At 41.5% G+C, this 576,716-nt stretch overlaps 5 protein-coding genes and 1 long non-coding RNA gene across 9 annotated transcripts; 4 read left to right on the forward strand and 2 right to left on the reverse strand.

Annotated features, from left to right (window-relative positions):
- Positions 1–31,320: 31,320 nt before the first annotated feature.
- On the forward strand, positions 31,321–47,818 carry NTPCR (nucleoside-triphosphatase, cancer-related). Its single transcript, XM_074947034.1, has 5 exons — positions 31,321–31,462; positions 34,772–34,934; positions 35,899–35,995; positions 40,707–40,916; positions 46,513–47,818. Exons 1-5 carry the CDS (start codon positions 31,429–31,431, stop codon positions 46,579–46,581), a joined length of 573 nt encoding a protein of 190 aa, XP_074803135.1. The 5' UTR covers positions 31,321–31,428; the 3' UTR covers positions 46,582–47,818.
- Positions 47,819–53,156: 5,338 nt separating this feature from the next.
- On the reverse strand, positions 53,157–291,226 carry PCNX2 (pecanex 2). Its single transcript, XM_074948848.1, has 34 exons — positions 291,014–291,226; positions 278,714–278,919; positions 274,660–274,777; positions 271,874–271,910; positions 269,024–270,334; positions 261,764–261,911; positions 261,446–261,591; positions 260,004–260,097; positions 246,027–246,162; positions 243,181–243,323; positions 240,870–241,023; positions 240,748–240,780; positions 227,754–227,925; positions 220,177–220,287; positions 219,053–219,144; positions 189,385–189,494; positions 187,127–187,223; positions 181,864–181,956; positions 181,156–181,306; positions 173,498–173,639; positions 165,618–165,795; positions 139,253–139,362; positions 134,013–134,141; positions 103,321–103,379; positions 100,481–100,696; positions 87,174–87,427; positions 83,958–84,191; positions 81,477–81,580; positions 68,606–68,750; positions 66,600–66,830; positions 65,896–66,170; positions 64,365–64,549; positions 56,292–56,740; positions 53,157–55,019 (listed from the first exon to the last, which is right to left on the reverse strand). The coding sequence occupies exons 1-34, from the start codon at positions 291,164–291,166 to the stop codon at positions 54,849–54,851; spliced, it is 6,387 nt and encodes a 2,128-aa protein (XP_074804949.1). The 5' UTR covers positions 291,167–291,226; the 3' UTR covers positions 53,157–54,848.
- Positions 291,227–291,998: 772 nt separating this feature from the next.
- On the forward strand, positions 291,999–297,631 carry LOC141984099 (uncharacterized). 2 transcript variants are annotated; one of them, XR_012638643.1, is made up of 3 exons: positions 291,999–292,093; positions 292,763–292,893; positions 296,770–297,631. It is a non-coding gene; the product is annotated as an uncharacterized LOC141984099 (long non-coding RNA). The 2 variants fall into 2 exon arrangements; XR_012638644.1 differs by having other exon boundaries at positions 292,763–292,873; positions 296,770–297,628.
- A 1,046-nt stretch (positions 297,632–298,677) lies between these two features.
- MAP3K21 (mitogen-activated protein kinase kinase kinase 21) lies at positions 298,678–363,495 on the forward strand. Of its 3 annotated transcripts, XM_074948850.1 has the most exons (12): positions 299,041–299,482; positions 322,057–322,237; positions 336,603–336,751; positions 337,579–337,754; positions 345,190–345,430; positions 347,558–347,680; positions 353,605–353,721; positions 354,278–354,428; positions 355,430–355,524; positions 358,134–358,922; positions 360,083–360,266; positions 362,028–363,495. In XM_074948850.1, the coding sequence occupies exons 1-12, from the start codon at positions 299,173–299,175 to the stop codon at positions 362,047–362,049; spliced, it is 2,538 nt and encodes an 845-aa protein (XP_074804951.1). In that variant the 5' UTR covers positions 299,041–299,172; the 3' UTR covers positions 362,050–363,495. The 3 variants fall into 3 exon arrangements, with proteins under 3 accessions (XP_074804950.1, XP_074804952.1, XP_074804951.1); XM_074948849.1 differs by having other exon boundaries at positions 298,678–299,482; positions 360,083–363,495; XM_074948851.1 differs by lacking the exon at positions 353,605–353,721 and having other exon boundaries at positions 298,815–299,482; positions 360,083–363,495.
- A 26,548-nt stretch (positions 363,496–390,043) lies between these two features.
- Positions 390,044–391,760, reverse strand: LOC141983867 (uncharacterized). The gene is made up of 2 exons (XM_074946855.1): positions 391,153–391,760; positions 390,044–390,564 (listed from the first exon to the last, which is right to left on the reverse strand). Exons 1-2 carry the CDS (start codon positions 391,733–391,735, stop codon positions 390,044–390,046), a joined length of 1,104 nt encoding a protein of 367 aa, XP_074802956.1. The 5' UTR covers positions 391,736–391,760.
- Positions 391,761–464,446: 72,686 nt separating this feature from the next.
- Positions 464,447–511,010, forward strand: KCNK1 (potassium two pore domain channel subfamily K member 1). Its single transcript, XM_074948857.1, has 3 exons — positions 464,447–464,833; positions 504,342–504,737; positions 509,371–511,010. Exons 1-3 carry the CDS (start codon positions 464,479–464,481, stop codon positions 509,628–509,630), a joined length of 1,011 nt encoding a protein of 336 aa, XP_074804958.1. The 5' UTR covers positions 464,447–464,478; the 3' UTR covers positions 509,631–511,010.
- The last annotated feature ends 65,706 nt before the right edge of the window (positions 511,011–576,716 follow it).

Below are 576,716 nucleotides of genomic sequence, written 5' to 3' on the forward strand. Positions count from 1 at the left end.
CACGGAGTCGGTGCCTAAGGTGCCACTTTTGATGTGATCAGTGGGGGGAGCAACTGCTCCCCCGATCCTCCCCTAGCTACGCTACCCTGCCTCTAGGAGCCAGAGGGACCTGCCGAATGCTTCCTGGGAGTTGCCCCAGGTAAGCACTGCTGGGACTCCCCACCTCACCCCCTGGCAGGTCCCTCTAGCTCTTAGGGGTGGGGTGGGCACCCACTACGGTGGCCCACGAGACCCTCCTGCCCGGGTCTGGGGGCAGTCAGGGGACGGGGAGGGGGGTGGATGGGGCAGGAGTCCCGGGGAGTGGGGGTGGGCCACAACCCCCTTGTGGGGTGAGGAGGGAACCGGTTGTTAAGATTTTGGCAGCTCATCACTGCCCCCATCCATTCCACTGGCAATTTTTTCCAAAACTATTAAAATGGACATTCAGGAAATTAAGTGCTCCCTCACTTCTGGGGGAGTTGCTCTGTAAGGAGACAATCAGAGTCTCTTAGGCCCATGACTTGAACTGTGCTAGTGAAAAGTGTATTTAAACAATGTTGTTCCTATCATCTTCCTAACCATCATCAAGAGGGGAATTCCCCCTGCCCAGAACCATACTAATTTAACCGTGTTAAAGACAACCCACTCAGTTGTCTGTTTCTATAGCATGGCCGTAATCTGTTATAATCTGGTCTAAGAATTCCTGCAAGGTGGTCATAACTCCTTGATGGTCAGGATCTCCCCTCAAACTCCAGTTGCAGGTTCAGCACAAAGGCATTTAAAGTAATTATGGCTTCATGGTAGCCAGTTAGAGGACAAGGCTACCGTTCAAGATGTGGCTCTTATTCCACGAGGATTTATGCTGGTTTCTATCACCATCAACCCAGGAGGACGGCTTTGATGGCAAAAAGTCCCCAAGAAGAGAGGGCTGGTGCACACAGAACCTACAACCTTCCTTGAATTGGGGCTGCTATAACGGGACCAGCACAACCCAAGAAGTGGGCAGTGGTGGCCAGGAAGAAGGCACTTCTGGAATGGCTGGGCAGTGTGCCAATTCAATGTCTCCCACCAGGCTTTAACAGACTTTCTCTATAGCAAAAGCCTTAAAAAATGGCAATGATGGAAATCCAAGGTACACCACCTGGTGCGATTCAATAGGACCCACAGGTGCTGGCTGGTGTAATTTATGCTTTGCTGTGGCAGTGTTTCCAAGCATGGCCGAGACAGCCTTATCTAGAGAAGCTATTTATTTCCAACTGTTCAGAATGAAATTCCTTACAAAGTCATTTTCTTTGTTTTATTTTTGCTTTAGTGCTTGTGCCTTGGGTTTGGACACATGAATTATATCTACCCAGAGGAAGCATTTAGGTCTCAGTCTGTTTCTCTCTGATACGGCAAAGCATATTGCCATGCGCTTTATCTTGAAAAATTAACTGCTGTGTCTCTGATGCATATTGGAAGGCAAAGCCGAACACCATTTGCCTTGACAAAGGGTGACAAATTCCAAGGCGCCTTGACTTGCCATAAGGCACAATTACATTCCTCTCTAAAGAGCCTACAATACTTTTTCTTCATGTAACTTTCAAGAGTAGCTAATACAAGACTGCTCTGTTGAGCCACCATACCTGCTCTCCAAATACTCTGGTATTACTTATGGTTGCTGCTTCTCATTCACTATGGGACATTAGCTATTATGCTGGTTTTGACCACCTTAATCAGCAGTGTGTGTACACTTTCAGAGTATTGGGGACAGGAAGGGTCTATGGATATGACTTCTTCATGATGTTCTTACTTTGCCATTGTTTTGTCTGGTCTTAAGTCCCCCTGCACATTATTTTAGAGACCTATTCAAGCTTCATGATATCAGTGAGCCAAATACTTCCCCTGCCCCTGCTCATAGCAACAGAGGAAAGCCTAGATCAGCAGATCTTGATCCAAAGGGTCAGAAGTACCTCCAGCTCTGGAGGGCATACCCTGTTCTTCCTCCCAACCCCGCAGAAGTCACTCTACTGAGGTTTGTTAACATTTATGATTTATAATACAGGGGCACCTAAAAGCCTCAGCCAGATCAGGGCTCCAGTGTGCCAGGCACTGTACAAACATATCAGATGACAGTCTCTGCCTCAAACAGCATGCAATCTAAGAGACAAGATACCCACAGGTGCATTAAATAAACAATCAGGTGGGAGCATGGGATAGTATAACAAAAACAGGATGTTGTAGCAAGGATTGATGTGCACAGTTCAAAGTCACCCAGCACACATCACAATCCAGCCCCTGGCTAGTTCTACAGGGCTCTAGATCTGCACATTTGTAGGGGGTAGGCCAGCCACTATGCTACATTTTCCTCCCTGACACCAATACAAGTTAATGCTGATCTAGTCAGCACCAGAGCGGTTTCCCATGCCATACACTAGGGGAGGTTCAGGGGAAGTGGTAGCTCTTCTGAAGACATGCTGCCAAGAGCTAGAGAAAGGGGGCCCTTGGAGCCAGTGCAAATACAGAGCCATTATGCAGTTTGCCCTAGTCACCAGTGTACCCTGTATTCAGCAGGGATATCAGGCAATCTGTAGGTCTCCAGGTCCAAATAACTCCAGCATGGTACTGGTAAGCCCACTGTCCCTACCCTGTATTCAGCAGGGATATCAGGCAATCTGTAGTCTCCAGGTCCAAATACCTCCAGCATGGTAGTGGTAAGCCCACTGTCCCACCAACAATGGAATTGGGAATGCAAACTCCCAGAATTTCCAGCCTCTTGGGTGGGAAATTTCAGTTTTAGGAGGAGACCTGGCATTTTTTGGAGGGGCGGAGGGAGGGAATTGCATGTGCCAGTATGGAAAGAGATTCTAGCTGTTTTGATTGCAAGAAGGGCTGCCCACTAGCACATGACAAATCAAGCATAAAACCTGCCAATAAAATTAGAGAGAGCAAATAGGAGTCCAGAGAGAAAGTAAAGGCCAGTGAAAAAATAAAATAAAGTACATATTATAGAGAGATCGTACTGCCATGGTACAGATGGCTTAGATGTAAGCCAAAGTTCATCCTTAACAACTGAAGTTCTCAGTGAATATTTAGTATCTTTGTTCATTAGGCATGATACTTAAATATCACTCTGTCCCTTAAGGAACTGTATGCCTGTCTTGAAAAGTTTATAGATTGCTATAGTCTTTATTGTAGCTAACGACTCCTTGTGGGAAGGCTTTGGCACCTGTTAGCGTTGAATAATAGTTAACAGAGACAGGTTTGCCAGACTGCTCACTTGACAAACTTTATGACTAAGGTTGAGAGAGAATGACCCGGAAGAATCAGCGCTACCAGCAAGCATAGAGTTTGTCAGAAGTGTAGTTTAAGACTCTCCAAACAGTATAATAGGTGTTTATAGTTATCTTGATAATGATCTTACATTTATAGAGCACCTATCATCCAGAATGATTCCTTTACAAACTGTATATACTGTGTGAATAACGTTCCTTCTCCCTCATCACTCCAACGGTGAAATGCTCAGACAGCCATCTCTGGAGTGAAGCGTAGCAACTCTAGTACGGACCAACAAAACCAAGACGGATTAGGACAGGCAATGGAAAATACTACGTTATCCAACTGTAACTGTGGAGGGGACTTTGGAGGAGGCAGACTAAATATTCCAAATACAATTTGATCAGGATACTGGGGTTAACAGCCTTATTTTGTCAAAAGATGTCATGCTGTCTTTCAGGACGATCTTTCTTTGCCATCTCCGCATGTCATCAAGTAGATTTTCTCTCTCTGTCAGACACCACCCACCCTCTTACTGTGGCCACTTTTTTTTTTTTTTTTTTTTTAAAGAGAGAGAGAGAGAGAGAGAGAGAACGAACACACAAACACCATTTGCCAATGCCTACCAAATAGTGGTAGCTGACATAACTCCTCAGGGTCTCAGCTACCACGGTTTGGTAAATGCCAATTTCTTAATGGTCACCACTGTGGAATAATAATGATTGCCAAAGCAACAAGCACATTTTAAAAAGAGTTATGTTAATTCCAAAACCCTTGTTTAATGCAATTACAAATGTCAGGCTTGTTCCTGCAACCCTTCCTCAAGCAAGTAGTCCTCCCAGACACTGAGTTGTCTCTTGTAGCAAGCAGAACTATTTGTATGCATAAGAGTTACAGGTGAAGGCCTTTGCAGATAAGGGAAATGTAGTGGAAAAAATGTTTCCTTGAGGTGCTGATCACAACTCCATAGTTAAGGTTAAAGTGTTAGGGATGGGGGTCACATTCCTTTTAAATCAGGTTCCAAGAAGGAGAAAATAATTCCACCTTCATTTAGCCCAGGGGAAAATAAAGTCATAAGGCAGCTATCTTTGCAAACAGGCCCAGATAACACCAAATAATGCAGGCCAGCATCTTTCCTCCTAGTCTGAGCACCCACAAGCCACATAGTGACTACTTCCTTCAGCCCAGGATCCAGTTAGGAAAAACACAAAAATACTTCTTACCATAGTTAGTCTCTGGGCATCAGTGTAGTCTTAGGTGCAAGCCAGACAAACAAATTCTCCTTTCCTTGGGGGGAGGGGGGGAAAGGGTCTGGCTCAAGAGTCTTCACCTCCCCCCCCACAACGATTTGTTTCCTTTTCATGGCTTCCCTCACTTAGGAGGCACAGGTGTACAGGTGTCAGTTTCACTTCCCAACAGTTTAACAAGGCACAGCTGTCAGTTCTTTTCTCCATGTCTGGCAGCTCACCTAGTCTTTAAGGGCTAGTTTCTGATATGTACTGTCAGCCTTAACTCCAGCTTAATATAGCTTGTGTCTGTGATTTGGATTTAAACTTCTGAAGGAACTGGATAAACACCAAATGGGTAAAAATATTATAACATGGAAATACATGGAAATATTTAAACAATGAGAAGAAAGGTACCTTCTACCATTGCGTACAGATTGGCCACAATCCTGCAAACACTTACACATGTGCTTAACTTTACTACCATGAACTGTCCTATTGAAGTCAGTGATACTATTCACAGTAGTAAAATTAGACACCTTCATAAGTGTTTGCAGGACTGGAGTTGGACCCCAAGAGTACTGGAGTTTTGGACACAACTGTACTAGACCATAGGATTTTTACTTTAAAAAACGACACTAGAAATGGATCCAACTCTCAGTCGTGCAGATGTGAATTTAGAAAGCATATAGTATGCACTACAACATTAAAAGTAAAATGAGGTTTACTCATGGGAAAACAAATCCCCTGGCTAGAAGACAAGCCACTGTACCTAGCAACTGAGATGACAGACTAATCTTAAAATGATGAAGCAGGGTTTATGATGACAGCAACAGAGCTGTAGAGCAGCCTTTTAGAACAGTTTATGGGAGAAATTGGGCATAATGACCACATCATTACAAAGAACATGAAAAACGTAACTAAGGTGTAAAACACATGTTAACAAATAGTAACTAAACCAAATGGTAACCATGAAGATGGTTTTTATCTTTTGAATAAAATTCTTATACATCTGGTTGTTTATACCAATTTTTTCCAAGTGACCATGAGCTGGAAGGACCACAGAGCAACCATAATCTCATGATACAAAAAAGCCAAAAGTGGATCTGATTTTTCAGATCAGTCAACAGATGACCAACTGTCATTACAGATTTCAGAGTAGCAGCCGTGTTAGTCTGTATCTGCAAAAAGAACAGGAGTACTTGTGGCACCTTAGAGACTAACAAATTTATTTGAGCGTAAGCTTTCGTGAGCTACAGCTATTTGTTAGTATCTAAGGTGCCACAATTACTCCTTTTCTTTTTGTCATTACAGAGTTCATGCAGATTTATTACAGGGGAAGCCGTTGATTAATTTTGTGTAACTTTCCTATGCCTCTGTTTCTTTGACAAAAACACAGGTGGCACCAAGTGGTATTTGCTTAGCAGTGGAATTTTCTTCTCTCGTTCCATTTTCTTATTTTGGTGAAAACAGAGAATTTGTTTTTCTTACAGTTAGTATGACCTGAGAAGAATGTTCAAATCAACGATGTGCAGAGCGGTACAACAAAGACATTCAAGTATTCTCTCAATTTAGACACTGAAATGGAGACCTGTAGGTCAGGTATTTGATACTAAAGGGCTCTTTAATCAAGCAGAGGATGATGTACAAAGATCCTGTGGTTGAATGATGATGCTAGAAAACTTCAAACTGGAAATAAGATGCAAATTTTAAATGATAAGGATAATTAACCATTGGAACATCTTCCCAAAAGATGTCATAGATTCTCCATCACTTAAAGTCTTTTCATCAAAATGGATGTCTCTCTGAAAGATATGTTCTGGTTCAACCAAGATTTATTAGACTCAATATATGGGTGACTGGATGAAATTCTATGGTCTGACTTCTAGAAGAGGTCTGTTGATCAGAATAGTCTTTTCTGGCCTTAAAAACTATGAATCTAACTTAATATGCAAAATAACAAAGAAATGATTTAAGGCCCAATTCTGCTACTTATACTCATGTTGAGTAGTATCTTACTACATAACAACCCAATCAAAATCAATTCAGGGCATTCTGCTTGTGAACAAGACTAGCAAAATCTGACCCTTATTGATGATAATCCTTCATATGTGATAGGGCCTTCCTTCCACAAACATTTGTGCACATGCTTAACTTTAAGACTGCTTGTGAGTATTTGGAGGATCGGGGCTTTAGTGGTAAAATTTTGTTATATCAACTGGTAGTAAAAATATCAAGCAAAGATAAAGGGCTTGTCCACACCGCAATTTAGTGCATATCAAACTGGGATGTGAAGCTGTAAATCTACAGCTGCCACATATCAGTGACCCATGTGGACCTTTCTACTGTGGATAAAAACTCCATAGTGTGCTTTGACCTGCTCATCAGTAGATTGAAGCACATTATGGCACTTTGTGCGTGATAGCAGGATCCACACAGCAACTTAGTGTCTGGTGCATCGGTGTACTGTCTAGTTATATCCCAGCTTCTCACACACGAAATCACTGTGTGGACAAGACCAAAAAATGCAATATTCAGAATAACCCTTCTTCTCAAAAACATGGTGGGGAGAGGACTCTCATACATAGTCGTTGGATAGCTCAGTCAGAATATTGTGTGATAAAAACTGAAGCGTGCACCTCTCAAGTGATAAGCCAGGTAAAAGTAATAAAAAAAAAAAAAGAGAGAAGAGACATATGAGCAACAATGTATTAGAAAAATAGGGTTTACTCCACTCAGGATTAAAGGGTTTACTCCACTCAGGATTCAAGCAATCCTTTTTTCCTGAATTCCACATGCATATTTAGAACACATGGCTGCTGCCACACGGCCAGCACTGAATACTAAACTCCCGCATGTCAGAGATTTCAACTTGTGGCCTACTGAAGGCCTGTAGGTGACATGGCACTACTGGCTCCTTCACCTTGCCCTCAGCTCTAAGCCTGTGAGCAGGTGGAAGCCAACATCCCCTGTAGCCAAGGCAGAGGAAAGGAACTGGGCAGGTGAATAGGCAACTTGGGGCCAGGAGCTGGGGTGGGTGATCTGGGGATGGGGAAAAGAAAGGAGAACAGTGCAATATATACAAGGGAGGAGAGGAAATTTGGGGAGCATGGGTTAGGGAACCACAAGGGAACTGACCAGCATATGCTGTGTGGGAATGGGGGATAGAGGACCAGGAGACGTTGATTTTCTTTCTTTTCTGAAAAAGGTTTGGTTACAAAAAGGAAGGAACCGCATAGATATAGTAATTAACTGTATAAACTAATAAGATTAGAGAGATGCCCTGGGAAGGAAGCCAACTGGGCTATCATGTTTTACTGCACACTTGAAAATAATCGCAAGTGTTTAGAAACAATATTTTTTTCAGAAGTTCTGGATCCACTGACTTGTTTCACATGAGTGTAACAGTGTGACATAACAAGGTGAGGGGGGGAAAAGCAACTACAAGTTTAATTGCTTCTTTTCTAGGAATCCATCTGGTGCTGTTCATTCATGCACTAATGTCTCATTATGGACTGTAGCTTAACGACCATCAGTCACAGCCAGAGTGCCAAGAAAAGTGAACTGAAAAAGCCACTGACTAGTGGCAATAGTTGTGGTGAGAAAGTGGGCCTGATTCTGGCCTCACATCTATGGAACTTCACTTACTTCAGCTTCCTCTATTAATGTGAGCAACTAGCACCATAAACAGCTCTGCTGTAACTACAGGGGAACTAGCCAGCATTTACTGATCAGGATGATTTCACAATATCTCCCACCAGAGAGTGGATTTTCAGCTGAGTGTTACTGAGATCGAAGTATGGATCCAAATTAGGGATACATTTGAGGCAGAGAATAGGCAGAGAGAAGTAGCAAGAAGGAGATGGTCAGAAGAACTTACAATATGGCCTTGAGAGATAGCTGAGAGAGGGGGCTTTTTTGGAAAGAAGCTTAGAACGGTAAGCAAAGACATTGACTCCCCTGTGTTCAGGGAGACAGGACTTTGTGTATGTTCTTTGTAAATAGGATTGCAGAGAAATACCTGACTCCATCTTCAGGTTCTCCCTCTAAGGGAAATAACCCATGAGATCCCAACTATTGGCTAACCACTTGAGACAAAAAGGGGCAATACCCCTAACTCTAGTCTCATTCACACATAAAAGCCCTTAATTTGAGTGTGGTGGTATTTTTAACTCAACCTGGCTAACCCATTGGGAGAATAGGCTAAAGCCTGAGTTCACACAACTCAGGAGCTGCTAACGCAATCACACTGTAGCATGGATGCTCTACCACTAGTCCTCCACTGACATCCCACAATTCCCCCCACATGCCCAGAAAAGACAGACAAGTTCTCCCATAATTCACTGGAGAAAAGTTCATATGGTGGCTCAGCTTACTACACTGTAAAGAACCACAGGACATTGCCTCCAGAAGTCTTAGTGCCACACATGAACAAATGCAAGTGCTGGTGTAGACGCACGAGCTCAAGTGTTATTTTGCAATATGGCTGCTCTCATTTGAGCTGGGCTAACTCAAAAGTAGTAACTCACATGTAGAAAACAAGCTAGGTCTCCGGTGAAGACTTGGAAAGGGCTACTGAATAGAAATCAAATGCTAACAGCAGTCAAAAAATGACCAACCTATTCTATATTGCACCCAACCCAAACCCTTAAAACTGAGTCCCAATAAGGGGCAATGCTTAGCTGCACTGCCTGTGGAGCAGGGCAAGAACTGAACAGTGGGTGATAATCTGGTCCCTGCTTCCCCCTTGTTCTAGGGGAGGGCATAGTCTCAGTCAGCAGAAGGGGTAGCACAGATTGCACACCCCTCTGGAGTGCATCACAGGGCAGAAGCCAAAGCTCTGTCCCCTCCCACCTCTGATTGATCAAGTGATCACTCCATATAGCATCTGCTTTCTCCCCTGCACAGGCTCTAGTGATGCAAGTAGTCCGTGCAGAGGCATATGGGGACTCGCTACTCCTGTGCCGATATGCTGCAGAGTCACAATTGCATCCTTTATGAATATCCAAGTAGGAACTGTAACGCTGTGCCCAACGAAGGTTAAACAATCAGCAAGCTGGGTGACCTGTAAGCAACTCTTAAGGACATATCAAAAGGGTATTGCAATGGTAAACAGGGCCATTCCTTGTAGACAGAGTTATCAAACCCATGTTAAGTAGACTAGAATCTTTAACCTGTTTACCTGTATTGTTACAGTATCAAAGAGTAAGTGCTAAATGTGTCTATGTGTAAGCGGGGGAATAGTTCCGCTATTGTGGGGAACTTTCCTGGCTTCTGCACTACCCTGGTGAAGAGGGCTAGCGAAAGGATCTGAGTCCTCGCTGCCACTTCCTTTACCCAGTGGCCTCCCTGCCCTTGAGGACTCCCCTTCCACTCTCCTGTCTGGCTAAGTCCTTGTAAGCCCAACAAGGCTGGGCCCAGGCTTCCTGGGGGGCTCGACCCCCAACCCTGCTGTGGTCACCTAGGACAGGGGCTAAGGTGTCCCCATTCAGGGGTACTCTCTCTGCACTGGGCACTTCTCTGACCCACTGACCATTAAATACAAGTTAAAGCAAATTCAAGTTATTTAATCAACAATTAATTTTAAAAAGAATAAAGAAAAATGGGAAAGGTTAAAGGAAACACATCAACCCGCTCTGTGGCAGGGAACATCACAAACAGTGTCTCTGGAATGTCAGGGCAGTTCACTGTCTGTTCCTTGTAAGTCCCAGGCCTTCTTCTCAGGCCCTGGCTGTGCTGTAGGGATGCTGTGGGTTGGACACTTGCTCTGGTGGTGGCCACACGCTCTCAGGCTCTAAGTGGTAGGACCCTTCTTCCCAGTGTCGCCCACGCCCTGTCGGGGTTACGATCCAAGCCTGGCCTGCAGAGCCTCTTGGCTGAGGCGTCTCCCTGTGCTGGGCCTGCTGCCCAGGGTCCCCCTCGCTCTCCCCAGCTGCTCATCGCACCCAGCTCCAGACTGCTCCAGCCCCAGCTCCACCACTCTGTCTCAGCACTGCTGCTGCTGCTGCTCTGCCTCCAGCTCCCTGGGCTGCTTCTTTGGCCCCTCTGGCTCTGGTTGCTGCAGCTCTGCTCCCAGCTCTGCCGGCTGCTTCTGTGACTCTGCTCCCAGCACTGACCTGCTTCCTGGGCTGCTTTTCTGGTGCCTCTGACTCTGGTTGCTGCAGCTCTGCTCCCAGGGCAAGTCTGCTCTCTCTGGGCTGTGCCTCTGGCTTTGGGGCTGCAGCTCTGCTCGTAGGACAGCATCTGCTCTCTCTGCATCTGGCACATCTCTGCTCCCCAGTTCAGCTGGCACCCCTGCTTTCTCTTTAGCTGGGCCCCACTCTGTCTGACCCAGGCAATTCCAGCTCACATGGAGGACGGGACCTCCCTGGCCTCCTGACTCCCTGATTAGCCTGCCCGCCCTGTCATTCAGGCTGACCTGGACCATTGGCCTCTCTGCATTGTTCCTGAGGACTATCAGTTTCAGGGTCCTGATTTCCCATAAACCCTTTTAATACTGGGAGTTAGCCAACCAAAACACCCCCACTGAATGTTAGTAAGGGGGAAACGGTCCCCTTACATATGTTTACCTGCACCCTATTAGAAATCTAACAGTGTGATAGCTTGTAGATGTTAAATCCAGTTCCTGTCTTATAATGCTTCACTACTGTATTCTATCGACTCAGTGATCAAAAGGGGATATAATCATTTAGATGGGACTTGTGGTATAATATTATTATTGTCCTCAGCTCTCTTTGAAACCTGTAATTCCACACAGTAAACTGTCTGTGAACTGTCTTAATCATTTAAATGGCTGCTGCTAAAGGTATTGTGTGAAAAAGGACCCATTGAATAGAGATCACAAACTCTCAGCTTGTTTTCATCAAAGCCCATGTGATGGAGTTGCCTGTCAGCGCCCAGCCTGCTTCAGCTATATAGGAAAACTTCAGACCTGTTCCTTTCATTTCTAGGCTGATTAAACTTTGAACAGGGAAAGTATAAGTTGTAAAACAGAGATCTTGCAAATAGTTATTTGGAATACCCTGGAAAATGCACGGAAGGGCTTGAACAGACTTTACACCTGAATTGCCTATTGGACTATAACCCTTTAAATTGATTCCAGGAAAACTTTTAAAAATCAGCAGCCTCACTATCTCTGCTATGAAACTGACTTAAGGACATTACACATATTTGTACGTATATTGATCTTTTAACAATTTGCAACTCTTTTCTTTCTTTTATTATTTAACCTTTAGTTTTAGTTACTAGTGGATTGGCATCAACATGATTATTGGGTAAGATCTGAGACTCATATTGACCTGGGGATAAATGACTGGTCCTTTGGGATTGATGAGCCTCACATCAGGTGAATCAGGTTTTCAGTAACCCCTCACTACATTAGACTTGATTGTCTATGTGGGAGCCAAGGGCTGGAAGGCCTAAAGAGGACTGTGTTTGCCTTCTTGTTAACCAGTGTGGTACTGTAGAAGCTGTTTTGTTACTGGCTTGCTGAATCTAATTACAGAATAAACCACCAGTTTGGGGGATTGCCTGCCCTATTTCTTGCAGTCTGCCCTGAGTGTGGCATTCTCAGTGTAGCCCAACAAAGCACCCTGATCACAGGAGCACTCACCATTAAAAAACATTTGTTGAACTTCCTTCTAAAAGAAAATACACCTTATCAAACTAGCGTTACTCTGCTGTGCGCTCCCCCAAGCTAACACTTAGCAATTCATGCTTATTAATTTTGTTTTCTAGGAAATTAGGCCCTAGTGAGACACACTTTGCTTCCTTTTCCCTGGATTTTTATTATTCACTTCATCCTATGGGTTTTTTTGGTCTAACTGGAATGCTGCTTTATGCCCTTTCTCCATGAGAGCAGCTGCAACTGTGAGTGCTGCCTGATGTCAGGAGTTTGGGGAAAGTGGACTGGGAAAAAGGAAGTTATCTTGGTCTCCCAAGCAATAGCTGAGACTGGTTTCAAACCCAGATTGATTATGGTCTGTACAGTTCTTATGACATCAATTGAAACTAAAAATGAGTTTCTGCAGCCATGTTGTCCAAAGGAGATGACTTCTTTCCTCTGGCATGGTCACCGCAACTGCCCAGATTGCATTCTCTGCAATGTTGGGGGATGAACCTGACCCATCCCAACTGGGACCATTAAATAACCACCCACTCTCAAGTTTAAAGCGGTTTGACATCTATACTTTTGAGTTTCACCAGCCTATATACCAAGAGCTGTGTCTTCATTGTACAAATATACAAGGCTTTGCCTTCCCCAGAGGAATTATGCTTTGCATTGTGCTAATGAGCTAGTTACTCATGTGAGCTGTTCATTTGCATGTTAATAGAGCCTGCTCCAAGAGATTTTACTGAGAGCTTTTCAGCATGGGGGTTTTAAACTGGATGAACTCAATCCAGTTTGAAAATGCTTGTGTATGCACAATACAACCCACCACACTGCACACTAATTCCGCATTCATCAGGAATTCTGGAGTCCGCTTGCAGTGTGGACTGGGTTTGCTTCGAACTGAATTAGTTCAGTTAGGACTTTTGTTCATATGTATGCAATTGCAGTGCACCACTTTTTTCATACTTTTAACAGCTGTACACAATTCTTTGAAGGTCAATTGTTACTGACCGTCCTTGCAGGCTGATTATTTTTCTCTACACCTTCTCCATGCCTGCAGAGGTGATAGTCATCAGTTCTGCTGTGAGAAATTGCTTGATTTTTTGTTTTGCACATTGTAGGAAATAACTGCACCCCCATGCGACCCCCAGTGTAGCTTGCAAGGCCCTTCCACACCTGCAGCTCTTCTGAGCAGGACCACCCTGTGAGGCTATTCACCAGGATCTCTCTCATTGGTCTGCCCTTTGCCGTTTTGAATAAGGCCACTCTCTGCCTGCTAGTTATGCTGAGGTGGGCGACACTGAGAGCGAGGACAGCCTAAAGAGGATGTATAGGGGATTGCTATGCAGCTCACCCCTAAAATGCCCCCATTACACCTCCAATGATGTAGTAGTGCTTCCAATGCTCAAACAACACTGCAAGAAGAAACCTGGAATGTAGCTCCAACCACCCCACCCCTAACAGCATGGAAGCAGGTATGGTTGACTGAAATCCAAGTGTACCCTGCACCCTCAGTATATGCAGATCACTCACCATCGTTAAGGTTCCCTCAAGAATGGGGAGAGCCTCAAGGAGACAAGGACACCAATACATGTTAAAGACAAACAGCTGTTGTAACTTCTCCGGGCTATGAACAATAAGCAACTTTTTTCAGGGCCTCCACATATTGCTGACAGGCTGGCCAACTTAAGGGAGCGCAAAAGGAAGCCTCAGGACAAGATGGTCACACAACCTATGACAGAGTCTCATTTAGAATCCTAGAATCTCAGAGTTGGAAGGGACCTCAGGAGGTCATCTAGTCCAACCCCCTGCTCAAAGCAGGACCCATCCCCAATTTTTGCCCCAGATCCCTAATGGCCCCCTCAAGGATTGAACTCACAACCCTGGGTTTAGCAGGCCAATGCGCAATCCAGAGTCAGAGGAAAACCAGGCTGGCTGAAAGGGCGAGGCTATACACAAGGACCCAGAAGGAGAAAGGCAGCTCTCCCAGGAGATTCTGGCAGCGGCCAAGGACAGCATCATAGTGGCTGTGGCCAAAGACAGCATGTCACCGTGGTGAAAGAGAGCACGGAAGGAGACAGGTGCAGAAGAAACTCATGGATGCTATCCTGAGCCAGAACATCCTCCTCCAAAACATGCTCCTGCTAGGCCAGCAGGCCCTGCAGTTCCATAATTTGGGACCCAGCCAAGTCCTTCTGCCCCTGGACAATGCTGGCTACTAGAACCAGCAGCAACACCTAACCACTGCATCCCCACAAGAGTGCGTGTAGCCGCTCCCATTCATCTTTCCGATCCAACTTCTGGGAACTGAGAATACTTGCACGTGGGTGTCCAGTCTGCAATGCCCCTGAAAAATTTGAGCCAAGGCATACAACCCCAGAACCATGCAGACAAGAAGAGCCAAAGGCAAGGAGTCTACTCACCTTTCACTCCCCCCTCATCCCCCCAAATCTGTTGTATTTGAACTGTTCTTACTATTGGACTTTGAGTTTTGTTTGCACAGTTGGAGTAATTAAAGGTTTGTGTTTAATTGGTTAACAAAGAAAATTGGTTTGTTAAATGTGTTTCCAAATACAAAGATATTGTTTTTCCATTGGCTTCATTAAAGCTTTATTGATTTTCAAATGCAGCTTCATAAAAAAAGCTTTACAGTAGATCCATTGAGTCATACTTTCAAGAGCATGCTGTGCTTGCAGTGTGCCAACACTCTTCCCCACTCCCAGGCTAACATGTTCAGAGACATAACTCAAAATCTGAACAGTAGGCATCCCTGGTAGCATTCCCATCCCATGGGTGTTTGTTCTCTATGGGATGCCAGGCTGGCTGCTTGAACCACTGAGCAAATCTCTGTACCTCAGCCTCCCATCCATCACTAAGGCTTTCCCCCTTGCTCTCACAAATACTGTGTGAAACAACACATGGTTAGAGTGGTTCGAACATTTTTTTCTGCTGCTTCCAACCCATTCCATAAGCAGAATCTGCCTTTACAGACGCACTCTGGACTACCCAGTGGACAAGTTGGCTAATCTGTCTGAAGAGACAAGATGATATAGGATGTGCAGTGGAGACTCAGTGTCCTCTATCAGATATTAATGAATAACACTATTCTCTGTGCAGATTCTTGTCGCATTAGCTAAATGATAATAAAGCTGATTTTATAAGATACATGGCGAGGCACAGCCATGTACAGCATTTGAGAGCAACAGTGAGAACAAAAACAAAGATACTGAAAGATCTCCAATATTAAGATACCAAAGTATACCTTTCTGGCCTGACTCAACCACTGTGCTGCACAAGAATGCTTTTCATTTCAGTCTGGCATGTACTGAAAAATTCAGATCAGGTTAATGGATAGGAAAGGACTTCAACAACCTCTCCCAAAAGAACTAAAAAGTGACTCTAGCTATAGTGAAAACTGGTACCCCAATAGTAAAACTAGGACTGTAGCACTGTGGTAAGCATTCCTTCTAGCAGGCTTTCACCAGTGTAAGGTACTGACCCAAATAGAGGGGGCAGGTCAAAGATAGAAGATTGCTCTCGGTCTCCTTTCAGCTCCTACCCCAGGGAACATCACTTGCATAAATGACCTCGTTTCTTAGCCGCTGGTCTGGAAACTTGCTATTAATTAGTTTCTCCCATTCAACCTAAAGCTTTAGAAATTCATTCAAGCTTTTCAATGTACTATCAATATTCTGTATTAAATGTAGATTTCCCCTTGCCTGAAAACCTCCCAGGATAAATTCTAACTTCAGCTTCAGTTTAAAATGACTGTAGCTGTTTCAGTGATTTGGAAGCTAGTGAAAAAGAGCTTTAGGAGTCATTTGGAAAGTCTCATGAACTCATAGCGGTCTGCACTGCATGCTCAGGAAGAAACATATACTATGACTGTAGCATGGGGCAATTGACTCCATTAACTTCACTGGAATTACTTCAGATTTACAGGTTTCAGAGTAGCAGCCGTGTTAGTCTGTATTCGCAAAAAGAAAAAGGAGTACTTGTGTCTCTAAGGTGCCACAAGTACTCCTTTTCTTTTTTCAGATTTACACTAGTGAAACTGATCATGTATCCCCTCTACTCACAGAAGGTAGAAGTGGAAGAGACCTGTTAGAGCATCTAAATCCATCTCTCTACCAATATGGTGTTATCCCGGTATACATTTACTAGAGTGTTGTCCAGTCTAGTTTTAACTATCCCAAACAGAGCTTTTGCCACTTCCCTTGAAAGATGCTTCTTATAGCCAGGAAGCATTTACAAAATATGCCACTTAAATGCTTAAACTCAGTTTTCTTGACTTTGTACCATTACTCTGAGTTCAATTATTTAGGCAAATAGTAGATATAATAGATACCCCTCCTTGGTATTTATACCTTTCAGATATCCACAGACAATTGTGCCTCCCTTTCATTTTTCTTAACACACAATGAGACATACGCTCTTAAGTCTTAGGCATTTAAAAAAAATCTTATCCTTAACTTTTAAATAAGTTACAATTACTCCCAAGTGAGTCACAAGGGAGTCAAAGACAACTATTTTTACAGCTAGCGAAAAGAAATCCTGCTCCTTCATTGCTGAGAAACTGTATAATTTTATTGCTGTAACACCCCCACCCTATTGTTCTGCTGCTCCATTCTTTCCTTCATTGTCTGAAATTAGGCCCCAGTCCTGCAAATTTTACTCACAGTAGTAGATTATGCTATTCATGAGAAAAGATAAGCATGTGCTTATAAGATTGGGGCCTTAAATGCAAGATCTTCAGGTCATAGATTATATTCCCATTCTACTATGGGACATCAAGCACCCTATTGGGTGTTATAAAATGCATAAAATGCTATGGTAGTATTTAATTGAAAACCACCCTGCCTCTGAACACTTGTATCGCTTTTCTCTGAGCTCCCTCCAATGTGATATTACAATAAGGTGCTCACAACTGAATGTGCATTCCAGGGTCTGCTGCACTACAGCAGAAGAAAGAGGTATTATTACTTCCTTATTTTGTGATGTGATACCTCTGTGCATGCAGCCCAAAATGGCACTGGTGATTTGTTAGTATAACTTCTTGCAAGTTCATGTCTAATCCAATTTGCTATCTCTGACTCTACATTTTTTTCAGCGTTAATGCTTTATTCATAGATTCCAAGTCCTGAAGGCACCATTCTGATTATCGAGTCTGACCTCCTGTATAGCACAGGCCATGGAATTTTACAAGTTTCTCTCCCCTACTGAAGTATTTATGTTTTGGATTAATTTCCCCCTGGATCTATTTACTTGCATTTTTCCAAGCTGAATTTCATTTCATGTTCTACCCATGTGTGATGGGATGTCTGCCCCCCACACTAGATTACAAAGGGTTAACCTCAGCAGAAGCAGTGGAGTGAGTCCTCCGAGTGGCCCAGAGAGGCTGAGTGAGGCACAGCCAACCAGGGAGGAGTTGCAGGGAGCAACCAATCTGGGCCCAGCGGGCTCACATAAAAGGAGCTGCAGGGTCAGAATGAGTGAGTTGCTGCTGTGAGCTTAAGGAGTGAAGACTGCATTTCTAGCAGGCAAAGAGACCTGCAGCACTGTGGACAGAGCAACTGCTGGCAGGGACCGGGGAGGCAAGAGGGAGCTCCTAGGTGGCTGCTGAGACTAAGTAGTTGCATGTCCTGAGACAAAGGTGAAGAAGGGGCCGGGGCCATGGGGAAGGAGACCAGGGAGACATAGCAGCATAGTGAGAAGTTAGGAGTCGCAGCAAGAGGCTGCTATCTATAGGGTGCCTGGGTTGAGACCCAGAGTAGTGGGTGGACCTGGGCCTACCCCTTTTCCCCCTCCCCCACCTTGCCACTGGGAAAATGACAGGATTTTGACTGCAATACTAACTCCCACCTCCTGCCTGCTGGAAGGGGGAAACACAGATGGTGATGTGGTCTGAGGGCTGAGTCATGAAGAGGATGCTGAGGCTACAAGAGGGGCTGTAGGCAGACAACAGAGAGGAGTGATGGTGGGCAAACCACAGATAGGGAGTCTCAGCCTTGAGCTAATCCCCAGAGTGACCAGGAGGAGGTGCCAGACTAGTGGTGAGTGATGTACCTTGTGACACCATGTTACTAGTGTCTTTAAGTCTGTGCATAAGGCAAGGTTGAAGAAGGCACCTGAAGCCCCGTACTCCCTAAATCTGCCCAGATGGAAACATCACAGTTTCAAATTGGGCTGGTGAACTGGAAGAAATGTATAGGGGCCAAATACATTGCTAGAAAAAGGAAAATTCCTAAATCCACAGATTAAGGCCAGATAGGACCAGTAGGTCTAGTCTGACCGCCCTCCAACACAGGCCATAGAATTTCAACCAGTTACTCCTGTGTTGAGCTCAGCAACTTGAGTGTATTAGAGACTGGGCCCATTTTCTATAAAATAAGAGGGAGGAGATTTTTGGGCGGGAAAGTAAGCACATAAGTTATCTGAAAAAAAGTGTTTCCCAGGTTGAATTTTGAATATTTAGCCTTCTAACTGAGAGGTCAAAACTTAAGCATAATATGAAAAATTAGTAAATTTCTATGGTTTTAATTCCAATACAGTTACTCTATATCCTGCACATTGTTTAGACAAGCATAATTTAACAGTTCCTACATGTCCCTACACACTCCTTGCATGTACAGGTCCCAGTGCCTGCCAGTGTGGCATTTCTGCAGCTACAGCATTGTGATACACACCCCTTGACACATCCACAAGTAACAATTTCTGTACAGCTGTTGGGGATTGGCTCTAGTGACATTACTTGGGTATTGATTTTCCATTGTATTTGTTCCAACTCACATTCTCTGGCGAGGGTATGGTGGGGTTGTTGCAGTTTGCCTGCCTCCACACCGTGGCTTGAAAGTGAGTTCTCTGGATGTGGTAGCACAATGCATCACTTGTGGGGGGCAGTGCCTCTGGTGATTGGCATTTGGAGAACAGCACCACCTGTGCCTTGTCGCAGCTCTCCTCATCAGGTAAATTGTAAATCAAGAAGATGAACTTTTCTACTGAAATGATTTTTTCATTCAGAAGTCCATGTTTCTCCATAAATATTGTCCAAGCAGTTTTCGTGCTGGGCACAGCACTATCGGAAACAGTATCACAGCCTGTCAATGCACAGAAGGAAAGTATTGGATCTATGTCTGCTTGAAGAATTACAGGCATTTACAAGCTTCTCTTGACTAGCATACACAGGAATGCATTTGGGTTTTTTGATCTAGCCTTCATCCACAACTTACTGCAAGGCATTTTATAGCATGCCACTAACAGAAGAATAACATCAGTGTCTTGTGCTGACTCAACAACACAGTCAGTATCTGTGTGCATGCAGGGCAGTACAGTCCGGGCGTCGAGCTCTCCTTGAAAAGAAAAGGAGTACTTGTGGCACCTTTTCTTTTTGCGAATACAGACTAACACAGCTGTTACTCTGAGCTCTTCATGGTCGGCTTTCAACTGACTTGTACCCAGAGTTGGGTTTGATGATTTAACCGTGCTTCTTCTATGAATCCTCTGGATATGTGTTGTGAAGCACTGGCTAGGAGTTCAAGAAGAAGCAAGCCAGATCAGCCTTATTTTTGAAATGGACCAAGAGGTCTGGTCAGCTGTTGGGAAGAGAAATATCTCTCATCAATGATTTTTCCAAATTAGCTTGGAAGCTTTGGAGAGTGTCTGTCACATCATTCCTTTAATAGAATCCCATCTGTATCTGTCAAAGGTTACATCAAACCTGCTAAAGAGCTGTCCAGAATGAAGAACTGACTCACCAAAAATGTTTGCAAAGTCTCCAAAGGTTATACATGGAAGAGGTTTCCCAAGTGCCGTTACCCATACTTTGCCAGCGATCCCCAGAAAGGAGGTACTATCAAGTGTAATCTCAGGAGGATAAGGGATGTCTCTGGTTAAAATGTCTGTCATAGCAGACTTATTTACAACTCTAAGATTCCCATTTATCTCAGCAAGAGCAAGTGGAACTGGCATTAGCTCATGACCAAGGCTAAGATTTAGTCACAGGTGTTAGTAGTAATAAACAAATTCACAGCCAGTGACCTGTCCATGACTTTTACTATAAACACCCCTGACTAAATTTTAATTGCCCCAGAGAGCCACTACACTGGGGAGGCCCTAAGGCACCACTGCCTGTCGCCACCAAGCAGTGGCTGGTGTGGCCGCCCCCACGGCCACTGCTCAGGCAGTCCCCAGGGCCAGCTGCCAGAGGCCACCAAGCAGCAGCTGGTGCAGCTGTCCCCGGGGCTGCTCCAGCAGCTGGTTGAGGGGGCAGCTCCTGGAGCTGCCCATGCAGCTAGCCCCAGGGCTGCCTGAGCAGCTGGCCCCACAGCCAGTTGCTCCAGAAGCCATGGGGTCAGCCACACTGGTAACTGCAGAATGTCAGAGGTTACAGAAAGTCATGGAATCTGTGACTACCACAAACTCCAGGACAAATTTGCAGGCTTACTCATGATGTGCAACTCCACTGTCCTTCCTGCATTATAGGCAGTAGTGATGCGCAGTAGTATGACATGATCAGCCTTTATCATGACTACCTTGTCTTTGCTTTTCCTTTTCTTTCCCAAATTTATAGAGTGGGAAATGTCAGAGCCCTTGTCTTTTTCAGTGGGTCATGGAGTTCAGTATGGACACTTCCCTCCTTTGGCATCATGAGTCTTTCCTGAACAAAGATATTCTATCGCTCCTGCCCAAAGATTTCTGCATTTACTTCTGTAGCCAAATGTTTTGGAGCGTGTTGGAAGCTGGCTAACTACTTAATAATTTGAATTTTTGAAGTGTCATTAACACTTAATTTTCATCAACAGGATCATGTTGCTTTCATGTTGGTGTAGATTCATTGCAAGTCATTTGGTCATCAAGTCCACGACTGAATAATTTTGAACAATTTTGGGCTGCAATTTGGGCAGTGCTCTGTCAACTCTAAGTACCTCCTTGTAGCGAATACAGTGCCCAGCATTGTGAAACATGTGGACAATTGTTTGATTTGTGCCCTGGAGAAGGGTGCGCTTCCAAGCCCAACATGTTTGGGTGTCCAATTCTTACCTCCACTTACACTGTATATTAAATCTTATGCAATACTCGCATGATTCCTGTTTCTCACCTTCATATGCTTCTGCAACATTATCTTCTGTCGTCCTCCTCCTCCACACCACCTTCTTTAACTTCTCCTCTTAACTTCCCCTATGTCACGAATAGACTAGCCCCTCAAGGAGTTGCAGAAAACTTGCATGCCTGTGTGACAAACAGTGTTAGTGCCTCTTCCTCACTGACATTAAGCCCAGGGTATCCAGGAGGAACAAGTATATCTAAGTGTAATTTCAGTGCAGTACATACCATTGAGAGAAATTCATCTTCCAGCTCAGTCATCTTGTAAACTGGAATGGATGATAAATTTTCTTCTCCTGCATTGTCTAACAATTTACAGAAAGGGATGTAATGGAATTTGACAGGCACTAATAATGTTTGCTCTCTGAAGCAGGTTGATCATGTAAGACAGTGGTCTAGTAAGTACCATCAAGATGTCGTCAAGGTTCCTTCCCCACTCTGAACTCTAGGGTACAGATGTGGGGACCTGCATGAAAAACCCCCTAAGCTTATTTTTACCAGCTTAGGTTAAAACTTCCCCAAGGTACAAACTATTTTACCTTTAGCCCCTGGACTTTATTGCTGCCACTACCAAGCGTCTAACAAATATATAACAGGGAAAGAGCCCACTTGGAAACATCTTCCCACCCAAAATCCTCCCAAACCCTACACCCCCTTTCCTGGGGAAGATATGATTAAAAATCCTCACCAATTTGCATAGGTGAACACAGACCCAAACCCTTGGATCTTAGGAACAATGAAAAAGCAAGCAGGTTCTTAAAAGAAGAATTTTAATTGAAGAAAAAGTAAAAGAATCACTTCTGTAAAATCAGGATGGTAAATACCTTACAGGGTAATCAGATTCAAAACATAGAGAATCCCTCTAGGCAAAAGCTTAAGTTACAAAAAGACACAAAAACAGGAATATACATTCCATTCAGCACAACTTATTTTATCAGCCATTTAAACCAAACAGAATCTAACGCATACCTAACTAGATTGCTTACTAACTCTTTACAGGAGTTCTGACCTGCATTCCTTCTCTGGTCCCGGCAAAAGCAACACACAGACCGAGAGAACCTTTGTTTCTCCCCCCCTCCAGCTTTGAAAGTATCTTGTCTCCTCATTGGTCATTTTGGTCAGGTGCCAGCGAGGTTATCTTAGCTTCTTAACCCTTTACAAGTGAAAGGGTTTTTCCTCTGGCCAGGAGGGATTTAAAGGTGTTTACCCTTCCCTTTATATTTATGACAGATGTAGATTAAGTTTTTCTTTGAAGGTTGCCATACAGCTTATAAATGAATATAGGACCTCTCCACCAGCTTCATTTGAGAGAAAACAGTACTGAGTCCACACTCGTGAAAGTTCCAAAATATGGCCTTTCTGCACAATGTTTTAACTCCTTACTAAGCCAGGCCATTGCTAAGGTAGTAGCACAGTGAGTGGTTTCACACTTAGCTTTTGTTACTTTTCCTCAAGAAATGCTTATAGTAATTATGGTGTTTCTTTTTGATGCTATAAGGTCACTACCCCAGCTACATATACACTGAGCTTGTGTTTATTCTCTGCTGCCTCAAGTATTTTTGTTCATTTTGAATGTTGTTACAGAACAAAGGTTTTGTCTGGAACTTCAGAAAATGCAAAGACTCCATTTCACTGGGGGGCCCTTTTTAGGAACCATTAGGAAAGTGATAAGACCGTAAATAGCATAATGCCACTATATAAATCTATGGTAAACCCACACCTGGAATACTGTGTGCAGTTCTGGTCACCAGATATCAAAAAGATATTAGAAATGGAAAAGGTACAGAGAAGAGAAACAAAAATAATGAGGGGTATGGAACAGCTCCCGTACAACGATATTAAAGACTGGGACTAGTCAGCTTAGAAAAGAGACTAAGGGGAGATATGATAGAAGTCTATAAAATCACAAGTGGACATTAATAGGCAGCAGGTTTAAAAACAAACCTATTACTTCACAAAGACAACCTGTAGAACTTGTTGCCGGGGGGATGTTGTGAAGGCCAAGAGTATAACTGGTTTTAAAAAAAAAACTAGAAAAGTTCATGGAGGATATGTCCATCAGTGACTATTAGCCAAGATGGCTAAACCACAGACTGCCAGATGCTGGGACTGGATGACTAGATGAATCAGCTGATAATGGCCCTATTTTTTTCATTCCCTCTGAAGCATCTAGCATTGGCTGCTGCCAGAAGACAAGATAGTAGGCTAATTGGACCATTGGTCTGATCCAATATGGCTGTTCTTATGCTCTGAAGAACTGTTGAGGTTTTAGTGATTGTAACATAAGATTGGGTTTGCAGTTCACCCTTACTGGTTGGTGAAGTAGCTTCAGTGGATTTACAAAGCCTGCTAACTTTTCCTTTACCTGTGTACATTGCACAACAGTCTTTGTGCCAAAGTAATGATTGCCTGCATTCAGATTGAAGACGTGTTAGAGTTCTATCAATTGCATCCCTATTTGAAAATCCTTGGGTTTGTCTTGCATTGGCTGATCTGTTCACCAGAAGTAAAAACTCTGTTTTTTCACTTGTTGGCAAATACATTGTTCATAAGATACTGTTGAGGGATGCTTCTGGTTCAAGACTGCCTCATTGTTTTGTCTATTAATATTTATCAGGTATTCAATAAATAACACAAATATTTACAAGTATGTAGTTTATGCCATGCCATGCCATGAGTATTGATTTGGATACCTAATTCACACCGTAAGCAAAAGTCAGCGTTAGGTTAGTGGTTAGAGCTAATTTCTCTTTTTGAAAGCGGAGAATTTACAGAAATAAACTCGATCATACAGTGTTGTGCATGATACTTTGTGTGATGCATAGCAATGCAATTAGCTCCTTCACACATCAAAATACCTGAAAAGTAGCTTACTTAATCATAAATATTGACCTTACTGTAAAACCAACAAAATTCAAGTGCATCTCATTATGTGACCAGAGGAAGCAGAGAGTATGATCTTCAACACAGAGTGCTCCCTGCATTTTCTGATAGCACAGTATTCCAAATTAGGAACGTAGTCCATATTTAGTGCCTCTCCCTTACTTTCTATTTTACTTTTAAGTTACAAATGGTAGGGATTTTTAAAATTTATTATTATCTTAAAATTCAGCTTAGTAAATGTTTTCAGATTCAGCACATTCAAATTATGAAAGAAAACATGTTTGCTAACAGGAAGTCTGTTTCGTTAGTGTCAACTTATCTGGGAATTTGGTGAAGAGAAGATTGAGGGGGGGACATATGTCTTCAAGTATGTAAAAGATTGTTATGAGGAGGAGGAAGATGATAAATTGTTCTTCTTAGCCACTGAGGACAGGAGAAGTAGTAATGGGCTTAAATTGAAGCAAGAGAGATTTAGGAAAAACTTCCTAACTTTAAGGGTAGCTACGCACTGGAACAAATTACCTGAGCCTAATTCACCTTTTTTGGATCTAGACCAAAACTGCTCTCAAAGCATGGTGAAGGAAAATCAAGGATTCTGTCCCACAGTAGCAATAGGCCTAAAAGTCTCCCTAGGCAATGCTGAAATGCTAAATTAGGCTGATTTATAAAACCTAGTGAAAACAGTATGTTGGGGGGGGGGGGGAGCATTATGTGGAGCTCTTTATGTGACTTGACTGGGCGGCCAGCCAGTGGGCTGAAAGAATTTAATATTACACATACTACATATAGCGAGCAAAAAGTTATCACAAGCACTTCACTGCTCCTGATGAAAACAAGAAATTTTGAGGGATATAAACTATCAAGATTCACTTCTCATTTCTAGAAAGCACTAGAGCTGTCTTCACTGGTTACTTCCCTCAGTGGCACTTCTGTTTTCATTTTACTATGTATTTGAGCAATACTATTCAAAGCCTGTTGGGACACTAACAGGGTGATATGAGGAAGGGAATTTGTAGGTAATTTTAATAAGGTAATTAAACTGAGGATACATCTGTACTGCAAAAACCAACAACAAATAAAAACCCATTGCAGCAAGTCTCAAAGCCTACATTTTTTTTGCTGGTTGACATGTACAAACCCACTTCAGTCCTGATATCTGGTGCCTAACTCACATCTAAACCCTGGCAAGATTTACAAACTAGACATTCCCCTGCCTATCAAATCTGCACATCCAGGGGATAGGGCCCCCTCACAAAACATAGCCAGAGGAAATGGTAGCGTCACCCTCACTCCTTATACCCCAATAGCCAAGTGGTTGGAGCACTCACCCTGGGTATGAGAGACCTGGGTTCTGCCTGACCTGGAGCATAGACTTGAACACCCAGGTCTTTTACATTCTTGGTGAGAGCTCTAACCACTGAGCTATGGGGCATTCTAGACTAGGGCTCTTAAGCTCTTACTGAAGCTGTTCCACTTCATATAAAATACTTATATATTAATTGGGTGAGAAAGCATGAGACTAACTCTATAGCCCAGTGGTTAGGTGTAAAGGGCACACCTACCCTGTTGCACCCCCTCCTGGCCATGCATAGGTCAGCAACACACTGCCTCAGTTTCTCTTCTTAGCCTCCTTAAAAATTCAACAAAGTCTTCTCTTCCAATAATATCCTGCTTTATTATCATGAACTGTTCCAATTAAAATGGAGTCCTCAGACTCAAAATTTCCCAGCTAGAATCTTCTTTTCCCTGGGAGTCTGCTCTCTGCTCCAGCAGCAGCCTGCTATGGCAGGCCTCTTTCACCCCTGCCTGGCTGGAGTCACCTTCTACTTCCATGGAGTCTGGTCTCTGCTCCAGCTCTCTGACTACCTCTCCTACAGCTTAGAATCACAGAAATGTAGGACTGGAAGGGACCTCAACAGGTCCTCTAGTCTAGTCCTGCACTGAGGCAGGACTAAGCATTATCTAGCTTATCCCTGAGAGGTGTTTGTCTAACCTGCTCTTAAACCTCCAGTGACAATCTTCCCTCATAGGTCAAGTTTTCTTCAAGTTTTCTTTAATCATTTTTGTTGCTCTCCTCTGGACTTTAAGTAGCAGCTGAGTGGGGATTTTGAAGGTAAAGTTAAACACGTGCATACATGTTTGTAGACATGGGGTGGCCAGCCTGTGGCTCCAGAGTCACATGCGGCTCTTCAGAAGTTAATATGCGGCTCCTTGTTTAGGCACCGACTCCGGGGCTGGAGCTACAGGCTCCAACTTTCCAATGTGCCGGGGGGTGCTCACTGCTCTGACACAGGCCCTGCCCCCACTCCACTTCTTCCCACCCCCTCGCCTGAGCCTGCCATGCCCTTGTTCCTCCCCCTACCCCCCCCCCCGCAAGCCTCCTGCATGCCACAAAACAGCTGATTGGGAGGGAGGGGGAGGCGCTGATGGGCGGGCCTGCCGGTGGGTGGGAGGTGCTGGGAGTGGGGGGGCTGATGGGGGTGCTGCTGATGTATTACTGTGGCTCTTTGGCAATGTACATTGGTAAATTCTGGCTCCTTCTCAGGCTCAGGTTGGCTACCTGTTGTAGACCTAGGGTTTAAGTTAGAATTTGTTCAGATTTGAATTGCAATTGAGACCATAAAGCCTTCCCTGACATAGTCTATCCAAGAAATGTGAGAATCGAAAGGAAGCTGTTCTGCCAGGTGAAGCGTTCACTGTTGCAAAGTTTCTCTACAACAGAAGAGCAGTATTTTCATGGAGCAATCCAGTTTGAAGTTTCAGAATATATATATTAAGAGTTTAGCATTTAGAAGCTATGGTAACTATTGGCTATATTAAACCTTCTTTCCAAAGACACCAGTGGAATCTGGCCAATAATTGTTCTCCTCTCTGCTGCTGACTTCTTTTTGAGACCTCAGGTCAGTCACTTAATCTCTCTCTCTCTCTCCTTCAGTTTCTCCATCTGTAAAGTGGGAATAATAATTTACCTACCTCACATAAGTGTTGACCCTTAATTTATTAGTGTCTGGAAAGAACTTTGAGTTCCTCGGAACAAAGGAGCCATAAAAGTGCAAAGTACTATTATCATACACTGAAATAACTTGTTGTTTTTATCATATTTTTAGATGACCCCCATTCCTAACTGACCTCTAAAGAAATAGCATACGCTTAAAGAGGTAGAGTAATTAGAAAAGAGGCTGTTCTTCATCCTAGCAATAGTGCAAAACTATCCAAGGGTGGCCACATGTAATGTACACATCTAAAATATTTTTTAAAATAACGGAAATACCCATCTACCACTATGTACTTTTCTCTTTCTGATCTATGCTTCTTGAAGCTAAAAATGAATATTCTCAATACTTTTGTGAAAATGATGAATAACCCTTAAATTGTGGAGAACAATGACCTTTAAAACAAAGATGTGATAAAGGCAGTGAACTGAAAGAGAGCATTTCTACTGAAAGGAAGGACTAAAGAGGATGTCAGCCTTTTTCTAGGTAAGTATTTTAGGTATTCTTTTTGGTGCTTCTGAAAGGGAAGAACTAATAACATTATAGCCAAGCATAGTTCCAGCAAATACTATGCGGACTTCTGCAGAGTTTTGCCAGTACACTTCACTCCTGACTGGCGTCCACATCCTTTTGTTCTATTACAAATCTTCATCTCTTCAGCACAAACAAATAATGAGGCCAAGCACATGTGGTGTTTTGGGAGGTGGGTATACTTCCATAAGAGTCTTTGTTAAACTTGCCAAATTCATTTTCTTTTGTGACCCAATTAGCTCAGCTTTCCAAGAGCCTTTTGTATTAACCTTGTTACAGATAACAAAGTTAGGGTATCTTTGTAACTCAGCAAGTGGACTTTCTCAAAGAGAACATAAGAATGCTCATACTGGGTCAGACCAAAGGTCCACCTAGCCCCGTATCCTGTCTTCCAACAGTGGCCAATGCCAGGTGCCCCGGAGGGAATGAACAGAACAGGTAATCATCAAGTGATCCATCCGCAGTCGCCCATTCCCAGCTTCTGGCAAACAGAGACTAGGCACACTATCCCTGCCCATCCTGGCTAACAGCCATTGATGGACCTATCCTCCATGAACTTATCTAGTTCTTTTTTGAACCCTGTTATAGTCTTGGCCTTCATAATATCCTCTGGAAAACAGTTCCACAGGTTGACTATGCATTGTATGAAGAAATACCTCCTTTTGTTTGTTTTAAATCTGCTGCCTATTAATTTCATTTGGTGATCCCTAGTTCTTGTGTTAGGAGAAAGTAAATAACACTTCCTTATTTGCTTGCTCCATGCCAGTCATGATTTTTATAGTCCTCTATCATATCTCCCCTTAGTTGTCTCTTTTCCAAGCTGAAAAGTCCCAGTCTTATTAATCTCTCTTCATATGGAAGCCGTTCCATACCCCTACTCATTTTTGTTGCCCTTTATTGAACCTTTTCCAATTCAATATACTTTTTTTGAGATGGGGCGACCACATCTTCATGCAGTATTCAATATGTGGGCCTATCATAGATTTGTATAGAGGCAATATGATATTTTCTGTCTAATCTATCCCTTTCTTAATGATTTCCCAACATTGTTTGCTTTTTTGACTGCCGCTGCACATTGAGTGGATGTTTTCAGAGAAGTATCCACAATGACTCCAAGATCTCTTTCTTGAGTGGTAACAGCCAATTTAGACCCCATCATTTATATTTTTATATATATATATATATATATATATATATATAGTTGGAATTGTGTTTTCCAATGTGCGTTGCTTAGTATTTATCAATGTTGAATTTCATCTGCCATTTTGTTGCCCAGTCACCCAGTTCTGTAAGATCCTTGCAGTCTGCTTGGGACTTAACTATCTTGAGTAGTTTTGTATCATCTGCAAATTTTGCTACCTCACTGTTTACCCCTTTTTCCAGATCATTTATGAATATGTTGAATAGGACTGGTCCCAGTACAGACCCCTGGGGGCACCACTATTTACCTCTCTCTAGTCTGAAAAATGACCATTTATTCCTACCCTTTGCTTCCTATTTTTTAACCAGTTACCAATCCATGAGAGGACCTTCCCTCTTATCCCAGGACAGCTTACTTTGCTTAAGAGCCTTTGGTGAGGTACATTGCCAAAGGCTTTCTGAAAATCTAAGTATGCTATATCCGCTAGATCCTCCTTGTCCACATGCTTCTTAATCTCCTCAAAGAATTCTAGTAGATTGGTGAGGCGTGATTTCCCTTTTATAAAAACCATGTTAACTTTTCCCCAACAAATTATGCTCATCTACGTGTCTGACAATTTTTTTCTTTACTATAGATTCAATCAGTTTGCCTGGTACTGAAGTCAGGTTTACCAGCCTGTTATTGCCGGGATCACCTCTGATGCCAATTTTTTTAAAAGGGCTCCACATTAGCTAGCTTCCAGTCATTGATACAGAAGCTGATTGAAATAATAGGTTACAAACTAAAGTTAGTAGTTCTGCAATTTCATATTTGAGTTCCTTCACCCAAGAGTTCTGAACACCATCTGGTCCTGGTGACTTATTACTGTTTAGTTTATCAATTTGTTCCAAAACCTCCTCTAATGACAACTCAATCTTGGACAGTTCCTCAGATTCATCACCTAAAAAGAATGACTCAGGTTTGGGAATTTCCCTCACATCCTCAGCCGTGAAGACTGATGCAAATAATTAATTTAGGTTTCAGAGTAACAGCCGTGTTAGTCTGTATTCGCAAAAAGAAAAGGAGTACTTGTGGCACCTTAGAGACTAACCAATTTATTTGAGCATGAGCTTTCGTGAGCTACAGCTCACTTCATCGGATGTTGTAGCTCACGAAAGCTCATGCTCAAATAAATTGGTTAGTCTCTAAGGTGCCACAAGTACTCCTTTTCTTTTTATAATTAATTTAGTTTCTCAGCAATGGCCTTATCATCCTTCAGTTCTCCTTTAGCAGCTTGATCGTCCAGTGGCCCGACTGGCTGTTTAGCAGGCTTCTGATGTAATTAAAAATTGTTTTGCCGTTACTTTCTGAGTCTTTGGCTAGTTGTTCTTCAAATTATTTTTACACTTCATTTGCCAGAGTTTATGCTCCTTTCTATTTTCCTCACTAGGATTTAACTTCAACTTTTTAAACTATGCCTTTTTGTGTCTCACTGCTTCTTTTACTTTGTTTAGCCATGGTGGCACTTCTTTGATTCTCTTACTATGTTTTTTTAATTTGGGAATATACACTTAAGTTGAACCTCTACTATGGTGTCTTTAAAAAGTTTCCATGCAGCTTGCAGGGATTTCACTTAAGGCACTGTACCTTTTAATTTCTGTTTAACTAACTTCCTCATTTTTGTGTATTCCCCCTTTCTGAAATAAAATGCTACAGTGTAGGGCTGCTGTGGTGTTTTCCCCACCACTGGGATGTTAAATTTAATTGTTTTATGGCCACTGTTACCAAGCAGTTTAGCTATATTCACCTCTTGGACCAGATCCTGTGCTTCACTTAGGACTAAATCAAGAATTGCCTTTCCTCTTGTGGGTTCCAGAACTAGCTGCTCCAAGAAGTGGTCACTAGTCTCTTCTCATTTAAAAGTGGAGAGACACCTCCGATTACAGGAATTTGGACAAGCAAAGGTATTTTTTGAGTCTACAGATGGCAATAGACAGCTAAGCAAAAATCACAGTACGGGCCTAACTCCCAGTGAAATGAAGGACTTCATGTTTACACAGTTTTCTCAACAGCCAAAAGAGCTCTAAAAACTCACTTGGTCTTGTTTAATAAAGGCTGAGAGTCTCATGTAACTCTAGGATTCTTGCAGCTGGGCCTCTAAGAATAAACAGGACCGAGCAGGAGAGTTGGCAACAGCCTATTGATCATGAGGTGTTGGTAAACAAACACCAGGCAGTCCCCAGTCCCTTACAGAGTCTAGCAAGCAAAGGCTCGTTTAAAAGACTCTCAGCCTAGCTCTAAGGCATGGCCCAACATTGCCTACAGCGCCCCAAGGGAAACTCCTCATGGGGGTGCCCCTCAGGGCCAGGCTCCCGCTCCGCACCCGCTTTTCCCTCAGCCCCACCCAGGAGAGAAAGGGCAGGTGAGCGCTGAACTTCGCCTTTGAGTCTGGAAAGACCCCTGCCCGGCGGGCGCCACGTCAATAACCAGCCTCAACAAATCCCTACAAGAGACCCGCTCCTCGGCAGCCAGAGCGCGGCTGAGCGACAGACCGGTTCTGGAAAGGGGGCGGCTGCTGCCGCGTTGCAGGCAGCTGGGGGGCGAGCGGGGCCTGCCGGAGGAGGAGGAGCCGCAGCAGCAGCAGCCCGGGCCCTTGCGACAGGCTCCGGCCGCCCTTGGCGCGCGCGGGGGGCGGGATCGCTGCCGCGCGGCCCCCGGCCCCTCACCATGGCCAAGCATGTTTTCCTCACCGGACCCCCAGGTAACCCGCGGCCCCGCCCCGGGGATTCTCCTGCAGGGCGGCGTTGGGGCTCGCAGCGCTGGGGGCCCCGAGCCAGTCCGTGTTGGCAGCCATCGCCCCGCCCCGCCGCGGGCCTGGGGGAACGAGCTGCAGCCTGCCCCGGCCCGCCCCCAGTGTCCCCTCCGAACCGGCCTCCCTTGAGCCCCTGGGAAAACTTGCCCCCGTGTTACGCAGCCCGCCTGGTTACTCCGTTGCGTGCCCTGTGTGTAGATGCACTTTCCAGCCAGTTCAGTCTGGTACATTTCCAGATGAAGTTACACCGATCTGAATGACAGGTTTCAGAGTAGCAGCCCTGTTAGTCTGTATCTGCAAAAAGAAAAGGAGGACTTGTGGCACCTTAGAGACTAACCAATTTATTTGAGCATAAGCTTTTCATGTTCTCTGTATGTATATATATGTTCCATTCTGTGCACCTGATGAAGTGAGCTGTAGCCCACGAAAGCTTATGCTCTAATGAATTTGTTAGTCTCTAAGGTGCCACAAGTCCTCCTTTTCTTTTACCAATCTTAATGCAATTTAAACTGGTTTGACTGCCTCTGCACCACTGTAACGAATTCGGTCATTTACACTATTGCAAAAACCCTGCCCGTGAAGAGCAGCCATTTCTCTACTGGATTCTCAACCTGGAGCAGTGTAAATGAGAGAGGGATATTTTTATTTTTCTTTAAGTTTTGGTAATTACCTTGATTTCTCAAATTCTCCACTGAAACGCCAGACAAAACCCTTAAGCACCAAAAAAGTACAAAAGCTGTGTTTGAATTAATCCAAGTATCAGAGGGGTTGCCATGTTAGTCTGTATCCACAAAGACAACCAGGAGTCCGGTGGCACTTTAAAGACTAGCAGATTTATTTGGGCATAAGCTTTCGTGGGTAAAAAACCCACTGAAGAATTAAATGACCTGGTTACAGATTTAAAATCTATTTAGTTAAACCAGTGCAACTTGTCTCATGTAGATAAGGCCTCCGAGTGATGAGGAAGCTGATACTGCCATACTAGTAATTTTATTTTGATTTGAATGCTCACTGTCATTTTGGCTTCATCTGTGCTACAGTTTCCGCTGCATTGTGACCTGCTGCTGATCCCAGTGAAGCCAGCTGGAGATTTGCCACAAGTATTGGCCCCTTAGAAAACAATTTTTTAAAACTGTTTGTTTATTTAGGAAGTCTTAACAGATTCACAAATCCTTGCCATGTAAACATTAGAGACAAAACAATAATCATTACAACAGTGAGCTTTTGTTTAGAGAAACATTAGATAGTAATAGAATCATTAGATTTCTCTATTTAAGAGGGTGGTGCCATGTTACAGGGTGAGAACCATCATACTGCCATCAGAAAACAATTTTTAAGCACAGTCTTAAAAGCCATTGGTTTCTGCGAAAGCTAATGTTGGTTGGTGAGGATGAGGCATAACTTTGTGAGGGACATTCTTCTTCATTATCTATTTTATTTTCTGTGCAACCCACCAGAATACGTGCATCTCATTTAGCCACTAATCTCAAATGAATGGTCTTTGTTCAAAATGTCTGGTCTCAGGTTTTCCAAAAAATTTAAAGGGATTATGCTTTTTTTATAGATTAATATAATAGTTATACAAAGATAATACATGTGATTAGTGAGAATAATGAAGTACAGGTATTAATCTCATTAATTTCTCATTCTTTCAATGTCCATTGCAGCTGTTGCAAAGCTGTAAACTGCAGAAGTAATTACTAAAACCAATAACAGATTAGAAAACTATGTTTAGCATGGAGCATTTTTAACATCGAGTATAAATCTCTCTAAAGGGACAGTCTAAAGATGTTTAGAGTTTTACAAATTGGTTTGAACTAAGTTCTGTCAAAGATAGGCATTTATGTTACTCACCACCATGATATGTGGCTGGTACAACTGTGTTTTAAAAAAACTCTTACCTTACCTAGCCTAACCCCGTGCAAACTGTGATATAGATTAGACCGGTATCTGAAGATAAAATGACTGCTACCTTTATTTATTTAGATAGGGAGTTCTATGGGGCAGTCTTTTTGTTCTGTGTTGTACAGCACCTAGCACAAGGGTGTCCTGGTCCATGGCTAGGGCTCCTATGCATTACAGTAATACAAATAATAATTATGCTAGTATGCTTGTGCTGTACAAGACATGATAGACTATGGGCCAAATTTTTTAAGGCATTTAGGCGCCTAAAGATGCAGATAGGCACCTATTTGGATTTTCAAAAGTACCTATAGCCCAGATTCTCAGAGGCTCCTAGCTTCCATTAAATCATTTAAATCAAAAGTTAGGAGCCCCAGTAGCTTTGAGGATCTGGGCCTAGGTGTCTAACCCCTATCAAATTAGGCACCTGGGCAACTTTTGCAAATCCCACTAGATGCCTGTCTGTGTTGTTACACACCTAAATACCTTTAAAAATGTGGCCCATAGTCTCTGCCTCCAGGAGTTTAAAGGCCTACTCTGCCAGATACTTGACACTTTTGATCCATAAATAAATCTGCTTCGACAAGACAGCTGACTGGTATGATAAAAGGGATGAAATAATGACACCGGATTTTGTATGAGATGGAGGTAAATTTGAGTTTAAAATAAGAGACAGCCAAGAGGTGTATTTTTGATGTGGCCTGGAGGGACACTTCCATTGTAGGATTGGAGAGAACCTCTGGAAGACTGCCAGCATTCACTTAAAGGAAGAGGCAAATTAAATACAATCTGTCCTCCCCTGGTGGGGTATGCGGTGAGAAGGATTTCTAGATCCACTGTGGGATGGATTATCTTCCCTTCTGTTTGTTTAGAAGTTTATTCCTTTCATTAGAAGTCCTTTTGTCTTCTAGGGCCTGATTTTTAGAGGCAATGATCTGCGCACTTACCTCTCCTCTGAGGCCAATGGGAGCTGCAGATGCTTAGCATCTGTGAAAATCAGGCCCATAGGGAATACAGTTATTTTTAACCATTTACTCTATAGATGTGATGAACTCTGACCTTTTTGCCAACAAGAGAACAAATGGCACTGGAATAAAGGGAGGCTGTGTATGACAGAGGCCTACAAACCTTCAAAATGTAATGTGAAACCTGACTTCTGTTCATTCTTTTTTCCCCTCTCCAGGATAAAAAGTTTTAATATTTGGAGAAATCAGAATCAGGAAAAACATCAGTCTGTATAAAATGTGTGTAGCCAGCTATCTGTCTGCCAAATGTGATTGCTGCCTCAGAATGGGCAAGTTTAAAACCAGGCTTTATGCTTTGCTTGCACTAATAATGGGCACTTCCTTATTTTAGGGATTGGAAAGACGACATTGATCCAGAAAGCCACTGAAGTCCTAAAATCCTCTGGGGTCCCTATTGATGGATTTTACACAGAGGAAGTCAGAGAAGGCGGCAGGAGAATAGGATTTGATGTCGTCACTTTGTCTGGGAGACGAGGAACTTTATCTAGACTTGGGTACTGCTGTTTTATAGATTAAGGTGGTTCTTGCTTTAGGGGCAGTCCTGCAAGCCCCTCCATGCATTAAATGCCCCTGGAAGTCAGTGGGATTTCCACACACAGAGGGCTTTAGGATCACGTTCTTTGTCTGTTCGATTCTCTGGGTCTGATTCACTGTTATCCTTCGCTTTATGGAGACATTTGCATCTCTGCCAAGTTAACCTAAAAACCCTACCAACTCAGAATGGTCCTTCAGCTTTCCACTGGTGCAGAACAGCAATTGAACCGGGTCCTCTGACTTTAGAATGGGCTCTGAGTCCCTGTAGAACAATAGAACATGCAAACTGGTTTCATGATCCCAGACGCTATTTTTTTTTTTTCAGGTTGGAAGGAAAATAACTTGCTTCCTCCAATTACTTTCTAAGGGACAGACCTGATAATCACGAATCAAAGAAGATAAGTTCAGATAAGCTGTCTACAACAAGCTACCAACTGTCCCATAAATCCTACAGCTGGGTTTTTAACTAGGCAGGTATTTCAGATCCCCATGTGGAAGGTCTAAAATACATACGAGCTCAAAGTCTCTCCTGCTTCACTGGACATATTCTCAGCATTTAACACTCCATGCAAAACTTTGGCCTCTTCACCCTGTTATCTGTCTTTCTGAACAATGTTTAATACCACATTTAGCTGACACTGTGAATAACCTATGATAGTGTCTATATACTAGGAGGAAAAGCTGTATATTTTCTGTTTTGCCATCTGCCGCATATCCAGTATATGGTGGGATTTTTGTTTTGTTTTTGTTTTTTTTGGGGGGGGGGGGGAGAGTTGAATTTTAAAGGAAATCTGGCTTATTAGATAACCACTTCTATCGTCTCATAGCTAAAAGTATTACAGCAAATTGTCAATATGTTTGTGGTTCATATTATTTACAGGGTGTTTTTTATTTTTTTTGTTTTTATTTTTTTTGTAAATTCAGTTCTGATTCTTCTACTGCAAGACGTGAATATCGTGTTGGACAATACATAGTAGACCTGGTTTCATTTGAGCACTTGGTGCTTCCTGTGCTGAGAAATGTGAGTATCTTATGAAAGCTTCTGGAAAGCAAGTACAACAAACAGAATATTATAAGAAGGCTTGATAGGTTAAAGTTGTTGGGTAGCGATAATGACGCTTGTTTTTAGATTTGGCTGTCCTGCACTCACTGCAGGACCTGAAGGGGGTGAGGGGAGCGGTTCTCCTGTGATCTGTGAGACTTTCAGGAGATCCCTTTGCCTCCTCAAAACCACTCTTCCTGGTCCCCCATCCCTCTGTCAGGACATATCTCGTAGAAGCACAGCGTTGCTGTTTTTGTTGGTTTTTTTATCACTGTTTTCCTTTTTAATTAGCCTTGTTTCAAGAGACTTACAAACTTGTTACATCTTCAGTTGCTGACAGTAATGCTGATAGTAACTTGAGGATCTGTCTATTGCTGCTTTTGGAGCACTCTGGCTGCATCAGTGTGGGACCTCCGTTGTTGTATTTTAATTTCCATTCTAGGTATCATCTGCTCAAGGCACATTCCATTGGAACAAGTGTTGTCAACATAGGTTTAAAGAATTTTCACCATCAATCCAGTAGTGTAGGTCTGGATTTACAATTTCTGTTTCCAGGCTCCACTCACACAGTAATGGGAACAATGTTTCTTCACTTGAATTTTATTGCTGACAAAATTTGCACAACCAGGTGTCTGAAGTGTAACGCAATGAAATGGCTTAATGCCTCCAATGCGTGTGTTCCTTTGTGTTCCATCCTCTTTCCTTCCCTTCGCATGCTATCTGAAGTTTGTTTGAATCATATGTGAGGTAGGTAGGTGATAATACATCCGATACTGTGCTTGTAGTGAATAATAGATAATGTCCTTACTGGAATTGCTGCTCTCCCACCCCTCACCCCGAAATTAAACTAGAACAGATTTTTTTGTCAGCATCTTCAAGTAAACAGTGCAACAGCTGCTGAGACCATTACCAGAGAAATCCTTTTGATGGTGATTTAACTACATTGCTAAAAGCAGGTTAGGCTAGGGGAGAAGAGAATTTTGCAAGGCACCTGGAGAGGACAGGGAAACAGAGTGGGTAGGAAACTAAGATGAGGTTGAGGTTTTTTGCTTATCTAACACTAAGAGAGAAGGGGAGAAGGGGGAAGTGGGAGAAGGAACAAAAACATAACCGTATGGCAACAAAGAGGATAGAAGGAATGTAAAGAGGGTAGGAGGACAAAGGGGAGAGACAACATTAATAATATCTACAGATTTAGATTTTTTTCTCTTTTTTTAATTTAAAAATGAAACCTCACTTATAGTAAACTTAATCTCTGGGGAAAAGACCTCACTAAACAAGGGCTGCACTTTGTATACTTATAAAGGATAATGTAACTGTGATTATTTAATAATCAAAATTCAACACAGATCTTACTAAAAGGAATCAAGTAGCATTCACTTTGCTCACAAGCATAATGGAGCTGTGTGTATGTGTGAAAAAGAATCAAGAATACAAAGGAGTTGGAGAATTGGGATAGGGCCTCATTCTGCTCCCATTGAAAATAGTAGCAAAAGTCCTATTGATTCAGTGGGAGCAGGATCTTGCCTATAGGTGGTACAGAATGGGAAAGGAATAGTGAGACAGGGAAGGAAAGCATCAGATTGGAATAGGAAGAGACCAGTGGAAAGTAAGGGTAGGTGAAACAAAGTAGAAATATAAGAACTAAAGGGGAGGACAGGTATTGTAGAAAGGTGGTAAGCTAGTAGAAATATAATAATACAAATAATCTCAGACGGTTACCAGTAAATCTACAAAAAGAACTATACTATAAGGTGTACTGCACTATAAGGTGGGTAGAAAGTTGGCTAGATTGTCGGGCTCAACGGGTAGTGATCAATGTTCTCCATGTCTAGATGGCAGCCGGTATCAAGTGGAGTGCCCCAAGGGTCGGTCCTGGGGCCGGTTTTGTTCAATATCTTCATAAATGATCTGGAGGATGGTGTGGACTGCACTCTCAGCAAATTTGCGGATGATACTAAACTAGGAGGAGTGGTAGATACGGTGGCAGGTAGGGATAGGATACAGAGGGACCTAGACAAATTGGAGGATTGGGCTAAAAGAAATCTGTTGAGGTTCAACAAGGATAAGTGCAGGGTCCTGCACTTAGGAAGGAAGAATCCAATGCACCGCTACAGACTAGGGACCGAATGGCTAGGCAGCAGTTCTGCGGAAAAGGACCTAGGGGTGACAGTGGACGAGAAGCTGGATATGAGTCAACAGTGTGCCCTTGTTGCCAAGAAGGCCAATGGCATTTTGGGATGTATAAGTAGGGGCATAGCCAGCGGATCGAGGGACGTGATCGTTCCCCTCTATTCGATATTGGTGAGGCCTCATCTGGAGTACTGTGTCCAGTTTTGGGCCCCACACTACAAGAAGGATGTGGAAAAATTGGAGAGAGTCCAGCGAAGGTCAACAAAAATGATTAGGGGTCTGGAACACATGACTTATGAGGAGAGGCTGAGGGAATTGGGATTGTTTAGTCTGCAGAAGAGAAGAATGAGGGGGGATTTGATAGCTGCTTTTAACTACCTGAGAGGTGGTTCCAAAGAAGATGGTTCTAGACTATTCTCGGTGGTAGAAGGTGACAGGACAAGGAGTAATGGTCTCAAGTTGCAGTGGGGGAGGTTTAGGTTGGATATTAGGAAAAACTGTTTCACTAGGAGGGTGGTGAAACACTGGAATGCATTACCTAGGGAGGTGGTAGAATCTCCTTCCTTAGAAGTTTTTAAGGTCAGGCTTGACAAAGCCTTGGCTGGGATGATTTAATTGGGGATTGGTCCTGCGGTCCCTTCCAACCCTGATATTCTATGATTCTATGATAAAAGGAGTACTTGTGGCACCTTAGAGACTAACAAATTTATTTTATTTGAGCATAAGCTTTCATGAGCTACAGCTCACTTCATCGGTTGCAACCGATGAAGTGAGCTGTAGCTCACGAAAGCTTATGCTCAAATAAAATAAATTTGTTAGTCTCTAAGGTGCCATAAGTACTCCTTTTCTTTTTGCGAATACAGACTAACACGGCTGCTACTCTGAAGTAAATCTACAGGGATCTCATTAATATTTTTGTAGGGACTATGGGACAGCAGCATATGCCAGATAGTCAAAGTCCTTTTTTGTGGACGGTTTGCAGAAATGGCAAAATATATCAGATGTTAGTTTCTCAGAGTCCCAAGGCTCCACTACAGTTTGTTGGATTAGCCTGCTTTGATCACATAGCGTCTTGAAACTGGTATATGCTACTTAACATATTTGTGGGACTGTTTAGACTCTATGAGCCAGCTCCCACTGACTTCACTGGGAAAGAGAGTGGATGCTAAAGTGGGCTCTGTTTGGGGCTCTGGAAACATCACCTGAAGGGACTGGGGATTCTGTACAAAGTAGAAGCTCCACTTCTTAGCACTTTTCCTAGTGGCAGGTACTGACTTTTCAGTTCACTGATCTGTGAAAGGGTTTTAGATAAAAATACCCCACCCTGCAGGGACTCGGATGTCAGTAGGGACTCGGCTCTGAAAGGTTTTAGGAAGTATGTTATGTAGTACATCCATTTTCATAGGAGCTAACATTTTCTATCTTCACAAGGGACAATATGTTGGCTGGTTTCTCCTTAAGTTACCTACATATGTGGTGTCTGCACTTATTTGTGGATTAACAGTGAAGTTTTGACTTGCGTTGATTTGCTGCTTACAGACATAAATAATAGAACTTGATTTTTCAGTTAATAGCCTCAGAAGAGGGTGGTGAGCTCACTTTCATCTAGTCTGTAGCCTGTCAGATTTCTGTACTCGATTGGTTTATGTGCCATCTTAAAAAATAGTTGTGAAGTGAATGGATGAAGAATCAAGCTCCTATACTACCAATGGCATGCATACCACAGTTTGGAAACCCCTGCCCTAATTATAAGTGTATTTATCTGTTGACCCATGAAAATGCAGGGTTTTGTGGGTGCAGTGATGTGAATGCAGCTTTGAAAATCTAGTGCCCCTTAGACTTAACTACTGTAGCTGGCATGCAAAAATACTATCACATCTTTGCCAAGTGGTAGCAGATGTTGAGGCCTTGCAAGTCAGTTTCCTTGGGAGAAGCTATCAGTAACTTGGAGTCTGAATCTGTTCTTATTGTAACTTGTTCTTTATACTATATACACCAGTCCTTGAACAGAGGTGGTCACAAACCACAAGCAGACATTCTCCTCTTTCTAAAATCTTAGCCCAAACACGAATAACTTGTTCATAGGAAGCAACTCTTCACCAAGAATTGACTCTAGTTAGGGAGATTAAGTTGGAGAGCAAACTCTCCTGCTGTTTCCAACAGCTTCCCCCCAAAGGACCTACATCACAAAACTAAAAACAATGTACTACATCTTCAAAGATTCTACGCTACTCACATGCTAAGAAAAATAACATGTAAAATTGTATGACTGTGCAATCAGGTGATTGCTGCCCTAAAACTGAAAATCTCAGTCAAGGAACTGAGTTGGCTCTTCCTTTCTTCCCATCTGGGATCCTGTTGCTTTGCCAGGTAACAGGCTGGTTGGCTGCTGGCATTCTTAGGAACTTGGGTGACTGGCTTTTCTGCCCTTATGCTCCAGCACTGTTTCAAGGAAATGTTACTCCTGAACTGACATTTCTCCCACAGAGAAGAGTGGCTCTTACGTCAGTCTTGATTTCTTTTTGCTGTTTAATCCATTTGTGTATCATTCCTATAGGTCGACCTTGGCAGTGACACAGGGAAAAAAGTGTACGTAATAGATGAGATTGGTAAAATGGAACTCTTCAGCCGGTCTTTTATTCAAGCAGTTCGTCAAACTCTGACTGGTTCAGGGACCACAATTCTTGGAACTATACCAATACCTAAAGGCAAGCCATTGGGTCTTGTGGAGGAAATAAGAAGTCGGAAGGATGTTATGGTGTTCAATGTAAGTAATATCTGATATCTGTAAGGAGCCTTTCACCTCTAGGTCACCAGTGTGAATCTGTCTGGCTCAATTTGAATGCTATCAATGGATGCCCATTGGATAGCCCCAGTGAAATGAAGGCAGTGCTCTCAGTTGAGTTCTTAATGGGCAGATGTTCACATCCCACACAAAAAAAGCACACTGGGCACTTTTGTTGGCAGACTCTTACCAGAGAAACTAGAGATTGAATGAATGGGTCTGTTGAAGGAATATTAGTATTGTTGTTTCTAGTGTTCCCATCACCATGGTGTGAAAGTGCCAGACCAGCATTTATTCATTCTTTCAAGTATAGTTCATCTTTGAAAATTGGTCTGCAGAACCTTTGCCACCAATGATGATATGTGAGAAGAAAAGAACCTACCTTGAAACTGAGCTCATTTTGAGTTTGCAGGATTGGTAATTAGAGGAGAAAGAAGGCTTTTTTTTTTTTTCTTTCTCCTTGTAAATTCAGCATGCTTTATCCGGCGTCACGGAGACATAATAACATGGAACCCATTGTTACAACACTTAGTTTTCAGATAGGAACTGCACTTTAATACCCTGCAAATCAAGTGTTGACAAATTCTCAAATCCTTATCCTAACAGTTATGTAGTCTCCTTATAGAAATACCAGTTTAAGAGGTTTATTTATTAAGCATCCAGAAAGATGCTAAATATTTACTAAAACAAGCAAAAAAAATAAAATTAAAAAATTGGTCTCTTCCCTTCAGTTTAATTTTGGTTGATATTTACTGAAACTAGCACACAGAATTAGACCATATTTCCAGAACAGAACAACAGATTCTTATGAAATATAAAAATTCAATAATTGTGACTTGTCAGAAAATTAATATGCATGGAGAGAATGTTTTAATGCAATACACCATACAAGTAGATACTAGTGTATTGTAGATTACTATATTTTGTGAACATCGTAATTAAGACTGAATGAAAGATGACAGAAAAGAAGTCATTATTTTGATGCTGCTTTATAGGCTGAATGATCTTATTTAGTGGTGCTGTTTTAAAACACATAATGAAAATGTCTGCCTTACTGAGCCATGGAGCGCCCCTAAATATTTACTTCTGTTGTCAAATGTTATGTGATTGTGTGAAATTATACTGATGGGATGGGATGGTCCTCCCCCCGCCCCACATTGGAAATATCACCGTGTCCTTACTAGGAATGCCATTGACCATTTCTGCATCACCTAAGAATCAGTGCCCTGTATCTGCAGCATCAATTATGAGTTATCCATCACCATCTTCACCTGCTAGTCATCAACCACTATATGCTTTAATGTCTGCTCACTTTAAAACCCAGGAAAGCCACATTTCTTGTTGGTAGCAGGCCACATCTTCCTCACTGAACATCACAGCGTCACTCATGACATCTCCACCTATGTCTCAGCAGACTTCTGGACACTAGGCCATCTCCATTCGCTATTGAAGTCAATTGGAATTTTGCTGTTGCCTTTACTGGGACTAGGACTGTAGACAACTGTATCACGTTCTCTGAGAAAGTTGTCAGTCTGTTTACATTGCTAGGATCATGATCTACAGTTATTCTCGTTCTGATTATGGAAAACTGCTTACTTAATACATTAGCTAAAGCGCTGGGGATGAGGAATGTAACAGACTGTGATGTTCCCAGGTCACAGGAGCCTAATGTACTGAAGCATCATCTAGCAGGATATCTGCCTTGCATGTTAACATGAATATATTTACCTGTTCATTCCCTGCTGGTTCAAATTTGTGCATGAAGCAGGAGCCGAAGCTGTCTGTGATGATGCAGGTGTTTCTGCTGGCTACTGTAAGCAATAGATCACCGTCTCCATTCTTGACTTGCCGTAACATGGGGGAGGACTTGGAGTGCCCCTGCAGCCCTTGCACAGCCGAGCAGTGTCAGCCATTTCTTGCTGATTCGTTTTTGCCTCCCAGTGTACAGGTAGACAGGTAACTCCAAACCAGTTTGGTCCACCTTGGTGACTTCTTGTGGAATTAGGCCGTGTGTGAGGAATTTAGCATAGTTCTCCCATGTCCTCTACTTCATCTTTTAATAGGAGTTCCAGTGTCCAAAGCTGAGCATGCAAAGGGTGCTGTTCTTTTGCTTGCACCACCATTGTCCTCTTGTGACCCAGTCCTCAGCTGGTGTAAATGGGTGCAGCGCTGCTCACAGCGGTTGAGCATCTAGCCCTTAATATTGAACGTATTACCTCCTACCGCACTTTGGGATTATTGAGTATGAAACTCCTGTGTAATAAGAGCGGTTTTATATTGGTGGTGGTATTATTAATTACTTCTTGTAGCGTAGTGTCTAGGAGCGTTAGTCCTAGATCGGGACCCAGTTGTGCTAGATGCTGTACAAGCACCGAACACAAAGATTGTCCCTGCCCCTAAAGAACTTGCCTTCTGTTGTTGCACGGCTCCATCTTTCTGAGGAAACTAAATCTTCCCAGTGATAATGCAGGATGGTTCACCCTCACTACCCATTTCCCTAGAACTTTTCCTTTATAGGCTCAGTATTGTACATAGTATAGAGGCCCAGGTTATACTCCGAAGCTGGCTTGCCTCCATTTTCTCCTTAAACGCTTCCTTTTGCTTTTGGAAGAACACAGTAGTGAAGTTTGGGTTTCCAGCTGTCTTTTTAAAAAGAACAAAAACAAGAATCCGTAGTAGGTTTCAGTGTAGAAAATATAGCATCATCATACATCAGGGCAATTGAACCGTGGTGCAAGACCCACTGCATCACAGGAGGTTAGGAACCAGAGGCTACAGAAAGTTAACATCTTTTAATTATAAATGATGCATGTTCTTTTCCCTGATATTCAGTCAGCTTCTGTATGACATGGAGTAAAAGTGTTTATGGACTGTTAATACATCATCTTTATGAACTGTCCATATGTCATAATTCTACATAAATTCAGTTTACTAGAAGTATATTTTTTTTACTAGTAGAATGAAAAGCACCCATTATCAGAGGTGTATTTCTAACCTATAAAATCATCCCTCTGAAACCTGACCTTTTTCTAAGCCCCACACTTATGCTGTTTTCTGAAAGCAACATTTCTCCCTTTTCAATTTTCACCTTGTCCCTTCTGTCGCAACATTTTCGTGGAGAATTTATTTTTTTTAAAATAACAAAACACTTCCTTTTCTCTGTCTTCAGCTCTTGATATAGTTATCTTGCATTTGGTTTTTGTGGCATCTGGTAACTACATGTCAAATCCTATTTGTATTGTGCCTAGTAAAATCAGAGGTACCAGACACAAAATCATTAAAGTCAAATGCCCGAGATGTTCCTGATCCATCTGTGTCAGTTTATTTTGATAAAAGTATTGAGGAATATGGATTTTTTTTTGTCCACTTGTTTCCCCTGTTTCTTCCTGTGCTCAGAAGAGAAAAGGGCTCCAAATAGAGATTTTTTGCAAGCTGATCTTTCCCTGAGCGTACTTGTCTTTTTATTGGGATAATGGACTTCATAGTGTTCTTGCATGTTTGGAATCTTGGTGCGGGTTCCTTCTATCTTACGCAGATGCTTTGTAACAGTGATGTTCACAAACACTTTCAGCTCTCTGGATATGAATATAAATACTGGCATTCCTAATATATAACATAAGCATTGGGGTTTTTTGTTCTGCCATGTTGTTGTCTGGAAGTCAGCCCACAACTTGGGTCTAGAGCATCTCTAGAGGTTAATAAGAGCAGAACATGAGAACAAAAAGTCTTGCAAAATAGCCATGAAGATTTCCCAATCTGTACAATATGCTTGCCAGTATTCTCAGTTTAGAAAATTTCTTGCTGCATATATGTACATAAAAGCTTTGGCTACACAGGTATTTTACATGCCTTGAACATATGGATATTGCTATTTTAAATGTTTGGCGGATCACCTGAAAGTCAAGATAATGGGTGAAGTCAAGAGGTTCACTGTGGGACCATGGCATCTGATTTACCTGTGTTGTTCACTGTACCTTGTGTCCCATGATAAATACCCTGTAGAGTGATTGCTCTTTTGAGTGCCTCGCTCTCTGTGTGTTTGTTACTCAGAATGTTGGTCAATAAAAGTAACATTTTCAAAGACTTCTTCCCTCCCTCCTGTTTTCCATGTCTCTTTTTCAGTTGCCCATTGTTGTATCTGCTCCCTGGAATTAAAACGGCCTGGATGAAAGTACTATGTCAAATTGCTGACTCTCTCTCTTCAGGTTCACAATGTCTGTTGCCAACAGTTACATATGGCTTCATTTATTGTATAGAGTAGTAGATTGGGACATTACCAATACATTTATATGTATAAAAAGAATATCCAGAGTTACTCTCCGTTTCAGCATTAACTGTTGTATCAGCAGGAATATAGAACCTCATGGTTCAGAGCTTAAGCCGATTCGATCTTCATTTACAGTGAGAATTTACTGGAGGCAGATGATCCCACATCTGCCTACTTTGGGGTTTCTTGCACCTGCCTCTAAAGCATTTGGTGCTGGCCCCTATCGGAGACAGGATACTGGACTAGGTAGACCATGGTCTGATCCAGTTACTGCACTTACGTACAAGAGGTGAAATCCTGACCCCACTGAAGTCAGTGGGAGTCTTGCCATTGACTCTTGTGGTACCATATGTTACCCTAGGTCTCCACTTGTGCAGGCACAAGTAGTTTTGTACATGGACATCTGAAGTGCAAACACTTGCCTGTGCACAAGTGCTAGAGCTTGCCCTCACAAAACCCAACAGTTATAGAGGCATAAGAATTAATCGGCTATGTGCGGTGGTGTTTGCACTTTCAAAAGGCTCCTAAACTTTGTGAGACAAGGTGCATGAGGTGAAATTTTATTTCACCAGCTTCTGTGGGTGAAAGACACAAGCTTTTGAGTTTACACAGAGCTCTTCTTCAGGTCTGAACCTGCTTGTCTTTTACCAACAGAAGCTGGTCCAATAAAAGATATATTACTTCACCCACCGTGTCTTTCTCTAATAACCTGGGACCAACACAGCTACAGTAACACCTAAACTTTAACTGGTTTCTGAATTCTTTTGAAAAAAATTCTCCAAAGATTCTGAGAAACCCAGGTATCTTCGCATCAGAGCAGTGTTGCACAATATTTGAGAGCTTGTTTTAATTCTTCGCTGCAGGGGTGGTTGACACGAGTAAGTCATCCTTATTGAAATATTATCCTATCAAATACTGAAGGCAGAAAAACCACTACTATACAGTATGTGAATGATTCAAGGTATCTTGAAAAGCATTTCTAGGAATGGAGAAAGTGTGTGGTGGCTGTTTTTGAATGATTTTTGTCAGTCATTCACAAGTGCATAATCACTTGTATTTGCAGTACTTTTAAAGATTTATTCTAACAGTTTTACATAGGTTTCTGGGTGTAGCAGATGGGGGTCGTCTGTTTGCTGTAGGTAGCAAGAGGAAGCAGATGTTTCACAGAATTATTCCTCTCCCAATATGGAAATATATGCTGGACTTGATTTAAAAAAAATTCAAATGACAATGAGATAGTTAGTTATTTAAAGGGTAAACCAAATCCTAATATGTTAAAATTTTGACTTTTTTTCCCCCCCTCCCATCTAGGTTACGAAGGAAAATAGAGACAACATTTTGCAAGATATTGTGACAACTGTGCAGAATTGCACGAAATGAAGACCATTTCCTTGTTTGTAACCATAAGCTCTTATATAAGTATATTGGAGGGCCCAATCCTACTCAGGCCTGGGGCAACTTTACCAGTGTCTTTGATATGAGGAGGATTGAGTCTGTAGCACTGTAAAATGTGAAAATGGGACGGTGGGCTTCCATGTTTTTTTGTCAGTCGTTTGTGTAGAATTTACTCAGTTCACAAGGTTTAAAAAAACCCTCATCCTGGGATCTGAAAGTCAAGCAATTGTTTCTGATTCCAATTATAGTAGCGCAAATTCAATTAACTATTAAATTCAGTGGAACTATTGATTCAGTCTCTAATCCTGCAACATATGGTGAGGGTAGTCTGCTGTGCCTTCAGAGAAGCGTTAAAGTCAACAGAGCTCTGCGCAGGTCCCACAGTCCTCCAGCACACGACACATTGCGGAACTGGGGGCTGACATGTGTGTAACAGAACGTAGTCCGAGCATAATCTTGCACAATCTGCTTTGTGCATTATCACCACCACTAACACTGACCCTGGGCTCCTACCGCAGTGTGCCTCAGCTAACTCTCCAGTATGCCTCAGCTGGGTCAGCATTATAAATGATGATGAACAAAACACAATCGCTTGATTCTCACATCCCCGGATAAGTAAACTGAGCAAATGTGATCTGAAATCCTAAGACAAATACATGATATAACTGGACAATTGTCATTTACAGTGTTGAATTTTAGAGAAAATATTAACTTTAAGTTGCTCAGACAGTGCTTGATAGGAATGCTGCCTGCTCTCTATTTTCACATTTTTTTTTTTTGCCAAAAAAAAAGGCTTCAGGACCCTGGCTTTCTTAATAAAATCTTGACAGATGTTTTTCATAAAATGTTTAAAATATCAAACATTAGACTTAATGCTGCATTTGACTATCCAAGTTTAACAATCCATTATGGCTTATTGATGCTTAATGATTTCTGTTTATTTCCTTTTGCAATCCTGGGCATGTTTTTTGGTTAATGATGAAGCAAGAAATGAGAGTATTAGACAACATATATCCCCAGGAGGTTTGTAAATGTGTTTAGGAAAAAAGCATTTACCACTTAATCAGTCTTGCATGTCATAAACTAAATTTCCAGCCAGGTGTACTTTTGTTCTCATGCAGCTTAAAGAGTTTTCTACTTCAAAGATTTAGGAATGGAAAGGACTGAATTCCTTCCTTTCTTGTGGAGTGTAACAAATGTTAAAATAAACACGTTGGTTAAAGGCATATGGAAACTTGCATTGTAGTTAGTCATTTATTTGTACACCAGTTCATAGTTATGCTCCAATAGCAGTGTGTGTTTATAAAGCCGGGTTCTGACAGCCCTTTTGCTAGTGTACGGGAGGCTGGGGGAAGCATGCAAGGAGGATCCTTCCTCTTCCTCATACCCTGTGCAAGGGTCTGTTAGAAGTGAGTCCTGCCGTGGGCTACTGGAGGTGCACATCACCACCAAAGGGTTGGGGCTAAGGCCCTGTTCTTAGTATGTACGAGGGAGGGAGAATTTCCCCCAGAGCTCCCTGTGGGCTTGTGCAGCTCTCTGCTACCCCAACACAGGGCTGTGCCTTAAAGACATATTTCAGAGTAGCAGCCGTGTTAGTCTGTATCCGCAAAAAGAACAGGAGGACTTGTGGCACCTTAGAGACTAACAAATTTATTAGAGCATAAGCTTTCGTGGGCTACAGCTCACTTCATCGGATGCATAGCATGGAAGATATAGTAAGAAGAGAGATATATACACACATACAGAGAAGGTGGAAGTTGCCATACAAACTGTAAGAGGCTAATTAATTAAGATGAGCTATTACCAGCAGGAGGAAAAAAAACTTTTGTAGTAATAATCAAGATGGCCCATTTAGACAGTTGACAAGAAGGTGTGAGGATACTTAACATGGGGAAATAAATTCATTGATTCCATAATTAAAAATCAGCTGTCTACATTAGCTAGGAACTGTGGACAACTCCAAGCTATCGCTTAAAATACTGCTGTTTGGGTGATCCAGTCTTCTCCAAGAGTAAAGCGTGTAGATGTGCACCTTACCCTGAAGTTCAGCAAATACTGGCTTTGTCAGAGCGAGTTTCTCCACTATGAATAGCCAAGCCCTTGTCCTCGAGCGCTTGAATCTAGGGAATTGGTAGGTATGTCTACACTGCAATTCAAAACCTGTAGCTGGCTTGGGCTGTAGGACAGCTTAATTGCAGTGTAGATGTTTGGCCATGGGCTGGCACCTGGGCTCTGGGACCCTCCCACCACGCAGGGTCCTAGAGGTTGGGCCCCAGCCCAATCTAGAACCCTGAGCCTGGACATTTCTTTGAGAAAGGGTGTGACTCTCCCTCTCTTCTATAAAGAGAATGGACAGAACCTTTGCCAAATTTACCAGCTGCTTCCCCCATCACCTCTCTCAGCTGGAGACTCTAAGAAGTTGGAAATCCTCTGATTAAATAGTGGTTTTGTATGTAAAGTGAAATGAGGAGCCAAATCTGACTTGCTGAAGCTCTTTACCCATTACTCATGCTACCTTTCAAGAGCCTGTTTGCTTTCATAATGCTATAATATCCCAGCTGTGCAATTGGTGTTAATATAATTGTCCTCTAGCATTACTGATCCTTCTTGCTATTTTTTTTACTTCATTTTGTAGAGTTGTGACACTGTCTTATGTGTCTTATGTAGAGTACCTAGTATAATGGATCCCCCCCCTCCTAAGGGGGACCTTTTGTGCACTTTACACTACTATTAATTTTTCCATGATAAATGCTAGCTAAGCCATCTGTCAAACCCTGTTAGCATTCAGACACCTCTTGCAAAAGAAGAGCCCTTTATTTTACTGCATTCTCAGATTTACCCGCCTCTCTACATATAATCCCTCCTTTCCTGGTCATTGATATATAGGGTCAAATTTTTAGCTACACTTGTGTGTGTTCCAAACCGGATGCTCGCAAACTTGTGCAATTAGAAGTTTTAGCTGGCAAGTGTTTGCATGTGCAGTCTTGTGTGTGCGCACACAGTGGTCCAACCAAAAATATACTTCCTAATGTGGGTGTAACTGCACTTCTGCACCAATGCCCCATCACTTCTAGCACTTACACATAACTAACTTTATTCTGAAGATAATCATGGGAATTTCCTTCTCAGAGTGAATTGGGAAAGAACACTGGTCTGCTTTGGTAGCAGTTTTCTCAAACTGCCCAGGGAAAAATCCAGAAGGGTTGGTGCCTCGAGTTCGTTTTCCAAGTCCCTGTTCAACCAACAAGGTTTCTTGAGTTACAGCTGTATTAGTGGTTCGTACTAGCCATGCTAATTAACAGGTTATCATGCAAAATTTATAATATTACACTTACCATATCCCCAAATCTGAGTGGTATAATACTGTGCTGAGAGAGGACATTCCCTATTACTTAATCCACACATTCCACAGTCTCCAACTAGTGTGAGTGTTTCCTCCATTAATTCAGGTTAGAAATAAGGCACAATTCTTTCACTTAAATGGGAATAGATTACCAAAGGGTCTAGTGGATTCACCATAATTTGTCCTGGGCTTAAAACCCATCCTACTGAAGTCAATAGGAGTTTTTCAGTTGAGTTTATGGGAGCCAGATTGGGTCTCTTTCTAAAACAAAACAAAACAAAAAACGCAATAGCACAGCCATAAACTATGAGCTTGATGTAGGGGTTACTGAGTGAAAAATCTCTCACTCGTGTTATGCAGGTGGTCAGACGACGTGCTTTTAATGGTTGCTTCTGGCCTTTAAATCTAAGTCAGTCCCAAGGTAATGCAACGTGCCTGTTTCAAATGTTCAGTAAGGGGGTGAGAAACGAATGGTTCCAAATTAAGTTCCGCTCTTATGGTACCCTACGTTCATTGTAAAGGCAAAAATGTATTGCCTGGTCTCACACGTGCAGCCTATTTGGAAAGCCTTAAGAGCACAGTGACAACTAGAGCATTGACAATTCCCCTGATCAGCTCATTTACCAACAGCAAACACTGTGTGACGATAACCCTCTGATACCGCAGCAAGACGCCTGATGACAATGTTACTGCACCTGCACGAGTGCCTATTTTGTTTAAGCTCGAGCATCAAGGACATTGTTGGCAAGGAAGTTTATAACAATTCCAGCATAAAACAGTGCAGATAGCCTGACATAAATAGAGGCTGCATTACTGAGTATGTGTCAGCCAGTTTTTTACTCGTGACATTTGGAAAGTCAGAGAGGGGTAAGTCTTTACCATTGGACCTGCTGCAGAGTTAATAATAGGGCTAAGAAATATCAGTCTTACAGAATTAAGTACAAGTAACAGTAAAGTGCTCTAATTAATTATCAGTCTCCCTTCCCTGGAGCAGGATGAAAATGGCACTAATTTGGTAGTTAAAAGGAAAAGGAGAGGGTTATTACATGCTGACAAATTTCAGTATTTATTCAGATGTCCTAAGGTGAGTTTCTTGGTACATCTAATCCTGACCCTGACTTACACAGCCTGTTTACCCAAAGAAAAGCAGGCTGGAGGTAGACTGAAGTCAGACCAAAGAAGCCATTTCCCCCTTCCCCTATCCTCAGAACCTAAGCAGATGAGCTATGAATTAAACCTCGAAGACGCCCAAGAACTTGATGACTACAAGGAACTCTGAACAGTTCCGAGATGGAGAATGGAAATCACACTGACCTTAAGTAGGCTTGACAAAGTTTGTCCCACTCTTGGATGTAAGTGTATATTAAGTCCTTCTGTTTCCTATCGACTGTACAATCAGATAACTTCTATAAACAAGGCTTGGGGTCTGCCAACTGGTGACCAGATGCTAGGGTGAACATAACTGATTTAGCAGCCCCTGGCTGGTTTCACTAATGTTGCTGAAGTAATTGATTAGATACTCTGGGCAGATTCTGACCTTATTTCCATGAGATGAGAGTCTGACCTTTACTGCATGACTTGAGCAAGAACAAATTAGTGAAAGAATAAAATAGGTTTAAGGAAACAAACCAAGAGAGGGAAAAACAGTTAATCTGAGGGCTAAAATGGGACTAGTTCTGCAATGTTCACACTTATTTTACCATATACCCGCACTGCTCTGCTTCCTCGCTCAGTCCTGAGACGTTATAAGGATCCCCCCCACTGCTTTCCTCCCACTTTGATCATCAGTAAAATGTCACCTAGCCAGGCTCCATACAACACTCTGACTATTTTTATCTTTGCCTGTAGCTACAGTATTTGGGGCTAAGGCTCTCCAGGCGGATCAGTGAATGGGGTGGTGCCGTCATTCCCTCATCACTGATTGTGCTTGGAGAGTGGGAGCTTGTCTTCCTCAAAGGTTGGTGCAGTTGCCTATTAAGCTGGGGGTGTCCTACTTGAAAGCAGCAATAAAGGATTCACCTGGCAGCAGATTGGCCACCCACTGCTGCATCGCATGGGTCATAGCAGTGCTGCTCTCCAGTATATCCACCACATTTTGGAATTAGGGGAATGACCAGTGAGCAGGCTCCTTGCTACACAGCATGTTGAGTAAGTGACTTCTTGCCCCTGCTGTATTGGAAAATTTCAGCATGTCACCCAATATTGATGCGTTGGGATCACGCAATATATATTTAAAGGTGTTGGTCACAGCCATCCTCCAAACACCACTGTCGCTGCACACTCTGAACATGTAACACAGACAGACTGCTCAACCATAACAGCTTAGTCCTATACAATGCTGGATGGATATTGTCTATAGGAGAACCTCAGAGCTGTGAACACATACTGGAGGTTGTTCGTAACTCTGAACGAAATGTTATGGTGGTTCTTTTCAAAAGTTTACAACTGAACATTGACTTAATACAGCTTTGAAACTTAACTAGGAAGAAGAAAAATGCTGCTTTTAACCATCTTAATTTAAATGAAACAAGCACAGAAAGTTTCTTTAACCTGCCAACTCTTTTTTTAACTTTCCCTTTATTTTTTAGTAGTTTACATTTAACACTGTACTGGCTTTTTTTTTTTTTTTAGTCTCTGCTGCTGCCTGATTGTGTACTTCCAGTTCCAAAGGAGGTGTGTGGTTGACCGGTCCGTTCGTAACTCTGGGGTTTGTAACTCTGAGGTTCTGCTGTATAATCTATTTGTAGCTCATCTAGCTCCAGTGTTCAGAAAAACAAGACAATTACCAAAAGTCATTCTTATTCAATAAAAACATCCACCTAGACCCCAATTTCATGATTCCCAACAGAGCATCTTTGATTATGCTGTGGGCACTATTGCTCACCTTAAATACACTGAAGATATAAGTATTCTTATTGACAACATAGCCAACATGGTCAATACAAAGCTACGGGCTGTTGTCTCAGAGAATACCAGTAATGCTTCTTTTTTGTAATTGTTACTGTTGGGAAAGTTTAACATTCCTGCTGTTCACCCAGCCAAGATATTTCAATAACAATTTTAAAACAAAAGAAAAATATCTGCAACATATATATAGGCATGAAAAGTAACTGGATACTTTGACAAAATCCTCCCCTCCCCCCAACAGGCAGTTGGGATTTTTTTTTTTTAATAACTAAAATGTGTCGGGATAAAGCCTGTTGTGAGAGGCCTGGGGACCCTGTGCTTGGGGGGGGGGGGGTAGGAAGCTGCCTTTATCTGCACACCTGTGCAGCAGCAGGTTGGGATTCATTGTGAGCACTCTCCTGGTGCACAGCTGCATTAAGAGGACCTGGTCTGTTGGCTTGAAATAGGACTAGAAGCCTGGGCTGTCCTCTGGTGCAGCAGCACTAAAGCACATGCTCCTGTCACCTTGCCCCATCCAGGCCCTGTGGACGCAGGATCTCTCAGTGGTGCCTTCAAGGCCAGCACATTCCACTTTCTCCCGTGTGTGGCCATTATGAGGGAGGGCAGGATTTTGCCCATAATGTTCAGAGCTTTAGCACCAGGCTAATTTATATTAAGTAGTGGGAGACAAAATGTGGATTTCCAAAGTCTGCAAATCAGCAAGTAAGCAAACAAATATGACTGAAAAGAATGACAATTGCTGCATCAGAGAGTGTACTTGGCTCACTTATTTTGACCAGTGTTGTTTAGGTTGTTTTTTTTGTTTGTTTGTTTTTTTTAACAGTATTGCATATAGATGCCATGGTAATGGACAGGGTCTGTGAATGTGAAGGCAACAAGTATATTGTGTAAAAGTAATGAGAGCTCGCTACAGCATCGCCAATTCAATCTTGCTCATTAAGTGGGACGAGACAACCTGGTTTTGTGTAGAAAACCACCATGGCTGTGGATTAGCATGATAAGCATTAGACAGGAGCTGCTGTAGTTACAGTAAAGAGGAACATTGAGACACCAATAGTTGTAAATTGTTTAATTACAAAAAAATGTATGAGCATGTGTGTGTATATACTATAGTACATTAAGGATTTGTTTTAGCCTCTTGGCTTCAGATATAGGCATGCATTCCTGTCAACTCAACAGGAGTGCGAGATTACATGTTAGAGCAGTCTTGTATATAAAACTGCTTTATTTGCAAATAAGGAGCACCATATGCTTTGTGAAGGCTTTCCATGCACTGGCTATACTTGTTCTCAAAACTTGTCTTGTGGCAATGTGTAATCTATCTCTTTCATACAATATTTCAACATGGCTGCATGCAGTATATCTTCGCCTATATTAATATGTTGCTATACGTAATTACCATCTGCGTAACACTAAAGAAAAGGAAGAATGAGGCTTGCCTTTAAAAATTCTCAGATTTAGCTCTAATGTTACAGTGTGTATTGTACTGTCCTATTACATGTTCTATTCAGAATTTTTCTTTGTGATGCATTATGTATAAAATGCCAATTATTTAACATGCAGTCCTCTTTTTTGTTATGGCAGGAAACAGATGTCTGTGTGCTTTTCGCCGAGTTGCATTAAGATCTTCCATTGCTTTCACTTGCACTTCCATGCATGCTTCTTTTTGAGCACGTCCAGATTTCCACCACAAGTGGGTCAGCACCGCTGCGGGGGAAGGATATCAGGCAGAGTTTATTCATTGTTTTAGAAATGTCAAGAACCTGAGATGAAGTTGCACTGCATTTAGGACATCTTTAAAATCTGTAAAGGTCCTTCCATCCCCACATGCTGAGCCTTTCTGCTGAAGAACATCTGCACAATGGGATTCTCTCTCCGAAGTTAGAAAAATAAAGGGGTTTGAGGTTTGCTGTTACACTTGAAATAACTGCAGCTGACTGACCTAGATGTGTTTTTCTTTACTTTGAAGGAGTACATATGGCCCTTGAACTAGGAATATTCCTCACTGCTCTTCTGAGAGGCTCTGTTGAGAAGCTGTATCCTCCAGTGCCATATCCTCCTGGCTGGCTCTTCTACACTCCAGATTATGACTCTCAAAAATGTCATGGGCAGGACCTAGGTCTTTTCGCTGTCTAGATTTTGTAGCATCAGTCACTTCATAAGTCTCGGAGAACTGCTTAAAACAAAATGTAGAATAGTTTAGGAAATGTCTAGATGGCACTTCATTTGGTTCTTTTCAAAAGGACATTTTGAAACAAAAACAGACAGATTTCTGGACTTCATACAGTTTTGTGTAATTTTGTATGATTCACATTTATTTATAGCGTGAACTTCAGGAGCTAAAAAGGAACTAGAGAAGACCCCGGCACTTGTCACTCTTCATGTGATAACAGCATAGTACTGCCTGCAAGAACAGACTACCAGATAGAGATTGTGCAGTTATACCTACATTGTACTGTGCCTGATCATGTTAAGGCTGAAAAGGATGCCCCAAATTATCCCTAAATGTAATGAGTCTAATTCTGCTCCAACTTCACTAGAAGACATCCTGTGCTAAAGCAGCGGGTTTAAATAAAAGCCTTATTTCACATCACACGCTGGCATGTAGCCACATTGACTGCAAGAGCTCACTTAGTGGCTGGCCACGCAAAGTGCTCGGCTTAGCTCTCATGACTTCAAAGGGAGTTGAGAATGGTTGGCAGGATCCAGACCTTAGACGGTAAACTCTTTGGGCAGGGGTTGTGTCTTACCTGTTTGTGCAGTGCCTTGAATGTCTATTGGTGTTGTAGAAAGACAAAAAATAATACTTGCATAAGTAAGGCAAGCAGTAGGCCCTTGGTGAATAATGCTCAGTCCAGCAGCAGCTGGAGATCATGGCAAAACTCATTGCCTGATGATTCCATGATGCGGTTAGGATGAAACTAACTTCAGGCATGGACAACCTGGGTGTCTTCTGGATTAATAAATTTTTATGCTGTGTACATGAGAAACCAGACTTGGGCTATCCATGTCCAGTGATTTTGTCCTAATGACAGCAAATCAACTTACTCGGTTCCATTTGGTAATGCCAAATGATTTAATGTTAATTATGCCCTCAATCTCTCATTGGATTTGCCAAACCACTTCACGTCTAAGGACTGTGATTTTATTTTACCAGTCTGGAGGGTCTGTATTGAGGATGATGGACTTCAGGAAGGAGATTGGCTGGAATCAAAAGTTAAATCATACACTCAAGTAGCCAACCAAACAAAATACTAAAGTGCACACACACATTTTCCCTGGGGAGAGACTGAGAGAAAGAAAGAATAAACTCATGTGACAGATGTTGGTCACATTGCTTAATGCACTCCTGGCAGACGCTTGAATACGACAGGGTGAGGGCAGCATAAGAACATGAGTAGAACAGAACAGAATTATAGCTCCTGCTAACATGACTCTGCCTTACCCGTGTTGCTTGGCTCGCAGCTCTAGCAGATGGACCCATGGTAATGTTGACACTGCTGGATGACTGGGTATCAGTTGTGTTTCCTCCATCAGCAGCTGAGAGCCCAGAAATCACCAAAGCACTTGAAAAACTTCTCTTGCCAAACAGAAGGCTGAGAGTAGAGCTGGTGGAAGAGGCCAGACTGGACCTGAGCATTGCTCCAGCTCTATCCTGGACAGTCAACTGGCCGCCAGCAGGAATGGCAGGGGTTTGAGAAAACACAGATGTTACAGAGTTGTGGAAGGACAACTGGCTTCTGGAAAGCCTTTGGACAATTTCATGGGCAGATGTGGAAGCTTGGATAATAGGCTGGTAACTTTCGACAATTGGTTCAGAATGACTTGAAACAGGTGGCCTCTGGTTGAAGGCAGCATGTGTCTGAACAGACTGACTCCTGAATTTTCTTCTGCCTTTAAAAGAGAGTAATAGTTTTATTTTAAATTATGTTTTCAGTTACATACCATCAAAGCACACGTATTACTGGTTCTATTCTTTTACTAGGGTATATTTTACATAGTGTTTTTTATCACACATACACTTTTATACTGTGGATCTAAACACTTTACAAACAAACATTCAGCGAATCATAGAAATTAGAGATTGATAAAACCTATGAAGTCATTTGGTTCATCCGACTGGCCGTGCAGAATGTTTCAAATCTTCTAGTGTCTTTGATGGGAGCAGAATTTGACCCTTTGTGAGGAACATAAATAATATAACTATTAAATCCATTTCACAGATGAATAAATGGAGAAACAGAGAGTGAGATTCCCAAAGAAACTTGGGTGTGGTGATGCTGGGTGTCACCATGCCTAACTTTCAGGTGTCTAGAAAATCACTGTAATCCACAAAGCCAGAGTTTGATGCTCAGGCTCCCTATACAATGAATAGGGTACTTCAGCATGGTATTCACAAAAGCCAGCATGCTAGGTGGCTCCTCGCCTAAGCTAGCCAATGGGAAATGCCAAAGCAAAGGCTGTATCCTAAGCCCACCCCTCTGAGGGAATTTGGTGCCTAAGGGCTGCAGGGAGGTATCTTCCTCTGCTTGGGATTCTCAGCTACAAACCTTCTCTTGGTGTTAGGTGCCTCCACCATTTCTACCAGAAGTGGAGGAGGAGGCTGTCCCTCAACTTTTAGCCCAGCTGTTAGGGTACTTACTTAGGCTGTTGGAGACCCTTAGGATATGAGGGGATTTGATCAGGGATCTACCACCGCTCCAATGCATGCCCTAACCACTGAGGTATGGGATATTCTGATGTGGGGCTCCCTCAGTTTCTCTTGTTGAAGCTGTTCTACTGTGGAACTCTTAAGTACCTAAATCCTTTTTTGAAAATGAGATTTAGGCTCCTAAATCAGTCGGGCATTGCAACGCTGAGCACAGCAACGTCCCAATACCGCTAAAAAACTCAGACCGAGGGCCTTAGAAAATTCTACTCCTAAAGCTTTATATAGTTTAATTGCAAAAAATTGCAAATGAAAATAAAGTAAGGTTACACAGAATTACCCTTGCGCTTGGGGACTAGGAATGTGAAGACGCTTCCACCTCAGTGTCAGAGGGCAGAGTATTTATGACAAAGGAAGTTGTCTGAGGCCAAGAATTTAAGAGGAAGAGACCTTTGTAGGGGGCAGATTATTCCACATCTACCTACTGCAGGGTTTTTGCACCATCCTTTGAAGCCCGTGGTTCTGGCTACTGTCAGAGAAAGGATACTTGTCTAGATGGACACCAGGTCTCAGCCAGTCTGGCGATTCCTACGTTTGTACATAATTCCAGATATGTCCTAATGTTTACAACCCAATACCTCACACTCACAGCCATCACCCACATGGCCAAAAGACTACACAGGACTCCCGCTGGAGTCCACCTCTGCTCCTCCCTGATTGGACAGAAGGATTGTGACTGAGCAATGAGAGCCACTTAAATGCAGAGTTGATTTATATATTTTTTATTCTTGTATGTTTGCATGTTCACAGAATAAAATAATAATAAACCCCACCCACAAACCACTGAACACACCAGATACCTGCTTGTGGACACAATCAACTCCCCACATCACAGACAGCAGGTTGGGACACACAGCAGGCATCTAATATGCTTGATGCTTCTCTGTATTGATGCTATGTCAAACTCACACAGAGCACCTGTTCACCTGAGTGCAAGCCTGGCATTCCATAGCCAGGAAACCCAAAATATTAACATATGCTGGTACTTCAATGTCATAGCCATAACTGTGGGTTTTAAAAGAGTATTAATATTTTTGAAAGCAGCAAACCTGTAAGACCTAATGATGCAGGCATGAATTTTGCCTTTCAGGGATTCCTAGGTTGTTAATTTTTCCCCCCAGTTCATGAATCAGGAAGGGGGGAAGCAAAGGGGCTGAAGTTCCATTATAAGCAGCAAATTCCCTCCCTATCCGCTGGCTGGCTCCTCCTCTCTTTTCCATATATAAAGTGGCAATAACATGATGGAAGCAGCTTAGCTGGAATAAAGTCTAGTTGGCCCAGCAAGTAGTGAGCAATTTTCCATACCATTTACACCACATTATTTTTACTTTTATACTCAGAACTATAAAAAGTACACTTGCAAAAATGGCATACTGGGCAGTGGCCCCTGTAATAAAAGCCTCATTACTCCCACTAAAGCTAATGCAGCTAAGCCTCATGCACTGATTAAAAAATGTGCCCATGGATTCTCCGCACTTCAGATGGGTTGACTGGGGAGAGTGTTAATGGTAATTAAAGACAGGCCTGAGCTGCAAAGTTTGGAGCTAGATGTGGTTCTGATTTTCCTAAAGATCCAAAGTGTTTGAACTCTGGGGTTTTGGTTAAGCCCTATTTCTAGGTCAGTTGCCTATTTTAATGTTATCTTCTTAAAATATAAAGGACAGATATGCATTAAGAAGAGAGAGGCTGTGATGTGTTAAGTTCAGTCAAATACGGACAAACATCTGTTCATGATTTAAACTGCCAAGCTGACCGCTGTCCAAAAATATTCTATATTCATCCCAAATTCAGCAGTTACAGTGCTGTGTAGTAGACCACCCATATCGACACATAAATAGCATAGCCCCTGAAAACACTTTGGAAACAAAGGCTGTTCTATATGCTGTATTGTAAAGACAAGACACTTTTTTTGGTGCACCCAACATATTTTCAGTGCTCCTGATTTTCCTCATTTTTATGTAGGGCTGTAATTGCATTTTGCAGACTGAATGGCACCAGCCAGTAAAGTGAAATATTAAATTAAGAAGCACTAAATACAGTTGGTTCATAAATTGTAAGGTCAGAAGGGACCATTGTGATCATCTGGTCTGACCTCCCATATAACACAGGCCATAGAACTTCCCTGAATTAATTCCCGTTTGGATGTTTTCCTAAAAGATGTGCTCTAGTTCAATCTTGATAGAAAAACTTCCAGTGATGGCGAATCCTGCATAACCCTCAGTAAGTTATTCCAATGGTTAAATACAATCACTTTTAAAATGTGTCCCTTATTTCTAATCTGAATTTGTCTAGCTTCAACTACTAGCCCTTGACTCTTGTTATACGTTTGCAAGAGCCTCTGTTTTTAAATTTCTGTTCCCCATGCAGCTTTTTGAAAACTAATCAAGACTGTTAAACTAAAAAGTTTGAGCTCTTTGAGTCTATCACTATAAGGCATGTTTTCCAATCATTTAATATTCTCTTGGTTCTTCTCTGAGCCCTCCAATTTATCAATATCCTCCTTGAATTGTAGACCTCAGAACAGGACATAGTATTCCAGTAGCAGTCACATCAGTGCCAAATACAGAGGTAATATAACCTCTCTAATCTATTCTCATTTATACATCCAAAAATCACATCTGTCTATTTGGCCACAGCATTACATTGGGAGCACATGTTCAACTGATTATCTACCATGACCTCAAAATCCATTTCAGAGTCACCACTTCCCAGGATAGCATCCCCCACATTCTTTGGTCATAGATGTGTGACTTTACATTTGGCTGTAGGAAAATACACATTGTTTGCTCGCACCCATTTATCAAGCAATCTAGATATCTCTATATCAGTGACCTGTTCTCTACATTATTTACTACTCCCCCAATCTGTGTGTCATCTGCAAATTTTATCAAGTAATGATTTTGTTTTCTTCCAAGTAATTGATAAATATATTAAATAGTATAAGACCAAGAACCAATCTCTGTGGGATTCCACTAGAAACACACTTGCTCAATGACGATTCCCTGTTTACAATGACATTTTGAGACCTATCAGTTTGCCAGTTTTTAATCCATTTAACGTGTGCTGTGTTAAATTTGTATCTTTCTAGCTTCTCAATCAAAATGTCATGCCGTATCTGTCACAGTTCAGGGCAACTGCACCTGTATTTCACCTCTATGCTCCAACAAGGGCACCCACTCTCAGGCTTCCAGCTCTCCAGCCATTGCCTTTCTTGGGTGAAGACCCAAGTCTCACTCCCTTCTGACTGGGATATTTCCAGGCTGCACAGTTCCCTGCCTTCACTATGTTATTCGCAGCAGAGAGGGGCTGCCCAAGCACACCTGCTTGCTTTCTCTTCAGTGATTGATAACAAAGTGATTTTCAACAGTTATTTGTAACACACAACTCTTCCTATGCAAGGCTATTTTATTCTTAAGGCAAACAACATTAAAGAAAAAACATATTAAAACAATACTAAAACCTATACGCATGCTAATAAGTTTACCAGATACCATCACAACTCTAACATGGACTCAAGCAGGAGTATGGGGTGTGGTCACGAGTCAGCTCAGAACAAGCACCCAGTCTTATGGGGCCTCAGTAGGCCCAGCCCTCCCAACTCAATCCTAAGGCTAGGCGATCCCATAAACCAGAAGTCTGTTTGCGGGGTCAGGAAGAAGGCCATTGAACAGTTTAAAAGCTGGCTATTTGTTCATAAGTCCTTTCTTTGTCTATTGGTCCCTGGAGAATCCAGTTTGAAGTAGTATATGTGTACGTCTCCAGAGGGCCAGGGGGTGTCTTCAAAGGGCTGATAACCAGAGGAATTACATTCGCATCACCTGCCTACCAGAGAAGGTACATAGAATGCCACAATAACACATACACAATTGCATTTTTAATACAATGGACTCCAAAGGTATCAAACCTAAATCAATAAGGTTTAATTTAATTCAATACAATTCATTCGGGATATTGTAGATAATTGTCAGTCTGTCACAATATCAAGTCAAATGCCTGACAAAAGTTTAAGTATACTATATCAACACTATTACCTTTATCAACCAGACTTGTAATCTCTTCAATAAAAATATCAAATTAGTTTGACAAAATCGATTTTCCTTATGCCCATGTTGACTGGCATTCATTATATTACCCTCCTTCAATTCTTTATTAATCAAGACCAAAATCAGATGTTCAATTATTATGCTGAGATTGACGTCCAGCTGCCAAATTTATAATTACCTGGGCCGTCTTGTTTACCCTTTTAAAATATTGGCACAATATTAGCTTTGAGTCCCCTGGAACTTCCCCAGTGTTCTAAGACTTATTGAAAATCAACATTAGGATCCAGAAAGCTTCTCAACCAGCTCTTTTAAAACTCTTGGTTGCAAGTTATCTGGACCTGTTGAATTAAAAAATGTCGAGCTGTAGCTGCTTTCTAACATTCTCCTTAGTTACTTTTCGAATGGAAACTATTTCATTATCTACACCATACGATATAAATACATTATCTGGCTTTTTCCCCAAATACAGTGCAGAAATATATTTAACGCTTCTGCCTTTTTTGCATTATTATTGATGATTCTACCATTTCCATTTGGTCATGGACTAATGCCATTGATAGGATTCCTTTCATTCCTAATATAATTTAAAAAACTCCTTCTTGTCCTTAACTCTAGCTTCTGATTTATATTACTTTCATCTTCCCCTTTCTTGCATTTATTATATATAATTTTCTTAAATGATTTTTATAGCTGTTTTCACTTCTCCTCTAAGACAGGTTGGTTTTTTAACCAATGTAGCCTTTTATCACTATTGTGGCTTTTTGGGCATCTAGTAAAATGTTCTTAAACAGTTCTCAGTTATCACTCATTATCATTTGAACCCCTCAGGATCATTAGTTTACAATTAAGCTTTCCTTTCTGATTATGGCATTGTCAAATTATAAAAGCGCACAGGGGGATTTTGCTCCAACACAGGAATCAAAAGCAGCAGTTGTAATCTTACAATATAATTTATATTCATGGTAAGATTCGCTCCAGCCTTGTCCATTATTTTTAATGTAAGAGCCAACAGATATAACAAGAAATGAACAAGTATCCTGTTCCTAGTTCTCTGCCTTAATTTATAACCTACAGCACAACTGTGATGTACAGTCAATTAACTCAACCTTTCAGCAAGTCCTGAGCCCTCAGAGATATGATGAGTATGACTTATTTTACACCAGTTTTATAATTTTACACCAGTATTTCCAGCGAGCAGGTAGCTAGCCCTGCCTTACAGATCATCACAAATCTAAAATAGTTTTTGGCTCAGAATATAAGTTCAAAGCATGGTTTTGTTCATAAGTGATGAGGACATGAATTATTCCATATCAGACTGACTGAAGAGGTCTAAATGTTGGCTTTTTTCTGATGAATACTGTATTTATATAATGGAAGCTACACTAGAAAAACAATCCCACGTGCATTAGTGATCAGGAAACCCTCTTGCTCATATAATTCAGGACATTTTGTTTGCTTTCCCCAATATCTCCCATTTAGCAATTTAGTTAAGAATTTGGCAAAATTTTAGGGTTAGAGTTCCTAATAAACAGTCAAGGCACAGGGCTCACTGAATTCACTTTTTAACTACTTCCCATCTGTGTTCGAATTTCCACCATTACAAAAGGCATCTCCTGGTCCAGGGATCTAGCATTCAGTAGTTTGTCAGTGGGGACTCAGGTAACTTCTTTGATAGCCATTCTGCTTGTCCTATGCCCTCCCAATAACCCTCCTCTGGAAGAATAAGTCAGAAGGTCACCCCCTAAACATGCCCGCTTAATAATTTGCTTGGAAATTAGGGAAGTTGAGATCTCTATTTCTTATATTAGGATTTCCAGTGGACATTTCTTTTGTTCTCATTCTGGTCCCTTTTGCCCTGCTCAGGTGTTGCAAAGGTGTCAGAATCTGATCATAGCTAGCCAGAAGACAGTTCTCCTAGTGAAGGGGAACCCTCTGTATAAACAGGGGAACTGACTCCTGTGCTTATTTGCACTACTAGTATATGAGACAAGTTGGAGGTAGGAAGGGGCTGTGGCTAATGTCATATGGTCCCTTAAGATGTGGACTGGTTCCCAAGATCAAGAAGCTGTAATCCTAACCAGCTCCTTGACACACCTCTCCTCTAATCCTCTACATTGAGTGGATCTCAGACACAGAGGCGAACCTGGCCCATGATGTCACTTATAATTTGTTAAACTTTTCAAAACACTGTATTTGGTATGAAGTGTAATAATTTGGCAAGATTCTGGGCAGCATCACCATCTTTACCAGGCTCACGCATCCCATCCAGCTCATCAGTAAGTTAGCCCATCACTCTGGAATTAGTTTCAGAGCAAAGAAACTCTGTTTTTATTTTGGTTAATTTCTGTGAACATTCAAACTCAATTCAGCTCCAGCAACTACATTCCTCCCTGTCTCCTGCTGTCTTCCTCTCTTTGATAATGTAATATAAATCATGAGAAAGTGAAGAGTGGACTGTGTGTGCTGTCCTCAGCTTTACCAGAGCACGTAAATATAGGAGTGGCCTAATAAATGTAAAATTTGGTGAGTTGAGAGCTGTGAAGCTTTTCTGAGGTCAGACTCACCAGCAGGTGTAGTAATCTGAATCACAGTTTATATAGTCTGACTCCACAGAACCTAGAATTTTAGATCATTGTTCCTCTAAGTACTTGACTGCATCATGTCCTAAAGCTATCAAATAAAACATCAAACACCCCAGTCACATCCTCCCTGAGGAACGACAAGCCTAAACGGACAGGTAAAAGAGCTCATATTTTGGTATACATACCTGCGTATTGACGGGAATCTTGTGAAGGCGGCTGCATCTGGGGGGATCCATTTCTTGTGTGTTGTGAGCTACTACTCTGGCTTGAATTACCTGCGGAATTGTTGCTGGATGAAGACCCACCTCCACTATCCACCTCTTCAATGTTGTTTCCACTGTTGTGACTTGCATGACAGTCCTTCCGCATTCTGTTTGTGAGATGAGACACACTATCAAGTTATGTGGTTTATTAGAATTTGTGCGGCCAACATTAGAGAAACTCACAGTACAAGTGAATAGCTGTGCTCCGACCAGCTCTCTAGATGTATTCAACAGGCAAATAACAGGGCTCTGACAGTTTTGAGGATAGTCATTATATTACATTATAGTTATGTTAGAGGTGGGTAATTTGGTTTAGTCAAAATAAAAAGCAATATAAAACTCCTTTCATCGCTCAAACCAAATCCGTCTTGGTAGGTGGCCTTGGAGCCCCGAAACCCAACAGCATACTTAATCCAATGTCAAATTGCTCCCAAAAGGCGAATCTTTATATGAAGTAGCCAAGTGGCATGCTCTTCTTTCCCAAATCTCATATGCTCTGGAAATAAAGTGCACTCTGGGAGATTAATATACAAAGCAAACCCCAGAGTGCAGGTTAGAGCAAACAGGGATGCAGCGATGGGGTCAAGCAAACCAGGGTCCTGTCCCTTTTCTACAGCCATGAAAGGAATGGAGTGGATGGCAGGTCAAATGCACTATTCCTGCATGAAGAGTGCTTATAAGAGTGACAGAAGAAATATGTGAGACACAAAGTTAATGGGGAGAGAGCGAGAGCTATTGGGGTTATATATCCTGAAAGTTGGGGCCTGATCGTGGAGATTCAATAAAAGGTTAGACTGTGTAATACTGTCTGATTTTGCATTGTCTGGTCTTGCAGCTTTGACAAGTGACAAAGTTTCATAGTGGCATAATTTGATTGGATATCCTGCAAAATTTGCAGTATTTGGTAACATATGCAAGCTATAAATCATTAATCTTTTTGTATTTTTTGTTATTTCTTTATGAAAATTACACACACACAAAAGGTTTGGTGTATTTTGGATAAGTATCAGAACTTGGGAATGCTGGTCTGACCCAAACTGCCAGAGCTTTGGAGCATAACACCTATATTCATGTTTCAACATGTTCAGAGTCACTGCAATGTGGAAAATCTATACTGCTATTTACAAAAAATAAAAGGCAAAATGCCTTGGAATCATTTTTATTGAGAGAAATCACTCTTTTCTGAATAAGAGCATTGCCAATAAGGCTAAGGAGTATGATGATGATGCTGTCTGGATGACAGAGGACTGTACTTGAACGTCATTAATGGAGCTCAGAGTTTTATTTCCACAGTAGTTGGGAAGCTATTCTATATATTTAGCTACGGTTGCACCCATCAGGAAATAACAATTTTTCCCACAGAGTGAGAAACTCTCTTAATAGAAAATAACGTGATTGCAGACTTCCTCCCCTGCAGATCATAATACAGGCTGAATATTGTCTAACCACCTACCTTAACCACTTGGATCTGAACCATGTTTTAATGTTGTCCAAACTGATAGGTCCACCCCAGATGTTCATCAGCTGGCTGTGTGTCCCTATGTACGATGTGGTTAATGGGGAAACATACATTGGATATCCCAGTGGCTGATCACATGAAGAGTTAATCAAGTTCCTCAAGACTTGTTTATTGTTCTGGATACTACCTCGCTCTGGATTACGATTGCGCAAAAAAATTAGCTCCTGTTGCTGCCCAGCCCAAAGCCCTCTGACACATTCCTTGTTTACCTACAGTTAAATAGAAAAATATGGACCACTTGAAAATGTTTTCAATTTTAAAAAAATACTATGATGGGTGTATAACCCAAACAGAACAGTACTTTGCATTTATATAGTATCAACGAATCTCAGGAAATTTTACAAATATTACTCAGATAAGCTTGAATTTTTATTTCAGATGAGTAAACAGAAGGACAGGAAATTTAAGGGAATTGACTCTGGCCAACACAGTAAGTCAGGAATAGAACCCATAAGTCCTGGCTCCCAGTCCCCTGCCCCAACAGCCTGATCAACCTCCCTCTCTTAGCAAAACCTACTTATTCAACAATGGTATCCAGGTCCCAAGAATTCACCAAGTGAAGACTACCTGTTTGTGTAGTGCCCTAAACACAGATGAAATAATACAAATCTGAAATACTAGAAAGGTATCTTTGGTACCTTGATAACTTTGAAGCTCAGGTAGCTTTTGTGGAGCATAATAACTTTATATTCATCTGTCCCTTCATCCACTATATGTCTCAAGGTGAGCAGCTCTTCTTTGTTAGAGAGTACAGCTCTGCGCCAGGCAGGGTCACCCTCATGACAAATTACAATCTTTTCCTCAAAAGACTGGATTGCCTCATACAGAACTGCAGGGTCCTCATACTCATCTGGACAGGTGAACTGGTCCTGGTATTAAATGAAATGAATATTACTATGGTCAGACAGTTCCATGAAAAGAGAACCGTTATTGATGATAAACTAGTTCCTGCTTTCATTGAAGTCAGGGACAAAGCACCTGTTGACTTCAGCTGGAACAGGTTTGTGCCTATAAAGACTACATTAGAGCTAACACAGGGAGAGGGTGGGGATTGGAACTGTTAACACCCTAGTACTATAGAGGGCTACATGAAGAAAATGTTTGTATGATTACAACTAACTTACAGAGTATCCAGCCTCTTTACTGGATAGACAGGAAGAATGGCAGTTTAACCACTTTTTTCTTAAATATGGAATTGAAATAGATAGACCTGCAAATTCTTTCATGTAGGATGTGACTGAAATAGAACAACCTGTGAAATGTTGTACTTTAGGTGGAGCTCCATTATTTATTAAAAAACAAAACAACCCCCCCCCACAAAGCTGAACAACATTTAGAGAGATATCACATTATTGTGCTGGATCTTTATCTGATACAAAGTAATACTACCACTGTTAATGTAAGGAGACAATGTCAGTGAAGCGTGGGAGTTCATATGCTTTATACAGCAATTTTAAAAACTTGTTTATAGCTGTTTTAAAAGAAAAAAAAGATTTGTTCCTGTCTATCTAAGACATTATTAATTAATATTCCCTTATAAGTTATCAGTGTGTAACTTACCAGCATCACAACTCCCCCTCATCTCTCTCCATAGTGTCCTTTGAAACTTTTAGATCTCCCCCTTTGATCTCTAGGCTCACAGCCTTGGCAAAATGTATGTGTAAGTATGAGATGGAGCCTGCAACTCGGCCACTCTTTGCATTGCCCCTGCGCAAGTGTTTGTTGCAGGGTTGCTTATCTGTAGCCATTGGGGGTGCATTCCTGGTTGTTTTTCCAACAGCCCCCCAGCAAGCTAAATCAATACATCCATACAGGAAAGTCTAATCACCCAATATATCTATGCACTAACTCACTGACCCAGTTACATGCAGTGTTCATAAAATTGTTATTGATCAGTATTCTTAGATTATTACATAGCAGCTCCACCATCCACTACATTCACAACACATATAGACAATGCTATCTATTAAATAACATGTTATATAGAACAAAAACTACTGTATGGTTAGTTTACATGAACAATAATCTGCTCTGAGTTATACAGATGTAAATCTGGAAAACTGCAATGAGCTCAATGGAGACACTCCAGGTTTACATCTGTGTAACTGAGATCAAAACATGGCCCCACTGTCTACATGTTCAGAAACCTCATGGTATAATCAATGAAACAGCTGTGCCATTTGACTGATAAGAAGGGTCTTAAGCCTTCCAAACAATTTTCCCCTCAACTACATTTTTAAAAGACAACAATATCAAATCATTTCTTTCTTAGCACATAAATGGTTAATAAAATAGCAATCAAATTCATCTGATTAAAAAAAATATCTAGGAATCAGTCTTGTAGTTCCTGTGCAGGTAAAACTTTGACTGAAGTCAATGGGAGTTTTGTCTCCATGAAGATCAAGGAGTCTGGAATATAAATGATTTAAAATTGAGTGTGTGTGTGGAGGGAAGACAAAGAAAAAAAGATCAAACGGTGCAATGTATGCCAGACACACACAACCGTGGTCTAAGCTTTTCTATTTTTGTCAAGCAAGTTATCCAGAATAAAGCCACAACTACAACAATTCCTCTCTCATTTTATTTTGGGCCAGTTTCAGAGCTTTCCTGCATTTCCTTAGGAAAACATGTACAATGCACCTGCCTGATGTAGCTTCAGGGACATTCTGACTGCTGGAGCGACAACCTTATGCAACAGATCCATGTCTGCAAACACCCATTCATCTTTTGCTGTAACTCGAAAGTCTCCTTTGAACAGAGCATGGAGTCCATAAAGAAAGGAATCTAAACTGTAAAACAACAACATTAGTTATTCCCGGAACAACAGTTTCGTATTGAACCAATCATTGCAAATAGTTTTCCATTTTCACAAGTTCCAGGAGTTGATAGCATCCCTGAAAAAGTGAGAAACGCTACACGTAGTTCTGTTTAGAAGCTGTGGTTCAACTTTAACTACTTTCTCCTGCAGCTTGCACAGTAAATGAGTGACTTCAAAATGAGAGTAAATTGGATTGCAACTATTAAACAAGTGCGGGTACTTACTAGTAAGGTTTTTAGGTGTATCTTGGGCTGATCATCTGACCTACACCTAGGAGAATACTCCCATTGATACCAGTGGTCTATTTACATGAATATACATCGCAAGATTGGGCTCCTTATTTATTGACCTTTAAAATGTATCTAGTGCCATTAACTTTAGTGGTTTGCACTGGCAAGGCACAGAACTTTAGATACAGATATGCAGATGCCAACACAGCTGCACAAAATACTTTCAATGAAGCCTGAAACCTGTCTGGTTTAGGGTTTCATTACAAACCTGAAAGTTAAACCAGGCATGCTGTAAAGTGCATTAAGATTCATGAACATTTCAAGGAAACCTGGGAACAGTTTTGAGGAAACTTTGGGGTGTTTTGCATTGAAATAATAAAAAGTACACTGTTCTGCGAGGTTTTGATAAGAAACCAGATGGAACTTGGTGCTTCTGACTGAGCTTGGTTTGGAAGTTTTGAGTTTGCTTGGGCTTGACATACTCAAAGCAAGATGCATGGGGTGCAAATTCAGGAGATCAAAACCAAAGAAAATGTTTGCACAGACACCTGGGAGGCAAAACTACTAAGTTCAGCTCTAATGCTTATCTAACACCAAAAGCTTCCCAGGACTGTAACAGATGTTTACAAAAAGTTTGTATTTTTAATGAAAATGACTTAAATTGCAGTCCTAAAACTATTCAGAAAAAGCAGGCCATGGTGTTCAAGAAAATAGAATTAGACCTTGGGACATCTGTTACAAACCCACAGGACATTGTTTAATCTACCTGACATGATTTTATTCACTTTTACAAGAGTGAAGTTTTTTTACATTTTAAAGACTCTTAGGAGAAAAGCAATAAGATCTTAGAGATTTCCATTACCATCCAGGCTTTCTCCAGAGAATGTGTGAGCTCTCCACTTAATTGAGCTTTTGTAATTATTTTAGGAGAAGGAAAAGGGGAAGGGGCAGGGTGGAAAGTAATTCTCCTTCCAAGGGAGAGAACAGGGAGATTAGGAAACTGCCTGGTCTATCTTCAGCTGCAATACATTTCTAATTTTGGCCTTAGTGGGTAGCATGTTTTAAAAACTGTAATAGAAAGATATAGGCTATTACCAGCTGGATACCAATTTTGTCTTTAAAGGTGCTGTGTAACACAAACCAACTAATCAGCATGAACTGAAGCATACTGCACATAGACTGAAAGGCAGAGACCGGGGTCACTGCTGGGAATGTTATAAATACAGGCAAGCCCCTCTGAGTTCTTCATTTACATATGGTTATGAGTATTTAATAATACAGGGTGGGATTTTTTCAAAAGGGCCTAATCGAATTAGACACCTAACTCCTTTTGACTTTCAATCAATCTCACCCAGAGTTTGGAAAATGCTAACATCCTGGTTTGTACCTGGGAAATCAGTATAAGGAACCAGTTTAGAAAACAGATTAATGTATGTATCCAGTCTAGACAAATACATGTTTCAGAATGAGTCATATTTACTTAAAACTGGTTAGAAGTCCTTCTGGCCCCCCCTCCCCGCCAAGTCACCCATTTGAACAATCATCCAGCATACAACTGAATCCTCACATGGAGAAATTGCTATTGTATTTTATCCTTTTACAGGATAAAAATTAAGAAAAAGCTACTAATAATGAGATTCTATAGTGTAGTTTTTCTCATGCAAGAACATCAAATCTGCAGCAGGAGGTTGTCTGGGATGGGAGGAGAGTAGACAGCACAGTGAACTGGTTTTTCATGTCCAGAGATTCAAGTCCAATTCTTAAAATCGCAGCTGATGAAGAGTTTGCATTCTCATCAAAGACCCTTAAAGACATTTGTGCATGTTACACAATCTGGTGTGAGTGGTAACACCTGCTAAAGAAAGGTCCAGGATTAGACTGGCTATGGATGTTGCAAGTAAGAATTCAACTGCATCAGCAGAGTGGTGAGTGGAAAGCTTGCATAGCACCTGCTGTCACTGTGCCTGGATTTAGAAAGAACTGTCAACCCCCATTGTGATGTATACTAAATTCATCCACCAAAACTTCCTAAGAACCACGATTGCTACTGCAAAGGAGATCCATATCAGGAACAAAACAGTAGTGGTGGAGAATCTAAAGGACAATTACATTAAATATTATATATCATCGAAACATAAGGCTGGAAGGGACCTCAGGAGGTCACCTAGTCCAGTCTCCCATGCTGAAATAGGATTAAATACACTTAGACTACCCTGATGGATGTTTGTGTCTATTTATCATCCCTGACAGATTATATATGTCTCCTGAGACAACGGGATGAATTTATTCTATAAAAAACAAAAAAATAAAAACAAATTTAAACAAGTTTTTTCTTATGCTGATCATAATTAGACGTGGGTACAGCCTTCCTCTAGTTGGACACAGTCTCAATTCATCACTTCCATGTACCGTATATTTATTAGTCAACACAACATGCAGCCATTGTTATTTCTCGCGTTAACATGCTCTGTATTGAAGACTCACATGGGATTATCATGAAGCGATAGCCAAGTTCTTTGATTTCTGGCCTCTCTCAGGGCTGGGTTTAGTTTCTTGGCCCAGTTTTAACATACACATTTTAGTATCTCTGTCGTAGTTATTAGCTCACACCAAACCCATCTGGCTACAATAAACTTCCATGCCAAAGAAATTACATTTACTAAATGGAGATGTAAATGCTACATATGGCACTGTTTCTAACCCTATTAGGTAAAGCATTAAAAACTGATGTCAATTAAATTAAAGACTATTCTAGAGTCTAGTATGTTTTTTATACTTAGGACTGAACTGTCCCTTAAAGTGTGCCAGTGAGGAGGGGATTAAGAGACTGGATAATCTGCCATGATGGCCCCATAGTTATCAGAGGCAGGGCAACCAAGCCAAAGCAGAACTGTCCTCCTTCTCTCTGAGTCCAGGGCAGACATTCTACGCAAACAATGGTTGTGCGTGTCCACACTACTTTTTGTTCTGAAAAAATACCTTGGTGTTGCTAACACTGGATCTTCCGCACTAGTGGTAGCAACTGTAGGAAAGGTAGTGTAGACAGGGCTCTGGACAGCCACCAGCATTTTCACCACCGTGTCACGTCACTCTGCTCGGCAGAAGTCTGTATGGCATGGTGGTAAAAAAGATGCTGGTGCCTTGTCTAGATTAGGGGAACCACTATTGAGATGGTAGAAATGCTTGGACATTCCTCAGTCTAAAATGCTATTACAGATGGGACTCTGGGTTTATTGGGTGGGGATGTATGGAGCCAAAGGAGGACAAAACTTTGTTCCCCTGGCAAACCCATTTCTGGCAGACATTTTAGAGGGAGTCACTGCTCCTCATTAGATACCATAGTGTTAGGTAGTAGATTAAAACCTAAGCTAGTTCCAACTCACACCCTGAGCATTCTACCCCCTGAATGGAGAGGGGAACACAGGCACAGGCAATCAGCGGTCCATACTGGCTCCTCAGCCAGCCGGGATGGTGAGGGCAGGTGAGAAGCAACAAGGAGGGACAAGCCCTCTGCCTGCGTTGGTAACAGAATTTTCCATTGAGCCTCAGTGTGGGCTAGTGTCTACTTGTGGACTCTTCAGACTTCTAACAAGAAGGAGGCTAGACAGAGACAGGGAGACAGAGAGTTTAGGATTTATCTGAGTAAGATATTGACTCTGGCTTCACCCATTATGCTGTTGGAGTAATTGTTTACTGAAACCTGAGACTCCTTGCTTCCTCGAGAATTCTACAGATTGGTGATGAGAGACCAGACGGTAAATATATTTGAGAAAGAGAGCAAGCCCCAATAAAAACATCACACTGAAACCTTAAGAACTCAGTTCCTCAAGAACTCAGAATCCTAGAATATCAGGGTTGGAAGGGACCTCAGGAGGTCATCTAGTCCAACCCCCTGCTCAAAGCAGGACCAAAGCAGAATCCATGCAGTTCACAGACCATTCCGAATGTGCTCTTTGCAAAGCCACAACACCACCCCATTGAGGAGACAACAGCTAGGAAACGCCAGAGAGGAAGCCACATGAACTTTCCCTAGTAAGTTACTTTTCCTGCAGTCTTGTTGCAGGAGGGGATGCTTTAGCCCTAGATTTATATGAGGATTTCTGTCCCCCTGTGTGATACAGAAAGCTTCCCTTAAATTTTACAATGATCTGTATGTCTTAGCTGACACTGGGGATATCTTTTCTGCTGTGCTAGACACATTTACTTCTATCAGCTGCATGGGATATTTTGGATCCTAAAATATTATTAGCTAAGGGCTTACTTTGCTTTAATGAGTATATGTAACTCCCATTTGCATTCATGGGAATTGTTTCCAAACATCTATGACAGAATACACACATCCTATAGATTTTAGACAAAGCCTTTGTGGATTAATTTACTTTACAGTTTTAACAACAGTAAAAGTTATAATGGTGAATATTCAACAATTCTGTCCCGTTACTTTCTGGAACCTCAAAGTTTCATACTAGGCACATTTAAAAAAAAAGAAATCTACATGTATTACCATTAGACAATATATTTTATCAACAGGGACTTAACAATTATTTGGTAGTATCATAGACAGAGTTATAAAAACATCATGGGCCAGATTCGTCCATCATTTATACAAGTGCAACTCCTATTTATCCCAATGGGAATATACATAAATGAAACAGATAGCAAAATGTGTCTCCCTTATTCTGTTCTGTTTAGTTTAAAAACATTATCCTCTACTTCTTATCCTATCCTTTCTTCACTTGTCCTCTATACTAGACCTGCACTGTCCTTTAGGGTAATCTCATTTAAAGCCATTCAAGAGAAAGTAGATTTCATTCAAGAGAAAGTAGGTTAAACTGAGAGAAATCACAATGATACACGCACTAAAAGAAATTTAGGACTGAACTCTCCCCTTGCACTAGTCCAGAGCTGGAGCATAGCAAAGAGGGGTGTGCTGACAGTGAGCTGATCATGGCTCCCTGATTCTGCTCTGTTCAGCCTTGGCAGACAAAGCCACAGAGGGGCTGCTTTAATCTACATGTAACATCTTTAAAGGCATAGTGGAGTCTTGCTTCATTGTGCCTCCCCTCCCCTCCCCCTATCCCCCTTATGATAGGCAGTGCAGCCCAGATGGGGAAGGAGGCGGTGGTGGTCACAGATCATGGAGCAGAGCCAGCTGCCTCCATCAGCTTTACTGGAGCCAGAGATTCCCCTGCACAGAGGAATTCTCCGGGGCAATCTCCAGCTGGGTGGAGTAATGCAGCACAAAGTGAACTCTGCAGACCCGAGAATCCCTCAAAGTTTGAGGAACCCAGTTAATTTCAGGGCTCTCTCATTTCTTATTTTCTGGATTACAAAATACTGTTTTGTTTTTCTTAATCTTCAGCAGATATCTGGTCCTCACAACTTCTCCAAAACAATGACACTTGGGGACTCTTTACTGGAAGACATTGACATATCTGGAATTTTTCCAGAGTCCAAATTTATATTAAAGATTCTAAAATGTAGACTTTTTTTCTTTTTGAAGGATTAATGAACATATTTCTTTCTTTTTTTAACTCTCATACACAAAACCCCCTACACTAAATGAAAAATGACATTTACACCTGAATAAACTAATGGTAATATGATGTCATTCTTCAAATTACCCTGCTGAGATGTGCAAGATGCTGCCTAAATACAATTTAAGAGCATATGTGATTTGCATAGCAACGTTCTGCTTCCTTAATGAGTAAATTTATTGTCAGGTTTCAGAGTAACAGCCGTGTTAGTCTGTATTCGCAAAAAGAAAAGGAGTACTTGTGGCACCTTAGAGACTAACCAATTTATTTGAGCATGAGCTTTCGTGAGCTACAGCTCACTTCATCGGATGCATACTGTGGAAACTGCAGAAGACATTATATACACAGAGACCATGAAACAATACCTCTTCCCACCCCACTCTCCTGCTGGTAATAGCTTATCTAAAGTGATCATCAAGTTGGGCCATTTCCAGCACAAATCCAGGTTTTCTCACCCTCCGCCCCCCCCCCCCCAAACTCACTCTCCTGCTGGTAATAGCCCATCCAAAGTGACCACTCTCTTCACAATGTGTATGATAATCAAGGTGGGCCATTTCCTGCACAAATCCAGGTTCTCTCACCCCCTCACCCCCCTCCAAAAACCACACACACAAACTCACTCTCCTGCTGGTAATAGCCTATCCAAAGTGACCACTCTCCTTACAACGTGCATGAAAATCAAGGTGGGCCATTTCCAGCACAAATACAGGTTTTCTCACTCCCCCCCCCCTTTTTTCCAAAAAACACACACACACAAACTCACTCTCCTGCTGGTAATAGCTTATCCAAAGTGACCACTCTCCCTACAATGTGCATGATAATCAAGCTGGGCCATTTCCAGCACAAATCCAGGTTTTCTCACCTTCCGCCCCCCCCAACACACACACAAACTCACTCTCCTGCTGGCAATAGCTCATCCAAACTGACCACTCTCCCCACAATGTGCATGACAGTCAAGGAGGGCCACTTCCAGCATAAATCCAAGTTTAACCAGAACGTCTGGGGGGGTGGGGGTGGGGTAGGAAAAAACAAGGGGAAATAGCCACTCCCAGTCTCTATTCAAGCCCAAATTAATAGTATCCAATTTGCAAATGAATTCCAATTCAGCAGTTTCTCGCTGGACTCTGGATTTGAAGTTTTTTTGTTGTAAGATAGCGACCTTCATGTCTGTGATTGCATGACCAGAGAGACTGAAGTGTTCTCCGACTGGTTTATGAATGTTATAATTCTTGACATCTGATTTGTGTCCATTTATTCTTTTACGTAGAGACTGTCCAGTGTGACCAATGTACATGGCAGAGGGGCATTGCTGGCACATGATGGCATATATCACATTGGTGGATGTGCAGGTGAACAAGCCTCTGATAGTGTGGCTGATGTTATTAGGCCCTGTGATGGTGTCCCCTGAATAGATATGTGGGCACAGTTGGCAACGGGCTTTGTTGCAAGGATAGGTTCCTGGGCTAGTGGTTCTGTTGTGTGGTATGTGGTTGTTGGGGAGTATTCGCTTCAGGTTGGGGGGCTGTCTGTAGGCAAGGACTGGCCTGTCTCCCAAGATTTGTGAGAGTGTTGGGTCATCCTTCAGGATAGGTTGTAGATCCTTAATAATGCGTTGGAGGGGTTTTAGTTGGGGGCTGAAGGTGACAGCTAGTGGCGTTCTTTTATTTTCTTTGTTAGGCCTGTCCTGTAGTAGGTGACTTCTGGGATTTATTTTATTTATTTTATTATTTTATTTATTTATTTATTAAATTTATTGTGTAATCTAGTATTAATGCTGGGGTTGTAATGACATTTACATGAACAGGCACACTGAAAAATTATTTACATACATTATATAAGAAGATTTAAAATCTTGGTTTACACAATAACATTTACTGATTATAGATTGGACAAAAATCTTGTGTAAATGAGTGTAAACTGATAGTTTACATCCACTGTGCAAACTTCCATTTTGATGTAAGCGTGTGCAGCTCAACACAGCTTTTTGAACACTACTTTTGCATTATTATTTTTTGTTAAGTACCAGCATGCTCAGCACTCCCTAAGTCACATAAAGGGCCATTTACATTAGTGTAAATCCAAAGTAATTTTGGTGCAATCAATGGAATTACTTCAGATTTACACCAGTGTAACAGAGATTAGAATATAGCCCAAAGAGTATATACATTAGCTTCACAGATTCTCTACTGATTCATTCACATCTGTCAGAATTCTGTGCCTCCTCCCATGAGATCTACTGAATAGAAAAAGCTAGCACTCTACAATCCTGACTACCTGTTACATCTCAGGTTTTCCTAATGGGAATTCATAGAGAACCTCTAGAAAGTATGTAGACAGGGATCACAGAAGGGGAAGTTTCCACTGTGTTATTGTATAGCACAAAGGAAAGTACAAGTGGAGGTCCCAAGTTATTTCTGAACACCCTACCTATGATTGTATCTAAGTCAAAGAAAGCCCATACATAATCTTTTAGCATTTGGACATGGCAGAGAATGTTTCAGTGGTCCTGACCTCTTACAAATTGGGGCTAAGTCCCTTTAGTCATTTTATACACCACTAACACATATCTTGGTCTAGGTTTACCAACTATTACCCATTTGAATGTAATCTGTGCACCAAACCCAAACTAATTTAAAAAATAAAAAACATTAATCCAATAAGATCGGCAATATGCCCTGACGTCCTTCCATGGAAAAGGGCTGAATTTTTGCCTTTCCCATGGCAAAGAGTTTATCTGTGTCTTCCAGTATCAAATGCATACTTGTCCTACCTTCTCTTCCCTCAGTTTGTTTTAATACAGCACTGCAATACAATCCAAGTCCTCAACATTGTTCCTTTGAGTAGACAAAAAGTCTCAACACTAATACAATGCCAGTATAATCTGGGTATATTACTATACGAGTTCCATTGAATTCTGGCTTCTTTGTGTTCCTAACAACTTGTGACAGTGTTTCAAGTGGTAAACATGATAAATATGATAAGAACTATGCTTGGTGCAGAAGAGAGTGGATCTGTAGTTTTCTTTGTTGGTAACAGCCTTGATGTCAACAGGGAAATATTCCCACCTTGGTACCAACTTTAGCGTTGTTTTTCTCAGAGTCCCTATAACAGCCATATATACTTTATTCTGACCTTTTTCTTCAGTTCATCTCTATGTGCTTCTTTTTAAAAAGGACCCTCAAAGACAGAGATATATTATTTCAACATGGCCCTAAGACATTTGTTCCAGATGAGTCACTCCATAGCCTGGATTTTGGTAGTAGGCTTCATTGTTTAAAAAATCTATTCTGAGAGATTCTGAGTTTATTATAAGATTTATGAATTAAAAAGATAGGCTAAGTGAAAGGTTTCTAGGGATGTGTCTTGTGAGGTGGTAGCAAAGAAGATATTGGCAAAACTATCTTATGTCTCACTTTAAGCCCTTTTTTTTTTGTTAACACATACCCTTGCAAGGTACTATTGTCCACAACACTGGTCAGCTCATTAGTACAATCTTACTAAAATGAAAAACTTAATTGGAGGTACCAAAATATCTATAAGAGGACAACAAAATCATCATAATACTGATATAGTTGTACAACCACGTGGCTACTTCATATCTCATGTATATGCTTCTCCCACCTCCCAAGAAAGGTATTGTTAAGTATGAAGTAGGCTCAGGAAAAGAGACATCCAATTAGCTGGTAATGCTTCTGTGTGTGTGAGTACCTAGTACCTACCTCCAGTGGTCACAATTAAAATGTGTACAAAAGCCTTTGCAGGTAATGAACCTTACCTGCAGTATTCTCTCTATATTAAACTTAGGGAAGACTGAGATAAAATTATCTATTTGCAGTAGCAAAGATATTATTGGCAGCCACTCCATCTATCTACTAACCATCCAGGCTGATTAAATGTAGCTGCCTTTGCTAGAGTGCTGATGCACAGTAATGGAGAGTTCGGTCCCTGAGGGTAACAGCTCTGGAGCAATGCTTTTAGGCAGCTTTACTGGTATCTATATATGCATTTCTAATGCCCTCATCACTGTGGTATATCTATTGGTAGGCACAGACCAAGACCGCTTTAATCTTTTCCCTGAAAATCTCATCTGTGCACATCAGTTTTTCCACAAAGTCCACATATTCTAAAATTAGATTCGCAGAGAAAATAGTGTAACTTTGGGAGAGACTGGAATATTGCTCGCTTACTAAAAATCACATTAATTTGAGTGGTTAAAAGCAAAAAGAAAAAAAGTCAACCTGATCCAAAATAAAGAAGCAAGGGAGCATGCAGCTGTTAATAGAAACGAGAAAAAAACCTCTCAAGAAAGCAGGGAAAAGCAACACACTGAGAAATAAGCAATGTGGGCCATGAATGTTTTGAGTCATTGGCTCAAAGAGGAAGACATAAAAGCAGACTTTATAGACATCTCAAATAAAGATGAGAAAGCTAAAACAAATATTTAAAGTATTGCTTTGTCTTGAGAAGGGACAGGCTTATAACATAAAATGCTTTCAAAGTAATACAAGTTGCTGGTGTGTGGCTAGACTGCACGACTTCTAGCAGCATGGCTGTAGCGACACAGCCATGTAACTAAAAGCTGTGTAGTGTAGACATAGCCGTGGTTTAATGGACTTTAATTTATGCACACTGAACTTCACATCTTTAGTTGATTCACCTTAAATTTCCTCAGTATCTCCCTATAGACATAGCCTTAGGGTGAGTCTACAGAAGAGTTTTTGGTCATGCTGTAACTTGAGCTAATTGATTGCCAATTAGCACAAATTAACTGTAAATGTTAGTATAGATATTCAGAAAAAACTTGTGAATTCGAGTAGGCTTTCCACAAATGCTTGTTCCTCTTTGTGGTTCATCAAGACTCATGGCAGGGTGAACCACAAGCAGAAACACACATTGTAGAGGTTCTACAGTAGACTTTACAATCCTGTTAGCTACCTTGAGTTAATTAGCAATTGCCATAGACTTCCTGTGTGACCCTGGTCAAGTAATTTAACCTCTCTGTGCCTCAGTTCCCCATCTGTAAAATGGGGATAATAGCATTGCCCACCTTACAGCGCAGTTGTGAGGGAAAAATACATTAAAGCCTGTGAGACATTTAGATACTATGGTGATGGGGGCAAAAAAAAATACTGCAAAACGGATGGAATTAGATCAAGTTACAGGACAAACACACTAGTGTAGATATAGTCTTATATTAGTACCACCAGCTCCAATGATTGTCAATATTTAACGTGTCAATTTGTTTCAGCACCAACCTTTTGCCTTTGTCTTGCTATCTGTAGGTCTTATATTCCCAGACCTTCACAAGTGGTAATGTATTGTGTGCATTCCAGTAGAGCCTAAGGGCCCCAGCCAAGGGTCAGGGCCTTGTTGTGCTAGGCAGTATACAGAAAGAAGTATACAGACAGTCCTTGTCTCAGACAGCTTACTATCTAAGTTTATGCAGTGTTGTTGTAGCCATGTCAGTCCCAGGATATTAGAGAGGCAAGGTGGGTGAGGTAATATCTTTTATTTGGACCAACTTCTGTTCATGAGAGTATGTTTCCTAGACCCGAAGAAGAGCTCTGTGTGAGCTCAAAAACTTGTGCCTCTTCCCAACACAAGTTGGTCCAATAAAAGCTATTACCTCACCCACCTTGTCTCTTTACATTTCTGATAGGATTCAACAAGTGGACAAAAACAGACCAATGGGAAGGATGAGATAAGAGCAGAATGAACGTGGTGTACATCATCAGTAGTCTCAGCTTAAATTTTTTTTTCCCCCGAGAGCACACTGCTTGCCTACAATCTGCTACCTAGGGGATACTTATAAGTCATTGCCCTAATGCTGAATTTACTCTAAATGAGATTTTTTTGGAGCTCTAAGACTAGGTTTCCTTTGTCTGAGGGGATGCCTTTCTGATATTTAAGTGGTCCCTTGCTCACTCCATTCAAATATCTTCTAAGTCTAAGAAGTGTAAAGGGTGTGGACCTTTTGTCATTGGCTTTGTGTCCATTTAGTCCCCATAAATCCAAGACATTCCTTTAGAAATCAATGATCCTACTACTTTTCCAGGCAACTGTATCCATTTAGCAAGCAACACCACTCTCCTAATCATGCAACACTGGTATCTAGAGCAGAGGCTGTGACTTGTTTCCCTGGGTGATTCAAATATCCTTGATACGGATAGAATCAGCTCAAACCCCACACCCCGTTGAAGTAGCAATAATTTTATTTATAAAGCACCCTTTATATTTCCGAGCTGCTCAGGCTAAACAACAATAATTAAGACATCATAAAACACAAACTATCAAGAGCCAAATAAACCAGATTCACTAGTGAAGGTGGGAGATGAAGAGAGTCCTATACCTGGGCCAAGCATAATGAAAACTGAACACATCTCTCAAAGAGAAGTGTTTTGAAACAACATATAGAAGTGGAGAAGAATGACCTGAGGTGCATGCTCTGAAGCTGGAGACTGAGGAAAGCTCCACAAAGCTCCATCAAGTCATCCTATTGCACAACAAAAGGGAACACAGCTCTGTTGAACCTAGGAAGCCTACAGATTTATTATTTAGCCTATGAATCCATGTCTCGCTGCAACCCTCTACTGACAGGTCAACTGCCAGACAATTTAGCAGCTTCTTGCCCTTTTGAGAAGGTCATCATTGCAGTATCTCACGTCAAGATTCAACCGAAAATGAATAATTACTCTGCCATGTATGATTTTATTTTGTTAAATAAAAAACCCGTAATATTCATTATGTACATGTTACAGAGACAAAAGGTGGTCAAGGACAGAGTTTAAAATTAATTTATGGATAAAATAGCCCTTGTCTCTAATGATCTTTTAGCTTTCATAATATGTGAAAGAGCCAAACATCTTCTCATTTTAAGACAAGGAAACTCCTGAGTCCCTGGAAAACTTTTACTACATTTCTAGAAATTACCTGATGGCCATATTGTGGGCTGCTGTTCCCAAAGCTCTTCTACCCAGAATACACAGGGCAAAGGAAAGAGTTACTAAAGGAGAATCCTCATCACTATCCAGATGCTGCAAAGGTTTAAGGACAGTGTGTTAGTTCTACATGCAACCTTATAAAAAAGTGTTACGACAATCCTATAATTAAAACAGATCAACGCATGACTAAATTCATAAGACTTATGCTGTCATGTAACTATACCCAAACAAAGCACTCTGCTGTGCAATTAAACAGAATAGGAAGGATGATCATCATGACTGAGGGTCTGCTGCTAAACAAATGAAAGCTCATTTAGAGTAATGGCTGGAAACAAGAAGTTTTAATATGAGTTGGCTGGATCCCAGGGTTTGTGCTTTAGTGATCAGAGTCTTGGAAAGAGGCTGATGAGCATCACTGAGGAATGAATACATCTGTTTCCACATGGGAAGCAGGATGTGTCTGAAATCCATACTCTGTGTTCAGATCTTAAAAGCACAATCTGGCTCTGAGACAATCTGTAAGATTGGGCCTTTACTGACTGACATCATCAGTTATATCAATGATGACAATGACATCATATTTCGACAAGTGATCAACCATTTGCTTTACATTCACCACCTCAGCAGACCCTTTTCTACAACTCTTCCAAAAAGCTTGACATCAAACAGGAGGGAAATTACATACCAGGAGTTTAAATTTTGCTCTGCTTCAGCCCATACATTGATGAATTCTTCTTGTTGTCCTTACCTTGTTCCTGAAACTGAGGCAAACATTTTGCAACTCCCTCTATAAAGTACACTGATCTTCAGAGCTGTGCGGTGCAGTGCAGCTCTATTTTATACAGCATCTTCCACACAAACTGTTTCACAACATGTTTCACAGTATTAAAAAATACAAGAGAGACGCAAATTGCAGAGAACAGTTGTGTAGAGACATTTGGTACGGTTTCCAAGGCCACCAAGAGGATTTGGATGCCCAGGTCCCATGAACTTCAATGAAAACTGCATTATAAATCAATAAACTTTGAAAATCTCAACAACTGTATGGAGAAAATAATTAAAGCACTTAACAATAAGGGAGGGAGAAACAAGTTAAGATGGAGAGCAGAAATATTCCAAGATATAAATATTTAAAGAGAGGTGGAGTATTGATGAAGCAGAGAAATTCAGGAAAGTTGTTCCAGACGTCAAGAAATAGAGGAGAATGTCCTTGCATTACAAAAGGGAGAGGAGGCAGGGTCAAAGGGCCCAACCCTGCGAAGGACTGAGCATCTCTCTTGGGAGGTGATGAATGTCCCTTCAACTCAAGAGCTTAGCACCTCCCAACAGATGCTCAGCACTTGGCAGTGTAGGCGCTAAACGAGTGCAGAAAGCAGACAGAAGAATAGAGAAAGAAATAAGTTCTGTGAGAGAGAGTACAGAAAGTCCAGGTAGAGATTTAAAAATAATAGTCAAGGTGAAAGCAGAAGCAGATGAAGACACAGCGGAGAAATTCAATGGAACTGGAATCAAAGTCGTATCTAGATGGGAAATAGTGTGGAAGCCGTGATAGGTAGGTTTACAGACATGACAGACGGGAGAAGGAGTATTAAGAGTCAAGGAAGAGCCAGACTTGTGGACAGTGGCAGCAATGGAACGTGCAAATCAACAATACCAAGTGCACAAATAATATGATGTGATGGGTGAAAAAACTGTGTTGGGGATTTATTTGCACTGCCATCAGTAATCTGAGAATACTCAATAAAATGTGCATGTCTCTGACTCTATTTTACTCTGTGTGCTGTCAACAGAATCCCACTGAAATTTAAGGATGCATTTTAGTTGGGAATGGCTGAACATCCACTATCTGAGGGCTCAGAATGTAAGAACAGGTAACTGTAAGCTCCCACTTGGCTCTCTAGAGTTGAATGGTAATTTTCCACAGTTTTGCAATAACGTGTCAGATTTGTATCAGGACTTCTCAGATTTGACCTGTGCTCTTGGATAAATGGTATACTTCTTTAGCAGTTGAAGGTTTTACCCATTTGTCACTGGAATGGTATTTTTTTCTAAATTTGCAATCATATATTGCATTGGACCTAAAGCATTGAAATGATGATAATTTGGGCATTCTGACCCTATCTCTGGTATTCCTTGAGTGGGACTCTCCCTAACGAAGAGAAATAATACTTTCTGAAAAGGTGTAAATGCAGGGTTACTGCAGAGAACAAAACTAACGATGGTGGGGGAAGTGTATTCAAAGAAAACTGTTCAAAATTCAAAGATTCACTCCCTTTGGAATGTCTTTCACTCATATTTTCATTATAATATTCCCTACAAACATTTTTCTATGGTACAAAAACATACATTTTCCCACAGTGTTATGCTGTACAGTTTAGACAGAAATGAATATACTTGTATTATTCTTGAGTCAACAGAAGAGTAACTATTCAGTAATTCAATGTTCTAGGTGTTAAAGACATACACTTACCTCCCTTCTTTTTCCAGCACAGTACTGAATCCAGTCAAGATAAACACTGCAGAAGCTAGCTCTGGTTATTCCTTGAAGACATGGAACATAGTCCTCATCAATGTTAATGTTGAACATTGCAAGGTCACGTTCAATGTAATGCCATTTGGCATAAGGCTGTAGTGTCTTCTGGATTGATTCATCTTTTATCCAGTGTGAGATTTTGGGTGAACTTGCTGTAAAGTATATTATACTCTGTTGACAAAATGTAAAGTGGTTAGTCATTGTACCTGTGTTTAAACCAGAAACAGCTCATTTACAACACAGAAGAGAACAAATCAGAATAAGAAGATGACACTGACTATCCATAATCTTATGTAATATTCTTGCTACTTGCCATCATTGACTCATAAGAGTATTTTATTTTGTGTGATTGTTATAATTTATGTCTAAATGAGAAAGAAGTCAGCTAAATACTAACAGAATTTAAATGAATGAAACTTAAAAAGAATATTAATCACAAGCATCATACTCTGAATAGTGTAGATAGTGTCAAGGGGAAGTTATTGGAAAATGTGGCTGTGTCTACAGTGTATACCATAAAGGATGATGATGATGATAAAAGCTTATACATATTTTTCAAAAACAGTATGCAGTTTTATATGGTCATAAATGTTTGCTTTTTCCCAAGCGAACTTTCAGATTTCTGAGGGTGCAGTTTCCCCATTTCTTCAACAAGAACACATCCATCAATTTAACTATTAAATAAGAACTTGCAAGAGTGTAGAATATAGCTCTGAAAAACCCTCTTTTAATTGCTGTCTTCCCTCTGCAATAATAATTTTGTTTTTGCTGCCTATTGATTGTATAATAAGAAGAAAAATGGGATCTCTTTAATACTTATGCTTAACACAAGAGCTGACTGGTGGGCTATTCCATTTCATGGCAAATTCAGAGGTTTCAAATTTTGTTTTTGTTTCACAGTGGAACAAAGGATGTTTTCTAAGAAATCTGGTGCAATGTAAATGGCACTTCAATTTTGACAAACCAAGAGTTAAATCAAAGCAAAATATTGAACAGATTCTAACACCTGCCAAATGATATGCTGTGAACACCACAGAACCTGAAGCCTACTGGAAACACAACCACTCACATACCTCACTACTGCATATCTTTTAGTCCTGCTACATGCTAGCTCCCCTGTGAACACCCATAGGTTGGATGCTCTAAACTACCAAATTACCTTTCTGTTAAACTCTGCCTCCTCTGACTTCTTCTGATGACCTCATATTATCAACTCCTTAAATTCTTCCAAAAAACAACAACGAGGAATCCTTGTGACACCTTAGAGACTAACAAATTTATTTGGGAATAAGCTTTCGTGGGCTACAGCCCACTTCATCAGATGCATGGAGTGGAAAATATAGTAGCAGGTATATATACACAGTACATGAAAAGATGGGAGTTGCCTTACCAAGTCGGGGGGTCAGTGCTAATGAGACAATTCAATTAACAGCAGAATACCAAGGGAGGAAAAATCGCTTTTGTAGTGGTAATGAGGGTGGCCCATTTCAAACAGTTGACAAGAAGGTGTAAGTAACAGTAGAGGGAAATTAGTTTTTGTAATGACCCATCCACTCCCAGTCTTTATTCAGGCCTAATTTGATGGTGTCCAGTTTGCAAATTAATTGCAGTTCTGCAGTTTCTCGTTGGAGTCTGTTTTTGAAGTTTTTTTGTTGAAGAATTGCCACTTTTAAGTCTGTTATTGAGTGACCAGGGAGATTGAAATGTTCTCCTACTGGTTTTTGAATGTTATAATTCCTGATGTCAGATTTGTGTCCATTTATTCTTTTGCGTAGAGACTGTCCAGTTTGGCCAATGTACATGGCAGAGGGGCATTGCTGGCACATGATGGCATATATCACCTTGGTAGATGTGCAGGTGAACGAGCCCCTGATGGTGCGGCTGATGTGGTTAGGTCCTATGATGGTGTCCCTCGAATAGATATGTGGACAGAGTTGGCACCGAGGTTTGTTGCAGGGTTTGGTTCCTGGGTTAGTGTTTTTGTTGTGTGGTGAGTATTTGCTTCAGGTTTGGGGGCTGTCTGTAAGCGAGGACTGGCCTGTCTCCCTAGGTCTGTGAGAGTGAGGAATTGTCCTTCAGGATAGGTTGTAGATCCTTGATGATGCGCTGGAGAGGTTTTAGTTGGGGGCTGTAGGTGATGGCTAGTGGCATTCTGTTACTTTCTTTATTGGGCCTGTTTTGTAGTAGGTGACTTCTGGGTACCAGACAGAGTTGGCATCGGGGTTTGTTGCCCATGTACACTGGCCAAACTGGACAGTCTCTACACAAAAGAATACTGCGAATACGCAGTATTCTTTTGTGTAGAGATTGTCCAGTTTGGCCAATATATATACATACACACCTGCTACTGTATTTTCCACTCTATGCATCTGATGAAGTGGGTTCTAGCCCAGGAAAGCTTATGCCCAAATAAATTTGTTAGTCTCTAAGGTGCCACAAGGACTCCTCGTTGTTTTTGCTGATACAGACTAACATGGCTACCACTCTTAAATTCTTCTATAGTTTAGAGAGCTAAAGAAAAAAATGTAACTTGCCAAATACAGCTGTTCAGTACTTTAAAACTAATGAACCAATTTGAGTCTAACTAGGCTTGTTTTACAGATTTCACTGAGCCTTAAAAGTTAAGCCAAGCATGAAGATTCTAATGTACTGAGAGTTGCACACAAGTTTAAGTTTAGGTATGGTTTTAAAAAAATAGTTGAACTGGTGCAAATGGCTATGCAGACATTCTTATTTCAATTTAAAAACAGCATATTTCAGTTTAGCTTAAGTCAATTAGGAACAGGTTTAAACTAACCACTTTTAACTTGAAATATGAGTGTCTGCTTAGTTAAATCAGTGCAAGATTATATGTGGACTGTATATAAAATTGTTTAAGAAATTCCCATTTGTGTTTTATATAAAAGTCAAAATAAATGAACAAAGTGATTCAGTAGTCTTGATTCTCACTGTACTGTTCATTTACCTAACAATCACACTCTTCACTAATTTACAATGGGTCTCCCAATCAGTGCAAATTAGCAAAGTTCTACTGTAAACCCTGCTATTTAAAATGTAATACTTCTTATAGATAAACTTCATTCTCTGTCTTTTGAAGACTGTAAATTTCCTACCTAGGAATAGTAGGTAGAACTCACTTCACTTATACTGTACCTTTATGTAATATCTGATGAGTATTCTTCGCAGATCAAACACTTGTAGCATTGTGGCAGCATTGTTATCAATGATGCTATATCCTTCCAGTATATATTGGGTTCGTGTTATTTCCCATGTCAGCCATCGGAGGTTAAAGGCTGCGTTGCATGATAGCAAGTGAGGCAAGTGACCTGGCTGACAGCAGCAGCAGCCTTCATTGTCTTCATCTCCTTCTGTTATAGCTTCCACTTCTCTCTGCTGGCAATATGTTCCTTGAGAGTTAGAAAGGATAACACAATGGCAATTATGGGAGGAAGAAACGAAGACCCTGTTCAAAGCTAAAAGTGTAACCAAATACTTCAAGCACTTAATTAAAGGCAAATAAAAAAGAGCTACAATAATTAATTAAATGTGAAAATTGATCTGTATAAAGCAGAGAATAATGAGGGATACATCATTTATTTACTACTTCAATCCAAAAGGCTCAATCTCGTGGTCTGGGTGTCCTGGCATGATTACACAATATCACATAATGGACTACACAATCTCCCCTAATAAAAACTCACCAGAAACCAGCCATAAAGACTTAGAATGAATTGCCAACTTGAATACATCTAACTTATCTAAGTATTCACATCCTGCAACTTGGCAGGGGGTTAGACTTACACCAGGCATGTTAACAAACCCCTTTCAGTCCTCAACCCACTTCCCCCAAAATGCACAAAAGACAAACACAGATTTTGCAGTATGTCACAAGTAGAGGTTGGTGAATAATTCATTTTGTTGGGTCAACCAGCAAAGTGAATCCACATCTCCCACCTCCCAGGTGAGTGTCTTAACCACCAAGTGAGAGTCATTCCCACTCTCTCCCCCTTTGGCCCAATAAATATTTAGGAATTAATAAAAAGTGGAAATTGAGAACCATCCATCCCACAATAACCTGTAGCCTGGTGATTTGGATGCTCACTTGGGAGGGAGATCTGAGTTCAAGTTTCTGCTCCCGAATGCAGGTTCAAACCTGAGTCTCCCACATCCTATGCAAGTGTTCTAAGCACTGGACTAAAGGTTACAAAGGAACAGACAGACCCATGTGCTGGTCTGGAAAACTTTTCAATGGCCAAAGCTAGCAGGTCAAATTCTCCAATAGTTTCAGTCAGCTGAAGCTGCATTTTTTGGTAAATAAACTAGAGGAGACTAACCAACCTGGGTTCTGGCAGGTCAGCTGGGTGGTAGATTCCAGACAGACTGTCCAGCCAGCAGCTCCCTCTCAATTAATTCAAAGCAGCTTCAGCTTAACTGCCTCCATTGATAGCTACTGTGAGAGTTGACCATGAGGAGAGAAGTACGCTATTACCTATGGTCTTGAAGCAGGCGATTACCTATGGTCTTTAAATAAAGATTGGATATAATTTTTAGAAAAATATGCTCTAGCTCATCCAGAAGTAATGGGCTTGATGCAGGAAACATTTGATGACATTCTAAGTCTCATTTTATGAAGGAGGTCAGAGTAGATTATCATAACAGTTCCCTCCAGTCTTAAAATCCATTCATCTCGTCCCAAACAAGTTACAGCACTAAAAATCAAAGCCAAAACATTGAACGGCACCAGGAAACCCATATGTAACCAGTGCAGCTCACAGAACATCTGTGTTATGTACTATTGATGCATGGCTTGGTTTAGTGAGCACATTTACCCATGTTATGGACCATTTCAAAACCTATGTGACCACATAAATCCAACATAAACCCTATTCTGAGGCCGTAAGTCAGCTTTAAGTGGTGCATAAATCTTGAATGGACCCTTTGCAAATGGTGAATTTCACTCAATAAGAGAGTGGTTGAATTCAGCTTTCAACTGATCGTAATAGTCGAGAAAGTTGCTGGAGATGTCATTCATCAGAGAGAAGACCTACTCAGTTAAATTTTACCTGGCCAAACAGGACACTGGCAGCACAACACTTTGGATATGAAGCAAAGGTGACCGTGGTTACAGGCAGTTTCTTGTTTGCTGTTTACGATTTCTATTACAAGATCATCATCATTTTCTTTAGCTTAATCACTAGCTGATTTACTTTTGCAGCTCCATCATCATTTAGCTTTAATTTTGATGGGCAGAGCAACATAGACTGTTGCTCTTCACATGCCAGCAAGTATACCCCAGATGATGCACAATGTTTCTATAGTTAAAAAATAGAACAAAAACTCACTAGTTTAAAAAAGACTGTGGGCTTTTTCTTTTGGTTAGCATTGGTTAATAGTGATTTCTATAGCTCCTAATGAGAATGTGATTGCTTTAGATCACATAAACAAAAAGTAGAACTACCACACAACACCCAATTTGGTGAAATCCCCCTTGAGGATTTATTATGGGCCAACTTCCCTTCTCATCTATGCATATGAACACACTGAAGTCAATTTTGTTGCACCCATGTAACAGAGAAGAATTTGGCTATATCAGTGTTTAATAATTAGCATTGTTGTTTAGATTGAGGTAACACTCAGAGTGTGCTCAGTGCTTTCTAAACACAGATGATGATATAGGGTGAAATCCTGGCCCCAATGAAGCTAATAGCAAAACATTTCAAAATATATTGCTATATAAATGTATTTAAGTTCTCCTCCATATACATCCTAAGATCTAATAATCCAATTAGCAAAAGTATCTAGAAAATAAGGTGGTGGTGGGGAGACTGAATGGTTTTTTAAGAGAAATAATAAGATTAGCAAATATTTATCTTTTTTTGCAGCACCTGAAAATTTAAAAAAAAATGGATTTTTTTTTAAGTTCTACAATTAGTTTTCGTTAAATGAAAGCTACTAATGTATGCAACCTGAGGGTATTCTAGAGTAGTTCACACACAAATAAGCGGTTGTACATTGGTCAAACTGGACAGTGTCTACGTAAAAGAATAAATGGACACAAATCAGACGTCAAGAATTAGAACATTCAAAAACCAGTCGGAGAACACTTCAATCTCTTTGGTCACTCGATTACAGACCTAAAAGTTGCAATTCTTCAACAAAAAAACTTCAGAAACAGACTCCAACGAGAGACTGCTGAATTGGAATTAATTTGCAAACTGGATACAATTAACTTAGACTTGAATAAAGACTGGGAGTGGATGGGTCATTACCCAAAGTAAAACTATTTCCCCATGTTTATTCCCCCTCCCCCCCCACCCCACCCCCCACTGTTCCTCAGACGTTCTTGTCAACTGCTGCAAATGGCCCACCTTGATTATCACTACAAAAGGTTTTCCTGTCCCCCCCAACCCCCGCCCCCGGCTCGCCTGCTGGTAATAGCTCACCTTAAGTGATCACTCTGGTTACAGTGTGTATGGTAACACCCATTGTTTCATGTTCTTTATGTATATAAATCTCACCACTGTATTTTCCACTGAATGCATCCGATGAAGTGAGCTGTAGCTCACGAAAGCTTATGCTCAAATAAATTTGTTAGTCTCTAAGGTGCCACAAGTACCCCTTTTCTCTTTACACAAATAAGCATTACTGTTTGGACAATTTAAGCACTACAGGTAAATACAATAAAACAGATTAATATACCCCCTCAGATAGCCCTAAAATAAACATCTCTCTTTTCCAGTCTACTACAAAGTATAAACCATGACCTATCAGTATGACATCTACAGGACAGATACAAAGAGAGCTGCTTCTACTTTACATTTCACAGATTTCTATATGAATTAAGGTTTAACACTCAACTATAAAAAAAGGCAGCAACTGCTCTTGGTCAATGGATCTTTTTCTTAAATAAAGTCAAAAGACATTATACTCAAAGTAAACTGGGCAAAGAAATATTCCTATGCACATGGCTTATATATTCTGGATGCTAAATAAAAATACAATATCTTGCGTAGGATATTAAACTGGAATTAACAAAACATAAATCTCCATCCTCGACTCTAATGTAAACAATACTACATAAAACTGATATTATGCTATTGTTGATGTAAAATGAAAGCAAAATAAAGAGCCCTAAATTTGGCTGAGTTGATTTGTATCAAGAAGAGACTTGGTGTTGTTTTCGTACTTTGATGCAAGCAGCACAGACATGGCAATCCTCACCATTAATTAAACCAATATACAATATAATGACTGTGCTGTCATGGAGCAGGAGATGCTCCAAAAGGCAGGAATTATAACCAAAAAGGTAGTACCCATATTTTGTGAATTAAGGGCCAATCTGACAACTTGCCAGGAGTCCAAAGACTGCTGCTAATGTGCATAAAATAAGGCAGATTGTGGACACCACCATCTTTAAACTATCTGTGAAGTTCAACCTATGAAAACTACAGATCGCAGCATGCAGCATCCCTTCACAGATGGAGGCAAACACAGGCCATGTTGCAGAAAACTGTGTGCTGAACTCTGGCCACCCCGACTGATAGCGATATTCACTTTCGTTAGCATTTGGACTTTGAAAGGAAAAGACATTCCAAATGTGAAAACATTTTCTTACAAAGAGTCAGGGAGAAAACCAAGCAGTCCAGTTGGTTACTTTGCAGATTTAGCCTGAGAAATAAATAGGAAGTCTTTTTGAACAGGAAGTCCTATCTGAGATTAGTGCCAATTTCTAAATGACAAATCACAGTATTTACACTTGCTTTCAGCAGGTTTCAGATTTATCATCTTGAAGGGGGCACTGACTTTCAGATGACAGGCCAGAGTGTTTTATGTATGGTAACAAGATTTATTTACTAAGGAGCAAATCCTGTCCTTCCTCCAAAGAGGGGTCCTGACCTAGCAGAATCAGTCAGTATTGTCAACCCCAAGCACTCAAAAATCTGAGCCAAGAATTATTCATAAAACTAAAGAGCAGTGGAGCAGAAAGTGCATTAATTTATGTAATAATTAAGTGTACCACTATTAAATATTAAAATACAGGAGAATATTTTTACTGGTAATTAGTGATTTTAAAATCCAAGGGAAAAAGTCTTTAACATTTTATAAAGAAAATAACTTCTATTACTTCTCACACTACATTAATCATTTGCTGCGACACTTGCTAGTATAGATGAGACAGGTTCATTTACAAGATATCCACGCTGGAAGATTGCCAAAAATCTCCTGTTAATATAAAAATGTGAGCCAGCTCAGTGAAGCAAGGTCAATCTATTTGAGCCCAGGAGAAAACCAGTGTAAGAACTGGACCTCTCTCTTTTCCTGACACATCAGGATTTAAAAACTCACTTGCACTCTGCCAGAATTACCTGACCCAAATGAAAGTCAGGAAATTGAAACTCATGACTCTTAACTGACTCAATAGGATATACAAACTGACCCCATTTGATGACCATCTATCCAGCAAAAAGCATTTCACTGTTGCAAAAATAATGGATGAAATAAAAATATACTTTTGATTTTCAACTTGCAAACATGCTGAGTAGAGGGGAAAACCTTTCTAATTTTTGCAGGGAAATACATCAAATACATTAACACTATAATATATAGTACTTCTACAGGACTTTTCATTTCCAGACTACATACTTAAACCTCACAACATCCAAGTGTCACAGATCAGGGCAACTGCACCTGTACTCTCCTTCCTTGGTCCCTCAAGGTACCCACTCTAGGCTCCTGGCTCCTCAGCCATCACCTCTCTTGGGCAGAGATCCATGTTTCTCTCTCCCTTCTGAAAGGGGTTTATCTAGTCCATAGTGTCCTGCCTACATGGTGATATCCCCAGCAAGCCACAGCACCCAAAAGACTAGCATCTTTGCTTTGCTTTCTCTCCAGAAGTTATGAACAGCATAATTGTCCAGTTATAAGCAAGCACATTTATGCTTAAGGTGACAGCATTAGAGAGAAAACATTAAAAACAATAGCAGAACCTACATGCATGCTAAAAAGCTTACCAGAGATCACCAAGCTCCAGCCTTGGGCTCTGGTAGGTGTCAGTCCTTCAAAACCCATATCTGGGTTTTCCCCGTAGTTAAAAGTTCATAACTGTCTCAGATTCAGAACCAGAACAACCATGAATAGTTCGGTCTTTCCTTTATACAGCTTGGGCCTTTGATCTTGGCCTTATGTAACAGCTGATCAGCAGGCAATGGCCCCCTTCTCAGGCTTTGAAAGGCGGGGGGGGGGTTGCATAACTAGAGGTGGGGAATTTGCATTCATCTAGATATTCCCCAGGAAAATCACTTAACACTTTTTGTTCCAAAAGTCCATTCATGTCTGGCACGTTGTTCAATGTAATCCTTTGAACCCCCAAATCTCACATCTGTCACATCTGCTCCCTTGAGAGGTTACATACAATCTCGGCCCACAATAATACATATACCATTAATTTAATACAATGAACCCCAAGATACTTAAACTTAATTCAATAAGGTCTTCCAATGTTATGGCAGGAAATTGCCACACCTGTCTCACCAAATGAGGGAGATTAATATTATTAAACCTACTGATATGAGTGGGAAACTCTGCATAGTAAGATGCCATACAGTAACCAGACTCAGATAGCCATTAAGGATATTGTATGGACTGGAGCACTCCCCGGCGTGTGGCAAATGAAGCTTTGAGGCTTCTTTGTGTTGCAGAGCAGCTGCAAGGAACACATCCAGGCTCACCTTTCTAGGCCATGTGGTCTTGGTAAGCAGTCTTGGACTAGGGGTTTCTTAGGTTGGGAAGGAGTGGAGATGGTTTATGAAGCAGTGAGACTGGAGTGAGGTCCTGGTGAGAAAGGGAGGCCTAACACATCTGCTTATAGGGACAGGACAGAGGTGCTTTACATGAAGTTTCTGCGGGAAGGGAGTTGTCTATGTGCCATTTGATACCACCCCAGCCCAGTGTATATTGTGTAAATAAAGAAATTACGCTAAGAAAATACCTAACTCCACATCACTGCTTTCCGCTGCTCCACATGAGAAACTTGCCTGCAAGGCCCGAAAACTCTGCTACTGCTTAGCAAACGGACAATACTACTTTACAGGTGAGGAAACAGAGGTACAAAGGGAAGCCAAAGAAAAGCAGGTTGCTTACTGTTGTCAGAGTTACTGAGCAAACTGCACCTCTGATCCCTCCTAGTCTTGTCAAGTGCATGCCCCTCTCAGGTCTCAAGCCCAAATTCATTACCTCTCACAGGGTGGAATCACTCGATTCTCCCACTCTCAGTCTGGGCCCTGGGCTGCAGTCCCCTGGTAAAAAGAAAAGAAGTACTTGTGGCACCTTAGAGACTAACAAATTTATTTGAGCATAAGCTTTCGTGAGCTACAGCTCACTTCATCGGATGCATTCAGTGGAAAATACAGTGGGGAGATTTATATACATAGAGAACATGAAACAATGGGTGTTACCATACACACTGTAACCAGAGTGATCACTTAAGGGGAGCTATTATCAGCAGGAGAGCGGGGTGGGGGGGACCTTTTGTAGTGATAATCAAGGTGGGCCATTTGCAGCAGTTGACAAGAACGTCTGAGGAACAGTGGGGTGTGGCGGGGGGATAAACTTGGGGAAATAGTTTTACTTTGTGTAATGAAAACTTCAAAAAAACTTCAAAAACAGACTCCAATTGCTGAATTGGAATTAATTTGCAAACTGGATACAATTAACTTAGGCTTGAATAAAGACTGGGAGTGGATGGGTCATTACATAAAGTAAAACTATTTCCCATGTTTATCCCCCCCCACCCCCCACTGTTCTTGTCAAGACGTTCTTGTCAACTGCTGGAAATGGCCCACCTTGATTATCACTTCAAAAGGTCCCCCCCCACCCCGCTCTCCTGCTGGTAATAGCTCACCTTAAGTGATCACTCTGGTTACAGTGTGTATGGTAACACCCATTGTTTCATGTTCTCTATGTATATAAATCTCCCCACTGTATTTTCCACTGAATGCATCCGATGAAGTGAGCTGTAGCTCACGAAAGCTTATGCTCAAATAAATTTGTTAGTCTCTAAGGTGCCACAAGTACTCCTTTTCTTTTTGCGAATACAGACTAACACGGCTGCACTAACCCTTCCTACCTCAGCATATCTGACAGGCTCAGACCCTGCCGTCCTGTTCCCTCCAGGAGCAATGACAGTGGTATCCAGTGAACTGACAGCCTCCTTAAAGCAAAGTGTTATTTATAGGCCTGTCAAATGATTTTTTAAAAAATCACAATTAATTGCAAAATTAAAAGAAATAGTTGTAATTTATCAGTTTAAATCACACTGCTAAACAATAACAGAATACCAATTTAAATTTATTATAAATACTTTTGGATGTTTTTCTACGTTTTCAAATATATTGATCTCAGTTGCAACACAGAATACAAAGTGTACAGTGCTCAGCTTATATTATTATTTTTATTACAAATATTTGTACTGTAAAAACTAAACAAAAAATAGTATTTTTCAAATCACCTCATACAAGTACGGTAGTGCAATCTCTTTATCGTGAATGTGCAACTTACAAACGTAGAATTATTATTTTTTTTTATATAACTGCACTCAAAATCAAAACAATGTAAAACTTTAGAGCTTACAAGTCAAAACATGAAGGAGGCATACGAATGTTTAGCATATCTGGCATGTAAATACCTTGCAACGCCAGCTACAACAATGCCAGGCGAACGCCTGTTCTTACTGTTAGGTGACACTGTCAATGAGAAGTGGGCAGCATTGTCTCTTGCAAATGTGAAGAAACTTGTTTGTCTTAGTGATTGGCTGAACAAGGAGTAGGACTAAGCGGACTTGTATCAGGTGAACTGAAAAATACTATTTCTTTTGTTTATCTTTTTTACAGTGCAAATATTCGTAATAAAAATAATAATATAAAGTGAGCACTGTACACTTTGTATTCTGTGTTGCAACTGAAATCAATATATCTGAAAATGTAGAAAACCCCCCAAAATATTTATAATATTTTTAAACTGATATTCTATTATTGTTTAGCAGCGACATTAAAACTGCGATTAATCATGACTATTTTTTAATCTTGTTCATTTGTTTTGTGTTAATCACATGCATTAACTGTGAGTAAATGACAGCCCTAATTATTTACTGGGGTTCCTAGGTGCTACAAGAATATAAATAGTAACAACAACATTTAGAACCAAAGCATTAAGAGGAAACAGATCTCAAAACACTAAACGAGTTGTCAAGGTTCCTTCCCCACTCTGAACTCTAGGGTACACATGTAGGGACCTACATGAAAGACCCCCTAAGCTTATTCTTACCAGCTTAGGTTAAACGCTGCCACCACCAAAGTGTTACACAAAGAACAGGGGAAGTGCCCACTTGGAAACGTCTCCCCCCCGCAAATATCCCCCCAAGCACTACACCCCCTTTCCTGGGGAAGGCTTGATAAAAATCCTCACCAATTTGCATAGATGAACACAGACCCAAACCCTTGGATCTTAAGAACAGTGAAAAGCAATCAGGTTCTTAAAAGAAGAATTTTAATGAAAGAAAAAGTAAAAGAATCACCTCTATAAAATCAGGATGGTAAATACCTTACAGGGTAATCAGATTCAAAACACAGAGAATCCCTCTAGGCAAAACCTTAAGTTACAAAAAGACACAAAAACAGGAATATACATTCCATTCAGCACAGCTTATTTTATCAGCCATTTAAACAAAACAGAATCTAACGCATATCTAACTAGATTGCTTATTAGCCCTTTACAGGAGTTCTGACCTGCATTCCTGCTCTGGTCCCAGCAAAAGCATCACACAGACAGAGAGAGCCTTTGTTTCCCCCCCTCCAGCTTTGAAAGTATCTTGTCTCCTTATTGGTCATTTTGGTCAGGTGCCAGCGAGGTTATCTTAGCTTCTTAACCCTTTACAGGTGAAAGGGTTTTTCCTCTGGCCAGGAGGGATTTAAAGGTGTTTACCCTTCCCTTTATATTTATGACACGAGTCTATAAATTGCCTGCCTTTCCCTGGGAGTCAGGGAAAGCCCAGTTGCTTTCCAACACTCCCAGAGGACCTGCCTCTTTCTTCCATATCAGTCTGTTCTCCTCAGGCATAGCTGACTCAGCTCCCCCTTCTCTTGCTGCAGAGAGTCCTTTCAACCATGTAGTGTTCCTTTGATCTCTAGGCTCCCAGCCTCAGCAAAACAGCTGAGTAACTTGGGCTGGAGCCTAGAAATCATCTTTACAGCTAATAGTTCAACCCATTCAGTAATGGTTCTAGTTCTATTCCATTCATTACCTACCATGATATCTGAGCACCTCTGAGGGCTGAGACCTAATTTACAAACCCTTCTGTGCACTAGGACCTGACTGCCTTAGGGCCCCCCTCTCTTTGCACAGAATACATAAAATTCTTTGATCAGAAACACTGTTGCGGATGGAGCCAAGATGAAACTCTTTGGTGCAGAGGAAATATCTATTAATTTTAGAAAGGTGTGAAACCCCCAGAGGAATTATTTAGGATTGTATATGAAGGCCTAAATGTTAAGTCTCCCAGCTTTTGCTCTCTCTTAGGTAAATGATATGTATCTAATTCTTTTAGTCTTTCCTCAAAGGTGATTTGCTCTTAGGGTGACCAGACAGTAAGTGTGAAAAATTGAGACAGGAGGGTGGGGGCGTGGGGGAAGGGTAATAGGCGCCTATATAAGACAAAGCCCCAAATACCGGGACTATTCCTATAAAATCGGGACATCTAGTCACCCTAATTGCTCCAGATACCTGAGTGTTATTTATTTATTTATTCTGAACTCCCTTCAGTTTGTCAATCAATATCTTTCTGGCAATTTGATGCAGAGAATGAAACATAGTATCACAAGTGCAATTGCCCAAAATCCATAAAGATAGGGACTCTTACTTCCCTACAGCATGAAACTATTGTTTATTAAAAATGAAAAGAGAGTTAAAGCCATTCTTTAAATAAAGAATGATGCTTGATAATACTACAGAGCCTTCAGACAGAAAATTCACATAAATATTCCCTACAATCGTAATGTGCTTGCTACTGCAATACAACTACATAAAGTACAAATGTACTGTAGAACAGAAAAATATCTGGCCTTATTACTTTAACGACATTACTGTGCCTGGAATATATCATTTAAACTGGCCACGTTCATGAACCATTTTTTTTCGGTGGAGGGATAAGCTAGAAATTACATAGAAAACCCCATGGGTGATTCCATTGCCACCGTAACAGCTGCCTTCCACAGATGTGCAGCTACATCTGTGCCTGCTCTGTGCCCACTTTTCCAATTCATCTTACAAAGTTCCAAGTGAATCATGAATATTACATTTGCATCATCAGTAACAAAAATCATAAGAGAAATTTAGTAGCTAATTATATTACTGAAAGACAAAGGGAGTTAGTTAGAAAATAATACCAACACCACTATCCAGAAGTGATTTCCCCACATGCTTTCCTTTCCTAGACATTCTCCAAAAGTCATTTGCTTGATGTACGGACTCAACAGAAAGATCCCCCCAATCCAGTTTGGCTGGAAATAATGACAGTGCGTTTGCTCCTTCCTCTATCACAGATTTCTTCTCTGTTCTTGGCTTCAAATCAAACGAGAAACAGCACTCCATGACTGGCATTTTATTTTTATCTGGCACATTGCTCTTAGTATGAAGTAGAAGTCCAAGATATCTGGTATAGTTACTAATTGACCCACTTCTTTCAATTTGTTTGGCCTATATCCATACCGTGACCTGAGAGATTTTTTCAGTTAAATGCTGGACCAAATTCTCCTATCAGATACAACGATGCAATCCCTTTAACTTCAATGGGTTTGTGTTATCATAAACTAGAAGTGAGTTTGAACCAGAGGCTGAAATGGCTGGAATGCAATTCATGTTTCAGCCTCCAATATACTTAACGGCATCCTTTCAGCAAACCTTTTTAAGAAAGCCTACTGTGGTTCACAAACCTACAACTTTTCCCTCCAGAGCACTCACTTTTTCATCTATACTATCAACATAGTTTTCCAGGTACAGCAGTAAGAAATGTTCACAACAAAATCTGGAACCACTCAATACACATCTTGTTTTAGATGTTGTCAGGAAATGTGAGATTTATGGTTGCCCATGCAACCTTACTTTTGCTTCCTTGTGCACTGAATGATCAGGTAATTAAAGATAATTCTACATGCACACAAAGTAGCACAATTAAGGTTGTACATGCAACCGTAAGTCTGGCATTTCTTAATTTCTGACTGTTTGACTTTGCAAACTAAATAATGTTATTTTAAATGTTTTTTTGTGCCTTCCTAGATTTATTTTAAGGAAAAATGTGAAAAAAATCTGTTATGTACAACTGTAACACCACAACCCACCATGCATCATCAGCAGGGTGGGAACCCTGAACAAAACTAACTACATCAGCTAGCAGCAGGAGATGGCCTAAATGAGATATTTTCACCTCAAGGGAAGATCAAGTTAGCAGTTTTTAAGTAAATATAATGGAGATGCTTCTGTCCATGTTCAAATATGCCCCCACCCCAAAAGAAACAAAAATAATCCAAGCTTTTTCTCATAAATGTAATTGTTTTAACATAGGATAATTGTTACTGGATGTTACTTTTATTTTCAGATTAGCAAAAAAAAAAAAAAGGAGCAAGATACTGTGTATCTTATTTTAGACTACACCTAGCAGATATTCTGAATGAGAGGGTGTCTAGAAAGCTAATTGGCTTCATAAAAGTTAATGATTTGACACTCAGATTTTTCAGTGTTGGAAATCAGCGCTATGTAACACTCCTTGCTAAAAGCAGAACTGACATGGGCCAGGCTGCCCACATACACAAGTGGTTTCATTGTTACACCAATAAGTTAATGCATTTCCTGTTGTGGCTTATTGTTTATGAATAAAGAATGAGAAAAGGGGGTAGGGTCTGCTGAGCTGGGCATGGAAGTAAGGGTCAGCAAACCCTGAACAAATCACAAGCATGCCATTAATTTGATGGAGATGACATCTGTGTTGCCAACTCTCAGGATTTAATTGCAAGTCTTGTGATATTTGGTGTTTTTCTTCAAGCCTCAGCATGTAGAGTCAGGTGATGTCATGAGAATCTCAGCTTTCAGTTTAAATAAACTTTCTAATCCTCCTGATTGTGGGAAAAAATCCTGAAAACGTGATCCAAGTGCACCCAACAGGCTCAGAAATTAGAAGGCAATTAAAAAATCCTCAGTACTTATTGTGTTTTTAAAATCTCAAGATTTTGAGGGGCCTGACTCCTGATTTTTGAATGCTTGGGGTTGGCAGTACTCCCTATAAATACCTAGAGAAATAAGTTCAACAGTATGCTATGCTGCAAACTAGCTGGGGAGTTTCAGTATGTGAAGGAAGCCTGACAATTAATTTGTTTGTATTTGTCTTTTCCTCCTTCAGGTATGCAGATCCTTACCTCGAAATTCTAGCCCTCTGAGCTGGAAAGTGACGAGGCCATTTCCAATTTCGATCAAGTGAACAAAGGCATTTAAATAATCCGATGCCAGAATAAAACAGTCTCCTGAGCTGTAGTTTCCCCAGCGGCCAAGAATCAAATCTCCACAAAGAGACTCCTGCAAAGATCTTGTCAGATGCTCATAAAAAATGGAGTTGAGATTATTGTCATCATTTCCTAAAATCAGAGCAACAAAGATTTTAAAAAGGTAAAATGTATTAGAAACTGTGCCTTTGTGAGAGGAGTCCTATGTTCTTATTGCTTCCTGTACTAGAACCTTTTCCTGTGAGGCGATGAGAATGTCTCCTTGGAGACAAACTGCACCTTCTGCTCCTATTTGGTTCTCATCACCTCACAGAATCAGACCCCTAGTCGTTAGCTGATAAGAACAATACTGTAAAACAGAACAATGTACCAGTGACAACAAGCAGTTCATCTCTGAACCACCTCAAGATATTTCATGCTTTATGACAGCAGGCATTTTCTGGAAGCTCCTGACTAGCTGGGCTGAGGGCCCTCTGCTATATTAAGATAGCTTCACTTCTCTGTGTTGTCATTAACTGTAGGGAAATACTTGGTGAGTTTATCACAGCCATCCAGGAGATTTAGTCACCCAACTTTCATTAATTTCAATTGGAGTTGTGTGGCTAAAGGCCCTAATTAGTTTTGAAAGTCTCCATCACTACAATGTATGATGGGTAATTAAGAATTTGTTTCTATTATCAAACTTATGTGAAAACCACTTTTATATAACAAATTTAACACATAGAAAAAAAGATCCAGGTTGAACCAAATCAGCTGTCCTGATGTGTAGTTCTCAGATCAACTCGTCTTCAGAAGGTTGGGTGAAGTAGCACCAAATCACAGTCTAAAAAACTCATGGGGAATGTGTGCTCGGGCATTTAAAATGTGATTATAATCAGCACTTAATTATACTTAGTGAAATTAAATAAAATCTTCACACATGCCAAAACAGTGTCATAGAGTCTAATAAAGTGTCAGTGTGCTTGAATTCTCTTACATAATAAGTATGCTTGGTTTGGCCAGCGTATTCATTTTCAACTTTACATCAGTGGTACAATTAAAGGCTATCCAAGGTCTCTCTCTCTCACACACACAGAGTATATATGTATATGGAAAACATTCAGCTATAGTCCCCTTGAAATATTTTGATGAGGATCTAACGAGTCAGAAAATGAAGCTTTAAACCATATTAGAGCAAATGCATGTTTTGCCTGAGCTATGTGTTTAAAACCACAATTAAATAATTTGTTATTGTATATCATAATGCTGAAGACTTGCTATCAAATGGTAGGATAGACTTGGGAAATACCTTTATTCCATGCCTTGTCATGATAAATAGTTGAAATTGGATCATTAAGATGTCCCACAGTTTCAAAGAGCTAACATTCCCCCACTATCTAAAGACACATTTGTTCACTCTAATTTCTACTTCAAAAAATATTGAAAATGCTGTGGTAATAGAACTGACTGTACCAGAGGAAAAAATTAAAATGTATCTTCAAAGCTGTTCTTAACATCCTTTGGAAGTTACAAAACTGAGTAATATTTGACACATGGGTAAAACTGCTTTTTTGCTGACAGGACAAAAACATATTTACAGTATAGTATATTATAAGGGGAAGTCCACAGGTGAAATCCTGGTCCCACTGAGTGGAAATTTTGCCACTGATGTCAAAGGGACCAGGATTTCACCTGATATGTTTACTTCAGATTCTTCTCTGAGGTCTTGATGCTGCAGGACGCTGAGCAAGTTCTCCGAGTTGCTGCATGCCCTCCATTCCCATTGACTTCAATGAGAGATGAAGGCACTTCTTACTTTCCAGGAACTGCTCAGCATCAAGCAAGATTATGTTCTGTATTTGGGCTTGGAAGGATTAGATTTTCATCAGTAAACGTCGATTTCACAGTACACACACAAGCCACTACAAAAATATTTCCATCTATCATCATCAAAATGTACAGATTGGGAAAGTAAGAAAGATGCTGCTTGAGAATTTATTAGAGTTTGATTAAAGGATATTTACTTTGTATATTTTGACATAGATGATGTGGACAATTTGTGTTTTAATGGTTATAAAGCTTTAACTTTTTGAATCTCAACATCTACTGTCATTAAATGGTTACTGTCTGACTACCCCACCCCAATTAATTTCATACAACTGTGAAAAATTAAATAGATACAAATAGAAAAAATTATTAAAATAAATATCTACATTATCCATGAAAATTATAAAAAATGTATAAATAAAATTTGAATTCTGACAAGCCTATCTATATTAACATTTATCAGGACTGGCCTTACAGGCTGCTAAGCAAGGTCCCTGTCACTGCATCACTTCATTTTCCTGCTCCTATCTTCCCCTCTCCTCCTGCAAAATTTCTACTTGATCTGATAAATCAGTTTTCAAATAGAATTAGAGAAGATCATAGGTCTACATTGCTTAGTTGTAGGGGACCATCTTACACTGTCTATTCCAGAACCCTGTTTGAACAAAGACTGACCTTGGATTTGATTTACTATGTCTGCTATTTATTATACATAAACTGAAACTGATTTATAACTCAGCAGCTACCTAATCAACTCTAAATAACATACCAAATCACATGACTTAATCAGGAGCTTTGCATAGTTTTTAATTGCTATTATATTTTAAATTATCTGCTTCATTCACCCAGTGCTTAAACACTTTGCATCTATTTTACATTTACAGGCAAGCTACAATACGATAAATCAATCACATTTTCTAAATTATGTAAGAAGAAATCCCATGCCATACCTGGGTCCTTTTCAATCTGAATTGCCAGTCTTGTATTGGAATGGTCCACTCTTTTTGTGCTGAAAATAGAGAGACACATTCCATAGCTAATTCTCTTTTGAAACAGGACTTCCTTTTCCCCTCTCCCCCTTGAACATTTCTTCCCATACTTCCTATCTGTACAATCACATAGTTCGTATTCCTAATCTGTTAATTGGTTTACTCTCAATATTAACATGCTATCACTATGAAGTATTTCTTTTTCTAACATAAATCATGCAAGCAATTTATGAGCATCTACAATCAAAAGGTATGTTTCTGCCATCCTTCGTCACTTTACTCTAATGGGACCATTCGTGTAGTAAGGTACTAGTAAGGGTAGCAGAATCAGGGTGAAAGTTAGCATTTGTAATAACAAACAATATATATCTAAATACTTACATGGCCTCCATTGCCATAATAGCCAAGTGCCTCCCAAGTATTTTACACATATAAAAATTTCTCTCTCTCTTCCTCCCCAGCCCTTAGGAAAAACAGCCAGATTAAATTCTAGGGGTTTTTGAAGTTTTCGCATTTCTACTGAGGGAAAGGCAAGTCAAATAAATGAGTTCTGTAGTTCGTTCTAAAAGTGCGAGGCCCATGGTCATTCTTACCTCTCAAGGAAATGAGTTCCATAGTCTAGATTCCACTTGTGAGACTTCTGCCTCCCACATTAATAGGCCTCTCATTGTTGGCCAGCATTGTAATAATTTCAGTGGAGCACTGCTATCATGGAAGGCAGTGCTCACGGAGAGAGAGGGGATGGCTTAGGGATCTCAGGCCTTTGTTCGCAGATATAATGGGGTGCACTAATAAAGCCTGGAGGTCATTAATGCAATGATCACTGTGTCCAGATTGGAGTCTGACAGGATCGGATGTAATTGGCCAGACTGGAAGTGGGTGTTTTTTGACACCATGGCTATTTGGGCATTCAGTACCACAAGGAGTCAGAGCGACCTTCAAGGCTGCAGACTGCAAGCAGAAGCTCTTGCTAGTCTGGGTGTTACAGAAGATGTATCTTCTGAAACATATTTTCCTGCCACATACATAGCACTTTTATTCTTCAAGGTACTTTACAAACGTTACATGTAACATTTTCTAAAGCACCTAAGTCACTTGGACACCTAAGTCACTTGGACACCTAGGCCCCTTTTATTTGAAAACTTTATCCTATATGAGAATTCCTCACAACAACCCTGTGAGGCAGGTATGTAAGTATTATTACCCCCATCTGTAAAATGGGGATAAAATAAAAAGGTGAAGTGACTTGCCCAAGGCTACAGATGGAGACAGCATATGGTTACATGTCAGGGGGGAGATTATCATCCCCTCTCCAGCTCCTTTATCCTTTCCACTGGGTAAAAGGGCCAGAGCAGCAGAAATGGGTTCCGAAAGCACTACAGTCAGCCATGGGAGAATTCCTCGGACCCAGGAACTAAGGAAGACAACCACAGACTCTCCTCCAAGGACCCTCTAGCAAGCCCTAGGGGATGGGAGAGGAGAGTGTTAGGGTGGGGCTGCAGAACACAGCGATTTAGAGATTTTGAGAACACAGCGATATAGAGATTTTGAGCAACTCTGCAGCCCACAGGGTAGGTTGGAGAGACTGACATAATTTAGACAACCCCCCACACCCCAAGAGCTGTCTAAATTATGTTGGAGGTGTCTCCAGTCCCCAAAACAGCCCAAGAGTAGGCAGGCACAAAGGTGTCTTAAAGCCACATTAGCCCACTCCCTCTGGGCAGCAAGTTCTGGGCTAAGCCACAAAGCATAGCACCTCTGCCTTGGAGTTTCTCTCTCCCAGTTCTCTTCCCAGCCCATGCCCTGCTCTTCCTCTCTTGCACCACCATGAAGACATACTGGTAGTTCTACAGGTGTAGCACCATGACTCCCAATTATTAAAAGGCCAAAATAAAGTGTTTCCATTTTGCAACAGAAAAGCTTCAAAAACAGACTCCAACGAGAAACTGCTGAGCTTGAATTAATATGCAAACTAGATACCATAAACTTGGGTTTGAATAGAGACTGGGAGTGGCTGGGTCATTACACATATTGAATCTATTTCCCTAAGTTAAGTATCCTCACACCTTCTTGTCAACTGTTTAAATGGGCCATCCTGATTATCACTACAAAAGTTTTTTTTCTCCTGCTGATAATAGCTCATCTTATTTAATTAGCTTCTCACAGTTTGTACGGCAACTTCCAACTTATCTGTATGTATATATATATCTTCTCACTATGTGTTCCATTCTATGCATCCGATGAAGTGGGCTGTAGCCCACGAAAGCTTATGCTCTAATAAATTTGTTAGTCTCTAAGGTGCCACAAGTCCTCCTGTTCTATTTCCATTTGGGCTTCTTCTCACCTATATAAATAGAAAATATCTTCATAAACTTTTCAAAGTATAGTTTTTAGATTTATAATGGCAGCACATATGAAATGTAATTTAATTTGGTGACTGAAACCATTTGAAGAGTATTCTGACTCCAAGATATAATACTGTATCTATTTCTCCCCCCCCACACACACACACTCCTTTTTTTATTTTTGGTGCTCAGTATTTTTTTTTTTAATCACACTCCATTATCTCCAACCTGGTTTAAAAGCCTTGATTTAACCTGACTCCAACACAACTTATATCTTCATGTGACTATTGTGAATTTCATTTCCAAAACAACAATGGGCAGAAGGCAACATTTTTGAAAGGGGTAAAACTTTAGGTTTCTCTGGGATTATCTATCCAGAGATATTGCTTAATTCATAAATGTGTCAGACATTGGCTTGGATTTTGGATCCCAGATCATGTTCTCCTGTAGCGGAGGGGAGGGGGCTAATGCCTGCTTTATCATATGCTCATGATGTGGGGTTTGTCAATTGGCAGAGCAAGCAGAAGGCATGTTCCTGGTAACCCGCAGATGTCCCAAGGTCCATGAGGAACTGCTGTCAGTCTCAGAGCCCATGCCCTCCTGTTTGCTCCTTAAGTCCTTCCTTTGTCCATATCCCCTTGGCAGTGTGTCTCTTCTCTCTGCTTACACCACTCACATCCCAGTCAGGAGATCTGAAGTGTCAGAACCAGAGTTGGTATAAGTCAATGCTGATATTTTCTGTATCAACTTGCGGCATAAAATCCCAATAACTTTCCTAATGAGAAGAAGAAAATTGCTGGCCGTTTCCTCCATCCTCCAGCCCTGTTTCCACCACAAAACTCAACAGAAAATCAGCCATCAAAAATCTGAACAGGAGCTTTGGCAGGATGAGTGCAAGAGGGTTCCTATTGCTCTGCCTCAACTCCCCACCTGCTCCTGCCTTTTTCTCAAAAGATGTAGGTTTTCTACGCTGCTCTACAGGAAATATTGTAGGATAATATATGGGCCGTAATTCGTATTAGAATATTATCTGCATACATTAACCATTCATCTGATGTATTATTTATCTCTGTGCCTTCTATTTCCAGCTGGCTTGTTGCATTGTAACTACAGTCTTCAACCCTAGTGCAACAGAAAACAGTTACAAGCAGAGGTGGCTTCCTAAGGCAATGCCAAATATGAAGAGTTATTTTAAATGCAATACGGTTGCTAGAGTTCTTCTGTTCTAGGATATAGGCCCTCTACCTGTGATGCCTGCCCTAGTGAATTAAAGGGAGAGCAAGAGGATCCGGTTATGGAATTTGAACAATTTGCCGTTCTAGCTGGACAACAGAGTCATTTTCAGAGTGGGAATCTTTTAAATTTTAAACAGAAGATTATCACATTCCTTGATGACTTTTAACCTTTTGAAGTCAACAGGGCAGCATCAGATGCAAGTCATTGCTATATCTGCCCCAAGTATTTACAAATCTGGGGACATCTTTGCATGTAAGGATTTTTAGGCAAAGTAAAGCAGAACATCTGCCATAATGAGACACTTATCTGATAAGAACTAGCCATAAAAAATCCAACTTTACTCAGAAAATTACAATTTATATGAGTAGGAATCACTCGGCTCAGGATGCTGCTCTGGCCAACCAGTAGTTTCCATTTCCGAGGACTGAGAGATTATGACACTTCTCAGGATTACCCAGGGCTGCCCTTACCATGAGGAAGCCTGGTCTGTACCTGCCAGGGGTCAAATCCCCAACTTCACCAGCCATGGGTAACACAAGCACTCCCCTCCATGCCTACACAGGCCTGACTGCCTCTCTACTGGTTAGTGATTGGCACACTCGAGTCCCCAAGCCTTCCAGCCATCCTGCCTGGAGTCACCAGCTCTAGACATGTGCAGTATTCACAGATTCACTGCTTCTACAGGAGCAGTAGACCCCAGTATACCAGTTATACCTCAGATCACTGCTGCATTTAACACACAGCACTTAGATATGTTTATAGACTAGGGTTGCCAACTTTATACTCACACAAAACAGAATACCCTTGCCTTGCCCCTCCCCCGAGGCCCCACCCATATCCTGTCCCTTCTATGAGGCCCCACCCCCGCTCACTCCATCCCCCCCTCCCTCTGTCACTTCCTTTCCCCACCCTCACTCACTCACTTTCACCAGGCTGGCTCAGGGGGTTGGGGTGTAGGATGGGGTGAGGGCTCTGGCTGGGGGTATGGGCTCTGGGGTGGGGCCAGAAATGAGGACTAACCATACAGTAGTTTTTGTTCTATAAAACATGCTATTTAATTAGGGTGGCCAGATAGCAACTGTGAAAAAACAGGACGGGGGTGGGAGGTAATCGGTGCCTATATAAGAAAAAGTCCCACAAAATCAGACTGTCCCTATAAAAACGGGACATCTGGTCACCCTATATTTAATTGATAGCATTGTCTATATATGTTGTGAATGTAGTGGATAATGGAGCTGCTATGTAATGATCTAAGAATACTGATCAATAACAATTTTATGAACGCTGCACGTAACTGGGTCAGTGAGTTACTGCATAGATATATTGGGTGATTAGACTTTCCTGTATGTATTGATTTAGCTTGCTAGGGGGCTGTTGGAAAAACAACCAGGAATGCACTCCCAATGGCTACAGATAAGCAACCCTGCAACAAACACTTGCGCAGGGGCAATGCAAAGAGTGGCCGAGTTGCAGGCTCCATCTCATAGTCACACATACATTTTGCCAAGGCTGTGAGCCTAGAAATCAAAGGGACACTGAAAGTTTCAAAGGACACTCTGGTGAGAGATGAGGGGGAGTTGTGAGTAAGCTCTTCCTGGTAAGGGAGACTGACATGGCAGATAGAGACAAATCCTGGGGAAGTGTCTGAAGCTAGGGTTGCCAACTTTCTACTTGCACAAAACTGAACAGGCTTGCCCTGCCCCTCTCCCGAGGCCCCACCCATGCCCCACCCTTCTCTGAGGCCACGCCCCCGCTCACTCCACAGCCCCCCCCACGCTCTGTTGCTTGCTCTCCCCACCCTCACTCACTCACTCATTTTCACCAAGCTGGCTCAGGGGGCTGGGCTGGGCTGTGGGAGGGGGTGAGAGCTCCAGGGTGAGGCTAGAAATTAGAAGTTCGGAGTGCGGGAGGGGACTCCAGGCTGAGGCAGTGGATTGGGATATGAGAGGGGGTAAGGGCTCTGGGGTGGGGCCAGGGATTAGGGGTTTGGGGTGCAGGAGAGGGCTCCAGGCTGGGGGTTGGAGCCAAGGGATTTGGAGTATGGGAGGGGGCTCCAGGCTGGGATGTGGAAGGATGTACAGGCTCTGGGCTGGGGGTGTGGGTTCCTGGGTGGGTCCAGAAATGAGGGGTTCAGGATGCGGGAGGTAGCTCCGGGCTGGGGTAGGGGGTTGGGGGACGTGAGGGCTCTGGGTGGGAGCGCAGACTCTGGGGTGAGGCTGGGGAGGAGAGGTTTGGGGTATAGGAGGGTGCTGCAGCCTGGGACCGAGGGGTTTGGAGGGTGGGAGGGGGATCAGGGCTGGGGTCAGGGGTGCAGGCTCTGGGTGGTACTTACTTCAAGCAGTTCCTGGAAGCAACGGCATGTCCCCTCTCCAGCTCCTACACGGAGGCATGGCCAAGAGACTCTGCGCGCTGCCCCGTCCGACGGTTCCTGGCCAGTGGGAGCTGCAGGGCGGTGCTTGGGGCATAGGCAGCGTGCAGAGCCCCCTGGCGGCCCCTACATGTAGGAGCCAGAGAGGGGACATGCCAGTTGCTTCCCAGAAGCTGCGCAGCAAGGAGGCTAGCAGGGAGCCTGCCAGCCCCGCTGCACAGTGCCACCAACAAGAGAGTCAACACCCCAGTCAGCGGTGCTGACCAGAGCCGCCAGGATCACTTTTCAACCAGGTGTTCCGGTCAAAGACCAGACACCTGGTCACCCTAGTATAGACACAACAAGCGAAGGTTTACTTAACAAATTATAGGGATTCGTGTGATAGCAACTAGAGGTATTGGAAACAAATGCTTACATATAAAATAAAATTATAACACATATTCTAGAGCCCAGACTTAATTAACAGGATACTCTCACATCTAATAAATTATTGTTCACCAGTGCTTCTTCCAGGGAGGCAGGTTGTAAACCCTTTTTCATGAGACAAGACATGTTGCTGTCAGTTTGTCTCCTAGGTGAAGGATAAAATCTTGTCCCGTCTTCATTTTTTATGCAATTACAGATTATTGTCTCTTAACCCATAACATCCCCTCTTCAGAGACTTATCTTGGGGTTCAGTTGTCTTTGCAAATTCTCAGGCCTACACCTGGCCCAGACAGGAAACATAATCTGTCTCCCTGGATGTTCGTTGTTCTGCATGCTTATTCAGTTAGCCCTGAGTCTCTCTGCTACTCCAGTGACAAGCTTTACTTCAGCAATTTTGGAAACTCATTATTTTACATTTCTCTTAAACTACTTCCAGTACTAACATCTTGCAACAATTATGACAACCAGTGGGCAACTGGCTCTTGGTAGAGATTAGGGCCATCAATTAATCGCAGTTAACTCAAAAAAAAATGAATTGTGATTAAAAAAAATTAATCGCAATTAATCACTGTGTTAATCGCACTGTTAAACAACAGAATACCAATTGAAATGTATTAAATATTTGTGGATGTTTTTCTATATTTTCAAATATATTGATTTTTATTACAACACAGAATACAAAGTGTACAGTGCTCACTTCATATTTTTTATTACAAATATTTGCACTGTAAAAATGATAAACAAAGAAATACTATTTTTGAATTCACCTCATACAAGTACTGTAGTGCAATCTCTTTATCGTGAAAGTGCAATTTACAAATATAGATTTTTTTGTTACATAACTGCACTCAAAAACAAAACAAAGTAAAACTTTAGAGCCTACAAATCCACTCAGTCCTACTTCTTATTCAGCCAATTGCTAAGATAAACAAGTTTGTTTTCATTTGCAGGAGATAATGCGGCCCACTTCTCATTTACAATGTCACCTGAAAGTGAGAACAGGTGTTTGCGTGGCAATTTTGTAGTGGCATTGCAAGGTATTTACGTGCCAGATATGCTAAACATTCATATGACCCTTCATGCTTCGGCCACCATTCCAGAGGACATGCTTCCATGCTGATGATGCTCATTAAAAAAATAATGTGTTAATTAAATTTGTGACTGAACTCCTTGGGGGAGAATTGTATGTCTCCTGCTCTATTTTACCCACATTCTGCCATATATTTCATGTTATAGCAGTCTTGGAGGATGACCCAGCACATGTTGTTCATTTTAAGAACACCTTCACTGCAGATTTGACAAAACACAAAGAAGGTACCAATGTGAGATTTCTAAAGATAGCTACAGCACTCGACCCAAGGTTTAAGAATCTGAAGTGCCTTCTAAAATCTGAGAGGGACAAGGTGTGGAACATGCTTTCAGAAGTCTTAAAAGAGCAGCACTCTGATGTGTAAACTACAGAACCCGAACCACCAAAAAAGAAAATCAACCTTCTGCTGGTAGCATCTGACTCAGATGACGAAAATGAACATGCATTGGTCCACTCTGCTTTGGATTGTTATCAAGCAAAACTCGTCATCAGCATGGATGCATGTCCTCTGGAATGGTGGTTGAAGCATGAAGGGACGTATGAATCTTGAGCACATCTGGCACATAAATATCTTGTGACGCCAGCTACAACAGTGTCATGCAAACGCCTGTTCTCACTTTCAAATGACATTGTAAACAAGAAGCGGGCAGCATTATCTCCTGCAAATGTAAACAAACTGAGCAATTGGCTGAACAAGAAGTAGGACTGAATGGACTCATAGGCTCTAAAGTTTTCCATTGTTTTATTTTTGAATGCAGTTATTTTTTGTACACAAGTTCAATTGCACTGCAGTACTTTTATTAGGTGAATTAAAAATACTATTTCTTTTGTTTTTTACGGTGCAAATATTTGTAATAAAAATAAATATAAAGTGAGCACTGTACACTTTGTATTCTGTGTTGTAACTGAAATCAATATATTTGAAAATGTAGAAAACATCCAAAAATATTTAAATAAATGGTATCCTATTATTGTTTAACAGCACGATTAATTGCGATTAATTTTTTTAATCACTTGACATCCCTAGTAGAGATCTTACATGCAATCCTTTGGTGAACTTAATATGCCTATATCTGACACAGGGGTTCCTGTAAAACTCTATATATCTCCTGTGGCTTTGCCAGTTGGCATCAAAATGTCCCTGGGTCACTGAGATGCATGAAACAATTATAAAAAATAGAAGTGCTCTGGCATATTCAGAAATGGGAAGAAGATTGGATGGTGGGAAGGAAATGAATTGCTATACCCAAATGAAGAAGTTCTCACAATAAAAAGATCTGTGTTGTAGCTTGAAACTCGCAGTCCAAGTGTACTTTAGATCACTTAATCTATGAAAATAGGGAGGCTCAAGATGAAAGGGGATAAGGAGTATTAATTCTAATAACACAGGAAAAACCCAGGTCTTCATCCAGATAATTTTAATATCTTGTAAAAATCCAGGGGAAAATATAGTAGATAGTGGTTGAAAAACAAAATATGTTTCAACGACTTCAGTATTGAAATTCAGGGAAGCTGAAGTAGCTCATCCACAAAGTCCACTTTGGATCTTAAAATATTCCACAATTATGGTAACTGAAGCTCTGTTTGTAGCTTCTTAAAAGGAATCTTCATAGTATTGAATTATAATATACTGCATCTAATAACCAAACTCAGCTGCACATTTACCGCTGGGCTTTTTGCTGTCAGCTAGGATCTCTTAAAAATGAACTTCTGGGCAATTTGGTCTTTCCTTCAATGGTTTCTTACTTTAAAGTTAGTTCCTACCACTCAGCTAAGGTGATAATTAGCTCAGTAATTGGATTTCTTCCTGAATTGTATTAATCTACACAAACTGAGTAAAGGTCCTTGGGCACTTCCCCTGAAATATGTCTGAATCTCTTCAGCAATGGTCTCACTAATTTTAAAGTCAGCACCCATTTAGTTCCTAAAATATCTCACTATCTCCTGTTTTATCCAGTGCCTGAGCTAAACTGAGCCGAGCCAAGCAAGGAGCCTAGCATTGTGGTACGACTTAGACCATCATACATAGGCTTTCTTTTCTTATTATAATGGGGTTACAGCCAATATTATCCTCCCACAAAAATACTGCCTTGTCTTCCAACCTAGAAATAGTTTCTCTCCACAGCCACTCTCTCTTCACCTTCCTCTAAAAATAACAATCATGAAAGCAAAATAAAGCAATGATTGAGAGTGAGATTTGGATAGTGTGATGCTCTGTACCTCGGGGGAACACCCTGCACCCCCACGTTCATCCTTATAATGTGATTGTGTGGTATCCAATGCAATTGTCATGTCGGGTGTCTTTGGAAGGCTCATAATGCACTGAGCATTGTTGTTATAGTAATGTTATAGGTTGTAATTTCATGTTTATAGTTATGAGGCTGAAAATGTGTCCTCATTGCTTAAAAAAAGCCCAGGCAAAACTGCAGGAGCAGAGGGGCAGTTCACACCTCATCAGGGCATGTATGGGACAAACCCAGCCCAGCTTCACAGGAACAAAGGACACTGGCCTAGGTAGCAACAAATGATCTGTTGGACATTTGAGTGAGTCACCTCCCTTCCTTTGGTCAGTTTGGGACTACGATGAGGTAATGCTCACCTGAGTCTGAAGGCGGGTGGCGGGGGCAAAGCCAAGAGGAAAGAAAGAACATTATAAAAGGGAAAGTCATTTGCCATGCTCTCTCTCTTCCACCTCCATCTACAGACAGCACCACCAAGCGAGTGAAGCACTGATCAAAGGGGAGAGCCTGGCTGAAGGGCAACCAGCCAGCCTGTGATGAGAAGCATCTAAGTTTGTAAGGGCACTGAAAGTGTTAAGATCAACTTAGAATACATTTTCCTTCTATTTCATTTGACCAAATCTGACTACTTGTGCTTTGACTTATAATCACTTAAAATCTATCTTTTGTAGTTTAATAAATGTGTTTATTCTACCTGAAGCAGTGTGTTTTGTTTGAAGCCTGTCAGAGACTCCCCTTGGGATAACAAGCATGGTACATATCAATTTCTTTGTTAAATTGACAAACCCATATAAGCTTAGAGCATCCAGCGGGCATAACTGGACACTGCAAGATGGAGGTTCCTAGGGCTGTGTCTGGGACCGGAGATATTGGCTAGTGTCAGTCGGCTGCACAATCCAAGCAGCGCTGGCCAAAAGTGCTCACTCATGTAGCTGGGAGCAGCTTACATGCTAGAGGCTATGCGTGAACAACCCGGGACTGGGGGTTCTCACAGTAGAGCAGGGTAAGGCTGGCTCCCAGAGTTGAGCACTGGAGTGACCTAGCAGATCATCAGTTCAGATAACACCAGGGGAATGTCACAGATAGTATGTGTGAGATATACTTCATAGTAAGGAATCAGTCAGCGTTAGGGAAAGCTGCTTCCTGTGCTCCTTTCCAGAAGTTGGGGAGAGTGAAGCCATATCTGCTCTTTCAGCCTTGCTGCTACTGGATTTCACCCCAAGAAGCAAATTAAGGAAGAACCTTTGAATCCTTGGGATCTGATGCTCAAAGTAAAAGGGGTCCTTCACTTTGGAAGAAGAAGTACAAAGACAAGAGCCCATTGGGTATGTGAGTGGGAAAGTCTGTCTCGGAGAAGCACAAATTTTTGGTGGATCTAGGCCCCATTTTGCTTTAATAGACACTTCCAAGAAGCCTAATAAGCAGCCATGAGAGAAACAGCACTATAATGCAGCCTCATGGAGTATTTGAAACCCTACATTTCCCACATGGAAGCATTATGCTGCTGGCATTATGAAGGGGAAATTTACAGTTAAAAAAAAAAAAAAGTAGACCAGGCTGGAGAGATGCAGAGGAAAATGAGAATTCTCCAATGGCAGAATAAGCAGGCACCTGTGAAGATGTAAAAGATGCCAGGCGGCAGAGGTGATGGGATTCATTGGAAGCGTGAGTATGCCCTTGTTGTTTTAAAGCAATTTAATGTAAGATGCAGAATGATTACATAGCAATTACAGCAACAAATTCTGAAAGCCCCTTTATGTATAAGCATCCCCAGGTTTTCTGACCATCTGTATGCACTGTGATGGGGCAAGGCTAGATGGCTATAGAAAGATAGTCGGAGATAGATATATTAGCCCCGGGCTAAACAAATCCCTGGTACCAGGATAAGTAAATGGCAGCTGCTCCAGGTCAATTAAGACACCTGGGGCCAATTAAAATCTTTCCAGAAGGCAGGGAAGATAGCTAGGTTGATTGGGACACCTGAAGCCAATTAGGGGCTGGCTGAAATTAGTTAAAAGCCTCCCAGTTAGTCAGTTGGGTGTGTGTGTCAGGAGCTGTAGGAGGAAGCTGTGCTGTTGGAGGAATTGAGCAGTACAAACCATTTCAGGTGCAAGGAAGGAGGCCCTGAGGTAACAGTGAAGTAGCTATTGAGGAAGTGGGGGCTGCTGTGGGGAAGTGGACCAGGGAATTGTACGTGTCCTATTTACAAAAAGTCAGCTAACATAGCTGCTACTATTAGGGTCCCTGGGCTGGAGCCTGGAGTAGAGGGTGGGCCTGGGCTCCCCCCCTCCCCTCCCCAATTAATCACTGAGACTGGGAGACAACAGAGACTGTGCGAGGGAGGGTTGCTTCTCCTCACCTCCCTTGCTGGCTTATGATGAAAATGGCTCAGTAAGCTGTGACCCTTGCCTCTAGAGAAAGAAGGGCTACATGCAGGGTCACAGCGAGCCTCTCAGGCTAGCAAAATCCACCAGGAAGTACAGGACCCACGGAGACAAGGACAGAACTTTGTCACTGCACACAATGCTTTAGACTGAAACACCCACTATAACAAAGAAAGATATGTTCTCCCTCTTCTCTACTCGATTTGAGTCTTATTTTTCCCTACCATTACACCCACACTGCCTCAGTGCTCCATATAATAGTGTGCAAGCAAACATTCTGCTTTCTCAAGCTATCACATCAGTAGTAGTAGCACCATCTGTACAGTGGAGAACTGGAGGAAAGCTACTCCAGGAGGCTTTCTAAAGTTATAGAAAAAGGCAACACTGCTGAAGATTTCCACTAAAATAAAATTTGAACTGTAAAATGATTTGACTACAGTAAACCAGACTGGAGAGATGGGGAGAAAAATGAGAGCTCCTGCTTCTTATTTACACTGTTAATCATTCATTATGAATCATTTTTTTTTCAGGTATAAGAATCACAGCTGTTTTTTAAGCAGTGTGAAATACTGTTTAATTTGAACTATATAAAACCTTCACCTTTTCTCAGGCCTCATGTTCCTGTAGATGAGCTATTAGTGAGCTATTGTACAAACAATATCCTACCATGCAAAAGTTTGTAAATTTGAGGTGTTGTGGGGGTATTGATAACAGAGACCATGAGTTTCACACCTGGGTGCCCAGGTGCCTAAGTATGGATTCAGGAGCCTAAATACAAGGGATCTGATTTTCAAAGGTGCTGAGCACTTACAGCTGCCACATAAGAAAATACACAGTCAAGACACCCAGATAACTGTAACTTTGTCCTTATAGCCATGGTAGCCTCCAATTTTCCCTTCTTTGTCCCTTTATGCTTTCTATAACCACTATTCTCAAGTAAAAACTGATATTTGTAAAATTATTAAATCTTGTATTTACTCTCCATGAATATGCTTTCCAAAAGGATGAAGAAAAATACTAGATAGGCTTTAGTGCTCCAGTTCTGTATATTCCATTATAATTTCATGTTTTATATGATGTATAATTCTGAACTCGTGTCAAATACTATGGTTATACTCCCAACTGCATCATATTTAAGGTGGTATCTTCTCAGAACATCTCTCAAAAACATCTCTCACTAGCACAAGAATGTTTCTCTCCAAATATTTGTACATACCCACTGTTTCAACATATAGTAGCAAATTTCCACTGAAGATCATGCTGATGGGATCTTAAGTATTTTCTAGTTACAAGTAAAGGGGAAAAAAAGTAATCAAGAGATAGCCTTTCCATTTCAAAAGGAGCTCTTCTGACCCCGTTAGCTGGGCGACAGGAGAATATTTTAAAAGAGAGACTTTTGTACATAGCAAAATCCCTGTCTCATTCCAAGACAAGATTCAGAAACTGTTACCACTGAGGTTAAATCTTGGTTGTCCATTAGAGCTGCTATCGGCTATCTCTTAAGGATGAGTGCTAAGAGGATCAAGACTGGGAAAATTATTTGGAAGACTGTCTATATAATCATTAATTTCTTATAGTCATGAAAAAAAGAAGAGAAGTGAGACTTTTCTATTCTTCACATATTTGGTGTTGTGTTCTTGATTATGAACCTATGTCTTCTTTCCCCAGAGAGACAAAATGGGTGAATTAATATATTTTATTGGACCAATTTCTGTTGGTGAGAGAGACAGGCTTTTGAGCTTACCCAAATTCTTCTTCAGGTCTTCTTTCCCCACTCAGATTACTTTTCACTGCATGGCTTTTCCTTTTTGATTGCCCTCTTTTCTTATTTGTTTTTCTTGTTTGAATTTTTGGTCTTTACGTTTGTGTTCTTGCCTGGCCCCTGCATATGTTTTTTCTCTGATGCCTCCCTTCTGTCTTTACCCTACTCTACCTTCTTAGAATGATTCAGTGAACTGGAGCTGTGAATGCATCTAACTCGACAGGGAAGCATTGAGCACTGAATCTTGGATGCATTTCCAATTAATTTCCACACATATGGCACCTATTCAGTTAGCCTTAATTTATTTTATTGGCTGCCACAGGCAAAATTTGAGAAAAAAATATGTTACCGGTTAAAGGCATACTGTCAAATATTTAAAATATAACTTCGATTTTTTTTTTCTACTCTCCACTGGTTGTAAAAACTCTCTTAGAAGCTTCAAAACAACTTATTTTTATACCAGTTTTATCCACTTGGAAAACATTCCTATTCTCCTCCAACCAGACCTTTCCATACCTTATGAAGCACAAACTAATATATTTCTTATTCTTTTGTTAACTTTTTTTGCCATATCTACACTGATACTTTCATACTGGTACACGTGCATCTTAAGGACCAAATTTCTTACCAATTTTTTTTACAGACCCACCGTTCTAGATTTTTATCAAAGATCATAATTGATGGGAGCATCAATGTTTTCTAGTTACAAGTAAAGGAATAAAAGGAGTCAAGGAGGAAAACCATTTTCTGGTTTTCTTTTCTTTTTTTTTTTTAAATACACTAATGTCCCTGTCTCTGCATCACTGTCAGTCAAGGAGTCACTACCAAATTATGACCACGGTGCTCCATCCTGCCCAGCGCTTGAATTAAGGGGGAAATCATGAGGCAGCAGGGGAACCCTGGTACTTTGCAGCTATTTCCTTTTGGGGCTAGATTAATGTTCACAGTCCGCAACAGCATTAGCAGTTTGTAAAGTCTGTAAGTAGTCTCTGACCGCATGGGAAATTAAATGGCAAAACACTTCATTAATGCAAAGTTAAGGTTTTCCAGGGATAGCGCACGCCTTTCCAGAATGTTGAGTTCAGAAAAATTCAAACATATGAAAACCAGGAAATACAGAGTTAAGGTAAATGCCCACATAACCTTAACTCTGCCCCTCTGAAGCTGACAATAGTCACTGGCAATTATCTGCGTACACTCCAGAGGCGTTCATTGTGTTAGATGCAGCTGTACTGAAAGTTGGAGGAATAAATTGGAGCAGCTTGGAAGAGCTGTGCTAATGAGATATGGGGATTAGTTTGATGGGCATGCTAGAGCTGTGCTTGTGTTATGAACAGATCTGTGTCTGAGTCCCACTATGTGTGGTATCAAAGGAAAGCAGTATGTACATACCTGCAGGTTTACAGATTCATAGATTCCAAAACCAGAAGGGAACCGTGATCATCTAGTCTGACCTTATGTATAGCACAGGCCAGAGAACTTCCCCAAAAAATATCTTTTAGAAAAACATCCAATATTGATTTAAACATGGTCAGTGATGGAGAATCCACCACAATCCTTGGTATATTGTTTCATTGGTTAATTACTCTCACTGTTTAAAATGTATGCTTTATGTGTCTCCTGAATTTGTCTAGCTTCAACTTCCAGCCATCGGATCATGTTATAGCTTTCTCTGCTAGTCTGAAGAGCCCATTATTAAATATTTGGATGTAGATACTGTGATAAACCCAGGCCAGCTGGGTACAGCAGAGTAGCCCTTATTGGGATCCAGGAAGTGCTAAAGGATCCCCTCTCCCTCCCCCCCGCAGCCTAAGAGGGGGGTCCACAGGACCTGGAAACCAAATAATTACGGGGGACAACAAATGAAATAATAGGGACAGGAGTGTGGTCAAAGGGTCAAATGAAGGGAACCAGATGGGGACACCGAGCAGAGAACCCCAGACAGCGCCCACTGCTCCTCGAAGGCGTCAAGGGAGTCAGTGGATGCTGCCCAGAGGAACTCTGCCCAGAGACGTGATCTGACGGAGGATCGGAAATAGGCCCCACAGTCACAGGAGACTCCATCAGCCAACCTCCTCACCCTGGTTTTACAGATGGCCACTTTAGCCAGGGCCAGGAGGAGGCTGACCAGGAGGTCCCGTGACTTAGTGGGGCCACGGATAGGGAGTGCATAGATAAGGAAGTGAGGGGAAAAGTGCAACCAAAATCTTAACAAAATGTTTGTGAGGAGCCGGAATAGGGGCTGCAACCTGGAGCACTCCAGGTATATGTGTGCCAGGGTTTCACTCATGCTGCAAAAGGGGCAGGTGTCTGGGATAGAGGTGAACCACGCCAAGTACACGCCCGTGCTCACGGCCCCATGAAGGAGTTACCAACTGATATCCCCAGTGGGCCTCAGGACCAGGATGGAATATAAGCTGGCCCACCGGCACTCCTCACCCTCTAGAGGTGGCAGGAGGTCCCGCCACTTTGTGTCGGGGCAGGACGCAAGGGTGAGGACATGAAGAGTGTGGAGCACGAGCGTGTATAGACGTTTCCTTGGCGTGGTCTGGAGACGGACCAGCTGCAAATCATGCAGCCGGCTCATGGTGAAGGGACGGGGGGGTCGGTCGGGTCCATGGGGCAGGGGCCCGATGAAAAGGTCCAGAGGGCCTGGGGTGGAGGGTGGGTGGGGCACGCTCTCGTGCAGGACCCTGTCGAGGTAAACCCAAGCAGCAGGCAGCAAAGCGGCCCTCACCTCCTGAAGTACGTGCCAGGGAGTACGAGGCCTGGAGAGCCCCATGCACTGAGCGAGAGTTAGGGGATCCAGCCATTCTCCCCGGTCATAGTCCAGGAGGTCTCCGACTCTGGTGACTTCTGCCAGGACCAACCTCTGGCGCACTGAGGTGGACTCCGCCACCTGCACACGGAGCTCGGGGTTGTGTATCAAGGGCTCCGTGAGGAGATCTGCCCCCATGGTGGCCGCCACGGACCTGGTCGCTGAGAACAGTTTCCAGGTCCGGAGGAGGTCCTGGTAGAATACTGGCAGCCCGGAGAGGTCTCGCGGAAGACCTCTCGGATGGAGATAAAGGAGCTGCCGGTCATATCGGAGCCCTTGGAAGCAGCGCAGGAAGGCATGCGCCAGTACACTCCACGCCGGACTACCTGCACCATAAAGGAGCCTCTGCAGGGCCTAGAGGCGGAAGAAATGGACTTGAGTGTGGAGACACTTCAGGCCCTGCCCTCCCTCCTCCAGGGGTAGATGGAGAACCCCTGCAGAGACCCAGTGCAGTCCTGACCAGAATCGACGTCCGGAGGTTGGCCAGGAAACCCGGGGCCGGGACCAGGCTGTTGAGCCGGTACCAGAGCATGGACAGGACTAGTTGATTAAGCACCAGTGCTCTCCTTCAAAGGGAGAGGCACCGGAGTAGTCCTGTCCATTTCCGGAGCCGCTCGATCACCTTGCCCTCTAAATCGTGCCAGTTTTCCGGCGGAGAGGGATGCGTGGCAGAAAAGTAAATGCTGAGATAGAACAGCAGACCCACGCTCCACCGGATGGCCTGAAGCATGGGTGGGAGGGAGTTTGCCTGCCACCCACCGGTCCCCTACCACCAGGCCAGAGCTCTTGACCCAGCTGACCCGGGTGGAGGAGGCTGCCGAATAGATGGCCTGGCAAGCCTCCACCTGCACCAAGTCGCCCGGGTCCTGGACCACGACGAGCACATTGTTGGCGTACGCCGACAGGACCAGCTGCAGTTCCGGCTCCTGCAGCGCCAACCCCATCAACCTCCTATGGAGGAGACAGAAGAAGGGCTCGATCGCCAGAGCGTACAGCTGGCCTGAGAGGGGGCACCCCTGCCGTACTCCTCGCCCGAAGCTGACCAGTTCGGTCAGGGTCCAGTTGAGCCTGACCAGACACTCTGCAGAGGCGTACAGCACCTGGAGAAAACCCACAAACTGGGATCCGAAGCCAAATGCTCACAGAGTGCTCAGGAGATACCTGTGGTCCACCCTGTCAAATGCCTTCTCCTGATCCAGGGACAGGAGGATGAATGACAGACCGTCCCTACACCCGAGTTCCAAGAGGTCCCGGACCAGATACAGGTGGTTGAAGATGGTGCAGCCCAGGACGGTGTAGGACTGGTCTGGGTGGACCACGTCCGCCAGCACGGACCCTAGCCGCAGTGAGATGGCTTTCACCACGACTTTGTAGTCCATGCTGAGGAGCAAGACGGGACGCCAATTTTGTAAGTCGCAGAGGTCCCCCTTCTTTGGCAATAAGGCGAGCACAGCTCGCCTGTACGAAAGAGGGAGGACCCTGCTCTGCAAAGACTCGGCCCAGACGGTGACTAGATCTGGGCCGAGGACGTCCCAGAACACGCGGTAGAACTCCACGATCAGCCCGTCCATGCCCGGAGATTTATTGGTGGGCATGCGGCGGAGGGCTTCCAAGAACTTGGCCAGAGTGAGAGGCAGCTCTAGCCGGTCTCGGTCGCCCACGCTGACCATCAGGAGTTCGTCCCAGAGCACTCTGCAAGAGTAAGGATCGGTCAGATCTGGAGAGAAAAGGCCTGCGTAGAAGGCCCTGGCCCTCCCACACATCTCTGCCGGATCCGTGACCACCTGACTCTAATTAAGGCCCCTCTGATAATATAAAAGGGCTCACTCCAGTCAGGCAGAGAGGAGCCAGGGGAGAGGAAGTGTGGCTGAAGGGCTGGTTAATGAAGACACCCTCAAGTCCTTGGTAAGGGAGCCCTAAGGTAAGGGTGAAGAAGGGAGAAGCAGGAGAGCTGGGGGGAAGTGGCCCATGGAAATGTAGCAACTCTGGCAGTAAAAGGTTAGCTGCCAACAGCGGCTACCATTAGGGTCCCTGGGCCAGAACCCAGAGTAGAGGGCAGGCCCGGGTTCCCCCACAACCCGCCACTACAGAAACACCTCCTGGGAGGGGAAAACAGGCCCCTGTCAGGACAGGCTAAACTGTTTTGGCATGAGGCTGTAGGAGCAACAGAGACTGTGGGAATTCTCTCAGCAACCTCCACTGCTGACTTATGATGAAAAGGGCTCAGCAGACTGTATCCCTGGCCCTAGAGAGAGAAGGGCTACGTGGAGGGTTGCAGTGAGCCTCTGAAGTAAACTGCCTGGACGTGCAGGACCCACAGGGACAAGGTTGGAGCTCTGCCACAATACTTATGGACTGTAATCAAGTCACCCCTTAACCTTCTCTTTATTAAGCTAAACACATTGAGCTCATTAAGTATATCATTATAGGACGTTTTCTAATCCTTTAATCATTTTGGGGGCTCTTCTCTGAACCCTCTCTAATTTATCAACATCATTCCTGAATTGTGGACACCAGAACAGGACACAATATTCCAGCAGCGGTTGCACCAGTACCAAATACAGAGTAAAATAACCTCTCTACTCCTTCTCAAGATTCCCCCGTTTATGCATCTAAAGATGTCCTCAGTCCTTTCGGCCAATTCATCACACTGGGAGCACATGTTCAGCTGATTATCCACACTCAAGTCATTTTCAGTCACTGCTTCCCAGGATAGAGTGCCCTTTCCCATTGTGTACATATGGCCTACATTATTTGTTCTTAGACATATGTGTTTAGATTTAGCCATATTAAAAACACATTGTTTGCTTGCGCTCTTTACCAAGCAATCCAGATTGCTCTGAATCAGTGACCCGTCTTCTTCATTATTTATCACTCCCCCGATATTTTTGTCAACAGCAAACTTTATTAGTGATGATTTTATGATTTCTTCCAGCTCATTAATAAAAGTTAAATAGTGTAAGGCCAAGAACTGAAGCCTGCAGGACCCTATTAGAAACAGACCTGCTTGTTGATGAGTCCCTGTTTACATTTATATTTTGAGAGCTATCAGTCAGTCAGCTTTTGATCCACTTAATGTGTGCCATGTTAATTTTGCACCATTCTTGTTTTTTAATCAAAATGTCATACAGTACTAAGTCAAAGGTCTTACAGAAATCTAAGTATTACATCAACCCTATTACCAGTCTGTATCATTTCAGTACAGAACTGTGTAGGTCAGTGGTGGGCAAGCTGAGGCCCGTCAGGGTAATCTGCTGGCGGGCCACAAGACAGTTTGTTTACATTTGCACGTCCGCCCACGGATCCTGGCCAATGGGAGCTGCGGGAAGCAGCGTGGGCCACAGGGACGTGCTGGCCGCCGCTTCCCGCAGCTCCCATTGGCTGGGAACGGCGAACCACAGCCACTGGGAGCTGCGGGCAGCTGTGCAAATGTAAACAAACTGTCTCGCAGCCCGCCAGCGGATTACCCTGACGGGCTGCATGCAGCCTGTGGGCCGTAGGTTGCCCACCACCAGTGTAGGTTGAGTCTGCAGCAGGGCACTAGAGTCTTCTTGCCATGGGTATTGTCAGTAGTGAGGAGGGGTATGAGAGCAAACTATGGATTTAATGATGGGTAACAAAACGTATAGGTTAAGGTGCTATATTCTGTGTGCAAGTGTGAAGGAGTTGTAAAAGGGTATGAACTGGTGGTTAAATTTTACAAATGAGGTATTCTGTTGGAGTAGTAGGCTCAGTGTTTGAGTATAGGGCAAGTGCAGGTAGCACCTGTCCATTACAGCAAAAAGGCAGAGTGGGAGAATCTGTGTTATTGGCCTGTGGAGCATTCCTCTAAGAGGGCAGAGTTAAGTTTTCAGGGATGTTAAGCTTAACTCTATTTCCTGGTTTTCACAGGGCATTAGCTATTATTGGGCAACCGTAACTCTGTGTTAATGAAGATTTTTGCCATTTAAATTTCCTAGGTTTTTTTAAACAGAAAGAAAAATGTTTGTTGGAAGGGGAGGGATAGCTCAGTAGTTTGAGCATTGGCCTGCTAAACACAGGGTTGTGAGTTCAATCCTTGAGGGGGCCATTTAGGGATCTGGGGCAAAAATTGGGGAATGGTCCTGCTTTGAGCAGTGGGTTGGACTAGATGACCTCCTGAGGTCCCTTCCAACCCTGATATTCTATGATTCTAAGGTGTGAGTGGTCATTTAGGCCAGGGGGTCACGAGGCTATTACATGGGCGGGTTGTGAGCTGTCAACCTCCATCCCAAACCCCACTTTGCCTCCAGCATTTATAATGGTATTAAATATATAAAAAAGTGTTTTTAATTTATAAGGGGGGGTCGCACTCGGAGACTTGCTATGTGAAAGGGGTCACCAGTAAAAAAAGTTTGACAGCCACTGATTTAGGCAGTTGTAGTTCTCACCTAGGTTTGCAGTTGATATGCTACTGTGGCGATTTTTATAGATCTCTATCATATCCCCCTTAGTTGTCTCTTTTCTCAGGTGAACAACCCTAATCTTTTTAGTCTCCCCTTGTATGGAAGCTGTTCTTTACCCTTGATCATCTTTGTTGCCCTTCTCTGAACCTTTTCCAGTTCCCCTATTTCCTTCTTGAGATGGGGCAACCAGAACTGAATACAGTATTCAAGGCGTGGGTGCACCTTTTGAATATTCTGCTGTAATCATATTAAATTTCTTCCAAATAAAAAAACAGCTACATAAAAAAAAACCACTTGACAGGCAGATTTTTCCCAAATGTTTACAATTCATTCTCAGATTTCTGCTCAGAGTGGGTCTCAGACTAAAAGTTGTAAGCTCAGACAGGTGTTAAATGGCCCATTCATTTCAATTAGATGTTGTCAGAGGAAAGAGAATACCCCATGGAGGTGAATACAGCTGGAAACAATAGCTCTGAGATGCATGAACTGCCCATTCATGTCAGTGGATGTTCCCTTCCCCACACCTTGGTGCTGGAGAGTTTCTGATGTGTGTCAAACATACCGGTTTTCAGCTCCTCACCCCAGTCTTAGCTGTATGTTCTTCTTGATGCATGCTCTGATCATGCCTGTTGTACGCTCCCCAAGCAGAGGACAGGGATTTCCCATTGGTGGCAGGGAGTGGGTCTCAGATCCTCCCAAAATCTGGGTTACATGAGGGGAGAAGGGAGGGTGAGTCCATGGGGCTCCCAGATCCTGGTACATGTATGGAGGACAATGAGAGGGGCTCAGACACCCCCATATCCCAGCTTATATGAGGGGGGCAGACAGAGAGTCTGAGTACCCACTAGAAGGGCAAGAACCCTCCCAGATCTGGGCACACACACAAGAGGGGAGAATGTGTGGCTGACCAGTGCCACTGTCCCATGCTCCCCCAGTCCCCCACCATTCCCGCGCCACATTACTTTCCCAAAGTCCCACCCCTCCACTCCTCCTAGCCCCCACACCTACCTCACCTAAGCCCCCAGCCTCTCTCCCTTCCCCTACCATCCATCCCCATTTTTCTAGGCTTGCTGTAGCCCCAAATCCCTCTTTCCCTATGCTCCCACATTCTTCCACCTCCCCAGTTAACCTTCACCTCCAAGGAAGCATCGACTTGTCTAACTGTTCCCCCAAAGACTTTGGGGGATGCACTAGAGTTGGGGTACACTGACAGAGGTGGGGTGCACTGGCAGGGCTGGGGGTGCAAAGGGTTGGGGCACACTGGCAGGTGTCAACACTCCACTCACCTGTGCCTCAAACTCTCTCCCTAGCTCTACCACCCATCCCCTCTTATCTGCTTCTGCATTACCCCCCTCCTCTTGCTGCAGACTCAAACTCCTCGCCCTCGTCCTCCACAACCTAATTCTCCTCCCCTCCCAGGAAGCATTCACATGTCTAATTTTTTCTCAAAAAAATATTTTGATTACTTTCCTCCAAGCTATGCCATCCACGACTCACAAATTGCAGTCACCTCCCGCCACTCAATCTAAAACTCCTTTTGTCCTAGGTGCGGCCTTGCCATTACTTTATTCTTAGTTATGATAATTAAAGGGTGAGTTCACAGCCATCAATCTCAATGAGGTCTGTGACTCATCCAGTCATGAATCTCTCTCAATTTAACAGTACAAGGCAGCAGAAGGAAATTATTTTGGGGCGCCCGGGGTGGCGGGGGGGGGGGGAATCTGTAACTCAAGAACCCCTCAATCAAATGACTTCAAATTTGGATCACTAATGCTATCCCATGTCCCCAAGAGGCACATCAAATTTCAAAGGAATCCAAGTAACCACTCGGATTTTAGAGCCCTTACAAGAGTCAAGCTTTAAAAGCATTAACATGGTGGAAATGGAAACCCTCTAGTTTTCTATACTGGCAAATGCACCATGTAAAAATCTACATGTTTAAAAATACAGTTCTCAGTTTAGGTCCACCAAAGACTTAGTGGCTTCCATGTGTAAAACTTAAACATTTTTGACTAGCATCACATCAATAGTTTGATCTTTAGTTCTGCGCATAAAACACACACGTAGAAACTTTTTTGAAAAATGACTATTTTTTGGGGTGCCTTATATCTCTGGAACCCCTCGCTCAAATTACTCCAAATTTGGGTCATTAACGCTACCCTATACCCTCCTGAGGCACACCAAATTTCAAAGGAATCTAACTAACCATGTCAATTGTAATGGACTTAGAAAGGTCGATCTTCAAACAGATGTGATGCAACCTTAGCTATTGCGGCGCTGCTGCACTAATATAATTTGTGGATGCTCCATCCTGGTGCCGAATAGATATGCACACACTCTGACTAGACTGGGAATGTGATGGCTGTCCCTGCCTTAGTAGAGATGAGGGGCACATTTCTAGACAGGCACAAAAATTTACAGATGCTCCCAACAGGCACTGGGTTATTGTGCGAGGAACCAGCAGAATTTGAATGTGCTAATGCTCCCTTGCTCAGGCTGGCTTGCTGTGCATGATCCCAGCTGGGTGTGCAGTTTGCAGGAGTTCCACACACAGAGGGCTACTAAGATCAGATCTAGAGTTTCCAGAGTACAATAGTTACATCCCCAGTGTTCTGATCCAATGTCCTTTGAAGCCAATGGAGACTGCCATTGATTTCAGCAGGCTTTAGAACAGGTGACCACTTTGTATTACATGCAGTACCCTGAAAATTCAAATTGCCCATAATTTGTTCATTTACCTCTACTTGGTTTATTTTATAAATCCTCCCTCTTAAAGTCTTTTTTCTTTTACAGGCTTTTGAAAAATTCATCCATGTTGCTCAGTTGTAAATTAATTGTAGCCATTTAAGAAAAAGATTTGAAGGTCACTGCAGCCAACTCAACATAAACTTCTAATAAGTGCACCGTGGTAGTCAAAGCAAACAGAAATGTTAGTTGTATAGAGAGTGAGAAAAGAAATAATACTGAGACTATTATAATGGTATTATATTATTCCATGGTACTCCCTGCCTGACCTGGAATAATGTGCCAGCTTCTGGCCACCCACTCTCATAAAGATACTGCAGAAACAGAGCAGGTCCAGAGAGGCTTCAGAATGAAGAGAGACTGAAAAACTTGGGACTGTGTAGAGTGGAGCTTAACAGGAGGTACATGAAAAATAAATACAAACTACAGTAGAACCTCAGAATTATGAACTAACTGGTCAACCACACATCTCATTTGGAACCGGAAGTACACAATCAGGCAGCAGCAGAGACAAAATAATAACAACAACAACTAAATAAAAGTAAATACAGTACAGTACTGGGTTAAACGTAAACTACTAAAGAAATAAAGGGAAAGTATTTAAAAAAGAGTTGACAAGGTAAGGAAACTGTTTCTCTGATTGTTTCATTGAAATTAAGAGGGTTAAAAGCAGCATTTTTCTTCTTCATGGTAACATTTCAAAACTGTATTAAGTCAACATTCAGTTGTAAACTCTTGAAAGAACAACAACATTTTGTTCGCAGTTACGAACAACCTCCATTCCCAAGGTGTTCATAACTCTGAGGTTCTAATGTAATGAATAGTATTAAGAAGCTAGATCAAGGGCTCCGATTTACCTTCTCTCACAATACAAGCACAAGGACATTCAGTGAAACTGCAAGGCAGCAAACGTAAATCCAATAAAAGGATTTTTTTTTAACTAAGTGCAATTAACTGTGGAACTCACTGCCTCAATTGATCTTTGAGGCTAAGAGCTCAGTAGGATTAAAAAAAATGTCTGAGTTATATTAGACAGAACATAACACAACTTTAGAAGGGATATGCTTGAGGTCATAAAGCAACCTCTAATTCATGAGGGTTATGGGAAGATTATTCCATAAATGTCCACTACAGAGTTTCCTGCCTTTTCTCTAAAGTATCTAGTACTGACCAATTTCAGTCAGAGACTACTGAACTAGACAGTATCTGCTAGGATATTTCCTATGTAAACCACACTATTGTCAAGGTCTAAGAACAAGAGGAGGAATGTCAGATACAGAAGACTAAGGAACAAAGCAGTAGAAGACTTTTTGAGATCGTCTTGCATTTTAAACATATCTGAAAGGAAAAATATAAATAGTTTGTCATGTGTGAGTTGCAAGCAAGAATGATGGATGGAGGCGGTGGGGGGAGGGGAGTTTGTCCCAGTCCAGAGGCCATGACAGTGGAAGAGAAGAGGTAGGCGGTCTCACTGACAAGCAGGAGGAACCATGAGGTACCATGGTATGTGCTTTTGGAGGGGGAGGGATGATTATTTTAGATGTGAGGAAGGAGCTGAATGGGCACATCTTACTTTTTAGCTCCCCCTGCCCCAGGCATGCATGATACACGTAAATTCTAATTGTGGCCACACTGGCAAATTCTTCTCCTCTGAAGTTTCTCTGTACTCCACTAGAAAAAGGAAAGGTTGACTTCAGTGCATATGTAGTGCAGTTCTTACCCCTCCTTTCCCAGGAACATTAACATTTCAAGGTGGCTATTTTCCAGACCACGGTGACTGGAACAATAAACACTGTGATATACTTGAAAAGCTGGAGAAAAATAAGACTTGTTACAAGATTCTCAGTACAGCAAGGAGGCTGGAAATACGGTTCTAAGATAAAGGGCAATTTAATCATAACCTCTTTAGAGACACTTAACTGATTTAGTTACACCACACACCAATTCACTGGAGACCCCCAAAGCAAATGCAAGCTGTGCCATACCCAAAATAGAAACTGAGACAGATGACTGAGAAAGAATAGAAACAGGAAGGAAGGAGAGAGAGAGAGACAAGAGAGAGGCTTGTAAGTGAAATCCCAAAATTCCTGGTGGCAGTTTGCTTGCTGGAATGCATCAGACTTGTAACAGCAAACATTGTTACCAGGCTGCTCTAAGTGGTCAAGCAATTAGACCCACTGGCGAAGAAAAGTAAATTTACTGCACTATTCTGTCCATTCCTATATCCAAGATATAAAATAAGAGACCTGGAAGAGAGAAGGGGGACTTTAGAGCTGCAGCATGACAAAGTATGTTTTAAAACAAGAAAAAATGGAATAAAAGGGTAGTTTTTGAAGAGACAGTTGAAGCTTTAAAGTGCCTACATATTAAATGAGATTTACTGCTATTTCCTTTTCACTCCCTCTGACATTTATGGTCTAATCATCTGAACAGCTGTGAAAATAAAGAGTAAAACAGGACTCTCTAAACCAGGAGTGGAACACATGCTAGGGACAGGACAGAGCTGGGTTTTGTATCAAGCCTTTTTTTAATAAAGAGAAAGCAGAAAACTTCTCAGAGTTTGACTCTCATGGGACAACTAATGATAAAGTAGTGAGACAACTTTGTGCTTTTGTGTATCCCCCGCCAAATGCAGTGTGGTCTACAAATCTGCAAAGTTGTAAACAAAATAGTAGTGTGGTAATTTGCCCTTTCCCATCATTCTCCTATTTTTTTCTTGCTTACTTCTTTGAAGTTTTTTTTTTTAAACTAATTGATCTCTATGATGGACTGGAGTGATTATTAGATATTGTATATAGTGAGCACACATTTTTATTATAAGCAACTATCATATTCTGTTCCTGTACTACACACAATGTGCTAAGTGCTGTGCAGACCCACAAGGGCACGCAAAAGCAAAGCTGAGTCTGTGCCCCGAAGAATGTGCTAATGCTTTTAGGTTTTGCTTCCTGGCACAGCTGATGAGAAAAAATGGGACACCGCTCCCATAACATTTCTTTACCCAGTTGCGTTCCTCCATTCCCATTTAAAAAACAAATTATTGTCCTAATTGTGTGTCTCGCACTGCCAGCTCCAGACCCTGCTGCCCAAAGAGGTAGGAGAGCCTGTTGCCAAAGAATAGACTTGAGGGATTAAATTTTTCTTGTCTAAGCAGAAATGGAAGGATTAAAAGAACTGCAGGACATGCTATAAAGAAGCTACTGCATGTATCCAAAGAAGCAGGGTAAAGAGATGACCAAACTGCACTCCACTGAAGACTTGGAGAAGTTGCTTGCTACCTAGACTGGTGGCCTCAAGACTCTCTCCCTTCTGGTCATCAGTTCTTTGTCATCATCCCCCTTCCACCCATCCTAATGCATCATCAACATAATAACAGTACTCAAAGTTTTATATATATGCACCTATGGCTCTCCCTTACAAAAACTACTGGACAAAATGATTCTTCCTCAGCTAACTCCACATCTAGCTATGAAATGCCAATTCCTTCAACATCTGCTTCTGTATCTACCCATTTAGCTGTTAACAAATATTAGCTATCAATGTATGTAAACTTGGCCTATAGTTTGCATTTTTCTGCACACCCTAAGAAGGGATTTGGGAGGGGCTAGAACAATGTTCCAGTCCAATTCAACTTCCTGCGTCTTTTGTTCTAATAACTTCATAAGATTTTCTATCCCTTAATGCATCAAAAGGCAATCCTTTTGATTTTTTAACTTTTTCTGCATTACGCAGACCCTTTCATGGAGCAATCCCTAGTATCTACTACAATAGATATTTACATACCAAGGAGCTTAAGAATTTAGATTAGTCTCATTGACTTCAATAGGACAGTTTATGAGGAAGGGACTGCTCATGTAAGTAATGTTTTGCAGGATCAGACCTGAAGCAGTATTGGTTTGACACTTTCTGATTACCCCCGTCCCAGTATTGTATACTATTCTACCTTTAATATAATATTGTGCCCAATTTTTATCGGACAGTGTTTCTTTAAGGCACTCAGGAACGTCCAAATTCAAACTCTCACTCTGCTTAGAAAGCTCAACTATTCATGAAAACAATAAAAGATGGACGTGAAAGTGAAGAAAAGGGGAATCAGAGCCAGAGTGCTAATGACAAAATAAATATAGATGCATGTAAGGTGATTACATAGAAGTTTTGCAGGCTTCCACATGTTCAGGCAAATGTTTATTTCACTTGGATGGCTATCAGAATCTTCTGCAAGACTGCTTTTTCACGTTCATATTAAAAATAGGTGAAAGGGAAGCAAGGAACCATACCACATTTTCTAGTGCGTAACAAAGAACAAATTTCGAAAAAGAATGTGGTCTTCAAACCATGAACAACTTTAAGAAGAAAGACAAAATCTTTAAAAAATTCTGAATGACAAACTTTGAGAAAGGTAGGGACAGATCCCAGCAGGCATAAACTGTCACAGCTCCATTGACTTCAGTGGAACTATGAGAATATACACCACCTAAGGATCTGAGCCTTTGAATACATAGCATTAGTATATGCTACATGTGGGGTGAATTAGTAAGCAAAGGAAGAACTACAGAAGGGCACTAAAAAATGCAGGATGCGTAAAAGAAAATATGTACTGCCATATGTGTGCTATTTGTGTAATGAGTAAAAATGACTTGTGGATGAATGAAGACCACTAAGGGTCTAACTCTGCCTTGCTTGTTCACAAAGAGTATTGCTTTAGTCCATGAGTACTCCCAGTGATTTCAGTTGGAATACTTATGGAGTAAGGTACTACTCAATGCAAGCATGAGTGGCAGCATAGGTCTGACAATTACTTAGGAAGACCGAGCCATTTGCTTGGAAATATAAAATGCTACTGAACAAGGATATGCAAAACACAAACACAAGGAGTAAGGGGGAAAATGAACTAAGGAGGCAAAAGTAATAACGAAGATGAAAATAGAAATTAATGACAAACAGAAACAAGTGTTTTAAATACATGAGAAAGAAAGCACTAGGCAAGAACTCAGTCAAATTATCAAGGGGTTAGACTGAAAACTTAATGACAGATGTTAAAGCTGCTCAAAGCCAATCTTCCCCCCTTCCCTCCCCAGTTTTCATAAAGAATCTAAAGTTTGTGTAGATCTTCAAAACTGAATATATTTATTGATTATTTATTTTGAATGCGAGAGAAAGGGCACTGGAATTAAATATTAAAAGGTCTACACCAAGATTTTCAAATTGGAGAGCCAAATGTTAGGTGCCTAAATAAGTGGCTTGATTTTCCGAGATGACGAGCAGTTGCAGCTCCCATTGACTTTAATGACAGGTGGGAGGTTCTCACTCTCCTTCAAAATCAGTCTAATTATTCAGGCACCTAAACATGGATTTAGGTGCCTAACATCAGGCATCCAAGTTTAATCATTTTGGTGAAAAAAATCAAACCAAAACTACCCATTTCCACCTAGGAATAACCTGAAGATATTCAGATCTCTGACTGTTAGGATTGGCACTATGTACCCCATGCATTCATGACTGCCAAGTTTGATTCTGTAACTCATATCTCGGAAAGAAGCCACATGCCCTCAAAAAACTCCAGCTGACCTAAAATACAGCAGTCCTTCTGTTTAGCAACACAGGATACCATCTGCCTCAGTTCTCCACTCCATGCACTTGCACTCTAGCTACCTGAGAGATTCTCTCTCCTTCCACTTCTATGATGTCACACAAAAGCTACATTCCACTAGATTCTACAACAATTAAACTAAGGGATGCTTGTGAAAGCAGGAGACAGAACTTTCACAAGATCTGGACCCAGATTATGAAATCCCCCCTCCCCTCCATAAAAGATGACCAAAAAAAATCCTAATAATTTTTAGAAATAAATACAAACCCTGTTTATTTGACTTCAGAATATTCTTCATTTATTTATTTCTTCACGCACATTCATTCACACCCATCAACTCACTCACACAAACCAAAACCAACCTAACAGAAAAATCTACAAACTAATCACACTACTTCTCCTACAGGCTGGAAAAGATGAAAAAAAGACAGTTATTTCTATATTTAAATATGTGGGAGGTGCTCAGATATCATGCTGATGTGAGGCCATATATGTGCAGCAGTGTGTTGCACTCCTCTTTGGTCTGGCCAATTCCTATTTTGGCTTACATTCTTCACGGCCTGTCCTAAACTACTCTGAGTTTCTGTGTGCTGTTCAACAGCTGCAACACTTTACTCCAAAGCTGGCTGCATGTAAATGGTGGATGAAGGAACTATATATAGTCTGTAAACTGCTTTGAGATCCTACTGGATAAAAGGCACTAAAATAAAATGTACAGAGTCATTATTAAATAATTTCTATGTTCTTAAGTTCATTTTCTTGTCCAACTAGAAGACAGAAAACTACAATAAAAAACAACCAAACATGATATCAAACTCTATGAAAGATTACCTATTAAAAATCATTGCATCAGACTCATCAGTTTGCCCATTCACATTTAGCGCTGAGAGTTCCTCCCCATCTGCAAACTGTTAAAAATTTGCTAACACTAGCTACTAAAACAATAAAGGACACTTATGATTTCCATAGCTTTGTTGCTGTCTGACTGCAGCAAATGTGATATGACATATCATATGTAAGATCCTGATAATTATTTAAGTAAATTTTAATAAATAACTAAACAAGTACAAAATATTAATACAGTAGGACCAGACCTTAACAAAAAGGTTACTCTCATACCGTGGAGCAACATGTAAAATTATCTTTTAAAAAACAAAAAAAGCAGAAATGAAACTAGTAAGAGCAAAACATTCCAAACAGGTCTATAAAACTTTAATTGTCTTACTTGTAGTTTTTCTCCCAGAACTTGACTGGTCTGGCATAAGATGTGATAAAAATGACACTACCAAGAAATGGACTCAGTGGAGTAGAAAAGATTGAAGTGGCCAGAGTTTGTAAGAAAAGCATAGCAGAGTCTGAAAAGTTCAAGTTAAGGTAACATGAATGATTTCATCACACTTTTAAATTGTTCTTCAGACAGCCCTCACCTATTTTATTTTTATCACTTTTTCCAAGGTAGGGGAGGAAGCTCTGAAGTCATACACAACACAACTAATTATCAAAATGAGGACTGTAGCTGTTCAAACTTAAATAGTTCTAATAATGAGGGCCACATGTTTAGGTGAACAAGTTGCAGGGCAGAATAGCTGGCAGCAGAGCCACCACTTTCAGATTTCTGCCAGAGTTTCCCTGTTCCGGGGGTGGGGGTGGAGAGGTTCTCTACCAGCCTTCTCCAGCTGCTTTAATGCCATTTACCCAACAGCCTCAGTGGACCAGAGAATCTGGCACAAAGATCTCTTATCCTTAATCACTCTGGGTGAACGCCTGAGCCCACTGAAGTCAATGGGAGTTTTGCCACTGGTATCAATGAGTCAACATTTCACCCTGTGTTTTTTCCCTCAAGAGCATGGATATATCATCAAACCTACTGGTTTGAAATGAGGCTTTCCAGCAAGTGGAACTTACCCTAGCTTTCATCAGATATTTATTACCACATACTGATTGCCTAGTAAAAATCTTCTACATATCATATTTGTTGAACTGTCCACAAAGTGGGAAGAAGAGTGCAGGGGAAGTAACATAGGTAAACATGCTGGTGCATGCATGCATTCATGGTTTACTACTTTAAAAATGATTATTATATTATACATTCTAGATGTGTTGAAAACAAGTCTAGGAAACACAATGAAGAGGTGGATAAATATATAAAGAAAGATGTAACAGGAGCATGATTTAAAAGACTTGGGAACAAATTCTCATTTTAGTTACACCAGGCCCTTGAATTTCTGGAGAGAACGCTACATGCAGCCTGTTGGCATGACAGACTCAATTATCCCGTTTTACACCTTACTTGGGAAAAAGGTATTTTATAAAGAACTGTACAGCTGCTGGGCAAGTATCAAAGTACTGGGATTACAACACCAATGGTGCCTCTTTGAAACCAGAATTAAGGTCCAATCACTCAAGAGCAATAGTCTTTTGATTCAGCCTATTCTAATAATGGTCAGTATATAGATTCTGCAATCTTTGAGAAACTAAAGCTCAATTTGTAATGCATATTTTATTTTAAAATTGAAAAATATTCACATTGCAGTTTTCCAACTAAAAGTCTATTAGCCAAGCTTTGGAAGCAATATGAAGCATTTATGAACAAATATTTAGCAAGAGCTATCATTGAAAATCCTTAAACTTATTAAAAGAGAGTGATCTGGAATGGTGTCTGAGTGCATTAGTGAGTTTGCAAACTGAGCTGCCCTAAGAGGCTAAAAGTTCAAAAACCATCAGAGAGATCATACAGAAGGGCAAAAGTTTGTCAGCAAACTTCAATTGTCATATTACACTGGAATCATAACCTATACTGGTTCTGAAAGATAAAGAATTATTTGCAAGTGTCAGATAAAAGGAGTGATCAGAGGAGCTGAAAAGATGGGAGGAAAACAAGGAGCACAGATAATGACAGTCTTCTAAAGACTGCTTCAAAGTAATTAACATAAAAACAGTCAATATGACGAGCTAGGACTTTTGGGACTTCACTGTGAAATGTTTACATTAAAGGTACAGCTCAAACAATAGCAACCTTTGGGTTCTCTTCCAGCCAAATGACATAATCATTATTATATGTAACTTGGAAGACAATTCTCATTTGACTTTTTGGAAAGCGGTTTTAATTAAGAGGGTCACATATATAAACAGATCAAAGGAGCAGGTAACAGGACCATGCCTTCTTTCTTTAAATTGTGGGATCTTCTGATAATATTTGTATCCTACATGCTCTATGTTTTCCAGATTTCAGGACAGGGAACTTGTTTTGTTGCACATACTTTATAATAGCTAAAGTGTTATGAATATTTATGGAAAATGATAAATAATTTTCTAATTAAGTTCATTTCTAAATATTCCTTACCTCACTTTGATGTGTAGTGTGGGAAATTATTTTTGTCTGTGATCAGATACTTTTAAATCATAGCAACTGATGTATTTTTATTAGGTTCTCTTGTGTTTGGTAGCAATGCACTGATTATGTTCAAGTATTATTATGCTACTATGGTATTATAGTACTTTTATTACAATGAATTTAAAATTCCCATATTATGTTTCAGTTCATTTTCCCTGTGCACCATCTTCTTTATGACTGCTGTATTCATCCCTTTGCAGAAGGCACACATAAGACCCTCCATGCTACAGAACATCCATAATACGCCCACTTGGGGCAAAGATGGACAAAGCGGATATTAGAGGCTTCCACAAATTCCCACAAAACCTGCATGGTCTTATTTTAGGGCAGCAAAGAAGAGAAGACTAAAACTGGCTAAGGGAGAGGGCAACTGGATCTGAGTTTTGCCAGAACCAGTAGTTGTGAAATCTTACAGAGTGGTCATGGAGGGGTTATTATAAATAGGTTTCCATCTACGTGCATATATTGAAGGCTGGAATAGTGATTGCTGAGGTGTTGCACTACAGCCCATGATATGTTGGGCTTTGGGCGGATTCCATCCCTTCCAACCCATACACACAACCTGAGTCTTAAAGGCTTCTTTCTGAGTTCAGCACTAGAGTCACAGGTCTCTGGGTGGCAGCAACTGGAAAAAGGAGATGGGGCAGATGGCTGCTTTTGGCTTCCTTCTCTGATATCAGTGCAGGAACCACAAGACAGCAGTGGTGGCACATCCGAAACTGTGTAATCTGAAATACTAATAATTCTGCTCTTGATCCCACAGCCGTTTTATTCATGTAAAGCTCCCATGGACTTCTAATTATATTACCATCAGCAATGAGGTTGGAATTTATGGAGTTGTCTAGTTTTATGTACAACGGAAACTAAAACCATTTTAGAGTAGCAGCCGTGTTAGTCTGTATCCGCAAAAAGAAAAGGAGGACTTGTGGCACCTTAGAGACTAACAAATTTATTTGAGCATAAGCTTTCGTGAGCTACAGCTCACTTCATCGGATGCATGCAGCGGATCCGATGAAGTGAGCTGTAGCTCACGAAAGCTTATGCTCAAATAAATTGGTTAGTCTCTAAGGTGCCACAAGTACTCCTTTTCTTTTTGTAAAACCATTTTAGGCTCTTAAGTCACTTAAATGCTTTAGAAAATTTTATCCTACATTCATTAGTAACTGTTTGCGGTGCTGGCCCTGCTCTATAGTTCTCATATTCCCAACAAATTCACTAAGACTTCCAAAGCCCATTTGTTCACTTAGAGTTGTTATGTAAATTATATACATAATAGAAGCAGCAAGATGATCTCATTATCTTCACAGGTAACGTTACAATGGTTCATAGCATGGGAGGGAAAGTATTTACTATATTAAGTTATGTGGAAAAGGTTCCACAAAGCAAATAAAAATGTTAGGAAAGCACTTTTCATATGATGATGGAAATAAGTGCCATTACTAGTCTTCTGGTTTTAAGGGTCAGGAAATAGAAAATTGGCAAGTTTCAAAATGATTACTGTACGCACCAAACCTATATACCTCTGAAAACTAAAAACTGCTTACATCAAGCACACAACAAATCCCAGTGGTCCTTAGTGTGTTCATTTGAATGCCTCTTTACATATACATGCAAGAACATTAAAATAAATGCATGTTATGTTTGGTTTACTGTGTGATCTCTCACTGGTTTTTTTCTGGTTTTTTAAATGAAAGATATTATGTTAATGTAACATTCCGATTGGGAATTTACCTGAACGTAATGTAGTCAATTCCAAGTTATGGTTCCCAGATCAACCAGACTGTAATTTGGCTCTCTTGTGCATATGTAGCATTTTTGCATTATTCTTAATGGGGATGATGCATAAAAGTTAATAGAAAATTCCATGCATATATACAAAAGGACAGAGTTATTGTTGTTGTGGGAACAGTAACTTATTCATGTGAATTCTTAACCATAACATTACATTAAGATACTGTTTTGCATTTAACAAGGATATCGTTAACTTAAATAATAGATAGCCAGTCTAAATGTACTTCAACAATAACTACATAAATCAACTAAATCCTATTCAGTAACTGCCTTACTTTAGAAAAAATCCTACTTAGGGATTTTATTAACATTAAAGTTACTGTCACTACAAAATAATTGCATTTGAAGAGAAATCTTGTTAAAGTATAATCTTCGGTTTTGAAATGTTCTGCTAAATAACTTAAAATAAACTTTTTAATTGCAATTTTTAGATAAAAATAGGGACTCAAATTAATACAGAATGTGGATTTTGATGATGGCTCTTGCTACGCCACCTGCTTCAAAATTGGTTGGAGCCAGCTTTACTTTTACTATTAACTTTTGTTAATAATGTCTTTTTGGAATCTTTCCTTTTGGGGGCTATTGTAAGTACGTTTCCAGCTATCCTATGATATTTCATGTCTTAGAACCAAAAGTGGAAAATTTTAAAAGAAGAAAACTTCCCAACCCACTCAATGGAAAATTTGTATAAAAGAAAATCAAAGTCAGACTACGATTAAGATGGGAAAAATTTAGAAGGATGCAACAGGGAAAAACCAGATGAAGGAAATCCCTGCATTCAGACATTAGCCAGGGCTAACTGTTAAAAGGATTAACATTTTAGAGCCCAATCCTCAGGATGCTCACCACCCCACAAGAACAGCATTATAAAGAAGACAGTCCACCAAAGATGGAGGTATTGTACTGAGAATACTTTTTCTACACAAGGCACACTAAGTGTTGTGCTGGGATGAGAAAGAACATTATAAGAAAAGATAATTGGCTGAATATGAATGGGGAAGAAGAAAATAGCATTAAACATCCTGGTCCAAATTCTGCCCAATTCCCCAGTTGCAATTCCTAATGCAGTCAATAGCTGCATCCAAATAACAGAGAAAAACTGGGTCCCCTCTGTCTAAGGAGACCTTATTAGAAGTAACATGGTGTCCCAGAATCAGTGTAAAATATTTTCAGTTTTTTATTAAATGTAATTGTTAAATGTTACTCTCTTTGTTCAAACCCTGTAGAATCATGAACAGTGAAACTGGGAGTAAGTACAAACAAAAAATCTGTAAAGGATATGAGGTATTGAGAAGAGCTGAGCGAACACGTGAAATGAAGAGCCCCAAGCAATCTGCCAGGGAGCAATGTACGTCATAACAAACTGTAATTTTTGCAGTAGATCCCACAGCTGAAAACAAGAGAAAGAAAAAAAAAATATGACATTTACAGGTATGAAGGTAATTTCAACAGTAAAATTTTAAAATTCTAAATCCTTTACAATTGTGCGTTGTATGGTAACTATACTGGAATGAACAAAATTCAGTTTCTATTGTGCTACTTTGTTCATTGATATTAAGGTCCTGAAATAGGAAGATGCTTAATAGGAAGATGTATTTAACTTTAAGCACAAGTAGTCTCATTAACTTCTCAAGTGTTTAAATTTAGATACATGCTTAAGTACCTAGCTGAACTGGGGCCTAAGTGATTTTCTTTTAAAAGCATTTGTGCTCAAAGAGGGAGTAAAACTATACCATTATGTGCTAACTTGGTTATCTTGCTAACTTATATGATTATGCATTAACTTCTATGATATTCATTTAGCACCACCAGGGAAAATTGAAGAATAGGCATATAGACAGCTGAAGAATAGGCATGTTTCTGCTAGCAGAGATTCCCTTATTACATTGGGATCTCTTGGATCTAAATCTATACACAGCCTAATCATCGTAAGTCTTCTGAGATTTGTGTCTATAAATTTCCTTTCACGTCTTCAGATGTTCTTGTCAGAGAAACAAAAAACACATTCTGTTAAATTATACTTCTTAAGAAGTTCTAACATATTCATTTACAAAGCCAGAGCAAAATATGCTGTTCTTTTTACTGTGCATGATAATATGGTAGAAAAGGTTAGAGACAACTATGTTGGGAATAACAGTCAATCTGTAACAGGCGTTCAGTAGCGCAAACTGGAACACTTCATACAATGTATCACACAGCCGGGACAGGACGGCAAAGAACATTGGTTTTGACTTTTGTAAAACATACATGGTGACGCTATTGCTAGCTCCCTACTCAAGAACAACACATATCTATTTCATGAAGTAGTAGATTTTTACCCTCAGCTCCTTCCGCAAAGGCCCAGAGCAGAAATTTTGTGCTGACTAGACTGGGTCATCAACAGACTCACATTGCAGTGTTGTCACCTGACAAATTATGACAAGCTTTGGCCTTCAACCAGAGTTGGTATGAAGCACACATGCACTGTATGTGAGAACAAAACAGGAGTGTACGCAACACTTCATAACATTGTAGCAAAACATCCTAAACAAGCATTTTGTACCTACTACTTATTTTGACCGATGAAATGAAAAAACAGGACATTTTAGACCTCCCAATAAAAGCCTGACAGACACAGAGGCTATGATTTCACTGCAGAGCTCATTCAAGTTATCTACACCTGAGTTACTTCACCTGAGTTAGTCTAGCTCAAGTGAGAGCATTCACACTGCAAAATAATACTTGATCTGCTGTGTCCATTCTGGCGCTGCACTCATTTATGTGTGGCACAAAGACTTGTGGACGCATATCCCATAGTTCTTGCTGCTGCAGCAAGCTGAGCTGCTCTAATGAATTCTTTCTCAATGAAGAAGTGGGAGAACTTGTCTTTCCTTTGCAGGCACACCAGCGGAACTGTCGGAATGCATTGGAGGACTAGTGGCACTTAAGGGTGGTTGTGTTGGCAGCTGATGAGCTGTCCAAACTGAGCTATAGCCTATTCCCCCTGACAGGCCAGTCAACTCAGGGTAAAAGCAACACCCCATACTTGAGTTTTTGCATGTGTGTGGGGAATGGGACTCAAGGTAGCAGCAACACTGTAACTATTTTTGCTATAAAGACAAGTCCAGACATCATTTGAAAAACCACGATAGTCCTGGTAAAACCAGGTTGTATGGTCTCTCTAAAACAAATCTTCATTACCCTCCCCCAAATTTCTGTTGTGGGGCTTTGGTTTGTTTGTTTTGGTACATTAGAAATTTAGGTCTTGTCTACCTTGTTTCCTCTGTAAGACAAATCAAAGGAAGGACAAATCAAATGCACAACTACAAAATGGGGAATAATGGGTTAAGCGGTAGTAGTAACAAAAAGGAGCTGGGTGTTGTGGTGAATCAGAAACTGAATATGACTCAAAAATGTGTTACTAAAAAGTTACTAAAAAGACTAATATCATTCTAGGAGTTAACAAGAAGTGAGTCATATATAAGGTAACATATATATATATATATAGGAGATAACTGTCCCACTCTCTTTGCCATAGGTGAGTCCTCAGGTGGAGTGTGTCCAATTCTGGGTGCCACACTTTAGGAAAGATGTGGAGAAATCGGAGAGAGTCCAAGGGAGATCCACAAAAGTGACAAAGGATTTAAAAAACTTGACCTATAAGGAAAGGTTAAAAAAAATGGGCCTGCCTAGTCTTGAGAACAGAAGACTGAGAGGGACGTGATAACAGTCTTCAGATATATTAAGGGTGTTATATAAAAAACACAATGACCAATTATTCTTTACGTTCACTGAAGGTCGGACAAGAAGTAATGGGCTTAATCTGCAACAATCTCTAGAACAGGCTTCTAAGGCAGGTTGTGGACTCCCCATTGTGACAAATACGGCAATTTCCTGCAATAACTTTGGAAAATCTTGTTGAATTAAGTTTAAATAGCTTTGGAGTCTATTGTATTATAAAGGCAAAGTTTATGTATTATTGTGATTATCTAAATGTAGCTTCTCCAGGGTGTGGTGATGTGGCCAGTGGAAACCCTGGGAAGTACTATGCGTTTCAAAGAACTACTTTAAACAATGTGTCAGACAAGAAGGAACTTTCAGGACAAACAAAATTAAGTGGGTTTCTTGGTGGTGGGGTGGGGAATACAAATTCCCACCTCCAGACCCAATCTTTTGATGCTACACCCTGAAAAGAGAACCATTGGCTGGATGATTACTTATTCACGGTATCTGCAAATCAAAGACCCAGACTATACAAAAGAAAGGGTAACCCATGTTCTGAGCAAAAGCTGTTACAAACCTGTGACCACAGAAAAACCCCTTGGTGGGGTTTGAAGGAATGAATCCTGCCAGAGCCGTTGTTGGAGTTGGGGATGATCTCTGGTAAGCCTATTAACATGTGTGTAAGTTCTTTTATAGTATTTAATATGTTTTCTCTATAACACTTTCACCTTAAGAATAAATGTGCTTGCTTAGAAAGGGCTGTGCAGTTGCTTATAGCTGTGGGCGATTATGTTGTTCATGGCCTTCAAAGAGTAGAGACAGCACAGACACTGGCCTGGTTAGGCCACCTAGCTTGTTGGGGAGCTCACAGTGTAGGCAGGGAACTGTGCAGCCCCTGACCTGTAACACCCATTTCTGGAGGACAGATTGGACAAACACACCTGTCAGGGATCATTTAGGTTTACTTGGTCCTACCTCACTGCAGGGGGCTAGAGGTCTCTTCCAGTCCTACATTTCTAAGATTTTATGACTTTGACTGGAGGACTATGACATTAAATATGGCATGCAAGTGAAACCAGATTGAGAGTAGAGTAGAGTTTTATTCAGGCTGTTTAATCCTCTGGGTTTTTTTTTTTTGGTTGGTTGTTTAACATCTAGACATCTGAAATGCTTGACTGAACAGCTGGGGGGGGGGTCTATCTTTTCTTAAAAGCTAACAACTCAAATTTGAGACCTTCAAAAATACAAAGTGAAACTATGGTAAAAACTACAAAGGTCTACTTGTTTCATACTGAAAATCACAAGCCCACAAATCAGCCCAAATGCACTCAAAATGCAGTCAGTGTTCACCGAATGGTTCTCAAACATCAGCAAACATAGTTCAAGTTTGGGGTTGTAATAAAACCTAAACTAGGGGGAGCCTCTTCCGGTTTTGTGTTTCATTCATTTTATGATTCTCTAATATCTACACCATCTTCCAAAACAGAAGGTTCTCAGTAGGTCTTGGCTCTCAGCTGCCTGTCACCCACAACCTCCACTGCTACTTCTGCTAGGAGGAGGAAGGATGCTCTCTCCATCCAGCCACTTCATAAGCTCAATGCCCTCTTCCTCCAGAAGCAAAGAGGAGGACAAATCAAAAAGAACTGCTCTCCCCACTGGCCATTTCCTGAACTTTCTGCTATTTGCCATCACACAACTAATGGTTCTTAGAGATGGGTGGTGGAGTGTGTTACCAATTTCAAAAAAATTACATATAAAAAGGGAAATTCTAGTGAGTTTTCCTTATTCTGCAGAATCCCGTAATAATGATGTAGCCTCTAGCACTTTTCATAATCTGACAATATTTACCAGAGGAGTTGTCACCTTCATTCATTAAGCAACCACAATATAAAGAATCAGGAGCTGAAGAGTTTCCTTTGCCAGATCAACCTGAACAGGTTTTATTCATCACTTGTTTCACCTAGATCAGAAATTACACCAAATACATTCTTCTATGCCTAGCTTGAGAACTCAAAGGATTTACACAATGATGATATTTTTGCTTCAGAAAGATACTGAAGCAGCTAAAATTTGCCTCTCCAAACACAATCCTCAACCACACAAGCAATATCATTGACTTCTACTGGTAGCAATCATATATCATTCTTCAATTAAAGATAAGGTGCTGCCAATTTAAAAGAAAAGGTTAAATTTTTTGTAAATGACCAGAAATATATAAACTTACACTTACTAAAGCTTTCCTTTTATTTTGGCTGGGAAAGTTGGTAATTAAACTTGCTCTTGATAGGTTTACTGTAATATTAGATCACAAGAATGAAGTCTCTTATCTGTTGTGAAAGCTTTTTTTTTTTTTTTTTTTTTTTTAAATACTATGCTGAATTTTTGCCGATAAGCAGAAGAAACTCCATGACCTCTCCCTCGGAACTGCATAAAGGATGGAGTTTCTAATTCAGACCACCTCTATCCCAATATGGGGTGGGTTAGCAAAGCATATTCTTTAGATCTTGAGTGTTTTGTACAGTTCACTAAACAGAGGAATTAAATATTATTTAGGGGATGTAAAGTTTTAGTGTTCCCAGATGTTACTCATCTGATAGTTTTGCACAGCAACCAGTTTCTTGCTTTTCAATTAGTAAAAATTACTAATATATTCAGTGACTTTAAACTATTGCATTCCTTTCACTGTAAAGTAAGAAAGCAGAACAAATAGATTTTATTTATATCTATTTTATACAGACATGCACTTTATTATACTGATCATCTTTAAAGTCTTCTGTATGGTAAAGCTGCTAACAACTACAAAATTCTTCCTCATAAGAAATATCTTCTGAGTTAAATGTACATCAGAGAGAAAGAAGAGCTAAAGGCCCTGATCTGTAAAGATTTTTTTTGTGTATGACTATTTTTGCCTTGTTGTACATACCAGATAAAATTCTGTGGGTTAATTCAATAGCAAGATTGCATAATTACAGTTACTTACATTAAAGTTCTCTTGCAGCATTTGAAATACATTTTTGTTTGTTTAATTATCTCCTTGTCTCAGGTCTGGTGGGCTTCTAGCATCAGTGTAGCAAGTATTAGTTCATTTAATAAACTGCGATTGAAGTTGATAAGGATACTTTGCAAGGCGTCTACCTTGCAAAAGTTTTTGCCCGCATGTACCTTTCCACCTGTGTGACATCCAGTGAGAATTTGTGTGGGCTAGATATCTTTGTAGGACTGGGGCTAAATAAAGCATAAAAATTGAATTTATCTCCCATATTTAATTGTTGTAAAATTTGTTGGTTAAAACAAACAATTTAAAAACAATTTAAAATACATTTAAAACATTAAAACATAAATGAATTGAAAACAATTTAAAATATATTTGTATGCTTCGTGGGCAACACAAATCGCCTCTAAAACCAGAGTCTTTAAATACAGAAACAATTTTTACTCCACTGGAACTGGATGCCTTAGGGTTCCACTTCTTAAAATTTCAGTTTAGGCCTGGAGGATTCTGGGCTCAGACTTTCTAATGTTTCTTTGGCATTTAATTTTCCACATGTTCTAGCAGTTCTACTTGACTGACTGTTACCATCTTATGTGTTTGGACTAAAATCTGTATTTGTAGGCCTAATTATTTGTACTGTATCTTCCTGTTTATATATGAACATATTTCCATATAAATTAACAAAAATATATCTTTTTTTTTAAAATCGTCAACTTTTTTTATGTGGTAAATACTAAATTAAAACCGGCTGAAACTATTGTTTGTTTGTTTTTGTTATACTGACATTTGCAACAGAGCTGATTATGTCCCCAGTTCATAGCCTAATGTCATTTGAAACACATGCCTCCTCTGAAATCTTGGAAAACAGGATTTACTGGAAATAGTAATACTTTACAGTGCTACTGCCACAAGCCATTATAACATTCTGTTGGCATAATTTGAATAGAAAAATCAATTTGAATCAGCAACAAATCCCTATTTGCATCTGCAAAGCTTGAAGCCTTTATTCTGTATGATTACATGATGCTCACCTAAATGAGACATGTACCATTAATGCATTAATAGAGTGCTCACTATTTTAATAAAAAATGGAAGAAGGAAACTGAGTTAACATTTATCCTCTTCAGAGGTTACCTTGTTAATTCTTGCTGTTGTGGAAGTATAACATTGTATAAGTATAACGTTGTATAAGGGGACATGCTGGATACATTGTATATGAGAGGGCATGCCAAAACATGTTACAAAGTATCTGAGGGAGCACACGTAGGGACAGTTAGCTTTTGAATGGAGAAGCAATTAAGATAGAGCCAGCACGTCTAAGAAGCAGGCATCAGAATGGAAGGTGTGAAGGGCAATTAGTTAAGTTAACTGGAAGCTGTTAAAGGAGATTGTTAAGGGTGGCAGGTAACTGAAGATACGTGACTGGTCTCAGGGATCTCGAAGGGTGGTGACTAAAATCTTTTTCTTCTTTTGTCTGTAACTTCTCTGTAACTTGTTCTCCAAAAAACTGTATAAATTAAGAGACACAAGCCCCACTCGGGGGGCTCACTTCTAAATGTATTAGCAGAGCAGCTTTGCTAATAAAACAGAGTGGTCTGATAAATTGTGAGTCTGAGTCAAACTTTGACAATTTGGAGGTCCCACCGAGATGGCAAGCGGCTTCACTGAGGCTGTGTGATCCCTGACTGCCTTGCAGGACGATCGTGGCAGCCGGCGCCTGGACGCTTAGTCCAAGCGATCCTCCACAAGACAGAAAGGTACACAGCAGCAGTGCAGTCTATGCCATTGAACTTGTTGGTTCCCACTCTGTTCGGGTAGGGGTCTTTGGATCCAGCTTCTGGAATCAGACGTCTCAGGTAATTATTATTTTGTGCTTTAACCAGTTTGAGGACTGTCTTGTCTTTGTGTCTATCCGTCTTCCCCGTGGTGTGTGTGTGAATCTGGGAGCCATCTCTGTCCCGAGACTGGCTGACCAAGGGGTCCCCGTCCCCACGGTCTGAATAAGTGGAATCTGCACAGCTGCAGCCGCACCACGCCTTGGGTATAACCCCTGGTGTGAAAGCAAGGGCAGTTGAGGCAGTAGCCTGTGGGCTCCTTTCTGTGTGTTGCACCGGGTACCGCTCTGCTGAGCCCGAATTTCCTTCTTGTGTGAGTGCTGTGTGAAGTCCTCCTGGATGGGTAATCAGAAGTCTAAGGTAGAACAGTTCCCTAAGGGAACTCCAGCTTATTTTATGTATTTTAGGAGGGGTCCGGACTCTTGTAGGTTTCTTGAAAAATGGTCCAAATTAGCTCTAGAGAACCCCAAATTACAGTGGCCACTGTTAGGTTCTTGGGACAAGGATCGAGTGGACGCTTTAAAAAGCAAACTCGTCCTCCCAAAAACCAAATTGGAGAGAGGAGAAGTAGACTGCTTCATGCAGTGGTGGGAAGAGGCAAATCGTAGATGGACTGAGTCAAAACTCACCTCTCTTAAAAATTCTATCAAAAAACTAACAGTTCAATTGGATGCAGTCTCTCCCACCACTAGTCCGAGCGCTCCCCTTTGCCCAGTCCTGTGCAATGATCCGGATCAAACCCGACCCCCACCATACTCCTGCGCAAATAAGAAATCAGAAAAGGAAAAATCTTCAGTGACTACAGATAATGAAAGTGAAGAAGATACCCTCATTGGCCTCGCAGCTCTGCAAAATATTATGAAGAAGAAATCCAAAGCAGACTGCAAAGATTCTCTTGACATCTCTTCTTGGAAAAGAGAACCTGATGGGAGGTTAATGAGAGACTCTGATCAAACTGTTGTGGCACCCTTACGAGTCCTTAAGATGGGAGAAAGTGAGTCCATATGGGATTATAAGCCCTGGACTCGTACGGAACTTTTATCTATAGTTAAAAGTTTTCCCAAACCACAGGAAAACTCTGTCAAATTTGCTGAGGAGTTTCTGTTAATCTGTGAAACCTATGAACCCTCTGAGACAGATCTCCTCCAACTGTGTAAATTGTTAGCTCCTGCCAGTTATTATGAAAAATGGTTGGCTGCCGCAGACTGGCCAGCTGAGGCACGCCACTCAACCATAAAAAGTACTGGCCCAGATTCGGCATACAGAGACCGGTGTATGGCTCTTTGGAAGCGCCTGCATCAAGCCATTCCCAAAGCGTGGTCTCCTAAAACAAACTGGACAGCAATACGTTGCTATAAGCAAGGGCAAGCAGAAAGCCCAGGCGACTATAGGTCCCGGCTAACTGATATTTTCCTACAACATTCAGGAATACAAGAGCCCGATGTAAATGGGCAGGGGGCCTTGGCACATGCATTTGTTGATGGTCTTCTCCCTGCCACAGGCAGCATGTTAAAATGAATAAGTGTGGGATGGGAGACTGAAACCATGGACAAATTGCTGGCAGTAGCAGAGCATTGCCACAGCACTTTAAAAGGAAAGGAGGAACAGTCCTCCCAAAAGTTAATGGCTCTGCAGATACAGCATTATTCAGGACTAAGCAGACCACACCGGGGACAGGGAAGGGGTTGCGGAAGGGGGCGGGGGGCTGGATTAACTGGGGTTTGTAACTACTGTAAACAGCCTGGACACTGGAAAAAAGAGGGTCCAAGACGACCTAATAATTGTATGGGAAATCAAGTGAACCCCCCGCTGGTTCCTCCAGCTGATCCCCAACCCTATTTTTCATCCCAACAATGACGGGATGCTGGGGAACCTCACAAAGTTTTAGCTCCCTTATTACCTCTGTCCCCTACTGGAGAATGTGTCCTGACTGTAAATGATCTCTCTCTCCCTTTCCTTGTTGATACTGGAGCTTCTCTTTCTACAATCCGCACCACTGACTTGCCTGAGGTTCCCCGATCTGGAAAATCTGTGTCTGCTGTTGGCATTACAGGGATCCCTACCTCTTTTCCCCTCTCAAAACCTTTGTCTGTTCAGGTCGGTCCCCTCTCTGAGGAGCATGCATTCCTCCTCTCTGATTCCACCCCTGCAAACCTTCTGGGACGGGACTTGCTATGCAAACTTGGCTGTTCTATTTACTGCTCCCCAGATGGTGTCTATCTGCAAATCCCTCAGTCTTCCTTATGTGATTCTGTAGCCTCCCTGCTGTCTGAAACTTCCCTCTCCACTCCGGTCCCTTGCTGTCCCTTAACTCCGTCCCTAGAGCACCTAATCTCTCAGGTTCCTTCCTCCCTATGGCCATCTCACCCATCTGAAGTGGGCCGATTAAATACTGACCCAGTTCGGATTACTGTAGACAATTCCAAACCTCTGCCTCGCCTGTCTCAGTATCCTTTGAATCCTGAGGCAGAGGCTGGGATTGCTCCAGTTATATCTGCATTAAAAGAACTAGGAATTATTGTCCCTTGTTCCAGCCCCTGTAACACCCCTATCCTCCCAGTTCAAAAGGCTGAGGGCAAATCGTGGCGATTTGTTCAAGACCTTCGAGCTATTAACCGTATTGTCATACCTTCTTTTCCAGTGGTTCCTAACCCTGCTATAATACTAGCATCTATTCCTCCAAATGCAACCCACTTTACTGTTGTAGATTTGTGCTCCGCTTTCTTCTCTGTCCCAGTTCACTCTGAATCCCAGTATCTCTTTGCCTTCTCCTACAAGGGTCAGCAATATACATGGACTATCCTTCCCCAGGCATATACAGAGAGTCCATCCTATTTTTCTCAAGCCCTAGCCAGGGATCTCGCTGATCTGGTTTTCCCATCAGGATCCACACTGATCCAATATGTGGACGACTTACTCCTGTGCTCCCCCTCTCTGTCTGCCTCAGAAACTGATTCACTAACACTTCTCACAGCTTTAGCGAACAAGGGTCATAAGGCTTCTCGCACAAAATTGCAGCTCTGCCAAACCTCTGTCACATACCTAGGCTTCCTTCTCTCCCAGGGCTCCCGTACACTCTCTCCAGCCCGGGTACAAGCCATCCTTAGCTTTCCCCAGCCTTGCTCTCCACACCAGGTCAGAAAATTCTTAGGCATGACAGGGTTCTGTAGGCAATGGATTCCCCAATATGCTTCTCTGGCTAAACCACTCCAAGAACTCACTCGATCCTCTGTACCTAACCCCATGCCATGGCCACTTGAAGCAAATGCTGCTTTCATCTCCCTTAAGCAGAATCTAGCCTCTGCCCCTGCCTTAGGGTTACCTAACTATGACAAGCCTTTTACCCTTTTCTGTCACGAACAATCTGCTTGTGCCCTCGGGGTTCTTACTCAGGAGCACAGTGACAGAAATCGCACAGTGACAGAAATCACCCGGTGGCTTATTTTTCTGCAACCTTGGACCCTGTAGCCCAGGGTTTACCCCCTTGCCTACGCACTGTAGCGCGCCTGGTCGAGATGTCTGAGTCCCTTGTCCTCCGCTCTCCTCTCACTCTCATGGTTCCCCATTCTGTGGAAACTCTCCTTCTGCAACGCAACACTGCTCACCTCTCCTCTGCTCGCCTCACTAGGTATGAACTTTTGCTGCTTTCAGCCTCACATATCACTATTAAGCGCTGCTCCCGGTTAAACCCTGCTACCCTCCCCTCCTTCCTTTACCTAGTGATGGTGAACCCCATGACTGCCTTGCAACTGTCTCTGCTATCACTGTCCCGCGCCCCGACCTTTCAGATGTACCTCTCCCTAACTCTGACCTGGTATTATTCACTGATGGGTCCTGTTATAGAAATGACCAAGGCCACCTTCTTGCAGGGTACGCTGTGGTCTCTCTCTCTGAGACCAGAGAAGCTGCGCCCTTACCCTCTGTGACCTCTGCCCAGGTGGCTGAACTGATTGCTCTAACCCGTGCCTGCTTTCTAGCCGAGGGGCTCTCTGCCACTATTTTTACTGATTCTCGGTATGCCTTTGGGGTTGTGCATGACTTTGGCACCCTCTGGCAGGCTCGAGGTTTTCTTACCTCTACTGGTACCCCTATCAAGAATGGCCCCTACATTGCCGCCCTCCTGTATGCAGTTTTACTACCGTCTGCCTTGGCAATTGTTAAGTGTACTGGCCACTCAGCGGCAGACACCGAGGTGGCAAAAGGTAATGCACTTGCTGATGCTGCTGCAAAACATGCCGCCACTATAAAACCTTCACCAGAAGCGTTTCTTGGTCCCCTCTCTGTCTCTGTAACGCCACCATCCCTGTCTCATCTCGCTCAGCTCCAGGATTCTGCCCCAGAAACAGAGAAAGACTCCTGGAGTGCTTTGGGTTGCTCTTTGCATTCTGATTCCCTTTGGCGATCGCCCACCGGTACCTTTGTAGCCCCCCTCTCACTCTACCCGTCTCTAGCCGCCCTGCTACATGGTGTTTCGCATGTCGGCAAGGAGGGGATGGTCTCTGCTATGAGTAAGGCGGGGTGGTGGGCTCCCCATTTCAGCTCCTTTGCAACCCACCACTGTGCCGCTTGTGTTACTTGTCAAAGCCACAATGTAGGCAAATCTGTAAAAGTAACACAAGGGTTCCGGGGTTTGCCTCGAGCACCTTTCCTACACTGGCAACTTGATTTTGTACAAATGCCAAAGTGTCAGAAATATGAATTCATTTTAGTTATAATATGTCTGTTTTCGGGTTGGATTGAAGCCTTTCCCTGTCGCAAAGCTGATTCATTGTCCGTTGCAAAATGTCTGTTAAACCACATTATCCCTACCAAGGGAATTCCTGCCACTTTGTCTAGTGACCGGGGAACACATTTTACTGGAAAAATTGTTCAACATCTAAACCAGGTATTACATGTCACCCACCTGTTGCACTGCCCTTACCATCCACAGAGTGCAGGGGCAGTTGAAAGGTGAAATGGTGTGCTTAAAAATAAGCTGGCAAAAATCTGTAGTTCCAGATGGTTAAACTGGCCAGCTGCTTTACCACTGGCCCTTATGGAAATTCGGTCATCCCCATCCCAGAGACACAAATTGAGTCCATTTGAAATCATCATGGGACGCCCTATGCGAACAATGGCTACTATTACCCCAGCCCCAGACCTAAACCTAACTCACAGCACGCTCCTCCAGTACTGCAAAGGGTTAATGCAAGCTGTGAGCTCCTTCCATTCGCAGGTGCGAGCAGCTTGGCCGACGGAACCCACCTCTGCTGCCTGTCACACTCTTGAGCCTGGTGATTGGATCTACCTGCGGCACCACCTTCGGAAGCACCCCTTGGAACCCCGGTGGAAGGGTCCATACCAGGTACTGCTCACCACCCAGACAGCAGTGAAATTATCCGGCATCGCTGCATGGATCCACGCCTCACAGTGTAAGCCAGCGCCACCTCAAGGGGACCAAGCACCTCTGCAAGACCACGCAGAACCAGCTTCAACCCCAGAAGACAAAGAGGAACAGCCTGCAATACCTTACAATCTGCGCTCTCGTAAGGGTTGCCAGAAGCAGAGGGTAGGCAGACAGCAGGACCCAACAAACAAGAAGCAGTAGTAAGCCTAGCGCCTACTGCCTGGTGGACGTAAAACCGTGACTGCGGTTCCCTCGAAAGGGGTTGTCGGAACCAGAAAGGGTCCTGCTTCCAACATGTGTCCTTTGAGAAGCTTAATCCTCAGCTACTGTGTCCTGAGGGTCTGGGGAATCCAGAGTGACAGTGACAATTCTTTCATCCAACAACAGGTGCAGATAGCCCAGATCCTGAATATTTCTAATTGCTGGGTCTGCAGCCACATCCCAGCTCACTCACAAGCTAGTATCCCCACCATGGCAATCCCTTTGAACTCCTCAGAGCTTGCTGGAGAACCCTATCCACTTAAAAGGACATGGAAGAACTTGGGGGCTGGGAAAAACATATGTTCCTAAACTTATAAGTGTGGTGAAAGGAAAGGGCCACTGGTGCTGGGTGTGTAATGGGACAGGGCTGAATCTAGGGAGGAGCAGCTGTCTCCAATACATCGTGTCCCATGGTGTATGGGACTATTCAAACAAGGTTGGAGAATGGCGAACCGGGTATGGAAAGATAAACTTCCTCTCAACCTGGGATCAAACCAAAGATTCAATCTCTTGCTCCCCCTACAGCCTCCCTGAGAAAAACAGCACCATCTACAAATGTCATGTGAATGCTACCTCTTCTCCCAGTGAAAATCATCCTGTGCCCTTTGGGGGATACTATTCCTCCTTTGTAAATTCTTACATGTCAAAGGGTTGCAGTCAACCCTTCCCAGCTTTAATGGGACATCATTGGGTTTGTGGGGAAAATGCTTACACTGTGTTACCAGCAAATTGGTCAGGTATCTGTTATCCTGCTCAGCTTTTCCCACAATTCCGGGTGCTTCAATCCCTCCCACGAAATCGCCTCCGTAATTTCAGGCGAAAAAGGAGGGACTTGCGAGATGCTAAATGGTATGTGGATAACATAAGCCCCCTAATTTGGGAAGAAGCTGTTGGCATTTCTTTAGTCCCAGTAGGGGGGGGTAATCCACCATGCAAAAAGGCTTTTAAGGTTACAAGCGGTGGTTGAGATCATGGCCAATGAAACAGGAGAGATCTTAAAAGCTCTAGCCAAAGAAGCAGGAGCGGTCCGACAAGTGGCCCTCCAAAACCGTCGGGCATTAGATATAATACTGGCAGCCAAAGGAGGGACCTGTGCTCTAACTGGAACAGAATGCTGTGTATACATACCTGATAATACTAATGAGGTAATAAATCGTGCTAGCCATCTGGAGCAAATTGCATACCTTCCCCACGAAGAACCAAGTTCCTTGTGGAAATGGATAAGTAACTTATTCAATTTCTCTAGTCTGGGAAACTGGTTGTTTCAAGGAATCCTGACTATCCTATTTGGAATTCTAATAATCTTTGTGTGTTTTCAATTGATTTCTTGTTGTATCCAAAACTGCACAAGACACACCATCCATCAGGTTACCCCTAACCAGAGTGCTAATCTAAAGTTGTTAAATGTCACCAGTGAAAGTAATGAAAAAGAACGATTGATGTATGGAATCTAGTAAGTCATTGGTCATGGGCGTAGCCTTGACCAAAAGGGGGGATTGTGGAAGTATAACATTGTATAAGTATAACGTTGTATAAGGGGACATGCTGGATACATTGTATATGAGAGGGCATGCCAAAACATGTTACAAAGTATCTGAGGGAGCACACGTAGGGACAGTTAGCTTTTGAATGGAGAAGCAATTAAGATAGAGCCAGCACGTCTAAGAAGCAGGCATCAGAATGGAAGGTGTGAAGGGCAATTAGTTAAGTTAACTGGAAGCTGTTAAAGGAGATTGTTAAGGGTGGCAGGTAACTGAAGATACGTGACTGGTCTCAGGGATCTCGAAGGGTGGTGACTAAAATCTTTTTCTTCTTTTGTCTGTAACTTCTCTGTAACTTGTTCTCCAAAAAACGGTATAAATTAAGAGACACAAGCCCCACTCGGGGGGCTCACTTCTAAATGTATTAGCAGAGCAGCTTTGCTAATAAAACAGAGTGGTCTGATCAATTGAGAGTCTGAGTCAAACTTTGACACTATATAATGTGGTTCAGCAGCAAATTAAAAAAACGGATACATAAAAATACTTGTTATTAATCTCATAAATCTTTTTTAAAAATGCAACTTATCAGACAGGGAGGGAGGGTGATCAGTCTGGGGTATTGGGAGTTGTGCCGTCTAAGCTCTATTTGTGACTCTGTCACTGCCTTGCTGCGTGATTTTAGGCAAGTCACTTAACTTTGCTGCATCTGAGTTTATCATCTGTAAAGGTTTCAGAGTAGCAGCCGTATTAGTCTGTATTCGCAAAAAGAAAAGGAGTACTTGTGGCACCTTAGAAACTAACAAATTTATTTGAGCATAAGCTTTCATGAGCTACAGCTCACTTCATCTGTAAAGTGGCTATTACATTTACCTAACACACAAGCATGCTGTGAGGGTTTATCATGGCAAAGTTATCTGCATAACGCTAATAATCTGCTCTCTACACGTGCTGATCTCCCACTGATATCAACAGGAGTTCAACACACAGTGAACTCCACCCCTTTGCAGGGGGCCCTGCAAAAGTCCTCCACAACCTAGAAGCCCCACAGCACCTAGATATGGATGGCAGAGTGACTACATGCAGGTCTTCTGCATTCCTTGTGTACCAGAGAAGTGCGAAATTTGCAGGATGGGTGCATTTCACCAATAGGGACGGAAGAGGATCTATGTAAAGATTCACCCTTAAAGATCGGAGACAAGTCTTCTGCCTTTAATGTTTGTAGGGTCCTTTGAAATTTACAGATGAAAGGCACAGTATAAAAACATACAGCAGTAACATCAGTCTTCCAAGCTCTGTAATCTTAGTGCCACAGAGCGTAATAAATTTATCTGGCAGAGAATGACACAAGCAGCAGTAGACAAACCATGCATGTCTTATCTTGGGGAAATGGCAATTTTCATTCCTGTAGAAAGAAATCCATTGCTTGTGGGTGAAACTAAAAAGCTTTCCCAGTGATTTGGAACTAGCCAGTGCAGCCTACAAAATGGGCAGGGTTAGCCAGAATGGGCCAGGTGGGAGATGCATTGATTTAGCATTTCTCCTGGGGTGCATCTATGAGCATGGCTACTGCGGAGCACCTCTTGGAACTAAAAAGTGTATTCCCCAGCTGGAGCTTGGGAAAAGCTTGGTGATCACCTTTGTTGAGACCTGATGTAAAGAGCTGCACAGAAGAAGCCATTTGTAGTGCACATCATATTTCTGAGTGCCATCTACTGGCACCTAATTTTTAGCTATTGACAAATACAATACAGAACACTCATAACAACAACCTTCTCTCCCCTGGAGAGTTGCTACCCTCATCAGTAGTGTGTGTGTGTGTAAAGTGTACCACGCTATACTGCTAATGGTGTGTTTGTCCCATTTTTATACATTGCCTTAGTTCCTTTTTTAAAAAAAAAAAACCTTAAAATTCGGGGACTGTGTCAGGAAAAAAGTCTAATGTGGAGGTCAGTGATGGAAGGATGAATGAAAATAAGTTAAACTACATCTCCAATATAAAAAAGGAAACATGAACTGCTAAACTCAGGGATTATCCTGTCAAATATCAGATGTAGCCTTCGGTATTTTTGCTCAACAGAAAGTGTCTTATCAGGGACTTATATGCCAGATATCAAAAAGTTGAGGAAACAGCTGTGAGCTAAGAGGGTGCAGCTGATTAAAACACTGGATTTTAGTATGCACGAAAGGCCAGAAATGGATTAGAATCTGAATTAATGATTTAGTGCCAGAAGCTTTTAATTGAAAGATCAGAATTACGGAAGGGGACTGAAAACTGGAAGGGAAGAAGCAAAGAATCAGGATTCTGTCTTACAGTAGTAACTAAAATCACAGAAGCTTGCAGGTTAACCACAGGTTCTGTAGTCTGTATCCACAAAGACAATCCAAAAGGTCCAAAATGTTAATTAGTGGGCTATAGCAAAGCAAGAAAACGGTCAAGGATAACACTGTCATAAAATGGTGAAAAATAAGACGATATGCATAAATTTCACTCTCCTTGAGGGAATCATGGTAAGGATGTTAAATTCTTACAGAATTAAGCCTAATCTGAACAAGTTTGGCAGGTTGTTACTGCCTGGCTCTCTTAGTTGGAGTTGCTGTGACATGAGGATCATCTTTCAGTAATACATGACATATGGTACTAAAGCAAAGAGAGGTTATATTAAAAAAGCAAACCATTAAAAATAAAAAGTGACAAAATGTGGACTTGTTACTACTCTGAAAATTCACGGGAGATGTGGGGGTGAAACAGAAGAAATATCAAACAGGAAAAATGTATCCATAAGTGAACTCAGCAGGAGTAAGACTACTTAGGCAAATGAATGCAGTGTTAATGAAGGCAAATTTAACAAGCTCTGGTTCTTTGATTACTCTGTCTTATGCATAAAGACAAATTCTGAACCCTCAGAGAATTTGACTATCAGAAAATATAAGATTAGTTCATATTTTAGTCTTGCTAATTAGTTCATCCACACACACAAATTAAGAGGCCATTAGACTGCCTGTCAATAGCATACTAAAGATAGGAAAAGCTAAGATATGACCCTATTGATTAGAGATTTAATGTCATTGGGTCAGAAGATTCCCACCAGGATCTATATGCAAGATGGTGTGTGTGAGGATGTGCGTACTGTTTCTTTAAGACGACCAGGAAGCTAGACAGCTTTACAAAAATACTATTTTTTACTAGGCCCAAAAGTAAACAGGCCAAGAGAAGTTAAAAGGCATCTTTTCTCATTTTGGCATTCCAAATGAAATAGTAACTGACAATGAGCCAGTTTGCCAGATCTGAATTTTAAGCTTCTGGCATACAGTATGATTTCAAGCTGCTTTCATTGTTGCCAGCTCCCACACTCACAAGGGAATGGACAGCAGTACAGGTTGTGAAGAGAATCCTCCAGCCAAAGCATCCATTGTTGCTTTGCTGAGCTTACAGGGCAACTTTCTACATTAGTCACTGGATTGAGCCCAGCTCAGCTGCTTATGAGTTAAGAGATCAGAACAGATTTGGAGACAAATCTTCATCCTATAGCAAGTGGCCTTGCTTAGAAGTATCGGAAGCTTAGATACCCTAATTCTAAGAGGTCACAGGCTTTTTAGTTATCAGAATTCAGCCTGAAGCCTAACCAACCATGATCCAGGAGATACACTAAGATCCTATATGGTAGATACTGATCAAGATACTCAGTATAGAAGAAATAAGCAGCACCTTAGCTTCCAAAGCCAGTTGAATTCTGTGATTCTAGTAGCAATAGTACTATTACAGCTTTAAAGGAGATAAACCTGTTGAGAAGAGCCATAAACCTCTTAAACAGGAGTCTGTCTCTTTTGGGATTTGATAATCCAGGTGAATTAACTGTACCAAATGTTCCTCAAGGCCAGAAAGTGGCCAAATTGGTACAAGAGGTGAAGCTGGTTAGAGCACCTGAATCTTTAATTTGTTTTAAAATACTAACTCTTTTTAAAAGATTGCTTATATAGAAAAAAGGGAGAAGGCAGCACAGATGTGCATATAGTTGTCTTAAATCTGCAGCTGGAAGCCAGGCAGGAGAGAGAGAGGCTGGGAAGGTTCTAAGAAGCAGCTCTTCAGTGAAAGTGAAAGAGAGAGAGAGAGAGAGAGAGAGAGAGGCTTGATAATACTGTTTTCTTTATCCTAGTTAAGTTTCTGCTTCAGCATTAGAAGAAAGCAATTTTTTAAAATTCTCTACGCACTGTCACATGGGGAGGGATGCCCCCTTTACCTCTCCTCTTCCTAGGGCCCTACAGAGGGATCTCTACTGGGTCCAAGATCTGCAAATAAGGAAGGGAAGGAGAAGACAGGTCAATGGTAAGTGCAGTGTCCTCCAGCAGCCCCACAGTGAGTGCTCAGAAGAGTTAATGTACCATACTAGGAGCTCTACTAATCACATCCCATAGATCAGGCTACTAATTTGCCCGGATATGATTTATATATATAACCAAACCATCGCATACAGTATGTACACTAAGGGCCAAATTATGGCTTCCTGGTACAGGTGGTAAATAATGAAAAGGATAGGTCATTGATTCAGAGAGATCTGGATCAATTGGTAAAATGGAAGCAAGCAAACAATACGTCTTTTAATATGGCTAAATGTCAACGTATACGTATGTATAATATGGCTAAATGTCAACGTATATATAGGAACAAAGAAAGCAGATGGTCCTTATACAACGGGGGACTCTATCCTGGGAAGCAGTGACTCTGAAAAGGATTTGGGGGTCGTGGTGGATAATCAGTTGAACGTGAGCTCCCAATGTGACACCGTGGCCAAAAGAGCTAATGCAATCCTGGAATGCTGTGACTGAATGCACTCCTGTAGTCCCAGCCTATGCACCACTGTACTAATCTTTGTACAAAATATGCCCTGTGATATTATTTGAAAACTAATAACTTGCTGGTCAATAATATCACGGTAAAATGTGTGTAGCAACATTATATGTTAAGTTATTAATTCCCCCTGATTGATATTGGTGACACACGTTCAAACCCACATAGCCCAGATTAGGTAGGACCGGTCAGGTCAAGCAGGTCCTAAACAAAGAAATGTGTGTTTACCTAATTTACATATAAGTTGTAAACAGGGTCCTCAGACAGCGAGAGGGGGAAAACAGGAGACAAGGAAATCTGCATTTCAGCAAACGGAAGTGAGAAGAAACAGCATGCATTCTCTGTCACCACCAGACACCATGTCACCTTATTGATTGCTTGAATAACTTTAACAAGCTGTTACTCTCAGGAAAATACATTTCAAAAGGTAACTGAACTACAAAAGTGAGGGGCAAAAACACCCCAAGTTCTCTCTCTCCCTATCCATCTCTCTCTCTTTCACCTAAGAAGATAAACCAAACAGTCTTTGGGAGCAGATCCTGACCTGAAATTTGGTCAGCCCTGTTGCTGGAAGCATGTGGTAAGAACTTCACCTTGAACCAAGTCAAGTTTGTTAAGTTTAGAAAGGTTTTATCTTTATTGCTCTTGTAACCATCTCTGACTCGATGCCTTATACTTAGGGCCCTACCAAACTCACGGTCCATTTTGGTCAATTTCACAGTCATAGGATTTTAAAAATGATAAGTTTCATATATTTAAATCTGAAATTTCACAGTGTTGTAGCTATAGGGGTCCTGATCCAAAAGAGAGTTGTGGGAGGTGTGTGTGTGTGTGTGGGGGGGGGTTTGCAAGGTTATTGAAGGGGGCAGGGGTCTTGGTATTGCCACCCTTACTTCTGCGCCGCTGATGCTGGTAGCGCTGCCTTCAGAGCTGGGTGGCCGGAGAGTGGCAGCTGCTGGCCGGGATCTCAGCTCTGAACACCACTGCCAACAGCAGCACAAAACTAAGGGTGGCATGATATGATATTGCTACCCTTACTTCTGTGCTGCTGCTGGTGGGGTGCTGTCTTCAGAGCTGGGCGCCTGGCCAACAGCCACTGCTCTCCGGCCACCTAGGTCTGAGGGCAGTGCAGAAGTAAAGGTAGCAATACCATGACTCCCTTACAATAACCTTGCAACCCCCCACAATCCTCTTTTGGGTCAGGACCTTCTGTTTGAGAAACGCTGGTTTCCCCCGTGAAATCAGTATAGTATACGGTAAAAGTACACAAAAGATCAGATTTCACGGGGGAGACCAGATTTCACGGTCTGTGATGCGTTTTTCAGTCGTGAATTTGGTAGGGTCCTATTTATACTTGAACTCACTTAAAACTCTCTTTATCGTTAAATAAAACTCTCTTTATCGTTATTTGTTTTATTCTTTAATTAAAACTAATCCAGTGTTGTGAACTGTTTGGGTAACTTCATTTAAGACAGCAGACTGTTGTATGTTGATCCCCTGAAAGGGGCAATGGATCTAATACAGAGGTTCTCAAACTGGGGGTCGGGACCCCTCAGGGGGTCGCGAGCTGCCAGCCTCCACCCTAAACCCTGCTTTGCATCCAGCATTTATAATGGTGTTAAATATATAAAAAAGTGTTTTTAATTTATAAGGGGGGGTCCCACTCAGAGGTTTGCTATGTGAAAGGGTAACCGGTACAAAAATTTGAGAACTACTGATCTAACAGATCTGAACTCCAGGAGAGGGCTAGACAGTGCAGAACACAGGGGGTGTTTTGAAGACGGGGAGGGAATCCAAGACTGGGAGTGTGTTGGGGTCATCCTGCAAATAGTTGCCAAGGCTGCTGGAAGGCAGAATGTGGTGGTGTTTGCACATAGGCTGTTAAGGTCAGAATTTCTGGACAAGGGCTGTGGCTATACACAGACACTGATGGAGTGACCTGCATGCTGTTTGGCTGTTTGTGAGTGGCACATGTGGGAACTACAGCAGCAAAGCATTGAGAGGCACCCCAAGTTGCAGAGTAAGGGTGACATAGCCCCTCACTGGACTGGATTGCACCCTGGAATGTCACAGATGCATAAACAGGGCAATCTTGAGAAGGAGTAGAGAGGTTATTTTACCTCTATATTTGGCACCGGTGTGACCGTTGCTGCTGGCACTGTGACCTTGTGTTCAGTTCTGGTGCCCACAATTCAGGAAGGATGTTGATAAATTGGAGAGGGTTCAGAGAAGAGCCACAAGAATGATTACAAGATTAGAAACCATGCCTTACAGTGATAGATTTAAAGAGCTCAATCTATTTAGCTTAATAAAGAAAAGGTTAAGAGGGGTGACTTCATCATAGTTTATAAGTACCTACATGGCAAACAAATATTTAATAATGGGCTCTTCAATCTAGCAGAGAAAGATATAACATGATCCAATGGCTGGAAATTAAAGCTACACAAATTCAGACTGGAAATAAGGCGTAAAATTTTAATGGTGAAAGTAATTAACCATTGGAATAATTTACCCAGAAGCATAGCAGATTTCCCCCTCACTGACAATTTTTAAACCAAGATTGGATGTTTTTCTAGAAGATATGCTCTAGGAATCATTTTGGAGAACTTCTACGTCCTGTATTATACAGGAAGTGATCCTAGATCAGTGGTGGGCAAACTGCGATCCGCAGGTTGCCCACCACTGTCCTAGATTATCACAGTGGTCCTTTCTGGCCTTGGAATCTACTAATCTAGGTGCACAGAATGAAGAGTGGAGGGGACCCCAGTATTCTTGTACCAATGCAGCCATACTAAAAGTGTTCACCCTCTGAGCTCCAGGGTGGGTGCTAGGGCTGACTTCAGCATTCGGGGCTCCAGAAGAGGTTTGCACAGACACTTGTACAGATTGTGGTCCCACTTGCCACACACAGCAGTTTACTGGTGCACAACTGCACTGGGGGGAGCACAAGCTACACCTTTAACAAACAGTAAGGGTGCTGGGTAAGCATTTCCATTCCCATCATCCCTCGTGGCATTATACCTGTACTTGGCTTATGGCCTTGGTTGCTTGTGAGAGCACCCTCATGGGTTCATCACACTACCAAATTTATCCCTTTCTTCCTCGGCTTTTTCAGCCAAAATTTGCAGCTTCCTCTTGTACCAACTCCCATAGCTGAATGGCTGTCAAAGGGAGCTGTACTGAGTGAATTCCATTTGTGATGAGTTTGTGGGAAGAGGTGGGGGTAAACTATGTGTATTATCCACATTGTGATTTTCTCTGGCTTAACTTAGTTAAGCGATTGATTGATGGATGTCACAGAGATGGAAGAACCGACCTTCCTCTCTAATATCCACAAATAGTTCATCTCTCACCTTCCTCCCAGAAACTGAATAATCTTCCAATTTTCATCTGATTATGGAAAGATCCTCAATGCTGATCCCTCTAACATGCTGAGAAGTCGAAGGTGAAACACATTCAATTTTTGTTCCCATTTCATCTTTGCCTTATCACTGAAGAGTATTTTCTCAGCTCTTTGTAACTATTTCTTTTCAGATAACATGAGCACCCCATAAGCTGTCAGATGGATACTCAGGATGCCTTCTAAGAAGCCCTGGGAGAAGTGGTGGCTCATTTGAAGTGATTTCATAAATTTGTAGATTTTAAGGCTAGAAGGGACCATCATGATCATCTAGTCTGACCTTTTGCATAGGACAGACCAAAGAACCTCATCCAGTAACTTTTACATCAAGCCCATAACTTTTCTTTGATAGCAGATCTTTTAAAAAGACAACCTATCTTGATTTAAAGACTTGCAATGGGTGCATTTGGATATGTCTGAGGAGGCCAGTTTGTGAGCAGCTAATGTAGGTTCACAGTATAAAAAAGGCTGAGAACCCCCTATCCTAGTTCAATGAAAGCTTCAGTCATTTATTAAAAATAAATAAGCTGCTCTAAACATTACCTTGTTCCTTTTCCATGGCAATTTGAAACCCAACATGGTGTACTCATTTCGTGTATTTCTAACCCGTTTTAATATTAAACTTTTAAATTCTACAACTTTATACACAATTTAGATGAGAGTAAATGCCTTCAAAAGAGTAGTAAATTAGTCATGTGACATCAATAAGTCAAATAGAATTACAAAGAACTGAAAAATTCATGTTGATTAAAAAGAACACCCCCAAAAAACCCCAAACCAAGAGTCAAGTTCACTAAATTCTCATGTTATCTGCATCACCTCAAGTGGCATGGTTATTTGCAAATGTGGATAAAATCTGTGAGCAGTCATTTTTGTTGCAATGCCCTGATTTGCTTAGTGAGCAGTCATATTGATTTGAATTCTCTGATTTGAACGGATTACATTACTAGCATCATGATGGGGGGAAGAGGGAAGAAACACAATCACTAGGAGATTCAGAGATAATCTATCTGACATTACTAGTGGAGCTTGTTCAACAGAAGCCTGCCTAAGGAACAACTAACAAAATTGCGAATGTCTGTCAAGTTTAAATGTAGTTTCCTGCAGTGTCTGGCAGAAGAGAAATTGATCAGTGCTCCCTGCAGCATCACTTAGAGGGCATGCATGCTCTCTTGTACAGTAACTCTGCTCAAACAATCATTTTGATGATAATTTAAGACATAATGCTTAGAGTTTCATTATCAGACAGTGGAAACCTCACACCTACAATGAGTAAGTGGATCTGAACTGCCATTTTATGAGTTAGTTCTGCACAGGCAAAGGTGGTGGTAATAAGAACTTGTTTTCTATTTTTTTTTTAAATAGTTGTGAACATTGAGATTACTGAACTGTGCATTGATTGAAGCTGTCAGCTTCTCTTGTTGCTGAAGCTGTACAGACCACAAAACTTTCAAGAACAGAGCTGGGATACAGTCTGTTTAAAGCTGACTGTGTGGAGAAATTCCTACACCATCTTTATATGTTATCTTTAGCCCAAAGTAATGAGATTCTATAAGAAAGGTCCATACAATTTTTAGAACGAATAAAAGTTCATAGTTTAATTAGCATTAAAAATATGTGCTTAATTAATACCATCCTTAATCCTATTTTTCAGAGTTGTTTTAATGACCATTGTGTAACTATGCATGTGGTTTTCTAATATAAATAATTCAGCCATTTTATTTTAATTTTTTAAAATATCACAAAGCCAGGTTCACCTGCTGAACTAATGACCTGGGAAATTTCAGGTTTACTGAGATTTGGAAAAGCCAGAAGACCTATGATATAGTTCAGTGGTGTAACTAGGCATTTTAGCGCTCAGGGCGAGCAAGCATATTTGCGCCCCCTACCATTTCCCATCATTTTTACACACCCCCTTGGCTTTGCACCCTGGGTGGCTGCCCTGCTTGCCCTGCCCTGGTTATGACCCTGCTTAGCTAGACTCTTAATCATGTCTAGAATACATAACTTCAGCCCAATACCGTAGACTTTACCATATCAAGCCTCCCATAAAAAAACACAGTGTGATAGGCTACATTTAATTTACCGTGCACCTTTGATTATCTCGCTCTTACTCTCTTCACTAATCCATCTCCTCCAAGGCTAACATTCCAAATCTCACAACAGCTTCAAACAGTCAACATTTAAAAACCAACAGCAAAAAACCTCCACATCACCCACAGCCACAAACATGCAGCTTTCAACAGAAAATTGTGACATGGAGATTTTCAGAAGTAACTACTGATTCTGAGTGCCCAACCTGAGATATCTTAAAGGGGCCTGCTTTTCAGAGGGCAGCACTTACTGCAGCAGCCAAGCCATCATCTGCAACTCTGGATCCGCCTTGCTCTTTTTAGCTAGTGAAAAAGTTAAGAGCACCTAGGATTTCTATTAACCAAGATCAACAACAATCTCCTTTGAGAAGAGAAACCTACCACCTCCCCTAGAGCACACCATAATCCAGCTAGTACTTAAAAATGTCACTCAACACAACCAACCTCTTCAATTACCACACAGAAACCCAGCTCTCACTTCTGAGTAAGCTAATTGAGAAGCTCGACAAAGGCCCTCCAACTCCATCTATTCTAGATAGTGTCAATATCCTGGACTTTTCCCAGTAAACCTTCAGATTAGGACATGGAATAGAGACAGCACTGGCTGCAGCGATGGCTGGCATCCATACTTATATTGTTGGATCTCTGTGCCACACTTGTTAAAGTTAACCATGGTATCATGCCTTTCCCCTCTCAGAGATGTGGCAGTTTAGCTGGATCACACTGAGGATACGTCTACACTAGGGTAAAGCAAAAAAAATATTCTCACCAGTGCTACTACTAGGCCCAGTTGTATCAGGACTCATATACCATAGTGATAGGTGACTGCATTTAAAAAAAAAAAAAAAAGGTAGATAATCATTATTAGCACTGGTGGGAGCCCTAGTATAGACAAAATTCAAGCAATTTCTGGTATTTTAGCACCATGTCAATTTAACCTACTTTTGATTTGAGAGGAGCTGCACAGGTCATGAATTAGGGTACAATCTGGAATTATGAAAAGAGTTTTAAGACTGTATGTATAACTCAGAGAAAAAAAGAGAGAGGAAATATGATAAGAGTCCATGACACTTCAGAATTAATACTGTAAAAGTAAAGAAGAAGCTTGAGTTTAAGGTTAAGCACTGTATAACAAGGATAATGGCCTGAAACTAAGGTAGGAAAAATTTAAGTCAGACATTAGGAAAACATTTCTTATAATAAGGATGATTAGATATTGGACTAATTTCCCAAAGGAAATTGTTGAGTCAAACACCAGAGGCTTTCAGAGGAAGACTATATAAAAACACTCATGCAATTAATACAAAGGCAACCCTGCACTAATGGCTCAAAAGGCCTCTTTCAAGTCATTTATGACTCTATTCTTAAAAAATCTAAATTGTGAACTTCTGTAGCATCATGCGAACAAAGAAGTAAATATGAAGTTTCATACAGAAACAGAAAATACATCTAACTTAAAACCTATTGATTTTATCCACCACTGAGATTTTTTTCTGTGATACCAATGGCCTGCTTCTGTTAAAATGACATTATAACAATTATATTTAAAAAAGATATTCCAGCCATTTATAAATGCAGTGACATTGGAAAGATAATTCAAACTATGAAAATATTTTATATCAAGAAAACAATGGTGTTTGTAAACTTGCCTTGTGAAACACAATGGACATCATGAAAAAATCCAGCAAGAAATTCTCTGAGATATCTCTGTAGTCAAATTGGAAAAAGATTACAGTAAAGCTCAAAGTAACAAATTGATGAACCGGATTACAGAATGAGGATCGGAGCAGCTTCATCCCAGCAATTGTTATCAGGAAAATATCACAGCTGTGGGAGTGAGGGAAAAGAAAACCTAATCAAGTTAACATAACAAAAACAATTAGACTATAACTAATGAACATGAATAACCATATCAGACCTACTCTTGATTGATACGTCTAGCTACACACATACAGTTAATTTATTTTTATATTAATACTAGTTTTTGTTTTAATAATCGTGTTTATTTAATCCATCTGCAACAGCACAGTTTTACATTGCTAGCATTACATATCTCTAGAGTACTTACAGAGCTGCAACACAGGAACAATTATGTATTATAAGAGTAGCATCCATTATTGTAGTAAGTACCTTATAACATAATAAAAATATAATTAAATAAAATCCCTAAAATAAATTTTCAGCTTGTGACTTAAGTCTGGTACTATTAATTTATAACACTACAATTTATACAGCTTTATATTAGAAAGCAGCTTGTTACCAACCACAGGCAATGAGTCTGAATCACCACCATGTTACCCAACTTTAGGCTGGTGCAGTGATGAATCAAACCTAGTATTTGTAAAATGCTGAAAATAATCCTCCATGTCAAGTACAAAACAACAGAATATTTGCGAAAGCATGTGGCAATTGACAGCTCAGAAAGTTCTAAATGGAGTGGTGCGTTTTTGTCATTTTAAGGCTCACAGTTTGTGCAATTCCAAGTTTATTTTATTTTTTGTGGCATTTATTCACTGCATTCTTAATGCAGATCCAACTTGATTTGAGTTCAAGCCTCTCAAAAAGATCACCTCGTCATCACTGCCTGAATGAAATGCCAAAAGACCTCATTTCTTACCCTGTCAGAAATTCTTTCAATTTTATTTGGATTTCTGAATGCAAAACTAGGGATTACAATAAAGTTTTTTTGACCGTCTTAGAACATCCCCTAGTGGGTTGAGAACATTTTTCGGATTTGATGTTCATCAAGAACAACAAAATTCTTGGCGGCACTGAGGAAGATTTTAACGGGGGAGAGCCATAAAATCACAGAGCAACATAAGCAACTGAAAGACCCTTTTCCTGATCAGGTCGATATTTATGCCCATCTAATATCCACAAAATTTCAGTCAGAAAGGAGTTTTATGATCATATAATCTCTTGCTAGAGGATAAGGGAACATTGCTTTCTGGTAATTCTGTCTCTTTAAAGACATTGCCATACAGGATTCTTTTTTGGGGGGCGGTGGGGATTTTCTTACGCTCCCAGTGGAAGCATGGAACAACTGCCCTAGCTCAGAGTGACCTCTTTTTGTTGTTGTTAACCTTTTGAGGCAGTGACAGTAGCAGGCAACATAGTAAGCTGCCCCAGACTGTCCAATATGCACCACCAACCACCACTCCCTTTGGTTCTGAAACATTCAGTCAGTTTCTGACAGTGCCGGAAGCAAGGGCTCCAACCCCCACCCATCATCTCTCCCCCACCCCCTACACACACACCAATTCCATTTTTTAAATACACACACACACACACACACACAGCAATTCCATTTTTTAAATTAAAAAAACAGATGCAATTAGAAAAGTCAAATACATCCAGCCAGATAGGAACAACAAGATGAAATTGCAAAAACACATTGCCTCAAAAAACACCCCTCCAAATTCTGAGGGGAGGTGGACAAGTGAATGAGAATCTTGCAAGATGATGTCTTAAAAGTAGAATTACAGGCATGGAAAGTAACTTCCCCTTCTTTAAGCTACCATATACACGACATTCTTCTTCCTGGAGAGTATGTAGCCAAGAACGGAGAGATAATACAGCCCTTTGTAATAAGAGGTCTAAAGAAACAAAGACTCCAGGGCTACCCTGCCTTAGCAGGAGATGACAGCCCTGCTGGCTGCTTTGCTGAGACTCTTTCAAGCCCTTTTGCCGAGACTCTTTCAAGCCCTTTTGCCTAGCAACCAGGTTTTGGTGCAGTTAAGGAGGTGTTGTTAACACCGAGCATGTCCAAACCCAGACAGATATTTGGTGCTGGGGTTGGCTCCTGCCCCCCAGAGGGCTTGTCTACACTGGCAAGTTTTGTCACCAAAAACTGCCTTTTGGCGACAAAACAGCGATAGCGTACACACTGCAATGTGACTTTTTTAGAAAAAAAAACCGCCCAGTTTTGGTGACAAAAAAACTTCCACACTTGCGAGAGACTTTTGTCTTTTCCCTTCCCTTTATTGTCGACAGACAGCCCGTGCAGACACCACAGCTTTTTTTTCTGATTTTATCGGCCTCCAGAAAGTGCCCCACAAGCCCCATGCTGCCACTCTGGTCAGCAACTGGAACTGTGCTGCTCTGCAGCCAACCCGCCCCCTCCCCCTTGCAAGTCCCGGGAATTCTAAATCTCATTTCCTGCTTGCTGGCTTCCCAGATGCGCTTCCCAGGTGGCTTCCCAGGTGAGCAAGGCTGGCCATCGCACCACACGCGCTCCTGCTTGGACCACCGCTGAGTTACTGGATCTGATCAGTTTATGGGGAGAGGCATCTGTTCAGTCGCAGCTGCGAGTGACCCCTAGGAATTGGGACACATATGGGCAAATTTCTCGAGGCTTGTGTGAAAAGGGCTGTGATCGGGATGCGCAGCAGTGCAGAGTGAAGACAAAAGGAGCTGAGGCAGGCGTACCATAAGGCGCGGGTGGCAAACCATCGCTTTGGTGCTGCATCTAAGACCTGCCGCTTCTATAAGGAGTGGAATGCTATCCTCGGTGGTGACCCCACCTCCATCGCTGATAGCCCTGTGGATACTTTGGAGGCAGCAGAAAGAGGGGGTAACCCGGAGGCTGAAATTCTGGATGAAGAAGTCGAGCTAGAGGAGGATGTGGAGGTCCCAGCGGGGTCACCCGGTGGGGCAGGTAGCCAGGAACTTTTCTCCACTCCAGAAGTGCTCATCAAGGAGCAGGAAGCAGATAAGATACCACGTACGTTGCTGTGGCTTGTGTAGGGAATCGAAAAGTGGGAGGGAAGTAGTGTTTTCTGTGAGCTGGACATTGCCCTGTGTAGCTAATCTGCATGGCCAAGCAGGGTGTCAATGGACATCGAGACCTGAAGGGAATCCTCCAGAAAGAGGCTCTGGAAAGTTTCCAAGAGGTACTTGTTAATCCTCTGCCGCAGATTCCAAGGGATTGCAGCCTTGTTAGTTCCCCCCTTGTAGGAAACTGTAACATGCCATCTAGCAATCCCTGGAGCTGGGACCAAAGCGGCACATAGCTGAGCTGCATATAGACCGGGGTGAAAGCCGCAAGCATGCAGTAGTTGTGCCCTGGTTTCCCTGGTTACCTGCAGCAGCGAGATGTCAGGCAGACAACCTGCTGGCTGACATCTCGCTGCTGCAGGTAACCAGGGAAACCAGGGCACAACTACCGCACGCTTGCGTGAAAACGTGTGTGATAATTTTAGAATGAGTTCCCTGAAAAGCTCCCCTGCAAGCTGAGACCTTTTTGTCCGTAAGCACAACCGCCTTCCCCCCACTCCCGACACTCACCATGATTGGGGTGCTGGCAGAGCTGTGTGCCTACTGAGAGTCTCAGAGAGAAAGTGATTTCTACTAGCAAAAGGCCCTTATTACTGAAATGTTTCAATCATTTGCTGGAATGTAACAATCCCTCTTCTGTTCAGCACAGACCTTGAGGAACACAACACGCACCCATGCCAACTGGCTTCGGCAGAAGGAAGAACCCTCGGCGCAGCAAAGAAGACATGTTTCGGGAGGGGCTGCAGCATGATGGGAGACAGACCAGGAAACACAAAGAGTGCTGGGAAGCCGAAAGGCAGGGTAGAAAAGAGAATGCTGCATTTGCTAGGCAAGCGACAAAGCGGATGATAAAAGTTATGGAGATCAGACAGAGATGCTCAAGTCTCTGATACAGCTGCACATGCACAATTCTTTGCCAACCCCACCCCTCTCTATGCCCAGACATTCCTTTTCACTCCACAGCACTCCTGAGTTTCCCCATCACTCCACCCCCGCTCACAGCTTGCACAATGATAGCTGGAGCTACACACAGTTGTGAGGTTTTACCCTTTTAAACAATAAATAAAGGCTAAGGTATTCAATGGTATAGCATTTTAATTCTGTGTTCCACAAAAGCGTATAGCAATCAATTCACTCTCGGGAACAGGCTTCTAAAGCATTGTGTTGCATGGATCTTGGGCCCCAGAATTGTACATGGATGCCTCAGGGAAGCAACTCTAAAGCAGATGTGTTCCTGTCCCTCATTGTCAAAGTGGTTCCTCAAAGCCTCTCTGATGTTAATAGCAGCCCTCTGGGCTCCTCTGACAGCCCTAGCATCCGCCTGTTCAAACTGCGTAGCCAAGCGCTCTGCCTCAGTGCTCCACACCTGAACATCCTTAGATTCACACAAATTATGCAAACTGCAGCACACGGCTATGACTACGGGAATATTATCCTCGGTAAGGTCTAGCCTGCCACTGAGACACCTCCAGCGACCTTTCAGATGGCCAAGGGCACATTCAACTACCATGTGGCACCTGCTCAGCCTGTTGTTAAAACGCTCCTTGCTGCTGTCCAGGTGCCCTGTGTAAAGTTTCATGAGCCAGGGCTGTAAGAAGCTAAGTCTCATTGAATGTAAATGGGATTTAAGGTTCTAAGAAACAATACTTTATCCTTGTTTGGTGCTAGAGGCTCTGGGGAGCCCTAAATCCTCCCAAAAAAACTTCTTTAAAAATAATTATTTAAAAATATGTACGTGGTACCCACATTTGGCAGTTTCTGCACTTCGTCCTCACATATGTTTTGCAAAAGTCAGATAAAAACTGAAGATAACTAATTCTTCATTTCAATTTCTTGAGTAATACAAGCTGATTTCAATTTTCAGATTACAAGGTCCAACTATCTGAACAACTCTAATGATTTTATTGCAAGTCGTGCAATGTCTGGAATTTTTTTTCTTTTTCTTATGATGTGATTTCTGTATTCAGACTTGTGCAGTTTTGCCATTATCCCTCAACGGTGAAGGTACTTAGCCACTGGAACAACTAACCTAGAGATGTAGTGAATCACACTATCACTTCAAGGTAAAACTGGATGTCCTTCTAAAAGATATGCTATAGCTCAAACTGAAGTTACGGGTTTGGTGCAGGAAATACTGGGCACGGTTCTATGTAGTATTTTACGCAAGAGGTCAGACTAGATGATTATAACAGTCCCTTCTGGCCTTAAAATCCACAAAACTTAAATGGTCATCATCTCCCACTGCTTTCAATGGGGGCTGAGCCACGCTGCCTTCAGGGACTAAGGGAGACCCCTTAGTCATTAGGTGAGGGCAAGGAAGGATATAAGAATGGGGAGGTGCCAGGAATGAGAGCGTAGGGCAGGAGACTGTGGTAGGATCATGAGGAGTCAGAGGAGCATGGGGAGAATTAGGTAAACTGAGAGAGTTGCAGGGGATTATGATGTGCAAGAGGCTGACTGAAGGGGAGTACAGAGAAATAAGCCAGGCTGAGGGGATGCCTGGGAACATGGAGTGCAGGAGGAAAATGGGGTACCAGGGAATGTGAAGGGTGAGAAACAGTGAGGGGAAAGGGAAGGAAATTCAGGGAGGCAAGCGAACAGAGGGGCCACATGGAAAAGCGTGGAAAGAGAACATGTGTGGGGTAGCTGCCATTCTATCCCCACTATCCTCCTCTCTAAGTATTCTGTCAAGTTAGGGAAGAGACAGCTCTCCACACCAAATGGGATAAGAAAAAATGAGTCCTCTCTGAGCAATAGACAGGACCTGCATTGTTAAGTGTGTCTTCAACGTGTGAATTTAAAATCTGAGATGATCACACCTACATTGGGGACTGGCGGCATTCTCCTAAAGGTTAAAGTATCAGAAGGCAGACCCAAATATGATTACTTTTTAAAATCTCATGATTTTGGGGGGTCTGAATCATGATTTTTGAACAGCTGGGGTTGCAATTCTGCTCTGAAAAGTTACTATGTAAAATAATATCTTCTAACTCAACACATCTGATCCTCCAGTGGATTCAGAAATACATCTGATGACAAGTGTCAAACTAACATTTGGCTACTTTTTAGTTCTGCTAGACCTGCAGAACCACCACATCTATGAGAGTGAGCTGTACTATATTTCAGGTAAAATTTTCAAAACATGCCTAAGAAACTTAGAAGCTTAAATCCCATTTACATTCAATGAGACTTAGCTTCTTAAGTGCCTATGTCACTCCTGAAAATAGGTATTTTTGAAAATATTGCCGTATGCTCCTGTACAAAAGTTGATATAGTTTATTTATAATGTAAGCTCTAATTTAGAATGTAAGCTCTTTAGGACCAGAACCCTCTTTCGGTATATGTCTGTACAGTCCCATGAATCATGGGTCTGGAGCCTCTACATGCTAGTGTCATAGAAATTATTATTATTAATAATAAATATTTTTTCACTACATCCAAGTTAAAAATAATCTGATTTTAAAAACGAACATCCAGACAATCTGAATACGGGAAATAAAATGCTCCATTTGTAATGGATCTTTGTTCCTGAACACAGGCCAGTTTTTTAAACAATTTAAATCACTATAGTACTGAAAAAGGCTCTGTACTAATTCTGCTCAGTGAGGACATTGCAATCACTACAATACCACTGAATCTCACAGCAGTTTGTAGGTCATCAAGCAAAAACTGCCACCACAAAAGGCTGTCTTCAAAGAACATACTATAATACTGTGGATCAGCAACATTTAGTTTTAATTAGAATCACAGAGGTTAGACATGGAAAAAGCTTATACTGTTTTCCTGATCATATCCCTGCTAATTCAGGATAGTTCTGCACTCTACATTCTTGAAGGCTTTGTCCAACCTAGCCTTCAATGACTCTAGTAATGAAGCCTGTGACACCTCCTCTGAGAGACTTTTCCACAGTCTAATAAACTTTACAGTTCCCTGATATCCAACCTAGATTTCTCATTTCATCTCATTAATCCTGGTTACTCCCAAGGTGTTTACACCCTTTGAACACCTGCAGCCTGGTATAATATTTCCTGGTTTTAGCTGTCATTTGGGCATGCTATACATATTTAGTTTTTTAATCTCTCTATATAAATTTAAATCTCTCTAGCCTCAATAATGTTTGCTGCAGTACCACTAGCATCTCCTTTATCATAGTTTAAGGCAGTTTGAATTGTCCTGTAACTGAGCCAATAATGATAGCATTTTGTATTTATTGTTATTCATTAATAGCACAAAACCAAATTGACACAAATAACCAGACTCATTTACGCAACATTAAACTTCCTAAGAACATAAGAATGGCCATACTGGGTCAGACCAGTGGCCCACCTAGCCCAATATCCTGTCTTCCGACAGTGGCCAGTGCCACACGCTTCAGAGGGAATAAACAGGAAAGAGCAATTATCGAATTGCTGTCATTCAGTCCCCAGCTTCTGGAAGTCAGAGGTTTAGGGACACCTAGATCATGGGGTTGTGTCCCTGACCATCTTGGCTAATAGCCATTGATGGACCTATATGCCATGAGCTTAGAATCATAGAATATCAGGGTTGGAAGGGACCTCAGGAGGTCATCTAGTCCAACCCCCTGCTCAAAGCAGGACCAGTCCCCAATGTTTGCCCCAGATCCCTAAATGGCCCCCTCAAGGATTGAACTCACAACCCTGGGTTTAGCAGGCCAATCATCTTTTGAACATTAGTCTGAATGTGAGTAGTCTTAAATCTATGAATCATGTACTATGAACTATAATCAACTTACTGTGTACCAAGTCTCTTGTATTTACTAATAGAAAAAGCATCAATGGTGAGGGCATTCAATATTATTGCTGGATACAAGATGTATTTCTCAAAACATTGAAGCCACACATAGAGTCTTTCAAACCACATTAAACGAGCAGCATCTGAAATAAAAACCCAGATAACAGATCATTTTGTCAAATTATTATTTTTTCAGCATATAAATACTGTATAGACAACAAATGCATTAAAGTCAAAAGGACAAATCATGAGTTTTGTATATCATACTAGTTAATATACCCACTAATTTATGACACTTCATGTAATCCTTAATTCTTTTGCCATATAGCAATCATGTTGTTCTCTGGGTCCGGCCAATATTTATACCTTACATACTTTGCTTCTTTTTGCTGCATCCACCAGACCGGCACATATAGTAGCTGAAATGGTACATAATAAAGGATAGATCCTTCTAAGTTTTTAGAAGTAAAATGTGACATGATATTAATAAACATATTTATTTTTCATCTCTTTAATCACTTTTCTTACTTAGAATATTTTATTTATTTATTTATTTTATTTATTAACTAACACTTTTCATGTGACCTAGTGGGGAAGCTGTGTGACCTAGTGGAGAGAGCACTGAATGAAGACTCTAGAACCCTGGATTTCTATTCCCAGCTCTGTCACTGGCTTGCTCAATGACCTTGGCTAAGTCATGTCCCCTCTCTGTGTCTCAGTTTCCCCATCTGTAAAATGGGGATAATGATTTGTCAAACTTTGTAAAGTGTTTTGAGGATAAAGGATAAAAAGCATGATAAAAGAGCTAGGGATTATTATTATTATTCCAAAGGACCCAAAGGACCCAAAATACTTTACAAAGAAGCTATTATACACATAAATACTGGGATCACTTCACTCAGCAACAAAGTGCACCCACCTCTGGGATGGAATTCAGTCATTTAACAGTGCACAACAATATTATTCAGCAGTCAGACAGGACGTGACTACTGTATCCAGTTGAAATTGCAGGGAGAAATTAGGTAGGCAGAGTGAAGTTTCCTGAGTAATACCTGTATTCTTGCAAACATGACAGGAATTCTTTAATGAGCACAATTAGCTCAGGTCATCTGAAAAACAGAATTTGCAACAGCAGAGTGCACCATACTGGAGTATTGGTTCAATACTGACTCAAAGGTAAAAACCACCTGCTGAACTACCAACATCCCTTCCTACAGCAAGAAGGATAAAATAAGCTATTTCAGCAATATGACGGTGAGAAAACAAGAGGACACATTGACTCAAGGTTCCAGAGTACCGTATGTTCAATAGATACACGGAGAAAAGTCAGGAACCAATCCTTCCAAATTATTTTAATTCATGGACTTATGATATCTTTAGTTGAGTAACAGTCTTTCAAAAAGCCGTACATGAATTTCTGAGACTCCATATCCTTCACTCTTTATAGCTTAAAGTATTTCCTCTTATTACTGCCTATGGCTCTGATGCCAGGCTTTTTCATAGCTTTAATTAAAAATATGATTCACATTTCAAAATCAAGCTTTTTTGCCTCCAAAGCAGCAGGTAGAAATGACCGTGGCAATGCTGTGAGGGACCTGTTTTCACAGCCATTTTTCATACATTCTACATTCAGTCAGACAGGGCCCAAGAACTGTAAAATAGTATATCATTTGTGTCAGAGCTGAAGAAGGAAAGAAGAGCTCTCAACCTTGGAGATCAGAAAAATAAATTGAGAATCTATTACTATAGGCAACCCCCAACATATCATCTAGCAAGCCATTAGCAAGAATAGTTATCCTGCTCACCATTAGTGAGTGCAGGCTTTTAAGGATGGGAGAAGGAGAAATGGCTTGTTCTCTCCCTCTCTTAATCTTTTCCTGCAAGCCACAGGAGAGGCTCCTTCTCCATCTTGTCTTCTTCAAGTCTGCGGTAGAAGCTCTCACTCCCTCTTTCTGAGGAAGGTCCTGAGCTCTTTAAGAGAGAGGCTCCCTCTCTGCATTCCTCCTCCTGTCATAGTACCTGAACTCATCAAGAGAGGCACCTCCCTTTTCTCCTGGGATAGCTCCTGAGCTCTATAAGAAAGACTAATCCCACTGGCCTAGGATGAGCTCCTCTTATGTTTTGAATGGATTGAAGAGAAGATGGGGACAATGTGTATCAGGCAGGCTAGAGAGAAGGCTACCAGAGTTAAGACAGGAGGTGGTGAGGGTGTGAATGAGAGTTTTAGCAGAGTGGACACAGGAAACAACCTGCATATGTGGGGAAAGGGTGAGGAAAAAGTCAAAGTTAGCCATCCCAGTTATGGGCCCAAGTGAAATGGAGGATGGTGGTATGGTCAACATAAAATGGAGGGAAAAGGGGAGAAGTGGGGGAGGAAGATAACATGGTCAAATGGGAACTCTTATGTTTAAGTTGAGGGTAAGGCAGCTGGGAGATGCCAGAAAAACAGGCTGAAATGAGTGAATGGATGGATGGAGACAAGTCAGGAGTACGGTAAATATGAGAGGAATCAGTGTAAAGACGGCAGCTAAGGATATATGGGAGCCAACGACAGGGTTCTGGATAAACCCATGGAGAGCAGAAGAGCAGAGAAGTATGACCCACTGAAGAAGATGCTAAAGGAATGTCCAGAAAGGAAGGAGGAGGAGGACCGAGAGAGACAGCATCACTACACCGGAAGGAGTGCTCTAACCACTGAGCTCTGGGATATTCTGATGTGGGACTCCCTCGAACTCTCCTGTTGATGCTGTTCCACTGTTGATAAATAATTAGAGAGTCATTGGAAGTATGCGAGAGAGAGCGAGAGAGCATGACTCTGTAGCCTGGAGGTTAGGGTACCCATCTGGGAGGCAGGAGACTCAAGGTCTGGTCCCCCTGCTCCAATGACTCAGGCTTCACTGTCACCCCCTGCTCCCTCTGTTTTGTGGGGAGGGTGCCAAACTCATTTTCCCATGAAATAACTAAGCCACCTGACTCCAGGAGACGGGTTCCCAGTTATGGATTGCTAGGAGAGATTGGTGCCTCCATGCAGTCTGGACTTAAGTGCCTATCTTTCCCTATTAATTAAATAGGGAGCCTAGGCGCCTATCTCAGGCTTTGTAGAATGCAGCATTGTTCCTGTGACTGAAAAGAGATCTATACTTTACTCCAGTTCTTTAACAGATACTTCTGGGTACACTTCTGCAATAATTAAACCAATACAGACTAGCTGGACCCCATAGAAAATAGAGAATATAGAAGAATCTGAAAATGCCTTGACTCCTGATTGTACCACGGAGTTGTTAGCTTGAGTGATACAAGTGATTCCAAAGTATGAGCTGACCCATCAATGCAGATCAGTCAAAGAGTGAAGTGCATTTGCCTGGTATATCTCTACTCTCAACCTTTTGAAAAGCTGAGCCATTACCTTTATGAAAATTATGTTTTTCCAATGAATGAAGACATAAGGGAAAAAATCTTATAACAGTCTTCTATGATTAAACTCATGCAAAAGACAACAAAGCCAGGATATTCACAAGAGTTGCTCATTATCAAGCAAATGAAGCCTTTTAAAACAATGACTTTCAGCTGGAATACAAATCATTAATAAGATTCACATTTCCAGTACACTTTCCTTGGCATTTTGTGGCAACAGTTAAAAGGCAACCTTCAATCAAGTCTCTTGGATACTTTTTGGTACCCAGGTTTTGTTTTGAAGACATGATTTTTCAGAGAGATATAAATCCTTAACGTATGGCAAACGCACGATTTTGCAGGGAATGAACAGAACGCTTTTGTTGTCTAGTTTGAAGAACAGGATACTGAAGTCCTGCAGCAGACTGTGTTCTGACATTATTGTTTTCAAGCACCTCATGAACATAGGTTGAGAATGATCCATCAAGATATGACAAGCAAGTTTCCAGCTGGGACCAAAGAGAAGATGATAGCTGAAAAAAGAAGCCAAGTTTCTCTAAGTGAAGTTTGCTGAAACTGCAGGAGAACTAGAAATTAGTCTCTGAGATTCTAAAATATTTTCAGATATTCCTACATACCAAGGCAGAACCTGCTGAAGCCAGTAGATATTAGCAAGGCCAAATTATCAATGAAGTTACATTGTTTTATTCAGTTTTAGTGATTCTCTTGAGATATTATGCAGGAAATGAAAGTTACAGACTTCAGTAACCATGCTGCTCAAATTTTAAACATTCAAAAGTCAAAGTAAATATAATTCTGCCTCTATTCTTAAACAGGAAAATCTATTTAGGAAATACAATTCACTTTTAAACACAGAGTACAGCATATCAAACTGCTCACAATATGTCACTGAGGTTGTAATGTAATTGTACTGTAACAGAGGGTTAAACGCTATAGGACAGTGTTCTCAAAATACAGCTACTACAGGTGTACAGATCAATTGGTGATTATAAATAGAAAGCACAGCTAGTAAGTGAGGTAAATGTTATTGGTAAAGGGACTTCTCTGTGCTATATTCTCTCCTACAGAGGGTCTATATGGATAACCACTAAGGCTTATATTGACAGAGTGAACACAATGGCTAAACATCACTGATACAACATTCTGTGTTCTCGCTTTTAACTTGATTTTGTTACACTTTTTAAAAATGAGAAATGCCATTTTAAAAAGAACTCTTCCCCTGCATTGTTTCATTGCTATATTTTCAGTAAATCCCCATTGCAACAGATGCCAGGGAAAGATATTATTTTAGCCTTATTACTTCTGCTAGCAGAATATTATGCCCTGCAGAAATACAGTGGAAACTATGTCTGTCATTAAGAAATTTATATATAAAGTTTTTATCATTAATAATTTAAACATTCCCTAAAGGGCCTGGGTATTAAAAAAAAAAGGGTTATTTGTATTTTCTCTATACCATGTAAAATGGCTATAAATTTCAGTACAAATATTAGGCTGTCCCTCAGTTTACATAACCCTGGATTAGGCCATAGGTCACTTGACTCATATACAGTAGCTCAATGTGGTGCTAGATGAAGCTTTCATCTTCCCTGCTATCAACTGTGTAAAACAGGGATGATACTGGCCTCCTTTGAAAAGTGCTTTGAGATCTACTGATGAAAAGCACCATAGAAGAGCTACGTATTATTATTATATTTGATATGTCCTCCATTTCCAGATATAACAATTCCCCTTCTCCACAATCTAAAAGTTACACCAGGGGTAAAACAACTTGCATTTTACACCAAGTATAAAAAAGAGGTTAGGACGTTTAATAAACAGGGATAAATATCCCCTTGGGATTGCACGGAAATCCATTTTGCCAAGTAAATAAATTCAGATTTGAATTCAGGCCTACAGAGGTGAAATGTTTGAACATGCACGTGCAATTCTATCTGCATTTTCACAAGGGAAGGAGTAACTCAGATTTAAGCCAGAGTCATGAATAAAGATTAGATGGACTAGTAGCCCAGTTACCAATAATCTAAAGAAAAAGTCTGAGATTCTTCTCACCATTATATTCCAGCACTTTGAAGTTCAGATCAGTGGTACGTGAAAGCTGATGTTTAAGGGAAAGGGGCCCATAATGAGAAATAATCTTATTTTGTAGGGGGAAAATCTGTTCGGGGCTCCAGTGGATTTCCTGGACACTTTGGTGGTTGAGGGCAGGGACAGAGGATGTGAAGTGTAAGCACGCACCAGCACTTCAAATGATTAAATAAAGGAGGAGGGAAGGAGGAACAAATATTCAAAGGGAAGAAGTTGTTTCATGCAGAACTAAATTCCAAGTCTAAGTGTGGTAATGGGGTAGACGGCTGAAATGTTTAGACACATTTTAAATGTGAATCAAAATGTTCCACTCTTCAGTTTAACTCCTATGTGCCCTATCCTGCTGCACCTGAAGTCAAGTGGAGTTTATCTACTCAATTCCGTGGATTCAGAGCTTGCTTTTCTACATTAGAAATAACACTTCCCTCCTTCTGCGGGAAGACTGTCTGGGGACTGGAGAACTATGGAATAATGAAATCCCAATAGGTAGGGGTTGCAGCGGCAGTTTTGCTAGCCCTCACTTAAGACAGGAAGGGATGGTATTGCCAATTTAGAGAAGGATAGGGATATCCTACAGGAGGATCTGGATGACCTTGTAAACTGGAGAATAGTAATAGGATGAAATTTAATAGTGAGAAGTGTAAGGTCATGCATTTAGGGATTAATAACAAGAATTTTAGTTATAAGCTGGGGACACCTCAATTAGAAGTAACGGAGGAGGAGAAGGATCTTGGAATATTGGTTGATCATAGGATGACTGTGAGCCGCCAATGTGATATGGCTGTGAAAAAAGCTAATGCGGTCTTGGGATGCATCAGGAGAGGTATTTCCAGTAGGGATAAGGAGGTTTTAGTACCGTTATACAAGGCACTGGTGAGACCTCACCTGGAATACTGAGTGCAGTTCTGGTCTCCCATGTTTAAGAAGGATGAATTCAAACTGGAACAGGTACAGAGAAGGGCTACTAGGATGATCTGAGGAATGGAAAACTTGTCTTATGAAAGGAGACTCAAGGAGCTTGGCTTCTTTAGCCTAACTAAAAGAAGGTTGAGGGGAGATATGATTGCTCTCTATAAATATATCAGAGGGATAAATACCGGAGAGGGAGAGGAATTATTCAAGCTCAGTACCAATGTGGACACAAGAATAAATGGATATAAACTGGCCATCAGGAAATTTAGACTTGAAATTAGATGAAAGTTTCTAACCATCAGAGGAGTGAAATTTTGGAACAGCCTTTCAAGGGAAGCAGTTGGGGCAAAAGATCTATCTGGCTTTAAGATTAAACTCGATAAGTTTATGGAGGAGATGGTATGATGGGATAACATGGTTTTGGTAATTAAATATTCATGGTAAATAGGCCCAATGGCCTGTGATGGGATATTAGATGGGGTGGGATCCGAGTTACCCAGGAAAGAATTTTCTGTAGTATCTGGCTGGTGAATCTTGCCCATATGCTCAGGGTTTAGCTGATCGCCATATTTGGGGTCGGGAAGGAATTTTCCTCCAGGGCAGATTGGAAGAGGCCCTGGAGGTTTTTCGCCTTCCTCTGTAGCATGGGGCATGGGTCACTTGCTGGAGGATTCTCTGCTTCTTGAAGTCTTTAAACCACGATTTGAGGACTTCAATAGCACAGACATAGGTGAGAGGTTTTTTGCAGGAGTGGTGGGTGAAATTCTGTGGCCTGCATTGTGCAGGAGGTCAGACTAGATGATCATAATGGTCCCTTCTGACCTAAACAAAAAATATCTATGTTTACACAGACAGTTTAAAATTCTTTGGGCTTGGATGTTTTTGCTAAAATTGGATAGTTTTAGCAGAAAGCTCTGCATGAAAGATTCAAACCCACCCACTTCCACAATGAAATGTGGAAAAGTTGCAGTTGGCCTTTCTACCTATGATGATGTCACTATATTCACTTCCGTTCTTCCAGTCCCTGAAAGAGTGCCATCCAAAAGAAATATAGAAATCAAAACTTGATATTCCTCTGATATTTCTAAGTAAAACATAAAAAAAGAAAAAAGAAAACTCGTCTTGGAAAAAAATGGTCGTCTTTAAACACCACCATGGACACAAGCAAGAATTTTTTTTCTTTAAAAACAAGACAAACTGAAGACAACAACATCAATCAGCATTCTGACAACATTTATTACAAACCTCTCACTTCCCGCTGATGATATTCTTTGTTTTTAAGTATTGGGTGAGAAATCCACAGCCAAGGATGATGCTTGCGGAGCTGAGGAAGTATGTAATGTGTTACGAATCCCACAGTCCATGCTAAAGCAAACAGCACAATGCTGAGAAAGGGCTGAGCCAAAGGAGGAAAATAATGGAATCACATTTACAAATAATATTTTATAGACCCACAATATTTTTAACGTATAACAATTTAATCTTCCTTATACATTTGCAAGCAATATTGATTCTTACATAAAAAGCATCAAAAGACTACAGGTGGGAAGCAGATGTGGGGTCAGGAAATGAAAGCAACAACCTTTGTTCTTTTTCAAAATGTACTTTACACACAAATTTAACCAGTATTGTAACTGGAAATAAAAACGCTCAATTGGTCGGGTTAATGTAAGAATCCCTCTTCCAACAGCTTCTATGTCATAAAAAAAAGACTAGTATAAAGCAAAGGTTTAGGGAAAACAATTACTAAATGCATTAAATAGTGCCGAATATAAATATCTATAACTGATTTGCAGTGTATATCAAAAGCCTTGAAATTATCTTTGCCATTAAATAATTTTTCCTTAACTTTTCTCTTCACAGCTCCTCTCTATTCTTAGCCATGTAGTTTTCCATAATAAAGATGATATCTTAGGGGGGAAATATTTAAAAGCAGGGGATTAATATACATACCCTTAATGACAGAAACACAGTGCTGGCGCTGACTGCAAATGATAGAACAGCAGCCACTGCGCAGACAATGAGATCCGATTTCAAGATTTCCTTCTGTGAATATAATTTTTTTAAAATACAAAATTATCAAGTGAATACTATTTTAACTGGATAAATTAAATTACTCCATTATGAATTACTGATAGTTTGCATTGTGATGACACTTGTCATTGTTTTACAATATAAAAATATATTTTAATGTAAAGATATTTTCTGCAATATGATTTGCAAAATTATTTCCCCGCACTCTATATTTGTTAAAAATTCAAAAATATCAAACATATCAAAAATATCAAAATTCATTTTAAAACATATTTTGTAAACATTGTTTAATTGTAACATGGGAAACTTAAAACTAAAATGGTTTTACATTACATTTGTGTCTCCGTTTATGCAATGGTATTTGTGGGGTTTTCTCTATTTTTGAAAATGGCAAAAATCTGTTAATATTCTCGTTCCATTTCCTGTTTGGAAGCATTGATACTTTCTCATACTAATACACTGTTTCTTCCATTGCTTAAATAATCTGTGCTTTCTGGGAGAGTTTCTGTCATGTGTTCATAGACATCAATGATAATACATTTATTATTACGTACTACAGAGATGGGTCCAAGTTGTAATGTTTGGTTCAATATAAGTGTCCAAATTTCTCCAAGATTTGGGGGTTTTCAGAAGTGGGCCTATCTCTAGTATTATGTAATGATAATGAAAGGTAAAAATCTACCTTCAAGTAAAGAACTATAACTAGGCTGGAGTAATTGTGTTTTGGAGAAATTGGAAAATACGTTCTTCCTAACCCATTTTTCTTGTGATTAAAATATCATCGTGAATAAACAAATTAACAAGGTAGTTTTTGAGCTATGTGAATTTTTGAACCATTGTATTTTAGAGCTTACAGAAATGTCTTTGGTCAGCAAATCAATAACTTGTCTTAGACTTATGACTAGACATATTACAGAGGGCTAGTAGCCCTTAACATTGGTGGCAAATGAAGGTGCTGACTGACATAAACTGAATGCCTGCTGCTAGATATTTATCTAAATACTGACTTGTAGTGCTTTAATTTAAAGACTCTTAGAAACCTGGGATACAACAACATTTCACTTAAAAGAAAACCTCATCTGATTCAAGATGTTACTGTGACTGTGCACCCAGCCCCAATAGCCAGCCTCGCCAACAAGTGTTTCTGTGGGGAGGAGGAAGAAAACATAAAATAATGCTAGAATAACAGACCCAACAATAGGGAGATAAAAATGAAACAGAGATGTAGGAGACAACACTTGAACAACGAATTGATTTTAAAGTATAGGGGGAGCTGTCAATGACCACTATATTTCGGTTGCTTAACAATTTCGTTATCAAAAGATGATTGCAACCTGTTTCTGAGAACTCTAAACACTTACACTATTTATAGCACGCCTTTGAAATTCAGCTGGACTAAAGCCCTTTGGCTTGAGAAGTGCCTTTTCTGTATCCCATAAAACTCCACTCAGGTTTAGCTGAAATATAAAGTGTTAATTATCCTTTTCCTTCCCTGGATTGTGTTCCTCAGGAAAATTTTGGCAGATTGCCATAGTATTAATGGAACATGAACATTCTAAAGAACTAGATCCAAACCACTGCCAAAGCAGCAGCACCAGAACCACCATGTACATGTTCTGGCAACGTATGGAAGCTAGGAGGAGTGTGAGCAGAGCTGGTGCAGGCTTCCAACAACCACCCTGCCTGCCTGGAGTGAGCACATGGCTCCAGAGGTCCATACCACCTCTGAAGACACCACATGGGACAGAAGCATCCCAACTCAAGGGGGTACAGGGAAAGAGAGAACCAGGCCAGGCCAGCCCCTCACCATCAACTCACTCCTGATCTCCTACCTGGTGCTGCCCCAGTGGCCCATTCCCACCCACAGGATAACAGCCTTCTCCTGCCACCAGCTAATGTAGTTAGCCTTGTAGCTCAAGTGGTAGCAGGTGTGCACCAGTACTGAAAGTTCAGGGTTGAAACCCTGATGATGATGGACATAATGGAATGTATTTTTACCTTTATTAAAAATCCTAGGAAATTACATACTAAAACTACATTAAAAGAATGTTATTTAGGTTGCAAAGTTAAGCACTTGAAAGCTAGGTAATGCTAGATTTATGGTTGCCTGTATAACCTTAATTTAGCCCTGCTGAGTATATGTTATGTAATGAAATGCAATGTAATATGATATAATCTTTAATTACTTGATCTCATACCATTCTCAGTAATGCCAACTCTAAGCATTCAAAAATCATGAGTCAGGCCCCAAAGAAATCATGAGATTGGGTAAAAATTAATAAATGTGTACTCGGGTCATGTTTTCAAAGTTAGACTGAAGGCTAGAAACGTACTATTTTTAAAATGAAAGATGATATTCTCATGTAATCATATGCCTCCCAGAGCTGGGGTTTTAAGAAAAATATCACATATCATGACATTTGCAACAAGATGATAAGAGTAAATAAAACACTGCACATTTTCCACAAGACACCATGCATGGGGGGGGCGGGCACAGAATGGATGCACAAGCAGGCTGAATTAAGGTTGGACAGGCCACCATCTCCTAACTTTCTAGTCCTTGACTTTGTAACCTGACATGTTTTTAATGTAACGTTTGATACACATTATGTGTGAAAGGCCTGACCTCTGACCCTAGTAAAAATTCAATAGTGAAATAATCACTACCATTGGGATTGTTTTGAAGTTTTGGGTAAAAACAGATCATGCAGACAAAGACTCAACATCACCCACCCACCATTCTATCAAAGAAATATTTCTTTATTTTTTAAAGGGCTATTCTGGACATCTCCTGCTTGTGAGAATAAAACAGGAAAACATGCTGTAATTTTTTTCTCCTTGTTTTAAATTATACATTGAGAGCTTTGTATAAATCCTTTTACTAGCTATCTGACTGTTTGTACTAAAGGCCAGGAAGGAAGTTGAGTTTGAATGTAACACATTAACACCCTCAGGCCACTGGTTAATGTAGTAATCAACCATGGGGATGTCTATAGAAATTAATTATAATGCTAGGAAGCTCCATTCTCAAAGCTGAATGGTCAATTATCCATCACAGCTGCTTTGTAATTCCAGTTTCCAAAGCTGACAATTCTTACATAGCCATTCGAGCAGAGAAAAAATAGTAAAGGTCATGTAACTAAACATTACAAATGCTATATTGATTACTACTAACATGAATATTATACAACACAACAGATTTATTTTAATATTTAAACCTATTTGCTTTCATCTTGGGAGGTGAACCAGTTATTTATATCTTAAATTTATTGATTAAAAAGGGGCTAATTTAGCCTGAATATTATGCATGCTTTATACATAGGAGCATAGGCCAGTGGACACTGGACATTTTGTTGCACTTGGCCCAAACAAGCTTTTTTCCTCCACTGTCAACTATAAAAGATGGCAATTACACAGGGTCATGCTGAGGGAAACAAAAGGGGGAAGGATATGCTATTAAAACTTCTCCTTCTGGTCCTCATGTAACAGTGTACCCAATTCCCAGATTGATCAAAGTTCTTCTTACAGAGGATCTGAAAGCTATTTTTAGTTTGCTTTTGAAAATTAATCAAAACCAGAGCTGGTTACGATAGCACACTCCCTTAACTACAGTGGAGCAAGATCAGAATGGACTGTTGTTTAAATGTTTCCCTCAAATTTGATGCACATATATTTTTAGCTGTCTACGCTCACCAACTTTCTATACTGGCATTGCAGTGTGAGAACAATTGTGGAGAACTTACTTAACTTGGTTCAACTATTTATTAAGACATTGCCGCCAGCCACTAAAGGGTTTAGACAGAGCATGTATTAAACTACAATTGCAATCTCCTCTTCAGGGAGTACTATCTGTATCCCAGCATGGAAGAGTTAGCACTACATAAACCAATTTAGAACTGTGCACATCTGCTTACGTTAATATATAAACTAGAGGAAACCCAAACAGAGGAAGAAAGGAAGGTACAGCATTAGGAGGCCCTTGTAGCAGCCAGTAAAAACAGCCTGTGTTTCTAGAAAACAATATGAGATGTCAAACGTGTGTAGTGGAAATGTGCAGCTGACAAGCACCATGTGAAACCAATTCCCTGGCAGAAAAGAGCACCAAGAAACAAATTCTACCACAAAAAAAGGACCAAGACACAAAGGCCCTGTCTACTAGTACAGCCATGCCAGAGTGCTACAGTGGAACACAGTTATCCCCTTTTCCTAGTTACATGGTTCCAGTCTGCAATATAGTCAGGACCTTAACTGTGTTTTTAACCAGATCCTCATCTGCACTCTGAAATGAAATGGTTGTAACCAGTTCAAGGGATGGCCATATTGTTAACTGGGTCAGTCCCCTGACATGGTTCAACTTGTAGAATAGATGAGGTCAGACTGTACACTTGCCCCAGGCAATGAACAATAAGTGGAAGGGATGTGTGGGTTATAAAATCAGAAGAAAATTATGCCTCCCACTATACCTACAATACAGTCAACCAGTTCATAGAAATCAATTGACAGTGGATTGTGCCCATAAGCTACATACCCAAAACACCAGAGTATGTAGCCAAGCTTTATAATAAATACTTTATATCTTTGCTTAGAAGCCTCCCTCCATTAACAGCCATACCTCCACTACGCAATTTAAACCAAGTAAAATAATTAAGTTTAGCAGAAGCTCTGGCTTCTACACCAAGCAGTAAAGTAGTATATTTTCCATACACTCCTTAAACACTACTTACTCTCACAGATGCTTACACTTTAGGGATTATCTAGCTCCCCAGTGCTTCGAGGTGGCCATTATGGATGCTGTGCTGAGGAGAAGGAAAGGTTTCTAGCTGCTGGGAAGCAGGGCAATTTAGAACTTCTGGATGGAATCAGCCACACCTTAAACCCTTCTGGGAACCCCATCCTTGCCCAGCCTGAACTCTTGAGGTCTCCCCCTTCCCCTGAGTATCAGTCACCAATACTCTCCTAAGGCCATGTCTACAGTGGCAGAGTTTTTTCGCTGAAAATTTTGTCAACGATCAAAAAGCGCTAAAAGAAAATGGTTGTTGCATGTTCATGCTGTCTTCCTCTGTCGGCAGAGCGCATCCACACTTGAGGTAGTAGCATTGACAATTGAGCATGGTTAAAGGATTCCACACGGGTGGATTGCAGGTTTCCAGTACATAAAATAAATAATTTTAAAAAGCCTTACCACTGACTCTCTCATCTTCTCTGGGAGTGGATCTGTTGATGAATCTCTCAAATTTTGACGTAGAGAGTGAGGAAAAAATTTACATTGAATAAGGGACCTATTAAAAAAAAAGATTTGTTAGAATACAGTAGTTCTGAATAACAGCTTTTCAGCAAATGGGGTTATATGCCATTAGTAAGGGGAGAAGAGACATTTTAGAGCCCAACTTTACCCTTACATACACATATTCTACTGCTGATAGCAGGAGATTGCTATAGAAAAGCTGAAAATCTGACCAGGGCAGTGTCAGCTTCCTCACCAATAAGGAAGTGTAGTCTAGAATCAGCACAGTAGCATTAATTGGGAAGGGACCACATGAGAGGATAGTTCAGTTCCATGCTCTTTCTAATCTTTGACCACTAATGAGAATGCTGGCAAGGGGGTTCTTTAGTGCCACTTCTGATGTCAAACACTGATATTACAAAAGGTAAAATGTTCATCTCAATATAAATTACATGTTCATCCTCATTTTAGTTTTACAAAACACCTTCTCCTTCATCTTAAAATTTATGCTGGAGGCCATCCCTTAAATACTGTTTCCAATCCCCTAAACTCCATTTAGTTAAATTCAGTCATTAAAAGATATCTTAAACCTCTTTTGGGGGATTATACATTTTAATCTTGATTATACAATGAATACTTGATGTTGTTGTAGAATCAGAAACTCATATTTTAATCTCAGACAAGACATTTAACAATTATTTGAACTACTGAGAATTTGATTAAGGTCGTTAGAAGATTAGAAACTAGATTTAAAAGGTGGCCAAACAATGAATTCAGGGATTCAAAACATCTTATTTAAAACAAAAGATAAGAGTTTTTGTTTAATTAAAGATACTAATGGACTGAGAATTATATCCTGAGGAAAATACACATTTAAAATCTAAAGAACTCATTCTTGAGTGCTTATTTGGTATTTTTCTGTGTGTATTTTACACAAAAACTGAATAAGCCCTCCTGTGTGTAATGCCACAGCTCCTTTTCACCTTCCTTCCCATTCCTGTTTCCTCCCCTGCGTAGAATGACTCCCCATTGTCTCCCTCAGTATTACCTGGCTCTCTCTGTGAATGCCCAAAAAAGACCCCCACCAAGATGGCAGGGGGCCCCATGTTTCTAGCTGCACCTCTGCTTCTGTCAGCCCAACCTTCAGATCATCGTGTTGCTTGGTCTACACTGGTTCTTCACAGTCCCTGGATTCAGCTTTAAATGCTTACTACCTTGAAGAGCAGTTAACATCAGTGGAGAGGCAAAGGTAATGGAACTGACACGAGAAAAGAGTTGTGATCAGATCATGCTCCCCAAGGGTCAGAAACTCTTCCTCTTGCTTCTTATAGTGCTTTCTAATGCATCTCCCCAAACCCTGATAATTAGCCTGTCCCCAGGTTGCATCCATTGGAGATTAGCTGGTTCCATAAGGGTTAATCATATAATTCCCAGACAGCAAAATCTGACCCAAATAACTTAGTACTGATGAAAAGTACCAGATTTATTGCCCTGGTGGTTGAAGCCCTTTATTCATTTACCGAACTGATACACCATGGGCAGCAAGTGTGAACACTTCCCATTTCATCAAAGTACTTTGGGTACCCTGTGATGAGAAACTGAATAGCTTGGTTTCTGTTTATTCATTCATTGTTCTTTCTGCTAAGACAACTGACAGTGGCACAATTTAGTGACAAATCTGCTGGTAGTTTTGCAATGGGGACAGCTGGCTACTGGAATGGACCAAGAGCAAAATATATTTCATACAAGCTACCAAACTAACGACACTACCTTTCAGCCACTGACAACAGTCTTTGGCCCTGATCCAGCAAATACTTCACTTTATGATTGTACATCATCTCACTGATTTCAATGGGACTACTCATGGTAGTACACTTACGCACATACATGAACGTCTGCAGGATCAGTACCTTATTTTGTACCATTTATCTAGAGGTAAATGTGTATCTTATTGCTAGTCCTTGAGATATCCAGTCCCTCTCAAAAAAGAATGTTTTCTAAAACACTGGTAACAATAACCATAAAAGCCCTCCTTTATCATACTTTTTCAGTATGTTTCTTTCTAGTGAGACCCAAGTTTACACAACCAACTTTGTTAGAAGATGACTCAAGTCACCGAATTCAGAAATCACCCTCTCCAGACGTAAATATCACCCTGTGCAATAGTCTACATGCCATATAATATAACCAATAAAAAAAGTTTGCTGACAACTTACATAAGTACAGATGGATCACTGCTTTGCCTACTAAGATGATAAGAAAGTGCAACTAAAAGGCCACAGAAAGCAGAGAACAGTGCTGGAATGTGTCGAGCATCCCATGGTTCCTAATGGGAAGGACAAAAAGGAGAATACTTTTATGTTAGGAATGCAAAACTTACTTTTTAAAGGAAGCTAAATCCTATAATAGAGTGGAGATCTACAGTACTCAATACATCCTATATCAAGGAGTTGTAGTTCTCTCATAACACAATCTATTATTGTGAGAATGGCTGAGATGTTACAGAAATACTTTAGAATTATACAAACTATATACAAAAATATCTCCATAATCACCAATTAGAAAAGAAACTAGAAAACACATGAAAAGCAGATTTTTTTACCTCTAAATAAAAACCAGAGGCAAAATTTATAATCCTCATTAAAAGAACAAACTAGAGATGTGCATAAAATAAATTGCTTTTTATTTGCTAAACCTTAAAATCAAAGGTTGTTTACTCAACCTTTGGCAAGCTTTCTCAATAGCCTGCATAGAATATTAGGGTTGGAAGAGACCTCAGGAGGTCATCTAGTCCTACCCCCTGCTCAAAGCAGGGCCAATCCCCAACTAAATCATCCTAGCCAGGGCTTTGTCAAGCCGGGCCTTAAAAACCTCTAAGTATGGAGATTCCACAACACCTCCCTAGGTAACCCATGCAAGTGCTTCACCACCCTCCAAGTGAAATAGTTTTTCCTAATATCCAACCTACACCTCCCACACTGTAACTTGAGACTATTGCTCCTTGTTCTGTCATCTGAGAACAGCCTAGCTCCATCCTCTTTGGAACCCCCTTCAGGTAGTTGAAGACTGCTATCAAATCCCCCCTCACTCATCTCTTCTGCAGACTAAATAAGCCCAATTCCCTCAGCCTCTCCTCATAAATCACGTGCCCCAGCCCCCTAATCATTTTCTTTGCCCTCTGCTGGTCTCTCTCCAATTTATCCACATCCTTTCTGTAGCAGGGGGCCAAAAACTGGACGCAATACTCCAGATGTGGCCTCACCAGTGCTGAATAGAGGGGAATAATCACTTCCCCCAATCGGCTGGCAATGTTCCTACTAATACAGCCCAAAATGCCATTGGCCTTCTTGGCAACAAGGGCACACTGTTGACTCATATCTAGCTTCTCATCCACTGTAATCCCCACGTCCTTTTCTGCAGAACAACTGCTTAGCCAGTCGATCCCCAGCCTGTAGCGGTGCATGGGATTCTTCCGTCCTAAGTGCAGGACTCTGCACTTGTCCTTGTTGAACCTCATCAGATTTCTTTTGGCCCAATCCTCCAATTTGTCTAGGTCCCTCTGGACCCTATCCCTACCCTCCAGCGTATCTATCTCTCCCCCCAGCTTAGTGTTATCTGCGAACTTGCTGACAGTGCAATCCATCCCATCATCCAGACCATTAATGAAGACGTTGAACAAAACCGGCCCCAGGACCCACCCCTTGGGCACTCCGCTTGATACCGGCTGCCAACTAGACATTAAGCCATTGATCAGTACCCGTTGAGCCCAACGATCTAGCCAGCTTTCTATCCACCGTATGGTCCATTCATCCAGCCCATACTCCTTTAACTTGCTGGCAAGAATGCTATGGGAGACCATATCAAAAGCTTTGCTAAAGTCAAGATATATCACATCCACCACTTTCCCCATATTCACAGAGCCAGTTATCTCATCATAGAAGGCAATCGGGTTGGTCAGGCATGACTTGCCCTTGGTGAATCCATGTTGACTGTTCCTGATCAGCTTCCTCTCCTCCAAGTGCTTCAAAATGGATTGCTTGAGGACCTGCTCCATGATTTTTTCAGGAACTGAGGTGAGGCTGACCGGTCTGTACTTCCCCGGATTCTTCTTCTTCCCTTTTTTAAAGATGGGCACTATATTTGTCTTTTTCCAATCGTCCAGGACCTCCCCCGATCGCCACGAGTTTTCAAAGATAATGGCCAATGGCTCTGCAATCACATCAGCCAACTCCCTCAGCACCCTCGGATGCATTGCATCTGGCCCCATGGACTTGTGCATGTCCAGCTTTTCTAACTAGTCCTTAACCTGTTCTTTCACCACTGAGGGCTGCTCACCTCCTCCCCGTACTGTGCTGCCCAGTGCAGCAGTCTGGGAGCTAAGCTTATCTGTGAAGACTGAGGCAAAAAAAGCATTGAGTACTTCAGCTTCTTCCACATCATCTGTCACTAGGTTGCCTCCCCCATTCAGTTAGGGTCCCACACTTTCCCTGACCTTCTTCTTGTTGCTAACATACCTGTAGAAACCCTTCTTTTTATCCTTCACATCCTTTGCTAGCTGCAACTCAATTGTGCTTTGGCCTTCCTGATTACACCCCTGCATGCTCGAGCAATATTTTTATACTCCTCCCTAGTTATCTGTCCAAATTTCCACATTCGCTATTCTTTCTGCACATCAGGATGGTTTGTTCCTGTGCCCTCAATAATGCTTCTTTAAAATACTGCCAGCTCTCCTAGACTCTTTTCCCCGTCATATTAGCCTCCCAGGGGATCCTGCCCATCAGTTCCCTGAGGGAGTCAAAGTCTGCTTCTCTGAAGTTCAGGGTCTATATTCTGGTGCTCTCCTTTCTTCCTTTTTTCAGGATTGTCAACTCAATCATCTAATGGTCACTGCTGCCCAGGTTGCCACCCACTTCTACTTCCCCTACCAATTCTTCCCTGTTTGTGAGCAGCAGGTCAAGAGGAGCATGGCCCCTAGTTGGTTCCTCCAGACGGACAGAGAGATATGCCAAGTTCTGTAGGCTATGGTAATGTAAACAGCAACATGCAAACAAAAAAATGCAGGCATGAACAACGCTCTTGCAAGGATCAAACACTCTTAACATTATTATTTATTATTAGAAGGGGTAAAACAGTGGTTGCCATTGTTAAGACTCAGCTCCAGCATCCACTTTCAGTTGTTCCTAACTTTCTAAAAAAACTGCTCTTTGGGCTAAAATTTTCCATGTTTATTTTCAACTCAGAATATTCGTGGAAACTTTGATGATAATTAATTGATGCCCAGTATCTTAAAAATGGCTCCATCAAATACATACTTCATAATATGACTGAGTCATATTGACACAGTGCGGCTACACACTTCCCCATACATGTGTCTTATGTCAAAGCCACAACTGACCCTTGGGTGTATAACTTCTTTTCCAAAACTGAAATACATTAAAGAGCCTTGCAATTTCAAAACTACTTTATACTGTATGAGACATAACTCCTTCCCCTTCCTAGTATTAAATAAACCCTAGATGATCATACATATTCTTTTACGTGACTTCAATAGTCCATTACGTAATGCACCTCTCTGTTCTTAGCCTGCCCCCTCTTCTGCAGCTAGTTACTACAGCTAGTCTTTACTGCTCTTCAGAATTAAACTACACAGCAATCAGGGAAAACACATTCTATGCCAATGCGGCATGTTTTACAAAAAGTGTAACGAACCCATATCCATTTTGTCATTTTCCTTCCTGACTTATGATGTCTGGTAGAGCTCTAATTTAAAAAAGCTGAAAGAACAACATAGTCAATAATTGGACAATGATTCTTCTCCCTGGGGGGAAAGGAATGACAGGTTTCACTCCTGGATGGTGATGTTATCTGTCATTCCGGAGAGGGAGTTTGTATTCCTAGTTGCCTTCATTCTGTTTAGGTGATGTCTTGCTCTTTCATTCCATATACAATTTTGACTTTGATTCACACACACAAATAGTGGTTTTTAAAGCAAGTGAAATGCAGGTGCAGGGTTAAGGATGAAAGTGATGAGTTAAATAAACACTGAGGCTGAAAGAAAAAAAAAATTTGTTTCATCAGAGGTTCACCTACTCCCAAAATAACCAATTAAGAGGTGGATAAGAGCTTCTCTGGAATTTAAAAGTTTGTTGCCCTAGAAATAAAAAACATTTTTTAAAAGAAGTTAGGCACAGTAGAAGTATCCAAACAAACAAAAAACCCACTTTCTCATGTCATTTGTCCCCTTTTTTGAAAGAAAAGGCTTCTCAAGCCTGATACACCTTTACGTTTCAAAGGTACTTTGTAGTAAATCCTGCTCCCCACTCAACGCCAGAGAAGGTCCTGCACATGGTAGAATCACTGTGGTAACATGTAGTAATCAGGGTTGTTTTGATTCGGAACATCCCCCTCATCGCAGATAGCTAGTGCAGGCTGCTGCTACCACACCAGGAGTGAAAGTATAAAGGCTGCAAGAGTTGCTTGGTCACTGGCTGCAGTGTAGCTGGATGCTGAGACAAGCACCCGTTGTGTAAGAGGTGATGTATAGGTTCTGAGTTTTAACCCTAACCCTATATATTTTAGCAATGCATGTTGAGAAGTGATTTTGCAACCACTTATAATTTTATCATCATTCAGCCATTTTTGTCCCTGCCCCATCCTAGACACACAAAACTCTTCTTTGAGCACAATTTACAGGGCAGGTTTTGAAATTCAGCTGTTTTTTATTCCTTTACTTTTAAAGACACGGTAATAATAAGTGGGAAAAACCCCTCACCTCATTCTTGTAAAATATTTACCTCTTGGCTGAGATCTTACAAGGCAAACTTTAGCCAAAAATAATTTTTCTGAAAGTTATGAGCAAGTGGAAGCCCGTGGTTGTAACAAACTTCTCCACAAATTTAACCATAGTATTTTGGTACCAAGTGTATTCTATTTTCAATGAACACTAATGACTGAGGACTGTGAGTTACCCTAGGAGCATTTATTATGTTCATTCGTCCATTTATGTTAATCCAGAAGTAAGAATCATAATGTTGATTTATTTAGATGATCTGTTGATGGCAGAAAAGTTATTAGAGTGAAGGGAGGAGCTCCCCATAAACTTCTGCAAAGCTACCTCATTGTTCTCCTTCAAAACCTCTCTTTTCTCTCCTGTTCCATGGTGCCTACAAAAAAACTTGGCAACAGTTAAGCCACTTGTGGGCTGAAACCGCTGCCTATTATGCTGACTAACATGGTCTCACTGTTTCCTTATAATCCCATCTGGCTATATACATCTGTTGTCTCTTCTCTTATATTTCAACTGTAAGCTCCTTGGGGCAGGGACTGTCTTTTTATTGTTCTGTGTTTGTACCCCTAGCATAATGGGGTCTTGGGTCCATGACATGAGCCCTTAGATGCTACTGTAACACAAATAAATAAATAATACATTGTACTGAATTTGCACTGAGCCCTTGCTGACATCTTTGTAGTTGTCATAAATCTCAAGAACATTATAAGGATCCCAAAAAGTATCCAAAAATGGTAACACTTTTTATATTTATAAACCTTGAAAACAGCCAGTGTTAAAAATGAAGTTTCCATGTGCTTGGTTTGACCTAAGTTTCAGCTAGTTTTCAATTTACTAGTTACAAAATTCTAAAAATAGGGGGTTAGACAGGAATTGCTGACAGATTTTTCCATTCAACTTTACTATGTGGCACTGTACAGTAATATACTCTCATTCTCTCACACATAAAACTAATCTTGGACCTTCTCTACTTCTACAAACAGGTTTCTGCAAACACATTTTACTATTCTTTTTGTTAAATCCAGAAGATATTATTTTCATCACCAGTGAAAAACACTGAAATACAACAAAAGATGGGTTTTTGGACACAGATATGGTTACAAATAACTTACTACTCATTGCAAAGCATAGTATTTGACGGCGCTCTCCAAAATTTACATCCTTAATAGCTCTTGTCTGGACCCCAAGGGTCTCTAAATTAGGAAGTATATGAATTGATGAACCTGTCTCCAGAAATCTGCTTGAAGTATTTTATGTGGTTGAAATAAAACTGTGCAATAAGCCTATAATTCTATATTTGGTCCCTTACTCTCTGGGAATTCTATGTATACACGAGGGTCCATTCAGTCTTGTTTGAAAACATTTTGGGGGCAGTTCTAGCTGTCTGAAAGGGAGCTTTGCATTCTATATTTTGCCACGGTAGAACTTTAATTAGCACAAATATATACCAAATTATTAGTGCATGGATGAAGTTAGTGTTCTTAAAAAGCATGTATCAAGAAGCACTGTTCCACTCATTATTATGACTTCTGAGTTTGGGCCTTAATCAGACTACAAATCAAACTATACTAATTCTAAGATGTTCTGAGTCGTGCTTAGAATAGGCACTGAAATTTAGAAATTGCCTACCAAAAGCCATAGATAAATTATTTTTTAATATTTGATTCCAGGCATACAGCACAGCTACTTACATACTGATTATACACTTCTGATGAAGATGATTTGCAATTATCTAGAGATGGAACAGGCCACCCATGCCACTTATAAAATGAGTACATTTACTTCAGATTAATATTTTTCCCTAGATCCAGTATCTGTTTTTCCCATGATGATTAAGATAACCCATAAGTTCCTTAAACAATTAAAAGAAACTGTAGAAAAATTAATTTGGATCTTAATAAGCCACAAATCAAAGTCAGTGGCTATGTGGTGCAAATAGGGCTAATTTTAAATCAGGGGTTGGCAACCGACGGCACGCGAGCCAATTTTTAATGGCACGCTGCTACCTGCCGGGGACAACAGCATGCAATTAAAAATGTTGCCCGGCCCACTCTTCTCCGCCCACCACTCTCCTTGCAGGGCGGGCAAGCTTCCCCCTCCCCTCGCCTCTTCCCCCAGGGTGCAGGGTTCCTGCCCCTCCTTCTCTCCCTCCCTGCGGCCGATCAGCTGACAGCCCTTACTACGAAGGGGGAGAGGGAAAAGCAGAGCCGCAGCGCGCTCTCTGCTCCGGGGACGTTGGGGAAGGGGGTGGAATCGGCATATCCGCTCCAGCTCCCTGCCGTGAGCTGCTCAGGTCAGGGGGCTGGGAGCACCCCAGCCCACACTCCCAGCCCTCTGCCCTCACCCCTGCACTCCCCACACACCTCAGCGTCGTGCCCTGACCCCTGAACTCCCCACAACCCCAGCCCTGACTCTGGCACCCCCCACAAGTACCCAGCCCCTCCAGCCCCCTGCCCTGATTCCTGCACCCTGCTCACACACCCCCAGCCCCCTGCCCTGACTCCTGCACCCCCCAAACCTCATGCCCTGACACTTGCACCCCCACATCCACATCCCCACCCTGAGCACCAAACGGGAGCTCCTGCACACGCACACCCACATTCCCACCTGCACCCCTCACACCAAATGGGAGCTGCCCAGGTAAGCGCTCCACTCCCAAACCACCTGCCCCAACCCAGAGCTCCCTCCCTCATTCTAGCTCCTGGCCAGACCCTGCACCCCAACCCCCAGCCTGCTTCTTCACCCCCAGCCCTGTTCTCAGTGCACTCCCACCCTCATCTCAGTGCAGAGAGAGGAAGAGAATGGGCCAGAATCAGGGAGAAAGTAGGTACCTACTCGATGTGGACAGGGCCGGGACCCCAGACTGGCAGCGGGGCTGAGAGGAGCCAGCAGCCGGGACCCTGGCTGGCAGGAGCTGGCGGACGGACCCCCAGACCAGCAGCAGGCTGAGCTGCTCAGCCCACTGTTGGTCTGGGGTCCCGGCCGCCAGCCCCGCTCAGCCCGCTGCTGGTCTGGGGTTCTGGCTGCCAGCTCCTTGCCAGCTGGGGTCCCGGCCACCGGCCCGCTCAGCCCGCTGCTGGTCTGGGGTTCTGGCTGCCAGCTCCTTGCCAGCTGGGGTCCCGGCCGCTGGCCCCGCTCAGCCCGCTGCTGGTCTGGGGTTCTGGCTGCCAGCCCCTTGCCAGCTGGGGTCCTGGCCGCCGGCCCCGCTCAGCTCGCTGCTGGCCTAGGTGAACGGAACCCCAGGCTGGCAGCGGGCTGAGTGGGCCGGCAATGTAAGATCAGCATTTTAATTTAATTTTAAATGAAGCTTCTTAAACACTTTGAAAACCTTGTTTACTTTACATAAGACAATAGTTTAGTTATATAATATATAGACTTATATAGAGAGACCTTCTAAAAAACGTTAAAATGTAGTATTAGCATGCAAAACCTTAAATTAAAGTGAATAAATGAAGACTCGGCACACCACTTCTAAAAGGTTGCCGATCCCTGTTTTAAATTGTTGGATGTCAAGTCATTTATTTAAAAAAATTACTAAAAATATTTAGTTTAGCAAAACAAGAAATAGTAGGCCAGGTCTTACTAATTTACTGAGTTTACTGCCAACTCAAAGATGTGGCTCCCACTATTTTAGTTGCATGGATTTTTTGGTTTTGTTTTTTACAGTTGTTAGAGAACCATCACTATTGAGACCAAGCAAAATAATCAGATTATTAATCATGGCTATTTTATTATTAAGGAAAAGTAAACATTAAGCATTAAGCCTAATGATAAAATAGTTACGTCCATTACAATCTCTTCTGTACGTCTATCTGTGGAGAGCTTTTACCAGAGATTACAACCTTAAGTGTGAAATGCTTCTGGGGGCATTCTTTCTTTGGTAAGTTAAGACTAAAGTATCTTGTTTCCTACAACTATTGTGAAATGCTGTCTTAAGTATCTTGGGGCTTGTCTACACAGAAGGATAATACCTCTATAGGGGTGTCATTTCTAAAGCGCACTAATGTGTTGTGCATTCACCGGTCTGTGTGAACCCTGCTGGTGTACTTTAACACAGTGCTGTTTGAAACAGTATTACATTGAAGTGCACTAGGGAACCTTTAGTGTGCACCAGCAGAGCCTACATACACCAATTAATGCACAACACATTAGTTCTCTTTAGAAATCACACCCCTGTAGTGTGCATTACTCCACTGTGTAGACAAGCCCTTATTAGATAATTTAAAACTGTTTATGTATGGGCAACAGAATTTGTCTAATGGCAGGTGGATCCTGTTAGTTATTCTAAATAACCAGACAATTTACAGTTGGGCAATGTAAGCAATCTTAACTAAATCCTATGCAATTGAAGAAAATATTTAAATGTGTTACTTAGAAGAAGCCATTTAAGGAGCTGTTTTAAAACAGGCCAATTATGAATATTAAGAATTTTAAATCCAACTTAATCCCATTATTTCTCTGTTTACCAATGTTTAGTCCCTGTCTCATCTCCAGGAATACGTGGTCTAACCATTTGGTGATTAACAGGAGAAACTGTTAATATTTTAAATTATCACAGCATTTCCATATCCTAACAAAATTACAAGAGATTTTAAATCTAATCCCTTGGCAGTATTTTGGTTAATCTTCTCTCACCAATCCATGTTGAAATCTTGGGGAGGTTTCTTTGGTTTGGTTTCTTCTTGAGTCTTTTCTGTTCTTCTAAGCTCTTTGTAGTAGCTTGTTTTTAGAGATGGGCAGGATGAGTTGTGGAGTGCTTGCTGTTTAAGCAGGGTAGCAGAGGTGCTTACTTCAGAGTTTTTTTATACTCTTCTCCTTCCTATTTCCATGAAATTATAGAAAAATTACCTCTTCCAAGCTTGTTTAGATTCAAATTGGTTCCTAGAATTTCTTCATTGGCTCCATACCACCAGGGTTGGCTTAGGTGATACTTTCAGCTCCTGAACATGCAGTCTATTTAATGAATATGCAACATTTCTAATTACCTTTGTTCTGCATGTAGCAGAAAAATCCCAGATAATCTTTTGAAGTTAGAAGTTAACTTTTTCTTTACTTTCAGTCCATTTTTGAAATCTTTCTTCTATTTTATTAGAGTTCAACAAGAAATGAAATTCTGTTTCCAAAAAGTCCAAACACTCCTATTCTTCATATGGAAGTTTTTAGTTCTCAAAACAGTCATCCTACATTAAATAACTCTTAGAAAGCCAGTAGTTTAAAAAGTTATTTAAGAAGTTGTTGATTCTTTTATAATAATTTTTGGAGAAATAATTCTTCAGGTCTTTCTGTGTTGGGTGAGGGGGTTGCTTGTACAGTGCCAGTAATTAATTAATTCCCCCTTAATATAAATACTCTATAATTAAATGGCTTCTTACATTAGTAACTAGCTCAGCAAGGTCATTAAATTCTAAGCGTTTTACCATTAGCAATGAAACTAGGAAATTATATTAGGAGCTTTGCACTTAACTAACATACTTGCAAATATTCCAATCAAAATTATTTCCCATTTCAATATTTAAGAACTAAACAAAAATTTAAAATATTTCCAACTATATATGTTTTTCCTTGAGGTTTTTAAGAGACAAGCAGAAGTTTTTCTTTGAAAAGAAAGGTTAGAGGAGCTTCATATAGGTCCACTTTACCCCTAGGCTTTATGGTTTGATAAGGCTCTTCAGTAACTCTTCTCTTTGACATCCATTTTGTGTGTATTAGTTGCAGTCTTTACAATTAAAATGCCTATCAAATATTTTATACACCGCACCAATCACGACAACCAAGCTTACATCCATTTCTCAAAACATGGTATAAAAAAATTCATAGAGAAAATTAAAGCAAGTTTAAAATGAAGCTTTTCTGAATTTGTCTAAACACTCTTTGGGGTAACAAACATGGTTTTATGGTGAAGGAGAGGTTATCTTCCTGCCATTTGCTTGTCCCTGGGGACAGAAAGCTGAAACCTTCTGCAATTTCTTTAAGCCAGCCTGAACATTTTATAAAAAATGGTTACTTACCTTTTGTAATTGTTGTTCTTCGAGATCATGTCCATTCCAATAGGCATGTACACGTGCCGCATGTACTATCGCCAGAAGCTTTTCCCTAGCGGTACCCGTCGGGTCGGCTGTGGAGACCCCTACAGTGTCGCCTCCATGGCGGTGTATATATGTCCCTGCCGACCCGCTGCCTGCTCAGTTCCTTCTTGCCGGAATACTCCGACAGCGGGTAGGCGGATGGGATTTGGAATGGACATGAGCAACACATCTTGAAGAACAACAGTTACAAGAGGAAAGTAGCTGGTTTTTCTTCTTCGAGTGATTGCTCATGTGCATTCCAATAGGTGACTTCCAAGCAGTTACCCCGGGGGAGGGGTCAGAGTTCACCTAATAGCTGAGTGCAGGACTGCCCTACCAAACCCAGCATCATCCCTCACCTGCTGGGTAATGGCGTAGTGAAGGTGTGGACTGAAGACCAGGTTGCCACCTTGCAGATGTCCTTGACAGGGACCTGCGCCAGGAAAGGTACAGACATCTCCTGCGCTCTGGTAGAGTGCGCCATAATCAGCGGGGCTGGAACTTTAGCCAGGTCATAGCAAGTCCTGATGCAGGATGAGATCCATGACGAGATGCGCTGTGATGAGATCAGGAGCCCCCCATTCTTTCTGCAATAGCACTAAAGAGCTGTGGTGACTTACGAAACAGCTTTGCGCGTTCAATGTAAAATGCTACGGCCCGTCTAACGTCCAAGGAATGGAACATGCGCTCCCTGTTAGTGGCATGGGTTTAGGGACGAACACAGGTAAAAATATGTGCTGGCTCACATGAAACTGGGAGACAACCTTAGGCAGGAACGCAGGGTGGGGACATAGCTGCACCTTGTCTTTATAAAATACCATGTAAGGCGGTTCGGAGCTCAGTGCTCTGAGTTCAGATACCCTTCTAGCAGAGGCTATAACCACCACGAAAGCCACCTTCCAAGAAAGGAAGGAGAGAGAGCAAGTAGCCATGGGCTCAAAGGGGGGCCCCATGAGAGAGGACAGGACCAGGTTGAGGTCCTGGGGGGGGGATGAGCCGAGGTACTGGAGGATAAAGTCTGTCGAGGCCCTTAAGAAACCTGCTCACCATGGGATTACCAAACCCTGATCCCCCCGCCGTTCCCGGGTGGAAGGCCGAAATGGCCGCAAGGTATACGCTTAGGGATGATATTGCTAATCCTTGGTGCTTGAGATCTAAAAGATAGTCCAAAATAAGGGGAATTGGGGCCGATTGTGGCTCAGTTCCCCTTTGTTGAGACCAAATGGAGAAACGCTTCCACTTAGCCAGGTACGTGGCTCGAGTGGAGGGTTTCCTACTCCCCAGCAGGACCTCCCTAACCTAGTGCGAGCACTGAAGCTCAAGAGGGTTCAGCCATGGAGCTTCCACGCCATGAGGTGGAGTGACTCCAGGTTGGGGTGCTGTAGATGGCCATGGTCCTGTGAAATTAGGGTTGGACAGAGAAGGAGCGCTACTGGTCTGTCCACTGAGAGGTTCAGTAACATGGTGAACCAGTGCTGGCGGGGCCCCGCTGGCACTATGAGGATTAAGGAAGCCGTGTCCTGACAAGTGTATGAGGGGGAATGGCAGGAACGCGTACAGCAGGTGACCTGTCCATGATAGATGAAAGGCATCTGCGGTGGAGCCTGGGCTGTGGTTCAGGAAGGAGCAGAATCTCTGGCACTTCCTGTTGCTCCGCATCGTGAACAGGTCCATGTGGGGAGAGCCCCACCTCTGGAAAATTGAGTGAACGACGTCGGGCCTGAGGGACCACTCATGTCCATGGAACGAGTGACTGAGGCCGTCTGCCAGCTCGTTCTGCACCCCCGGAAGATGCAACACCTGCAGGTGTATGGAGTGGGTGATACAAAAGTCCCAGAGCGCAAGGGCTTCCCAACAGAGGGGAGAGGAACAAAAACCATCCTGTTTGTTTCTACAGAACATCGCTGCAGTATTGTCCATAAGCACTGATATGCACATGCCCTGAAGACAGGCCTGAAATGCTTGGCATGCCAGGCGAACCGCCCTGAGCTCCCTCACATTAGCTCTGCATGGGACCAGAGGCTCTGGGTTCTGACGTTGTCCAGATGTGCTCCCCAACCGAGCGCCAAGGCGCCTGTGACAAGGGAAAGCATGGGTTGAGGTTTTGCAAAGGGTACTCCCACATAAACCAGCTGTGGTTGCAGCCACCATTGGAGAGAGTGGACAATTTGAGGTGGAAGGGTCCCTATGGAGTCCAATAGGTCCCTGCCCGGTCTGTGCACCTGCGCTAACCACGTCTGGAGGGGCCAAAGGCGCAGCCTGGCATGCTGTACCATGTATGTACAGCCCGCCATGTGCCCCAGTAGTCTCATACAATTCCTGGCCGTAGTTGTGGGGAAGCAGAGAAGGGTCTGGATAATGTCCATGAGCGCTTTGAAGTGCAGTTCCGGAAGGAACACCCTTGCGCGTGTGGAATCCAAGCAAGGGCCGATGAACTCTATTCTTTGTGTGGGGGTCAATGTGGACTTGGGCTCGTTCAATTCAAGTCCCAACCTGTGAAACGTAGCCCAGGCCAGGGACGTGTGCTCCACCACCTGTGCTTGGGACTCGGCCTTGATGAGCCAGTTGACCAAATATGGGAACACCTGCACCTGGCACCTGCAGAGGAAGGCCGCCACTACCACCATACACTTGGCGAACATCCGGGGGGCCACAGAAAGGCCAAATGGGAGCACCTTGAACTGGTAGTGCTGGCCACTGACCACGAATCTGAGAAAGCGTCTGTGGGCTGGAATAACAGCAATGTGAAAGTACGTGTCCTTCAAGTCGAGGGCAGCGTACCAGTCTCCCGGATCCAGGGAGGGAATGATGGCAGACAGAGAGACCATGCAAAACTTTACCTTTTTCATGTATGTGCTGAGGTCTCGTAGTTCCAGAATAGGCCGAAGCCCGCCCTTGGCCTTGGGGATGAGGAAATAGCGGGAGTAGTACCCCTTGCCCCTGAATTCCTGAGGAACCTCCTTTATTGCCCTTAGAGCTAGGAGCGATTGTACCTCTTGTAAAAGGAGTTGCTCGTGAGAGGGGTCCCTGAAGAGGGACAGGGAAGGGGGATGAGAGGGTGGGAGGGAACAGAATTGGATAGAATATTCCACCCCCACCATGCTGAGGACCCAGCGGTCTGACGTGATCTGAGACCAAGCCGGTAGAAGCGGGAAATTCGATTCACAAAGGGGGGGAACAATCCAAGAAGGCGACTGGGTCGCCATCCTCATGCGCATCTTCAAAAGTTGGGCTTGGGGCCGGGGGGCTGTTTGGTTGAACCCTGGCCTTGGCTCAAGGAGGATTGCGATGGGCGCCTCCTGTTATTTCTGCCCCTCCTCCTAGGTGGATCCCGCCTAGGGTGCCCCGGGTAGAAACGGTACGGGGACTGAGGTCTAAAGAGCTTTCTCTGAGGTGCTGGGGTGTGCAGCCCCAGAGACTTCAGTGTCGCCCATGAGTCCTTCAGGCTGTGCAGGCGTGTGTCCATATTTTGAGCAAACAGACCCTCACAGTCAAAGGGGAGGTCCTGTGTTGTGTTTTGGGCCTCAGGTGTGATCCCCAAAACCTGAAGCCACACACTGCGCCACACAGTGATGGCAGTGACCATGGTTCTAGCTACAGAGTCCGCTGCATCCAGGGCTGCCTGGAGAGCGGTCCTAGACACAACTCTACCCTCCTCAAGGAGCGCACCGAACTCCCTATGAGAATCAGCCGGGATTAACTCCTGGAATTTAGCCAGTGAGTTCCAGAAATTAAAAGCGTATCGGCTAAGCTCTGCCTGCTGAGTCGCTACCCGAAGCTGGAGCCCCCCAGTCAAATAGATTTTACGGCCAAAGAGATCCAGCTTCTTGGCATCACGTGACTTAGGTGTGGGGCCTGGTTGACCCTGCCGCTCCTTGTGGTTTGCCACATCAACCACCAGAGTCCCCAGTTGGGGGTGGGTAAACAGGTGCTCATAGCCCGTTTGCGGCACAAAGTAGCGTCTCTCGACCCCTTTAACTCTTGGTGGTATAGAGGCTGGGGTTTGCAAGAGCACCTTCGTGGTGTTCTGAATTGTCCTTATGAGGGGCAAAGTTACTCTGGAAGGACCCTCAGGGGTGAGGATGTCCACCTTCGGATCTGAGTCCTCCATAACTTCCTCTGCCTGGCAGTTGAGGTTAACTGCTACCCTCCTAAGCAGGTCCTGGTGGCCTTTGGTACCCATTGGTGGTAGAGTGGTGGAGGTGCCCACCACCGCCTCGTCCAGCGAAGAGGAGGAAGAGGTTCCTGGGACAGGGTCTTCCTGCCCCTTGGGTTCTCTGGAGGCTGGGCCAGGTACCTTGGAGCACCCCGCGACCGCAGGTTCAGGTGCCACTGACATCGGTGGAGGAGGGGCCGTGCTTGTCTGTGGCCTCTCAACAGCCCTGTCCTGTAAAGGATCCTCAGGGGCCCTAGGGTGTAGCATGCCATCAACGTCGCTGATGGAGGGGCACAGGGGGCCATCGATACCAGCCTAGATCCCAGACCTTGACCCTGGTGGTAGGCCCAGGGTGTCCAAAAAGGCCATTGTACTGGGCCCTGCCACTGGGGTGGCCAAGTGTCGACTGGTGCCGGTTGTTCCGCCGGCCTACAGTGCCGGGATCGGTGCCGGGACTGGGAGTGGCTGCGTCGGGACACAGACAATTCTGCGTTTGACTCTGACGAGTATTCTGTACCCGACCACGGGGGAGCAGAGCCCGACGGTGCCGGGGAGCAGTACCAGGGAGATGGAGATCGGCGCCTGAACATCATGGGCTTCCCCCGATAATGAATCAACGGTGGCGCCACCATCACCGCCGCCAACAGTGCCGCCATTGCCATCGGTGTCATGACTGGTGTTGTAATCGCCCACGGTGCCAGGCACGATGCCACAGTCGGTGCTGTCGCCGGTGTTACGGGTGGTGCCTGAGTTCACGAGGCTGGGCCCCATACCTGCGGAGCCAGGTACTGCGCCGTCGTATCAATGAGGTCTTGAGCCACTTGATATGTGTCCGGAGTGGAGGGGAGGTCAAGCTCTTCCTCTAAATTGTCACGGGTAGGAGAGTCCGTTCTCGCCGGACTCAACGGCTCTGTGACTGGGGCCAGAGTCAACGGCGCCAGTTCTTGGGGACCAGACCAAGGGTGTCCTGCCAGAGGACGCACCCCACTGGAATCCCCCCTCAGCTTCCTGACAGGGGAATGTCCCCAGTCTAGTTTCTTTTTCTTATGCAGCACTGGGGGCTGTGAACGATGCTGCCGCGAAGCACTGGCCTTCTGGGCAGGAGAGTGGTGCTGGTGCTCCCTGGTGGAGTCCTTCCTCGGTGCAGGGACATCCCGCACTGAGGCCAGTGCGCTAAGCACCGAGGATGCTGGTGTTGGCTCAGGCTGTGGCTGAAGGGCTGACTCCATCAAGAGGAGCTTCAGGCAATAGTCCTGCTCCCTCTCAGTCCTGGGTCTGAAGCTCCTGCAAATAGGGCACTTATGTGTCTGATGGCCCTCCCCGAGGCACTTGAGACAGGCGGCGTGCGGATCACTTGTTGGCATAGGTTTTGCACACCTCTCGCACGCTTTAAACCCCTGCAACTGAGGCATGCCCCGGCGCCAGGGAGAATAAAACGGGGGGAACCCCCCGAATTAAGCTAAACTAACTCTACAACTATTAACAATTAACTAACAACTATTTACACAGAAACAAGGGAACCACTAGATAAGGCACTTGCAAAAGCAAGAGACTAAGCTGTTGCAACGACCATCACGGGTGGTAAGAAGGAACTGAGCAGGCGGTGGGTTGGCAGAGACATATATACACCACCATGAAGGCGCCACGCTAGGGGTCTCCACAGCCAACCCGACAGGTACCGCTAGGGAAAAGCGTCCGGCGATTGTGCATGCGGCACTCGCACAAACCTATTGGAATGCACATGAACAATCACTCAAAGAAGAACATAACTAACTAAAACACAGACAGATAGTGTTATATTTTCTAGCAGCCTGGCTATAACATACTTGTAGCTATATCTTAATATTCAGTAAAAGCGCAAGTAAGTTTGTAATGGACCTAATATTTAAAAAAATAAGTTATAATCATTTTTGCATCAATTTTGAGGTCTGTCTACCACAGCGGGAACAACACAGAAGAGAGAAATCTGGTGATTACAAAATATTTCATGGTGTATTATTATTCCTCAAAACAGAATGCTGACGGATTGGTTGCAGAAAGGTAACCAATTAGAATGGTAAAGACGAAAAGTGACACACTGCTAAACCCAGCACTCTGAATAATTGTGGGGAAACAGGAAGATACACCTGAGGGTTTAAAAGAGAATCCTTAAATATTTGGGCACAAGCCAGAGAACAGCTCAAGAGGGCAGAAAACGTCAACACATCATGCAGTCCCATTCAGATCAATCAGATTCCACATTGGTGAATTTGGCTCTGCATCTCCAAACTGATGAATCTAATATCCAAGAATAAAAACACCTCCTCCAGGAAATAGAGGGAGAACCTCTTCATAGACTGGGTTCTAGGATGGCTAGTAGGACTCTCATTTTCTGTTGATGCTTACAGAACTAACATGTAGAGCAGAAACAAAGAGAGGCTGAAGGGAACATTCATACTTTCAAAAGTAAACAAGTTACCAACCACTTCAAAAGAGAAAGAGAAAGCTCTATAATTGATGCTGTTAGATACACTAATGAAAGGAATGACCAAAAGAGCCAATGAAACCTACCTAGGCTATTTAATTTTATAGGAGCCATAGCTAAAAAAGTAAATTAATAAAGGCCAGAAAGAACTGGAATGATGCCCTGCAGAATGATATAGCTAAGTGATGGTGAGGAGGAATAAAAGAAAATGTCCTTGTAACCAGGCAACAAAAACAAGTATTAGTAATCTATGGACTGTGACATTTATGTTCTCACCCCGTAAAATCAATCAAATTAATATACAGTACTCTGAAATATAAGGCTGAGATAGGCAGCTGGTGTCATTTTGCTCACATGATGTGGAAGTGTCAAATGGTATAAGATTTATGGAAAGATATTGTGCAGGAGGTGAAGGTTATAACCAAAATAAAATTTTGCCTAGCTAATGAACTCTGTATGTTTGGGGCATTACAGGTTTTTTTTAAAAATTATTCAAGGTCACTTAGAACCACCACTCCACTTGGTGGCTTCTGTACACCAAGTGTATTAAAAAGAACATTATGACTCAAAATCTTGCTCCCCTCATGAACTTTTCTGCTGATTGATCCAAGGCATATCAATTATTATATAATAATGGTTAAAAAACCATTCAATAGGGATCCACACTGGGGTCAGCTAGTGTGGAACATCTTGCAGGATTAGGGCCTTGAATTCCTGTTATTCCTTTTCGGAGATTTTTCATATTATGACTTTAGGTGTGACCGATTACTCCGAACATTTTTTTTTTTTTGTTACTCTTTACTGAACATTTGGGAAATAAAAGGAAAAATCAGGTTAGCTGCAACACAAATGGTGTAACTCCTATTCTTTATAACATGCAAAAAAAGTTCTGAAGTGATGGACACATGGAGCCACATACTTCCACCTCCCACTGAGAGAACCAACGGAGAAATTATTTGCAGAAGAGCTAAAATATTATCTAATAATTTTTTTCAGAAAAGTTAACTGACAAGTGGAAGAAGGTTTTTGAATATTTGGTTAAAACTAAGAATACAAAATGAATTGTTGAATTCCCATGGTGCTCTCAAAGTGAACTGTTACAATTACAGCACAAGGAATCCATGTGAAATTATCCTTACAGCCTAACCAAAACAATGCTGAAATGTGACTGCCACTGAGTTATTGTTCTGGGTACATATATGTTTTCTGTTATTACAGAATGGAAAAATGGAGGTCACTTGCATTGTCTCAAGAACATAAGTTCATAAATGTGGAATATAAGTTCTTGCTCTTCATACTAAAATTGAAAATTATATGGCAGTGTATGCTTTTTAAAAAGTGCCTCAAACACAAAACATGGTGTTAACATTGCTATTTGAATAATCTTATGTATATATATGCCCTCCACTGTGACAAGATCAATATTTGTTCACTGACTAAGACTTGGCACCCATTCTTTCATTGATTCATAGATTTAAAGGCCAGAAGGGACCATTAGGTTATCTAGTTCTAATCTGATCTCCTGTATAACACAGGCTACAGAACTTCATCCAGTTACTCCTGTATTGAGACCAATAATTTATATGTTTGGCTAAAGTATATCTTCTCTGACCTTTGCTTTCTTCTTGAGGCTGCTTCTCTGGCTTTACCCCTTTTGCTTGTAGCAAAAAATAAATAATAATAATAATAAGGCATTATACTCTGACCATAAAGTTTTTATGGAAGCTGAAGTCATTGCACTCAAGGAAGCTTCTGCCATTAATGACGTCGCCCCCTTGTATAAACACTTGCATAACCTAACTGATGATAAAGGTCATTCATTCAGTGTGGTATATTCTAGTTCAGGTCAGCTAATCAATGCAGAAGAGTTCCATGGCATACTGGAAGGAACATGTCAGTCAGCTGCCAGATGCACCCCCAATTTCTTTGGACCCTGATATTAAGGCTGTGTGATGGGTATTGAAACCCCAGACTGAGCAACAAGGTGTTGAGAAGCTTCTTCTGGCTCAGCCAGCCCCAACCCATCATACCTGCAAGAGATGCACAGACTGGAAGAGGCATTAAAGGGGAGCAGAATGGCTCATTTGTGGGCAGACCAGGGAAGAGAAAGGACCTTTACTTTGCAGCTCCCAAGGGCTGAGGGATGGCAGGATCTCTTTCTCAACAACTGCCTGACGTGCCCTCCCTGAGAGAAAGGAGGACCTGCTTCTGTTATATCCAGAGAGGGAGGCATTTCCCCCTCTCATCTACTAACTCATTTTATTTGTGATGATTCCCTCTATTTTATTTATGGACTACCCCTGAAGGGGAGAGACTCAGCACTGACCTAGCTGGAGGGTCAAGGCATGAGAGGAGGCAGCTGCTGCTCCGAGAGAGAGAGAGAGAGAGAGAGAGCGAGCAGTACCACCCTTCACAGCTACGCCCAGTGAGCTGACCCTCTTCAGAGCCTCCCATGATAGACTGTGAACTTTGGACAATAGCAGGGTAGTAGGCAGTGGCCTAGGGAGGGCAGCCTGAAGGTACTCCTGGTGTCAAACCCTTCTGTTGCCTTCACAGGGCCCTGGGCTGGAGGCTGATGGAGTGGGAGGGCAAACACTTCCACACTAAAACTGCCCCCGCTCCACATCGAGGGCCTAAGCCCTCACCACTAGGCAACACTCTCCACAAGCCAAGACCATCACAGGCTGCTACTAAGTTGACTCATTTCACACAAAATGATCCTGGCAAATTCATTATCCATGAAATCCACAGAGCTGCAAAGAAGCATAAGGGAATTAAGGCAGCAGGAATCTGTAGAATTCCTGCAGAACTGTAAAAAAAGTGCTGGACAAGCTATTCTTTTGTGGCTGCAGATGTTGTTCGATTTCATCTGAAGAACAGAGTCGGTCCTGTCCAGCTGGCAAAAAGGCCTTATTTTACCACTTTGCAAATGTAAAGGCAGCAAATGAGACTGTCATAACTATTGCAACATTACTCTTCTATCTGTCCTGGAGAAAGTTTTTGCTTCTGTCTTGTTGGCCCAAGCCACTGATAGCTTAAAGAGCAAGAGAAGACTTCACTCAAGGTCATTCTACAATGGAGTAAATGTTCACAGTGCGCCAGCTTATTGACAAGGCACGAGAATTCAAGTGCCGTGTTCACAAGCATTTGTGGATATCCAGGTCACATTTGACTCTGTTGACACGGAATTGTTTTGGCTGAAACTCGCAGGCCTCCTTGACAAGTTGTATAGAATGATCCATCTTCTATATGATGACTCCTCAAGTTCTTGTAAACAGGAAAAGAACCACCGGCTTCCCAATTCAGTCAGGCATCCAAAAAGCATGCACTGCCACCCCAGAACTCTTCAATGCTGTCATAGATTATGCGCTTGACCAAACTCTAAGTAAATGCATTTTAGGCATATGTCTTGATAAGAAAGTTAACAATAGCGATTTTGCTGACAACATAGTACTAGTTGTCAAATCAATGGATGAGCTAACCGTGGCACTTAAAGCCCTGGAAAGCTCAGTGGTAAAAGTCAGCCTGAAAATTAATTGGGGTAAAACCAAAATTCTTTCAGTCAGCAATTTCACACACGTTGCAGGCTCTCGTATCTTGGTGAGTGACCACACAGTTGAGATGGTCAGTGATTTCACCTACCTCGGCTCTTTGTTAATAATATGGACAGCACTGGGAAAGAAGTTGAAGCCCTCACTGCAAAAGCATTGTCAGTAAAGGGATGCCTCATCAGGAACATATTTTGTAACCCAAACACACTGATTCATAGATTCCAAGACCAGGAGGGACACTGTGATCACTGAGTCTGACCCCCTGTATAACACAAGCCATAGAACTTCCCCAAAACAATTGCTACAGCACGTATTTTTTAAAATATCCAGTATTGACAGAAAATCCACAATGACCTTTGGTAAATTGTTCCAACAGTTAATTACCCTCACTGTCGAAAATTCACATCTTATTTCCAGTCTGAATTTATCTAGTTTCAACTTCCAGCCATTGGATCATGTTATGCCTTTCTCTGCTAGACTGAAGAGCCCATTATTAAATATTTATCCCCATGTAGATACTTATATACTATAACCAACTCACCCTTAACCTTCTCTTTGTTAAGCTAAATAGATTGAGCTGTTTCAGTCTATTGCTATAAGGCAGTGGTGGGCAACCTGAGGCTCATCAGGGTAATCCGCTGGCGGGCTGCAAGACAGTTTGTTTACATTGACCGTCTGCAGGCAAGGCTGCTCCCAGCGGCCACAGTTCGCCGTTCCCGGCCAGTGGGAACGCAGGAAGAATGGACTTAATGGGGAGACCATCTAGACCATATGGTCCATCCTGCCTTCTGACAGTGGCCAATGCCAGATGCTTCAAAGGAAATGAACAGAACAGGGCAATCATCTAGTGACCCATCTCCGGTCATCCACTCCCAGCATCTGATAGTCAGAGGCTTAGGGACACCCAGAGCACAGGGTGCATCCCTGACCATCTTGGCTAATAGCCACTGATGGACCTATCCTCCATGAACTTATCTAATTCTTTTTTAAAATCCAGTTATAGTTTTGCCTTCACAAAATCCCCTGGCAACAAATTTCACAGGTTCACTGTGAGTTGTGTGAAGAAGTGTTTCCTTTGTTTGTTTTAAATCTGCTGCCTATTAATTTCATTGAGTGACCCCTGGTTCTTGTGTTACGTGTAGCGTTAAATAATGCTTCCTTATTCCTTTTTCCACCCAATGCATGATTTTATAGACTTCTATCATATTCCCCCCTTAGTCATCTCTTTTCAAGCAGAACAGTCCCTCTCTTTTTAATTTCTCCTCATAAGGAAGTCATTTCTGTTACCCTTCTCTGTACTTTTCCATTTCTAATATATCTTTTTTGAGAGAGACCAGAACTGCACACAGGATTCAGTATAGTGGCATTGTGATATGTACTTATTATCTATCCCTATCTAATCATTCTGAGTGGGTCTTCTCTGAACCCTCTCCAATTTATCAACATCCTTCTTGAACTGTGCATGCCAGAACTGGACACAGTATTCCAGCAGTGGTCGCACCAGTGCCAAATGCAGAGTTAAAAGAACCTCTCCATACTTGCTCGAGATTCCCCTGTTTATGAATCCCAGGATTATATTAACTCTTTTGGCCACAGCATCACTTTGGGAGGTCATGTTCAGCTGATTATCCACCACAAGCCCCATATGTTTTTCAGAGTCACTGCTTCCCAGGACAGAGCCCCCCTCCTGTAAGTGTGGCTTACATTCTTTGTTCCCAAAGCAAGTAAATATAAATGTGTAAATTTTAAACACATATTGTTCATTTGTGTCCATTTTACCAAGCAGATCACTCAATCAGTAACCTGTCCTCTTCATAATTTATCTTTCCTCCAATTTTTGTGTCATCTACAAACTTTATCAGTGATGAGTTTATGTTTTCTTCCAGGTAATTGAAAAAAGTGTTAAACAGCAGTGCCAAGAATAGATCCCTCTGGGACCCCACTGGAAATACACCTGCTTGATGACTATTCCTCACTTACAACTACATTTTGAGCATTATCGGTTAGCCAGTTTTTAATTATTTAACGTCTGCCATCTGAATTTTATACTATTCTAGTTTTTTAATCAAAATGTCATGTGGTACCAAGTCAAACACCCTTAGAGAATCATAGAAGATTAGGGATGGGAGAGACCTCAGGAGGTCATCTAGTCCAACCCCCTGCTCAAAGCAGGACCAACCCCAACTAAATCATCCTAGCCAGGGCTTTGTCAAGCCGGGCCTTAAAAACCTCTAAATATGGAGATTCCAACACCTCCCTAGGTAACCCATGCAAGTGCTTCACCACCCTCCAAGTGAAATAGTTTTTCCTAATATCCAACCTAGACTGCCACCACTGCAACTTGAGACCATTGCTCCTTGTTCTGTCATCTACAACCACTGAGAACAGCCTAGCTCCATCCTCTTTGGAACCCCCCTTCAGGTAGTTGAAGGCTGCTATCAAATCCCCCCTCACTCGTCTCTTCTGCAGACTAAATAAGCCCAGTTCCCTCAGCCTCTCCTCATAAATCACGTGCCCCAGCCCCCTAATCATTTTCTTTGCCCTCTGCTGGTCTCTCTCCAATTTATCCACATCTTTTCTGTAGCAGGGGGCCAAAAACTGGACGCAATACTCCAGATGTGGCCTCACCAGTGCCGAATAGAGGGGAATAATCACTTCCCCCAATCGGCTTGCAATGTCCCTATTAATACAGCCCAATATGCCGTTAGCCTTCTTGGAAACACGGGCACCTTGTTGACTCATATCTAGCTTCTTGTCCACTGCAATCCCCACGTCCTTTTCTGCAGAACTACTGCTTAGCCAGTCGGTCCCCAGCCTGTAGCGGTGCACGGGATTCTTCCGTCCTAAGTGCAGGACTCTGCACTTGTCCTTGTTGAACCTCATCAGATTTCTTTTGGCCCAATCCTCCAATTTGTCTAGGTCCCTCTGGACCCTATCCCTACCCTCCAGCGTATCTATCTCTCCCCGCAGCTTAGTGTCATCTGCGAGCTTGCTGACAGTGCAATCCATCCCATCATCCAGATCATTAATGAAGACGTTGAACAAAACCGGCCCCAGGACCCACCCCTTGGGCACTCCGCTTGATACCGGCTGCCAACTAGACATTAAGCCATTGATCAGTACCAGTTGAGCCCAACGATCTAGCCAGCTTTCTGTGCACCTTATAGTCCATTCATCCAATCCATACTTTTTTAAATTGCTGCTAAGAATACTGTGGGAGACCATATCAAAAGCTTTGCTAAAGTCAAGATATATCACATCCACCACTTTCCCCATATTCACAGAGCCAGTTATCTCATCATAGAAGGCAATCGGGTTGGTCAGGCATGACCTGCCCTGGTGAATCCGTGTTGACTGTTCCTGATCACCTTCCTCTCCTCCAAGTTCTTCAAAATAGATGTCTGCAGGACCTAGTCCATGGACTGCAGCGAGGCTGACCGGTCTATAATTCCCCAGATTCTCCTTCTTCCCTTTTTTAAAGATGGGCACTATATTTCCTTTTTTCCAATTGTCCGGGACCTCCCCTGATCACTATGAGTTTTCAAAGATAATGGCCAATGGCTCTGCAATCACATCAGCCAACTCCCTCAGCACCCACGGATGCATTAAATCCGGACCCATGGACTTGTGCATGTCCAGCTTTTCTAAGTAGTCCTTAACCTGTTCTTTCACCACTGAGGGTTGCTCACCTCCTCCCCGTACTGTGCTGCCCAGTGCAGCAGTCTGAGAGATGACATTGTCTGTGATGTTGTCCCTAGTCATCTGTCCGAGTGTCCACTTCTTGTAACTTTCCTTTTTGTGTTTAAGCTCACCGAAGATTTCTCTGTTACAGACGTCTGTGTGTATTACGTCAACTCTATAACCTTTATCAACCAAATCTGTAATCTCATTAAAAATATCATTAGTTTGACAAGATGTATTCTCCATAAACCCATTTGACTTCTATTAGTTACACTGATAAGCAGAGAGACTTTGATAGTCAGTATTCTGACCTATGGGACTGAAACATGGCCTCTCTCTGTCAAGATTGAAAAGACGCTGGACCCCACTGAGAGGAAGCATCTCTGAATGATTAAAACATCAAATGGTATGAATTCAAATCAAATGAAGAGATCCATTTTCTAACTAATCAAGTCCTGGTCTCTCAAACAGTTGGCCAATGCTCTCAAATGTAGTATGTTTATTTGCTCCAAATGCCGACCAAACTCCCTGCAAAGTCACCTTCAACTTTGACCCAGTGAAAGCAGGATAACAAAGACCCCCCCACACCCCCCTCCGGGAAGGCATAAAACACAAGGGCTGGACAAACATCTGTCCCTCACAGCTATCCTACCCAGCAACATGCTGGATTTGGCTCAGGACAGATCATAAAGTCACATAACATGTTCTGTCGGCTGTGCGTTGTCCAATCGACAGCATGAGAACTAACTTAACCTAGCAGTAGATTACTGCTAACCAACCTCACATCTCTAATCTCTTTGTCTGATCACCTTTCTAATCCTTTGATTATTCTCAAAACTCAAACAGTCTAACAAAGCCTCCTCAACCTACTTTCTTCACAATTTCTCACACTTGCATAACCTGTATTAGTTTATTCTAGCACTCACTGTTCATCCTTCAAACCAAGGCACTAAGGAAAAGAATGAACAGTGTCATAATCAATCTAATTAAAATAGCAATTTTATTTTAAAATATTTCCAATTTGGGAGTTTTCATATTTTAAAAGTGTGGTTACAAATAAAAATATCCACACTTTAATTTTTAAAGAAGGGCCAGAAAAAGTCTGTTTATGCAAATACCTAAAGAGGGAAAATAAGGCTGAACCTATTCATTCTACAGGATAATATAAAAACATGAGGACACAAGAAGCTTTTAAGGAATGAGAGGTTCAAGTTTGATATCATTGGAAGGTCTTTTTCCATCTGAGTGTTTGGCATGAGCAATAATCTGCCAGTGAAAACAGTGAAAGCCACTAGGATACATATCTGTTCTTCAATTTAGTTCAGGAAATAGCACATTGCTGCTTATACCTGCTGAGATATAAGACGTCCTGCCAATAAACAGGTATAGATTTGATGGATTTAAGTTTCAGACGAGCAATATGTTTTGTATGCTCATAATTTCTGTTTCTGGGTCAAGCTATCATGTTTTCCTATCCTATATCTTTTTGGCTGCTGTATTTCTTTATCTCCATAATATATTAAAAATATCCAACATGTGTTTTTTTCTGTTGCTTCTGACAAATTTGAATAAAAATAAAAAGAGACCCCCAAAAAAGTGAATTTTGAACTCTGGCATTGGTTAAGCCAGTGGTGAACTGCAGTTTCTGCTTCTGCTAGCTGCTCTGTTCCTTATCTTGCCCTCCCAGTCATCACTACCCCATATGTCTAGTCAAATCAAACATATTATTATAATTCCTTAGCCATATAACATAGCACATATAAGATAAATACTCCCCAACTATCTGTGTCATTCATTTGTTGCATCTTGTTCCACATGAAGTTCTGGAGCACACACGGTCTTCTTTGTAACTGGTATGCACAGTACCTAGCACAATGGGGCCCTGATCCTCAGTGCGGTTTCCTAGGCATTACCTTAATATACATAAATAGTAGCTTTGAAACCTGACAAGTTTGGAATTCATAATTTGCGTCTTTGAGATTACCACATGCTTAATAATATCACTTTCCCCCATTCATTGGAAACTACACCTTAGTGAACCAGACTCTATGGTGCCTGAGCTGTAGTCTCTAGTGTACAATTGTGATGGGCTGTACCAGGCCCTTTGAGGCTCCCTGCTCAAGGCCTCACGGACCTACCACACCACATCCCAGAAAAGGAGACGTGAAGGTGGGTCCTCCTGGCCTGCCTAGAAAGGCTGCAGGGAAGCAGCTCATCAGAGTGCAGCAGGCCCAGTTAAAAGGAGCTGCAGGTTCTGAGCAGATCAGTTGCTGGCTGGGACCAGAAGGGTGAGGAGGACTTGAAAGGCTGTGAAACTCTCCAGGCGGGAAGGCCTCAGAGAGACCCTGCTCAAGCAGGGAACAGCCAGAGAACTTCAGCCCTGAGGTAAGGGGCTACATGGGAAGTGGCCCTGGGAATAGCAGCAGCAACTACAGTATTACAGGAAGCAGCACAGGCTGCTATTTATAGTGTCCCTGGGTCGGGACCCGGAGTAGTGGCATGCCTGGGTCCCCCCACTGCCCACTGGCAGAGTGGCCAAAGCCCTGAGAAGGGGACAAGATTCATTTAGAAGCCCAAATGAAGGGCAGGACTTGAAGAGTGTCCAGGAAGCACTGCTCAATAACAGGGGCACTGCTGGGGCACTGCTCTATAACAGGGCATGGGCAGGCTTAAAGCTAGCCCAGAAGGGGCTGAGAACTGAGCCCAGAGACAGGGCTGCAGACATTACCAAGGACACAGCGACAAGCCCTGTTTGTTCATTCACGTGTTTGACTGTGTGACTTAGCCAGAGGGATGAGCCACTAAGACCCACCTGATGAGGCAACAGCCAACAGGAGGCACCTTGAAAAGAGAGAGTGCAGGTTTGCACCCAGATCATAGGAGGCGCTCACAACAGGTGAGTGTGCACTGTTACGCCAATGATTTCAGTATGACTCAAGAATCAAGTCCACTACCTGTCAAAAAATACTACTTTGTTTCTGACACAGACATAAGCACGCATTTCACAATGGTCACTGTTTAGGACCACATTCTGCTGCGCTCCCTTAAGTTGAATTAGTACCCTTCCTCCACAAATAGTCTCACTGAAATCAGTGGGGTTACTCACAGTGTCAGGTACTACTCATGAATAAGAGTGGAAGAATCATTCCCTTACAATAGTCTAGGTAACTGCCTAGAGAGACAAAACGATTTAGGTTAGACTTGGGAACAAGGGAGGTTTATGCCAGTGCTCCTTTCATGTTGTATAAAGGAAAGATGTATGAGACTTTTAAAACCCTAGTGGACTCAGGTTATGAGCCAAAGCAAGTGGAATTATCTCTATATGCTTTAAATTATCCTGCTTATAAATATCTTCAGGAGAACAGTACAATAAAAATTCAAATTAGGTATAATTTTTCTGTGTGAAGAGAAAATCTGCACTTAACATGGGTAATTTACAGCAGATATCTTGTAAATCTCTCACAGCACTCTCCAACTTCAGGGTAGCATTATAAGCATATTTCTAAGCAGTTTGAAGTCTAACCCATGGGCAAGATTGCTCATCTGCAAAGCCACCTGCATGTTGTAATTTAAACTAATATGCTGAAAAAGAAAGAGTTGTATAAAAGGGAAAATATTTTCAAAGGCTTTTCCTTTATGTTATTTACAAAAACTATTTTTAAACACTCCACCTCACAGCCTCCCTAACTCTCCCCTACCCTACCGATCCTTCCTTTTCCATCTTCATAAGAGACCTGACCCTTTCCCAGACACCTACAACAACTTCCATCCTCAAAAGGGCCCCTCCACACATGACCAGTTTCCTGCTAATTGGTGCCTCAAAATCCTCTCTCTGCACATGGCTCCGACCCAACCCTCCTCCCAACTATAAAAAGTACTATAAAAAACATTAAGGAAAGAGAGTTCATTTTTACCTCACAAGATCTAGGGTGAAATCCTGAGGTCAACCAGAATTTTGCCACTGAGTTAAATGGAACCAAGATTTCACCTCCAATGTTCGTTTGTTTAAATGACACACCAAAAATTACAGAGGACACACACAATCTGATCATAAAAAAATTAAATTATACCCAGCACAAAATGACAAAAAAAAATTAAAACATCTATTTTCCTCTACTTTTGCAACTTAAGCATTGCCAAATGAGAAGGACAGGGGCTGTGTAGTATTAGAGAAATTATATATATCCTATATAAATTCATTACTCTAGACCTTGTAGACCAAATTTCATTATGGGCCTATATTAACCCCGCCCCCTCCCGCCAAGAAACAGGTTTAACAATGAAAATGTAGATAGATTTTAAATTATGGTATAGTGTTAGTAGCCACCATAATTATGGGTACATTTACACCACAAAAAAAAAACACCAATGGCAGAGAGTCTCAGTGTTTGGGTCAACTGACTCAGGCTCATGCAATGGGGCACAAAATAGTAGTATAGACATTCCCACTTGGGCTGGAGTTCAGGCTCTGAAACCCACTGAGAGGGGCGGGTTTCAGAGCCTAGGCTCCAGCCCAAGTGGGAACATGGACACTGCTTTTTTGAGCCCTGTGAGCCTTAGTCAGATGACCCAGGCTTTGAGATTCGCTGCCATCAGTTTTGTTTTGGTTTTTTTGCAGTGTACATGTAGCCTAACAAGGTTGTGTAGAAAATATAACAAGCTCAAAATTAGAGCAACTGTACTGCATGCTGTTGTAATTTAAAAAAGGGGGAGGGAAGTTGCTTTGTGGTGTGTGTGTGGGTGTGCGCATAGTTTGGTTTTGTTTTGTTTTAAAGAAAGCAGAGTCTTTGTTAAGAATTTCGACCAAATTCAACATGGGCATGATCAGGAGTAACTTGCTCTGAAGTTTGGTGGGAACCGTGCCTATTTATGCCACGGCTGCTTTTGGCCCTTTGTATTGAAAACACAATGCAACAATTTCAGGTAGGATGGCCAGACTCTAGTGTTCCATGAAGTCATGGGTGATAGGTTAACATTTATGCCAGTATTTCACTTAGATATCTAAATATTACAGAGTAGCTTATACAAAGTACATTTACAAGCCATGTTTTAAGTTATTTGGGGAAATAAGAATTGATAAAATGGATGCACGACAAATTAGACCTAAAGCCACTCACTAAACTAGAGTATCTCCTGAAGCATGGTTAGTCCATTTTGCCACCGCAGTTATTTCCACTTACCTTCACTGCATTGAAGCAGAAAGCATACAGTACAATCACAACTACAAAACTTCGAGAAATACTGTATAGGGCAGATATCAATCCAGCAGCAGCTGAAATACAGACATCAAACGTTTTATACTTTCTAGATGAAACAAGTTGCAACCAAAAGCAAAACAAAAAAGGACTTGCTCAACCAGAATTTAATTAATAGAAATCTTGTATCACAGTGTTATTCTCTTTCTTTGTATAAAGAAAGCCTTCAATATTTTGATCAGTTAAACAAGCTCCTCAAGAGTCTAAGGGTGAAATTCTGGCCTCATTAAATCAATGGGAGTTTTGCCATTGACTTCATTGGGACCAGGATTTCACCCTAAAGGTCCATCATTTTGTATATTTATATGCCCTGCCAAAATATTGCCGCCTATCCTTTTTTCATTTTTGAAGAGGAGGAAAGGAAGGATGCTGCTTTAAAATGCTTTAACCCTTATACTGCTGAATTCCATTGCAGCATTCCTCTGAAATAAAAAACAACGTTGGGGGGGGGGGGGAGGTCAGCATATTTGGTAGCACTCTCACCGGGTGAAATTCTGGCTCCATGGAAGTCGGAGCAAAACTGCCCTTCACTTTGGTGGGGTCATGGTTTCACCCAATATGTTTTGCCCTCAGATCTACTACATTATTCAAGAGTCAAGAAGTTAAGGAAAAACTACCCCAGATGCATATGGTAGTTTTAGCCATTTGATTTTTTTTTCTTATTTGAGCTACAGGGGGGAAAAAACTACTAAATAGTCCCTCTCTCTTTTTGGGCTTATCCACATTGTGCTTGAAATGATGACAGAAATCACCATGCTTCTAACGTGTTTTCTCTCATATGGAAAAGGATTTAAGTTTTGCCAAGGATCATGTTAGACATTCTAAAAACATTTCTGTGGGAGTGGTTCACAGTCTAGCGCACAGTTTAAGTACTGCTGTTCTCAGAACAAATCCTTGTCCATATGCAAGAAACCATGTGTAACTGCGTGACAGCCACTAGCACTGTTTCAACTGTAGTGTGAATGGGGCCTCAAAATATGGAGTACAATCCAGCTTAATTTATGGCTGTGGGCATAAAAGATGAGCTCAGGTGACAATAAGCTACTTACCAGAACCACCAAAAAGTAACATGTCTATTTGTTCCAAGAGATATATACAGAAGGTGTTGATTTGAGGGAAAAGGCCAAGAAGAGAAATTGCAGGGAAGCAATACAAAAACACTGAAATTAAAACAAGATGTATGTTAGCACATATTTGAATGTCATAATAACTGAACATATTTGTATGAAAAACAGAGAGAAGTTGCCTCAAACTGGGATAAGCTACCTCTCTTCTTTTTCTAGTCATACCAAGCTATTCTTGGATTGTTATTGAGGAAAAGCAATGGTAAAGATGGCAAACTACCTAGAGTTATCTGGATTCCTCCATTTGATCAAAGAGATTTTTGGTCCCCCAGACCAAACATTTCAAGATCACTTGAAATTCAGTGATCACAAGGAGGATTTTGCAAAAGCCCAGCACTGAAACGAAAACGGAAATCCTCACTGTGAGGAAAGGGGGTCACTTTATAGCTAGCTTGATATTACTAGTTTGAAGTCTAAATGATTGCTCTAACTATTGAGACCCAATAACAGCCTCGATGGGGCGGGGGAGTAATTAATAGCACAGGAAATAGAACTCACTGTCAATGTGTCAGAGGGGAGTGTGTGAATGAATGGGTGTGAGTATGAGGGAAGGGGTGAGGGAGGCTGGCTGACAAGAGCAATCTTGCCATCTCACTCCCTCTTTGATGCTTCCTGAAGTAATCCTAAAACATGTTAATCTTATCCTGTGTCAGGGAGTAGCCAAAATCACTCCAAGATCCCTTTCTTGAGTGCTAATAGCTAATTAACACCCCATCACTTTGTATGTATAGTTGAAATTGTTTTCCAATATGCATTATTTTGTATTTATCAATGTTGAATTTCATCTGCCATTTTGTTGCCCAGTCACACAGTGTTGTGAGATCCCTTTGTAACTCTTTGCAGTCTACTTTGGACTTTACTATCTTCAGTAACTTTGGATCATCTGCAAACTTTGCCACCTCACTCTTTACCCCTTTTTCCAGATCATTTATGTATATGTTGAACAGCTTTGATCCCAGTGCAGATCCCTGGGGGACACTGCTGTCTGCCTTTCTCTATTCTTAAAACTGACCATTTATTCCTGCCCTTTATTTCCTGTCTTTTAATCAATTACAGATCCATGAAATGACATTTCCTCTTCTCCCATCATTGCTTAGTTTGCTTAAGAGCCTTTGGTGAGAGACCTTGTCAAAGGCTTCCTGAAAGTCCAAGTACACTGAATCCAACGGATCACCCATGTCCACATGTTTGTGACCCCCTCAAAGAATTCTAATAGATTGGTGAGACATGATTTCCCCTTTACAAAGCCTTGTTGACTCTTCCCAACAAATCATGTTCATCTATGTCCGATAATTCTGTTCTTCACTATAGTTTCAACCAATTTGCCTGGTACTGAATTTAGGCTTACGGGTCTGCAGTTGCCAGGATCACCTCTGGAGCCTTTTTAAAAAATTGGCATCACATTAGCTATCCTTCAGTCATCTGGTACAGAAACTGATTTAAGTGATAGGTTACATCCCACAATTAGCAGTTCTGCAATTTCACATCTGAGTTCCTTCAGAACTCTTGGGTGAACACCATCTGTTCCTGGTGACTTATTACTCTTTTATTTATCAGTTTGTTCCAAAATCTCTTCTATTGAAATCTCAGTTTGGGACAGTTCCTCAGATTGGTCACCTAAAAAGAATGGCTCAGATGTAGAAATCTCCCTCACATCTTCTGCAGTGAAGATAGATGCAAAGAATTAATTTAGTTTCTCCACAACGGCCTTGTCTTCCTTGAGTGCTCCTTTATCACCTTGATCATCCAGTGGCCCCACTGGTTGTTTCCTGCTTCTGATGTACTTTTAAAAAAATGCTGTTAGTTTTTGCTTCTTTTGCTAATTGCTCTTCAAATTATTTTTCAGCCTAATTACACTTTTACAACTTGACTTGCCAGAATTTATGCTCTTTTCTATTTTCCTCAGTAGGATTTGACTTCCAATTTTTAAAGGATGCCTTTATGCCTCTAGTCACTTGTTTTACTCTGTTTAGCCATGGTGGCATTTTTTGGTCCTTACTATTCTTTATAATTTGGGGTATCTGTAATGTACGCCTCTACTGTGGTGTTTTTAAAAAAGTCTCCATGTAACTTGCAGGCATTTTATTCTTGTGGCTGTTCCTTTTAATTTCTATTTAACTAGTTTCCTCATTTTTGTGTAGTTCCCCTTTCTGAAATTAAATACTAGTGTTTTTGGGGGGGGGGTTTGGTATTTCCCCCCTCCACGGATGTTAAATTTAATTATATTATGGTCACTACTACCTAGTGGTTCAGGTATATTCACCTCTTGTACCATATCCTATGCTCCACTTAGGACTAAATCAGGAATTGCCTTTCCACTTGTGGGTTCCAGAATTAGCCGCTCCAAGAAGCGGTCATTAATGGTGTCCCAGAAACTATATTTCTGCAACCTGTCTTGAAGTGACATATACCCAGTCAATATGGCGATAGCTGAAATCCACCATTATTATTGAGTTGTCTATTTGTATAGCGTCTCTCATCTCCAGAGCATTTCATAGTCACCATCCTGGTCAGGTTGTTGGTAGCATACTCCTACTGCTATGCTCCTATTATTCAAGCATGGAATTTCTATCCATAGAGATTCTAGGGTACAGTTTGATTCATTTAAGATTTTTACTATATTCCACTCTATGCTTTCTTTTACATATAGTGCCACTCCTCCACCAACACAAGCTGTTCTGTCATTCCGAAATATTTTGTATGAAAGAGGGAGGGAGGTGGACAGGAATTACAAACTCATATTGGCATTTGGAACCTATAAAAAATAGAAGCCAGCTGCCTTAAGCATCTCACTCTCTTCTTGTTTTCTAGCTGTGAAAGCAGGTAATTGTTGTAAAAAGAAAAGGAGTACTTGTGGCACCTTAGAGACTAACCAATTTATTTGAGCATAAGCTTTCGTGAGCTACAGCTCACTTCATCAGATGCATTCAGTGGAAAACACAGTGAGGAGATTTATAATCACACAGAACATGAAAAAATGGGTGTTATCATACACACTGTAAGGAGCATGATCACTTAAGATGAGCTATTACCAGCAGGAGAGCCGGGGGGGGGGGGGGGGGAGGGAGAAAACCTTTTGCAGTGATAATGAAGGTGGGCCATTTCCAGCAGTTAACAAGAACGTCTGGGGGGGGGGGGAAATAAACATGGGGAAATAGTTTTACTTTGTATAATGACTCAACCACTCCCAGTCTCTATTCAAGCTTGAGTTAATTGTATCCAGTTTGCAAATTAATTCCAATTCAGCAGTCTCTCGCTGGAGTCTGTTTTTGAAGTCTTTTTGTTGTAATATTGCGACTTTTGGGTCTGTAATTGAGTGACCAGAGAGACTGAAGTGTTCTCCGACTGGTTTATGAATGTTATAATTCTTGACATCTGATTTGTGTCCATTTATTCTTTTATGTAGAGACTGTCCAGTTTGACCAATGTACATGGCAGAGGGGCATTGCGGCACATGATGGCATATCTCACATTGGTAGATGTGCAGGTGAACGAGCCTCTGATAGTGTGGCTGATGTGATTAGGCCCTATGATGGTGTCCCCTGAATAAATATGTGGACACAGTTGGCAACGGGCTTTGTTGCAAGGATAGGTTCCTGGGTTAGTGGTTCTGTTGTGTGGTGTGTGGTTGCTGGTTTAGTGGCGCCTGAGGCATCATTTCTGGCTCTTCCTCACCCATAGTCTGACCAAAATTTCTCATTTCTTTTATATCATGGTTTAAGGGCTAAGACTTGCCTGAGTGAGAATGCAGGGCATTGACTTAACCCCTGTAGTCCCGTCCACCATTTTCTTCCTTTATCATGCAATCCTCCCTCTGTACAGCAACAGCTATGTTGTAATATTTCCTCATGGTCAAAGAGTTGGACAAACCTCTTGTTGTTCACCAAACATAACGTTATCATATCAAGCTTCTGGATTCTTCAAGTTGGTAAACTTTGTATCCTTCTCAAGAGGTAGCAAATCCATTCTTTCACCACATGAAGAATTGTGGATGTAGATCTTGTGTGTCATTACATACTGTGCTGCCAGACTGCTGGAGCTGTCTGGACTTAAACAGTTCCTTTAAATGGTGAAGATATTCAAGTATTTCTGTTTTCAGTATTCTAGATTGTGCTAATAATATGGGGTGAAATCCTAGCCCTACTGAAGACAATGGAAGTTTTGCCATTAACTTTAATGGAGCTAGGATTTCACCCATGGTGTAGAGCAGGGGTTCCCAAACTTGTTCTGCCGCTTGTGCAGGGAAAGCCCCTGGCAGGCTGGGCCGGTTTGTTTACCTGCCGCATCCGCAGGTTCAGCCGATCATGGCTCCCAGTGGCCACAGTTCGCTGCTCCAGGGCAATGGGAGCTGCTGGAAGCGGTGCGGGCTAAGGGACATACTGGCCGCCGCTTCCAGCAGCTCCCATTGGCCTGGAGCCGCGAACCGCAGCCCCTGGGAGCCACAATCAGCCAAACCTGTGGACATGGCAGGTAAACAAATCGGCCCAGCCCGCCAGGGGCTTTCCCGGCACAAGCAGCGGAACAAGTTTGGGAACCCCTGGTGTAGAGATATCTCTTTATAGGTACAGCATGTAGTGAAAAATAAGGCATAGTATAATAAATTACAAGCAAAGTATATTACATTTAAGTGTTTTGGAGTTGTATATTGAGAAATCAATGAATTTTTGTTTGAAGGGTCATAGAATATAAAACTAACGTTTTCCAGAAGTACTGTGTTATTTCTGGTAACTATGAAACAATATATATATATTAATAAAATTAACCAAAATTGTTGCACTTGCAAGTCTAAGAAATTGGTCATTGTGAAGCTGCACAGTGAACTACTGTAAAAGGTTTATTACTAGATTGTGAAACAAACTCAATTCAGTAGTAACTTGTTAGATGCATAACATTATTACATATTAAATGTGTTTTAAACTGGTCTGTGCCTTAGCAGGCAATTCATTTAGGAGATGATCAATGATAAATCAAGGCGAGTTTTGCTCTTGACTTTAATGGTTGTAGGATCACGCCTTTAAATCAGTGCCTTAATTGGATCCAGTCTTGAATTCCTTATTTCAGTTGACCTCATTGGGAGATTAATGTAAGTAAGAAGTGCAGAACTGAGCCTATTTCAGCCAATAAATGCTGAAAGCATGTTTGTTGATGTAAGTGGTTAAGTACTTAATATGTGAGATCAGCAAATCACTTGCCATACATCATCGAACAGCAGACATCAGATGATGGCAAACTTCGGTGACTACTGCCCTGTGCTGGATTTGAACCAGTAACATAGGGTCCATGTCTCATTAGCAAGCCCCTGAACTACCAATCACCCCAATAAAGATTTATTTGCCATTCAGTATTGAACCTAATCAATCTGAATTGAGAACCATGGAAGCTACCAGGTGCTGAGCACTTGATAAAATCCAGCAGCTTAATTTAGGTACCTAAATGGGAGTTGAGTACTTCTGAAATCTGACCCAGGTAGCGGGTGCTGAGCACTACCGACAGAAAATCTGGCCCTTGATTTTCCCCAGTACCAGATATATCTGTGGGCCATTACCGCTGCTGCTGCTTTGCAGGGCATCTTCTCAGCATGGGTGAGACACATTTGAATGTTGTATTGAAGTACCGGGAAAAGATTCTATAAAAACTTCTTGCCACCACCCACTTACCTGGGGTTATCTGTTAAGGCATACTGCAAACAAACAGTACTACCTTGGGCCTAGGAATTTGTGACAGATTTATTAGGAATTGGGGAATCTTTTGGGAAAAGAGGAGCCTATACAGGAAGGATGGGCTCCACCTAAACCAAAACAGAATCAGATTGCTGGCACGTAAAATTAAAAAGGTCAGAGAGGAGTTTTTAAGCTAAGGGCTGGTGGAAAGCCAACAGGTGCAGAGGAGCACGTAATTCAGACAGAGACATCCCATAGAGAGGGGGATCTATTAACCAGGATTCTCAATATCCTAGTAAAGAGAATTTGATAAAGTACAGGTAGGAACTGAAGAGAAACAGTCAAATGAAAAAGACTTCCATTCAGTTACATCACATGAAGGCAGACAACTAAAAAGTGACAAATTTTAAAAGTGTTTGTATACAAATGCTAGAAGTTTAAATATAGAGATGTGCGAACGTAAGTGCCTGGTATTAAATGAGGATATTGATATAATAGGCATCACAGAAACAACGACGTGGAACGACGACAATGAATGGGACACTGTAACACCAAGAATTACCTGCTTTCACAGCTAGAAAACAAAAAGAGGGTGAGATGCTTAAGGCAGCTGACTTCTATTTTTTATAGGTTCCAAATGCCAATATGAGTTTGTAATCCCTCTCCACCTCCCTCCCTCTTTTCCAGTCTGCTACAAGACTCTGCTCTGTGACGTCTCTAAGGTCAGCCAAAATTAGAACATTTATAAGCTCACTCATTCTATAGTCGTTGCTATAGTTTTTCCATTTATCTTATCCCTGGAGTCATTTAGGATTCTTGATGAATTATTTATCAGCGTTTTTACTGTTCACTTTTGACAGGCAGATAAAATAAGACGTAAGAAGAAACTGTAATGAGAGCAAACAAAACTAATGAAAATAAGTGATGCAGGTCTTCGTTTGTCCCCAGTCTGTGGTGAGGGGAAATGGGAGCCAATAAGTATACGTACAATGCCATAAGTCCATCCTACAAATAGCATAAGCAAACTTTAGCTGCAGCTACACACAGGTATAGCAATCACAGATGGAAAAGTCCTATTAGGTCATCTAGTCCATGCCACAAGCTTGCTCCCTCCAATACTTTGTTTTCTCTTGTTTTAAATGTCTTAAACAACTGAGCTTCCACCACTTCCTTTGGGAGACTGTTCTACAGCCAGCCCATCTCAGTGTCAGGACGTTTTCCCAATATTAAGTCTAAGGTTTTTTTTTTTCCAGTTTCATCCCATTTCTCCTCACTACCTTAATTTACACCACCCTCATTGTTTATGTCCTTCACTATACAGGTAACTGTTATAATGTTTTCCCCTTCATCTTTGTTTACACACACAGCTCTTTGACTCATGATGCAAATTTAAATCTATATTTGTTGCTCTTGTCTTAACCATCATCAGGTAGCAAATATTTTACAGTAACTAGGTGCCCAGACACAGTGCAGTATAGCAGGTGTGACGTCCCCAGAGCAGCAGAGAGGGGGGAAGGCTGCTGATCTGTGATGTGATGCATGTGTGTACATGACCACCATACAAAGCAAAAATGCATTTCACAGATGATGTCTTTTTCTAATATCATCAGTGATTGTTAGTTTTCTACAGAGAACTGATTTTAGGGTGAGGGATGGATGCCCAGTGCCACCATATCTGCATGCTGACTTCTTCTAAGTTTTTCTACAGGTTTAACCTTTAGATGAATGAAGGGGGCAAAATACACTTCTCCATAACATTCATTTGATTGTCAACATGGGAAAAACACAGGCTCCCCAGATGGTCAACTCATTTTTACATTCATAGGCAAAGTATCAACTCACCTATTATATGGTCTCTGGCTGACTGGAGAGATTCAGGAGAAAAGAGCTTCAAGCCATATACTGTGTAAATCGAAGGATTTTTGTCTTTAGATCCAGCATCTAGCAACAAAATAAGGCCACACAAGATACAAAAATATACTGGTCTGCTGTACATTATGATTTGATTGTGTCCCTGGAAAAGACAAGCAAACAAAATATTTCTTAATGTTGCACTTCATCTTTCTATTTATATGCATGACAGTGTCTAGGCACTCATGAAACCAATAGGGGGCAGAGACCAGGCAGTAAGTATTTTCTACACCATATTCCTGCTCTTCTTCTTGTCTTAGTTCCATCCATATAGGGTCAGTTTTTGAGTCCTTCTTCTCCATTCCACTCTGTCTTGAAGCTGTTCCTCAAACTCCACTAGTCAATTCCTCTTGTTTGACATCCATTCATCTAGTTTTGGAAATTCCAACCCTTCTCTTTCCCTCCACTTCTAATTTTAACATCCTGTTTCCTATATATTCTTCCAATCTTCTTTTCACATGCCAAAACCATCTAAGCCTGGATTCCCTCAGCTTTTCTGTAATCAATACCACCTTCACACTTCCCCTAATTTGTTTGTTCTACTAATATAATGCTAGAAGTGATTTTATACACTTCTGAGTAGATTTTCAAAGGCACAAATGGCAATTACAGAGCAAGGTGCCTATCTGCCATTTGTGCCTTTGAAAATCTGCTCTTTCAGACCTTTTTAAAATAATAATAAAAATTGTATCAGTCATTACCATACTCTGAGAAAAATCTAGATCTAGCTGAATCTTGCTCTTTAATAGCAAACTTTACATTTAAATTTTTCCTTTCAAATGTAAAGCTAATATTAATCAATGTCTGCTTCATGTACCCTGACCTTTATGTCCAGCATTTATTAAATTAATGATAAAATTACAGTTTTTAATTTATATTATAATTTGCATTATATTAAGACGAGGTAGTTATTGCTGCCAACAACATAGAAAAGGAGCTTTGTGGCTCTCACAGGTATAAAGCTTCAACAGGTATAAAGCTTCAACCTTTCTCCTTTAGAAAATTGTGTGTGTGATGTGTCTTATTGTAGATTACAAGTGAAATGAGTTTAAAGGTCTTGATTTAAATACCACTGGTAGATTCCTCGTCGTTATACAAAATTAATACATGGTTTGTCAGAACAAGCAGTTCCAGCTCAGAGAACACCTTCCAGCTCACCCTCTCCAATTCAGAAAGGGTGGGGATGGTACAAGGGAAGATTAACCCTTAGAAAAGATATGCTTGAGTTCAAATATGGTTCTCTTTCACCCCTGCTGGAGTGGTTACTACTTCTCCTCTGCCTCTGTTTCGCTCTCTATTGCCACAACTACAGCTGGTTCCCTACTTTAATGTTGCTTTGGCGCTGCACCAGGAATCCTAGTACTGCTGCCCCTGCTGGGCCATATTTCTACATTGGAGAAGACAGGAAGGGACTCCAACCACTTCCAGACTTTCTGGGGTAGATCGAGAAAAGGGACTTAGATTCAGCATTGTAATGCCTTACTTTTAGTCACCCTGCCACCTAATAAAGTCTACAGCCTTAATTTAGGCTCCCAAATTCCCTATACAATGCATGGGGAGAGTTAGGTGTCTAAGAATGGGATCAACAAAAAACTGACACAGTGAGCGGGGAGCTGACTAAGCTAACCAATGGGAGATGCCCCGAAAGGAATGGAACTTAGGTCCCACCAGGACCGTCCCTAGTGGACTGCGGGGCCCGGGACATAGGCACCAAGTTTCTAATCTGCCAGGGGGTGCTCCTTATCAGGTCTGCACAGGCCCCGCCCCGACTCCACCCCTTCCCCCAAGGCCCCACCCCTGCCCTGCTTCTTCCCACCCCCCCACCTCTTCCCCACCCAGTTCCGCTCCCTCCCCCAAGTGCGCTGCGCCATCACTCCTCTCCCCTTCCCCCCCAGTGCCCCCTGATGCCACGAAAGCAGTAGGCGCTGAGAGCGAAGGGGAGGCGCAGATCGGCGGGACCCGCTGGTGGGCAGGAGGTGCTGGGGGAGGGGGAGGTTCTGGTAGAGGGGCTGCCGGTGACCGCTGCTCTCCTCCTCACCCCCACCCGCCACTCTCATCCTCGCTGTCCGCCCGCCCGCCTCCTCACCCCCCTCCCACCTGCAGCTCGCCTCCCCATTCGTCTCCTCACCCTGCTCACCTGCCCGCCTCCTGCCTCACCTTCCATCCCAACACCTCACAATTTTATGGAAGCGCAGGGGCCCCCAAAGCGCAGGGCCTGGGGCAGTCTTCCTGATTCGCCATACCCAAGGAAGGCTCTGGGTCCTACCTCTCAAATGGAGTTAGGCACCTCCCTACACTCGGGATTTACAGCCGTGAACCCTCTCCTGGAGTTAGGCATCTAAGTCATTTCTCACACAAAACAATGAAGGAGGAGAAGTTGGTCGTGGTATCCTGATAACCTTTAGCCCAGTGGTTACAGTACTCACCCAGGATGTGGGTTACCCAGGTTCAAATTCCCCCTCTGTCTGATGCTGCTGTAACCACTGGGCTAAAGATTACAGGGGGAGCAGGAGCATCACCACCTACATAGTTCTGTGCCAGGCCCGATCTGGAAAGAGACCTCTACAAATGCCCACCAAATCAGGCCCCACACGTGAGATAAGCTGCGCAATGCCTAGTTTTAGGATTGCACTGCAGCTGAAGCATGAGCTAGATGCCTGGGACTTGGATGGCTGAGCACATGCAGAAATTTAGGTGCCATGTGGACTTTATCAGTGGAAACATAGGCACCTCGGGAAGTTAGGTTTTGAAGATTTAAATTTTTGACTTAAGCACCTCAAGTTGCAGTTAGGCAGCTAAACCCCTTTTGGATTTAGCCCTCTGTCCCCCCCACCACCACCACCACACACACAGCTGAAACAATCCTTGACTCAAAGATGTGGGTGGGGCAGCCTATGAGCAGGAAGAAGGAGGGGAAGGAATGCTCCTGGAATGGGCACAGGGGTGAGTCACTTTCATCTCAGTTCCTCCTGCTGCTAGCTCCTCAGGCAAAGGAAGAGTTGCTACTTGATGAGGCAATTGGGGGGAGAGGAAGGGAGAAGAGAGAGACCTTCAAAAGCATCAGAAAAAAGCAAAGGTAGTGATACTTCTACAGTGAAGCTGGTAGGCAAACTCCCATTGATCTGGCTCACCCAGCTGCAAAGCTCTAGCTGCCTCTGTCCAGTTATCAGAGTATCAGCAGACATGACCCACACAAAATCCAGCTTCATATTTTCACTTCATCTTGCAAACATACATGGGAACAAGGAATCTGTCTAAAAGAAAAGGAGGACTTGTGGCACCTTAGAGACTAACAAATTTATTTAAGCATAAGCTTTTGTGAGCTACAGCTCACTTCATCTGTCTGTAAATCAGAGGTTCCTGCCAGCTGTACTCTAAGTAACATACAGAAGTGTTTACAATGGGCACCCTTACACCATTTATTTTTACATTTTTACCATTAGCCAAGTCCTTAATGGGAATATATTTCCTATATTATTGCAATGGGCATTGCTATGATCACCAAGTGAGATGATGCCTTGCACAGCCTGCTTTCATGTCTTATTTCTTTGTTAATAAATTCACAGTTCAGTTAAAGTTTTGTCCTGGGATTCTACCCTCAAGATTGCTCAGCCCAGACCCTAGATGTTCTCGAGCGAGCAAGTGAGCGAGCGAGAGTCACTGATACCTTGACTGCAGTAACTAGCTACCTATCCGACAGACTAGGCAGAACTCATTCAACCCTTACTCCGCAGGATCAACACCCGCTAATCAGGTTGGGTGTTTCGGGAAGACTCTACTAGCCAAACTTTACCTAATGATCAAAAGTTAAAAGGAAACATTTTTAAAACTGCCCCTGCTTAATACTGTAACAACCTAGCTGGCTCATTACTGGGTAGCTTCCCCTCACCCAGGCTGAGCTGGAGGGAGAGGATCTGGCCAGCAAAGGGCACTGCACCTTGCCCAGTTTAACAACCAGCCAGTTGAGGTGCCATAATTCTTAGAGGATATTAAAATGAAGGGTCTATTAAGTCAGAGGGGATTGGAGCTGCATACAAGTAGAAGCAGGCTGGAGGCAGCACTCTGGGAGCTGGCTGCAAAGGGAAGACTGGGGAACATGAGCCTGAGAACTGGACTGCACGCAGAGGGCTGGGCAGAAAATGTGTAGAGCCTAGTGCTTGCCTCTGAGCTCACAGTACACAGAGCACCCTACCAGACATCGAGGGGACAGGTGTTCGTCACACACAATGGCAGCATGCAGTGTGGTCAGTTCAACTACAGAAGTGTGGCTATTTCCACACGCTCTAATCACTGTGGGGCCAAGCACCTGTGACGGAAATTCTAAGGGCAGGCATTCCCAACATTTTCTGAACATCCTTGCTTTTGGTCAGGCCAGAAATACCTTTAAAAACCCTCTTCCAATCCACCTAATCAGTGCTCAAATTACTGGGGGAGCTTGTAGGGAACTGAGCCCCCTTACTATTTTTAGGCTACCTCACTTCTATCTTATGGCCCCCTTACTTCTCACTACTGTTTAAATTAAAGCAAGCCACTTAACATTGAGGGACCCACTACTCCCCCCAGAAAATTACCTGGAACTGCACAGAGAACACAAAAATGAAAACTATTTTTTTAAAAGTATTTTCAGACATTTAAATAATTCAGTTTATCTTCTGGAAGATAGCGGAGTCCATTCTTCTCTTGTATTGGAATTTGGTTTGTCCACCACAAAAATACTGTACATTTTCATAAGGGGCTTCCTGCCAGCTCCTTCAATACCAAGGTCTTTCCTCAGGGCTTAGAAAAACTAAAATCCTAATTCCTTTCACTGTTTCCTTACATTAATCTCCAATGTGGTCTGGGGAAAAACACATTATGTTGTGTTACCCAGAATGTCCTACCTTTGCTGCTTTTTAACAAACTCCTATAATTACAGTTCTGATTCAGCTCAGTTGGTCTTGGTCTTTTTTTTCCCCCTTCAGTCAATCACTCTTTGTTGTTGTTTTTTTTAAAAAGCTTCATTGAGAGCTGAACTAATGCCACCTCATTCGGGTTGAAAGCTCATCATATCTCATAAGCTAAGTCATGTCGGTACTTGGATGAGAGACCTCAAAGGAAAACACAGATTTCTCCAGGAAGTGACTGAGGGTATGGGTGATTTAGTAGGTGGGACCGCTTTTCTCAAAACCAATATTAAACGTATGCCCTATGGCACCGTGCTTTTGGAAGTGGTGTTTTTTGAGGAGGCTTAAAAGTGAGGCGCTGCCCACTCTCCGTTATGAGAGTTTCCAGTGTACATTTTGCAAGCATAGGTGTGTTAATCTTTGTTTCCTATCTCAGTTCCAGGTTGGGTAATTATATTTTGCTTTAATTCCCTGTGCAGTTTCTGTCAACTCTAGTATTCTTCTTCCTGTCCTTAATCATTGTATAGTGAGACTATATGCTGGTAAACAGCTGCAGCTTTCCTCCCCAGGAATGGCTCGATTTCAGCAGTGAGTGAAGCAATTCCTGTTTGTGTACTGAAGTATCATAGTAGTTTTGCCTGTGTAAGGATAGTTGAAGCAAACTCATGGCTCGTGGGATTCTTTGGGATGAAAAGGACTACGTAAAATGTACCATATCACCAACATTATTCTATTTTTTCATCAACATGAGCCATTTGACCCTACACTAATGTGCTTCTACCTGAGGTGGCATTCCCCATCAAGTGCTGCCCTAAATGCTGATCTCTGATAGGAATGCTGAAGTGGAGGGTAAATAACCCTGTATACTTAGAACAAATTAAATGTCTTTCATTTACGTGATTCCAGATGGTTCAAAAACATTTCTGTAGGGTGAGGGATGGAGAAAATACAAGCAGTTATTTAAAGAAAATATTAACAGCTCTTCTGACAGCAAGCTCAAGGGTAAATAGAACATTTCATACACTGGCAATTCAAAGGATGCTTGAGTGTGAAAAGCCAAAATCAAAGTGACAAGGATTCAGGTTTGCCTTATAAAATGTTGCCGTAAACCCATTTGTATTTGCAAAATGTAATTTAAGTGAGCACTTCTTCTCTAGTAAAAGAGCACTTCTTCACAATCCTTTTTTTAATCGGGAAGAAGGGTAAAGTGACCATAATTTTTTGGCCTTCAGCCAGGCTCATACTTTGGTATTAATATTGACTGATCTGTAATCGCTTTTGGGATCAATCAGTTAGCAATGCAGCAGATTACTAGGAACTGGTGTGCTTACATTGCATCTTGTATTCAGGAAATGTGAATTAAGTCAAAGTGAAGCCTAGTTAGCATTTAGTCATGGCCTCAATATTATACTAAAGGCTGCAATTTTCCCTCTCTCTTTTTCTCTTTAATAAGTTGTATGTCCATGGTATAATGGTAAAATTAGGAGTGTTTTCTACTTGTTTTCAGAATGTTATTCATTTACCTTAGAGACAAACTGCATCCAAGAAAAACACTTAAAAAGCATTTGGGCATAAGCTTTCATGGGCTAAAACCCACTTCATCAGATGCATGGTGTGAAAAATACAGTAGGCAGGTATATATATTAGAGCACATGAAAAGATGAGATTTGCTTTACCAAGTGGGGGGTCAGTGCTAACGAGGCCAATTCAATCAAGGTAGAAGTGTCTGGAGAGCAGCCAGACAATCAAAAAAAGGAAGAAATACCCCATGGTACCCATCTGTTAAGGTGATATCCTGACATATTTGCCACTAGATGTCCCAAAGAGCAAATATTGCCTAGGTCATTAGAGACCACTAAAGCCCCCCAGTAACAGGGGACAAACAGCATTAGAGAAAGAAGGACTGTTGCTGGTATGGGTGTTCAAGAAGGGCCTGCCAACTGTGCTTCACATGAGGGTGATTGCTCAACACTGAGAGGTTACTCGTGAGGCTGGGAAGTGGATAATTGACAGGAGGTAGAAGTTCCTTGAAGAGATCCAATATCAGCTAATTCTCCTACATCAGCACTTGCTGGAGAAAACAAGTTCCTGTTGTGTCATCAGCTGGAGGTGGACACATTAATGCCTTTCGGGGTTGAAGGATTAGAGAAAAGCACATTCTCATCCCATGCCAGCTGGCTACACTGGGCACACTCCCAGACCAGACAGCCTTCCATTGAATAGGTATGCAGGAATTGAAGCTTATCATTGACACAAGAGAATTATAAATTTAAGGAATAATCTACAAAATGCTACTTGCTTTGTATTGGTCAATTTCACCATAATGAAATAACTTCATTTTGGTAAAGCTGGCCTGTCCTGCAACAGTTTTAGATTTTTTTTATTTTTATTTTTTCTGGGATTACCTGGTTACATTATATGTACAGCTGGTTGGCAAATTATTTTTCCCCTGTGAAAAATTTTAAAAAAACAACTTTTTTTTTTTCAATTTTGTGAAATTATTTACTTGAAATTTTTAGGTTTTTGGGTTTTGGTGTCAAATATTAAATAATAACTCCAACGCTGATTATTATTATTTTAATTTTTTCAACAAAACTTGAAAATATTCAACGAAAATAGTTGTTGTTTTTTTGGTTTTTTAATTTGTTCTCCAACAATTTTTGTTTAGCTGAAAAGCCATTTTTTCAATTAAAACTAATTTGATAGGGAAATTTCAACCAGCTCTATTTAATGTTTTTCTCCTGTGTGGCTGTATTTCTGAAAGACACGTAAAATAGGGAGGAGGGGAAGAAAAGGTGGGGAGGGGGAAGGAGGAAGTGTGTGTGTGTGTGTGTGTATGTGTGTGTGTGCACAGTAGGAAACATCAGGGGCTTGTGACTGAAAGCCAAGTGTCTAAGCAGATGTTACGTAGGAGTTACTTGCCTAAGCTAACCCAGTGCAGGGTGAGTGAAAATCAGGCCCTATCCTCTCTCAGAAAGCAGCATTAGAACTGTCAGCAGCAAGAATTAGGCGACTAAGCACTGAAAGCAGAGACTATTCCAAACTAAATGCCAAAGCAAAGCAAAACAAAACAATTAAAAATATAACATTAAACACCACACACAGAAACTGAACATTAATCACATTAAATGAGCTCTACGTTGTACTCTGAAGCTAACTAACCTCAGACTCTGGCAGACATCTAGTTGGAAAAAATTTCAAAAGGCAGAAGCCATACATATCTACCTATCTAAAGTGTACCCATCACCTTGGTATCAGACACTACCCTGCTGAGACCTCTGCTTTGTGCACAGAAGCAGGATTCCAGATGATTTCATTACACTGCTTCTTGCCCTGTGAGGCCTTCTGTGATATCGACCACAAAACTTGGTCCTGGACAGACATTCAGGACTTTCAGGTTCGTCAGCAACACCTTAAATTGCATCATGAAGTGAACAGGAAACCACTGTAGAGATCTGAGCTCTCGCCTTACATGCTCATAGTGACACACTCCACACTAGGTACCAGCATTCTATGCCTCCTAACTAGATTCATAAATTCTAAGGCCAGAAGGGATCACTGTGAACATCTAGTCTGACTTCCTGTATAGCCCGGCCATAGAACTTCCTCAAAATAATATCTAGAGCACGTCTTTTAGAAACAAAAATCCAATCTTGATTTAAAAATTGTCAGTGATGGAGAATTCACCACTACCTTTGGTAAATTGTTGCAATGGTTAATTATCTTCACTGTCAAAAATTTATTCCTTATTTCTTATTACTCTGGACTGTCTTCAAGGACAGTCCTAAACAGAATCTGTTACAGTAGTCTAGTTTCAAGATGACAAAGCCATGACCGACTACTGAAAGATATGCCTGAAAGAGATTGGGAATAATGTTTGGAATCTGCCAGCAGCCATAGACGATCAAAGGCACAAGGGGCCACTGTAGTCTGAGAATCCAAGAAAAAGAATGGACCCAGAAAAACCCTCAGATTATCCCATTGCTCCCCAGTCTTGTTTTAATGTGGAAAATTTCAGCTGCATTGTCGTTCAGGTTTATAACACTGATCATTCTTTAATCTCCCTTCTGTTCTGCATCCTCACATTAGCATCAAGCCATCTTATCTACTTCAATTTTAATGTAGTTGTGTGAATTATGAAGTAGTACGGTATGGCATCCTTTCAAGCCTACTTGTTGTCTTATTTTTAATGATGCCAACTAATTCCAGCAAGCCTTTATTAATACATCTCATATTATAAAATTTAATAACTTTTAAGTGATTATAATGCATAATACAATATGGATTAAGTCTTCTAGCTTAATTTATGTTAAATATACCATTCATGTTTAAAATGTTGAGTGAAAATGATACTGTAAAATATTTTTTCATAGGCACTTCTTAATAAACCAAGCCTTGTGGGAGGATTGGGAGGGAATCAGGTATATCATCACTTTGTTAGAATACTGTATGACATGTAGAATATAATATGATGGATGATGTTATAACAACATTTTTACTGTGACTGTAAAATTCTAGCCATGGTATTGCATGAAAATATGCCTCAATTAAGATTCATTAGTTATTTCGTCTTTGCTGCTACAAATAATTTAGGCTAGGATGTGATTATAATGAAGTTTTGATTATGCTGGTTACCACCCCTCTTAAACAAATGTGCACATTATCAATGTTTGCATGTGCAAGCAATTTGATTACCGTTCACATTATTGTGTGTAGAAATGTGTTAGTCGAACTGACAAATATGGTCTATTTTTGGCATCGAGAAAATTAGCTCTTTCCTGAGATCTGAATATTTTTTAAATCCTTGGAAATAACATACACTACAAGGAATGGAATTGTAAACTAACATTTATCAACACTGTCCAGTTTGCAGGTAGGCATAAATTGCTTCCAAATGTGCGATAGCTGAGCAATTCCATAATTTCTAGGAATGGCTGAGGCAGGAAAGGAAACTAAGAATCCTTCAAATTCACCTTGGTAGAACTTACAATTATAAACTGCAAAGAACCTTGATTAAAAAATGAATTTATATTTCCAGTCTTCAAAATGACTAAGGCTAAAACTCACTGTCAAAGGGAAAGGATCCAGGAGACAGAGCTGATTTGTAGTTCCCACCCTCCCCACACCACTCCCAATAGCAGCTTGCAAACAGCAGGTGCTCTTTTATCTAGCGGCAGACTTCCCAGAAGGTGAGAAGTCCAAAATCAACAAACTTTAGGATAGGCTCAGGTCCTGAGTGAGCACACACAATATTTTGACTTGGAGAAAGAATTCAGTCCTCCTCCAACAGTTCACAAACTCCTTCCCCCCCCCCCCCCCGCCACCCTTACATTACATTATCCTTCTAGATAAGAAAATCAACTGTATTGATTTTTGCTCATTCCTCTTACCTAGTACTGGTTTCAGAGTAACAGCCGTGTTAGTCTGTATTCGCAAAAAGAAAAGGAGTACTTGTGCCACCTTAGAGACTAACCAATTTATTTGAGCATAAGCTTTCGTGAGCTACAGCTCACTTCATCGGATGCATACTGTGGAAAATACAGAAGATGTTTTTATACACACAAACAATGAAAAAATGGGTGTTTATCACTACAAAAGGTTTTCTCTCCCCCCACCCCACTCTCCTGCTGGTAATAGCTTATCTAAAGTGATCACTCTCCTTACAATGTGTATGATAATCAAGGTGGGCCATTTCCAGCACAAATAAACACCCATTTTTTCATGGTTTGTGTGTATAAAAACATCTTCTGTATTTTCCACAGTATGCATCCGATGAAGTGAGCTGTAGCTCACGAAAGCTTATGCTCAAATAAATTGATTAGTCTCTAAGGTGCCACAAGTACTCCTTTTCTTTTTGCTAGTACTGGTTGCCTTACATTACAGCTAGCCAACTGATAAGTGTTAGAACACATATCTTATTTGTTTAATGTAATGTATCCAATATCACACTTCCATTTCTTTCACTACCCTGGGAGCAATAGATGCACTGAATCTATTTCCCTAGTGCACATATTATTCCTGGAAGAAATATTCCTAAATAGGACAATCTGATGCCAGCAAACCAATGCATTTCCAACACAGAATCAGTATTTCTAATGTACTACTGCTCTGGAGATATGATTCAGAATACCAGGGTAGCTAATACTCGCAGTAAGGCAGATCTCGCATATCTCTTCTCAATGTAACCTAATACACATACTGCTAGTGAAAATTTACAACAATCCATTGTTGATACCTCAATTATACTTCTCCTAGTTGTGGTACTTGGCGAAGGAAGGATGAATATTATATATAAATACAATTACAGGAATAGATTAATTTAATAAGGAAGCATGTGCTATTTGATCAGCCAATTATGTACTTTTTCTTAATGACTTTGAGGAAAACATCAGTAATAGCAGATTAAAAATCAATGATCTGTCTTGAAGATTAATTTTAAATCCCTGTTGACTGAAGACTGAAGGATGAGTCTGGATTGTTGTTGTTTTAAAAGCCAACAGTGGTTAATGGAAAACAGAGAAAATGTTGGTCAGATTCCATATGACTGAGTTTCTGAATAATCTAATTCAGACACATGTATGTTTATTATATTTTAGCACAAAGAGTACCTAAAAGTAATGATGAATTCAAATAACCAATCATGAATAAAAATAGCATTGAAGCCACAAAAGCCACACGAAATAGGGTTCTTGATAAACAACCAACAATATTTACAAGAGCTACTTATTTCAATGATTCACTGTTGTGACACTAAGAACCCCTCAATGCCAACAGGCAAAGGGTTCACTGCTCTGTAACAGCAACTCCTAACAGGCCTGACAATCTCACTACACCTAGCATCCTGCTTCCATAGTATTTATCCACACAGAATGTTATGTGAGATCTTCAATAAAAGCTGGGTTCTCACTGATCATTAATGTCATTGTGAAATGTATGTACAAATACCATGAAAGAAGCTGTGTATATATACTGACAATACGTTCCTAAAAAGAGTCTGAATCGAGGCAGCATTGATTTCTGCCAGACAAAAGGATGTATATTCCCTTATCTGTCTTGGTTCACATATAAATTAAGCATCAAAAGCCAATACAAATGAAGCCCGGTTTGCATACGAAGTCAACATGAAGTCAGCACACTAGGGAATAAACCATGGGGGGGCATCCTGACTTTTGGGACAAACAACGGATGTTTGGGAGATAAGAAGACAAAAGTACACCTTTTTATCATTAACCAAGGAAGCAAAAGGACATCACTTTTTGCATTCATGAAAGAGGGATCCCAGTCATGTTGGCTGGAGACGCTGGGAGATTGCTCTGGGTGACAAACTTTTGTAGACAGGGGCTTGGCCTGTTTAATATAGACTCTAGGAAAAGTGTTATATTTTGTTTTATATGTAATCTTTCTCTGTCCATTGTCCTTACTGACTTGAATCTTTGACTCTCTGATCCTTGTTAATAAACTTATTGTTACTTTAATTACAAATATATTTTAGTGCTGTAATATTAAGCAAAGTGTTGTTCCTGAGTTGAAATCATTCAGCTTGCGTGCAGGACTGTAACCAGACATTTTAGTGCCCAGAGTGAGCAAGCATATTTGTGCCCCCTGTGGGGGGTTTTCAGCATTTCTTCACCCCATTTTTCCACCCTGGGTGGCTGCCTTGCTCATCCCACCCTGGTTACAGCCTTCTTGTGTGTATACTGTCCCTCTGGGGACAGCATACCTGGTAACTCTTATGAGTGGCTGGTGGACAAGGGGCTGGATGCTACAGGGATTACTCTCAGGAGTTGGTGTGTGCCTGTCACTAGCCTGCAGAGAGGGAGCGAGGTCTGCAGAGGCCTGGAAGGTAGTGCTTGTGTTGCCAGAAGCTGTTGGTTCCAGGGAGCTGGACTATAACAGACACAGATGAGACAGCTGCACACTAAGAGCGGTAAGGTGGTGCGTCATGATGACCCTGGGTAGCATCACGGCAGTACCAACTGATTCCCTCTCAGTACAAAAGTGATACTATAAAAAGAAAACTTGCTCCGCTTGCTGAGACTTACGTGTATTGGTGAGGCAGGGTCGGGCTGAACACTCTAAAAACAAAAACAGGAAAAAAAAATTATTTACAGGTTTTTGGATCCCCAAAAATTCCAGGAGATTTTGTGTACAGGAAATTTCTTACCTTTAGAAGGGAATATTGGCAACCGGCCATGACAAGACAGAACAGGAGGACCCAAATATCCTTACAAAAGCCTTGGTTCAGAGTTAGGAACCCAAAAAGTGAGACAAGAACTACTAGAAGAACAGCCAACACATTCTCCTTGATAGCTTCAGTCCTACAGGAATAAAATAAATAAAAGGGGTTTCTAAAGGAGAAAAGTGCCCATGTAACTACTAGAGACAAAGGGACAGATCCTCAGCTGATGTAAATTGCCATCGCTGCACTGACTTGAGCTATAACACTACACCACCCGAGGATCTGCCCTCAAAACGCTACACCAACTGCTTGTGGACTTATCAGTGTATAATACTTCACTCTAAGTCTTTAGTTGTACATCTCATTATGACACCTAAACCTTGTATTCAACCCTGTGAATTTTATTTCATAGATCGGGGTGGGCAAACTTTTTGGCCTGAGGGCCACATCAGGTTCCGAAAGTGTATGGAGGGCCACTACACCTGGTGGCTCTCGCAGCCGCACTGCCCGGCAGGAGCTCGCAGACCCGCCTCCCAGACAGCACTGCAAGCTGAGGCTGCGGGGCAGAGGCCGAGGACTAGCCCCCCCGGCCAGGAGCTCAAGGGCCAGGCAGGATAGTCCCACAGGCCGGATGTGGCCCGCAGCCGTAGTTTGTCCACCTCTGTCATAGATGAATAGATTTTAAGGCTATCAGAGACTATTAGGATCATCTAGTCTGACTTCCTGCATAGAATTTCACCAAGTAATTTGTATACTTTAGTGTGCATTTCCCTGTAAGTCTCTCTATAAAACAGTTTTTAAAGGGAATGATAAGCATGCATGTACTAAAAATGCTAAAGACAAAATATAGTATGTGGCCAAAGGTGGCGAGCAATACTGTTGTCATGTTAAAATTATTCTTTAAAGTGCACCCCTAACAATATAAAAAGAAAAGAAGGACTTGTGGCACCTTAGAGACTAACAAATTTATTTGAGCATAAGCATGCATCCGATGAAGTGAGCTGTAGCTCACAAAAGATTATGCTCAAATAAATTTGTTAGTCTCTAAGGTGCCACAAGTCCTCCTTTTCTTTTTGCAGATACAGACTAACACGGCTGCTACTCTGAAACCTAACAATATAGAATTAGAAAAGATATACAATTTGTTCTTATCTATAGTACTGAAACATATTAAATCTTTCATATGTTTAATAAGATTTATTAGAACAGGTATCCAGAGAAAAGAAATGTAAATATTCAATCCATAACAAAAAGAGAGTGTATTGTGGATATTTTTCCATGCACTTGAAGTGCTTAGACAAGGCACCACATATACAGTGGCATATATGCTAGATCTAACTTCTCTGACTACATACCATGATTTCTGTAGAACAGTAAAGCTGTCATCTGAAATATCTGCAGCAGAGATCATATTAACATGTGTATAGGGCATACACCCACACAAACAGAGATCAAGCTCATGACAGGCTAGCCTGCAGTCACTGGCTATGTATGCTTAGTTGTTTTGGGTTGATAATAGTCTAGCAGATAAAGAGCACTGCCAAAACAGCTGATTACAACTGACATGGGGGAAAGAAAAGAAAGAAAAGAAGAAACGATGCCAGAGAAAGAAACAGAATTGTGTCTCATCAAATAATTGAGTTAGGGTGGGGGAAACCAGGGGGATTCCCTCCTGCACTTTGTTCTTAAAATTTGGAAGTATTTCAGTGACAAAAATCTGGCACCTTTCCCTCTGTTCTTCTCTTTTCCCGATTCACACACAACACTAATTTTCAATCACTGCATAGGCACCGACTTCCCCTCTGTCTGGTGGGTGCTTCAATGCCCCTCAATGCCCCTGCCCCACCTCTTCCCACCCCTGCACTGCCAGAGGCAGCAGGCCCAAGAATCCAGAGTCAAACTGGGGACTATCGCACAAATTGGGCCCTCACATAAATCAAGGTCTCTTCCCATATAGAAGGAGGAGTCCGGTGGCACCTTAGAGACTAACAAATTTATTTGGGCATAAGTTTCGTGGGTAAAAAGCTCACTTCTTCAGATGCGGAGGAGTTCTTTAGGCTTCTCGTTGTTTTTGTAGATACAGACTAACACAGCTACCCCTCTGATACTTCTCATATAGAAGGGTCATGGGCCACAAAAAGCTCTGAAGTTTGAGGCTTGGAGCACAGAAACATTTTCCCACACTTAAACTAAACATATTTATTTAAAATGAGTCCCACCATTCACTCCTTTTTTAATAGTTTGCATTTTTACCTGTGAGGAGAAATTCATGCCACTTAGTATGAAGAAAGCTTACCGATCCAGTAATGCCAACAAGGCAAGTCGATCATACCAGACTTTAATCCACTTGCCAGGAAATATAATAAATTTGTAAAACTGCCTGTTAAATTTTCGTTGTGCTGAAGAGCATGAAGAGTCCTCAAAGTCCTGACTCAGTTGCTTTAAAGCAAACAAAACACACACACAGTTTCATACTGGCATACTGTTGCCACTAAAGTACATGCTCTAAAAAGCAGAATTTATATGTCAATGTTTCATTCCAATTTCTTTATAAATGAATACTGGTAAAAAATTTTACTCTCCATATTATTTCAACCATAAGGAACATAATATATTAATCTCATTTCCTATAGATGGTCAGAAGTTATGCCAATCATGCAAAATACAATTAACAATACATTAACAAGTTATAGTAACAAATTATTTCTTTAATCCCCATGGTTTATTTTGTCTATGGTTTTCTTGCTTCTTCCACACTTCAGACCAACCACAGCATAAGCCACAACCGCACCTGATGGGAAAAGATCCTTGCCTCTAACTGAGAATCCTAGCGATTAATAATTCCAAGTGACATAAAATATGATTTGAGAGAGATTGTGTTCCTTCTGTCACAGTAATTTTTAAGCAAAATATGAATTCAAATAATACACAGTTTTTACATTATTTAACAATTTAGACATTTTACTTAACATACTGTGAAGGATTTTAAAAAGCCAAAAGTGAAATAGGAACATTTACATTTTTTTTGATAATATCTGCCATCTAGGAGTGTTTTCTATATTTGGTCGCCTGGCTCTACAACCTCTGCTCCAACAGAAACTATTACAGTAATCAATTTTCCTGTTCTTTTTCCTTTTTATTTTTAATCACACTCACCTTAAATTCATTACTACCACTCTCCTAATTTAGTTTTATGACTTGAAAAAGAGTAGAAAAATGACAATGCTAGCAAAATCTAAACAGGACACTACAGCCCTGATTTTCCAAACACTTCAGCACGTGCTTAACTTTAAGCACATGTGCATAATGGTTTGCAGGACTCGGGCCTAGATCAGGACTTCTGCGTTGTAGTCAGTGCTATGTCACTGACTGGCTGTGACTTGCATGAGGCCACACTAAATCTATTTGTGCCTCCATTTACCTATCCACAAAATGAATGAAATATTACTTAGGGCTTGTCTACATGAACACTTAGTTCACAGAAAACTGGGGTGTGACTCTACCATGCATTAGTCTGCGGCGTACTAATTGTCCACACGGACCCTGCTGACATGCACTAACAGTTTGTTAGTGCACTTTGATTTACCCCACTTTGACATGAACTGTTAGTGCACATCTACAAGGTCTACATAGAGAGCTAATGCGCTGCGGGTTAGTGCAGGTAGATTCACACCCCAGCTTGCTATGAACTAAATTATCATATAGACAAGATCTCAGCTAACTTATATGGGTGTCTGAAGCTCCGAGTGAAATTCTAGCCTGGGGTAGTCAATACGTTGACTGCAGGCCAAATCCTGACTGCCAGACACTTTTGAACGGACTTCAAAATCTTTTTATCATCATCATTGTTATTTTTTTATTATTATTATTTTCTCTGGAGTCTGGACCTTGACCAAGAAATTTGGACATAGACCCATCCAAGTCAACGATAAAACTCTCAATGACTTCAATAGGGTTAAGATTTCACTTATAATCACAAGATTAGAAGCCATAAAAACATGGGTTCTAGTCCCAAACTTGTAGTGTAATCTTGGGCAAGACACTTCACTTCTCAATACCTCAGATTTCCTACAGATAAGGTAAGAGTGATGATAATTCTCGAGTTAGCACGCTTAACAAATATTTGTAAAGTCTTTTGGGATTCTTGCACAGAAATCTCTATACAAATCTAAATTATCATTTTATATGCATTTATAACATACATAGGCAAAAAACGAGTTTTAAATCAGCTTACATCAGCTACTTTCCTGTCAACTTTTAGTTCCTGTTAAAAATCTAAGTCAAGATAAATAATTGTCTGATGTTTTAGGTTATTAACATCAGACTTGAAGTGGTCATGGTGGGGTGGGTGAAGGTGTTAAGCTTGGGATGAGGGTACCTCCAGATTCTGGAAGACAGCTTGGAGAACGTCAAAGAGACCCCCAAGCGCACACAAACTATAAAAATAAACGATGTCCTTGTCGTATTACAAACCAAACTGAGCATTAAAGGCCTGCTTCTGACAGGTGATGAGCAACTCCAGCTCCTGCAAGTGGAGGGTGCTCTGGCATCCCACAAATGATATCCAGGACCCAGGATCAGGCCCTAAAAGTTTTACTTCCCAGTTCAGAAAAGAGGTGACAGACTTGCTATTTTAGGCCTACGTGCCCACACTAATCTGCAAAGTAGATGTGTCAAACTATTAGAATTTGGCAACGTGTATAAAATCCTAACAGCTGTGTCCTCTGGTGTTCAATTTTTACGATAAGAGACTGACTATTTACAAGTTGGCAGTATCCTTGTACAGCTAACATGCACCTAACGCAAATGCTTAGCAGATTTAGACTCATAGTAATCGCTAAATACTCTAATACAAGGCACTTTGGAAAACTTGTCCCTATTATTAAAAAAGCTCAAAAATGCTCCTTAAGGACCCAACTCTGCCACCTTTGCTCAGAGTGGTCCCTTATTATTTTTAAACCAATGTGGCTACTTGTATAGTAATATACTACTCAACGTGTAGCCAAACAAGCCCTCCCAGAGGAGCAATACTATATAAACATGAAAGGGTTAAAATGGTTGCCACCACACCAGATGGTCGGTTCTACAACATATTTACATGACATGATTTGTTGAAATGTTAGAAACTGAAATACAACGTACCCGTGGTGTTTCTGAAAGGGTTCTTCGTGCCACCATCAGTAAGAGCTGCTGCTGGAGTGCACTTGCAGCGTGATCTCCTGAAGATGGTTCTTGACTCTCTGAAGTGGTAGTACTAGAGGAACTGAACTGTGTTTCACTGTGCACAGGGATAAAAAGGAACGAAATGGTTTTAGAAAGAGTCAAGTCAATGCCATTTAAAACAATACAGCAGGAGGTCTGGATGGCTCATGGGATCCATAATGGGACATGGAGCCTTCCACCTCATCAGATAAAATCTAGCCCAGGCCTCTAGTGACCAAGAGTCATTTGTTTTTGATGGCTGTTTGTTGACCCCGTCCAGTCCCCTACAGAAAAGCATTCTTTTTAGAAATGCCACTATCATAACGGGCACTTCTGAAGACATATACTACTTCTTTAAGTAACAGCCAGGATCCTACAGCCAAAAAAAACCCTGGGTGTAATCCAGGAGGCGCTCTGCTCTTCCTTAGCTCTCTGTTCCTGTTTAAATAGACCAGCCCCAGGGCAAAGTAGGGAGCCTCTTTCATTACTCCCAGTTTGTTTTGCTTGTGAGCCCCTGGCTGTCCCTTAAAGAGGTAATACGCTCCTTCACAGCACCCTTTCTGGTAGTCTCAGCAAAGATTTCGAGAATGAAAGGGCAGAGATTTAAGTCTTTCAGCCCCAGATGTGGTCCATCCACAACTGGCCGAAGGCACACCGTATGACTGTGCTATCATTGTCCACTAGTACTTGTCATGTGGACAACAGATATCAGTTTCCAAAGATGTCAATCCGCCACATTTCAAGAGCCCTAAAATTTATTTTAAATTTCTGCAAGAGAAATCTTTAATATGCTTTTTCATTTTAGTCAGCCCTAAATCCTCTTTCTAGGCATAGACGTCTGTCAGCCCATCATTTTAGATGAAATGATGAAAGGAGTGAAAACTCCCTTCTTGTTCAACTGCATCTGTAATTAAGGTCTTAGAATGCAAGTCCCCATGGCAGGTCTTTCTCTATTCCTTTCTTCTTGATTCTGTACATTTAGCACTTAAATAATAAAACCCTGGTAAAGTTTTTAATATACACTGTTTAATAAATAATAAAATAATAATAATAATACACACTGGATTGCAAAACTTGTTACATTATTTTATTTAAATAAAATTCTTGCTGAGAATTAATCATTTAAATGTTACTCTTGGATGGGATTCTTTTTGGATACCTATATCCCTGTCACAGCTGGGGTCTCCACATCTGCCTCCTCATTCTAATCTCAGTATCTCTTAGCCTTTATCAACCCTACATATTTATCTGGCCCCCATTACCACAGTATCTGAGGGCCTCACAAGCTTTAAGTTATTTATTCTCACAACACCCTTGTGAAGCAGGACAGTGCTATTACCCCCATGTTACAGATGATGAGCTGACACACTGAGAGGCTAAGTGACTTGCCCAAAGTAGCACAGGAAGTCTGCAGCAGAACAAGGAATTGAGGACAGGTCTTCCAAGTTCCAAGCTAGTACCCTAACCACTGGACCATCCTTTCGACTTTAGTAAGCCAGACCTTCCATACAAATTCTCCTAAGCATATGCCAGACAAAAGGGGAAAGTAACAGATTAGTGGCTGTCCAGTAAGATACAGAAAAGAGAATGAAACGTCGCATGCTATGTCTACATGACAAGTTTCAGAGTAGCAGCTGTGTTAGTCTGTATCCGCAAAAAGAAAAGGAGGACTTGTGGCACCTTAGAGACTAACAAATTTATTTGAGCATAAGCTTTCGTGAGCTACAGCTCACTTCAACGGATGCATTCAGTGGAAAATACAGAGCTGTAGCTCACGAAAGCTTATGCTCAAATAAATTTGTTAGTCTCTAAGGTGCCACAAGTCCTCCTTTTCTTTTTATGTCTACATAGTTCATCTCTTTAAAACTGTCTGCCCTCTCCCCTAGCCATTGCTTTGCAAAAGCCAAGTGCAGTCTGGTTCATTCTTAACTTTTGTTTAAATTTTCTTTAATCCCACATCTAATAAGGGCCTGGCATGATGATACTACACTCACACACCACAACCCTCCGGACAGAATCCCTTGCCTTTGCTTTCTGGACCAAACAAAAATCTGTCCACCGTAGACTCATGACACTTCTCCCTACAATCAAGTCTTCCCTTAGAGATCAAATCTTTTCCCACTAGACCAGAAGATAGTCTGTTGCCCCACTCGGCTTTCAGAGTTATCTTCTATTTCCTCTCAGCAGCAGAATTCACAGCTCCACCCACCAGCTGTGTCTGGCAGAAGCAATTAATTCCAGAGGTTGTCAACACCCGGGAGGCCAGCAGTGGGAAAGTCAGGAACTCTAGACGCCTGGTAGGACAGTTTGGACAGAGGGGCGGAATATGTGCACCTGGGAAGGCAGAGGTGGGAAAAGCAGCAACTCAAAAATACAGGCTGTGCTGCTCTTGGAAAGCTGCCCCTGTGCGCACATTGATTTACATTTGGGGAGAACATTAATATAGGTTAAAAAAAGATCTCGCCTAGTCTCTCTCTTGTTTTTTATTTCTCACGCTTCCTCCATCACCAGTCTCCCCTAGCCCCCACCTTCTCGGTCATCTTTCTCCCTATGTCCCACATGGCTCTGATCATTCTCACTTTCATGTGCTACGCCCTCTTACCGATGCTGAACAGTTTAATAGTTAAATTACTTATACTCAAAGATATACACCATGTATGACGACACATCACGGGCACACTAACAATGAATACCAAGAAATTCTACAGTTCTGTTTGTGTTTTTATAAACCTATAACAGGGTTCCGTAAAATTAGAATATATGTATAAATAGGAGCAAACACTCCCTAATTACTGAATAATTGTAACATAAAGCTGAACATCAGGGTGTAACATGGGGCCTTGATGAACAGAAAATACATTAGTTTGCAGAATCAAATTAAGGTTATCAAGATCTACTGTAAACGGCATCATTAATATAAGTAAAGGTATAATTACACTAAATTTTGAATTGTAAATTAATAACTAAAGATATATTTGACAAACATGTAACATATGCATGACTAATGTGGAAGGTACAGAGCACCCTCTGTTGATAACTGAAAGAGATTAACATTCTACTGTATTTGTTTGCTCAGCATACAGTTCTATTACACCATGGAACAAGCATCAATTGAGCTGAACAATTGCACAACACTAAATATTTTATTGTAACCACACAACACTTGAAAATCTGTGTTATAAAATTCCTGTTAGCCTTTCATGACTTTTTTTATGTCACTGAGAATTTTTGCCAAAAATCAGTCTAAGCAATAACACAGCTCATGCTGGTCCATATTCTACTACTTATCCAGCCTTGAGTCGGAAGTTATCCGAGATAAGATCAAGACAGAAGTTTGCATTAGAAGAAAATACACAATCTACTTGTCCCTCCTGATGGACCCCTTGCTTAAAGCGTGTTCGTACTGTTCAATAAATGCATGGACAGAGTATGCCAATATTCTGGTAGGTTCAAGTGAGAGATTCTTAAAATGTGGTCCATTGACCACCTTCTGGTAGTCAAATGGTGCTGGTTCTTCTCTTTATCTACAGTTGCTGTGTTGAATTGCAGTTGAAAGAACATAAAACATTTTCCTAATATTACTTTTCCATTGTAAGCAGTTGCAGTTGTGGCCACAGAGATATTGTGCAATGAGGGAGGGGTGGGGAGTGTACACCTCTACACGTGGGAAGGAGTCTGCAAGATACTCTATCAAGACCGTGATACACATAGTTAAAAATGTCAAGAATGCCTAGATTAAGTAAATGATTCTTTACTGAGTCCTGGGCTGATCATTCCTTTTCAGTGTGAATGTGAAGAGGAGACAGGAAATGCTGTGGCTAACATTATGATTGTGGCTAAATAATAAAAAAAAACCTGACTAAAGGGATATGCCTAATAAGCTATTAAATGGAAAGATCCTATAGTCAGTGCTCCAGACTGTAGCAACTGGGTCATATGAGCTTAGCAAGAAGCCATGTAAATTGATCCAACTAAAATATTTTAGCCCAATATTATTTTTTTTAAAACCAGGAAAAAACCACAACCCCACTAAGCAGAGAAACAATTCAGCCAAAAAAAAAAAAAAGTGATATATATTGAAAAAACACATTTTAAAAGTTTAAAGTTGGGTAAGGTCCTAATTCAGCCTGGTTCCTTTTGACTTCCTTTGATTACTCACATGCTTATTAAAGTTAAGCACATTCTTAAGCACCTTCCTGAACTGAGGCCTAAATGACCAAGTTAAACAAAATCCCATTAAGGCTAACTTGGTAATCGTAACTCTGAATTCCCTGCCTTTTGTGTACTTCCAAATTCTATCAGTTTGTTTTACTAATGCAGGAGTTTGCATTTATGATTGTAAAAGGGTACAAGTCTTGAATCAATGTCTTCACAGATTTTCTCACTGTTGTTGTCTTCGTGCTGCCACTTCACAAGACTCGCTGCTCCTGCCCCATAGAATGGATCTACACTGGCATCTCCCTATCATTCCTACTCCTCATTTGGATGGCTCTCCTGCTGCCTCCCTCCTCGATATCCATTGCTGCTGGAATGGTTCTCCAGCAGCACTCATCCGGCTAATACATTTAGATAAGTCACGAGTGTCATTAAATCCATCAGTTATCAGAATTTTTTCTTTTTAAGCCATGGATGGTTTACATTTAATGTATTATGACATTAGATGACAAGGCTTTCTTCTTAAAAATTAGAAGGCAAATTGAAGTATAGAATGAAAGTAGAAATACATAAAATCAGAGCACCAGGAAGATTAGATAATTGCACATCAAACTGGTTATAGCAGACAAGAAAAAAGCTGTGAAGTTTAGGAAGCGCTCTTTGCTCTTTTTCTATAAATTCACTAATTATGATTTTAAGAGGGACCCTGTCAACTGAAAACTCATATTTTAACCTTCCTTAACAATATTACTGATAGCAACTTAGATTATTAAAACCAAAATAGTTTAAAATCCCGTTTGCATTTTGCTATCTGTACTACTCTGTTTACTTTCTGCATTTCTCTCAACTAGGAAATAATATTAGTGAAATTAGATATCCTTTTTTAATAGGAAATTTCACTTTCAGGTTCTCAGCGCAGCAATGTAAACAGAGTACTGAATTGGAGTATTTATTTGTTTTTAAATCACCTGTTCCCATTAGGAGTTACAAAAAAATCCTGAAAACATTTTAATTGGTCTTAAGTGTTGAGAAAATATATTCCAACAATCTAAATCTTGATCCAAATTTGATTTGATATTGTTTCTTTAAAACAACATTCTGTATTATGGGTGCAGAGGTAGCTGTATCACAGTTAAGGTTATGTTAGAGGGTTTCACTTTGACAGTGGAAAGAATAAGGAATATCGGGTCTGAGTTTTAATAAAATTAAAAAAATGGATAATAATCCTTGAATAATTACAGATTTTTAGTAGTATGATTTGAAGTTCCACAGCGTCTTATAAATATTCCAAAAAAAACGGGGGGGGGGGGTTAAAATATTTTTTCTGGGAAGCATCTTACTTTTCTTTGTACTCCTCTTGCAAGAAATCAAAAAGACTCTGGGATCTGCGACCTTCATTTAGCCACATTGCTGCTCCTCACATCCTGATCCCTAGAATATCAGTAATGCACTGGTGGTCTCTCTCTATAGAGCATTTTATTTGTTTTCAGCCTTAATGGAAAATGTATGTGTCAAGTTGAACTCACTGAATTGTAATGTGCCACAGCCAGAACACTGTCTCTTCCCAGAAGGATTAAAAAATGAGAGAATGAAAGGCAAGAGAGGAAAAACCTTAACAGTGACCTCAGCAATGTTAAGGCAAAATAACTTCCCAAATGCATGGAATGTGTGAAGGGCATGTGATTTTAAAGTTCCATTTCAGGTCTTCCATGAGAAAAAAAAAAAAGGTAAAGCAACCTTGTTGATGATCTTCCAGACTAAGCACCAACAGCTGTATAGCCGTAGAGACTTTTGTTCCTAAACAGGATTTTGCTGCCATCGTGTGGCAATGGTGCCCTCACAGACTCATATATAACAGTCAAAAAATCCATTTCCCCTCTATGTAAAAATGCAAGAATGGATGCTGCTGCAGCTGGAAATCTAGAAGAGATTGTAAATATGTTAGAAATCCTTTCCCTCTTGTTTACAGCATGGATGCCAGAGAGACGGCAACAGAATTGTGTTTGGTTTAGGAAAATCTATGACTTACAAGGAAGGCTAGAATTCAAAGCAGCATGGAAGTATAGATTTTAACCACAAAAAATAAATTAATGCTTAAACTTTCCTATAGAATTACATTTAAAAGGACCCTGGAAGAACAAATCTATCTGAAATCACCAAATCCCCAAACTGGGTGGGTTTGGGTCTCTGAGTTTTCTCCTCTAATCCCCAAAGATCCCATTGTATTTGTATTGCACAGAGTTCAAAATCTGTGCAGTGGAGCAAATGCATACATTTGTCAAAGGGCAACATGAGTTTTTCACTAATAGTAAAAATCAGCAGCTTATTACTATGGCTGGAGGCTGTCTCCGTCTTTTGAGTCTCCTTGTTATGCGGAAAAAATAGCTGCTTTAGTAATATGACATCTTTCAGTGCTGAACAACTTGCAAACAGTGTATGTTCCTATTTCAACACAAGTTTGAAGTGCAAAGGTACATTTATAAGGTGTTTGGGGAATTTGCCAGACGTGAAAACTATAAAGTATTAATGCACTTATCCAGATAATGCACGTTGCTGCTAAGGTGTTCAGATAGATGCTTTCATACAGTACAAAGCACTCAGCAGCTACTTTATTTATGGAAGTGAATGTGAGTCAAATGAGACTCGGGTCGGAAACACTTGCATTTTACAGCATTTAAAAGCTATGCTGGAAGGAAATTTTAAATGAACTTTTTTCTTAGTAGTTGTTAGAAACACTATTTTTGCTGCAATTAGTTCTTTTTAGCCTAGGGTCCCTACTGCTGCTGAAAAAAGAGCTGACTGTGAAAGCAAACGAACAAAACAAATTAAACCAGAGATTAAAGGAATTCTCTTTCTATTGGAATGAATTTCACATTATAAGATATCACAAGGCCTATTGGCAGCCTAGGTTTAGCGGCAAGGCTTCATCTAACAGCATGAGCAAAGAGTTCAGTGTTAATGACTCCCCAGTGCTCCCTTTAACTTCAGTATAGTGCGTAAAAGGAAAACTTCCCTTACTTTCTTAATTTGAAATCAAGAATTGAATAAACCTGCACATTTTTCTGTTTATTTCTACAAGGGTCTTAAAATGATCATTCCAGGGTCACTTACGGAGAAAAGATGGCCTTGGGGTAAAGACACTAGACATGGATTCAAGGGAACTGAGTTGAGTTCACAGCTCTACTTCATACTTCGGGCAAGTCACTTACCTTCTCCAGGCTCCAATTCTCAATCTTCAGCTTGCACATTGTACCCCTTTCTCTGACCCTTTGTCGATTTAGATTGTAAGCTCCTCTGGGCAGGGCCTGTCTCTTCCTGTGAGTTTGTACAGTGCCTAGCACTGCTGAAGCCTCTAGCTGCTATTGTAATACAAATAATGATAATGAACTGCAAAAAAGTGTCTGCCACTTAAGCCTATATTTGAATGAATGAATCAAACACTTCTGGACCAAAGAAGGTTGCATAATGATTAGCAACCATTTTTGAAGAACAAACCATTCTAAACAGATATCGGCTCTGTACCAATCGATATCAGTGCATGTGTGTCATGAATCTCTCCTGCATGGATTCTGTTCCATTTGCAAGAGTTTAAATACTTCAGAAAGGAGACAGACTAAGAATACAAGTTAGCTCACATCTCCCAAAGAGTATTTGCCAACTGAACCTCTTACCTGAAACTAAAGGGCAAAATGCTTCCCTGATGTGAATGGATGCAACTACAGATGACTCTGGTAGGAATCGCACCACTGCAAACAAAGATGTTCCAAAGCCCATAGGTAATATCAAGTGTTTGGGGACACCTATATTTGGGTCTAAAATCAGTAAGTTAGCCTCTGAAACACTACAAGCAAAAACTGCACTTCTGAGAATGATGCTGACTCGTGTAATTTTTGGGCGTATGACCTTGCATTGGCAGTCATTTCAGGGGATGTTGACAAATTACCCATTCCCTCAGATCAAAGTGCAGTAGGCATTGTGGGGGTATGGTGACCAGATGTCCCAATTTTATAGGGACAGTCCCGATATTTGGGGCTTTTTCTTATATAGGCACCGATCAGCCCCCACACCCTGTCCCGATTATTCACGCTTGCTATCTGATCACCCTATGTTGGGCTGGGGCAGAATACCACAGTATTTCATCACTAAGTGACATCTAATCAAATACTGTGTGAAAAACTGCAACATATCTTTTGCCAATACATCAGTCACTTAGGGTATGTCTATACTGCAATTAAACCTGTGGCCAGCCCGTGCCAGCTGACTCGGGCTAATGGGCTAAGGCTAAAGGCCTGTTTAACTGCAGTGTAGACATTCAGGCTTGGGCTGGAGCCCGAGGTCTGGGACCCTGTGAGGGGGGTGGGCCTCAGAACCTGGGCTCCAGTCCAAGCCCAAACATTTACACTACTGTTTTATAGCCCTGCAGCCCAAGCCCAAGCCAGCTGAGCCAGGCCAACCATGGCCGTGACACAGATCTTTTACTGCCGTGTAGACATACCCTAAATGTGTTCACATCTTCTGGCAAGATGTTGTGATACAAGAAAATCCCTGTCTCATCATCACCACCACCATCTATGGTGAAAAGCAGCCAAATTTCACAGTGCAAACATAACTGTGGTGCTAACAGATCTGCAAGCTGCTTCAAGCCCTTTAGAAATGCCATGGGAAGTTTGGATAGCTCATCCACTAGACTGGGAATATATACACGTACTAAAAGTTTCACTAACGATTTACCAAAAGCAGCAAAATAATTGTATATGGCAAAGCAAAAGTGAGGGAAACCTGACAGTAGATATATACAATGTTATTCAGAGGTTATTCTGTGATTGCAGCTAAGTATTCTGTGTGTTCACATTTAGATATTGGATTTTATGTTCAAGATTTCTCCAAATATCATTATTTTAATATTAAACTTGTAATTTTACACTAACACTAAAATTAGCAATACATTTTTCAGCATTAGCAGAAAAAGCTAGACACACTATGAACATACTCAACTTGGTTTTACATTAGTAACCTAAAGTTTATTTTAATTCACCCTTTTTGTCTTTCTAAACATGGTGAAGTATTGAGGGGGGAATGTGAACAGGCTTTTGAAGTCCATTATTTAATTCTAAAATGAACATCTCCCCAGTAGGCCAGAGACAAACAAAAGGTAATCAAATATTCAACTTCTCTAGACTATAGGTTCAGACAGTGTGTCACATTCCCACTTATAACTTGAAAAAAGTGCAGTAGTTTGCAGTAACGGAATTCAGTTTTTGATTTATGTGAAACCAGGAGGTATAATGTGTCCACATAGTAGTTAATCAATCTCTTATGTTCTTAGTCATTTAAAAAGACAGAATCCTTAGAAGGCAATATTTCAGACACACATTCAGGAATGCCGTGTTACTAGAAGGTAACAAATATTGACATTTTTATTTTTACATTAGAAGGCCAAGCTCTTAACAAGAATCCTAACGTGTACATAGAGCACAGTTCAGACAAGCAATTAAATATGTTTCAGGGATATATTAGCTTGGTGCTGCAAGAATACAGAGCAGTAGTAGCAGTTTACTACAGTAACTGACATTGAGTTAAATCTTCTGGCCCAATTCACACAACTGCAGGGGATAGAACTCACTATTGATGCAAAAATAGTTATTGATATAATTATTATATTTATTATTGTAATTGTAGGTTGTTATGAACTTGGTTTCACCTTTACTGAATTTTATGAGATATTTACAATTTTATACACATATGCTTGAGAGCAGGATAGCTGATGTGCTTATTAAAACTAGTTATTTAAATAAATGAAATATTCACAATAATTAAGGAAATTCTATGTAACTATCTGTTTTCTGTCAAACACTGACAGGCACCAAAAACGTCAGGGAAAACACCACCTCCTTAGCCATAAAACTATATTTATTACCTTATCAATGTATTTTGACTGAATCTGGAATGCAGCTTTATAACTTCTATTTTACTTTAATACTCTATATTATTTTATTTTATACTATGTTTCTGAAGATTATATAAATATTAGTTATTCTGATTTACTCCTTGTATAGAATATTTGACAGAAGTCTTCAACTGTCAATGTACTACGGCTGGTATGTAGTAAATCATGGAACCATTTGGTCAAAACGGAAACAACCAAAAAGAGTATCTTCTCAAAGAACCAGACACTTCCCCCTCGTACAAAACACGAGTTTGATACAGACATGAGCTTTATTTCAAAAAACCCTTTTAGAATATTTATGTTTTGGAAAGAAATGTGGCTGTGTAAAAGAATCTGAGGATGCTCTTCAGTCAGAATATTTTAAAGATGTGTGATGCTTAGGATGTGTTATCAGACTTATAAACAAAGATATAGAAGTGGGCCTCTTTACCTCTCCTTTTTGTGAAGAGAAAAACTTTGCATTTTAAGTCCACACCGAGAATTTTAGAAACATCCTTACTGAAACTGATTTATTTTATAAACACTCTAAAGTCTACAAATTTTCAGAACATTTATGCTTGAAAGTGTTTGCAGAAGAAATTGGTTACTTATAACTCATGTTTCCTCTTGACAGTGAAAATCTTTGTTATCCCTCAAATGCTAAAGATGGGATAAGCTTCTTTTGAGACATTTATTTGCAAATGTTTTGCATCTAAATGCAAGCCCTAACTATATTAACCATTGTGATATGAAGAGTGAGATGTTTTATGGACCAATATGTAAACCTACTATCTTGTTATAACTGGTTACTAACATCAGAAGCCATGAGTATAAAACATGTATCTAAGTGGGGAATTAATCAGTTATCTGGCAATATTTAAGCAACTCCTTTTCAAACTCAGGAAAACAGGAAGAACCAGTCCAAGGGTTGTTAAGATGGAAAGACAATACATTATTTAAGTTTATAGACTCTATTTATGAATCATTTAAATTTAAAAACACTATTTTAAAACAACCGCAAGATTTTGATATAGAAAATAGGAGTGTTTGGACCAAACTTTAAACAGAATTTTGACTCCTATTAAACCCTGATGGAACTAATGGGATATCTCAAAACAAACTGAACAACAGAAAGAATTAAAACTCTAGTTTTAAAAATGTTCGGCAAATTTCCTGCCCCAAAGACAAAAGCAATATAACCATAAAATTGAAGAATGACAACCCTGTGGCATACGCATTAGCAGATTGCATATTCATGAGCTGAAGATTCTACTAGACTATATCATGAAAGTGTTGAGCCAATGCAGGGTGACAGCGGCTGATATTTGAATCCAGCCAACCCCCTGAAAGTGTGTTTTCCACCTTCAGAGAGTATGGACAGAAAAGAGTACAAATTCTTTCAGACTGAGACATGCTCTCACATACTCTTTACACATTATAAATGCACTTTTCTGCTCTCAGCTCAGCCTGCTCATCTCATCTCCACAAGCAAGAAAGCAGCAAAGGCAAGACAGATATGAACAACAACAAAAAAGAACACAGCATCAAGAAGCAGCAACCTTCCAGTCCAGCACTGCTTCTGTGACGCGATGACCTCATCAAGATTTCAGCATCATTGATGCTACCCTGGGACAACAGTAACAGACTTTAAGAATGTAATTATAAAATGACACTGATCATAATCACAGAAAATTCCCAGACCACGCACTGTAAATTATGAAATAGAACTGAAAACTCTTCTCATATGCGACACTCTTCTTTTGCATGCTTTATAAATCTGTTTTTGAAAGGACCACACACAGGAACAAATCTGGCATTGCTTATAACCAACCAACAGGTACAGAACACCCTAAAGTCTTTATCTAGAATCCAATTTGCTGTAGTGGTGTAACTTGAGTTAACCAGCATGATTGTAAAATGAGCCCTATAGTAAAAAAGTGTCTTGGAATAAATGGTTGTGGAGAGTCTAGATTAGCATTCACAATTGTGGTAATTAACCAATCAAGGTAACAAGTTATCACAGGACCACAAAGCCATAAGTAACAGAACTGGTGCAGTGATTCTGGAGGAGGAAGTGGAAGGAAACATAGTTTATGGGGGGAGTCCACATCTCTTCTGCATGCAGAATAGTTCTCTGCTGGGATTCCTCTACCCCAGCATCTGAAGGTCTCCTGGGACATAGGTAGGATCAGTGGATTCACAACTACACAGGCTCAACAGCCCAACTCCTCCCTTTTAATGCAGACTTCAATAGCCACAGACTACGATAGCTCAGAAGTTGCAGTAGCAGCCCCAGAATGGCTACACTGCTATACTGCAGACTGGGGATAAGGAAGAGTTAAAAGTCTCTTGCCTACAGAAGTCATAGCGTATAGTATGTTCTCAACTCAAGCTCCAGCTATTTGACCTCAGGTTCTCCCTCTTTATTTTCAGTGTGCTTTTCATCAGTCTGCAGAAAGTAACTTTGGAACAGTGGAAAGTAAAAGGGCATTTGCTGGGCCAGTGGGCTCCCTCACCATCCCATGAAAAACAATGCCATGCCCAAGGAACTTTCAGGTCCTTCCCTCTGGGCAGAGTTTATTAACTCAAATACAAAAAACTTAAGCAAAACATCAAAACAAAGCATGGGCTACAGTTTCCAGAGGGTTTCTCCCCTTGCCTCTTGTCAGTGCTGAAAAGAGGACACGCCTTCCCTTCAATCCCCCTTGCTTCAGGGCCTACTGCAGGCACCCATGTCCCTCCTGCAGCTCTCTCGGCCCTTTATAGGAAACACCTGACACCCTCCCAGCTGAGTCTGAAAAGGGCTGCTGGTATCAGGACCTTAAAGGGACAGACCATCTTGTTACAGCATTCCACTAAGCCAGTGTTTCCCAAACTTGGGATGCTGCTTGTTCAGGGAAAGCCCCTGGAGGGCCGGGCCGGGCCAGTGGCAGCGGCGATCGGCAGAACCTGTGGACGCAGCAGATAAACAAACCAGCCCGCCAGGAGCTTTCCCTGAACAAGCAGCGTCCCAAGTTTGGGAAACACTGCACTAAGCTAACACTGTTCCTAGCACGGCAACACAGGCATCTTTGCAAAATCTCCTCTGAGTGCCCAACATCGCATTCATTTTCAAAACAAGTTTTAGAACAATAGTTATTCCTCATGACCCATGACCCTTCTCTCCCAGCCTGGTCCTGAAGTTCTCTGAGTGCTGTACAACATGACATATGAAAACACTGAGTATCATAAAACCATCTTCGTGAATTTTTATACAAAAATCCAAAAACATGGAGCATGACAGATAAAAGGATGGGAGAACACTGGGAAGTGGGAGTAATCAGCACGAGTCACTCTAAAACCAATTTGAGAAAAAAATCATTGTTTAGGTGCAGTTCTGAAGTGGCATGATGGCCACTATGTATTTCAGGCAGCGAGGAGGGTTCATATCCTAGAGCCTGGAAAAACATGCTCACTTGCTGACATAATACATGCGGTCGAGATCCATAAAAGGCCGACAGGCAAGCCAGATAACCAATAGGACAAAGCTGAAAGTTCAGACCTACCCCAATATGTTTTAATTACAGCCCCAAAGACAGGTCTAAATATAAAGTAGCTACTACTGGCTGATGAGAAAACACACAATAGCGGGCATTTTCCTTTTCCTTGTAGATATCCTTACAACATGGCCCCCTCCCCCCTTTTACATAAAATAAAAAAAAATCTGCATGCTTTGACATTTCTAAAACAGATTAGCACATTTCTTACTCATCACATATCTCTTTCACAGCTAGAATCAGCTTTGTAGCCTCCAGCACTGAAAAGTCTAACATGTCTAAAGATAAGAATTTACTTACTGAGCATTAGAAATACAATCATAATTTGATGTCTGATATCGAGTATTTCCTTCCTTCTGACTGCCAGCCTTTAAATAGCAGGATCTAATTTCCCCTTTAAAAACATAAAAGTATCAGTTAAGTGATGTAAATTATTTGTTTACACCTACAATTTAGTAGCAATCTGGTTTTCTAGGTCAAAAAAAGTATCCATAAACCAAATGTTCAAACTGCTTCTTTATATTTGTGATTGGCAGTGTGGACATGTTTTAAAACATCATAGAACAAATACATGTTAAAATAAACACTGGAAAGCCTGAGACAAAGCCACAAAAATACAGATATTAAGGGCAAAATTCTGTTCCCTGTTGTAAGAGCAGAGTAAGAGAGCTCTGTGCAAATGAAGAAATGGACTCCTGCCCCAAACTAAACATAGGGGGACCTGATCTGCCAATACCTTTAATACTGTGTAGCCATTCATAGGTGTACAAGGTAACTGTAAAACATTACCAGAAGTATAAGGGAGTGGAGCATTCTGATTTGTTCATGTTTGCAGAAGTGCAGATGACAGGTACAAGGCAGTGGAGAATCAGGCCAAAGGTGGGTAGCCACGGTCTACTGCTTGTCCCATCCCCACTTCATACCTAACATACACACAGGGCAGTGGTCCTCCAGTGAACAAGCATAGTTCACTGACCTACAGGCCATACTACTCCCCTGGCCTGTACACAGCTGCCCTCCCATGCACCTGCAGAACGAGAGTCCACAGCATGCAAGGGGCTGCAGTGATGCTACACAGGACTGGGAGGGAAGAAAGGACATGATCCCAGGAGCCATGAAACCCAGTTACATGGGAGCTTCTTTTGTGCTTCCTGGAAAGGAGATTTGATGTGAGCCTAAATAACTTGTGGATCTGCTACTATAGAAATGCACTTGGCCAGTACCCCACAAGGCAGATGGCACTGGAACACAACAGCCACTCAAACTATTTCAGCCCAAAGCCTAGAGTAGTAGCTGTGGAGTGGCCCTACTGCTTGGTGTGGCCTGTTGTCCCCATGGAGTTCCCTGCACCAAAGTCAGGTACTGATGGGGAAAGGAGTCCATTCATTCAATATCCTGGAGAGGGTAGCAGACCACCATTCTGAATGAAGGCAGCCCCAATATGATGGGAGATGGCTGCCATCTAAACCATCACCTGTTCACACTCAGCTTAAAGATCTGACAGCAAGGGATGGGAACCTTTTGGCCATGCACATTGGCGCAATTCCCTACTCAGACAAGAAGTTCTATGGGATCTTCAGCATCCACAAAAAACACACTAGACCTGTCTTTTAAGGTATCATCAGAAAAATACACTCAACTCCACAGTATTCTGAATGTCAAATACAGGTCTGAGATAACTATTAGACCATGAGGAGAGATATCTAAAGAAAACTCAAAAGTTAACAGCTACATAAACTTACCATGCTCATCTATGAACACATGCATCGCGTCCACAGATATTTCATCTTGCATTGAAGCCTCAGGTCCACTTATAACTTGCAAGACAGAACTATCTTGCTGGGAAGTTACCCGGTAGATTATCTGCCTTTGCCTGTTGCCCTGGTAACTTGACACAAAAATGTTTCAAAACTACTATGAGGAACTTTTTTCTTGTTCTCAATAAAACAGAGAGAGAGAGAGGTTAATTAAAAGTTTACATCAATTCTACTCAATGTAATAGAACAGCTAGCATCATCATGCTTTTGAAGTACAAAAAAATATAAAGTAACTGCCCTTACTGTGCTGTAAATTGGGCAGGCTCTGGTAGCACTGGACTAGCACTAGGCCAATCTTGACTTTGTACATCTGATCTTTCCAGTTTAGAAACATGCTTGTAGTGCTTTTCTGTTTCCAGCATTTCTTCTTTTCTCTCTGTTGCATGGCTATCTGAAAGATATGTGAATAAAGAAGGTTTCAGAGTAACAGCCGTGTTAGTCTGTATTCGTAAAAAGAAAAAAGAAAAGGAGTACTTGTGGCACCTTAGAGACTAACCAGTTTATTTGAGCATGAGCTTTCGTGAGCTACAGCTCACTTCATCGGATGCATAGCATATCGTGGAAACTGCAGAAGACATTATATACACACAGAGACCATGAAACAAAATGGTCTCTGTGTGTATATAATGTCTTCTGCAGTTTCCACGATATGCTATGCATCCGATGAAGTGAGCTGTAGCTCACGAAAGCTCATGCTCAAATGAATAAAGAAGGGAGACTTTCTAAACAGATCACTGTAAAGAGTTCTGTTCATTTACTTCAGATCAAGAGCATTTTTAAGGGGAAGTTGTCCAAAGATGCAGTGCTCCATTGGCCTCCATTGGTGAAAAACAAATTAGTTAGGGTGAATAAGGTAAACTGTTTAGAGGAGGATTATTGGGTTGGTTTTTGGCACAAGTTACCCTGTGTTGTGGTTCTATGTAGGCTGAACCTCCCTGAACTGGAAATCTCTTAATTTCCAGACCATTTTGTGTAGGAAAATTTTTAAGGGGCCCATTTTTTGAAAATATGGGAGAAACAAGTGTCAAAGGTATTTGGAAAATCAAAGTTTTTACTCCTTATTCAAACAGTCCCATTTGAAAATAAATCTGTGCATTTCCTGTTTAACTAGTGATTTAAATTCCACTTTAAACACGAAATCTCACCTAGTTTAACTATGCAGCTGACACAGTGTTCCATAATCTCATAACTATACTCCAAAAGGGGACAAGAGGCTGCAGAAGCCTGATTAAATCCATTCTCCCTAGGGAGTTATGGTTGTTCAAGGATTAAGAATAACTGATAGCCAACAAAAAGGTTATATTAATCTAATTGGTCCCACTCTGCCTAATGCTGGCTCTAGGGCTGAAACAATTAACAAGATTTTTTGTTTGATGATTTAATGGCTTGAAGGGGAAAAAAAGTCTCACTCTTTTCCATTCCAGGCCCCAAGTCTTTCAATTCTCTTTTCCCTGAACTGGTGAAGATTAATAATAAACAAAAATGAATGGCAATTCTTAGTGCTCTTAGCACTAGAAAGATATGCCAGGAGGGTCTGCAATGGGATTGTAGTACAATGATTCCTGCTGATTTCTCTCCACAGAAGTTACTTGTACTTTCAACTTTTGAATGGAGGTAACATATGGGAGGGAAATGATTCTTCAGTCTCTGCCAATGAATAAACATTAATCTGATGACTCAAATGTCAGATCAATTCATCCTCTAAATTTTGGTAGTACAGTTAAAATTAAAATCTTCATCTTTTTTCCTCCCCACACCTCTTCTGCGTGTTAAGAATCCCCCTTTGTCAATGACGTAATTTGCAAATGCAGAAAGTATTCCCAATTTTTTCAAAAACTAACAAATACATTTACAGTCTGGATTGAAAATCATTATGGTTTACAAACTGACTACTAGCAAAAAATTCTCATGATCTGTTTTTACACATTGCACCCTGGAGCTAGTTCAGTCAATAATGCAATTTGTCAACTAACCTACATTTTGTTTTCACAGTTTTCATTGAGCAAACTGCTAAACACAGATTTTAAACAAATATCATCTGTCACATGAGAAACAAGAGGATGCCAAAATTCAAAAATAAAAATGACTGATAAAAAAAAACATAAAAAGGCAACAGACAATCTAGTAGAGTTTACATTTCAGTAAGTACTTGTCTACCTGGAAATGTACTTCCTCTGGATTTTCCTCTGACTCAAATCCACTAGGATGGAGCTGCTGAGACTTACTGATAAGTCCAGCTCAGGAAAAAAATTCTCATCATTTGTGCACAGATAACTAAGGCCTGGTCTGCCCAGTTTTTGTGCCCATATAACTATTTCAGTTAAGGATGTGATATTTTACCTGTATACTTATAGTGGTTTAACCCTCTAGTGTAGATGCAGATATACAGGTTCCTTACACTGGTATAGCTTATTCCCCTTCCCTTTGGGAATAACCTATACCTCTATAAGCGCTATTATATGAGTCTAACTGCATCCACACTAGAGGGTTTGTACTGCTTTAACTACACCAGTATAGTTAAACTGGTACAATTTTTGCATATAGACAATTCAGCTGTCTGACACAATGTGGTTGTCTCAATTTTTTGGCTGTTGTCTTATTGTCTTGGCTAATTTTAAATGAAATCTATTGCTGCTGTGATCAGCCAAAATATTTCTCTGAATTCTGCTCTTTCCATTTTAGATTATTGTGCCAGGGTTTCTTAGGTTTATGCTCCTGATTTTAGTGTGTCTGCATCTAGCCCAGTCTTATAGGTTTTGTCCTCAATTTAATGCAAACTGAAATGCCACTGCTTCTGTACATTTTCATTTTGTTTTGTTTCATTGAAGTTTTTTAAAATAAAATGGAAGTAAAATTCAAATCAAAAAATCATTTCAAATAAAAAAAATAAAATCATTTCGATTTTTTCAGATTTTTTTCAGATTTGTAGTGTGCTTTACTGAATATATGTGTATGCAGGGACTGTGGAGCCCCGGCATTTAAGTTGCAGGGCATAGGCTGCGGGAAGCGGTGCGGGCCAAGGGACATGCTGGCCGCCCTTCCCACAGCCCCCATTTGACTGGAGCGGCGAACCGTGGCCAGTGGGAACCGTGATTGGCCGAACCTGCGGACGCGGCAGGTAAACAAACTGGTCCGGCCCATCAGGGGCTTTCCCCGAACAAGGAGCAGACCGGCTTTGAGAACCACTGGTCTACACTACCACTTAATTCAATCTAATTTATGCCGCTGGGGGGTGTGAAAAAAGACACCCCTATGAGTGACGCAAGTTACAGCGACCTAGGCACCATCCACACTGGCGGTGTGTCGGTGGGAGACGCTCTCCCGCAGACATAGCTTCTGCCTCTCGCAGCGTGGAGTAATTATGCTGTTGGGAGAGCACTCTCTGGTTGGCATAGGGTGTCTGCACCAGGCGCACTACAGTGACACAGCTGCATTAGTGCAGCTGTGCTGATGTAACACTTCTAGTGTAGACCTGCCCTCAGTCACTATGGTGAAAAAGTATGTAATAACACATAGCTCATAAACAGCACTGCCAGTAAATCTCCAAGTGCTTTATAAAGGAGGTCAAAATCATTACCATATTTTACCAATGGGGAAACAGAGCACCCAGCAAACCAGTGGCAGAGCTAAGAATATAACTCAGGTTTCCAGAGTCCCAGTTGAGTGCTCTGTTCATTACACTTGACTGGCAACCCAGAACACATGATGAATATCTCCAAGTTAGCTCCCAGTTTCCTCACAGGCATCAGCAAGAGTTGCCATCATATTTTTGGACTTAAATATTAAAATCTGAAAATGTCTTTAAAACAATTACATTTTTTTCCTAACACGGCGATAATTTTTTGAGATCCAGAAGAGCAAAGTCAACATGGTGGTTTGTATACTGCACTACATGACGAGTTAAGTTAGTCAAACTTGGAATTTCCATTTTGTGGTAAATGTTGCCTTTCAAAATTTGTTTGGAATGAAAGCAAATATTTTCAAAATTTCCCATGTCATGGAATTTCTGAAAATTTTCAGTTTTGGAAAATTGTGTTTTGGAATTTCAAAATTTCATTCAAATTTTATTTTATGGGTCAGTTATATTATTTTTATTATTTTGTTGCATAGCTTAGTGACTAAGTATCAAACTGTTTCACAATACCACAAACTGGAGACACTGATCTAGAAAATAACTGTCACAATCAGTGCTAAACAGCAGTCACCCTTAATGATGTTAAAAATAAAATGAAAATAATACAACATTGCAACTACAATTTTATGTCATATTATGACACATCAGTAGCAGCACATAACATTCACTGATGTGTCATGAAAAGAGATAAAATAATAATATAAAAATGCTAAAACATAATAAAATAGAATTCAATTTTTTTTTCCAACACAACTATTTTCCTAAATGAAAATGTTTTCCATTTGCATTCCAAACTATTTTTCCCCCACAGGAATTTTATTCAAAAGCAATATAATTTTACAAAAAACTTAGTTTCACTGAAACAGCTTTTTCCAGTGAAAAACTTTTATATTTTCAGACCTGTTCTAACGATAAGAATGTTTTTTAAAATTTGCTTCTACACCATCTAAATTCAGGCAAAACAGTTCTATTTTGTATTCTTCTGCCTTAGTTCCCACCATTCCTACAGCTGTTCTTGTTCCCTGTGCGATACCATCAACTGTGTTAGAAGACAGAATACAAAGGCTTCCGTCCTGCAAAAATTTGACATACACCAAGTTCACCAACTCTTACTCAGCTACAGTCTTGTCAGAGGAGCCATCAGCAAGTACAGTAATAACCCTAATTTTCTATATGCATTTCTGAGATGCGTTCCTAGGACCCTTTGCAGTTGCCTCTATAAAGCTTTTCCCTGTAGAGGTATCAAGAGTTTGATCCAAGATTAATGCCACTATTGGCCTGCAACGTAGAGCATTTCAAGATCTCTAAAAAGCAAAATCATGTTTAGCAATGGTGTAAGAGGCGTTAAACAAAGTTTGTAGCTCCTCATGTTGCATTTTACTGAGCAGTTTAGTGCTAAGAGCTTCTTGTGGACAATCTGATACATTTTCTGCTCCTATGCATTTAACATGAGCAGAAGTGTGGGCATGCACATATAAGGAATCAGTTCTAAAGCTCTTACACCCACTTACAAGAGGACTTTCCCAACAAGAAAACTTCTCATGCTTTCTGCAAATTACACAAAACACATAATCTTTCTTTCAAGAAAATCCTGAATATTTAGCTTTCTAGGATTTCTGAAAACCGCATATACATTCATATATGTCCAAGTTTCTCACATTCCTCAACATATTCCTCTGTGCCATGTTCTTCATGTTCATTGAGCCAGGGGCTTCAGTATTATTCTTTGCCAATTAGGATGAATTTTGTTGTTGTTTTTTGTTTAAACTTAAAAAAAAAACTCAATCAAGTGGTTTGACTTGTTCCAGACATTTTTCTCATATACAAAAAAAAAATCAACCACTTCTCTGTGTGTATAGTTTTTATTCAAATATGTTTTCAGATGTATTGTATAAATTGCAAATTAGCTCTTCCTGCTTGGCCCAGGAAGTATAACTAGTAATTGCAAGGCTAACAAATTAGGAAGAGGCCATCTCATTCCTAAAATCAAATTGTGTTTTGCAGAAGAAGCAAATAATCAAATTGTAATGTATAGTTTATTTTATTTTAGTACATAGCACACTCTTGCTTGGCTGGAAAATTAAATTTGCTTTGAACTACCTTCCTTTGAACTATCTGACTATAATTGAAAAGCTCAGACTCATTCTCTACCTTCTCCAAGAACCCCATAAATCTGATCAGAGCACTAACAGACACCAGACTCTAACTGAGGCTTATATCAGGTATACTCAATAATGTATTTCTCCCTGGTCCCACTCCTACTTCTTCCAAGGCATTACTTGTGTGGATGACATTAGGCCCATCCACCTCCTCTTCAACTATCAGTTTAGCCTCTCTTCCCCATTCGGTCTCCTCCCCTCTGACTTACCTAAGTTCTATTGCTCTGCTTAGCCATTAGCCAACTTTTGAGGCAGCTGAGGTCTTTTTACTCCACTTCCACTCACCCCCTCTGGCCACACTCTCTTCTGTCAGACAACTTGATCCTGCTGTGTTGGAGATCACCAAACTCTCACCCTGCATCCCCTGTTGTCCTTGTTCAGCCAACATGAAACCTGAAACTAATTATTATCTGTTTTACCTAGGAGCCCTAGTCATGGACCAGGACCCCATTGTGGTAGACACTGCACATACACAGATTAAAAAGATGATCCTTGCTCCAGAAGGCTTGCCAGGAAAGCACTTCTATTTGTCCTGGACAAAAGAATTTTCCAAGCCTGAGCTATGTACCGTGCCCTGAGATTGGAAAATAGGTGTGCTCTCACTTTCTAACCATATCTTTTATATAAATCGCTACAACAGGGAACTTCCCTAGCTGTGGGAAAGAAAATAACAATCTGCTTAACTATTCAAAGTAAGAAAAATACTGCTGGATAATTTATTAGAATCAAAATCCAGTGATTTAGACTTATGAATTAGGTTTGTTACAAATGGACTAGTGAATGAATAATAAAAGCAGGTCTGATTTGTTGATTTAAGGATATTTATTTTGTATGTTTTGACATGTGCTGTTGACAATTTGTGTTAATGGCATACAAAGCTTTCACTTTTTGCATCTCTGTGCCTATTGCCATTAAATAATTGTCTCTCCACACACACACCCCAATTACCTGCAACTGTGAAAATTTAAATTGATAAAAAATTCTTCAAAATAAACATCCATATTATCCATTAAAGCTATCAAAATAAAAACTGAATTCTGCCAAGCCTAAGAATACTCTATCCAAATGAACATTTAAGGCCTCCCCCCAATAATAAAGCCTACAAATAACTTGCAGGGAATCTAATTGGGGACAGGCTAGGGAAAGCAAAAGACGAGTTGTCTACAGTTGTCTATAAAAACCCGTGTGAATTTTTTTTCAAGGTTATTAAAATACAACTAGAGCTGGTCAGGAAATGTAGGGATCTGGGGTTTGATTTTTTAATACACATAAGTGACTCTGGCTTTTTTAAATATGTGTATATATTTAAGAAGTCCTCATATGCATCTGATGGGAAGAGTATGAGAGGGAGTGGCACAGCAATTTTGCAGGTTTTGGTAAACGTGTATTGGTATTCTAACAGAACCAAGCTTGCCCCATGCAGGTTATTCCAATGTAGAAATCCAGCTAAATACCAGCTGAGTGCTTACTTTACTTAGCTCAAATCTTTTGCTTTGATATGTTCAAGAGCCTTCTAAAAACACAGGAAACTGCACCAGGTATTTTTTATGACAGGACCTTATCCCCACCCTTTTTTAGCACTTTTCCAAGTTGGATTTGGCTAGCTTTTTATGGACCTGAGATTAAATCACCATAAACAAAGTAGGTAAGAGTCTGGCAATCTTTTTTTTTCTTATTCCAGAAGAGTAGTTTTAAAATCACATATCATACCTCCAACAAACCCATCATCTTTTGTAGTCTCTGTTTTGATATTGGACTGATTTGATGCTGTCACCTTTGCAGTATTAATGGATTCCAGCAGGGAGACAAATTCCAGAAAGTTAGATTCATTGGGTATTTGTCCTTCTTTAGCTTCTAAGTCAGATTTAGAAGTTGGCAAGGTCTTTTCTTTATCACTGATTATCTCCATGGAATTCTTACTTAAAAAGATGTCTGTCCCACTGTCTACACTCAGCACTCGAATGTGTCTCTTTTCATTGGCAGTTTTATAAGACAGTGGATCAAGGTTCTGTTCACTTTCTTTAGAATTGGAAGTGGTGACCAGCAAATTCTCCGAAGCATTCTCCAGATTTGGACCTAAACAAGTGTTAGTTTCTGAATGGTTATTTTCAGGATTGCTATGGTCCTTTACTGCATTGTCTAGATCACCAGACTCATAGCCAGAACACTGGTTGGATGATACATTGACCTTTAAACGTTCTGGAGTTCTTCCACTTTCACTGGCTTCCAGATGAACATTGCCTCCACCATCACCAGACAATTCAAAAGTTATAACCGGAATTTTGATCTGTTCATTATTTTGTTGACTGTGGAGATCTGCTATAGCTACAGCAAAGTCTGGGTTTGAGCTAGTTTTCTCAGTACCTGACACCTTCAGATGGAGAGAACCTTCTAAATCACTCATCGTATTTGGTGTACTACTCATTGTAATAACTATTTTAATGGGTTCATGTAAATTAAGTTGGTCTCCAGGGAGAGAACTGTCAACAAGAGCAATAGCAACCTCACCATCTGAATAATCAAGATCTTCGTTGGTGTTATCAACATGAAAAGAAATTTCCACAGGCCCATCGGTCTCTTTGGTTGCAATTGTATTACACTGTGGGCAGTTACGATTAAAGCTTTCATGCGGTGATCCATCTGGGAATTTCTCTCTTTTGTAACTTTTTGGATTACTTAAATGCTCTGAAATAATAACTGAATTTTCACTGCCCCATTGCTCAAAAGAAATGCCAGTTCTTAAAATGTCATACTGTGACAGAGAGAGATTTGACAACTTTTTAACCAGATCTTTGTCCATAAGAATATCTTCTGATCCAAAGTAGCCAGAAGGGAGCATCTTCTCTTCTTTCTCATTTGTTCCATTACTGATAAACGTCTCCATAGCTGCTGGTTTTGTTACTATTGCCGATGTGGTAGAATCTGACATACGGGCTGTAGAAATAGGTAACATATCTGCTTTGATATAGGGTGAGGTAGATAAAACTGGTGGTGAAGCCTGGTCTTCTAACATTGTTACCCCTAATAAGAACATACATATGAGTGAGGTCACACAAACAAAAGTCATTATGCATTACAGATGTCAATATTCCTACGCATAAAAGCCAGCCTGCAGAGCTAAGGAAACATGGAAATACAGAACAAAATAGTTGATAACTTTGACAGGAATTTACTACGGAATGTCACAATTGTTCTCTGCTAAATAACTTACACAATTTTTTGCATCTAGCTAACAAATTAGGAAGATAATTTTCTTGATTAGGAATTGTATGAAGAGAGATTTTTATTTTGTTTAATTATTTGGAAATATGGTTCTTACTCATGTGAACCATAAGATAAGGGTTTGCAGGCTCGGGCCCAGTCTCAGGGGGAAAGGGGTCTTTACAATATGTTAGAGTTGCAGTTCTACTCTGTGTCTGGTTTCCTCACAGACCAAGAGACAGTAGCAGCAGCAGCGTATACATTTTAAAAAACAAAATAAAATAAAAATCACAAGAACCCAAACAAAAAATAAAATCTACCAAACCCATACATTACACTGCACACACAATTCTCTCCCTGGGGTCAGGATGATAGAAAGAATGAACCAATGTAACAGATATTAGTCATGTCACTTCATGCACTGCAGGAATCGTCACAGATACTACAGTGATGAGGGTGGTGTAAGAACCTATGCAGAATGGAATCCTGGAACTTGTCGTCCATGGACCTTTGGAACTGAAGGCACACCAAGGCATGCTGGGAATGTTGTCAGAGTGTATGAGAAGAACCAGAGACTTTAAGGGAGCAGGATATGTTGTTGAGTCTCTCCAGGCAAACAGCTCAGGAGGGTCTTTGGTGGAGACACGGGAAGAAGCAAAACTGGTAGTGATTCTGCAGGCTGAGTTGACCTGAAAGGGGCAGGCTGTGGAGGAGCACCCAGGAGCTGGAAGACCTGGGAAGAAGCCAGAGGGGCAGGTGGAGAGAAGGACCAGGAACTCCATGGAAAAGAGAGTTCTGTGGACTTTGTTACTGAGACATGGGTTGGATAAAGCTGGGGAGCTAGTAACAGAGGGTCCTGAAGTACCTGGGGAAAGGTGGTCGTAGGCTAAAGAACCAGAAGTAGCCAAGGGCAAGAAGAGGCCATGATCAAAGGAAGCGCAGAGAGTTTGGGGTGTGAGCTAAGTACTAGCTTCCATCCTTTGGGGCCCATGGCACAGGCTTCCAAGAGAGAGTGGGAGGAAGTCCCCTTTACTCCTCTTAATCAAAGTGCACAAGATGCATAGACCCTTAAGGAAGGCTGTGGCCCAGAGCAGGTGAAAGGCAGGGGATGGGAAACTAGTTTGGGGACTTTCTTTGGACTTTTGTTTACCCTGGCAGAGGTGGAGTTTTTCTAATTTAGCTAGAGAACTCAATGAAGCTACACAATTATCTATCCCCAAGGAGGGGAAAGCAGCCGCACTTGGCCCTGGAACTGGTAAGCCTCTGGTACAGGCTGTGCATGTGCTGGAAATACTTTTGGCAAGCAATGTTTATAGAAAACAGTTAATAAAGGTAAAAAACCAAAAGCTTTCAAGATACCTTTGAGATCTTCAACAGTTTCTTGTGCTGGCAGCTCCTAAAAAATGAAATATATTAAATTAATTGTGTTCAAATTAAATACTGTTTTTAAAAATGCAAAATTTAAACTCAACAATCATCTCATCAATTGTTAATACATAACATTCAGTAACTTGTGAATGCACCAGTGGGAGCTGCAGATAGTGGAAGGTGAGAAGAAGGTGATACAGTATCAGTAATGTTCTACATAATAGTTCAAATCACATTTGTGACATTCAGGATAAATTCAGAGATGGATTTTTTTTGCCAGTCAGCAGCCCCAGATGTGGGTTTTTAGTTAGAAGGGGACAGAGAGCACATATATTGGTTTCCCTTTTTCAAATTATGGATTTTTTAATCTGTTAGATTGTCAGGTTTCCTTTCCAATATTTGAAAAGAATCTCTGACACAATGCTGGAAAAGAAAGCCATCTAATTTAGCAAACTAGGTTGATAACCTGAAAAAGGGTACTATGGAGAAAATCAATGTGGTGTTGCTCCTCTTAGTAGCCAGAAGCGCCTGTGGCACTGGGAGCAGGAAGACCATTTATCCCGTCTTCTCTATTCTCCTGCTGCTGATGCCCAGACAATCAGGAGCAGGAACCTGGGCTGGCAAGGGAAGAGACTAGGACAAGATGAGGAGGGACATTGGGACAGAGACAATGACAGGTGGGGGAGGCTAGGGCAGAAAGGTCTGTAATACCTAGAGCACATTTCCCTCAGATCCTGAAGTAGAATCCAGGATTCCTGAGTGTAAACATTCCTCTGCTACCAGCAAATAGCTGTGAAACCCACTGGCAAAATGTGTGCCTCATCTCCTTCTAGTGGTTGTCCAACATAGAGGGTGACAACCTACTACTTCTATCAGTTACCCCATTATTACTCAAGTGGCAGAGGTCTGTGCTGTAGATATAAAGGTTCTAACCCTGCTTATGAGCCATGTGGGACTCTATATGGTTCTATATGATGGAATTTGTTTTGTTAGTTACATTTTTGAAAGTACCGTACGTTAAAAAACTACATTAAAAGAACATTAAAGTTGCAAAGTCAAAGTCAGAAAATGCCAGAATTCAAACTGTCCATGCAATCTTCATTCGTCCCCCTTGTGTGTATGCATTATGACACCGTCTTTAATTACATGGTCATGTAATATTTTTTCTAGAAAACCCTGCCTCATTCAGTGCAGAGGAATAACTGTGCTGTGCAACTGAATCAGGGTTGTGTAGTGAAAGAGGCTGTTTTCTGTAGGACCCCTGCTCACATTTGTTGCCAAAGTTGGAAGGTGTGTAGTGAATGAGGCATAGGACAGCAGGCAAATAAAGGATGATTTTATTGTTTAGTAAGTTGAATTATGCACTTGAAGTTTGGATTCTATCCCTGCCTCTGCCAGAGTTCCTGTGTGAAGCTGGGCAAGTCACTTAAACCAAACTTTTCACAGATGAATTCATTTTCTGTGTGCCCAAGTTGATACATCTGGATTCTAATATGCAGAAGGTCTGAGCACTAACAAATGCAACTGAAATCAATGACAGCTCATCTCTGAACAAATAAAGCACTACCAAATGCTAAATTTCTGAAAAAATGATCTCAAATTGCACACCCAAAATTCGTTAGACACATGAATGTCAAAAGTGCCATGCCTCAGTTTGTCATCTATAAAATGGGAGTTATAGTATTATTTTACAAGCGTGTTGTGAAGATAACTCCATTAAGGTTTGTGAAGCACTGAAATGCTACAGTGGTAAACACCCTGGATAGTCCCACAAGAAAACTAATAGTTCTGTATGCAATGCAAGATTTTAATAGTGTGCAGTAAATGGGGGCTAGGAAGACACATTGAGCAATGAGGATAAAATGAAATATTGAATAGCTACTCATTAAGTGAGCACCATACAACCTGTGCGCTGAATGAGGCAAGCGTTCTATGGAAAAATAGTATGTGATCATGTAATTAAAGATTTATCATAATGCACAAGGGGTCTGAATTAAGGCTTCACAGGCAACCTTAATTTGTCATTTCCTGAGTGCTTGACTTTGCTACCTTTATGTTCTTTCTATAGTTTTTGGTATGTAATATGTATGTACATTGTCACTCAACTTCAGCTGCCCCACTGGCTTTAGAATGTAATTGATCCAGGAATGTTTCAATAGTTTAGTTCTATTCATGTTGTAAACCCCATCATGGGAGTTAAGTCAAATGTGTATATTTCGAGACAGGCCCCGAAATCTGAGATAGGGGTCATTTTATAAATCTAAAAATAAATACAGTAATGAGGAATAGCTGTGTGAGGGCTGTTACTAATGGCCCGGGAGAAAAGTCATGCTAGGCACCACACAGTGGTTGCACTGCATGCTTTAGCAGTCTGCAATAAAAGCGCTCTCTTTGCCTCCAGGAAGCTCCCTTTCCTTGGTGTGAAAGCAGCAGCCGGTCCTAGTTGTTCTGTGGCCTGAAGATGCAGACAGATTCCTACTGGAATTCACAGAAGTGCCTAAGCAGGTTACAAATGCCTTTGTAAATTTGGCTCTTTGTGACTAGGCAAAGACTGACCAATCCAGTGCAGCAAGCAAGATAGCTGCTCTGGCCTGCTTGAGTACTAAAAGCAGGCTGCTACAAGTCAAACACCGGAAATAGCCCTTTGTATCTCTGTGCAGTCAGTTCCATAATTTACATGCAGTTGTATGTACTCCCATAGGATATGAGACACTTTGTGATACATTGTATAGCTCTGCACAAAAATAAGGTATAGATACAGAAAACAGCCTACTAACCATGACTCCAGAAGAGTGGTGCAAGTTTATAGCCTGTACTCTTGAACTGCCATAGATTGTTGGGGTCGAGTCATTTTGATTGACCTCTTCAATTGTACCATTGTCTCCTATGTTATTGCTGACCCAAAATAAGAAAGTAAAATGTCAGTGGTGGCATCTCTTAAAATAACTATGACTGTGTTTTCATGCACAGCCGCTGACCCGTATTTATGACACAAAAATATTATCAAAATCACAGTACTTGAACTGGGGGTCAGAGTGAGGAATGATGGTAGGGCACTTCCCAAGTGACAGTATGCTCCAAGGTTTCCTCTCTCCCCCCCACAAATGAGCAGCTGTGAAAACTGTGTACATCACAAAACTTTCTACTCCCCCCAATTCAAACACTGAAAGATCAACAATAGAAAAAATAATACTTGTAGAAGTTTTATGAGGAACAAAGACACAATCTTAGACCCAAAAAATATCAACACAAAATGATTCTGACATTCCAGAGAAATAAGACACAGCCAAGCTAAACACACAGTGCCGCCACTCCAAGCTCGGTGTATAGACTGGCTCACCTGTATCTGCCCAATACTGGTCTACAAATTGATTTATCACACCAAATACTGGCTTGCCCTTCCTACTAGCAGTATAATAATGAACTGTTAGTATTTCTATGTTACTTTCCATTTACATCATTCAACTGTATCATCTCGGGTATACTCTGCGTGCCTAATGGCTTAGTCATTTATGCACCTCCTAGTAATTATCCATTTGAAACAAATAAATAGTCACAGGGTTGCACGAGATCTGTGTTGTATTATAGTCATTAGACACTGAACAAAATAGTTTCTTCTCTGCCTTTTGGCTAAGGTCAAGTGCAGTATCAGTTTAACATATGATATGTCTGTCAGTTACAGTAAAGTTTAAATTAGCCATTCTGTGGAGGTTTTTTTCTTACAAGCAGCTGAGCACAGACCCTGTCCTGTGGGCAAAGTACAACATATATAAAGATATTCCACTTGAAGTTTCACTGCTATTACCAATGATGTAACACCAAAAGATTTTTTCCTATTTATAGTTTTAAAACACAAATACCTGTAGCTCTATGTCAGCTATAAACTGTATTACCTGGGAGTCACAGACATCTTCATTCCAACACTATATTAATTTAGTTATTTGGCTTCAAATATGCTATTTAAATATGATTCAAATATCACGTGTCTATGATCAGGCTGCACGGAAAATTTTTGCCACACATCTTATAACCATAATATTTGAAAACAGGACACAGAGCATTCATTTTCTAGAAAAATACCACTTAAAAATCATGAATACAGATTATCTTTAGCTCTAATGGTAATCAAATGCCATTAATATATTCCTTATATGGAGAAGTAATTTTCCTTTATCAAATTAAGAATTCTACAGTAACATGGCTGAATAATGAATGTTTAACCAGAAGAGTATAGTGAAAACCTATTCATCCAGATGAAGCAGATGGGTTTGCTTACTTGTCACAATGTTTGATTTCAGTCAAATTTGATATTTGTATTAACTATTTATGGTGGAATTGAGTGTCAGGCTGTCACCAAGAATTATGTAATTGAACTAAGCATTGTAAATGGAACCTCCGAGTGGAGGATGCTTGCTTGACATAAAATGAAAGTTTTATAAGAGGTACTGCTTGGAATAATTAGCAATACAAAAGGCAAAAGAGTGGAAAAGTATGCATCTTCCACTGATCATATTTATTAAGGGATTTTTGGTTCACATTTCAGCAATTCTAAAATAGTGGCTGAGCCTCTTATGTCACTATGTCTGTGTATCTGATATGAGTAAAAAAGAAAATTATAGTTTTGTAGAAAGGACAGGATTTAAAAGGAATGGGAGTCTTAACTGCAAACATATACTTTTGACACATACTGGGGAAATAAACATCTTTTATAAATACTGACATCTGCACATCAAAGGAAGATACTTTTATAGCTAAGAGGGTTTTTTAAGCAGACACTGACATTCTCAAAAGAAGTCACTGCCAGGCAGTGCAGTCTCACAGATACCTCAGCAATGCTAACAGTTGCTAGGTAACTTAATTTCTTTCCTATTAAACTCAAGTCTGTTGTGCTGGTTTGCAGGGTCTTATCAAAGATTTAATGTTCAAGGCTGTAAAACTTTTAATTAACTTTTAATTGCTCTTTTCCGCTCTATTCAGTGAATTGCCAGTAAATAAATAAATTAAATACAGCTTTTTTTTAAATGAACATGAATCTGGGGAAGTTACTAAGTGGTGCTTTCACAATGCCTAATTTTGCTATATTTCCTAGCATTTTATTGCGCAAGCTGTCTCATTAACTTCCTTTGACTCTTTGCAAGGTAAGATACTACCCAGAGTGAATAATGGTGCAAGAACTGAGCTCACAGGAAACAGAACATTGTCCTCAGTGGAAGCAGAGAAAGGTGAATGTGAGATATTGTGTACCAGTAAAGGGAACTGAGAAGGCTGAATTTTCCTTTAGAGCAATACTATAGTAAGGCCCACTGAAACCACTATGGGCTCAAGAAGTAGGGGCAAACAACTTGAGGGTATAGTATTCACTCATATATTGGGGGAAAAGAGTTACTATGTACATGAAGAAGCAATATAATAAGAGCACAAATACTGTAACACAAAAAACCCTATATGTTGTTTCTCATCGCAAATGTCTTCATTGCAAGGCTTTATACTGACTCTTTCTATTGAACTGTCTACAGATATTTATACCTTGCCCAACAATATGGTATCTAAGTGCCTGTATCTGAGTGTACATTCCTGAGCCTCAGACACAACCTCCCTTTTGGGCATCCCAACATTGTGTTATTAGATGGTATAAACTAGTGCCTTTGCCTGTGGTGTGCACTAACATGGAGCACTTCCTCCTCACTAACATCTATCTTAGTCCATCTCTCATTACTTCTTAATGGCATTTGAAAATCTTTTCATTCCAAATGTGTTTTTAGCATTACCAGTGTTGACTGCATAGTCATTCCTTCTCTAGTCCTCCCCTACATTTCCCCCCTTCATTCAGACAACCTCTATCAGTTTTATTTGAATTTCTAGAAAGTAGTCTTCAACATTACTGTTTAAATAAAATTTGTTTTATAATGTTTTTTACCAACCCAAGCTCCTTATATAACTATTATTATTTGCCCCTACCTTTCAGATTTTTTTTCATGTATTTTATTAATTTGAGTTTAGTTTTAAAGGCTGTAATTAAATTTGCTGTGATTCTACATTGCATTTTGTAGCAAAGAGCTTTTTCCTGCTGAGATGAAGTTATATTATACAGAGATTTACTTGAAGTCAAACTAGTCCACTAGAGACACAAGGTAGGAGAGAGAGAATTAAGAGATAATAGCTGCATAGACCTGAAACCACACACTCCTGTGAGTAAAATGATGGTCACATTCCTTCCTTCCTTGCTCCTGCAACTCCCCTTGCAGCTCACATTTAGTGAGCAACAGCCCGGTAGCCTTTATTTTCTCTGCTCCTACATTTGGCTCTGAGTACTGCCACAAGAGTACACATAGTCCAGATGCAGAGTCACCAGTATTTGCTCTCCAGAACATCATCTGGGCAAGGCTGGGGCAAACAGAGGAAAGGAAACCAAGCAAAAAAGAACACAAAAGAATGTGGAGGGAGGGAATTAGCAAGTGGAAGGAAAAAGACTAGAAAAGGACAACCAAGAGAGAAAACAGACAAGAAAAATGAAGAGCCTGACAATTGTGCCAAGATATGATGCAAGAAGACACAAAGGGAAGGGAGAGGACCCTTTGCAATGATGATGTGGCACCAATAAGAGAGGTCCAGAAACCCGCAGGTATGTCCCTATGTAAGACTTAAAATACTGAACATAAACAAAAAAATTAAATTAAAAAAAGAGTAACAGCCCCCTTGCGCACTGCTTGCAAAAACAAAACCCTCATTACAGTCAGCAGGAGTGTCTGCTGGGCAGGAAATGCAGGATCGGGTTGCAAGCTTGTACTTGTGACGAAACTATGGAATGGTTCTGCATGATGAAAAACTTACCTAAGATTTGAGCAGTGAACTGCATTTTCTCTTTTGGCCTCTTTATCTTTGCTTTGCCTTCCATTCTTTCGCGAGATCCTTTGTTGAATTACTTCTCCTTTATCAAACATAAGGTGCAGGCGATAACTGACTACCTTTATTATTGTGAAAAACACAGTCACAGAACTACAGTAGATAAAAACTGTGACTGCATTTGGAGGGAAAGCCTAGAGAAGAGAATAATAAAGAGTTAATGAAACAGTCAGCAATCTATCAGAAGAAGATACTATTATTTATTCACAATGTAGTAACATCTTTTTACCCTTTATTTCTTATTGTCTGATATTGCTAACACCACTAAGTTTTCCTAACACTTCAGAATTGTTGCATTTCCAAAGAATTTTACTATTTCAACTCATATGAAGGCTGTAAATTTCAAATTTCAAACCATTTCCTTTGGCTAGCTACGGTATATCAAATATCATAAAAATCAGTCAAAAATTATTTACAATAGACAGTTGCTATGAGAGTTCTTAAAACATTTCCCCCTCACTCCCTCGGCTAGCAACAATAGCAAGTATTACATACGCTTGTGAGCTTTAGATTGGGCCCTAGATGTAGTATCAACTCAAAGGTCATTTGGACGCAAAAGATATTTCAGTAGAAATCTTGATTTATTTCACATTGGTTTTTCAAGAAGGGAATTCAGACATTGCTAGATGACGCAGCTAGGAATCTCTCTGTACATGTAGGTATGAATACATCTATATTCAGTTTTTTATTGGAGTCCAAATGGATCACACACCACATTTTATTTCAAAAAAGTAATTTTTTCCCCCTTCACTTCAAAAAATCTCAATGGTTCTCTTGAAATTGTATATGCTTGATCTCTTCTGTGTTACTGCTATTAGAGAGTGCAGCGTTACTTCTCTGTTCTGATGTCAGCTTAGTGTAGCACTATACTTTCCAAGATGTATCTGGGAAAATTTTCAGGCAAATCTTTTTTTTTTTTTTTTAAGATCCAATCTGATTCATAAGTAAAGAGTCTATTGCATGGGAATGGAAGAGCTATTAACAACTAGGTGTTACTGTGAAGGGCATGTTATAAATAACTAAAGATGTTAATTTCTACAAGTTGCAGCTCAGTCCAAAGTACTGAAGTGCATGGTTAACTTTAAACACACAAGTAGTTTCACTGAAGTCAAAGGGACTAGTCACACGCTTAAGCATGTACATCAGTACTTTACTGGATGAGAGCCAAAGGGCTCAGCAGCTTGCAGGACTGAGCCCTCAGAGAAGTAAAATTTCTGGTCATCGACAGTGGATAAAATATAATTTAAGACCAATCCTAGTGCCTGTTCTAAACAGAAGTTTTTGAACATTACAGGTCTCAGATCACAGTGGATGGTAGCAAAAAAATCATACTCTAATCTAGGCCATATTGGGAGACCTGCTATATGCCTGCTAAGCACTGCATTAGTAATTAGATAGATGGGAATATGAATAATTTTATTGTACTCCTTCGATTGTGTCTGGGTTTCTGACAAGTAATTAACATGCTAATGGAAGGTACTGAAATCCCACGTCATTTCTACCCTTTAAGAGTGCTTCCAAAGCACCACTCAATATAGAAAATGTTATATGTCACTTAGTTTCAAGCCTTTACCATAGGGTGTTTTTTATTAATATTAGATGTATATTCCTTAATATAGAGACATTCAACCTTTTAATAAAACATTGCAGCTTGGAAATTTGACAGAGAAATTAAAGTTGGTTGTATGTCTTGATGTATTCCAGAGTAGAACAAGCCAAATTACCAAATAAACAAATATGCAATCAGCTGACATGACCAGGCATATAAAGGGAGAGCAGGAGATATGGTGAAGCTGGGGCTGAAGATATCTGGTTTTGATATTAATACAGCTTGAGTGATTGCCACCAACTTGCCTGAGTCCATGGGTGTCTTGCAAAGTGAGCTCACCTAGTTTTCAATAGCTCAACCAACATCTACCTCAGGTGGGCCCACCTGCGCCTTACACTCTCACAGAGTGGATCAAGAACTCTCTCAGTGACCTAAACACAAAGTGTGGTCAGCAATGGGCCCTGACCTAGCCTGGCTTCTTGGGTTATGATACAGGGAAGATCCTTCCTCCTGGCCCTGGCTTCACCAAGGAATGGCAGCCATATGAAAGATACAGTCAGCTCTTTTTTTCAGCCTGCTGGGCCCTGACCGATTGCCATCTACTCCCAGCCCTTCTATCCACTGGAGCTCCAAGTCTCACTGGCTCTACCTGTGGCTGAACCTAGAAGGCCTTTTTAGGCTACCCTGGAGGTCCAAAACTCTCTGCCCTTCTTTTCATAAAGGGTCACTTCCTCAAGTGGGCTGGACCAAGCCACCACAGTCTCCGGCAGGGGGCAGTGAGTGTGTGGTACACCTCATCGCAGAGATGACCAACAGACAACCCAATATGCAGTCAAATCTCCTGGGAGAGCAATGGAAAAGAAAAGCTCCTTGGGAACAAATAATCTGAAATGTCATATTTAGATTTATTGCATCATTATACAATTTGGAAATATAATGTGAAAGAACCAATAACCCTTTACAAGAGCAAGTTTAGGGAAGTATTCTGTCCAACAAAAGGCAGATGAAACAGTCACTAAAACCACAACAAATGACTCAAGAATATCTGGACGTGTGCTGTCTTGTATCTTGTAAAATATGCTAGAGTTCAAGCTTGCACAAATTCATCCCTTGATTTTAATGGAATTACACTAGTAGGGATGAATTCAGCCCAATGACTTTGTGATTGTATTCTCTCACTCAGAACATATTAGAGCCCTGTGTAATTGGGTAGAATGAAAGATCTAATTCCTAATGCCTTATTAGAGCCAATAAAACAGAATTTTTAAGAAATAGCATGATCATTTTGGAGGGTTGATTACAATATTAGTTATGTTGCAAATAATTATTCAACGTGCATTTTTTAAACGTAGGCCAAACATTACAAAGGGACAATTGGGAGGCTGCTCATGATACTGAGGTACAGGTTTGTTTTTCTTGATAGTGAAACTATTGACAGCAAAAGGTACTGCCCTGAGAGTGTTATGGACTGAAATCCTCAGTTCATGCAACAGGTTCAGTATGGGTGGTACTACGCTCTCAACGTTTCTCAACCTTCTTCTGGAAGAAACAAACTCTAGAGAAGAGAGGGTGCCTATTCAAGACCTACCCTAAGTGCTGAAACTTCCAACAAGGTGTGACAAATTGGGGTTTTAGTCACCTTGTTATGTGGCATGTGAGTCTTACTGTCTTATACTACACCTCTACCTCAATATAACGTGGTCCTCAGAAGACAAAAAAATCTCACCACGTTATAGGTGAGACCGCGTTATATCAAAACTTGCTTTGGCCCCCCCGTTCCTTGTTCCCTCACCGCCCCCTCCAGAGACCACTGTCCCTAATCACCCCCCAGGACCCCACCCAACCCCCCTGCTCCCTGTCCCCTGACTGCTCCGACCCCTATCCACACCCCACGCCCCCTGACAGGCACTCACCAGCAGCGGCAGGAAACGGAGCAACTCAGCCCCAGCCCGCTCCACTCTGCCACCTCCCAGCCGAGGCGCTCCACTTCCCGCCACAAGTGAGTGCGGGAAAGTTGGGGAAAGGACGCCCCCTGTACTCACCTGTGGCGGGAAGTGGAACGCCACAGCTGGGAGCTGGCGGAGTAGAGTGGGCTGGGGCTGGGTTGCTCCACTTCCCGCCGCCGGTGAGCACAGGGAGGTTGGGGAAAGGACGTCCTCCGCACTCAACTGGTGGGAAGTGGAGCAACGCGGCTCCAGCCCGCTCCGCTTTCCTTGCCCTGGCCCTAGCCATGTCTCGGGGGTAGGGGGTTAGGGAAAGGTCCCGCACTCACCTTCGGGAAGCGGAGCACCGCAGCTGGGAGCTGGTGGAGTGGAGCGGGCTGGGGCGGGCTGCTCCGCTTCCGCCACTGCTAGTGAGTGCGGGGGGGATCCCTTCCCCCAAGCCCCCTCCCCCGAGCGACACAGCTGGGGCCGGGGCGAGGGAAGCAGAGTGGGCTGCTCCCAGCCCCCCGCTAATCCCCTGGGCCACTCTGGGACTGCCGGGCCCCCGAAAGTGCCCTCCCACAGCTCCTGCCTCCCAGACCCTGAGGGGGGGGAAGCCCCTTACCGCCCCCGAGACCCTCTATCCCTTATCCAACCCATCATCCCCAGCCTGGCCCGGCACCCTTAACACACTGCTCAGAGCAGCGTGTCAGAGCTTTACTGTGTTGTATGTGAACCTGCATTATATCGGGTCGCATTATATCAGGGTAGAGGTGTAATACTGTGTGTATCCCAGTTTCCCTCTGTATTGTACCAATGCCTAGGCTGTGGGAATTGGGTGTGTGACTTCTTCTGAGGCCCTCAAGGCAGGGGAGGCTGTTCAGAGGCCTGCACAGAGGAGATGGCCGATGCCCTTTGTAACCTGAAACCCAGGAGGGGGATGCAACCAGGTGAGACCTTTTGCCCGGGAAGCAGGACAAAAGACCAAAGACCTGAGGACGAGCAACGGGCGTGTCACAGGCCAGGCGGGGGATCCAGGGCAGTCAGCTATGAGGGACTGGAGGAGGGGGAAGTCCAGGCCGTCTGGCCCGGGGCTCCCCCAAAATGGACTCTGTTGAAAGTCACGGACTTCTGTGCTAACAAGCTTTGTGCTACACTGTGTTCCTGTTGACCAATAAATCCTTCTGCTTTACAATGCTGGCTGAGAGGCACTGATGACTGTGGAGTTGGGGTGCAGGGCTCTCTGGCTTCCCACACCAAGGGAAAGTGTGAGGTGTGAACAAGGATGCAAATGCTCCGAGGTCAGACCAGGAAGGCCATAGCCGAGGAGGCTTTTTGCCCTGGACAGCGTGCCCTGAGGGGAGTCACGCTACCCAGAGTCCTGGCTGGCTTCATACCGAGCAGTTCCAGAGCTTCAGACCTGTGACTCCGTAACACAAGGGCACCAATTCAAACCAGTTTAGTGACACTATGTGTGATATGGACACTTGTCCCTTTGGAATGAACTGAGGGTGGCACCAAACTAATTTCAAAAAGGCTTAAGATGTTAGTGACTTTTGATCCTTACTAACCTGGCCCAGATTAAAGCCAGCCACCTAAAATTGAAAGGTTGCCTCTCCCATTATTTATTGTTCTATAGAGCCCACAGGCATACTAGACACATCATAGATAAAGACTAGTCCAGGGGTAGGCAACCTATGGCACGTGTGCCAAAGGCGGCATGACAGTTGATTTTCAGTGGCACTCACACTGCCCAGGTCCTGGCCACTGGTCCGGAGGCTCTGCATTTTAATTTAATTTTAAATGAAGCTTCTTAAACATTTTTAAAACCTTATTTACTTTACATACAACAATAGTTTACTTATATATTATAGACGTAAAGAAAGAGACCTTCTAAAAACATTAAAATGTATTACTGGCACGTGAAACCTTAAATTAGAGTGAATAAATGAAAACTCGGCACACCACTTCTGAAAGGTTGCCGACCCCTGGACTAGTCCCTATTCTGATGAGTTTACAATCTAAAATGTTGCACTAAACAGATGAATGAAGATACAAGAGACACCACCAAGCAGGGGAATGAAAGTAATTGATATCAGATTAAGTGGATATTCCATGTAGGCATATATTACAAAATCCCTAAACTCCTCAGATCTTCATACAGAAATATCTTTTAAGCTGGTTAAAAGTAAGACAATTTGCCCTAGATTTTGCCATGGCCATCTCAAAATTGGAACTGGAGAGTGCTATGAAAGACAGAGACAGATTTTTATTTCACAGATATACTGGCAAAAACAGAATTAAACATGCAAAGGATATTTCCAGAAAGGTAATCTTAAACTCAGCCGAGACCTTCAAGGTGGCTGAACTACTACCTTTACCCATCTGTTCTTTCTGGTAGTGATCATTAAGGCTAAGATTTTATCACGGTTATTTTTAGTAAAAGTTACGGGCAGGTCACAAGCAATAACCAAAATTCACGGACCTGTCCATGACTTTACTAAAAATAACCTGGGGACAGGTCTAGGCAGGGGGGAAGAATGGAGTACCATGGTTGGGGGAACTGACAGGCTGAGCCCCGCGCCAGCAGCTGCAGCAGGGGGCACAGTCATGGAGGGGGGGACACAGTCCTGGCTCCAGAACTGGCCGCAGCTGAAGGACAGGGGTGCGCAGCCCCAACTACAGCTCCCACCAAGCCCCAGCTGCAGCCGGGAGGAGGGGGGGAAAACATAGCCCTGAGAAGCCATGAGGGGGATGCATGGCCCGCGGTGCAGCTGCCGAGCAGAGGTGTGCAACCCCAGTGAAATCCACAGGGCTGGAGCACACAGTCATGGCTGCAGCCCAAAACCAAGCCCAGGATGCTGCAGGGCTGTGGCACGCGGACCAGGCTGCAGAAACTGCCAAGCCCAGGACAACGAGGGGATAGGGCACGCGGCCCCGGCTGCACCTCCTGATGGAAGCCGCGGGGCTGGGGCGTGCAGCCCCGGCTGCAGCCCCCGTGGGAAGCTGCAAGGCTGGGGCTGCAGGGTCCTGGTTCCAGCCAGCCCCAGTTGCAGGGCAGGGGTGCACAGTCCCGCCTCCACCTCCTGAAGCCCTAGAACCTAGAACTAGGTTGAGGGGCTTAAAGTGCTAGATGCTGTAAAAGCTAGTCCCTGCCCTAAACTGCTAATGAGGGAGATTTTCAAAAGCAAAAGGGAAGTTAAGTACCCAACCCTCATGAAAAATCAATGCTAGATGGGTGTCTAATTCCCATTTGTACTTTTGAAAATCTCTACCTACAATCTTATTGTAAGACAAGATGCCACATGTGAGTGAAAACAAACTCTATTCCTGACCCATATCCCCCCACAGATGAAATACAGTAGAACCCCATTTATCTGAGCCTCCATTATCTGGCTCTCCATATTAACTGAACCGGTGGCAGGGCTCAAGCTGCCAACCCCACTGTCCACGGGGCTGACAGCCTGAGGCCCATGTATTCTCCTGATTATCCGAATTTTTATTATCCAATCTGGCCCTAGTCCCAATTAGTTTGAGTAAACAGGGTTCCACTGTAATATTCATGTTACAAAAGTCTTCCATTTGTCAAATCACAAAACATCTGCTTTTTTCTGCTAGTCCAATTGTTTTGTTTGCTCTTAGGAACAATTTCATTTTAAAGTATGGTTGTTGCACAATGAAACTACAAATACCAAACTGGCAGGTAACTGGTAATTTTTAACCCTGAACATTGCATAAGATTCCCAAAACAAAACAAAAAATCACTTCAGAATGCATTAAGGTTGCTAAATGACAAGAATGTAGTTACCTGTCACAAAGTTTACAAAATCCAAGCACTCAAAAACAAGAAAATTAATAGTCAAGGACATCCTTACTCATAGACAGTCGCTGTAATAAATATAATATTCTTATCAAGGATAAAGAGACCTAATCATGGTACATTTGCTCAAGAACAGATTCTGCAGCTGACCAGATGATTCATCACAAAATCAGCCAACCTGAAAAAGGCAAGTCTACCCAGAGAGATGAGGAAGAAGCCCAGGAAGTGGAAAGTTAGTTCATGCACATAAATTAGATCTTCTCCCACAGACACCTCCCAACTTTAAATATTTTCACTATTTCATCTTGGTTTCACTCCACAGTTTTTAGGCCCAATGTTCTTTAAACACCTTTATTTTCTATCTCATATGTGATTAGTTTCCGACATCCTCCAGGAAAAGTCATATTTCCTGCAGATCCATTTCTATGTACACTTAGGGAAATAAACAACCTTTTATTTCACCACAAATCAGAGTCTGCGAACAAGTTCTAATTTACAATGGCAATCTAAATAACAGAGATAGGATCTATAGCTCTTACTGTCTCACACTAGTAGAAATTGACCTGGCATCCTGGGAAGAAGCAACCCTCATGTTGTTACCTGATTGGAGTCCATGAGCATGCCAGTGGAAGCAGATGGCATCTTTGCCAGGAAATAAGATATACAGCCTGATTTTCAAAGATGAGCATCTGCATCTCCTGTGGACTTCAGAGGGATTTGTGGGTGCTTAGCACGTCTGAAAATCAGGGCAATAGGCTTTGTAATAATGGGGCATAAGGAGACTGATGAGGAATGTTTAATGTGGCAGAAAGGGTTTTTTCTTCATTAAAGAAAAATCAGCAGAAATGAGTTGAGTCCACAGCCACGAGGATATAAAGAATGGCAAATATTAGAAGCTAGATATTGGGGAACCTAGTACTAATAGCATGCACTATTCTAGCTAATAATATGTTCTTGCTCTTTCTGCGTACATCCGATAGTGATAGCACACTAAGAATAGAATAAAAGATTCTGAGTTTTTTCCAAGGAAACTATTTATATTTAGCAAACAGAATGAAGCTCCTAGTTACTGCACTCTGTTAAATTATAATTTAGTTGCATTTCTCACATTTTAATAGAAAGAGGTGGATGTAATGAAAAGTGGTGTTCTTTCACACACTATTTACGTTGCATCTGTGTCTCTTTACAGAAGGGGAGAAGTGAGAGTATAATTTGGTCACATTGGTTACTGAGTGCCAGTTTAACTGTTCATGTACTTTCCTGCATAACAAATTGATTATTAGGCCTAAAAGGCTCACCCACATTTCAGAATGAACACATGAAAGTATTGATGGCAAAATTATAGCACCCTTGGGAAGGGTGGGATTAAAACTGGCATGCACCTCTCAAGAGAAGCTGCATTAGCCACTAAAATATACACAAAGTGGGTTTATTACTATTTATTCATCTTTCACTAGGACAGCAAATTCATTCAAAAAATCTCAGCAGAGCAAAATGGTATCAGTACGGAAGACCACGAAATTGACTATGTCTGAGGACAACAGTGCAGCACTTAACTGGTACTGACCAGGAGACACTGTCCCACAGTAAAAAGAAGAGGAGTACTTGTGGCACCTTAGAGACTAACCAGTTTATTTGAGCATGAGCTTTCGTGAGCTACAGCTCACTTCATCGGATGCATAGCATATCGTGGAAACTGCAGAAGACATTATATACACACAGAGACCATGAAACAAAACTTCCTCCCACCCCACTGTCCTGCTGCTAACAGCTTATCTAAAGTGATCATCAAGGAAGGCCATTTCCAGCACAAATCCAGGTTTTCTCACCCTCCCCCCCCCCCCCCCAACACAGACACACATACAAACTCACTCTCCTGCTGGTAATAGCCCATCCCTCTTTGAAACCTCTCTTTATAATGCGCATGATAATCAAGGTGGGTCATTTCCAGCACTAATCCAGGTTTTCTCACCACCCCCCCCACACACACACACCCCCCTCCAAAAACCACACACACAAACTCACTCTCCTGCTGGCAATAGCTCATCTTACAATGTGCACAGCAATAATCCAAGTTTAACCAGAACGTCTTGGGGGGGGGGGTGGTCTGTAGGAAAAAAAACAAGGGGAGATAGGCTACCTTGCATAATGACTTAGCCACTCCCAGTCTCTATTCAAGCCCAAATTAATAGTATCCAATTTGCAAATGAATTCCAATTCAGCAGTTTCTTGCTGGAGTCTGGATTTGAAGTTTTTTTGCTTTAAGATAGCGACCCTCATGTCTGTGATTGCGTGACCAGAGAGATTGAAGTGTTCTCCGACTGGTTTATGAATGTTATAATTCTTAAAGCGCAAGATCAAATCCGCACAGACACACCCCTGGAACCCCGACCTGGGATATTCTATCTACTACCCAAGATCCATAAACCTGGAAATCCTGGACGCCCCATCATCTCAGGCATTGGCACCCTGACAGCAGGATTGTCCGGCTATGTAGACTCACTCCTCAGGCCCTACGCTACCAGCACTCCCAGCTACCTTCGAGACACCACTGACTTCCTGAGGAAACTACAATCCATTGGTGATCTTCCTGATAACACCATCCTGGCCACTATGGATGTAGAAGCCCTCTACACCAACATTCCACACAAAGATGGACTACAAGCCATCAAGAACACTATCCCCGATAATGTCACGGCTAACCTGGTGGCTGAACTTTGTGACTTTGTCCTTACCCATAACTATTTTACATTTGGGGACAATGTATACCTTCAGATCAGCGGCACTGCTATGGGTACCCGCATGGCCCCACAGTATGCCAACATTTTTATGGCTGATTTAGAACAACGCTTCCTCAGCTCTCGTCCCCTAACGCCCCTACTTTACTTGCGCTATATTGATGACATCTTCATCATCTGGACCCATGGAAAAGAAGCCCTTGAGGAATTCCACCATGATTTCAACAATTTCCATCCCACCATCAACCTCAGCCTGGTCCAGTCCACACATGAGATCCACTTCCTGGACACTACAGTGCTAATAAACGATGGTCACATCAACACCACCCTATACCGGAAACCTACTGACCGCTATTCCTACCTACATGCCTCCAGCTTTCACCCTGACCACACCACACGATCCATCGTCTATAGCCAAGCTCTGCGATGCAACCGCATTTGCTCCAACCCCTCAGACAGAGACAAACACCTACAAGATCTCTATCAAGCATTCTTACAACTACAATACCCACCTGCGGAAGTGAAGAAACAGATTGATAGAGCCAGAAGAGTTCCCAGAAGTCACCTACTACAGGACAGGCCTAACAAAGAAAATAACAGAACGCCACTAGCCGTCACCTTCAGCCCCCAACTAAAACCCCTCCAACGCATTATTAAGGATCTACAACCTATCCTGAAGGATGACCCAACACTCTCACAAATCTTGGGAGAAAGGCCAGTCCTTGCCTACAGACAGCCCCCCAACCTGAAGCGAATACTCACCAACAACCACATACCACACAACAGAACCACTAACCCAGGAACCTATCCTTGCAACGAAGCCCGTTGCCAACTGTGCCCACATATCTATTCAGGGAACACCATCACAGGGCCTAACAACATCAGCCACACTATCAGAGGCTCGTTCACCTACACATCCACCAATGTGATATATGCCATCATGTGCCAGCAATGCCCCTCTGCCATGTACATTGGTCAAACTGGACAGTCTCTACGTAAAAGAATAAATGGACACAAATCAGATGTTAAGAATTATAACATTCATAAACCAGTCGGAGAACACTTCAATCTCTCTGGTCACGCAATCACAGACATGAGGGTCGCTATCTTAAAGCAAAAAAACTTCAAATCCAGACTCCAGCAAGAAACTGCTGAATTGGAATTCATTTGCAAATTGGATACTATTAATTTGGGCTTGAATAGAGACTGGGAGTGGCTAAGTCATTATGCAAGGTAGCCTATCTCCCCTTGTTTTTTTTCCTACAAACCCCCCCCCCCCCCAAGACGTTCTGGTTAAACTTGGATTATTGCTGTGCACATTGTAAGATGAGCTATTGCCAGCAGGAGAGTGAGTTTGTGTGTGTGGTTTTTGGAGGGGGGTGTGTGTGTGTGTGTGGGGGGGGTGGTGAGAAAACCTGGATTAGTGCTGGAAATGACCCACCTTGATTATCATGCGCATTATAAAGAGAGGTTTCAAAGAGGGATGGGCTATTACCAGCAGGAGAGTGAGTTTGTATGTGTGTCTGTGTTGGGGGGGGGGGGGGGAGGGTGAGAAAACCTGGATTTGTGCTGGAAATGGCCTTCCTTGATGATCACTTTAGATAAGCTGTTAGCAGCAGGACAGTGGGGTGGGAGGAAGTTTTGTTTCATGGTCTCTGTGTGTATATAATGTCTTCTGCAGTTTCCACGATATGCTATGCATCCGATGAAGTGAGCTGTAGCTCACGAAAGCTCATGCTCAAATAAACTGGTTAGTCTCTAAGGTGCCACAAGTACTCCTCTTCTTTTTACGAATACAGACTAACACGGCTGTTACTCTGAAACCTGTCCCACAGTACAATCAAAACGGAGAAAACATAGCAAAGTGGGATTGGGGGGGGGGGTGTTTTAAAAACAGCATCAAGAAAAAATACTTATCAAACTATATCAGGCTACTTCCCTCCCCCATTCCCTCTCTCTTCCTCCCCTACCTAATTCCAACCCTCTGTTCCGTGCCCCCCACCTCCATCCCTACCCCCGGCCTGTGTCCCCATGACCGCCTCTCAGCCCTGCCGCCTCCGCCCACCTTCTCCATGGCCTGTGCCCCCTCCCCGCAGAGGCAGGGCCCGGCTCCCCCCTATCCCCACCCCCACCCCGTGCCCGGGTCTCCCCGGGCCCCGCTCCCCTCCGCGCGCCGCCCGGGCCGGGCTCGCCCCTCACCAGGTGCAGCGCCAGCGGCAGCGCCAGCAGGAAGAGCCACAGATAGAGGTGGCAGCTGTTGGTGAACTTGCTCTGCTGCGGGTCGTGGTACCAGCCGCCGGTCAGCGCCGCCCACACGCCCTGCCGCAGCAGCTGCACCGCCTGGGACACCATCGCCGCCCGCCGCCTCACCCGCCCCTGCACCGGCTCCTGCGGCTGCCGCAGCCGCTGCGGCTCCTCCCGGCGCCGGGCGCTGGAGCCGCCATGCTGGATGCTGGGGGATTCTCCCATCATGCTCCGGGCCGCCGCCGCCGCCGAGAAACCCCCATCCCGCCCCCTAGCGGCCGGAGGAAAAGGACCCAGCAGCCTGCCTCCCTCCTCCTTCTCCCCCCCCCCCCCATCCCCATCCCCATCCCCATCCCCATCCCTCTCCTCCAGGATCCCCGCCACAGTCCTTAAGCACCTGCTTCTTCCCACGCCCCCACCGCCTTTCCTCCTGTCCCCATCTCATCCGCAGCCCCCAGCCCCCACCGCCCTTCCTCCTGCCCCCCACCTCATCCCGAGCCCCCACCTCACCCCCAGCCCCCACCGCCCGTCCTCCTGGCCCCATCTCACCCCCAGCCCCCACCGCCCGTCCTCCTGCCACCCACCTCATCCCGAGCCCCCACTCCCCTTCCTCCTGCCCCCATCTCACCCCCAGCCCCCACCATCCTTCCTCCTGCCACCCACCTCCTGTCCCTCTCCCTCACCCTCAGCCCCCACCGCCTTTCCTTCTGCCCCCCACCTCTCCCCCAGCCCCCACTGCCCTTCCTCCTGCCACGGATCTCCTGCCCTCCATCTCACACCCAGCCCCCACCACCCTTCCTCCTGCCACGGATCTCCTGCCCTCCATCTCACACCCAGCCCCCACCACCCTTCCTTCTGCCCCCGACCTCCCGCCCAGCACCCACCACCCATCATCCTGTCCCCGACCTCCTCCAGCCCCCACTGCCCTTCCTGCTGCCCCCCGAGCCCCCACCACCTTTCCTCCTGCCCCCTCCCCCCACCACCCTTCCTGAAGGGTGAAGAGGGGGAGGTGGATTGGAGCAGAGGCAGAGAGAGGTAAGAGCTGGGTGGAGTAGGAGGCTAGATAGGAGGAGAGGGGAAGAGGGCAGGAACTGGGATGTGGGGATTGGAAATGAGCAGAGGGGAAGGAGGACAGGAGCCAGGGTGGAAGGGAGGAGTGCAGCATCTGCGGAGATGTGGAGCAGATACGAACAGAGGACGACAGAGACAGGTTTGGGGATGGGGCAGAAGGATCTATAAAGAGGCATACTCCCCTATAGATCCTAGTAGTAAACCCAGGAGTCCTCAGTCTCTCGATTGCTGCCAACAAATAGATGTGAAACTCAGTGGTAAAGTGTGTCCCATTCCTCATCTAGTGACTTGCTCACATAGAGGATAACAGTATATTGCTACTACCAATTACCCGTTAGCTGTGGCAGAGGTCTGTGATACTATGGATATAAAGGTCTGAACCCTTCTGTGACCCAAGTAGGGGACCATTATGATTCTATATGATGGAATTTCTGTTTTTTCAGTTAGTTGGTTTTTTTAAAAAATTACATGAAAATATCAAGGTTGAAAATTTAATTACTCAAAAGTAGGAAGTGCTAAAATTAAGGTTGCCTGGTATAACTTGATTCAGCCCCCTTGTGTATGCACTGTATGATACAGTCTTTAATAACATGAACCTATAATTATATGATGACATGCTGTTTTTTTCCACAGAACCCTTGCCTCGTTCACTGCACAGGTTGGACTGTGCTGTGGGAATGAATCAGAGCTGGGTAGTGATGATGTCTGTAGAGCCCCTACTTCATTTGTTGCAGGAGGTGGAAGGTGGGTCGTGAATATGGCAGGTAATTGCTGGAAGAGAAAGGATGGTCTCATGGTTAAGGAAATAGAATGCTATCCTGGAGAACTGAACTCCATCCCTTCCACTGGCATAGAGTTCCTACCTGATGGTAGGCAAGTTACTTAAACCAACATTTCATAGTTGGTTACTGTGTGTTCCTCATTTTCTGGATGCCATTTTAATGATACACATGGAACCAGAAAAAAGAAAAGGAGTACTTGTGGCACCTTAGAGACTAACCAGTTTATTTGAGCATGAGCTTTCGTGAGCTACAGCTCACTTCATCGGATGCATAGCATATCGTGGAAACTGCAGAAGACATTATATACACACAGAGACCATGAAACAAAACTTCCTCCCACCCCACTGTCCTGCTGCTAACAGCTTATCTAAAGTGATCATCAAGTGATCATCAAGGAAGGCCATTTCCAGCACAAATCAAGGTTTTCTCACTCTTCCCCCCCCCCCACACACACACACACAGACACACATACAAACTCACTCTCCTGCTGGTTTGTAGAAATGCCGAGTGCTCACAACTGTAACAGAGGTTGATTACAGCTATGCTTTGACCATATAAAGTGCTATTAAAATGCTAACTAGTCTGAAAAATCAAAACTTAGGTGTCTCAAGTTGGGCACCCCAAATTAGTGGATATTTTTGAAAATGCTGGCTTTAATCTTCCTGTGCCTCAATTCCTCAATTGTAAAATGGAAATAATAATACACCTAACCTCAAATGTGGTATTGTGAAGATAAATTCATTAATTTGTGAAGCACTTGGATACCATGGGGTACCATATCATAGAAATGCCATGAGGAAAATAGAAAAGGAGTACTTGTGGCCCCTTAGAGACTAACAAATTTATTTGAGCATAAGCTTTCGTGAGCTACAGCTCACTTCATCAGATGATATCGGATAAAGTGAGCTGTAGCTCACGAAAACTTATGCTCAAATAAATTTTAGTCTCTAAGCTGCCACAAGTACTCCTTTTCTTTTTGCGAATACAGACTAACACGGCTGCTACTCTGAAACATGAGGAAAATAATAATTCTGTATTCAGTGCCAGGGTGTGGATGGTGTGCATTAAATAAGGCCTGGAGCCACACATTGAACAATGAGGATAAAACAAGTATTTAATAGCTACCCATCCACTGAAGACGGAGCAGTTCCTGTGGAAAAAATAGTATGTGGTCATTGAAATTAATAACTGCATCATCCTGCATATGCACAAAGAGCTGAATTAAGGTTGTAAAGGAATCTTGGTTTTTCCTAACTTTTGGGCACTTGACTTTGCTACTATATTGTTCTTTTAATGTAGGTTTAGGGGTTTTTTCAGGGGAGGGGGTTTGGATGTAATATATTTACACTGGAAAAGGGGTTTTGTAATTACCAATGGAGATGTTTCATAAGGATGTTTGCTGAGGATGACAATGCAGATATACAATATTATCTTCCAAAATCAATTTAGCATTGCTGATAAGACACCTGGGCATTTCTATTCTTATAGAGAAAACTAGATGAAGAGAAAAAGAAGCGCCAATTCTTGAATACTCTGTTACATTTGCTTAAAGAAAAATCCACTAGAGGGAGCCATTAGAGAATTTATATGCATGTGTTTTATTTTTTTAAATATAACTTATTTATTTATATTACCATAGCACTTCCAACCCCTACACGTGGATCAGGACTTCATTGTGCTAGGTGCTGTATAAACACAGAACAAAAATATTTATAGAAAAATTACTAGTTAATAATATTTATATTTGTGCCACAGTGGGGAAGTGTTTGGAATAGTAACCATAACTAATAACATTTAAACTCTTTCATTGTACTGCTACCAGTACCTTGTTTGACCTGACAAAAACATTCCACAGTTTAAAGAACAAGGCATACTTGTGGCACCTTAGAGACTAACAAATTTATTTGAGCATAAGCTTTCGTGGGCTAAAACCTACTTCATCGGATGCGCGCAGTAGAAAATACAGTAGGAAGATAGATATATATACACAGAGAACATGAAAAAATGGGTGTTGCCATACCCACTATAAGGAAAGTGATCAGTTAAGGTGAGCTATTATCAGCAGGAGAAAACAAACCTTTTGTAGTGATAATCAGGATGGCCCATTTCCAACAGTTGACAAGAAGGTGTGAGTAACAGTAGGGGAGAAAAATAAGCATGGGGAAATAGTTTTACTTTGTGTAATGACCCATCCACTGCTGAATTGGAATTAATTTGCAAACTGGACACCATTAAATTAGGCTTGAATAAAAACTAGGAGTGGATGGGTCATTACACAAAGTAAAACTACTTCCCCATGCTTATTTTTCCCCCTACTGTTACTCACACCTTCTTGTCAACTGTTGGAAATGGGCCATCCTGATTATCACTACCAGGGCCGGCTCCAGGCACCAGCGTTCCAAGCAGGTGCTTGGGGCGGCAGTTTGAAAGGGGCGGCAGTTCCTCCGGCCACGGCGGCAATTCGGCGGCAGCTTCTCTCTTCCGCCAGCCGTAGCAGCAAATCGGTGGCAGCTTCTTCCTTTTGCCATCCGCGGCAGCAGTTTTTTTTCACTGCTTGGGACAGCAAAAACTGTAGAGCTGGCCCTGATCACTACAAAAGGTTTTTTTTCTCCTGCTGATAATAACTCACCTTAACTGATCACTCTCGTTACAGTGGGTATGGCAACACCTATTTTTTCATGGGGAGGTGTGTGTGTGTGTGTCTTCCTACTGTATTTTATACTGCATGCATCTGATGAAGTGGGTTTTAGCCCATGAAAGCTGTCAAATATAAAGGGAAGGGTAAACACCTTTAAATCCCTCCTGGCCAGAGGAAAAACCCTTTCACCTGTAAAGGGTTAAGAAGCTAAGATAACCTCACTGGCACCTGACCAAAATAACCAATGAGGAGACAAGATACTTTCAAAGCTGGAGGGGGGAACTAAAGGCTCTCTCTGTTTGTGTGTCGCTTTTGCCAGGACCAGAGAAGGAATGCAGGTCAGAACTCCTGGAAAGAGTTAGTAAGCAATCTAGTTAGGTATGCGTTAGATTCTGTTTGGTTTAAATGGCTGATAAAATAAGTTGTGCTGAATGGAATGGAAAGTCCTGTTTTTGTGTCTTTTTGTACCTTAAGGTTTTGCCTAGAGGGATTCTCTGTTTTGAATCTGATTACCCTGTAAGGTATTTACCATCCTGATTTTACAGAGGTGATTCTTTTACTTTTTCTTTAATGAAAATTCTTCTTTTAAGAACCTGATTGCTTTTCATTGTTCTTAAGATCCAAGGGTTTGGGTCTGTGTTCACCTATGCAAATTGGTGAGGATTTTTATCAAGCCTTCCCCAGGAAAGGGGGTGTAGTGCTTGGGGGGATATTTTGGGTGGGAGACGTTTCCAAGTGAGCACTTCCCCTGTTATTATTGTTAGACACTTTGGTGGTGGCAGGGTTTAACCTAAGCTGGTAAGAATAAGCTTAGGGGGTCTTTCATGCAGGTCCCCACATCTAAGCCCACGACAGCTTATGCTCAAATAAATTTGTTAGTCTCTAAGGTGCCACAAGTACTCCTCGTTCTTTTAACTGATACAGACTAACACGGCTACCACTCTGAAACATTCCACAGTTTATCAGTCATTGTGGCTTCTGATAGATACTAGATAAAATATAGTATGGAATTTGCTCATATGGCTGAATGTTTCTATTACATTTTGTAGCTTGTATAATACCAAACAAATATGCAGATAAAGGATATATTCTTAACACTCCATGAATGGCAGCTTTCTCTTATATTAAAGGAAAGGGTTAACTGATTTTTGATCATTTGACTTTTAAAAAATAATTTATTTTAATAAAACATTATCTACCACCTTATTTTCTTTCTACAGAACTGTCCAAGAGCACTGGGGTTGCCCATCAGGCACTAAAAGAGATGGTGACTTTTAATAAATGGTGGCAGATAAGTAAATCATCTTTATCTGGATCATCTTAGGGAAGAAGTCAGTGGATCTGACTGGCAATTGGGCCCAGAGGGAAGAGGACCTGTGAGGTGTGGCTTAGGCTGTTGTCCACATGTGGAGCAGCCTGCTAGTACGATCTGCTACGCTGGTGCAGGAGGACAATGTGGAGCCCCCTTCCTGTGGAACTGAAACCTGGCAGGTGGGATCAACAAGGCTACTTTATTGGCTAATAGATTAAAGGACCAGAGGGCACACCTTAGACAGTAGGCCTGAGGGACCCTATCCTCTTAGAGGCTGCCCTCTACTAGCCAAATTTGGAACCGTTCTGTTATCAGTTGTACCTTTTAAAACCACTGATATATATCCAGTTTTTTTCCCTGAGTAAACTGTATTGCCTGAGCTGTGTGTTTGAGTACTTATTGGAATCCACCAGGTGCTACAACCTATAAGGACTTCACTACTTAACTTTTCAATTGTACACCTGACATGTTATCAACTCTCTTTAAAAGGTATGATCTACACAGCGCCCCAGTATTTGGGGAGAGTGAACTTTTGTTGACATTCTCCAGTGGGAGCCATAATAATAGGTCTGAAAGATCCTTTTTAATTTGGAAGAGGGGTACTAGTCTCTGAGGTACTGCAACAGCTCTGTTAAATTCAGCACAGTTACAGAAGAATGTTATGGGTTACTTACAAGATTGTGTATTGTACTTGGCTTGCTATTTTTAATGTATTTTAATACTAGAATGCCTTTTCTTTCTCCACCTTTGCCCACTATTCCTTCACTCCAGTTTGACTCTTCTCCTGTATGTGCTGTCTGACTTGCATCATTATAATTTGCATTATTTTTCCTCCAGTTTCCTTCTCTTTTCCTTAATCTCTTCCCTGATCGCCTTGTCTACAACATTTTTTCACTACACTTTCTTACCATAGGTAACAATGGTGGGAGTGCTAGTGTAGACCACGAACGGACAGTTGCCAGCATTTTAACCACCATGTTGGCTAGAGCTGGTCTGAGTAGATGTAGATAACACCGTTAAACTTTAAAATGCAAATTGTCTGCACTAAAGGTCCGCAACAAGCGGGAGCAATGAGGGGAAGTTGTAAGGGGTGGGAGGGAAGAAAGCAGTGCGGACAGAGCCTAACTTACCTGCTAGCGCTCCCCTCTGCCGCCTTACTCACGCCTTGGCACCGCTGTGCCCAGGCTTGCCTAGTCTCTCTCTCTCGCGGGGAGGGAGAGTCCCTCCTCCGCTTGGTTTAAATGGAGCGTGTTTGCCAAGCCTCTCCCCCAGGGCTGGAGGAGTTTGCTGTGTATTCTACTAACACCTTCCCACCCACCCTACCGCTGTCCCGGCGCGGCTGGCCTGACCCACTCGCAGTGGGGGCCTGCCCGCCACCGCAGCAGCGCTGGCCCGGCAGCCTGTCTGTGCGGAAAGCAGGCAGGGCACCTGCACCTGCCTTTGACCCTCCCCACGCCGCTGTCTGTGGATCACGTGTCCCCGGCTGGCCAATCCGGCGCGGCCGAGGGCGGAGGTCGGCCCCGTTGGGCTGGGTGTCTGGAGCAACTCGGGCCGGGGCGACGCGGCCGGTGCTGGCCCCATGAAGCTGTGGGCAGAGGCGGAGCAGAGACCGGCCTGGGCCTGCCCCTGCCCCGCTGCCCCCCGCGGGCTTGGCCGCGTTACCTGTGGGTCGCCCCCGGCCGCTCAGCGGGGCCCGCCCCACCCCGGCGGCAGGTGCGGGTAACGCGGCAGGTGAGGATGAGCGTCCGCGGCGGCGCCCCCGGCTCTCCCGGATGCCGCGGCTGAGGCGGCTGCGGCCCGTGCCCCGGCCCCTGCCATGGCTCTGCTGGGCTCCGGGGCGGCGGTGGCGGCCGAGGGCTCCTCGGCGGGCGGCGCGTCCTGCCCGCTCTGGACCGCCCTGTACGACTACGAGGCGAGCGGGGAGGACGAGCTGAGCCTGCGGCGGGGCGACGTGGTCGAGGTGCTGTCCAAGGATGCGGCCGTCTCGGGGGACGATGGCTGGTGGGCGGGCAAAATCCGCCACCGCCTCGGCATCTTCCCGGCCAACTATGTGACTTATCAGCCGGGCCGGTACCCGCCCCAGCTCCGCCAGCCGGAGAAGGGCGGGCGCCCGGCCCCGAGCCCGGCTCCGCAGGACTGGCGGGCCGGGGGCGGGGGAGACCAGCCAGGCTCCCTGGCCCAGATTGACTTCCAGCATCTGGAGCTACAGGAGATCATTGGCGTGGGGGGCTTCGGCAAAGTGTATCGTGCCACCTGGAGGGGCCAGGAAGTGGCGGTGAAAGCGGCCCGGCAGGACCCCGATGAAGACATCATGGCCACAGCCGAGAGCGTGAGGCAGGAAGCCAAGCTGTTCTCCATGTTGAAGCATCCCAACATCATCGAGCTGCACGGCGTCTGCCTGCGGGAGCCCAACCTCTGCCTGGTGATGGAGTTTGCTCGGGGAGGCTCCCTCAATCGAGCCCTAGCAGGGGCAGCTACCACCGGCGGGGGAAGCCGCTGGGGCCGCCGTGTACCTCCGCACATCCTGGTGAATTGGGCAGTACAGATAGCCCGCGGGATGCTCTACCTGCACGAGGAAGCCATTGTCCCCATCCTACACCGAGACCTCAAATCGAGCAATAGTAAGTCTTCTGCATGACTTAGTTAAAATACTCTCTGAAAACTCAATGTCTTTGGTGTGTTGTAACCATGTTTTTTATTATGATCAGCAAAAGAGAGGAGGTTGCTGTATAAATCAGATTTATGGAGGGAGAGGGACATGGCCTGTTGGAGCGATACATTTGTCACAAGCTGCTGCATGTGGACAGTTTGAATGAAGGAGCTAACACATGAGACTTTGACTGCTACACATTACATCTGTAATTGTGACTTTTTGTAACCAGTTAGGCATGTTGGTCTTAACTGGTTACAAGTTCAGTTTGTGTCCACACACCAACACCATCGCAATAAGTTGGTTTATCTGCACCCACCACACTGCATAGGTTACATTATATTGTTTTCTGGGAAAATCTGGGCAGCTATCCTGTGGTACCCCAGTGAGGCATAACATGTCCTCCCCTCTCCGAGTAGGTCCTGCATTCGGGGATATCCTTCTATACAGAGAGTTAGAAAGGAGGAGGACCCATTAAAACCATAAACTGACACCATTAGGGAGTGCTATATTGAAATAAGTGTTTTTATTTGCTTACTGGAAGACAGTCTTGTGCCAGTGGGAGCTTCTGGCAAGAGTGACATGGTTGGTTAGTTATCTTGGTTACTGACCAGTCATGGGATATGTAAGCCAACCATATCACTAATTAGGTAAAAACTCTGTTAAAAATTAGCACAGAGTTTATATACCTAATTGTAACACACAGAGCAAAGTCCTATCTTCCTCGACAGAAACTTTGGGGAAAAAAAAAAAAACCTGAGTAAAACAGCAGACATAATATATTTTCTTCCTGGTCTGTTCTGTAGTTATAAAAGACTTCACAATAAAAATATATTTTTCATAGTCTCTCCTTTGTTCCCCCCCAACCCTATTTTTCTATTAATGAAAGATTTGATGATGGCGATTGTCACATGATACTTATGACGTCTATCCTACTTTTTTTGTTAATATGATTTAGTGCTGATGAATGGTGTCAGATTAATGGACATTGAGATTCTAGTGCTTTCATTTCAAAAAAGCCAGTGAGATAGTGGCAGTAGAAGTTCCTCTGCTCTTAATATGGATAACCACCTGAAGGAGTCAGAGGGAGCTCAGTTTTTATGCCTAGTGAATTATTGGTCTCTCTGCAGGAGTTGCTAAAATTGCTAATATTTTAGATCCTTTTGTTTTGTGAGCACTGGTCCCCTAGAAACTGGATTTACACCAACAACACTTGGTTGTTACAATCCTGGAACATGTTTGAATTAGTGACCTAATGGTGAAAAGCTATGGTCTTGTGGTTAATGTCATTTTAAGTTTTTGGGGCTCTGTCTATGCTAGCCTTTTTTCTCTCTCATATTTCACACTGGTAGTTTCACCAGAGGGGGTTAGTGATGGGAGTTTTCTTGCAGACAAGAGGTTGGCAACTACTGATATTTTTTACACTGTTTAGACTTGCTCTGAACAGAGTGATTAAAATGTTAGTGGCTGTTGGCATCTTGTCCACACTATTCGTGTTGCAACCAGTGGTGATAAATTTTAACATTATTTTGTTTAGATTTAACATTATAAAAACATCCATATAAAAGCTCTGAGCACCCTGACAAAAATACTTAAAATAACCACCCATCAGCATTAATACCAATGTAAAAATAGTTAATCAGTCGACAGCTTTAAATAATCATACAGAAGTAACAATTTACTTCAACTAACAAACAATGAAAATGGAAAAGCATCAGAAAAGTCTTTGTACCCAAATCATACCCAGGAACATACCCTCATCTTTCTATAAAAGACCTACCGAACCAAGACTTTTGCAGTGTACCTAGAAGGTCATCAGCTTTGGGTTGTTTTGGCCCAAGATGGGGAGCAAGTTTAGAATCCTGGGACCCTCCCTGAGAACACTCCACTGGTAGCCGCCTCCTGGTTTAACAAAGGGGATCCAGCTTCAGTGCTTCCACTGACTGCAGCTGCTGTGGTATGTCACAAGGAGTGAAGTGGTTTCTCCAGTAGGCTGTTTAGGGTTTTATAGGTCATAGCCAACACCTTAAACTCTATTAAAAGAACAATAGGCAGCCTATATCATGCCACATTTAATGAGTGAGCTATTGCATCTTCAGTCTGTTTCAATGGTTTTAAGTTTTAGCCCTATGCAGAGGGCACTGGAATAGATTAGACATTTTAAGGTGACAAAGGCATAGCTAGATTGCAAGGTCCACATCTGAAAGAGGTCACAACATTCTGGCCAGGTGTGGTTGTTAAAAAGTTGACTGGATTACAGTTATAACACCAGCTGGGGGAGGTCCTAAGATCTCCACCAGGTTGTGAACTCTAGTGCTGGTGGATGCACTTCCTCATTAATAAGTGTTGATGTAACCTCTGGAATCCTTTCTGGTTGCTTCTCCCAACCCACCATCATCATTTCTGTCTTGTATGGGTTGAGCTTCAACCAGCTCATTCTCACCTAATCTTAATCTCAGTGAGACACGGTTGAGACTCAGCACCATGTCATCATCTGAGTTGGATGTGATCAGCATAGTGAAAACACCACCCCCTATGCTTAGTACTCTCCTAATGGCCCCATATACATGTTTAATATGGGGGGTGGGTAGAATACTACACTGCAGCTCCATGCACTTGAGTTCTTTGGGAAAAGGATCAGTTGCCCATAACTACCTGTTGCGATGTTGCCAAAAAAAAAAAAAAAGAAACCCTGCTGAAGGGCAGCTCATCACTCTTGCCGATGTCTGTAGGCTACTCAACAGCATCTTGTGATCAATGGTATCAAAAGTAGGTGATCTAATAATACCAGCATGGATATTCGGTCTACCAGAAGGAAATGGTCAATCACTGCATTCTGTCTGCCAGTGCTAGGTCTATATACAGATTAAGAAGGGGGAAGATTATGAAAGGCATCTAAAAACTTTGAGTTGTCTCATAGTTTGGGGGAAAAATTAATGTAGCACAGCCTGGGAGTGTATCTAGGTACTCATTTATTGTACTAGTGTGTACTTGTTGTTTTGAAATATATTAATGAAATGGATTACCTGAATCTGAAATTTTCCTGCCACTTCGATAGCATCCTCTTATCTAATAATTGGTCCATCAGACTCAAGGGTTGGATTCTACCTATTCAGATAAGAGGGTTTTTTTTGGTGGGGGGGCGGTGAATTATTTATTGATTTGATTTTGTACTATTTTCCTCAGTGGGAGCAGAAACTGGCTCAAGACTCCCTGACCTATCCCTACCTAATGCAGGATGTTAATAACTTAGCATTAACAACCGCAGTCCACACGTGAAATATGCCCAAACAAGCATATTGTCCCCTCCTAAGTCATCTAATGTAGTTTGGGACTCCTGGACAGTCCGGGACCTTATAGTAGTACTATCTCACAGCTGCCAAACTAGGACATAACAGAGAAGAAAATCCTGGCTGACCAGGGCAGCAACACGGAGAGCAATGAGATGTTTTGCAGAATGATGAGTGTAAAGGCAAACTAGCTTTGTGTAATCTTCCCCAAACCAGAGTCCATGGGAAGGGAAGCCAGTGGCATGTACTTTCTTTATCCCCAGATGAGAAGAAAAGTTGGGAAGTGCCAGGATCTGTCATTTTCCATCCATGTGGAGAAAGAGAAAACTAGCAGGGAGAAAACTCTTTGTGTGTGTGGGGAGTGGGGAGGGAGGGAATAAAGGAGGCAAATGTAGATTTGGGAGATGGCGGTGGGGGACACGTTTGTTTCCTCTTGCCTGTTTTGAATGTGGTGCCTGTCAGTTTCACTTTTTCTCTGAGAAAAAAGTAGTTAGGACTTACCTGACAGATTTATCTAGCAGATATCAGTACTGTTTCATGCTGGAAGGCTCTGAGCACCGTAAACTCTCTACATAGGATCCATCTCTTATTTGATGTGTTCTTGTTTCATGCAACTTGTGAAGAAACAGAAGGAGAGGATATTCTCAGGAAGCTGAGCTCCCAGAAGCATGAGTAAAGGGGTACACTCTGCTTTTAGCTGGGGGGAGGAGGTGGGAGAGGCGCACACAGCTGTGCTCTCCCATGTCCCCTCTTTCACACTTAAAGGTGTCATCACAAAAATACATAACAAAGATATGTCCACTTTTAAATAACACATTTTTACCTTTTAAATATAGAAGTAACACTTATAAATGTACATGTATGCATTGTATATGTTGCAGTCTTCATGACCCACATCAATTGTAGTAATGAAGGGAGAGGTGGTATGGACCATGTTCCTTCCCAACTCTGAGTGGCTTGCAGGGTCTCTTGACGCTAAGCAATTCAAAACTTTGGTATTAATCTAAAGAAATTCCAAGGCAAAAAAAACATAGAATCAAGATTGAAAGGAGGACTTTACCTGTCTCTATCTGATACATGTGCTTAAAAAATCCTGAAGAAATCATTGTAGTTTCTCAAAACATAAAGAAGTTGAGAAATTATAAATTCAAGTTCTACTTGAAGAAAAAGAAAATGTTCAAAACTGTGCTATTACTTACCTGTACATCCTTAATTGTGACCTTGGGGTACAACCTGAAACCAATCAGACACTCAAGTCGTCTTTAACTATCATTTGGGTTTGTTAATATTAAAGTAATGTATTGTCTTATTGTTGCTGTTTGACTTCATGAAACTGATGGTTGAATGTTTATCTAAGAGTTTCTGGTTAACATTTATAATACTGAAGAAAGAGTCAAGGGTGTTTAGGTGACCAGAACTGTTTGGTTTTTTTTAAAATATTTAAGTCTCTTTAAAATATTTAACTCTCTTTTAAAGAGAGTCAAACCACTTATTTCTGAACAAGGGCACCAAATTAAATGAGAGGGCTAGGGAGATTTGGGTTTACTGGAGCCGTTGGCAGACTTTCCAGGGCCTTGTCTAGATTAGGATTCTATACTGCATGTTAGCGAACACGTATTGGCCTGCACCTTCCAAATGCTAGTTTAATTCCAGTAACTGGTTTTAGAACATTCAGTGCCTCCAGCTGGAAAAAACAAGTTCCACATCCTGAGTGTAGGTGTTAGTACCTGCAGGAAACTTTCCATGGAAACTCAGAGTAGCTTATAATTTAAAGGAATCACACACACAAAGTGAACAGTGAAATCACAGAAAGTGGACAGTCTACCAGATGTGGCTTTATTTAAATTAAGAAGGGAATAGCAAAACTGAAAATAGGAAACTGTTTTTAAAAGCTGAATAAACAAATGTTATATAAATAGATTAACACTATAATACCCATACAAATGGCATTCTCACACATGCATTGAATGCTGTTTGTCGAATATGCTGAGGATCTCCCTCCATCCCCCACCCCAAAATGCACAGAGGTTGGCCGTTTTAGAGATATTGAAGGGCTTGTTGCCATGGCTAAGAGGCACCAAAAAAGGGATAGTGAGAAGGTGTCCAAGACAGTAGGACAGAGGTGCCTCAGGAACCAGGGAGGGTACTGGTGGGGCTGCAGAGCCTGCTCTGATTAAACTGCTGTCAGCTGTTAACCAAATCACTCTTGTTGCCTTGCTCCTGGCTGAGGTAGGATCCCTGTTGCATATGAGGAAAGCAAAAATCAAACAATCTCTTTTCTAGAGTTTCTCTGAGGTCCTTCCCAGCAGGACCACTCAAATTATGGTGGAGTGTACCATTAAAATAACCGAGAGAGGAAAAAGGTTATTTTAGTCAGAAGATGATACTGAAATCTTGCAAAGACCTCTGTTCCCCTCGAGCTTCTTTTCAACCCTTTGAACTCCGGATTGTTTCTCTTCAGCTTTTCTTTCTCTGTCCTCTCTTTATGGAGAAGAATTCTTGGCTTTTGATAGGCTATGATAGGTCTGAGATTAATCTATATGGGCTATACTTTTCAAAACAGTGAGCTCTCCTTAGTGTGACAATTAGAGACAAACCCATGGCTTCATTCAGAAAACTTTGGGGACAGTTTCCATCCTGGAGTCCCTGGGTGATGTGGGTCTATGTTTTCATGTGATCTCCCTTGCCTGTGAGAGTTGGGAGGGGAGAGAGAGAGAGAGACCTGCGGTGTTAACAAATCCACAAGGATTACAAATGTTGTTTTTTATTGTGGTGAATCCTTAATTTGCAATTTCCAGGCTTTCTAGTGTAAGTTTACTTTAAAAAATATGCAAAACACTTCCAGGGTTGGTTGGTTGGTTTTGTTTGTTTTCGGTGGACTTGAGAGAGAGAGAGAGAGTTTTTTGTTTTGTTTTTAGTCTTAACTTCAGGTTAACTGTTTTTGCCTAAGAATAAACCCAAATGGGTGGCAAATAATGAAAGTGATAAATTCTTTTAAGTAAATATGTCCAACCATAGAGCTCCTGCTTTTCCTTCCTCTTCGCCCCTCCACACCCTCCGCCCCCCACCCCCCAAAACCCCTGTGTAATGGCACCAGTCGTGGCCAATGAGAAAAGATTAAAACTAACTTGGAATTTCTAGGCCAAGCCTTGCCATAGTTAGGAAGTTGTTAAAACAGTAAAGAGTACTCTCTCAGCCTGAAGCCTTAGTTTAGCCATAGCGGCTTGAATTCTTTGTCCCTCAGTTTCCCAATCTGTAACATGGGGGTAATGCTTGCCCATCTTGAAGTGCTTTGAGATCTGTGGAAAAAAGGAGATATGTAAGTGGACGGTAATAGTATTGCTGTCCATCTTGCAGCAAACTTTTCAGAATGCTATGCTAGCATAGAACAATACTTGCAAATTCTAGTTGGTGTCATCTCTCCCTAATGACTTCCAAAGTAAGCCTTTCCTAAGGGAATAGGGTTTGTTTTAATTCAATGGCATGGATGTGCCAATTTTTTTATCTATGTATCTTTTGTAAAATTAGGTCACTTCTTTGAGTTTCTTATCTTGTATTTCTTTTTGTTTTTTCTTTTGTAATGTTCTCAAGGATCTTTTTTCATGGTTTAGTGTACTCTCACATCAAGGTCTTGATTCTCCCCGCCTCCACCCCCTGCCCCAAGGTTCTGAGCACCTGCCATTCCCATGTTCGGGTATGGGAGCACCACTAAAAATTAGACCCATTGGCTTTTCCAAACCACCAAAGAACACATTACAGCATAAACATATTGCACTTTACCAGTTGTGCCTAAGTAGGATGGACATTCTATTTTTGGTGCATTTTTTGAGTTTGTCCAGAAAGTGGTGTTTGTTTGGAGATATACGTTGCTACATGTAGCAGGCAAGTTTATGTCTAGATTGCAGTGGGTAAAGTAGTTTATAGAAACTAGCAATTCTAATCTGCAGTTGGATGACTTGTTGCAACATGTTTTTAAAGTAAAAATCACAGTAGCTTGTTTAATGCATTTTTTTTCACACAGTGACTATCTCTTGGAAATATACCTATTCTATTGGTTCTATGCAATATAGTGTTTGTGTATAAAGTCCTTAACCAGAACATTATTCACTCTTTAGAAGGTTATCTCATATGTGGGTTGAAAACCTAACCTATCCGAGCAAAAGCAAAATTTCCTCCTCTGAATGTGTTAACTCTATCCTAGACTCTAACAAGTGAACAAAATTAAAAAATCCCATACACAAACTTCTTTAAACTAGAGTTAAGGTTGATCAGATATGTTTCCTTACAATGCAAATACCAAAAGCAAGGAACTCCTACATTAAAGGCAACACCTAGCACAGACTAATTTTTCAACCATTAGTCCAATACAGTCACAACACTCCACCATTCTACAGCACTTGTGGCCTCTCTATCATATGCAGTTTCATTTCAACAGGACTACTGCCCTCAGTAAGCCCAACAAACAGCTGAAAATCACACTTAAATACACAGCTTTAACTCTGACCTATTCATTTGTTTTGTTTGTAGTTAAGATTGTGTTTTGCATCTTTGACACCATCCCTGAACAGCTGTTGGCTCTTTCAAAAATGCAGTCATGGTCTAGTCTTTCCCTGACCCTACTTGCCTCTCCAACTTCCCCATCTTCCTTGTTCTAAAATAATAATTAAATATATCTTCAATCTTACTTAAGTGAGCTGTTTTACAGCTGTTTCTTTGAGTTCCTTTCCTCCAAATTCCATCTTGGATTCCCCCCAGTCAAGTTTCTCCACTGGAAATCTTGAAAAGGGCACGTTTAGTGACTTTTTTTTGGCTAAAACAGAGGATTAAATTCTTGCCCAAACATTCCATTAATTTTCTGACTGTAACCTTTTTCTCAAAGGAAAATATGTTTTGGAGCTTTTGATTGGTGGTAGCCAAATTACTGCTCTCCTAGTTCTAATGACATCAGTATTTGCTTGTGTGTGTACACACAAAAATAAAAACCATAACTTCATATTTTACTACTATTATATAAGGTGTTTAGAAATATTGGGCCAGATTTTTAAAAGTATTTACACACCTAATGATGCAGATAGATGCCTAGTGGAATTTTCAAAAGTGCCTGTGTGTCTAACTTCCATTTAAATTAACAGAAATAGACATCAAAGAACTTTTAAAACCTCGGACCTCACACTTCTGAAATGATATATATGCCTAAATACAATGAAAATTATGTTGGGGTGACTAGAGGCTTTGTGTAGTGTTGGTAAACTTGAGAAGATCCAGCTTGATTTTTCAGTTTACTATTTGGCATGAATGTGTTTGTGTTTGAGCACTGTTAGCTAGAACATAGAAATTCCATTAAAATTTTTACATTGACTTGTAAGAAGCGGAGAAGTAACATTAAAATTAACTTTGGAGCTTTAATACCAATTTATAGATTCTTTAACCTTTAGATTCTTCAATTTAGCTATTGGATGTTTTTGTTTCCAGACTGTCAGTTTCTTAACTCTCAAAATATTTTCAGCCCCCATATAGCAGGGTTTGAACTGAAAATGGCTGTGTAAAATAAGTGTATTTTAAAATGTGTAGATTGGCACTTTGAACTATTACTCAGGGTACTTGGGCAAAGTTAAAAGCCTATAGTCTTCCCTTCTTTCCAAAAATTAATTCTAATGCCTTAAGTTAACAATGGCTCCAAAAAGTATGTGTGTTTTTGTTTTTGTTGTTGTTGTTGTGGTTTTTTTTTTTAAAGCTTCATTTTTCTGAAGGTAGAATTAGCGCACATAGCAGCATAAAATTAGATGCACATTTAGCTTTAACAGTACAGATACTTTGATGATGGAGTCTCCTATCGAATTTGATGGATGAGCTATAATTTACTCATTATCCTGGGTAAATTCATGGAGGTTAAGTCTATTAATGCTATTAGCCAGGATGGGTAAGGAATGGTGTCCCTAGCCTCTGTTTGTCAGAGGGTGGAGATGGATGGCAGAAGAGAGATCACTTGATCATTACCTGTTAGGTTCACTCCCTCTGGGGCATCTGTCATTGGCCACTGTCGGCTGACAGGATACTGGGCTGGATGGACCTTTGGTCTGACCCAGTATGGCCATTCTTATGTTCTTATTGTGGGTCATAAGATGAGACAAATATTTTAACATGCTTGTTAAATACAAATTAACTTGTGCTGTATAAGGACAGTAACAAACTTCATGACTTTACGTAAGTTAAATTTCTGACTTCTTGAATGTTAGAAGCTTGTGACTCTTGGGATTTCACCTAAATTCCATCATGTTTGCTTTCTTGCTCCATACTTTCCTATTCTTGAAACCTTATTCCTATATCTGTGACTCAAAGTAAATACCAAAATTACATTTTACAGCTGTTTTAAAAACCTTTTTGGGGTATCCAACCCTTGTGTATTAAAACCCTGGGTAATATACACTAATATGAACAATTTAAGTATTTGAGTAAAATAATAGTCTTCCCCCTCCCCCTGAAAGTCTCTTGCCAAGTTGATGCTTCTGTGTTTAGGGTCATAGCTCCAGTTAAATCAGCCCCAGACATGCCAATGTTGGCAGCATAATCAAGCTTTGTTCTCTTCCTGGCAACTGAAATCAGTGTTTTGACAGGTGTGCTTTTAACTCAGGCCTGATAAATCAACCCCTCCCCTTTCTGTTCCTCCTAAAACTGCAGTGGTAACTATTTCACCACTGTAGTTCATTGTTTCATTCCCCTCCCACTCGCCCCCCCATAATATTGGAAACTTGAAAAGAAGCTTCGCATTTGTTTTTGTGTTCTTGATTTGTCATTAAAACCAAATTGCAACATTGTTCTCTGGAGTCATCACAGTGATAAGTCAAGCATTTGTCCTAAATTAGGAAGGTCTAGGTCAGCTTGGAATGAGAAGAAAAGTTTGGTGTCTTTTTAAACTATCAAAGTATGGGATCTTTGAAGCTCTCTTAACTTTGTACTAAAGTATGTCTGTACAGTACTTTGGGCCAAAGATTCAGAAAAGCCAGTCGCCCAGAGCAAGCAAGAATTTTTCTGTGGGACTGTCATTAAATTCTGCAGAATCTTTAAGATTTCATTTTTTAAAAAGTGTTTTAATTCTCATGGTTGTGAGAGAAATTTTTCAGGTGTGAACAAAGGATAAACCAATGCAGTCTTGCTTTCTTCAGCCTACACAGAGGCGACTCCAATGCTGCTGTCACTGTTAGGGGAGTGGGGAGCTGGCTGCTGTTATGAGCAGGAGACTTTGCACGGGTAGTAGGAATGGGGGTCCTCTACCATTGGTCTTCAGGTTGACTGTGGCCTCCCTGCTCCTCATTAGAGTTGGTCAAAAAAACAGGGACACCTTTAATGAAAAATGTGTTCTTTTTTGGGTAGAGTCAAAATTTTGACACATGATTTAAAAAGCTTCAGTCAGCTGTACTCAATGGGCTGCTCCTTGGTTTTGTTTGGATTGGGATCCAGTCCAGAGTGGAGGAAGCCTCTACCTCCCCCTGCCTTGAGGCTCGGTTTAGGGGACAAGAAGTCCTTACTGCCACGTTGGCAGAGGACTGCTTCAGCGGCACAGGAGCCAGCAAACAGAGCTGTAAACAGGGGAGTTTGAGTGGGAGTTCTGTTGGAGGAGAAGGTATTTGTATTTGGTTTTGTATGTGTAGAGGCTTGTAGGGGCCTCTACACATACAAAAGGCTGGGAGAGGAGAAGCTGAGCCCTAATTAGGGGGCGGGGCTACTCTGAGTAGGGGTCCTATAAAGGTAGCCAGCCAGTCAGGCAACCGCACAGGAGCCAGCAAACAGAGCTGTAAATAGGGGAGTTTGAGTGGGAGTTTGTAAGGGGAGTTTGTATTGCGGTGCTCGTTTGGGGTTTGATTTTGCTGTGGGTGGTGGTGTTTTGGTGGGGTTTGTTACCCGGACTAACAGGATTTATGTGGGAAGGCTATGACTGATACAGAGGCAGCAATGGTAATGACCCAATAGTGGAAGACACAATGAAGATGATTGGATGTGGAAGCTGCGGCAAGTACATGATCCTGGAGGGGGTACCTGGAAAGAGTTTCATCTGCATGAAGTGCCGCCTGATAGAGCTGATGGAGGAAAAGATCCGAGGATTGGAGATGCAGGTAGAAAGTCTGGTTGAGTTTAGAAGGGGGTTCGAGCAGATTATGGAGCAAAGACATGAGGAGGCTGAAGGGAAGAGTTCAGACTTGCAGATGGAAGCAGGACCAAAGAACTCTGAGGGGAGACTGCTGGGTGAAGAAAACAGACGGTGGAGGCATGTGACTAAAAGAACCAGGCAGAGGAAAAGATGGGCTAGTGAAGGAGAAATAGATCAGGTATAGAAATAGATCAAGAACAGGTATGCAGAGTTGGAAAATGAAGAAGGGACACAGCAGGTGGTCACTGAAGGTGGAAGGGCAAGGAAGAAGAGAAGAGCAGCTAGTCCTGTGGGAAAAGGGGAAGAGTCAATGGAGACAACACCAAATATGAGCCCCAGGAAGATACAGGACAGGTTGAAGAGGAATACAAGGGAGAATAGGAATGGAGAGGACTTGCAGCCACAGGGAACAGGGGATAGACCAGAGAACCGCACCATCACCAGGAAAAGGCAGGGCTACGTGATCGGGGACTCCCTACTGAGAAGAATAGACAGGCCTGTAACCAGAGCTGATCCAGGGAATAGAAGGGTGTCCTGTCTACCAGGTGCTAAGATACGGGATGTGGACCTGAGGTTGAAGAGGATCCTAAAGGGAGCAGGAAACAATCCACTGATTGTCCTTCATGTGGGAACAAATGATACTGATAGATTCTCACTAGAACGTATCAAGGGAGACTATGCCAGGCTGGAGAAGATGCTTAAGGAAATCGAGGCTCAGATGATTTTCAGTGGGATTCTGCCTGTTCCTAGAGAAGGGCAACAAAGGTGTGACAATATTATGACTATCAACAGATGGCTCAGGCAGCGGTGCTATAAGGAGGGCTTTGGGATGTATGGCCACTGGGAGGCATTCATGGACAGAGGACTGTTCTCTTGGGATGGACTTCATCTGAGTAGGGAAGGAAATAGACTTCTGGGATGGAGGCTAGCACAACTGATTGAGAGCTTTAAACTAGGAATTCAGGGGAGATGATTGGGAGATGTTTCCAGGTAATCTCCACACTGGATTTTTCACATTGAGATGGAAGAAAACAAAGAAAGGATACAGCCGTGGGTAGGAGAATAGACATAAGGAGGAAGGGCAGTGTGGATACCAGCCTAATAGGTCATACTGGCGGTAGAATGTCCGTGCCTAATCGGGTAAAGAATGTGAGTGAGTCCAAAAAGCAAAAATTAAAGATGTTTGTAGACCAATGCGAGGAGCCTAGGTAACAAAATGGAGGAACTAGAGCTACTGTGCAGGAAGTGAAACCAGATATAAACATGGTAGAATAGTAGTCATGACTGGACTACAACTATTGAAAAGTATGTGCTGTTTAGGAAAGAGAAATAAAGGTGGTGGAGTAGCATTATATATCAATGATGAGATCGACTGCAAAGAAATAAGAAGCGATGGAATGGATAAGACAGAGTCCGTCTGGGCAAAAATCACTTTGGGGAAGAAAACTACTAGAGCCTTCCCTGTGATAGTGCTTGGGGTGTGCTATAGACCACCGGGATCTAATTTGAGTATGGATAGAGCCCTCTTTAATGTTTTTAATGAAGTAAATACTTATGAGAACTGCATGATAATGGGAGACTTTAACTTCCCAGATATAGACTGGAGGACAAGTGCTAATAATAATAGATTTTCCTAGATGCAGTAGCTGATTGATTCCTTCATCAAGTAGTTACTGAATCAACAAGAGGGGATGCCATTTTAGATTTGGTTTTGGTGAGCAGTGAGGACCTCATAGAAGAAATGGTTGTAGGGGACAACCTTGGTTCGAGTGATCATGAGCTAATTCAGTTCAAACTGAACGGAAGGATAAACAAAAATCTGCAACTACAGTTTTTTATTTCAAAAGGGCTGACATTCAAAAATTAAGGAAATTAGTTAGGGAAGTGGATTGGACTGAAGAACTTATGGATCTAAAGGTAGAGGAGGCCTGGGATTACTTTAAATCAAAGCTGCAGAAGCTATCGGAAGCCTGCATCCCAAGAAAGGGGGAAAAATTCATAGGCGGGAGTTGTAGACCAAGCTGGATGAGCAAGCATCTCAGAGAGGTGATTAAGAAAAAGCAGAAAGCATACAGGGAGTGGAAGATGGGAGGGATCAGCAAGGAAAGCTACCTTATTGAGGTCAGAACATGTAGGGATAAAGTGAGACAGGCTAAAAGTCAAGTAGAGTTGGACCTTGCAAAGGGAATTAAAACCAGTAGTAAAAGGTTCTTATTTATATGGCTATAGAAGAAAACAAAGAAGTGGGACCGCTAAACACTGAGGATGGAGTGGAGGTTAAGGCTAATCAAGGCATGGCCAAATATCTAAACAAATACTTTGTAATGAGGATCTTAGGGATAATGATAGCATGACAAATGGGAATGAGGAATGGAGGTAGATATTACCATATCTGAGGTAGAAGCGAAACTCGAACAGCTTAATGGGACTAAATCGGGGGGGCCCAGATAATCTTCATCCAAGAATATTAAAGGAATTGGCACCCGAAATTGCAAGCCCATTAGCAAGAATTTTTAATGAATCTGTAAACTCAGGGGTTGTACCATGTGACTGGAGAATTGCTAACATAGTTCCTATTTTTGAGAAAGGGGGGGAAAAAGTGATCTGGGTAACTACAGGCCTGTTAGTTTGACATCTGTAGTATGCAAGGTCTTGGAAAAAAATTTGAAGGAGAAAGTAGTTAAGGACATTGAGGTCAATGGTAAATGGGACAAAATACAACATGGATTTACAAAAGGTAGATCATGCCAAACCAACCTGATCTCCTTCTTTGAGAAAGTAACAGATTTTTTTAGACAAAGGAAACGCAGTGGATCTAATTTACCTAGATTTCAGTAAGGCGTTTGATACGGTGCCACATGGGGAATTATTACTTAAATTGGAAAAGATGGGGATCCATATGAAAATTGAAAGGTGGATAAGGAATTGGTTTAAGGGGAGACTACAGCAGGTCATACTGAAATGTGAACTGTCAGGCTGGAGGGAGGTTACCAGTGGAGTTCCTCAGGGATCGGTTTTGGGACCGATCTTATTCAATCTTTTTATTACTGAGCTCGGCACAAAAAGTGGGAGTGTGCTAATAAAGTGTGGATGACACGAAGCTGGGAGGTATTGCCAATTTAGAGAAGGACCGGGATATCATACAGGAGGATCTGGATGACCTTGTAAACTGGAGTAATAGTAATAGGATGAAATTTAATAGTGAGAAGTGTAAGGTCATGCATTTAGGGATTAATAAGAATTTCAGTTATAAGCTGGGGATGCATCAATTGGAAGTAACAGATGAGTAGAAGGACCTTGGAATATTGGTTGACCAAAGGATGACTGAGCCACCAATGTAATAAGGCCATGAAAAAAGCTAATGCAGTCTTGGGATGCATCAGGCTAGGTATTTCCAGTAGAGATAAGGAGGTGTTAGTACCGTTATACAAGGCACTGGTGAGACCTCACCTGGAATACTGTGTGCAGTTCTGGTCTCCCATGTTTAAGAAGGATGAATTCAAACTGGAACAGGTACAGAGAAGGGCTACTAGGATGATCCCAGGAATGGAAAACCTGTCTTCTGAAAGGAGACTCAAGGAGCTTGGCTTGTTTAGCCTAACCACAAGAGGGCTGAGGGGAAGCATGATTGCTCCCTATAAATATATCAGAGGGATAAATACCAGGGAGGGAGAGGAATTATTTAAGCTCAGTACCAATGCAGATACAAGGACAAATGGCTATGAACTGGCCATCGGCAAGTTTAGATTTGAAATTAGATGAAGGTTTCTAACCATCAGAGGAGTGAAGTTCTGGAACAGCCTTCCAAGGGAAGCAGAGGGGGCAAAAGACCTATCTGGCTTCAAGATTAAGCTTGATAAGTTTATGGAGGAGATGGTATGATGGGATAACATGATTTGGCAATTAGTTGAGCATTGACTATTCATGGTAAATAGGCCCAATGGCCTGTGGTGGGATGTTAGATGGGATGGAATCTGAGTTAGTACAGAGAATTCTTTGCTGGGTGTCTGGCTGGTGAGTCTTGCCCACATGCTTAGGGTTCAGCTGATCGCCATATTTGGGGTCAGGAAGGAATTTTCCTCCAGGGCAGATTGGAAGAGACCCTGGGGGTTTTTCGCCTTCCTCTGCAGCATGGGCCATGGGTCACTTGCTGGAGGATTCTCTGCGCCTTGAAGTCTTTAAACCATGTTTGGAGGACTTAAACAGCTCAGACATAGGTGAGAGGTTTATTGCAGGAGTGGGTGGGTGACATTCTATGGCCTGCATTGTGCAGGAGGTCAGACTAGATGATCATAATGGTCCCTTCTGACCTTAAAGTCTATGAGACTGTATATTGGGCAGCATACATTGATTTCTTTTGGAGGGGCATGCCCAGGACTCAAACTGGGGGGAAGGGAGGATGTTAGTAGTTTCCTGAAATGAGAATTGTGGAAGATTGTACAGATCACTTGTGATCTTTTGGGCTTATTGGTTCCATTAGGTAGAGTTTGGGTACACCAATCCTTAATTTGCCTGGCTTTGCTCTCTTTAAGGGTTGGATACAGTTGCCACGGAAATTCTTGATTGTGTTCAAATGATAAGGGCATCTAGAATGAATGGTCAGGTGCTCTTTCTTTAATTTTCTACACATTTAAACAAATATTAATATCTTAGGCAGAAGTGATTACTACTGTTACAAGTAACATTTATGAGCATTTTATATTTGAATCTCCCTGCATTATATTCAGAATTTTTTCACAGTTGCTGGGTCAAAGGCAGAGGCTGGAAGAAAGCCATGTTTAAAAACAAAATAGGAAAAGTGACTGACTTTATTGATTTTAAAAAAAAAAAATTGGAGCGGAAGTTCATGGGTAATTGTATAATACCTGAAATAATTCGGAGTGAATTTGCTCAAAATTTTTCAAGTTGACAGTCTCTCTAATGGTGACTGTTGTCTGTATGATGCAAAATCACAGAAGGGTCAGGTTAGTACTGTAACACTTCTTTAAACATGAAATTTAAATAGAAAAACTAATCTTGAATAATCCATTCATTTAAGAATTACAGAATGCTTACTATTTCAGGTTCTTATAATAATGTTAATTTGTCTAATGAGAGCTTTAACTCCTGCATTTAAATTGAGTATTTAAAATAACTGGTTTTGTGTCTAATTGTAGTGGCTTACCACTCAAGTTCACCCTCCTAGAGCAGGATTTAAATTTCTAGCAATCATTCTAGCACAGCCTCAGCAGCAGCTAGAGCACCTGTAAAGTAACTCATAACTTCTTTAACTACAGCATTGTCTCCTGGACAACTTGTCTAAACTATTTCATTCTCTCCACAATTTCCATTTGTCCAAAATTGCTGTTATAAATATTGCAACAGTGGAAGTGGAGGGAGAGTTGATGATGCAAGGTGCGTTCAGCCTACAGTGTATGCTTCATGAATCTTTTTATATTGTTGTAATTTATCTTTTCATTTCTCCTCCCCTCTCCGAGAAAAATCTTTTGCAGTTTGAGTACATTGATAGCTTTTGCCTGCCACATGTTCCTTTTCTATAATGTTGCCTTTCTCTAATGAGATTAGTAATGTCTGTCAGCTTTTTCAATCAAGGACTTTTCATGACAGTTGTCATCAAGTTCTGTCTCTGCAGTTGGGAGCACCTCTGTTCAGACTTCATTTTAGAATGCGTTTGTGGTTGAGTCTAAAAATGTCTAACGTTGTCAAATTAAACAGGACTGAGTTTAAGAGCAAATTGGAGTGGGTTGGAGTCTTCCACAGTTACTGTCTAAATGGTGGGTAAAAGCTATTAAAGGGTCTATAGCAAGCTGTGAAAAAACCTGCAAAATGTATCTCTAGCCCTGACTTGGAGGGTACACAAATGTCTAGTCTGTGTCTCCTCACCATTTATTTTCTAGGATAAAAAATAATCCTCTAATATGGATGGTGAGCTGTAAGAAAGTTCGATCCACAGCTTGAAAGTCATTACATGCACAACATACAGGGACAAAGGTGAGGTTCTTGCCCCTAATACTTAGAGGGGATTTCAGCTGTCGTAACTTGCAGACAAGTGGCAAGCGTATCGACAATGGTGCAAACTCCTAGTATAGGCAGGTAGAGTTGCCCTGGTAGAGTTTACCTGAGTCTCAAGCAATAATCTGTGTTGCAATAATGAGTATAATGGAGGCAAATCCTTCTATATACACAAGGTACTTGTTGCTGTAGTGTGCTGCTAACAAGCAGGCATGGCACACATTTAATAAGATGGCTAATAATTGGGTTTTGGAAAGAAGAGGTATATGATACCTGTCAGTTCAAGTAAAAATGCAAGATAAGCAACTCTGTTTCATGTTCATTTGGAATTTACAGAAACTGAATTAATTGACAAGCAGTACTTAAACTGAGTTTGAGAGGGAAGTAATGATGTTGCCACCCTCCACAAATTATATGGTCCAACATCTAGTTAACCTGTAGCAGTGAGAAATATGGGATATGTGGTATAACCATATATAATTTGCACTCCTGTAGTCTCAAAGATCTGTGACTATCGGTGGCAGCAAATGTAGTAGCACGTAGGTACCTTCAGTTCTAATCTTGCTAGGTTAATGGCTAAGCAAACTAGCTTGTATTTGCAAAATGCACAAGACTGAGCTATTTAGAGAAGTCCTAAATAAGGCAGTAGCAGAGGGTGCTGCAGAAAGAACTCACTATTAACTAAAGAAAACAAAGTGTGAATGGCCTTGATCCTGTTTGCTTCTACCAATAGCAAAAAAATTATTTAAAGGACTTAAAACTACTCCTGGAGAAGTTTTTGTAATCAAAGCATCAAAAGAAAGTTCAGGCAAAGTACAGCCAATGATTGTCATCAGCAACTCTCAAATGTATGACGGTCTTTGGGGTCTCTCAATGCTCAAAATTAGGAGAGAGGCTAACAACTTTTTGAGTTAAACTGCTGTGGACTGCAGATCAACAAAAACCATCAGAGTATGCAATGAACTTCTTCCAAAACTACTCTACAAACAATCCTCAGATTTCATGAACCCTGTGAAACAGAAAAGATGTAAGCAATTGCTTCATATTTTTATTAAATAGGGATTATAGAAGAGCACCCATAATTGGAGAAATATAATAAACTGTACTCTTTTTATTACATTAAATAGAAGAAAAAGACTGATGTATTGATTTGTTTATTCTCTCCAAGTGTAACTAGAAGGGTAACAATTAGAGCTCACTATTGCTAATGGGAAATCTCCTGGATGTGCTGCAAACTAAAACTCCCCCCTGGCCTCCCTAAAGAACATTGCACTGAGGAGGGATTCCTTGGCTACACTCTTCGGTGTTGTGAAGCACTTGTAATCACACTAGCTAGCCCTTCACCTAAGTACCTAAGGAAGCAGCTGGGGTACAGTCCTGGCCCCACTGGAGTTAGTGGGGGTCTTGCCATTCATTTCAGTGGAGTAGGATTTCACCCCATGTCTGTCGTGTGCCTGGATCCTGCACTGGTATGTTCTGGGGCTTCTTGTACTCTTCTCTGTCCCTCCACTCTCAAACAATCTCTAAGTTACGCTACTCCAGCTATGCGAATAACATGGCTAGAGTTGACATAGCTTAGATCGACTTACTGCGATGTCTACGCTGCACTGAGTTGACGGGAGGCCCTTTCCCATTGACTTGCTCCACCGGAACGAGAGGAGTAAGGTACCAGAGTCGACTGGAGGACAGTGCTCTGCGGTCGATTTAGCAGTTCTTCACTAGAGCTGCTAAATCGACCCCTGCTGCATTGATCGCAGCTGAATAGATCCCTGGTACGCGTAGACAAAGCCTGAAACTTACATTGTAAGCTCTTTTAAATAGGGGCCATCGTTTTTTTTATGTCCGTGCAAGGCCTAGCACAGTGGGTCCCTATTCACTGTGCTACTGCAATTAGAAATCATAAATAATCATTAAAATTCCCTGCCCTTCCCCCAGTCTCTTTAGTAAGCCTCTACTGAATTGTCTCCTGGGTCAGGGACCGTAAACATTAGAAAAATACGTTAATTAGCATTCCAAAAGGATTCCTTCCCAATAAGGGACCATAAGGCAGTGGGGAGAAAGTAACTGTTCCCTGGAAAAGCGGCAAAGAATCTAGATCCAGACTAACATGGCTACCCCTCTGATACTGTTCCCTGGAAGTTTGTAGTTGTGGGGAACTACCTTGAAAAGAGTATTTGGAGTGAAATGAAGCAGTGAAGGAAGCACTGTATTAAAGCTGGGGAGTGCCACATTGGTGGAGGCTTGACTGGTATGATGATAGGCCAGGACATCTGTGTAAGTACCTTCATATGAGAGAGAGAATGAACTCTTAGCTCCTTGAAGATCAAAATGATGACAGTTTGTAACTGAAAGGAGGTAGTTAATTGAGACACTCCGATCCTAGGAGAAGCTAAGTACTTAAGAGGAAAGAAAAAAGTGGATGTATCAGATGTTGCTTTGCTCAAAGAAGCCTCAGACTGGGAGATGCATGAGGGTGAGAGGAAAAAAGCTGTCACAGAGACTTTCTATATAGACTGTAACTAAACCTATAGTACCCTCCCTAGTTTATCAAGTGTTGGGTTACTTTGTAACTGTTTGTTACTGTAATGCCTAGACTAGATAAACTAACAGTTTTTGTTCAATATACTGTTGATTTAATTGGATCTATCATCTTAATCCTCTTTTTAATTATACAATTTGGATCTCAGACAGTTTGGGAATTTCATACAGCCCGTCCCAAAGAGGAAAAAGCTTTCAATCTCTAAAGAGAGAGAGGATGTTGGGGGGAGGGGCCTTGCCCCTTTTGAGGTTCTGTCAAAATGGCACAGAATTCTCTTCCATTAAAGAGTTGTATGAAGGGCTGTGGTCTAGAAGAGAGACTGGGAAATATTTGAGGGCAAAGGACAGAAACTTAGCTGAAAGGAGCAAAAGTGAGACAACCAGTGGTTTTTATATAATTTATTTATTTTAAAATGTGGTCAAATAGTCACCCTGTCATTGTACAGCACAGGCAACATTTGAATAGCAAGTATTTCAGGCTTTAGTTTTGTATTAAGAAATGTAGCATTTGAATTAAACTGCATGTTAGGTTGCCATAATTTTCAGAAAGCAAATACTTTAAATAGCTTCTGAACACTTGTCCATAGGGTGCTGATCACTTCCCAGTACTGCGAAGGGAAGGAGAGAGATTTTTCCTCAACCATCCAATCTGATAAATATATGCTACTCTTACAAAAGAGAGAACTCATTCTGTAGCTCTGTGTTTTGTTGCAGGTGAAATGTTTGACTTTTGGAGGGAGTGGGGGGCGGGAGAGAAGAGGAGGAAGTATGCACAAGCTTTTACTTGGGCCGGGGGAAATGGCTTTATTTAGTGTCTGACCTGTGTTGGGGGCTCCAATCCTTCAGTTACATTTTGAGTAGTCCTGATTAGTCACTTCTGGTGTTTCTGATTTAAAATTTGGATATAACTATCTGTAGAGGACAAGTGTATGAATTACTTATGATCTGCACTGGTGCTTTTCTAATCTAATTATGACGGATTTATTGTTGGCAGTGTAAACTTTTTAAAATGTTGTGTTCTTGGAGTTTGCTCTGAAATGGTTTATGCTTAAATTTTAGACATGAGAGAGTACTAATGTAAATATGATTTTTTTTCAACAAAAAGAATAATATAACTTGTTATGCACTTCTAAATGTTGAGTAAATTGATGAATTGAAAATGTTTTTCACCCTGCTTTAATATCAGCTGTAAATAAACTTCTTGGTTTATGAAAGTATATTTTCTAGGTAAAGATTAGAAAAACAATTAGCTCCGGATTGAGTGAGCAGGCTAACAAGGTTGTAAAGGCCAGTTCTGGAATGAAGCTAATGAGGGTCAGAAATCGGCAGAAGTCACAAAAGGATAGTCTAGCACAGATTGCTAGGTTACCAGTCTAGAAGAATTTGCTCAGGCACTGGGTTTATTAGTTATGTTGAGCATTTTGCTTCCCAGCTGACTAATGTGTATATACAATAATGTAGTTCTTCCTGACTACCGGCAGGAAATGGAAGTTTGAAGTGCTATAAGCCTTTTTGTTCCTTTGTAGAACGAAACTTGGACATATTCCAATTATTAAGTTGTGCAAGATTCACTGTTTTTAGTTTCAGTCACACTGACAAGGAATTTCAGGAATTCTGCTGAACTCATTTGAAATGTAATTGAAAACAATAGGCCTTTCATTCAAATCTAAAGGACTAACACTCATAATTATTTTAACTTTGTTCTCTTAATACTAATTATTGAGATCTTAGCCTGTACGTACATGTTAGCCTTAGCATCTCCTCTAGAGTAGAGGTGAGAGGCTTTTAGGACGTGACCTATTTGCTTCAGTATTTTACCTCTAAGTTTTAAGATAGAATTCTGAAATATCAGTAACAACTTTTTATTTTATTGCCCCAAACTAAAACAGTGATCAGTTAATACAAATGCAAGGTCATCAGTTCAAATTATGAGAAATTTGTTTCATCAAGAAAGCAAGATAATTCTTCATTTACAGTTTAGTCGGTTACCTTGTTGTTTTGTGCTTTGCAGCTTATATTGCTAGAAAACACTTATGCGCTAATTATTCTTATCTGTAACTTAACCTTTGATCTGTATGCCATAAATGCTAAAATAACAGTTGCTGTTGTGGGCAGGGATTGTGGGAACTGGACATTGAATAAATATTTTGTGATGAGCAAGCTCAGAAGAGGATATAATTCATTGTGGTAGTGATCTGGATCTCCCATTGTGAGTTAGAACACATGATCAATCACACTTCTCTCTGCCTCTTTTTAATAAAGGAAGCTATCATTCCAAATCTGTTAATACAACACTATAGCTAAGATTTTAAATACAAGTCAAGAAGTTCTAAGTGAAACATGCACAGTATGCTGTAGATTAACCTGGTAATTCATAGGTGCAAGGTGCGAGGTTACAGTGGCTATAGGAATCAAAACTCAAAATTACTCACTTCTGGTCACTTAAAATATTAACTACAACATTGCGTTAATATAACCTTTGTATTTAAAATGTTACAATATAAACCTGTATTTTGCTACATGACAACATTCTCAAATTCAAACTTTGTTTTTCTGCAGTTTTGTTACTTCAGAAGATAGAACATGATGACATGTGTAATAAAACTTTGAAGATTACGGACTTTGGCCTGGCTAGGGAATGGCATAGAACAACCAAAATGAGTGCAGCAGGTACCTATGCATGGATGGCACCTGAAGTTATCAAGTCCTCCATGTTTTCTAAAGGAAGTGATATCTGGAGGTGAGTGATTTGTCCCAATTAAGACTGCTTGATAGCTAAGTTCCTCATCCTGAGAATCTTGAGAGAAAAATGAGTATTTGAGGAAATCCTCTGTGTTGAAATTGTTCTGTCTGTTTTAATGATTTACTGATGGTGTTGGTCTGAGAGTGTGGAAGAAATTTACTACTTGCCAAGTAAAATTCTCATATTTCAAAATATACCTTGATTCGACTACCTATGAATGCCCATATCTTAACCTCCTACGGTAGGTGTCCCCACAGATCGACATTCTGTCTCAAGAGAAGATTGACTGACTGAATCATACTTCCCTGATTGTAAGAAAGTGGCCTTTTAAAAGAAAACAACATTTCAGTAGGAGCAGCCCTTCAGTTTGTCTGTTGAAGATCCTAGATGTTTTACTTGGGAGACAAAGGGCTCTTATTTGTGTTACATTTAATGCATGCACTGCCTGTTTAATAGGGTATTTATTTTCTACTTGCTGAAAAGTCTCATAATTAATGCAACAAATGAGACTAATTTATGATTATTTTATAGTAAACAGGATTGATTAAAAATCAGTGACTTCTAAAAAAAGGATGTTTTTATTTAAATTTAAATTAAATATACTTTATTTTTTAAAAATAAACTGATTTAAAATTTAAATTTGAATTGTCAACCCATCTTTAAGTACTAAGCTTACTACAATCAATTAATCATTACAATTAAACACAGAAATAATGTTAAGCAGTACGTTTGCTGTCAGAGTTTCCACTGAACTGGTGGAAGTCACTGGCTAAGTACCTGGAACCATAGTTTGTTGACATGCTAAACCAGATTTTAACAGCAGTATACTTTTCTGCAGGTACACAGGAATGTCTTATTTCTGTTTATTGAACTGAAGTAGTTCAATAAATAATTCTTTCAAAGTTAAGAAAGCAATTGGGAGTTAAAAAAGCAAGAAAGCTTGTTTTTCCTCTTCCAATTTAGCAATGAAAACTAGGTGCAAGGATGAGGCATACTAGTTCTGAAATCTTGAAGGACATAACAACCAGAAACAATCCAGTTCAATTCACTAACTACAGATAATATTTCCTTTGTTTACTAAGTCAGTTAATTTTTAAGTGCAAAACATGTTTAAACTTTTTGATTTTTTCTTATGTATCCAGCACATTTAAGGTAGTTTTTTATTTTTATTTTTTAATACCTTTTTTGGTGCATTTTAATTGAGTTTGACTATCCATCCAAGTAGAGCCTGAGACAAAGCACAAGTAAAAAAAAATCCTGTAGTAAATAAGAAATGGATCGTAAAAATTAAAAATCTGACTAAATGTAAGTTAGGCTATATAATCGCTTAAGTAAATGTATGTAGTTATAGTGCATCTTCCTGATTAGCAAAAAATACAAAATTTAGTGTAAAGGCTGCATTTAATTGCAAATAACATGTTTTAATCCCATAGTAATCCCATAAATGTGTGCTGAATGTATTTCCATTAATCAGGATGGAGTTGGAGGTGCAGTCAGTATAAATTAAAACTGTATTTCTACTTTATTTTCTGTGGTGGGACTCCTTATTTTAAATTCATGGATACTTCTTATTTAATAAGGACATTCAGGATACTTCATGTAAATCACAGGACTTTGCATATCAATGAGATTTTTTGAATGAGACAGTTAAGGCTCTTCCGTATCAGAGGATAAAATCATTTAAAATCATTTGTGTGGAAAAGTAAGTTATATTGTGAAAAGCAATCATTGTGAAATGGGCTTTTACAGTTCCTGTGCTCTACCCTGCAAAGCTCCTGTTTGTCTGTCTTCCAAATTTGTATTTATCAGGAGGAACCAAAACATATGAGGCTGTGTAAATGGCAATTTGGGGAGGAGGGAGGCTTTAACTCCCTAATCTATTGTCTGATATAATATGCATTTTTTTTAAACTAATATAGAGTCCTGTTTTTTTTTGTTTAGAAGTGTCTCACTGCTATTCTGCATTATGAAGTCATGCTTTTGGTATGTTCAGGTTAGTTCTGTAGACTTCACCACTTCTTTGTGATGCACCTTTTACCCATCTTAAGTTTGATACTAATTCCTCAGTATGTTGAGTGCTTTATATCCGTTTCAGGTGGTGTCCATTAGAGAAGAGGCATTTATTTTTTGTTTGGGTAGGGTGGAGGATGGATATAGGTATTTCCGTAACCAGCTTTGTTCCATGCTTAATTACAAGTCCTGTCAAGTCTCGTTGCTGTGATTTTTAGGTATCTGAAAGGGGTATGCTTTGGTGCAATTGTTATATTCTACTGCAACATTAGTTTACATTTTTGGAATCTACAGTATTTCTCTTCTTCATCTTCTCTTCTGCACGCCTCTCTTGTAAAAATGTAAGTATTTAGTTCAATGATGAGTTTTAACAGGAGAGATTTTTAATTAGCAAGTCTTATGTTGTGCAGTTTGGTTTAGGCCCTCTTGGTTTCCAAATATTGTCTTTTTGTTGATCTTTACTCTTGCTTTAAATTATAGGAAGATGGATAAAATGGATTGTAAAATATAGTCACGCTGTAATTGGGCATTGCTTTTTAAAAACATGTTCTGGGTGGAGATCTTGGCAAGGATTTCCATACAGCATGTTTGGTAGAATTCTGTACAGAATATCTAAATTGTGACTGATTTCCTTTTAGACTGTTCTCACCTTAAACTGCAATACCTTTAGGGATTCTGCCATACATATACGTACCTCAAGTCCAAAAATCCTCAGCAAGACTTTCATAAAAAGTATCAGCAGTAGGCATTGATGAATTTCCTTCTTGTGTTCCAAAATCTAGCAACACTAGGAAGCTCTGCTGAATGAAATTATGTATATGGCTTTGCTTTAGGAGATGAAGCGGAGAATAAAATACATATTTATTATCTAAGTTCAAGCAACTACCATTCAGGATGTGTATCAAAAGGAAGAAGCTATGCTAGGAATAATAATTGAACTGAGTATGCAATGGCTGCTTTGTGTCTTCATACAGCATCCTGAATTTACAGTGTGAAAATCTTAGGTCACCTGAAGGACAGTAAGCTAACAATTTTCAGATTGAACTGTTAGGCATTACATCTCTGAATTGCATCCTCGTATCTTCTTGGCCAAAAGGACATGTAATGGGAGATGGTTCCTGAGTATTTTCTTTAACTTTCTCTTGTAAGTGCCGAGACTCTAGATGCTTAGGCTGAATGTATTTGCGTTTCGGCTCATAGAATTTACAATGCACAAGTAGCTACTTATGTAGGCAAGAGAGAAGAAATCCTATCACTGTCTGTAAGAACAATTTATGGAACAGTGCCTCTCAAAAACCTATGCATGGCTTTACTGTGTGTGTATGAGGTTTCTTGTTTTTTGTTTGTTTTTTTTCTTTTTTTTGCTTGCTCCTGGTACAGTACTTGGGCTAAACGTCCAAGCCTTTTTCCAGGTTGTTGTTGTTTTTTTAAAGGAGAGGGGACATTCTCATCTTGTTAGTATTTTGGTTTGCTAAAGTTCCACATCTGTTTTGACCAGATGGAAAACTAAGTAGTATTTAAAGGCTTTGAATTCTGAAGGTAATTGAACCTGATCAGTACAATGAAGAATTTATTTAGGGAAGTTTTCTTGTCTTTTTAGCCACTGTTTGCTGAACTTTGGTTAAAGATCTCAGAAGAAATAATTATATTTTGATATAGCCTGAGTGGGAGACTAATTGAAATCATGTTTAAAATAACAGTCTATGACCTTACCAGAAGAACATGAGACTTCTCTGTTTGCCTAGAGTTGGACTTAAAAGCAAGAGATGCAGAGGTTCAGTAGAGTTCCTATTCGTGTTCAAAGCTCAGAACTCATGAGGGAATTCTGTACACAATACTTGAAAATTCTGCAAATTTTATTTGTCAATAAATAAATGGGGAGGCTCCAGCATGGCAATGGGGAGTGCAGGCCACTGGCTGCATGAAGGTAGGAGATGACCCTGCAATACCTTCCCCTCCCCCCCACCCCCACCCCGACACAAATTCGGTAGCGAGGCTGCACCCAAACCTGACACAGCGCAAGGGCCAGGCCTGCCCTAGAGGTCAGTGTCCCAAGGGTGCAGGGGAGAAGGGGATTGCAGGGTGATCTTCCCACCTCCATGCAGCCAGTGATCTGGGCTCCCCACTGCCATGCGGGAGCCTCCACGTTTATTGATTGAAAAATAAAATTTGAAGAATTTTAAAATATTGTGCACAGAATTTTATTATTTTATTTTATTGGTGCAGAATTCCCTCAGGAGTAGCAAGTGAAGCAACTCACTAGGGTTAGCAGCCCTGCACCAGGCACACCAGCTGTGGGCAAGGGAAGGCTCAGGATCCAAGTGTGGAGGGGCGTCGTGTGTGTGATCCAGGTATGGGGTGAGAGGGTTCCATGTGGGGCATTCTGGGTGCAGGTGTGGGGAATCTGGATGCACAGGGGCTCATTGAGAAGGTTCTGGGTGCAGGGGTAATGGGCGGGGGGAGAGTCTGGGTGCTGGGGGAGTGGGGCTTGGTGGGATGAGGTCCTGGGTGCAACTGGTTTGGGCTCAGTGGGGTTGGAGGTTCAGGTGCATAGGGGGTGGGGCTCGTCAGGGTGAGGGTTTGAGTGCAGGGTGCTCTGGGGGGATGGTCTGGGTGTAGGGGTCAGGGTCTGGATGCAGAGGGGTGGGGCTCAGTGGTGGGGAGGCCTGGATGTGGGAGGGTCCAGATGACCAGGGATTGGGCAGATGTGGGAGCAGTTCCCCCACACAATGACCCCTTCCTTCGCAGCTGAGGAGCGATGGGGGCAAGAAGCGGGGGGTGGAGGTGTGGAGTTGGGGGAGGTTTCTGGTGGTGAGTCTGACCCACACCTGGCCCACTTTGTGCACGGGAAGTGCGCACCTCTCCCAGCCCAGCCAGGACTAGCAGTTGAGCCTGGCACAGGGTAGAGACCACCGGCAGGGAGGGGGCTGGGGGTTGGGAGTGAAGCTCAGCAAGGTGTCTGGGTACGGGGGGGTCCAGCTGCATGGGGGTTGGGCGGACAGGGGGTGGTCTGACCTACCCTAATTCTTGCAGTCTGCCCTGAGTTAGCATTCTCAGCGTGGCCCATCCAGGCCCATGATCACACATACTGTATAGGGAGTTTGAATAAGGAGGTAGGTTTTGACTATCAGTATGTGGCCTTGGTCTCGGTCACCCCAACTGACACATCCCCACAACTGTCAGACTCCTCTGAAGGAGCAGAGACATGCCATTCACCTAAGATTGCCAGGTGTCCAGTTTTCGACTGGAACACCTGGTCAAAAAGGGACCTGGCGGGTCCAGTCAACACAGCTGACCAGGCCACTAAAAGTCTGATTGGCCACAGCGGCCAGCATGTACCTTTGGCTTGTAAGCACAGGTGTGACCAGGGGTCTCTGCGCGCTTCCCCTAGCGCTGACTTCACAGCTCTCATTGTCCAGAAACTGCCAATTGGGGGTGGTGCCTGCGGACGGGGGCAGTGTGCAAGGCTCCCTGTACACCTCTGTGCCTAGGGGCCACAGGGACATGCTGGCTGCTTCCAGAAGCTGCCTTAGGTAAGCATTGCCCAGAGCCTGCACCCCAAATCCCCTCCCTCACCCAACCCCCCTCACTCAGCCCTGGACCCCCTCTCAAATGGCTACATTTATCAAAAATTGTGTTAGATATAGAAAACATTTGTTGTGATTAGTGATGTCTTTTTCTCATTACACAACAAAAAGAACAAGAAGACACTACCAGTGCACAGTTGACTGCCACAAAATCATGTTTGTTAACTATATTGCAAACATTCAAGGTCTTAGTTTAATGAATACTGCTGTTCGGAGTGGTTTCTTAAAACATAGAAAACAGCAAGCACCACTAGAGTGCTCACAAACTACTTAAATGACTGCTACCCTATTCCTATATATTACAGTTAGTTGAACCAGCTAGTGTCTTCATTGTTGCTGTGAGATTCATGCAGCAGGAATGTGACTTGGTCCACGTCAGTGGAATTTGGAGAACTCTATTTGCGGCTAGAATATCTACATCTCCTTTCCTTTTTAATCCCAAAATTACATCATAGAAATGCCACTCATGAATTTGGCCAAGTTTGTGGAAACATGTAAAGTGGCATCTAGTGTTGTTTGTTATCCCAAAATGGTTCCCGGCATTGTATGTTATCTCTGCAACTTTGTACCTATAATGACAACACTTTTGCTATAATGAAGTCTACTATTTATGTAAATAATGTTGTTGATTCTGTTGAACTAAGCAATATTTGAAACTTTATTTTAAATATTAATGCTTTATTCCAGTTACATAGAAAAGAGCTACAGAGAAGGTAGATGAAGGATTTTTCTAGAGTAGGGACATATCATTTTTGTCTGAATAGTCAGTGAATGGTGTCTGAAAGAGGCAGGTCACCGCACTGAGATGCTTCCACCAAAATACATCTTGGTTTCTTTCAACTTATTTGCTATCATGCACAGAAATTTCTGGAAATAGCCAAGCGTCATGTTTTTTAATCCTTTTGTGATCAGACTTAACTGCAAGTGTAGTGAGTAATGGTTCACCATTAATGAAATGAAGTGTACTTGATTGCATTTGTTTGCTTTGGCTTTGAAACTGTAAAATAAGTAAAGAAGTCGCTATTTATAAAAATAAAAAATTGCACAATTGTGCTGATCACTGGTGACATCTTTATTTAAGCATTCCCAAGGATTTGTATAAGACTTTGTTTTGCACAGAAGGGAAGCTTCTGCATGAATTTCCTCATAGCATTGCTGCATAATTTGGTGCTGTCTCTCTGCATAAAGAGGTTTTTATGGTCTATAATCCTGACCCAACCAACCACTGCACCAAACCCCCCACATGGAGGAGGAAATTTTGATAAAGGGGTGTGTGCAGAAAGGCCAAAAACAGTTTCATAGATTCAAAGATTTGCAGGCCAAAGGGGACCATTAGACATCTAGTCTGACCTCCTGTATATCACCACAGAATGTCCTCCAGTGACCCCTGTATTGAGCTCAGTAACAACTTCTATTTAACTAAAATATATCTTCTAGAATAGCATCCACTCTTGATTTGATGACATCAAGAGATGGAGAATCTATCACTTCCTTTGGTAGTTTGTTCTGGTAGTAAACACAGTCTCTGTTAAATAAATAAAATAAAAATAATTTCTCACTTGATTTTATCTGTCTTCAGCTTCTAGACATTTGTTCTTGTTTGGTCTTTCCCCACTAAATTAAAGTAGTACCCAGCGTTTTGTCCACCTGAAGGTATTTATACGTCATAATCAAGTCACATCTCAGTTTTCTTTGATTAAATTAATAGATTGACTTCTTTAATACTCTCACCATAAGACATTTTCTCCAGCCCTTCAACCATTTTTGTGGCTCTTTTCTATGCCCGCTCCAATTTTTCAATTTTCTTTTTAAAATGTGGACACCAGAACTGGATGCAGTATTCTAGTATTGGTCTCACCAGTGTCATAAGCAGAAGTAAAATCACCTCCCTACATCTACTCATAACTCATGTTTATACATCCAAGGGCTACAGTAACCCTTTTTGCCATAGCATCACAGTGGGAGCTCATGTTCAGTTTTTTTGTCGCCTTCATTAATTACTTGGATGACTGAGTAGAGAGTATGCTTTTACATTTACAGATTGGCACCAAGCTGGGAGGGGTTGCAAGCAGTTTGGAGGACAAGATTAGAATTCAAAATGATCTTGGAAAATTGGAGAATTGGTGTAAAATCAACAAGATGAAATTTAATAAAGACAAGTCCAAAGTACTACATTTAGAAAGGAAAAATCAAATGCACAAATACAAAATGGGGAATAACTGGCTATGCCGTGATACTCCAGAAAAAGATCTCGGGTTTATTGTGGATGACAGTTTGAATATATGTCAACAATGTGATGCAGAGGCCAAAAAAGCTAACCGTTCTGGGGTATTACCAGGAGTATATAAGACATGGGAGGTAACAGTTTCATTCTGCTCAGCACTGGTATCCCAGCTGGAGTACTTTGTCCAGTTCTGGGTACCACACAGTGTGAAAGACGTGGACAAATGAGAGAGAGTCCAGAAGAGAAAACAAAACGATAAAAGGTTTAAAATACCTGACCTATGAAGAAAGGTTTAAAAAAAAAATTGTCATGTTTAGTCTTGAGAAAAGAGGACTGAGGGGGGACTTGATAAGTCTTCATATATGTTAGGGCAGTAATAAAGAGGACTGTGACTAATTGTGCTCCAAGTCCGCTGAAGGTAAAACAAGAAGTAATGGGCTTAATCTGCAGCAAGGGATATTTCAGGTAGATATTAGAAAGTGTAGGTTTAGTATATGGATAGTTAAATTCCAAGGGAGGCTGTGAAATCTGCATTGTTTGAGGTTTTTAAGAACAGGTTGGACAAACACTTGTGAGGGATAATCTAGGGCAGTGGTCTCCAAACTTTTCGGCTCGCGCACCCCCCAGGGTGAAGACTGGAAGGCGTGCCGCAGTGGAACACCATGGACGTGCAGAGCTGTGGCCAAAGAAACAAAACTGTGGAGCAGCTCCTGCTGCCACGCACCCCCTGGGGTGTGTGCACCCCAGTTTGGAGACCACGGATCTAGGGTTATACTTGGTTCTGCCTCAGCATGGGGGGATGGTCTGGATAACTTTGACAAGTTCCTTCAAGCCCTACATTTCTCTGATGCCTAAATCCTTTTCAGAGTCGCTTCCTTCCAGGACACAGTCCTACATTTAGTAGGTATCGCCTCCATTCGTTGTTCCTAGAGGTATTAAAACATATTTTGCTTGAATCCAGATCTCTCTGAAGGACTGCTCTGTCCTCATAATAATTTACCACTCCACCAATCTTTTGTCATCCAAAATTTTATCAGTAATAATTTTATATTTACTTCCCATTCATTGGTGAAAATATTCAATAGTGTTGGGCTACTATTGCTCCCTGCAGAAACCCACCTAGAAACACCCACGTTCAGTGATGACTCCCTATCGACAGCTTCTGGTTGAGACTTCCCCATTAGCCGTTTCTTAATCCATATAACATGCTTTATTGATTGGGGGGGGGGTTAAAGCACTATACAATATCACTCTGTCATGCAGTACTAAGTCAAAGTATATTTACTCTACCGATGTTCTTATACCGCTCTCATCATCTGGTATCTGAGCACCTTCCAGTAGTTCATCAAGCAGTGTGACTACACATCTGTCATATGGTGTTTGTCCTTTCATCCTCTTCCTAGGAAAAGAAGCATGTGCAATTGAGTTTCTTATTTTTGCAGGGATTTAGGTTTGTTTTTAATTATTAACTATACAAGTTTCTACATATGTGTTAGAGAAGGCAAGGTCAGAGAAATTAGTCTTGCACTTGGAGCAGACGGTGGCAAGGTTTATGATGCATTTTCGTTCCTGGGAGAGTTCATCCCACAGTCTGGGACTGGCCCACAAGAAAGTTCCTTCTACTGCACAAACTAACTTTACCCTTACTGTAGAGAGTTTCACTGTTCCTGAGGAGCAGAATTGTTGACTATGGTCTTTGTTCTGGAGTTTAGGAAATCTTTCAGATATCCTGGGACCAGTCCATTGAGCACCTTGAACTCGATTCTGAATTCTATGGGAAACCAGTGGAGGACAGAAGTGGTGTATTAGCAGATGAATGTGTTGCTGAGGAGAGGTTGTGCACTGTTCTGTACTAGTTGGAGTATCCTAAATGCTGAAGGCTTTGTGGCCAGGAAACTGCTGTAGTTCAGCCTGAGAGGTGCTTCTACATAAATAGATGCCTCTATATAAATCCATGGTAGGTCCACATCTTGAATAATGCATGCAGATCTGATTGCCCTGTCTCAAAAAATATGGAATTGGAAAAGGTACAGAAAAGGGCAACAGAAATTATTAGGGGTATGAAACAGCTTCCATATGAGTAGAAAGTAATAAGACAGAGACTTTTCAGCTTGGAAAAGAGACGACTAGGGTGGGATATGATAGAGGTCTATAAAATCATTACTCCATGTTGCGAAAGGAAATGTTATTTATTCCTTCTCGTAACACAAGAATTAGGGGTCACCAAATGAAATTAATAGGCAACAGGTTTAAAACAAACAAAAGGAAGTATTTCTTCACACAATGCACAGTCAATCTGTGGAACTCTGTGCCAGCGGATGTTGTGAAGGCCAAGACTATTACAGGGTTGATAAACTAAACAGTAATAAGTCTCCAGGACCTGATGGTATTCACCCAAGAGTTCTGAAGGAACTCAAATGTGAAATTGCAGGACTACTAACTGTCATCTGTAACCTGTCATTTAAATCAGCTTCTGTACCAAATGACTGGAGGATAGCTAATGTGACACCAATTTTTTAAAAGGGGCTCCAGAGGTGACCCTGGCAACTACAGGCCAGTAAGCCTCACTTCAGTACCGGGCAGATTGGTTGAAACTATTGTAAAGAACAAAATTGTCAGACACACAGATGAACATAATTTGTTGGGAAATGGTCAACATGAGTTTTGTAAAGGGAAATCATGCCTCACCAATCTACTAGAATTCTTTGAGGGGGTCAACAAGCATGTGGACAAGGGGGATCTATTGGATATAGTGTATTTAGATTTTCAGAAAGCCTTTGACAAGGTCCCTCACCAAAGGCTCTTAAGCAAAATAAGCAGTCATGGGATAAGAGGGAAGGTTCTCTCATGGATTGGTATCTGATTAAAAGATAGGAAACAAAGGGTAGGAATAAATGGTCAGTTTTCAGAATGGATAGAGGTAAATATTGGTGTACCCCAGGGATCTGTACTGGGCCCAGTCCTATTTAACATATTCATAAACGATGTGGAAAAAGGGGAAAAGGAGGTGGCAAAATATGCAGATGATACAAAACTACTCAGATAGTTAAGTCCCAGGCAGACTGTGAAGAGCTACAAAAGGATCTCTCAAAACTGGGTGACTGGGCAACAAAATGCCAGATGAAATTCAGTGTTGATAAATGCAAAACATAATCCTAACTATACATATACAACGATGGGGTCTAAATTAGCTGTTAGCGTTCAAGAAAGAGATCTTGGAGTCATTGTGGATAGTTCTCTGAAATCATCCACCCAATGTGCAGCGGCAGTCAAAAAAGCGAACAGAATGTTGGGAATCATCAAGAAAGGGATAGATAATAAGACAGAAAATATCATATAGCCTCTGTATAAATCCATGGTATGCCCACACCTTGAATACTGTGTGCAGATGTGGTCGCCCCATTTCAAAAAAGATATATTGGAATTGGAGAAGGTTCAGAAAACGGCAACAAAAATGATTAGGGGTATAGAACAGCTTCTGTATGAGCAGAGATTAATAAGACTGGGACTTTTCAGCTTGGAGAAGAGGTGACTAAGGGGGGATATGATAGAGGTCTATAAAATCATGACTGGTGTGGAGAAAGTAAATAAGGAAGTGTTATTTACTCCACCTCATAATACAAGAACAAGGGGCCACCAAATGAAATTAATAGGTAGCAGGTTTAAAACAAACACAGGGAAGTATTTTTTTTCCCTCAACACATTGTCAACCTCTGGAACTCCTTGCCAGAGGGTGTTGTGAAGGCCAATACTATTACGGGGTTCAAAAGGGAGCTAGCTAGATAGGTCCATCAATGGCTATTAGCCAGGATGGGCAGGAATGGTGTCCCTAGCCTCTGTTTGCCAGAACCTGGGAATGGGTGACAGGGGTGGATCACTTGATGATAATCTGTCTATTCATTCCTTCCGAAGGACCTGGTATTGGCCACTGTTGGAAGACGGTATACTGGGCTAGATGGACCTTTTGGTCTGACCCAGTATGGCTGTTCTTATATGTATAGCCAAACCTAAAACTGGACTCAGGCTCCCTGGTTATGTACCCACTAAAACTGATCCAGTTTGCCACTCCTGTTCACCTGGCAGTTGTCTTATATACTAAGCCTCACTGCTCGGCTCCCTCCGTCACAAACTTAGAAGGAATAGCTATGCAGAAACTTCAAATGCTGGTTCTGTTCAAAGCCTCAAGTGTCCTGGCAACAAGGCCCTTAATGAAACGCAGAGACCTGTCTCACCTGGCCAAGTCAGGGGTCCGCAGCCTAGCCACACAACACTCACAGAGAATGAACAAATCAACAGCTTCACCCTCTGAAATTCCCATTAGCTGCTGCTCTTGCCCTGGTAAAGGCTATATGTGTGTTGGGGAGAGGAATGGTGACACAGGTCACAATTTTTCACAAAGAGAAAGTTTCAATTCAGGGAGTTCCATGCCTCAGCTACATTAGAACAGTTTAACAGTGGTGGGGAAATGTCACTTGAGGTGAGATATACAGTGTTGTTGTAGCCATGTTGGTCCCAGGGTATTAGAGAGACAAGGTGGGTAAGATAATGTCTTTTAGTAGACCAACTTCTGTTGGCAAGAGAGACAAGCTTTTGAGCTTACATAGAGCTCTTCCTCAGGTCTGGTGAGGAAAGCTTCTCTCTCACCAACAGAAGTTGGTCTACTAAAAGACATCTCACCCACCTTTAGGTGAGACTTTTTTTTTTTAATATCATATTGCCTGTCAAACCCTGGCTCCTTATACAAATTCCATATTCAAAATGGAAGTGGGTGGGGGAACGAAGCTTTGGGTCGAAGACCAGCATATCACGGCTCCTTTCAGAACAGTCTGACAGTTGCCGAGATGTGTCCCTTGAGGTGACCCGGAATCTGTTTTGTCATACACGGCCAGTCAAAACTCAGTTCCTTATTCAAATTCCATATATAATATGGAAGAGAGATGGAGGTCTGGAATTCATCAGCATATTGTGAAGGAACAGAGATTTGGGTTGGCAAGTGTCATGTCCCAGCTCCTTCAGAATAATCTGATGTTTGTGGGGACATGTCTCTTGGGGATGATCTGAGACACATTTCTCATTCAGCTAGTCAAACCCCAATTCCTTATTCGAGGGCCATGGGGAAAAAAAAATGAAAGTGAGGTGTGTGATATGTGGCAGCATGTTGCACAGGAATGAAGCTTCAGGTCAGGGTAGCATGCCCCAGCTACTTCAGAACAGTCTGACAGTCACAGGCACATATCACTTGGGGTGACCTGGTATATTGTCATGTACCAGCCAGTCAAAACCCAACTCCCTTATTTGATTAATTAATAAATAAGTAGGTAGTAATTTAAACTTTTATTGCATTCAGTCACATGAATTTGATGAAATTTCTAAAAATGTAATCCTACAATGATGTATTTTTAAATAATTTTGGCCTTTGAATAAGGAACTGGGAACTACAAATAAGGAACCAACTTGAGCCTCGTTACCTTATCCTCTGCTAAATAAAGCCACCCCAAAAAAAGTTGTGGCACGAACACGTCATTCGCGGTCATCATATTGTTCACTCTGCTTGTATGTGATAGCTCTTTCCCCAACTTGTCTGTCTTGTCTGTTTTAGATTGTAAGCTCCTTAGGGCAGCGACCATGTACTTCTCTGTACAGTGCCTAATGCAATAGGACTCTACTCTGGTAGTGCCTATGGGCCAGCCAGTATTAAACATGCTCAATACAAGAGAGATTTACTGGAGGTTGGAGAAGTAAAGCAAGTGAAATCATTTTAATTTTAGGCTGGACTTTGTATCAGAATTTCTTTTGGCTAATCTAATTAGCCATGACAGGTATATTGGTATCTGACACACAATCAAGAGAGAACTTTTCCCCTAAAATTTAGGAAATGTTTCCTCCCTTGCTTTTGACAGTAGGCAATATTTTCCCTTGCCCAGCCTGGCAAAATGAAATTATGTAATGGCTCAATTCTGTTGTACATTTTATGAAAGGGAAAAAAAGTTAGGGGCTCATTCTGCAGTATGCTGTAGGCATGCAGAAACTTCAGTTCTCAAATGAAGCTGCTTTTAATTCAAAAAACAAAATGGTGTCCATTGGAATAAAGTGTCCAGGGATCAGTAGGATACGTCATTGTTTTGAAGTAGAACTTTTTAGTTTTCATCTGTTCTTTGTGCTTAATCTCTTCCTTTTCCATCAAGGTTTACATGGTGGTGGCATCTGATTAAAAAATTGACTGGAACCAAAGTCTTTTTTTAATAGTTTTGTTTGCTGCCAGAAAAAACAACAAAACAAAGTGACAGTGATTTAGGTAGGGTACGGTTACAATAGCCCATCCATTTCACCAGCATATGCAGCTTTACTAATTGCTATCAGAGAGAAGATAACAGGTGAGGGGGAATAGTCCCCTGAAGATTTTGACAAATGATAGTGGAGAGAGACCATCCTCTCTCTGTGGGACTACATACTGGACAGAGTACTGACTTGTTTGTCCCTGAGTAAACCATGTGTCAGTATTCAGAAGATAAACTTAACTATTTAAAAATTTGCTTTATAGTTACGGAGTGTTGCTGTGGGAACTGCTTACGGGAGAAGTTCCTTACCGTGGCATTGATGGTCTTGCTGTGGCTTATGGAGTAGCTGTCAATAAGCTTACCTTGCCCATTCCATCCACCTGTCCTGAACCATTTGCTAAACTAATGAAAGGTACCTGTGCTGCTTCTCTCTACTTATCCTAGAAGTAAATGTGTTTTAATATCTATGCTTTTCTTATGATTTATAATAATTACACAACTCCAACACTTCATTTGGTACTGTGCTAACTCTGTATGAAGTAGTGGTTTTCCCTTTCTTGGCAATCCAGTACTAAGACATTTTTAACCCATTTAAGTAAGCCATGCAACACTACAATATACCATATTGTTTTTAAAGATGCATCACCTTAAGCAGTGGTTGAATTATTTCTTCTGTATTCTTTGTATTCTTCTGGTTTGTTTTCTTTTCTTTTATACTTAAATAGCTACAATGTCCACCAAATATAGACTGCACAAGAGGTAAAATACAAAATCCAGATGACTGAACTCTTGCGGGGAGGGGAAATCGCTAGCTGTTACCTCATAGTCTTTTTGACTTCCAAAGGTTCTGTTGGGCTTCTCACTCCTTCTCCAGAGAGAGACTGAGGGACCCTGACAACTGTGCATTAATGCTACAGTGTCCATATGGAGTTCTTCGAGTTTTTTGATTAGCTCAATAAGCTTAACTACTCTGTTCTGGCAGTTCTGCTGCTTCACATCCTGAAAATAGAGGTTATGTTGGAAAAATCTGACTTCTCATAACCTTTTAAAAACCTTGATGTACTGTAGGTAAGCATGCCCTATACCAGCAATGATAAAACTAGGCAATTCTAAGGACAGGGAATAAGCATTAGAACTTTGAAGTATAAATAACAAATATTTTGAAATTCATGCATTGTGTAAATAATCCCCCTAAGATTCTATCAATAGAGAAACTGATGGGATTTTGATGAATTTTAGAATGCTGGGAGCAGGATCCTCATATCCGACCATCGTTTGCCTTAATTCTTGAACAGCTTACTGCCATTGAGGAGGCAGTTATGACTGAGATGCCTCAAGAATCTTTCCACTCCATGCAAGATGACTGGAAACTGGAAATTCAGCAGATATTCAGTGAACTAAGGACCAAGGAAAAAGTGAGTGAATTTTTCTATCTGCAAACGCAGTAATTTTAACAAGGGAATAGGGCAATTGAGTAGCTACTATTTTTTAAAGTAGGTGGATTTGAAATTCCTGGTACTATTCCAAAATATTAGAAGTGTGAATTTATTGTAGGGACAGACTTAAGTTTTTTCATAAGTAAACTCCAGATTAATTTTGAGTTTTAATTGTCCTTGGTGGAAGGTGTGGCCGCCTTCTTAAATTTCATAAATTTTTATCTCCCGCATATTCTAAATTATAATTACTGAAATATGTAAATCTTCTGGAAGAGGTTTGAAGACCTGTTAACTATCACCCAATTCATCTCAAGTTTCTAATACTCCTACTTGCCCCTTCTTCCCCTAATTTCAAAAATAAAGTAACTGTATAAGATACTCAAATAAATTTTAGTCTCTAAGGTGCCACAAGTACTCCTGTTCTTTTTGTGGATACAGACTAACACGGCTGCTACTCTGAAACCTGTATAAGAACATAATTCTGGAGAGGGAACAGTGGCATACTTATGTATTGATGAATGTTCTTTTCTTTTGAAGTTTGCATGCAACATGGTCAAAGAGAGCTCTCTAAAAATTTAAGCATGACTTAACTTCTTGCTGGTGTTAGTTATAGCGATTTTACCCCATGCAGTAGGACTGCAGTGGGTCTTTAGAGAGGTACAAGCCCTCTACTCCCCGCCAAAACCAAATCAGACAAAAATACTCCAGTTTATATGCAGTTATTTTTCTGTACTTTTGAAAGACAGAACCAGACATGTGAAAATGATAATGATATGCTTTCATTGGTCCTAAAAAGTAGATCAGTTTCTGGAACACACAGGCCCTGAAGGAGTAAGGGTTTTTTAAAGAATACATTTAAATGTTAAATTAAAAAAAAAAACAGGAGTACTTGTGGCACCTTAGAGACTAACAAATTTATTTGAGCATAAGCTTTCGTGGGCTACAGCCCAGAAGTGGAACATCCCTACTATTATTGTATTGAGTCTGTGTATTGTGGGCTACAGACTCAATACAGTAATAGTAGGGATGTTCCACTTCTGGGCTGTAGCCCACGAAAGCTTATGCTCAAATAAATTTGTTAGTCTCTAAGGTGCCACAAGTCCTCCTGTTCTTTTTGTGGATACAGACTAACACGGCTGCTACTCTGAAACCTGTCAATAAAAAAAAAAAAAAGTTAGACCACAATTGTTTTTGAACATTTATGTTCGGAAGGGAAATCTGTAAGGCATGCAAAGAGTGTAGTGGCTGGTACCCGAAGGGGAACATGGTGCCTTCCAGCACTTCGGAACAACAGTCAGAGGGATGGGAAAGTAGTTAAGGATTAAAATCCTGATTGTGGGTTGCAAGTTTAAAAAAAAAAAAAGTCTCCTCATCCTTGATGGAGGATATTCTTCATTACAGAACTACTACATGGTACAACGAAACATGGGGATGTTTGTAGTTTAACGCAGGGGTTCTCAACCTATTTCTTTCTTTCTGAGGTCTTCCCCCGCCCCCCACATGCTATTAAAACTCCACGGCCCACCTGTGCCACAACTACTGTTTTTCTGCCTATCTAGTAGATTAAAAGACAGGGCATGTGTTAGGGGTAGGAAGCAGGGCAATTGCCTGGAGCCCCATGCTACGGGGGCCCCGGGAACCTAAGTTGCTCGGGATCCAGCTTCAGCACCGTGCGGTGGGGCTTGGGATCCAGCTTTCTGTCCTGGGCCCCAGCAAGTCTAATATCAGCCCTGCTCTCTGGTTTATTTTCCTTGGATCCCTAGTTGAGAACCGCTGCTCTAAGACTCAATACAGTAATAGCAGGGATGTTCCAGTTCAGGATTGAGAGGTAGAACTAAATTAATACAAACCATTGTTTTTACCTATATCTGTCTATATCAGAGGATCCCAAAATGTGGGGTGCACCCCCTTTGGGGGGCCACGGAGGAAAGTTCGGGGGCATGGCTGGGCCTGGGCCAACATCCCAGGGGGCAGGGAAGGAGTGACAACCGGCCCCGCTACCAGCCTCGGGCCCTGGCTCCACACCTGGCCCCTGCTGCAGCCCTGCACCTGGCCGCCCCCAGCTGCGGCCCCAGCCATGTCTCTGTCATCTCCCACCACCCTCCCCACCTGGAGCCATGGCCCTGCTCCTGGCCCCTGCTGGGGGGGGGAGGAAGGGGGCCATGACCCTGAAAAGTTTGGGGACCACTAGTCTATATAAATGGTAAAGACAAAACAAAAGAGCTTTAGTTTTTACCCCTCCTTTCTCCAGGAAGAATCGTTACTACTATATTACAGAATAATAGTAAGGTGTATATAGGGTATGTCTATGCTGCAGCAGAAGTGAGTTGAGCTAGCACACTAAAAATAGCAGTGTGGATATTGCAGGTCAGGTGGCTGCTTGGGTTCTCAAGTCAACCCAACAACCTGGGTCTGAGCTTAGCTGGCTAGCTTGAGTCTCCTCCAGAGCAACCTCATTTCTAGTTTGAATTTGTCTAGTTTCTTTTGCCCTTTGCCTGCTAAATTAATGAGCAGTCTACAATCCAAAATATCTACTCCATATGGATATGTATAAATAATGATCAAATTGCTTCTTATCTTCTCTTGAATAAAGGAATAGATTGACCTGGTCATAAGGCAGGTTTTATAGACCTCAAATCATTCTAGTAGCTCTTCTCTTGAACCCTTTCCAATTTGTCAATAGCCTTTTACAGAGATTCTAAGGACAGAAAGGACCATTGATCTTCTGGTTTGACTTCCTGCATAACTCAGGCCATAGGACTTTCCTGAATCTGTGCTAGTGATGATGCTTCCTGAATCTGGTTGTCCAAGAACTGCTCAGCCTCTCTGAGCAGTACCTGTAATTGTTCTTCCGGTCCAACAATCTTTTCTTCTAGCCCAGCCATCAACTTGTACCTCATACACAGAAAATCTCTTCTAGCTTCAGGCAGGAAAGAAAACCTAGCATATTCATTGCAGGTCACAAGCACTGATCCATTTCTGGCCGTCACAGTATTGAGTGTAAAACTGCACCTATAAAGACAGCCTCTCATACTCCCTTCAGAACTCCCCAGTTTGCGTGCTCAGAAGTTCACCTAACAACTGGCTTTTATACTAACACTCAGGCCTGGAATACACAGAGGGTAGGGGGATCGATCTAAGTTATGCAACTTCAGCTATGTGAATAACGTAGCTGAAGTTGACGTACTTAGATATACTCACCGCGGTGTCTTCACTGCGGTGAGTCGACAGCTCACGCTCCCCCGTCGACTCCGCCTGCACCTCTCGCTCGGTGGAGTACCGGAGTCAATGGGAGAGCGCTTGGCGGTCAATTTATCGCGTCTAGACTACATGCAATAAATCGACCCCCGCTGTATCGATTGCTGCCCGTCGATCCTGCGGGTAATGTAGACAAGCCCTCACTGCTCAGCTTCACCCCTTCGCAGTCAGGGAGAGATTATCGGCTCAAAGACTTCAAACACTGGGGCTGATCAGAGACCGTGGATCCTAGCCACCTATCACACTCTGAGACACAAAGAAAACAGTCCTATTTCAGTTGACCTGCTCTGGAGTCCATAGCTCAGCTAAACAACCTTCATGGAAAGCAGACAAACTAAACACACTACTCACCAAGTCCCTTTACCTTCAAGCACAGGGTCTGCAACTATGCCCTCTAAAACTCCCCTGTTTGCTGCTTCTGTTTCCATTTTTTAAAGTGTGTGGGTGCCAGGACTGGACTCTATTCTATTAATGGCCCCAGTGATAGCCTCAGTTATGCTGTATACAATCGCAATAACCTACTTCTATGGTTTGTTCCCTTACTTGTACATCCAAGTATCACAATTTGTTTTTTTAACCACTGTGTCACACTGAGAGCAAATGTTCAGTGAGTTAGCCACCATGTCACCCAAGTTCTTTTCTTAGTCACCGCTTCCCAAAATAACATCCCCCACATTCTTTGTGTGACCCGTGTTCTTGGTCCCTAGATGTGTGTGACTTTGCATTTAGCTGTGTTAAAGTGAACACAGCTTACCAAGAGGTCTGGGGTTCTCAGGACAAAATTTTTGGTGGCCTCAGACTGCTGCCACCAACTCTTGCTGGTGGCCGCACTGACAATTTTTCCTAAAATACTTTAGGAAAAACAAATAAATATGCATGTATACACATCCAGATCATTGCAGTTTATTTATTGCTAGCTAGTAAGTCTGTTGTGAAAAGTGATATTAACAAACATACAAGTATCGCTTTTCACAGCAGCCTTATGTAGCACTGGCAAGCCTGGGGAGAAATTAAGCCCTGGATGGGTGGTCAGGAGAGGCAGCGGGGGCCAGGGGCAATAGGGGGATTGGTGGGGGGCAGGGGAGGCAGCAGGGGGCTGGAAATTGAAGCCCCTTGGCCGGCGGATGGAGCCCTAAGCTGTGTGGCTGCAACCTGAAGCCCCCCAACCAGAGCCTGCTGTCCCGCTAACCCAGGGCTGAAGCCCAAAGCCTGAGCCCTGCCACCCTTGGGAAGGTGGGGAACTCACCTTCAGCGTTGTGTCCCAGCAGTCTTCAGAGGGGGGCAAGGCCAACCCTTGCTGGTGGCCCCAGCAATCAACACCAGGGTGGTGCATGCTGGAGCAACAGGTAGGGGGAATTTTGCCCCTCACCCCCACCCCATCACAGCCCACGAGGCTGTGGCCACATTTGAGAAATGCTGATCTAGATCATTCTGTAAAACTGACCTGTCATCATTATTTTCCACTCCTCAAGTGTGCAGACAGTACAAAAACTGGATCAATGATCTGAAAGAAAATGTAAGACCATTCCTGGTAAAAATTTTGAAGACCATTATGCTGAGTGGGACCCTGCTAGAAATGCCCCCACTGGATGGCAATTCCCCATTTAAAATTAATTTCTGTGATCCAGTTATTAGCCAGTTTTTAACCCATTTAATTTGTGCTTTGTTGACCTTGCATAGTGTTAATAGACAAAGCCGACAAAAATGAGGGGGAGAAGTTCCATCGTTTTACAGATGGAAAAAGGAAGCAAAGGGGCTAAGGCCATGTCTACAGTAGTAAACTTACAGCAGCACAGATGTACTGCTGCAGTTGCGCCACTGTAATATTGCTTGTGTAGCCGCTCACCTATCTACATACTAAAACCACCTCCATGAGCAGCGGTAGCTATGTTGGCAGGACAAGATCTCCCACTGACATAGCGCTGTCCGCATCGGCACTTCTGTTGGTGTAACTTTTATGTCATTCGGGTGTATTTTTTCACACCCGTGAGCAACATAAGTTATACCAACAAAAGTGGTAGGGTGGACAAGCAATTAGTGCCTTATGCAGAGCCAGAAACTGGATCCCAATCTCCTAAATCCCTGTCAGTTGCCTTAACCAGAAGACCATTCTCCTCATCAGAATTCATAAATTGCTGGTGCCAGGGTCTTCCGTTACATGGCTGAACCATGTGTATCATGTACAAACCCCCTCCCCCCCAAAGTGCTTGAAAGTTAGGAGATGCTAATTTTATGGTTTCTCGTGCATTCTTAATTCTGCCCCCTTGTCCATCCATTCTGTGCACGGAATGAGGCAGGGGTCTTGAGGAATGAAGAGTGTGTGATCATACACCCGCTTAAAGGGGCCAAATTCAGGTTGGACAGGCAACTGTAAATCTACCTTTCAAGTTCTTGACTTTACAACTTGTTGTTTTAACTTAGTTTTTCTTAAAATGTAATTTCCTAGAATTTGATTTCACCTTTTTTCTTTAAAATAAATTTGTATGTTTCTGTAACAACCCCCACGTGTATCACCAGTAAGGTTTGAACCCTGAACCTTCAGCACTGCAGTGCAGACTTTTCCAGGACTAAATTATGGCAGGAGAAGACTGTTAACTCAGAGGGTGAAAGAACCCAGCCTAGGCATCCCTGGGAGTTGTGGGAGCTCTGGCCCACGTAGTGCCCCTGGGATGGTGGTTGAGGGGACCTGAGTATCTGGGTCTGGAATTGGAGTTGTTGTGGGGAGACCTGATTCCAGCTCTCCTTCTCACACTACCTACAGGAGGGGCAGGCATTTACTATGCCAAGTGCTTCTATAGAGAGATATGGATCACTGAGGCCATGTCTCTGATTGGGGGTGGGGAGAAGGAGCTTTGCCTAGTTTTCTTCTCCCCTTCCTGTCTCACCACCTCCACTCCAGCAGCTTGTAGGTATTACCAGTGCAGAATGTGCTGCTGTTTTGGTGTATCAGTCAAGCCTTAGGGCTTGCATCAATCTAACTGAAGGTGGGAATTTGAACAGATTTTGTTAAACTGGTGCAAACCCCTGTGTGGATGTTCTAAGTTCAGGAGCGGCTTATTTCAGTTTAATTTAAGATAATTAGGAACAAGTTGAGCTTAAATTGAAATTAAGAGTGCTCCCGCAGGGTTTGCACTGGTTTAGCGAAATGGATTCAAAAACTAACTCAGTGCAAATTTCTTACATGGCCAAGGCTGTTAAATGTTCATATTTAGTTAATTTTGGCATCCTACCAGTGTTTTTGCAGATAAATGGAAGTGGGAGAAAGGAAGTAATTGGCTTCTAACAGTTTACATCCCAGAAAAAGCTCAAGGGAATTTCACAGGACAAAAAAAAGCCCTTCCCTAGTCAAAGGGGATTCGTTAAGGGCCTGCTGCAAACAATGTAATCAGTTTGTTTTATTTATTATGTATGTTGTGGTAGCACCTAGTTGTGAACTGAGAACAGGGTCTCTTTGTGCTAGGCACTATACAATCACAGAATAAGAGACACTCACTTCCCCAAAGAGCTTACAGTCTAGGGCATGTCTTCACTGGCAACGTTAAAGCACTGAAACGGCAGCGCTTTAACGTGGCTTGTGTCGTCGTGGCAGAGTGCTGGGATGGAGCTCTCCCAGTGCTCTAAAAAAACCACCTCCACAAGGGGGAATAGCTACCAGTGCTGAGAGCGCGGCTCCCAGTGCTGGTGCACTGTCTACACGGGCACATTATAGTACTGAAACTTGCAGCACTCAGGGGGGTGTTTTTACACCCCTGAGCGAGAAAGTTGCAGCACTGTAAAGTGCCAGTGTAGACAAGCCCTAAATGGAAGATATATTCTGGCCCAAGCATTTTTCATGATCACCAACAGCATGATTGTAAATGCTGGGGTCCCAGCGTATGGTGGTGTTGATGATAGTGATAATGCTACCCCAGCTTAAATAAACTGTGATTGCAAATAGATGCCTGAAAGAAATTTCTGTGTACTTGCTTGCCTGCAGAAAGAACTGGCTTTTGAAGACCTGAATAGCTGTGAATATAATGCGTATTTTTATTACATGTACACAGTGTATTAAGAAAATTCATTAAGGATATATAATTTAGTGCTATGTTTTAAATAGACTAATAGCAGAAAGAATTGTATTGTGATTTACCCATATCTATGTAAATCTCATTCTCAGGAGCTGCGTTCACGCGAAGAAGAGCTGACAAAGGCTGCTCTTCAGCAGAAATCTCAGGAAGAATTACTAAAGCGGCGTGAGCAGCAGTTAGCGGAACGTGAGATTGATGTACTGGAGCGTGAGCTGAATATTTTGATATTCCAGTTAAATCAAGAGAAGCCCAATGTGAAGAAGAGGAAGGGAAAGTTTAAAAGGAGCCGGTTAAAACTTAAAGATGGACATAGAATTAGTTTGCCTTCAGGTTTGAAATTTTTCTCCTCCCGTACAAAATCTTCCTTTCACAATTAAATATTCAGATTTAAGTTCCCTGTCTGAAACACTTAGATATTGTATGTTACCCTGAAGATGCCTAATCCACCAGCATGGAAAAATGTGTATGCAATGGCGATTGATTTTTTTTTTCTTTTAAATGGCCTTTAAGGGATAAAATCTGAACGCTCTCAAATGTACCAGAGTTTGCAAAATGTTTCTCATTTCAGTTGAATAAAGATGCGGGAGAGACTCTTCCCCTCCAAAATCACCTTGTATCCTAGAGGAAGCTGCACTGAATTGGAGCCCAGCGGATCATGAGATCTGGCCTAACCTCCAGTAGCTAGTGTTTATATTTCTGTGCACTTCTGTCCCTTCGCTGCCGCCAGTGCCCACCTCCACCCTACATAGCAATCAAATTTTAGGACCACACACCCTGGATTTTACAAATGAGTTAGAAGAAGGTCCGCCATACCAGCCTGGGAGTAGAGCCCATGTTTCTAATATTTTTGGACCCAAGTTTCATTCACTCTGTCACCTTGTCTCTCAGAATGAATAGGCCTGTTGTATGTGCGTTAGCTATCCAGTTTCTAACAGTTAGACAACACTCTCCTCCCAGAGCCAGGAATAGAACCCAGGAGTTGTGATCTTCAGTATTCTGCTTTGTCTAGCAAACAGTTGTTTGTATTACAAAGTGTCATCATGTAAATAACAGAGGTCTGTGGTGAGGATGAGAAGGGCCACAATTCAAATCCCGCAAATGACCCATGTAGGAGGACTTCATGTTTTCCTTGATACATTTCCCCCCCACCGATTAAAAAAAATGTTATTTAATTCGGTAAGGAAATATCCTTTAAAGCAGGTTTTATAGTTAAAAGATATGGTGCACACATAGGCCGTGTTTGCAGTTGAGAGGTGTGGGTAAAACTTATTTTTCTACCCTATTCAATTAATGAATTTTACCAAAACTTGTAAATATAGCAGTGATCATCTTTCCCAAATTGTGGGAAACAAATTTGAATCGCTCCTCCTTCCAGAAATGTCAGTTGGCATAAACTTATTTCAGTACTTAAAAGTACTGGAACTATGCAGTTGATGTAAGGTTTTGTAGAAGGCAAAAGAAAAAGCGACAACTAGGTTGAAGGCAGTATTGTAGATAACTAATTTTCTTAACCTGCTGCCTTGTTGACCACACTTATCTCAGAGTGTTTGACTTGTAAGCATGGTGAGCAGGAAAAAGAGAGCAGAGTTGGTGTGGGGTGTGTGCGCACATGCTTTGTGTAGTGCATAAAAATGTGGTAATAGCTAAAGAGGATGTCACTTCAGGGTCTGTTTTCAGGCTTCATGGGCATGTGACAAAAGGTGACCATCATGGCATCTAAACCCTCAATGGACATATCACCTTGCTGGTTTATCAAGTTGTTGTTTCTACAGGAGTTAATGGCAAAATATCTATTCACTAATGGCACTGTACTAATGGTGTCACTAGATGGCACTGTAGACTTCACAGGACTGTGGGAAGCAGTGGAAAGACATTGTTAGTGATAGTAGAATCCTGCCATTGATTGATGCATTTTTTAATGTTGTGTGTGAATTAAGTACTGTATTTGTAAGGGTGCCAGATGGACAGTCCTAGAGACTGGAGTCCTAAGACTATTCCCATAATAGGTACAGCACATCCAGCACCAGTATAGCCTTCACCACAATGCCCTGCCAATATGTCTCAACTGTGACCTATAAAGATCACTGAAACCAAACAAAATAGCTGTTTAGCTTTTTGAATCTACTGAGCACCAGCAAGGCTGCAGAGTGGCTTGTAATGTTGACATTTCTTAGTTCAGCTCCCATTGAATCACTAAATTAATTTCACATCACTGCCAAGAGCCCATTAAATGGTTAGAGTGAAGCTGTAAAATTCTACTGGCATGACTCGAAGTTCAAACCAATAACTGTACCAGTAGGCTTAGAATTTTTCTATGTTACAGTAGAAATCTTATCTAATGGAATTCACTTACATAAATATAAATTTCATTATGGTTAATGCTGAAAAAATACAACAATATAAACTTTCTTTATTTAGAACAGTGAAATTTACCTAGTGTTGCTTTCTTCACAACAGATTTCCAGCACAAAATAACAGTGCAAGCTTCCCCTAATTTGGATAAACGAAGAAGCTTAAACAGTAACCGCTCTAGTCCACCAAATAGCCCCACAATAATTCCTCGTCTTCGAGCTATACAGCGTAAGTTTTCATCACCATTTCAATTTATTCTTTTAACCATTATGAACACACTCACTCATTTTATACAGGTACACTATAACACATTGGAAGGAATATGTTACATGTGGATGTAAAGAAAATGAATTTGATTGGGCCCCTAGATGTTCTGTGAACAAGCAGCTGCATGAATTGGTAAAGAGAAAAATCTTGCTAGAATAACTGTTTTTAGAGAGTATTTCAAAATTAGTAGCTGAAAGGAATGCAGCAAATTGTAACTTATCTGGATTTTAGTAAAATGTTGAATTGTTTCAGGACGTTGTACTTGAAAAAATCTGGTTTGAATGAAGTACTGAAGGATCATAAACAAAGGGCTAATGATAAATGGCAAAGTATCATGTGAGAGGGGGAGGCTGCCAAATAGAATGATAGGAAATCAGCTGTCCTTGGACCAGAGCTGCCAACCAAGCACAGGAGCATAATGTCCAAAGACACAGGGAATAATGCAGCCGTAGTATGTTCAGAAGGACAAAAACACCAATTGGTGGGGAAGAAGGGGAAACAAGCACGTGGGAAGCAGGGAAGGAAGGAAGAAAACAGATGGGGGAAGAGAAGTGCCTTTTTCTTTTTTGAAAATCACACACTTATTAAATACCTAAATGCTGTTCTTTGTAAGCAGCTCCTGGGGTTGCTGTAGGGAAGTTGTCTGCATAAATAGCAGTATGAGGTAGCAATTATGAATGGCAGAGGAACTGGTCCATGAGACACTTAAGATGTTATGCTGACTATCGATTTTTGAGAACACAATATCTAGAGATAGAAAAGATATTTTAATATATATGAGTCATTTCTTGATTTTAATATTGTCTGGCCTTGTGCACAAAGCAGGCTGACCAACTGCCCATGGCCATAATGGAGCACCGCATGGGATGAACAGTAAAGCAAAATCTGTTTGTTTAATCAGGGTCATTTCCCAAGAGACAAACATGTCATGTAGTGTCCATCCCAACAAATCAGCAATGAACCCAGGACAATTTGCTAGTGCCGAAGTAGTCTAGAATCTAGGTCATCTTTTGCTTCTGAATGGTACAGTCTTCTCTTTTACCCCCACCAGATCCTCTGAGGAGAAAGATCTCAGGCTTTTCTCTGGTGCTTTAATCAGAAGTATATGGCTCGCTTTCCTGGCTATTCCCTTCTGGGGATCAGGTCTTCTCTGGTTGCCTTTGGATCTTGGGACCTAGCTGCCTGGGCTCCCTCTAATCTTGGGTAGAAATATGCTCTCACCCTCTGGGTGATCATCACCATCTTAAGCCTGCCCTTTCATCATTTATCTCTTCTTCGTAGTCACTAGTTATAGCTGGAGGGCTGTCTTTACTAGAATGACCAGAATGAACATTTGTTGGGTGTAGCTGATCTACTTCCATAGACTCTGAGCACTCTGATTCCCCATGCCTGGTTGGGACAGGAAGGAGTTAGGTATAACCTGTCTCTTTATCTTAGTCTCAAGATGGCTTGAAAAAAGGAGCAAGAGAAAATTGTGGGGTTTGTCTTTTCAAAATTGCTATAGTAAATGTGGTTGACATTCACTTTTTTACTACAGCCTGAAGAGAAATTATTTTTTATTAAATCTACCTTGTTTGCATGTGAAATTTGAAGTGCTGTCATGTCTGTTTAGGTTTAATCTGTTCTCAACTTCACGACAACACTTTCAGCTTAATACCCACTCTAGCAAACTGTATATCATGAATTTAAGTTGACCTTCCCAAGTTATAAAGGACTTCTATCACTTGACAGCTAAAATGAAACAAAACGGATTACATGAGATGTTTTTGGAATTCATATGCTCTGTAATTGTGGGTGAAACCACAATTACCTGTCCCAATTACACTTACTGCATACCATTTTTCATATAGTCTGCTAATCTTTTCAATATTTTTGGTAGGGCAAAAAAAATTTCTAATGGTATGTCTCATAAAACCAAAATCTTAAAATAAGAGTGCTGTTTAATTTTCTGTGTGTACTTCAATCAACATAGAAATGAAATAAAAATTTCAGGTATTAACCCAGCTCTAGAATCTTGAGAATTTTTTTAAAAGGCAGAAAATAATATGCATTTGTACACATTCTAACTCCCACAGTCATAGGCCCCTGTCCTTCAAGGAGATGCACCAGTGCAGACCCATATGCCTGCATGGAGTTCAATTGATGGGTCTAACTGAGCAAATGTTTCCCGTTGTAGGACCATAAAAATTACTATATTAAACAAAGAGTCTCCCTCAAATTTCCTAATTTTGAGTTTGGATCCCCAAGCTTCTAGCCAAAGCTCTCAGATCTTTTGAATATATCTGGCTGAGGCAACTTAGTTTCCGCATCCGTCTGTAAATCCCTTTCTACCTATGTAAAATACCTTCCTCCTGTGTATTTAATCTTGATTAAACTTCAGAGCTCCCTCATTTAGAGAAGACTTATTCAAGCGTGTGTGCTTTGAGCAAGAGTAGCTAACAATTGCTTATTTGATCACACCTCTTTTGTTCATAAATATTTCAAGCTTCCAAATCTAAATTTCTTTAAAATGAAAAAGAAATCCTACTCAGCAGTAGGTTGTAAGTAGTCTCCAAAGAATCCTGAAAACTCAGTTGTAATATCTTAGCAAAGACAAGCATCTGTGCTGCAGAGCAAGTTAAATTGGTGTAAGAGATGGGGGAGAGTGAAAAATAGGTGAATTATAAACCATCTGAACTTTTACCTTGTTAAAGACAAAAAGAAAAGGAGTACTTGTGGCACCTTAGAGACTAACCAATTTATTTGAGCATGAGCTTTCGTGAGCTACAGCTCACTTCATCGGATGCATACTGTGGAAATTGCAGAAGACATTATTATATACACAGACACCATGAACCAATACCTCCTCCCACCCCACTCTCCTGCTGGTAATAGCTTATCTAAAGTGATCATCAAGATGGGCCATTTCCAGCACAAATCCAGGTTTTCTCATCCTCCGCCCCCCCACAGACAAACTCACTCTCTTGCTGGTAATAGCCCATCCAAAGTGACCACTCTCTTCACAATGTGTATGATAATCAAGGTGGGCCATTTCCAGCACAAATCCAGGTTTTCTCGCCCTCCCCCCCCCAAAAACACACACACACAAATTCACTCTCCTGCTGGTAATAGCCTATCCAAAGTGACCACTCTCCTTTACAACGTCCATGAAAATCAAGGTGGGCCATTTCCAGCACAAATCCAGGTTTTCTCGCTGTAGTTGCTTTTGGTAACTCTCAGTGGGATCATAGGGTAATGGCTTGTAGAAAGTGGTGTTGGAGAGCTGCCGAGCAGCCTCTTGTTCATATTCCGACCTATTCATGACGACAACAGCACCTCCTTTGTCAGCCTTTTTGATTACTACAGCATTTGCTCAAGAAACTTCCTGAAAAAGCACAAGATCAAATCCGCACAGACACACCCCTGGAACCCCGACCTGGGATATTCTATCTACTACCCAAGATCCATAAACCTGGAAATCCTGGGCGCCCCATCATCTCAGGCATTGGCACCCTGACAGCAGGATTGTCTGGCTATGTAGACTCCCTCCTCAGGCCCTACGCTACCAGCACTCCCAGCTACCTTCGAGACACCACTGACTTCCTGAGGAAACTACAATCCATCGGTGATCTTCCTGATAACACCATCCTGGCCACTATGGATGTAGAAGCCCTCTACACCAACATTCCACTCAAAGATGGACTACAAGCCGTCAAGAACACTATCCCTGATAATGTCACGGCTAACCTGGTGGCTGAATTATGTGACTTTGTCCTTACCCATAACTATTTTACATTTGGGGACAATGTATACCTTCAGATCAGCGGCACTGCTATGGGTACCCGCATGGCCCCACAGTATGCCAACATTTTTATGGCTGATTTAGAACAACGCTTCCTCAGCTCTCGTCCCCTAACGCCCCTACTCTACTTGCGCTATATTGATGACATCTTCATCATCTGGACCCATGGAAAAGAAGCCCTTGAGGAATTCCACCATGATTTTAACAATTTCCATCCCACCATCAACCTCAGCCTGGTCCAGTCCACACAAGAGATCCACTTCTTGGACACTACAGTGCTAATAAACGATGGTCACATAGACACCACCCTATACCGGAAACCTACTGACCGCTATGCCTACCTACATGCCTCCAGCTTTCACCCTGACCACACCACACGATCCATCGTCTACAGCCAAGCTCTGCGATACAACCGCATTTGCTCCAACCCCTCAGACAGAGACAAACACCTACAAGATCTCTATCAAGCATTCTTACAACTACAATACCCACCTGCGGAAGTGAAGAAACAGATTGATAGAGCCAGAAGAGTTCCCAGAAGTCACCTACTACAGGACAGGCCTAACAAAGAAAATAACAGAACGCCACTAGCCGTCACCTTCAGCCCCCAACTAAAACCCCTCCAACGCATTATTAAGGATCTACAACCTATCCTGAAGGATGACCCAACTCTCTCACAAATCTTGGGAGACAGGCCAGTCCTTGCCTACAGACAGCCCCCCAACCTGAAGCGAATACTCACCAACAACCACATACCACACAACAGAACCACTAACCCAGGAACCTATCCTTGCAACAAAGCCCGTTGCCAACTGTGCCCACATATCTATTCAGGGGACACCATCACAGGGCCTAATAACATCAGCCACACTGTCAGAGGCTCGTTCACCTGCACATCCACCAATGTGATATATGCCATCATGTGCCAGCAATGCCCCTCTGCCGTGTACATTGGTCAAACTGGACAGTCTCTACGTAAAAGAATAAATGGACACAAATCAGATGTCAAGATTTATAACATTCATAAGCCAGTCGGAGAACACTTCAATCTCTCTGGTCACGCAATCAGAGACATGAAGGTCGCTATCTTACAACAAAAAAACTTCAAATCCAGAGTCCAGCGAGAAACTGCTGAATTGGAATTCATTTGCAAATTGGATACTATTAATTTAGGCTTAAATAGAGACTGGGAGTGGCTATTTCCCCTTGTTTTTTCCTACCCAACCCCCACCCCCCCAGACGTTCTGGTTAAACTTGGATTTATGCTGGAAGTGGCCCTCCTTGACTGTCATGCACATTGTGGGGAGAGTGGTCAGTTTGGATGAGCTATTGCCAGCAGGAGAGTGAGTTTGTGTGTGTGGGGGGGGGTGGGGTGTGAGAAAACCTGGATTTGTGCTGGAAATGGCCCACCTTGATTTTCATGCACGTTGTAAGGAGAGTGGTCACTTTGGATGGGCTATTACCAGCAAGAGAGTGAGTTTGTCTGTGGGGGGGCGGAGGGTGAGAGAACCTGGATTTGTGCTGGAAATGGCCCATCTCGATGATCACTTTAGATAAGCTATTACCAGCAGGAGAGTGGGGTGGGAGGAGGTATTGGTTCATGGTATCTGTGTATATAATAATGTCTTCTGCAATTTCCACAGTATGCATCCGATGAAGTGAGCTGTAGCTCACGAAAGCTCATGCTCAAATAAATTGGTTAGTCTCTAAGGTGCCACAAGTACTCCTTTTCTTTTTGCGAATACAGACTAACACGGCTGTTACTCTGAAACTTGTTAAAGACAGTCTATCATGGCAAAAGTTGTTGTCTTATATCAATACTATCACCTTGGTTGTGAGCATGTTGTCAATTTACTTTTGTAGTTGTCATCCTGAGGCTGGTCTGACACAAGCATTTATTTAACTGATTCATATTCACAAACTGTGGGGCCAGTCACTCTCTACTCCTCCTGTGACTGCTTAGCGCTTCCCAGGAGGCATTTTACGTCTTTTGGATCTGGGTTTCTGGTTCTAGAGCTAAAAGTATAAGGAAGAATCAGTCCCTCTTTTGCAAATAAAGTAAAACTACTAAGATCTCTACTGCATTCTCTTAATTTTTCCTCAGTGATTTCCAGAGCAGACACAAATACAGCTAATGGCCGAAGAAACAATGTATATGTGTACCAGCAAGATGTAGATATCACAAGTGAATATGCACTTTCAAGTGGGGTTATGAAAAAAGGCAAGATCCAAATAAATTGTAAAGGGTGCTGGTTGTATTAACTCTGTAGCTGAACTTGTATTAAGTGACAGACTGAGCACTTAAACAGAAAATATCTATTATAAAATATTTGTTTTGGGTTAATGGAAAAACAAAATCACAGTAATTGGTCATAACTGAGATATTCTAATGAATCTGATATCGTTGCATCAAAAAAAGTTCTTAACAAAATATTAACTGGTAAATGCTCAGTTTGCCTCACGTACATGAATTACCTAAATGTAAGGTATTGAGTTTTAAGAAGCATGAAAAATAAGATCTTTCTTGCTACTTTCTTTCTTTTTCACCTTTCTTGTCAGTCTTCAAATTGTTGCTTGCTTGCTTATCGTTTTGATCAATGCAGTTTGTATTTTGGCATCAGTGGGGGAAAAAATCATCTCCATTTTTAAGTTGCACCTTTTTGATTTTGCTACTGTGATGCAGTGTTAGTGGAGAAGGCTGCTTTGCTAAAATCCAGATTCTTCCAGTGGCTGTAATAGTCCTTCTGATGAGCACTAAATACTGTACCTGTCTCTAGTAACCTCAGATGAAAGCAACAGAACCTGGGGAAGAAGCACAGCTTGCCACCAAGAAGAATTTGAAGACGTGAAGAAAAGCTTTAAAAAGAAAGGTTGCACATGGGGACCAAGCTCAGTTCAAACAAAGGACCATGCAGATTGTAAGGAGAGGTATGACAGCTATATTTTATATTCGCTTAATATTGTGATGACTAGATTGGAAGCCAGATTTGGGAACACAGTTCTGCAACCCTTATTTAGCTAGGTAGTTTGTAGCTAGAATTCCTCAGACCCTCATTTTATTCATCTGGGAATTTTCTGGTAGTCATAAATGGGATTCATGCAGACAAAGACTCAAAGATGCTAGAACAGTTACTTACCTTACCGTACCTGATTCTGAGAGATGTTTTGTTGATTCTTTGATGTGGCTTCAATGACCCACCCTCCAACCCCACTCCTTTGGAGTCGGGCTCTACTGGGATTCTGAAATAGTGAGGAAACAAAGAGGCAGTCGAGGGCACTGTGCCTGTACCTGTTGCAGCAGTGAATTCCAGACTGTCTAGATGCTGGGTAAAGGAAGTCTTTCCTTTTTTACTGCTTTGAAAGGCAATACATTTTTAGAATTTTGTGTCATTTTGTTGTAAAGTGTTGAAATCAGCTGTCTGAATTTTCTCTGGTACTCTTCATATCTTTTTTTATTTTTATTTTTTTAAATAAATCACTCAAGATCCTTCTTATTTATCTCCTTTCCAGGATATATTTCTTTGTCTATTAAGTGTCAGTCAATTGGAATGGCCACTTCCATGATTGTTAAACATACAATATCAACATGAAATCATATGTCTGTTAAATGCAGCTTCCTCTTTTGTGCTTGCTTTTTGATCTTGCCCAGTTCTCTCTTACAAAAGTTTGCGTTTTAAAGAATTTTATAAACCCCCGTCAGACAACTTTTAGATCTTGTACTATACACAAACTTCCTAGCCACTGTAGCTTTTACTGTTGTAGCACTTTGTATGGTACATGTTTAAACGTGCACAAGAAAAGAAATTCTATAGAATAGATAGCTTCTGGTTATTCATTCTTTTTCTTTTTAAACCTATATTAGTTCTCATTTAAAAAGTTATAGAAACATGCTGTTTTGTACAGTGTCTAAAGAATCATTCTGATTTCAGAATAAGACCTCTCTCAGATGGCAACAATCCTTGGTCAACCATTTTAATGAAAAGTCAGAAAGGTGTTCCATTAGCCTCCCTCTTTGTGGACCAAGGTAAGAGCTGTTTATCAATTTATGGAAATTCCCATAAAATTATACAAATTAAGGCACCACTTCCTACGCACATGCTATACTTTAAGCACATAAACAGTCCATTGAAAACTATTCTGAAACCTGTATTCCTGTATATAAATTTAAGGCACATATTTAGATGCCAATTCTGCAAAGACTTAATTTTTTTAATCAGTAATCATTGTCTGTATTGACCGCTTGCCCTGTAAGTGTAGTTCTTGGTTTGTATTGAGAAAACCATAAAGTTCCATAGTATTACCATTTCTCGTACCACCAATTGTTTTTCATTTACCAGTCCTGATGTTTTAGTTGCATAGAACTATAGAATTGAGTTTTAGTAAAAGCTCCTTAGTTAGGGTTGTAACACAGATTCCATACTTGGACCAGTTTTGAAATGCTTCCATCCTATATCAGCAATAAATCTCCCTTTCATTTTGAAAATTATATGCTTAGTCTTGGACCAGAAGAAATGTATTTTTAGAAAGCTTGTAATCAGGCCAGGAATCTTAAAATTATGGAACTTAAAAATATACAATTTTTTTCCCTTTTTTTTTTTTTTTTTTTTTTTTTTTTTTGAGAAACCTTTGGCCACTCTTCACTCACATCTCAAAACATTTATTGAAAAGACGTATTTTACTCATTGAGCCTTAATAAAATTATTGCATAGACCTAGACTTCTCTTTCCAGAGTCCCTCTTGCTACTCAGATTTCTCCACAATAATAATATAACCTCTGTTCAGTGTTTTGCAGAGCTTGGAAGTATGCTTCGGCTACAGATCTCTCAAGTGCATAAAAGCACAGAAAAACTTTAGGTGCTGCAATCCTTATGCCTCCTGATTTATTGATTAGAAGCTTGCATGGTCTACAGGCGTTGCATAGAGAATGCCCAAGTTTTGTAGGCACAGCCTGATCTGTATCTGGTCCACACGCACAGTTCATGATCTATTATGACCAGGAGCATATAGAGTTCTCAGCAAACTTCCAGTTTTAATTTGAAGGTTTTTGTTTTTACTAACTAAGACACTTCAGGTTAAAAATATCAGCAACACAGAAGGAATCTTGAAAATATTTTTTATGAAATCTAGTAAATTTGATCATTAATAAAAGGGAAGTTAGATTTATGTGTTTTGTTCCTATTTTTAGAATTTGCAGTCCGTTTGAACAATGAAAATAACTTCGCTGCATTTTCTGTTTCTCATGCACTGGTATAATGTTGGAATGGAGTTTACTAACTTTGCAAAGAAATATTTAAATCAAAACAATTTTCTTGGTATTTTAAAAAGCCCAAGAACCATATTTATTATCATCATCATCATCTTTTCAAAGATTTTTTTTTAAATAAGATAAAATTGAGGACTGATGTACTTCCAATGCTCCCCTTAAAAACAAGCAAAAAATCCCTTTCTTTTAATTTATTCTGAACTTTTTAGAAAAATGTAGGCCATTCAGGCAAAACGTCAAAGTTGTTGGGAGCAGAGTAGGGAAGGGAGGGGATGGAACTCAGCTGCAAAACATTACAATTAAGCTTGACTATCTAAGACAGGACATTCAGTAGTTGAGATTGAAACACTAATTTGAATGGTCATTGTTTACTGTCAACTGTCTCTCAGCCTACCCTACTGTACAGAATAACAGTTCATGTACTTGAACTGTGACTCATCCCCTACAGTTACCACCACATATAGAAAAGACCCAGTCTCTTATTTTACACGCTTGCCTTCTAAAGAGTCCAGTACACATTCTGCAGCCATCACTTGCCTTCATTTGTTATTCCACTGTGAGCCAAAGAACTAAAACTTCCATCTTCACTTTCATCATACATACTGGAAATATCAGACTTATTCATAGTGGACCTAGTAGCCCACTGAACTCAATGGAAATACTCCCATTGACTTCTTACAAGTTTTGATTCAGAGCCAGCTGAACAGGTCATACACCACAGCCTTCACACGCTGTACACAGATATAGATTGTGTGTGTATAAAAGTCATGTATACTACTCACAATACTCTATTCACAGAAATATGCTGCAATTTAAGTTCTTCAACACAAAAGGAAAATGGAAGTAGCAAAAATATTTGTATTTATAGTCTGTAAAAAAGTATTTATAGTCCACCCAGTATTAGCTGTGTGCTGAGTAGAGATACAGAGACAGAGGCAGTTTGGTGTTTAGACTTTCACAAGTAAGGGTCAATTTTTTTAGATTTTTCAAATTTAACTAACAGTATGTAGCGAGTTTTATAATTATCATGGGATTTATATTTTGAAAATAGTCTATTTGTTGAAAAACTGCTTTTATTGTTTTAACTACTAGAGATTTCTTTGATATTTGTAACAAAGAATATGGAAAGATTTTGATTTGGGGAAATTTTGAATCTGACGTAACAGTTATCCCTGTGTGTTCCTCTGAGCCTCCAAAAAGTGTGTATATGGGGGACACAGAACATCTGTGTGTGTGTGTGTATGTATGTATGTATGTATGTATGTATATATTTAATAATGAGGAATCCTAAGGTACATGTACAAAGTTTGCCAGAAAAAAGTGTCTTATTTTGCAATATTTAAGTACCTTCCAATATTTTTACATTATAGATGTTTGTACAGAGCAGAGACTTTTCCCTGAAGGTTTGGATGCAAAAAGACCAAAGCAAATGAAGTTGCCAAATCAGGCTTATATTGATCTACCTCTTTGGAAGGATGATCAGGGAGAAAACACTAAAGAACATGAAAGCTTTGAAGAAGGAACCTCTGCTAGTTCTTCAAATAGTACTCCACAAATGACTCCTACAAACAGTCTCAATAGAACACTGCAGAAAAAGAAAACTGACTCTATATTGTATGGATGTGCTGTTCTCCTTGCATCTGTAGCTTTGGGCTTGGATATTAGAGAGCTAAACAAATCACAGGTTCCAGATGAACTGTTGCCAAAGGAGGAGAAGAAGAAGCGGGAGGGAATATTTCAGCGTGCTTCAAAGTTTCGCAGGAGTGCAAGTCCTACAAGATTGCAGTCCAAAAAAGAAGAAACCCATATTCCATCTCTAAGTCCATCAGCAAATACTGTGAATCTTCTCTCTATGCCTTCCCTTTCCACCAAATGCTTGCTTCAGTCTGATGGTGAAGATGCTTTTGTAAGCATCACTCCCAGTGATTGTGACACAGGCATTCCCACTGAGGCCTTTTCATCAGAAACTTCGGCAACTAAGAGGGGGGAACAAAGGGTAAAGCAGATGCTTGACACTGATCCTGTGATGTTAAAGAATCAGTCTCCTATTCTTCCTCTGAAACAAGAATCTGAAAAAGTGCCAAATGACTCTTCATCAAAATTGAGACGATCGGGTCACAGACGAACCATGTCAGATGGAAATACTTTCCAGAGTACATGTGGGTAACATAGAATATCAGAGAGATGCTTTATCTATAGTGCATAAACCGAACGGAAAATGTAATGGAATTATAACTTACTGAATATACTGTCAATAAGTAGTGATTAGGAATAGTATGTTACTACAGCGTGTGGGGAAGACAGGGCTTTCATTTTAAGTACAATATAAATTCCACCAATGACAGCAAAATAGCTTCACCTAAGAATTTAGTAGAAGTCTGTGGGGACCTGCTGCCAGGTAGGATGTACCAAAACCAGTGTTGCTCGTGGAATTACCAAAATTGATGCTGAGGATTCCACTCAGGTGGTTTTACCATATTGTAGTTCTTAAAGCAAAGCTGAATTGCCAAGTATAATGGGAAATGTGGGTATTTCTATGAACGTTGCAGCATCAGTGCTTCAACAGGTTGAAAAAACTGCTGAAATTGTTACTTAATGTAGCTTGGCAGTTGGTCAACAGAGACTAATTCATTAGTGTCATTTTACTGATGTCCATTTATTAACTCATAGGAAAACAGGTTTAATAAGTTTTACTTCCCTGACTGGCACAGGAGTCCGACCACACACTGAACATTTAACAAGCTATTGTTAAGACATATCCAAACTGAAAACACTTATCCTCTAATCTACTGGTATCCAGTAGAAATGTTGAGTTTTGTACTCACTATTAATACTAGCATTGTCCTTTGTAATGCGAAGAGCATCTTTTGCAACACAATATTGCTCTGCAATGTGATTTTGAGTTTAAATTCCTTACATTAATTTGTTTTTCCCCTTAATAATTGAGGGCTTCCAACTTGCGTGTGTGTCTTAAAAGGATCTGGCAAAACTTGACAAACTTCTCAGCTTTATTTCATCCTGCTATTGAGCTGATTGAATTCTGCTGACGCTCTGACTGATGAGAAGTAGGCTCCCTCGTTCTCTAACACAGAGACAATATGGTTCAGAGAAATTCTTGGTGTGTTGCGTGACTGTGTCAGACCATTATTCTGGTGCTGCCATGCATTTGCGGGCATCACGAATTCCTGCCAACCTGTGTAACTTTTTTGGTGAAGTAGTAGTTCAGGTAGTACCACTAAAGTTGCTGTCAATTGTATGTGCTTTTCCAGGTGTCAAAGAAGTGATCATCTAATATTGTCTTGTCTTCTCCTCCATCTAGCTAATGGAATCTCTTCACCTAACGGAATCTCTGTGTTGCCAGTTCTTCCAGTTTCTGGGATTCTGCGGTCTACATCTGTTCAGCAAAGAAGCATGCACCGTGACCTGTCACCTGAAAAGCAAAGAGCTGTCAATATTATATCAAGGCCTCGACCTTCTTCTCTAAGAAGCAGAATAGATCCATGGCAAGTTCTTCCACAAAGTATAAAGCCAGACTATACAGAAGTGGACGATATAGAGAGTTATGTAGGTCCCAACGTTAACGTCGTACCAGATACTGAGGAGAGAACTAAATCCCACATGCCTTCATTACTTGATATTGATGTGGAAGGTCAAAACAGAGACTGCACAGTGCCTTTGTGCAGAATGAAGAACAAAACTTGTCGGCCATCTATATATGAACTAGAGAGAGAATTTTTGTCTTAAGTGCCTAGCATTTTTAAAGTATTGCCTTTTTTAAGGAGAAGAAAAAAATTAAAATTATTTTGTACATCTAATATTTCATGCTACTGTTTTCTAAAATACTGTGGCCAATACTACCAAATTTTTTGTAACAGGCAGCTAATTTTGTACAATGTATAACAAGATGCCTATCTTGAATTTTCACTGGAATCCCATCTAGTAACTAAAAGCACAATGCTGGAAAACAGTATTCTGGACACACATCTCGAAGCACAGTTTGAATTGCTAAATTAACTTGTCCCCTTGCCTCCCACAAAATCTCACCTTTTCTCTGCTAGAGCTCTTGCTTTTTGGTGTGTGTTTTGTTTTCTCTCTCACATTGAAGGGCTAATTGGCATGCAGAGCATTTGCATTCAAGTCATGGGCAGTTCTCTGCACATACATTTTTCAGGAACAGCCCCTTATGAACTATGGAGTTAAGGATTTTTATTTTATTTTTTTGTTTAAGACGCCTGTATGGAAGTGTTCTACCCACTCTGCCCCAAATAGTTGGTTTTCCTTTGGCATTGACTACATTATGGAAGTAATTTACCACCATCAAATGAATTTGCATAGTTTTGCCCCCGACTATTTTGAAATACAGTAGATTGTCAATCATAGAATTAGTTTACCTAGAAAGTTGTGCTATAATTTAAATTAAAACTAAATTTAAATTTGAGTGACTGTAATTGGTTAAAGCTATTTGACGTTCTTTGTTTTTTGTGAGTGAAGCAACATTCCATTAGGTAAAGATACACTGGAACTTTAATAGTTGTGCTCTGACTTTTTTTGAACACTACAGTATATTTGCACTGAGAAGAGTATTCTTCTTGATGATTATTTTTAATTAAAACTGAGTTCTCTAGGTTACTATACCTTCTGTGTTGGAAAGAGGATTTTTTTAGTGCAGTTAACCAAGTTTAAGTTTCTAGCACAATTGCAAACTGTTACAAAGTCTATTTAAAAGTCAAACCTGCCTTTTCTTCCTTATATTGGCAATGGGAGCCTTTCTTTTCGTGCCAAGGTGTGGTATGAAAAGGAAAAAATCTGATACACTTGGTTTCTTATTCAGTCAGTAAATGTCCAACAAATTCATAACTTTAGAGTTGTGGGGGGAAGTGTACTTAAACTTGATCATGTAGCAACTTCATTTTCCCAAATCACTAAATTAGTGATGACTAATTTAAACGCTGCTTTACCAGTAATTGTTGGAAGTGCTGAAGAGGAGAAACATTAGAATTAAGGAGCATTTCTTGAATTTTGACATCTTAACTAGAAATTCTCTTTATCATTTTTAGACTTAGATATGCTGCAGAAATAAAATTACATATTTAAGAAAAAAAAAGTTTTCATTTCCCATCAGGACATTTTCCTGTTTTATTAGTTTATATTCTTTGTCTCCTTTACCCTTATGTCTGGGAGTTCAGATTGTCCATTGTTAAACAGAATTCATGAGCACCTAGCATCAAAGCAAAGGAATTAAAAAGCAGTTTTTTATTCTATAGTGCACTACATTGGTTCTATTGAAAATGGGAGAGAAGAATTGGAGAATGTCAATCATGCAGTTTTAACCTTGCAGAGAAGTGGACAGATGGACATAACTTCCCTGAGAACAAGCTCACAATATCAAGAGTGGAAATGAACTTCCCTGAGAACAAGCTCACAATATCAAGAGTGGAAATGAAAGAACACTTAAAGTATTATTTCTACAAAAAATGTTAAGATACACTAACCGCTGGTTGGCTGTAAACTGAGTGACTGTATAACAGGTTATTATTAAATTATTGCATTTTTGTCCTATCCTGTTTGTTTTCAGTAACCTGTATAATTGCTATTAAGTTTGTTGTAAGTATGAATACTGCACACTTCAAAACTTAGGTACCACAAATTTCAAATAGCATACAATGTTCTTTAGCTTGTATTCTTTAAACTTGTACTTAATTTTATCAAGTACACTTCAGTAGATGAAGTTTAGTTTTTAATTTAAAATGTAATGATTGGTTCTCATGTAGAAAGTGTACACAATTAATTATACATGTAGTGCTCTGTGGAAAATATGGCTCAAATCTTAAATATAGTTTGGTAGTGTATTTAATTTTAAAGATGAAAGTTACAGTTGTGAAACATTGTGTCTACTTAGACTGTTTCAGGAGGGATCATGCCTTTATAATATTGAGAGAAATTGAATTGATTATATTATACAACTATCCTCCTGGGGAAAGTACCTCTACTAGGCTTTCTAAAGGAAAATCTCAGGTGCTTTAGTCATTTTGTCTTGTAAACGTTTGTTCATTTTCTACTTTGTTTTACTTCATTATAAATGTCGAATTATGCACCATAGATTTTGTAGTCAACAGCCAGCATAAAAATACCCCACTGTGGGCTGTATTGTTTTCTCTTGCCAGTGGTCCATATGGTGATCTGTTTTTAAGCAGAATTCCCCATTGATTTTAATGGGGGATTCTGCTTCAAAATGAATGGCATAGTATGGCCCAATTAGTACATGGTAACAATTTTAAGAGCTATATACTCAGAGGTTGCACCCCAAGAAAAAGAATGTAAGCCATCTCCATCCAACAAGCTGGTTTTACTGATGCAGTCTTTTAGCTATAGTATATAGTATTTTAGAATTATTTTTTTAACTTCTTTTCTGTAGTTTAAAATTATAGGCCAGTCTTCACTAAAATGCAAAGATTAAAAATAAAGATGATTAAATCCATAGTTTCACAATTTCTATTTCACATGTTACCAGAGTTACCTTTGTACAAGTAAGGGAATCTGGTGTATATTTATAATGATTTTACTTCTGTATTGGGTATAGCTGGTAAAGAATGTATTTATTGTCATGTATGTGAATAGTCTGACCATATAAGTGATAAATTTATACTGATCATGTTAGCATACAATTTCAAGGTGCTTACACTGCAGAGATTAAGGTAACTACTTGACATGCTGTTTTACAAAGCCTTATGACTGAAATGTTTTTATTTTAAAATAAACTTTTGTAGCTAGTGTATTGAATATTGGCCTTGGCCTTCTTGAAATTAGGGCAGGTTTTAAAGCGTTTTTATATCTTAAACTCCCTTGTACAAATTTCAGGGAGTAACCAGCAATTATGAACAGCCTGTTCTTAGTCCTTCGGAATGTGGGAACATGTAGTTGTCATGGAACTAAATGTAAGTGATTAATGTTAATCTGAGAAGTCCTGTAGGTTTTTGCAATCTTGAAATGCAGATTAAGATATTAATAGTAGCAGCCTGCACTTTCTTTCATCCAGGTAAACATATCACTTCTCCTCTGGAGAACCCAGTGCATTACAATGGTGAATAGATACCTTGTTTTTGTAAGGATAGTTCAGGCACTGGAAGATTCACGTAGTGAATCAATGGCAGAATTGACTTTCTTTGGAACAAGAATATAAGCCTTGGGTGAAATCCTCTCCCTATTGAAGTCAGTAGCAAAATTCTCAGTGACTTCAAGTGGGCCAGGACTTGGCTCCTTATATTTTTGTATTCATCCTTTTTTTGGGTTTCTTCCAATTTTTCTCAGATTTGCTTCTGCCTTGTTAATCCTTCCAAAAGAAAGTGTCTCCACATACACAATAGCAGCAGGAAAATGTAATGTTACCTCTTCCATCACATTCAATTCTAATGATGGTGTGAACTTCAAAGCAGTGCACCCAGTCCTGAAAGTCTTTCCTCAGGTGAGTAATAATTCAATGAAGCCACTCAAGTAATATATTTATGTGGGTAATGAATGGCAGGATTCAGTCCCAAGTTGGGATCATTTAGATATTAATAGGCATTGGCAGTCCCTTTCGGTCTTCTTTTAAAAAAGGATAATCTTATTTTAGTAGTTCTTTAAAATTTATGTATTTAAGCCCTTGTCGGGAACTGCAAAAGATTGAGATTCTCACTGTAACTGAGCCATTTTGCATATTACTGGTAGGGCTGTCGAGCGATTGGAAAAAAATAATTGCACGATTGAACAATAATAGAATATCATTTATTTAAATATTTTTGGATATTTTCTACATTTTCAAATGAATTGATTTAAATTACAATACAGAATACAAAGTCTACAGTGCTCACTTATATTTTTGTTTACAAGTATTTGCATTAGTTTTTTTACAAAGAAATAATAATTTACAATTCACCTAATACAAGTACTGCAGTGCAATCTCTTTATCATGAAAGTTGAACTTACAAATGTAGAATTGTGTGTTTAAAAAAAAAGCTGCATTCAAAAATAAAACCATGTAAAATTTTAGAGCCTACAAGTTCACTCAGTCCTACTTCTTGTTCAGCCAATCGCTCAGACAAACAAATTTGTTTACATTTGCAGGAGATAATGCTGCCCGCTTCTTGTTTACAATGTCACCTGAAAGTGAGAACAGGCATTCTCGTGGCACTGTTGTAGCCGGCGTCACAAGATATTTACGTGCCAAATGCGCTAAAGATTCATATGGCCCGTCATGCTTCAACCACCATTCCAGGGGACATGTGTCCATGCTGATGACTGGTTCTACTCGATAACAATCCAAAGCAGTGCAGACCGACGCGTGTTCATTTTCATTATCTGAGTCAGATGCCACAAGCAGAAGGTTGATTTTCTTTTTTGGGGGTTTGGGTTCTGTAGTTTTTGCATCAGAGTGTTGCTCTTTTAAGACTTCTGAAAGCATGCTTCACACCCTGTCCCTCTCACTTTTTGGAAGGTACTTCAGATTCTTAAACCTTGGGTCGAGTGCTGTAGATACCTTTAGAAATCTCACATTGGTACCTTCTTTGAGTTTTGTCAAATCTGTAGTGAAAGTGTTCTTAAAATGAACAACGTGCTGGATCATCATGCGAGACTGCTATAACATGAAATATATGGCAGAATGTGGGTAAAACAGAGCAGGGGACATACAGTTCTCCCCCAAGGAGTTCAGTCACAAATTTTAATTAATGCATTTTTTTAACAAGAGTCATCAGCATGGAAGCGTGTCCTCTGAAATGGTGGCTGAAGCATGAAGGGGCATATGAATGTTTAGCATATCTGGCACGTAAATATCTTGCAATGCTGGCTACAAAAGTGCCATTCAAATGCCTGTTCTGACTTTCTGGTGACATTGTAAATAAGATGAAGGCAGCATTATCTCCTGCAAATGTAAACAAACTTGTTTGTCTTAGCTATTGGCTGAACAAGAAGTAGGACTGAGTGGACTTGTAGTTTCTGAAGTTTTACATTCTTTTGGTTTTTGAGTGCAGTTAAGTAACCAAAAAAAACCCTACATTTGTAAGTTGCATTTTCACAACAAAGAGATTGCACTACAGTACTTGTATGAGGTGAATTGAAAAATACTATTTCTTTTGTTGTTTTTACAATGCAAATATTTGTAATAAAAATAATATACATTCTGATTTCCATTACAACACAGAATACAATATATATATGAAAATGTAGAAAAACATCCAAAATATTTAATAAATTTCAATTGGTATTCTGTTGTTTAACAGTGTGATTAAAACTGCAATTAATCACGATTAATTTTTTGAGTTAATTGCGTGTGTTAACTGTGATTAATTGACAGCTCTAATTACTAATCAGATTACCATAGTGTGTAGTGTGGAGGGCTAAAGTGACTGCAAGTACCCTAACGTTTGCATTTTCTGATGTTTGTTCAGATTGGTGTCCCTAAGGTTACCAAATTTGTTTCACTTAAATTCTAGTTTTGGCAAAGGGCATTGTTTTTGCTAGTGTCTGACAAATATGTTCAGCTGATAATTAAACAAAAGTTAAACACAGACTAGCTCCCAAATTGGACTCAATCTCAATAATGCCAATAGCATTAGAAATTCCATGTCCTGTACTTGCATTTATAGTTGTAGGAGTGGCTTGTAGATATAATCATAGTGGTCCAATTTGTTTCAAATGAAAGAGGTGTTTCCATTCTGCCTGGCTGGAGGAAAGAGATCCAGAAATTCATACCTAGCATGGAATTACTCTTCCATATAATAACTTTTTTTTCCAGCTCTGAATTGGTCGCAGGATATTAGAGAGACAAGGTGGGTGAGGTGATACCTTTTATTGGACCAACTCCTGTTGGTGAAAGAGACAAGCTTTCGATCTTACACAGAAATCTTGTATCACCAACAGAAGTTGGTCCAATAAAAGACATCACCTCACCCACCTTGTCACTACAGTCGTCTTCATTATTTCATTATATGATGTAAAATTCTTTCTTCCCCATGATCAAAACAGTGGCATCCCTTTCAAGGTTAATTTCTAAGATTCATTCCCATCGTCCCAAAAGGAGGGAATGAAAGGGCAATCCCAAATCACGTGCATAAGCATAGCTTTATTGGAGCTGTATCTCCAGCGGTTGATGTGTGCCATGAGTCTAGCATTTCCCAATGTAATGATTCATGTTAAATTAAAAATATTTGCAAAGTTAAATTCCCTTTTTACATTTAAGGGCTTGTCTACATGAACAATTAATTCATAGCAATCTGGGGTGGAAGTCTACCGTGCACTAGCAAGTGTCTATGTGGACCCTGCTGGAACTGAAAGTTCCATAGTGCACTCTTATCTACCGTGCTTTGAAACGCAAGTAGATTAAAGTGTATGGTCCTTTTATTAAATAAATCATGTTGTCTTTGTGTTTTGTTTCATCTTCCAATCCCATCTGTTCCCCTCTTTCATACATTCTGTGTTGCCTCCTGAGCCCTTTCTTCTCACCCCCTGCGCGTACTCCCCTGTAATCTAGTTACCCACTCTCCTGCCCACACTCCATAGGTACCTACCTTTCTGCTCTGTTGGACGTACCCCTGATCCCTTACACACTCCTGTTGGTGGCCCACAGCTCCACTTTGGTGGGTCCAGTCAGGGATGGTGGCTTCTGTTTTCTCTTTCCTTAGTTTCAGCGGTCATTAATAAAAACAGCGAGGTTTGTAGCTCCTCCTTGTAAAAGCAGCTGGAAACAGGCTTCAAAGCTTTTTAGAATGAAGAAAATGGACTTGCAGAAGCTACTGGAAATATATTGAACTAGCATTATGTGACCTGTCAGCTCTTCACTGACATCTCAAAGGCCAAAGTGAAGCTCAATGTGTGAAGATTATTAGCCTTTGTGTGGCATGATTCTCCATGTAAAGATGTTCTTCTGTGACCTGAGTCAGAGAGTGGTCCAGGATCTTTAGGGGTAATAGCTCATTCTAAGGCAAACAGGTTGAAAATGAGATCCTACCTTGTACTGACAGCCTATTGCCAAAGGGGCCTTTACCTTCTTGGATCCTCCAAGATAACAAGTAAGTAACCGTCGTCTGCCCTGGTCATCTCAGGGATACATAGCCAAGCCTACAGATATGTTTCTTGAGCCCCTCCATTAAGTAAGAAGCTGAATCCACAGGAAAAACAGGGTGAGACTTTAAAGCTGTTTTGGCAACAGGTAATTTAAACAGATTATTTCCAGATGTAGCTTATTAGAAAGCTTCTGTATGCTTGGCTCTACATTTTCAAGTGTCAGTAGCTGCAGTATTTGTTAGGTAATGCTCAAAAAGTGAAACTGTTAGCAAGATCGAGGGTGTTGCAACAACCATTAAAAATTGCTCCTTGACTAGTTTAATTGTATATATGCCAAAATTACCCTTCGTCTTCCTGCTGGGTTTGATGTGTGAGCTGAGTGTAGGCCTAGAGAGAATGCTGCTTCTACCGCAAGGCTGGGAACAAGAAAGGAGACTGGCTCCCTCAATCAGTGGCACTCTTGTCTTCTCTCCTTCGTGAGATGTCCTTCACAGTCTTGCACCGCTTCACTTTCATGGGCTTAAGAGACTCATTCCCTTATTTGCCAGAGGGTGAAGGCTGCTGCTGACTTGCTACTGCCTGTTCTGCATATGCTACCAGATTGTTCCCAAGTTACTTTTTATATCCTTTAACTCAGCCAGGGAGGTTCATAAATAAGCCAACTGCTACACTGTGTATGTCCCAATTTGTTTTTAATTAAGAATTAAGGCCTTAAATCTGTTCTCTATCTAACAAAGTCATTGCTCCACTTCCAGGCTATAGTCAACAATAATGAACAGTGCCCCTTCAGAAGAGGTTTTATACACAATGTTGTGAAATTGTATTGATTCAATGACATCACTTTAGTTATCTCTCTCTTTTTGGGGGGGGGGAGGGGGGAGGTTTAAAAGTGTGTAAGTGATTTAGGAGTCTCCTATATCCCACTGAGACGTTATGGGACTTAGATGCTTTTGAAAATGTTGCCTTTGATCAGATAGAGGTCTTCCATCTTTTCCCTCATTGACAAGTTTAATTGAATACAGTGAAAATGTGGCAGTGAATAGGAACTTCTAAAGTAGCTTGACCATGTGTGTTTCTGCATTGTTTAATGCAATGATTTCAGAAGTGAAGTATTAACTATGCACCATGCCAAATGGTGATCAGGTGACCTAAGTTTTACTCCCTGTTCTGCCATTGATTCTTGGCAAGCTACTTTTCTGTGCCTTGGTTCCCTTATCTGTAAGACATGAATAATTGTGTCACCCATCACTGTTAAGAACTTTGAGATCTGGGGATGAAAGTTACTGTAGGTGCTAAGTAGTAGTTTTATTAATAAACTTAGGTTTTGGTAGTATTGGTTATACTATCAATGCCAAAATGTTTCTCTCTCTCTCTCTCTCTTCCAAGCAAGTCAAATGTTGATCCAGATAGGGAATTCTTGTATTAAACTCTGATTGCAAATGTTTAACCATTTCTTAGTACAGCATAATAGATTTAATTTGTATAATTCCTCTTAAATTCTAAAGATGGACCTAAACTGTAAAATTTAGATCTGCATTTCAAACTCCAATGCAGAAGCTTTCACTTGGGGGTGGGGGGGAGAGACAGGGCAATTCAAGCCATCTCTACTTAAATACTTTCATAAATATTCATAAATCTGTTTTTAAAGATTTATCAGTCAACACTGACAGCTGTTGTTTTTAATCTTAATTCACACACCATATGCTGCTAAATTTTCCCCTCTAAAATGTAACCCAGCCCAGGGGATACTAATTGTTTTCCTGCATTTGAATGATAGGATGGTAAATTTCAGCAGCTCCTGTTTAATGCTGCTCATACACGGCAGCATTTTGATACTTTTTGCTGGTGATGGTGAAACTAGATAAGAAAGAAGAGTAGGTGAATAGTTTGCTGTAGCAGCCTGAGTGAGATCTTGACTCAAGTAGATGCTTTATATAATAGGTCTCTTTCCTCTCCCAGTTACCTCTTCTCAATTGTCGATAGCATTTTTTAGACATTGCATCCTGTCTCTAAGGTAATTTTGAGACAGGAAGTGTGCACTGAAGACAATGCTGAGACACAATATAACAGTAGGAGAAGATGTTCTTTATTTCAGGCATTTATCTGGCATCCAACACCATGGTAGCTGAGTGCCTTACAGGGGGGAATTTGAGCATTTTTCAAAATCTCAGTAAGAAAAATCAGACATCATGGTCTCCTGCCTTCAGCTTTGAGTCTACTTAAATTTTGAATCTACTTAAACTTGGGCCAGAGAGTGGCTTTCTGTCCTGTTTGTACAGTGCCCGGCACAATGGGGTCTTGGTCTATGGTTAGGGTTCTTTTTAGGCACTACAATAATTAATAAGGAGCCACCTAGCAAAGCAGGAGGTGGAGGGGGAGAGGATGCTTCCATGGCCTATGTTGCAGAAGTATAACAAATGGGCCATCTCTCTAAACAAGATGCAGTTGTCTGTCTTGAAATTAAACAGCTAGAGAATTCAAAGTGAGAATTCCTACAGATGAGATACTCCTCCCTATGCTTTCCCCCCTCTATTTTAAGTGGAGCAGCTTTCACCATCACCTTGTGTAGTGATCCTCTTACCAGTGTTAGGATATGCTGGTACATGAATGGGAGAACTCCTCATAACCGTTTGGTACTGCAGGAAGTTGTGTAAGTGGCATGCTCCTCTGGGTCCATAATGGTCCAATGCTCCAGGTTGGTGTTTCAAATCAACGGCAGCAGTATAATGACTGCAATGTGAGTTAGGTGCCTAAATACCTGGGCCTTGGTTCTTTTGAGTGAGACACAAAAAGTAACATCTTGTCCTCTCGTGGTTTTCAAGATTCTGTTCCATTTTTCCCAAGAGTAGCACCCATATCCTGGCCAAATTCCAGCTTGTGTTCAAGAATTAAGTTCTGCCTCCCTAAATTCCCTAATAGACACAAATGAAGCTGTAGCTGCTCTTATCCTAACGTGCTGTGCTGTGTTGCTTGACATTGGTATTAAACTGCTACATTGCATTCCACGGGTGCCTGCATTTCAGGGATGACCAAAGTGGTCCCTGTATGTCCTTAACCTATCTCACAGTGAGAACTTGTGAGTTTTCCTTAATATTTATAAAGTGCTTTGAAATTCTTTTATGGTAGTTGTTACAGAAGCATAAATTTTTCTTTTATTCCGTCAAGTTTCAGCTGCCCAAGACTTTGACTTACCAGTTAGACGCCTACTAATGGACAGGACGTGCGTTAGATAATTGGTTTTGTGTTCTCCATTCTTATCAAAACAGCACTGTGCAAATTAACGCTCTAACCTGAATAAAGCAGTGTGTATTAAAATGTGAATAGAGAAATATTACATGAAAAATAAATCGCTTCATAAGCGGATGTAAGCAGAGTCAGGATGAGCTCCACCCTGACATCTGGTGGTGAGGTGTGGCAAGTTGTGGAAAAGAACTTCAGGGGCTGATCTCATTTGCATAGACACACCCACCCCGCCTAGAATGAGGCCATAACTGCCCAAATGGTCACTTTGGCTGTTGTGGGATCCCCAGTGTCTCTGTTATTGGGGCGGGAAGAATAAATTATTACCCTGATTATGGGAACTGTACTTGGCCTTTTGTTATGATGGAGGGACTCACCATCAACTAAGTAGCACTCGCTAGGCAAGGGACATGGGTTCCAAAACTCTGAATTGAGAGAGGCTTGAGACAGGTATTTGTACCTGGTGGTGTGGGCCCCTTTGTGAGGGCCTGAAACACCAGTTGCACCTCTGTCTCTCTCCACTGTGGAATGTCAGAGCTAATTTTGGGTCTATTAAGAGTCTTGCTACAGATACTGTGCTGAATTCACTTTGGCCTTATGGTGCACCAGCACTAAGGCTCCCACTACTATGAGCTGAAATCACTGAGAGCTGGAATCACTGAGCACTGTGTCAAGTAGTGGGGAGCCGGAAGAACTAGAGTGTAGTGGTGCTGTTCGTGGATAGGCTGGCAGAGTGTTTGTGAGATGGCGAGGCGAGCTGTGCAGAGTGGAGCCGTTCGTGAGACAGTGGAGTGTTCGTGAGACGGCGAGCTGAGCAGAGCTGTTCGTGAGACGGCGGAGTGAAGTGTTCGTGAGACGGCGAGCTGTGCAGAGCGGAGCCGGTCATGGTGGAGCAGAGCAGAGCCGTGTGGGGCAGTCAGCTTCAGGACACGTAAGGTGCCCCTTACCTCTTTCCCCCCACACACAGGCACATTTTAGCCAGACTGGGGAGCAACACTCTGCAGATGAACTTTTGAACTCTGGGGCTGGACTTTTTGAACTTTGGGTGATTTGTGGATTGCTGGACTCAAGAGACGTTTGGGTTCTGGAACTCAAGAACCCGAGGGAAAGGATGTGGCCCAATTTGCTGGGGTGGGTCTTTGCTCATGGTTTGGTTAATGAACACTAGTTGTGGTGTTTCCCCAATTTAATGCTGATGTCGTTTACCTCATGTTATTAAAGATTCTCTGCTACACCGAGACTCTGTGCTTGCGAGAGGGGAAGTATTGCCTCTTTGAGGCGCCCAGGGGGTGTGTAAGATTTTCCCAGGTCACTGGGTGGGGGCTCGAGCCAGTTTTGCATTTGCTTTGATGAGAGGGAACCCCTGTGTACTGAACCCGGCCCTTGCTGCTATCAACTTGGCCTGGCAGAAGGGTTACACACACAAGCAGGAAGCGGTGGGAATGGATTAATATAGTTACTATTGTGTGTGTTGCTACATTGAAACAGGGTTAAAAATTATTTGTAACTTTAAGTAGCAGAGGAGAGTAGATGAGGTTTGCCCAAAGGCTCTTTGGGCAGTAGATTATCTTCCCAGAGAATGAAATATGAATTAAATTAATCTACTCTTTTTAGCCAGTGAAGTTTGGTGACTGTACAAATGTGACAATTGCAGTAGCTGGAAGGAAGAAATATGTTGTGATGGGCATAATCAAGTCCAGAATCAAGCCATGACTTATAACAGACATTAATGTCAGTGTCAACATTTACAACAACGTTCTACTTCAGTATATCATAGATATTACATTCACTTATTGTCTTTATCACAGGCAAAGGAAATACAGAATTTTAATTTGAAGGCCTATACAAACCAAGGTGGATGGGAAAGAGGCAACATATTAATAATTAGAGGGTTTTTTAGTCGTCATCCTAGCAAAAATTAAGCTACTTGAGCAAGGAGCTAGGTATGACAGCAGGTTTTGGAAATCTCAAAGTGCTTCACAAAATAGAGAGATCCACTATGACAGGTGAGGAAATGGATAGGCGGATAGGATTTGACTTGTCCAATGACACATGATGAGTCACTATTAGAATAGGGGCTCAGGCCAAGATCCTTAGAACCTCCAGATCATTCCAGCATCTAATCCAATGGACCACACCATCTGTTCTTAATAAAAGTTATCTGAAAGAAGTATATTTTCAGGAGCAACTTAAAAGAGCACATAAGAACTGTTTATAGTCCTGTTATTTAAAAAAATACTTTGTCCCTGTATTTAAAAGTAATTAAAAAAAATACCAACAGGCTTTCTATTAACACTGCCTTTGTTCAAACAGGTTATTTAAAAGTGCTCATTTTTCTGGCATTATAGGTAGGCAATGGTGAAAAGTGTTTTGAAGTATTGTTGGGGGTGAGATTTGTGAGAGTTCACTAGTAGGCTAGAACACTCTTTAAACTCTGTTTAAATGTTTTGGCATATTTTGTCTGCACTAGCTGCTGGGAAACCATAACACGTTTAAAGGCTTATTATTGCCTGGGATACCGGTAGTAACAGGCCTACTGGGGGGGAAACCTGACATTTTTTATACGTAGTGATGGAACTAAAACTAGCAACGTCAGCTTAGGAAAATGGCCATTGGCTGCATCTATACTACAAAAATGGGCCCCTATTGTGGAATAGGGGCATCTTGTGGATACTGTATGCATCTAGCAGGAAGTGCAGCAGCAACAGGAAGTAGGTTAGTAGGAAATAGGGAGATAGACAGGAGTTCTATGAATAAGACACCTTGACCCCATGATGATGTTTGTAATTGTTCACTAGAAGCATTTTCCTGAAACCTGAATTTCCCTGCTTTCTTGAGAATACCACACACACATAGTGCTCTGCTGGTGTACCTCCACCAGCAGTAGCAACAGTGGGGACTGTGGTGTACAGTTGGAGGAGAATTAGGTAACATACCCAAGTCCTTTTCACATCAGAACTTCCGCTAATGTGAACCAGAGCAGTTACATGTGAATTATGTGTCCTAATTTTTCCAGCGTAGACAAAGTCAATGAGTTTACTCAACAAAGAAGTTTGCACAAGGAGTGCAAACCCGGTGTGAAGGTATCCTGCTCCACTTCTGGTTCTCCCAGACTCTCACAAGAGCCACTGTTCAGGCTTTCTGTGGGCCTCCAAGAGTGGAGACAGAGGGTTATTCTGAGGTGAGGCTGGTGTGTGTTAGCTCAAACACACCCTAACTTGTCCATGGCATCACACAATAAATACCAGACCATTGCTGCCAGAAACCAGAGTAATCTGGAATCTGTAGCTGCCTAACTAGAATAAAGACTCAATAATGCTGCATTAACATCATTAATGTGCATCAGTTTTCTAGCCAAAACCAAAGAGTGCCAGAAGTTGGTTTGAGTGATGAGTCCAATTTTGAACGCCTCAGTTACAAAAAATAAATAGGAGATGAGAAAAATCCAAATAAGGGCAAAATGGATGGCCAAAGGTGAGATGTGACCAAATCAAAGACACAGTTAAGACAAAGGAAAAAGTGTTTCTTTACCCAACACCATCAGTTGTAGAATTCACTGCCACAGGGTGCGTAGTCAGATAATGCAACAAGATTATTAGGAGGACTGGATAATTTTATGGTCATCATTTACAGTGGCAATTATGCAAGCTAAGACTATGTTAAAAGCATAATGAAAGCTCTTGCTTCAAAACATAATTTGATTGGCTGTTGGGGGATGTTGGGGATAACTCCCATGTTATAGCATTGTATGACTGGCCAAGAAGAGTAATATCTTGCTGTCCTTGCTGTTTCCTCTACCGTGGCCACAGAAGGTTTGAAATGTAGTTGAACCACTGCCATTGCATTGTATGGTTTGAGGGCAGGCTGTTGGAAGACCATACACAAAAACTCACCTGCGCTACCTTGTGGTCTACTCCACAGAACTGTACTGTGTGAGAGAGGATTGTGAAGGAATTGGGGTGGGCATCGATGGCACGGATCCACTGGATACAGCTGTGCAACCTATGTAGGAGGGACACAGTGCACAGTTCACAAGTTGTAAAAGTGGCCATTGACTGGATGTGTTGGTGCCAGTGCCTTGGCACTGTTAGTTGCTGGTAAGGGGAACGTTCCATAACCCTTTACATCGGGGTTTAAAGTTTCTCTACACCAATAACCCTTTTGGGGAGAGAAGTTCCCCCTTCTCTGAAGAATAAGGTACTGGTCCCTGAAGCCAGGAGTCAAGACTAGATGCTTTTTGTGTATGAATTGATATGGTAATTCCTATGTTTCTAAACATTTCTCAAGCTTTCAGCACACTGAGATAAAGATGGTTTCCTGGGAGTAAAGAGGAGTGTGTGAAAGACACACAAGATTATCATCGGTTTAGGACTGAATTATTTTCACAAACTGAATCTTTTTAAATATGGTTTGATTTGTTTTGTTACTTGTGTCCACTAGATGTCACCAGTGTATGGCATTCTTGCCAAAGGAACATTGTGGTGTTGCATACATGTCAATTTGGAGCCTTATTAAAATGATTCTTTTATAGAAGAATGGACAATGAATGGAGGGAAGCAAGGTGAGGCAGGGAGATGTTTAGGGGAAGAAGTGATTGTCTGGAGATATAATGTGAACATTTTGCTCCAGCCAGACTCAGTCACCTGCTGTGTAAATTCTGGCCTTTTTCCAAAATTATTGCCATAAGATATTCCCATAGTAATGTGTGCAACAACACTTCCGAGAATTCCAAACTACCTCTGAGGCCTGGTCTACACTACAAGTTTGTCAGATTTAGTAGTGTTAAATCGAATTAACCCTGCACCTGTCCACACAATGAAGCCATTTTTTCAACATAAAGGGCTCTTAAAACCGATTTATGTACTCCTCCCCAACGTGGGGATTGGCGTTGAAATCAACATTGCCATTTTGAATTAGGGTTAGTGTGGATGCAATTTGAAGGTATTGGCCTCCAGGAGCTATCCCACAGTGCACCATTGTGACCGCTCTGGACAGCACTCTGAACTCGGATGCACTGGCCAGGTATACAGGAAAAGCCCCGGGAACTTTTGAATCTCATTTCCTGTTTGGCCAGGTGAGCTCATCAGCACAGGTGACCATGCAGTCCCAGAATCGAAAAAGAGCTCCAGCATGGACCGAACGGGAGGTACTGGGTCTGATCGCTGTATGGGGAGAGGAATCTCTGCTATCAGAACTACGTTCCAAAAGACGAAATGCCAAAACTTTTAAAAAATCTCCAAGGCCATGAGGGAAGAAGCTATAGCAGGGGTGCAACACAGTGCCGCATGAAACTTAAGGAGCTCAGACAAGCGTACCAGAAAACCAAAGAATCAAACAGACGCTCCTGGACAGACCCCCAGACATGCCGCTTCTACGCTGAGCTGCATGCAATTCTAGGGGGGGCCGCCACCACTACCCCACCCCTGTCTGTGAACTCCAATGATGGGGTACTCTTTGCCATGCCTGAGGATTTTGCGGATGGGGAAGATGAGGAAGAGGAGGATGAGCTTGAGGAGAGCACACAGCACACCATTCTCCCCGACAGCCAGGATCTTTTTATCACCCTGATTGAAATACCCTCCCAACCCAACGAAGCCGGAGAAGGGACCTCTGGTGAGTGTACCTTTTAAAATATAATACATGTTATGAAAGCAAGCATTTTTTAAGGATTAAGTAGCCCCGAGGACTTGAGATGCATTCATGGCCAGTACAGCTACTGGAAAAGTCTGTTAACATGTCTGGGGATGGAACGGAAATCCTCCAGGGACATCTCCATGAAGCTTTCCTGGAGGTACTCTAAAAGCCTTTGCAGACGGTTTCTGGGGAGAGCAACCTTATTCCGTCCTCCATGGTAGGACACTTTACCATGCCATGCTAGTAGCAAGTAATCTGGTATCATTTCATGACAAAGCCTGGCAGCGTATGGTCTCAGTGTTTGCTGGCATTCAAGCAACATCTGTTCTTTATCTCTCTGTGTTATCCTCAGGAGAGTGATATCGTTCATGGTAACCTGGTTGAAATAGGGGAATTTAATTAAGGGGACATTCAGAGGTGGCCGTTCCTACTGGGCTGTTTGCCTGTGGCTGAAAAGAAATCCTCCCCACAGTTAGCCATGTGGTTGTAGGGGGGTTGGCATTGGCTCTGAGCTGTTCGCATTTGGCTAGCAGGGATCTTCTCTGATACCAGCTAGGCGGTGGGGGGAGGGGAAAAGCGATCATCCCAGAGAATTGGATGTGGGGGCGGTAGTTTGGTTTCTGCTGCTGCACATTAACAGGAAAACCACAGCACTAAATGGCCAAATCAACATTCTTTGCTTGGTATGGGAGAGGAGGGCGCTGCTGTTATGAAGGTTGCAGAAGCCAAAAGGCTACGGCTTACCATGGCCACCTGCAAGCTGAATTCTGTTGCCCGGCACTCAATATAAGATGCAAAATGCGACCTTGTACCAAAATCACATGTGCTATGTAATGTGAATAGTGTTGTTCACTGTGAAAGAGTATAGCCATTGTTCTGTAAAATGTATCTTTTATGTATCTCTTAAAATACTTCGCTCCCTTTTTTTCCTCCAGTAGCTGCAAATGTTTCAAGCCTCCCTCCTCCGTCCCAAAGGCTATCTCAGATAAGGCGACAAAAAAAAAAGCACGCACGATGAAATGTTCTCTGAGCTCATGCTGTTGTCCGGCACTGACAGAGCTCAGCAGAATGTGTGGAGGGACACAGTAGCAGAGGAAAGTGGCTGATGAACGTGAGGAGAGGTGGCGGCAGGAAGATCAGAGGAGGCAGGATGCAACGCTTGGGCTACTGCGGGATCAAAGGGACATGCTCCGGCGTCTGGTGGAGGTTCATGAACAGCAGCAGGATCACAGACTGCCACTGCAGCCCCTGTTTAACCACCCTCCCTCCTCCCCAAGTTCCATAGCCTCCCCACCCAGACACCCAAGAACGCGGGGGGAGGGGGAGGGGGAGGGGATGCTCCGGGCACCCAACCACTCCACCCCAGTGGACAGCCCAAGCCACAGAAGGCTGTCATTCAAGAAGTTTTAAAGTGGCCTTTTCCTTCACTCCTACCCTCCTCCCACACCCCACTGGGCTATCTTGTGAGTTATCTCCCTATTTTTATAATTAATTAATAAAGAATACATGTTTTTTAAACGATAGTGACTTTATTTCCTTTGCAAGCAAGCTGTGATCGAAGGGGAGAGGGCGGGTGGCTTACAGGGAATTTAGAGGCAACCAAGGGGGCGGGTTTTCATCAAGGAGAAACAAACAAAAGTGTCACACGGTACCCTGGCCAGTCATGAAACTGGTTTTCAAAACTCTGATACGCAGCGCTTCCTGCTGTGCTCTTCTAACAGCCCTGGTTGTCCGGCTGTGTGTATTCAGCAGCCAAGCGATTTGCATCAACCTCCCACCCTGCCATAAACATCTCCCCCTTACTCTCACAGAGATTGTGGAGCACACAGTAAGCAGCAATAACAATGGGAATATTGGTTTGGCTGAGGTCTGAGCGAGTCAGTAAACTGCGCCAGCAACCCTTTAAATGTCCAAATGCACATTCTACCACCGTTCTGCACTTGCTCAGCCTACAGTGGAACAGCTCCTTACTACTGTCCAGGGTGCCTTCATGAGCCAGGGCATTAAGGGGTAGGCTGGGTCCCCAAGGATGACTATAGGCATTTCAACACCCCCAACAGTTATTTTCTGGTCTGGGAAGTAAATCCCTTCCTGCACCTGTTTAAACAGACCAGAGTTCCTGAAGATGCGAGCGTCATGAACCTTTCCCGGCCATCCCACATTGATGTTGGTGAAACGTCCCTTGTGATCCACCAGTGCTTGCAGCACCACTGAAAAGTACCCCTTGCGGTTTATGTACTGGCTGCCCTGGTGGTCCGGTCCCAAGATAGGGATATGCATTCCGTCTATAGCCCCACCACAGTTAGGGAATCCCATTGCAGCAAAGCCATCTAGTATGACCTGCACGTTTCCCAGAGTCACTACCTTTGATAGCAGCAGCTCAATGATTGTGTTGGCTACTTGCATCACAGCAGCCCCCACAGTAGATTTGCCCACTCCAAATTGATTACCGACTGACTGGTAGCTGTCTGGCGTTGCAAGCTTCCACAGGGCTACTGCCACTCGCTTCTCAACTTTGGGGGCTGCTCTCATCTTGGTATTCTTGTGCTTCAGGGCAGGGGAAAGCAAGTCACAAAGTTCTATGAAAGTGCTCTTACGCATGAGAAAGTTTCGGAGCCACTGGGAATCATCCCAGACCCGCAACACTATGCGGTCCCACCAATCTGTGCTTGTTTCCCAGGCTCAGAATCAGTGTTCCATGGCATGAGCCTGCCCCAGTAACACCATGATCTCCAAATTGCCAGGGACCGCGGTTTGAGAGAAATCTGTGTTCATGACCTCATCACCGCGCTGCCGTCGCCTCCTTGCCTGGTTTTTCAGGAGTTGGTTCTGCATAAACTGCATGATAATGCGTGAGGTGTTTACAATGGTCATAACTGCTGCAGTGAGCTGAATGGGCTCCATGCTATGGCGTCTGTTTGGGCAATCCAGGGAAAAGGGCGCGAAATGATTTTCTGCTGTTGCTTTCACAGAGGGAGGCAGGGTTGACTGACGGCATTTACCCATAACCACCTGCGACAAATTTTTGGCCCCATGAGGCATTGGGAGCTCAGCCCAGAGTTCCAATGGGCAGTGGGGACTTGCGGGAACTGTGGGATAGCTACCCACAGTTCACTGCTCGGAATGTCGACGCTTGCTACGGTACTGTGGACGCACACCGCCGAATTAATGTGCTTAGTGTGGACACATGCACTCAACTATATACAATCTGTTCCCAAAAATCGACTTCTGTAAAATTGGAGTACTTTCGTAGTGTAGACGTGGCCTGAGAGACCCACCTGGGCTCCATTGGATCGTATGCAGCACCTGTATACAGGGCACTCGTAGTAGAGCTGACTGGAGCATGACAGTTCCATTTCATGGCAACTTAGGAGGTTTCAAAATTTATTTTTGTTCCTCAGTGGAAATGTTTTCACAAAAACTGAATTCTGTCAGCAGACATGGGAATTTTACATTTTGTAGGCTGGTGGTTAGGGTGCTGGTCTGGTGCTGTGAGAAACCCAGGTTCAAGTTCCTACTCAGCCTTTTTCGGAGCAGAGCTTTTCATCCGAAAAGATTAAAATCAGGTAAATTTGGACTTGAATCTGGGTCTCCCACATCCCTGGCTATTATCATAACCCCCCCACCCCTTTATATAGTCTCAGGTGACCAGATGTCCCAATTTTATAGGGACAGACCTGATATTTAGGGCTTTTTCTTATATAGGCACCTATTACTTCCCTCCAACCCCTTGTCCCAATTTTTCACACTTGCTATCTGGTCACCCTAATAGTCTGTCTCTTCCTCCACCCAAAAACCTTCCCCATGAAAGTTTAGTGGAAAATGCTATGTCCCTGAAAAATGTTTTGGCTTCTAAACAGCATATTTTGCTGACATTTCATGTCAGCGAAAGTGCTCGGACATGCTCTAACTCATACCCTACTCCACTGCTATTTTGATCAGTTTTATCTATTGACTTGGGAGTGATGCTGGCTGGCTGTGAAGGAAATTATGTCCCCTTTTTGTTGTGAAGGACAGGTAGGACAGGAAACGGGAAACTACTGTTTCCTTTCTCTCACCCTTTGTCTGCCTGGCCTATTTACATTGTAAACTCTATAGAGCAGGGACAGTCTCTTAACATGTGTTTATAGTGTGCAAAGCACAATGGGGCCCTGATCTGACTTGAGACTTCAAGGGAATAATACAAATAATAATTAATGTGGGCAGCAATGTAAGATTGCACAAAGGCCCCTAATTCTGCAAGTATCCAGATCTTGTTAATGTACATTAACTTTCCTTGACCACAGAGTAGTTAGAGTTCTAAAGCAATTCACTGTCAATATTAAAAGTAATCCTTGCACCTTTTAGGGTAACCTATGATGTACAAAATACATATTAATCTGATGTACATGTGTCAAAACATTTGTTTAATAGGTGACCATTATCACACAATAGAGAGAGAAGGAATTTAAAAAGAAATGTGGCTTTTCCACAATGGGTTGGCTACAAAATATAGAACTTTTTGTTAAAATAGAAAACTTTTTTCAAATGTTAATTAAAATTTTATCAGCAGCTATCTTTACTTTGAAAGAGTTTGAGCAATGAGATTACTCAAGGGGGGATGAATAAAAGAAACTAATTTTGACATGCATCCGATGAAGTGGGTATTCACCCACGAAAGCTTATGCTCCAATACGTCTGTTAATCTATAAGGTGCTACAGGACTCTTTGCCGCTTTTACAGATCCAAACTAACACGGCTACCCCTCTGATATATAATTTTGAACTATTTTATGCTCTCCATAAATGTCCTGTTTTCCTCATTAATTGTCTCATATGAATATCTTTTGCAAAGTATAGTGAAAACTATAGAAGCTTGGTTTTCATGGGCACCTCTCAGTAGCATTAGATGGCATTGCAGAGCTTTAGTAACCCCAAAGAGTTTTGCTTTGAGTTACTAAAAATGCAATCTTTCTGTAATGATTCAAGATAGATAGCATAACACATTTATATGGTTATGTTAACATGCTGGTTTGGATTTTAGTTCTTCAGCTCTGTTTAGAAGTTTATTATGAAGTAGCTACAGCTGTTCCATAGTTAAGGTTGTCTCATTTTTCATTATAAGCCTAATTTTTGCTTTCTCCCTTCACATCCTATCCTGCCCCCACAAAAATCCCCAACCAAAATCCTTTCAGTAACCAATTTAGAATGTTTGGCCTGTGGCCAATGCACAATTTATTCTGACAAAATTTGTCGTTATTCAGACAAACTGTTGTTTAGATCTGGGATACAGAAAAAATCAGTTAATCATATTTCTAATATTCTTCGAGCACATCTTTGCCTGGCTATAGAATCATAGAATCATAGAATATCAGGGTTGGAAGGGACCTCAGGAGGTCATCTAGTCCAACCCCCTGCTCAAAGCAGGACCAATCCCCAATCAAATGGTCTGACTTGTTTAAGAACCTCCAAAGACGTTTCAAAGATCTTAGTGAACTCTAATACACAGGACCCCATTTGAGATGATCTATGTAAAATCAGACTAATATCATAGGGTAATATAAAAGGGCTGTTGGTGATTGTGGGAATGTATTGCACTGAGTCAGTAGAGTTAGACAAGGAAGCAATGATCCAAGCTCCACTCAGACTCTTGTCACTAAACAATTCCTAATATTAAAAAAAAAAAAGTTTAAGGAAATTCCAACACAAACTTTATTAAGCCTGGTGCATAGGTTCAGAGTACATGCAAGTATGTATATCAGCAAAGGTATGGGATGCATCTAAGAGACCATTCCCAGTCCTGAAAGAGAATCCTAATGCAGAGGCCCCTATGCCCGCATGGAGCCTTTTTGATCTCCATAGGGCTCCATGTGGCACAAGTAATTGCCCACTTGGAGCTCTCCCTAATGACATTTAATATGTGTATGTGATAAAGAAATATAAATGCATGGGCTAGTTTCTAAATGATCTGAAAGGATAAGAAGATAAAACAAACAAACCAGGTCGACCTCATGTTAAAAACTTCCATGTTATTACCTTAACATTGTTACTATTTCTTTGATGGGATGCGCTTGTGCCCCCTTTTATTCACAAGAGGCCAGTTACTTACAGATATGGGAGATGATGACTCTGTGGTGCTAGAAGGGAACAGACACAATATACTCAGGATGCAGAACATGCCTTCATAAGAGTAGCTCCTCAAATCCATGAACAAGAGCTCACAGAAATATCTACCCAAAAAAATTAATGTGGCTCAAAAAAAGGGAAAGGATTCCACGTGATCTAGCTCTGAAGTGTCAATGTCTTATTCAAAATGAAGAGTAAAAGTTAGCTACTTCTAATAGGAGGAGTATATCTTTTTGAAAAGTAGGTTGAGAAAGATAAATCAATATTTCAGACAATTCAGGTTTGATTAATTTTGGAATGATTATTTCATCATAGAAGGCAATCAGGTTGGTCAGGCATGACTTGCCCTTGGTGAATCCATGTTGACTATTCTGATCACCTTCCTCTCCTCCAAGTGTTTCAAAATGGATTCCTTGAGGACCTGCTCCATGACTTTTCCAGGGACTGAGGTGAGGCTGACCAGTCTATAGTTCCCTGGATTCTCCTTCTTCCCTTTTTAAAAGATGGGCACTATATTTGCCTTCTTCCAGTCATCCAGGACCTCCCCTGATCAACACGGGTTTTCAAAGATAATGGGCAATGGCTCTGCAATCACATCAGGGTATATAATCACACCATATGTTCAGTGGAAGTCCCATCCTTCCCAATAAGTAGACTAGACCAGTGGTGGGCTACCTGTAGCCTGTCAGGGTAATCTGCTAGCAGGCTGCAAGACAGTTTGTTTACATTGACCACCCGTAGGCACGGCCGCCCACAGCTCCCAGTGGCCGCAGTTCGCCGTTTCCAGCCAATGGGAGCTGCAGGAAGCAGCAGCCAGCACATCCCTGCAGCCCACGCTGCTTCCCGCAGCTCCCATTGGCTTGGAACGGTGAACTGCGGCCACTGGGAGCTGCAGGCAGCCATGCCTGAGGCCAGCCAATGTAAACAAACTATCTTGCGGCCCACCAGTAGCCTAGACCCATATCTCCTGGGTGAGACACTTCCCCACCCCTATCCCTATGCCACTAGCTCTCCCCTAGTTTCTGATCTCACTGTACTAATGCCTGGCTTCCCTTTCCCTTTCCCTGGCCAGAAAATACCCCCCAAACCCTAGTGCCCCACTCATATTCTCCAATTTAAAACTACCTCTGTCAAGAAGAGTCCAAGTAACATCAAAAATAACTAGGTCTGAACTATTTAGGGCATACTCCTCTAACTCCAACTCATGTGAGTAGTATTGAAGTGAGGTGAGTATTGAAGTAAGTCAGGACTACTTGCATGAATAAGGGTTCTAGAATCTGCCCCTTGATATGAACACAGACACACTAAGTCTGATTCTACAGTCGCTCCTCAGGCAAAATTCCCCATCGACCTTAGAAAAGTAGTTTTTCCTGAACCAGGACTTTAAATTACCTGTGCATCTGAGGCCAGTTGGGGTAATGGGTCTACATGTGCTAAGATCTTTAGGGTGGGGCTTGTGTCTTAATATGGTATGTCTGAACTACAAAATTAAGTAGACTTAAGTTAGGTCGACCTACAGCCACCTGAGTAATTAAATCTGCTCTTCATGTCCGCACTACGCTCCTTCTGTCGGCGGTGCGAGTTCTCACCAGGAGTGCTTTGCATTGACTTATGTGGGGCATTGTGGGGCACTGCCAGCAGGATCCTGCTGCCAGCCCAGGGGCAGAAGGACTCACAGATCAGGCTGTGAATGGCAGCAACAGTCAGTGTAAGCAATGCAGTGTCTACACAGACACAGCGTTGACCTAACTACATCAACCTCAGCGCTACGCCTCTCACGGAGGAGGAGTTATTAGACTGTTGTAGCAGGTGAGTTAAATTGGCAGGAGGAACATTGTAGTGTGGACGCTTACACAGTTAGGTTGATGTAAGCTACCTTACGTTGACCTAACTCTGTAGTGTAGACCAGGCCTTAGAGTCTAACAGAATGGAGCCTTGATCCCAACTGGGATCCTTTAGGAGCTATTGCAATATAAATATTGAATTATAAGTACACTAATGAGCATAAAAATGCAAAATTTCATTTGAAATTAGAGATCAACCAGGCTTCTGCATTCAGCATGTAGATCACACAGTCACTGCAGCTCTGCCATTCCTGTCTGAGGAAAGAGGAAAAAAATGAATATTCACAACTTGGTTTTGCTCATCTGAGACTGTCACGGGCTGTGTCATTCTCTTTTTCTCTGTCTTGTTCTTTGAACTGTTAAGGGAAGGGTGGAGGAAAAGGAGACAATTAAAATGTGTTCTCTCTTACCTGATTCATTTTGGGACTTTTATCTCAGTTCTGTTTAGGATTTTGCCCCTAAGCGTGTGTGTGTGTTTGGGGACAAATAATCTGAAATGTGCTTAATGAGTGAGAGTCACTGGCTGTAGAGAAGTAACTAACCTTTCTCTTCTCCTTACTTTGGTGGTTACTAAAAATTGACTTTGAAAAAATTCTCTCACACATCTGGCAGTAGCAACCACTCAACAATCATCATCACACTCACCTGGCCTCATTAGGCTGTCAATACAAAAAATCCTCTGAGGCATTTACCATTGTATTTTTGGCCATTTCTCCCTAAAGTGCTTTCCCTCCGCATAGTTCACTGGGAATTTGAAAGTGCAAAAATCTAAAATAAAAACAAAACAAAACAAAACAAAAATCGCTGCTCGGTCTCTGATTTCCTCATTGTGTCATTCTTTGTTTGGGCTTGCTGATAGTCAGCCACAAGTGAACAACACTGCTCAAGAGGACATGCTATTGTTAGCAATTCTACTGTATTTATCAAAACTCTAATTTGTTTCAATGTTAGCACTGTATTAAGGAATGTTCACCTTTAGCACAGTGTTCGAAAACCTACAGGCCCTTTCTTCTTTCCTTTTATAAATAAAAGCCGTGGTGCTAACTAAAAGGGAAAGTAATAGATGCCTACAGTTAGAACGATTGCTGTAGGACGCCTTTTCAACACGCATCAAACCACGCCACAAAGCACCGCACTAGGGATAAACATGGGAAGAGGCTTTTCACGTCAGATTTTCCACACTTCCACTCAAGCATGCCTGGGAATACAAAGAGAACAGCCTTTATGGTTTCCTAATAGGAGCTGTTGAGAAAGCTACCTAGTTTCCTGGTTTTCTGTATGTGCACAAAAACTTCAGTTTAGGGCTTGGGAAATAAATACAATCTGTGAACCATATTGTGTAAAGAAAGAGCATTAGCTGCTCAGAATATCAGAAAAATCTGGGATTTAGCTCTGGTTGCATGTGCTGCCTTTGGAAAGTCACTTAACCTTGTGACTCCATATTCCAGTTTTTACAGAGGGGGAAGGTAGTTACCTACTTACCTGACAAGGAGGTTGAAATGGCTCACTTATGTTTGTAAAGCACTTTGAGATTTTTGAATGGAAGGTACCATGTACATTTAAATTATGACTAGAGTTGAGATGGTGTAATCTGGAAGAAAGATAATACTCTATAACAATGTTAGAAATGGGTGAAAGGTCATCATTGTAAGGTGAGTAGAGGGTGTGGGTTTTTTTTTTTAAAAATCTGCTTAATCAATCGCTACTCTCAAAATATTTTAGAATTTATACTGTTTATTTTCCTCACAAATGTGCTGTTTGCATCATGATGAAATTCTGGCAGATGTAGAACTTACACACACACAAAAACAAACAACAGGCTTGAACATCCACTCTAGTTGCAGGAGCAGAGGTGTATCTAGCCAGGCAGAACTCTCATGACTGCACAGAAAGCAGGAGGTACACTCTGTAACATCATTTCCCCCTTCCTGGGACCCTAGGAAAGCTCTTCCCTGGTTGCTTAATAGGGTCATCATTCTCCTGGGTTTTGGGGGTGCAGATTGAAGCAGGGGCTTAAAGAAGAGCTATGCTGCTGGGGAGATGTGGACCAGTGCAGCAGAATCTACGTGTGGCTAACCATGCAAAGAAGGCTTCTGTCTTTGAAGATCTGAGAGTGCCCTTGGTCCTCTGATACTGTGGGAATGGGAAGCGTTCTCCACTGCCCACTCCATTGTTCTTCCACGAGACCCTTCTACTAGAGTGAACTACCTCCTGAAAATTCCATAAAGTGAACTCTGGAGTATTCAGTTTCCTTCTGCTCTGTTCTCATGGGTTTCTCCAGGGCAAAGGGCCGTGTAGTCCACAGCTGTTGCTGAATGTACTTCTTTATCTACTTGCTTCAACACCGTGACACAGAATATCACCTCTGCATTACAATGGATAATGTATGACATCACAAATCAAATCAAAGGGATGCTTTTATACTTAGGCAAAGGACTCTGTAGAACAATTTCTAATGGTAAACTTACACATTTTTTGCTGTGTTCTCAATCATAAGAGTGACTCAAAACCCCAGTTCAAATCTTCTTGGGCAATTATATGGAAATCTGCTTCATTCAATCTACCACCCTGGAACCTTAGTCACGGACCAGCAGCCAATTTGCACTCTAAGCTGATTAAGGATTTTGAAGGTTTTTCTTTAGGCAGTGATACTGCCAGTCACCATAGAAATAGAACACATCTAAGCCTATTAAAAACTAAGTGTACTGTTAAGAAGAAAAACATAGAGCACTCAACATGACATCCGTTACTTTTCCTGTTGCTAAGCATGAGTAATAAGATCATAGTTACACTTATGTAAGCAATTACTGTGCGGTGCTATCAATGCTCACCACGCTTCTGCAGACTGCCTTGCAAAACAAGGTAGAACATGTGAACCAGGAAGTCCTGGAAAATTAGGCATGTTCATGTACTTTTATATATGATTTCCATGTGATAAACTGGTGGGGCATGTGATAAGCGTACCACTATTCTCCTAGACTCCTTGTTGTTTCTGAATTCATCAATAGCCACAGCTGGGAGAAATCTCCTTTTCCATCAATGGCTGGCAGGAAACTGCACCTGCTCTTGTTGGAGTTGGACTTTACCACAGTGTAGCACCTATTCATGACTTCCAGGTTTGAGTATTGTAATTCTCTGTATCTAGGCATGAAAATGATGGCCTTAAAGGATGTTGTCAAGGTTCCTCCCCCACTCTGAACTCTAGGGTACAGATGTGGGGACCTGCATGAAAAACCTCCTAAGCTTATCTTTACCAGCTTAGGTCAAAACTTCCCCAAGGTACAAAATATTCCACCCTTTGTCCTTGGGTTGGCCGCTACCACCACCAAACAAATACTGGTTACTGGGGAAGAGCTGTTTGGACACGTCTTTCCCCCCAAAATATTTCCCAAAACCTTGCACCCCACTTTCTGGACAAGGTTTGGTAAAAAGCCTCACCAATTTGCCTAGGTGACTACAGACCCAGACCCTTGGATCCCTAAGAACAATGAACAATCCTCCCAACACTTGCAGCCCCCCTTTCCTGGGAAATGTTGGATAAAAAGCCTCACCAATTTGCATAGGTGACCACAGACCCAAACCCTTGGATCTGAGAACAATGAAAAAGCATTTAGTTTTCTTACAAGAAGACTTTTAATAAAAATAGAAGTAATTAGAAATAAGAAATCCCCCCTGTAAAATCAGGATGGTAGATACCTTACAGGGTAATTAGATTCAAAACATAGAGAACCCCTCTAGGCAAAAGCTTAAGTTACAAAAAAGATACACAGACAGAAATAGTTATTCTATTCAGCACAATTCTTTTCTCAGCCATTTAAAGAAATCATAATCTAACACGTACCTAGCTAGATTACTTACTAAAAGTTCTAAGACTCCATTCCTGGTCTATCCCCAGCAAAGACAGAATATAGACCGACACACAGACCCTTTGTTTCTCTCTCTCTCCTCCCAGCTTTTGAAAGTATCTTGTCTCCTCATTGGTCATTTTGGTCAGGTGCCAGCGCGGTTACCTTTAGCTTCTTAACCCTTTACAGGTGAGAGGAGATTTCCTCTGGCCAGGAGGGATTTTAAAGGGGTTTACCCTTCCCTTTATATTTATGACAGATGTACTGGCCTGTAGTTACGGAATTGGTCTAGGACTCTGAAGCCCTAACTCTTGCAGGTCTGGGATGATTCCCAGTGGCTGCGAAACTTTCGCATGCATAAGGGCACTTTCATGGAACTTTGTGACTTGCTTTCCCCTGCCCTGAAGCGCATGAATACCAAGATGAGAGCAGCCCTCACAGTTGAGAAGCGAGTGGCGATAGCCCTGTGGAAGCTTGCAACGCCAGACAGCTACCGGTCAGTTGGGAATCAATTTGGAGTGGGCAAATCTACTGTGGGGGCTGCTGTGATGCAAGTAGCCCACGCAATCAAAGATCTGCTGATATCAAGGGTAGTGACCCTGGGAAATGTGCAGGTCATAGTGGATGGCTTTGCTGCAATGGGATTCCCTAACTGTGGTGGGGCCATAGACGGAACCCATATCCCTATCTTGGCACCGGAGCACCAAGCCGGCGAGTACATAAACCGCAAGGGGTACTTTTCAATAGTGCTGCAAGCTCTGGTGGATCACAAGGGACGTTTCACCAACATCAACGTGGGATGGCCGGGAAAGGTACATGACGCTCGCATCTTCAGGAACTCTGGTCTGTTTCAAAAGCTGCAGGAAGGGACTTTATTCCCAGACCAGAAAATAACTGTTGGTGATGTTGAAATGCCTATATGTATCCTTGGGGACCCAGCCTATCCCTTAATGCCATGGCTCATGAAGCCGTACACAGGCAGCCTGGACAGTAGTCAGGAGCTGTTCAACTACAGGCTGAGCAAGTGCAGAATGGTGGTAGAATGTGCATTTGGACGTTTAAAGGCGCGCTGGCGCAGTTTACTGACTTGCTTAGACCTCAGCAAAACCAATATTCCCACTGTTATTACTGCTTGCTGTGTGCTCCACAATATCTGTGAGAGTAAGGGGGAGACGTTTATGGCGGGGTGGGAGGTTGAGGCAAATCGCCTGGCTGCTGGTTACGCGCAGCCAGACACCAGGGCGGTTAGAAGAGCACAGGAGGGCGCAGTACGCATCAGAGAGGCTTTGAAAACCAGTTTCATGACTGGCCAGGCTACGGTGTGAAAGTTCTGTTTGTTTCTCCTTGATGAAACCCCCCGCCCCTTGGTTCACTCTACTTCCCTGTAAGCTAACCACCCTCCCCTCCTCCCTTCGATCACCACTTGCAGAGGCAATAAAGTCATTGTTGCTTCACATTCATGCATTCTTTATTCATTCATCACACAAATAGGGGGATGACTACCAAGGTAGCCCAGGAGGGGTGGTGGAGGAGGGAAGGAAAATGCCACACAGCACTTTAAAAGCTTACAACTTTAAAATTTATTGAATGACAGCCTTCTTTTTTTTGGGCAATCCTCTGTGGTGGAGTGGCTGGTTGGCCGGAGGCCCCCCCACCGCGTTCTTGGGCGTCTGGGTGTGGAGGCTATGGAACTTGGGGAGGAGGGCGGTTGGTTACACAGGGGCTGTAGTGGCAGTCTGTGCTCCAGCTGCCTTTGCTGCAGCTCAACCATACACTGGAGCATACTGGTTTGGTCCTCCAGCAGCCTCAGCATTGAATCCTGCCTCCTCTCATCACGCTGCCGCCACATTCGAGCTTCAGCCCTCTCTTCAGCCCGCCACTTACTCTCTTCAGCCCGCCACCTCTCCTCCTGGTCATTTTGTGCTTTCCTGCACTCTGACATTATTTGCCTCCACGCATTCGTCTGTGCTCTGTCAGTGTGGGAGGACAGCATGAGCTCGGAGAACATTTCATCTTGAGTGCGTTTTTTTTTCTTTCTAATCTTCACTAGCCTCTGGGAAGGAGAAGATCCTGTGATCATTGAAACACATGCAGCTGGTGGAGAAAAAAAAAGGGACAGCGGTATTTAAAAAGACACATTTTATAAAACACTGGCTACACTCTTTCAGGGTAAACCTTGCTGTTAACATTACATACATAGCACATGTGCTTTCGTTACAAGGTCGCATTTTGCCTCCTCCCACCGCGTGGCTACCCCCTCAACCCTACCCCCTCCCTGTGGCTAACAGCGGGGAACATTTCTGTTCAGCCGCAGGCAAACAGCCCAGCAGGAATGGGCTCCTCTGAGTGTCCCCTGAAGAAAAGCACCCTATTTCAACCAGGTGACCATGGATTATATCTCACTCTCCTGAGGATAACACAGAGAGATAAAGAACGGATGTTGCTTGAACGCCAGCAAACATACACTGCAATGCTTTGTTGTACAATGATTCCCGAGTACGTGTTACTGGTCTGGAGTGGTAAAGTGTCCTACCGTGAAGGACGCAATAAGTCTGCCCTCCCCAGAAACCTTTTGCAAAGGCTTTGGGAGTATATCCAGGAGAGCCGCGAATGCCAGGGCAAAGTAATCCTTTCACATGCTTGCTTTTAAACCATGTATAGTATTTTAAAAGGTACACTCACCGGAGGTCCCTTCTCCGCCTGATGGGTCCAGGAGGCAGCCTTGGGTGGGTTCAGGGGGTACTGGCTCCAGGTCCAGGGTGAGAAACAGTTCCTGGCTGTCGGGAAAACCGGTTTCTCCACTTGCTTGCTGTGAGCTATCTACAACCTCGTCATCATCATCATCTTCTTCGTCCCCAAAACCTGCTTCTGTATTGCCTCCATCTCCATTGAAGGAGTCAAACAACACGGCTGGGGTAGTGGTGGCTGAACCCCCTGAAATGGCATGCAGCTCATCATAGAAGCGGCATGTTTGGGGCTCTGACCCGGAGCGGCCGTTCGCCTCTCTGGTTTTCTGGTAGGCTTGCCTCAGCTCCTTCAGTTTCACGCGGCACTGCTTCGGGTCCCTGTTATGGCCTCTGTCCTTCATGCCCTGGGAGATTTTGACAAAGGTTTTGGCATTTCGAAAACTGGAACGGAGTTCTGATAGCACGGATTCCTCTCCCCATAGAGCGATCAGATCCCGTACCTCCCGTTCGGTCCATGCTGGAGCTCTTTTGCGATTCTGAGACTCCATCATGGTCACCTCTGCTGATGAGCTCTGCATGGTCACCTGCAGCTTGCCACGCTGGCAAACAGGAAATGAGATTCAAAAGTTCGCGGTTCTTTTCCTGTCTACTTGGCCAGTGCATCTGAGTTGAGAGTGCTGTCCAGAGCGGTCAAAATGGAGCACTCTGGGATAGCTCCCGGAGGCCAATACCGTCGAATTGTGTCCACAGCACCCCAAATTCGACCCGGCAAGGCCAATTTAAGCGCTAATCCACTTGTCAGGGGTGGAGTACGGAAATCGATTTTAAGAGCCCTTTAAGTCGAAATAAAGGGCTTCATCGTGTGGACGGGTGCAGGTTTACATCGATTTAATGCTGCTAAATTCGACCTAAAGTCCTAGTGTAGACCAGGGCCAAGTGTGCAAGGCCATTAAGTCTATCCTGCTGCATAGAAGTGTGACTCAGCACTATGAAGGACATAGTGCATAGGTTTGCAGCAGTGGAGCATTAGAGAGGATGCGTATTCCCATTCTGGCACTACTCCCCCTTCCTAGTGAGTACAGAAACTAAAATGGGTCTATTTCTGTGGCTATGTAAGTGCTGGTGGATCACCAGGGATGCTTCACCGATATCCATGTGAGGTGATCAGGGAAGGCGCATGCCGCTCACATCGTTAAGAACACAGGACTATTTAAAAAGTTGCAAGTGGGGACATTCTTCCCTGATGGTGCATGACCGGTAGTGATGTTGAAATGCCAATAGTGATTGTGGAGACCCACCTACTCCTTGCTGCCCTGGCTCATGAAACCATACACTGGCCACCTCAACAGCACCCCGCAAAGATTCAACTACTGGCTTAGCAGCTACAGGTTCAACAGGCAGTGTTTAATGACTCGATTGGATCTCAGTGAGACAAACATTCCTCTTGATACTGTGGGTTGTATATTTCATAATATCTATAAAGCAAAGGGGGAAATGCTACTGGCAGCAGGGAGGGGGGAGAGGGATCAGCTGTCTGAATTTGAACAGTCAGACACAAGGCTATTAGAGCCACCATGGAGCTATAAAGTTGAGGGAGGCCTTAAAAGATCATTCTAACAGTCGGCCATAGTAGCACTGCATGATGCTTTTAGGAATTTGTCTGCCTTCAGGTGAATACACCTTAAGCCTGGGTGGGTTACTGATGCTCTGTCATGGTGTGGCTGGAGTAGCAACCCCTTGTGGACCTTCCTGGCAGCCTGACCCAGCTGCAGGTCTCCTCAGAAGCAAGGGGTAGGTAGGGGGACATAGACTCTATCCCCTGTATCCACTGGGTGCTCCTACAGTCTTCCCCACAAAAGCGTTGCTGGAGGGGCTTGTCCCAAAATGTTCCTAAGCAAAAAGTAAAGTAAACTCACTGTTAGCTCATCCCTAGTCATCTAAACAGTTTCTTAGTTGAGCGTCGCTCTCTCCTGGGGTCTAAGTGCTTCTCCTTTGTGGCTGCCTGGGTTATCAGGACTGTTTCTCCACCAGCAAAGTCCCTTCACACAGAGAGGCAGAGCTCTGTCCTGCTTCCTCACCAGTTAGGCCAGATCTACACTATAAACTAACATCAGTATAACTGTGCCACTAATCCACACCCCTGAGCGGCACAATTATACCGCCCGAAGTCCCAGCACAGACAGTGCTATGTTGGCAGGAGGGCTTCTCCCAGCAACCTAGCTACCACCTCTCATGGAGGTGGGTTAACTACGCAAATGGGAAAAGCTCTCCCGTTGGTGTAGATAGTGTTTTCACTGAAGTGCTACAGTAGCGCAGCTGCACCCATGCAGCATCTGAAGTGTAGACCTGCCCTCAGCCCTGGACTGAGCCATCTTCTCTCCTGTTATTCCCTCTCCAGGCTCGGCATTGGCTGCAGGCGTAGTGGAGTGGGACTAGCTGGGCCAGAGGTTCACTTTAACCCCTGGAGTGGGGCTTTTGCACTCCATTACGCTCCAGTTATGAATTTTGTAATGAGGCTTGTCTGCCTTGTGCAAACCGATATACTGAGTTTCAAAAAATAAAACTTTTTTTGCAGGCAAATAAAGAGGAAACAAAGTTAAAGTACAAATAAACAAGTTAAAAACATTTTAGCAACATGGTAAGAAGGTGATCTATACTTATAAAATCCCAGTAGAGCAATAAACACACATGTTTACGTATTACGATATTCCATTCATGGTAAAAATAAGTAGCACAGTGTGCTTGCTGGCTGATCCTGTCTTTACCACAAGCCAGTGTAGGTTCTCCTTGTTTTCCCCTGTCAGAGGGATAGGAGGAAGGGTTCATGCCATGCTGCCACCTGTAATGCTGGGGGAAACAGTGAGCAGCGACCATGGAGTATTCCATGCCATGGCAAGGCTGCTGTGTGTGAGGTCTTCAGGAATTCAGCTCAATAATGTTCTGCAACATCTGCATTTGTTGCCTGAGCAAAGCCATGAGGTACTGGTGCACTTCTTGCTGCACCTCTCTATTCCTGTGCCTCTCTGGTAGCAATCGTTCTCTCCGTTCTTGGTCACTCATCTCAATCTCAGACCTTCAGCCTCTCCAATCCCTATGTTCACGAGCAGCCCCTGTAGAGGAGTGAAGACTCTCACAGAACGTATCCTTCCTTGTCTGCTTCTTTCTTTGCTTGATCCAGGTCAGATGTTCAGCAGGCAGAGAGGGGGCAACTCTCAAAGCATCCGTGCCAGAGGCTGCTGATAAAAACAGACACAGCATTACATTTACAGTTGCAACGAACAGGAAATATACATCTCAAAACTCCCTTACGTTATTCCCATAACCATCTCTAATAAAAAATGCTCATTGTTGCTTTAGCTTTGGAGCACCTCATTACAGCACCATTCTGTAGCTCAAGCCATCGGGAGTACAGGCTAGCATGGGGGGTGGGGAACTGCTAATTGGCAAACGTGAATGCTGGGCACCCCTGGGTATGCATATAGGGAAAGTGCAGTGAATATTGCCAGTACATTCCAGGCAGTGGTAACTTTGGCTGATATCTCACTCCAGAGGGTGCCAAAAGTCCAGAGAAAGCAGCTGCTACTGGTGTCTGAAGCCACCAGGGCCTGTATGCTGCTAGCCCGTTTACTGAACAGGGCCAGCACAGATCATGCCAGAATGGCATGGGAGTGTCCCCTTTTGCGGGGGAAGAAACAGGGCTGCCATCCCTAGAAATACTCTGCAATCCTCTCCTGAACATCTCCACGAAAGTCTTGGAGATTTTTCTAGAGAATTAAAGGGACAGCCCTGTTCAGATAAACAAAGTACTGGGCACGGGGAGCATTGTGCCCGCCCTCTGCGCTGATCAACAAACCAAAGAAAAGGAAATGCCACATCTACCTTTTTTTGCCTTCTACCTCTATCCAAGCACAGGACAGTGATCTGCTGTGGGCCCCGTAATTCTGACTGCTCTGCTAAGCTTTTTAAATTCATTTCCTCATAAGTAGTAGTTGATTAAATGGCAACAATATGTGCATTCCAAAGCATTAACTGTAATTGTATTCGAAGTACTGGTTCTAAAAGTAAAGCAAAGACTCAAAAGTCAATGTCTTTGTTCTGTAAACTTGTACATGGGCTGGGTGCCATTTTTTGAATAGGGAAGGAGGGTGGCGGGGAAAGAGGAAGGGTTTTGGTCACTGGAAAAGGAAACAAACATGCTTATAAGGAATAATGCATCTATATACTTACCTGAGCTCCCTTCCCCTTCATCACCAGACTCATCTGAGTTCACCTAACAGGACTGGCTCAACTCAAGTGGAGTTTCAATGAGCTCCAGGGTCACTACATGGTTTGTTTCTCCCCCATTCCTCTTCACTGTGCACTGCAGGGTTTTTGTGCCCAGCTCTTGCAAAGTGTCCACAGTCCCATTTCGAGTGCTAGTAGGTTCCCTGCCAAGTGTGGCATGCAGCTCATTGTAGAAACAGCAGGTCTTGTAGCAGCCCCAGATTTGTTGTTGCCCTCTGATATACCTGCTGAAGTTCCACGGCTTTCACCCAGCATTGATTCTCATCCCTGTGGTGGGCAACCAGGAAAAAGCATTTCAAAAACACACTGTTTTTTTTTTTTTAAAGAGGTAGTGGCGGGAGGCTAGCTTCTGTAACCTGGGACCCCCAGGTTAGTGGAATTCAAAATTGTGACCAGAACAGCCACTGTTGTAGGGACTGGACCATCGTTGGACAGCTTCTGTGGAGGACTGTTAGTGTCAACACAGGTAATGCAGTGTCTACACTAGCACTACGTTGATGGAAGTAGATCTTGCTTTGGCTCTACATTGTTTGGGGTGCTGGTGTTGTGTCAATGTAATGGGCTGCCTGTGTCAGTAGGAGACAGATTTAGGTGTGGAGGAATGCAAAACTAAGACTCCAGATGGCAGATTGACCACAGCAGCCCACCCTAGCCCTGCATAAGGAAATCTTCTAAGAACAATAAATGGCAGAGTCGTCCACATGTCACTGAGATTCAGATTGCAGATTTGTAGCCACTGGGACGCAGACACCCAATACTCTGCCCTCCATCCTACGTCTCTATTTGAGTTTCTTTAATTGGCTTTATTAGTGTGTGGCTGGTCTGTGTTTGTTATGACCATGTGACAGGAGCGTAACCTCTTGTAACCCTGACCCATGTCATGGGGCCAGGAAATAAAGGTCAAGCCTTACAGGAGTGCTGGTGTAACACATCTTTGTTATAGCTGGAAAAGCCAAGATAATAGATGTTAACACAGGATCAGGGTCTTAGTTTGTGCATACTTCTGAAACGTGTGTTTGTGACCTTTCTAGTATAAGGTTATAGCTCGCTTCTTGTAGATTTCCATGAGGTGAAGATGGTGGTGGCTTTGAGAGAACATTTCAGGGGGTATTGGGGGTAGCACACTATAAATCACCAAGATATTTGTGTGTAGGAAATAAAGGGATTGTTGAGGCTGGCACCACAGTACAGAGTGAAAGGAGTGGAAGTGACATAAAATGAGATCAGGTTGGAAATATAAGCAGCAGCTGCATGAATATTTAATGTTTTAAAAAATATGGATAATAAAATACCTAATTTTCATAGGACATTGGAAGCATAATTAGTTTTGCATTAGAAATGTGGTCTATCTCTGGGTTTATTCCAAATCTCTCAAATCTTTTTTCCCCTGTAATTGGTCGGGATCTCTTACTTGTGCATTCTGCTATGATTTACTGGAGTTCATGGAGCCTGAAGCTCTCCTGCAGTTGTAAAGTGCTTCTATAACTAGTGAAGGGCTCTCAGCACCATGCAAGTGCAAAATCCTAATTGCCTCCAAAGAGAAGCACTTGTAAAATGTTACATCCTCCAAAAACGTAAATAATTTCTGTACTGTGCCCTTCTGGAATATTGATCACTCTTGCAAATTGAAAGGCTTGTAAAACTTTCCAGGAACTTTTTAAATTGCTCTGCATGGAGTAAAGTGATTTCAGCTGCTTGGACTGCATTTCAGATTGAGTGGCTCTTTATACATGGTGGCATGGGGGCAGTCAGAAGTGGAGTCCCACTGTCTTCTTCCCTCCATCTGTTCCCCTCCACCCCCCGTACAGGTTGACCAAATATTCAAAGTGCAATTGGACATCAGCAGGGGTGTCACAGTGAAGCGTTTTTGCTGAGGAAAGCATGAAGGAAAAACAGTCCCCTTTATAGTCCCCTTACCCACAATTCTGCCCCTTTCACAGTGGGGAAAAAACCAGGGACTCTTTGCAGGAAAGGGAGTGCTAGGAGACACCGTAGTGACCCTTTACTATACTGTCCCAGTCCTAGTGTGGTGTATGTCTAACCCTTCAGTCTAGCTCCTACACTTGTTCCCTCCCATTCACCCACACATGCATTTTCACCCATTCCCTCCACTTACCCCTATTTGCTAAACCCTGCCAATCTAAGCCATCCCCCTCCTGGCTCAGAACTCCTCTAGAATCTCTAGGCTTCTGACAACCCAACTTAGTTCTGCTCAGAAACCCCTCCCCACTGAATCTCTCTAGATTCAGGACATCCCCCAACCCTGTGTTCAGGCTCAGAGGTACCCAGATTGAGAACCCCCACCTCCTTTTTGCTCATAGCTCAAATATCCACTATCCCTACCCTAACATAGAAGCCTTTCCACTCCTACCTTCTCTATTCTCAGGCTTAAAATGTCAACTTAGTCTCAGGAATCCCCCCATCCCCAGTCAGCTTATAAAACCCACCCTTGGCCCTTAACACTCCCACTGCCACTCACTGCCTCAGTTTCCCCAACTTTAAAAATAGGATGTTTGTAAAGCTGGGTGAGATTCTCTGATGGAATATGTTCAATAAATGCAAAGCTTGGAGTACCTAAGTTGTATTTTAAGTGAAGGAAGCAAGCAGTGACAAGGATGCAATTGGATGGTTTGTTCCAGTTAAGGAAGACTGGTTTAAGCACATCTGGGGACCCTTTTGAGGGCCCCTGCAACCACAGGTTTTGCAGCCTGTCAGAACAGCACTGAAGCAAACTCATACATTTCAGAGCTCCATCAGCTTGTTGTTCTCCTCTCTTCCTATTTTGACTCTTTCCCGCTAAGTGTCTAAAGTGTTTGTTAACTCCTGTTCTAGCTTTTAGCACTAGACATGGTACGAGGCATTAACATTTCAGGTAGCAAATGGAGGGTTAAAAAAATCTGGCTGTGAAAGTGGACAGTCCTCACAACCTCTCCACAGATCCCCTTGGACATTGCTGATTTAACCCACTAACCATGATCTGATCTGGTGCATTCTGCAGCTCCAATATCCCCTCTACCCCTCTGAATTAGGGATCAGATACAGTAGCTCAACACACTGCAGACAGGTGCAGCATACACCGTCCCTTGTAGAGCTTGCCAGGCTTCTGCAACATTTCATTCTTGGTGGAGAGGACCCTTCCTTTCCCTCCTTTTCAGTGGTGTTTGCTGTGAGCAGGCCTGCCAAGCTGTGACAGTTTGAAGGGAGATGAAGAAGGGGGGCTTTGAAAAACAAAGAGTGAGATGTCAACTATTTCACAGCAATACACAGCAAAATGCCTCCTCGGTGAATTTGTGGGCCCTATATAAATAATCATCATAAGAGTTAAATATCTGCCTTTAAAGTTAATCTTAAATGAGGGCTTCTGTTTCCCAGTGACTGAAACTTAGCAGCCGTTTGTGTTGCAGGGAGGAAAAGAGGTATAAAATTCAATAGACATTCTGCTTTGGGGCTGTGGGGGGAAGGGAGGTTTGAGAGGGTGACTGTGAAATCAATGTGAAAATCTATTCACCATGCAAAGCTAGGAAATATTCACTTTAGCTGCTTTATCAAATGAAGTCGTTTTCAATATTTTGTTATCACTAGTTCCAATAAATGGCTTAATTAATAAAGAGCATATATAGTATTTTATGTGGAAAAGCTAAACTAACAATTAAGCCTAAATAAACAGTATGTGCTATGACTTCCAATGGAAACAAAACACCTCTCCTGATGCCTTACTGTATGTGTCTGCAGCACTTGCTAGGGAGCTTTGGATGTCTACACTTCTGCTTTTTAACTTGCTTTTATCTTCAACGGTGTGTGGCGTATTTTCCTTTCCTCCTTTAGCTCACTTCCTCCCCATCCACAAATTAACTGGAGCAACAGCTGAGGTACATTTATCAACCCTGAGGCTGTTATTTCTTCAACTTGGGTAGGTTAAATATAGAAATGTTTTGGCCCCGCTGACCCTTAATGATATGGTTTTTGCACATGGCAATACAAAGGGTAAAATACATTTGAAAGAAGAAAAGGGTTTAGCATTTGTTATATCCATATAGTGCAGCAGCTACTATAAAAGATTTTCAGAGGGTGATTGAATGATGTGACGAAGTGCTGAAATCCATCCCGCTCACCGCAGTATAGGAAGTATCATAAGAATATAAGAACGGCCATACTGGGTCAGACCAAAGGTCCCTCTAGCCCAGTATCCTGTCTTCCAACAGTGACCAATGCCAAGTGCCCCAGAGGGAATGAACAGAACAGGTAATCATCAGGTGATCCAGCCCCTGTCACCCATTCCCAGCTTCTGGCAAACAGGCTAGGGACACCATCCCTGCCCATCCTGGCTAATAGCCATTGATGGACCTATCCTCCCTGAGCTTATCTAGTTCTTTTTTGAACCCTGTTATAGTCTTGGCCTTCACAATATCCTCTGGCAAAGAGTTCCACAAGCTGACTCTGCGTTGTGTGAAAAAAATATTGCCTTTTGTTTGTTTTAAACCTGCTGCCTATTAATTTCATTTGGTGACCCCCCCTAGTTCTTGTGTTATGAGGAGTAAATAACACTTTCTTATTTACTTTCTCTACACCCGTCATGATTTTATAGCCCTCTATCATATACCCCCTTAGTTGTCTCTTTTCCAAGCTGAAAAGCCCCAGTCTTATTAATCTCTCCTCATACGGCAGCCGTTCCATAGCCCTCATAATTTTTGTTGCCATTTTCTGAACCTTTTCCAAATCCAATATATATTTTTTGAGATGGGGCGACTAAATCTGCATGCAGTATTTAAGATGTGGGTGTACCATGGATCTATATAGAGGCAATATAATATTTTCTGTCTTACTATCTATCCCTTTCTTAATGATTCCCCACATTCTGTTTGTTTTTTTGACTGCCGCTGCACATTGAGTGGATGTTTTCAGAGAACTATCCACAATGACTCCAAGATCTCTTTCTTGAGTGGTAACAGCTAATTTAGACCCCATCATTCTATATGTATAGTTGGGATTATGTTTTCCAATGTGTGTTACTTTGCATTTATCAACACTGAATTTCATCTGCCATTTTTTTGCCAAGTCATCCAGTTTTGAGAGATCCTTTTGTGGCTCTTTGCAGTCTGCCTGGGACTTAACTATCCTGAGTAGCTTTGTATCATCTACATATTTTGCCACCTCACTGTTTACCCACTTTTCCAGATCATTTATGAATATGTTAAATAGGACAGGGCCCATTACTGACCCCTGGGGGACACCACTATTTACCTCTCTCTATTCTGAGAACTGACCATTTATTCCTACCCTTTGTTTCCTATCTTTTAACCAGTTACCAATCCATGAGAGGACCTTCCCTCTTATCCCATGACTGCTTACTTTGCTTAAGAGCCTTTGGTGAGGGACCTTGTCAAAGGCTTTCTGAAAATCTAAATACACTATATCCAATATATCCCCCTTGTCCACATGCTTGTTGACCCCCCTCAAAGAATTCTAGTAGATTGATGAGGCATTGTTTCCCTTTACAAAAACCATGTTGACTATTCCCCAACAAATTATGTTCATCTATGTGTCTGATAATTTTGTTCTTTACTATGGTTTCAATCAATTTGTCTGGTACTGAAGTCAGGCTTACCAGCCTGTAATTGCCAGGGTCTCCTCTGGAGCCCTTTTTAAAAATTGGTGTCACATTAGCTAGCCTCCAGTCATTTGGTACAGAAGCTGATTTAAATGAGAAAAACATAATTAGTCACACAAGTATATACAATCTCTTCCTGGAATTAGAAAGTTCTCTCACTTGCTTTTTGAGCACTTTTAAGGAACACTTGCCTGTGCTTTGCAATACTTGGTACTGTCAAAAGGTTCATGAAAATCATTTGACAATTACACAGAGATAGGCAGGAGATCCCTTATAAATAGTGTTTGGCATCTATTTTGATGACTATGAGTGGGACGAGGCTGAGTGTAAAGTATCCACAACCCCCTGGGTAAGCAGATATATCAACATCTCAGGGACTGAAAAACAATAAGTTCAATTTTTCCCAAAATCACCTATAGAAACTAACAAAGTACGTTCTATGTGGTACAAGGGAGCAGGGAGAGAATGATGGACTCACCAGGTGAAAGCCTAGCCCCACTAAAGTCCATGGGAGTTATGCCATTGATTTCAATAGGACAGGATTTCACCCTCTAACTTTAAGCAGGACTCCTGTTCCAAACCCAGGCACTCCCACCTGTTTGTAAATAGCCCACAATATTCACAACTATAAGTGCCAGTGGCCCACATGTCGCCCATCCACCACTGAGCAGCATGGGCAGTATCAAAATACTATTTAAGAGCCCCTAAACCTGCCGTGGGGAGAGAGCAATGGTTCTGCTGCAGGCTCACTCTAGCCCCAGGCACCACGTGGGCTTGTCTGGGCTCTGAGTGAGGAGGGAAGGAACCACTCAGTAGCATGATTTGCTGGGGCCTGGATGGTCAGACCTGCATCAACTGCTCTGAGGTTGCGGAAGCTCCCCCCTGAGGAGTTGTTGCTTTATCACTGGCAAGTGCTGCATAGCTCCTGAAAGCCTGACAGCAGTCGGCGTGCACTTTCACTAAACCCGTCACGGTGCAGCTAAGGCAGTCCTACAGGGGGTAGAGAGCTCTTCTGATGGTGGTGGTTTGTTTGTTTTTTATATTAAAAAGGCAAGCCACGAGGATTATTTATTTTACAGTCTGGAAAGTGTCCTTTTTTCATCCCAAAAAATGACAGTTATGAATCATTGACAATGGGATAAGAGTGGAAGTACATATCGAGCTTTTACTCTACTGGTTGCTACTTTCCTTCCGTAACGTAACTCTAGCAAAGAAGCATGATTCAGCAAACAGGGTAGAATAACAGAGTCCTGGGATTTGTCTGTTCCTAACTCTGCAAATGCAAACCTTACTATGCAAATCATTTGATGTCAGTGTTAGTGTCCTTTACAGATGGGGAAACATATCCATTTTTTGTAAAGCACTTTGAGATCTACGGATAGCAAGGGCTATCTAAAGGTCAGAACTATAATACAATTCTGGTATAACCTTTTTTGGTATGTCTTTCATGTACGCTGTTTCACAAACTCCTTATTGAGCAATATTATAATGAGAAGGAGAGAGAAAAGAGGTGTAGGCAAGGGAAATGAGAGGGCTTAAGAGGAGCCTTGGAAAGCAATGGTGAGCTGATGTGGTAGAGAGACACAGGAAAGCCATTTCAGATAGCCAGAGCTGCAGACAAAGCAAACAACTTGAGGGCCACACATCAGAGTGAGGGCTCACCTTCGCTGGGGTTGGGTAGGTGTGAATGTGGATCCACGAATGCAGTTGCATCACTGCAGAACCCTAGAGATGTGCTGTGCCAGTGTAAAAAGTGACTTGTGTCAGTGCGGCATATCCCATTGAAAGGTGTTTCTCAAATATCTGTGTGTGCTTTCTGCATTTTTTTCCCTGTCTTTTCATACTACTAGTTCCCAACTACACGACCCTACGTGGTTTTCCTGCAATTCACCCTTAATTTCCCCCTCAGACTGAAGAAGGAAAACAAGTCATTGGGGTCTAGTCCACCCTTGAATGTGCACACATCATTCCCATTAATACTAATGGGATAAAATGCACCTATTAAGCATTATGTGCTGTACAAGCCATAAGGCTCTATTCTTCCTTTATTATGAAATCCAGCTGTCAAAACCTCTACTCTGATTTTGTTCTCTTTTTCCTAGGATTCCCTAGAAAACTGAGTGATCCTTTTTCAAACCATTAATGTGTTTTTGCAGAATGTAATTTTTTTAAAAGTATATTCGGTATTCACTTTACAAAATAAATCTCTCCCTTCTGAGGGCCCAATCCTGCAATGCTTATGTAACGCCCACACCTCCTGGGTGTGGTGTTCTGTCCCGTCTAGTGGCACCGAGACCACTTAGAGAGCAATTAATGAATCCGTTTTCAGGCCTAACTAAGAGGCACTTGACTTTTAGCTCATGCCGTAGAGGCTCATGCATTTAGTTCTAGAGGTACCAGGTTCGATCCTGCCTGCCGACTACCAGGGTCTGTGGGTGTTACACTTACTCATGACTAGCTTCATGCAGCGTGTGGAACTTCTTTCATGAATGAGGGTGACCAGATCTATCTGTCTAAGGTAGTCAAACAGCCCTCATCACTGCAATATCTGAGCACCTTACAATCCTTTATTGTATTCATCTTCACAACACCCCCCTTTCACAGATGGGGAATGGAGGCACAGAAAGGCAAAGGGACTTGTCCAAGGTCACACAGGAAGTCTGTGCTAAAGCAGGGAATTGAACCTGGGTGTCCCAGGTTACTGCCCTAACCACTGGGCCATCCTTCCTTGCTTAGCATCTGAATGTTAAGGGCTTAAATTCAGCCAGAGCCCACTGGAGTAGAACTCCAGTAAATATTTTCAAACTCATGGGAGCCCTGGTGCCTACCTCGGGGCTGAAGCCTCGCAGCACACGCTGGGGCTCAGGGAAATAATCATAGAAAATTTAAGCCCCAGTTCAGACTGGAATAAAAGACAATATATTTAAAGGGACCCTGGGTCAAAATCACCTCTTGTTTAACTCCATTATAGTCAACAGAGTTACACCAAGGATGAATCTCGCCCAGAGTCCATAGTTTAGGCCAATAATTTCGGTTTTGGGAGGAAGATAGATTTTACAGAATAAAAATATATTCCTGAAATAAAAATTATCAATGAAAACAAAACTTTGGTCAAATTTAAACTTGCTTGCAACCCAGACATTGCATCATTGAGCTACTGCAGGAGAGCAGGAAAGTGGGAAATATTTTCGGTGGTCCAAGCTGAAGCAAATAGAAAAAAAAACAAATAGCATAAATGATGTGGGGGGAAAAAGGCAAACACCACAAGCACCTCCCATGCTATACAGAAATCTCCCAGAGAAGTACCAGCCTTTCCTTAGCACTCAAGACAAACTCTACAGCAGCCTACAATTTCAAAAGTGCCTAGTGATTTTGGATGCTTCAATTTTTGGGTGCCCAACCTGAGACATCTTAAAGGGGACTGTATTTCAGAAAATGCTGAATGCCCACTGTGAAAAATTGGACCCCTTCAGAGGGGAGTCTGATGTTGGCCATCCAAAAACTGAGATGCCCCCAAATCATTAGACACTGGAAAATTCATGCCAGAGTAAATTTTCTTGTAATATCAATAGGAGATGAATAACAGAATAAATACCTCAACATAATTATCTGTGCATATCTGTAAACCAAGATAAACAGTGATTTGTGCAGGGTGCAACAGGAGTGTGTCTGGGGAGACTGGCCCCTGATCTTTGAAAAGATTGCAGGAAAGAGGCACCTTCATTAATTCTCACATGTGGATTGTGTGTGAGGGAAACAAGCTTGCTGAGCAGTCTTCCCAAAGAGGGTGTCCTTCTCATCTCTCCTCGTTGAAAGTTAGAGGGGCAGGTACTGTACATAGGTACTGTTCTGGGAAGGTCATGCTTAATTTTGGGCTCATTTCATGCTTCTAATACTGTTTGGCAAAGTTGTGGTTACTGGCCTCTGCCCTATGGATGTCACTGTTGTGCTCATTTAGTCTCCTTTTTCCACAAGTCTGACTGTTTTAGCCACACATATCTGATTACAGACGCTTTTAAGGAGTTAGATTCCCCTCTTCAGTGGCCTCACAAGCCATCTTTGCTGGACAATGAAAGAATATATATGACAAGCCCATATTGTGCCAGTTACTTTAAAGGGAGAGTTCCCTCTCAGGATTGACTAAAAACTGATGAAGCGAAACTAAGAAGGGTTTCTACAGGTAAGTTAGCAACAAGAAAAAGGTCAGGGAAAGTGTGGGACCCTTAATGAATGTGGGAGGCAACCTAGTGACAGATGATGATGTGGAAAAAGCTGAAGTACTCAATGCTTTTTTTGCCTCGGTCTTCACAGACAAGGTCAGCTCCCACACTGCTGTCCTGGGCAACACAGTACGGGGAGGAGGTGAGCAGCCCTGGGTGGTGAAAGAACAGGTTAAGGAATATTTATAAAAGCTGGACATGCACAAGTCCATGGTCCATATCTAATGCATCCGAGGGTGCTGAGGAAATTGGCTGATGTGATTGCAGAGCCATTGGCCATTATCTTTGAAAACTCGTGGCGATTGGGGGAGGTTACGGACGATTTGAAAAAGGCAAATATAGTGCCCATCTTTAAAAAAGGGAAGAAAGAGAACCTGGGGGACTACAGACCGGTCAGCCTCACCTCAGTCCCTGGAAAAATCATGGAGCGGGTCCTCAAGGAAACCATTTTCAAGCACTCGGAGGAGAGGAAGGTGATCAGGAATAGTCAACATGGATTCACCAAGGGCAAGTCATGCTTGACCAACCTGATTGCCTTCTATGATGAGATAACTGGCTCTGTGGATGCGGGGAAAGCAGTGGATGTGTTATTCCTGGACTTTAACAAAGCTTTTGAAATTGTCTCCCACAGTATTCTTGCCAGCAAGTTAAAGACATATGGGCTGGGTGAATGGACTATAAGGTGGATAGAAAGCTGGCTAGATTGTCAGGCTCAACGGGTACCGATCAATGGCTCAATGTCTAGTTGGTAGCCGATATCAAGTGGAGTGCCTCAGGGATCGGTCCTGGGGCCAGTTTTGTTCAACATCTTCATTAATGATCTGGATGATGGGAGGGACTGCACCCTCAGCAAGTTCACTAATGACACTAAGCTGGAGGGAGAGATAGATACGCTGGAGGGTAGGGATAGGGTCCAGTGTGACCTAGACAAATTGGAGGATTGGGCCAAAAGAAATCTAATGAGGTTCAACAAGGACAAGTGCAGAGTCCTGCACTTAGGACGGAAGAATCACATGCACCGCTACAGGCTGGGGACCGACTGGCTAAGCAGCAGTTCTGCAGAAAAGGACCTGGGGATTACAGTGGATGAGAAGCTAGATATGAGTCAACAGTGTGCCCTTGTTGCCAAGAAGGCTAACGGCATATTGGGCTGCATTAGTAGGAGCATTGCCAGCAGATCGAGGGAAATGATTATTCCCCTCTATTCGGCACTGGTGAGGCCACATCTGGAGTATTGCTTCCAGTTTTGGGCCCCCCACTACAGAAAGGATGTGGACAAATTGGAGAGAGTCCAGCGGAGGGCAACGAAAATGATTAGGGGGGTGGAGCACATGACTTATGAGGAGAGGCTGAGGGAACAGGGCTTGTTTAGTCTGTAGAAGAGAAGAATGAGGGGGGATTTGATAGCAACCTTTAACTACCTGAAGGGGGGTTCCAAAGAGGATGGAGCTCAGCCGTTCTCAGTGGTTGCAGATGACAGAACAAGGAACAATGATCTCAAGTTGCAGTGGGGGAGGTCTAGGTTGGATATTAGGAAAAACTATTTCACTAAGAGGTGGTGAAGCACTGGAATGGGTTACCTAGGGAGGTGGTGAAATCTCCATCCTTAGAGGTTTTTAAGGCTCAGCTTGACTAAGCCCTGGCTGGGATGATTTAGTTGGGGTTGGTCCTGCTTTGAGCAGGGGGTAGGACTAGATGACCTCCTAAGGTCTCTTCCAACCCTAATCTTTTATGATTCTAAGCCTGATCTGCTCCAGTCAAAATATCTTTGAGTTCTTAGAGGGAGAGTTTTCTTATGAACACTGCTGTTAGTGTTCCTGTTTAATTCTTCATGCCAAATATTTCAGTCTCCTTACCACTCATCCCAAGACAAAGATGGGGATATATGACTAGTAAGATGTGACTATTATGAAGTAGAGGAGCATTAGGGTTTGAGTGTTAGGGTTTTAATGTATGTGTTTGGGTTTTTTTCCCCCATTAGTGCTTCACAGAGCCATGTGGCAGGATCATGCAAGATCTGGTCTTATGGTACTTCATTTTCTGGCTCATGGAAATGCTGGCCTTGATCCTGCAAAGCACTTAAACACACATGTAACTCTATAAAGACTGGCTTGTGAGGGGCCCAAAGCAATCTGATATGGAACATGTGCATTGGACCTCTGTAGGAATTAAAACCACGAGGGCTGTTTAGGATGTGTTTTTCTCTGGCAGAAAAGAAGATGAGGCTAGAATGACAGCTGAAGTCCAGGAGACAAGGAAGCCCACTGAAAATAATCACCAGGAGAGAGACAATGAAGGATGAGATCCTTATTGAGACAGAGGTAGAAGCCTAAAGGAACATTCATGTCTGTGGCATTTAGGAACACTAGGAGCTATAAGAGCATCAGGTACATTACAAAGATGATTCAGGGATACAGGGAGCAGATCTATTGCACAAGATACATTACAGTCCCCCACCCTTTATATCAGCTGTATTCTAAAGAGACATATGGTTGAAAAGCTCTACGTGGTTTGATGCTGTACACTGAAAAACCAGGAAGTAATTGCAGGCTTTAGCCTGTTCAGTCCTCTACTCTTTATGATTAGTCATTCTAGTCATCCACAGCACTAATTCTGAACTATAATAGCTGATTTAATGTTCCTCCTATTAATTTTTGCTGCAAGGAGATGTAGTTTTTTTCCCCCATGTGTCTTGCTTCTGAAGTTACAGGGGATTATTTTCTGTAGTCCCACATATGTATGTACTGGAAATTCTAAACCAGGCATCCAGTGTTCTGTCTGTGGCATAAGAATATTTGCTGGTTGCAGTATAGTAAATGTACAGTAAAAACTCTGTAAAAATACAGTCTTTATTTTTAAAAAAAGGATGGCAATTTTCACCCATTTTAAACATTGTTGCCTTGAAGTAAAAGAAAAATTGACTATAAGATTTTTTTAAAGTTCCTTTTAATCCATACTGAGTAGATGGAGGTCCTAAACTATAATAGGTTTTTTCTGACCCAGCAGTAAAATAAGCAGGCAAAAAACATTAAATTGCCTTTTTAAAACTGTATCAATGAAAGAGCTAGCAATTAAATTCTCCCTGTTTCCCCAGTACCACAATTTTTAACAAGACCCAAGGTGAATTATGTGTACAGGCAACAACACAATAATAGGGCCAAAAGAAGAGAATGAAGCAAAAGCTGATAAGGTAGAAAATTACTAGGAGAAAACATGGCAATGGGAGGTGACAAATTGCAAAGCCAATCTTAAGTAGTTAGTTCATTATTACTCATGGAATATAGTGCATTTGGTGCATTAGAGTTGCTGTGGATACTTAACTAAAACCAAAATGCTTGTGACTCATGTAGATCTGTAGAGCTGGCTGGCTATTTTGACACCTCTTTTCCCTTTCCATTGGGTTGCTGTTACTTTACTTTTTATTATTACCTAATTCCTAGGAATAATGACTCAACTGATAATGTGAAGCAGGCTTCTGGGAGCCCCCTTTTAAAATTCTGCCACTAATTTGGAGGAAAGATTAGAGTGATTTCCTTACCTTGATGGAGTTACCCAAATCCCCAGAGAAGGGTGATCAGTGATTTAATTTTTACCCAGAAAGTTAGATAGGACAAAATGCCTTCTGCAGTACTGTAAGGTCCCCTGCGAGATCCCACCGCACAAATTCTTTTCCCTCTTAAGGACTCAATTCTGTAAAGTGAGGGGCAACTCCTGAAGGTTCTTAGCACCATGCAGGATTGGGCCCTAAGGTTCTTAGCTTATACTTTGAAGTTTGCCCCAGTCTATTTTTGGACTCCTCCAGACTCTCTGGAAATCTTTGGCCTGCTTCTATGTCACCAAAGTGCCTTGCTGAGTAACTTGGTATCTCTTACCTTTCCACAAATTCCCTCAGACATCTCATCCTTCTCCTTGAATGCCTAAACCCATATCCACCTATTTCTCCTTCCCTCACTCCCATTTGCCCTCTCCTTATTCCTTAAAGAGATAAGGGGCTGGTGCTGCAACTGTTGAGTGAATCAGTGGCTAGAGTGAAGACTGCTTTCCTAGGTTCACTAAAGACTTGCCTATAACAAATGCCTAGTTTGTGCAAAACTGGGGGACAAATCTAGTCTGAAGTGCACGAAGTGTCTGAGTGGACCCTGCTGCCTCATACCAAAACTTCCCTACTACGCTTTGACCTACTCCTGTTTCAAAGAACGTTAGATTAGAAGTATTGTATAAATTTTAAATGGAACAAAGGGCCAAAGAGTCAAAGGTGTTAACATGACCCTGAAACTGTCCAACAACATTAAACAGTGTTAAATAAGGTTCGGGGCATGGTATACAGAGACATCAGTCTGCCTAGTCCCATGGAAAACTCCACACCTTCTCCCTCTTCCATTCTCCTAGTCTCAGTCATTATGCTCAAAGGGGGGAATTGTAGACCTGTAAGCGCTTCCTGCCAGCCTGTTATGCATGTGGTGAGCCTGTGACGTCCTCTATGGATGGGATTCTCAAGGGGGACTTAGGCACCTGACTGCCACTTTAGATGCCTAGGTCCCACATGTAGGCCCACTGGCATTCACAGAACCCCTGCTCAGCTGCCACCTAATCCTGGAAGTGCCTAAAATCTCTAGGCTGCTGAGTTTCCACTGCTAAAGTCTCCAAGGCACCTAAATTTTGGCCACTGGGCATGCGTCCACCTAAGTCCTGACCTTGCCTCGTAATTTGGCACCTAACTCATGCCTAAGCCCCAGTGCAATTCAGAAAGTAGGCATTCCCCTGCCCTTTTTCCCTTTGGGTCCCAATCTGCTAGATTTGGTGTAGGTACATTTAAACCCAAAGTGGAACAACTTCAACAGGATCAATTAAGAGAACCCCACCCCAGAATAGTCAATAGCCTAATGGTTAGGGCATTGACCTGGGAAGTGGGAGAAATGGTTTCCAGAAATGGTTTCTGCTCCAAATCAGGCAGAGTGAGAATTTGAAAATAGGCCTCCCATATCCCAGGTGAATGCCCTAGCCACTGAGCTCTTGACTATTTGGGGATGGACTTAAACACCACCACCACTCCTCCTGATCTCATTGCCCCAGTTGTCTTTTTTGTGGATTAGCCATGCTCTGAGCACACCTATCAGATTGGGCACCACAGGCTGGGGCTAAGACATGAGCTAGGACACTGAGCAGTTTAGTGGTGTCAGACTTGAGTTGCTTTGTGCATATCTACTGGCAGAAACTTAGGTGCATAGGGCATTTAGATGCCCACAAGGTTAAGTGGCAGCTGAGGGTCTCAGGAACCTAAGTCCAACATTTAGGTACCACAGAGTCTCTTTGTGGATCTAGCTCCATGTACCTGGCACATGTTTCTAACTCTGAGGAAGATGGGAATGGAGACTGATCATTTAAAGAATGAAAGGCTGAGAGGCACATGGTCATAATAGGACAAGAAGATGCTGATGCTGCTACTAGATTCCCTCCCACCCTGCCTCTTTCTCTTTAAAATAAATGCCAAAGGGAAAATTCTTGAGCTTTGGAATAGTCACTCAGATTCATCCCACTCTCCCTTTCCTCCTTCTCCGTCCTTTTTCCACTCTGCAAGTGGGATTTTCTTGCTCTCTCTTTTTTTTTTTTGCATAGGCTCTCACATCCCTGCACCCCATCCTTCCCACCTTCCATTAAACTGAAACCAAACCAAACTCTAAATGTAAATTGAAATCGTACCTATTTTTGGCACTCTTCAAAAATGCATTGTCCTAATCTTTGTGAAGAGCATTGAAGATGAAAAGTGGTAGGTAAGTGCTAAATATTTATTTATATCTTCTTTCAACATTGGCACAATCTCCCTCACATCCAAGCTGCACCACACTGTACACACTGCAAGAAATTCAAATTAAGACCATGTGCTGCAGATGTTTATTCTTGGAGCCTGTTCCCCCACCATGTTGTGTGATTGTGATTTCATTGTGTGCTGGCAAACAGTGAAGTTTTGGTTTTGACCTCCTTGAGAAGCCTACAAAAAGGCAACATTTGTTCACTTTGTTTGTATGTGAAATTTTTGTCGGTCCAAAGGGGAAGCTAGTAATTTTAATCACACAAACAAACAAAACCTCTCCACCTGACAAACAAAGACCTGCTGCCAGATAACATGCATGTCATAACCTCAGACCCATATCTTATCTATTCATTTATAATAATCTCATCATTACAGTCACAGGCTGCCATATATACCTGATTAAGAAAAGCAATGTTTCACCTGGAAAGGACAAGACCCTTTCTGCAAACTTAAGTGAAAATTCACACTTGATGCTCCTTTCCAGAAGTGACGTTGCCAAGCTCTTCTGCCATGGGTTGTATTGAGAGAAGCCTTGCACAAAGAGAAGGATACTGGAGTCCTAAAGGTGAAGAAGCTCTGTCTTCTGCTGATCTATGGTGGTAGAGAAATACACTAGCTAGGACTTTCCCCCGAGAACACACTGTTCCCGCCCACAAGAGTTTTACCCTGTGGACGGTCTGATGCCGAGCGCTAGGCATAGCTGTCATGGTGGGTTGCTGGCAGGAAGATAGTCTGTGAGCTGCTAACGTTTAGAATAGGTAAGAATGACAAAAATAGAAATAATAAAAATTGCTTAGTGTTGAGTGGAAAATGGTTACAACTTTCTCTAAGCCACAGCAGGAGATTGAAACATCCACCTCCACGTACAGTACCTACACAGGAAATTAGATCTAATGATGTTGTGACTTTTCACTTAAAGTGTGTTCTCATTAACCTTTCTCTTGGACCTCAACCTTTGGCTTTCTTTGGACAGATCTTGTGGATGGTAGTTCCTAACTGGATTAGGCATTCTCACTCATTTGAACAGCTCAAATAGCCCTGGTAATTACACTACATCATAGCATTCTGGTCATTAACTGCAATGATCACTGATTTTCTCTGAGACCATTGTTCTATTAAAATATGTCAGTGCAAAATGACCTTCAGTAAGATTTCTGTATATAAAAACATCCAGTGGGTCTGAGCAACAGAACTGTACAATTCTAACAATAAACATTAGCTATCAGAGTGCAAGTAGGAAGGGTTAGGTAATTAGCCTTCATTCTCATATGATTAGCGTAACAAATGTTGGTCTGCTGCTGCCTATCACTCCATGTAAGTTTGAGAGATGCCCTTTGGAACTACACTTTGTTTTCAATGGCCACATCTAGTGCAAAGCCAAATCTCCCAAGCCCAGGATAAATCACCATGTTTCTTCTTTGTGACATCTCTGTCTTAGAGAAGCCCCAGTGTTTGGACGTGACCCTGGTAGGAAATGCAGCAGCGGTCCAATGCTTTACTTGGTGCTGGCTGCTACTTCTTCCCCTCTATGTAACCAGTTATTCACCTCATCTGCTTTTTGTCAGGCCCTCTAAAGATCACAACGTTCCTAGACATTCTGTGACCAGCATGTCACTTCACCTCTTCCCTCTCCTAAACATAATTTGACTATCAGCAGATCCTGCCCACCCAGGAGAAAGGAAGCTGTGCTAAAGCACTATCTCTGGGCTTCTGGGACTATACATCCATGCTTCCAGAAAAATCCACTAATTTTGAGTGCTTTCAGTCTTTTGTCCCCAAACTAAAACAACCTTTGTACCCAATTTTCTGAGATGCTGAGAATCCACAACTCCTATTGACTTCAAAAAATGGAGGTGCACAAAATTAGTGAATATTTCCGAAAAAATTAGCCATACTACTTATGTGATTATTCATCAAGGTACTCTTTCATATGAACAATAAGTCAGCACCTTCTATGTAAAATGCCTTACCTCTGTCAAGTTTTCTAAATGCCAAGTGTCATAAAAGCTCACTTTAAAAAATTATTGTCCCTCTCAGTTCAGTGGGCATTTAGCACAGGTATTACATTTATAAATTGTTCTGACATGGCAGATAACAAAATAGTTGGGGTCAAATGAACCTTACGTGTGGAGACATCCAGATCAGTTCTGCCCTTCTCCAACTAGCAGGGCATTAGATTCTTCTTCTCCGTTCCAGAACATTGTGACACTGACAGATATGAAAACAGGCTTACTTACAGCATTTCTCACATAAGAAAAATTCTAGCTGAAATGTTCTTGGAGTCTGAGTCTGTGTGTGTGTGTATATGGGGAGATGAGCAGGGAACAGAATAACTGTATTTTGAAAAGTTGCAGGCCTTGCTGTTTGGCTGACATTAAAGTGTTTTATATTTGTGTAATTGTTCTCCAGAATTCTAGCGAAATATAACATAACATAAATTTACCTCCCAAGATGTAATGTTGTTCTGTATCTAAGCATTTAATGTAATATTTTATCTTTCAGTGTAATTTAGCAGCTGGAAACAAGCTGGGGGGTCCAGTACTATGGCCCAGATCGTCAAAAATATTTAGGTGCCTAATTCTCATTAATTTCAATGGGAGTTAGGTGTCTATACCTTTTGAAGATCTGGGCCAATGTGACTTCTCAGCTCTTAAAACCACTGGCATGAGTCTATGGACAAACTAGGGTCGTGGACCACACTTTGCTTAGCTCTACTCTATTAATAAGGTGACGTGTTGCATAGTTACAGAAATATTTCTAGTGGTAGAGAAACTCTATTATCATCCCACATGTAAAGTGCTTTCTTGTAGCTGAAGCTTTTCAGGTGTTGGAGAATCTCCTTGAGAAGCGTAGAGGAGATCTCAAGTTCAAATTTTTAGTATTGCAGGGGTTGTTATGTCTTGTCAGCCTTCACAATAGTACATAAATACTTATTTCATTAAACATTCATTCTTTCTTATATATCACACCTGTAGTTTGGGTGTTAGACAGTGATCTTTGGAGGTGACCTATCCATCCGAGTTAGGAAAATGACTTATTTAGAGAAAGAACAGCTATCTGATTGACAGCTGAGATTTGGCAGGAAGAGGCCACCTTGACTGACTTGTATCTATACCCTCTTATGCATGGTCTAGTTGCTTCATCTTTCCAAATAAATTTTGTAAATAGTCCCAGTTTAATTTTCTAAGTAATTGTTGATTTGGGCCTGTTGGGAGAGTTAGGAAAAGAAATGCAGGTATTTGGCAGAAGTCTCATCTCTATTATTATTCTACCAATTAAGGGGTGGCGAAAGCAATGCTCATACACTAAAATCTTGAATTGTGTTGTTTATTTGAGGGAAAGGGAAAGGATTTTAACTAAAATAACAAATTCAGAGAGCAGGGGATCACAGTTTCTGTATAAATGATGTTTCTCATTTACATATCCATCCTTTTAATTGTAATCTCCAGTTAGAAGTCATCTTCTCAAAAATGAAATCTCCTAATGTTGTTGTGACTTAAAATTTCACCATGTTCATTCCATCAGTAATTGAAGGAGAAATTGGTTAGGATTCAAGCTGAGTAAAGCACTTCTTGTGCAGATGAGATTTATGCATCTCTTCCTAAGTCATTACTTCTAATTAATGAAGCTTCATTTATTTGAACAAATGACTCGTTAATAATCCAACAGTAGACTGATGGCAGACATCCCTGCTGTGTAGTGTACCTCTGGAAAGTGTGAAGTGTGAAGGGATGGGCAAACTTGCTTGCCTAATTATGAACTCACTCCAGCATTACAGGCTTGAAAGTTCAGCTTGAATTCTGATGAGCAGATGGGGAAAGGGGAGGAGCAGAAAGCAACCAGAATGGAAAATCAAATTGTCATAAACATACAGCTAAGGGTAGCATAAAATCCCTCCTTAACCTGTAAAGGGTTAATCAGTTCCATTAATCTAGTTGGCACCTGACCAGAAGGACCAATGGGGAAAGAAGATACTTTCAAATGTGGGGGGAGGGAAGGTTTTTGTTTGTGCTTTTATTGTTCTCTCTGGAGATGAAGAGAGAGACCAAGCAAGTAATCCAGCTCCTACTGAATGATACATCTAAAATTACAGAAATAGTAAGTAATAGCAAGGAAATGTGTTAGAGTATCTTTTGTTTTAGCTTTTGAATTTTCCCTGTGCTAAGAGGAAGGTTTATTCCGGAGTGGTTTTGGGGGTTTTTTTTTTTTGTAACTTTAAAGTTTTGCCTAGAGGGGAATCCTCTGCTTTAAGTCTTATTACCCTGTAAAATTACCTTCCATCCTGATTTTACAGAGGTGTTTATTTTACTTTTTTCTTTATAATAAAAGTTCTGTTTTTAAGAATCTGATTGGGGTTTTCAGTGTCCTAAAAACCCAAAGGTCTGCTCTGTGCTCACCTTGTTTACTCTCAAGCCTCCCCAGGAAAGGGGGTGAAGGGACTTGGGGGGATATTTTGGGGAAACAGGAACTCCAAGTGGTCCTTTTCCTAAATCTTTGTCTAACTCACTTGGTGGTGGCAGCGATACCGTTCCAAGGACAAGGAAGAATTTGTGCCTTGGGGAAGTTTTTAACCTAAGCTGGTAGAAATAAGCTTAGGGGGTCTTTCATGCAGGTCCCCACATCTGTACCCTAGAGTTCAGAGTGGGGAGGGATCCCTGACACAAATACAGAGAAATTAGTGCCACATCTACATTACCAGCATGTCTAGATGAATAGTTAGGGTGCAAAAGCTGGGATTTACTACAGCGCACTCGCCTGCTGCTTATTCACTGTCCATGCAGACCCTGCTATAGTACACTGAAAGTTCACTAGTGTACTCTGGTGTATTCCTCTCTCAAAGCAGAGTAAATCAAAGTGCACTAGGGACCTTTTAGTGCTCAGTAACACAGTCCATATGGACATATTTAGTGCACAGCTGACTAATGTGCTGTAAATGTACACCCCACCTTGCTGCGCACTCATTGTTCATCTAGATAGACAAGCCCCAGGAAAAAAGGGTGTTTAATAAGTTAGCTGATTGAGGTAGACCTTGGGAGGGGGAGGAAGGGAGAATAGGGTTTACCACAACCAGATAACAAGCTAAAACCACAACTGCCTGTTCGTACTAGATTTTAACATGGAGCAGGTCCTCAAGGAAACCATTTTGAAGCACTTGGAGGAGAGGAAAGTGAACAGGAACAGTCAGCATGGATTCACCAAGGGCAAGTCATACCTGACTAACCTAATAGCCTTCTATGATGAGATAACTGGCTCTGTGGATGAGGGGAAAGCAGTGGATGTGTTATTCCTGGACTTTAACAAAGCTTTTGAAATTGTCTCCCACAGTATTCTTGCCAGCAAGTTAAAGACATATGGGCTGGGTGAATGGACTATAAGGTGGATAGAAAGCTGGCTAGATTGTCAGGCTCAACGGGTACTGATCAATGGCTCCATGTCTAGTTGGCAGCCGGTATCAAGTGGAGTGCCCCAAGAGTCAGTCCTGAGGCCGGTTTTGTTCAATATCTTCATTAATGATCTGGATGATGGGAGGGATTGCACCCTCTGCAAGTTTGCAGATGACACTAAACTGGGAGGAGTGGTAGATACGCTGGTGGGTAGGAATACGATACAGAGGGACCTAGACAAATTGGAGGATTGGACCAAAAGAAGTCCTGCACTTAGGACGGAAGAATCCCATGCACCGCTACAGACTAGGGACCAAGCAGCTAGGCAGCAGTTCTGCAGAAAGGACCTAGGGGTTACAGTGGACGAGAAGCTGGATACGAGTCAACAGTGTGTCCTTGTTGCCAAGAAGGCTAACAGCATTTTGGGCTGCATTAGTAGGAGCATTGCCAGCAGATTGAGGGATGTGATCATTGCTCTCTATTCAGCATTGGTGAGGCCTCATCTGGAGTACTGTGTCCAGTTTGGGCCCCACACTACAAGAAGAATGTGGAAAAATTGGAAAGAGTCCATTGGTGGGCAACAAAAATGATTAGGGGGCTGGAGCACATGACTTATGAGGAGAGGCTGAGGGAACAGAGCTTGTTTAGTCTGCAGAAGAGAAGAATGAGGGGGGATTTGATAGCTGCTTTCAACTACCTGAAAGGGATTTCCAAAAAGGATGGATCTAGACTGTTCTCAGTGGTTGCAGATGACAGAACAAGGAGTAATGGTCTCAAGTTGCAGTGGGGGAGGTTTAGGTTGGATATTAGGAAAAACTTTTTCACTAGGAGGGTGGTGAAGCACTGAATGGGTTACCTAGGGAGGTGGTGGAATCTCCTTCCTTAGAGGTTTTTAAGGTCCGGCTTGACAAATCCCTGGCTGGGATGATTTAGTTGGGGATTGGTCCCGCTTTGAGCAGCGGGTTGGACAAGATGACCTCCTGAGGTCCCTTCCAACCCTGATATTCTATGATTAACACAAATTAGCTAACACCTCTTCTTTCCTAGGTCTGGTCTACACTACAGACCTATAGTGGTATAACTACTTCGCTCAGGAGGTTGAAAAATCCACACTCCTGAGTGACAGTCATACCAACCTAACCTCCTGTGTAGGCAGTGCTATGTTAGCAGGATGGCTTCTCCCATCAACATAATGAGTCTGTCACCATTGGTTAAGGGCAGGGGATTGGAAAAGCCAAAAGGGGACCAGGTCCCAGATTTAGTCATGGGTTGTGTGATGAGGGGCCTGGAAGGCAAGGACACAAATACTGAATATGAAGTAAAGCCCAGAAAAGAGCCCGTAAAGTGATTTGGGAATTAGAGGAGACCTGGCCAAAGTAACAGGAAAGAAAAAGGATAACTACTGTGGAGGATTATATATTTTTGCCAGCTTGGCTTTATTAGGAATAGATGAAGCCCAACCTTCATCTCAGCAAACTTTAAGAATTGTTTTTTGTTTTTTTTTTAAAAAAACACATGAGAAAATCCCATGAGCAAATTATCTGAAAATCAAATTTATAGTTCTAGAAGTTCAGCAAATCTCAAATTCTGGGAGGTTCATCCATCCCTGCTGTGAAGAACTTTGAACTCTTCATTTTACTGATTCAGCCAATATAACTGAATACATGGTAAGAGATCCTGTTTGTGGGGAACTGGGTGGTAGAGGTGACTGGAAAAGAAATACAGAGCCTTTTTAAATTCTAGGTCACTGCTTCAAATCCAGCCCTTGTGCCTGGCAAGTGACAGTCATTACTCTCTCAGGGCAGCGTGGCCTTTGTGAAATGAGCCAGTGATGTCATTTTAAATTCCTAATTGACAAGCATCCACACCACTGGCCTCTGTGAGACTTCTAAGGACTGAATTGGCATGTAGAATGAATTACATCCTGTGATTTCCATATGGCTATAGCTGCACATGCTCATTAAAAGACCATCCAAGACAGAGTACTTAGCAGCCAAATGATCAAGAGGGATAAGCATTGTGGTTTGGGCTTACTTAAGGTCTACAGATAAAAAAAATTCTGTAGAATTTTTTTTGAGTAACATTTTTTTTAAAGCTAATATCATCATCTTCAATGCTTAGCCGGGCAGTCAGCTGTAGCGATCGTTCACCATTTGGTCCATTCCTGCACAACCGCGAAGGCTTGGCAGCCTGAGGGTCCAATATCAGAACAGACTTGATGAAACCATGTAATAGGGGGTCTGCCTTTGGGCCACCTCCACCCCTCCGGTTGGTAGAATTTTATCCTGATGTTACAAGCCACCCTGAGAACAGCTTTCACTGGAACATCTTGTGGCATCCTTGCAACAAAGCAAACATACAGCACCCAAAAAAGTATGGAAACAAAAAGATTAAAGGTGTGTTGAGAGTTGCAACTCGGAGTCCCAATCCTGCAATTGGCCCAGGCATCCCTTGATGTCCATAGGATTCAGCACAGACACAGAGGTCCGATTTGACAGCAGGATATTGGCAACTCTGGCATTTAACTTTTATACATAAAAATTGGATTAATGTGTAGAACTGTGAGTGGTTTAGTTGCTAATGTTTCCTTAACTAGTTTTCTTGATGAGAGATGCACTTGAACAATCTTAAGTGTGTGTGTGTTTGTGTGTGTGACTAAGTATGAAAGTAATCAGTTATACTGGCCAGATTGGAGACTACAAACATATAAGAAGGAAGAGTACACATGGTTCCAGGCATACAATCACTGGGAAGCAATATCAATTTTATTAAAATGCACTACTCAATCTGATTTAGAGACTGTTTATTCTGTTTGAGTAATAAGAGAGGGAATGGCTGACCAGTTGTAATTACATTTATATTGGTTCATTACTAGCAACCTAAGAGGGTCTTCTGTTAATACATAACTATCTATCCGAAGGTACATACTGCCACTCATCACTGTAATATCTGTGTGCACCTTCCGTGTAAAATGGGTAGCAATATCAAAGTCCCTTTGGCAGGTTGGACTAGGTCCGGAGGCCCCTTGCTAGAGACCTCACAGCCCTGTGTCACGCTGCCCCAGAACAGAGCAGAGAGAAGTCCTCCAGGCAGTCAAGAGTGGTTGTTCTCTGCAGCCAATCAGAGTGGCTGCTGGAGAGACCAATCTGGGGCTGAAAGGTCCTATATAAGACAAGCAGCAGGGCATTCAGTTGTTGTGTGGAGCTTGAAGAGTGCAGACTGGGTGGTTAGAAGAGCAGTAGTACCACAGACAGCTCCCTGCAGGCAAGACTGAAGCCCAAGGAAGGCTGCTGAAGACTGGGTGTCTGGCTGGCTGGCAGGCAGGCAGGAAGAGCAATAGGACCAGCAGAAGGTCAGTGCAGCAGGCTGAAGCCCAGGGGGATTGAGCACAGAACCTGGCTAGACCAGTGAGGTACTGAGGTGGGCCCCAGCTTGCCCAGTACCTCTGGGAGAAGCCTTAAAGCTATGGCCCCATACCAGGGATGAGATAAGAACTTGGATTGTATAGCCCAGAAGGGTGGACAGTGTGTGTGGCTCAGCCAGAGGGCTGAGCTGCTGAAGACCTGCTGAGAGAACCCATGGGGCACTCGCAAGAGGTGGTTGCCACCCTGTTACAGTCCCCTATGGACTTTGTAGCTCTTCTGGCATGTCTTCCTCTTTAGGGTAAAAGTCTGTGGAGGGTGGGGATTTTGCTGTAGTTTGAAGATGTTAATTTCACTAGTTAAAGGAAGCAGGAAATACCAGTTGCGGGAGAACAAATTTGTTTCTCTGAGGGGAGAAACCAAACAAAAAAAACCCCTCAGATTAACCAAACTTCTACATAATAAAACTGATCAGAGCTATAATTACATACTAGGGTTGTAGCCCATCAGCAGCTAAAACTTGCTTCAGTGGTAGTCCTCCGCTGTTTTTCCTCTTCTGTACTTTGCCTAGTGTTGACCCTTAAAATGCATGTTTTACCATCATACAGTAACTTGCCTGCAATTGCGCTTGATGTGGTATTGTGGTGTCATCTGTTACCTCGTCCTTCCCTCTCCTGCATCTTTCCCCAGTACTAACCTACCACAGCAAAAAGAGGTGTAGACAGATTCTTGAGTAGACCTAATGGGTTTCATTTTTAATACAGTAACTATTTACAATCCACTTACACTGCATTTGTTATTTGGATACGTATAATTACCATGGGTTCATATAACTTGAAGCTTCAATACATGACTGCAAAAAATTAGTGTGTATACATATACACACTAATTTTTTGCAGTCATGTATTGAAGCTTCAAGTTATATGAACCCATGGTAATTATATGTATCCAAATAACAAATACACACACACACACACCCATATGTGTATGTATATACAATATTATATCTGAAGTCTAATAACATATGTAAAAAATACCAAGGGGGCAATAGTAATTCAGTCATGTAATTAACATTCTGGTTATATTAATTAGATATCAAAGTTGTATGCATGTCTAATTACACTGTAGTTAGATTGTAACTATTGTAATTAGTCACTATATTATAAACTGAAACCAAATTATGTGATAGTGTTGTAGAGAATATTAACATGTCAAATGAATCCATGAAGTTGATTGAATTTATTGGCCTTAAAATAGAGAAATTTTGGCTTAATATGTTCATTGTGATTTGGATTAGGTACTCTACTGTTGAGGGTATTCCAACACTTGAAGTCAATAAAAATAATTCCATTGATTTTTAATGGGCTGTGGGCCTAGCTCCTAGGTAGGGTGTATTATGTTAAATACTGCACAATGCTGATTTAGGGTTTTCTGTACACTTCAGTATCCCTGGTTTTAATAAATCTGCTATAACAAAAGTTGAAGCAGTATAGTGTGATTGATATTCAGATCAGTTTGGCATCTGATAAGCCCTACAAAGTGATGTGTATCTTAGTTCATAGTGCCCTATGCATTTCCTAACAAATTCTCTACTACGCTGTATTGACAAACCATTCTGAGTGGGATTCTGAAAAGGAGAAAGATTCAGATAATAGTCATGTGGTCATTTTTTAGCTGAGTGTCTCAATGTAATTGTCCAATCTGCTCATCTTTTAATAGTCTAAATATTAAAAGACAAATGGATCTGGACAACTAAAGTATAATTATCGAATACTATTTGAACAAAAAAAATTTAACTGATTTGATTTTCAATTATAATTTAAACATCTGCTAGTTTAAAACTCTCAATACAGAGAGCCCATGTTACACTCATTGGGCTGTTAATATTTGAATTCATTCTAAAGAGTACTTGTCATAATCTGTTTACTATTTATGAACTGACTGAACCTTAGCATAGTGACTCTTCAGAGTGAGAAGAGAATAAAAGCGAACCTATTTATCTTACCATTCAGTTTTCTATTGTTTAATTGAGAACAAATAAAACAGATATTGGAGGATATCTACAAAACAGAAAAGAGGGTCTTCAAATAAATATTCATTCTTTCCATGGGGCCTAATCCAGTGCCCATTAAGTCAGTGGAAAACCGATTGAGTCCTTGATCGGAGTGGCAGACCTCTAAATTTTTAAATAGCAAATCCAGGTAATCTAGCAAACATGGTCCTATTTCCCCTCCCCCACACTGACCACTGTACTGTTTCTATGGCCATGTCTACACTAGCCACAGGATCGGCGTGTAGTGATCGATCTATCGGGGATCAATTTATTGTGTCTAGTGTAGATGCAATAAATCGATCCCCGATCGCTCTGCCGTCAACTCCGGAACTCCACCAGGGCAAGAGGCAGAAGCGGAGTTGACGGGGGAGTGGCAGCCATCGATCCCGTGCCACGAGGACGTGAAGTAAGTGATTCTAAGTCGATCTAAGATACTAATTCGATTCTAAGTCGATCTAAGAATTCTATTCTATTCAGCTATTCTCGTAGCTGAAGTTGCGTATCTTAAATCAATTCCCCCTCCCCCAGTATAGACCAGGCCTTAGGTGCTGATTCCAGCACATCTAGGGTAACAGCTCACTGCCTGTGAACTGAATCTTTGGCTCAACATGGAGAATGGCAGTATGATTAAATATTATGGCCTTAATTCTCAGTTGTACTAAAGCCTCTTTATTCCCTAGCAATATAAAGGGGCCTTAATGTGAGTAAGTGTAAGTTAGACATGCTTACTCTGCCAGCACAATGTAAAGATGCCTTAGTGTAAGTGAGAATCTGGCTTTGTATCCGCTTCAGCCCCACAGTATGCTTTGTAGTGCTCAAACCCACACCTAGAAATCTTTAAGACTAAATACAGTGAGGCATTCACTACTTCATTGGTCCCTTGCCGCTATTAAAAATATTTACCTTAAATTTAATTTAAAAAAAAAGACCTAAAGCCAACGTGGACCCCATCTTGTTGCTTTTGAAGTCAATGTTAATTACTTCAATAGGAAGTGGAGTAAACTTTTATGTTTACACCCAAATTGGAGAATTCCTCTAGCCTGCTGCTCCGCCTCCACTCTCTGTCCTAATCTTGGGGTAAACAAAACTCCAAATTAACTGAATTGTATTGTCAGCATAAAGTTTAATTATGGATACTAAATGGGGAACCATTGATCTACCTTAGCTAAGACTACAGCTATTGTAAACAACATAGGTGTTAGAAAATATATTTTCCTAAAGTAATTGTAGTGCTCATGAAAGTTGCCAGATTGACAGGCTTGTGACTGAGTGGATGAATGAAGCATTTTGATACAGTGGCAGCATAGTTTCATGGAAAACTTTGACCCTGTGAATGTATCCCTGGAAGGGTAGCTTATCCTCTATTTCCATTCAGTAAGATTGCTCTCGTTCAAAACCCATCTTATACTAGCCTTCATTCTAGTGTAGTATAACTAGATTAATTTCAATAGAGGCTTCTTTAGTCCCAAATATTCAAGATACCTTATGTGACAGGTTTCAGAGTAGCAGCCGTGCTAGTCTGTATTCACAAAAAGAGAAGGAGTACTTGTGGCACCTTAGAGACTAACCAATTTATTTATTAAATTTATTAAATAAATTGGTTAGTCTCTAAGGTGCCACAAGTACTCCTTTTCTTCTTATAATGTGAGGTCCTTGGAGCATGTATTGTCTGTAGAGAGATGTTTGTGAACTATTATAATTTAGAGAGGCCTCCTCATAAGGGACAGTATTATAAATACAGGATTTTTGAGATGTGCCCTGGCAGCAGGGGGGTTGAGAACAAAGGGTAGGTGAGTACAGCAGTTCATCATGGGAACTCCCTAGTTTTTCAATAAGTTTTATTTCTTTCTCATTCACTGCGTTGTTTAATGAACCCCAAGATCATTTGTCTTTCTCTAGTTTATAGAAAGTGCCTAGCATGTAATGGGAGTTATCATAAATGATTCAGCATGGAAAATTTCCTCAAGAATGTTTAAAGTTTGGCAAAGTTATAAGCATCAAAACACAGGGTCTTATAATGAAAAGTGTCAGTCAACCTTAACTATGGGTATTGATACCAGCTCCTACTATGATAAACATCTCTAATCATAGTATCAAGTACAGAGGAGAGGTCTACAAAATTGGCATTCAAACTATTTTTTTTAAGATCTTTCCCTTTGTGGTAGTTCAGGATAAAACCTTGTTTGTTGCCAACCTAATAAGAGACCAGAACTTGCTTGTTTTTGTGCTCTGCATTCAACCATTCCCATAGACCATTAAAATGTTTCTCTTAAATCTGGGCTCTGATGTCAATAAGTTATTGACCTGTATGCAGCAGGGTTTTTATATAACTTGCAGCATCTGCAATTCTGACAGTTTGCTTTGGTGTTTGGAGCTCCTAACAGACACTTTATATCCTGTACCAAAAAGCAGCTACCAATATCCCAATTCATATGAGCACATTATACTGTACATGACTAGGAAGGGAACAGTATGGCACTTGCTTGTGTAATACCATTCCTTGGTAAACTATGTTGCCATATTACTCCTAGTAAGTTAAAGAGCCTTTTTTTAGGGTAATGTAGCTTCAGATGGGTGCCATTTCTCTCTCTCCCTAGTATCATTCTGTTTCTTTGCATAGAAGTGGTAATTTCCAAAATTCTAAGGAGGGCACAGGGAGCAAGTAATCTGAAAGTAAAGGTAAAGAATACATTTAGCTGTCCTGCTTTAGGCCTCAGCTCTGCCAAGATCCTTTATAGCCCTTACTAAATCTATGTATTATGCTTTGGAAGCTCTAGCTGGAGTCCAAACTCTGGACCTGTCCTGTAATCTTTAAACTCCCTTTATGATCAGAAATTCTTGAAGCCAAATATCTATTCTTCCTCTGACACTGAAGGAATCTCTGTTGGCATCAATGGAATTTTTGCCAGAATAAGGACTACAGAATTAAGGCCTACATTTTAATAATGTAGAACAAGATTTGTTTAAATTAGTATCTTGATATAACAGAACATACTAAAGCTCTCTATTTTTCCTCCCTCTTTCAAGCCCTTTTGGCCTTTCCTGTAGTCCACTGTGAACATTCCTGGGCATACATTTCCCCGTACAATAAATTACAGGTGTTTCTTGACAATCTCCCTGTTGCAAAGGGATACATGGAACCTGCACCTCAGTAAATGTACTTTCAGTTAAGTGAGAGCATGGAGTTGGATAGGCAGATGGCAGAAAGCCTAGGATTAAGTCGAAATGATTGATTCATAACAATTTTCCAATGTCAGTTAATGATTCAGCTTGGGTGGACAATAAGAATTCCCATCCCAAATGATAGTACAAGGGTTTTAAGAGGTTGGTTAGTGACTATGGGGCTGGAGATGATTCACGAAAATGTTTGTCATGGTGGACATAGCAGAAAGAACTAAGTACGGTATCTGAAAACATCTAGCCCAAGTCTCAGTAGGCGGGTGACATCTATTTAAAATAAAATATCCCACCATTCCAAGAAGGATGGAATTTCACTTCATTTCTGGCTCCTACCCATTATGTAGATTATTACTGGTATTCTCATTAATCAATCATGTTTATTACAGTATTGCCTAAGGGCCAACCAAGAATGGGGACCCATTGTGCTAGGCACTGTACAGATACACAGCAGTAGATTATCCTTGCCCTGAAGAGCTTACAGTCTAAATAGACCAGAAAGACACAAGCAGGGTGAACAGTGTGATCAGCTTTTTTTTTGATGGGGGTTTTACATAGGTGGTGATCAGCTGAAAGGAAAGGGACTGAGGAGGATAGGTGGCAAGGGAGAATAGAGTAAGGGGGCAGGTGATGAGTGAAACTCAGGTGAAGCGACTGTGAGGGAGCAGGAAGGGGAGGCTTAGAGCAAACAGCCTGTCAGCACAGGGCAGCCCTCAGGGTGCTGGAACTTGTTAGTTATACCAGCTAACTTTGGCAGACCTTTTGTTCCAAAACTGCCCCTCTTAACTGAGTAGAAACGAAATGTACTACACTCAGAGGGGATAGGATCAATAGATCTAGCTTTACAGAGCTGTAAAATCAATAGGTACTGGATGGAGACTTCAGGGCAATATAAATAAAATGTCATTATCCGAATTTCACTTATTTCATCCCCTGGTGAATAGTTTCACAGGAGCTAAAATAGCTACTTTTCTAGCATTTCTTTGTGAATTGGGCACATTTTTAGGGCTCTCAGATTACCAGCATCAATATACTTCATTTCCTTACATTCCTAAAACCTCTTGGTTTTCTTCTGGCTCTGAAGCTTTTCCTTCTGCTCATTAAGTTTTATCTCCGTCAGAATGCTGTTCAGTGTTGATGTGCTAGCACAATGATGAGATTCCTTGTGAAATCGCCATCTTGAACAATAGCACCATTTTACTTAATGGGATAAAATGGTGTTATTGAATATAACAGTAGCCTCATATGTGGGCAGGAGGACACTTGTTCTGCTCCACTGATGCCTACTTCAGTATACCTTGGAGGTCCACAGCTGGAAAGGGGCAGTGGTCTTCCACATCTGCACAGCTCCAAGGGTCCACCTGTGTATGGAACAAATCAACAGTATATGATGCTGTCCAGCCAAATGCTTCCAGATCATGGAATTTACATGAGCTCATACCATTTCTTCCAAAATTGCAGAGCTTCTATTACCTGGAGAGTGAAGTTCCTTTAATTTTCTTTGTCCTATCTCTGATAAAATTAGAAATGAGAAATTCCATACATAACACTAAGATAATATTGAAGTTATATGGTTAATCATTCAAAAGTCAGGAAATGACAGAATTAGGGTTGCACATCCAACCACAATGCTAATTCCTTGTGCATGTGTTATTTGTGTTAATTATATTTAGTCAGAGTACAATTTTTCCAGGGTGTCAATTCTTTTTATTGTATGGGAGTACATTAAAATTGTTTTTTTTTTGTTTTTTTGGTTTTTTTTTTAGAATAACCAAAATTTTTTAAAGGAGTTCTAGAAATGCTCATCCAAGATTGATTTTCATCTCACCTGTTCCTTCTAGTCTTCCTTTAAGGTTAATGTTTTAAAACAATTAGCAGTAACATTTACAAAAATTCCACATGTAATTTTTTTGTGAATTGTAGATTTGAACAGTGAAGAAATAGTGCCAATTATCATTTTCTCCCATAAGGGACTCATCATGGAGAAATGATCTGAGCAATGCATTTGAAAATTTCACACAATATAGTTTGGCTGTAACAAATCTGAATGCTAAATTGAGCTTACCAGGTCAGAAAAATGTTACGAATGCAAAATGGAATACTCTTAAGGCAGAAAATAATGAAGCCCTCATATAAAGAGCAAATATGTTTGGATATAAAAAAAGGTTTCCTTTTTACTTAAGAACTTTGCAGGGTACTAAAATATTTCTCAAGTATCTTTGGGGACAGTGAGTCATTATAGATTATACTAAAGTCAATATTCAAGGCCAAGTCTACAATATTTGTGGTATTTTTGAAGAGCGGCTGGGGTAGAAAGTGATCATCCTTCCCTTATCAGAACCTTTGGATAGGAGTTAATTTAAGGGAACATCTGCAATTTTGAGGAAGAGGGAGAGGAAGGAATTTGGTTGCGCTACATTTTGCCCTTGGAAGTCTGTGTGGCATCCCTCTGAAGGAAGAATGAGCTTCTGTGTAAGCTCGGAAGCTTGCTTCTCTCCCCAACAGTAGTTGGTCCAATAAAAGATACTACCCCTCTACCTTGCCTTGTTAATAAAACAGTCAGACAGTGAAAGGTAAGGACACAATTGGTAATATAAAACCATTTAACAGAAATGCAATAGAAGTAAAATGTAAATGTGACAAAAGGGGCTCTTCAAAGATAACTACACAACTTATGGTTCTAAATAATAGTAAGGAGGACGGTCGTGTGTGGCTCTGTAAAAGACTAGAGATGACTTAATAGGGTGTTCTTGATCTTTGCCCCACTGTTAAGTAAAGGATAGACAAGAATGAGGGAAAGAGTGTCAAACTTCTTGAAAAGAAAAGGAGTACTTGTGGCACCTTAGAGACTAACCAATTTATTTGAGCATAACAGTCCCGCCAAGAACTAAAGAGAGCAATTTATCTCCAGGTTGTTTTGAACATTCATTACAAAATGGACTGGAAATTTTGCCAGGAGTGGATGTTCATAATATGATAGAGTAGAACACCTCTAAGGATGAGCTGTATAAGCAAGTGAACGCAATAGAGGAAAAACTAAGATGCTCAGTGTGGAAGAGGTAAGATATTGAAGTTATATACAGGGAAGATGAAGAGTTAGTTACTTTATTTTGACTCATGAAGGAATCTGGTGCTTCATCCTGCCTCACTGAAGTCAATAGGAGTTTTTACTGCTAACTTTACTGAGTGCAGGATCAAACCCCTGGAGAGAGAGGATATGGCTCGAACCTATGCACAAAGGGCTGGTCACCAGTGCTAAAAAAAAAATATTCCCCCTCCCCCCGAGAACACTGAGAATCCCTCTAATTACATGACTGAAATGCAAAATACTGTCTATATAGAATGAAAAATCGTCATCTGATTTGGAGAGGCAGTGTTGGGGGCGGGGGAGAGAACAGGATGTTTACATGTGCATTTGAAAGGCAAGAAGCTGACTCCCAGTTCACAGAATCAAACACACAGAATGACCATCTTCCTAACCCACAGAGCTAGTTCCCAGTAGGGTGTTATTTCAAAGTGTTTGCTTTTCATTACTATTCTTCACTAGCACTATCAGGCAGGCTTCTGCAAAAGGAGAAATTCTGTGTGCAGTAATTCCTTAGATGGAATGACACACTTTCCTAAAGAGAAAGAAGGAAGACACAAGGGATGAGAGAATTATTTGTTTTTTTCCTCCATTAATTTTTCTCTTCCCTATTAATGGTACCAGGTGTAGCAGGGTTTTTGCTTGCTTTCTGATGATGAGGTCCCAACTGTTTACGGTTTGGGGGTTGGTGTGTAGGTCAGTAGGGAAGAGCAGTTGGCCCAAGCGCAGACTGTGGTTTTGAAACACCAGCATTCAAGTCTTAATTCTGAATAACTTTTTAACTGACTTGCTGTCTCATTACAGCTATTGGATGCTGCCCTAACCCAGGATAACTCGTAGTCTCAGCATTCTGCAGGGGCTCAGGCTTAGCCAGAACAGGGTTGGTTGTTGGTTTTTTCCCAAGGCAGAAGTATTCCAAATGTCACTAAATCTCATTAATAAACAAACAAATTAACCCAATAAACCCCATCCAGCTACAAAGGAGCTCTTTCTTGAATGCCAATAAATTATTTTGTTTCTAATATTCTGTTAATTAGCCAGATTCTTTCTTCAAAGTTTTAAAAGTTTAAAAGTTTTCCACATTAAACTGCTTCTGCTGCAGAATCCTCACAACTCAAGGATCAGATTCCCTGCTTCAACACTCAAAAATTAGCTCACAAGTTAACAATTGAATTAGCTGAAGTCTTTCAATCACACACATTTATGAAGCATTCGTGGTCAGGGAATTTATAAAATTCCCATCTCCATGAAGCATTCAAAGGACACTTAGAATTGGATTGGAAAATTAGAATTGGAAAAGGTACCGAGAGGGGCAACAAATGATCAAGGGCATGGAACAGCTTCATATGAGGACAGATTAAAAAGACTGGGATTTTTAAGATTGGCAAAGAGATTACTTTTGGGGGGGGTGTGATAGAGGTCTATAAAATTATGAATGGTGTGGAGAAAGGGAATAAGGAAGTGTTTACTCCTTCACATATAACACAATCCAGGGGTGTCACAATGAAGTTAATAGGCAGCAGGTTTAAAACAAAGGGGAGTACTTCACACAGTCAACCTGAGGAACTTTTTGCCAGGGAATGAAGTGAAGGCCAACGCTATAATGGGATTAAAAAAAAACTAGATAAATTCATGAAGGATAGGTCCATCATTGGCTATTAGCCAAGAGGATCAGGGATGCAGCCTCATGCTCTGGGTGTCCCTAGCCTCTGCCAGAAACAGGGAGTGAACAACAGAGGATTGATCACTCGATTGCCTATTCATTCTCTGAAGCAGCTGGTATTGGCCGCTGTCAGAAGACAGAGTACTTGGCCAGATGGACCATTGGTCTGACCCAGTATGGCCATTCTTATGACACTTAAGTGCTTTAACAGCAGCCAGGGGTGGATTTAAGGAGCAGGGTCCAGTGGGCAAACAAACACAGGAAGGTAATGTTGAGGAACAAAAAGCTGGAAAGTCAGATGTAGCTGGGTGGACAAGAGAAGCGGGGTCCTGGGCAGCCAGAAGAACAGGTGGTGTAGGTGGGAAGCTGCAGCTCTCTTCTGTGGTCTGGACAGAGAATCCTATCAAAGGGACTCATTGTAGCTCCTCTAGCTCACAGGGCTTTCCAACCACACTCCCTTCCCCAAATTCAGGGCTGGACTGGCTGGCACATTTCTGATAAGTGCCTTTTGAACCACCTTCAAAATTTAGTCAACTCCCATTTATTTATCAGACCCAGGTATGAGTCTGTTACACGCGCTCAGGGACTTTGTGGAGAGTTAGTGCAGAATTCTGTGAATAGCTCTAAAGCTCTTATTAGCCATAGAAACTCAACCCCTACATATGTGCATAGAGTTCATTCTGGCACTAAATTTCAATACTGTAACTGATGCTGTTTCCCAGGCCTCCAGAGTGGATAAAAATTGGTAACTTTTTAAATTTAGCTGGGATTTTTTTTTATTTTCTGGTTTAAAATATCATGGTTTTTCTTTTTAAAAATAAACCTGTTTAAAATCAATAGAAATGAGGAGAGGGGGATGAGATCTACCAGTTTTAAAAGTTTGAAGGATTGCCTAAGTAACTTAGGAAACTGTGTCTCATTTTCAAGAGACTTAGGTGAGTAGGCACTTAAGCACCCATCACTTTCACAGAGGCATATTTGAACATTTTTCCAGGCTGACCTGAAATAATTAGTTTAATTCACTGACTACAGTTAACCCTGCAGTTCCTCTAGTAAATTATTTACTTGTAATGTGAAACATATTTTGATAAGAGAAGTTTATGTATCCAAAACATTTACAGTTTTGTTTAATAATTTATATACTCTTTGTGAATTTAATCCAATTCCAGTTTCCATCCTAATGCAGCTTGACCTAATACTGAGCTAAAGTTAATTATCTAGTAAATAACCAATGTAGTCACCATTTTCTAACCTACTAAAATGTACAATTAAAACAAATCTGAATCCTAGGTAGCAAAAAGATGTACCTAATCTAGTGCAAAGGCTCTAGTTGTTTGAAAATCAACATGTTTTAATGGTTATAGCAACCAACAATAATGCACCTTTCTTTAGAAAATAACAGAGGTCGGTTAAAATAGATTATTTAAATTGAAGCTTTCCATTTGGATTAAAGCAATCCACCCTGCAGGCTTTTGTCCTTTACTTTCCTCTTTCTGCCCCTTCATTTCTATGTTCTGTTTTCTCTCTCCAGAATGCTGGTATTTTATCTCCTCTACCTTTGTCAGATTTTTTTTTCCATTCAGATTAACTTTCCCTTGTTTCCTTTCCTCACCTCTTTCCCCACATTCTTTCATGGGAGCTTCTCCTTCCCTTCAATCCCTTTTCTTGTCTCATCTTTCTTTCCTTTTCCCCTTTCTCTTTCCCCACCCCAGTTTCTTTTCCAACTGTCCCCTCAGTCTCACTTTCCTTCCATCGCTGTTCTTCCCCCACTCCCTGCCCAAACCCGTTGCTCACCATGCTTCCAAGACACCCATGCACTCACTTACCCCAGACATATGCTATGCAGCCACCATTCACCCATTGTCTCCCCATGCACCAATTACTGACACCTCCTCCATCCACCCTAGAGTCATAGCTTCTATCCCCAAGGACCTCTATTATCATTTCCGCCAGCTTAAGCACAGCTGCCCTTTGGGCCCCATGACACATGTGGCTCTAGGTAATTATAAATGTAAAGGAGAATCTCAGCTTTGTAAATCAATCTCTAGTCCCTTTTCTTGTGGAAATGTAAACTGATCACTAGGATGAAAGCAGCATGCAGCTGGGCTTCACTTCTCCAGCAGGAGCCCGGAGGTAGGAAACCCACTGTTCTTTTTGCCATGTTCCTTGTGTAAACTGAGTCAGTCATGTTTGTGGTGCATCCCATGGGCTCATATCATTGGCACACTCCAAAATCCTTAGGCCATCTCTGTACTTGAGGAGATGATTCCAGTGATCAGGAACATATCAATTATGGGTGGAGAGCAGGAGAAGCAGCAGACAGGCTGGCCTTGGCTTGGAGAGCACTGGATTGGAACTTGGGAGATCTGGGTTCAGTTCCTGGTTCCCCCAGATACTTACTGTTTGAGCTGGTCATATTGCATAATCTTTCCATTCCTCATCTTTAAAATGGGGTGACAATATTTCCTTTGTTAGTCTTACCTATTAGACTATAAGACCTTGGGGGCAGGGATCCTCTGCTGCTATAACTACAGTGGGCATTACTGTAAGCCCCCAAAATAAGAAGCCACAACTAAAATGCACATGCAGTCTCCGTTTTAGACGACCTGCAGGCACTTGCACCACTAGTGAATTTATTCCTAGGTGTGCTGTTGTAATGGCTAGTATGGCTGTGCAGATGCCACTTTGTGGTGGGGAAAAGAAGCTGCATTAGAAGGGTAGATTTAAACACCATGTAACTCTACTGGATTTAGGATCACATAACTCCAAGCAGTGTACCTGTCTTGCCTAAAGGCTTGACAATGTCCTTTTAACTTCCAGTATTCCCTAAATAGGTTTTAACATTTTTTTCATTTAAAATGGTTATTCCAAAGTTTTCTTTAAATGCATTTAGACACTTCCCTGGATGATCAATTATCTCAATTCATTTCCAGTTCTCCAGCATGAGTATTTCCTCTGATAGCAACAAATGAAATTCAGTTATAAACTCTGTTAAAGGTATTGAAGTCCCACAGCCACAGATCAACATTCTCTGCTCATTTAATGCTTCCCTAGTTACTTAAACTATATTACATGCCATTACACTTAGAATACCTCTTAATATTACTCCTCCTAACAACCTCCCAGACATTTGGAACTGAATTTACAGTCTCCCATCAATGCCTCTCTAAAGTGTGTTGCAATCTTTCTTTTCTAAATGTTCCTGGGGTCTGATAAAAGATTCTTTCTACATTAGGCTTTCCCTCTAAGTCAGTGGTGGGCAAACTACAGCCTGGGGGCCACATCCAGCACTCCAGACATTTTAATCTGGCCCTCAAGCTCCAGCTGGGAAGTGGGGTCCAGGGCTTGCCCTGCTCTGCATGGCTCCCAGAAGCAGCAGCATGTCCCCACTCCAGCTCCTATGCATAGGGGCAGCCAGAGGGCTCCATATGCTGCCCTCACCCCAAGCGCTGCCCCCACAGCTCCCATTGGCCAGGAACAGCAAACAATGGGAGCTGCAGGGGCAGCGCCTGTGGACAGGAGAGCACGCAGAGCCACCTGTCCGCACCTCCACGTAGGAGCCGGAGAGGGGACATGCAGTTGTTTCTGGGAGCTGCCTGAGGTAAGGGCCACCCAGAGCCTGCCCCCTGAATCCCTCCTGTGCCTGAACCCCCCTCAGTCCCAGTCTGGAGCACCCTCCTGCACCCCAACCTCTCATCGTCAGCTGCACCCCAGCCAGAACCCTCCAACCCCCAATTTCATGAGTATTCATGGCCCGCCATACAATCTCCATACCTAGATGTGGCCCTTGGGCCAAAAAGTTTGCCCACCCCTGCTGTAAGTTCTACTTAACTCAGTTTTTGCCTTGCCTTTTATGCTTTGTTTTGTTCCTCTGCCACAACCCTATTTGTCTTGCTCTTCTCTCATCCCCTCCAAATGAGCCCCTCTCTATTCAGCTGACAAATAGTAGTAATCAGTCCCGATTCTGCAAGACTCCAAGCACAGCACTCCCACTAGAGACACTGAGAGCGCAGCACACAGTCTGGCAGGATCAGAACCCAATAGCTCTTGGTGCCATCATTGTTTTTTGTAAGCCTAAGGCAGGCTTTTGTTAAGGATGAAGGAAAGGCTGCATTCTTGCTGATCACTGACTTTTTCTTTAAAATACAGAATGTAAGTTAGTGAAGCAACCAGAGCCCCTATAATCTCTGTTTTTGCTTTTATCTGACCATCTGCTTCTCTGAATCGGTTTTCTATAACTGACTTCTCACATGCCCAGTTCAGGCTAGTCAGTATTGCTGACCAAACTGATCACAAGATTCCAGTGTGTAGCTACAAGATAGACCCTGATGGGATTTTATTATTCCTAAAGCCGCTGAAGTATCAAAACATGGTGTTGTAACTATCTGGAGCCACCTGCTTGAGCTAAGCATCACTCCTAGATCCAGGTCAGAGTGTTTCTGAGTGTGTCAGGCTAGCCACAGGTTTTGCATATCTTTCATATTTTCCATCGTCAAATTATATTGTGCAGGAAAGCACTGACAGAGAAGCAGGCTACAGTGGGCAGAGTAAGTAGGCATCTTTTCAGGCTTATGAAGAATTTTTCCTCTTTTATGGAGAAAACATGTGTTGTGTTGCAGGCAAACTAGTGTAAATCCATTAAGATTACAAGGTTTTAGGATTTTCTAAGATTTAGATCCTTCTATTAAATGTGTTTGGACCCAAATTCTGTACTTGGCACATTTGCTGAGTGGCTGGGCCATGTACTAAATTTTTCTGCAGGTGGGGGGAAAAAGGGTTGGAATGCTCCCGCCAGTCAACTCTGTAGCTGATATTGCAGGCCTGGGGTAATGGGTGATCATCTATATAGCTTCAAATTTGCTGGTCCTGTCCCAGCTGCTCCATCCAGTCCCACCCCCCACTATTCCACCCAGTATGCCCAACCCAAATGCCCATTGAGCAATACAACTAGGGACTCCCCATGGAACTGGGCTCAATAGTGAACTTGTACATTCTCCAAGTTCCACAAATCCTACACTCTGCACCAGCTCCACTACATCTGTGGACCTCTATCAGTTATGGAGCAGACTCATGCACTGGTTAAAAACTGGAAGGGAGAAAACTCGAAGTGATTTAGAAAAGAGAAGGGAAATGAGACTAGCCACTGCTATGCCACACTACTAGCCAATAGTATAATGCTAGCATTCTAAGTGATGTGAGAGAAACCAACAGCCATGTCCTTTGAATGACCAACCACTCCTCAGCCATCTTATCTATCTTATATTTCTGTCAGCCCCACTGTATGTTCAGACTTGCAGTAATCTGCCCATTCAGCCTTTTCCAGAGGACAAATACTTCCCTTGTCACTGCTGTTCCTGAAGTCATATCAGCACTGCAGCTCTTGGAGATATAACTGCTGCAACTCCAAACTCAGACATGGGTACAAAGAGTACAAGGCATTCATCAACAAGGTAGCTTATATAGGAAGAGTCAGTGTGTGTGTGAAAAGACACAGTTTTTCATGTCTAACACTCTAAATGACAGTTGTAATTCACCAATGCAGTCAATAGGTCTCAGTATTGTATAATTCCAAGTCTATACAATAAAATATTTTCTGTAGAGGGCCCAAAAGGCAATAGAATGGCCCTCTTTTCAGTGTTTGTGATAGCAGTCAAAAGGGAAAGATCATTATTTAGCTAGTTCATTATTTAGACAATTGATAGAGGAGAATTCACTTTTCTGAGGCCATTCCTTAAATATTGTTATACAAAAATATCTATCCCATTAAAAATACCCTTCCCCCACATGTACACTCACACACGTTTCTAAAGTACTTTCGTGGGGAAAGCTTTCTGAACACTTTTTTTTCTTCAGCATCCTTTTAGCAATTAATCCCATTGCACAACAAGTCACTTACTACAGTCCAGTGTAGAATAAGATACTATGATCTTCAGACAGCAAATGATGAGAACACACTGAATTAATTTTGCTGTCATTTGCACCAGTCTAAATTCAGAGTAGTACCATCAACATCAAAAGAGCGATTATGAATTACACTGGAATAATCAAAATATGGCCAACAGAATAGAATTTGGACAATTCTGCTTTCATTTACACTGCTGTCTCCCCACTGAAGTCAGTGCAGCTGCAATGGTATAACAGAGGACAATTTAGCTCATTGATGAAAACCCACAAAACTTTAGGGCCTCAATTAGTCCTCAAATGGTGTAAATCAGCATAGCTCTGCTGAATTCAGTGAAGCTGCATAGCTCTGCTGAATTCAGTGAAGCTACACTGATTTATACCAGCTGGGGATCAGGCCCTTAACATCCATTGTAGAGGGTTTTAAATTGACCAGAATATAAACAAAAGAATGCTGAGTTATCTTTAGGTTAACCTGTGCACCCATGATTACTGTATTCTTAGAAATGAATTGCCCTTGTACATGAACATTGTAAATGTTCTCTTAATTGCACGTGCTCACAACACACATACATACAACAGTAAAAATGGTGAAATGGAACAAAACCTCTGAGAATTCCTAGGTGCTCTGTATTTCATATTTGTGTGTTCATTATTAAACCTTGGGTGAATTCAGCTCACTACAAGGCAGGTTTCTCTTATGCTTAGTGCAGAGTAGGCACAAGAAGAAAATACCATAGATTGATTCACTGATCTAGTAGTTATCGGATTTTTTTTTCAGCTGATACATCTAAAGAGGAGAAACCATAATTCATTACACTCGAGATGCGATTCAAATTAAAAGGAGCAAGCTGAGCAAAACTGTCATCATTTGTTCTTCATCTGTGTCTCAGTACTTTTTCACATCCATCTCCTAAATGTATTCATTTCAAAATTCAGATTTAATGAACTGCAGTTACAAGTTACAATAAAAGCATCTTGCTTTTATTCAATCACCAGTTAATTTGATCTTCCTTTTAAATTTGATCAAAACCTCAGGAACCAAATCACTTAAATACTTCACCTTCTGTTTTGATTGGCTATAGTTAATACAGAATGCCAGAGTCTGAATTCAGTTTGTCCACAGATAAATCAGGAGGCACTGTGGTAACAACATACTAAGTTGTGGTAACAACATCCTAAGTATATTAAAGTCTTAACCTAAAGATTCCTAAAGGTCTGATTTATCCTGCTGCCATCAGTTTTTATACCATAGACTTCACTGAAGTTAATCCTAATATACAGACTAATCCTTTGGATATGAAGGTTACTCTAGTGACTAACACATTGGGCTGGGCCTCAAGAGATCTCAATTAATTTCCCCACCACTGACTTCCTGTGTGACCTTGGGCAAGTCACTTAATCTAGCATATTTCCTAATTCTGCAATTGGAAAACGGGGATAAAATTGCCCCCACCTCATGGAGCACTGTGAGGATAAAATGCATTTATGATTTGGAGGTTACTACACTAGTGCAGGCCATAGCAGTATATCCATAATTAGATCCAACGCCCATCTTCAATGAGAGTTGGATTGGGCCATTCCACTGTTGTGAGAGGAGAACTGAGTCCTCACTCTTCAAGGAGACTTCCCTATGAGGGTGGCTTTGATCATACAGACTTGCTTCTTACACTCAAAATTTGTAGAGCAGAGGAGTATTCATCTACAGCAAGCTCAGTCTAAGAATTTTCTTTCTTTCTTTGCAGATCCCTCTGGATCTGCTCCACCTCCTCCTGCTCAGTGTGCAATTAAGAATTTAAATGGGACTGATAGCTCAGCCCAATAGTGAGGTCTCTGTGGACAGGCACTTCATTTCCATCATATCTGGTGCAATGGCAAATTCCAGCACCTTTTCCCAGAATGGACATATATTGTGGCTAGTGAGTCACTTTTTCCTTCCTTGGGAATAGCTCTGAGTGCAGTTATCAAAGGATTGAAAAGACAAAAATCCATTGCTTTTAAAAACAGTTAAAAAGAAAAAGTATCTTTGATGCTACAGCAGTTTTCTCAAGGACAGCTGTAAATTATGGTTGCAGCACATGAATAGAAATCAGAAATGATCTTCTGAAATGAACAAAAAGTAGTTTATTTCCGGGAAAGTACTTTCTTTCCTTCTCCTTAACATAATTAGCACTTGGAGTTCCAACTCTGAATGCTATGAACAATTAAAGTTACACCATGTGCAAATGTTTTCTCTTTTTGACAGTGGAACAGGGACAATGGCTTAGAAATGTCATTCCATCTTCCTTATGCATAAAGGGATCTTCTCTTATTTGGGAATTTACCTCCCATATTTACAGACCTGGGGCCAGATCCCTTGCTGATATAAACCAGCATGGCTCTGTTCAGGTTCATGGAGTTGTAGCAGTTAAAATTACGTAGTGATAACCACTGAAACAAGGATCCCCTTTAAACAGGACATTTATAGTAACCATTTAGTGAATTATCACCACTCTCCTGCTCCCTACATCCACTCTCCAGAAAACTCCTCATAGAATTTAAATATTCTGATGTCTACTAAGGTGATACTAAGAAACTGTAATTCCCTGACACTTACAGGTCACTGTGTAGTGAAACATTGGTTTGTACATTTGTGGCAGACTCTTCTGACTCCTGTCTTTCTTAAGCACTGGATACAAAACTGCTAGTGTGAGAGAATCAGCCTGAGCATGTTCCCTTTAAATTCCATTGAGACAGATCTTGGAAAAGAGAAAAGGGTGTGGGGAGCTGCACTTCCCGAGCTCTCCCTTACTTATCTCCTGAGAAACTAGTGCTGTGGCATGGCAACCGCTTAGGGGGATTTGTCCTCTCATTCCACCTTGTTAATGCACAAATGGGTGCTGCTGCTGGGATGTCACTCTTAACCAAGGTTTTACCTCTGGTTGCCAAGTATACTGTACTGACAGGCACTACCTCACAGCAACAAAATGCACTCCCGGACTGAGGGCAGCTGCTGTTGAAATACGTCAGGGCTACAGATTCTCAGAGCAAAATGCAAAAATCCAGCATCTTGCCTTCCATGTATGAGAAATCAAACACCAAACCCTAGGGGCAAACAGCTAAAAAGTTCAATAGAGGCACTTTTGGCCCAACCTCCCTGTCGCACTTTCTTTTAAAAATTAACTTTCTGGAAAGCTGACCGACATTTGTGAATCTCTTACTAACAGGCTGTCTCTATGCTAATATTGTACACTTGCTGTTTAGCATTTCTGTACTTCTTTCTGTCCAGGTACCTTACCTTAAGCATAGGTCCAGTTCTGTCCACACCTGGATTCAGTAGGATTGTGCCTGTAACTTTCACTGTTCCATACTGGAGTTGAGAGAAATGTAGTGGATGCAGGGGCCACATTTTGAGATGTCCTATCAATAAATACAATTTAATACAGATGGCCAATGGGAATAGAGGAAGAACTTTCCTGCAGATTCTTTGCACAATTTAACAGGTTTGAATAAAATCTACCTACATTTTGTTTTGGTGGGGATGCTGGGGCACAGCCTGTGAAACCTAAGCCCTATCCATGACAAACATGTGATGTTTAAAGAGTTATGTACTACAGTAAGCACTGTATTATAAGAACAGCCATACTGGGTCAGACCAAAGGTCCATCTAGCCCAGCATCCTGTCTACCAACAGTGGCCAATGCCAGGTGCCACAGAGGGAATGAACAGAACAGGTAATTATCAAGTGATCCAGCTCCTGTCACCCATTCCCAGCTTCTGGCAAACAGAGGCTAGGGACACCATCCCTGCCCACCCTGGCTAATAGCCATTGATGGACTTATTCTCTATGAATTTATCTAGTTCTTTTTTTGAACCTTGTTATAGTCTTGGTCTTCACAACATCCTCTGGCAAGGAGTTCCACAGGTTGACTCTGTTGTGGGGGAAAAATACTTCCTTTTGTTTGTTAAACCTGCTGCCTATTTCATTTGGTGGCCCCTAGTTTGTGTTATTAGAAGGAATAAATAACACTTATTTTCTTTCTCTACACCAGTCATGATTTTATAGACCTCTATCATATCTCCCCCTTTAGTGGTCTCTTTTCCAAGCTGAAAAGTCCCAATCTTAATCTCTCGTCATATGACAGCTGTTCCATACCCCAAATCACTTTTGTTGCCCTTTTCTGAACCTTTTCCAATTCCAATATGTCTCTTTTGAGATGGGGCAACCATATCTGCACGCAGTATTCAAGTCGTGGGAGTACCATGGATTTATATAGAGGCAAAATGATATTTTCTGTTTTGTTTTCTATCCCTTTCTTAATGATTCCCAACATTGTTTGCTTTTTTGACTGCCACTGCACATTGAGTGGATATTTTCAGAGAACTATCCACAATGACTCCAAGATCTTTCTTGAGTGGTAACAGCTAATTTAGACCCCATCATTGTATATGTATAGTTGGGATTGTTTTCCAATGTGCATTACTTTGCATTTGCAAATGCTGCAAAATTGATGTGATTTTTTTTTTGCAGAGTCAGATTGCCACAAGCTATAATTAGCAGAGTCCTTTGTGTAACTTTCAACTTCTCATGGAAAAAAATCAATGCCATGACATTGTTTTACCTTACCTAGACTTCTGTACATTGAATTGAACATGATAGGGAGGGTGTATGTTTAAAAAAAAAAAAAAAAAAAATCAAGGGCAAAAACCTCTAACCCTTGTTCAGTCCAAACTCTCATTTGAAGCAAAGGACTGCAGGATTTGAACCACACTTTTGTATAATCTTTGCAAATACTTTGTTACAATTTTTAACTGTAATAGTATTCCTCGGAGTCAATGACTTCACATTATTTGAGAGTTTTGAGTTCTGCTCTCCAAGTGTTCATTCAAAAAACGTTCATCAGCAGAAATGTCTTTATATAATATGTATTGCAAAACAGTGTTTGTGCTGTATGTGTGTGATGTATTTTAGTAACTCAAGAGCACTGTCTGCCACAGATTGGGATCAATATCACCCTTCCTAGCTAATGGAATGGCATAGTCATAGATTTAGTGTTTCAATAGAAGATTGTGGGAAATCATAAATGTTCTTTATGTAGATTTTAGGTGCTGTGAAAAGGTTAATTTGTCCAGTGGCATTAATTTTTTCTGGGGAATACAAGCCTACATCTCATGTAATATATAGCTGTTGTTTTTAAAGCTCTTCAGCACTTGTTGTGGTGTTCGTGCTTGCAAAAGTTATGTTCCAGAGCATGCAATGAGTGACTTACCAACTCATCTGGAAGGTCATCTGTGATAATTATTATAGTGAGGAGAGTTTAAGAAAAAATCTTGTCTGTCTAATAGTAACTATATATGGGTCATTCAAAGACAGTTGGCTAAAACTCAGCAGGGACACAATCTCATTATATTTCGTGTTTGTTAGTCACCTACTTTATTTTCTGTTTCACAGATGCCAGCTTGAGAAAACTCAATGGGGGCAGCAAGAGTGTAGTGCAGGGGGAAGAGTGCAGGCATGGTTGGAGGTTGATTAAATGTCCCCTTTGCAGCCTCAGCAATGGTGGGGTTTTTTTCTGGGACATCAGGGAAAGAAACATCTGAGGCCCTTCAAGGGTTTGACACCCACAGGCTCTCACATCCTCATAGGCTTGGCAGAGGGTTTCCCTATTGCAAACTGTGTGTACCCTTGCTGTGTGGGTGACTGGCCAGGCTGTGGTAGAAGCCCATCTGCCATGGCTTAGACTAGGACTGGGCATGCTGTGGGTGAGACACCACTTGCCTTTAGGAGCCGGGAAGGAATTTTCCCCTCAGTGGCAGATTCGCCTGGATGATGTGTAGGGGGTAGGAGGTTCAGCAGCCCACGGGTAGGTGGGGTTATCAGGGTGTTTAGGCTGTTGCATCTTGGCAGGTTTCTCATACAGGCTCTCCTTTAACAGGGGCTCCAGCTCCTTGAAAACCTGTATTGGAATACAATTGGGGGAGGGCTTCCCCCAAAAGAAAGTGAGGGCAAGCAGAGGGTGATCCTAATGTCTGGTACAGCAAGGGGTTACCTCCTTTTCTCCATAGCCTCAAGCCTGGCCTGAAGAAAGGGCGAGAAGGGTCACAGTAGTGCTGCTGGGACCAGCTCAAGGATTTGGAGGATGGAGTGGGGGTAGGACGATGCTGTGGGCAGCCCACCCCAAGTGGTACAGATTACTAGAGGAAGGATGGCCTGCACTGGATGAACATTGCCAGATAGGTTAAGTTAATAAAGTTGCAGCCCAGTTAAAACAATCATGGTGTCTTGTCTTTAAATCAAGTGATGTTCAGGAGAACAACCCAGTGTCCTCCACTCTGGTGCATCTCTTCACCTATATTATCAAAGCTGGGGAACACCCATATGATATGGATGGGAGCTGCCCATCTTAAAATATTTGTCTCTAAGATGGATGAACTTGCTGGGACTTGGTACTCCTCTGCAGTTACTGGCAGACCTAGTGACTGGGGTAAAAGAGTCGGTGCAGCTACTGGAAGCTGAAATCAGTTGGAGGGATTATTTGACATGGACTTTTGTCCCTCATCTGTGTCTTGCCACAGGGATAGTCTAATGTCCTCACAGGGTGGGAAGCCACCCACCATATATCCTGTGGGCATAGAGAAATGGGGTGAGGTTTCGTGAAGTCTTAATGCTGTTCCTGCCTCTGAGCCAAATCATGAGCCCAAGATCCCTCTTCCCCACTCCTCAGTGGAAAAACATGGGGAAAGTCAGCTTCCCCCCCCCCCCCCACCCTTATGTACACACTGACATCTGTGCAAAGAAGGTACAACATGCTACCAGTGATGTCACAGTATAAAGAGTTCTGGGAGGGATAGCTCAGTGGTTTGAGCATTGGCCTGGTAAACCGAGGGTTGTGAGTTCAATCCTTGAGGGGGCCATTTAGGGATCTGGGGCAAAAACTGAGGATTGATCCTGCTTTGACCTGGGGTTGGACAAGATGACCTCCTGAGGTCCCTTCCAACTCTGATATTCTATGATTAGGTGCTGGTTTGCAGCCACTCTTCACAGGTGTAAATGACCACAGAAATTGGGGCAGTGAAGAATCAGATAAATGGGTGAGTCTTTCATTTCCTGTTGAACTTCACTGGATGCAGAAGGGAAAGAATCTCACCCTTTCTACAATCCTTTACATTCTGATATGTCTAAACATCTTTTTTTTAACTTGGCCACAGAGATATATTTGGCAATGACATGAGGAGTTGTGATCAGGGAATAGATATGACACTGTTTAAGTCCAAAGTGAAGTCAGACATCTTGTCAGTGCAATGAACTGGAACCATTGCCAATGCTCTGAGCATCTCCGATTTGTAAATTGACGAGACACTATACTCTGGGGTTTTTAATCACTGTTCTCTTAGGCTCCCGGTACCAAAAGTTGAGCACCCTGATGCTAATGTCTGGTGTGCTAAATACAAGCACACCATGTCAGGAGTAAGCAACCTTTTAATTCATATTAGGTCCACTTGCAAAATAGCTGTGTTCATTCTTTTCTCACAGACACCCTATGGGATTTCTCTGAGACTTTATTGGAGCACTTCCTCCAGATTACAATGTGTACAGATTACAACAGCTCAACATCCATTTCAAAACCGGTGCAGTGAATTTAAATCTGGTGGATGATAGAAGGTACAAGGATGAACCAAAGGTTTTTAGGAGTCTCATTGTCTTGGCCTAATGCTTTCTGTTTTAGGACAAGATGTGATTGCTTTTAGAGATATTGATGCTACAACTCACTACTGCTTCCAGTCAACGAAGACTGGTTCTTGTCAGGGATTGCCTTTTGATGGATTAAAGGCATGAGAATGAACGGAAGGGGGAAAAGATACCTGTGATCTGCTAGTTTTTTTTTTTTTTTTTTAAAGTGGGGGAAATTTTTTTCTGATCTGTCAGGGAAAACATTTTTGTGCTAATGCTTCTTATGTCTGTTTTATGGGCGTGCAGTGACAGATATTTCGCTTCCTTTAAATTTTAACCCTTCCAAATTTAGTGTTGGTGAAAGATGCTGGCACAACAGCACTACCACTTGAAGCACATCTATATACAAGGAGCCACCACTCCTTTCTCAGGGTCTGACTCTGATTTGACTTATAGGCTATAAAGTCAGTGAAGTTACAACAGTAAAACTAGTGAGTTCAGTATCAGTAAGACTGTAATACCATGGTGATGAGTGCAGTATAATAACCTGAATAAAATAGAAATATTGTCAATGTCAGACTTTAATTTACATTCTCATTCACAGTTCCTTCCCTGGGCTCCTCCTGGGGTGATGCAGAGTGAAACAAAGTCATAGAGGAATTACATAATGAACCTACTAATACTTTAGGACCCTTGGGGGTCTGCAGACTATGCCTAAGATTTCCAAAGGCATCTGCACCTCCATTTGAATTTTTTTAGAGATGTGCAAATGAAAAAAGGTTGAAACTCACTGCTCTGGGATACATAACAGAATTAACAAGGAGTCTGGTGGCAACTTAAAGACTAATGGATTTATTTGAGCATAAGCTTTCGTGGGTAAAAACCTCACTTCAGACGCATGGAGTGAAAGTTACAGATGCAGACACTTGTTGTTTTTGTGGATACTAACATAACAGGATTAGTGTATATATACACATTTACATATTCCCAATATTCTCTTTACCAGTAATTTTACAGGGTTATTCCTACTTCCTAATTGTTCAAATTTCTTTAACACAATGAAGAAAGATTTGTAAAAAATCACCATCTCAACCATTTTGTCACTGTTAATTTCATCCCTTTCTCATTTTTAATGGAGTTGTTGTCTCTAGTACTACAACATATTTGACTTTTTTTTTCATGTTTCTCTAAATCCCTTTAGCTAGCAGTAACTCAATCTGCAGTATTTGTTGCATTTTTAATTAAGGTTGCTACAGCCCCTTTGGCCCAGAGGTCTTCACTACATGCTAGAAAATACTAGAAGTCATTAACATACATATTAAATGCCAGCCAGCAGGGATAGCTGCTTCAGAGGCACTAGTCAGCAGGCTGGAATGGGTAACTGAGAAGAAAGATGGTCCCTATAGTTGAGATATGGGATGAGGATTCAGGAGATCTGGGTTCATTTTCCAGTTTTAGCTCACACTTCCTATGGGCTTAACATTAATCTCCCTGTGCTTCAATTCGCCATCTGTCTAACAGGGATAATATTTCCTTTCTTCCAGTCTTTGTCTCTCGCCTATTTAGAAGTTCTTTAAGGCAGGCAGCGTAATATAGCATCTTGGCTTCTGGGATCTCTCTCTCAGGGTATGTCTACACTACATCTGGGAGTGAGAATCGCCAGCCCAGATCCATAGACTTGCACCTGTGGGGCTCATACTAGTGGGCTAAAAATAGAGGTTTAAATGTTGCTTTGAGGTTGCAGTTTGGGCTCTCAAGACCATCCCTCCCTATGCTTGAGAGCCCAAGCTGCAACCTCAAAGAAACCTCTACACAGCCATTTTTAGTGCGCTAGCACAAGTCCCCTAAGACAAGCCTGTGGACTCAGCCTGCGGGCCTCACTCCCAGATGCAGTGTAGATATGCCCTAGTTGCTACTACAATACAAATTCAAATGACATGACTGGAAGCTATTACAAAATACCTGCCATCCCATGCCCTGGATTTTTCAGGTTTGTTTGCAGTCCTGGACCTGTTTAAAAGTCCATTAAGCCCAAGACTGTAGTTTAAACTTCATGTCCTCAGTTTACAAAAGTAACTGGTGATTTTGGTGCCTCAGTATTTGGGTGCCCAACCTGACACCTTAAAGGGGAATGGTTGTCAGAAAATGCTAAGCACTTATGCTCTGAAAATCATGCACCTTCAAGTGCCTTAGGTGGTTCACCCCAAAATGGAGACACCCAAAATCACTAGTTACTTTGGAAGATTTAGGGCCGGGGGGGAGGAGGAAGGTAGGTGGGGCAAAGTTGAATAGATTCTCTCCCCCCCCCGAGAAGCCTGTCTGTCTTTTTGCAAAAATCCATAATATGTTATGGCTGCAGCATGAATGCAGCATCCAAGTCATTCAATATAATCTAGGAGGCATGACATGTAACCAAGTGGCACGGTGGGGTGGGGGTGAAGGGCTTCAAGCAAAAATATCAGTAGTTTGGAAAGCATCCTTGTTCGGTTTTCTTAATGTAGATTTTTTTAGGATTGACCATAAATAATAAAACTACCCCAGCAAAATGTCTTAACAGACAAATATTCAAATAAAATGACACCTATATGCACTCGCCATTCTCTCCTTAAATAGTGAACCTCCCCATGGAAATCGCTTGGTTGATGGGAGCTTTCTGCAATGAGTGCTTGCAGAAGTGGTCAAGACCCGTTAGTCAAGCTGGCTCAGCAGGCATAGAAAATAAGTTGCATCCTGCCTAAGCAGGATCACCATGGGCCAGATTCTCAGCTGCTGTAAATCAGCATCATTCAATAGTGCTATTCTGATTTACACCAGCTGTAAATCTGGCCTTATGCATTCAAATCTCTACCATTCTCTGTTATTGCCTAAAAAGGGATCATACATAGGGAGCATACTTTATATGCTATGTGTTCTAGTTATATACTACAGTAATTATAGCACAACAATTGCATGGCTAATAGCTTAAATATCATTATGGACTTGTGGCAGGATGCTGCTGCAAACACACCTAATCAGCCCCAATCAAGGGGGATAGATTGGGGCTGGTTGAAAAGCCTATTGTCTACCTGGTGATTGGCAACACCTAGCAGCCTGATAGGCCAGGAGCTACAAAGGCTGGGAAGGAGCCAGAAGCACGGGAGTCAGGGAGGGAGCCTGCCCACCCCACCCTGCCCTCTAGCTGGTTAATGACCCAGCCTGTGGTAGGCAAGAAACCTGTGAGGCTTGTATATAGTTGGACACTGGTGGTGGGAAAATCCTTAAAGAATAAAGGACATGGGTGTTGCACAGAGCTGAAGTCTCTCTAGACTTCTTTGGGAGGGCAACAGGGCCTGGAAGAAGAGGGGCTGACCATGCACCCCATGACAGGACTGTATTTGATTTAAAAAAACAAACAAACCTGTATGGCTTCTGCCTAATCTTTGCAGATAAATCAATATTTAAGAGCTAGCAAAGCCTTGTGTCTCTGCCACAGTGGAGAGACTAGATGTCCACTTTATGGAATCCAGCACTATGTAATTGCAGAGTAATGCATGTGGTTCATGTCCAGTAAAATAAAGCCCTGGCTGAATGGCCTGTACTGCTTTATCAGTGCTGGCAACTTCCATACAAAAGCATCTAAGTGTGTGTGTCTGGTTTGGCTAAATTAGCCATACTCTGGCTTGTATTCTAACTCCAGAAAGAGTTAGGAGAAAAGATTTTTGAGATACAAGAAACAGCTGGTGTTGGGAAGGGTGTTCAGTTCCAGGGCTTTTGCATGAGGTTTTCTGAATTTGGGGGGAGGGATAGCTCAGTGGTTTGAGCATTGGCCTGCTAAACCCAGGGTTGTGAGCTCAATCCTCGAGGGGGGCCATTTAGGGATCTGGGCCAAAAATTGGGGATTGGTCCTGCTTTGAGCAGGGGGTTGGACTAGATGACCTCCTGAGGTCCCTTCCAACCCTGATATCCTATGTTAGACAAGTAAATAATGAGTAAAGGCTCAATTCAAAAGGGGCAACTGCGTCCAAACTTCAGCCCATCAGAAGATTGGGCCCTAATAGACTAGCTTCATCCAGCCCCCACTGAGGTCAGTGCAAGCCTTTCAGTTCATTTAAGGTCTGATCTAACTCCTATTAAATCAGCACATAACTAAAATTATATTATGTTAGGCTTGATTGTGCTCCCACTGGGGTCAGTGGCCAGATTCATGGTGGTGGTTTATTTGTGTTACAATAGCATGTAGCAGTCCCAAACCAAATGGGGATCCCATTTTGCTGTGCAATGGAGAATATATCAAACAATTCTTGCCATGAAGAGCTTACAGTCTAAACAGACAAGAACATAATGGCCACACGGTGTCAGAATAAAGGACCATCTAGCCCAATATCCTGTTTTCCATAAGTGGCCAATGCTGGGTGCTTTAGAGGGAATGAACAGAACATGTAATCATCAAGTGATCCAGCCTCTGTCACCCATTCTTTGGTTCTGGCAAACAGAGGCTAGGGACACCATCCTGGCTAATAGCCATTCATGGACCTATCCTCCATGACAAGAGAGCAAAAGTTGAGAGAACTATTATCCCCATTTTATAGACGGGCAACTGACACCCAGAGACTGTCATGTCCGAGATCACAAAGGAAATCTGTGGCAGAGATGAAAATTGAACCCAGCTCTCAAGTCCTAGCCTGCTGACTTAACCATACAACCATCCTTTCTCCCCACTGGTTTAAACAGGTACAGGAATGGACCCCAAAAGTTTGTATCTTTTTCTATGTACCCACTATAAATAAATTTCAGATTATAATGCAGTAAAACATTTGCTTTTTGATAACAGTTGCCATGGTAGTTTTACTAATATTTATAGTTGTCATATAGAGCTCAGTGAATACTGAAGAAATAATTGCTAGGTGTTTGAGGTTTTTAAATGAATGCACTTCAACTTTGAGTGCTGCTTTTGTGTTTGATTTCTGTGAAGAGTCATGCAATCCAGTTATGCTAGCATGTACCCTTGCAGAATGATTTTTAAGCCCACACTCTCAAATACTCAAGAAAAACCCATTTTAAAAGTTGCTTTCCATGAACATTCCCATTGGAAACCTGATAAGAGTTAGTCGGAGACCCAGGGAGCAGAAGCAGTGCTATGCAGCTGCTCTAATTAATCACATCTAAGCAAAGCAGCTTGAATGCTGGGTTTGTATTTTGAAGATCCAACAGATAGGGCACTGGAATGGGAGACAAGGTCTCCGGGTTGTATTCCCAGATTTCAGCTAACCTACTGAGTGACCTTGGGCAAGTCACCTCATCTCTGCATGTTTGTTTCACCTATCATCCTTTCTATTTAGTTCTAAGTGCTCTGAGGTAGGGACTGACTCTAGCTGAGTTTGTACAGAGCCTAGCACAATGGAAATCTGACTTCAGCTGAAGCCTGCAGGTGCTACTGTAATACAAATTGTCATAGAATCATAGAAATGTAGAAATATAGGGCTGGAAGGGATATTGAAAGGTCATTAAGTCCAGCCCCCTGCCATATTTGGGGTTGGGAAGGAATTTTCCTCCAGGGCAGATTGAAAGAGGCCCTCGGGGTTTTTCACCTTCCTCTGTAGTGTCCGGCATGGGTCACTTGCAGGAGGATTCTCTGCACCTTGAAGTCTTTAAACCATGATCTGTGGACTTCAGTAGCTCAGACATAAGTGAGAGGTTTATTGCAGGAGTGGGTGGGTGAGATTCGGTGGTCTGCATTGTGCAGGAGGTCAGACTAGACGATCATAATGGTCCCTTCTGACCTTAATATCTATGAGTCAGGACCAAGACAACCTAGACCATCCCTGACAGGTGTTTGTCCAACCTGTTCTTAAAAACCTCCTATGATGGGGATTCCACAACCTCCTTTGGAAGCCTATTCCAGAACATAACTATTCTTATAGTTAGAATTTTTCCTAATATCCAACCTAAATCTCCCTTGCTGCAGATTAAGCCCATTATTTCTTGGCCTGCCTTCAGTGGACATGGAGATCAATGAATCACTGTCTCTTTATAACAGTCCTTAACATATCTGAAGACCGTTATCAGGTCCCCCTTCACTCGTCTTTTCTCAAAACTAAATGTGCCCAATATTTTTAACCTTTCCTCATAGGTCAGGTTTTCTAAACTTTATTTTATTTTTGTTGCTCTCCTCTGGACTCTCTCCAGTTAATTCACATCTTTCCTGAAGTGTGGCGCCCAGAACTGGACACAATATGCCAGCTGAGGTGGCACTAGTGCATAGAGCACTCCCGTTGTTAAATCTCAGAATGATATTAGCCTTTTTGGCAACTGCATCACATTGTTGACTCATACTCGGTTTATAATCCACTGTAACCCCCCAGATCCTCTTCAGCAGTATTACCACCTAGCTAGTTATTCCCCATTTTGTAGTTTGATTTTTTCCCCCCTCCCCTTCCCAACTGTAGTACTTTGCACTTGCCTTTATTGAATTTCATCTTGTTGCTCTCTGCTTTGTCAAGGTGATTTTTTTTTTTTTTCCAATTCTAATCCTGTCCCCTAAAGTGTTTGCAACCCCTTTCGGCTTGGTGTCATCTGCACATTTTATAAGCATACTCTCCACTCCTTTATCCGAGTCATCAATGAAAATACTGAATTGTACCAGACCCAGGACTGACCCCTGTGTGCCCTGCTAGATATGACCTCAGAGTTAGACAGCAATTCATTTATAACTACCCTTTGGCTACATCTACACTACACACCACTTTCAGCGGCATGTAGTATATGTAGCTACACACTAGGGTATGGAGCTACATATCCGTGAAAGGCAGGATGGAGACAACAGGGAATGACTTCAGCAGCTCCTTGCTGCCAGAGGCTTTCCCTGCTAACAGAGTGTTTTCTAGGGAAAGACTCCAGCAGCAAGGAGGCAGTGGGACACTTATACCACTAAAAAAAGCAGTGTAGATGAGGAGGGGCAGCTTGGGTGAGTAGAGAGCCATGTAAGGTATGTACTCGCGTACATCCCCACAACCCTTCAGGCATGTCTTTACTCTATTTGCCTGAGGCATGCCTCACTGGCTAAGCAGCTATTTATACCTGTGCTAGGTGGGCAGGTACTTGGCACACTGCCCAAAGAAGTGTGCGGTGGAGATGTAGCCTTTGATTCTGGCTTTCAACCACTTGTGCACCCATTTTATAGCAATTTCATCTAGACTACATTTCCCGAGTTTGCTTATTAGAATGTTGTGGGATTATATCAAAAATCTTACTAACATCAAGGTATATCATGTGTATACTGCTTTCTTCCTATCCACTGGGACAGTAATCCTGTCAAAGAAAGAAATTAGGTCAGTTTGGCAAGAGTTTTTCTTGATAGATCCATGTTGTCTATTCTTTATAGCCCTATAGAGCTGTGGCCCATGTGACATCCTCAGGGCCATACAGGTAGTATTGGATGCAGCCCACAATGGTAAATAGGTGAGAATCACTGCTTTAGTTGCTTATAAATTGTTTGATGATTTGGTCCAATATCTTTCCAGGTGTCAAAAGGACTGGCCTGTGATTTCCAGGTCCTCTTTGTTCCACTTTTTAAAGATAGGTGCCCTTCTCCAGTCCTCTGGGACCTCACCCGTCCTTTATGAGTTCTCGGAAGGTAATTGCTAATAGTTCCAAGATAGCTTCAGCTAGTTCCTTGAGTAGCCTAAGATGAATTTTCTCAGGCCCTGCTGACTTAAATGCATCTAACTTATCTAAATAGTCTTTAACCTGCTTTTTCCCTCTTTTGGCTTGCATACCTTCCCCCTTATTGTTAATATTAACTGTGAGTTTCTGATCACCATTAACATTTGTAGTGAAGACTGGAACAAAATAGGCCTTCTTGCTGTCCTCTGTTAGCTCTCCTTCTCTGCTAAGTAGAGGACCTACACTTTCCTTCATCTTTCTCTTGCTTCTAATGCATTTAAAGGACCTCTTCTTATTGCCTTTTATGTCCCTTGTGAGGTGTAACTCATTTTGTCCCTTAGTCTTCCTGATTTTATCATTACATGCTTGTGCTATTCTTATGTACTCCTCCTTTGCAATTCGTCCATGCTTCCTCTTTTTGTAGGATTCCTGATTTTTCAGATCATTAAAGAGTTTCTGATGAAGCCATACTCGGGTCTTACTATTATTTCTGCCCTTCCTTTGCATCAGGATAGTTTACAATAGTGCATTCAATCTTGTCTCCTTGAGAAACAGCCAGCTCTCCTAAACTCCGTTATCCCTTAGATTTTCTTCCTAGGGGACCTTACCTACCAGTTCTGAGTTTGTTAAAGTCTACTTATTTGAAGTCCGTTGTCCTTATTCTGCTGCTCACTCCTTTTTCCTTAAAATTATGAAATCTAACTTTTCATGATTACATTCAAACAAATTGCCTTCCACCTTCAGATTCACAACCAATTCCTCCCTGATGGCCAGAATCAAGTCTAAAATAGTTGTTCCTCTAGTTAATTTCTCCACTTTCGGAAACAAAAAGTTGCCCCCATTACATGCCAGGAACTTCTACGTGTAAGCAATCTGAATGAGCTCTCCCCTGACATCTAGTGGTGAGCTGTGGAAAAGGACTCTAGGAGCTGATCTCGTTTGCATGGGCACACCCACTCTGCCTAGGTGCTCAGAATGATGGGATTGTTTGCCCAAATGATCACTTGTGGCTGGTGTTGAATTCCCAGTCTCCTTGTTATTGGGGCCGGAGTAATAAAAGGTTGTTATCTTTATCTGAATCAAGGGCAGCAGAACCTTACCTGGCATACCACAATGGAGGGACTCACCCTCAACTGAATGGCACTCATTAGGCAGGGGACATGGGTTCCAAAGCCCAATATGTTGAGAGCGGGTGGGGATAGGTAATTGTACCTGGTTGCGTGGGCCCTGTTTAAGGACCCTAGACACCATTTGACCCATCCTCTCTCCATGGTTTAATAAAAGAGCTAATTTACTCTCATTTGAGAGTCTTGTTACACTGTGTAATTGTCCAAGGTCACTGGGTGGGGGCTCAAGCTCGTTTGGTGTTATATTGGTGAAAAAGGACCCCGTAGATACTGAACCTGGCCCTTGATGCTGCTGGCTCCACCTGACAAAAAGGTTACATAGGGAACAATAATACCAAACAACTATAAAAGCTAAACAAAATTAATGCTGAATTACTTTGAGAAAATTGAAATCTGTTCACAAATATTCCATAGATGGAAAAAAATATAATTCTTACAAGCCATTTGCTCATTATTTTTCATTCTGTTTTGTAATAGCATCTTACATGGACCATGAGTTTTATTACATTACACTGAGGTAGTTTATGTGTGTTTCTGATATATTGGAGCAAGTGACAGATAAAGAATTAAAGGATAAAATACATACAAACATAAGTTTCAAAAACAAATCTATAAATAAAATGGCAAACCAATATCACAAAGTAAACAAGCACCATTTTTATAGAGCCATCACAAGTGAATCAGTAAAAATATGTCTTTATAAATTATGATAGTGGTATTCTTACATTCTTGTGGGAGGAGGGAAACCACCTCTGGTAAGTTACCATGGTGATTATAACACATCATAGTTTTATTACTACAGTGTCTTTCCTATGTATAACCATTTCAAATATTTTTGTTATCTCTTTGCTTTTATAAAAAGATACCAGAACAAAATAAAATATTACTATTGTTGAAATGCAAGCACTATTTAAATAGAGCAAATAAGAGTTAATGTTTCACTGTCAGAGTGAAACTCTATGCTATCCTTAACCACAAAAGAGCCCATTTCCTTCTATAAGTTATAGCACCACATGAAGCAAAGAAAATAACAAATTGTACTAGTGGCATTAGAAGAAGCTAGTCTTCTATTACTGCACCAACCAATAGGTTATTTTTATAGCAAAATATAAAGACAGTTTCTGCCTAAAGTATATTACAAGAATGCAATTTTCATAACAAGACTAAACTTTGAAAGGCTATAGCTGTCTGTTCCACCAGGGTTGCAGTCCATAGGAATGTTGAAATGTGCTCAAACAGGTTAGGCTTGAACTACAAAGATTTTTAAAACTCGGCAGGCAATATAATTTCTTCTGTAGTTAACCGGGGCTGCTATTAAAACAGTCTCCTTGTTTTCCCCCTTTTGTGGGAGAGAACTGGGATGTCAGTGCAAAAATGACAAGTTGAAGATTCAATTTTCTGCTCTAACATGACAAAAGAAATATGTTTCCAGTCTTGTATTTGAAGCGTTTCATTTTCTGCTGCTATGTATTGTACTATTTGGCAATAACTTCAGACATAAAAGAAGCACCTTGGGATAGAAGTCACTTAAATGTCAAAAGCAAGCTGCACTATCATATTTAAAATGTTGCTGACTTTTCATAAATATTTAATCCCTTAGGATAAGTACTTCTAGCCTCTACTTCAAGTCAAACCTCTCAGGACAGGAGCAAGATTGTGATCCTGTGGTATTTAATATTTTGTTCTGCTGGAAAAAATGTCGATACACCTATCACATAACAAGAACAGTGATTGCCAAGCAGATCAGAATTGGATTGCTATGCATTAGATTTTCTGCTACAAGAGGCTTTTCCTTATGTAAATTGGTGTCAGAAAAACAACCCCACCCTATGATATAGATTCATAGATATTTAGGTCAGAAGGGACCATTATGATCATCTAGTCTGACCTCCTGCACAACGCAGGCCACAGAATTTCACCCACCACTCCTGTGAAAAACCTCTCACCTATGTCTGAGCTATTGAAGTCCTCAAATCGTGGTTTAAAGACTTCAAGGAGCAGAGAATCCTCCAGCAAGTGACCCGTGCCCCATGCTACAGAGGAAGGCGAAAAACCTCCAGGGCCACCTCCCAAAGCACTAGGCCTCATGCATGACCCATCAGCAGCTAAGCCATGCAGGTGAAGGATTTTCTTGGGTACTGGTTTCAGTTTCTGCAGCTGGGACATTGAGTGACTATAGCTGTGTGTATCTATGTGAAAACCAGCAGCCAGCACGAGAAGTGTGGAGAGGGAGTAGAGACAAAAAGCTCCTTGGGGCACATGATTGGCTGAAAAAGGCAGACTTGGAAATTCTGAGCAAGGGAATTGCCCCTCTTTGTTCCTACTGTGTTTGGGGAAAGAGGACTGTGTACTCATTATTGGTAAATAAACAGGGTTGCACCAAAAATTCTATTCCTATTGTTTTCTTAAGGAGAAATTATCTGGCAAGGCCTCAGATGTTGGCTAACTGCTCAAGTCAAAGGGCAACAGTATTTAGGCACCTAAGGATGCAATGGGCACCTAGTGGGAATTTACAAAAGCACACACTGAGTTAGAATTTCAATAGGAGTTAGGTGCCTAATCTGCTTAAGGCACTTTTGAAAATACCACTGGGTGCCTATCTGCATCTTTTGGCATCTAAACACCTTTGAAAATCTGCCCCTTAGTCTCTTTATGCCTCAGCTCCAGATCTGTAAAATAGATATAATAGCACTTGTGAGGATAAATACATTAAAGAGAGAGGCCTCAGATACTGTGGTGATGGGGAGGCATATAAATATCTTAGCTAGTATTCCAAGAATCCTTATAATGGGAAATTATAGAATAACTTGCCCAGAAGTTTCTTTGTAACCTTAGGTATAATTACTTTTTCAACATAGTAGGAAAATTAACAATAATAATTCTTAGCTCTTACATAGTGCTCTTCTCCCAAGATCTCAAAGTTTGAAGTAAATACACAATATGCTTCTCTTAAGAGTACACAATAACATGATTCTTCACTGGTTTCGCAATTCAGTCTGTAGCAGCCATATGTGCACTTTGTCTTCTCTTGTTTTATTTCTTTGTGCCTTTAGGTTGTAAGCCCTTTGAAACACCTGCTGTCTGTCTGGCACTACTCTAATTGTATAGAGCTTTTGGTGCTATGTCATAGCTCTTCAAATCCTTTAATAATATTTGTGACTATGCTTGAATACACTATTTTTTAGGTTTCAGAGTAGCAGCTGTGTTAGTCTGATTATTAGTATCTCTCACACATTGATATTGTTCTCCTTAATGGGTCATATGACCACATGTACTTAAGAATTTACTCAGTTAATGTGATTTCCCCTGTTAACATATTACAGAGTAAGTACCTTGGGCCAGATGTTTGTTTCTACCACTTTTCTTCAATAGTCACTTGAAACCTACTGTATTTTTGATAGGCTAATGAAAGTGCATTGATTGTCTAGCTTGCTCGCTCAGTGAGGGAATTCCTCCTGACAACAATGCATCAGGGAGTTTGCCTAGTGATTCTGCAAGTTCAGTATACACTGTGGAAAACAGTAAATTTATCTTATGAGCGTCCTTTACTTATAAGTATTGCAGTGATGTTACTGGAAAGGGCAAGACCATGCTGCCATCTAATTCCTGCTTGGTCATGGTGCTTTTTTAATCACTATTATGTCTGTGCTCTATTGAAAGGACCTCAATATGTTACTGTGGCAAAAATATTTCAACTTGAGTGCCAAAAGTTAGGCACCTACTCCATATTGGATCACCTTAAAGCCCCGTATCGGGGGTAGCCATGTTTGTCTCCACAAAAACAAGGAGTCTGGTGGCTCTTTAAAGACTAACAGATTTATTTGGGCATAAGTTTTCGTGGGTTAAACACGTCTTCAGATGCATCTGAGCTTATGCCCAAATCTGTTAGTCTTTAAGGTGCCACCGGACTCCTTGTTGGTTTTCTTAAAGCCCCGATTCAGCAAAATACTTACGCATGTGGGTATTCTCATTAACTTCAGTGGGACTATGTGCTGATTGAGTACGGATATACTTAAGTACCTTGCAGTATCAAAACCTACATTTCCCAATTTTCTAGCATGCTGAGTGGGGCAAATAACAGTTGTTTTTTTGTTTTTGGTTTGGGTTTTTTTGGTATTTCTTCCTCAGCATTTGATGAGCTCTGCATACCAACATTACATTTCAACTTTGTGCAAGAAGTGGGGTGAAATTCTATGTTTGTACATTCAGTGATAAAACACATGAAACCAAGAAAATGAAAGAACAGCATCAAAGGTGGCTAAATTTAGGTAAAAGCAAATGGACACACATCTCCTTCTTTAACCACTAAAGGATTCTTTTAAGGTATTTGACCTAGAGCTCCCCAATCAAGTGAAAGCTGTAAATAGCTGTCTGTATACCTGGGGGGGAGAGAGAGAGAAATTAATCCAGTTGTCAGAAAATAAAGACAAGAGTGTACAGCACTTCATCTGTCTCCGTCAGAAATCAAGAAGCCTTAATATTAAAGGCAACTTTTAGTTCACCAGACTTCTTTACTGCCCTGAGGTGCTCTATCAAAATGTTTGACTTAAAGTGAAAGTGTTTGATGGATTAGTGCCTTAGACGGATAGGTTAGATAAAACCTTTTCTAAAATCTTAAAACATTTCAGTATGAACTTTATATAAAAGATGATTCAGGAGTTGCAAGAAGATCTTAATTCGTTTGAATGACAGTGTTTTGCATTCCTTTTTTGATAAGTTTGATAGGTTGGTTGTGAGTCAGTAGGTGAAAATAGGACTCGGATTCAGGTTTGATTGAGTCATGACACAGTTGAGGGAAAAAGTAGGACAGTGTCGCTTGTTTTCTTTACCTCTGAATAAAAGGACTAACTTTTCACAAGGTTCAGGTCTCTGAAGTGGGTTTTTGTGCTTGTAATAACAGGTGCTGGTGGAATTTTCACCCACTGATCATTTTCAAAGAGAAGCACCAGTGCGGGTGTGAGTTAGACCTACCAAAACTGTCCCTGCTGAGGCGGGATAGCCAGGAGAATGAGCGTTTCAAAAGTGGCATAAGTGGGTGTAAGCAGCAAATGCAGCTCCAAAATCTGTACCATAAATTGCACTCCATAATGTCTCCTCTAGGTAATCAGCCCCCACCAGCTGCTCTGTATTGCATCATTAGGCCAGCCATTTTTCATACGTCAGCCAGATACAAGCAGACATTACTCAGGTAGCAGTTTTTGTGCCTGCATGGCACTGTATCAGCACCGTTCTTCTACCTCACAATGAGGATAACCTTTCATAAAACATTAAGAAAAAAAAGTAGAAGCCCATTGGTCCTTGGGATGCTGCAGAACCTGACCTCATCTCCACAACAAGACTTATATGGCACAGATTACCTGAGATTGCCAGAGAAGCACATCTGGCAAAGGCACAGTGAGATACTATCCTGAACTCCTGGGGAGAGTCACAAGGGATTTGGAAAGTAAAACACACAAGCCCACACCGCAGTCAAAATCAGCCTCCAAAAAATTGAAACAATATTCACAAGTATTTTAGAGTTAATATTTTCAAATGCCAGTACACTTAAGCACGTGAACATTTCTATGCTTGTTTTGGTTTGCTTGTTTAATTAACTTGCCTTAGGAGGTACCTTTTCGGTTAAGGTATAAAGCAGGTTCAGTTTGGGGGTTCGGGGAAGTAACCTCGTTAATGTAATGTTCAGATAGTGGTATGAGAGATGTGTTAAGAAGAATTTTGATCCTCGGTGAAACAGGCATTCTACACCTCAAATGCCTTGCTCATGAACTCCCCACAATAACTGTATTCCACTGGAACAACAGAATGATCAACTGTAATAGTGAGAGGTGTCTGCATGAGAGAGGCAGTGGGAATTGAGTGTTTTCTGATCAGCTGGCCTATGACCGGGGAATAATGAGACCTACCACAAATCTCATCACCTTCAGCTTGAAAGGCAGTGAGGCCAAGCCCAAGCACGCAACAGCTTTCGTTGAGAGGAAAGCCACTGCAATGGCTAAAGAAACAGATTGACCAATCACCATCTGAAGCGTCATCTCATTCAGCCAGAGAGACTGAAGAGTATTGAATTTGTAAGCTCTCCATCCCCTTTTCCACCACCCTGCTGCCTGATGTGTGGGAGGAAGAAGATGAGAATCTAGAGTGGTTAAACAGGGGGCAACTATTGGATCTGGAGTAGGTGGATGGTATCTGCTTTGTTTCCCACTGCTTCTTCCAGGGCCACCCCCTGGGGTATAGTAAAGGTAGGGACATTGCCAGAGTATAAGTTTTTTGTATTTAAAAAGAAGGGGGTGGGGGAGAGAGTTCACTAGTATCCACAACAACAACGAGTCCAGTGGCACCTTAAAGACTAACATTTATTTGCCCAAATAAATCTGTTAGTCTTTAAGGTGCCACCAGACTCCTCATTGCTTTTGTGGATACAGACTAACGCGGCTACCCCTCTGATACTAGTATCCAGTATTAATTGAAATATTTTCATTTTAAATGTGCAATTTAATGTAAATCTTCCTCTAAATATTTAGTTCAAACCCAGAAACAGGGTGCTAGTGCATGAAACAGAAGGTGAAGCTAAGCATGCCAGATCATTCACTTCCCTAAATAGGAGCCAAAAAGTAAGAAAATAGTATTAAGTGGCAAAACAATCCAACTGCAACTATAACCTGCACACCCGTTCATGCATCTACCGTGCAACCTATGTTTCCAAACTCCACGGCTAGTGCGGATCCTAAAACAGCGTAACTGACTATTACATCACTACATCTCTAATCAAGTGTTTCGTACCAAAGGAAACTTTTTTTTTAAATTCTCCCTCAACATCTGGTTCATTCACTATTGCATGCATTCAAAAGTCAAGAACTGTGAAAGTTAAGCCTGTATGTACAACCTTAACTTTTCCTGTTTGTGCATATTGTAAGGGGGTCTACAAAGCTGAAAAATCTCTAATGTTGCAGCTCTAAGATGATGGGGGAGAGCTCTTTTGTTGATTTTGATTTAAGTCAACCCCAACGAGCCGTGGGTAGCAGCTCTCCCACTGACATAGTGCTGTCCACACCAGCTCTTATAGTGGTGTAACTTATGTCACTTGGGGGAGGGGTGGTTTGTTCACATCCCTGAGTCACATAAGTTATACCGACATAAGAGGTTATGTCTACACTACCAAAGTGGCTTTCAGAGTTAGGTGCAGTTTAAGGGATGGTAGAGAAAGAGCCTTGTTCGTTACTGGAGAATTTACTTCAAAGCTAATGCTGTGCCAGAATATGAACTATTAATAAGCTAGGAAGGGTTACCCTCAGCATGACCAAATTCATATTTGGCTAATACTATAGCCAATAGGGAAAACCTTATTACAAATTATTACAAAGGGAAATTACCTTTCCTGTTGGATATCGACTGATTTACACTATGAAAAGTGCATATCCATCACTAATATATTCAGGACATTGAGGTAATAGGTCACACAAGTCTTTATTGCAAATCTAAGGAATATTACTTTACAAAGAATGTGGATGACTAACAGTTTAGAAAAAGTTTGTCTGGCTATTCATATGGAAAATAAGCATTCTAAATCATACCATTCCATTACCTCATCCTTTCTCTAAATATAACCCATAACCGGCTGCACTCTTTTTTTTTTTTTTTTTTGTTGCTGCCACGAATTGGTAGATTTAGCTTTTGTGGACATTTTATGCACTATTTCTGACAGAAAAGGATTATCTGAAGAAGCTACTCTATCTACATCTATCTCATTGATCCCTCTAGCTTAAGACCAGGCAAGATATTGAAAATGTTATGGACAAATTCTGCTGTTCCTTTCATCTTCCATAGCAATAGTTTTTCTGTCAAAAATGTGTCTGATAGATACATTCAGGGTTTTAAAATTTATCTCCTACTACTGTCTCTTTCCTATTGCTACATTAGGTTGGGAAGAAGTCCTCCCTTGAAACATTATTTTATTGGATAAAATCAGATGGTGTACTTTGACTTTTAAAGATAACCCAATTTAGGCAGGACTCCTTTTAGTTCAAGTAGAACAGCAAAACATGGCTACTAATTTTCTGCTTCTCAACTTACGTCTTTCTTGTTGGTGCATCACAAAGCTGTGGGGGTAGGATTCTTATAAATCCGTGCCCTCTGCTCACAAGAGCAGAGCAGGCAAGCAGAGTGATATACATATCTACAAGCACAAATACATCCAATGCTGTAGAGTAATTCCTCTGGTATGTGACCCACTAAGAAGTGGAGATTCTAGGTATATTTTAGCCCTCATTTAAGAGTTCTAATGGATACCATAGGATGTGGAAGGGAATAGTTTTTGTCTCTTTTTATTAATAAAATGTGTCCATAGGACTAACTGACCTTGTGAGGATCCTTTATAAGTGAATTCATAGAAGGCCTACATTACTGGCTGATACTGAACTAATAATTTATGATTTGACTATTTAAGGTTTCAATTTCCTACATTTAATGCATCTCTGATTTTCCCTAAAGCCAAATTTGAAGGAAGGTCATGAAGGACGCTGCAGTTCATTATTGCAATTCAATCTTCTCAGTGTAACTTCTTTGAGACTAATTTGTTTATTTCAGGTTCTCCAAAAGTAATGACTGCTATGATGTCATACTGTGGCTATCAGAGCAGAATGAAGATTGCCCACATGATGTGGGTTCAGGCAGGGGACTTAATTTGCTATGTTGCACGGAGTTCAAAAGTTTTTCAATATTATTACTTACTCCTAATAGAAGGTGGGTACTTAAAGGGATATTTTCTTCTAGGATCATCCTCATTAAATAAGGGGCCAGATTTTTAAAGGTACTTAGGCACCTAGTGGGATTTTCAAAATCATCTTGGTGCCTAACACCTATAGAAAGCAATAGCTATTAAGTGCCTTAGTGCTTTTGAAAATCTCACTGAGTACTTACATACCTTTTGTTAAGGAAAAGTTAGCATGTGTGACTCCATTTTGGTTTGGGGCCCACCATTGTCTAAAAGCAAGCACATCATGCACCAAGAGGAGTGTTCCTTAGATACTGCATTCCTGTGAAAACCCTCCCCCTTGTTTCCAGCCTGTCTTGACTCCCGGTTTCTGTTCTTTGTCTGTTCCTAACTCCCTGCCTTCTGGCCTTGATGTGGGCCTCCCATCCTGATAAGAAAAGTTACTGATGCATTACTTTAGGACCATGTAATATAGCTGAAGTAATGGTTTAGCACAGGGAATGTACCTAGCAGGGATAGGTGGTGGATAAGGGAAGGGTTTGTCTATTGGCTAAGGTTTCCGATGCACAAGGGCAACATGCTTTGCTAAAAGGTATATAATCTTTGTGTAACCTGTATGCGGGGTCCCCTCCTGATTAGCAGGGGGCACCACACTCGAGCGTAATAAACTTAGTATCTTTGGGAACTCTGCAGTTGTGGACTTTGTTCGTGTGCTTCAGCCTAGACTCGAACTGTGCGTGACCTATTGGATATAATTCGCAGCAGTTTGTGTGCGTGACCTGTGAGGTATAATTCGTAACACTTTTTAAAAAATCTGGCATGAGATCCTTAAATTCTTTGGATACACTGGAAGAGGATAATCTAGAAAACGATGCCCCATTCTTTCTGGACTGCACACTGGAGAAGCCTCTTGACTGACGACAAGAAAAGACTGCCACCGCTGCTCAGTGGTAGTGCTAAAGAAGATAAGTGACTCCCTGCCACATTTGGCATTCAGACGAGGCATAAAGATCACAGAAATGTGGCTGCCAGCTTAGTTTTGTGGGGGAAATCAGGAGGACCTCCAGTTTTGTCCTCTACCACTTGTCACTAGTAGGAAAATAGGAAGATGCAGAATTGGAAGAATGTGTGATCTTACCCTACAGAACAGGCAGCTTGCAGACAAGTTTATTGATGCCTCAGCACTGGGCTCAGTGCCATGGGGAGCACTGGCATCTGTCCCAAGACCTCTTTTCCCTACAACAGGAGCAGCATCCTTCCCAGCACAAAGGAAATTAGGGATTTAGCCATTGGCAGGTTCAAGTGGTGATGTAGTTTAATGAGGTAACTTTAAAAGGATAAGGAAGAAAAATTTCCTGGAGACAGGCTGTCCCATAACAAACTATTGCAGGATTTTTTGCATCTTCAGTGACAAGATACTAGATTAGATTCACTGATCTGATCCACTTGGCCAATTCCTATGTAAAACTGATCTTGACTAGCAAAGTGAGATGGGCAAAGAGTCAGATCTTACTTTAAGATTAAACTTGTTATATAGCTGAATACAAAAATATGATCGTATAAACCCAGACATGTCAATATCACAATATCCTTCTCTCTGTTCCCTGTTGTGTATACATTGCTATGGAATATTTCACTACATGATTGGTACAGATTCTGAGACAAATGTATAACTTGGGGGCTGTGAATTGAAACACTATCTTACACAGTGTGGGTCAAAATTCAAAATGCCGGAAAGTTTGGTTTGAGAGCAAGAGTTTGAATGCTTAAGTGAAAAAGCCCATCTCTGTTATACTGTGTGACTGATCCCCATGTCCCATATTTCTGATGATCTTTGGAGGAAAGGTCACAGAGTTAAGAGTTGTGAAATTTTGGGGCAGCAAAGAGACTCGAGTCTCTCTCTAGGCAGGCATGGGGCTGTATGTGAGTAACTGATTCACAAACATGGAGAGCTGAGGAAGTAGCTGGGAGTCCAGCAGGATCCTATTGAAGGTTTGTGTAAATGTTTGGTCACAGCAGAGGTAACTGTACAGTTTTCTACTGCCCCTCAGAAGAGGTGCATTCTTAACTAAACAGTTTCTAACTTTAAAAGGACATATGTTTTGGGGGTTAGGAAAAGGTGGAGGTTGATTGTTATATTTAAACTAACTCGTTTGTCCACCCCTATTCATAACCAGAAGAGTATCTATTTTGATGCTGTTATATTTTGGGAAACAACTTACTGTATCTTGGTCACACTGAATGCATTTGATGAAGATGAAAGCCCAATGCCTAAAAAATATTGCTTTCATTTAAATGGTGTTTTTAATTACATAAGGAATCTAGAATTTGGGGGAATTAATGATTAAGCTGTTGGAGGAAATGAGCCCAGGTGTGTGTTTGTGTTGTGTCATTACTCAGTGAAGTTTTGACTCTGTATTTAATGACTTTTAAATACACAGTCTTAAATAGAAGCCAGAAATGTTTGCTCTAAATGCTCCCTTCAACAGTTTTGCATTGCACTCTTTTTTAGACAACATTCATTATTAATCATCATTACTGATTTCGGTAGCACTGTTCATCATGTATCAATGTTTTACAGCTAATAAATACAATTAAAGACAATTTAGTGTTGCTGAAAGATACTAGGTTGAGATTTCAGAGTAGCAGCCGTGTTAGTCTGTATTTGCAAAAAGAAAAGGAGGACTTGTGGCACCTTAGAGACTGACTCTGCTGTGTAACTGAACTGCTGCCAATTGATTTGTGGGACTACATAACACATTTCTAGGAATGTTATTTCTTTAGAACCCCAAAGTTACCTGCATCTCACCCCAATTTATTATACATTATATACCTCAGGAATTCAGCATCATGGCAGTGGTAGAAGTGGCCCCTTCATGGGCTGTGGGCACATGGAGGCCCCCAGCCCTGGGGCTGGCTAAGTTTCCGGAACCGGCCGGGGTCATAGGAGACTTCCCTTGCTCGTCTCACATTGGGCTAGCAGAGGAAGTGAAGCATTTCAGATCACACACACACACGCACACACCTTTGTTCTGTTGCACCCCCCCGTCCGTTTTCCATCTGTCCCTGCTATCAGTTCGGTGTGGGGCAGGGTTTATCAACAGAGCGCGGCAAGCTGTTCCTTATCTAGCGCCAACCCCAAGATAGCAGCAGGGCCCTCTGTGTACCCGGGGGGCAAGGCGGGGGCATGCGAGGCGCGGGAGGACGGGCTCAGCCTCGGGCAGGCTGGGCTCTGTGCGTGCGAGCTCGCCCGGGAATAAATAGCATACACCCGAGCAGGGCGGCGGCTGCTGCTGCTCCATTGCTGGTTACCTGAGCCGGGAAACCACGTGAGTGCCACATCAGCGGCGCTTTTTAGCCTGAAAGTCACAGAAAGGAAACAGGAACCGGAGAAGCGGCTGGGGCCGGCCGGCCGGCGTGTGGCTTTGGGAGGGCGGGCCGCTGGCCAGTCCGGTCCCCCCACTCCACCCACCCACCAGGGCGGGCCTGATCCTCGCCGCTGCCCTGGAGGCTGCTGCGGAGCGAGCCCGGCCCGCAGGCGCTGGCTGAGCGAGGAGGCTCCCTCCCTGCCGCGCGCGCGCTTCCCCGGGGCGCGGGGCCAGCTCGGTCTGCGGCGGCGGGAGCGGCAGGGCGGCGGCGGAAGATGCTGCAGTCCCTGGCCGGCTGCTCGTGCGTGCGGCTGGTGGAGAGGCACCGCTCCGCCTGGTGCTTCGCCTTCCTGGTGCTGGGCTACCTGCTCTACCTGGTCTTCGGCGCCGTGGTCTTCTCCTCGGTGGAGCTGCCCTACGAGGACCTGCTGCGCCAGGAGCTGCGCAAGCTGAAGCGGCGCTTCCTGGAGGAGCACGAGTGCCTGTCGGAGCAGCAGCTGGAGCAGTTCCTGCGGCGGGTGCTGGAGGCCAGCAACTACGGCGTGTCCGTGCTGGGCAACGCCTCGGGCAGCTGGAACTGGGACTTCACCTCCGCGCTCTTCTTCGCCAGCACCGTGCTCTCCACCACGGGTAAGGGGCCGCTCTCGGCGCCCACCGCCTCCTCCCCCCTCTCCAGCCCCCCAGGCCCCTCTGCACCCAGGGCTTCTCCATTCCCATCTGCACCCAATGGGCTGCTCTGTCTTCATCTTCCCCCCCACCCACCCCCCTGCACTCAGGGTGCCTTTATCCCCTCTGCACCCATGGGCTGCTCTGTCTTCATCTCCCAACCCCTCTCTCTGCACCATCCCCCTGCCCCCAGGGTGCCTCTATCCCCTCTGCATCCAAGGACTGCTGCATCTCTCCTCGCCCCTTCATCTCCTTGCGTGCAGGGACAGTCCACCTGCCCCTGGGGCTTCCTTCTCTATCCCTTTCCTGCACCCACAGACTCCTTCTTCCTCCCCTCCCCCACAGGACCCCGTATCCATGCACTAGCACCTCTTCATTCCCATCCCATCTGTCCCCGTGGCCCTCTCCATCCTCTTGTCCTCCTTTCCACTCTTGTGGAAGGTGCACGGAATCCCAGGGAGAAGAACCCCTCCTAGGCCCCTTTCTTTCTTTCCTTCTTTCTCTTGGGAGCTAAGAGCAAGAGAAGAAAGGAAACTCCTTTACATCCCGAGGTCCAGTCTTCTTATCAAGAAAACTTAAGTGGCAGCCAAGTGGATAGTATTTGCTTTGATGATTTTTTTTTTTTTTTTTAGTGTTGCATAAACCAGAAGAGTTTTATTCAAACTGCTGCTTTTTGTCAAGGGTGAACAGAGAGGGTTTCCCTACATTGCAAAAAGGGTTGCTGGGTTTGTTTGTGGGGAGGAGAATAATTGGCAACATTTACTAAAGTACCTGTTCAAACCACTTTGCATTCTTGGTTTATATCTGGCATCAGTAGTTGGGGGGGGGGGGGGGGAGTGTCACAACTCCTTTGGGGGTCTCAAATCAGTGGTGGGGATTGTAGCCATCCTGGCCTTTTCTCCATTTCTACAGTGCTCAGTGGGGAGGTTACATAGATTGGTGGGGGTGGGAGGAATGCTGGTGTGGAAAAGATAATGCTTCTCAGTCTTACATAAATCAAGGTAACTAAATTATTTTCTCATTTGTGCTGGCGTAATACCATTGGCCATGATTCTGTTCCCAGTTACATAAATATAAAACCATAGTATCTCCACTGGTGTATGATTTGGTGGTAACTGGAAGAAAACTGAAAACTTCAGGGGCCTGATTTCACCATAGTATTATGCTGGTGTAACTCCACTGAAATCAAGGAGCTTATGCTGGTGTAATATTAGAGTAATGCTGGAGAGAATCAGGACCCAGGTTCTGTCGTCATGATCTCTCATTATGTATAAAGTCACTTAGTGAGGGCAAGTTTCTTTTCACAGTGGAAAAAACAACTGCTCATCCTGTGTAGCTGGAAAAAGAACACACCCATAACTAATTCAGCATATGCTTTCACTTTGGGTACTCTTGATATTCATATTTTGAGAGTGCCTTCCAAAATTGTATTGTGTTTTCTTATTTGTTTGAACTATGCCATGGTATCAGCCCCAAGATGTTTACTATGTAGTTAAGTTTTGATCCATCTGCCTACTTGTGGGCTACTAGCTCAAAAACCCTAACATTTTTTCTTCAAGAGATACCGTCAGCTTAAAATTCATGGCCCAGGTTCTGAGCTATGTCTGAACTCTGCTTGATTCCTCCACCATGAGCTGCACCAAGTGTAGCTTTACTCACCTTCACAGCTCCTGGAATCTGTGACTGGCAATGGGTATTTTCCACAAATCTTTAATTTATGCCCACCTGCCCATGGCTCCAAGGGTCCATTCTGGCAGATGGGGATAGCCAGAGTGAAGAGGCGCCCTGGAAATGTCCCCTTTGTGAGGATACTACAGGGGGTCTCTCTGAGTGATACTGCAGCTGCTGTGTGACTCTACACCACCCAACAATCCCCCTATTTAAGGGGAATTGAAGATACATCTACACAGGGATAAAAGACAGCCATGGCTGACCTGGGTCAGCTCACAGACTTGGGCTCACAGGGTCCCAGAACTCCCCGAGCCCAAACATCTACACAGCAATTTTCAGCCCCACAGCCTGAGTCCCAGGAGCCTGAGTCAGCTGACCCATGCCTGCTGCAGGTTTTTTATCCCTGTGTAGACAGACCCTTGTGACTGAGAGTAGAATTTGTGCTGCCAACACAAATTGCTTTACCCATGTTACTTTAAATTCTTAAAAGTGAAACGTCTTTAAAAATACAACCTAATTGTCACTATGGGCCAGATTTTTAAAGGTATTTAGGCCCCTAAAAGTGCAGATGGGTGCCTATGGCCCTAACTCCATGAAATCAAAGGGAGTTAGACACCAAGGTGCTTTTGAAAATCCGAATAAGTGCCTATCCACATCTTTAGGCATCTAAATACCTTTTAAAACCTGGCTCACTGCTCTTACTTTGTTTTTTTTTTTTTTTTTTTTTTTTTTTGCATTTCTTTCAGTTTGAATAATGAAAATCAATGAAGCAATTTTCATTTTTGTTTATGTAGTCAGTTTCAATTTAAAATTCCTGGTGTACTCTGAGTCTACAGCACTACAGGAGAATGTATATTTGCTTAAAAACAGCTACTTTCATTGGGATTTTTTTAAAGTTGTGGAAATTGTTTTGTTTTAGGTTTTATAAAATCTTGCTTTTTACAAATTTTAAATTTTGCATCAAATTTAAGTTGACAGTGTCCCTTTAAGGGACAGTATAGGTATATGTGCCAGGAAGGTTGGACTGTGATGATTTGAATGGCCAAGTTTTAAGTGATCATTGAAACAAATAAGTGTCCTCTTTCATAAGTGTGAGGTGCTTTTGAAAACTCCCTTAAAACTGAAAACTTTTCCATTAAATGAGTGTCTTGGAGGTATTTTGGTACTGTTAGAAAAGATGCAAGTTTGGTAGTAAGCAATTCCCTTTTCCATTAAAGATATCAGCTGATAACGAGAATGCTATTTAATGAATCACAGTGTATTTACCTGGTCTGACTCTGATACTTACTGTCAGATTAGAACAAATGTTGCCTGTTTTAAATAAAAAAGTTTTTGATGTTGAAAATATGGACTAAGTTATGTTGTTTTTTAATTAATATGAATGTTTTTTATAGTAAAACATTAAGTATTCACTACTGAGGTTCATACTTATCTTTTCATTTAGTTATGATAATCTTTGGGATAACAAGAAATGTAAGTGAAATGTTTGGCATATATGCAGTTAAACATTTTACAGAAATAAAGTTTTTAAATTACAGGCAGCATAAGTTTAGTAGCTACATCAGTGATTTCTAAGACGCTAACTGAAGATTTGGAATGATAATTTTAGTAATTTAACACACTGAACCTCTAGTTTTTCAGTAATTGTAAATTTGTTACATACACTGAAGAGTTATAAACCCAAGTACTTAATTGTGTGGACTTTATACTGTAACAGTACAATGCAATATCTTCATTCCTAATCAGTGAAACTGACTATTCTTATCTATTGGAGAATATTAAAATGTTTATGTTAAGTATTTAAGAGGTATTTTTAATCTTCAAATTTATATTTTGTTATACAGTATTCCGATACATTATGGAAAATATTATACATTTTGATATCTAATCCTATATACTTTTTTCTTGCTGATAATCTCTTTATAAAATAAAAATGTTAATCCAGAAAACTGAAATATGGTTCTTAATAACTTTGATAAGTTTTACATTAGGGATGAGGAAACGTACAAAAAGTTCAGCACCACTCAAATAAACAAAGCAGTGGGATTTGGTTTTGGACTCAACTGTATCATTTACAGTTCATTATCCTCCCCTCCCAACTGCACATCTGCATAAGGCCTCAAGTGTTTAGCTGATTAGATCACAGAGACCCTCAAAGGTGAATACTTGAACATATGTGCAGTCATCCCATATATTAATAAACTTTTTGAAAACTCTTTTTAATAACCTTTCAAAACTTAGTCAACTGCAGTCAAAAGGCATATAGGTCCAAAACATCAGCAGCCGCAATATTTCCTCTAAAAAAACAGTAGTACTTGTGGCACCTTAGAGACTAACAAATTTATTTGAGCATAAGCTTTCGTGGGCTACAGCCCACTTCATCGGATGCATGCAGTGGAAAATACAGCAGGACGATTTTATATACACAGAGAACATGTGTTTCATGTTCTCAATGAAGTGAGCTGTAGCCCACGAAAGCTTATGCTCAAATAAATGTTAGTCTCTAAGGTGCCACAAGTACTTCTGTTCTTTTTGCGGCTACAGACTAACACGGCTGCTACTCTGAAATATTTCCTCTGTATGTTTGGAATTAAAATGAATCCATCACTGTCAGAAGGGGAGAGAATTATACTTCTTTCAGTGGCCCGAATCCAATCCACAGGGTTTTAGATGGAATCTTGAAGTGAGGAAAATAAAAACGTTGTTCTATTTATGTTTAAAAAACAATCCTGTTTTATTATTTTAGTTTGCAGTATATATACAGGGCCTAGCACAATGGGGCCCCATTTTTCATAGGTCTGTAGGTACTACCATAACAAACATTAATAATATTGTATGTGTACAATAGTTCACAAGTTGATGTGTTCGGTTTCTTTGGGAATAGCAGGCCTGGTAATTCTGTGAGTGTTCAACAGCTTAGGGGCTGGACTCTGCAGGAAACTCTCCGAGGACTCGGGTTGGTATGCACCTGTTGGTACGAAGAAAGTGAGGCCCGGAAGGTAATGCTTGTGCTCCCAGAGGCTGATTGTTTCAGGGAGCTGATCCACACAGCACAGATTAGACTTCCTCAGGCTAAGGGAAGGTAGAGGTGAGGTGTCTTGCAACCCTGGGTACCGCTGGGAAGCATCACAGTTGTCCTCTTCACTATGTATTAAGAAACATAACTGTTTTCAACATTCAGAAGTTAAAAATTGTTGTACATCTAAACTGTCTTCCTCCTCTCCCCCCAAAACAGTAAGGGCAAGTGCAGGAAAAAGAATACTAATGCTTAGACCAACCAGTGAATAGCCCTGTGTTGTGAAGAGCATGGTTTTGTATTCATGGAGCACTGAAATGCTTTCTGTGAGCAGAATGGATTGGATGATCATCACTTATTGACAGGATACCCGTTTCCTGGGTTCAGAGCTGACAGGGCTTGTTACATGGCTTTAAATTAAGTAGAAAGAGTATAGAGAGAGAGATTTGAATTTAATTAAAAAAAAAAAATCTGGTACGTCCTTTCACTTGAACAATGTAGAGATGAGGTGACCTGAAGAAGAAAATAAAAAGGTGACTAAAAAAAATTGTTAAAAATAGTGTGCCTACACATAAATGCAAGGAGTATGTAGAATAGGCAAAGTCAGGTAAAATATTATCTGAAAATAATTCAAATTGGCCAGATATGTGCATTATAACAGGATTAAAAACTCAGGCACACAAGGGGTAATCACAAATGGCAAAGAAATTAGTTGAGTGCTGCTGGGACTGGCTTTAGGTTCTTTTTTTAGTAACTTTATTCCTTCATGAAAAATGTCAATAGATACACAGAATCAGATATGAACAGAGTACATGCAAAAGGAACTCCCTCATTAGGTACCTACAACATAAACCATTTAAAAATAATACATGAATGTATTTTAAAAAATATTAGTTAATTGGAAACCCTCAAGAACTATGAACTACTTACGAGCCTGGCTCAGAGGTGCTTGCTACTTGGCAGGGTCCTAGCTACCACAAATGGGCCTATTGGTGGCATTGAAGAAGAGGATAGTTACCTCTGTTTGTTTATGAAACCTGAACTGATAGGCATGGGGGAGCATACAAATTGATTTATCACTGATCCAATAGGTTAAGACCCTACTTTGTGATGTGCTCCAGCATGGGACATGCCTGATGTGAGAATGTCTTGCAGCATTTCCTAGGAATGGGAGAATAAGTCTAGGCTGTCTGACTATTTTTCATTATGAACGTGGACACCGGTTTCATTTTCCACTCAGCCAGTGGGGATGAGGGGCACCTTGGTTCTTTCCAGCATCTCAGTATAATGGAGCTGTGAGAATACGTTTTAAAAAGTAGGATAATATGGGGTTGTCTTCATTCAGAAAAACAAGGTGGAGGATTGCAGAAGGGTGAAGTGCATTTGTAATGCCCTTGTCTTGGGGTGGAGAGGAGATTTCCTCTGCTCTAGCCAGATCTCCAATGTTTTAATGAGGAGAGTGAGTTACTACACCTCCAGCATGTCTCTGAACCTGGAAGGGTTGATGATTGCAATATGGTGGGTGTGTACCAGAATGTCTTCCGGAATTTATCTTGCATTACCTGTATTTTGGGTGATTGAGTAGGTATTTCTTATATTGTGCTACTTTTAGAGGTATGAAGCACAGAAACAGCGACGTGCCAACTTAAAATTTCTGTTTGGTCCTGAATAAGGATGAGTATGGGATACCAGTAGCTAGATGCTGACAGTAGTCAGACCTCTGTAATTACGTGACTGGGAAAGGTCAAGCAGAGGTGCATTTCAATATGGTGAGTTTTGTATTAAGGTAAAATAAGTGCTTTGGGTATGGTAGGCAAGTGATATAATCCATCCTTGGTTACAGCTGATAGTTCAAATATCATTTGACTCTCAAAGACCATTCCTCATTAGGTCTAGTTTTAATTAACATACTTATTAATGATTTGGAAGTGAAGTTAAACAGTGCATTTAATTACAGAATATATCAAATTGGGAGTGTTCATACCCTTCAGTCTTCACTGGTGCTAACACAAAGTGATGAAGAAAGATTAGCAATACAGGGTTAGAGCGCTCTTTACCATGGTAATGTCCATGGCGGGCAGGTGAAGGAGAAGGAAAACTCCCTGCAGTTCTGTTCATGGAGTTTCCAGCATGTCATTCTATCAGGGGTCCCTTCCTTCACCTGTCTTGCTCCAGTAGCATAGACCCCAAAACCTGTGCATCCCTCCAGTATCCATGCAGATCCCAGGAAGGCAGTATGAGGCCAAGGCCCTTTGTCTCTGCAGCACTTCTGGCTGATTGCCAGGGCCTGGGGCATGGGCCATGTGGCTCCTACAGAGCTGAGCTAAGAGGATAATAGTTGCCCATAGGGAGCCACCTTTTAAAAGGGGGAAGATTCCATCAAGGATTATCCCTGCCAGGGGAGCATCCCTCACTCCCCCTGGCACCCTCACTGCTGGAGAACTGGACCCCAAGGAACAATGAGACATCAGCAGGTAAGCCCACCAAGCCAGTTTGGTTGCTAGTAGTAATATTTCATTAAGTATATTGTTTCTGCTGTCAAACTTGCCATTGTATAATACCTGCAACTCTGATAAGGAATCAGATTTTCATCACCTTCGTGTTTAAGCATTTCAAAGCTTATTTTGTCTTTCCCTGGTGCATGCTTTTGCTCCTTATCACTTTTTGGAGTTCCCTCATCCTGAGGTTTTCATTTAAAATAAGATCCACACCATCCACCCACCTCTTCATCATCTGATAGTTATTAAGAAATGTTCTTTTCCTTTCCCTAATTTCTATCCTCTGATCCTCATCATTGCTCACTTTTTGAAACATGGCAACCAGAATTTCCACTTATTCTTTGTTGGAGCTTATTACTACATGGCCTTCCACTTCAAAGCTTGGTATTGTGTTGCTCTTACTCTTTATTCCAGTCATTTCCCAAAGTTGCTTGTACATCTTTATTTACTTTGTCCTTTTTTATAGCCCTTGTGCAACTGCCTTATTTTTTTTTATATGTCAATAAGTCCTATCAATTTAATGTAGTTTTTTCATTCTTATATGCCTTGTTCCTTTCCTTAATTACCTTGTCACATTCCTTGTTCCACCATGGTATACTTTTTACTATCTTTAATTAGGGTAGGTATTTTAGGAATAGGTAGGCTGGCTGTCTTTATAATTCCCTTTGTAATATTACTACAGAATTCTTTATCCTCTGCTCACCCACATATTCCTCACTTGTGTCTAAAGAGTTTCCAATTTGCCTTTTTTTTTAAAAAGGTTCCAAATGGGGGTTTTATTCTTGTCTTCAATATGTCCTTTTCCTTTATATGTAATTAATGCTGGGAAGTGGTCACTATCCATTCCCTTCTCTCTGTGTATTTCCCAGCTGCATTTGCTTCCTATGTTACTAGAAGCTATTCCCAAGTCTAGGCAAGAGAGGCATCTGTCCTCTTCACAGAACCTGGTAGGTGCCTTATTTAATATTACTAAATTATTATCGTCACAAAATTCCTATGGACATTTTCCATTTGTATCATTTGTCCTACATTCCTACAAACTGTTGTGACTGTTCAGATCACCACAGATACTGTATGGGCACGTGACACCTGCGTTTCTTTCTTTCAGTTATATAGCCTCTAGTTTTCTGCACAGGTTATAAACATATCGCCTGAGAGACACAGAGTTGTTTTGTATCAGTATCTCAGTAGCATTAGACTCAATGTTTAGCTTTTTAACCTCTACTTCCAGGTTGTTTAGATTCTCCTTATTGAAGGTGCAGACAGCCCCACCCTTTCCTATTTTTCTGTCATATTTATATATTCCATATCCTGTGATTTTTATAGTCTAGTTTTTCTGTTAGCCAAATCTCTTGCATATATAATATGCCAAGCTTTGTTTTCATGTCAGTAATATGTTTCTTTAATTCCTACTTACTTGCTATAAGACTGTGTATTCCAGCTATTAGTCACCCTCATTCTCTTACCCTTCAATATTTCCTTCACTTAGGAAAGTATCAAGTCATTCCACTGATAGGGTGCTAGCTGGTAGGTACTTTTCAGCAGCTTTAACTGTAATTCTCATGTTTGCTGTTTGCATTCCTGTCTGAGGAGTACAAATTGACTTCAATCATAAATGCAACAAATCTCTATTTTTCTATAAGTAGCATATCATCTCCTTCTACCCCAATGTCACTCATCACTTCCTTCCCAGTGTTCTGTTGCTTGATAATCCCTGTCCCATACTGGCTTTTCTTTTTTCCTCTTTTTTTTATTTTAGGTATCTTCTGGCAGCTTCTGCGTATGAGATAATGATGATTTTGGTTTTTATATTTCTCTAGCTTGCTTTGCCTCAATACATCCTTCATATGTTGAGCTGTGTTTTCCTCCACAGTTAGAATATATTCATTCTGTCTGTTCCTCACAGATATGTGAATAGTTACCTCCACACTTGTCACACCTTAATTTCCTTTTGGAAGTATTTGCTACGTGACCAAATCTTTGGACACCTGTAGCATTTCAATGGAGGAGGGGTGTGTGTGTGTATATATGTATGTGTATATATAATTATATAAGGGCTTAGTTCAGAACATCTGATACCCTAAAGATATTTGCAATGGTTTTGTAGCCATGTTGGTCCCAGGATGTTAGAGACACCTTGTATTTAGCTGTGACATGCTGTGCACCCTTCCCAGACCTGAAGAAGAGCTCTGTGTAAGCTCAAAGCCTTGTCTCTTTCACAGAAGTTGGTCCAATAAAAGGATATTACCCCATGCACTTCATCACCCTAAAGTTACTCTATCTGGAAGTGTCCTTCTCTTAAATGTGACCAGCACAGCTATCACCTCCTCTTCTGCTAGTTACCATCTTGCATATATCACCTTATTTTCACCTATTCCTTTATTTCCTTTTCTGACATTCCAAATGGCACACCATATACCACCCCTCTCATTTCAGTTAGAAACCTGGGTAGCTCAGCTTATTTTCAGCTTTCCTAGCACCTTTGTCTTAAGGAGCTTCTCTTCTTGTTCTTTTGTTTTTGCCCTTCACTTACAAGTCTCCATCAGGTAGTTTCCTAGCTCGTACCAAGCCCTGGTCTACACTACAAATGTATGACACATAATTGTGTCGCTCAGGGGAAAATCCACATCATAGTTATACTGACCTAATCCCCTCTGTAGACAGTGCTATGTTGGCAGTAGGGCTTCTCCCATTGACATAGTTACTGCCTCTCGGGGAGATGGAGTACCTAGGCTGATGAGAGAAATTCTCCTGCTGGCACAGGTAGTGTCCTAACTAAGCACTACAGCGGCAGTGCTGCACATGTAGACAAGCTCTATATCTCCAGCACTTTTTTTCTGAACCCTTCTGAAGTCATCTGGGGGTTGACATCCCCTATCTTTATGCCCTTTGCTAGGGATTTCACTATTAGGTAATTTTTCCCCCATATCCCATTCCTGCCTACCCATTTTCTGCTCCTTCTGCTCTAAAGAATCTACCCTTTTCTTTTTCCTTGTTTGCATCCAGCCTTCCTCAGTGCTTTCCCTATCCATATTTTCTGGGGCTGGTTTCAGTTTCATTGGCTAGTGTGGGCAGATTGAAGTGATAACAAATCTAGCCAAACCCCGAGTCTGCTTTGACCCCTCACTGACCCTTTGTAGCCCCCAGGTGCTGCCCTGCCCTCTTAAGTGGCTCAGCTGGGAGCACTTACAGTGGAACAGAAGAGTTGAGCCCATTTTCTTTTAATTGGCCAGCTACTCTGTTACACAGATTTTTCACTAAGAAGGGGATACTTGAATACAGTAATGTAAATTGAGGCTGCAGTGCAGAGCTGGGGAAGGCAATGTACGTGCAGAGAAATCCCATCATGGTTGAACAAGGTCACAATCTATATCGTCCTGGACAGACATGCCTAGAATGCTGCATTGTTCTGAACATCTTATTACCGGAAAGTTATTGACAAATTGGAGGGAATTTTGAGAAAAACAACAAAAATGATTGAACATCTGGAAGGACTGAATTATAAGGAAACATTAAAAAGTAGCAGTGTTTTTATATTCCAAGGTCCAATGTAGCACACTACAAATTACTTGGTCCCCATAAACCCATATAATAGAGCCCTAAGTTGAGGTAGTAAGACCCAGCTGTGTCCTGTAATACTTTTTCGTGTTTGCTTTGTAACAGAGATAAGACCTATTTAAATCAATGGGGGAAAATAGAAATTTTAGTAAAAGCAAAACTTTCAGTTGCTCTTCACTCCTGATAAAGTTCAGTTCAACGTAAACCAAGCATTTTATCCTATGACAACATAATCTGTGGTTAGAATCTCTGGGGAGTTTAGGTGGCTTATGGCTACAGGACACGTCTATGTTTTTCCACTAATACAGTATGAAGTGATGACAAAAGTCAATTGCATTTTCTAGCTCATACCAAAATGGATGTGTGAAAATCAATATCCCATGTGATTCTTATTGAACTAAAATATAAAAACTCCTCTTGATGGTCTAAATAAAGTAAAAGAAGAAACAATAAATTTCCTCTATTATTTGGTCTCTAGCCTAAAATAACAAACTGATGTTTGTACTGCATTTGGAGAGAGAAAATGGTTAAGTATTGTTTTTTTAAAAATCCAAGTAAAACCCGAGTTTTTAAAAACCTCCCTTATGGTATACTTAAGAATATACTTACAAATGAACCAATGTCCACTAACTGTTTCAGTGCATTAAATGGATGTTGGCCAAGGAGCTGAGCCTGATTTTCAGGTGTATATAAGGCATGTCAGCTTCTAAAATTATTTACAATATTTTTACAAACTCTGTGCCATCACCCTCCAGGAATTTTTAAATCTATCATATCAGCACAACTGGTCACCTCTGACTCAGATAACTGAGATGCTACTGCGCAACTGCTTCCCCGAATGTGCCAATTGTGGCTCATTTAAATTTCTGTATTAGTGTGGCTACCGACAAGAGGAATGTGCCTGACTTTGACTAGGTGTTTTGTGTCCAACTTTTTAACTAATGCCCATTTGTTACTTACCATCTACAGGAAAGTATAATTTGTTAAAGAGGTTTATTTAAAAAAGAAAAAAATCAGAGGACCACATGCTTTGCCTTGCTAAGTTCACTTTGCGACTTAAAGCTGCCTTAAAGAAACAGCTCATGATTTCCTTAGTATGAGCGAATCCTCGTTAATTTCACACCAGTCCTTCCTAGCATCCTCAGTGCAAGGGTTTTGTTGGGGCTGTCTGAAGGTGGGAGGAGGCAAAGGTACAGCGAAATGCACTGTGTCACTATCTGGCAGGTTGGATATTACCTAAGCAACCTGCAAAATAGGGAGCCAGTGTGCTGGCCCCATGATTAGATGAGGAATATAAATGGTTTCAAGGTACCCCTGTGTACCCTCTTCCCTTATGTGTCCCAACCATGAGTTCAGTGCAGCTAAGGATTGTGCTCCATGGAAGTTGTGTGCATGTATGGGAAGGCAGAATCATCCATACGAGTTAAAAAATTCCATGTTAATAAAGGTAATCTGGGTAATAATGATGAGACTGGGGTGTCAGAAGTAGAGCTGGAGCAAAGTGATCATTTAAAACCAATAGGTCAACAGGCCCAGATCTACATCCAAGAGTTCTGGAGATCTTAAGTACAAACAAAAATATGCAATCTCTCATTAAAAATCAGCCACTGTTTCAAGAGGATTTGGGGGTATCAAGTTTGTACCTATATTTTAAAAAAGGCTCTGGGGATGATCTGGGGAATTATATATCAGTGATCCTGTCATGGGGCCAGAGCATAATTGGCCCTTGAGGATCCTGTGGGCTACACCTGGGAATAATCAGGTGCTCCAGGTGGTGTCCCTTTAGATAATTAGTAATGGAGCAGCTGAATAGAAAGTGGCTGCTAGAACTATATAAAGGAAAAGTTGCTTAGAAGGAAAGGGGAGAGGAGTTCTACAGAAGCCCTGTAGTAGGTTGAAAGGGGTCTATAGAAGGTGGGGTTAGGCCTTGAATGAGGACTTGGAGTTAATATTGAGAGAGTTTGCAGGGTCGCTGGGGAAGGGAGGCAGTGTGGGAGTGCCTCTCATTGGGCTCTGGGAAGAGAGCTGCTGCAGGCCTCTAGATCAGAAAGTCCAACAGGTAGAAACGCCTTTCTGGGAAAGGAGTAAGAAGGAGAAAGCTGGTAGGACAAAACCCATAGGGAGTAGAGTAGACTAGATTCCTGTTGGGGAAGCCCTGAGTTAGGGCCTAAAGAGGGTAGAACAAACCCACAGGGGAGCAGGTTAGGTTTCCATGGGAGAAGTCCTGGGATAGGTCTTGTAAATGGGAGCAGGGTGATACCAGAGGTAAATTGCTGGGGTCCCTGGGGCAGGGAGGCTGTGTGGGCAATCCTGCTGGAGAAGAAGTGGTTATTAGTTTGGCCCAAGAGGGACCAAAGAAGAATTATTACTTAGGATTTGTTAGGATTTTTGTTTGGACCTTTTTATTACCCTGTAAGGGGGTTGGACTTTGTGATTTAGCCAGGGAACTGAGCCACAGATGACCTGTCGAGAGGCAGATATCCCCCAGCACCTTCTACTGGCTGAGAACCCCTTTCTGCATCACACCCTGACATAAGGGGGTGCTACAGGTGGTGTGTACAGAGCCTTATACCTGTACCTGGCAAATTGAATGAAACAGTAACTAATTAAAAATAGAATAACAAACACCTGGAAGATCATGATATGATAGGTTCTAACCAGCATGGTTTCTGCAAAGGAAAATTATGCCTCACTAATATCTCAGACTTCTTTGAACATAGCAGAGTAGCGGATAAAAGAACTAGTTGACATAGCTAATTTATATTTTCAGAAGGCCTCTGGAAAAGTCCCTCAGAAGTGGCTGCTAACAAACTAAGGAGTCATGGGGTGAGGGGCAAAGTTTTTTTGTTATGGATCTGAAAGCAGACAGTAAGATTAAATGATCTGCTTTCATCATGGCATCAAGTTAACAGTGGGATGTCTCAAGGTTCTGTATTAGATCCCATGTTTAATGATCTGGAAAGGAGGGTGAGTAGTATGGTAGCAAAAATTGCAGATGATACAAAGTTATTAAAGTTAGTCAAGACTGTGAGAAAGTTCAGAGAGATTTATACAAGTTAGATGCACGGGAGTACAATGGCAAATTAAACTGTCAATAAATGCCAAGTAACACACATTGAAGGGGAAAAAATTAAACTGGTTCACCTTATGGGGATCCAAATTAACTATATCAGCTAAAGAAAAGGCTCTGAGCATTGTTCTAGACAGCTCAATAAAGACTTCCGCTCGATGTGCGGCTGCAGTCAAAAAAGCCAGCAAGATGCTGGAGTCCATAAGGAATGGAATGGTGAATAATACAAAAAGATCTCTATCAAGCGTTCTTACAACTACAATACCCACCTGCTGAAGTGAAGAAACAGATTGACAGAGCCAGAAGAGTACCCAGAAGTTACCTACTACAGGACAGGCCCAACAAAGAAAATAACGGAACGCCACTAGCCATCACCTTCAGCCCCCAACTAAAACCTCTCCAACGCATCATCAAGGATCTACAACCTATCCTGAAGGACGACCCGTCACTATCACAGATCTTGGGAGACAGGCCAGTCCTCGCTTAGACAGCCCCCCCAACCTGAAGCAAATACTCACCAGCAACCATACACCACACAACAAAACCAGTAACCCAGGAACCTATCCTTGCAACAAAGCCCGTTGCCAACTGTGTCCACATATCTATTCAGGGGACACCATCACAGGGCCTAATCACATCAGCCACACTATCAGAGGCTCGTTCACCTGCGCATCTACCAATGTGATATGTGCCAGCAATGCCCCTCTGCCATGTACATTGGCCAAACTGGACAGTCTCTACGTAAAAGAATAAATGGACTCAGATCAGATGTCAAGAATTATAACATTCAAAAACCAGTTGGAGAACACTTCAATCTCCTTTGATCACTCAATTACAGACCTAAAAGTGTCAATTCTTCAACAACAGAAACTTCAGAAACAGACTCCAATGAGACACTGCTGAATTGGAATTAATTTGCAAACTGGACACAATTAACATAGGCTTGAATAAAGACTGGGAGTGGATGTGTCATTACACAAAGTAAAACTATTTCCCCATGTTTATTTTCCTCCCTACTGTTCCTGTCAACTGCTGGAAATGGCCCACCTTGATTATCACTACAAAAGGTTTTTTTTTCTCTCCTGCTGGTAATAGCTCACCTTACCTGATCACTCTTGTTACAGTGTGTATGGTAACACCATTGTTTCATGTTCTCTGTGTATATAAAATCTCCCCACTGTATTTTCTACTGCATGCATCCGATGAAGTGAGCTGTAGCTCACAAAAACTTATGCTTAGATAAATTTGTTTGTCTCTAAGGTGCCACAAGTACTTCTTTTCTTCTTGCGGATACAGACTAACACGGCTGCTACTCTGAAACAAAAAATACAATAATGCCTTTATACAAATCAGTGGTGTGGTCTCATTTGGAAAGCTGTGCAGTACTGGTCAGCCTATCTCGAAGATATTGCAGAACTAGAGGGGGTTCAAAAAAGGGCAACAAGCTTGATCAAGGGCCTGAAAAAGCTTTCCTATGAAGAAAGATTGAAAAGACTGGAATTGCTTTCCTTAGAAAGGTGATGAATGAGAGGGATGTGATAAAAGTACACAAAAACAATTAATTGATTGTGAGCTTGGGAATTCCGTTCTCCTGGTCCAATAACAAAAAAAGAAGGGGACAGTCCGTGAAATCAAAAGTAGTTTTGAAAGGTGGCAAATTCAAAACTGATGGATGAAATACTTTTTCAGCCATGTATAATTAAATTGTGGAACTGTCACAAATTGTTAACGCTAGCTCTTAAGCAAGATTCAAAAAGGATATTAGATATCAAGAATATCCAGAATTATCATTAACAATTTTTGGAAGGGAGACTGACTTAAGTGCTGAAGCATGAAGTTTAATCTGTAATTAATGAGAGATCAGGCTGAGGTCTAATGTGGAGGGCAGATTATCCCACACCGACCTACCACAGGGTTTTTACACCTGGTGCTGGCCATTGTCAGAGACAGGATACTGGACTCAATGGACCATGGGTCTGTTCCAGTCTGGCAGTTGTTCCTATGTTGCCTTCCTGAAGAAAAAACATTGCTGTATTGTTAAGGTTTCATACACTACTTAGTCTGACAAACTGGGAACTGAAAGAATTCCTATTTTAGTGTGTGTGTGTGTGTGTGTGTGTGTGTGTGTGTGTGTGTATATATATATATTTGTATATAGTTTTAATTTTAAAAATCCACTCCTCCAAGCATTACCTTTTGAAAGGGAATATGGGCACAGTCCTCAGCTAGACTGAACACATGAGTGTTGCAGCTGAAGGAAGGGGATGGCAAAGATAGTTCCATGCCAGCTTTCTGGCCTCTCAAATCATGAGGCCAATGAGCAGCAAAGCCAGTTTTTTGCCCAAATTAGAGCAGCCATGGGGCAGCTTTAACTTATATCAGCTAGAGCAGTGTTGGTCAGTGACTGGTGGAGCACGTAATTTGCCAGCTTTTTCCTCCCTCCTACACCTGGAACCTCCCGACCCTGCCCTGATATGCTCCCCTGCTGGAGGACAACCCAGAATTTCCCCCATAGCAGGGGAATAATCCTCTGTTGCTGCTTTGTCAGCTTTAGGGTCACTATAGTCCAGATCCTCAAAGATATTCGGTGCTTAACTCCCATTGATTTAAATAAGAATTAGTTGCCTAAATAGCTTTGGAGATCTCAGCTTCTTCACTACTCCAGTTTGTTGTTTTTATATTTCAGTATGTTTTAACTGATTTGCTTTAAGTAATCAAAGGGTTAGTGTAAAGCCAAGGTTCTATTTTCCAACAATTTAAGTTTATACATGGCCAGTTAGATTATTGCTCTGGTATTTGGCTTTAGTTTGAGCTCTGGTATTTCACCTCTGTAATGAAAGTAGAGGATTAATTTCTAGAAAATCTGACTGCTATTAAAAAGGCTTAAATTGCTCTATTTGTATATTACTTCTTGAAGTCTCAAGCTATAACTATTCTGCTGACATCCCAAATTGGAATTTTAAGCACAATGTTAAGCAAACTTTCAGAGAAGGGTCTCTTGCAAGATCTGCAGACCAAAAATCCTGCTGTTCCTATTTAGTCCTTCAGGTTTCAAGAGAGTTTGTCTGAGTGAGACTTAGCTTTGCATTTGTATAATTAAAGCTACAGCTTCCTTTGTACCCATAATGGAGAGAATTATTGTTTTGACCCCTTTCCACCAATGCTTGAATCTCTTGTGCCTCTGTTTTACTCCCCATGTCCCCAATACTAAGGAGTATTGCTTTACATCCAAAAGCAATAAAAAGAAAATAAGATTCGTTGATAATTTACATTAGAAGGAGAATCTTCTAATGGATCTTTTGACCAATGGTGGTAAAGGTAGTGATTGCTACTTGGAAATGGGAAGGTTTCAGTGAGGAATTGAAAACACTTGTGGAAATTTCCGTAGTTGACTTTACTGGTGTGAAGGGTGACATCTATTTATTCACACAAATGGGACCTCACCTAAAGGAGCTATGGGAGACATACTTATAACAAAATAGGCTCAACAGCCAGACATTTCATCAGCATCTGTCCAGTTGTAAAAGCTATACACTGGTCCACTCCGACATCTGTGGTAATATGAGTTAATCTCCACTATGAATCCTTAATGTGTACACAGACTTAGCTATCCCTAGCATATCCATTATAGTTCATCACCCCAATGGTGCACAAAAACACTGATAATGCAAATGCTTTAATTATCATTTTAAATTCTAAAAGGGAACTGGTGGGGGGGGGGGGAGGAGAGAACTGGTTGGGGAGAAGGCCAAAAACATGCAGGAAAAAATATAAAATTCCTACAATAGCCATAAAGTAGACTTCAGTGTTTCCTCCATTGGTGAGCAGTGTACATACAAATAGCATGACTCTTTGCTCCTTTGCATGTGACCACTAAGGGCTTGTCTTCACTATCAGGGAAATTGACACTGCTGCAATGGATGCAGCGGGTGTCGATTTAGTGGGTCTAGTGAAGACCCGCTAAATCGACATCAGAGCGCTCTCTTGTTGACTCCAAGAAGAGTAAGGTAAGTTGACTGGAGAGCATCTCCTGTTGACGCAGCGCAGTGAAGACACTGGGGTAAATCGACCTAATCTACGTCGACTCCAGCTATATTATTCACATAGCTGGAGTAGTGTAACTTAGGTCAACTTACCCCGATAGTGAAGACCAGCCCTAAGTCTTCCCAAAAGCACTGTAAGTGGAGCTGGACACATTGCTTCAGGTCATATAACAACCAATCCACATTTTTTTACATCAAACCTTTACTTAGAGTGAACAAAAAAAAGCTATACTTTGCTAGTGTTTGAGGCCAGAACACCATAAGAGTATATACAACTATTAACAGTTTTCTTGTCCCCATACTATGAAGCTAGTCATAAAAGGGGGAGGTGCTTACTATAAAAAATGCAGAACCCACCACCACCAACTAATACGTGTGTCAAACTCAAAATGATAAATAAGACCATCTCACAAAAGGCCAGTCCTAAAGATGACCAAAAATACCCACTCTACCAAATTACTAATCAGCTACTGTGACAGGGTGTCGTGTGGCCTCAAGACTGTAATACTGCACTACAGGTTGTTGTGGAGGGTGGGTGGATGATGAAAATGCCCAATTTTTTTTTCTTACAACGCTAATGCCTGGTCCTATCATATGATAGGTGAATAAACAGTATAGAGGTCCATCCTGCAGCATCAACTTAATTCTTAACCAGTATAAGCCAAAATAATTTTTTTTAAAAGACCCTTTTTAATAATGGAACTATCCTGGAAGTTTGATCTATTTCTGTATGTACATCCTCATTGTACATCTGCACACTACTCCCTGAACATCACGACATGAGAAATGAACACAATGCTTAGAATAACTTTTGAGTGCATGTTGTTTTTAACTTCAAATGACAAACACAATTTTGTACATAATTTCTACAAAATTCCAAGTTTGAATACAGCTCCAGAAAGAACCAAAGCCAAACATTGGTAACTGGTAATGAATCAAAAGACATTAGGAGAAATGTCTGATATCAGCATGGTTCTTAGTCTAACATCCCAGCTTTTTAATTTATCTGTTTTCAATTTGTTTTAAAGGTGGGCAGCTATGTGGTTCTAGTTAAGCATTTAGCAGTGAGGTGATAGAAATGAAATAAAACTTTACAAATAGCTGTGCCTGGAAAAGTTACTGAAGCTTTGTTACAACATTTGCTGGATTTTCTTTATTCTGGAGATAGTGACCTAATAGGTTTTCATATTCAGAGATTTAATATGAGGGATGTCTATTGTCTCCAAACCACAAATCTGAACCTGCTGAGTTTACTCACAAATGCGTACTCTGTGTTAGAGATTAATCTTCAGACTCTGGGCTACAAGCATTATCAACTTCAGCAAAACGTTTCTGCTTTTTCTCACCTACACAGAGGATTGAACGGGATCCGAGGAGGTGCAGGGCTCAGGCAGCAGTATCTGGAAGTACTGGGGGGACGGGCTGTGCCGGGCAGCAAGTGTCCCCTGTTGCCTGCAGGATTGGACTGGGAGGGGGTTACACCTGCTATACATGCAGAGAAGCTGGGTTGTGGCTTTCCCCAAGTCACATTCCATCTGGAGGCATCGGCTGCCTCTTTCCTTTCTGTTCACCTACCCTGTGGCCAAACTTTGAGACAAATCCCTGAGTGCTAAAACAGAAAAGAGCTCCCTGTGTCCTCTTTCCATCTACCCCACAAAGTGAGTGGAGTGACTATAAGTGGGCCCAGAGTGTTCCCAAATGTAATATAATTTAATATCACTTCAAAATAAACATGATCTTGTAAGAGATCAGAAAGCACTAGCTTTGCTCCTGAAGTATCTCCACTGCACTACACATTGAACATATGTTCTAGAGTTGTTGAAAACTGCAGGAACCTGAAATGAAAAGGTGAAAATGTGCCTGCAAATTCCATCCTACTTTTCAATGTTTTAAAGCTTGCTTCTGTGCCACTCCCTGATTTCGAGACTTAACATGGATTCAGGTAATTAAATAACCTTGAAAGACTCTTTCACAGCTGCTTTTTTTGCATACTGAGACCTTTGTTTTTCAAGGCCACAAGTAAAGGCTGTATTTTTCTGAGAAATTCAGAGTTAGATGTTTAAAATTTTAATTAAAAGAATACATCGTACTGCTCATTTTTATTTTTGTAAACAAACTTTGCCTAATGATATATAGAGAGAAACTAGTTTCAGAATATCTACTTTCATTTCTAAAAGTACATTTAGGTGAATTTTTGATCAAAATTTAGTTTAAAAAATTAGAACTTGTGGGGTTGTTTGCAACTTGACTGAAAACCGTTTTTTTTTGTTTGTAGTTAAATACTCTCCTGCAGTGTTTGCAGCTCAAACACTGAAGCATTGAGATGCCAAAAGACAAGTGTGAATACAAATAAGCAATTGTGTGTGTGTAAATTTTGAGTTTTATAAACCTATATCTATATAAAAAACCTCCAAAAGTAGAGATTGTTCCTAACTATCCACAGGGCGAAACATTGTGATATAAATTCCTCTGGATGTTATGCTCAGTGTATTTGAAGACTGTGTACAGCGGTGATTATTTCCTGCATATCCAAGGTGAACTGATTTTGTTTCTGCCTTTTACTGAATGGGACTGTTCGTATTTAAAGTTAAGCACATGCTTAAGCACCTTCTGAATCTGGGCTTAAGTCTCAATCCCCCATTTTTGTAACATCTGAGCTTGGCTACTATATCGGACTTTGCTTTGGTTATATCTGAAAACCTCCCAGGTGTTTTGTCTTGCACCCGGTTGACCAGTCGCTCTTCCTGTTTTTCCTCCTGACACAAAGTAAAATCATCTAAAATATAAAGGGCGATATGATCCTGGTCCCTGTACACTTGGTGAAAGGGCTGGAGTGGTATAAAGAGGCCCTAAAAGACCAGGTTCTGGCAGGGGGAAGATTCCACAGCACAGTAACTGAGGAAGACAGCCATAAGATTGCCTTCTGAGGATCCCCTTGCAAGCTCTGGCATAGGCACGGTGTGGGCAGGCCTAGGGGTGCGTCAAGGGCAAGGCTGCAGCATGTAACACTGTGGAGACTTCAGGAAGCACTACAGCCCATGAGCAACTGGGAAGCCACTGTGACTTACACAGGGCCCCAGGATTGTCTGAACTATATAGATTCCAAGGCCAGAATGGACCATTGTGATCCTCTAGTCTGACCTCCTGTATAGCACTGGCCATAGAACTTCCCCACAATCATTCCTCAAGCAGAGCTTTTAGAAGAACATCCTATCTTGATTTTTTTATTTTTTAATTGTCAGTGATGGAGAATCTACCACAACGCCTGGTTAGTTACCCTCACTGGTAAAAATTCATGCCTTAATTCCAGTCTGACTTTGTCTAGCTTCAACTTCCATCCCTTGGATTGTGTTATACCTTTTTCTGCTAGATTGAAGAGCCCATTATCAAATATTTGTTCTTCATGTAGGTAGTGATCAAATCATCCCTTAAACTTCTGTTTGTTAGATTCAAGAAGCTCCATCTATTTAGCTTATCACTGTCAGGCATGCTTTCTAATCCCTTAATTATTCTCATGGCTCTTCTCTGAACCTTCTCATTTATCAACATCCTTCTTGAATTGTGGACACAGGATTCCAGCAGTGGTTGCCCAAGTGCCAAATACAGAGGTAAAATAACCTCTCTACTCCCATTTGATATTCTTGGTTATGCGTTAAGAATTGCATTCACCTGTTTGGCCATAGCATCACACTGGGAACTGCATGTTCAGCTGAGTATCCACCACAACCTCCAAATCTTTTTTCAGAGTCAGTGTCTCATGGTAGTTCGCCCTTTCTGTAAGTATGGCCTACATTTTTTTGGTTCCTAAATGAGGATTCACAGTTTACAATTATATTTTGAGACATAGCAGTTAGCCAGCTTTTAATCATGTGTGCCATGTTAATTTATTATCTTCTGGGTTTTTAATCAAAATTATCATAGAGTACCAAGTCAAATGTCCTACAGAAGTCTAAGTATATTATGTCAGTGCTATTACCTTTACCAACCAAACTTGTAATCTCATCAAAAAAGGTATCAAGTTAGTTTTGACAAGACCTATATTCCATAAAGTCATGGTGACTGGCATTAATTATATTACCCTCCTTTAATTCTTTGAGTCCCAAATCAGCTGCTCCATTACCTTGCCTGGGATTGATGTCAGACTGAAAGGCCTGTAATTACCCGGTCATCCCATTTACCCTCTTTTACATCGGGGGCTACAAAGCAACCCAGGATCTGGTGGGTACTGAGATTAATAAACCTTAGCTATAAACTCTGTGCTGCACTTCCAAGAGGTGCAGCATAGCATGGGCTGGAGCCCCCACAGGGAAAAAAAAAATGGGTGATTAGCACCTACCGGCAACCAGCTTCCGCCCCCCCCCCCCCCCGTGCCCCCTGTCTGCCAGCGGCCCTGCTGATCAACTCCTCTCCCTCCCACCTGCCACAATCGGCTCTTCTGTGGCATGCAGGAGGCCCGGGGGGCGGGAGGGAGCCAAACTGGGCAGGGATAAAGGCTTGGGGGAAGAGGTTAGTGGGGCGAGGCCTGGGGCAGAGTGGGGGGTTGAGTGCCCCCAGGGCCTTGAGGAAGCTGGCTCCTGTGCAGCACAGAATTTCACCCAACCTAAATTATGGGATTCAAATGGGGTGGGTGTGTGTGTGTGTGTTTTGTAAATATGCTGCTTGTGTTCTGAGCGGAACAGGCATATTCATGCTTTGTTCAGTGCACTGGTTACCAATCAACCATCAGGTGACGGTCAACGTGCTGGTTGATATATCAACCATAATTTGTTGAGGCTCAGGCTCTCAAGGATTGTCTCACCATCTCCAGCCTGCATCACTGTTGAAAAGTGCTAGAAATGTATGTCTCAAGCGTAACTATTGTGGGTACTATTGGATGAGCTTTCTCATTAATGGCATCCTGTCTCTGCACTTCACTCCATGCAAAAATACAGTTAAGCATTAACCTAATCACTTCTAGAAGGAGCTGCAAGATGCAGCTCTTTGGCTAGGCTTTCCAGACTGATGAAAACCTGGTTTTCTTAATAAGCTGCAGGCAAGGGATGGGAGGTGGGTGTATGGTGTTTGATCTCCCTTACTAAAATCATAAATGACTCAAGCCTTTTAACATGTTCACATGCTATAGTGGTGGGTGTCAAATGAATGCTTGTAATTATAATTGATATGTCTGTAAGCCATTAAGATGACAAATTATAAATGCAATTAAGCTAAATTACTCTCTTTGTACCAGCATCAGTGAATGCTTAAAGTTCAGGCTTTGATATACAAATGTGCAATGAAACGCATAAAATGAGTGCAAAGACTTTTCAGGAAGTTTTTTACACTGTTTAAAAATGTGGTAGTTTTTTGTTTTGTTTTTTTTAAAAAAAAAATTAACCTATAGAAAATTGTGACCACTTAGCCTTCTGGGAATTCAATCACAGGTGCATGCCTGCTTTTCCTTTTCTCTTCCTGAGCACAGCTGATCCTGGCAGAGGATGCCTCACTGCACTTCCTGCACCGTGAAAGGATGGAACTATTTGCTACTCGACCCATCAGCAGCCAGAGCTCACTGGCTGCTCAATGCATTTATACCTGCAGCTGCGCTTGGTCCAGCTTCCTGTGTCAGCCTGCTCCTGCCCAGCTTGCTCTTGTGCCTGCTTCAACCCCAGCCCTTCTCCATCCTTGATTCCACTTCCTAACCACATCTATAGCTTACCCATTGGCTCTGACATTTTGGCTTCTAATCCCTGGCTCTTGGTGTCAGCTCTGACATCAACTGCAGCCCCCAGCTGTCCTGTGGTCCTGATTCTTGACTCCAGCCCTGCTCTGCTCTAACTTCCAAGCCTTTCCACCCCATGTCTCTGATCATTAGGCCTGAGTGTCCATGCCCTGGTCATGTCCCTGGCAAAGTGTGAGAATTTGGAAATCTGTCTATGCAACTTATGAATTGAGTTTCAAAGTGGTAACCAGGCTGCACAGAAGTTTGGGGCAAAATCTGAAACTAAGGCCTCCACCCTTCCAAAAAAATTTCCATAGAAACGAGGCCCTGGTGGGAGTAGGGGAGGTTGGAGAATGAGCTCACCCTGCTGTGAATTGTTTGCTGTATGTATTTATATTATATACACATGCGCATGCGTGCACACCCAAAATCTGGCTGTAGTATGGCCTTATAAAAAGACCATTAAAGTCTGTGGGAGTTTTTCCAACAATTTCATTGGACTTTGGGCCAGAACCAAAGTGCCTCTGCTAAAAATATATTTCAAAATATTTTTAAAGTTGGAAAAGTCTTCCCTTTTCTAAACAAATTTTAAAATATGCATGTGGGACTGTTCCATACCATACAGAGAAAGATATGGTCTCTGCCCCAGGAGCCTACAGCCTAAAGCGAGAGAGACCTTAAAACAGCATAGAAATACTTTCATTCTGTTCCAAAACATTCAGATGCTTTAGTCGATAATGCAACCTAATGCCCAATTAAAGTTAAAGTTTAAAACAGCCTCACATACTTTTCATGCCAGAACGGCACACTTGTTGCTATGAAGTTTTACTTACAACTTCCTGGAAAATAATAATTTAAAATCAGAATGTTGACTCAACCAGTAATGCAAACTAATCACTGCAAGAATCAAAGGCTTTTAAACATTTGACTTCTTAATATGACTAAACTGTTGTAAATCCTAAGCGTGATGCAGTGAGAAGGAGCAAAATGATGTAACCCAACCACAATAATTAAACCATGGCATGAAAACATTCCTACCTGCTGTTGAGGCAGCCATAAGAGAATTTATTTTAATTTACTTAGCTGTATTTGCATGTCCATTTAGACATAAAGAGCTCAGTGCTCTGTTCATAGATAATAAATGCAGTTCCAGGTTAGTGAGCAATAGACTGTTAATACCACAGGATGCTGAAGAATTTGCACAACCATTTTTGTGTTGGTAAGAAAAAAAACAAATCCTAGGTAGACAAAATGTTTGCTGACTCCTTCATTACTGTCTGTTTGCATTTTCCTCCTATCCATCTACAATTAAAAAGTAAGACTCTGATCCTGCAGACAGAGCCATATGGATGCAGGAGTCCAGCCTATCGAATCCAATTGCAGGATCAGGGCCTAAAACAGTAAAGTCTGAAAATAATTTCCATCTTCCTGAATTTCATATACTTTTATCAAAGCACTCGCTTCTTTAGCAAGTACCCTTAGAGATGAGCCATAACCAACAGCTCTGAACACTCTTTAACTTTTTGATCATTTGCAACAGAGATCTGAACTTTGTATCTGGGCACATCGCTAGATATGTGGGAGCTGGGAATAGTGCTTTATGGTTCTGTAGCACCTTTCATCGTTGGATCTGAAAGCATATGCCCTAGTGTAAGGTAAAGTAGTACTGTTATAGCCTGCAGCTTTTGTGGTAAGATAGTAGTATTTTCATATGCATGGGGGAACTGAGTCAGAGATTAAATAATTTGTCAAAGCTCCACCAGTGAATCATTGCCACCATCAGGAATACAAACGCATGAAGCCTGACTTTTAGTTCCCTGCTCTGTTTGTTTGTTAGGCATCACTCCCATAGCCCAAGTTTTTCCATCTTTAAGATCTGCTTCAGTGTGACTTGATGTTGTTGCATTTAACTTTAACATGCTCTTTCTTTTCTTTACACAAAATAAGTAAAAATTTCACCACTCAACAGTGGTTGAAAATACCACAGTGAACAAAGCCTTAAAACGTGATCCATGTTCTACAGCTTTTTTTGTCAGTGGAAGAAATGGCTAACCTCTTGCAGAGATACTGCCATTCCCATGATCCCTCCATTGCCCACTCTGTGCAGAAAAGAGGCTGAGTCAGCACAGCCCACCGAATTCATGAATGACCTCTAATAAAGCAGCCAGTGTGTGTGCCAGGTTATATCATGCTGGTTGCATTTCCTTGTACATGGCACAGTATTTGCTCTGTGAAAGCACTTGGAGTTAAAAATGTGGAAACCAAATGAACAGCAGACGTTGGAGAGGATTTAGCAGTACAATAAAGGACAGGTCTACCCTTAAAAAGCTGGTTTCAGAGTAGCAGCCGTGTTAGTCTGTATTCACTAAAAGAAAAGGAGGACTTGTGGCACCTTAGAGACTAACAAATTTATTTGAGCATAAGCTTTCGTGAGCTACAGCTCACTTCATCGGATGCATTCAGTGGAAAATACAGTGGGAAGCTTAAAAAGCTGTAGCTCTTTAGTGAAGAGTTTCTCCTGTTGGCATAGTTACTCCACCTGCCCGAGAGGCAGTCACTGTGTTCACGGGAGATGCTCTCCTGTTGACATAGAACTGTCGAGGCCACGGTTAGCGACACAGTTATACCCACCACAAGGGTGTAGATTTTCCACACCCCTGAGCGACATAGTTATACTGATAGAAGTTTGTAGTGTAGACCTGGCCAAAATGAGGGGTGTTTTTCTTCCTGTCGTGATAACATATCTGATATCTGCTTACTGAATGCCCCTCTTGAAGGAATGCTGTTGCAAGCAAGATTAAAATGACAGCTAGCAAAACTGAAACCACTTAAGGAGAACCACTTCTTAAAAAAATTATTACAGCTATGGCCACTGAGTATTTCTATTATGTTACTGTGCAGACCTCACATCCAGTATGCCTACAAATACAATTATGATACAAAGATCTTCAGCTGAATTTATGGTTGGGGAACCTCAATTTTTTTTATTTGATAACTTAAAAAAAAACAGCCTCTAGCTATGCATGGACTGCAGTGCCTTTGAGACCAATAAAAAAGAAAGGTTATACTAATGCATTAGTACTGTGTGACTCACCCTTGCTAATGGTCAGTGACCAAACATTGTAAGAAAGTGGATATCCCAGTGGAGGCAGACTTTCAGAAAGAAATATCTCCCCTGGAATAGATGTACAAGAAGCTTACTTACATAATGCTTACCCAGACTGCTCGCTACTGTACTAAGTCTACAGTGTGGAATTGTAGGTGCAGATAGTCATTGCAGGGTTATGCTGCGGTCAAGAGAAATGGCAGATCACACTAGTGTAGACTCCTTTGTTGTGGCCAAGATTTTAAAAAGTGATTAGTGATTTGTGGCATCCAACTGGAGACAATTTAAAGGACCACATTTTCAGAGGCTGGTTGCTAAGGCCATTCTGAAAATCGGGCTGCTTTAGGATGTCACAAGTTTGGCACCAAAACCCACTAATCACTGTTGAGAATCTTGGCCAGAATTCTCAGGTCCAGATTGATACCCTTCTGTACATTGAGCCATAACTTCCTCCACAAGTAGTAGCCCCACTGATTTCAAGTTACACTTACAAACCTTATTCTCGCTTTATCTGGATATTGTCAGCCTAGTTTGTATTTTCTTGCATCTCACTGGAGTTTTTAATCTTCTGAAATATTAAGTCACAATTCATTTCTAAGTAATACCTGCTCATCCTCTCTCATATAAACATGTTAATAACAATTCTACTATTTCAGTTGCTGTGCCATTTTGTACTTCCCCTGTGGTACTGTGTACTGACAAAATATATTCCTTTTAAGTGTCTTCCTTTGTATATCTTTCTTTTGGATGCTACATATCTGCACTATCCCAATGTGCAGCAGCATATTCTGCCACGTTTCCGGTATTTCCCACTCTTGAACCAGAAATTTCATTCCCATCATCCCAAAGGGAATGAGAGCTGAGGGTTGTCAGCAGTTCACAGGATCAGTTCCCATAAGAGAGAGAGATTTTTATGTTTGTCTTTTTCTGCAGCATATCTAGAAAGCCAGCCTGAGAACACCACCTTCACTTAGCACTATCTTCCTGTGATCAGGGATGCTCGAGGGGCCTCTGAGATTCCTCAATCAGGGTGAACTGGAAAGAATGGGGCAGATGATCCCCCAAAACTAGTGGTTTATTTTAATAATTAGATTAATCAAGACAGCAGCAAAACAGCTTCTACAATACCTTACTGGTTACTTAGAAGCCAAAAACACAGCTTCCCCCACAGCAATCAAGACCTAGGCTCCCACCCAGACAGCCAAGTCAAATATGATGAGGATTATTTAAAATCTTATTCACCATATATAAAGTTCTACCAATCCCAAGAGATCAGTCACGTTGCCCACCAGGTCAATGAATATTTCAGCCTTTACCCAAATGCATGCTTACAGCCAGTCCTTATTAACTAATCTAAGATTTATTAAAAAGAAAAGAGTGATTATGGTTATTTCATATCTATACGTATAATGATCTTTTAAGTACTTATGTCAGTTTCATGGGAGAGATGGTGGGCTGCTGAGTTATATAAAAATCTTTCCAAATCAGCTCATTCGATTACAGTCCAAATAGGCAGTCCACGTGCAGAGTCTGTTTAAATTCTTCCACTGAAAAATAGCAGGTCAATCCAGACTGGAGCTGGAGGTCTCAGTCTTGTGACTCAGACCTCCCCTGACTAGGTTCAAGCAGACTTGAGATGACAGGATTAGGCTCTAGAGTTCTTTTTATAGATCTCCGGCAGGCTAGGACAGCCTCTTGATAGCAGATAACACAGCAGGCATTCCTTGGGTGAAGAATAGGAAATATAGATTGTTGCTTTGAAGTCAATTCCTATTTCCTATGTACACCAGGTAATTAGTTACATTGATTGGCATAAGGCTATTAACGGTTCAAAAGTTCACAGGCAGTTTACAACCAATTTCAAAGAGAAATAAAGACAATGATATTATTACACCATGTTTCATCTAGTTGCTAATATTCCTTTTTGGTCTCTGAATCAATAAAACACAGTAACAGACAGGAAAAGAAGTTTATCGTCTACCAGCCAATGAGATCACCATTGAGAAGATGTATAGGGCTGATATAGTCTCAAAATTTGAACATGGGTCAACAGATTAGTTCTCAAAGCAGTAAAACTATCTGCCTGCTGGTCTTCTCAGAATTAATACAGAACTTTGAACATGTGAATGTTTTTATATTTATTTGGGCAGATTATGATAGGTTGTACAATATATGATGGGGTTGTGGTTGTGGATTACTCGGGTCTGAAATGACCACACTTATTTTGCTTTGACCCTAAGAGAAACATTGTGTGAGCTTCAGAAAGAAGTGTCTTATATTTTTAGTTACAAAATGGATTTTCCAGTTTGAAAAGATGTTCCATAGAAATGGAGAATTGTGTATTTTTGTCTGGTTTGTAATAGTTTATTTGTTTGGCTGATTTTTAGGGATTAATGGGTTGTGAACATGTTTGGGAAGGAGGGAGGATAAGCCAATGATTATATGTAGCAAACAGTTTTATATGCTGTTAAAACCTTTAATATTTCCAGAAATTGCTACATTATCGAATGAACCAGAATTAGACACTTTCTCTATAAGAAAACATATTAAAATTTAAAATAATTGGAAATGACACATTAATGTATATGCTTGGAATGTCAAAACGTCCTACAAACATGGGTAGGGATTATCATCCTCATGTTGCAAATGAAGGAACTGATGCTACGTGACTTGTCCGAGGTCCACATAACAAATCAGCTTTAGGAATAGAAATTCCTCAGTAGATGGAAAGTTGCATTTTTATTTAAAGAAACTATTTGCAGATGTGACTTTTTTTTTTTTTTTTAAACTATCTACAGGATAGAACTCTTTGGTTCTGCCCACTGAATAACTGGTCTCATTCACTGATCTCACTCTCAGTTCCTCCTGAAGGTGCAGTAAATAGTATCTCTGTTTGGGAGAGGGAGGTGGAAAGCATCATAATCTGCAGCTGGTTTGTTTCTCTTTATTCCCAGATGATGGACGAACTACAATTGCAGCTCATTTCAGTGCAAGAAATTATAACCTTGCAAAATTACGTATCCATTTTTCACTAATTCGATACTGGATTGAAGTACGGCAGTAAGTGGCCCTGCGACACCTTCAAAGCTGTTGACGTATCTAAGATGCATTTAGGAAGGTAACAGCTGCCCGATATCAATTTTTAGAAGCCTCTTCTTGATGAACTGCACCTGGCTTTTGTTCCTTTCAAGCTGAGTAACCATACTGCACAGGTGCCGGGCTCAGCAGTGGCAGCTGGTACGTCCCTACAGTGCGCTGTGCATAAACAAAGACTTTCAAGTGGCAGAAGGCTCAAGTAATTGGGATGAACTTTAAAAATGGATGTAGCACAGAAAATGTTATTACGGGTGATTAAAAGCATAGCTCCGAGCCTTTCTGGAGATAAAAAAACGTCGTCCTCCTACGCTAACCTCCAAGACAGTGTGTATCCTCTGAGGCTCAATGCTAGCTATGGTAAATGGGCTTTCACTGCTCAGCTGCTGTTGCCATAACTGACAGTGCTGTAGTGGACTGTAATATTGAACAAATCCAGGGTAGTAGTATTTGTGGTACAGGAGCACCAAGATGTCCCAACCAAGGTCAGGGCCCTTTTGTGCTAGGCACTGTACAAATACATAGTATGAGGCAGTCCCAGCCCTGTGTGGGCCTTCTTCCTTGGGTGAATTTTGCCCTTGGTAAGTACTGGTTAAGAAGGGGCTCTGGTAGGAGAGCACAAACAGCAAAATCAAAAACATCCACTCAAAAAAATGTCCATTTTGTAACATTTCAGTCGGATAGAAATAATGCTCCCCCTTTTAGAAGCAATTTGTACTTCTCTGAGTTACTGAGATTCTTGAGTGAGTTCTACCAGGCAACAGCCATAATGAAATAGCTTATTGGTGGGAGCCCGACTCTGGTACAAATTTGACCATCTGTTGCCTGGCAGGCACGTAAACCAATTAAAAAAAAGAATAATCGGAGTTATCATTACTGAATCCTCAAAGCAACCCTCAGGAAGTCTAACCTTGCCTTTGACCTGTTGGTTGGCTGGTATTCAGTAGCCTCTTAGTACTTGCCCTTATTTTTATTTTATGAAAAGATTAATCTGAGGTTGGAGGAAAAAATAGCTATAGCTTTTATGTGAGATACAAAATAAATCACCAGATCTTTATTATTAGTTGTCTTTATTTCTAAATACATATTTTTATTATTCTGTGGGGGAGACTCAAAATGATTCCTGTTTTGATCTTGTGATCTTGGGTCCAATTCTTACATGAGGGCTTCAGCTATAAAAACAAACAAAACAAAACCCTAATAGTAATGGGGGGGGAATACTTACACAAATCTTTTTGACTATCATCAAATTGAAGTCAGAATTTTTCTGTTAAGGTATAATAGATCCATATCTGCTAAATAAGCTTATAAATTTTGTCCTTAGTCCTGCAATGAGCGCTGTGTGGAACCTTGCACCTACGTGGCACACCTGGAAGTCTTTAATGATACGTTGGCTCAATGTAATTGAAATAATTGGGGCTCTTTGTGCCCCCCAGATACTACCCACACAGAGCTCATTTCAGGATCAAGGTTTAAATGTATCCTAGTAAGAGGAAAAAGAAAAGGAGTACTTGTGGCACCTTAGAGACTAACAAATTTATTTGAGCATAAGCTTTCGTGAGCTACAGCTCACTTCATCGGATCCACTGCATGCATCCGATGAAGTGAGCTGTAGCTCACAAAAGCTTATGCTCAAATAAATTGGTTAGTCTCTAAGGTGCCACAAGTACTCCTTTTCTTTTTGCGGATACAGACTAACACGGCTGCTACTCTGAAACCTAGTAAGAGGAGTTTCACTCTAGATAATTCTGTATAAACTGAGTAACATGCCAGTACTGTATTGGGGCTTGAAAAATCCAGTTGTCCACTCTCAGAGGGGGTGTGATTGCAAGGTAAGTGCCATCGGTTTCTGAAACATCCAGGCTTTCACTTCCAACAGAAATTATAGGTCTTTTTAAAGGCATGTTTATTGGTCCTGGAAATGGTCTGACTACAACAATCACAGCAGTTCTGTATCTTTCTTTTCTCCAGTGGATTCCTTTTTGGTGACAGTTGGAATGTATGCTTTCCTGCAGACTTGCTAATTAGAGACCTGCACTGGAGTAGTGTAATGGTTCACCTTGAGTTGATACTATATGCTTAGCTCATATATAATGCAAACTGAGTGGGATTAGCAGGTACATGGCATGGGAAAATGCTATCATTTTCCACTTCAAGTCATTTCTACGGTGTACAAAAGAGAATTTACATTTTTCTCTGATGCTTATGCTGAGAAGTGACATTATTGAGCCAAACATTAATCTGCTCAAATATGACACAAGAATATACTCAGCAATATTCTTATGCCTATGAATATAGAGACAATTGCAAAGGAACAGACTATCTGCCCTGTATGCTTCTGCAATGCAGTAAACCATATCACTTTGTCATATCTAAATCTAGCTTCATCTAGTTTAGTCCAATTTCTGATTACCCCTGTAATTCATTATGGATGTCTGTCAGAATTTTTAAGTGGGGAAAAAAATAAACAAGAGCTGTACTTATTACACATTGTCCTGTATATTTAAAATGAGAGCTGTTCCTCTCTATGGAAATAGGACAGGAAAAACAAAGTGGAAAAACACACCTTCTTCAATATGTAATAAGGTAAAATTCACCCATCTACAGAGACCTCTCCAGCACTAGCCACAAGGATGCAGGGAAGGGGAGCACAATCACCTTAGTCATGCTTTCCGATTGGAGATAGACTTTGTAAAGCTTGCTGATGCTTTGTGATATAGTTGTATCATCTGCAAATCATATGGTGCTTTATAAAGGCTACCCTACTGGTCTCATTTTGGAATTGCAAAGTGCTGTCCTTTACTGTTTGAGGCGTTCCAGGAACTGTTAAACTGCAGTTTGTGGTACTAGGTAGTGCCCTAGCAACTTAAAAATGTACTTTAAAATAGTCAACGGAGACAAGAGAGTCCTTTATTATGGAGAGAGTACTACAGTGTCTTGACTATTAAGACTGTAACTAGATTCCTGTTCTATGCTTAGTTCTGTTCTCCGTTTTAAGTTCCTCCGCAATCTCTTTACCCTCAAAATTCTGCAAGCGTGGTCAGTGGTCAAAGGAGTATGTATGTATTGGATCATAGCAACAATCTTCTCTTCTCCCTAGCAGCTGCTACCTCTCAGCAGGTCTGGCAGACTTCATATAATTTGAAAAGGGCCACCAGATATCTAGCCAACGGTGTGAAAGGTGTGCCATATGGCAGTGGGGGTACAGGACAAAACCGCCCTCATGCAAACTTCTTGGGTTCAGGGGCTGCAAACTAGTATGTGAACTCCATGGACTGGACGTTTAGGTTTAAATAGATTTCTGACTTAGCTGACAGCCAGCAGAAATAATAAATTCTCATGCACCAAACTGCTTGGGTTCAAAGAAGCTACAGCCTGTAGTGATTCAGCCAGTGGCATTTCTAAATGTATAAGTTGAACCACTCTCTTTTTCAAGGAGGCTACAAACTTTGTTGGCAGAATATTTCTTAAAATGCATTTTAAATTAGATCTGACATTATGGCATGTTGACATAACATGGCTGTGCTGCACAAAGTGACCTTTGAATTTCATTTTATTCATGCTGCATAATATGTGACCCTTGCCTTGTAATTTATGCCTCAACGAGCTTCGGTATTTTACATAAACTCACTATTCATCTTTTTTGATCCCAACGTTGCTGTGGGTTTGAAATCCTGAGGGCAGGAGTCTGATCACTTGAGTTACTACTGTGTACCTCCTACCAAAACAAAGTCCTGAAGAGCTGTTTCTAGGATTTATATAGCCCATGAGCATATCAGCAACTCATATAAAGGAAAGAGTCCAGCCATAAATAATCAGTTTGTTGCACTGTTAGCATAGGTTCCAGAGCATGACAAAGGCTTTCACAAAAACAGTGTAGAAAGAGACTTAGAACATGTAACTGGCCAACAGCATCCCTCAGTGATTCATGCAGGAAGGTGAGTGTCCATGAAGAAAGTAGATGTTACCCTTCACCGTTCCTCCTCGTTCTTCCCATCAATCCATGTGCGACGCTGCACTCCATATGTTTTATGGAAATGTGCTGATGAGTGTAAATATAATGTAACTGGAATATGCTTTATGCAAAAGGTCTCTTGTAAGGTATCATTACAAAGCTTATCTACTGAGTGTGTTCATCCTATTTGAATGAATGTATCATTCTTGTGTCTAAAGCTAAAAATATGAAGTATTACTCTGAAGTCCAATTGTAACTATGCAAAGGGTGGGCCATTAATGGTGGCTCGGAATCTTGATGGCTCCCATTAACTAGGACAATTGGTTGTGAATGGCTCCGTTTACGCACAAACCTTCCTGGGTACATGCAGGCCAACCCTGAAAGAATGGAGAATGGGGTCTTACAGTGACATGTGATCATGTCACCTGGTACTGGAATCCATCTTAAACCTGCTGCTTTTCCATTTAGATGGAGGATTGGGGACCCAGAGAGACAAAAGATTCCCACCTTGTGCCAAAGCTATAAAAGGGGGTGGAACAGAACAAAGGGGGCTGCCATCATGAGAAATCCCTGAGGTACTACCTGAGCTGTAACTAACAAGAACTGTATCGGGGGAAAGGATTGGGCCCAGACTAGAAAGAAGTCTAGTCTGTGAAAGAAGCTTATTGGAACATCTCTGAGGGTGAGATTTACCTGTATTCAGTTTCTTAATGTATTAGGCTTAGACTTGCGTGTTTTGTTTTATTTTGCTTGGTAATTTACCTTGTTCTGTCTGTTATTACTTGAAACACTTAACTCCTACTTTTTATACTTAATAAAATCACTTTTGTTTGTTAGTAAACCCAGAGTAAGTGATTAATTCCTGGGGGAGCAAACAGCTGTGCATATCTCTCTGTCAGTGTTATAGAGGGCCGACAATTTATGAGTTTACTCTGTATAAAGCTTATACAGGGTAAAACAGATTTATTTGGGGTTTGGATACCACTGGGAACTGGGTGTCTGGGTGCTGGAGATAGGAGTACTTGCTGAGCAATTTTTGGTCAAAGGCTGCAGCTTTGGGGGCATGGTTCAGACCCAGGGTCTGTGTTGTAGCAGGCTTGCATGTTTGGCTCAACAAGACACGGTTCTGGAGTCCAAAGCTGGCAGGGAAGACGGGCTCAGAGGTAGTTTCAGCACATCAGGTGACAGTCCCAAGGGGGTCTCTGTGACCGAACCTGTCACACCATGGATGCAAGGTCTTGAGCTTGGGCCAGAAAAGGATGGATCGGGAAAAGTAGCACTTTCCACAGCATCATGCGGGGATTTCTGCCTGGAAATTCAGGCTGGAGATAATCCAGCTCAGAGCTGTATCACCTCTTCCTTCTGGGAGACCTCTGCCTCTGCTGCTGGAGGAACATACCAGGAATATGGTTCTGGTCTGATGTACCAGAATTCTTTGATCACTTCAACAAAATAGACAAAGGAGAACCAGTAGTTATAATTTTTTTTGGACTTTCAGTAAGCCTTTGTCAAAGTCCCTCCAGGAGGCCATAAAGGGAACAGTACACTACTGTTCTGGATTAGAAGCAGTCTCAAGGATTGAAAACCAGGATTAATTGGTCAACTTCATGGTTTCCTCAAAGATCTGTGCTAGGACAGTATTTAAAATATTTCTAAATGAACTAAAGGAGGGACTGAACAATGAGGTAGCAAAAGCTAGATACACAAAACTAATTAGTCCAGACTAGCAATTGGGAAGCATGATAACAGATAACTCAGTGTTGACAGGGTAATGCAATTTGGAAGAAATAATGTGAGCCTCTCATACGTCTTGCTCGGTTCTAAACCGACGCTAGCCATTTGGGAAAAGGAACTGGGCAGCTCAGTGAAAACATCTGTTTAATGGAAATCCAAAAAGCAAACAAAATGTATGGCTATAGAAGGAATGGGATAGAAAATAATGAAAATATTCTAATGCTATTTTATAAAGCAGTGGCACACCTAAGATATTCTCCTCAGTGCTAGGATATAGGAAAATAGAAGAGGTACAAAGACAGATGAGAAAATAACTAGAAGGGATCAATAATAGGGAACATGAGAGGCATATAAAATGAGCTGTACAGAGAAGGTAGAATCAGTAACTCCTGTTTACTCGCATGATACAAAAACAACAGAACAATTTAATGTAATTGAACGGCAATAAATGTAAACCAATAAAAGGAAATATTTTATCCAACACATAATCAACCTGTGTAATTGCCACAAGGTATCCAAGGTCAAGGGCTTAAAAGAGTTAGAAAAAGAATATCCATTTCTATGGACAATGAGAATATGCACAGCTGCATCCTATAAGATAAAAATGTGTATACTATGCCTTTTAGGTTATAAAAGGAGCCATTAAATGACTCTTAGGAAAAACATCCCCTATGGGCTATGTTACCTGGACCATTTTAACTCGAGTCCCCCCCAAATCAATTCTGTCCCAGTCCTCTCCCTATACTGATTAAAGTAATTTAATAATTTTAATAACGGGGATACAATTCTCCTTAATTTGAGCCTTTTTCTCTCATAAGGAAAAGCATGTTTTAGGACTACTGTTGTGATATATGTAAACATGATTGCTTCAGCTGAATAATGGAAAGTGACACATTATTATATAGTTATACAGAGCCAGATGTGTGCACCGGTCTTAGAAAATCCTTGCCCTGAAGAGGTTACAGAGTGAAGAGGCAACAAATAGATGAAGGAAGGGAATGAGATGCAACAGAAAGCAAGTGACTGAACAGTGACATTTAGCTTATCTTTTTAGTTCCCTGATTTTCTCTGAAATGTAAGACTATCCTCTATTGTGTTAATACTTGTTACAATGAAAGACCAAGATTTATTGGCATGACAAGAATATTGTAACTCTTATTCAGTATTAAAGTGGCCTTAATGCACTTTATCTTAATTCACTTTGGAAGTGAATTAATTCTGTGTAAGGGTGCTCACAAAGGGGTTAAATGCAGTTTAACTAATCCACTGACTTCAGTGATCTTTGGATCAGGCCCTAACATTTGGAAAAGGCAAAAAAACTTTGGAAATCACTAACTGGATGGTCAGTGTATACAAAGTAGTTAGTAGTAATTTTCCAGTTGTTTTTAATATGGAGTTAGATTTAGGCAGAAAATGCTATAGGGCCAACTCAGTAAAATATGAACATTTCCGTGTACAAGTTAGAGGTATTAACAGTTTAGTGTGTTTAAAAATCTTTGAGACTTGTAATGGATTTCAGTAGTACTATAAAGGTAAACAAAAAAAAGTGCCCTGCAGTATGATCTTTTTTCGGGAGTTCAAGTGACTGAACTTGGATCAATTATTCATCATGTCATTAAAATTCATGTAGGACTGAAGACTACTATTTGGTCCATTAAGTTATATAATGCAGAGAAATTACACCGCATAGGGTTTCTTTGTGCATGTTGTAATGGTGAGGAGATGCAAATTTTGTAATTTGTCGTCCATTATCTAAAAGTGTTTCTATGTATCTTGGATTAAAATATTGCTTCCTCTAAGACATTTAGTACCAATTTTTAGACCACCGGAAAACTTTCAAGAGGGTTTCTTTTTTATGTCTGACTTGTAAGATGGATAAGATTGGAAGTATGGGATTCAAGTGACTCTTCGTGAACTAGCAGATTTTTAGCTGTAAATGACTAGGACTTGTCTGAAATTTTGTAGCCTTTTATTTTATGTAAAGTGAATTTTTGTAATGTAGTATTACACCACCCTGCGTTCGGCTCTGGTGGCTACAGTTTCAATCTCTACAGAGTGAAAGTCACCTCTGCTACTTGTTTCAGATTTAGAGGATCTAGGAACATATAAAAACCAAAAATAGTGACCACACATAAGGTTAGAAGTACAAGGTCTAGTCTGTTTTACAAGTTTTATTAAAGTTACAGTTAAGGTTATGATTACCCATGCATATAGAAATCCTACAAAAAACCATGCTACAAATATAGTCATAATCACATCCTTAATGATTTCTTGAGGTCTGATGGATGCCTTGCCAATTGATCATCAGTAGAGGGACGGTTCCTGCTAGAGTTTTCCCATAGGGAACTCATTTTACCCAATCTGGGAGCCCCCTCTTTTATAATGTGATTCTGACTATACCTTATACCCTGCACATGTGCATGAAAGTGTCAACCCTCTTTTCCCATATTTGTATTGTGTCCCCCAAGAATATTTGGATACCCCATTTTTCATAGCTTGTGTGTAGATCTTTTTGTTCTCATTAGCATTTATGCACATAGTGCACCCTGCAATTAGAATACGTGTCAGAAGAAGGTGACTACCAGGTATCTTGTCATCAAAAATTAATCTTACAGTTAATTTTTTGCAATACTACCCACTGGTATATCTTTTCTCGTAATTTTGTGGCAAAGGGTCATTCTTTGGTCACTCACTTATGTCAAGCATTTCTTAAGCTTATAGCCTAGTATGGCTAAACTCATACAGGCCTCAGCTTGTAGGCCGGGCGTTTCAGTCCTACTTAGATACCTAATGCATACTTATCATGTCTAAACACTGATTCATCTTATACTTCTATAATACTACAATTTAACTCTATTTAGCATACAGTGATTGTATTCAATGTATTATATTAGTTAATCATAACTTCACACAATAAATGAATGATAAAATGAACCAGTTGGCTACAACTTGCTTGGAGTTATATTACTACATGTCTTTCTATTGGTGTGATTAACCTCCGTAGATTGCAGGAGACTTCCCCTACCCCACTACAATAACAGTAAAATATTAATTTTGTCAGCTGACAGAAGAAAACATTTATGGTTTAGTGGATTTATTGTACTTGTGGTTTACTTTTAAAACCAAACAGTCTGGCATGGTGCACTTTCTAGCCTGGGACTAGCATAATTGCATACATTGGCATCAGCAGCCCGTACAGCACTGTATAAATTCCTACATTCTAAATTAGACAGATTACTATTGTCACTTACAATACACCAGTGACCTGGTGAAGGTCCAGCCTTCAAGCTATTATTTTTGCTGTGGAGGTTTATTTTGTTTTTAAATATTCTTAGGGGATTATCATTGAAACAACCTATGGAAAAAATGCAATGTGAAGTACTAATTACAATAATACTTCGCATTTTTAACACCTTCCTTCTAAAGATCTAAAAGTATTTTACAATCAGTTAAGCCCAAAAACACCCTTGTGTGGTAAGTATTATCCCCTTTTGACAGATCAGTAAATTGAAGCAAAGAAAGTTTAAGGCCCAGATCCTCAAAGGTATTTAGGCACTTCCATTAAAATTAATGGCAAAGTGCCTAAATACCTTTTCAGGATCTGTGTCCAGGTCACTTGCCGAAGGTCAAACAGTAAGTCGGTAGGAGAACCAGAAATAGAACCCAGATGTCTTGATCTCTGGTCTCATGCTCTGAATTCTAGACAACACACCCTTTCTCCAAAATATACATTGTTTTAATGACATGCATAGTTTTGAAAAAAGTTTTCCCTTATGCTTTGTACTTTATATGTAGCTGTTAACCCCCAATAGTCTGGCTGTACCAATAGTTTAAAATTATCCTTGATAGTAGTACATTTAAAGTATAGCAGAGTTCAAAGTTTTGTGAAAGGTTCTTTGTATTTAACATAATGCTACACAGTCACAGATGTAGCAACTGAGTTCCCCGCTGGTGGTATGTGCCTGTTCCAATTTATTTTCCACATTTCATATACACCCTTCCTCTGTTTGTTTGTTTTTCCCTCCCCCAGGTTATGGTCACACTGTGCCTTTGTCGGATGGAGGAAAGGCCTTCTGTATTATATACTCCGTCATCGGAATCCCCTTTACGCTGCTTTTCCTGACAGCTGTGGTGCAGCGTATCATAGTCTATGTCACTAGACGGCCTGTACTATATTTCCACATTCGCTGGGGCTTCTCCAAGCAGATTGTTGCCATCATCCACGCAGTGATTCTTGGGTTTGTTACCGTCTCATGCTTTTTCTTTATCCCGGCAGCAGTTTTTTCTGTTGTGGAAGATGACTGGAACTTTTTGGAATCTTTTTACTTTTGTTTCATTTCCCTGAGCACCATTGGTCTTGGAGACTATGTTCCAGGAGAAGGTTACAATCAAAAATTCAGAGAGCTGTATAAGATAGGAATTACGTGTAAGTACCAAACTAACGATTAAATAATAGTAATTTAGCCAATGGGATTTCTACGTATTAGGTGCCTCTTTCTCCCCCTCCATATTCTTTGGTTACCTTACCTATTCATCTAGGCCTTATGCCCCCTATTGGTTGTTAACCGTGATATATGGGTTCTTCCTCACTCTCCCAGCCCCCGTTAAAAGCACTAATCTGAATAGGGAGTTTGTTAAATGAAGATTTGTTTGATAAGGTATTAAAGTTTTTAGCTATCTGGGCTGGAGGTTTTTTTTCCTCTTCTGTGTGTTTCGTTTTTTTGTTTGTTTGTTTTTTAATTTTTGTGTGTGTTTTAATATAAACTGAAATAATGTCTTGCCAGACAGAGATTAATACACCAACCTGCATCCCCAGTACAAAAACCCCAAGTGCAAATTTGGCATTAATGCTGTGGCAGTCAAATAAGTGATAAGGAGCAAGATAATTAGTTAGAACTAAAACTGGTTGAAATTTTCCGAACTTCAATTTAAAAAAACAAACAAACACTTTCTTTGAAATTTCAAATGAAAACCAAAAAAGGGACAATGTTCACAAAAATTACATCTAGTTTTTCAACCAGCTCCATTTATAACATCCTTTAAAAAGCTGTGCAGACCTCTCAAAAGCCCCCATTAGTCCGAGTCAAAAATTTTCCAGCAGAACTGTTTTCCACCGGAAAATGCTTGATTCATCAAAATTGAAACATGGAACATGTTGATTTTGAAGAAATTTCGTTTTGGAGGGAAAAAATCAGCATTTAATTTTATGTTTTATAATTTTTATTTTAGTTTTTAAAAGAAATTAAGAAAACAAAGTAAATACAAAAGTATAACAATTTACTGTTTTAAATGTTGACTTTGATTTTGATATTTGGGTCTTAATGCATGTCACTGCACGTTTCTGAGCACATTGCTCTTGCACATGATGCTGAAGATTAGCATTTGGTTTTGGTGTTTGTCAATTTACATCACAGCTATATCACTAGGGAGCCTGTGCACTGATGGAATAAGAAAGCAAAAAGGCTTTAAGCTCAGTTAGGAAGTGGCTTGCTAAGAAAGAAGAGGCAAAAACAAATCTCCTTCTTCCAAATCTGAACTGCTGGTCTTATTATTTGTAATACTCTAGTGCCTGGGAGCCCTAGTTATGGACCAGGATCCCATTCTGTTAGGCACTGTATAAATACAGAACAAAAAGATAGTGCTTACCCCCAAAGAGCTTACCCCCAAAGAGCGTAGTCTAAGTATAAAAGAAGAGACAACATAATGGATACAGACAGATGAGGGAGTACAAGGAAACATTGAAACACTATTGGGTAGCATGACAGGCAATTGTCTTGGTGTACCCACAGCCTAACTGTTGGTAAGCTGCTTGTGGGCATCATGGAAAAGGAGTTTTCAAGAGGGTTTTAATGGAGGATAATGAGGTAGCTTTGTAGACGTTTTTGCATCTTTTGAAGCCTTAGCACCGGAGAACATGTGAAGGGGTGTGTTTAAAAACTTAACAAGTAGGCGATGGAGCTGCCATGGGCTAGATCGGAGGCAGGAGTCAGTATCTTGATAGCGAATGAAAGATGATAGGGTGGGGACAAGCCATGAAGGGCTTTGAAAGTTAAAACAAGCAACTTATGCTTGACGTGATAGAGAAGGCGGAGCCAGGGGAGGGAATGTAAAGAGAGGGGTTACGTGGTCAAAGCGACGGCCTGGGAGAATGGTCTGTTGCAGCAGCATTCTGAAGGGATATGAACAGGGCAAGATTCTACAGTAGCAACACAAGGGTGCACATCGTTTGCCTTCAAGCTTCATGCCAGGCAATCCTGAATCTATAATTAAAATGCAAACCAAGTCAAACACCTACCAAGTCCTTCCATCACTTTGATGGACTGCTGTGTACCTCCCGCACTAAGGGCATGATCCTGCAATCTTAATACAGGTGAAATTCCTGTTCACTTAAATGGGTGGCTTGCCTATATAGGGACTGCAGAATCATGCTTTGAAGATGCATTTTCAGAAGCAGAGCCTTGAGCTAGCCAGCAGTACACTTTATTTTTAACCTTTGTGGCAGTATGCCACTTGTACCCCTGTGGCTAAAGATCCCCCCAACCTCCCCATCCTGACTGACCCATTGGTAGGAGCATTTAATTATTTAATTACTGTGCACTTCCACAGAGTAATATGTCCAAGTGCATATGAAGAGACTTAGGCTACAGCTACACTACAGCTTATGTCGATATAATTTGTCATTCAGGGATGTGAATAAGCCACCCCGCTGAGCGACATGTTACACCAACCTAAGCACTGGTGTGCACAGCGCTATGTCGGCCGGAGAACTTCTCCCACTGATATAGCTGCCACCACTCAGGGGGTGGATTAATTAAGTCGATGGGAAAACTCTCTCCTGTCAGCTTAGAGCAGCTACACTAGAGAGCTTACAGTGGTGTAGCTGCAAGCTTGCTAGTGTAGCCATAGCCTTAGTAAATGACGGGCTGAGAGCCAAAATACAGTGTCCAAGTCTTTCCAAGAAATAAGGGGAAGACCTAGGGCTCCCAGTAACTCGTGTGGAAATTCAAATGGGTTGGGAAGCTCTGAAAGAATTATCTAGCTCCTAGTGCAGATTCACAACAACCTTGCCATTTTTTGCCCTATGTAAATAGAAAGGTATCTTAATGCATAACTCACTTAGTGATTTCATGAACTAAAACTTTAAAATGCTACATACATTGGAACTGTAGTGTTGGTTTAGATCAGCGGTTCTCAGCACGGGGATCATGGCCGGGGTGAAAGTAAAGCCGAAGACTTACTGGCATGGGGGGCCAGACCTCAGGCAGAAGGGGCGGGGTTGGGGGTCAGTGTCCCGCAGCCAGCCCTTCCACGCTGCCTGGCCTGCTCTGCCTGGGGCTCCAGCGGCAATCTAAAGAGCCCGGGGCTCCGGCCACTGCCCTGGGTCCTTTTAAATTGCTGGCCCCGGGGCGGCTGCTCCTTTTGCCTGCCCGCATGTCATTGACCGGGGGGTGGGGGATGCAAAAGGGGCAACAACATTAAAGTGCTGCTGCGGCAGCATTTGCCACGGCAGTGCTTTAAAGTCAGCTGGGTACGAGCCGGTACTGGCAGCCACTTTTTACCAGCACACTGCACCAGCTTACTTTCACCCCGATTATGACTTAAATTGGTTTGTAGGGGAAGAAATGTGGGGGCTGTGATATTTTATGCAGAATCTAGGCTTTCTTTATAAAAAATGGGGAGATATATATATATATAAAACTCCATTATAAATAGTTTAGTCCCCATAAGTCTGTGCAATAATATGCTGTACAGGATACTAATTATTGCAGCCCTTTACATTTGGATAGTGTTCTTTGTAACCAATATATATTGCATAGATTTGTAGGGACTGTGCTATTTATAATGAAGTCAATTCCTGCTGCCCTTACTAACACAAGACTCCCCACAGAAGCTGTACAATATTAATATGGGCACATGCAATAGTATTTCTGAATTACAAATCGTGGTGGCCTAGTTAGAGTATTTAGAATAAGAAATCCTTGTTGGACTATTTTCCTGGGAGTCCTGTTCAGGAAATTGGGTGTGTCTGTGTTTGGAGAGGAAAATAAAGAACATGATGGATTATTAGCCCTAGGAGGCCTGATTTTTCAGAAGAGCTCCAATGCAAGTCTATGGTCCGCCACAGAACCTCAGAGCATGACGGTTTTGCCTTACAAAAACAAAATCTCAAATATGTACAACATGCAACAAAAGTCAGTGGTAGTGTTTGTGTAAGTAACACCAGCAGGATTTTGCCTAATTAGTGTAATGTATGTAATATGTATACAGTCTTCATGGTTTTAATATGTAGTTCTTGGGGGGGAGGGGGATAGAAACATTTGTCTGTTTGCAAAGTGACAGCAGTGATTGTACACATTTACGTGAAATATTAGACTTTCTTTTACTTTTTTGCATACATTTCTAGGCTTTTGCACTTGTTTTATGGTACAGGTTTTCTTCATACATTTTTAAATTATAAGTATATACATAAGGAAAAGATACTTTCATGTTATATTGTTTAACAGTTCTGTATTATTGAACAGATGTAATAGCCAAATGACTGTATTGAACTTCGTAAAACTACTACTACTATTAACAATGTGCAATAGTAATAATGAAAAGAAGAATTGAAGAATGCACAGTTCATGAAATTATATATGGGATACATTATTATTGAAGTTATAACATTCTTATGCATTGCATGTCATTGCCTACTTTCCCATATGGAACACAATGAACTAAAACAATTAGCAAATTATTTCGTATTATAGCATTTTCTGTGGTAGGCTTAAAAAAAAAATACAAAGGGCTACATGCTCATCTGGTGCAAATTAGTTTTCTTCTGTCCCCCAAAATTCTATGCCTAGGACAGAAAGGAGGGAAAAAATAATAGTCCAGGAATTGTAGGTGGGAAAAACTCCAAGTTAGAGCTTTATCACACCAGCTTTCCCGGATAATGCTTCAGGCATTGTGTTTTTCTCTGAGCAAGCTCAAAAGCTTGTCGCGTTTTACCAACAGAAGTTGGCTCAGTAAAAGATATTACCTCACAAACCTTGTCTCTCTCTTTGTTTCTTGGGCAGGTTACTTGCTGCTGGGCCTCATTGCAATGTTGGTGGTTCTAGAAACTTTCTGTGAACTTCATGAGCTCAAAAAGTTTAGAAAACTGTTTTATGTGAAGAAGGACAAGGAAGAGGACCAAGTGCATATAGTGGAACATGACCAACTTTCCTTCTCTTCGATTTCGGACCAAACAGCTTCCATGAAGGAGGATGAAAAAGCAAATGAGCCTTTTGTGACTGTTCAACCTGCAACTTACTATGATGGCTGTATAAACAATTAATACGAGGGCATCCATACCAATATTATAGTGCACTTACATCATTACAGTAAGAAATAGAATGCCTCTTTATTTTTTGTGGGGAGGAAATTTTTGGAGAAGAAAGGAGACTGTGCTGCTTTAATCAGTATTCATCATTTCAGATGCTGAAAAGACTTCTGACACAAATGAATGTTGCTAAAATGGAGTTACACGGGGAGAGTGGGAGGATATGTAGCAGCTGGGAAGTAGTGCTTTATGCACATCCCTGTCCAGTTAGCAGCCCTATGGGCAGTGTGCAGTGAAAGCTGAAGTGGCCAGCCTCTCCACCATGTTTCTGCAGTGGGATCCTGCCCCATTAAAGTCAGCAGGGATAGATATGCTCCAGTTCAACCACAAGCTGCCGGGCTAGATGCAGGAATCATTGAGTGAAATTCAACAGCCTGTGTTATGCAGGTAGTCACACTAAATGACCATAGTGGTCTCTTTGGGCCTTAAAATTTGCGCCATGAGAGTTTTACAACTGACTTTAATGGACATAGGATCTGGATCCTGTAGCACAAGTAGCCATATTAAGACTGCCTCCTACATAAGAGCAGTACTAGGGAAAGCCCTCTCCCTTGCAGTGTGTGCATGCCAGATGGGCCATAACTTGGCTGTTAGTGTTCAAAGATGAATATCTTACTGTAATAAAGCAGCAAAATTAAAGTGTCTGGACTTAGCTGACATGAGAAGAATACTTGAATTTAATTACCTAAAAGATGCCATATGTGAGTTTAGTTATAGCTAGTGTTGAGCAGATTTTATACCTTTTCGGGGAAACTTTACTTTATGGTTTAAATCCATTAAATCTATATGACTAAAACTTATATTTAAGAAAATAGAGCTAAAGATTTTTTGTTAGGTTGAAGCATACTGTATTTGCATGTTCCCAACAAAGTGGCTATTTTTGTACCCAGCCTAAGTTAAAACAACTCTATTTATAATGAATGTTTAACTAGTATATGTGTACATATATACATAAATAAATATATTTATATACTGTACATATATTGTAGCCCACTATTTTATCTGATTTAGGAATGATATTTTAGGTAGATTTTTTTCCCCTGCTAGATTTTCTCTTTATAAAAGGAATAACTCAAAATTGAAGCACTAAAAATGTTGACTTTAAGATTTAAGAGTAGTGTACAAGGAACATTTCTACTGTTTTTCAGTGAAGTTTTTGAAGTTGATTGATTGTCTTCAGTACTTGAAAACACACAATTTCTGTCAAGTTGAATGTATTACTAAGCTCTGAAGAACATGACATGCATAGAAACTAAGTGATATGCAATGTGTGCACAAACTGCAAAGTACAGACACTTGATACTAAAGCACAGAATTAAATGTAGAAGAAAGAAGCTGAACAGTCTGCTGTGGTGTATGTGAATATACAATATTTTAAACGTAAAGTTAAATAAAAAAAGTTTGTGGCTTCTGGCTGCATGTACTTAATAGTGCTCAGTGTTTTCTTTAAGAACTTATGCACTGTACATAGATGACATATATGAAAAAAAATGCTTGCATAAGGCTAGATTGTGCCACCCTAACCCTGGTGAACACCTTCAATGGGACCATTCATTTTGAATATACTTGCCAACATGAATAATGAATGTACAATCTAGTCCTCTACTGATTATTTCTATAGAATAACATTTAGTATTTGAAACAAAAATAAACACACTTTAGAATAACAGCAAATAAAACACAGTAATGACATTTATTTTAGCATTTCAAAATAACTGATCTGTTAATTAGGGTTAATGCGAAAATGGTCATATCCAGTTATTATTTGTGTCTATAGAAATGTTCTAGTTCCTACAAGTGTCAAATAGTCATGTGAAACCAAAGGTAAATTAATGAATGAGGCTAACATGGTTAAGATAGGCTCTGGATTAGAAAAGGGAAAGATTCCTTTGCATCAAGGCCTCTTGTATAAATTGGAAATATGTTACTGAAGCTAATCAGAAGTCAGGCTGGCAGATACAAATTGAAATAGAGAGGAAGGGTCTGCATACATAAATGAATGATCTGCCAGGAGTGTAGAAGTCCTAAGAAGAGGAGTCGGAAGAAGTAAACACTTTATTTTTTATAGAGAAGAGAATAAGGTCCCATGGCTTCAGTCTTGCACCTACCGCACACCTCTCCCTGACTTCAGCTTGTACAGGCATATGTCCCATTTACACTAAGAAAAGCATTACTACTGTGCAGACGGCCATATTCTTTATCTTTCCCTTGTTTGTCTTGCACTTGAAAATGGGAATTGTTTGTCTCTAGGAACAACATTGTCAGGCTATTCTATAGCCACTTTTGTTGGGAGAAGTCTTGAGCAAAGTGATTAGTCTTAGAGTGAGCCCTAAATGTGCCAGGACTGTGGCTTTTTCTGATCTCTAGTGTAGGGAAGTTCCTCAGTCAAAATTCATTCTGCTGCAACCCTTCTGTCCCATTCCCCAAGAATTTCTCACTGGAGACTCAGTGGCAGCTTGTCTGCTGAGCACAGTTGTTGCAGAGAGAGACGCAAGTTCTGGGATAGCTAAGCTATAACCCACTGAAGGCATAAAGATTAGAACTGGGACCTTAACATCTAGCTAGCTAGACATTAATGTCCGAGCCATTGCTGTAGTATCTGATAGGGCTAGAGAGCCAGTGCACCCGTGTAATGTGCTCTTATCTATGTCCCACATACGAAGCAGGCTGATGCACATAGAATCACACAGAGATTCTATATAGCCACCACACTTTCAAGTTAATCCTAGGTACAGTTCTTGCTGTAACCAGCCCCCATATGCCAAAGGCATGGATTACTGTGGCTAGGTGGGATACCCAAATGAGAGAGGTCCCCTGGCCACCTGGAGATGAGGAAAATGATTTAGTCACTGCTGTTACCGGGCTATTTGGGAGCAGTCTGGACACCACTTTTCACACGTTGCCTCTATATAAATCCATGGTACGCCCACATCTTGAATACTGTGTGCAGATGTGGTTGCCCCATCTCAAAAAAGATATATTGGAATTGGAAAAGGTTCAGAAAAGGGCAAGAAAAATTATTATGGGTATGGAATGGCTTCCATATGAAGAGAGATTAATAAGATTGGGACTTTTCAGCTTGGAAAAAAGACAGCTAAGGGGAGATATGATTGAGGTCTATAAAATCATGACCGGTGTAAAGAAAGTAGATAAGGAACTGTTGTGAACTACTTCTCATAACAGAAGAACTAGGGGTCACCAAATGAAATTAATAGTCTGCAGGTTTAAAACAAATAAAAGGAAGTATTTCTTCACACAACACACAGTCAACCTGTGGAACTCCTTGACAGAGGATGTTGTGACGGCCAAGACCAAAACAGCGTTCAAAAGAGAACACGATAAATTCATGGAGGATAGGTCCATCAATGACTATTAGCCAGCAGGAGCAGGAATGGTGTCTGTAGCTTCTGTTTGCCAGAAGCTGGGAATGAGCGACGGGGAACGGATCACTTGATGATTACCTGTTCTGTTCATTCCCACTGGGGCACCTGGCACTGGCCACTGTCGGAAGACAGGATACTGGGTTAGATGGACCTTTGGTCTGACCCAGCAGGGTCATTCTTATGTTCTTATGAACTGAAAGCTCACCACTCCATATGATTAACTTTAACAATACTCATATTTTGATAATGAAGGCTTTGTTGTACTTATAAACCAACATCAGAAATGTTAGGTGCCCAGTCCCTAAATGAACAACACACAAATGCTGGCCCCACTGAAGTCAACAGTAAAATTCCCACTGATTTCACTAGGGCAAAGATTTGACCCTTAGTTCCAGATTCTGTTCTGTGTTAAATCGGAAGTAACTCAAATAATGTTAATAATATTACTTGAAAGCTACACTGTTGTAAAAAGAGTTTGGTTCTCACTCCATACGAAGTTAACTAGTCATGGTTATTGTAATATGCTTTTAACATAATATTCTACTAGATACACATATTTATCTTCACAGTTTACTAGTTCCATCAAATTTGTTTCACTTGGAAATAGTGATTTCTAATTGCAGTAGGGTCACTTTGACTTGATCTGAAAAATCACATGCTATTTAATGCAAATTCCACTTGCTGAAGTATGAGTGAGTGCTTTTTATCACTGGGGTCCTTTTTTTACCAGGGAAGATTTCTTGATCCAATTATCTTGAAATAGCATTATGTTTCTGCTGATGGTTAGTTCCATTGTACAGTGTTATTTTACTCATCATGATCCAGATACACCGCACACATCATTTAACAGACAAAGAGAGACTACCGTGCACCATGGAGGTTTTGGTTAAATGACAGACTGGATAATGAAGAGGCAGAACATGGGTGGGAACATGTGAAAAAGATGACAGTCGTCCGACTGAGTGGCACAATGTGAAGGCTTATTATGATGGAGCGCATAAATCAGAATGATAATGAATGTCATGATGACAACATGCTGACATTTTGCAAAGTGTAGCTCATGGTTTTAGCCTCAACTATTACATGGCTTTATTCCAGTGAGAGAGAAGAAAGTTTGTAGCTTGAGGGAGGAGAAAAGATATTGCTAACCCTTACCTGAAATGAAATTCAATGGAACCCTTTGATGGTGAATTTTTTTTTTCATAGAATAACTTCACTATAAAATGAGATTCACTATACCTGGAATTGCCATGTATATGTAGCAAGTCACTGAAAACATCTGGAACAGAGTCGCACAAGTTTTGTGCTCATTGGAGGAAAATGATATTGTTAAATGCAGTAAACAAAGAATTTTATATAAATGTCCCTCTATTAAGTTTAGGGGATAAATGATCAGGTTGCAAGAAGGGTAATTAAGCATCACAACTAATGGTTCTAATTTGGTCATACCTTTTAACCTATTGGTTTATTTAATCTGGAGTTGCTTACATTGTTAGATCCTTATCCCTGCAGATAATATAGTGATGCACTGAACAGTGTATTGGACACACTCGTTCTTTCTAAAGTGAAAAAGCCACTCTGCTGGGAGGAGGAAGGTTCACATAGCACAGTTGATCACTAAAGGCCCAGTTTTGTGTTCTGTTACACAGATGTAACACATTGATGGCAACAGAGCACAGACTTGGTCCTAATCTTCTCTTTCTTGGCGGTACTATAGGTAGGGAGGCTATGGGCCAGTTAATAGCAACAGGATTGGGAGTCTAGAGACCTGGTTTCTGTTTCCAACTCTGCCGCTGACTTTCTCTGTGATCTTAGCCAAGCTACATAACTCTTCTGCACTTCAATTTCCTCATTTGTAAAATGTGAATAAGGATACTTACTAGTGGATGAAAAGCACAGACCTACTTTATTATTTTTTTAATTTGTATTATGTACAGTAAGTGGATGGACACACCTCAGGAAGCACTACTCTCAAACTGGCAAGGTAGGTTTAAGAGGAGAACCAGAGCCCCTTATAAGGGGTGTGTGATGGGCTGTATACCCCTCATTGGCACTGAAACAGTTAAGAAGGTCTGGATAGCTCAGTTAGGGCACCTGGTAGCAACTACTGGGTATATCAGATTCAAATTAAGGATGAGATGTCAACTGAGAAGAGCAGGTGGTAAACCCAGGGGGAGTTGGCTAAGGGGTATCTCTCTTGAATAGGCATTGCTGGGGAAAAGCCAGGAGAGATACAGAGAAGCCACCAGGATGAATCAAGTTCTAGCAGTAAGTCTTGATAAATGGGCAGGATCTGGACCTCCAGAGATGAAGCCTAGGGAGATGTTCAGCTGAGGAACAGAGCACTGATGAAATGTAAGAGGAATGAAAGCTCAAGCCTAAGGAGGGCACAAGAGGTTAAAGTTTATATTTTTATTTGGAATTTGTTGGGGGGACTCCACTGGGAGCCTGGTAAGCACCTGCTATCAAAGAAGGTTGAACCCTTGGAGGCCATGGAGCCTGAGAAGAATATAGGTACATGGTGGCCCCAGGAAGGGCTTGAGGGAGAAGCCCGCAAGAGGAAGTGGTGGGGAGGGGAGTGTGAATACAGAGACCTGGCCTGCTCAATACAGGGTCTCTGGCTTGGAACCCCGAGGCATGGAAGGGACTGGGTTCCCCCAGAGGCCACTGAGAAGGTAGTGTGTGGACTCTAGAGAACAGGGGTGGAAGGTTTAATGAGTCTAGATTCGGATCAAAGACTTGGCATGAGGCTGTTAGACGTTTGTTGGTTGGACTCTGTAACCCTAGAAATGACCTGGCCAAAGGGCTGAGTCACAAGAAGAAGCAGACCACTGCTGGGCTGGAGTAGCTGTTGGCAGGAGATGGTAGATGAGGCGAACTTGCTATGCCATACCCAGTCATGAAGGGACACACCAGGGCTAAGCCCCCTCTTCAAGAGTGGGAAAGCCCCTGAGTTGGTTTTTAATCAGAGCATCATGGAACAATTTTACTTATCAATATGCCATATACAGAAGCAGTCTGATAAATGCTCATCACACGTTCTGTAACAAGAACATTCTTACACAAATGGATGGGCAGAAATTGGCCCAACAATAGCTTAAGGAGATAGCCTCTTCAGACATAAATGTTCATAAGAACAGCCATACTGGGTCAGACCAAAGGTCCATCTAGCCCAGTATACTGTCTTCCGACAGTGGCCAATGCCCCAGAGGGAATGAACAGAATAGGCAATTATCAAGTGATCCATCCCCTGTTGCTCATCCCCAGCTTCTGGCAAACAGAGGCTACAGACACCATTCCTGCCCCTCCTGGCTAATAGCCATTGATGGACCTATCCTCCATGAATTTATCAAGTTCTTTTTTGAACACTGTTTTGGTCTTGGCCTTCACAACATCCTCTGTCAAGGAGTTCCACAGGTTGACTGTGTGTTGTGTGAAGAAATACTTCCTTTTATTTGTTTTAAACCTGCTGCCTATTAATTTCATTTGGTGACCCCCTAGTTCTTGTGTTATGAGAAGTAGTAAACAACACTTCCTTATCTACTTTCTCTACACAAGTCATGATTTTATAGACCTCAATTTCCACAAGTTCAGGGTCTGTCCTGTAATTCAAATGAAATAACCTGTGGAGACTTGACCAGCAAGGAAGTTGGTCCTAGCTGCTTCCCCTTGGATCTGACCCAGTCTCTTTACACTGATAGACTCGCACTGAAGTCAGTTGGAGTTTGCTTAAGTAAGGGGCACAGGATCGGGCCCCCCAGCCATAAAACTAATAGATGCTGGAAACACACGGTATGGAATTTTCAAAAGTGCTTAGCCTTGGTCTATCTCTGCTGCCACTGACTTCAATGGGAGCAGAATTAGGCCAACCATTAAATGTTTTTGAATATCCACTCACAAACAACCTAAACAGGTTTAAATTAACTTTCACTATAGTCCTTAGGCCTACCAATTTACTTTTAAAAAATAAGTCCAAGGTCCAACATATAATTGTCGTATAATTCACCCAACTCTTCTCCATATAAGTCACCTAGAATCATATTTCTTACAGAATGTTGAATATAAAAACTAATAGATCACACAGGAGAATTCAATCTTAGTTTTTCCTACTTAAATGAATAATTGGTGTGTTACTTGCCATTAGTCACACAAAATAAATGCACTCAGGTAACAATGTCACGTTATTAAACACCTGAAAATCTTTTGTTTCAGCTGTATGATGGCAAATTTTAATCTGATTGTGTAAACACAAGGCAGCAAAATGTAATATCAATTTAGATGGAAATTAATGACCCCTAAGTCAGAATTCCATGGGTAGGTTTTCCTGGTTGCTGTAGGTGATATGTTAAATTCATTTTGTGATTCACTGTCATTGCTTGATGTATTCAGTCTGAACACAGAAGTGATAAATATTGTCCAGTAATAAAGTACAATATGACCTTTGGGCTTAGTTCCTAGAAATGTTGATTTGACTGCTTTAGCAGATTAATCCTATTTGCATGGAGTAACAAGAACTTGTTTGAAATTTATTATGCAAGCTAAAATTGCAATCCATGCCCCATTTAACTCAAACTCCTAGTGCATGCTCAGGCAAAAAAACTAGGACTCAGTTCCTTATCCTTTGACCTAACTGAGAGCAGTGCCAGGCAAAATGCCATCTTGGGGATAATGCAGAGCCACAGTCCCTCTGGATGAGTCCAGGGAACAATTCCACCTCAGCAAGGAAGAATTTCTTCCTGTGGCATAGAGCAAGTGCAATTGCTGCTACCTCCATGCACTAAGTATAGCATATTCCCCTGGCTTGCTCTATGGACTGGTGCAGGAGGGGAGAAGCCCAGGACCTGGCCTCCTCTCTGATCTCTTTGTGGTATTATGTGCCCCAGGAGCCCAGGGGGTGTGCAGAACCTGTGCTACCCAAGCACAGGGACTATCAATGTGACAGGCCTTTTGTGGCACAGGGAAGGGCTTTCACTCATATGTCCCCATGCATCCATGTAAAGGCCACATTCAGGTCCACTGTGAGCTCCATTAAAAACTCACCATTCACAGGTTGAGGCACCAGCATTAGCCACAGTATCTTCAGGTGCTTAAAATGTGAGATATTGGGGAAACCCCAATCACGGAAGAGTGGAAAATAAGCTTTTAATGGCACCCAATGCACTAATTATTATTTGTCAGGCACTGAATGTGTTGAGCCTGTACAAGCCACAAATGCAGACAATCTTCCCTTGAAGAGCTTACAATCTAAGTAACAAAAATGGAGAAGATGGGATGCACTGGGAAGCCCACAAATAAGAGTAAACTTGGAGCCAACATTACTCTATGTATGGCTTGGTTTGGCTCACTTTTTGTGGGCACTGGGGAATAACTGAGTCTTGAGGGATTTGAATGTGGGCGTATGGAGGCTTAACAGATTGGGCTGGGGATGATACAACATGGGGAAAGATCTGGAGATGAGAATGGGGTAAATGGGATATTGAGGTTGGCATCTGGGGAGCCAAGTAGGAGGTGGGTGACATGATGAGAGAACAGAGCTGAGTTATGTTTTATCTTACTGATGAGCAGCCCCATGTCAAGATAAACATTTTATTAGGAACAGGAACTATGTACACAAATGAGGTAACAAACTTCCTCCTACTCTGTGTACTTACAGCCTGTGGCTGCCCTGTAATGGGCTTCTTTGTTTCTGCTCCAGCAGAAACTGTCCCCAGCAAATCAAAGACTGAAGAGAATATGGGAAGCGTGTCATCCCTACGCTTTCTGGAGAACTTAGCTCGATAGTAAATCTTTTCTTTTTTAGACTCCTTTTTAAAATTCCCTGCCTGAACTAAAACTCTATTAAATTAAACTATCAAATTATTACAAATACAGTAATTGAGTTAACTCTCCAGGTTGCTTAAACACAACTCCAACCTATCTCAATCAGTGCTCTAGGGCATTTTAGTAATCTTCCCAATCTTGCAATCCCTCTTTAGTCAAATCCTTGTCTGTACTGGATTGTTCAGTCTCAGGGTCAATAACAAGGTCATTTTGTGAATTGTTTTCACCTTGTGTGTCTGCTCTCACTTCACTTGCCTTGGACCAGGTGTCTGGTATCTTGAGCACATGCTTACAATTCCTTTGTAAGATTGTGCCTTAATTTGTGATCACTGAGTATGAGCAGGGTGACTCTTCTTTGTTCACTGTAGCTTCGGCTGGCCAGTGCCCATCTTGCCAAATTCTCACTGGGTCTTTGTTTTTCAACTGTGGAAGAAGTCTTGCTTTTATTGTAACAGTTTGTCTGATGGTACCTGCCAAGTCTTTTCCTCGCTATCACAGACTCTTAGTCATCCTTTGTTTTTGTCCCTTATCTAGTAATCAATTAATTATATGTCTGTTCAACAGGTGATTTTCCACATTGTGGGCTTCAGCACCACTCAGCTATGGGATCTTACACAGCTGTCAAAACCTTCCCTCCTCACTACAACTGCTAGAGCATGGATAGGGATTGCCAGTGCTGAAGCCCACAGTGACCTGCAGCAGCATGATGTATATTGGAGGGAAAAAATTAAAATGGGATTTATTGAATCAAGTTGCAGGTTAACATTTAGTTTAAGAAAACCCTCATTTTCTTTTAATGTTTTCTAATCTATTCCACACTGTTAGGGAAATTGCAGTTTGACGCGGGGAGGGGGAGAGAAGGGGTTGGTGTGGCATTTAAATTATTTAGATCCTGCTGACCAAAGAATACATGGCCCCTGGCTATACATCTTAATTATCTCTCTCCTATTTATTATTGTAACTCTACTCTGTGAAGTGCTTTGAGATTCAGTTAGTGTGGAAGATGCTATGCAAAAACAAAGCTGTTTTGTAGGAGAAACTTGCTCCATTTACTTCACAACCTCCCTCTGCTGTAGTTAAACTTAAAGTTGGTAAGGCCTGTGTGGGGGTGTTTGGATGCAGGGTGCTGTGGAACTGAGACATTTTGTCTCTCTGCCCTAACAGATCCTTCATCTTCAGAACAGAGAAGAAATTCATTCTAAACATTTACCATCCACGGCAGCGGGTATCACAGGCCAGGGGAGGCTAAGCCTCCCCAAACAGCCAGGCCTGACCCGCCCTCGCTCCACCCCAAGGCCCCTCCTGCTTCCCACTCTTCCTCTGTGGCCCCAGCTCAGGTTGCTCCTCTTCCCCAAAGTGGGCAGGGTCTGGGGCTAGGGCCAGCCGGTGGCCTGAGATATGGGGCAGCTGAGGCCAGCGCTGGGGCTGCCTGCCCAGTGCTCTGGTGGTGGGGCTACCTGCCTGGGGCTGAGGGCGCTCAGGCAGGTGGGTTGGGGGGTGGGGAAGCTGGCAGCCGCGGTGGGGGGGGCTCGTGGCTCTGGCAAAGTGTGGGGGCAGGCGAACTGGCAATGATTTAAAACAGCCACATGCTTTATAATACCTGTGGCTGCACCTCGCTTCTTCTCAGTGGGTTAGGCTGGTGCTGGCTCTGTTCAGCCTCCTAGTGTGAGACTATGTGTGTGGTAATGTCCCCCAAACATGTGAAAAGCTGTCAAAGCCAGGAGAGAATGTAGACAGACCCGCTGAAAGGACGATTTAGACAATGGCTTTTAATCAATATCAGAGCGATATATCTTTAGGCTGCAGTGATAATTCATCATTTATCTTCACCACATGCTCAAGGACCACTGACTAAGCGAGTGGCTCAGGCTTGAACAGGAGGCCTATTCCACATTCGAGAGTAAATACACTTCCATGGTATAGTGCAGCTTGTAAGTGAAACGACTTCTATAGTGGGCATTACAAGACGGGGGGCAGAAACAGTTTATTAACCTCAGGGTATAGTTCAGAAACATGACTTTAAAATAAATTCCTTCCATTTCATTAGAGTTGCTGTAACACCCCATCTTCCACTTCAACTGCTCAGCATTCACCAACAAAAGGTATATCCGTCAATATAATGCTGTAATGTAGGCCTGTTACTGAGAGCCCTTAAACATAATACACAAATATTTGGCAACTAAACTAAATAATTTACTGAGCTGTGTGTAGATACCAGGACATGAACTTGGGGCCAATAACTGAGACACAAGTTTGTCTATGCGGTAAAATGTTACCCAGAATTAGAATTGGGCAGGGAATAGTTTCCCTATCCCTCAAGTGTTTTTGGTAGTTCAAAAATTTTTCCCAGTTCAAATCGAGATGAAAAGTCAATCTTAAAAATATTCATGAACTGGAAGGAAAAAAATCAGTTCAGATCAATCACAAAAGTTTGTTTCAATAGTTTTGAAACTTTCTCTTTTGATTTCAATGTTTTTTTCCCTCTTTTAACCTTTTCTTATTTGTCTATTTGGCTTAAGTTATAAAAAAAAGGCATTTTGATTCAGAAAATTAGAATTTTTCATTTAGAAATTGTCAGAACGAAATATTTTGACAATTCCAAAACTTTTTTGCAATACTTTTTTTTTTTTTTTCGGTCAAGAGATTTGTTGAATCCAAATCTGTTTCATGAACACTTTTTATTTTGATGAATCAGTATGTTTTGACTAAGAAATGTTTCTTCTAAATTTCCTGACCAGTTCTATCCAGAATCTTCCTTTACAGCATCAAAAACTATTTCAATACTGGGCCTGAAGAAAATGCCCAGAAAGTGTCAAAGAAGCCTAAAAGTAAGAATTAGAGAAGACTTGCTAATACCTATTAAGTCATCTAGTCTACCTCCCGTCAGTGCAAAAATATCACTATTGAAAATGTCCAGTGTTTTGTCCAGACTAGTTTTAAATGTCCAAAGTGTGGGGTGCCCCAGATTCCCTGAGGATTCTGCTCAGAAGCCTTCCCATGATTCTTCAGCTGGGCTGCGTGATCTAAGCACAAGATAGAGCCAGAGCAAACACAGATGCCTGCAGTACTTCACTAAAACTTTTCTCCTACCACAAAATGTTGCAATTTATCATTCTGCCCTTTCTGGTCCTTGAACCAGTTTTCAGTCCATATTATACTGCTCATATCAAAGCCATTTGGAGAAGATTTTGTGACACTGCGTCTAAAATATGATTAAATTTCAAATGCTATCATATTGGCAGACAGAACTTAAGCTCTTTGAGGCCAGCCTGTGGATTTATTTGGTATTTAGAGAGCACCTAGCATATTGTGAGTGTTAGTGGAAACAAGCAGTACATAATAATACATTATGCAACACAGGGAATTTCCATTCCCTTTTCATCCACTAATTTAGTATGTGAGTCAAAAGAAGGAGCCAAGTTGGTCTCGCTGGACTTAGTTTATAAACCCTTGCTGCTGTTTGCTCATGGTCCCATATCCTCTAGAAGTGTAGTCAAATTCTTTTCTCTTGAAGTGTATGCCATTATTTTATTAGAGATGAAAATATTGATGTAGGTAGAGGACTTACCGACTTCTTGTTGTCTCTAAAGGTAATAGAACTGAGAATGAAACCTAGATATCCTGACACCAAAACTAATACTTAACTACAGAAGTATCTTCCTCCTGTTTTGGGTTGGTAGGCTGAGGAAATGCAAGATGTCACTGCAGCATGGCTCGACACACCCATACTAGCCTGGCTACAAATAGCAGTGTAGATGCAGCAGTCCTGGCATCAGTGCGAACTGTACAAACACACCACACACTTGGGTACGTACTCATATTCCCAGCCCATGCTGAATTCCATGCAGCTGTGTCTACACTGCTATTGGTACCTGGTTCTGCTATGCTTACCTGTCCCGCAGTCACACCTCAAATTGCAGTGTATTCATACCCTTAAGGAAAGAGGAACAGTAGGTTAGGAAGGAACCATTACCTTCCCCCTTCATATTCCTCTTTTGTTTCAATTTGATTCATACTCCAGACCACACACTTGATACTTGAGGCTTGATACTCATTCTCTTGGGCACTCGGCAATGGAAAATTAAATTTGGTCTATTTACATTCAGATGTTTCAACATAAAGCACAAGCCCTGGCATTTACAGTACTTCTGTGATAATTTCTTGTTTAATCTGTACAGAATAACCCATGTCAAGTGGATTACATACAAATATTTGTGACAGGTCATACGTTTCCAGATGAACATTTAGAATATAAAGGAACAAACACAAACAAATAGAGAGTTAGGTTTCAAGTATGCTGTAGATACCCATTAAAGCTGCTTTATCTAGATACAATATTGCTCCTCAGAGAGAGGTTGCTGTCAAATTTGGGAAATACGATGGTTTAGTTTAATTACATACACCATTTAATGGCTGGACGATAATGGCTCCAAAAGAGATTATGGGTAAATAGTACTTCTGAGGGAAAAACTGCCTGAGTAAGTATTTACTTGGTCGACTAAATGCTGTAGAAAAAAACACTTCACAACTTACTGGGTTAATGATACACACTTGAAAGATGCCTACTTACATGACAGCTTTTTGATTATGTTAAAATGGACTGTCACGTCTCTGTATTTACATGTAGTTTTCTTTTTCCTCATTTAATAACAATTCTCCTTCCTATTAAACGCCATAAAAAATCAGGTGTGGATTTAAATGGCACTAGTCTAAAGCCCCAGTCCTGCACATGCTTCATGTGAATCTTTTTCTGCAGGGGAGTAGACCCTTTGAGTTCATTGGGATTATTCACATGCATAATTTCCTCACATGTATAAATATTTGTAGGGTTGGGGCCAGTTCAATTCCCAGTGAATTCAAAGGAAAGATGCCCACAAAGGAAAGATGACTGAAACACAGATCGTGATTGCTTTGTCCTAGATTTTTTTTTAAGCTTTCTTTGGTGCTTAAGTAAATCTACTATTAATGCTACCTATCGGAGTTTGCACCCCATAGTGAAACTTTGAGAAGACTGCTCCCATTCCTTTCTTTTACTCTTCCTTTTTAACCAGTTCCACCTTTATTGGTTTCTTTTAGGGTAAGTCTACACTTACAGTGGTGTGTAGAGTAGACACTGCACACCCACCTATCATGGGTATAAATAGCAGTTTAGATGGTGAGGCACTGCTTAGGTGAGTACAGACATGCCAGAATCCCAGTGTATATACTCTACCTGGCTCTCTACTTGCCCAAGCGGTACCTTTCCCATCCACATTAATATTTTTCCTGATGCAGTGACAGACTCCGGCAGTGAGGAAAGGCTCTGGCATGGGAGGGGAGGGCAGCAGTGAGGAAAGGTGCCAGGAGATTCTCCACTGCCTCATTCCTGCCAGAGGCTTTCACTGCCACATGTAGCTACGTGCTACAGTGTGGACACAGCCTGCCTTTCGCTGTGGCGTGTAGCTACGTGTACCATACACACTGCCGCAAGTGTAGACAAGGCCTAACCTATAACTGATCCATTTAGTTGTCTAGTTATGATTACATAAGAGGAAAGTTTGGAGCCTATTGTTGATATTTTGTACTTGCATAGAACGCTTTCTAAATTAATTTAGCATCCGAGAACCCTTGTGTATTGATACATATCATTTGTCACATTTTACAGAGGGAGTGAAACTAGGAAAGATTAATTTGCTCATTTCACCCAAAATCTGTAGGATTAGCACCTGAGGTCTTCTGGCACTGTTGTAAATTAAGAGTAACTCTACTGCTGCCGCTCCTGGCTGATTCTCTCAACTTCAGGCTAAGGTGCCACAGCGAAAGAAGCAGCCGCGCTGGAATGGAGGTACTGGTGGAAATCTGCAGCCCATTCCATCCTTCCGTTGTGGGGTCTGAGTTATACTGACATGTTATATATCATTTTACAGCAGAACTTGGTTTTAATATTTATTTAGGTGCATGGACCCAGTATTACTTTCCAAAAGCCATTTCCCATTTGTAATGATGTGTTTACACCACACTTATACAGTGGGGCATTCAGCTGGAAGAGTCAGAGTGGGAGTAATTTTTTTAATTCTGTCTTCAAAGGTAGATGATAAATTCATGCCTTTTTTGGCTGCCACTTAACTGTAGGTAAAGCATGTGCAAGGGAGAAGGTAGGTGAGGTAATATTTTTTTATTGGATCATCTGGAAAAGAGCTCTTCATAGCTCAAAAGCTTGTTTCTTCCACTCACAGAAGTTGGTCCAGTAAAATATATTACCTCATCTACCTTGTGTGTCTCATATCCTGATGTGATGTTGGTTGACCAGGTGCCAGCTCATGCCAAGGCTTCTAGGCCTCAACTGAACACTGACCAATGCATAGTTGGAAACCAGTCTGGCTCACCTGTGTGTTAACATTGTTAAAATAGATGGTAAGGTTATAAGAATGTGTTTAGTGTTTAGACTTTATGAAATGCTGGTGGGATGCTGCATGTATTAATCTCACTTATAACATCTGTACCCCATATTATAAAGTTACATTGAGTGTTTGCATTGTAAACCTCTGTAACTGTGTAACACACCAAACAAGAAAGTAGCATCAAGTAATATAAAATTCTGGCTTCCTACAGAAGGTATTGGGTCCTGCCCACCAGGAAGGGCCATTGAAACCAAAGGAGCCATTCTGAAAAATCAAAGAACAAAGACTTTGTTAATTGTATTCCTTCTTCACTCCCATTCCCCCATGAAGAAGAGACCTGCTTGTGAACTAATCCCATCAGTTTGAAATCTAGGAGGAAGGGAATAAAAATACCTGACAAGAAAAAAACTGGGTCTTTATGCTGCTTGGATTTCTAGGGGCAAAGATTTCTAAGCATAAGCAAGGGATCCCCAGCTGCTTAGCCTGCATTAGCCCTAAAATACATATCAAACTTGTTTATTACAGAAGCTTGTACCATCTTTTGGAAACTTAGACTGTAACTCACTCGTGTGTCCATTTACTTGCTTTAACCTTGTAAATAACTGTCATTTCTTTTTCTTAGTTAATAAATCTTTAGTTAATTTATTTTAGGATTGGCTACAAACATTGTCTTTGAAGTCAGACCTAAGGTGCAGTTGACCCAGGGTAAGGGACCAGTCTTTTGGAACTGGGAGTAACCTGAATATTGTCATGATATTTTTTTTAAATAGTGTAAGGGGCCATCTGTCACAAAGACAGGCTTACCTGGGTGGACAGATAGGTCAGAGTACCCAAGGGAACTGTCTATAACTCATGTTAAGGCTGCCATAGTGCCTGAGGAGTTCACACTTGATACTTGGTTGGTGAAATCTATGTATAGAACTCTCAACCAATTTGGGGGGTGTGCCCTACTTCTTAACAGTCTGCCATGAGGTTGGTGCTCATGCTCTGGAGCCACTCCAGACAGCTTGACAGTGGTGTAGTCATGGCAGGATTCACATGCCACAAGTCAATTGGGTTTATAGATCATAACCCAGCACTGTTAAAAGTTTAAACTTCATATTGAAAGTTTTAAAGATTAGTCCTGATGGGTGAATCACAGTCATATGAGGGTCTTGACAGACAAGACCTTGAACAATTATGTAAGGAAAGGGGACTATCCCGTAAAAGGAAAACTCCAGTTCAGGAGCGGAGAGCTTTGGATGCTTGGTCAAAACTTAAGAGCAAAGACCCACCTGCCCTAGGCACTGCAGAGGAAAACACTGCAGTGAAACTGGCCCAACTGCAGTAACTGGCTGCGCAGGAAGAACACAAGCTCCAGAGACTGATGGCGGAACTGCGAATCAGGGAGACTCAGGGAGCCCAGGCCAGAGCCAAAACCAATGAGGAGGCTGAGGAAAGAGACCATCAAAAACTCAAGGCCAGTGAAGAAGCTGAGGAAAGAGCTCACCAAAGATTCATGAAACAACTAGAAGCTGAGGACAGGGCACACGGGAGGCAGATGGAAGCTCACGCATTGCAGCTCAGAATACTGGAGTGACAAAAGGATCTTCCTCAGTCAGTGAGTACATCCCCCTCCCCCACAACACAAAGGAGTGGGAGAGAGTCTGCCCAATTTATAAAGAAATTGACTGTATAGAAGAGTACCTGTCCACCTTTAAGAGACTATGTGGGATGCATTATATCCCAGAGGATAAGCAAATGCCCATCCTCCTAAGTGGGGAAGCCAGACAAGTTTTGAATGATCTGGAGGAGGGTGATACTAAGCTAGACATATATAATATAAAGACATTTTAAAGAAAATTTATTGAAAAGATTTAAGATTACCACAGCTTAACACCTGGGACAACATGGCTATTACAACATTGCAGACAGGTTAAAAAATCTTGCAGTTGACGGGACTGCCAGTAAATTTAACTGATCTGACCTGATGTGGCAACTAAGCTGCTCTCTCCTGGCAAGGTGGGATTTTGGGTCTCTGTATATATCTGGTTTTGGCAGTTCACTTTTTTTATTGATTTGGACATAATGATTATTGAAGGAGTGATTGCCCAAGTGGATTCTTATAAAAGGATCATCAATGGTAAGAGCTAGATTCTTAGGGCACAGCTGAGAAAGGGCATCACAACAGAGCAAGGTGTGGCTTCCTGATGATGGAGCTCATTCTATGCCATCTCCCTTGTACTTCAGAGCAGCCTCTTTGCTGGTCTAAAATACCAGCCAGTAACAAATTCTTAAGGAGCTACGTACTGGCCAGGGATTGTTGGAACTCTGCATGCTCTCATCTTGTCCCCTACCCAGCTAAAAGGGGTCAGACCACAGCTCAGGATCTGGCGCTAAAGCTAATTGGTCTTTGGAACAAATGTTCTATTTTTATGATCCAGCTTTCTGATAGTTCTTCAGTGGTAATTAGGTTGAACTTTGTCTGTTTATCATTGCCTCTGTCCCTCAAAAACATTGCAACAATGGAGAAAAAAAAAAAGATTTTTGTGTGGGTGCATAAGAGAGGGAGTGGATGGAAAGATAGTCAGAGAGCACACTTACATGTTAGGAAATACAAGGTCTTGACATTCTTGAAGCTGTTATATTTCTACCACTTTCTTTTTTGGTATTACCTTTTTAAGCGTGGGTTACAGGTTACTTGCATTGTTGCCTATACATCCCCTTCTCTGGCAAATCCGACATTTAGCTTGCACAGTGTCTTTCAAACAAATGGTCTCTGAAAATGGTTCACAAAAGCTAAATAAGGAGCTATTGGGTGTGGGGGGGGAAGTGTGGCCTAAGGGCCAAAGCCCTGGATTGGGACTCAGAAGATGTAGGTTTTATTCCCAGCTCTGCTACTGACCTACCAGATTACTCCTAGCACTTTGTCTCAGTTCTCCCTTCTGTAAAATGGGATAATGATACTGACCTCCTTTGTAAAATGATTTGAGAGCTACTGACAAAAAGTGCTATCCAAGAGCTAAATATTATTGTTCAATATAGTTAAAAAGTAAAATCAGAGCAAAGTGAGCGAGACCTTCAGAGATGCAAGCAAGGGAAAAAAGATGCATTTTCTGATAAGATTTGAAAGGAGATGGAGAGTCAATGAAGTGGAGATAAAGGCTTACAGAAGAGAAACTTTTTGCATCGTCTAATATCTTGCATTGTGAGATCACCTTTCATTCTCATTGATCCTAAAAGCCTTTGTAAATAATAGATTCCTCTTTGTGTTTATATCTATTCAGTCACTGCTTCAAATGAAATGCAGCAGCTACCTTAAAAATGCAAAGCAATTCTACACAGTGGTTTAGGAGAGCAGTATGATGCATGTTGCAACCCCATGCAGTACCATCGGAGACCACTGTATTAAGTTTATGAATGGTTTCCATGGGGGAGGATTACCACAGCTGCTACAGGAGCTAAAACAGTAGGGATTGTAATCCATTTCAGAGAATTACCACCCCCCTCCCCCTTTCATGTGGGGTGATTTTTCCATCTACTGGCTCAGGCTGGGTTTGTAGAGACTAGGAAACAAAGGGCTTTTGGTATAAAAGGATGAGGTTGAACTGACCTGTGGCCTCTTTCTGATCCTACACACTGACATGAACCTTTGTGCGAGGCGTCACATCCTGCCAAAGGTTTGGAAAGACTTTGGCTTGCTAGGCCCCCATCCTATTAGACTGATGGGTGACCTCTGGTAAACTTCTAGAGTGAGCACAGGAAGGTTTGCTTTTGTTTTTTTCTCTGTTATGCTTTTACCCTAAGAAGAAATGTATTTTGCTTTGTGAAAGCTGGGTGGTAACTGGCATACACTATTGTAGCAAGGTTAACCACAAGGGCTACACTAGACCCTGGGTTAGACCAACTGGGGAAATCACAGTGAGGGGCAGAGGGACTGCAAGCTTAAACCCCCAGGCTGGAGGGAGCAAGACAAGGTTCTCTGTCTGACAGAGGTGATGACAGGGAGCCTGAAACCCTAAGTGGGTGCCCTCAAAGACCTGGAGGGGGGTTAAAAGCGCAGTTAGCCCTGAAACTGTGACAAGTAAATTAGCATGTCCATTTGAAACTGAGTGGAATTTAGCTCAGCAGTATATAATAGCCTACACTGGATTCAGGCCAGGACACCAGTATTAATAAACACTGACAAATAGTGCAGTGAATTTTTTAATGAGCACAAATGATCAGAAGGACATTGGTTTTGCATCCTGAAAGGTATGAAAAGACTCTCACTGACTTCAGTGGGCACTGGACTAGGCCTAAAGACGGGACTTCCAATACATAGCACCGCTAGCGCTGCCTGCAGAGCCTTGGTCTAGTATTAACTCAGAAGGTGCTCTGTTAACACCAATAACACTTCCTGCAATATGCTGGGTTTCCTATGGAGGTCACTCCTCCAAGTATGGGAGTTGATAATATCACAGCCCTAGGCTGTACAGCTACTGGCTATGTTACAATAACTACCGAGTTATCTTGGACTGGCGCTAGGCAGTAAGACTAACAGATGGTCAGGAAATCTAGCATCCCTCCACTTATGCCCATCAACATAAAATTCATTAATAAAATAGACTCTGCCAGTTTTCTCAGAAAGATCAAACATATGCTGGCTAACATCAAACCGTTTTTTCATGATCTATTTAATGTTGCCACTAGCTTGCTGTCTATTTCTGCCAAATGTTTACAGAATTGATCATCTACAGAATCAGCCTGCAGTTGCATATTATTATTGTTTCTTTAAGCACTTCCTGTTTGGGGGGATTTTGGTGGTTTTGTTTTGGGGTTGTTTTTTTTTTTTGCATCAGCTACTGTGCTCCTGTGTTAGGTTCTTTCTCAGTACCTAATGCGCCCCCATTCTGTTCTAGTGCCTGCTGCTATTCTTGGCATACAAATCAATGTTATCTGGTATGTAATCAGCCTGTTTTACCGACCAGACTTTGTTTCCTTGTCAGCTTTCATTTCAGGCTCTGCTCTGATGCCAGTTACTGTTCTGTTCTAACTGTTTCTAACTCTGAATTCTTTGCCACATGCTGTACACCAGTATTTAGTCCAGTTCTAGTTATTTCTGCCTTAGGTTCTTGGGCAAGCAGCTACATTGAAATATTCTTCACTTCTTATTAAGCTCTCCCCCCATATTCTTTCCTCACCCCATTATGCATCAGTTTCCCCCAACCAATACCCACCCTGTCTCACATTTTCAGGATTCATGATCATAAATCCATAGCCTTTTTTATTTAAGCATAAAATGACAAAAGCACTATGCAAATGCATCCTGGCAGACTTTATGCAATCATAGGAGGATATTTTGAGTGATTTGGCACAGAACAAATTCACAGCATTCGGTAATCAAAACACTATAAAAATCCATTTTACTCCATTTCCAATTCTTACTAGTTATTTGTTTTAGCTGAGTGCTGACAGTCTGTGCTCAGCACTGTAGACATATAAATCTGTCTATCCAGGTACTTGTGTTCTGCCAGTTCTGTAGATAGGTGTTCGGTTCTCATGGCAGTTTATCTGGCACCATTTTATCAGCACTAAATTGTTTTTAGTTATTCACCACTCTCTCTAACCATAGCTCTATGGGAAGTCACTTTTGAAAATGGGACTTAAGTGACTTCGGACCCTAAGAGTTTTTGAAAATGTTATCCTAAATCTTGTTTCCTTGAGTATTTTCTTCCAAAACACTTTTACTCCATCTGAAAATGATGTAAGATGATAAGCATATTCACTGCCATATACTGTAACTGAAGGTAGTCTCAAAGATGTGAAAACCATATGCAGTTTTACATATTTACATATTCAGAAAATATTCTTAAACAAAAAAATCTGAAGGTGTACACCAGGGTGGACAGGGTCAGGGTACGTGGCCTCAATGAGGAGGACAATATCTGAGTTGTGATGTTTAATCTGCATTGAGGGCAAAAGAAGGGATGGTCTAATTCAGAAGTAGCGGACGAAGTCACAATTCATAGGCCACCGTTCAAAGTTTCTAGCCTTCAACAGACATTATAATCTCCATGAGTTGTTAATTTCAGCATCTATGAAGTTTATATGCTCTCCAGGTAAACTAGAAGACCTAGCATTTCATAATACATTTAAGAACGTAAATAATGATACCTAGCTTTTCCTCTCAAGATCCCAAAGGAGGGCACTATCATTTATTATCCCCATTTTACAGATGGGGAAACTGAGACACAGAGGATCAAGTGACTTTCCCAAAGTTACACAACAGGCTAGTGGCATAGGCACGAATTGAACCCAGGTTTGTCAAGTGCCAATCCAGTTCCCAACCCAGGCACGCCACCACCCTATGAAAGAGCCTCCAGAGAAGAGGTGATCTGTGGGACAGGGAAGGAAAGTTTGCGGCCTCAGGAATGGAATGTTAAGACCAAATATCGATATTTTTAAAAAATATATATTTTCCTTATTTAACAGCCAAAAGGATACATGTCAAAATGAAAAAGAGGCATATAAATGGGCATATGTTCTTTTAACACTGTGGATAAGGTGGAGTCTCACGGGTTCACAAAGAAGAAAATATTTTAGTAGAGATAAGGTGCTGTAATTGACCATGAAATAATGAAAGAAGACAGGCTGAATTCCAAGATAAGGAAAATGAGGAGGCAAAAGAAAACGTGAGCTCAGTAAGAATCTGGCAGGTCTTTTGAGTTCCCTGATGTGTTTTCAGAATTAGTTAAATCACCTTCTAGGGAAATCCCAGAGGAAAGAATAAATGTAAAGCTGAAATCACCTCCATGTCTGTTGCCACAGCTAGAACAGATACTACCCCTAGATCTGAAGGGGGAAGTGGGTCTCCAACTTCTTCTGATTATAGTACAGAAAACATATAGCTAATGCTCAATGCTTTCTTAAGAGTTTGTTTTGCTCTTTTCAACCTTAAAAGACCTTTTTTTAAAAAAAAAAATTATTGGATTAAAAATGTTTTAAAAATGGAACTCTTCTGCCAAGTCGTGTTGGCACCAACAACAGACCCTCACTTACAAACATGGTAACCTGCCCACCCTCCCTCCTATGTCACTAAAACATTTCCATTCCAATACAGTCATATTTGATGGTCAGATGAAAAAGGCAATATGACCAACTAAACAGACAAAGCTACAAACAAACAAAAAAACTTTCCTGAAAACTATTACTCCTGGTCAATCTTCTCAGGAAAGCTGCCCTTGTAAGATGTAAAAATGCAGTCACTAAATATTATGTATTATTGTTAAGCAATTCTACCTTGGCTGATCATGGTCCCTTCCAGCCACCAAAAATAGGGCTTCTCTCCTGGTTATTTTTAGAGTTGCTTTAACCACTTGAAGGAAGTAGCTGTAATATAGGACAGAATTTGGTAGCTATAAAATTTTTGCACAATTTTTAGGATGTTCTGCATGGCTCCATGTAGAATTGCTTTGTTTGTTTAGTTGGTCATCTTGCCTTTTCATCTGGCCATCAAATATGATGACTGGATTGGAAAGATAATGTACTGTGCAGTTCCAATCTTCTGGTATTCTATCATTTACTATTTGGTTTTAGTGGGTTATGAAAATTGAATGTTCCTTGTACTGCCCTAACTAACCCGTAGGCACATTGTCTCATCAATAACTATGTGACTGGGGACTCTTTACTGAGAAGAAGAGATAGGCCTGTAACCAGAGTTGATCCAGAGAATAGGAGGGTATGCTGTCTTCCAGGTGCTAAGATACGGGATGTAGACCTGAGGTTGAAAAGGATTCTAAAGGGAGCGGGAAAGAATCCCCTAATTATCCTTCCTGTGGGAACAAATGATACGGCTAGATTCTCGCTGGAAAGTATTAAGGGAGACTATACTAGGATGGGGAAGACACTTAAGGAAATTGAGGCTCAGGTGATCTTTAGTGGGATTCTGCCTGTTCCTAGAGAAGGGCAACAAAGGTGTGACAAGATTATGACTATCAACAGATGGCTTAGGCAGTGGTGCTATAAGGAGGGCTTTGGGATGTATGGCCACTGGGAGGCATTCATGGATAGAGGACAGTTCTCTCGGGATGGACTTCATCTGAGTAGGGAAGGAAATCGACTTCTAGGATGGAGGCTGGCACAACTGATTAAGAGAGCTTTAAACTAGGAATTAGGGGGAGATGGTTGGGAGATGTCCAGGTAATCTCCACGCCAGAATTTAGCATTGAGAGGAAAGAAAATGAAGTAAGAGTGGATACAGCCGTGGGTAGGAGGAAGGGCAGTGTAGACACAAGTCTAATAGGTTATACTGGTAGTAAAATGACTGTGCCTAATAGGGTACAGAATGTGAGTGAGTGAGCTACTGGTGCAGGAAGTGAAACCAGATGATATAGGGATAACAGAAACATGGCGGAATAGTAGTCATGACTGGACTTCAGGTATTGAAGGGTATGTGCTGTTAAGGAAAGACCGAAATAAAGGTAAAGGTGGTGGAGTAGCATTGTATATCAATGATGAGATAGAATGTAAAGAAATAAGAAGCGATGAAATGGATATGACTGAGTCCGTCTGGGCAAAAATTAAATTGGGGAAGAAAACTATTAGAGCCTCCCCTGGGATAGTGCTTGGGGTGTGCTATAGACCACCGGGATATAATTTGGATATGGATACAGCCCTTTTTAATGTTTTTAATAAAGTAAATACTAATGGAAACTTCGTGATCCTGGGAGACTTTAACTTTCCAGATATAGACTGGAGGACGAGTGCTAGTAATAATAATAGGGCTCAGATTTTCCTAGATGCGATAGCTGATGGATTCCTTCAGCAAGTAGTTACTGAACCGACTAGAGGGATGCCATTTTAGATTTGGTTTTGGTGAGTAGTGAGGACCTCATAGAAGAAATGGTTGTAGGGGATAATCTTGGCTCAAGTGAGCATGAGCTAATTCAGTTCAAACTGAACGGAAGGATTAATAAAAATAAATCTGCAGCTAGGGCTTTTGATTTCAAAAGGGCTGACTTTCAAAAATTTAGGAAATTAGTTAGGGAAGTGGATTGGACTGAAGAATTTATGGATCTAAAGGTAGAGGAGGCTTGGGATTATTTTAAATCAAAGCTGCAGAAGCTATCGGAAGCCTGCATCCCAAGTAAGGGGAAAAAATTCATAGGCAGGAGTTGTAGACCAAGCTGGATGAGCAAGCATCTCAGAGAGGTGATTAAGAAAAAGCAGAAAGCATACAGGGAGTGGAAGAAGGGAGGGATCAGCAAGGAAAGCTACCTTATTGAGGTCAGAACATGTAGGGATAAAGTGAGACAGGCTAAAAGTCAAGTAGAGTTGGACCTTGCAAAGGGAATTAAAACGAATAGTAAAAGGTTCTATAGTCATATAAATAAGAAGAAAACAAAGAAAGAAGAAGTGGGACCGCTAAACACTGGGGATGGAGTGGAGGTCAAGGATAATCTAGGCATGGCCCAATATCTAAACAAATACTTTGCCTCAGTCTTTAATAAGACTAAAGAGGATCTTAGGGATAATGGTAGCACGACAAATGGGAATGAGGATATAGAGGTAGACATTACCATATCTGAGGTAGAAGCGAAACTCGAACAGCTTAATGGGACTAGATCGGGGGGCCCAGATAATCTTCATCCAAGAATATTAAAGGAATTGGCACCCAAAATTGCAAGCCCATTAGCAAGAATTTTTAATGAATCTGTAAATTCAGGGGTTGTACCGTATGATTGGAGAATTGCTAACATAGTTCCTATTTTTAAGAAAGGGAAAAAATGTGATCCGGGTAATTATAGGCCTGTTAGTTTGACATCTGTAGTATGCAAGGTTTTGGAAAAAATTTTGAAGGAGAAGGTAGTTAAGGACATTGAAATCAATGGTAAATGGGACAAAATACAACATGGTTTTACAAAAGGTAGATCATGCCAAACCAACCCGATCTCCTTCTTTGAGAAAGTAACAGATTTTTTAGACAAAGGAAACGCAGTGGATCTAATTTACCTAGATTTTAGTAAGGCATTTGATACCGTGCCACATGGGGAATTATTAGTTAAATTGGATAAGATGGGGATCAATAGGAAAATTGAAAGGTGGATAAGGAATTGGTTAAAGGGGAGACTACAACGGGTCCTACTGAAAGGTGAACTGTCAGGCTGGAGGGAGGTTACCAGTGGAGTTCCTCAAGGATCGGTTTTGGGACCAATCTTATTTAATCTTTTATTACTGACCTTGGCACAAAAAGTGGGAGTGTGCTAATAAAGTTTGCGGATGATACAAAGCTGGGAGGTATTGTCAATTTAGAGAAGGATAGGGATATCCTACAGGAGGATCTGGATGACCTTGTAAACTGGAGTAATAGTAATACGATGAAATTTAATAGTGAGAAGTGTAAGGTCATGCATTTAGGGATTAATAACAAGAATTTTAGTTATAAGCTAGGGACGCATCAACTAGAAGTAACGGAGGAGGAAAAGGACCTTGGAGTATTGGTTGATCATAGGATGACTATGAGCCGCCAATGTGATATGGCTGTGAAAAAAGCTAATGCGGTCTTGGGATGCATCAGGAGAGGTATTTCCAGTAGGGATAAGGAGGTTTTAGTACCGTTATACAAAGCACTGGTGAGACCTCACCTGGAATACTGTGTGCAGTTCTGGTCTCCCATGTTTAAGAAGGATGAATTCAAACTGGAACAGGTACAGAGAAGGGCTACTAGGATGATCCGAGGAATGGAAAACTTGTCTTATGAAAGGAGACTCAGGGAGCTTGGCTTGTTTAGCCTAACTAAAAGAAGGTTGAGGGGAGATATGATTGCTCTCTATAAATATATCAGAGGGATAAATACCGGAGAGGGAGAGGAATTATTTAAGCTCAGTACCAATGTGGACACAAGAACAAATGGATATAAAGTGGCCACTAGGAAATTTAGACTAGAAATTAGACGAAGGTTTCTAACCATCAGAGGAGTGAAGTTTTGGAATAGCCTTCCCAGGGAAGCAGTGGGGGCAAAAGATCTATCTGGCTTTAAGATTAAACTCAATAAGTTTATGGAGGAGATGGTATGATGGGATAACATGGTTTTGGTAATTTAAATATTCATGGTAAATAGGCCCAATGGGCTATTAGATGGGGTGAGATCCGAGTTACCCAGGAAAGAATTTTCTGTAGTATCTGGCTGATGAATCTTGCCCATATGCTCTGAGTTTAGCTGATCGCCATATTTGGGGTCGGGAAGGAATTTTCCTCCAGGGCAGATTGGAAGAGGCCCTGGAGGTTTTTCGCCTTCCTCTGTAGCATGGGGCACGGGTCACTTGCTGGAGGATTCTCTGCTCCTTGAAGTCTTTAAACTACGATTTGAGGACTTCAATAGCACAGATATAGGTGTGAGGTTTTTTCTGTAGGAGTGGTGGGTGAAATTCTGTTGCTGCATTGTGCAGGAGGTCAGACTAGATGATCATAATGGTCCCTTCTGACCTAAATATCTATGAATCTATGAAACTTTCATTTTCTGCCCACTGATCTTTCGTTATGGATATACTAACCTGATCAGTGTATATCAAGTTGTAGGTATCCTCTACCTTAATGCAGTTCCTTGGATCCAATGTTCTTAAGAGCATGTCCATTAGCAGTTAATATTTTATTGTAACCTTTGGATAACAAGGGAGAACATTTGCTATCAACCAACACGAGATCGGCCATATTAGAGGAGAGCTGATGCAGCCAGCTGTTCATATTCTGGGGAGATTCATTGTCATGGTGATGAAGGAACAAGAGCAATAGCTAGGACCAGACATAATGCAGACTGATACAGTGTAAGTTTTTACATGTAGCTTTATTAGCACCTCTCGATCCATTTTGGGTAGCTAACCTTCAACAAGCTTCACAATCCTGGGCAATTTCTGTTTTAGGATAAGTCTTACTGGGCTTCTGATACAATATGTTTTTGCTAACATGTAGTAATTTTGTTTGGGAATTTCCTGGAAGCAGCAGCTTTAGTCTGTGCCTAAGAAATTATTTAATTCTCTGAGACTTTGATCAATGAACAAAAATTACTGGTGATATTTTCAGCTTCTAAAAAGAACAGCACCACAACTAACAAGAGTCAGTCTCTTAAGATCAAGCTGCCTATACGTTGAGTTAAATGGAACTTGTAAGAATGTAACAGCACCACTTCACAATATTTATTTTGCTTTCACTATGCAGTAGCTGTCAGGAACTGTGTTTTCATTTGGGTTATCTCAGGCAACTTCATGAAAATTTTGTTACCATCGAACAAAGAGCCACTGCAGGGCTAGGACCGATATTGTAATTTAGTATCCATCTCCTCATGTACTTACTGGGGTTGATGCCATGTTTCTGTCCTTCACTGCCATGATTGCATATCTACAAATAATGGGTGTGATTCTCCTCTCACTTATACATGTTTTACATATCTATGTAATTGGTAACTTCACTAAAGGCAATAATGTAAGTGATGGGAGAATTAGGCAAAATACAAGCTTCCCTTTAACACCAATTCAGTTACTTCATCCTCGTATAACATTATTTCCAGATAAGCTATACTTGTTTGGATGCCATTAGGAGCATATACAAGATTAATAGGATTTTTAGTTTTCACACATCTTTAGAGTTCTTGGTGAAAATGACTATTAACTATAAAAGGCAGATTTTAAGCGATAAAAGGGGAAACAAACAGAACAAAGAAGATTACTAAGCAAATGAAGTCAAACATGCAAGCTAAGCTAGTTTCACTAAAGAAGTTGGTTACAAATAGCATTTCTCACCCTAGATATTGTTGCAGGCAGGTTGAACCACAGAAACTTTGCAGAGTTCCAGTTATATTCCTTTTCAGACTGGAACCTTGTCTCAGTCTTGCCCCAACCCCCTTCAGGTGGCTTTTGCAGTCTTTCTTCTTGGGCAGACAGGCAAGGGAGAGGAGGAGTCCACTTGCCTTCCTCCCCACCCTTAAATAGGATTTACATAAGGCGGGAATCCTTTGTTTCCCAAACTTGAACCCCCTTCCCTTACAGTGGAAAGTTACCAGAAGTCTCAGGCAATGTTTAGTATCCGGTAACAAGACCACGACTCGGTAGTATCAGAGTCCGTGAGTCAGTGACAGTATGGAGCATCCGCAGGAAGGCCAAGCTTTTCACAGTCCATTGTCCTCGCTGATGGGCCATCCGCCCTGTCTGGCTTTTCCATTGTTGTACCTGAAGTGTTAGCGGTGGGAGTCACCCAAAGTAGCACAGTTGAAATATAGATACATAGTTAATATTCCTAGCTTCAGATACAGAAATGATACCAGCATACCAATTGGATAGTCGCATTCAGTAAATCATAACCTTTCCAATGATCTCTCACATGAGCCATCTGGCATCAAGTATATCTCAGTTATGTCATATTCATATCATAAGCAGATCTTAATAAAGAATATGGAATAACACAGCACACCTTATTTTCTGGATGGCCACCTAGGCTCTGACTTGCAGAAGTGCTGAGCACTCTCAGCTGCAACTGGAGTCAATTGGAGCTGTGCCTGAAGACATTAAACCCTATAAATTGATAGGTCTGAAAAATCAGATCCTAATCATCTCAAATTGGTCACCCAAAATTTAGTGGCTACTTTGACCTTTAGACTCTGTCTCAGTTCCCCTGTGTAAAATGGGGATAACAGCACCCCCAGACCGCCAAAGGGTGCTGTGAACATTCATTAATATTTGTGAAGCACTCCGAAACTACAGCAATAAGTGATGTAGTAAAGTCCATCAAGAAATTAATGTCTTCAGTGCAGGGTTTGAACAGTGTTCAGTAAATAAGGTTTGAAGCTACAAATTGATCAATGAGAATAAAAAAATATTGAATAGCTGCTCATTAAGTGAACACTATCCAATCTGTGCACTAAATGAGACTGAGATGGAAAAAATATGTGATCACATAATCAAAGACAGTATCATAATGCATATGTACAAGGAGGGCCAAATTAAGGTTGCACAGGCCAACTTAATCCTGGCTTTTCCTAGCTCTTGAGTTCTTGACTTTGCAACGCTAATGTTCTTAGAACATAGTTTTGTGTGTGTAATTTTTATAAAGATTGGATAAAATTTAGCAGACTTAAATGGAATAAATTGATCAGAAAATAGCGCAGATGGCAAAAGAATGTATTGTAATTGCATCTCATTAGCATGTTTCTTCTTGTAGCGTGTGATTTTTAAGCAACAGTTGAGTCCCAAGTGGGCTGTTCCTACGCTGCTGAGTGTCTTCAAAACTTATGCCTGAGCCAAAGTCCACTGACTTTGATAGGAGTTTTTCCACTGACTTCAATGAGCTTTGAATTTGGCCCATATTAAGTTAGTTAGGAAGTGAAGGCTGCTCAGTACACCACAAGAGCTGACCTTCAATGTTTTGAAAAGGCTTTTGGATCTTGGCTGAAACATGCTAGCTGTATAGAAGATCAAAATACTTTACTATCATTAACCCTGCTGATTTTATAAACGTTAGAATTCACTGCAATAAAGAAATAAAAAAATCTCAAGGAGGTTAAATACTTGGCTTTGATCTTGAGATCTAGAATTCTTTCATATCTTCCCATTACCCTGTGACTGCAACTTTTCAACCTTCAGATTTGTAGCTCTGGATTGTTGAAAGATTTTTTTTAAAATTTGTAGTTTTCCATACTTCCCCTCCCCCCATGGGAGAAAAAGGGTGGAGAAAAAGCCAGGCAAAGGCAAGTCTCCTCTTCAGAATGTCACTAAAACATTTAAACAAAAATTTTTCTATATCGTCAATTTTTAACCAGCTGTCATTGGTAATGACTGAAACTCACTGATATCTATCTATATTTTGGTGACTATGCCTGGGTGTATAAGCCCTATGAACTCAATGACCGAGTGCTCTGGGGCTGAACAGACCTCTCTTGAGCTTCTCAACATTTGTGAGTGAGTAGGGGAGAGAGACAGTACATATGAAAGTAATGTAAGACATGTTTAGGCCATCACTAGAAGTCCATTTCTGCACCCAGTTCCGTATGGATTTTTGAATTTCCAGCCCTCATCAGCGAGGTGGTTTTGGGTCCCTGGAAACAGAATTCCTGGAGTGCAGTTAAGTGAGAATTCTCCCCTCCCCAGCTGTGCTTCTGATTGACCATATTAGCCAGAACAGGTGGCCCTTATTCCTCTCAAAATCCATCAAGGAGAAAAAAGACCGATATCTCCTATTACAGGTGTGCTCTATAAAAGAGAGGTTTATATGAAAATAGTTAATGTGCCAGTAGATGGCGCTCTCTGAATACACAGTTTTGTGCCTGTTTTATAGGACCAATAAAATTTTTTATTGTGTTCTACAAATGGCTTCCTTTGTACAGCATTTTGTATGCCTCAGCAGGGACGAGATGATAGAGATAGGATTATGAAAATTCTCTAGCCCTACCAAGGTCTGTGGTGTCCTGAGGTTATTTTGATTAAATTATGGTTAACTGTATAAGGAAGAATGTGACTTTTTTATGATGGACATCAAATGTTTGTCTTTAAGGCCTAGGGGGAAAACAATAAATGCAAACCATGGATTGGAGGTTTTTTCTTTTTCTAAAGAATTTCCCATCTCTTTGTAGGGGGCTGTTCCAGATTATCCCGTGGTCTCTGCAGTGTTCATCTTATGTTTAGCCCAGCTTCTGGTGGATAACTGTCCAAAGCATGAAATCACAACTGGCATTAATTGATATTCTTGCTGGCAGCTTTCACAAAGTGGTCAAGGAGTAAATAGGCATGAATTATTGTCACTGAAATGGGATGTGTGTAAAGTACCACACACTAAATTAGACAAGAGAGAGAATTACCTGTCTATGAAAGAAACAGGGAAGAGGACCTGTCCTCTCCTGGAGATACTGTTCACCCTGCTCATCAGCACAGGAGAGTGGTCAGCTGGGCGCATGAGTTCAGGCTGGAGAAGGCCTCTGAAAGGAGAAGTACTTTCACCCCTTTCTTTCTGCCATGGAAGGATCTGGGATTAGGAAGATCCTGATCAGACCAGAAAAGATTTGGGGGAGATGACCTTCCTGCAATTTCTTTGTAGCCTGGGCTAAAGAAAGCTCATCCTGTTTGTTTTGCTGTTGTGTCGGGGGGGAGAGAGAGCTGTGGTTCAAATACCTGTATTATGGAACATCGCTGCAAATACCTGTATTTTTGGGCCAGTGCTGAGGAAAAACTCTAATTGGTATGCATGTGCCTTAAATGGATGAAAATACTGTATCTTCTGAGGGTATCTCACCTCCAACCCCAGGCCACATAGACACAAGCCTAGCTTTAGAGTGATCCTTCTGTAATGGACTTTGGGTATACTGTTGTGTGGAGACCTTTAAGCTTCCAATGCTGTTGCTTATGTGATGGCCACCATCTTAGCCAACATACCAGGGATGGAGGAAGGGACTTCTAGAGCTAAAAGAATGAGTCTCTACAGATTAAGCTAAAGAGCCAAGGTTCTTTAGCTGAGACCTGTACTAGACTTGTATCCCCTGTGGATTGGGCACAGGGAGAGACATAATATGTGGACTCATCAGTGGGTTATTATACCTGCTCTGTATCTGTGCTGTAAGCAAAGGATGCTCAGTAGCATCCAGAGGCCGAGATTTCATACATGGTGAGATTGAGTTTAACCATTCTTGAAGTATCAAGAAATTGTCATAGTTAATATGCCTTACAAAACAAATGTAATATCTGTTGAAGCTTTCCAGAATGTCACCAGTGTTATGCTATAAAAGTCGAGTGACTGACTGATTTCTGCTCTGGGAGCTGTCGTGAGGTACTGATGCATCTCAGCAAGTGAATGAGTTTCAATTAGCTCTGGAGTAACTAACTTTTTTTAATTGACCTAAGTAAAATACTATCCACAAATCACTATGCAATAGTTTCCTGGCTATAATGGAGTGCTGCATAATGTTCTGGCATATGGAAATCTTCCCTGACTGAAGGGATAAGGAAGATATGTAGACTATCATACTAACTTTTTACCCTTACCCTTGTCATGAGGAACTAGCATCCTTTCAAAACTTGTCTTTAGCCCAATGCCATAGAACATAGAAACTCTTTTTTTAAAAGGAAACAAGAATTTTGTATGCAGCAATAGGTTTGACAACTGATGCAAATGCTACAAAAGCTCTAATTGTCTTATCCTGCAAAGACTCATACACATGAATAATTCAACACAACTGAGTGAACCTATTGAATTTAATGGGACTACCTGAGTGTGTAAGTTTTTGCAGGACTTGGGTTTTAGTCTAGTCCATCACCTTTGCACTATAAAGTCCGTTCAATTCATGCTATCAACAGATGCCTCTTAGGAACTGGTGATTGTATTAGAAAGCTGTGATGTCCCACGCTGTGAATAGAGATAGCTGCCTCTCAAAACTCTTCCTTGTTTTAACTCTCCATTGATTTGTGCTGGTCTGTCGTATTGACCTTCCCTCCCAGTTCCTCAGCTGGCTCCTTCCATTCATCTAGCGCTGGCCTAATTTCCATGTATTTAGTCCTGTCCACTTCTGTTGCCTCTTGTTGGGAGACCATACTCTTGCAGTCTAACAGCCTTACTGTATCTCTCTGCCTCAGTAATTAATTTCTCTTTTCATTTGATTAATAATCCTTGATTTCTCGTTACCTCTGTTAAACTGTGATGCATTTTGGGAGTTTGAGGGACAAAAAAGTTAAATGTGTTGTCAACAAATGTGATCTTCTCCCCCCACCCCAAACACTTCTCATTACACATTCGGGGCTCTTCTGACATCACTAGACATCATGCTTAAATATCCCATCATGTTTTGATAGGTGAGTTGCTGCAACTCTGAATTGCTCCAACAATTCATGTGAAAAAGAGAGCTGTTATACTAGTTTCGTATCATTTCTATTGGTCAGGTCTTTCCAGTCAAACTAATTGTTCTCCCTATTTTGATCTTTATAATCTCCCTGGGTTTTAGCACCTCATATTTCCTCCAGTTGCCAATATTGTACTCCTCCTTGACTCAAATGGTCATGGAACCATTCCTTAATCTTCTGCTGGCAGCCCTTTTCCTGACCCCCTTTCCCGGAACATTATGATTGCTGCACTCTTTCTACTTCATTTGTTGAGTCTATAGAAGATATACATGAATGTATTGGTCCTTTGTTTGAAGCCTTTTTGTCCCATCATTATAAAGGGAACATGGATGGACATTAGCCCAGGCTTGGCAGAGTTCTCAGGAGAAGTGGCCAGCCAGAGTTGTGCTGTTCAGTGTCCTTTAGCCAGCTGCTCACCCACCGGCTTCAGCCAGTCACTTCACATGGCATTTGTTAGGAACACAAAAGGGTGATGTAACAGCTGAGAGGGGGGTGTGGAGGATCTTGTTTCTATGTCTTATCCCAGCCATTGGAAATCCTGGCTGTGGCCTTGTGTACAATAAACTATTTTTTCCCTCTACATCATGAGTTTTTTGCAGCTAATAAAGTATGTAACTCAGGACATGTTTCTATTTAACACGTGATCAGAAACATCTTGCAGAAAGACTGCCTATTCACATCTATTTGTACTTTTTCTCTACAGGCTTTTCTGAATGGCCTTATATCCTTTCCAATGCATTTTTACCTCTCTCATTATATTTGTTCACTACTTTTGTTTTTCACTCCTTAACTTGATTTGTTAATTTACACATTTTGTCCCAGCCCTCTTCAGCTCATGGTCTCTAGCAAATGGTTTGCATTGAATTTAACATTTGGAATGCCAATTCTTTTCAAACTGATGACTGACTGAAAGCCTAGGAGAGTGAATGCCTTTGAAGTCAATGGAGTTTTGCTGACTTGCACCACAGTCTACATTAGAGGTTAGTGGAGTGACGTACCAAATCACCAGAAGCTCCTGCAGGCAAGTACCAGGGAGCACCCAGAGAGCTTGGTAATTATTGCTATGTCCTTTGAAAGGGTGTCATACTATTTTAATAGCTCTCTCTGTAGCAATTCAAGACAAAACTAGCTCTTTGCTACCCTATACATAACACATACTTGGCTGCATCAGACAAAAAAGCCATTAATTCAAATAACTCGCAAGATTGTTTGGATTGCACCCTCAGCAAGTTTGCAGATGACGCTAAACTGGGAGAAGAGGTAGATAGAGGTAGCTGGAGGGTAGGGATAGGATACAGAGGGCCCTAGACAAATTAGAGGATTGGGCCAAAAGAAATCTGATGAGGTTCAACAAGGAAAAGTGCAGAGTCCTGCACTTAGGACAGAAGAATCCCATGCACCGCTACAGACTAGGGTCCGAATGGCTTGGCAGCAGTTCTGCAGAAAAGGACCTAGGGGTTACAGTGGACGAGAAGCTGGATATGAGTCAACAGTGTGCCCTTGTTGCCAAGAAGGCCAATGGTATTTTGGGATGTATAAGCAGGGGCATTGCCAGCAGATCAAGGGATGTGATCGTTCCCCTCTATTCGACATTGGGGGGCCTCATCTGGAGTACTGTGTCCAGTTTTGGGCCCCACACTACAAGAAGGATGTGGAAAAATTGGAAAGAGTCCAGCGGAGGGCAACAAAAATGATTAGGGGACTGGAAAACATGACTTATGAGGAGAGGCTGAGGGAACGGGCTTATTTATTCTGCAGAAGAGAAGAATGAGAGGGGATTTGATAGCTGATTTCAATTACCTGAATGGGGGTTCCAAAAAGGATGGATCTAGACTGTTCTCACTGGTAGCAGATGACGGAACAAGGAGTAATGGTCTCAAGTTGCAGTGGGGGAGGTTTAGGTTGGATATTAGGAAAAACTTTTTCACTAGGAGGGCGGTGAAGCACTGGAATGGGTTACCTAGGGAGCTGGTGGAATCTCCTTCCTTAGAGGTTTTTAAGGTCAGGCTTGACAAAGCCCTGGCTGGGATGATTTAGTTGGGGATTGGCCCTGCTTTGAGCAGGGGGCTGGACTAGATGACCTCCTGAGGTCCCTTCCAACCCTGATATTCTATGATCTCCCCATAGTGAAGACCAGCCCAAAGTGTCTGTCCCTTATTTCCTTGGTGCCCAACTTGAGACTCTGTGATCTGGTTCACAGAAGTGCTGAGAATTTGCAGCTGCATCTGAAGTTTGTGGGAGATGTGCTATAAAATGCTAAGTACCCTCAAAAATCAGGCCCTGGATACCTCAGACTGGGCACCCAAAATGAGTACACACTTTTGATCTTTAATCTGTGTGCCTCCGTTCCCCTTACCTCGCAGGGTTGTTATGAAAATAAATCCACTAATATTTGTGAAGCCTTCAGATGCTATACTTACAACCAGAGCAGAAGCTGAATAATTCCAGTGAATTAAGGCTTATTGCCACACACCAAACAACGAGAGTAAAACAAAATATTGAATAATTGCTGATTAAGTTAGCACCATCTATTCTGTACACTGAATGAAGCAGGGGTCCTGTGGAAAAAATAGCATGTGATCATGCAGCAAAAGACTGTTCCATAATACAGTTACACAAGCGGACCGAATTAAAGTTGCATGGGCAATATTAATTCTGGTATTCCTAACTTTGGACTGCTTGACTTTGCCATCCTAATGCTCTTTTAATGTTTTCTGGGCATAATTAGCCTTGAAGTCCAGTTCCCTAGTTCCAGAACTAAACGGTTAACTGCCACATCGATTGCCTGAGAATGAATTAAATCCCTGCCTGACCAAGAAACAAAATCTACAGTGACTGTCTGGCATATGCAAGGCCAACGCGTCACACGTTCGGCCTCCTGTTTGGTGGATTTACTGTGCCTCTAAACTCTGTTGCTGTTGCTTCACAATAGTCTCTTATGAAGCAAGAAATTGTGGCCAGGTATTATAAGTGTGCTTTTGGCTGAAGTCTGCCAGGTGGCTAGGCTTGTGTTAATAAATGCTCTTGAAAAGGTAAAAAGGTTAATGTTACATCCCTTATTAATTAAAATATATTAAAGAACCATAAAAACTGTGGAAAATCAATGATGTAGTATGAGAACCCAGCTGCTCTGGTGCTTACACAAACATGAAATAACTTGAGCAAATCACATAATGTACTTGTTGAAAATGTGACATCTGTCCTTTCCTTTCATGTATGACTGAGACTGTCATAGCTCTTTAGCTTCATACTACTCAGATAATGCAGGTTGAATAAAGGGTTGTTTTTCGCTCTATGCAAAGCCCCTGCTGGGGGAGGAAAAGGAATTCTCTTATTCAGAGGCAGTGCAGTCCCATGTACTACATGTTAAGAACTCCTGAGCCATCCTAAACCTGTGGAACTTACTTGCTGCATGGCTTTAACTTCTTTGTGCTATACTTTCCCCATCTATAAAATGGGTTGATATTTCCTGCCTCCCTAGGGATTTGTGGGGATTAATTTAGATAAGGTCTAACCCAAAGCCAGACTCCTGTAATCTCCAATGGACTCTGGGTCAGGACACTTTAATGCTTGAAAAGCACTTGACAGTTATTTCCAAAGTGTTCATTTGACCCAGATTTTTACTATAGGAGTCTCAAGACAGGGTGAACTTTCCATTGGGTTCCAAACTAAGCCCTATCCTATAAAGAAGAGCAATGAAAAGTGAGACTGTCCTTCAAAATTAGTCTGCATGTTACTAAATATCTCACATCTAGTTTGAGCTGCACTCTGAACTACCCAGGGTTTGTTCCAGCCACACATCCCAGAGATTAGTTCTTACTGATTCATTAGAAATTTGTTCAGAGGTACAAATGCAAAGAGCTGGGGATAGGTGCTCTTAGTAAATATTAGTATTTTCATTCTATCTAGGTTCTTACCATATGGTGATGGGTTCAGTGCATCACAGCACCTGATGTACCCATTTGATAGGGTGACCAGATGACAAGAACAAAATATCGGGACACATTGGGGGGGCCGCCCACAGGTTCACTCCCCGCACCAGGGCCGGCTCTAGGTTTTTTGCTGCCCCCAAAAAAGGCAGAGTGCCACTGAAGCATAATGTCGGGACAAATGGCGTCCCGACCGTACATCAGTCGGGACGTGGGACAAACAACTAAATATCGGGACAGTCCCGATTTTATCAGGATGTCTGGTCACCCTACCATTTGAGGAACACTGCATTTGTTCCCAGCCCCCAAACAGATTTTGGCACTTTACACGGAAGTCATGTATTTGGAGCTGCAACTGATCAAATACCATTAATGGCAAATACCACGCATATAAAGTAGCCAATTGGCTTTGTTCCTTAAACTAACAATCTCATCATATCTCCATGGGTTTCATCAACATCCTACAACTTTATATATATGAACGTCTTATCAGCAGTCATTGTGAAGTTCTCCCTCCACTTTGCCAATTTACTTGTTACCAGTATGTAAAATATACCACAGCAACATTCTTCATGTATAGAATAATAAAGTACATGCTTGTTTGTCATGAAAGACACTATACATGTGCCAAAGGAGCTGTAAAATTTTACAGCATTTATTTTAACTAAGTAAAAATGCTTGTGAAGAATGTAACTCTTCAGCTTGTTTTATAGAGCTTTGAACTCCAAAATTTTGGAACACAGCAAAGCCTCTCAAAATAACCATATATTATAGTCTGTATTTGATGGTCTGTGCCTGTACTCAGATAACATAGTAAGTGCTGGCATAAAAGGGAACAGGCAGACTAGCTAGATTGGTCCATCTCTCAGAGCTTTTAAGTGAGTGCAGTTTTGTTTTTGTTTTTTTTTTAAAACTATTTGGAAAGTTTTGAACAGATTTACAAATCCTTGATATATAAATATCAGAGACCCAAACAATAACCATTACACCCGTGAGCTTTTGTTTATTACTGTATAACATCTCTTTAAAAATCTTCAGATCTCTCTATTTATGTCACAAAATGAGCATCTTTACACTACCCATAACATGCAGCTTCTGATGACTTTATTAAATTGAGTGAAATCTCTGCTTACATATATTTAACAAACCTGGCATGTCTATCAAATGTAAATATTCTAAAAAGTTGGTACAAGTGTGCTGGGTTTTTTGCAGGTGAGTGTACTTTGTCTGAGTATCGAATAAATGGCACTAAATAGCTCAGTATCTATTTGTCCTCTGTCTACTTGCTAGGTATGTAATTGGTGAGTTACTGTTTCCATAACAACCACCCATACTTTTGAACCATTCCTCTGGAGTTGGACTATTTATCTTTTCCGATGAGAGGCTATCAGTATTTCAGCGGCTACTAGCAGATGAGAGGATTAACAAAGGATTGGTTGGTAATAAATATCCAACAACAGGCAATATTTGGTTATGAATTGCATCCCTATACACTCTAATAACTGGACATGCCCATCGTAATGTATAAAACCTCCTCTCTCATTACAACTTCTCCAAAACTTACCCCATTCAATTTATATATATAATTAATAACTTGACTAATGTGAGATACCACTGATACAGTGTCTTAAAGAAATTTTCTTTTATCATGCTAGAGACTGAGGTTGCTGCTCCTCTATCCAGATCTTTTTCCCAGCATATAGCATATGGACAATTTTTTGTTAGGAACGTTGTTTGCAAAGATTGATTATATATTAGTTATAATTTTTGATTCTTAATTGATTAGTCATGATCATTTCTATTAACGTTAGCTTTCCGTATAAAACAACTTGTCCTAGAAAGTTGACACATAATGCCTAACTTGAAAGTACTGGTACCAAAAGAAAGTGGGCCAGTTAAAGTTAGTTTTGATTGCTAAATAATTAGAAAAGTTTCTTCACTGAATAGCTGGCCAACTAGATGTCTTCCATGGCTCTCCAAATCTTTAAAATTCTCTGGGCTAAGATCTGGATTATTTGCAATTCATAGAATCATAGGACTGGAAGGGACCTCGAGAGGTCATCTAGTCCAGTCCCCTGCACTCGTGGCAGGACTAAGTATTATCTAGACCATCCCTTGCTGTCATTGGTGGGGGAAAATAACTTCTCTAGTTCTAGCCCAAACCCATAGCGTAGCCTTTGCTAAAAGAGGTGTGTAAATTTCTGGAGGGTATGATTTTTTATGAATCCATGGTAGCCTAGCACTATTTACACTGCCACCATTTTTTTTTCTCTACAGATCCAGTGTTTGGCTGTGTTAGAGCACCCAAAACCACTACTACTTTGAGCCAGCTGGCTGATTTGGAAGAGCTAGTCTACCCTATTTACTGAGGCTGTACAAAATATCTGCATTCACTCTCAATCATCTTTATTCCATATAAATTCTAACAACATCCTCTGTATTCCTGCTAGGGTTGTATCTGGGATGATTACAGAAGATTTTGAAACAAGAAAAATATCCTTGGCAAAATATTCATTTTGGCAGTGGATGTTCTTCCCAACCAAAAAATTGCATACTTCCCCCAGCACGCCAGTAGATGGGCTATTTTAAAGAAACATGGTCTTATGTCACTTGTTGAGGTGGGGATGAACCACAAAGCTGTAAATATTTGGGGAAGGAGTTTCGGTAAGCCAGGCGTGATTCTCAAGTGGCTTGTCTGTTTTCCATTTTGTTTGTAGGTTTCGTGCATAAATATATCCTCTTATAATTGAAAAGTATTGGATACAGGGATTTATTCTTTTATTGTGGTAATGTCCAGTGGCCCCAAATGGGGAACTATGGCTTATACCCATTAAATAAAGACAGTCCCTGCTGCAGAGCACTCATAGTGGCATTTGAAGAGATTGTGTGTAGGCAAAAATGTAACTTCTGTGTTTTTGTTCAAAAAAATGGAAAGGAAAATTTACACAAAAACTTGAGCTAAATCATGCCTTCCTCAGTTGAAAGTAAAAAGAAAAGGAGTACTTGTGGCACCTTAGAGACTAACCAATTTATTTGAGCATGAGCTTTCGTGAGCTACAGCTCACTTCATCGGATGCATACTGTGGAAACTGCAGAAGACATTATATACACAGAGACCATGAAACAATACCTCCTCTCACCCCACTCTCCTGCTGGTAATAGCTTATCTAAAGTGATCATCAAGTTGGGCCATTTCCAGCACAAATCCAGGTTTTCTCACCCCCCGCTCCCCCCCACACAAACTCACTCTCCTGCTGGTAATAGCCTATCCAAAGGCTATTGCCAGCAGGAGAGTGCGTTTGTGTGTGTATGGGGGTGGGGGGGTGAGAAAACCTGGATTTGTGCTGGAAATGGCCCAACTTGATGATCACTTTAGATAAGCTATTACCAGCAGGAGAGTGGGGTGAGAGGAGGTATTGTTTCATGGTCTCTGTGTATATAATGTCTTCTGCAGTTTCCACAGTATGCATCCGATGAAGTGAGCTGTAGCTCACGAAAGCTCATGCTCAAATAAATTGGTTAGTCTCTAAGGTGCCATAAGTACTCCTTTTCTTTTTGCGAATACAGACTAACACGGCTGTTACTCTGAAACCTGTCAGTTGAAAGTGATATCCAATGGCAAAACATGCTGCTTCAGCGGTGTGGCGTTTGCAAAGAACCAGGAAGAAGCAATTTTTGCCTCTCCAGAAGGTCAGATCCTCTGAGGTGCTAGGTATCTTCAGTTCCTATTGAAAGCAGCTGGCACTGAAGGCATGCAGCGCTTTACAGGAGAGGGCCCATATTGAGCAATGAGCATGGCCTTTCTATCCTGCAGATATCCTGAAATCAGTAGGGAAAGGCAAAAGTTCTCATCTGTGGAAGCGGCCCCCTGATTCTTTTTAAAGCACAGTACAAATATTTAAAACAGTGAACCTGCTGATGCATAAAACAATTTGATGGGTGCCAGACAGGGATTCACTCCAAAATATATTTTAAAAAAGGGAAGAAATCTTTCTCCTGGTTGGGGGTTTGTGTTTTATGACTTCATCATGTCAAGTCACAGTGGAAAAACATGTCAAAACATTTCTGGAAATTCAAGGAGCCCATATATCATGTTGACATGACAATAAATGTTCCTAAACATCACTATGAATGCAGCTGCAAATAGGAAGAGTGACTGTCAAAACCTCTCTCATGTAGGAGATAGAGTTAGACAATTTACAGACATGACATATACTGGTATTTCTGAATGTACATGTAGGTTCATTTAGAAACCAAAGCATATCTTGCTTTTTGAGGAACCACTTCTTCTTTCAGGAAATGTGATGTTACTGTATTCTTGACAGAATAACCACATGTTCTAGGAATATTCCAGGGACATCCTTGGCATCTTTAGTCATCACAGTTGCATTTTTTTCCAACTGAATTGTAGAACTGTCCTTTGTAGTAACCTTGAATGGAGTTCAGCATATACATTGATTCTGTATGTCTTTTAATGAGGAAAACAGCATATAATAAAATAGACACTTTCTGCTGAATTACAAGCCATTAGGAAACAGAGAAATAGAAGACTGTTGGAAATTATATTCCAAGATTCAATATAATTAATCTAAGAGATAAACCAATGCAACCTCTGAATACATTACTGTTACTGCATGAACAAATAAGTCCCGAACTTCTCTGTGCAAAAAGAAGGAATAATTGGCATCAACAAAAGCCGTCCAGCTAGTTGCTTGCCTTAAGTATCATGAGAAAAGGGAAAACCCTGAAAATAAAGCAATGTTCCCCACCAACCTTGGGCTTTAATAGAGGGACTGACCCCTGCAAGTCACCTTGGCCCCAATCATGCAAACATTTACATACGTTTGACTTCAGGCACATGAGTAGTCCCAGTGAAGTCCAATGGCACTATTTACACATAACTGTTTGTGGGATCAGGGCCCTTTTGGTGCTATCCACCCAAAAGGGGGTTGAGAGGAATGGGGGGGGGGGCATTGCCCTGTCCGTCTCCCCCACCTGCACCAGCCAGCACAGTTGGCCAGATGCAGAAAATCACAGTACCCTGCATTCTTCCAAAAGGTGGGTGAGCATGAGCCCATCTTTAAAGCACGGTCAGGTGTTTCATAAGTTAAAAATGTCAGTCTGAACTCCGCGCATGTTCGGGCCCTGTCATAAGCCTATTCTTCTGCCTCTCCCCTCCCTGACAAAGAGTATTTAAATATACTATGTAAATGAATAATAAGATACCATCAGCTTGTGGAATTTACTTCTTCACCAGCTCATTGAGGCAGGGACTGTGGCACTAATTTAAAAAAGGGATAATTGTACAACTTTTTTAATTGATATGTGAGCTGAAACAATGTAACTAATCACATACTTCCAAGAGCAAGGTGATATTTCCTGCTTCTTTATGCAATGTTTCTCCTCATTTATATAACACAGCTGACTCCAGGTAACATCTGGTTTTCACTTTCTTAGGAGCTATCAGGTACCGGTAACAGTCATAGGCTGAATACCTCCAAGACAGACAATTCAGTATTATTCTTATGGACCATTTTGCTAATCTTGGCGAAGCACAACTATGTAGAATCCAGACCATCCGGTGAATACAGCACAAAGAAGCTCAGCAAGCCTATGCTGAGGATGGGTTGGGGACACTGAGGCCTAGATCATCAAAGGTATTAAGGAACCTAATTCCCATGGGTTTCAATGGGAGAGAGACACCTACATTTTGAGAATCTGGGCCACAGATCCTTTACTTCTGTTCTTCCATTGCAGCCTCCAAAACAGGGTCTCTATAGCTTCACCCTTTGGAACCTCGGCAGCATTGCTCCTCAGGAACTATTGAATTATGTTCATGTACTCTGAAAATGGGGCTCACTTGACATAAGTTCCATGATTTTGGAACTATCACAGGAACTAAGAACAGTCAGAAAGTTTCTCTTTTACTTCCAGATGTAAAATTCACTACTTCGACTTTGCTTTCCCACATAGCAACAGAGAACATTAGCTAATCTAATCACTATAGAAAAGAATGAAGAATACTGTTTCTATAGAAATCTATGGCAGGAATATAATTCAGTAATACTGCAGGATGGTTCAGGAACCTCATAGACATTTCAGTAGATTTCTAGTAGTAATTTCTATAGAAAGTTTAGGTTTCATCCTTACTACATTCCATAGGAATCTTCCATAAATTGACTAAAAACGCCAACCTAAAAGAACCCTTATTTAGCCTGTGCTTCACCTGAAACAGACCTTTCATTCAATTAACTCCTTCCTCCTCTTAACGTTCCTTTAGCAACCTCTATGCAGTATTCTAGATCATGTATGACATTGTTCCTGATACAGTCCTATTCAATAGTTAAAAGTGACTAACGGACAAATACTAGTTTTATTTTTAACTGTTTGCTGGAATATCCAGTTTGGAATTTTTAATTTTTTAGATTTTAAATAATCATTATTGAGGCACAGAAGCCTTAGACTTTATGTAAACAAAGGGAAACAAAATTATACGACTGGAAATGACGACAAAGAGAGAACAGGCAGGGGTCAGGGCCAGGGGAAATTCTAATTTTAATCTCATAGTTTTTTAAACCCAGAAGGGACCATTAGTCTGAACTCCTGAATATCACAGTTCATTCCATGCCATCCAGTTACCCTTGTATTGAGCCCAATAACTCATGTTCTGACCAAAGCATATCTTCCAGAAAATCCAGTCTTGGATTCTCCATTGCTTGATGTCTTCACATAACCACCTCCCATGGTAGTTTGTTCCAATGATTAATCAACTGCACTGTTAAAAAAATTGTGCCTTAGTTCTAATTAAAATTTGTTTGGCTTCAGCTTTCAGCCATTGGTCTTTGTTATGCCTTTCTTTGCTAGATTAAAAAGCCCTTTAATACCTGGTATTTTCTCCCTATGAAGATACTATCCACTGTAATGAAGTCACTTCTAAATCTTCTTTGATAAACTAAGCAGATTGAACTCTTTTAAGTCTCTCACTGTAAGGCATTTTCTCCAGCCCTCAAGTCTTTTTTGTGGCTCTCTTCTGCACCTTTTCCAATTTTTCAACATCTTTTTTTAAAATATGGATACCAGAGTTGGACACAACATAAGATTCCAATATCAGTTTCACTAATGCCATATATAGAAGTAAAATTACCTTTTACTCCTACTCGTTGTTCCCTTGTTTATACATCCAAGGATCACATTAACTTTTCTTGCCACAGCATCTCTCTGAGAGCTCACATTGGATTGCTTGTTCACTCTGACCCTTGAATCTTTTTCAGAGTCACTGCTTTCCAGGACACAGTCCCCCATTCTGTAGGAATGACCTGCATTCTTTATTCGTAGATTTATCACCCTGCACTAGAGCTTGTATTAAAAACACATTTTGTTTGAATGGGCCATCTTACCAAGTGATCCAGATTGCTCTGTATGACCGTCCTGTCCTCATTGCCAGACTGGTAAATGACCATCATTTATGACAGCTGCAAATTTTAAGCAATGGTTTTATATTTGCTTCCGGATGATTGATGAACATGTTTAACAGCATTAGGCCTAGTACTGATAGCTGTTTTCGATGATGATTCCTGTGGTGGGGCGGTGCCCCACCCCCATGCCAGATTGGGCTACAACAGGCCAGAGCGGCTGCGCAAGGCATCAGCCAATCAGGGAGGGCCTGCTAGAGAGCCAATCAGGGCTAGGCTAGGCCCTATATAAAGGCTGCCCAGGAAGGGAGCAGGCAGTCTCTCCCAGGCCTTCAGAGGGTGAAGGTCTGTCTCCTGTGTGACCGTGACCGTGACCGTGACCGTGACCGTGACCGTGACCGTGACCGTGACCGTGACCGTGACCGTGACCGTGACCGTGACCGTGACCGTGACCGTGACCGGCAGGTGGCAGGAGCTGAAGGGAACTCCTGCCCGTTACCTGCCAGGCTGTGGGCCCTGAGAAAAAGGGCCTAGCCGGTGCAAAGGGGCTGAAGGGGAGAGATGGACAAAGGGAGAGAAGGAGGGCAGGCAGGAAGGCTGCCACCAAACAGTCCCTGGATTGGGACCCAGAGTAGAGGGTGGGCCTGGGTCCCCCCCCCCACTTCCCCCTTGCACTTCCACCTGGCTGTTAGGAGTGGCCATCACAGACTGCATCAGACCCCTGCCAAAAGGGGTTAGACTTCGGGGTGTGGTCAGCCATTGTGGCGGGGGCAAAGAGAAGGACTGCTGATAACACCAAACCCCCAGAAGAGGATGAGACTGGAGCAGTGGGCACTGCCAGAGGGCAGTGTCCTGAAGAGGATGCCTCAAGCTGGGAGCAATGCGGGTCAAGACGCCAATCTAGGGCAAGAGACAGACGGGACACCACTGGCAGAGGGTGCTCCGCATGAACTGAGTCCCAACTCTGTCGCAATTCCCCATTGACAAATACTTTTTTGAAATGCTAATTATTAATCCATTTAACATGTGCTTTATTGGTATTGCATAGGGCTGTTCTTTTAACAAGTGTGGTGCAGTACTAAGTCAAATGCTTTAAAAAAGTTGAAATACACGACAGCTGTGTAGTTATCTTTGCCAACCAAACTTGTTATCTCACCAAAGAAGGGAATCAGATTTGTTTGAAAAGGTCCATTCCCCATAAAACCATGTTCACTAGCATTAATTATAGTTCCATTCTTTAATTCTTTACTAATTTAATCCCATATCAGCTTTTCCATTATTGTGCCCAGGAATGATGTCAGCCTAACTGGCCTATAGTTACCCACATCATCTCGCTTGCCCTTTTTGAATATTGACACAGCATTAGCGCTCTTCCAGTCTTCTGGACTTTCCCGGGTATTTCAAGGTTTATTAAAAATTAATGTCAGCAGGCCACAAATCTTCTCACTGTATATCTTCTTGGACTTTTGGGTGCAAGTTATCTGGGCTGATCTAAAAATGTTTATTCCTAGTAGATGCTATTTAACATCCTCCTCAGTTACTAATAGAATGGAAAGTACTTCATCATCCTCAGGGGATATACATACATCATCTTACTTTTTTGCAAATATTGAACACTTGAACATGCCTTTTCTGCATTATCTCCATCTAGTAGTGGGCCTATACCATTGCCAGGATTTCTTTTCTTCCTAATAAATTTAGAAAACATCCTTTTTAGTGTTTTTAGAGCTTAGCCAGCCATATCTATTTTCCCCTGATGTCTCTAGATTCCATTATCAACTTTCCACGTCATAACTTCTAATGTCTAACTTCATTGCTATCTACTTCTCCTTTTTTCAATTTGTTATGGGGTTTTTTAAATTTATGATTGCTGCCTTCATTTCTCCACTGGACCAGAACGAACTCTGAGCCAAAGTTTGTCCACAATCAAGAAAAAAAGAATTGTGGCTTTTAAATAAACTCTTTTAATGCACTCCCAATTTCCATTCACATTTTTCTAAGTTTTCCCCCTCAATCCATTTTGCTCATAATTTCCCTCAGCCTTAAGAAATCAGCCCACTTGAAGCCTTATACATATTTTTTCTGTTGGGACTGCCCTCTGTTTTCCCATATTGAATATAAACCAGTCATGCATCAGTGGTCCGTAGGAATCACCAACTTCCAGTCCAGCGATTAATTCATCTTTATCCATCAATGAGGTCCAAAATAAACTTATTTTGTGTTTTAAAAAATTATAATTATCATTTTCTAAACTATTTTTTGGCAACTGGCCGCATGAGGTCTCCAGCATAGCTCCCCCCGCATTGATATTCCAGGGTGCAATCCAGACCAGTGAGGGGCTGTGTCACCCCTGCCCTGCAACCTCATTTTTATAGTTCAGTCACACTTTGAAATGCATTTTCCTGAGAGTGACCCCTAGATAAATTCTTTCCAGCTGAGAGCAAGGGAGATACAGAATCCTTGGAAGAGAAGTCATATGCAGTTGTTTGCTAATATCAGGTCTGTTTGTTCTTGCTCCCCTTCCTTGTCAAAGAATGGCCTGTCAGCTTTGAGGACATCTGGCTGGGATGTCAACTTGTCCTTTGTCTTTGAGAAACAGGTTTACCCACTCCCCAGGCTTATCTGAGAAACACACTTCAGTCATGATTTAAATTTAGGGGCATAACTTTATGTATGGATACAGACTAACATGGCTGCTACTCTGAAACTTTATGTATAATATTGCTACCTACTTTTACCATGATAATATTGACAAGCAAGCTATTAGTTTTCAAATGATACCTTACAAGGAATATTTTGTACAAATATTACAATAATGTGTAGGGTGTGAATATGGGGTGCATTCAGTCACACCCACATAACATTTCTTTCTACACATTAAAGACACATGCTTAATGAATAACTCATCCAGTTCTCTGATGTGATTCAGCAATCTGCAGCAGACCGCCATCTGTTGGCCTCTTGATCTTTGTGAGCTAGCACATTGATCCATATGCATCAAGATCCTGTGGTTCTCTTCTAAGAATAGTTTTCTTTTTTCTTTTTTTTTCCAGTTTGAAGAGACAAAATTTCCTTGTTGGGACCATTTAGGTTAAGTGACATAAGGAGAAATGTAAGTGTTGCTTGATACTGTGGGGTTTTTCTTCTTTTTATTATGCAGCATAATCCTTTATTTCAAGGATTCTAATTCAATAACAACAGCAACTTGAAGATACTAAATTTAAAGTAATCAAAGAGCAAACAAAAATCTCAGATTGCCTATATAAAGAGACATAGCATACAATTTGTGGTATGGGTTTTGTAATAAAGGAGTGAAACAACTTAACAGAGAGTCTTGTTTTTTGTTGCTGTTGTGGCTCTGGAATGATGTTTTTGTCAAAACTGACAATTGCCTTTCTGGCTAGGTTAAGTTTGTGAAATGTTTAGAAAGTATCTTTGCATGGATCCCAGAGAGTTCACAGATCTTCTAAGCTCACCAGTGAGTCATGGTTGGAGCTGCATGAATGTGTTAGATTGATTTCCCTCTTGGATTTTAAGCAATCTAATAAGAGCCCTATGTTGCAAAGAACTTCACAGATCTAGGAATAAAAATAATTGTTTTTTTCCACGAGGGAGAAGTCAAACCAAGAATTTAAGGTGGGTGACCCTTTTTCCCCCCCTAATCCTAAATAGTTCTTAGCTATTGTAAAAACTGATCTTAAACAAAAGTATCTTTATATTGGGTAAATCATATTAGCAGATCTGACTTTTACCGATTAATTTTTGAGCACCTTATCCTTTGTTACACACTTCAGAGAAATACATAGAGCTGATGTCTACCCAAAAGAGCATATAAACTAATTCAGATGTGACAGAACAAGAGATCAGACGAAGTGGGAGAATAACAAAGGAAGGACAAAGGTTACAGAAATAAAATCTGATTATTCAGATAAGGCACTGTACACATCTTGTTCAGATAGTAGGTATCTTAGTTGCATGAACTCACTTCCCCTATACAATAGGAGACACCGAAGAAGTGAATTTTTGGAGAGATTTGAATGAAGAGACTTTGGCCTGGTGAACAGATTTAAGGGAGAGCATTGTACGCAGAGAGGCAACATGGAAAAAGGCCTGGGGCTTTCCGAGGAGGAGAAACAAACGAAGGCAGTTGACATCACTGGAACAGAGAGGGAGAACTGTAGGAGACATGGTCCGTTGTAGGTTGAGGATCAGTAATGTGATGCCTTGAAAGCCTAATCTTGGAAATGGTAACAAGTTGAACATCTGTGCATTTAACAGAAGCAGAGGAGATGCAGAGAACCCACTTGCCAGACCAAGAGTAACTCGTCATCCCTCTTAAATCTGGACTACAAGCTCTAAAAGTTCCATATGCTCATTTGCCTTATTGGCAGGATAGTCACACAGGCCCTGATTCAGCAAAGCAATTAACCATATGTTTAAATCACAACGGGCCTCAAAACTGTTCTCAAAGTTAAACGCATGTTTAAGTGCTTTGCTGAATCAGGGTTTCTGTCTCTAGAGAAAACCCTAAAATAGATTGTGCTGTGCTCTGTAATAAATGCTAGCATCCCAGTAACAGATACCTCTCTCTCTCACTCTCACACACACACACAGGACAAGAACTTTGACATGCAATACAGTCTGGAGCGAGTGAAAGGATTCAAAGGGAGGGGGAATGTGACATAAGTGGCAATTGAGAAATTATTTTGACAAAAGCATTTTGGGTGGATTGAAGGGGGTGAGGGGATTGAGAGAAGGAGGTTGCAGCAGTCATAGGAGAAATCAGGGTATGGACAAGTGATATAGGCATCAAGATGGATATGAAAGCACTTTTTAAAAAAAATGTTGTGGCAGAAAAAGCAATGGGGTTTAGTCACTTCCCAAATGCAAAGGGAAATAAGAGGGGAGAAGTAAAAAGCTGAGTTTGGTCTTGGCCATGGTGAGTTTGCGGTAACCGAGCAGGAGTCGTGAAAATGCAGTTTGCTGGTTCTTCACTGGCTTTATCTACCTCTGAAGTTTAAAAAGTTGAGTAAGCTAGGGGCAGTGTTTCTCAACCTTTTTGATACCAGGAACTGGCTTGCTGCCTTCCTAAACTGTGTCAGGGAGATCTCAGGGACTGGCGCCAGTCCATGGACCAGTCCATTGAGAAACACTGAGCTAGAGGATGGCATAAAAGAGTGGTAAGACAACCTTCACCAAAACTTCTCTGGCCTTGCTCATGATTAATCCTTCAGGGGATTAAAAGTAAACAATTATTAGAACTTACTTTTCTGACATGCCTTAAGCACTCAAAACACCCACCCATTTGGATGCGAGTTTTGGGCACACAAGAAATGCAAGATCCAGTCCCTACTGCAATGTGATAAAACCGAGTAAGGGCTAGATACAGTAAATGAACTCCAGGTACCGAATCTTCCCTTACACCTCACTGAATGAGGAGATACTCTTCCTTTTGAAAATGTGTATAAATATATGGGCAGAATTGTGTGAGGCTCATAGCTATCGGTATCGCTTTCTGATTAGATCTCACCATGGATAAGTTGCATAGCATTTCCTAATCAAAAGGGTGAGGGGAAAAAATTGACGTGGGTACATTTTAGACTTGAGGTTTGTCTTTACAGGTTCTAATTCAGTATCATTATAGACTAATAAAAAATGAAGTTTGTATCCGAATTCAACTCATGTTCAATATTAAGTAAATGCAGCAAGGATTGAATGATGAGACTGTGACTATACTTGCAAGTTGTATTACAATAAGCTTTGCAATCATAAGAAGGAAATTAAATTTTCTAATTACACTATAAGATAAAATGAATGCAGTAAAATCAAGGTTTTGTCCCTTCTTATCTAGCTCTGTTATCTGTCATAAGCACAATCCAATTTTTCTCATTATGTTTATCATGTAGTTCTGCAGAGAATCCAACTTATAGATTCATAGATATTTAGGTCAGAAGGGACCATTATGATCATCTAGTTTGACCTCCTGCACAACGCAGGCAACAGAATTTCACCCACCACTCCTGCAAAAAACCTCACACCTATATCTGTGCTATTGAAGTCCTCAAATCGTAGTTTAAAGACTTCAAGGAGCAGAGAATCCTCCAGCAAGTGACCCATGCCCCATGCTATAGAGGAAGGCGAAAAACCTCCAGGGCCTCTTCCAATCTGCCCTGGAGGAAAATTCCTTCCTGACCCCAAATATGGCGATCAGCTAAACCCTGAGCATATGGGCAAGATTCACCAGCCAGATACTACAGAAAATTCTTTCCTGGGTAACTCAGATCCCACCCCATCTAATATCCCATCACAGGCCATTGGGCCTATTTACCATACCAAATATTTACCAATATTTAATTGCCAAAATCATATTATCCCATCATACCATCTCCTCCATAAACTTATCGAGTTTAATCTTAAAGCCAGATTGATATTTTGCCCCCACTGCTTCCCTGGGAAGGCTATTCCAAAACTTCACTCCTCTGATGGTTAGAAACCTTCGTCTAATTTCTAGTCTAAATTTCCTGGTGGCCAGTTTATATCCATTTATTCTTGTGTCCACATTGGTACTGAGCTTAAATAATTCCTCTCCCTCTCCAGTATTTATCCCTCTGATATATTTATAGAGAGCAATCATATCTCCCCTCAACCTTCTTTTAGTTAGGCTAAACAAGCCAAGCTCCTTGAGTCTCCTTTCATAAGACAAGTTTTCCATTCCTTGGATCATCCTAGTAGCCCTTCTCTGCATCTGTTCCAGTTTGAATTCATCCTTCTTAAACATGGGAGACCAGAACTGCACATAGTATTCCAGGTGAGGTCTCACCAGTGCCTTGTATAACGGTACTAAAACCTCCTTATCTCTACTGGAAATACCTATCCTGATGCATCCTAACACTGCATTAGCTTTTTTCATGGCCACATCACATTGGCGGCTCATACTCATCCTATGATCAACCAATACCCCAAGGTCCTTCTCCTCCCCCGTTACTTCTAATTGATGCGTCCCCAGCTTATAACTAAAATTCTTGTTATTAATCCCTAAATGCATGACTTTACACTTCTCACGATTAAATTTCATCCTATTACTATTACTCCAGTTTACAAGGTCATCCAGATCCTCCTGTAGGATATCCCTGTCCTTCTCTAAATTGGCAATACCTCCCAGCTTTGTAACATCCGCAAACTTTATTAGCACACTCCCACTTTTTGTGCTGAGGTCAATAATAAAAAGATTAAATAAGATTGGTCCCAAAACCGATCCTTGAGGAACTCCACTGGTAACCTCCCTCCAGCCTGACAGTTCACCTTTCAGTAGGACCTGTTGTAGTCTCCCCTTTAACCAATTCCTTATCCACCTTTCAATTTTCCTATTGATCCCCATCTTATCCAATTTAACTAACAATTCCCCATGTGGCACGGTATCAAATGCCTTACTGAAATCTAAGTAAATTAGATCCACTGCGTTTCCTTTGTCTAAAAAATCTGTTACTTTCTCAAAGAAGGAGATCAGGTTGGTTTGGCACGATCTACCTTTTGTAAAACCATGTTGTATTTTGTCCCATTTACCATTGACTTCAATGTGCTTAACTACTTTCTCCTTCAAAATTTTTTCCGAGACCTTGCATACTACAGACGTCAAACTAACAGGCCTATAATTACCCGGATCACATTTTTTCCCTTTCTTAAAAATAGGAACTATGTTAGCAATTCTCCAATCATACGGTACAACTCCTGAGTTTACAGATTCATTAAAAATTCTTGCTAACGGGCTTGCAATTTTGGATGCCAATTCCTTTAATATTCTTGGATGAAGATTATCTGGTGCCCCTGATTTAGTCCCATTAAGCTGTTTGAGTTTCGCTTCTACCTCAAATATGGCAATGTCTACCTCCATATCCTCATTCCCATTTGTCGTGCTACCATTATCCCTAAGATCCTCTTTAGTCTTATTAAAGACTGAGGCAAAGTATTTGTTTAGATACTGGGCCATGCCTAGATTATCCTTGACCTCCACTCCATCCTCAGTGTTTAGCGGTCCCACTTCTTCTTTCTTTATTTTCTTCTTATTTATATGGCTATAGAACCTTTTACTATTGGTTTTAATTCCCTTATTTCCTTATTCACTGGTACCTAGTGAGAAACCAGTAAGTCAGAGAATATGGAACAATCTATTCTTGTCCATAGTCTCTGTCATGGTTACAGGACTAGCTGTACCTCTGCCGCCTCTGAGAGCACCCACCTCAGATCTTGGACTTCTTCCCTGTACCTGGCTTGAAATGGAATCACACTATGCTTCCAGTCTTAAATTGAGACCTACCTACAAGTACCCTTTGTATACCAGGACTAATTGCACTGTGGGTCTGACTGGCTTTTGGGCATCTATATTTCCTCCATTTGGGAACCTGTGACTAGTGATGTATTGACTAACAGCCATCTTAAAACCAAGCATCATTGTTTAGCCGTTGGAACAAAATGTTAGAGAAAAGGCATTGTAAAACAACAAACACCCGGCATGCATATTGAGTCTCATCTAATCTTACATTTAGCTACAAGCTAAGCTAGATAGGGTTTCCTCTTAAGTTACTAGAACAGAACCAGCTTCAATTATTTTAGGAAGCCAAGGAGCTCTTGGGATGCAGCCTAGTCTCTGTCTCCCAGAAATTCTCTCAGAGATTGTATCCAAATTGTGTGTGTGTGTGAGAGAGAGAGAGCGAGAGCCCCTATTAGCATATTGCTCAGTGATGCCTTTGTTACAGGGCCCAGGTGTGATGTCTTCCTTTTAACTTAGATTGGTTTTCCCAGTGGCCTTGCCAGGCCATCTAGGAGACTGTCCCTGTGATGGTTGCTCCATTGTTCATCAATCAGACCCATTCGTCCTTCATGGCTTGCAATCACAGATGTTGTGACTGTATTTCTGTGGGGAAGCTCAGTGAAAATGTCCACTCCTCTCTGATAAGTCTGACACGCCATTTTAGAAATTCAGTACCTAAACCACATTTGGGGATACAAACCAATATTCATTACTGAGCACTCCATATTCATCAGAATATGTCTGTTTCAATCACTGGTGGTCAGATTCTGCCAGCCTTACTCACAGTGAGCAGTACCTTACTCTATAAACAGCTCTGCTGAAATTAGTGGCACTCTTCACAGCATAAATTAAACTCACTCACTGTGAGGGGTATCAGTTGGCCCCTCCATTTTTAAGAAAGTGTTCTTTCATTTCTGGGACCAAGGAGGAGAAGCCAGCGTCATGAAGAAGCCAGCCAGCTTTCCACAGTTCACCAACAAGTGCTCCATGTGCTACCAACCTTTCACAGACTATTTGGGAACCCTGAATAATCTGTGTCTGCAATAAACTGAGACTCAGAACTTTCATACCTTGCTGTAACTAATATAAAGCCAGATTTTTAACTTTTTTGTAATCCTGCAGAAATGCACAGTGCACAAGTTCAGGGTGAAATGGTTTGCACAGTGCAAGTGTCCAATCTTTTTTTTTTTTAGTTCAAATCTGCCAAAATGATTCTTCTTACAAAATCCTGGAGTTTTCTGGTTCCACAACTGAATTTAATCATCTCCATGATTCTTATTCATTGTTAATATGATTTATATAATTCATCATAGATCTCATATCATGTGACCCTTTTTTAAAGGGATTATTTATAGAAGGAGAAAAGGCAAAAAGTAAACAGTAGTGAAGTTGATCCAGTCAGTCACTATTCGGTAATTATTTTATTCAAATTTAAAGGAGTACTTGTGGCACCTTAGAGACTAACCAATTTATCTGAGCATAAGCTTTCGTGAGCTACAGCTCACTTCATCGGATGCATACTGTGGAAAATATTTTGTCATCACAAGTGTCTTAAATTTGAATGGTTTCAGAGTAGCAGCCATGTTAGTCTGTATTCGCAAAAAGAAAAGGAGTACTTGTGGCACCTTAGAGACTAACCAATTTATTGATTGATTGATAGCCCTGATCAAGCTTCATGTTTTCCTGATTGAAGTTATTTTCTTTACAGAATTATAGCTAGTTTCACAGAGCCAGAGGTTATGCTCTGCATTCATTGCATCATGTAAACATTTATTACGTGGACATAATCCTAAATTAAAAAATCACCAAAATAACAAAATCTCTAGGCTGTGTACAAGCATCTGAGGCACATGTAGTTACATGACTCATACCTATGAGCAGAGATTCTGGGGTGGCAGAAATGATGACAGCAGATAATGAAAAGGTAAATTTTTCAGTTTGAGGTAAGTCATAAAATGACAGGCAAAGGTGTCTTCCATCTTTCAGTTTTAATAGTCAGCCACCCATTCTCCCCCCTTCTCCCAGGTGAATCACCCACCCACCCTGCAGCATTCCACGTCCACGCTTAGTGCCTGAGATTGCAGTGGCCTCTGCTGCTCCAGTGCTCAACCATTATTATCCAGCTGGTTTAGGTTGGGTCAAGTGCCTGAAATAGTTCGGGTTTGGTTAAGTTGTTTTAAATTTGTAATTACTAACTGGTTAGCAACCGGCTCTGACAAGGTCAGGTCCCTCTACATTAATCGGTGGCAAGCTGCTTTTTGGATAGCCTGTGTTACCTCTTGCTGCTGCTTTGTCTGCAAGAAGACCCTGATTCAGCAATGCACTTAAGTACATCTCTTAGCTCCAACTCTATTCAGAAAAATACTTACACATATAATTGGGGCCATGAAGTAGAAGGGGGGGACTACGGAAAATAATCAATATCACGCTCTTTCATGGTTATAGGTCCTGTTCTGCTTCAGATACCTGGGCCCTCTTTTAAAAATGCACATTCAATCCAGCATTTTATCACCCTCTTGGGCTGTAGGGGGTTGACATTTTCTCCTGACTCAGAAATTCTGAACACTTCACCAAGAGAGAACTGGGCTTGCAGTATATATGGTTTGTCTAGCACTAAAATGAAATAGAGGTGGAAAATCCGTTGTCTACCTATCTATCTTAGCAGGCTTTAGATGGATGGTTCTGTCATCAGACAGACTTTCAGGTCAAACACACTTCTAGCAGCGTATAAATTAAATAAAGCGAGAAAGCAAAGATAAATTCCAACACTACAAATAATTCTAAAGAGCAGACAGGCAAAATCTATAAGTCAGTCAATCTAAAAGCACTTCAAAGGCTGGTTTGGTTAGACCTAGCACTGCACTTTACTTTAAGCATCAGCAAACATAAACCTCTACCACATGACAAGCTACTTTTCAGATCCTCAGGATAAAGATGAAAAACCCACACTTTAGTCCAATACAGTAGGCATGTTGTTTTAACCTCTGCAACCTCCAGATTCCTAAAAGAAGAGGATATTAACCAATACCTAGTTATGATAAACATATTTTTATACTTCATTTGGGTTTTGAAAATTTGAAGTGAAATTAAAAACAAAAACAAAAAAAACAAGAGAACACTGGAAATGGTATGAGGGCAAAAAAGAGCTTGCAAGGGAAGAAAATCACATTGGACCTGATTCTTCATTGTCCTGCACTCTGTATAATTTATGTCTGTGCAAAATGGGTGTAAAATGCTACCCATCACAATAACAGTGTTACATCCACTTTGCACAGCTGCAAATGACTAAAGTGTAGAGCTATGGAGAATCAGGAGTGACTCCATTTAAATCAGTGGAATTACATTTAGTATAAACCCAGTGTAAGCAAGAGGAGAATCAGACAAGTATGCGGCTTACTATTCCCTTGAAAAAAGAAAAGGAGTACTTGTGGCACCTTAGAGACTAACCAATTTATCTGAGCATAAGCTTTCGTGAGCTACAGCTCACTTCATCGGATGCATTGAAATTCCCTTGAAATGTCTGATAGTGATGCTTAGTAACTGCAATGGCTACCAGCTGTTCACATGCTACATCAACTTCTGCTTGAGCCAACTGCAACCACCCTGCTAAGGGTGAGTGGAACTGAAACTAGAAATATTAGGAAGGGTATTGATCATAAAGTACAGAACGAAGCTACAGTGCAGGTGACTTGGTGATAACCTCTCACTAGTCTGAAGCAAAACACAAATCAGAAAATATCCTCCCAGATAAAGGCAGTTCTTCTGCAAATACAATATTCTACCACCAATTGTCTTCACTTCTAAGTCACTAGAGGGAATGGATGTTAAAACTGTTAGAAGTTGGTATACTGCCCAAACTATCCAATAACTAACACCATTGCTAGCCCACTTCTAGCTTCCAAACATATAAATCCAACAAAGATACTCTACTCAGCTGCTGTTGGATAACCTCTTTTCTTCCAAAGAATTACAGTGCTTATTCATTAAATAGGTCAATGTTGATTTAATTTCATATGATATTACAACACTGGAAACTGTTTCGCACTTCTATATAGTCATGTGCAGTAACTTGAGAATGTGTCACTTGTGGTTCAAACATTTAATCTTTGCTTTGATATTAAATTAACAACAAAAGTCACTTATTGCCATGTGCACAGAACACTAATTACTGAAATATACATAAACCATAAAGTTTCCTTCTTCGGGCATATTCTGCATTGCATTGTTGCTGCACCTGACGTCGAGATGGCTTGCTATCAAGGGTATTCAACTATTTCATTCAAAGCTGTCTTATTTAAGAGTAAGAAATGTACATAGTTTAAATGTGTTTTTGCAAATGGATTGCATCCATATCAATAGTTTAGTGGAATGTCTAAAGCTTTGAAAAATGCTTTTACCGAGTGATTTGCGGAAACTGGTAAAATTACCAAACAGTCAATTGGATATAATGCATTAACTCTAAATGCTTAAGGTGCATTATACAATGTAGCTGTAGCTGTGTCAGTCCTAGGATATTAGAGAGGACAAGGTGATTGAGGTTCTAATCCTTTTACTGGACCACCTTCAAGTTTGGCCCAAGTTTAAGGCCCATAATTTAGATTTTTATTCCTAATAGAGGGGAAGGGGATGTCTGTTTTCATAATGCTTTGAAAAAATTAATAGTACACCATTTTATCAAATGGTGTACATTTCTCTGTGCAGGTGTGGACATGTGCATACAAGGGTTGTTCTAGATCACAACAAACAACAAAAATTACACTCATACCTGCTCAAAAATGGAATAAAAAGTCCACAATTGTTGAACTTTGTCAAAATTTGAAATTTCAATGAGAAACTGTCAAAATTGTGTACTTAGAAAAATTATGACCAGCCCTACTGGCTAGAAACTGTCAGAATACAAAAGTTAAATTAACCAGCCTGTTTTAGTTGCCTGATATTACTGAAATGGAAACGGCAAAAATTATAAATGGTAAAAGGTAAATTAGATTAATAAGTGAAGAATTTCATAAATGTAAATTGTTGTTAATGTAACTTCTTTGTACTGGCTTCTGCATTCCATTTCTAGTAGCATGGGTGTGTTCGTTAAATGCCCATACAAGGAATGCAACACTTCTTTCACTTCACTTCACCACACTGCAACACTTCTACCACAATCCATTCATTTGCCGTTGACAAGCTCCAGCCCACAATCTCTTTACGTTCTTCTCTCTATGCTCCACACTTTATGGAGTCATGGTAAACGCAGAACAAGCATTCTCCTGATTCACAGCCAGTTTCAATGCTGACTTTTGTGACGAGACTGGCCCTTTGTTCCCTTATGGCAAATTAGGGCAACGCAATCCCCATAGCTCCAGTTTCTTAAATTTACTCAATTCCTTTTAGAGCTCTTATCATGTCAGTCTGTCTAAATCAAGAATCTTCCAATTATAGACTCTTCTCTTCAGCCCCAAACCAAGGGTTCTTATTGGTATTATGGTAGCAACTTGTGCTAAGCACTGAAGAATAAAAGGCAGTTCCTGCCACCAAAGATTTTACAATATAAAAAAGATCAACAAACAGCAAAAAAGGATGCTTTGTACCATCAGGATCCAAATGAGGACACGTAAAGCTCGAGCTATTGAATGATTGCTGAAAAGTTGCCTCCAAGTTTTTTCTTTCTAGTTCTTTTGGTGAGTTTCTACTGTTTCCTTCTTCAAACTACAAATATTCACTAATTGATCTATTTATGTCTATCTACTTCAGGAGTTTGTATGGAACCTATTATTATATCTCAGCACTTTTAAACAGAAAAAGAGCAAGATAAAGAATGTCACTATTGAAAAGCTTGCCATAGTGAGTTTGGGTGACTCAGTAGGGCTTGATTTTTCAGAGGGTGGGTTCTCAGACCTTTCTGAAGATCACATGCCCTTTTAGTTATCTCAGATTGGACACCCAAAAATCCAGACACCCCAAATTACCTGATACATCTGAAAATGTTTGCCCATTACCTATTTTTTGTCTTTAACATAGTCACATAAATGTCTTATAACAAATAACAATAATGCTAACTTGTTCACTATATCAAAGTACGACTGTAACTTTAGGAATTGGTCCGCATCACTATCTAGTGATGGCAAGGGGCCAAGTTTCCAGAGCATTCACAGCAACTCCTTTAGGTTTGTAAAAGATAGGGCCTTTTTTTAAAGGTGGCAGAAGGGGGAAATTCATGTGGAAAATGTCCCTTTAAAGTATATCTGCTGCATCAGATTTGGTAGTGAGGTTTTCGCCAAATGTCTCCAGAAAACATCTGTTAGAGAATCAAAATTCTCAGAAATGTGACTGAAACATGGAGGATTGCCTTTCTCGTGGGCTCCTGGATTATCCATATTTTGTGGAAAGACTGATGCACATCTAGAAACCAATTTTTGTTTCCACCTTTGAATATAATATGTCTTACTCAACGAGGGAGAAGGAAACTATGTTAGGAAAGCAATTGGCATAAGTATCCCTCACCCAGATAGCTTGCTGTTGGAATTTTCATTCACATCAGGTGGGGGAAAGAAATGCAACATAAGACTATTCCTAGGCTTTCTTTGGCTCAAGATCTAGTTTCTCTACATTGACTGAACATGTACTGGCTTGCTATCTCTGGAGAGAGAAGCATTTGAACTATAATCTGTTTTATTTTTAAATTGCCCTGTTGGGTAAATCCGATCTGATTTCGCTCAGTTAGAAATCAGGGGCTAGATTCACAAAGGTGCCGCTGCCTAGGCACCTAACTGCCTCTTTAGGCACCCAACACTTAAGGGCCACTGACATTCTCAAAAGTGCCACCTAACCCTGTAGATGCCTAATTCCTGGGCACGTAAATTTCTGCCGGAGGGTATGCACAAAGCTGCCTAAATCCTGATGCCACCCCCACAGCTAACAATTTGGTCAGAGCTCTGCCAAAGCCCTGGCAGGATTCTCAGACTAGGTTTCTCATCCTATCTCCCCAGCAGGGGATGATCCCCTAGTTCTGCTCAGAACATGCCTACAGGATCAGGCCCTGCACAAAAGATAGCCAGAGGTGAGCGAGGTTGTGTCCGTGTCCATCCCCATTTTAGCCAATAGCCCAGTGGTTAGGGCACTCACGTGGGATATGGGAGACCCTGATTCAAATCGTGCTCTGTTTGATATGGTGCAGGTACCTTTCTCCACATGAGTGTCCTAACCACCAGGCTACTGGCTATTTTGGGGTGGGGAGCTCCTTCCCAGATCAATGAGAGTTAAGACCAGATCCTCAAAGGTATTTACATGCCTAAACCCTGACCCTTTCATCTGCATTTCACTCCTGCTTATCTTAGGCAGCTCCCTGCTCAGTTTGCTGCCTTGAGAATCCCTTTCTTAGGCATCTAACTCTCACCAAGCACTGTATGGAGAGCCAGAGTGGCTGATTTAGGGCTAAGAATTCCAGGAGTTAGGCATTGACGAGCCCATGGGTATGTCTACACTGCAATGTCAGCCCAGGGTTAGAAGAACATGAGCTAGCAGACTCTGGGTTTGTTAACCTAGAACTTGAGCATCTACACTCAATTGTAACCCCAGATTAGGAATTGTTGAACCTTGGGTCCCAACCTGGGGCTCCAGCATCTCCAATGCATTGTGCAGGCTTGAGTTAATCCCAGACTTCCTAGCTCCTTCCCAAAATGTGGCTGCTCTAGACCTTTGTTGGTGGCGCAGTGTGAAAAAACATGACTGTCCAGAGGACAAAGAGTCAGCCTGTGGGATTGTGGGATATTTTTGATTTATATTAGAACTATACACATTCTCAAAGCCCACTTGGAAGACAAGCTCATTAAAAGGACCCTCTCAGCACTTTAAACCTTCAACTTTCTATGAACATTGATCTTCTAGATTCCCATCTTCTCTTTAGAAGCAAAAGGACCTTCAGAGACTCTTTTTTTGTTTTTTTTTAAACACCTTGAACCTACCCTTCCCCCTTTTACGCTTCTGACACTGCCTTATATTTGTTTCTCTGTTTAGTATTACAGAGCTATGACCTTTGAAGGAGGATTCTGGGGCCCCTGCATAACCTGCTGAATGAATGGAAACCCAGACCTAGATTCTCTTTTCCATAATTTTACAGGAGCTAATTTGCCAGAGTTCTAATCTCAACAACTCTGTGTAAAATGCCATAGGCCATGCTTATTCAGAACTGTAGCATTGTTACTCATCTACACACTCCAAATAGTTTTTGAAATATGATGATGATTTAGCATTGAGCTGTTCCATATTTCCCAAGCTAAACTACCAGGTTCACCAGTATGTCTCCTATTATTGCTGATTTAAGAATATATTCTCTATGAAGGAGGAGGAGTGACTGTTTTTATTCCCTTCTAATATACATGTATTAGACACCTGTGGCTAGATTATTCATTATCATATGAATATTTCACAATACATTTACTGAAATGGATTCAGCCTTTCAAAAACAGCTCAAAGATTTAAGTAACTGTTAGTCCCGGTTATGAACAACTCTTTTGTATAGTCTCAGCAGTTACCCAAGATCTTATCAAGGCATGTGTACTTTCCATTAATTACTACTTGGTGCTAATTATCAATAACTCTAGCATCATGCACATAACAACAGACCGGTAAAATATATTGCTCTCTTCTTTACTCTATTCTTAAAACTAAAATTAATGCTTGTTGTCAACTGAAAAATCAAACTCTCCCTTAGGTGACTATAAAGTAAGGAGCACCGGAGTATCAGTTTGAATCCAAATTGTACATACAGAAGTGTTCATCTTTGGTCTTCCAGTGTGGCCCTGCATATTGATAGGCCCACAAGTCTGATTTGACTGTCTTGTGGTGATTGAGCAAAACATGTATTCTTGTGTCAATATCAAGTTAGAAGTTTTATCGAACAAAACTGTCTTTGAGTTATCCGAATGCTAATATTTTTAAAGTATGAAATTTCTTTGCAATGGTAACTCAGATCAAAATTAACAGCTTTTCCTCAAACACACATATAAATAGTTCACCTTTGAGCTGAGAACTAACACGATCAATTTAATCTCAAAAAGATAACTTTTGAGTAAATTTATAAATATTTGGAGCCAGAAGTCAAGCTTGGCCTCTGCAGCCTTGCCTATAGCTTGGCAATAAATATGGTAGAGGGGACCCAGTGTATCTGTACAGGTTTACATTTGGGGTGGAAGCTATTAGGTTCCCGGTACTGTAACTTATTGTGTGGGTGGACCCGTCTGCCCATGCAGAACCCACTGGTGTCAATGGGGCTCCATACTGTTGTGGGAGTCCACCCATATGGAACACATGCACCGGATTGAATTTGACACTGAGTGAAGCTATATGTGCTCTAGAGAAGGAGTTATTCGGACCAGTGGCGCCTCAGAAACTTGTTTCCTTTTATGCACGTATCAAACCTTAAGCTGCTCCGCAGAAATGTCTTGTTTATAAGGTCATGTCTGTGCTACAAACTTTCTTTGACACCAGTTATGTCAGCATACACCTGCCAAAGTTAATATATCGCTCATATGTGACCATACTTGGCTGCTTGCATCTGTGCTATGTGCACTCACCAGGAGTTCTTGTGTCAATGCAAAGTGTGCACTACAGGTAGGCATTCCAGTGTGCCAAGTGCCACCGTCAGGCATGATGCCTTTTGGGAAATTTTTGCAATGTGTCATGGGATAGACAAGACTCACCCAGGGACGTGTGGGAGCTAGGGGTCAAGTGCCCAGCAAACAGTTTTCTCCATCCCATAATGCCATCCACATCCCACAATTTTCATGCCTTTCTTTTTAAATCACACAAACCAGTGCAGCACTTTTTGGTGTCCACTATCTCTGACAGAAGCATGGCACCTACAGAGCACTACACTATTCCCATGAATGTTGCAAATATCAGATGCACGATCCCCCAGTATTTGCAGACCTGAAGGAAGCACCGCAACACTGGGGGACCTGATGATTTATTTGAGGATAGCTTTCTGAGGGACATAGCAAAAAACAATTCAAGATTGTTGGTGGCATTCATGGATCAGCTGCAGATGGTGGAGTGCTACTTCTGGGCCTGAGAAATGAGCACTGATTGGTGGGATTGCATCAAAATGCAGGTTTAGGATGACAAGCAGTAGCTGCAAAACTTTTGGATGTACAAGGCCACGTTTCCAGATCCATGTGCTGAGTTCACCCCAGCCCTCCAGCACAGGGACCTCAGAATGAGAGCTGCACTGACAGTGGAGAAGTGAGTGGTGATAGCACTCTGGAAGCCTGCTGTCTGGATTGGCTCACGAACGTGAGTGCCAACCTCAGGGCAGGCTGTTACAAACCAGAGTATGAACCCCAAACTGGTTGTGATTTCCATACTTAGATTTTACCAAACAAATGTCAAATGTGAATGCTTGAAGCACTAAAACAGCTTTAATGGATACTTCTGCCTATCTTACCACCCAGGCAAACTTGCCTTTGTGATAGATGGTCCTTTACACCAAAAATCAGAACAATATTCAGGTTACTTCCAGTCCCAAAGGATGAGTCACTTACCCCAGGTTGATTGTACCTCAGATCACACACCAAAGACAATGCTTGTAGCCAATCCTATAATAAACTCTCTACAGATTTATTAACTAAGAAAAGAGTTATTTACAAGGTTAAAGCAAGGGACCATACACAGACAAATGAGTTAGTCTATGGTTTCAAAAAGTAATTGCAGCTGCTGTAATGTGCTAGCTCTGTGTGTTCTTTAGGGCTAACCCAAGCCGAATAGCCAGGGGATCCCTTGCTTATGCTTAGAAGTCTTGCCCTCTCCCTGATGTCCAAGCAGCATAGGGATAAACAATTTCTTCTTGACAGGGATTTTTATTCCAACCACCCAGAGTTAAAGCTTTGATGAGATGAGTGTTTGCGCATTCTCCTCTTTAGGGATGTCGGGGGAGCAATCAACAAAGTCTTTTGTCCACTGAAGTTTCACAATGGCTTGTCTGGTGTCTATGGGCCTTCTTTTGCTGCATAGGAGATGACACCTTTGTTGGTAAACTAGAATTTCACACTTGGTAAAGCTTCTCTCCTGACTAGGGAGATTTCCAGTTTTAAAGCAAAAAGTTTTTATAGTTACCAACCAAACAGTTAAGTATTACCTTATAACATGGGGTACAGATGTTATAAGTGAGATTAATATATGCAGCATCCTACAAACAATTTATAAAGTTTAAACACTACACACATTCTTATAACTCTACTATCTACTTTAACAAGACTAACACACAGGTGAGCCAGACTAGTTTCCAGCTATACATCTGTCAATGTTCAGTGAGGCCTATGAGCCTGGGAATGAGCTGGCAGCTGGTCTGCCAGTGTAACACCTGCAACCCTGGATTGGTAAGTGGGAAATCATTCTGGAGTTGGAAAATCCAGAGTGAGGGGCGTTGTCATGCAAGTGAGTAGAGCCATTAATTGTTTCCTGCTATGCAGGAGTGTGACTCTTGGCCATGTGCAGGACATAGTGGATGGATGCAGCTGTTGGGTTCCCAAACTGTGGTGGAGCAATAGACAGTAGGTATATCCTGATTTTGCCACTAGCGCACGTTTCTCACAGAGCACATCAACAGAAAGGGCTACTTTTCTTTGGTTATGCAAGCACTGGTGGATCACCAGGGACACCTCACCCATTTCAGTATGAGCTGGTCAGAGAAGGTGCATGATACTCTTATCTGTAAGAATACAGTACTGTTCTGAACACAGCAAACAGAGATATTCTTTCCCAACCAGCATTTACCATTGGCAATACTGAATATGAAATGGCAATAGTGGATTCTGAGGACCCAGCCTACCTCTTGTTCCCCTGGACCATGAAGCTGTACACTGTCCACCTTGACAATACCAAGGAAAGATTCAACTACTGGCTCAGCGGGTGTACAATGACAGTTGAATGAATTTTTGGTAGACTGAAGGGACACTGGTGGTGTCACTAGATTGGATCTCAGTGGAAAATAATATCCCAATGGTTATAGCTGCCTGTTGTATAATATCTGTGGGGAGAAAAGGGGAAAGCTGCTACCAGAATGGAGGGGCTGCATGCTGACTTTGAAAAGCCAGTCACAAGGGCTATTAAAAGAGCTCAGCATAGAGCTATACAGCTGAGAGAAGCTTTGAAAGAGCATTTTAATGGGCAGCCACAATGGTGTTCTCTGGGTCTGGAGCTGATTCCTGTCATACCCCTTTGCCTGTATCCCCCATGTAATTTGTCTGTAGCTGTCCATATTTCTATGGCTGGTTCATAGATGTGCTTGCACAGCCTCTTCTCCTCACAGGCCGAGGAGATCCAGCACCTCCTGTCTCCTCCAGGCAGGAGCACGTCTAGTGCCTGAAGCCAGCACAGTCAGTTGGGCAGTGCACACAACAAGGGATCACTGCTAGATGTGCTTGCCAAGGTGGGCAACCAAGAAAAGGCATTTCAAAAATATATGGGTGGGGCTTAAAATGGGGATGGTTTCTGGTCTCCATGATCCCAGAGCAGTGGAATTCACAATTGTTACCCGACTGGTCACTTTCACAGGGAATGGGACATTGTGGCACGGCCGCTGGAGGACTGTTAGGGTAGACCCAGGTCGCACTGTGTCTACATTCGCACTGTGACCTCAGTAGGTCGACCATGGCTTCATACCATTCGGGGAGGTGGTTTTACTGTTTTGCTATAATGGGCTGCTTACTTTAGATGGAGATAGTTTTCACTGTAGACACATGCAAAAACAAGTTGTTGCAAGGTGATTTACATCAGCCTAACATTGTGGTGTGGGCCAGGCCTTAGTTCAGTTTTGAACGATTTAAGGCCTGATCCTGCAAATATTTATGCATACACTTGGGTAGCCTCATTTAGCTCAGTAGGCTTACTCATATGCATTCTGTTAAGTGTATGTGTTAGCTGCTTGTAGCATTGGGGATCTCCTGTCTATAGCTTCTGTGTAAGTTTCTACTGTTATTGCCTTTTACATCGAATCCTTTGGGATTTGAGGGTTTGATCTATTTGAGCTCAGTACTTTTAATTGAGGGCATGGGGGCAACCAATCTACTGCTTAAACAAACATTGTATCCTATGTTGGAGAGCAGAAGTCAAATAATGTGGTTAAAAACAGGCTCCCAAAAGAAGGAGGAGGAGGAGGGAAGAACACTGCGGTATGTTAGTAAATGTGCCCAATTAAGAGACAGGCACAAGGGATCGATACCAAGAATAAACTGGAACATTTTACTTTTGTAAACCATTTATCTGTACCTAGGAGCTCTCATGCTCACTGTAAATTGCATATTTCTGGTTATATCTGATTGCTTACTTCGCTGAAAGAAAAAAATAAAGATTTTTAGGCAAATTAAGCCCTGGTGTAAACAGGAGTAGCTACACTGACTGCAGTGGTATAATCCCTTCCCTATACCAGGATTGAAGTTGGCCCCTTTACTGTCTAACAAATCAGTTCTAAGACCCTTTACTGAATTCCTGCAACAAGTAAAGAGGAAGACGTTCTTTGTCTACATAAGAATATTGTACTAATGTAGCTAAATTATTTTAGAAACTGACTCACTTTAAATCAGTGCAACCCCCGTACATGGGGGCTTTTATTTCAGTTTAAGTGTCTTAAATCGATTTAGCTTAAGACGGTAAGGAATCAATTTAAGCTAACTTAATATAACACAGTCTTAACCCAAAATGAAAGCAAGGGGGGTTGCATTGATTTCACCCAAGTACGTTTCTAAAACGATTTACTTAAATCAAATCAATTGTGTAGACAAGGCCATAAAGTGAAGAGGTATTTTTTTAGCTACATCAGTGGGTTTCCACTGTGTGTATCTGAAGGGATTGAGTTGGACTATTCCTCTCAATGAATACAAGAGTGTAGTGTCTGTACAGCTATCTAACTGAAGGTATTTCTAAAGAGCTTATTGCTGTGGTATCCAAGCGCTGCACAGCAATTAGAGCACTGAGCATGCCCCAAAGGGCAGTT

This window comes from Natator depressus, chromosome 3, assembly GCF_965152275.1.
Source record: "Natator depressus isolate rNatDep1 chromosome 3, rNatDep2.hap1, whole genome shotgun sequence".
In the NCBI taxonomy this organism is placed as follows: domain Eukaryota; kingdom Metazoa; phylum Chordata; order Testudines; family Cheloniidae; genus Natator; species Natator depressus.

Bases quoted from the DNA above. Each gene is read 5' to 3' on its own strand.
- NTPCR (XM_074947034.1), top strand. From the start codon at position 31,429: ATGGCCAAGCATGTTTTCCTCACCGGACCCCCAG. The intron at 35,996-40,706 runs GTGAGTATCTTA...TCATTCCTATAG, and splicing joins TGCTTCCTGTGCTGAGAAAT to GTCGACCTTGGCAGTGACAC. The intron at 40,917-46,512 runs GTAAGTAATATC...CCTCCCATCTAG, and splicing joins AGGATGTTATGGTGTTCAAT to GTTACGAAGGAAAATAGAGA.
- PCNX2 (XM_074948848.1), bottom strand. From the start codon at position 291,166: ATGGTGTCCCAGGCGGTGCAGCTGCTGCGGCAGGGCGTGTGGGCGGCG. The intron at 270,335-271,873 runs GTATCTTGAAAG...TGTTCTTATTAG, and splicing joins AACTGTTGAAGATCTCAAAG to GGGTAACAATGTTAGAAGAC. The intron at 103,380-134,012 runs GTAAGACAATTA...CTCTATTTTCAG, and splicing joins TTCTGGGAGAAAAACTACAA to CACAAAAAGAGTGGACCATT.
- MAP3K21 (XM_074948849.1), top strand. From the start codon at position 298,678: ATGGCTCTGCTGGGCTCCGGGGCGGCGGTGGCGGCCGAGGGCTCCTCG. The intron at 354,429-355,429 runs GTATGACAGCTA...TTCTGATTTCAG, and splicing joins CATGCAGATTGTAAGGAGAG to AATAAGACCTCTCTCAGATG. The intron at 355,525-358,133 runs GTAAGAGCTGTT...TTTACATTATAG, and splicing joins CTCCCTCTTTGTGGACCAAG to ATGTTTGTACAGAGCAGAGA.
- LOC141983867 (XM_074946855.1), bottom strand. From the start codon at position 391,735: ATGCAGAGCTCATCAGCAGAGGTGACCATGATGGAGTCTCAGAATCGC. The intron at 390,565-391,152 runs GTGAGTGTACCT...TTTCTCCACCAG, and splicing joins AGGCGGAGAAGGGACCTCCG to CTGCATGTGTTTCAATGATC.
- KCNK1 (XM_074948857.1), top strand. From the start codon at position 464,479: ATGCTGCAGTCCCTGGCCGGCTGCTCGTGCGTGCGGCTGGTGGAGAGG. The intron at 464,834-504,341 runs GTAAGGGGCCGC...TCCCTCCCCCAG, and splicing joins CACCGTGCTCTCCACCACGG to GTTATGGTCACACTGTGCCT. The intron at 504,738-509,370 runs GTAAGTACCAAA...TTTCTTGGGCAG, and splicing joins GTATAAGATAGGAATTACGT to GTTACTTGCTGCTGGGCCTC.